Source organism: Plasmodium coatneyi, chromosome 14 (assembly GCF_001680005.1).
Source record: "Plasmodium coatneyi strain Hackeri chromosome 14, complete sequence".
Taxonomy (NCBI): Eukaryota; Apicomplexa; class Aconoidasida; order Haemosporida; family Plasmodiidae; genus Plasmodium; species Plasmodium coatneyi.
The window spans coordinates 580,166-1,067,752 of NC_033569.1; the positions used below are offsets into that span (position 1 = coordinate 580,166).

Below are 487,587 nucleotides of genomic sequence, written 5' to 3' on the forward strand. Positions count from 1 at the left end.
GGCATGACTCTGGCAAGTTGTATGTACTTCAATATAATTATGAACTAACTTCTGTATATATTCGGAACAATCCTTACTACACTTTGATTCATATTTATTTAACTCACCCTTTATGTAACTGTGGTCATAGATGTATTCATAGGCTTGTTTTCTTTTTTGGAAATTATCCCAGCTAATACCACCACAAGCAACATCACAGTGTAGGTTAGTTCTTAGTTCTTTTAATTTGCCACAGATGGAGCTCATAACACCATTAAATGTACTCTGATCTTGTGTATTTTTCAGATTGCGCTCTACATAGTCCCCAATCCAAAAGAATAGAAAATTACAACGCTCCACATGGAGAGGTTCGTCACTTCCCATTTTGAATGCTTTACCGCAGGCGCGTTCAATCTGCATGGTGTTCCCTATCTTATCATTATATGTGCGTAGTGCCTCCTCTATTTTATTGACATCCTCATGACCATCAGTCATCTGGGCGGACGCGAATTTATAATACATATCCTGTGATGGTAAATTCATCAGCATGCCTTGCTATAAATATGAATAGAAAGGGGCAGGAGAAATATAGATGTGCACATTCTTACCTACCACTTATTTTTTTTTTTATGTTGACAAAATTGCATACACATATTACTAAAGTACACCTCTTTAAATTGAAATATAACCTTCAGTATTCCTGTCCTTGCTGCCGGATCTACCATTGTTTATGTGTATATTTCTGTATATATGACATGAATTTTATATATTAAAATATGTTTATATTTTCATACAGTTCGAAAACACGTACAAAAAATTTTGATTGATTTATGATGATTATGAAATAAGTAGATATCAAATTCTTACTTTCTTCTATATTACACATTCTTTAATTCCCTAAGAATTGATAATACATTTATGTTTATGCACCCAATTATTATATATATAAGGATGCAATTCTTTCTTTAAAATATAAATTTTACTGTGTACAATTAATTCATGTTTTATGGTTATTTAAAGGATGATGATAAAACATTGTTAAAAGATTGCTCATATAGGCACAATGTATACATAGGAAATGCCCCCTTCCCTTTTCCTTCTTTCATATATGCACAAGCATTCCTATGAAGCTGGAAGAATGTACATTAATAAGGAAGGTACAAAGAAATATAGTACAAAGGTTCATTCATACAGGATTTACACTGCGTGATATGAGTTATACTTCCCTTTCCTCTTAGTCTATACAATCCATATGAGTGCTTTCTTTTCCTTTTTTTCCCTTCCTACGATTAAACTACAGAGAACTCTTATATATCAGAAGTGTGCAACAAGCTCACTAAACCCCCTTTGCCCTTATAATATATTTTATATACCACACATTAATCTATTCCCCTTCTTTTCTCTTTCGGTGATCATAAAAAGCTTAATTCATTTTCATAAAGTATACATTGTAAGAACAAAACATTGTTCCTATTTAATGCACATTGCAGCCCACCAATGATTTAACATCCCTTCTACGCTCTCAATGATTGTATCATAAATACATGGCCCACAAAAAATATATATTCCACCATTTCAACTCTCCTTCACCTTTCCATTCCCATTACATTCTACATATGCATATATCCTTTATTTTCCGTTTACGATTCCTTAGTAGTTATGATTTATTTTTATTATTTACCCCATTGCGCACACGTTAATTAACACATCCATATATAAAATATAAGTTGTGCAGGGTTTAGGGTTTCAGGGTTTAGGGCTCAGGATTTAGGGTTCAGGGTTTTAGTTTTCACGGTTTTAAGGTTTAGGGTTCGGTGTATAGGTTTTGGGTTTAATGCTTAGGGCTTAGAGCTTAGTTTTTAGGTTTAAATGTTTACTGTTCAGTGTTTATGGTTTAACGTTTAGGCTGCGAGGTTCAGGGTTGAGGGTGTAAATTTCGGGGTTTAGGATTCAGGCATTTAGGTTTTAGGGCTCATATATTTAGTATTTAGGGACTAGGGCCCAGTGTTTCAGGATTCAGGGCTTCCGGCTTCAGGTTTTCAGTGTTTAGGCTTTCGGGGTTCAGGTTTTCAGGGTTTAGGGATTAGTTTTTTCGGTTTACGTATAAGGGTTCAGAGTTTAGGGTTCAGGATTTAGGGTTCGGGGTTTAAGGTTGAGGGTTTAGCGTTCAGAGTTTAGGGTTCAGGCTTTAGTGTTCATGGTTTAGGGCTTACGGTTCAGGTTTTAGTGTTTAGGGTTTAGAGCTTAGGGTTTAGGGTTTAGGGTTCAGAGTTTAGGGTTCAAGGTTTAGGGTTCAGGGTTTAGGGTTCAGGGTTTAGGGTTCAGGATTTAGAGTTTTAGCCTTCAGGGTTGAGATTTTAGGTTTCAGGGTTTAGGCTTCATAGATCTAGGGTTCGTGGTTTTACGGTTCAGGGATTACGGTTCAGGGATTACGGTTCAGGGTTTACGGTTCATAGGTTCAGGCTTCATTGATTTATCGTCCGTGGCAACAACGTTAATAAAATTATCATCATTTAAAACTATTTCTATAGGAAAAGGAAATCTAAATTCTGAAAACAAAACTGTCAACCCTAAAACCTGAAGTCTAAAGCCCAAACCCTATACCCTAAACCTGAACCCTAAACCCTAATTCCTAATCCCTAAACACTAATCCCTAAATCTTAAACCCTAAAGTCTGATCCCTAAACCTCCATCCCTAAACATTAAATCCTAAAACCTAAACATAAACCGTATAGACTGAACGCTAAAAACTAAATTCTAAACGCTAAATCCTAAACCTTCAATCCCAAATCCTGAAATCCGGAACCATGAAACCCTAAGCCCTGAAAACATGAAACTTAAAACCTAAGCCCTCAGTACTGAATATAAATTCCTGAACCATGAACGTCTTCGACCTGAACTCTAAACCTAAGGACATGAACCCTAACCCCCCAAACCCTAGACCTTGAATCCTGAACCCTTAGCCCTAAAGTATGAACCCTAAACACTAAATCCTAAACGCTAAACCCTAAATGGTGAACCCTAAAAGCTAAACCCTAAATCCTGAACCCTAAACGCTAAACCCTAAATCCTGAACCCTAAACGCTAAACCCTAAATCCTGAACCCTAAACGCTAAACCCTGAACCTTGAGTGTAGTCATGAGGAAATGGGAAGGAAAGGAAAGGTGAAGCAGTAAAATAGTGTGTAGCATATGATATGAAATTAAAAAAAAAGGCAAGTTCAGATGCAAAAATATATATATATTTTTTGTAGGTTAGTTAATATATAATTGGTAAAAGGGGGAGAAGGAAATGAGAAGAAAAATTAATGTTACTATAGGGTCTTAAATGAAAGAAGAATGGAAGGGTGTAGGAAAAATGTTATTATATGAGGAATGTATGTGTACATATACTTTTCTTCTCTCTCATATATAGTACTCATTTAATTCTTATTCTTTCCTATCATTCTTATATGCGCACATTTATAAATATATGTGTGTTCCTATTCCACTAAATATTTATATATATGTGCACATATAAGAAAGAGCAAGAGAAATATTGTGCATATAAGAACTATACTAGGTAACTCAACACTTTCTAAGTATTCCTTAAATAAACAAAAGAGCGTGAATCAATAATAAATACTAACGTTTCCGCCTAAAGGAAGAATATTTATTATTATGTATACCATTATGAAGGGAGTTGAATAATAATATAACCTCCCGGTAATTGCCTATGAATCAGTAAGGTAGTGATTAGGTACAAAGTGTATAAGTACTAAGTGTATATAAGGAAGTTTGATTTTTTGATTTTTTAACCCACAATTCTGTTGTTTTAATATACTTACTCATGATTCTACTTTTAGCTATGTGTATTTGATGATTTAATGTGTATGCGTGTGTGTTATAATTTTTTTTTTAAGGAGTAAAGGAATAGGTACACATTGGAAGTGGTAGAAATTTATATACACATATTGTACTCGTGACCACTGTAGAATGGGCAGCACATGTATATATATATTTCATATTTTATGAATATGGGAACAATTTTAAAAATTTATTATATACTACAAAAGCAATGTACACACATACATATGAACAATGACCGGAACCATGACAAAAGTAATAATACCCCCCCTTTTCATTTATTTCCAATTGGTGCAAAAAAATGAATGTACATTAGCATACATTAGTATGCATACATTAGCGCCATGCATTTACGTATGTATGTACATATAATATTGCTCTATGTGCAATAACAATAATAAAATGCAAAAAAAAAAAAAAATGTAAGCGTACATACACACATTCTGCCAACAATTACACCTACGTAGGATGAGTGCAGTGTGGAAAACCTACCTTCCCGGAGAATATATAACAGTTTCAAGAATAACAAACATACATGTGGGGAGAGCAGTATCCCTTGGGCAGAAGGAATAATGGATATAGTGGCAAATGGAATGAGGGATCCCACGATATTTGCACCATGTGCACAAGCAATTGCGCAAGCTTGGTGCATTGTAACTAAGGTAGATACAACTAGTTTGTCATCCTGCACAGGAATTTGTGATTATTTCTATTTTTGGTTAGGAGATCTGTTATGTAATAAAAGAAAAGGACTTCCTTCACTTCCGACTACTATGCAAGAAATTTACAATAAATTTAACGACTCCCATGTTCCATGCAGTTACAACAATATGAACAGTAATATTCAATGTTATGATTTCAAGAATAGGAAAAAAATATTCGATTATTACCATGACTATAAAACCATATGGAAGGCACTAAAGAATTCTAAATCTGACGGCTCCTCCTGCTGCAAGGAATATAAACAATACCTAAATGCAGCTGATCAAGCTTATGGACCAATAAAAGCAGGTGCGGCACTTAATCCAAATGATTACTTTAAAAAATTTTGGGACAAGTTCGATGGCAACAACCCTATCCCAAAACCAGGGGACTTGAAGTGTGAGGGAATAGACGAAATAAATCTTCCACCAGACACAGACGAAGAGGAAGATGAAGGGGACGGAACCGACCTGAGCAGTTGTTTCTCACAGGAACCTTCAAAAAATCTGGTATCTCAGAATAAGGAAACTACAAAGGAAGCCACCTCTACAGCTGTAGAAAATCCATCAACCTCCACCCCTACAGTTGTTTCTTCCGCCTCTGCATTAATAGGATTACCGGTGGCTGCTTTCATGTTATATAAAGTAAGTAGTACAACAATTCTAATTGGAATATATGAATAATAGCATTGTATTCATATTTACTTCTATGGACCGCACAAACAAATAAATGTAGAAAAAGTACATTATTATGTACATAATACATATTTCCACCTTCTTTTCTCTTATTTTAGTACTCTCCACTAACCTCCTGGCTTGGTAACCCATCTAGGAGCAAGGGAAACAAAAATAGAAAGAGAAGATCAGTTGATCTTCCTTTTGATACAATAACGAACGACGACTCAACCATTGGTTCAAAAACAACGAACGAAGATTCTACACTGTATGGAACAGAATATGACACACAATCTACCACCACAACAACAGGAAGAACAAGAACAAATAATAATAGAAAAGGAAGGAGTGCGCCGCCGCGACGTAATATAGGTTACCAAAATATGTAACAACACACATTGTGACACATTGGAATGTATCATTATATGGAAAACCGAATGTGTAACATGGAATGTAACGTTAAATATGCAACATGGGAATGTAATGCTTCCTGTCCCCCCCTCGGAGGGAGGGTGATATAAATAACACCACGCATAGCTTATACAGTGTACAGGATGATATTTCTTTCTTTCCTTCTTTTTTATTTTCTCTCTTTTTTGTATTGTACGGAAATGTTCAAGTTTTTGTGTAATTAATATATATTCAAAAAAAAATTTTCCACTTTATTGATTTCTTGGGAAATTTTTTTATCCTAGATCCAATATGGTCATTAATTTTTTTTTTTTTGTTATAGGTTCCTTTATCTTCATAAATTTTTTCTTCTCTTAAAAATTTTTTTTTAACTTAACAACTTCTTTTTCTTTAAGTTCTAATTATCGACATATTTGAAAAAAGTGCTCTTCCAAACTGTGCGCGGGGTTCGCGCAGGAGGTTCTCGCGAAGGAGGTCCGCAAAGGTTCGCTCTCCCTCCTTCTTATGGTTATATACATCTTTTAGATGTACAGATCACAGAAAACGGTAATAACGATGTTTACATAAAACAAGGGAAAGCTGCGTCTTTTTCCTTTCTTTTTATTCGATTTTAAGTACAATATTGCACAAAAAAAAAAAAAAAAAATGTCAACAAGAAATTGTCCAAAAAGAAAAAAAATTGCCCTAATATAAATTTTGTCACACAGAAAAATTAGCCAAAAGGAAAAAAATTGTCCCTAAAAAAAAAGAAATGCCCTAATATAAATTTGTCACAGAAAAAGGTGCGAAAAATATGTGTCAAAAAGTTGTTTAAAAAAAAAAAAGTGCACTAATATAAATTTATCACACAGAGAAAATTCGAAAAAAAATTGTCCAAAAAATTGTCCAAAAAATTGTCCAAAAAACTGTCCAAAAAACTGTCCAAAAAACTGTCCAAAAAACTGTCCAAAAAACTGACCAAAAAGTTGTCACAAAAGAAATTCCCCAATGAAAAATTGTCCAAAAAAGTTGCCCTAATAAATTTTCCAAAAAAAAAGAAAAGAAATGTCCTAATATAAATTTGTCACACAGAAAAAATTGCACAAAAAAAAAAAAATTAGCCCCCCCCCAAAAAATGCCCTAATATAAATTTGTCAAATAAAAAAAAAAAGAAGGAACCATGCTTTTGTGCGCGTCCCGAATTGTTTACACTGGTTGAACTGTACCGCATATATTTTTTGTGCGAACACATACATGGAAAAAAAAAAAAAAAGAGAAGAGGGACGAGTGCATAAATTGCAAATGCAAAGAAATTTTAATGGACGTTCTATATATGTAACAATGAAATAACCATAATTGTACGCCCGAATTTATATACTATGGAGTGGGCACAGTACAGGGCCCCCTCTGGCATGGTCATGTCCCATGCTCAAGTCACATTTAACATACACATAGTATATGTAAGCGCGGTTCATAGTGAAATAAGATCCCCAACGTAGTTCTCCTTCCCTCCCCCTTTGTCCTTGATGTTCACATATTCTGATAACCTATATTCTGATGGAGATCAGGTCCATTATTTCTTCTTCCTTTCCTAGGTTGTCCTATGTAGGAAGTAGGAAGAACGGTAGAATTGTCTATTGTGGAACTTGTTTCCGAACTTGTTGTGAAGTCCACTATGGAAGCTTCCGTTAATGTGTCGAAGTTTTGTCCAGTTGATCTTCCCTTTCTTGTGTTTTTTCTTCCATTTCCGGAATGGTTACCAAACCAGGAGGTTAGTGGAGTGTACTGAAGGGAAGGAAGGAAAGAAGGATTAAGGAAAAGAAAAGAAGGAACAAGGAAGGAAGGCATGGTCTAAGGAGGAAAGAAAGCAAGGGATCTAAGGAGGGAAGGAAGGAAAGGAAAGGAAGCAAGGCTCTAAGGAAGAGGAAGGAGGGTCTAAGGAAGGAAGGATCTAAGGAGGTAGAAGGAAAGGAAACCTTTCTTAGGAAGGAAGGGGGGAAGGAAAAGGGGGTAAAAGAAGGAAGGTCTAAGGAGGAAGGGAGGTAAGGAATAAGGAAGAAAAGGAAAGGTGGTCTAAGGAGGAGGAAGGAGGTCCAAAGGAAGGGGTCTAAAGAGGGAAGGAATGTGGCCTAGAGAAGGAAGGATTTATAAGGAAGGAAACGGGCATCATACACCTATATATGATGTCGTTAATTCTACATTTGTCTGGTATTAGAAATTGTGTGTGTTCTCATTAGTTGTGTTGTTCACATTTTAGTTACTGCTGTACCTTATATAGAAGGATGGGAACGACGGTGGTAGTTACTAAGGTACCAAAAATAGAAGAAAGAGCAGTGGTGGTGGTGGTAGAACGAACAGCATCATTTAATTGGGATAGTGAAATTGATTCTGCTGCGAATTCTATTCTTTCTTGTGCCAATTTTAATTCAGATTTCAACTGTGACAGTTTCTGCTGAACTTTGTCTTTCTGATGATTCCAATATTCTTTACAGTACTTATGTCCTTTGTTGCTCATACATTGTGCTTTCACAGCGTCATATACTGTTTCAGCGTTCTGCAAGTAACGTTCACATTCTCCAACAACCTGGGGTCCACTACTCTTTAACAGAGCTGATATAGCAATATGGTCATAGTTGAAATCGAATACTTCTTTTCTCTGTTTAAAAATGTCTTTCTCAATATTGTCGCAAATATCCTTACATCCATGTCCCTTCCATGTATCTTTTATACCTAGGCAAATATTAAATAGGTTAAACTTGAAATCTTTTTCTACCAGTTCCTTCGGTAATAGATCTCCTATCCAATAATATAAAAAATGGCAGCTTTCCTTGGAAAATGTGTTTTGTTGGTGCTTATACATTGCGGACACATAACATACTGCTTTTTCAATTTGATCAGCAGAACGTCCTACCCCAGTAACTGCATCCACAGCATTCTTTATAGCCTCCGAACATGTACTTTTATCTTTTCCCGTGCTGTTTTTAAAAGGTCCATAGAAATGTAATTCTGATGGTAAATTATTCAAATCTGTTATCTGTAAATATAGGTAAGGTGATATATGCATCCCTGTGTTTTTATTATATGACGTATAAAAAATGATGTGCACATACTAATATACCCTTATATTGAACGACAAATAAGCAGCATTACCATTGCCATGTTTTATACACATTTTTCTGTATATGTAATAAGTTTATATTGAAATTGTTCATATATCTTTTGAATAAGGGAAGTATATGTATGCAAAATTATTGGTTCGTTCTATAACTATGAATATGAAATTTTTCACTCTTCCTTACAGCACACACACTGCTCAAAACTATTCAAGTAACACCAGTACATTATACAAATATATATAAGATAATTATATGTACATATATAATTAAACTAAAAAAATAGGAATAAATGTACGGGAATAGTGAAGTTAAAAAGAAAAAATATAAAAAAAAGAAAAAGAAAAAGAGAAAAAAAAGGAAGAAAAGGATACACTACTATGTGGAAGTATAACATGAATTAGAAAAGGGGAAGGAGTGGAGGTAGTCCCAATGAGGTAATGTGCATTTTCTCCATTCGAATGATTATTGTTTATAGTATGCTAATCCAAAGGAGGAAAAAAAGAAAAGCGCAAAAAATTTATTATTCCTGTGTGTTTATAAAGGAAAAAAAAAAAGGAGTAGGGGGCACATTTACACATAAGTGTATAACATAGATGAAATGGGATAAATGCTGAAGTGGTGTAATGTATACACATTCCATAAAAACCACTCATAATACACTCATCTGAAAAGGGTATAAAAGGAGGGGAAGGGATAATGGAATTATAATAATAAAATGATCGTGAATGGAAGGAGAAGGAAGGGGGAGGGGGAAGATGCACTGCAGAGGATGTTATTATAAGAGTGCGAGCACATTTTTTTCCTTATAGTTATAACAATTCCCTGTATTGTATTCTTCGCACTTATCCTATAAATTCACAACTCCTATGATATATACATGAGTATACACACCCAACAATAAAGAATAGTCCGTATGATAAGCTATACTATATACACATGTGAACAATTTTTAAAATCTTCCCTTAAATAGTAATAAAATATAGGTAAATAATGTATAATGCAACTTGCACGTAGAAAGAGAAAGTAGCGTAATTGTGTACATAATAATGGGGGTATGTGAGTAATGATATAATGTTTTAAACTATTTTTTACATTCCAGTATTACAATAGACGTATGAAGAGTGAATAGAGAACTTGATATTTCCCTTTTATTGTGCTTTTCCAGCACATGTATTCCTTATTTCTGGCTTAATTATATGCATGTAATGATTTCATATGTACATATGTATGCACAACCTGTTTTCGTTACTTAAAAAAGTAACGAACGTGTACTGTTGAAATAAATATATAAATTTCATATTCATAGTTATAGAACGAACCGATAATTTTGCATACATATACTTCCCTTATTCAAAAAATATATGAACATATATATAAGGGAGGAACAACAACAACAATTACACACAACAATATACACAACTTATAACTTGGATTTGCAACTTGTACAACAACAATTACACATAACAATCCTTGTAACAACAAAGGAACAAGAAGAAGGAACTTCATAATATACAAAATATATACGTAAATCATGGAAGCAATAAAACTCTTACAGGTTTGTCCCTTCCTTCCTTTTTTCCACCTGCAACATGAACAGTTATATATTATGCATACAGCATTTTATGCATAACACAATAAACTGAAAAGGAAGAAATACATGGAAATACATGTATACATATGTACACATTCTGCTTCCTACCAATTATATACTTGCAGAACCTGAATCCCTATAGTTTATTTTCGAAATCCGTATACTATAATAAATTCGATGGGGCTTCTAGGAGCAAATGTAATTGTAAAGATATTAAGTCTGGGGACTGGGAGAAAGCATTAAATGATAAGGAGGGGGAGTACCGCGGAATTAGGGGGTCTGGGACTATGTATATGAATGCTTATTGTTGCGCATGTGAAATGAAAAAGAGCAACACAGGGGATGATATACCTTGTCATTTTTTCTACTACTGGATGGGGAAACGGGTCCTCCTGGGTTCACTCGATTATACGTTGTCGGACATCCTGAAAGCAATTTACAGTACGCTAGAAAATGTTGCCAATGAGCATAAGTGTGAAGTTAATTACAAAGATGTTGACAGCACACGCTTCTATCGCAGGAATGACGTGTACGACTTCCTCTATGACTATGAAAAGATAAAGGAGCACGTACAGAGTTGTACAGGTCCTACAGATCAAAGATGCTCTAAGTACCTACAAAAAATTACAACCATCTATGCTGCTATAGAAGCAGATTGTAATGACAGCACCGATGATGATTATTGTAAAAAATTTTGGACAAAAGAAAATAAGGAAGACATTAAAGGAAAACTAGCAGAATTGGAATTTATCCTTGCACCTAAAGCGGAAACTCGAGAAAAAGGAGCTGAGATATGTTCTCTTGCAGATCTAAAATCACAAACTTTGAACGATTCAATCCCCTTATCTGAAGCAAACGAAGCCGTTCGTTCTGCTACTACAAGATCCTCCCTTTCTTCTATCTTTGGCACATTAGCAGCTACGACAGTTCCTTTCTTATTATACAAAGTAAGCATACAAAATTTTAAAAAATAAAAAAAATTGAAATATTTATCAATATTCTTAATATTCTAACAACCCACCTACCACCAGCACCCCTAGCAACCCACCTACCACCAACACCCCTAGCAACCCACCTACCACCAACACCCCTAGCAACCCACCTACCACCAACACCCCTAGCAACCCACCTACCACCAACACCCCTAGCAACCCACCTACCACCAACACCCCTAGCAACCCACCTACCACCAACACCCCTAGCAACCCACCTACCACCAACACCCCTAGCAACCCACCTACCACCAACACCCCTAGCAACCCACCTACCACCAACACCCCTAGCAACCCACCTACCACCAACACCCCTAGCAACCCACCTACCACCAACACCCCTAGCAACCCACCTACCACCAACACCCCTAGCAAACCACCTACCACCAACACCCCTAACAATCCTTCCTTTATTCCACCCAACTAACAACCCACCTACCACCACACCACACAAAAATCACCTTCCTTTCCTTCCACCTACCACCCCTAGCAACCTTCCTACCACCTAACAACCTTCTTCCACCGCTAACCCATCATTCTAACATCCCTAACAACCTTCATTCTAACACCCCTAAATCTTTCATTCTAACATTTCCTTTTTAACCCATTCTCTCCCTTTAGTATAAACCATGGTCTTCCTGGTTCAGTAACAACTCCAATGGAAGAAGAGGAAAAAGGCCTACAGAACAGAGCACCTTTGATACACTCACAGAAAGCAGCTCAACGTACGGTTCAACGGACGACAGCTCAACAATAGGTCCAACAGAAAATTCCACCACACTACGCTCTCGTGCTATGCACACAAGACAGCCTAACAGGGGAGGGAAAACAAGACCGTCTACCCAAGGACAGTCTATCGGGCGAGCAGGAACAAATAATAATACACGGGGAGGTCGCGGAATGGTAGGTTATCAGAACATGTAACATCACGTGCTCATGTAACAAATCGTATGTAATGTTTCCTTTCCTTCCTGGAGGAAGCATAAATTAACGCACACAGTTTATATACAGTGTAAGGGAAGAATGGCCTTCCTCATTTTTCATTCTTCTTTTTTCTTTTTTTTTTTTTTGATTCCTTCTTTTCTTCATATTTCATTCCTTTTTTGCCTTCCTTCCATTTGTGTGTTTGAATAACTGAATCAAGGGAAGGTATTTCAAGCAGGGCGACAGAAGAAAAAGAAAAAATAAAAAAAAAAAGAGAAGGAAAAAAGGCGAAATACATTTTTAAAAGAATTAAAGCAAAACGGAACACCCATATGGAGCGTGCTTCTTACAAAATCATGGCAAATTTCGTCATTTTTGGTAAAATGGGTGTATCAAACGTGGCGTCATTTTCTTAACAAGATGGACATTTCGCGATAGGTCGGTGTACAAATTCGTATACCGCACTTTATATATGTGTTATTCCTTTTTAAAGGAGAAAAATCTAAGGGACCCAAAAAAGATGAGCCCCCCGAAAAATAAATAGAGCGAACGAAAGCAGCATCCCTTGTAGAATGTCATATATCCTTCTTCGGCTATTTCTGTGACGGTTTCTATGTAGGATTTTCCCTGAGAAGTTTTGTTTTTTTGGGGGGGTTAACAATGTGTTCGAGCACGGAAAAAGGGAGCGACACGCACACGCACACGCACGTGGGCATGTACCAGCGCATATATTGACACATATTTCTGCGCTGGCGCTAATTTCCGGTTCATACGTATATAATTTGCCTAGACTTTATCACGTCCATGGGGGTAGTTAAAAACCCGGCGATTCCGCCTGAAAGGAATGGAATGCAAGTGGTAAAGGTGTCATTCGGGCTACTCCCCTTTAAGCAGACGAAGTGCATAATGCGTAACGCAAAATGGGCAGGGTAAAACGTATGTTAAGCACAATTTGTCCAGCGCGCATTCACCACTGTCCCTCTCCCCCTTTTTTGCCAACCTGCAAGTCCGCCGCATATGGCAGACGTTATGGAGGGGTACTTCTTGGAAAATTTGCCATAGTCTGTAAAAGTGAAAAAGGGTAAGGGAGGGGTGGAATGTTACATACAGGTACGCAGTTTTGTGATGTGGCTCTCCCACCTCGGGAAGAATCTCCGTTTTGCTGCTGGCTTCCCCTCCGTTGCACCTCTCTTGGCCTTTTCCTTAAAGGTCTCCCACAGGAAGTACTGAATGCAGTCAAAGGGAATTTCGCGCACGATCATAACGAAATAGCTTTTTCTCAAAAACGACATCAGGCCTTCCCGTTGCGTGACATCGTAGATCGTGCTTATCACGGAGTTACTTCCAGACACCTGCATTTTCTGCTTCACTATTTCGAATGGCAGCCTGTCAAAAAAAAAAAAAGACGTTCTTCATGTCGCGACGGAGGCGGCTGTCCCCGCCAGGCGCTTTGCTTTCCAATTGTTTTCCCATTTTTTGCATCTCACCTCACGGCACACGCTGTAACCTCCGCCACGCTTGTTGAAATTAGGTACAAATTCGTCTTGCTGATATTTTCTCTATTTTCTACGCAGAATGGGAAAAATAAAAAAATTTTTTAAATTAAACTTTTCCCCGGAATGCTTATCGTGCCATTTTACTGTCACCCCCGTTTGTTCAGAATCGCGAACAACAAAACGAGAACAGTTCACCAAAGCAACAACTCATGGGTGTGTGTGCGAAGGACACAACTGGGGGGATGTCAAAATGAATAAAAGGTATAACCTTGGTACGTCTTTTTTTTTTTTTTTTTTTTTTTTTTTTTCAAAGTTCAATTTTAAATGTACACAATGACACATTTGGGACGGGAAAAAAAAAAAAGAGAAACATACCTGTCAGTAACTTTTTGGATAATTCATAAAAACAGTAAAAGAAAGCGCTAGCTGGAACTGTGCCAACTAAAGTTGGCAAAATCCCACTATACAATTTCCTTATGTCAGAAAATGAGAAGGACTTTTTTGCCTGGGCATTCGTTTTTATGCTGTCAATGGGGTACAACACGGCGTCCACGGCAACGCCCGATAGGGCTCCCGTTACCAAATTGTCTGTTAAAAGGGGGGAAGGGGAAGCAGGAACAAATGAAAAGGGGGAAAGCGATGTGGTGGACGAAGCGGCTAAACGTTTATATAGGTCACCCATCGTTAAGGTGTATATCTCCTGTCGGTGCTCTGATCACGTCTATCTCGTTAAGGGATCTATAACAATTTTTTTTTTTTCCTCTTTTGGCTTTTACGCAAGTGCTCCATGAGTGGTACGGTGTCGACGGGGAGGACGGGAAAATAGGGCTTTTTCACACTAAGCCGCTTGGACAAAAAGAAGGTAATAACACAGCCTCATGCAGCGAAGCTTAATCTGATAAACAATTTTGCCCCTGTAAATTTTTCTCCCAACATGGGTGTAATCATTAAACAAAGGCAATCTTCCTGCGGGGGCGCAAAGGCGCAACGCAAATGACTTGGGAGGACGTACCACAGGAACAACGAGTTCTGTTTACACGTAACGTATGTTGCCCACCACCATTGGCTTCTTCTGCAAAGGTGTTTCGACAGGTGTGTGTATTCGCCTTTTCGCGTTTTGCATTCTTCCCCTTTCTGCTTCTCCCCTTCCAAAGCATGGTTTTGATGCTCGCAAAAAGGAAGCAACATGGGGGGAATTCACTTCACCTTTTGCGCTTAAAATGCTATTTTGCCCCTTTTTCATATGGTGCCTTATGTTTCACCAAACTAAACCCTTTTTGGTTGGAGTGGTCCCCTTTGCGTGGACGACGAATCGTTCCAAGGAAAAGGGCGCCGAAAGAATCGATTCGTCGTCCACGCAAAGGGGGTAGAATGGGACAACATAAAACGAAAGAAAACGAACATCCCTCCTGGCCTGGCCCGTGCCATGAAACCACTATATTCTACATTTCTGTTTCGTTTCTCTTTCCCTGAGGTGCGTCCTCCAAAAGAAATACGCGTCAGGTTGACCCGTCTCTCCCTGGCAACAGGTGCTCATGGTATACAGGTCAAGTGTGAAATACCAACCGAAGAGGGATTCACATTCCACTTCTTATGGCAAAATTCTATCCATGAAAGAAAAAAAAAAAAAAAAATTTTCAAAACGTTCACGCGTTGGGGGTGGGGCGCGTCGAAAAATGGTTCACCCCTTTTGGGGTGCCATGAAAAACGGAAAAAAAGTGCAAAAAATTCGAAAAAAAAAAAAAAAAACAATGACCAGAAAGGAAGGTGCGAAATGAGAAAAAATTGTGCAGAAAAAAAAAAAAAAAACGCCAAAAAAAAATAACACAACTATGAAAAGAATGGACGTCATCCAAAAGGAGAGATAGTGAATGCACAAACGAAGGGCTACACCCAAATACAGATATAGTTCCACCTCGAAGCGGATAGCACCAACCCCAATACAGTTCGTGCCCAGGGAACAAACTGACGCAGCCTTAACTTCATATCACCCCCCAAAAGAAGGCACGCAAATGCCACAGGAAAAACTGTAGCAGGTGTAAAAGCAAAGCAATTTGACACACAATGGAGAAGAATCTGGAGAAGGGAATTGCCATCATTCGAAACCTGGCGCAAAAATACAAAAAGACCATTCTGCAGCGGTTAAACCCCAAGACGCAGAAAAGCATCAACAAAAAAAAAAAGAAAAAGAAAAAAACAAACAAACGCACACACACATTTAACAACTTGCAAAAGAAACAAAATGACAGAAGAAAGGGAAAGGAAGATAATAAAATGAAAAAGCTAGACAATTATCTGATTAACCAGGAAAACGAATTGGATTTGCAAGAAAACTATTCCTTGTTTGGCAGCAAATTTAATGCTCATGCGGATGACCTTTTTTACTACAACCCTCAAGAGGATAAAATGGCAACCCACTTAATAAGCAAAAAGGCAGAAGGAAAGAATAGTGAAAGTAATAAGGACACCCAGGTTAAGGACAATTTTGTCGATTCTTTGAATTCACTCAAATTTAAAATTAAACAGGAAATTCAAGAAAATAACGATCTGCTGTCTCTGCAAACGCGTAACCTGCTAAGACGACAGAGCAGTAAAGAACAGATGAAAGGGAACAGCTTCAGCTGCGGGTCAAAGAGCATTGCTATCCCAGGGAATAACCCCAACAAAAGGGCCCTTAAAAAGACAAACGGTCCAAATACAGAACACATAGATAATGTAAGCACCAAAATGAAAAAAATGAGAAACTGCTCTGAAGCGGAAGGAACTGTTAGTAACAACTGTGGACAAACATCTAGCACTTCCTTCCCCCACCAAATGGGAGATAATAAGGCAAAGGAAGCAAACGCACTTCCTGCCAATTCTGGACAAATAATCGATGATGTCCTTTTCCAAAAAGACGAATTGTTAGCTGAAGGGGAAAGTAACACCTTAGTGTTCGGGAAAAACAATTTTGAAAGCTTTAACAAAATTGTTGAAGTTTCCAGGAAGGAAAAGGAGCAAGGTAAAAATGAAAGGATGGGCAAAGCTGAGAAGGAATTATCTGCCCAATTTATCCAGCAAGGCCGAAACGAGCAACCTATTTTGAACCAACTGGAGGAATCCTGCGCAGATGATTTTTTTAAAGAAGATGAAAATAATCAACAAAATCACGTAACGTCAGAGCAGAACGGCCAAAGTGACTTTCCAGGAAGCGGCGGAAGTCGTCTTCGCACAGTTAACCCAGACGACGTTGGGCACCTCACAGAAAGCGCGCAGGGGGGAAAGGCAGGCCAGAAAAATATATCCACTCCAAGGGATGAAAACCCTGAGTTTGACTTTTTCCAGGATGCAGCGACGCCCTTAAAGGAGGACAACTGTTTTGATTTATTCTTTAACGAACCCATGGCAACTCCAACCATATTTCAGAGGAGAAGGCATTAGTTTGGGGAATATACTTACGTATTATTCCTCCTTTTAATGATCCATTTAATGCTGCATTTTTTGGCCCGTTTTTAATCCCCTTTTTTTATGCCCTTTTTTTCTGTTTTCCCTTTAAATTGTGCAAATGAGAAAGCCAATTTTGTACCTACGGATTTCATTAACGTAAGGAATTTGTTTGTTACCACGATGATACACCTATGCACACATGCTCGTGAAACGCTTTAATCACAGCACATGTTTTTCCCACTGAATCGACATGTGTGCGCCGTCCCCCTTTTTTTTTGTGTTTGAAAACGATAAACCAGTTGATATTGTATTCCACGTTTTTGTGGATAACTTTCCCCACATTAAATTCGTAAGCCTCGATTTAGGTATCTACTCTTCACGCTGTCGTTTAAGGGAGCCACTTTCACGGGCGCACCGATCAAACTTTTGAATATCACTCCTATTTTCGCTGTTTCTACAAATGCGGCACAAAGTTCCTCGGAGTGTATCATTACAATTGACCCATTTTAGTGGGAGGAGTCACCATGGCTCATATACATTGCTGGGGCGCGAAAGTGAAGTCCATCGAAGGTCGCAATATTTACTTTTCATTCCACGTACTTTCACTTTCTATGTGGCGTAATCGAACTGGAGGTGAAGATGGCACGTGGGCTGCTTAAAATTGCGGTCATGCAGGTCCTTTCAGCATTTGTAAAGGTTAAAGTTGCTTTCTAAATAATAAACCGTGCGATAAAATATTTTTTGTGCCAGTAATGGGCGCTAATTGGGGGAAATAAATCGTGTTGCGCGCGGCACACCCTTCCAGTGTGATGCGTACGCATACATTTTTGGGTACTTTTTTTGTGTACTTTTTATAGGTAAATTTTTTGTGTACTTTTTATAGGTAAATTTTTTGTGTACTTTTTCGGGTATTTTTTTCGGGTACTTTTTTTGTGTACTTTTTTGGTACTTTTTTCCGTTCACTCTTGCGTAGTGCACGTACGGGCTAAATGCCCCGCACCACATGCAAAGCGCGGATGAAGGGCGATTCCGTTGCCCATGAGTAATTGCAACACAGTGGCTGAAGCAGCGAAAATGCGCAGTTACGACATCCTACGCGTGGCCATAAAAATGCAATTTTAGCAAAGACATTTTGGGTTGGCATTTTACTGTGACATGGTGAACAAATTGCGAAATGCTTAAAATGAATAAAACTCGGTAAGAAAAAATTTCGCGTACGTGTACGCGTTTTTTTTTTAATTATGACAGCCTTATTTTTGCATGCAACTATTTGAAAAATTTGCTAATGGTGCATATTTTCGTCCTGTACGCGAAAATGCCTACCTTTGCATAAAAGCGGCAATTTGAATGTTGAAAATATGGTGAGCGTGTATCTACAAGAAAACCACTTGGGGTGGCCAACAGGATAAACACTTTTTAGCATCCTTGCATATGCACGTGCAAAAGTGCTTACGGTCGACCTGCGTACCTTACGATAACATTCTTTCGCACAAAGGACTTGGCAATTTTGAAAGCACGTACGCACTCCGTACGTATGTAGATGAAAATAAAAATAAGTGCCACATTTTTCGCATCGACGTTTGAACGTACGTGTGATGTACATGAAAAAATTTACTAAAAAAAAAAAAAGTCTTACAATTGTGAATGCATTTTTTTTTCTTGTATCGTTACGAGATACTATCACGCATAGCCAGTTTTGCCCTTTTACTAATCATTTTTTGGCTGCCACATTTTTACCTCTTTTTTGCATAACAAATCTGTTATCTACATTCTTTTGTTGGCTTATGTATGAACCTCTCTCGTCAGGGATTATTTTTACACAATTACTACTTTGGGCATACTACATTGAAGCGTTCCATTTTTGCTTATTCCCTTTGCGGCTTACCCCTCGCCTCGAACTTTTCCCTTTTTCCTTCATGCCATACGTGATTGTGGCTATGTGTACATGTAGAGTGACGGGAGCTAAGCCGCGAAGCGTTTTCAAGGAAACGCGGAAATAGTACCCTTGTGCAAGGAAATTACGAAAATAACGGGACCACTTGCGCATTGTGGACCTTTTTTTGCATATTAAAAAAAAGGCCCATATGAGCAAAAATTATGCATAAATTTTGTGCTAAAAAGTACACACCAAATTTATCAATCAATTGCACACAAAATATGAGCATTTAGGAAAAAAAAAAAAAAAGCTCGCTACGTATAACTGTTGTATTGGCTACCTATAACGGTGACCGCGTGCGTTTTTTTATGAACAGTTCAGATTTTTTTTTTTTTTTTGGTACATGAATGGATATATATAAGTGTACGAAAGTAAAGATGCCCAAATGTACAAATGTGTAGATATATAAATACATAGATATATATAAGCATAAATGTGTATAAGCATAAATGTATATATAATATGTGCAATCTACGTATTCTCCCATGCATCAGACGAACTTTTACACACAAGCTAGCCACTTCGCAGTGAAACCACTAAATTTTGCTGTACGCACGAGTGTACTTTTTTTTTTTTCCATGACGCACAGCACATATTTTTACTGTACACCTGACCACGGATGGATGAAAAAAAAGGAAGTAGCTCTAAGGCGTACACACATTAGCACATGTATGTACGTACTTTGTTCTTCTTTTGTTGGCATGTCCTTTAATTGAACTTTTCTTCTATAGTTGTGCTTCCCCCATTTGTGCGTCCCTCAATTGTGCTTCCTCCTTGTACACATGTACACACCACTCGTTTCCGTCCAAGGCATTTTTATTAATCCACATGCCCTGACCATTTTTAACAGCATCGCGATGTCATTTTTTTTTTTTTTTTTTTTTTTTTTTTTTTTAAATTGTCCCCAATTTTATAGCACTGTACACCTTTTTTTTTATTTTTATTTTAACGTTCATTTATTCTTTTGCATTGTTATATTTTTCTTTTAAGCATTATATTTTTTTTTTCATATTTTTTTTTATTGTATTCCTCTGCTTTATTTTACACTTTCCTCATTTTTCTTTTTACCACTGCTTCTCGTCACCTGCAAATGTTAGAAAACTGGAACATTTCATTTACAACAGTTTTTATCATATGTTATATGATAAAAGGAGGAAGCAAGATACATTCCTTTGAAATCTTTGCATAAGTAAAAAGGAGTAGGCATGTGTTTTGCTGTGTAATTGTCCTTTGTATTTTTTTTTTTTTTTGTGCATAACAGCACAATTTTACCTGCAATGTTATTTCTATGCATGCCTATTATCTACATGCATGTGTAATCGCACTTGTACGTTTGGACAACCCTCCAGCGTATGTAGTAGTAACATACTTTAACATTACATTCTCCCGAATGCCCGGGCATAGGTGCACATATGTATGCTTTAGAGTCCATGCATAAATGAGGGACACACAAGTTGCTTAATCCATGTAACCATCACCATCACACTGCGCGTTTTTGTTATAGTGGCGCCACCCAATCGTTTTACCTTCCCTGCGGAGGCCTTTTTTCTTACACATAAATTTAAACACTGGAGTGTTTAAAGTTGTAATTTATATTTTTTTTTTTTTTTTTTTACATTTTAAAATATGCGTTAATTCCAGAGAAAGCAAGGCACACACCTGTGTATTGCATTGCGTCGATTTTATTTTTTGTCAAACAGCACATGTTGGTTGCAGTGTTTAGCAGTTGCAACTGTGTTGGCGTTGGCGTTAGCTATTGTGTTAGCGTATTCATTCTCGCTAGCGTTTACCTTTTCTTTTTCGCCTGAGCCTATGTAGACATTTCACACCCTTGCGTGGTGCAGGCATATATAAGCACACGCCCGCACATCAGTGCAACGAGTCATCAGTCTACCTGCGCATCCATCGATAGGGCGTGCAAATGAAACACTGTGCAGCAATTTCGCAGACAATTTTGTGTAAATAACATTTTGTATTTCGTAAGTGAGAACCCCATCATTTGGGAGGGGAACGAAGTACGTACTCACCTAACCTCCACACATATAGCAAACATGCAGTCAGCATTTCTCTGATGCCTTTGCAGTCTACAGTGGAACATCGTGGTGCCATACACACACGTATATTAGCCTGCATACATGTTTGTATTATCCGGGCGCATGCGCGTGCATCCAACCTTTTTAATAAAAAGTAGCATATCTGATTTATGATCCATAACCAACCAGTTTATGTAAACTGAACACCTTTCCATTGAACGCACAAGTCCTGTAGACATTACTTGCGCTTTCATGTTTGCATATGTTACCTTTTCCACGAAGGAGAGATATACATATACCACACGTTTGTTCAAAACAGACGTTCATGCGCGTATATAACATATGCACCAATTTCATATCCGCGTACTTTGAAAAAAAAAAAAAAAAAAACGTGGCACAATTTGGCTTTATGTAGAACGCAGCATGCGTATGCAGAAATGTGGAGCATTCTTCCAACATTCGTTATGTGAAAATTGTTACATATTTTTGTAAGCAGGGAGTGATCACTTTATTATTTATTTTATTCATTTTTTTTTTTTTTCATATTTATGCTGCGACGAACGGCGCAACAACAGTTGCCATTTTGTATCATAAGTGAATGAACCTTTTCGTGCGCAAAAAATAAAATAAACAAACGAGCTAACGATCGTATTCGTATAGCGAGCGCATTGAGGGAAAAAAAATTTTTAGTGTGAAAAAAGACACAGGAGCAAAAATAAAATGTAAGAAATTTTTTTTTGCCTGCTTGCTCACATTTTTTTCCAAAGATCTGTTCTGATGCACAGCTTTTGCGCGTGCGCCAGCTCCTGTCCACCGTTGTTGAGTGCCACAGCGGGGCATGTACGTATTCTACGTACCATGTGCACGTGTAAATGAATTTTTTTTTCACCTTTTTTTTTGTGTTTCAAAAAAATCCCTGCCGCTGATCTGTTTTTTTCTTTTTTTTTTTGCGCACATTACTAGCCGCGTGTAGTTATCCGTGAATAGGACGGCGAATGTTCATTCCATGATAGCTTTTTTTTTTTTTTTTTTTTTTCCTTGTATTCCTGAACAGCGCATAGAGGCATATAGAATAACTTTTTCGGCCCCATTATGAGCGACTGTGTGTACCTTTACACGTGCGTGCGAATGTGCTCTTGTACATGGAGTTTTCCCCTACAGAGCGCATTTTGTGCATTGCGTTAATTCATGATATATTTTCCCCTTTTTTTCTTACAAAAGGGCACCTCGAAGTTTCTGCCTTGCGTGAATTTTTTTTCATTCTTTTTTATTATTATTTTATTATTTTTTTTGTCCTTTTTTTTTTTGCGTTCTCCCCCTTTCCATTTTATTCTCTTTTCCTTTTTGTTAAAAACTAATGCTTAGAATAAATCTACCGCGCGAGGCACCTCAGCAGCGAAATGACAACACATGGTAGCCCTGCATGCACAATCTGCAAAGAGAGCATCATGCGACATCTTAGTAGACCTTTTTTTTTATCGCGATTTCGTAGCATACCTTTTCCTATTGCAGTTTTTCGCAGCCATTTTCATTAGTGTATTTTTTTTTTTTTGTTTTCTTTTTGATTACCATAAAGCGCGTTTGCGTGCGCGACGCGGCCCCATAATTTTTTGATCCATACATTTTCACGATACATTTTTTTTTTTTTCGTATATTTTAGCATATGCGAATGACGAGACCCTTTTTTGTGTTACACAAACAAAGAGAAAAATACGTGCTTCGGCATTTTTGCAGTTCGTATTTTTTACGATCAATTTTTTTTTTTTTAAATACAGATATGTAGATGTGTACATACCAACATATGCTTTCACCGGACAGTTTGCATTGCAGACTTTTTTTTTCTTCCATTTTTTCTCTTTTCTCAAAGACAACATTGTGATAGTCGTCACCCTTCGCGAAGGCCGAATGCGACAGTGTGATTTTTTTTTTATTTTTTTTACGCTGCTTGAACAGTTTTACTACATTTCGTTATGAGCGAATAGTTCTGCTTCACACATGACTATTCTACTTATGTCAAAAATACGTTTGTTTCAGTTATAATTTTTTTTTTTTTTTTTTTTTTCACCCTTCCCACGTAATAGTTTTCAGGGTAGAGTCTCTTTTGTGCATAATCATCACTTATGCTTTAAAAATACACAAAAGAAAAAAAAAAAAAAAAAAAAAAAAAAAAAACTGTGCGTACAACGGTGTATAGTTACACATAGTGAAGAATATAAAAGTGTAGATTACAGCCAAAGGACGGAGCTTCTAACATTTTACATAGCATCAAGTGTGTGTGTAAATTTAGTTGACCCCTTTAGCATTTTTTTTTTTTATTCCATTTCGTTGAAGCAGATTTTGTGCTTGGCATGTGAGCAAACGCCCATGTGGGACTTCGCTGATATATGCCTCCTATAGTGCACAAGACCCCAAGGGATCCGACCCTTTGTCCATAAATAGAGCCCCATTTCGAGGGTAGACATTTTCTAGGCACATGCCCTGCCTCAGTTTTGTGAGCACGCAGACACGTGGGTACACATATATGTAAGTGCCTATGCCTGTTGTTGTGTTTTTTCTGTGAAAATGTAGAGTAACTATTTTTTCACATCGAGCAAATAAAAGAGCGCGCTTCCATCGTAGAGTAGTATGATTTACTCACTCCTTGGGAGAGGGAGGTGCGTTCATTTGAGCATACATGTGTATGTACACGATAGATGCACCCACCTTTAGGTGCATGCGCGCATATATATACACGTTTTATGTTGTTATAGTGCTAACAAGCTCGTGGGTTGTTTCTTTTCCAATTTTTGTACGCAATTTTTTTTTTTTTTTTTTTTTTTTTTTTGATCACCTTTCCTCAAACGAAATAAGCCGCCAAAATGAATAAAATTACGCTGGCTAATAGATACCACGACCACATGTACCATTACATGAACAACCAGCCAGTGAGGAAGGAAGAATTCACGTACTTCGATGGCAAGCAGGTGGATGTCAACTCGGTGGGTGAAGACACAACTATACTCAGCGGTACTAGTCTGGGCGAGGAAAAAATTAATGGTACGAACACACAACAGGGTAAGGCCAACAAAAGGAGCGCATTGTCTGGAAACAGGAAGAAAAATGATCAGATTAATAGTTCCAGTTGTGAGGGTTTGACAAATAAAGCGGCGAACGGGACGGGGCTGAAAATCCCCAGCAAAAGAAGCGATAACCATAACAACAGCGTGAGGGGTGTAAGCAGTGGTAATGCTGACACAGGTGCTGTGGTCGGTGCAACAATAGCGTCCGTGATTTCCTGTCATAACCGTGGGACAGCGGACATACGAAGCGATAAAACAGTCCCTAACTTTAGATGCAGCATATATGGCGAAGTGAACCTGGCCGAGGGTGTCAACTACCATCCAATACAATACGAAAGTACAGATAGACACGTGGACAAGGGAGAGAATAAGAAGGCACAGGTGTTGAATGAACAAGCCTTTGAAATGATGGGGACTAACTTATTAGGAAAGGATAAGGCCAGTTTTGAAGATCCCTTTACCAATAATTTTAGTGGAGCTCAGCGTGGCTTCAGCAACAAGATGGACCTAAGCAACATAAGGCGACTTGTGAACCACACGAACAGGAGCTTCGAAAAGTCGGAGCAAGCTGTAATACCGTTTGATAAGTGTTCCAATCGGGACAGGCATATAAATGGCCAAGAGGAAGACGACGCTGAAGAAAAGGACGAAAAGGGGGAACTTCGCAATATGCTCAATTGCAGTTTTTCCACACATTACAGGAGTGACACTGTCGAGGGGGGGACCACGTCCAGCGATGTGAAAGAAGTATCTCCTGTCGTCAGCGCCGTGTATGACTGTGGAAATCCCTGTGGAGCAGAAAAGCGAAGCAAGAAGCAATGGAAGAGGGGGAATGGGAAGAGGGACCCGCCATCTAGCGATAATAAGGGGAAAACCTCAATCGATTGCGACGATAGAAGCAGCGAAGAGCATACGGGGAATAACAACGACGGCATCGGCAAGGAAGGCAAGGCGAGTAGTAATAACGTCCACCGAAACGGCAGTATCGGAAGCAAGAACAAAAAAGGCAACAGGAACAAGCACCAGAACAAGAAAAATAGCAAAAGAAAGAACAGCGCCAATAAGGCAGAGACGAGGGCCAGAGATGTGCACGCTGAGGTTGGGGGGGATGAAGATGCCACTAACGAAACGAATGACACTAACGAGGCAAACAGCGTTAACGGCTCATGCACCCCAAAAAACACCAAAACCACCAATGGTGCAAACAAAAAGACGCAGAAGAACGGAGTGAAGGTAAACCAAAACAGGTGCCCCATGCAGAACGACACGAACAACGCCGCTCAATCCCCCAATGGGGCAGATGACCTAGTAAATTTGTCTACGCTGCAAAATTGTACCAACAGTAGGGGCAGCCCTGTAGATGGTTCCAACGCGAGCACGATGAAGAGCCCGGGAGAAGATGTAGACCTGCTTTTTTTTCGCGAAAATGATGATCCTTTGGAGGAACGTTATATGTTGTTGGAAGAAAATGATTACGGAGTTCACAAGGTGAAGGAAAGGGCTGAAAAAAAGGACACTGCCGGTTTGAATAACACTTTCAGCATATTAAGGAATAACCTGTATCATATCTTTAGCGATTCGTGCGATGAGCAGTGGAGCGACGAGTGCCTCGTGGGGAGTTTGGACGGCGACGCGGGTAGAAGTAGGAACAGGGAAAGCGAAAGCGTTAGTTTCGTGGAAAAGACTGGAGTTGACACGCATAAGAGCGACATGCATAGGGGTCCTATACACAGCGCAGTGGGACAAAAGGGACTGGCGCAAAGTGGCTTTATGGAACGAGGCTTGATGCAACACGAGTTGATTCAACGCGCCTTGATTAATCAGTTGGGCGCCGTACAGCTCCCTTTGTACGAAGAGGATGCAGAGGCGGAGAAGGAGGACAAGTTGGGAATTAATGACCTTCGCGATGACAGAAGCGCATTCAGGGGTGAATGCCCTTTAAGCGATACGCCGTGTAGCGGTTTACTACAGGGTCCATGCATGAGCGGGCTGATGGGTAATGTGCCCTGCGTGCCTACTGTGAGGGAAATTGTACCCCACAACAGATACGGCCTAAGCAGCGTTTCCGGTGTCAGCAGTATTGGCAACGTTGGTGGCAGTGTGGTGAACAATCCAACTGGGCACGGCGTGAATGTAGAGCACCAATCGCCCTTCGTGCTGAACAATCAGAAGAGAACCAATTTGAGCGGAGCAGTCGGGAAGATTTGCGGAATGGAGACGCACCAGAACAGTCTCAATGGAAACGCAACTAACGGAAGGGAAAATGCAAATACCCATAAGTCCAAAAAAACAGGAGGAAATGAAAATATGATTGTTGAGAGACCCGTAACATTAAATAACACCCAAATGTTAGAGGCATTTATGCAAGGGAGGCTTTGTCTAAGTTGCGATTCGCTTGATCATCCCATGCCATTATGTCCGAACAATTCCTTTGTCTGTCCAAACTGCCATAATATTTCCCATAGAGGAAATGATTGTCCAATGAAGTGCCGTTTTTGTCTCAAATACCATGTGGGTGTATCCATCATGGATTGTTTAAAGAAGGCAAGAATACAGTGTGAAAAGAATTTTCCAAATGAAGAAAAGAACGAAACAAACAGAGTGGGAAAGAATGTTAAAGGTAACGACGATAGGGTTAATGTAGGACCAAGATTTGATATAACTACAAGGCCTGATAATTCCTATGGAAGGAGTGTATATGTATCGAATTTGAGCGAAGACATAACGAACGTACAGCTGAGGGACGCCATTAACAACCACTTAGAGAATGGATACGTAGTAAATATAGACAGACAGGATGGCTACGCATTTGTGGAGTTATCTAATTTGACCTCTACTTTCCAATTGGTGCAGAAATCCATTAACATCAATTTTAGGAAGTTAAAAATACAGTTTAAAAAAACAGGGCAATTTTTGATACCAGACAATTTGTCTTTAAGTGCGAATAATGTGGCTACGTTTGGTTTACACCGAGGTGGGGTAGGGGGAGCTACCCTTGTGCAGAACAAGCTGGGCAGGAACACTACCACTGCTGTCTGTAGGAAGAACACATCGAATGGTGCGAATAGTAATGCGCTGAGAAGCGAAAGCGGTGCCACCAGTGGGAACGCTGTCGACGTTTGTACCAGGTTGAGGCTGGGAGGAAGTAACAACAGCGCAGACGGGGCCGCTTTACCGGGCGGGGCCGACAGCAAGGGAAAATACGCGTGCAAATTGATCAGCACGAAGCACCCTAAGGATCAGCAGCAGGGGCAACTGCAACCGGTGCAACAAACGCAGCCAACGCAACTAATGCAACTAGCACAGTCAGTGCAATCCGCGCAGCAAAGGAAAAACAGACAGAAGGATAACCTCATGGAGGGAAGAGCCGCTCACACTAACGGCGCCTCCATCTTGGACAAGAACCAGAGCGCAGAAGTCGCCATACTGAGCCAAAAGAAAAACAAACTGATAGGTGAGATGAACCAGGAAAATGGAAGAAGGGGAAGACTATCCGATGGAACTGCTCCCATAATGAGTAACAGAGATGGAACTTGCGGCGAAGTCGACGTGGGGTCCCTCCTTCATGGATGCAAAAATCCTCACAGTGTAGACATTCCAACCGAACAGATGCTGAATTTGCCGAACGACTACCTCTTAGCACAGAACCTGGGATGTGCCAAGATGGGATTAGTAGAAGAAGGATTGACTCGAAACTACTACGATTTTATGTGCACCAATGGCCTAGCGTTGAAGAGTGGCCATGTGAGGAAAACCATAGATGTAAATAATGTGCCTCACCTTTCTGCCCTGTATAGCAATAATGCTGGTAACGGTGCAAATGACCTATTCACGAGTGAGGAGGATAAAGTTGGCTTCCTCTACGAAGGAAGTAAAATACACCTGAGGATGCCAAACGATATGAATGAAAAGAACGAATTACATAAAAGCATGACGACAGAGACGAGCAAAACAACAGCTACCACGACGACCGCGTCGGACAATATGTTGAACACGCAGCTCTTTAATGGTGTCTCCCCCGTCAGGAGAAGTTTGCACAAATTTGATGATCTCATGAAGGAGACCCATCTGCCTACGTGCATGCATGTCAGGGGGGATGCCACCATGAACGGAAAATTGACAAGTGGTTTGAATACTTCCCTGGAGGATGGGATGTTCGCAGGTGGAAGTATTTCCCTCAGTCGCATGGAAGAGAGGGATAGGGGCAACGGCGAATTTGGAGGCGCATTTAGTGGTGAGTATGGCTGTGCTTACGTGGGCCCTTACAAGGACCACTTCACCCCTGATGGACATAACGACAGCCATTACCGCACCAGCAGCGACAACAACAATAATAACAATAGTAACTACCAGAGCAACCACCACGGCAACCATAACAGGAACGTGTCGGAGGGCCGACCCAACATAGACCTAAAATCAATCGTTGATAACGCCATCGAAGTGAACCACGACACCATGAATTATGACCAGGTCAGTTTTGCCAACGCGGTGGGGGAGGGTCCTCTCCAGGATGATGTTTCTGCCTCGCCTGCTAATGCTCCTGGTGCGTACCACTCCAACGAAAAATACACAGGTCAAAGTAAAATGTACAGTAATAAACAAGGCATAGTTGGGCCCTACTTAAATTTTGAGACAGGCGTCAACGGGAACAACATATGGAGGGACAAAAACTGTGGTAGTAGTGACAGTCGCCATCCCCCTGATTTGAAACATTCGTACAATAACATTTGCGACGATATGTTTTTTGGGAACCACGACATCTATGATGTATTTTCTCGGTTCAATGGGATTAAGTTGGATGAGGACAGCGGTAGCGGCGCGATTAGCAACGGGGTTGGCCACCCTTTTCCCATGGGAAGTAATCAGCACAACGACAGCTGCAATGGAAATTCCAACTGTGGTCAGAACGCCGTGCACCAGGTGCAACCTTCTCCAAATGAGGCAACGGATGAGGAGAACAAAATGAAGTTGGAAGAGGAAAACAGAGTTAAGTTCGTAAACCTCAGCTCTGAAATGTTTCAACAATTGAGTGACCTTTCTGCAAAGGAAGACGTAGACCCTTTGGAAAACTCCTACGTGAGCAGCATGAAGTACAAGGAGCTGGATGCCATTGAGAAAGATTTGGAGAAGCACATCAAGGCTTTGTGGAACCTGCGCAAAATAAAGTTGGTGAAGTCGCACGATATTCCGCATAGCGAATTTGTGTAGGCCCTACGCAGAGTGCATCCATCCACTGGCAGTGTTCCTCCACCTGGGAAGTGTGTTCCCCTGCCGTTTGCATCGCAATAAAGCTTAGCAGTATATTGCATGTAGTATATGTAAATGTGTTTGTGTCTAACGTGGGGCCATGCTTATCCACTTATGCCACCCGTCATGCACATATTCGCGCACGTTTCTCACATGTACACACCTTATGGGCCAGAAAAAGCTGTGCTAAAATGGTAACTCCCCGAGCCTTATCCATTTGGAGTTTTTTTTTTTTTTTTTTTTTTTTTTTTTTTTCCACGCATTGTTGCGTCGACGTGTAGTCTACAATTTTGGATCATCAGATTATTACTATCGGTTGAGATTATCATTTTTTTTTTTTTTTCTTTTTTTGGAGATTGGAACAGTAGAAGACTTCGAGCGTTTAGCACCCTTCTTATGTCGTGTTGTGTAAAACACGTATGTCAATTTATGTACAATGTTGTATAGGGTGTTCACAGTTGTTCGTGGGCGTAGTGATAGGACCTATTTAGTGAAGGGGTCAGTCGGTGTGCATGTATGTGTGGAACATTTCCTATAGGTGAGAGGAATCTTCTTCATAAGGGGTGTCCTTTTGTACGCCACGCATGATGGTTGAACGTATTTTCCCAACTTATCGGTATACCAGAATTGCTAAAAATAGTTCGTACCTTTTGCAATTTGAGAAGGGGTGTGTTGCCGTCCCTATTGGGGTAATTCCATTTGGAAGTTTTTTTCTTCATGCCAAAGTGCAAGGGTTTTACTTATTCGGTTACAGGGTGCACATCTGTATTGAGAAGTGTTACACATGTCGCAAAGCTTAATGCATGCATGCTTGAGGGACATATGCTAAAACCAACTGGTGCTACATTGCACGATGATGTGGAACGATCATCTCAGGTAACGTCCCAAATTGGTGATGTTGCTGTTTGGGTGTGGGACTAAATAATATTTCTGCGCGGTGTATGCTCGGCTGCTATTTTTTTTTTTTTTTTCTTTTTTTGTGCTTTATCCTTTTGAGGGTGATACACTCGCGTAAGGGCTTACGTCATTTTAGCGAGTACACCTCATTTGGCGGGTTACAACTCGAAGAGGGGGGTTGATTAATTACACAGCTGGGACTTTTCGCGTCGTTGGCATACGCGTACATTTTGACCCGTTTCCACGCTGCACATTTTTCCGCATAATCGGATAGGTACACGTGGTGTGCCCTTCGGAACAGCCATTTGGTGTTTAACCCTTTGGAGAGGCAAAAAGGGGGGGACGAGGCAGCGCCAGGAATGATGATGGAACACATCACGGCTTGTTAAGGAGGGCGACGTTAATTCGGTAGTTGCCGCTCATTTGCTGGCTCCATTTGGGGGGTCATTACACACACCCTGTTCTACATTTCAGCCGAACCGAGGTGTTTGGGGGATACATCTGCCAATTGGCCACCAGGGGGAAGGGAGATCGCTGGGCGGTTGGTGCATAATTCTGAGAAAGCGCTTTCTTCTCCTCCACCGCTCTAACACGCCATGATGAGTCTAGCACGAGGCACCAAATGGGCGGTGATCTTCACCAAGGGGAAGCAAACCCCATTTAGCACATTCCGAGGGTGGAAGAAAAAAGACAAATATGACGACTTGGAAAATAAACACCTTTACTGGTCTATTAACAACATGAAGAAGGAATTTCTGGAGGGAGAAACGGGTGACAATTTTGTTCACTCCATCGAGAAGGACAAAATGGAAGAGCACATTTCAGATATAGTGGGGATTAATTCTTCCATCCCGGATAATAAGACCATAAATGAAGGCATGGAGAAATGCTTACCAAGGGAGGGAAGCAAAGGGGAGTACATTCCAAAGGACAAGTTGGAAAAGATAGGTCAGATTTTTAACCCGACTTTAAAAATGTTTGTAGATAAAGAGGAGGAAGACGGTGATTTATCCGTCAGTTCTCTGATGAGAGGCTCCAAATGGGGGAAGTCACATTCCAGCGGTTCGGAATTTCTCACGAATTCTCCCCCGGGGGGGATAAAAAGGGAAGTCACAAGTGGGGATGCAATACCTGATGAGTTGGAGCCAAATTTGAAAAGCAACTATTTGCAGGTTAAAAGACCTAACTGCAGAAACGGGGGGAAAAATAAACAGAAAGATGCAGTTGCCAACACAACCAAGGAGACCATCACTGAAGAGGAATACAACTTCCCCCGCAACGATCAAAATAAAGAGGACTCCATTTTCAACTATGAAAGTCTGAAAGGGAAGGGACTATACCAAGATTTAACACACGATGAATACCAACGCATGAATGACTTGTACATTAAAAAGTGCGACGTGGACAGAAAAATCAGGTGGTTCAAAATGAGCAGCATTCTTAACCCCATTAAAGAAGCAAAGAGCATTGTAAATGCACAACGATTAAGTGAGGACGATAAGGGAAAGAAAAGGAAGAAAAATATGGAAGAGGGGGAGGACAGTATAGAAGGGGAAGAGTCTATTACCCAAGTGGGAAGCACAAAAGGGATGGAAGAATTCCCCCTAGAAGAAGATATCAAACCGTATTACCAAGAGGAAGGAAACTTCTCTCAAAAAATAAAAAAAATATGTGAGCAAAACCAGTATGATGAAATCGTATCGAGAATTCGCATGAAAATCAGAAAAGAAAAAATGGAAAATTCAAAAATAATGAAAGAAAAAATACCAAACGTAGCTAGACATATTTTAGATCCGATAAAATATCATGTCAATAGAAGAAGAGTACGGACGGAGAAACTTCTACACACTCACTTGGAGCAGTTACTAAATTGTAACAATGCGTATTTCCGCTTTTATTTACTAAACGGCTTGTCCATTTCGATTCACCACTTGGAAATGAAGTCGACGAGATCATTATGTAAAATTGTGTATACCTTATTAAATAAAAACATCCATCACGATATGATAAAGGATAAGTTGGACAAAGTTGCCTTTATTTTGAGGAAGTTACTAGCGAGAAAACTTCAGCTGGGATATACTCCCCCTTTGAAATTTGTTCCCTTACAGGAGGAACACGAAAAGAAAGTGAAAAATTTGCATTATTATAAACTATATGCAAAATATAACTACCCCACTTTGGACACTTCGAATGTACGCGAGAGGGGCGCGCAGCTGATGGATTTTTATGGCAAAGATTTGGCCGGCTTTTGAGGCGATTATAAGGCATCTCCATTTCCCCCCCAATGTGATGAGGGGGTGTGAAATGGTATGGCGTCTCTGTACAAATGGGCACACTTACCTCTTCTGCTGCAGAGATGGGTATCCCTTTTGGTTAAGTTTCTTTTTCGGGGGGATGAAATGGGTCGACAGAGTCAAACTTGGGGAGGAGTCCCTTTATGCGTGAGGAGACCACCTTTGTGTGCATATCACAGAGCTGCACATCCACATAAACATTCGGAGGGTATTTTTGTTTTCTCCTCAAGACACGTGGTGATGCTCGGGGTGGACTTCCCCCCGTTGCATTGCCTGGGTGGGTGCTAATTTTGTGCGAGCCACTGTTACATGTGGAAAGGAAAAAAATATATACACATATAAATACATATACGCAATGTGCCGTATATGTTGCGGGATATACCTTCACTCGAAAGCTCCATTTGCATATTATACACGTATGTGCTTGTTATCCGTGTGCACATACTCTGGCGCGCTTTTTCCCTTCGCGCGAGAAGCTTTTTTATTTTCTATTTGGGCGTGCGCACATCAGATAATAATGTGAAAATAGCCGCGGGGGGAAGGAATTCTGGACGATAGTACCTTTTACGCAATGAAGAGACTGCACTTAAAGGGAACGCCACAACGATAGGCAGAAAAAATAAAATGAAGGGTAAAATAAAAAGTCATCATAACGTGCTGCGCCTTTCGTCCATATGCGTATCTTTTTTATTTATTTTATATATTTTTTTTAACTAGGCTTCTCATCACGCCTCCCCCTGTCAATGGATTTGTCAAATTTGTTTTCCCCTTTTTGGGAGAGACTTTCCTCGTACATATTTGCATGATGCTTATTCACCTTTTTCCGGAGAATTCGAAGGGGGAAGCATCGGAAGCACATTAGCCACGTTTTATGTGCTTCTCATTTTTTGTCATCACATGGCTTGTTCGTACGCATAATTCATAAGTACATAACATGTATATATATGCAAACACTTATTGTGTCCATGCGCAATGCCATATGTAAAGGCCATCCTTCTGAATGCAGCGCGTGAAGCATTTTAGGGAGAACTCTGACCTCCTGCTCATGCATGGCGCTGCTTGGCTGCGTAAAACAGGCCTGTTTTCCTTGCGCATGAAATAATTTGTAAAAAAAGTCAAGGGGACATATTTTAAAGAATATATTTCTCCTGCTTTTTCCTGGCGGATGCGCAAAAGAGGGAAATTTGTGCTTAGTGAAATTTCCAAAATGGAGAAAGGGAAGCTTCTGAACATTTTGGAAAGGGAACTGAAGGAATATGGAGGTAGGAAAATGAAATGAGCTAAGAATTTCTGGTGAAGAAATGGGAACCCTCCGGGGTTGCTGATTTGCCCTGTGAGAAGTGCAGCCCGTCGTTTGGGTGTACGCAACTGAGTTTTCGTCTGCCTAGTTTTTGCAGCTAAGTTTGTGTAATCGACACACCCCTTACACGCTCCTCCCCTTCTTCACCCGAACACTTCAGATGAAGAGATGCTGGTGCTGTACCACCAGTTTTACAAATCCGCGGAAGCAAACGAAAGGGACATTGCGGAAAAGGCCTTCAGCGAGTTGATTCACCAGATGAAGTAAGCTATAACGGCGGCGCTGGTCCAATAAGTGCGACGCAGCGTGTGAGGAATATGCGCCAATGGGTGAAGCACCGATGTGATATTCACCATTTGCTTTTCCACCTCCCCCTTTCCAGGAACTTCTTTGTCATTTACGATAAACGGAGCAAGGGAGACCTCATCGAAAGGGTGAAGAACTCGTTCAAGGAGGAGAGCAACGAAGTGAACATAATAGATGTGCAGCGGGAAAACGACGACGATAAGAATGACTCGGGAGAGATTTACACAAATGAAGCCAGTCACACAAGTGAAGACAATTACACAAATGAGGATAGTTACTCAAACGAGGGTAGCTGCCCAAACGAGGACAACCACGCAAATGACAGCACCGTGGATGAGGGTGACCACACGGGGGAGAAAAACCGCAACAGGAAGAAACAAGCCACAGAGGTTAATCTGCCCCAATTCAGAAACCACCACTCCTTTCTGAATTCCAACCTGTTCGAAAATGTAAGCATGGACGAACAACAGTGCGAAGTAAACATTTTTGACCTGTACAAAATGAGCTTAGAAATAATAGCAAAGGATGAGGAGGAGAAAATAAATGAACATAATTTTTATGAGACCTTCCAATATTTCCTGAACTTATTATGTCTGTTGTATTTTTTAAAAAATGTATACTTCGACCTGAATTACAAGACGAATGAAAATTCATACTCCTTTCTGTTCAAAGGATTTGAAGAGAGAAAAAACAATGTGATAAACTATTTTTGTTTCTTAAAAAAAATACAACTGGATAAATTATTGGACAATGAAGTGGTGAAAATATTTTGTAACTTCTTTCAGTACACATATATTAATGAGTATCTAATCAGGAACATTTTTGACACATCGATGAATACTTTTCTCTTCACGGCTGTGGTGAATTTTAGAAATAATTATATAGTTCATGATGGAGAGGGCATCAATATACACACCCATTTGGGCAAAGGTGGAATCATAACTTCAGACGGGCTACCACACGACGTCAATGGGGTGAGCACCTCCATGGCAAATAATTCCACTGCAGATTTATCCTCAATTAATGTGAATAAATCGAATGGTGAGTTTAACCCAAGTGAACCAAATACAGAGCAAAGCGGTACAAACGCTGCCATCCCAGTGGGGGCCACCCCAATGGAAGGAGAAATAAAAAAGGAATACAACATGAAGGAATTTAAGCAAAACAGTTACAACACAAATGAAGATTCGAAGAACAAAAAGAATCAGGAAGATTATCTAAACAAAGAATTGAACAACTTTTTTATATCAAATAATACCTTCCCAAAAGGAAGCAGAAACTCCTTTGTAGAAATTATTTACCAAAATGAAGTTCATCGTGATATTTACTCAGACGAAACTATCAATGCTTTATTTTATTTTTTTAATAACCCTTATTTAATTTTTTCCTTCCATAAAAATGTTTTATATTATATCGAAAAAAAAAGCAAAGACAAGGATTTTTTTCACGCACACAGAAATGCTCATGCGTTAATTAAATATCTCAACTATTGTGTAACCACCATGTCGAAAATCTTCCACATTTTTATAAGTGCTGGATTGTTTTTTAATCATAATATTTTCGAACAAGAAAAGAATAAATATTTAAATTTTTGTAATTTGCTCAACTTTGATAATGTTTCCTTGGACCAAGCGGGTGATGATCACAGTGAAAATTTTCGAACCAAGTACAGTGGCAGCATGAGGAGCTCTTCCAGCTCGGCTGATGATCGGAGGAGGAATAAAAGAAGGGGAAGCTTCTCCTCAGAAAGCAGCAACAGTAATACTTTTCGGGATAGCGGGTCTGATGTGGGATCCACGGATAGGACTATCGGAAAGAGGTACAGAAGCAGGACCAGCGTTTCTTCCTCTGCCACAGCGGCAAGCGCAACTGACATGAGGGGTAATTCAAACCTACATGATTTTAACATTGTCAAATATTTGATGAAATACAGAAACGTAGTTGGAAATTTCTGTCAAGACGACTTCAACAGGAAGGATAGCTTTGACAGTGACGGAGAGATGAAGGATGTGCTCAATTTCAACATAAATCCGGGGGGGGCCAAGTGGGGCATGCGGCCCGGCACAGAAGGTAGGAATGCAGGACGAGCACACCATAGGGGAAGCTACAGTGAAGATAGTCTCAGCGACAGTGAAAGTAGAAGAAGTTCCACCAATGGGGGGGAAAGCCAATACCAGGAGAGCAAGTACGAAGAAAGCGACAATCTAGGCAATAGTGATAATGTGCACAGCGAATCCCGAAGCAGCAGCAGCGAAGGAGGTGTTGACAGCCAGGGAAATTTCCCAAGCAGCGATGACCAACGTAGTGATAGCCAATACAGTGGTGATGAATCCAAACGGGGAAGGAAAAAAACAAAGTCTAAAGGATCTCCAAACCGATTCATCACGAAAGATGGCATATATCAACATGAATATACGAACAAAAATATCTTTAACGATATTTTGAGGAAAGCCAAAAAAAAAAAAAAATTCTACCAAGTTATAAGCAATATAAACAAGCTAAAAAATTCATTCGACGTGAATAGGATAAATAAAAACAAAATGATCAGTTTGGATTATGTAGAAAATGTTGACACAATATCGTACTTCATCAGTTTGTACAACTCAGACAACATCTTTCAGTTCGATTATTATTTTTTAAAATTTGTTACCGAGATAGCCACCACGTATAATAGCTACATGAAGGCATATTTAATTCCTTCGCAGAGGAACGCAAGGTATAAAAAAGACGAGTTGGAAAAGATGACTGATCAAATGGAATATTTCCTCAAGGAAATCACCAAATTGATTTATGTCTACACGTGGTGTATTCTGCACATATTTGGGCATTCCTACTCGTATGTGAAGTACGCAAAATATTTTTACCAAAAGAAGTCCTTCTTCCTTTTGGAAAACAAAAAACAGTGGGTGTTTAAAAATTTTAGTTATTTTGCGGGCGAAGCGGGGACCGCCTGTCGTGAAAGTGGTGACGCGGATAAGGGGGAGGACGGTGCGGGGAAGCGTGACAGCTTGGGGAGCGGCATCAACCTGGCAAGAGGCACAAACATGGAAAGCGGCACGAATGGGGACGTTCACATGAATCACTTCTTTACCCCGCACCACGTGGTGGAAAACCTCAAGTACAACTACGAACTAAAGAAGAACACAAACCTATTTGACAAATTAAGTTGCGCCGACCTGATACAGATTTACAAAAACTCCTACTTCCAGAACATAGTCGATAAGCTGCACCTAAATTTGAAGTTCATAGAGAACATTCACTTTACGCTGAACAATGCACTGAAGAGTAAAAAAAAAAAAAAAAAAAAATTCCTCCAATATCTGTGTGTAAAGGATCAGAAGTTGGAAGATATATGTAACTCTATAGACAATTTAAAAAGAAACATAAGCAAGTACAAGAGGACCTTTCACTACTGCTTAAATTTTAATAACATAAAAAATGTGATCGTCCTCACTTTAGAGGAAATGAGTATGAACGCGGATAAACTCGAACTGAACAAAATGCTCAATGAGTACCTTAACAAGCTAGAAAGCCGGGGACAGATAAAGAAAAGACAAAAAAAAATCAACGTGAAAATTATTGACAATAATATCGTGCTTGACACCAATCGGAGGAAGAAAAGAAGAAAACACGATGGGGGAAGAAGCGGAAAATATAATTCAAATGATGTTATGGGTAAAAAATTGGGAAAGGAAAAGAGAAAAAACTCCAGTGGTCGGAATAGCAGTATGTCGAGTTCGTTTCTTCAAATCCCAAATGGAAGGAATAGCAAGACGAAAGAAACAGCTATGAGTCCGATCGAGACCCATATCGAAAGCAACACTGTTGTAAGGAAAGGACGCAGGAAGGATGATAACGAAATGAACATTTTTACTGACAATGAGAGTTGCTACGATGGGGGGGAACTAAATCAAAGTTATACGAAGAGCGATTACAGTTCCAGACACGCCACGAATGATAGTCATCGGGGGGTGCATGGGCACAGGGCGGACGGACGTTCCGCAAGGAAAGCCACGCACGAAAGGGGCAGTAGGAGCCCCTACTACGACAGCACCATCAGCACAAGCAGCAGCGGGGGAAGTGTAAGAAGCAAAAGTAGTAATAGCGATAGTGGCAATGGTAGCAGTGGAAGCAGCTTACACAGTAGTCGTGAGGAGCAAGCCAAGAACCTGCATAGAAAGGTTAAACGGAGTTCAAAGCGACAAACCCATAAGGGAACGCCACTGCGGGGGAAAAACAACCCAAACGAAGAGAGCCCATCGGGTGAAAACATCCTGATGATGGGCGAGTACAACACAGAAAGGCTGATTTTCTTTTTCAATTTGTTAAACGGAAATAACTTGTTCTACTACCTAGCACTTCACTATTTAGTAAAAAATGAAAAAATCATGGACATCCTGCATTTCTTCCCGCTGAAGTATCTGCTGGATTTGCTTATCCTATACGATTTGAAAGACTACATAAAGTTCAAAACGATTATCAGGGTGTTTAGAATTATTTATGAATTTAAGGATTTTTCCCCCACGATCAGGAACCATCTATTCCTTAATCGAAAGAATTACTACCTAGACAATGCAGATTTTATGAACTTCGATTTTGTGTGTAAGTTTCTAACCATCAGTAAGAAGGACCTCTTGGCAAAGAAGCAGAGCGGTAATAGTAGGACATGCAGAGGGGATAGATACGGAGACATATTCCTACCACCCAGTGTGGTCAAGACAAATCGAAGGGAAAATTACGCCATAGAGGAAGGGGAACATTCATTTTCCGATGGGGAGAGAATACAACAGGGAAGATCATCAGTCAGAAAAAAGGAAAGACAAAGAAGTGTTAGAGATAACCTTTTACACTGTGTAAGGAACACCTTCTCCGTCATTAATCTGAGGAATACAGTGAGAAGCTTCCCAACCTTGATGAAAAATTTACTGAACAGAATTTTAATAAGTCTAATAGGAAAATATAGCTACCTAAGCAATGACCAGAGTGGGAAGGAACATAAAAGCATAACTTTTTATGCCCTCCGATTTATCTTCAACAATTTAAAGAATATAACACTTGGATATAGCAAGTCGTCTTTCTTCAGCTACACCATAAATGACCCAACAGAACTTTACAATATGAGTATCCACAATTTTATCCTTTACCATATTTACGACTTGGCTGTACGAACGAAGGAGTTGGCCATTAAAAGCTCCTGCTTCAAATTGTTGAAATATTTGCTAACAGAATATTATTACTACCCAGAAGTTTTCAACGAAAAGGCACATGAATTAATCAATTCGGATATCAAACTTAATAACATATTTGTAAAAAATGTCATTCTCGATTTTGTCTCCTTCAACATTATGATCTGTCACTTGCAGAAAGAACTAACATCAGATGTGAACGTTTTGAATCATCTAGACCTTTTCAATTATTCCATAAAATCCATTGCCAACTATTTAATAGGGTATAAGAATAATTCCATTTTTTTTCTCATGGATAAGAAGATGGTAAAATCCCTCCTTATCAAGTTAACCTTTATGATGCCTTTTATTTATAAGCTAAAAATCCCTGCATGTGTTGTTAGACTGTATATTAGAATTATCAAATCTTTGGACAAAGATATTCTAGACATGATTCACAACTTTAATAAGATAGAACTTATATACGACAGCTTGTTCTATATTATTGTACGGCATTTTATTTACTTCTTTTTAAATATGAATATTGAATTAGATGAGGAGGCCTCCAACATTTTGCCTTCCACGTATAAGAGCGGCTTATCCAGGAACTCCTGGCATGGTGGTAGCCACATTAAGGTAACCAACGAGGGGGAGCAGCCAGTGGATGGTCAACCAAGTGACGATCAGAAGTGTGACAATGGGGATTTTTTCGACAATTTGGAAGAAGATGATGAAGATAAGCAGCACGGGGAGAGAGCAGAGTCACCCCAGGGGAATAAGAGGTACCTCACCGTGGAGGACGCCTACGGTGAACAGGAACAGCAGGAGCAACGCTCAAGCGACAGCGAGGGGGAGATCGACCATTCCAGCTCGGGGGCTTCCGGTGAAGCAGCCAGTGACGCTAACAGTAACGCTAACAGCGATGCAAGCAGGAGCGGCACCGTTAGTGGTGACGATAGTGGAAGTAACACCGGTCGGAGTGCCCCCAGCGATAGCGATGGGGAAGACCATGGAAACGCTTTGCACTGCTCCCCCGAAGGGATGGAAAACGCATCCAACGCAAACAGCATGTCAGATGTGCAGTACCTACGAAAAATCATAAGCGAAAACGGAAGCTTCAACTTGGAAAATAACTACTTTGTTAATTACTCTCTGTACATCCTCCACAAGGAGCACTATTCTATATACGTTTTTTTCTCCTCCTTCTTTAAAAACGTGCTCAAGGAGTATAGGGAGATATCGCGTGGGCACTAATGAACGATCGTCCGCCTGGGCAGCGCCACGGGCGTATTCGTTCAGTCAAATGGAGGTGTCTGCCAGTGTGTGTTCCTCAAATGGCCACCACACGGGCAGCCCAAAGGGGAACAAACAAAGCAAAGAAGAACGGAAATAGCAAAAGAATAAGCATGTGAATATGAACAAAATTAAAGGGGAATACTATTCCTTTTTACGCGAATTCGATAAAATTATCATTTTTTTTTTTTTTTTTTTTTTTACGTGACAAATGAATTTCATTTCTTTTCTGCTTGACAAACTTTTAGTTCAATGTGCTGCAGCTTCTGCGGTGCGCATTTATAAGTTTGCACCAAAACAGTAAATGTGTTTTCCCCGAAGTCGGGGTGTTCAGCAGTCGTCGGTATTTTTTCTTTCCCGGTCGTCATGTTTTCGTCGCGCGGAAGATATATTGCTTGTGGGGCACCCACTCATCCCAATAAACCAATTTGTTCGCAAACATTTCGACCCCTCCCATGGTTGGAAGGTTGCTTTTACGATTTGCGCAATTTACCCTGTTGTGGATGGAAATAGGGTTACGCTTTTAAAATGCGCAGTCGCAAGGAGGGAACAAAGTACCTCACGGAAGAGCGCAAAAAACGTAAAACGTGCTCCCAACGGTTAGGCACAACTGGGTGAACAAAAAAAAGGTATAACCCACCTGCATGAGCATATACATTTGCCTACCTCTATACAAGCCTGATTACGCATTACTTGTTCATTGCAACATCTGTGTGCGCGGTTGGCAGGGCTAAGATGGGACATCCTTCCAAGGGCATCCGCTGCCCGCCCTCGTACAAGATCAGTCGCAAAGGCGCTTCTAAATAGAAGGCATAATTCGGGCTAGGCTATATGCCCCTTAAAACGTATACACGCCTATGCAAGCATTAGCAGCTAGCCGAAGTAAACACCTACCACCCACCCCCCTCTCTTAACAAAAGGGCATATGCGCTTAGTTACGGGTCATTTCACCCCCAACGTTGGTAATTTCCTGTACATTCATGCGAAGTGATTAAAATGTTTGCAGACGACCAGAATGCCAGCAACTACTACCCAACCAAGTTGGGCATAGATAGACCCGCCGTTGATTTCAATGCATCAAGTAGGTCAACAAACGTGGCAGCCCCCCTGTGCGTGAATGCATACATGCGCGTATAACTCCTATGGTTCATCGGAAAGATGAAGGGGGGAGTGCAGTTCGGAATGTGCGAAACTGCAAAGTGGGCAAAGTATGCCACCACCACCACCAACAACAACAACAACACCCCTTCCTTCACTGCTTCGCAAAATGCGTCACACGTTTTATGGTGACATATGCGCAAGTAGCAATGATACACATATTACATTTTTTTTTTCCCTCCCCCATAACCTTCCAGTTTGTAATTTCCTCAGAAGCGACATATACAAGAGACAGTTCGAGCGCAAGCTGTACCCAAATCATCCGATTTTTTCTAGAAGAGTTAGGCCGCTCTTCTGCTACAGTAACATGATAGATAGGCACGATGGTGTGCTGTCCCATTTGGCATACTCCTGCTTAAACAAAAGCAAAGGAATGATTGTAAGTTTAAAATGGTTTAATGATGGGAAGAGGTTACTAACAGGAACGCAACTAAGTGAACTAGCCATTTGGAATGGACTCTATTTCAATTTCGAGGATATAAAGAGAATACCCATAGGAGGTGGGGCTGTGTCTTGTCTAGAATGGTCCAAAAATGATAACCTCTTTGCAGGAAATTCTTTAGGACAAATAGTCATTTTATCATCGGCCTTAAATCTGTTGGATAATTATGCATTTGAAGGATTAACAAAATGTGTTCTAGACATTAGTCTATCATGTTGTAATACCAAATTGGCTGGTTGTGCTGATACATGCAACCCCATAATTTGGGACATAAAAACAAGAAAAATTATAAAAGATTTAAAGTGCAAAAATGTAGATACAAATAATATTAGCTGTTTGTCATGGAACCCGGTTAACGAAATTATAGCTAGCGGAAATAGAACCCAAACTATTTCCTTCTGGGATGTTAGAATCACTAAACCTATTATTTCTCTGAATGCACATAAGGCTAATGTAAATAAAATAAAATGGAATCACGATGGTACTTATTTACTGAGCTGTAGTAGAGATAGCTTAATAAAATTGTGGGACATTCGAAACTTTAAATTGTTGTACTCCTACAAAAGTGATCAGAATTTGGGCACAAGATTTGGATTAAACTATGAACCCACGTATGTAACCTGGAATCCTATGCAGAATCATATTTTCGCTAGCTCCGACAATAGAGGCAATATTAAATTTTACACCACGAATGATAATAAATGCGTTCAAACAATTTCTTCTGCACATGGGATTGATAAACCGTCTTCCATCACCTTGCTGGATTGGAACCCCCTTGGACACATCCTCACCTCCTTTGGGGATGACAAACATTTAAAGTTCTGGTCTGCTTCGAATTGTGATTCCATTATTGCAAAAGAAATAGACGCAAGGCCGCTTGTCAGTATCACCAACAGCGGCTCCTTCCCCAACTCCAGATACATCAATGACGAAAATGTGGTGGACGTCAGCAGTGATCAATCCATTACAGACTCGGAAGAAGAGGGTTACAAGTTTTGCAAAATGAATAACAACTATTACAGGAAGGTTGCTCGCCCGAGGAGGAGGCGGAAGGGGAAAAAGCGACGCATCGTTGGGGGGTGAAAACAGTTCGACGCGTGGGGTACGCCGTTCAGCACTTTTCGAACGAGCTTCCCATTTGGCGTAAGCTACTTTCCTACCTTGGATCATCGCCCATTCAGTGGAGAAGCGCGTGTCCAAAGCAGCCACACCCAGTAGAAGGCATGTATGTGAAGCGTTTCCCGCAAATGTGCAATCGAAATTAGTTACCTCCCTTGGCAACCAATTTAGATGCTCCCTCCCGTCCGCCTCGTGGGCTTCCATTTTTTTTTTTTTGAAGTGTCCACCTTATATGCACCCCCATTTACTAACCACATGGGGGAAAAAAAAAAAATTCGTCACTTCGGTTTAAATAACCACCAAAGTTTTTTATCATCTTTTTGACCTTTCCAGGTTTGTTTCTTCAATTTTGCCATGCATAGCTGTATACATGGATGGCCCATATGGGGGCATCCGTAAATGTGCGTGTGTCCCCTTTGCATTGACGCACTAGTTCATACATACCCGGTTGTGTGTGAATAGGTTTTTTTTCGCATTGCCATGTATTCCACCCCACCTACTAACGCACTCATGTGAATTCCCCACGGATGGACAACATCCCGTTGTTTGTTAGAATGTCTTCCACGCTTGGACCGACTTGCACATCGTCACACTCCCACGAGGAGCTCCACTTGAAGGATTTATTTTTCTTCACAAGCAGCTCAGTTACGCCCTTCTCGAACGTATCGGTGTGATACATGAAATGTTGTGTAATTTTAAAATCGTTGTCTAGGACCTCCTCCAAGGGTTTATCATAACTGTAAAGGAAATATTCAAACCATAAGTTACAACTGGAGTAGCAGTTCTGGTTTATAGCGTCAAGGGTTTGTTGGCAAAATGGGTTGTCATCCTGGTCCTTTTTCAATCTGCTAACAAGATCGTCTAGACTAGTAACCGAACTGTAGTACTTTTCAATGTTGCTAATCAGTTCTTCAGTAAGTACGGGTTTCGTGTCTGTAGTGACCTTGGGTGGGTACTTATCTAAAACGTTGGCGAGTTTAGTATCAAACTCATCCTGCTTTGTCTTCCCAATTTTGTAAATATCGTTCAGCAGTTCATCCACGTCTTCGACATAGTTGCTGCAAATTTTAAAGTTCACTAAATCGACTTCATTCAATCGTAGGGAAGTCAACCCTAGATGAAGACCAATATTCCTTCCAAAATATTTTTTAAAAAAGTAGCAGCAACTCACATCGGGGAAAAAGCCAATTTTATTTTCCGGCATAGCAAATATGGCCTTCTTATTTATTATCCTAAATTTTGCATACATGGAAATTCCAAGCCCCCCTCCCATAGCATAACCATTCCATATGCACAAAATGGGTTTTTTCATTTTCGACAAATAGTGAATATACATGTAGAGTTGCTTCAAATGCTGCATCCCTTTTTCTTTATTTTGGACAATGTCCTTGACATCAGAACCTGAGCAGAAGCAGGTCGTGTTGATGCTTCTAATCACAATAATGTTACACCTATCGTCGTTGTTTAAACTTTTCACAATGTTTAACAATCCATTAATCATGTCTTTGTTAATTGCGTTTAGTTTTTCTGGCCTGTTTAATATTATTTCGAATACACTATTTTTGAAATTTAGAAGGAGTGTTTTTTTAGACCACACTTCGGACAGTTCTAGATCTATGAGTGGGTCACTATTTTCGTTTTTCCCCTTTCGACTGGCCATTTTGTCTTCACCCCCATTGTTGAGGAGTGTCTCTTCTTCCGCGTTTTTCGCCTTTTCCGCTTCGTTCATTTGTCCACGATTTGCAGAATCGACTGTGGTTGCTTTTTTAGTGGATACACTTTGCCTCGTCAAATGGAACGTCTTGCTATTTTTTTTTTCCATTTTTTCAAAAAATATTTCATTTCTTCCTTTTCCATCGACGGAACAGTTGTTTCTCGCTCTGCTGAAGAAGCTGCTGGTTTGTCTCCTTTCGCAGAAGGGAGCGCCGTTCAACTCCCTCTGTGGGTTGGCCTTTTTGGGAGAAGAATGGACTGTGCAAAAATGGGAAGCACAAAAAAGAGAGCCGCCCCTCTCGGGCTTGACTACATAATGGTGAAAGCCCCGTCTTCCTCGCTTGGCCTCTCCCAGATGGAGTCGCAACCCTAATTTTTGCATACCTGCGTTGTGAGGAGGTGGAAGAGGCGGGGTGTACCTTCGCTATACGTATATGTTTGCGAATACTTGGCAATACCCAACCGCACCTCTACACCTGCATGCGTTTATTTTGTCAATATTTCTCCTTTTTTCTTTGAAGAGGTTCAAAATTACGGAGAAAAGAACTTAGCGGAATGTAACACGAAGTTGTGGAAAAGGGGAAGGGGCATAAAATATGAATAAGTTCCCGTTTCAAGTGTGGAACTTTCAAACATATGTGCAGATGAAAAAGGTACCCATTTGAAGCGCGAAAACGGACGGAGTGAACTTACTAGGTTGATTTAATTGAAATAGAAAAAAATTCCCATTTTGTTACGTTCGTCCAGTGGGTTTTTACAAAGCACTGTTGCTCAAAGGGAGAATTTTTTTTCTTTTTTTTCGCCCGCATTTGCGAATAAAAAAATATACGTGCTCTCAACGTTGCGGGAAAAAAAAAAAAAAAAGTTGCTCTTGTTTTGCTGAAAAAATTTGCCTTTTTTGCTGCTCCATTTTATCGAATTTGTTGCTACTTTTTTTCCTTTTAGGACATTTTACGACGTTAAAAGTAGTTCCCAATTGGATGTTGCCCGATTATTATATATATTTTTAACAACTGCATTGGGAGAAGCATTCTGCCCCTTCTTTATGGATTGTATTTTCCCACTGATATGAATCCAGTTGGCGAAAAGTTCGCATTATAAACTAAACAGAACAAAAAAGGACCACCGATTTTGTCCCCAATTTCGGAGTTCCATCTTCGACGTTGAAGGGGAACCTCCCGTTTTTTTTCATTTTTAAGCCCCATTTGGTTCACCAATTCAATTCTTTTTTATTTTGATTGTAGGGAGACTCTGCGTTTCCTTCCGTTTTGTTTCGTTGAGTTTTTGTTTTTGTTTTTGTTTCTAACCCCTCTGCTTACCGCGAGAAGAGATTCGCCACTGGAAAAAAAGTCTATCCATCGGGTCACAGCGTTAGGGGCACCCCTCATACAGCCGGGTGAAGAAGATTGGACGCGCTGGATTTTTCAATCAAGTGAATCTTCACATATATTTGTTACTGCGGTGGAAGCTCGGAAAGCCTCGCTACGTCTTTCACCGTAAATAAGAAGGAAAAGAATCTGCACAAAAAAAACTGGGGATAGCCAAAAAGGGCGCATTTCGTCTTCACCAGTGCAGACAAAATGATGCATTCGATTTAGTCACACGTTAGGTGCGCACGTACAGAAGAGGTGTATATACCACGAATAGATTGCACCGTTTTAGGGGGCTAAAAGGGAGAAGGGTAAACCAATTGACCAGATAAATTAGCGGAGGTATCGCCGAAAGGATAATATCCTTCCTTTTTAACCCCCATCCATTCACTTTCACCACGCAAACGATGAACACGAATGAGTGGAACACCATTGACAATACCCACTATGGGAAGCAGAAGCTGAGTAGCATGCTATGGAGTGGAGAAGATGTGCTGCAGGATGGTGTAGCCTGTTCAGGGCACCTCGGGTTAATTGCCGTTTTGCGGAACAAAGACAAGTTCGACGTTTACAAAAAGGAAGATAATTTAAAAATCTACACCAACATTGGAAGGCTAATATCCAGCTGCAAATTAAATTCAGATGGGCTAATCTGCTTTGGTTGGAACAAAAACAATGACCTGGTTTTTCTATTTAAAGATAACATCGTGAGGGTATACTCCTGTTTTTGTGAAAAAATTTTTGTTTTTTCCCTCGATGAGAATATAAAAAATGAGGGTATTTTGTACGGATCGATCTGTGAGGAAGGAATAATTATAATCACGGAGCGATTGAATGTTTTTGTTAATTACTACTTCAATGGAAATAACTGTGTTAAATACCCTTCGGTGGACTTGAAGGGGAAACCCAATTGCGTGTGCTCCTTGGAGGAGGAGCACCTGAAGGAAGAGCTCAACATCGAACACAACTACTTTGATAGCAGGCCCAATAACGAACTGCTCAGACTGAATATTAAAAATTATATTACCAACCCGTTTGACAGTAAGAAGGATAATGAGAGTGAGGGGGGGAAGCCAAAAAATAATACCCTCACGGAAAGCAGTGATAACTATAATGATGACTACGGCTGTAGTGATAACCTCGAGGTGTCCTCCAAAAAGGGGGGGCAGAAAAAGGGAAAAAGAACTATCATGAAAATATCTGCGTACGATTTGAACAAAAAGGAAGACACAAAAAGCGCATCAAAGAATAATGCTACTTCAAAGAAAGAGGAAAAGGAGTTGAACATACACCTGTTAATTGCCCTATGCAACGGTGGGTTTGTCCTAATGAATAAGCATCGCTTTAAATATTACGAAACAGATAGTATATCCCCCTATGTTAATATGTGTGTGTCCAAGTCGGGCACCATTTTGGCCTTCCTCTCAGATAGCGGCGTCATCAAAATATTTTTAACAAAGAATTTAAATAAATGCATAGAGGAAACCGTTTTGGATGGAAAAAAAAGTATCAAGCAGATCGTCTGGTGTGGCGATGACTGCCTGGCAGTGTACACGCCAATGATAACGCCATCGAATTATATACAACACATGCTGTTCATTGGGGGACCAAAAAATCAATGGATCCCCTACCAGTACAGAAGCGATTTATTCCTTATAGGTGATATTTATGGAGTAAAAATTATAAGCAAAGAAAATTGTGAATACATTAGCCGAATTAGAAAATCCACATTCAACATTTTCAGCATTGGTAGCTGCACACCATCTGCAATGCTTTTTTATTCATACGAAAAATACAAAAATGGGAACATCTGTTTGGATGATGAGATACGAGCCTTTAATAACAACCTACATGTAGCCATTGACGAATGCTTAAATGCAGCTACACATGAATATAGCGAAAGCGTTATTAATCTCCTCCTACAGACGTCTCTCTTTGGGAAGAATTTTATGAAATCCAATTATGATTGCAAGAAATTTTTATTAACTTGTTTATACTTACGCATTTGTATGAATGTGCGAAGACCCCCGTTGGATATTTTCCTCACGGCATCGGAGTTACAAAACATAAGTATTCCCACCTTTGTGAAGTATATTGCTAAAAGGAAGGAGTACCTTTTGGCATACCGCATTTGTGAATATGCAGGAATTAAAACGGACAGAATACTGATTGAATGGTGTAAGGAAAAAATCGAGAAATCGATCGAACTGACAGATGAACAGCTCTGTGCAGCGATAACAGACAAAATTGGGAACAAGAAAAATATGGATTATTCGTACATTGCGTTCGTTGCTGCGAAATGTTTGCGCCCGCAGTTAGCCACCATCATCATTCAGTATGAAGAGAATAAGAAGAAACAAATAGACATGCTGCTTAAACTAGCCAATTACGGATTAGCCATGGAAAAGGCCATCCTTTCTAAGAACATCGAACTTGTCTACATGTGTATTGTAAATATTTTAAATCAAGAAAAGGTTAATGCCAATGGAGAAAGGGAGTTGTCCACCCTCATTGATGTTTTTAACAAAAATGCTCAGGCAGCCAATTGCTTCTACACTTATTGCAAAAGAACCAAACAGTACAATTTGTTGAAGGAATATTACGAAAAGAGTGGGCAACATTCAAAGGCCGCCTTTGTAACCTTAGATTTGGCCCTTTCGAAAAAGAATTTAGATCAAAAGAAAACCTGGCTGGCATACGCAGCTGGATTTCTAACCACCGACCAAATGAATAGCCACATGAAATTTGTCCACAAATCCTTGATGAATAATATCGACTTATTGAACTATCAAAAAGAACTAGAAATAAAATATAATAAAAAATCCGTCATAGGGTACCCACATAAAATCCAAGGATTATCTCTGATGAGTACAGTAGAGTATACCTTATCAGTTGGGGAGTTCTTAGACGCAGATCATATTTTTAAAAAATTTAAAATTTCCGAACCGAAATTTTGGAGATGCAAAATACATGCACTTGCTAAAAATAAATATTTTGATGAACTGTACAATTTTGCCAACTATCGAGTTTCACCAATAGGAATGGATTACTTCATCGAATGTGCTCATGAGTATGGCTCCCTTCCCCTAACCATCAAACTAATACAAAAAATTAAGGACTTAAATTTGCAACACAAGTGGTTCACCAAGCTGAATATGCAGAACGAGGCCGACAGCGTGCTGGAAGAAATCAAGGCGCAGAAAATGACCACAAGCTCGCTCCTCCAAACCATTTCGGACGCTATATCGAACATACGCTAGAGCAGAGGGGGGGGTTACCGCTTTGCCGCTTGGTAGTGTGGACATGCCGAGCAACAGAAAAATTAACAACTTAGAGGGGAAGTTCCTTGCCCGCTCTGCTACCTGGAAAATAGTCCACGCCGTTTAGAACACATATTTGTGTTGTGTACCTACATGAACACATCTACATTTGCGCTCTCTTTTTTTTTTTTTTTTGTGCGCGCTGAAGAAGCTAATTTTTATGTTTTCCAAATTTAACTCTTTTTAAAAGGTGCCTCTACCCATTTGGTGGTTCTCTGCGCTCCCTTATCACGTGTTATTCACGAAAGGAGCAGCAAAGAGCTGCACGGCACAACCCGTGGGACGAATCCATTTCGACCAAATCGCTTTGACAAGTTAGTTTCTTAACTGAAAAAAAAAACATCTAGTGTTGCTAGTTGGATGAACGCACCGCTATCGTACAAATGAGTAGCATAGGTGCGGAAATGGGCAGTGTGGACAGACAAAATGATATGGGCACACACAATAAAATGTTGCACGCACAGACAATAAAAGGGTATGCATGCAACAATTGGCGTTTTTAAAAGGGCGACAGGGGCTCATGGAGCGGTAGGCCCAACCCGGAATGCTCCAAAAGTTGGAGGCTTCAAAATTTCTCATACTTCAAACTATTTTTGACAGTGCACAAATGCGGGCAGCGGGGGCAAGCATACTGGCATTCGTGATGCTAAACGAACTGACAGTAAGTCGACCAATGGACAGGCACACTCCCCCGCTGCACCGCGTCTCCCACGCGAATCGCGCAGACACGAAAAAAAGAAAAAATTAACAAATTTTTAACTGGAGAAGCTGAAGTTTTTCCCTGAGGATGCTCTTCGACTTAAGGACGGACTGAAAAATATGTTCACAGTCCATTTTGGAAAGGTTAAAATGTCCAATCATGTTATCCAACTCTACATGTCCGTCTTGCTTTCCCACCCTTAACTTTAAAAGAGTCAAAATTTCCACATAGAGGCTATTCGTAGGGTCGGCGAAGAACAGAATTTCACTTATAATGAAAAGAATACTTTTGAATAAATTAATATAAATAAATAAACTACTTTGGACATAAGCCATATTATTCAAGTTTACAATTTCTTGGACATTATTTTTATGCTCAAGTTGAGCTCCACTTTTTGAGATGCTTTCAAAATGGTGTTCCTTGATTTGGTACTTCAACGAAATAATGGTTTTCGTTTTCTCCGAAATGTCGTCCTCCAAATTGTGTATTTCGTCTTTCAGCTTTTTGATAAATTCTTTTAAATTTTCTTCTTTAAAATTTTCCACCATGTTCAAATTGGTGTCCTTGTCATTTAAGTTACTTATGAAAAGGTCTTCCCTTTCTTTGTAATACCTGCAGCTATCCTTTAGTATTCCATTTTGCATTTGTAGGAACTCCAAGTCCAGCGTAATTTCGTAGTTCTCTTTTATGCAGTTGTTTAGCTGTTCCCGTATTTCGTTCATACTTGTTATGAGTTGTTCTTTGTTTTCTTCCTCCGTTTGCAAATTTTCCTTCACATGTTCATTTTCCTTTTTTAAGAATTCGCATAACTTTTTGTAGTACACATTTGTGGTTTCTTCCTTGCTGAATTCATTTACTAATTCGTCGTGTGTGGATTTGTAAAAATCTAAAGTGGAGCTTATATTTTTGATGTCATTTTTGTAGGTACTGACTTGGCTTTTCAGTTTGGCTATTTCTTCATTGAGAATATTAACTTCGATTTTGTACTTTTCATTGTCCTTTTTGAGTTCCAAAATTTTGTTGAAATTTTCGGAATTCTCCTCCACGTACATATCGACGCATTCATTTACGGTCTTGTTTTGTGCATCCAGTTTTTTTTGTTTCTCCTGCAGTTCTTTTTCTAGTATGTTTAGCCTACTTTCGCAGAGCATTAAATTACGTTTTGTGCCTTGTGTGTATTTTAGTTCCTTCTTTAAAAATTCACACTTCTCCACCAATTCGTTGTTTTCCCCCTTTAGCAGTTCCACCTGGTCTTCAGCAACTTTCAACTTGTCAGTCAGTTCATCCATTTTTAAATTCATTTCCTCCAGCTTGACTTCGTTTTCATCGTAGAAGTTGTACATTTCCTGGCTGTTCAATTCAGACAGACGCTTCTTCCTGCTTAGGTCGAAGTTGTCACTTTGTTTGAAGGCCTCCTCGTTCGAGCGACTGTTGTTCCCCACTTCGCGGAAGCTTCCTCCCTTCTTCTCCGAACGGTCAATAGAGGATAATCTCGCGTTGAGGCTCTTCCTCTTTATGAAGCTCCTAAGCGTGGGTGACAAATTCACGTTATTAATATCGAACAAGTTATTTTCATCAATATTATTGCATAGCAATTTTATTTGATCCTTCAAAAATTGAATATACTGTTGGTTCTGTTCCAGCATGTCATTTTTATCCTCCACATCTTGCTGATGCTTAATGATGATATAATTCTTGTTGGTAATTTCTTTGTTTAAGTCTTCAATGTATTTGTTCATTTTCCAAATTTCCTCATTTTTTTTTATTAGCTCTTCATTTTTTTTGCTCATTTCTTCAATATGTAGGATTTTCTCCTGTTCGATTATTGTTATTCTGTCTTCATCTTGCAGTTCTGTCGATTTGTCGCCACATTTCGTGCTGCTCCTTTTGTTCGCATTCCCCGGTTGGGTCCCTCGGTGGGTACTGTCATTGTGGTAGAGCAGCCTCTTATGGCAGTTGATAATTTCTTCAATCTCTTCATCTTCATTTTCGAAGATGGCTACAATTTTCTCCCTTATGTCTACTATATTGAAATCTTTATTAAAGCATATGTCTATAATTTGTATGCACTTTGTTTTGTACCTGCCGGTTTCTTCCAGCATTTTCTCCTTTTCAATAATAGCATCGTTAAGTTCTATTTCCCTCCTGTTCAAGGCCAAGTCGTTGCTGTTAATGACGTCCTCCAACTGTTCCTTCTTCTCCTTCAATGCGTTAAAATTATTTTTAAAAATTTCTAACTCTTCATTCAGTATGTTATTATCATTCTCTAATTTGCTAATTATGATGAGTAGCTCCTTTTTATTTATTTCCTCGTAGGACTCGCTCGCATGTGCATCCTTGTTCCTGCCACTGTTGTTTGTGATTTTTGCGCTGCTGGAAGTCTCGTGGCGGCTGTCTCTATTTCGGGCATCATCGGGGCGGCCATCCTCCTTATTGGAGTTGCCCCCCTCAACTTTTTTAATGAGCATTTCGTTGAACTCCTTCAACTCATTGATCACATGATTCTTCGACTCCAGATCAATTTCCAAGTGCTCTATAACGTGTGATTTATCCTCCACTTGGTTCTTCAAGTAGGTATTTTCCTCCGTCAGTTCGATTACCCTCCTTTTGTTTTTCACATTTTCATTGTTCAGTTCGTTTAAGTTTTGGGCCGCCTGATCAAGGGACGTATTTAGATAACTCAAGTCCGTTTTGAGGAACTCGTTCATTTGTTTTGCTTTTGTACTATGTTCATTCTTTTCCATTAGTTGCTCTCTCAAGTTCTTCACTTCATACTCCTGCTCCTGGATAAATACCAATTTATCGTTGTAGTCGTCATTTAACTTATCGTACAGCTGCTTCAGTTCATCGTTCTGTGTCTGCAGCAATTGGTTCTTTTCGGACTCCTTCGAAAGGAGCATGTTCAGATTGTCCATCTCTTTTACACTTTTTAGAAAATCGTTGGACAGCGAATTAAACTTCTTCTTCATCACTTTGAGGCTCTTCCTCAATTCTCCCTTCTCGTTGAACTTCTTGCTAACCTTTTCAATTTCCTTGGTAATATTGTTAACCACATTGTTAAAGCTGAACTCGAGGATGTTTATTTTTTTACACAAACTTTGCCACTCTTCCTTTTTCAGCAAATGGCAAATATCGTCACACACATTTTCGAAATTGGTAAAGTCACTATCGACTGCTCTTAGGATGTACTCCACGTTATCCACGAGGGAATCATTCTCGTGTGAGGAGTGAATATTCTCGCTCATGTATGCACCATTGTTTGAATTGCTCAAGCCGCTCTCCTTCTTCGAGTTCCTCCTCTCCAGAAGACTCAATTTTAGCGTTCCCCTTGTGTTCGACGTGTTCTTTTTTATTACATCAAAGAGGTATTCCTTAATTTGAGAAATTTGTCTGTAAAATTGATTTTCCAGCAGTACCTTATTTAATATTTTTCTGTACAACATAGATTCTTCTAGAATGACTAGCACCTGCTCGTATGAGTAGTTGTTCTCATGTACAAACTCGTTCAATCTAACAAGGAACTGCAGGTTGTCTTCAAATATGTGCACTTTGCTTGAAATTTCGTCTATCAGAGATTTGTACTCTTTTATGACTTCTTCTTTTTTGCCATTTTCCACGGTGTAGTGAGCCAGTTTATCCTTCAACGATTGGATAATTGCGTTCTTTTCGTTCAGTGCATGCAGGTGTTTTTCTTCCAACTCGGGGGTTGCAACGTGGTTCCGTGGTTGATCTGGGGACTGGTCCAGTGAGTGGCGTTCTTGGGGGAATAATTCCCCATTTATTTCTCCACCTATTTGACTTCCCCTTTGGTTGCCTTCCTCGTGGTCCGCCGCTTGCCCTCCAAAGTGCAACTTCCTCTTCGCCTTGGAGGACAACATGTGGTACATCTGTTCGCCCTCCTGTACCTTTTCTTGGTAAGCCCGTTTAAGCTCAGCGTACCTGTCTTCACCCTGTTTGAGTTTCTGCTCGCTGACTTTATTTTCCTCGTTTATGTCCTCAATATTAGATAGCAGTATATCAATGTCTGCTCGCATGTCCCTATTGGCCTGTTGCAGTTCAGTATTAACGTTGTGCAGGTGCTCATTTTTCTCCTTCAGCTGCAGCATTACCTGATGTGCATCCTCCAAATTGTCTTTCAACTTTTTGATGTCTTCCCCGTCATCTATAATTTTTTCGATCGACTTTCTGGTAATGTTTAGCTTTTCCTTATTCAGTTCGTTAATTTCCTTCTCGTAGTTGGAGATGATATCGTTAAGTTGCTCTATTTTCTTTTCACTTTCGTTGTTTTTTTCTTGTAGAATATTGGTCTTATTATCCATCAAGCTCATTTCGTAGGACGTTTCAATGAGCTTCTGTTGCAGTTCTAAAATTGTGTTATTTTTTTCATTGAGTTGTTCCTCCGATTCTTTTAGGGACTTCAAAAAATGGGAGTCATCATTTTTATATTTCTCCAACTCCTCGTCCAGATTTCTTCTATTCATTTGTTCTACCTGCACAAGTTCCTTTAATTTTTCCAACTCAATTTTGTAAATTTCTTTTTCTTTTTTCTCAATTTCGAGCGTTTTTTTGTATATCTCCATGTCTTTCTCCCTATTCATTAAATCGTTTTTCAAATGTTTGATTCTTTTTTTAAACTCCTTGAAGTAGGTGGTATACTCGAGTGAGTCCAAATTTAGGCTTCCATTTTCATTGTCCAGATTATCCATTTCAATTATTCTCTTTAGCGACGTAGAGTTGTTCAAATTGTTTGTCGAGGATGTGTTTAAAAAACTATCATTGTTGTTAATGTCTAGTAATTCTACAATGTTGTGGTTTTTCAATTTCTCGTATATTTTTTTTAATTTTGTTTCCTTAATTTTTATGTCGTTTTGCGCGTTGTACAGCTTTTCGAACTTGATCATCAGGTCGTTTTTCAGCTCTTCCATGTGTATCTTCTCGTTGTTTAGTTCTTCCACGCGGGTGGTTAGCTCTTTCGTTTGCTTGATTATTTCGTTTTCCTTAATGGATAGTTCGTTCATTCGCTTCATCATTTCTTCTCCATTTCTGATATGCTCGCTTTCCTTATCATGTAGGTTTTTTTCCCTCCTCTCTATTTCTTCCATTCTATGCTTGGCCTGGCTCAGCTCATCATGCCGCTTGTCCAGTTCATTCATCAGCCCGTTCAGCTCCTTTGCACAGGCACTCCTCTTCTCGTGCAACGTGTCTAGCTCTTGCTTAACCAACCGTACTTCATTTTCTAACCCATTTTTTTCGAAAAGAATTTTACTCAGCTTCTCTTCCAAGGTTAGGATTTCCTTCTCCAAAACGGCATCCCCATCATGACTGTCACTACGGCGTTCTTTTCGCTTCATCGACGTGTTAATAAATTTTTGATAAAACTTCACCATGACGTCTTTTAGAAAAACGAAATGGTTCGTCTTCGTCTTGGTGCTGAGTTCGCTCGCCAATTGGTGAATGTCATTTCCATCCGATTCGACGTATGTCATAATTACGTGGTGCACTACTTTCGCGTCTTCACCGAGGAACTGCATATCCGTCTCATACCGTTGTATGTTCTTCTCAAGATCTATAATGTAGAGACTCTTTTCTTCTAGTTGTGCTTTCAGGATGATCAAGTCTTTATCCATTTCTTTGATTGCAATTTCGATTAGAGCATATTTCTTATCTTTTTTTTCATTTTCCTCTTCAATTTTTTTTATGTAGCATTTTAAGTTATTTGCTTCTTCTTCGTAATCTTCAATTTTTTTTTCACTGTCGAATTTGAGTTTATTGTAACTTGCGAAGGAGTTCTTCAGATCAATCCGTAGTTCGTTCAATTTTTGATAATGCTGATTAGTCTGTATTTGGCTTTTCCTCTTCAACTCATTAATAATTTCGTTCTCCATCATTTGTTCACTGCTTCCTGGGAAGCTTTGTCGTCTCTTCTCTGACACGCTACTATTACGCTTGCTCCTTATTTGTGGGGGTTCATTCTGCATTGTGGTGTCATCCGTTTGGTTTATGTAATCCTCTAATTTGCTCCTCAAGTCGGTAATTTCATTTTCTTTTTCTTCCAAGGCGCAATTTATCAAGTTGATTTCTTCCTTAGAGTCCTTAAGGAGATTATTCAGTGTGTTCATTTCGTTGTTCAAATTGGCTAGCTGCAATTCTAGCTCTGAGGTGTACTTTCCATTTTTGCTTTTTTCATTTTTTAAAAAATCGACTTGATTCTTCAACTCGTCAAGCATGTCTACCTTATCCTTTATTATGTTTTCCTTCTTTTCAAGTTCCTGACTTAGGGATTTTTTTACCTCCTCTGCCTTATCCTTAAGTTGGGTGTTTATTAGTTCTAACTTTTTGATAATAAATTCTTTATCGTTCATTTCTAATTCTTTTAACTTTTCCATTTTGTCTTTTTCGCTCCTTAGCAGTTCTAGCTTTTCCTTCGTTTCTTCAAGCGTATTTAGGGAGAGGTTATACTCGTTCAGCAGTTCTTCATATCCGTTTTGGATTTTCAAAAACATTTCTTCGTTTTGTATGTCTGCTTGGTTGGTGAGGCCACTTTCATGCACCTTCTCCTCCAGCGTTTTGGTCAACTCCGTTTTTCTCTTCAGCTCATTTTCGTAGGCATACTTCAAATTGTTAATTATTTCCTCCTTGTTATTTAGTCGCATCTGCAGGCTGTACATCTCGTCTTTGTAATTATTTACCTCCTTTTCTTTTTCGCTCAATTGGGTAAGAAGTCCGTTGATAAGGTCTGCCCCTTGTTCGCCATTCATATCGCCCCGATGCCCGCACTCCTCTCTCAAAATTTTGTCAATGTCTCGTTTGATTAAAATTATGAATTCTTCCAGTTCCTCATTTTTTAGAAAATCCCTATTTAGCGTCTCAACGGCCTTTACGTGCTTGCTGAGGGTTACCAATTCATCTGCTGTGAGGAACCCACTGGGCGATTGTCTCTCCTTTAAGGTGGTTTTTTCTGAGCCTCTGGCCTGACTTTTGGAAACATCCCCATCGTCATAATCATTTTGGCTTCTCTTCCCTGCTAATTTGAATTCAATTTTCTTTTCTTTCACAAAACGCTTCAGCTCGTTGTACTCCTTAAGCAAAGCGTCGTACTTGTCGCTGAGTTCGTCATTACGTTTCTGATAACTCTCACAATGGTTCTCCAACTCGGAGTTTTTCTTCTCAATGGCGAGAAGAATTGCTTCATATTCTTGTATGACTTCTCCATTACTTTGGGGCGTATCCCTACCATGTTCCCCCTGTTCATGGTCCAATTTGTGTGCACCTCGACGTGCGAGTTGCTCATTTTTGTACTTTTCCTGACTGTGCTGTTCTTTCTTCTCTTTCAGCTCCATCGTCAGGTCGTTAATTTCTTTGTCCATTTTGGTAATGACTTCTTTGAGGGTGTCATTTTCCGCAGCCACTTTATCACTGGTTGTTAGCAACTTGGAATTGTTCCTCACCAGTTCTTCATATTCGTCCAGTAGGATATGAATCTTTTGTAAATTTCTTTCCGTGCTGTCTTCATCCTGTTTGGACAAATCATCACTCGTGAAAGGTTTAAAATTTAGCGCCTTTTCTATCCTCTTTTGGTTCTCCTGATGGTTTTTGTTTATCTCATTCTGTGTATTCAGATCGGATATCAACTTTTCGTTCTTAGAGATTTCATCGTTAAGTCTGCTGATCAAATTACCATTCAGTTTGGAAAACTTTTCAACGTTGGCTGCATTTTCATTCATCAGTTGGGTTAGTTTTTTCTTCAGTTCAAGTTCATCCTTTTGGAGGTTCGTATTCTGCGTGGAGTAGTTAAAGATCTCCTTGTTCAATTCCTCAATGAGGTTCTTTTGGTTATCCGCCAGGAGGCATTTCTTGTGATAATCCTCCTTCAATTTTATGATACATTTGTAGAATTTTTTCAGTTCAAATCTGTTAATGATGATATCGTCTTGGTTGGTTTTACTCGTATCATTGTATGCAGTGAAAAAGTTGACAATTATTTTGGAGCTGACACTTTTGTTGTCTTCCTCCAGGGAGTGCTTACTTGGGGTACTTATTCTGGAGTAGCCACCATCCTTGAAATTTTCGAAATTTTCTTCAATAATCATTAAATTGGTGGACTTAATTTTTTTCAGTTCCGATTTGAAGTATTCATAATTGAAGTTCTTTTCGCTGAAGATTTCTATAAACCCTTTGATTTTATCATTTAAGTAGTAGAGGTAATTCTTGGCCCTCTTGTTTGTTTCCTCATATTGGCTCCTTTTATTAAGCATAATACTATACTGATCGATTTTGTTCTTCAAATTATATATCTCCATTTTCAAGTGTTCGTTTTCTTCCTTTTCATGTTTGTTTTCTTTCATCAAAATTTCGTAGTTCCTCAAACTTTTTATGTCTGCAATTTTTAGGTCGCTTCCCCGTTTGTCTGCCTCGGCAATCATTTGTATTAATACCTTATTGTCGCTAAATATGTCTCCGTTCAGTTGCTCCAATTCATTAATCTTTTCCTTAAGGGCACGGTTTTCTGCTTCCAAGTGGGTGATTTCCTTATACCGATTATTTATGATTTCATTTTGAGGGTGTTCCCCCGCCTGACTTAAGCGATCTGTGTCTTGTCGCTCCGTGTCCTGGCCCTTCGTGTGATCATACTCGTTAAAGATGCCCTTTTTGGATTTCTTTCCATGCGATTCACCTACGGGGCTGTTCCCTCTAGACAAGGGAGAATTGGAAATTCCACTTTCCACGAAATTTTTATCCACTCCGCTGTGATTCGAACGGAGAGGGGACGCAGAAACGTTGTTCAACTCCTCAGACACTTTAAGATATTTCATGTAGAGGTCAAATTTCTCCTTATCTAAATCTACTAACTTGATGTTGTACTGCTCATTCTGTTTAATCAACTGGTTAACATTTTCGACCAACGAATTATTCTGTTCACTCAATTTTTCGTTACCCTTTCTGAGTTCATTGATTTCTTTGTGCAGAAGGGATTCTACCTTAATCTTCTCATCATGCACTCTCTTTAATTCTTCATACTTGTTTAGTAAATTTTCCTTCTCCTTTAGAAGTTCCGAGATAATGTCATCATAATTTTTCAGTTTTGTTAGTAGTGCACTATCTTGCTTTTTCTCCATGTCGAATTTCCCCTGCTTCTCCTTCTCAAAGATGTTATAAAGGTCGTTATACTTATCTTGAAATGTTCCATATTTTGTTTTCAAATTTTCTACAATATTTTTTAACTCCTCCTTTTCTACAATGTGTGCCTTAATATCGTCGTTTAGATTCTTCACCGTTTCTTCCAACTCCTTCAGTTTGCATTCCTTCTTGAATAAGTCATCTGTGAAGGCGAGAAATTCCTTCTCCAATTTTAGGCTCTTCGAGTACTCCAATTCCATTTGTTGTTGGTCCTCTTTCCTCTTCTGCATCAAACCTTCAATGTGTTCATTCTTTTTATCCAACTCGGTTTCCATTTTGTAATACTCCTCATCGCACTCCTTCTGCTTATCCAAAATGTGTATGATTTCTTTTTGCAAACTATCAATTATGTCTTCATAATTGTCCGCCTTCTTTTTCAGATATTCATTTTTGTTCTTTACAATGTTTAGTTCGTTGGTTATTGTTTCTACCTCGAATTTGAGGAACTTATTTTCCGCCACGAACATGTACTCATTTTGCATTCCATCCTTTTCTCCATACTCGTTTCTTTTCTTCATTTCGTTCATGCTATTCTGCAGGTTGATCAAACTGTTTATCTGTTGATTTAGATATTTATTTTCTTCTTTCAATTTTTCATTTTCGCATTTTAGGAGGACCATATTTTTTCTCTCCATTTGATCATTTCTGATTTGGCTTTTTCTTATGTCTGTGCTGAGCTCCTTATAGTTGATGGAGAGGGAATCTGCATCTTCGCAGAGGGGGTTATACTTTCGGCTGTCTTGGTTCTCCTGTCTGCTCATATTCAGGTGGTGTTCCTCATTTTGTCTTAGCCTTTGTTTCAAATCACTTATGAGGTCTCTGTCTTCCTTTAGCTTCTCCTTAAAGTCGTTGTATTTCTTCTCTGCATTTTCCAGTTTCGACTCGAATACCCTCTTTTTAAAAATGAGGAGCCGCACGCACTTGAGAAATTCGCTGATGTAACTGGATATTTCGTTCGTATCGGAGGGGTTCAGGTTGGCAAGTTCGCTCTGAAGCGAGTGAATCAGCGGCGAATCGTCCTCGTGGGGGCTGTGTACTACGCTATGCTGTACGTCCTCACTAGAGGTAATCCCCACGTAGTCGCCTTCACCTTCCCCGCCGAGCTCCTTCTCTACGTACTTCTTGTAATATATAATGCGTGAGCATATTTTGTAATACATATTTAACGTCCGGTTGTATTCACTAATAATGGCGTTTTTCTCGCCCTCCTTGGTGTCGTTTTCTGTCTTCTTCATATCCAAGTCGTTTAGGAGCTCCGCCTTCTCCTCCACCTCCTGTTTGAAGAAATCGACCTGTTTCTGGAGAACTTCATTTCGAACCATTAGCTTATTCTTCACATCGGTGAGCTCGTACAGCTCCATGCTTAGCTCCTTACACTCATCACTTCGAAGGGCGAGGAGTTCATTCGCTGCGTACAGTTCGGAGTTAAGTTGGTTGGTGTCTTTCTCAAAGTTTTTTATTTTGTCATTATAGATAACTATTTCATTGTTCATTTTTCTAATAATATCATCTCTCCTTTCGATTATTCTTTGCATCTCTACGTTTTTCCTTTCATCGATTGAGGACCTGTCTTTCATTTTTCTTAGCTCCTGTTTCATGGCGTCATTTTCTTCCTTCAAGAAGAGGCTATACTTTTTAAGCTCGACCATTTTGGCTGCATTATTCCTATGACTACTATTCAGGGTTGGCCCCAGATTCCCGTTATTATTAAAAATGCACATAGCGGAATTGGCCATGTCGTTAAAATCTAGCTCTTCCACCTCCTCTTTGGCAATGCCGAGGTCCTCCTCGGTGAATACCTTATGTTGCAGTTGTGACCTTTCCATTTCGTTCAGTTTGACATCGCCGAAAACAGCTTTTCTCAAATTATTCTCCAGTTCTTCTATAATAGAATCTTTGCTCTTTTTAATATCATTAAGGATGAATATTTCTTCATTGAGCTGCTCCTTTTCGTCTTTCAGTTTGAGGAGCAACGATTCGTTTTCGTGTATTTTTGTTTCGCACACTTTGACGTCCTCACTTAGGGCTACGATATTTTTTTCCTTCTCCTCATTGATAAGTTTTTCCTTCTTCAGATCGATACACAATTTTTCATTGTCTTTGATCAGTTCATCAATTTTATTCTCCAAATCTTGCACTAGCATTTTCATGCTGGTGTTTTTATCCAAAAGAACTTTGTACTCCAGCATTTGCAGCTCTAAATCTGAGACCATTTTTAGTTGGTTTTTCACAGAATCCTGTATTTCTTTGTTCTTACTTTTTAAGTGATCAATTTCATCGACGTATTTTTTTTTCTCTAATTCGTGGTTCAACTTTAGGAGGTTGACTTCTTCCTCCTTGTTGATAGCATACTTGTGTGCCTCCTTAATTTCTTGAATAAAGTTTTGCTCGTTTTCTTTCAAAATATCATTAAATCGTTTTTCTTCTTCAAGAAGTTCCCTCAGTTTGTCTATCTCCTTTTCATAGGCATACTTTTCCTGTTTCAATCTGTCTACTGTTCCTTTTAGCTTTTCAATTTCATCGTCCAGATTGTGAATAACCTTATTGATGCTAGCTATATCTTCCTTCAGATATTCATTTTCCTTTTTGAGGAAGTCAATTTGTTTTTCCTGTTCTGATTCGATTTCCCTCAGCTTTTCCTTCAGATGAATTTTGGCGCCTTCTAAATTTTTTACCTCATTGGTGAGGAAGGTGCATTTCATATGTACTTCATTATATTCGACGTTTTTCTCTTCCAACTCTTTGACAAGAGTGTGTATTTCTTGATTCTTCTTTTTTACGTCTTCTGAGAGGATGAGGCAATCTTCCACCCGTTCGTCTCGCTCGAGGAGGACGTTCTTCATGTTCCTCTCGTACTGTTCATACAGTTCGTTATTTTCGTTCATCTTCATTTTTAATTTATTCTCCAGGTCCTTAATTCGATTAGCCATGTCATTTCTCTCTTGTTCATACTTCAGGTTAAATTCGCTCAACGCATCCACCGTTTTGACGATATCGTCCACGGTGTCTACGAATCTATCCCTATGATGCAGCTGAAAATTTAGCATATGCTTCTTATAGCTGGCATCATTATATTCGAAGCCTTCATATAGTTCATTGAACTTGTTCACTTCACTCATTTCGAAACTTTCACACAATTCTATAAAGGTTTTGTTGAATCCCTGAACTCTTTGTTTCACGTTTTTGTAAAAGTATTCCTTCCTTTTTAGTGACTCGTTTATACTGTAAAGGAAGTAGTCCCTGTTTAGGATTTGCTCCTTTAACAGGTTTAGATTAACCTCCTTTTCGCTGATTTCCTTGCGCAGCTTCACAGTGACTTCATTAATTCTGTTCAATTCGTCATGGGCCTCCTTCAAATTTATTTCATATTTGTAGGTGGCTGACTTTAAGTAGAACATTTCATTTTCGGAGTTTTTCTGGATTAACTCCAACTCATCAATTTTGGACAGCCTCAACTTTAACTCAGTCTGCATGCTCTCCAATTTTTTCCTATACAGTTCGATATCTTCCTTATACTTGGCATTTAAATTATCCAAAGAGACATTATCCTTTGTGAGGATGTCATTTTTTTCCTTCTCCTCCTTGTACTTTATTTCCATTTTTTTTAAGTGTTCATCGAATTCTTTAATTTTGTTTTCCTTCTTTTTCATGTATTCTACTAACTCGTTACACTCGTTAAAAATTTCCTGCGTCTTCTTTTCATGCATCTTCATTTCATCCTGTGTTTCGCTGTATTTTTCAAATAGGAGGTTGTAATTTTTTTCTATGTTGACTAGCTTTTCCGTCCTTTCCTTAATCTGCGAAATGAGAGAATCGTGTTCGTTCAGCAGATTTTCGTACTTTATATTGGTGCCATTCAGCTCCTTCTCATTTTCCATCAATTTCTTTTGCATGGTTAATGTTTCCTTCACTTTTGAATCATACTTCCTTCTAATGTAGTTAAGATCGTTGATCATTTTGGAAGTCTGAAATATAGAAAAACTGTTCGCCTTTCTCTTCTTTTTCTTTCTCTCCTCCTGTGATACGTTTATTACCTTCGAGTCGGTGCTGTTCGGGATGGAGTAAAACGTATCTATCCCTTTGGCGTTTCTCGGCTGAACTGCCAACGAGTGAAGGTCGGCACTGCCAGTATCCTTCAGGAAGGAAATGGCGCCGTCCTCCGCCTCCTTACACGCCTTCTTATACTTGTCCACGTTTATCTTAAAGTTGCTGCAAATGGAGAACCTGTGCATTCGTATTTTCATATACCTCTTGGGGTATTTTCTCTCGTTCTTATGTGTGTGGTGTGTTCTCCTGCCATGGGATTCTCTTTCTCCGCACACGTTTTCATTTTCTGAGGTTTTAGGAACCTTGGTCGATCTGCTGTAAAAGCTATGCTTACCGTCGACACTGGTGTTGTTGAAACTCTTTTTAGACTTCCCCACAGAAGACACCATTAACTGCGTGTTTGTGTTGTCGTTATCTGAGAGGAGTTCTTCATTGGAATTATTTTCAGACGAAGAGGATATAAAGAAGGAGTTGTTCATATCATTTTTTTTATTTTCCTTGTCAATTCTTTTTACACTTATAACTAGATCCTTCATAGTGCCCATCATTTTGTTAAATGTTCTCTTGAGCTCTTTTCCTTTTCGTTTATTCTGCCTCAGCAATAATTTATATTTTAGCTTTTCCTTTTTTTCATACTCCAGATAGAAGAGCGACTTTTCTGCATCCGCTTTGAAGTACATACAATCGTTCTTTAATTTGACATTTTCGCTGGACACCGTTTGAAGTTTATCAAAAATTTCTTCATTCTCCTTAATGAGGAGCAGATTTTCATCGGTCAGTTTGTTTACTCTTAACCCTAGTTGGTCTTTGTCCTCATAGGTGTTCTTCTTAGGTTGTATAAATTTGAAAATGCCTTTATACATGCTGCCGTTTGATTCTTCCTTCTGTTCGTTTTCAGAATGCGGATCGCTTCGCTCATCGTTGTGAGTCGTGGATTTTTCATTCACGTAGGAGTTGTCATCCACCACTAGGGCTGCACTGATAAGGCGGTTGTTACTTGGGTTAGCCTTGTCCTTCCCAGCAGGGTGATTATTACTCAAGGATGCTTCCTTCCTTAGGAAGATTACTTCATTCCTTAGATGATCATTTTCGTGTTGTAGTTCGTTCAGCCGGTCCATCAGTTTGACATGCTCATAGGTCATTTTTTCTTTCTCCTCCTTTAACCGTTCATTATACTCGTGAATGATAGCCACTTCAGCTTCCTTCTTTTGCAGTTTTTCACCCAATTCAGCCACTTTCTCTTGGTAATATTTCATATTATCATTAAAATTTTGTATTCTAAATTCGGACAATTCTAAGATGACTTGATTATCCTTGCTTTTTTTCTCTGCTTGAGTTAACTTTTCGGTGAGTTCCTCTATGATGTAATTTTTCTCCTTCACTTCCAATTCCAGTTTGGAGCAGATATCCTTCAAATCGAAGCAGAGGTCTTTAATTTTGGAGGACTCGCTTTCCTCGTACTCTGTTCTTCTGTTCTTGACCAGTTCTTCGTTAAGCTTGTCAATCGTCTTTTCAAGTTCCATATTTTTGCTCTCCAGTTCTATAATTTTTATGTCCTTATCTTTTATATCATTTTTGATTAACTTCATATGATCAATGTCCATCGTTATGGTGTTCCTTTTATGTTTTGCTCTATTCTCATTGTTCAGTTCAGTCCCCTTGGAAGGATCCTTTTCCATGTCTGCATTTATCCCATTAACAAGAATCATCAAGTTTTTATTTTTTTCCTCCAAGTCTTTGACTAGCTCTTCTAAATTTTTATACTCTGTATTGAGAAGGCAATACTTCTCATATGAATTTTCTATATAAGTGATATAGTTGTCAATATACTTGGTGAGAATTTCTTTATCCTTATTCTGTACGGATATATGGCTCTTCAAGTTATTAATTTCTTTTTTCTGATTGAAAATAATTTTATCATATTTTTCGTTGAGTAGGCAATTCTCGTTCTTTTCCTGAAGAAACTTATTGTATAGCTCATCGTACTCTGAGTTCAGTAGCATGTATTTTTTCTCCTGTTTGTGCAGATCTATTTGGTAAGTCAAATTTATTTTACTGATACAATCCTTGAGGTAAAGACAGTACATTTCATCTGCAATGAATTTTTTCAAAAAATGGGTGTTTTCCTTCTCCAGGGAGTAAATCATTTTGTCTTTTTCGTATAGACTCTTCTGATCATACACGACAATTTTGTATAAAGCGTTGTACAGGACTGATATTTTTAAAAGATACTTTTTGCACGTCGAATCGTCTAAATTATTCTCCGCATTAAAAATATTTTGCATTATAAAACTGTTCTCATTGTTTTTGTAATAATCCACTTCTTCCTTTAGGAAATATATTTTCCTCTCAATTTCGTTGTTTGTTTTTTTTAGCTGTTCATATTTTTTATTTAACGCCTTCAATTCTTCGTTCTTTTGCTCGACTTCGGGATTCCCACCAGTCGTTTGGTCTTCCTTTGAAGGTACATCCTTCCGTGTTAGCATGTCTTCCAAATCTTTAATCTTCCTATCTTTTTCCTGATTCAGTTGGCTCTCCTCCTTGTATAGCTTCTCAATTATTTCCGCCTTTTTCAGTTCCTCTTCCTTGAAAAGAATTTCGTCCTTCAAACAATTTAGCATAATTACGTTTTTGTCTAGCTCTTCCTGTAGCCTCTTTATGTCCTTTACAGACTCCTCTTTGTAGTTATTGAACTCCAATTGCAGCATTTTCTTCTCGTTCCCTATCTCACTCAACAGAGTGGCGTTTTTCAGCGATACTAAGTTCATCCTTTCCGTGTCTTCATGGTGCCTCTTCTTCAGCTCTCCATTTTCTACCAATGCATTTTTCAGCTCCGTTTTCAGCTTAACAACTTCGTTTACGATGTTATTGTGTTCCATTTTGTTCTCATTTTTTGGGGCAACGCGGGCGTCATGATTTGGGGTGGCTCCTCTCGCGATCAGTGTGGCCGTGCCGAGGAGGCTACTGTTAGCAAGATTTGTGTAAGCCACGACTTCCTCACGTATGATGCCGTCTGGCTCACTCTTCGCGCAGCAGTTCGTTGTGTCCTTCCCCCTTTAATAATTTACAACGGGAAAAGGCTCAAACACGGAAGCATTAACTGGGGTGAGGGCTAATGTACCGATATGTACATGCGTATTGGACAGGGCGGAGAAGTGGAACGCCTTCGTCACTTGTACAAATTACGTCCTTGGCAAAGCGTTCCAAGTATACTCACACGTGTGCACCAGAAAAAAATAGTATACACATGCACAAACCCTTTTAACAAACGAACTGTTGCATCCCCGCTACCGTCCCAAGTTGCTCGTATTCGTTTTACACTTACGAACGTATTGGGCAGCGCGGAAGGAGGTAGTACATACATATATGTGCATGGCAGTACGTGCTCGTACTTAAAAACAATTTTCAAACTCCTGGCGTGCCCGAACACACATCACCGGAATGATGTATATCTTGGGTGTATGTGCCTTCGAACAGGTATTCCCCGGGAAATGTAAAATTTTTAACTTTTACACTCAGACGGAGAAATGACGCAATTAGAAGGTACATAATATGTTATGTGTACAAACTCGCGTGGGGCAGTCTCCCTCAGCGCATTGCATTCTTACTTACAATGCTAGCGCTTTTCTGTTAAAAAGAAATAGTCAGAACGAAAATATTTTTTCGCCGGGCATGATGTTCGTAAACATGCGGGGAAATTATTCCTCATATGAGTAGCGTTGGCACATGCATATTCACAGGTACATACCTTACTGTGCATTCGTACACGCTACTATGGTGAGCAATTTTCCGCGCAAATTTCGCGTAGGACTTAACACATGAACATAAACACGCGCACATGGACTGAAGTCACTCATTTTGCGCTTTTCAAATGTAGCATTTTTTATCTCACAAATGGGAAACAAATTAATGAACACATTTTACATTTATTTTAAAAATGCTTTTTTACAATTTTTTTTTTTTTTCATACTTGCTTTATTTGTAAGTACATATCGTTATAATTTTAAAAAAAAAGAAAAATGGAAAATTTGAGGAACTCCTGCGATCTGCGGAAATGCCCCTCTCCGAATTGTTTTTTTTTTTTTTTTTTCCCCCCCCCTATTCGGGCATCCTTACACATGCAAAAATTGTCAAAATGGGGAAGGTCAAATTTGCAGGAAGGTACAAGTCCCAATTGTATTCTTTTATTATTTTTTTTTTTTTTTTACACACGATAATGATGGATGAGGAGTTTTTATGTACTCGAGTGTATGCCATTATGGTAACCTTTTACAAATACTGGTTCGTTCTTTACCACTCGAAGTATTTTTAAGCTTCCTACCCACTGGCTTACACCCCTGGTATTCATTTCCCTGCGCTTACAGTGTAAACCCTGTTGGATGCTTCCTCTCTTTTTGCTTAATTTTACCGATAGGACAATCCTTCTTAGCTGGAGGAAATGCCTCCCTTATGTTCGTGCGACCAAATGGGGAATTATTCTCTACCAGAAATGTGCACTACCGTCGTAATGTTGCAACCCGCCCAAGGGAGGGACTACCACCCTTATGTGAGCACTAGACAGAGGGTCTTCGCCAAATGCGTAGTACTATACATCTGCTGGATTCTTCCATATGATCGTAGAAACAGCGGAAGACGGGCAGGAAATCCCCCATTTCTCATGTCCATCCGCTCATTTCTTACGCAATAGGTTTAAAAAAAAAGAATACACACCATTGTGGTGAACCACAAGGAGAAACCTTTAAATAAAATTGTAAATTGAGAAAATCTCAAAAGTGGATGAGAGCTGTGTTAAACTAAAAATTCGTTTGCAGGATAAAAAAAAAAAAAAAAAAAAAAAATTAATAAAACATACACATATCTGTAATTTTGCTTTAGAAGGGCACAATGTATGTAGACAGGGGGCATGGGCACATACTCCTGTATACACGCCTCCATTCATTCGTGTACAGGTGCGTTTGTATGTTCACGCATAAAAGCCTTTTTTTTTTTTTATTGACAACAGCTTAGTGTGCACCTCCTGCGGGTCGAGCAGTACTCGGACACGCTAAGCTTTTAAAAAAATTGTTTCCATTTGGTGCAAACAGAGGGGGGAACAAAAAAAAAGGGGGTAAATAGAAGGGGGTTGGAATAGACTGGGCAAAATGGCGTAAAACCATCGCCGCAGTAAACTAACTGCCAAAAATATCAAAGAGGAATAGTTTATTCAAGTTGTGCTCAAAAATGTTGAACTTTTTCATTTCGCCAACGTTCATTATGTTCGACGTGTCCACAGCTTCCTTGAAATTGTTAAGGGTCATTTCTTTCGCTTTTACAAAATCGGGGCTCTCGTTATCGCCGTTTTGTTCAAAGGGGGAAGCAGAATCCTTGCTAAAAACTTCGCTCATATTTTTTACCACGCTGTTATCATTGTCGTTGTGGGGCGAGTGTCCCTTAGGGTAGCTGCGTTTATCCACTTCGCCCAATGTGCCATTTAAGCCGTTTTTATCATTTTTATTTTGGGAATTTTCCCCATCCGCCTTCCTATCAGCGTCGTATGGTTTGTGCTCATTCACAGCTTTCAGAATTTTTTTATTCTTAACATTGGGGTCTTTGGCGTATTTCTTCTTTATCTTTTTGAATGCGTTTTTGGCGTTTTTCTTCACAATTTCGATTTTTCCATTGTCCATGGTGTCTGTATGTCCGTGCTTCTCCTGTTCATCTTGTTTTCCCTCTCCCTTGAATACATCGTCACTGCTAGAACTTTTGAGCTCTTTGGCGGGGGTTCCATTATTGGCCTCCTTTTCTGCGCGTCCGTCATTTTGTTCGCTTCGATCGGACGGTTTCTCATTTTTGCTGCTTCCTTCCCCACGTGCGGAATTTTTTTCCCCTTTGTCATTTTCTGGTCCTCTGGAAGTACTGTCCGATTTAGTGCCCTTACTTAGAACAGGCATATTGCCGGAGTAATCCCTGGTGTTATTTGGGTCAATAATTTTTTTTATTTCCTCTCCGGATAGGGTTTCCTTATCGAGCAGTGCAAAGGCTAAATTGTCCAGTTCCTTTCTGTGCCTTCTTAGGATTTCTTCGGATAAGCTTTTGCCCTTCTCTACCAGCGCCTTCACCTCCACTTCAATGGTGGAAATAGTTTGAGCTGATAATCGGTTTGAGGAGTATCCATCTCCCATTCTTTTCTTATAATTCAGTGGGCCCAGCTTGTCTGACATTCCCCACTCGGTTACCATTTTGTAGGCAATTTCGGTAGCTCTAGAAATATCACTAGAAGCACCACTACTCGTTTCAGATTTTCCAAAAACGATTTCTTCTGCGGTTCTTCCACCCATACAAACAGCCAATTTTGCTTCCATTTGGCTTTTAAAATAGTTGTGCCTATCATCCACTGGTATTTGTTCTACGTACCCAAGGGCATTGCCTCTTGAGATAATGGTAGCCTTATGTATTGGGTCCGTCTTCGGTTGAAGAAAGTACGCCACGATTGCATGTCCAGCTTCATGATAAGCAGTAATTCTTCGCTGATGATCGGACTGTCTTAGAGATTTTCTCTCTGGACCCATGGAAACTTTATCTCTAGCTTCGAACAGCTCCCCAATAGAGACTACACTTTTTTTATTTCTAGTGGCTAGAATGGTTGCTTCATTTACCACATTTTCTAAGTCGGCACCTGAAAACCCAGGAGTCAATCTAGCTATCTTGTCAATATCTTCTGCTTTTAAATCACTTTTAATTTTTTTAATATAAATTTCTAGGATCCTTTTCCTTCCATTAACATCAGGTAGGGGGACATAAACGATTCGGTCGAATCTCCCAGGTCGGAGTAGAGCACTATCCAGTGTATCAATTCGGTTGGTTGCACCTATAACCATAATATGGACAGTGTTGCTAAACCCATCCATTTCAACCAGCAACTGGTTAAGCGTTTGATCATGTTCTCTCTGACCAGCGCCATTCACAGAACCGGAACTTCTCTTCCCTCCTATGGCGTCAATTTCGTCAATAAAAACGATCGATGGAGCAACCGACCTTGCGTGTGCAAATAACTGTCTTATTCTTTTTGCCCCTTGGCCTACATATATTTCGATGAACTCTGGCCCAGACGTATATATGTATGGGACATTTGCTTCTGTGGCTACTGCCCTAGCTAGCATGGTTTTTCCTGACCCTGGAGGACCAACCAGAAGAACTCCCTTAGGCATTCTTGCGCCCATTTCTTGGTACTTTTCTCTATTTCTTATAAAGTCAACAACTTCAAGGAGTTCCAACTTTGATTCATCAATTCCGGCTATTTCTTCAAATCGGATTGGCCTAAAATGTGGAGAGGAATTTTTCTGGGACTGATCTTTTATGGATACCTTTCCATTTTCACCTTTTTTACTTCTGTCATTTCCATAGGGTTTTAATGACGCTGAATTGTTGCTTGTGTTAAAATTGGAGTTGTTAAAATTGTCTTTGTAAAATAATTTATACGTTATTATGGTCATGAAGAATGGCCAAATGGCAAAGCCAAAACATATGCCCAGAAAAAATATCATAAAATAATTCCATTTTTTATTCCTCTTTTTGTTAAAGAAGTTTTCGTAATATTTGTACTTCCTATTATCGTTGTTTGATTTTTTTGATTTCCTCTCGTTTATTCCTGTTGCCTCTTTGTTCTGTAGCAACGCTGAATTCTCCTCATCGCCGTTTTTGTCTGATCCTGTTGACACGAAGCTTTCATTTTCATGCTTGCCATTCATAATTCTCTTCACCGCGTTTTGGTAATGCTTGAACATTTGTTTGGTCTACGGTTTTAGAAGAGGGAGGAAATCAAACCGCGGGCGATTCGCATAAATATGCAGACATACGCCTACATGCGCGGGTGCTTATCGTGATTGGCTCACAACACGTGTGCATCTACTGTTGCTTCCTTTTGGGAAAATGGGTGCAGGTGAGGGGATACCTTCTCTCCCTAATGTGACAACACGTTACAGAGTGTGACAGTGCCTAGGAAGGGCTAACATGCGTAGTGTGCCCGAACCCGACACGCACTCATCCGCGGCAAAATAAGCCTGTTCGACAATTGCCGCTTTGGCCTATTCAAATTTCCCTATTTTTTTGCGCTTTAAAAGTGGGGCATTACGCTGGCGCGATGCGTATACACAAAAAGTACCTGCACAGTGGGGACGCTCCCTGGGGGAAATAAAAAAGCTGAGGCTCAGAATGATCACTCTTATTCCCATTAAAAAGGAGTAGCCCTGCATTCACGCATACAAGAACGCTGGTACCATTTGGTTATTTACTCCGATGTACGGCTCAGGAGCTTCAAGATTCTTGCCATTATTTTGTGACAATCCGCTTGTGCCGCTTTTGTACCTTTGTGAAAATTGCGCCATACAGAAATATCATGTTTTGTGAAACATTATATTTTTTTTCTCTTTTCGTTGTGCTGTTCGTCAATCCACTTGGTCGGGATTTTTTAAATTTAACCCACACTGTGTTATTACCAGTAATTAAGTGTCATTCTCTTTCTTTTTTTTTTTTTTTTTTTTTTTTACACCAGTGCGCAGTATGCTATATATATGTACCGTTTCAAGTGAGCAGTTTACCTTCCGCAGAAGCGCCGAATGGGCTTACGTTGCGAGCGCCACCATCTTATGCTGCACTTCAACTGAAGAAGGGACATAAACCTGTGTTAGCCATATGCTAAAGCAGCAGGCTCATTGTATAGTCCTCTAATTATCGCAAAATGTATGACACATTGTACGCTTACCTTTTTATCTGCCCTTGAATTATTCAAATTTGGTGCAACTGTGCCCTAGTAAAGGTTTACGTAAAAAACTTTTTTTTTCCTAATTAACCGCTTCTCCGTAGCACCCGCTGAATTTTTCTGAAGTGGGCAATTCTTTTTTTTGTGGAATCCCTCCATTTGTTATGCACAATTGTGTTTTACACGTTGTGAGTAGGGTATCGCGCATCCGCCATTCCCCCGTCATTTTTGCTTCTACTCAGGGGGGCATAAAACGCGTACAAATGAGACGCTCCTCCCATCAGACGGTGATGCTTCCCAACGTGTAATCTTACTTTCCCACCTTGCATGTAACACGGATCTTAGCGTTTTTTTCCTTTTTTTTGGGGCAAATCTTTTAAGCAAAATGATTCGGTGGAAGGCTTTCTCTAAAGTGAGGCACTTTTCCGGTCTCACCAAAGTAGTAAATTTGAGAGAGCACCAAGATGAGATAATCAGCTGCATAGAAAAGGTCAAAGTGGTGAACCCACTGGTGCATTGCATTACAAACAGAGTAACAACGGAAAAGGTGGCAAACAGTTTGCTAGCATTTGGTTCTTCTCCAGCCATGATTGACAACCCAAAGGAAGTGGAACAATTTGCACAAATATCCTCCTGTACCTACTTCAACCTAGGTTTGCACACAAGTCAAGTGGATAACGTACAAGTGCTGGAAAAAATGAGACAGGAAAAAAAGAAGGAAGACTTTACTCTGATAATCGACCCAATAGCCGTAGGGGCAACACAGTACAGGACAGACCTAATCAAAGACATCATTGTTAAGTGCAAGCCAAATGTCATTAAAGGAAATGTAGCTGAAATATATTACCTAGATAAAGGAGAGTTTTTAGGAAAAGGGGTAGATAGCAACAGTACTTCAGCACAAAGTGATATAATTGCTAGTGCAAGGAATGTTGCTTTGAAATATAACTGTGCAGTTGTAGTCACGTCGAAAGCAGATATCATTGTTAGCCCCTGCTCAAAATATGTATCCCAAATTAATTGCGATTTAAAAATTTTGACAAAAATTACCGGCTCGGGGTGTTCAGTTGGTGCACTGTGCGCTGCCGCAACTGCGGTTATTCCTCAGAACCCCTTTATAGCATGCACGGCTGCCACGCTGATTTACAAGTTGGCCGCTTTTAAGGCTTACGAAAAGGAGACAGGCCCAGGTACACTCAGCCATAAAATAATTGACAACATTTACTTTTATTCCAACAACCCGCACTTTATGAATTTTCAAATTGTGGACGTGTATGCGGGGAGCTGATTTGGCCAGCTAATTTGGGAGAACTATTTTTTGGGGAGCTGATCTGCGTCACCCCAACACGTCTTATGCTCCATTCGTGTGGTCCCCTCGGACTTCCCTTTTCCTGACCGCAACTTTGCCCATTATTCATAAGCAACAGAGACAAATAGTCAATTAACAGATTCGATAAAAAAAATGGTTTCAACCAAATGGTTGAGTCATTTCCCCCGCTGGAACGAAAAAAAAGAAGACTACAGCGGGGGTGCCAAAGTGGCGTGCAATGTGATGCAAATAAAAGGTGTTCATAAAAAGGGCTAATGGAAGGGCTAAATTGCCTCACTACATTGTGTGTGTAAATGCCTCTCCGGAGGTCACCCAGGCGCAGGCGAATTCTCCAGAATGAAGCTTTTGCGCAACTTGGAGTCCTCCCCCATGAGGGAGAAGATCAAGTTGTTGGCCCGCATGGCGTCGTTAACAGTTACCCTAATCAGCTTGCGTACGCTCGGATCCATGGTGGTGCTCCACAGTTGGTCAGCCATCATCTCCCCGAGTCCCTTAAACCGTTGTATTTCGTACCGTTTGGAGAAGGTAAAAAATGCGTTACCACTCAGGGGGGAAGTGCTAATCGGGGTGTCCGTAGTCTGCGCGGCATTTGTGTTGTCCGTGTTGAGACCCTCCTTCTGCGTCACCCCGTCGGTGCTGTTGTATCGAAAGTTCAAATTGTCCAAACTGGTCAAACCGTTAAGATGGTCGTCACTTGGGATGTTACCCCGACGGGTAAGCGCCCCCTTCCCCAAATCGACGCTCCTCTGTTCAGCGTGAGAAGACCTATCCTTCTCCAACAGTCCCAGTAGGACATTTAACTCATCATCTGAGTAGGTATGGATAAGTGTCTTAGAATTCCTTGTACTCACATTGAACTGCTTCATTACTCTTTCCTTTATAGTGCTGTCAAAAAATCGGTTGTATGTGACTTTGTACAAAGGTGGACAGGCAACAAAGACATTTCCATTTTGTATAATATTTTTTTGAAATCTGTATAGAAAGGTTAGGAGGAGTATTCGTATGTGTTCTCCATCCACGTCGGCATCCGTCATGATGATAATTTTTCCATACCTTAGGGGGGTATCAAAAATGGGCGTTTTCTTTTTATTCACCATTGCGTTGTTAACTTGTCCATTTTCCTTCTTGCAATTTTTTAAATCATATTTTTTTTTGAGATCTTTTTTTTTATTATTGAGCATATTTTTCCCCTTGGCCATTTTGCTGTTCTCACAACTGACACTCAACCCGATGGCCGTTATTAGAGATTTCAATTCCGAGTTTTCAAATATCCTTTTATTATTTTTAATTTTCTCTACGTTAAGTATTTTTCCCTTCAGAGGGAGAATCGCCTGTATTTCTCTATTCCTGGCTTGTTTAGCACTTCCTGCAGCACTATCCCCCTCGACGATGAAAATTTCATTACGATTTATGTCGTCACTTATGCAGTCAACTAATTTTCCAGGCAATATGGTCGAATAATACTGATTATTTTTAGACCTGATTAAATCTCTGGCTGCCTTGGCTTCCTCATCACTTACCTTAGCCTGTAATGCCTTCAAATAAATTGTGTTAAGCAAATTCGGTTCGAAATCGAAAATTTCAGACAATTTCTCAAAAATGGCACTTTCCAAAATGGGTTTTAAAAAGTGGGAGCCGAGTTTAGTTTTTGTCTGCCCTTCAAATTCTGGGTTATTCATTTTGATCGACAAAATGGCTGTCATTCCTTCCCTTATGTACTCTCCTGGTATGTTCACAAAATTTTTTGTTGCCTCGTTTTTTTTTATATTAAAATTTACACACCTGCTGATGGCATACTTCATCGCATCTACGTGGGTCCCTCCATCCGTCGTGTTTACATTATTCACAAAGCTGACGATATACTCATGGTACTGACCTTGTGTCCATTTCAGTCTTAAATCTATATGAACATTTTTCTGGTGACAGGAGATGCTAATAATTTTATTACTGTCTTTGAACAGGCTTGCTTTATTTTTCGTTAAGCTTTCCATGTACTCGTTTAGCCCCCCCTCGTGCTTTATCACTTCGTAGGGGTAGAAATCCATATTGTTGTGATCCGCTGCGTCTACAGGAAGGGTCCTTTTCTCATCCGACGCGTCCACCGCATCCGCTTCGTTCACCTTGGAGATTGGAACTGACGCCGCAGCTTTCTTAGCCGCCCTTTCATCGTAAAAGTAGAAAGTGAGCCTTTCATTCAGGTAGGCCAGTTGGTGGATCCTATTTTTTATCAGCTCCGCATTATGCCTAATGCTGTTCTTAAATATGCTGTGGTCCGGCTTGTAATGTATCTGTGTACCTCTCTTGCTAACTGGGCAGTCCCGAACACTTAGAGGGGTTGCTACTTTTCCCTTTTCCAATTCGATGCTGTGAATTTTGCCACTTCTAAAAACATTTACTTTCATGAAACTGCTCAGGGCGTTGGCAACGGACAGTCCGACTCCGTGGAGACCGGACGAAAATCTGTACATTTGGGATGCACTTTTTTCGGATGGTTCCTTTTCGTTTTTTTTTTTGGAAATTTTTTCGTCCAACTTTTCCACCAGCTTTGCCTTTCCCTTCTGCTCCCCCTTTGCACCCCGTTCGTCTTTCCCGACTTCACCGCTCAGGCTTGCCACGGAGGTTCTCTCCGCCAACTCCTCAGCAGCTTCGTCATCGACAAACTTCGCCCCGGAATGCAAAACAGTCAGAACCGTTTCTAGAGCCGACTTTTTTGTCTTCTCATGAATGTCACAGGGTATGCCCCTTCCATTATCTTCTATCGTAACACTCTCATCTTCGTGAATAACAATTTTAATTTCATTGCACTCGAAGTTATTATATTCGTCTACCGAGTTGTCAATAATTTCAAACAATATTTGGTGTAGCCCTTTCACGTCTGTATTTCCGATGTACATGCCAGGTCTCTTCCTCACTGCTTCCAGTCCCTCCAAAATGACGATGTCCTTTGCGTCATAGTCGTTACAACGGAAGGGATGACGGTTTTTGTGCTGCTCTCGTCTTTTCCCTTTTATTTTATCCGCACCTATGATGTTTGTAAGAAAGTAGTATTGTTTTCTCTTCTTCACTTTTTTCCTATCATATGTACTTCTTTTTTGTGAAAATGTTGCCACATCACTGGGTGGTGGTGGACAGGGTTCTTTCCCCTTTACTTCCCTTCTGAGGAATTTCCATCCTCTCAAACGGCCGGTCGTGGAGATGCCAGCGCGGCATGTTTTCCCCTTCGTACGAGTCAATAGGTGTTCCACTAGGAGGGCGAAAATCGGAAGGGACTTCGCCAGCCGCATGTTCATCATAAGTTAGCTCGTAAGCTATTGGGCGCGTTTAATTCCAGCCACTTGGGGGAAGCAGCATTAATTACCTCCTCCAAGCCACCGTTTTCAAACATCACAGTGAAACTTCTCCTTTTATTTCTTATATCCCTTTTATTATTTTTTTTTTTTTTCTCCTTTTTTTTTTTGGCTGTCCCCCCCCTCCTGATTCACTCCCGTGATCGGCATTTCATTTCAGCGCAAAAAATGGCTAGCCCAATTGTCAGCCGGGAGGGGAATAACAGAGCAAGGAGGCGAAGTAGCGGCTACACATTGAGTACCATTAGCGGAATGTACAATTTTGTGTGCAAGAGAAAGAAAAAAAAGTATGCATTAATGCGAGGGAGCTAACCCCTCTGTACCATGTGAAACGCCTCATTTTTAGAAAAAACTGGCTGTGAAGGTCACCACCGTTTACCCCACCTTGGGCCACCGGTATTCCCCTGTAAACGCACCTACACCTTTACAACTTCGCCCGAAGGAATCATCACAAGGAAAGTGTAAATTATTACCTGTTCTTATTACCCCCTTTTATTTAACTGTGCCATAAATACACTAAAAAGAACAACTCCATTTTGGCATGCAAAGTGGACTTGGAAAATAAAAAAAAAGTCTACCCCAATTTCGCCGCAATATCGCTGTCCCGCCTATCTTATTGAACTCCTCAGAAGAAAAAAAAAAGACAAAAAGGGGAAGGGGCAGATCATTTTTTCCATTTCCTTCGCTTTAACATTAATGCGCATATAATTATTTTGGATGGGCTGTCATATTCGTGATGTGCCACCAAAAAATGATAACAATATTCAGACTGCTTTTCTCTTATGTTCTCTCCCAAAAAAATTTCCCCTCACAATGAAACTTAATTAGTTTCTCCAACTTTAAACGCTCCAAGAGCAGTCAATTTATCTACTCGTCAATGTCGCAGGAGGTGTATGTACAGGTTCGCCCGCACAGTGTGCACGTGTGTATATACGCTTCTGCGTCGTTTCACCTATTTTTGATGATGGCTTGGGGTATTCCCTTCAATTTTGCTCCCTCCATGTTATTCAGGGGGGTTACGTGTATTGGTGGGATAGACCTAAACCAATTATTTACCATCGCTTTGATGAGCAAATACATTCACGCAGTCACACCTACACAAATTGTATCCTGTTTAACCCACGCCCACATCACAACGGGTCGAAACAATGGCGCCCCTTTTTCTTCTCCTAATTTTGACCATTTGTGTGCAGAGCATGGATCCAACAAAAAAGGGGAATGAAAATTTCCCGCAGAGAAATCAGATAAATGAAGAAACCAACTTTGACTCAGCATTCCCAGCATTCAACATACACTACAATGTTGAACCGAAGGACTGGAGGCACATAGAGTTGGTAGAAAAGGAGAAAAATGACTTCCTGCTTGACATTAAAAACGAAATAAAGTTAATGGAAGAAGATAAAAACAAAATAAATTATGTGCTGAATGTTCAGAAGCAGCAATTGGAAGAGTTGCAATTTTTGCTAAATCGCATGAAACACATTAAAAGGAAGAGTCTCATGGGAGGATATGGGGAAAAGAAACTCAAAGTGGACCTTGTTGCCATGCCGCGGTACCTAAGGACTGGCACTGTTTTAAGCGTTGACACCCTTGGTGAAGAAAATATACTAAAGGCATTTAACGAACTACACAATTATAACTTAGACAAGTCCAGATTAACAAACCGGGGGAGTTTCTACCACACTTTGGCAGAACAGTGGGTTGGATGAAGCCAGAAAAAGGGGGGAAGAAAAATGGATTTCCGAGATGGGCGCCGTGGGGTGCGTGTAATAGGGCTTTTTTTTTTTACCCATGTGATTGAATTGTGCCGAGGCAAAAAAAAAAAAATGCCTCAACTGCGGTTAAGCAGTTGGCCTCTGTCTTTTCGCTTTCTTAGCTGCTATCTTCGCTTCGGCCCATATTGTTGCGCACCTTTTTTCCAAATGTTTGCAAAGAGCGCGCGCCACCGGGGATCAGAGCACCGCTCTTCTGTGCTGCCATACACTTTGGCCAGACCACCCCTTGAAGGCTCTCGCCAACGGGAGCCGCTAAACGTTTAGTCTAATCAAACTTAAAATCGTTTCTAAATTGAAACGACGGAAGTTACGAACTGTGCACTGCGTTTTAATTAGTGGAACAAAAAAATGGCACAACAGGAATGGAGGGAAAGTGATCGGAAAAAAAAAGGGGGGGAAATGGAAAAAAAACGAAAAAATTCGGAAGGATTCCCCGATTGGTATGCACACAAACTGTCCTACACGAATTAGCACTAACGTTGAACAGAGGCATAAAAAAAAATAATAATCATAAAATTGTGAAGCAGCTATATAAAGGAACGGGCGAAGCCCTTTTTTTGGTGGTTGTTCCTTATTTGGGTTGTTGTGCTTCCCTTTTATTGCATAATTCCCATTTATTGTGTGTGTACACTGCTCCATTCTTTTTATTTAAAAATTTTAGCGGGGTAGATTGATATTTTATTTTTTTTTTTTTTGTTTAATGTGCCAGTGTTTGTCCTTCAGAATATTGATTTTTTCGTACATACACATGTGTGACATGGTAAAAAATTTGTGTAATTGTGTACACAGTTCCCTTTTTTTTTTTTTTTCAATTTTTTCTCTGTGACCAATTTTTTCGGGCCTTTTCCTTTTTTTTGGACAATTCTTTTTTATGCAATTTTCCTTTGACACATTTTTTGTGACAAAATTTATATTAGGGCAATTTTTTTTTTTTTTGTGGACAATTATTTTTTTTTTTTTTGTGGACAATTATTTTTTTTTTTTTTGTGGACAATTATTTTTTTTTTTTTTGTGGACAATTATTTTTTTTTTTTTTGCAATTTTTTCTCTGTGTGACAAAATTTATATTAGGGCATTATTTTTTTTCTTTGGACATTTTTTTTTATTGAACACGTAAAATGATCATTAAATTTTTTTGTTATAGTTTTTTACCTTCATAACATTTTTTTTCCTTTGTAATTTTTTCTGTGTGACACATTTATTAGAGCATTTTCTTTTTCTTTGGACAACTTTTTCTGTGACAAATTTATATTAGGTCACTTCTTTTTTTTTTTTTTGCGAAGGAGAAGAAGCGCGCATATGTGATGTGATACTGGTGGGCGCTAGAAATGGACAACTTTGCGCGCAAAAAAAAAAAAAGCAGTAAAAGCCTTATTTGGAGCCTTTTTTTTTGTGGACGCTTATCTTAGCAACACCTGTGTAAACTAAAAAAAAATTTTTTGAACTTATGTTGATTCCACACAAACATGTAAACAATTTAATACAAAACAAAACAAGAAAAAAAAGAAAAAAAAAAAGAAAAAGCGAAGAAAGAATGGAAAAAAAGAAATGAAGGAAGGGAAGTCCTTCTGTTCTTATACTGCACAGACCTTGTGGTTATTTATGTCTTTCAGAGGGGAACTTATTCAATGTTCTACATGCCATGCTACATTTGATGGTAACTTATATTCTTTCTATTCCGCACTTTATTGTTCGCTTTTCCTCTTTGGCCAGGTAGTGGTCGTAGCCGTTCATTATGTAAAGTAGAATCATCTGTAGAATCTGCTGCTGAATACACTGTCGAGACGTCCGTAGAATCGTATGTTGAATTATATTTTGAGTCTGTTGTTGAATCACTCTCTGTGAACAAATCATTGTTGCGCTCGGTGGATGATCTTTTCCTTCTTGTGTTGCTTCTTCCACGGCCGCTTCCAAATTGGTTCACTAATTTGTTATGGAACCAAGAAGGTAAAAGATCATACTAAATAAAAGGGGAAAGAAGAGAAAGAGTGTCAGGGGTGGAAATATGAATTATATATATATTCATATATGTATGTGGACATATATATATATTCCTATTATGTCTATTACTTTATATAAAGCATAAGCAACTGCTGGTAATCCTAATGTTCTGGCAATTGTACCAGACACGGCAGCGGCGACGGCGTTGCTTGGACATTCTGATGTATGTTTTAAAGAACATTTTAATTGTATTAGTTCCTGAAGACTATGCTCTTTAGCCATTCGCCCAAAATCTGTACACCATTTTTCATCCTTATCACCTTCACAGTGTCCTTTCATATATTTATAGGCTGAAAGAGCTCCGTCGAGGTAAGTGGAATATTCTTCCTTTTTGCAGTTAGAGTCGGAAGTTTGGGGATTTTTTGTGCATTCCTGTATAGTTGCATAGTCCCGAGAGTACTTATATATTTTTTCCATCTCCTCGAAAATGTCCTTACTAATACCCTCGTATATATTACTACAACTTCCCGTAACCATTAAGTCCTCCAATTTATTGTATACTTCACTCATAGCTTCGGAGAATTGTGTAGAATCCTTCATCGTGCTGAATAGAGTACCCCCCATCCAATAATAAAAAAATTTACACTTATCATCCATGGACAAATTGCTTATTTCCATTTTAGGCGCCTTACAGTAGGCACCCATAACTGCGTCGGCATAACTTCCACTGCCTTGGAATTTCTGCACTACACTCTGAAGCCCAGTTTTTACATTATTTACGTCACCTTCCTGACCACTACAAAATTCCTGATCACTACTATCGAAAGTATTGTACGCGCACCGTGAGGGTAATTTCTTCGAGCACCGTTCCTATGAATGTAGTTAAGGAGGAATGTACATACAGTGTATATTTCTATTATACTATGGAAACAATATTACATGAATAGTATGTGAACATATATGTCCATTTTGAGCATATGGAAGTAACCTTCAGTAGTTGCTGTGCCCTCTCCGCCGTTGCTTCAGGTCTCGATGCCCTTGCAGGACATGTTGTAGTAAGCAGTTTTTCCGGGTCGTACTGATTATGCTTCTGTGCAAGATCCGTACAATATGGATTACCCTTATCGCGCGTACAGTCATTTTGTACACCTTTATAAACTGTAATAATCCTCTGCAAATGGTTCATATATTTCTGCACGCACGAAGATCCATCATCCTTCAAAAGTCTCAGTATATCATTATAGTCGTACCAGTATTCGAATACTATTTTCCTGCCCTTGATAGTTCCCTCATCCATACTGCTAGTATCTAACATTTCACATTTATGTTTCTGCAGAAACTTCTCCAATGCAGTGATCACTTCATCTATTACATCGGAGAATGAGCATCCTTTGACTTCCTTCATTAATTTGTCCAAAGCCCAGTAAAATAAGAAATTACACTTTTCCTTAAATGACGTACCCCCTTTTTCTTCTTGGGATATGCAACTGGAGGCCTTCCAAATTTTATCCTTATAGCTGTTAATTTCGGTACATTTGTCTAAAGCACTTTCTAACTCCTGCTTGAATTCACTATCACATTCACCACAGTCCTCACAGCTATTTTCAAACTTATTATAGAATTCCCTATATGATGTTAATTTCTGTAAATCCCCATCCTACAAATGTAACGAAAAAAATGTACACATATGTTTTCCTCCGTATTTTTATATTTTTATTATAGTATGGATGTTGTACTACAAAAAATTTATGTATATGTCCACGTTGAACAGGAAGAGAACGAACCCCTAGCGTTCCCTCTCCTTCTGCCGATCCTGTCATTATGTTCCTATGTACACTTATTTCGTATATAAATATTTTAGTGTACAACCCCTTATGTACTGAATTACATGAAATATACCGTATGTATATATTGCATATATATGTAGATATAAGAATTATCCGCCGCCCCTTCTTATGATTACATATATAAATTGAACTCCTTATTTCTTCCTAATAATGTGCACAAATTCGTACAAGCATCCAAGTAATCATAATGTATTGTATACATATATGTGCATGCATCAAAATTATTATATGTATATACAAGAACACCATTTCCCCTTTTATCAAAATTTTCATGATACATTATTAATACATTTTCTATTTTTGTGCTACGAAAATTAATAAAAAATTATTATCATATATAGTATGGCGAATATGTACAGAGCAACATTCTTTCCTATTTAAATATACACACATTTATACATATATACTACAGAGCGTACATTTATACAATGTGGTGAAAGAAAGTAGATATGATGCGCAAAGAATTGTATTCATTATTTACTAAGAGGAATGTACCAGATTTCATAATAACACCTTATAATATACTCCATTCTCATCATTTATTATCATTTAATAATAATAACTGCTTCTCTTCCTTCATCTTTCACTGCTTGTTAGTTTATTATTAATAGGTCATTTATATAAAAAATGAGTACCACATTACTTGAATTTTCTCCCTACTCCTTCATCCAATGCACACTACACTACCACGTTTTTATTTACCTACACACCTCATCTCTTTTCTTTACTTTTTTCCTTCCCTCTTCCAGATGAGTTTACCCTAAATAACCTATAAATATATATTGGATGTGTACACTCAGCACGAATTGAGCATCCTTTCTCATAAATTGATATCACATTCTACGTATTAATACACTTTCCTCGATTATTCAGCTTTTATATGTTCACAATGGATAGGAGGGTTTAGGGTTCAGGGTTTAGGGTTTAGGGCTTAGGGTTTAGGGCTTAGGGTTTAGGTTTTTGGGTTTAGGTTTTATGGTTCAGCGTTTAGGTTTCTGTGTTTAGTGGTTAGTGTTCGGCGTTCATGGTTCAGTGTTTTGGAGTTTGATTGTCCAGGGTTTCGGGTCTCATTGTTCAGGGTTTAGGATGTAGAGTTTGGGATTTAGTGTTTAAGGTTTAGTGTTTAGTTTTTAGGTTCAGGTTTTCGGGTATATGATTTAGGATTCAAGGTTTTGTTTTCAGAATCCAGGTTTCATAGTTCAGGTTTCAGAGTTGAGAATTTAGGGTTTAGTGTTTAGGGTGTACAGTTTAGTGTTTATGGTCTAGAGCTTAGTGTTTAGGGTTTAGGATTCAGGGCCTAAGATTTATGGATTTAGGGTTTCATTATTGAGGAATCAGGGTTGTAGAGTTCAGGATTTAGGGATTAGTGTTAAGGGTCTAGGTTTAAGGGTACACTATTCGAGGTATAGTGTTGAGGGTTCAAGATTTAGTTTTTACACATCGAGGTTTATGGTTTAGGGTTCGAGGGCTAAGTTTTATACATCAAGGTTAATGTTATAGGCTTCGGGGTTCAACGTTTATTATTCCATGTTCAAGATTCAGGTTTTAGAGTTTAGGCTACATTGCTCAAGGATTAGGGTTTAGGTTTTAGGATACAGGATTCAAGATTTAGCGCACAGTGTTTAGGCTTTAAGGCCAGGGTTGGGTGTTTAGTATTCAGGATTTTGGTTTCGGGGTTTTGGGTTTAGGGATTTAGGGCTTAGGATTTACGTTTTAGGGTTAAAGGTTCAGGATTTAGGGTTTAGGATTCATGGTTGAGAGATAAGTGTTTAAGGTGTAGATTTCAGATTTTTGGGTTCTTGACTCTGCCTATAGAGCTAAGCTATCCTAAATACCTTCTGGATACCAGAGCATCTGCAGGATCGCAGATGATGGACATAGAAATATAAGGCCTGAATCCTAGCACCTACCGACAAAACCCTAAAGCCTGAACCCTAAATCCTAAACCCTAAACCCCTAAACCCTAAAATCTGAACCTTGAAAACTGAACCCTGAACCCTAAGTATTCATCCAAAAAAGCCTGAACCCTAAACACTAAACAATAAATCCTAAACTATAAAACCCTCAAGCCTAAATCCTGAAACCTAAAACCTAAACACTGAATCGAAAATTCTAAACCCTTAACCCTGAACCCTAAACACTAAGCCACAAAGGCTGAACCCTAAACCGTAAACGCTGAACCCTAAACCCTAAACCCTAAACCCTGAACACTAAGCCCTGAAAACTAAACCCTAAACCCCTAAACCCTAAACCTTAAACCCCTAAACCCTAAACCCAAAACCCTAAACCCTGAACACTAAGCCCTGAAAACTAATCCCTAAACCCCTAAACCCTAAAATCTGAACCTTGAAAACTGAACCCTGAACCCTAAGCATTCATCCAAAAAAGCCTGAACCCTAAACACTAAACAATAAATCCTAAACTATAAAACCCTCAAGCCTAAATCCTGAAACCTAAAACCTAAACACTGAATCGAAAATTCTAAACCCTTAACCCTGAACCCTAAACACTAAGCCACAAAGGCTGAACCCTAAACCGTAAACGCTGAACCCTAAACCCTAAACCCTAAACCCTGAACACTAAGCCCTGAAAACTAAACCCTAAACCCCTAAACCCTAAACCTTAAACCCCTAAACCCTAAACCCAAAACCCTAAACCCTGAACACTAAGCCCTGAAAACTAATCCCTAAACCCCTAAACCCTAAACCTTAAACCCCTAAACCCTAAACCCAAAACCCTAAACCCTGAACACTAAGCCCTGAAAACTAAACCCTAAACCCCTAAACCCTAAACCTTAAACCCCTAAATCCTAAACCTTAAATACCCTTTTCTCTGAACCCTAAACCCTAAACTCCAAGTCCTGAACCTTGAATCCTAAATCCTGAATCATGAACCCTAAACCCTAAACCTAAACCCTCAACCCCGGAAACAGAACACTAAACACTGAACCTCAACCCTAAGAACTGAAAAATAAAATATAAACCGTAAAAAGTTAATTGTAAAACATTAATCTCTAAACCCTGAACCCCCAAGGTTGAACCTAAAAATGTGAAACCTAAAACCTGAACACTAAAACCTGAAACCTGAAATCTTCAATCCTGAAACCCTGAAATTCTAAACCCTAAACCCTGAAGGCTGAACCTAATCCCTGAACCCTAAACACTGAACCCCAAACACTGAACGCAGAACGCTGAACCTTAAATCCTGAACTCTAAACATTGAACCCTAAAGCCTGACCCCAAAACCTGAAGTCTAAGCGCTGAGCCCTAAACCCTGAAATTTAAGCACTGATCGCTAAACCCACAACCCTAAGGACTGAACCATAAACCCTGAGCAATAATTCCTGAACCCTAAACCCTGAACACTAAACAATAAACGCTTAAGCCTAAACCCTAAACCCTAAAAAGTGAAAGCGTGTGCCATAAACCATGAACCCTGAACTCTGAGTCCTAAACCCTGAAACCCTAAACCCTGGAACTGTAAGCGCGGAAACCCTAATCCCTAAAACCTGAACCGTGAATCCTAAATGGGGAACCATAAAGCCTGTACCTTGTGATACACATAAAGAGAAGATAAAGAAGGAAATTTGTATACTAATGTATATAATATAATGTAGTTTAATAAGAGGACATGTATGCTCAAGTGGTAGAGAATATATTGCTTTTTCATATGAATTGTTCATTGTATAATCATCATAAATGGAAAAGGGTGTGTTATGTTGTAGAAGAACGTATTATTATTATTACATGGATGTATTTTCGGGCTTTTTTCCTTTATATAGTTAATATAAGTCCTTGTGCGTTTTTCTTCTCCACTTATTTCTTAAATGAACACTCCGTTTTCTATATAAGCAGAATATAAACATTCACTGAGAACAAAAGAGATATTATGTGTATGAACTGTAGTATACATACTAAGGGATTTTAACAAACATTTTTTTTTAAAATGTTAGCATGAAAATGGAAATTGTGCCGGAAAAAAATATTTCACAAGAGAAAAAAATATTACACTCCTCTATATGTGTATATGTAAGAAATATAATATGGATGTAAATGATCATGTAATGTTCGAATACAAACAAGTATTAACAAAAATAATTAGGAAGTAATGTAACATAGATGGAATAAACAAGCATAATTACAATTCAAATAATATAGGACATATATGGGAAATAAGAAAAAGGAGTATATAGAGGAGGAACTGTGATTACTCCCACTTTATTATTATTATTATGTATAGGGGTCTCATGTATGTATAAAGTATACTTCTGTTTCTGTAAAGGTTGAACAGTGCATAAAACTGAAGGAAATGAGAACCTCATGAGCACGTGTAATTACAGTCTTGCGCACAAAGCTCTCCCATATATCTTCTACTTGAATATATGAGAAATACATTTTAAAATATATTCCATAAAAACAAGAATATATATGAATCATAATGGTATGAGGAGAAGTACTACACACTTGTCCCTTATTCGAATTGAATGTGCAAGTATTGTATATATAATTCTGGAGGCACAGATCAATGGAGGATAGAAATGCATGTGTACACTTCATCATTACCACTTATAGGAAAGACAGAAACCTGTATTATATTCAGATTGGGTATATGATATGCTTAATGGAGGTAACGGCCCCATAAACTTTGGTCAATGTATCCGCAGCTTGCAGGAGAAGTTAAGTGAATATGAACAAGTGCAAGGGAAGACTTTTGAAATTGTGAGTGCCTGGGAACTTGTGTCCAAAATAAAGGGTAAGGGTTCATCCGATAATGATATCTGTCTTTGGTTCTACTATTGGTTGGGGAAATTGTTATTTCCCATACTGGGAGATAAAAAAATCTCGACTGTTATGGATATAATTTACACAGCATGTGGAGAGTCGACCCTGAGAGATAATTGTACAAAGGGGGACATTCATAATGACGAAGGTGATTTCTATAGTAAGAAGAGTAAATTTGAATTAGAACAAGACTCCAATCCAAAACAGGACCAATTACAGAAGTATTATGATTCGTGTGACAGTGACTATAAAAGGCAAGAAGGTCGACAAACTGCTCCTAAATTTCCTTCTGATGTACAGAAACAATGTGCTAACAGCGGTGGAAGTAATCCTACAAACCCATATTGTACCAGATTTATGGATACATATGGAACGTACTGTCACAAGGAAGCGTCATCAGGATTAGTGTGTACACCAACAAAGCCCTCTGCTGAGGATGGTTGGAACCCAGGTTCTTCTGGACCAGGTTCTACTGGACACCAGTCTCCTGGTTCTTCTGCACCAGGTTCGACCGCTGTGGTAAGTGCAATCAGTAATGCTATTAGTGGTGTTTGAATGCTGTGAATGTAAGGGGAAAAAAGCACTAAAGGGGTTGCTTTTTCTTCTACTGTGCGTACACGTGAATTCGTATCTACATATAATATTTTATCCATTGCAAAATAAAAATACATAGCAGTATATATATAAATTCCACCCACCTAACTCCTTTACACCTTTTCCGCCCATACGTATGGTCCAGCCCCTTCACACCCCCACCCCTTCCACCACCCTAGCGCATCCCCCGATTTCATTACATTCATTACAATTTATAGAAAGGATGTTTGGGTATTTTACCCTCGAAGGTAATATATAAAGAATTAGGTGATGCCATTAACCACTGCACTACGATTTCAGTGTCTAACTTGGGAGAAGTACAAAATTCACTTACAAATACAGTAGGCCAGTTCCATGGTTTAGGGGGCTACGAGCAAGCTACTACTGGAGCATATTGCTATGCGTCGCAAAATAAGAAAGGGGAATCATCTGGGGACACGTACTGTAACGCGCTATATTATTGGATAGGGAATACGCTATTCTTTTCTGTGAACGAACCTGGCAAATTTTCTGAAGCTATGAGAAAAGTCTACGACGAACTGAAACAACTGAGAGGACTGAGCACTAATAACAAATGTGAGGTTATGTACAAAAATGACAACATTAGCTGGGATATTTTCACCCAAATGAAAACAATATATGAATATACGCAAGACTACAACACTATAGAAAAGTGCATAGTGGATACTGAAGCATGTGGGTCTAACTGCACAAAGGAAGAATATTCCAGTTACCTGAACGCAGCTGCTGATGCATATAATGCAATTAAACGACATTGTGAAGGCGACGGTGGAAGTGGAAGTGCAAATTCCACTGAGAAGGAATGGTGTACTGAATTCAATAGATGGTTCCACCAGCAGGGGGAAGATGTTGCTCCTAGCAGCAACCCTATTCTTGAACCATCAGTGTTGAAGTGCAAATTAAAATACACACCAGAATGTACAAACGCCTCCATCACCCCTATTGCTGTATCCACTACCCTTGCTACAATAGGATTACCAACAATTGTCACATTCTTTTTATATAAAGTAATAGTATATAATTACAATAATAATAGAGCTATATATTTAACATAAACATGTATACACATATACATATATGTATTGTATATGTATATATTTTTACTCTCCATCCCTTCCCTTTCCTATTTCTTTCCCTTTCTTTATTTTCTTTCAGTATAATCTTTTACCTTCTTGGTTTGGTAACCACTTTTCTTCTGGAAATAGCAACAGCGGAGGAAGGAACAGGAATAACAGAAACAGAAACAGAAGAGGGAAAAGATTCGCCCAAAGCAACTTTGATGCTTCAACGGTATCAGACTCAACGGACCTGTCGACAGTATCCTCAACAGCAGACATTTCCACAGTAGCGAACTCAACAGTAGGTGACTCTTCCATAGAAGATACTTCTACCACATATAATGGTAGGGCACGTATGGGTAGAACACAACAGCAGAGGCAACAAAGGCAACAACAGCAACAACATAGAGGAAGGCAACAACTGCAACATAGGCAAAGTAACAACAGAAATGGGCATAATAGAAATATTGGTTATCAAAACATGTAATGTAACATTAAATATAATGTCTACAACTTCTCTCTATCCCATAAATTATAGACTACACATACAATGTTTACCCCTTCCCCCCAAGAACTATAGTTCCTTATACACCTAAGGAACAAAAAAGAACCACTTTCGGGGGTATGGAATGCGAAGCGCAGGCGGAAAAAAATTTTTATGCATGTGCACATAAATATATTTAATAAAAAAAAGAAAGAGGAAAAAAAAAAAAAATTGCACAAAAAAAAAAAATAATTGTCCACAAAAAAAAAAAAAATAATGCCCTAATATAAATTTTGTCACACAGAGAAAAAATTGCAAAAAAAAAAAAAAATAATTGTCCACAAAAAAAAAAAAAATAATGCCCTAATATAAATTTTGTCACAGAGAAAGAATTGCGAAAAAAAAAAAAACATTGTCCAAAAAAAAAGTGCCTTAATATAAATTTGTCACACAGAAAAAAATTGCACAAAAAGAATTCCCTAATATAAATTTGTCAAATAAAAAAAAAAAGGGAAGGAACCATGTTTGTTGTGCGCATCCGACTTGTTTACACTGTTGAACTGTAGCACATTTTTTTCGAACACACATGTGACACGGATAATTTTTTGTAATTTTGCTTTTAGGCACACACTTTTTTTTGCGGAGGAGAGCACATGTGATGCTGGGCGCAAAATTAACTTTGCCCAATAATAGCACTAAAAGGCCCCTTTTTTTTTTTTTGGTTGTTGTGCTTCCCTTTTATTGTGTACCTCCCCTTTTATTGTGTGTACACTTTCCCCATTTCTTTTTTTTTTTTCATTTTTTTTCTTTTCCTTTTTTTTCATTTCTATGTATGTATGAATAACTGCATGAAGGGAACATACTCCAAATAGGGCACAGAAGAAAAAAAAAAAAAAAATAAAAAATAAAAAAAATAAGGAAACTGGAATTCCACTGTCCTGAGGCTGAGCTCACAAGGGGCAAAACTTATTTGTGAGATTTGAATATTTACTAACCATGGCAATTGTGAACAATTAGTATGAATAGAAAAATTTTATACTATATATACGCTGCTTTTTTTTTTTACATTGTATTAAGTTTCTCACTTTCCTATTTAATCATATAAGTCGGGAAAATTTCTTTCACTTTACTTTTACCTGTTTGGAAAATTTTTTTTTAATAAAGAATTAAAATGCTTATTCATTCTGTTATAAAACTTTTTAACTTTATAATATTTTTTTTGTTTTTTAAAATATATGAATATTTCTTTAAGGAAGGTCAGCAACCTTCCTTTTTTTTTCTATGTTCCGCGCCCCTTTTTGGCAGAATTCTTTCCTTATGGGCTTATTCAAACAAACACACGGAAGGAAGAAAGTAATGAAATATGAAGAAAAGAAGGAAAGAAAGAAAGAAAAAAAAAGGAAGGAAAAAGATAAGGAAGAAAAGAAGCAACGAAAAAAAAGAAGGAAAGGGGTCAAAGAAGGAAAATTGTCATTTTTGCTTCTTACATTTGTAATGAACTATGCGCACTTATTTATGTTCGTTCCCTGCCTTCCTCCTAAGGGATGGGGAAGGGAAGGAAACGTTCCCCTTCCATTCCCTTTCCCATCCAGGTGTTACACAACGACGGTGTTACATGTTTTGATAACCTATTTTTGGACGACCCGGCGGCAACCTATTTGTTCCTGTTCTTCCCCTGGGTTGTCCTGTGTTTACAGAAGAACTTACTGTGGAATGATCTGTTGGACCTATTGTTGTGGAAGTGTCCGTTGAATATTCTGTTAAGGTGTCTTCTGCAGACACATGAAAGTTGCTTGCAGCTGATCTTTTCCTTCTTGTGCTTCTTCTTCCTCCTCCATTTCCAGAAGAGTGCTTACCAAACCAAGAAGACCATGGTTTATACTGAAGGGAAGGAACGTTGTTAGGGTGATGGTAGGTGCAAGGGAAGGTTGTTAGGGGGTGGAAGGAAAGGAAGGTACTGTTAGGAGTGGAAGGAAAGGAAGGTACTGTTAGGAGTGGAAGGAAAGGAAGGTACTGTTAGGAGTGGAAGGAAAGGAAGATACTGTTAGGAGTGGAAGGAAGGAGTGTTAGGGGTGGAAGGGAAGGTTGTTAGGGTGGAAGGAACGTGCTGTTAGGGGTGGAAACTTGTTAGGAGGGGTGGTTAGTGGAAGGATCGTTGTTAGGTGTGTTGGTGCGTTGTTAGGTCTTTGGTGGTAGGTGGGTTGTTAGGTGGAAGGAAGGGGTCTAAGAAGGAAGGAAAGGAGGATCTAAGGAGGGCAGGAGGGTCTAAGAATGAGGAAGGAAAGAAAGGATGATCTAAGGAGGGAAGGAATATGAATTAATTACTATTATTTATATTTCGGAACTATAATGTAGAATGGTAATATTTTACTTTATATAAAAGTAATAGGGCCGCTGGTAATTCTATTGCTGCTATGGTACCAAAAGCAGAAGAAAGAGAAGAAGCTTTATTTGCTTTACTTTCAGCTTCTTTTAATTGGGAGAGTGTTAATTTTTCTGCAAGCGCTGAACGTTCCTTTGTAGATTTTAATGTAGATTCGAATTCTGATAGTGCATGCTCAATGTCAGATTTATGTTTTTCCCAAAAATCCTTACAGTATCCACCTACGTTGTGCCCGGTACATTTTGCGTTCATAGCATCCTTTGCTTCTGTAACTTTTCTACGGTAATCCGTGAAGTCCTTATTGTGGTTAGTATTATAGTAGTGTAGGTAATCCTCTATGTGGTGGGAGTCATGAGCGAAATCATATAATATTTTCATATTGTCGAATTGGTCTTTGTCAATAGTCTTACATGTAATTTCACATCCATGGCTCTGATATGCACTCCTTATATATGAGCAAATAATACTCATAGGACCATTGAGCCCTTGTCCATCCACATTATTCTTAGATAACATATCCCCTATCCAATAGTATAGGAAATTGCAACGTTCTTCCTTATGTGTATTCTTTTGGTGCTTATACATTGCGGCCACATAGCACGCAGCACTTACAATATTATCTTTATAACTACTAATACTAGTATTTCCACTTACACTCTGGCCTATTGTTTGCACGGTACTATCTCCACAGCTTTCCGTGCTTCCTTCAAATGGGGCATAAAAATCTCTGTATGAAGGTAAACTCTTTAAGAATAGGCTCTACAAATATAATTAATAATATATACATATATTCTTACATTCCTGCATTCCTTATTTTGCACTGCATTACTTCATGAACATAAGGTATTACGTCTACATTGTGTAATTCTGTTTGTATTGCAAAAAGAGGGAAGGGTTGAAAGAAGGAGGAACAAGGAAGAGGGGGAAGGGGAAGGGAAAACCTTCCCTTACACCATTCCTTTAATGTTCTTCTTCCTCCTTTCTCAATATTTTTCCTTACCTTTTCTGACATGGTTTGATATATATGTACTTCTATATGTGTGTGTATAATGTGAGTTTATATTAAAAACTGTTCCTCTATATATATATTCGAAAAAAACAAAAGAGAGAGAAGGAAGTATAAGGGGAATTTGTGCCTGTTTTATGCTTTTAAATACAAATTTTTGCACTTTTTATTCTATGTGTGTGAAAACCATACTATACACATATTACACTTCTAATTTTTTTCGAATAATAATAGTAGTAGTGATAGCATACATTACACATACATTCATATGTGTACGTATCAGAATCACTATATATGTATATATATATATATATAGACATATATATATATGTATAATGCACACACATATAAACAACTATGTTGGAATAACAGAGTAGCGGCAAAATAAAGGGAAAAAAAAAGAAAAAAAAAAAGAAGTCAAAAAAAGGGCAGTATATACTTTTTCCACACGTCTCTTATTTATTGTGCTATATTATTGAACTGTACCTGCTCATTCGTAATATTACATTACTACTTATGTATTCTTATTTCTGCTTGCATAGGAATGTAATTCCTTTCCTAATAAAAAGTTTTTGCTTGCATTACTCATTTATGCTTAATTGTTATTTAAGAAGCGGAGTGTTAATTAAAAAATGCTCACATATACATATAGTATAGTTCATATACGTGCAATATTTTTCTCCCCCCTCCCTTATCATATGTGTGTACATGTGTTATTAATATTTACTAAAAGTAGCTTAGCTTATAGGGCGAATGAGTTAATTAAGCATATATACGCATGGAAAGGGTGTATTGCACTTAATATTAGTATACGAAAATGTGCATTATTGATGGAAAGAGAGAGAGGATGTGCTCTCTCTGTGTACATATATATAAGAACTGCACTACATATATATGTGTTAACAACATTTAACAACCACTCCTCCTTTAATAATAACAATTAAAAGCAGCAAATTCATAATGTACATACTAAAAGCTCCTGTTAAAAACGAATTTACACTTCCTTCCCATATATACATAAATGTTGGATAAGGTAAGTGAGTAGTAAGTACAACATTATAAGCATTAACCTACGAACCTGTAGTACAGTACATGGATGGACGATGTATATAAAATATCTGTTTTTTCTCCTCCCTTCCCTTCCCTTTCTTTCTGTTTCATTGTGCAACATCCTTTTGGCTTATTTCTTCCTACTTTATATAAGTCATACACATGATAATTTTATGCACAATTATTTGGTATTATTTCTTCGAGAATTAAAAAATATATATTATTGAAGAAAAAGGAAGGAAAGAAAAATAAAAATTCCCAATATTCACACTTTAATAATCTTCACAGAAACAAACATAAACAAGGAAAAATTTTTGCATACACATACATACACTTCCTTTCCCCTCTTATATTGAATGTATGAATAAACAGGAATTTGAAAAATAAGTTTACAATATACATCTGCACATAAAAAATGTCAGAGGTATGTAAGGAATAACACAGAAGGAAGGGAAGTGCTGGTCAACCACCCCATCATTCCTTCCCTCCTGGTGCAATACAAACAAAAGTACATACAATGTGCACATAGAGGGGAGCACATATACACATGTCCATATACTTATATATATATGTATGTACAGGTCTATGCATATATTCCACTTTTGGGCAACCATATTTACAGGAACCACTTTTAAAAGACTTACCTTCCCGTAAACAATTTTATGACGTATTTGAAGGGTACACAGGAACATGTAATGATAATTGCGACGACAATATAAGTGGCCTTGAGGCATTAAAAACTATTATAAGAAATCCACTTGATGAAATTGTGAAGAGGGTCCGCTGGGTGTGCAAAATGTATAAGGACAAAGAGGAGTTCTATGGTGCATCTTGCTATTTCTTATACTTTTGGATAGGTAAAACATTATCCAAGAGTTTTCAAGATGGCAAGTTCGCAGGTAACCTAAATATTATTTGTTCAACACTAATGAAGAATATATATGAGAAACATGGATGTAAAAATATATGCGGTAATATTGACATTAAAACATTCAATGATAGAAAAACAGTGTTCGATTTTTGGTATGATCACAGTGCTATACGAATGCTGTTAAATAATAGTAAGTCCATGGATACTGATAAATGTACAAACTATTTGGAGGACGTCATTGAATCATATAATAAAGTGAAAACACATTGTGAGAGCACCGGACAATCGCATGAATACTGCCAAAATTTTTGGACAAAAAATAAGGACGAAATTCAAAATAAACGAGTAGAATTGGAAAATAAATTAGCAGATTTACAACAAAGTATAGCGCAGCAAGCACAATCCACAAAATCCAAACTAGACGAAGCTGTTCGTCAAGCAAATAAAGCTTCTTCTCTTTCTTCTGCTTTTGGTACCTTAGCACTAATGGAATTACCCCCACTCCTTTTCCTCGCATATAAGGTAAGAATTACAACAACAGTGGTGAAACATAAATAATAGTAATTAATCCATATTCCTTCCTTCCTTCCTCTTCCTTAGATCTTCCTTTTCTTCCTTAGACCTCCATTTCTTCTTTCCTTCCTTAGACCCCTTCCTTCCAACGCGAACAACCTTCCTTCAACCCTACCACAACCCTAACAACCTTCCTTCAACCCTACCACAACCCTAACAACCTTCCTTCCACCTACCACCCCAACACAACCTCTCTTCCAACCTTCGTACCACCCTAACACCACCTTCCTTCCACCTACCACCACCCTAAGCAACATCCCTTCCACCTAGGAACATTCATTCTAACAACTTTCCTTCCACCTAACAACCCACCTACCACCTAACAACCTTCCTTCCCTTTAGTATAAACCATGGTCTTCTTGGTTTGGTAACCACACTTCTGGAAATGGAGGAAGAAGAAGGAAGAAAGGATCAAACCGACGACAACAATTTGACGAATTAACAGAGACTTCCACAGTGGACTTCAGAACAAGTTCGGAAGCAAGTTCCACAATGGACAATTCCACAGTACGTTCTACCGCATATATTACACCGCCTACCAGGGGAGGGCGAACAAGAGCAAGCAATATGCCAGGTCACCAAGGGAATATAGGTTATGGCCGCATGTGATGTCCCCATTGAAGAACATAAGTAACAGCGAACTTCATAAAGTACAAGGGTAAAATGGTTTTTCTTTTTTCCTTCTTTTTATTTCATTACTTTTTTCCTTTTCGTTTGTATTGTATGAATAACTCTGCATTGGAAGAAGAAAAAGAATATACTCCCAAAGCGAAGCGGAAGAAAAGAGAAAAGTACTAACCTTTTCGGAAAATTATTTAGAGGAAAAAAATTATAAAAATAGAAATTTGTAAAAAAATTTCATGAGCACATTGGATCTTAAGTAAGGAAGTTACAAACAGATAAGGATAAAGTGAATAAAAATTTTTTCCTTTTGAACTTATATTCATTACACATGAGCGTAGAAGCTGTCATACAATACAAAAAAAAAAAAAAAAAAAAAAAAAAAAGGAAAAAAAAGAAGAGATAGAATAATTTCTTTATAAAAAAGGGGCACATGCAAATAAGGTTCAAATAAAAAATAGTGTTATGTGCATGTCCAAATGCTATAGGTTGGATTGAAGTACTTGACGAATTAAGCCGAATTTGGGAGGAAGGGAAAGAATTGCCCATTTCTATGCATGGCTTCAATGGTACAGTAAAAACAAAACTTAGAAAAGTTCCTTCCCATCCCTCTTTTTTTTTGCGTTAACTATCCATGGGAGGACAACCTCTACTTGCACTACGCCTGCTTTGTGAGCAACTTCGTTCTTTTTATTTTTAGATCAGTCCGTATAATTAATGTCATCTCTTTGCTATATATTTGTATGACGAATGCACTAAATTCCTTTTTTCCAATAGAGCAGATTATTAGAAGACGATCTCTCTAGAGCCCCATGTAAATGGGGTCCACTCCTGTGCAAAAATATCAGAATTCTGAATTTTTGAAATATAAATTTTTCCCGAAAGAAGCGCATTTTTTACCTTGCGAACAAAATAATACCCTATAGGAATAGATGAAAGAATGCCTCTATGCACCCTAAACCTTGCAACGTGTATGTGATGAGTTAGGCACTCATCCTAGTACGTATATCTGTGTCGACCTATATAAGGAAACCAATGATTCGCTAAACTGTGGATGGCATCACGTGTATGCCTTCACACTGCGCAAAACGCCTCATCCGATTTGCTACACTAAAAAATGAAAGGTTCTCCATGCCTGTGCTTTCCCACAAGTGGTACACACCTACACCCGGAAAAGTCAAATTCGCTTTTGGTGATTAAAAGAAAGCATTAACGTAAAGGCATCAGCTATATCTGATCCTTACATATAGATACAAAACAATCTGAAGAACGATAATCTCATACAGTACGAAGAGAGCAATTAGCAGCACGTATGTAGCAGTAAAGTGAAAAACGACTGTAAAAATTATAATCACAACAAACGTTATAATTAAAAAAATTAGGTTAATGGAAAAAATATATTTGAAATGAAGAATAGGGATGCTGTTGTCATTCCCTTCGTTGTTCAAAATGGAGGCAATCGTTCTTAACAACTCATCCTGCAAGTATTCTTTATTGGTATTATTGTTAGCTATCCAATTAAAGTCCTTCTCGTCTTCTATTTTCGCAGTCCCAGTTTTACAAATGGTACATAATAATGGGTCTAACTTGTTCAGTCCTAAAATCTTCGACCGTAGGGAACTCAACTTTTGGGTTTTTCTCCAGCTGTACCAGCATCTCTTATGCACACAAGCTGTGCATACAGAACAACATGATATTAAATAGCAGTTTTCCAAATTTTCCTCTAAACATATGAAACAAAATAATTCTGCTTTTTCGTCCACTCCTTTACTCCTTTTGGTTCTATAGTGTTTTTGCTCCTTTGTTTGTATGTCACCAGAGAGTCTGAAATAGTTATCACTTCCTCCCATTTAGCCGAACTAAGTGTTACTTAAAAAAAAAAAAAAAGAGCTTTCCCTGTCGAGCGTCCTCATGAGGGTGAGCATATTAAAGGTTTCTCTCGCGTAAACGTATGCAGCGTTTTGGTAATTACGCCTTGAGGGATGAACCCTGCATGGACAGATATATGCACACGCCTTGGGTACTGGAGAAGCAGAAAGGACTGACAGGGACAATAATGCTACATATTTTATTGCCCTTATTATTTTATGCGCCTGTTCTGATTCACAACGTTTCTTCGCAAGTGGGGGTTATATATCTGGCTACGTCGTAAAGGTATCGAAGCGGTTTTTTCTGCGCTTCGAAAAGGGAGGTTGCTCTTCGTGGAGTCCAATATATTGACGCTTACAAGTTGAAAAAAAATCCGCATAAACGTGAACAAACTAATATATCCTCAGTAACTTGCAGGCATCCCCCAGCCGCAGTGATACAAATGCGCGAGTTAAAAATTGGTCTCCCTGAGAAAAATGCCCCTCAGAGGAAACTTTCGCAAATTAAAAAAAAAAAAAAAAAAAAAAAAAAGAAGCTAAACAGGTTTAGCATGTAAAAGCGGAAATCAAGATGAACAAGCCAAAACGCGCTGCTAAAAAAAAAAAATTCTCCAACTTGCACGTTCTGCCTCGTTGCAAAGGGAATATTAATTTTGACACGTTGGGCATAATAAGACTTCTGTCGTCACTGAGCGAAGTATGGCGTTTCGGAAAAAATGCCATAAATGGCATATATTGACAAACGTGGCAAAACAGGTATGTTGCGAAGTGCGATTGCACCCGCCCCCGTGAGAGGAAAATTGCATGCTTTTCCAATTTGTCGGAAAAAACTGAACTCAGTTTTTATGGCTGATCGGGATTGATATGAAGAAGGTGGCACCCAACAGGGTTGCATCTTCTTTGCTCATGCCCCCCTGACGGATAACCAAATCGAATATGTGCAGAGTGGCTCAGTTTTGTTCCACTGGTGAGGCGGATCTTTTCATTTTGGAAGCAACGTGAAAAGAGAAGAAAAAAAAAAGATGTTTATTAGGCCTTTTTGTTTTTTCCTATGAATGGGCTACTTCTATTGATTGTGAATAATTCCATGTGAGGCTGCTCGATTGACTAACAGAATGGGGGTGCACTGCCCTTTGTTCCCTTTGTTGAGTGACCATGGTTGTTCGACCAGCAAACATTATATACTGCTCAGTAGACCCAAATGACCGCCAGCACACGGTTATGAGAATTGGCTTCCCCTCATTGACCACACAAAGTAATTTCATTCGAAATGGCGGTCCACCAAATAGGCACCACTTGAGGAGACAATTTTAACGTAAAATGGCACTCAGACTGATTTGCACTCCCAACCACAGCGGTTCACATTTCACCGGAAAAACGCACATTTAACCGTTTAGTTTGTCTAAAGATTTAAAAATCCCAGTCATCATATAAACAGTTTGGACTTATTCACAAATGTGTGGATAAAAAAAAGGACCAATTTGCTTTGCATCGAAGGAAAAAAAAAAAAAAAAAATAGGACGCAAAGCAATCGATATGATGGTAATAGGAGAGAAAATGTAATGGGTAAGCACATCGCAAGGGATGGAAACGCGGCCAATTAGCCAAATGGAAAAACCGCGTAATCGCAAAATGGGGAATTTAAAAAAAAAAAAAAGAAGGCACAACTAATCAATGAATGCTCTTTAACATGCACACACAGATGGGAAGGAAATTGAAAAAAAGGAAAAGACGCACTAAGGTAATAAATGCACGTAGGATAATATATGTACGTGTAAGCCCATTGATCCACACCTGCCCTATAATTCCATCCAACAACATGCGCGTGCATGCTCATTAAATGGGCCGACCTACGTGACAAATTCCTGAGATCCTCCGCGCAGAAATGCAGTGGATCCACTCGAATGTGCAAATAAGCATTATCGAAAAGATCTGCAAACGGTTTCGGCACCGTTCACACAGCATTCGCGAAAAAATAAAAATGAAACGGAGGCACTCAATCAACGGGGGGGATAATTACAATAAATGAAATTGCAACTTACAACGTTGCAATGTTGTGGATAGCCAAAAAAAAAAAAAAAAAAAAAAAAAAAAGGGACAGCACAGTGAGCTCGGAGACACACACCTGCATAGGCTGCAAAAATTGGACACGCGGGGACAAGCAAAATTTTACCACATCGATGGATCCTAGTGGGGGTTCATCAGATAACTCGCGCGTGCTCTATATAGGTACGCCTTTTCCTGCCGTATCTTCAATTATCCCTGTGTGCATATTTGCTCATGTGTGCGCATACACAAGAAGTTAGCCTTCTTCTCATTCCGCCCTATGGTCGCATGGAGTCGGTATGGTGGTTGCTTCGCGCAACAATTTCTTCACTTTTTAAGTGTCCCCCCACGTATTCAATTCATAGCAACATGGAGGGCGTAATAATTCCGGGGTCCTCGGCCATGGAGTACTCGCAGAAGTTCTCCTTGTGGTCAAATGAAGGCAAAATGTCATTATGGATAAGGGAGTCTATCAGTACATACAGTTCGGCATAGGGAAGATCTGTCGGCAAAATGCATCTCTGAATATAATCACCAAAAATGTTCAGGTAGGGAATAATTTGCTCCTCACTTTTGATGAGGGTTAAATAATTTAAGTGGTGTTTTATACAAATTTTGTAAATATTGACATTTTTATGGAGCATTGGAATGTTTAATTCTAGGATGGTTTCCAGGTCATGCAGAATGAAGAGGATAGCATCTCTACAGAGATTTATTCTGGTATCCTTGGTTTCTATTTTGATAGGATTAATTTCGTTACTGCTACTACTGCTGCTGTTATTTTTAATAGGTAGTTCATTCGATCCTGAGTATTCATTTTTGTATTCATAGTTATTTAAATTATCTTCCCCAGTTTCTATGGTCATTTTATCATTCTTACACCAACTGTCTTCATCGCTATCATCGTTGGACGGTTTTTGTGAATTTCTAAATGCAATGGCTAACTTTCTTGCACCTTCGAAGCCGTATTTATTAACAGAGAAGATTCTTTCAATTCGCTTACATTTTTTGTATGCTTGTCCTACCCATCCCATTCTTTGTGGAGTCGAATTAAACCACACTCCTCTAACCTTTGGCATGTTCTTACTCATGGATAGGTACTTTATTCGTAATTCTTCCACAGACGGTCGGCTAGTCTTGGCTGTCTTATTCACACAGTTGGGATTGGTAGTATTTTTTTTTTTTTTATTTATAAATCTGTCCCATACTTCTCCCCTTATTCTTGCCTTTTTCCATTCGATTGCTAGCCTTTTCGCTTCTTCACACCCATGTTTTTTTACTGCGAAACTTTGGGCACATTTAACACCGTTTATTTTGTGTTCTCCAAACCATCTCTGTGAATTCTTATCGTAGTAAACTCCTGGGATTCTCTTCAGTTCATCATTTTCTTCCTTCATCATTCCTCCCTCTCCTTGCCCGTCTCCTTTTCTTGACACATTTTTTGTGTAACCTTGAGGGTTGTGTGTAGGGCAGTTCGGCAGCGTGCAGACGGATATGTCAATATCATTTTTTGTGCTCGACCCGGTGGGGTTAGATAGTTCGTTCGGGGCATCACTCGGAAAGCTGATAGTCCGCTCCGTAGCTGATCCGCCAACTGTGCCGCTAACCGTTTCACTAATTGCTCCATTAGCAGCCTCCCCTTCGAGTTGTTCCTCCTTCCCCGTTGGTGCCATTCCACCGCTGATCAACTCCTGACCAAATCCCTCTGACATGGTAATCTGGTCGGAGAAATTGGAGTTGCACATCTCTTCATCCTTCACCCGGACCATTCCATCATATATGTGGTTTCTGTTACTATTAACACCACTGTTTTCATCTTCCATATTATCATAATCCCCCATTCCCTGTGAGAGTCCTCCCAAACTTAAGTTCAAACTGTTGGTTCTGTTCAGCAAGAATTCATTTTCGCTCTTCACACCATTGGGATGCAGCATGTTATGTCTGATCTGGTGAGCCACGTCGGCCCCTTTATGATCCGAATGGGAGGAGGATATTTCCTTCTTCAAGAAGCTTAAATATTTCCCATTCTCAGTGTGGTTCTTATTTTTATATCGGATCCTTTCATCAAATTGTGCGCTGTTAGACGCCGTGGCGTGTTCCTTTTCGTTGACTCTGTCTGCATACTCCTTCGCAGGGCCTTCCACGTGATCGTTATCATTGCCACTGCTGTTGTTGTTTGCATTGCTTGCATGGTTTGTGTGATTCTCGCTGTGATCATCTTGACCGTGCACAACAAACCCGTTGGGAAAATTCGGGTTGCTGCTAAGCGCATCGCTTAATGGAGTTCCCTCACCAACCACCAGCAAATCACTCTTCTCCCCATGCACCTTATTATCTCCCATTTTTTTATTCAAGTTAATAATATTTTTATTCCCTTTAATGACTTCCTTTGTGAGGTACTCCAAATTGACGGCAGCATTTTGAAGGGCATTTACCCCCTCAGCGTCATTCTGCCCATTCACACTCATAATATGATTCTTACTCTTTTGGTTCATCTTCTCATCGTTGCTGACGTCATGGTCTACCAACTTAATTGTTGTGCTGCTGCTGTCATTCATGCAGGTGGCGTATGTCGTCGGTGTGTTGTTGTACAAATTGCCTAAATTCCTCTTGTCCGTTTTTTTTTTCTTCTTCTCATAAGAGCTGTAGTTATTTCTGCACATTTGTGAACTCATATTCATATTGCTGGGCATGCTTTCATCCAAGTGAAATTTGCTTGTTAATGTGTTCGAAGAGAGTTCATTAAAACTGTAGTTGTTGGTGCTTCCCTTGAGGTTGTCATTGCTATAGCTGCTGCTCGTACTGGTACTTAGTAGGTTACTTGGAAAGTTCGAGTTCAGCTTAAAGTAGTTGTCGTTTACTTGTTTCAATTCGTTGCTTCGCATAATATCGGCTAAGTACATCTTCTGCTTTTTCTCATCATTTGTCAGATCATATTTCTTAATAAATATATCGTCAGATTTGTACCTGTTCATGGTACTTGACATTTCTCCCACTTCTTCATATTCGTTTCGCACGCTAACTAGACTCAGGTCTTCCTCCTCGGTGTCTGTTCTTTTTCTCGGGTACACACAGTTGTTCTCTTCAACGCGTGCGTGTGGTTCATCCTTCACGCTGACGTATTGCGCTGACTGCTTACCTTCGGGGTGAAACTTTCCGTTTAAAAATTCTTCACCGGTCCCGTTCGTTTCCCCACCAGCTGTGTATCCACTTCCGAGGCTGCTACCCCTGCCAACGTTGCTATACAAAAATATGCGGTCATCCACACTTTCCATTACCTCCTTTCCGTATTTTTCCATCTCTTTGGTCATTTCACCCTTTCTCGTTGCTACTTTCTTCAGTTCATCGTGACCATTCTTCTCCACCTCATAATTTTTGGGTCGTTTTCCTCTCTTGACCGTTCTACCACCCAAGGGCCCCTTCGCCAGGCCCTGCTGCACCAAACTGTTATGTGTTACACTGCTAATGTTGTTGCTACTCATCTCGTCTACGTAATTTCCTTCATTCTTGCTACTACTTACGGCGCTTTCGTTATCGACACCACTCATTCCATTTCTTGTACCCTCGTATGTCTCATACTTCTCGTTGATATGTTCACCCCCCAATTGCAACGCTTCGTCTTCTCTAGCCCTTTGGTCCGTAATATTCATGCTTTTTTTGGATCTTTTTTTTTTTCTCTCTTTCGTACGAACGTTTTTTGTGTCCTCCTTTCCATTTATTTGGTACAAGCGCGCCTTGCTCTCGTCATAAGAATAACCAGGGTTGCCCCCCAAATTGTGTTCCTGTTGGGTGCTCATCATCTGTTGCAAAGTAGAACTCGTGTCGAAGTACTGGTTCGAATTGCCGTTTCTCATTTCATCGATGCCGTAGGAAGTGTGCTGAACTTTGAATTCGTTTTTTTTGCTTCTTTTGAAATTTTCCCCCATATTGAAGTGGCCTAGCCGTTCGTAGTGGTCACTCTTCTGTACGATTCTCGTGCCACTCTTGGGAAGGCTCTTAATGTTCTTTCTTGTCCCCACCTTTGCCTCATTTCTGGAGCCACTTTTGGATCTATCTTTTACAACCTCCTGCTGCGCCGCGAGCTCGTCCACATAGTCCACCTGTTGCATTTCGTTCTGCACGCCATCCCCTTCTCCATGCAACAGTGGCATGCTGCCGTTCTTATCTGCAAAAAAGGAGTTCTCTATCGTACTGAGAAGCCTCTTCTTTGTAAGATCATCAATTTGGGGGTTATTTTTTATGTTAAAGAGGGCTTTGCTTATTTCTTCATAGTTGTTCAGGTAGAAGTTATTTTTGTTCTTGGTAAAATTATCCATCTCGTTCTCTACATTGCTTATGTCTTTCGTGGGTGGAGAAGAGGAGCCACTATTCAAATAGTCCCGTTTATTCGAAGCTTGTTTCATTTTTATGTTAACATCATTCAGTGCGCTAATAAAATGTTTATTCCACTGGTTGAAGTAATTTTGTTCATCCTTCTGTTCATCGCCATTTGGATATTGCTCATAGTTCGCCACGTGCGAATTTTCGTCTTCCTCCACTTGGTAGAATTGCTCCATTTCTCCTTCGCTGTTACGGTTATACCGTTTATGCACATACCGGATGGGGGCGTCATCTATCGTGCTACCATTCTGGAATGCCTCTGGTGGGAGATTTCTCAACACATCTACTTGGTGTGACTGGCGAGATTGACCAGATTGGTGAAATTCGCGAAGTGAATTTTCCTGACCATGATGATGGTGCTGCTGGTCAAGGTAATCCATAGCATTTCTTTCGCCATATTCTTCAAAATTATTCTCCCCTTTGATATTTCCACTATTGACGGATTCTTCCTTGTCAGATTTTCCCCCTTGGTATTTAAGCGAGTCCATCATTTCAAAATTAACCGACTCATTTGGCTTATTCTGGTAGCTTTCGCCATCTTCACCATTCGTTTTAGCATGAGCACCTGAGCTTACATTGGAAGGGTTAGAACGTTCCTTGGACTTCTTCAAGTAGCTGTATTTTTCTCCCTTCACATTTCGAATACGTGATGAAAATATACTCCGGTAGTTCACTTTTGGGGGTACCTCCTTGCTATAGTTTTCTTCGCAGTTATATTGGACCGTTTCATTTGCTTCTCTCATGTCAACGCCCTCCTTTGTGTACATTCCATGATAATTGTTGGAACCTTGGTTGTGGCTGACTGCCCTTCCCCCATAATTTATATTAACCAATTTGGCACCCTTTTTTGCGTTATGCTTTTTTTTATTATTGCTTTGTGGAAGTCCAAACAAATTGGCGATTGTGTTGTTAATGGAGAATTCATCGGACGAATTTTCTCGACCTTTATTTGTCTTTTTCACCATGCCAAAGTTACTCTCCTTACCGGGGTACTCATCATTCTGATAAGTGTTATTGCTTCCGTTAGACCGGGTTTTACTCTTCCCTATTTTGCCTCCACTTATGAGGTAAGCAGGATTACTACTATTGCTACTGTTGTGGTGACCCATTTGGTACTTATGCTCTCCTGTCCTGCTAGAATACTTCTGTTGCGATTTCATCAATTCGAAGGGGTTTCCTGTGCTGTTAACCCCGTAACTGCAGTAATCGTAGTTATTCATAGATGAATTTCCCTTCATCATGGACTCGACATGCTTCTGCAGATTAGCTTCGTTAGAGGTACTTGGCCCGGACAATTGGTTGCCATTCTGCATGGGATCTTCCCCTGGATTAACTTTATTACTGTTTAGTGAAACATTGCGGGAGTTATTTTCATGCATAATATACATCCTATTTGAGTAATCTCCCTCCTCTTCATTATGCCTCATAACAGTCTTTTCCTTCTTTTTCGTCAGCATGGTCTGCTTCTTCTTTCCTCGTTTGTTTGCCAGCGTCTTCACCTTGCCACCACTAGGCATGAGCATGCTATGCGAATCACTGATCCTATTCATATCTGCGCTTATGACCTTCTTGTAGTTTTCATCATGGTTATTGTTTATCTCAGAACCTTCGGCAACACCTTCCATGTTGACGCCAAAGTTAATGCCCATGTTTCTGTCTACCAGGCGATCGTTCTCCCCACGCAGTTCACTCAAATCCTGAATTATATTGTTCATATAATTTACACTGTTGTACTTGTTGAGGAGCCCCATTTCGAATTTGTCTCCTTCCTCATCAGTAGCACCAGAGTGTGTCTCTCTATTGAGCGTGTACATCAGGTCCATGTTGTTCAAAATTCTCTTCGCAACGTCGCTGCTGAAATATTGCTCATCCTCGTTAACAATGAGTTCCGTCCCCTCCATGGATGCATTGGAACCACAGGATCCATTCTCATTATTTACGCAGTAAATCGTTTCTCCGTTACCATCACCTGAGTCGTATTCAACACAACTGGGTGCACCGCCCATTGTACGTTTCGGAGGATGTTTTTTCTTTTCTTTTAGAGGGCCTTCAAAATGGCCACTTCCACCTTCGTACGCACTTCTATGCTCCACAAAATGGGTTACCCCGTTGTTTCCTTCCTCTTGGTAAGCATTAGACGGTTCGTTGTATCCCTTAACAAAATCACCGCTACTCATCTCATCGCAGTGGCTTTGTTTGTCCTCATGGATGAGCTCATTTGTGGGTACTTGACCTAAGCCAGTTTGTGCATTGGTGTTCTCCCCACAGATCGTGGCTGCATCGCTCAAATCTTCATTTGAATTCTTTTTTAAAATTTTATTAAACGAGTTGATATCTCTATGCTGTTCTTTCTCCTCTTGCATATTACAGTTCATACTGAACAGCTTCATTAATGATTCGTTTAGGTTCGAGTCGATGTTCATTCCGTCATTGTTCCCCGCTTCACCAGAATGGACACTCATTTCATACATGCCTCCTCTAGCATTGTCATTTGGGTTGGAAAAATCTTCAACATATTCATATCCGTTATTAAATGTTCTATGATACACATCTTCCTCATTAAGCACAGGATCTGTTCTTACATTTCGACTTACAGGATTTCCCAAATTGTATGGTGCGTCATCATGCTCATAATCATCCTTTTCGTCACCCTCTTCGTCGTCATTTCCTTGCTCGTAATAATTCGAATAAAGCAAATTTCCCTCATTTGTAAAATTTTCACCATCATCGTGGTTTTCCGTATTGTCTCCTCTGCCTTTTCTTTTTAACTTCTTTTCTACCTTTGACAATTCTTCCTTTGCGCACATTTCATCATTCATTTGTTGAAACATTGGCATGGATGAGGGATACACAAAGAGGGGGGCGGAGGGAATTCCAGTTGAGTTATGTTCTCGTTTGGAGACACTTGACACAGAGAATGTTACTCGGAGGAGGGATGATGTCTACACGTATATGTAGCCAACGTATAGTTTGTATGCACATGCACACAAATGCTACGTGGGCCAAGCAGATTTCGATCGTACGCCAAAAAAAAAAAAAAAGAAAAAAGAAAAAAAAAAATATATATATATATATAATTAAAAAGGTAGTATTTACGTATGTATTTATATGCACACAGGTGTACAGAACGAATCGATAGCGCGGTACCGTTCCGCTAAAGTTGCGCATGAAACGGTTTATTTTTCCACTTATTATACGCACTTATATGGCTAAAAAATCGTACAATTTTACTCTACACCAAAACAAACAAATTTTGATGGCTGCAATGCGTGGCGCCTGAGCGGTACTTTTGTATGGGCTTGTACAAGAGTGGACAATGGAAACGGACAGTCTACACAGACAAGTGCGCATAAGGCCTGCTCAAACAGGGCCGAATAAACAAGCGTTCATATACAATGGTGCATGTACTACAGTGCACACACAAACGCCGTACATGGACAGATGCAGACCCTGATGAAGAACCTTTAATTAAGTGAAAAATAAACACAGTCATGCATTAATTTTTAAGATTGCTATTCTGACAAGACAATAACGAGGTTTGGCCGCATTGTGGCTCTCCTCACGAAGCCGTATGCTGCTTTTCTCTATAGATATATGCACATGCACAAATATAACTATTCTCTCGCAACATAGGCGGCGGAAAATGGAATACCTGAAACAATGGTGCAATGAATATTCAAAAAAAAAAAAAAGAAAAAAAAAAAACACTTAAACGTGATAGCGTAAAAAATGTGATACTTTTACTTTGACAGAAAGATTCATAAGTATTTCTTAAGGTTAAAAAATCTTAAAAATTGTAAAGGACGCATACGCAAAAATTTGCCAGAATAACGCGAATAGTGCACGAAAAACAGGGGGAAAAAAAAAAGGACATATGTGACGTAAATCATACGCATCGGACTATGTGCAGTCCCGCGATTGGCCCATCAGCACAACACGCGTGCGCCCTTTTCTCCTTCACAGGTAGGTACGCATGTATACACAAGTATGCATGCAGCATGCATAATGGTATTAATATGTGCGTTAATACGTCTGTTAATAAGTATACTAACAATTCGCTCGTTGCTCACACACATGGTGATATGCAACTTGCTGGTTCGTATGCTAACAATATTGATAATCGAAAAGGTGCTCCCCTTTTCTGGTCGTTAGAAAAAGACACACATAAAGAAAGCTGCATGCACGACGGGCACATGAAAAAAAGCCATTAACGATGTTCTATCAATTTATTTTTGACAATTTATGGTGTACAAACGTATAATACCGTTAAGGGGGAGGGGGGCGAAATGGGTAAACAATAAATGTGTAAAAAAAAAATAAAAATAATAAAATAATAAACGTACAGAGTTATTTGTAAATTAAAAAGCAACTCCGGAAAATTACACAAAAATGCACAGTTTGTTGCAACAGTTAATGTATTCTATATACCTTGCAACTGTCGAATAAATGCACATTTATATAGGGGGTGAATGCTTTCTGACATTTTTCACAATTGTATTGTTCAACAATTTAATAAACATAAATGATTGTAAGCCACACAGGTTTGCACTACGATGGGAACAAAAAAAAGGCACATACCACTTTGGAGTGATAAAAAAAAAAAAAATTGTACAAAAAAGAAGGGATAGAACAGAAAAGAATCTTCTACGAAATGTTAATAAAAAATACGAAAAATAATAAATGATCATTTGCCACTTGCGTAAAAATGCATATTTCTTTTAAAGAAATATTTTTGCAGTTTGCATGGGCTGAGACATTTTGGCTTGCTTTCACAAAAAAGCTGGGTAAAGGAAGGGCATGACTAAAAAGGGGGGCGGTATGCACACGCAAATAAATGTATACAAACATGTACAAAAAATAACGCTAACAGTAAAAATGTAAAGGGGATGCAAAACAATTAAAGCGTATGAATTGTTTTTAATTATCGCGTAATTCATAAACTTTTGTGTTCTTCATCGACCTGTAGACAACACGCAATTACATGCATATGTTGAACAAAAAAAGGGTACTAGCGTACACAAGAGCAGGGGTGTTTGCGGTGGCGTACACATGTGTCCGTATGCACATATGCGCTGGGACACGTACAATTTTGCGCATTCGTACATACACAACCTTTGACGTGTATACGCGCGCTTCCATGTGTACATTTACACAAACTGAAGTGCTGTTGACATAAATGGGTGGCATACGAAATGGTGAAAAATACGGGTGTGTGCGGGAGCATTATATGCAAATGGACGTAATCAATACTGGAAAAATTACGAAAAAAAAAAAAGAACACGTAGAAAAAAAAAAAAAAAAAAGGATAATTAAAAAGAATTATCACTGAAAAACTGTTTGATACAATTTGTAGAATTCTAGAAATTAGCGAAGTTTCGACAAAATTCCTGAGATTGTCCATCACATTAGAGAGTGCACAATGTAATCGTTGTTCTTACATTTAATGTAAAAAAAAAAAAAAAAAAAAAAAATTATAATAAATAAAATAAATCGAAATGGGGTGAAGCCAGATATGTGCAAAAAAAACAACGAAAAAAGTTTTGTACACATATGAAGGGGATATGTTTATATGGTTCATATGACACACGAAAAACTGAGCAAAAAATATTTTAAGCATATATATATACACACGTATACGTATTTACATAACACACTTGTGAATGCGCACACGTGTGTAATGGGTATTAAGCTTGTAACATAGGCACAAGCACTTATATGTAATACAATGCGCGAGCGCGCGTTCTCATATACAAAATACAAGTACGTATTTTATGAAAACTTTTATTGACGAATGTGTACAAGGAATACGGGGCGGGAGGAATGGAGGCATGCACATATGCATAAGTTAATTGCTTATGCATATGTTTGGAACATGAATAATGGGTACACAAAAAAAAAAAAAAAAGAAAAAAAAAATATATCGCCAGTGGTGTTTGCTAACGAACTCAGCAACTATAAGGTGAGCTCATACGCGCAGGAGAATGCGCGTGTATACAAGGGTATACATACGCACATAATGTATATGTATTCATATGTACGCGTATGTGTATGCTTAAGCGTATGCATATGTAACATCGTGCGCGCGAGTAACACAATTGCAATGTATATGCTACTCCAAGTTTTCTCCAGCATTTTTTGCGCTAGGTTTTATTTTGGATTTTTGTACACCTTGTGTGACATCCCACTGGTGTTCATAAAATTTTGCTTATCATTTTTATTCTTTTGCTATGTCATACTTTGTGTATTTGCGTATTGTGTTTCGTGTGTTTACTTATTCTTCCCTCGTTTGTTTAATTCGCTCGTTCGTTGCGTTCATGCGCTTCGCTCGGTTATTTCGCTGGTATGTTTCTCTTTTTATTGTGTTATATTTTTTTCGATATTTTTCCCTCGCAAATACCGCTTTCACTTTGCGTGTATTTTTTTTTTTTTTTTTATTTAAATATATTTTTTTTTAGAGCATCCGCGAATTTTTGCTTGCATGTGTGCATGTGTCTATCAGGTAAAGCACCACAGAAATTACACGAACGCTCACGGTAAAAAGGTTTGCAAACAACTTTGCGAAACTTCGCGAATACTTTCGTTTTTTTTAAAATTGAAAATTGTGTAACTTTAAATCATGCGTTGTGTGGAGAGGGGCACAGGGCGGGGCGTACGTTGTGCGGTGTATATACATGCGCGCTGAGTGCATAGGTATGTATACTATTCGTGCCACACGTGTGCTGCGTACTGTGCATATTTACATAAAATACTAAGCTCGAGTAGGTAATACTTTGCGTATGCAAGTAATACTGCGCATGTGCTCAGAGCTGTGGCACGACACACAGGCATCCGCACATGTTGGTATACTGCCCACGAACATGGCCGCGTGAGGGCATACGCACGAAGGATCATACGTTTGCGGGGGGAACGTGCAAGAGCACTTCCGTGATGTCATACATAGCAAGATAGCACGTATATGCGAACACACTAGCGAACATAAACACATATGCTCGCGTGAGAAAACTCACATGACTGTTGAACGTACGATTGTGTAAGTTCTATTTAAAGTAATACGGGCTAAACAAAATGGTAAAGAAACGCTACTTTGTGTTAACACACTAAGTTTTACAAAAGTGAGAAGCGTTTTAAAACATTAATACAATTTGACAAAACATTTACAAGCTTAAAAAATAACATGGAAAAAAATGTATTTTTAGAATGAACATCTTAAAATGTTTATCTGCAGAAATGCTGCATATGTGTTTTACTTGGTTTTATCCTGCTTCGATTTTTTTTTGTTTCACTTTATTTGGCGTCGCGTTATTTTACTTTTTTTTCTTTTATGTGTATCATTTATTTTCTGGCGTTTCTAGCTTTTCTGATGCGTGTGACAATTTTCACATCTCTTACTTGCACTTGCCTAATTTAGTTATATCGATTTTTATTCTATTTTTCGTGAACACTTTTGAAAAATAAAAATAGATCAGCTTTTCTTTTTTACACCTATGATTGCGTCGTTCGGTTCAATTTTTTTCATCATGTGTTTGATTATTTGTTCGCTTCTTTGTTTGTTTTTTTAACGGCACACGAACCGCTTTAAAACACGTTCCGGATTTACACCTTGCTCTTATCTATACTGTTTTTACAAAGACATACCATACCACTTCCGAGCTGTATTTTTTTTTTTTCTGGTGCCAGAAATTTATATATAAATGAATGCACTGAACATACATGTGCACTTCACTTGCCATCCCTCGGGATGCAATAAAAGTTTACACCATTTTATACATCCCTTTTTGTGAAAAAAAAGAAAAAACTGAATGCATGCACACATCCCCGACTGTTCGCAATTTCCAGCAAATAAGAAGAAAATTCGACTCAAACAGAGTTGCGCGTTTGCAATTGCGCTTAGAATTGTATTTGTTTTGGCTTTTGTTTTCGTTTCCTTTATCGTTCCTTATCACTGCCCTTTTCGTTGCTGCTTTCGTTACTCGTTTCGTTGCCTTGTCGCTTCCCTTTTATCCCCCTCCGCGCCCCGCTTGCTCCCCCCATCTTTCCACCGCAACCTTTCACATGAAGCCCAAGCGTCATTACACTCAGTAGAACATCCCTCTAGGGAACGTAACGATAGGGGGCGTGATACACTCCAAATGTTGTCACACTTTTGCGCATTTTTCTGCGGTCCCCTGTGAGGAAGAGCTGAAACTGTGCACATGCGCTTAAATGAACATACGCTTAAATGCACGTATGCTCAAATGCACATATGCTCAAATATACATACGCTCAAATGCACATAATGGGTGACGGGGTACGCACTTGTATATATTTCCATCCCGCAAATGGGTTAAAAAAAGGATTAGTCGGAATGTGACAATTTTTTCGATGGTACGTTTCGTTAGTTATCCCCCATTTTGCGCATACGCAATGCGGATAGTGTTGCATAAACGGCACAGCAACGTAGCGACGCAACGAGTACACACTTTCGCATCCAACCCGCACAACCTTTAAACGCAACACGGTGTAAAGTCACAGAGTGCACGGTGCCCGTTGCATGCTGCGGCGTGTGAATTTCCCAATACGGCATTGCCTTAAACTGCAAATTCACGAAACGCCTACGTTGCATATTAACTCAAAAGGACACCACTCAAATGAGCATCAAACGTTTTGTGAAAGTTAAAAAAAAAAAAAATGCAAAAACGAAATCGAAAAGGTGCTAAAGTAGCAAGCCAAACGAAGCAACGAGAAATAAATGAAAAAGAATGCGCCTCATGCGGCAAAAATATATAAAATGTGCAAATGTACCCATTTGTTTTGTCTACGAAGGGGCCTTCCACTGACTGCTTCTGGATGACCTTTTAAAATTTTTATTTTCACCAGCATACTCAATCGTTTGATGTCTTTTACGATCTTTGGGAAACGATTCGGGCGGTGCCAGCGTACCCGATTCGTAAATTTTTTTTACTTGTCTTCTCCAGGGGGTTAAATCGATCTACGTGTATATGGCCGAGTGGGAAAAGGAAAAAAAAAAATGTGCACCTATATACGTGGTACAGGTCGAAGTGTATTTCCTTCGCGTAACGCACACAACTGTACGGTGTATGGGTTGTAAAGTGAATATATATTTTTTTCAAAAAAATGAAGTATTCCCGTTGGGCGTTAATTTTTTTTTTTTTTTTTTTTTTTTTTTTTTGCGCGTTGTGCCATTTATTGGGTGGCCCCTGCACAAACAGTTCATTCTTTTAAAAAAAGAAGAAAAAAAGTTACCTTCGGAAAGGTCTGTTCCGGCACATTGTTCGGTTTGAACGTTTCCGACGAAATGCCCGAATGCATAAACGGTTTGGTCACATCAGGGGCAAGTTGAACAAGGTTTTCGTCAATCCTTAGGTCAGGGTTTAAATTCATTTTATAATCAGCCAGCAAATTGGTCAGAGGTAATCTCCAAGAATATCTACATTCCCCCATGTGCCACAGTTGCGACCGTGTAGGTGTAATTTTTACATCGCTACGAACACCATAAATGACATTTTTTTTTGTTATATACGGATTTCTGCCTATATTTTTACATGACTGAATCATTTTCACACTATCAGGTACTTCATGCTCTAACGTTATGATTGCCTTTTTATATCTGGGTCCATTTCGATAATAATTGAAACGATAGTCTGTTAAATTTCTTCTCCTCTCTGGCACCTTAATTAATGTGTTGACTTTTATAACCTTGGCATTATATATTTTTCGCAAGTATTCTCTAATTTCAAATTTGGTTAAATTTATTGGCACCCTCAGTGCCAGTCTGTTCTTTTCTAGGAAGCTCCCTGACTTGTGTATGCTAAAGTTTTGCCACGGGAAGAACACATTTCTTGGGGTCTTTGGGGGGGTATACCTCACGAAGGTTAGAAACATTATCAGCAGGGGTGTAGGCGTTGCGCTTGTTCTTCTAGTCTGGCGAATGCGCCGTCATATTATGCGTGTATGTGCATAGGTACGTACGTTAGTATGTGACCTTTTGCGCATGATGCATGTGAGCTTCTTCAGCGGGTGAGGATAATCATAAACGGGGGGAGTTTCCTCTTTCCCCCTCCAATCGGAAAAGTAATAACTCCTACGTTTGCTCTCTTATCCTTTCATGTATGTGTAATAAGCTTCTTCTTATTCATCAACATGAGAGATGTTTGTGTTCTATGTGCTGACGCCACGTGGTGCTATCGGCGCAGCGCCATTTATGTATTGTGTGTCGAAAATGTAAAAAAAATTAAAACATTTTTTTATATAAGTATATATCGCTATTCCGCACCGTTTAGAGAATCCCTTGTTGGTGTCACCTTAGCTTTCACAGCCCAATTTGCAATCCCCGTGAGGCGCAGAAAAAAAAAAAAAAATGGTAAATTGTAAAGTGAGAACCGCGGAGCGGAAATTTGAAGCGGTTGAAGATGTGGATGTGAGTGAATCGCCTTTGCACCACTTAAAATGTTTTACCAAAAAGTTGACATTCATTCGGAGGAGAAGTACGCTCAAGCATGAGTGTATTTACGTGCAAATGTGTATGGCCCACCAGGCCGAAGGGAACATAGTAACAGGTAAACGTCCAGGTGAACATAACTACGCGAGGATGATAATCGGTCTTACGTAGTAAGCGGTGAATACTTTGTACGGACCCTTCCGTGTGTTTTGCGCTTGCCCCAAACTGGTACAATGACGACTTGCCACACGTTAAGACCGAAAAATGAACTGACGTTGTGCTGTTCGAAATTTTGTTTCCACATGGCCTATGAGGGATCATCATTTTGCTTGAACATATTGCTGTTATGTGTTAACAGCATAACTGCATTTTAAGGGTTTTTTTTTTCTTTTTTTCCGAATTGACCTGCGCAGTTATGTAGATGATATGTTTTGCCTTTCCCGTTCTTCTACAGTTTTCTCCAAGTAGAAGTGTGAAGCAACAAATGGGCGCTTCCAAAGTGGTGTATTACGGGATGGTGAACTGTCTTTAAGTGGAGCGGTCACCCCAGCCTAGTAGAGGCCATTTTAGGGGGGTATCCTTTCAATCATTAGCACTGGAATGAAAAAGAAGCACATGTGTACACATATGCTTACTTTCCCCTATGTATCCACATTTATGTGTGTGTGGGTGCACCCTGCCTCTCACTGTAACAATAGCTTGACATTGCCGCAACAGTTAACATGGATATTCCCCCGAGTGAATACGTCATGACGTGTACATATCCACCTACACGAAATGATAAGCACTGTGCAACCGCCAACTCCGTATGCACACGGAAACGGGTGCAAAAGGCACAAAATTTTACCGCATACTTTAATGGCCAAAAATAAGGAAAAACTTTTGCAAATTCGGGCAGCACCAAAAGTATCCTTTTCTGTTCCTTTTCCACAATTTGATCAATTCGGACTTGTGCACACAAGTGGAGCTATTTTTTGCGGAATTGTGTAGAAGGTGAAATGTACATTTGGCGCTGAATGGGGGAAAAAAAAAAAAAAAAAAAAAAATCGATGCGAAGCGAACAGGAACGAAAAGATGCAAAACGAAACGATGCTAAGCGACGAAATGCGACGCGAAAGATAGCGAAGCAAAAAACCTTTTTATTCGCACTTATACACAATGTGACCACTTGCAGTGCAACGCTATTTTTTTTTTTTTTTTTGCAAATTCGGTCGTTCTTTTTCTGCTCTGTAACAAGTTCGCTTTAAACGAACAGAAACAGAAATACAACTTTTCTTCTCCAACAGAAATAACATCCAAATTTTTCTTTAACGATAATTTGCCATAAAGGCAAGGTGAATTTCCATTCCGTCCACCTCCCCTACTTTCTGTAACTCCAATTTTTATAATTTTATAAGCGTTTAAACGTGGAAAAAGTTGCCCTCATTATTTTACACCCTTCTTTTTTTTATCACCACATGGAACAACTTTACTGCTTTTTGCAGTAGATACAAAACCGTGTGCCCCAGTGTAGCCTGTTTGATTCGTCCCCACTGGCAGCTCCAAACACTGGCACTGTTCAAACGTTTACCAGAAATTGCCCATCCTCCTCGGGATTGAATTCTTTCGTCATAAATTTTGTCCCCCGTAAGCTGAACATCCCCTCAACGATGTTGCAGGAAGGAATCATTTTCAGGGGGAAAGGCAAACCGTAGTTTCTTTAAATCCAGCTGTGTGAGAAGTAAACAGGTAGTATTTTAAAAAAAGAAAAAAATCATGAACATGCAATGTAATAATATCAGTCCAGCATGCGAAATTTCGAGTGTAAAGGACTTTTTGCGAAACATATGCCTAGACAAAGAAGATAAAATTGTACAAAACCTGGAACTGAGAAATGTAAGAACCGTGTATGATTTTTTACGCCATGTTTCGTACCTTACGGTCACGAGTTGCACTGGTATGAGCAATGAAGAAAATGTGGACATAAGTAGCCAATCGGATGTGAAATTTGCAAACGCGCATGAAAATATTTTCCAGAATGGGGTCAGCGTAAATGGCAAATTGGCTCAGCATAATGGGGATGCGGGCAACCTGGGAGAGGCGGAGCTGTGTAATGGTCACGCCAATGTGAGTACGGAAAAAGGCGACAGATGTAATGGGGTGCAGAGGAATGGTCAGCAAGGGGGGGAGGCGATGTTCCCCAACGGAGTGAACTGCAACGGAGTAGAAAGCAACGGAATGGGCAACCCCACTATGAACAACGAAGCGACCTATGCGTGCAAAGAAATCGCGGCCATGCAGGACTACTACGAGCAGGCAAAAGAGAAGCGAAGCGACGCAGAGAAAAAGGGGGAGTACATCTACTTTGACATGTACATAAAGTCAGAAGTGATTAAAACCTTCCCAACAACAGACAGGGATAAGGAAAGGTTAATAAATTATATCTACAAAGTGATGGACGTAAATGACCTGCTGATGATGTGTATTCATTTCGGTCTCCCCCATTTGTGGCCAAAATTTGAACAGAGCAAAATTCGAAATGTAGATTTGTTCAAGCGCATAATTATAGAGGGGAGGAAGTTCGAAAGGGTAAAGAACGAAATGGGAATCTCCTTCTCTGAATTTGTACAAATTCTCAACTTTGCCTTAAGTGTAAAAAAGAAGAGAATTTTCTGTAACAATATTTTTAGCCAATTCGATCCATGTGATTGTAAAAGTAAAAAAAAACACACCAAAACGATATGCGACAAAATACATCAGTTTATCGAGTTTGATAATTGGACATTTAAGAACATCATTGATAATCCTTTTTTCCAAAGATTACGAAATTTATCTCAGTTAGGTGTTTGCCAATTTGTGTACCCTGGAGCTACACACACCAGATTTGAGCATAGCTTAGGAGTTGGCTATTTGTCTGCAAAATATTTCGCCCACTTGTGCAATCGCTATAATTTATCTCCATACTGTGGGGAATTAAATAAAATGCTTCGATGTGTACAGATAGCTGGTCTGTGTCACGACTTGGGACATGGTCCATTCAGTCATACCTTTGAAAGCTTCTTTATGAATTATAAAAAAGAAGACACAGATCATAAATGGAACCATGCATCTATGTCTCTCAAAATTGTCGAACACATTATAGAAAATTTGATAGACCAGGATGATGTGCTAGATTCCACGGATATCAAAATTATAAAAAAGTTAATAATGGGTAGGGAACATCACAAATCGCTTTGTGGGGTAGATCCAGTAGATTCTTTGATAGAAGCTTCCTACGACATTATATGTAATAATAGGAATGGATTGGATGCAGACAAATTTGATTATCTGCAAAGAGATGCAACTATTGCCCCCCCAAATGGGACACTTCCATCCCTAAATTGTAACCGAATCATTAGCCAAAGTTCCGTTATTAATGGCCATATAGCATACAACGTTAAAGAAATTCATCCCGTTTGGACTGTTTATATGAACAGATTTTCTCTATTCAAGCAGGTGTATACTCATAGGAAGGTCCGAGTTATGGAGCTGATGCTGTGTGATGGCTTTCGACTTGCAGATGATATTTTCAAGTGGTCAGAATCTTTACAGGACTTGGATGCTTTTCTTGATCTAACTGATTCGTCCATAATTTACGATATCAAAAACAGAGCGAAAAAACACCAGTACGACGAAAAGGTGCAGAAATCGCTAAACCTAATTAACTCCGTTATACATGATAGGAACTCCAACCATGCCTACAAATACATTTCAGAAATTAATCTTTCAGAACCGCAGCTCATTAAGTACTTGAAGGATGTAGCAAATGAGGACAGGATAGCTAGATATGCACATGGACTTAGTCCGGATGATATTATCATAGACTGGAACTATTTGAACTACGGAATGGGTGCAAATGACCCGTTAGATTCGGTTTATTTCTACAGCTCGGATAATGAGGATGAGGCTTTCATAGCGCACAAGGAATATAGGGGCACGCACCCGAGGTACTTCGAAGAGTGCAACGTCAGGTTATACTGTAAAAATAAAATGGTGGCTCATTTGGCGAAGGACGCGCATAACAAGTTCATGTCGGATGTCTTCTCGGAATCCTCCCCTTTTTACAAGAAGAAAATAGTCAAATGAGGGGGAGGGATGCGTAGAGCAGTGAAACCAGGTCATGTAGCATGAGCCAGAGAGGAATAAAAAAAGCCCATGTTCAGCTTAAAGAAGTTGTGAAAATTCAGATATGCCCATAAATACATCAAATTAAAGCCTGCACAACGTGGCAACTTTGTACGTATCCGTTTGGTTTACACTACGTACCGCTCTTTTTTAACACATCAGGGTGCACATGGGTGTGCCACCTTGACCATTTTATCTACCCCTCCACCGTCCTACTCTTATATAATAATTAATTACGTTTTCCCCTTTTGTGATAAAAAGGGACAGACAAGAAGCCAAGCGCGTTATGGTCCCGCCAGCTTGAGCTACGACGTTTGTGTAGTATACCACAGTGTGACGTTGTCGCCACGGGCTCATTTTATCGTGATTATTTTTCATGCTTTTCGCATGCGTTGGTTCGGCGCGCCGTTCGTATAACATATCTGTTTAAATATATGCATACACATATACGTACATGTATATGTATATATGTACGAGTGCCCGTGTGTTGTGTGCAATACTGCATACAAGTGCGGAAAACACTTAGTGCTTACCGAATGGGGGAGAAATTCGCTTTCGCGTTTTTTTTAGTCCCCTGCCCAAATCAGAAAAGAGAACATGCCTTTTTTTGCGCATTGCGCATTCGTGTACGCATACATGCTTGTATGTATATATTCGTGCTAATTCGCTTGTTTGATTATTTTTTTTGTAAACTGTTTGATGCATTCTGCACAATGTAGAAACTCACCATAGTGTTTCATTATCTAATTTTTTTTTTTCCTTTTCATTCACATTAAGAAATATTTCTCCCGTCTGCATTTCAGGGGAGCAGAGTATGCGTTATCGATGGAAGCGTTTGCCTCATTGATGAGGAGCGTTCTCGCGAATTTTCGCCTTTTTTCTTTTTTCCGTTCTCCGCTTTTTTTTTCCCCCCTTTTTAATTCATGTAGCTATTATGATTTCCCCTCGCGGTGGAAAATTAGTGTAAAAAAATGTAACACAAAGCGGCCCACACCATTTCCACCTCACCATTTGACAATTGAAGTAGAGGAAGGGATTAAAACAACACGCGTTAGTTTCATTTCCGCTTAAGATGTTGCCCACGCGCATGCTAACATTTTTCCCTTTGGGGCTTTTTGTGATTTGCCGTTCCATGCTCATAGTGTAGTGTGTACTCTTGGAATTGAAACTTTGGAAGAACACGCGCAAATGGAGAAAACGAGCTGCGCCTTTTAAATTAATATTTGGAACATACGAAATGTGACATTAAATTTTATGTGCGGGTCATGTAGTGACGCAAACGCTCGCGCAGAAACATTGTGAACTTAACCCTTTTGTGTACAATTTCGTACGCGCTGTTTTTTCTGTGAAAAAAAAAATAAAAAGGGTTTAAGGAGATTCCCCCCACCCTCTGTTCTGTTAAGGTTAATTCTCTTGAGAGCTGCTCATGTGTATGCAACAAAAGCGGATAAAGTTACACAAAAGAAGAAAAAAAAAAATTATGAACATGCAATATAAAAAAAAAAAAAAAAAGAAAAATAACTAAAATGTGATGAAAAAAAAAAAAAAAAAAAAAAGTTCAGTCAGCTATATTATGTGTGTGCGGGCACATGATAGGGTTATATTTGCGCTTTAAATTTTTGAACCACAGGAATTTAACCATAGATCAAATCTTTCCTTGCTCTGTTGTAGAATTTTCAACAGTCAAGAAAAGTGAAAAAAAGTACATATATGCATATATATATATTTAAAATCGCTGATTATTCCTTCCTTTTCTGTTTTTTCTGATTTTTTTTTTTTTTTCTTTGCTTTCTTTTGAACTTATTTGTGTACAAGGAAGAGTACCCAATCAACAGTTTCTTATCTCATTTTTGGAAAAAGTTAACAACTGTATTTTGGTCTCTTTCTTCATTCGAACAAAAAAAACATTTTTTTTTTTTTTTTTTGTTCAAATTAGAACCTTATAAAACTTATAACTTAAGAAAAAAAAAAGAAAGAAACAGTTATATATTGATTCCACATTCAAAACGTTCAATGGTACACCGATAATTTTTAAATTTCCAACGTCAGAACTCGGCAATTGTGTTGGTAACTATAAATTGCCGTTAACTTCGTTCTGTAAGGAGGCAAAGTAAAGCCAGATAAGCCACGAAAAGAAAAAAAACAAAAAAAAAAAAAAACGAAAAAACCGAAAAAAAACAAGAAAAGCAAAAAAGGCAACAAGAAGAACAAAAAGAACAAAGTAAAAAATTTTCTAGCTGAATTTTTTTTTTTTTCTGACTTGTTCATGTGATATACACGCAGTTGTTTATTTCTAAAATGAAAATTAAGCAAGAAAGATAGGCTTTTTTTTTTTTTTTTTTTTTTTTTCCAGTTATGAACAACAGCTTTAAAAAACCACTACACATATAACGCATTAACCATTTTGTACTTGCCTCTTTTTTTTTTGTGTTGTTTAAGGTACATATTTTGATATACGCGTTTGTGCCCATATATATATAGCTTGCTTTTCTTTTTAATGTCACTATTTTGAAGCTATACACAAATCGAGTTCATTAAAAAATACAATTTTCGCCTTCTTTTTGACCTTACACATTTTACGCCTTCGATTCGCTCGCCCATTTGTTCACCGCTTTTATCTTCCGTTATTTCCTCCAATTTGTTCTTCCCTTTGTTCTTCCCCTTTTCTTTTCTTTTTTTTTTTTGTCACTTGCAAAGGTTTGAATTTTCACACTTAAGAAAAATGCTTCAAACCAACCGTGTGCGTGAAATTTCCCCTTTTTTAATTTTTAACCAACAATTCAGATTGCGCTCTTGCATGTAAAATTTTGCCCTATAAAGTGTATAACCTTATGAAGTTTCTACGTTCACCATGCAAGTATAACCCTCCAGTGTGACTTGTCAATAAAACTTCGTGTAAACACTTTTCAACGCGTTTGCCTCGATATATACGCACACCTGTATGAGCCCACATATATATATGCCCTTACATACCCTTATAAGCCTATTTATGCAACGTACACACCGACACGTACCATAATTGTGCGCCCTTGCAAAAGAACGCGCACGCCATTTTGGAGAAAACATACTCTCAAAGCCACTTCAAACAGTTTGGAGCAAGTAACAAAGTAAAAATAAATAAAACGAAGAATCATGAATATCGTCAGTGTGTGTTAAATTCCTGTGTGTGAACCATATCAAGATGTCAGAATTACATAACTGAATTAGTTTGAGAGATGTAGACTTGTGCGTCGTGTTGCAGTGCATTATAGCGCTTTCGCGTTAGCGCTCTCTCCATGTTGATGTACTAGCCCCCCCTTTTCTCTTTCCATGCCGATCGTCGCGTTATCCTTCCCATGCTTATCAGTTCTCCTTTGCATCTTGTTCTCTACTACACCGCGTCGATTAACGCATAGATGGAAAACGTACCTACTTGTTGTTTTGTTACCTGATTGTGCTTAAATATTTACTGCATCACGTTTGTGCATATCTATGCTTGAGTGTACATCACATGGCAATGTTCGTCCCCTCGTGCACCCATATATACACATCACGATAGGACCACCGACTTCTATCTTCACGGTGTCCTATCTGACACCCCTTTTAAGATAGCCACACCCACCACCTGTTTTTTTTTTTTTTTTCACAATTTTGTTTCGTACCAATTCAGGTTCATCACGCATTATCATTATATGGCAAACCACGGTGCGTATAAAAATAAAAAAAAAAATTGCCAAAATATATATCCGTGCTGAAGATAGCCCCAAACCACAGTAAAAAAGTGTCCAGTATATCACACAACATGGAGAAGAGATACCATCAGCTATTTAAAGGAAAACGGATAGACTTCCCTCTGGCGACTGGTGCAGCCTCTCATGTGTCCCTAACGTATGATGAAAAGAAGAACCCATATTTGCTATGCTGGACGTATATGTATCAGGAGAACCCCGAATTTACAGTCCCCCTGAAAGGGTGCAGAATAATCAACAACATAACGGAGATAGGACCATGTATTCATATAATCACGGCAAATGAGGAATATCAATTTCAGTGCCGAAGTAAGGAGGAGTTTAGTGAAATGAGTCAATTCTTTAACATGCTTGGTTTCCCGATCTTGGGGTTTAAAAATGTATATGTCTTGAATAAAAAAATAGGAAAGGGAAGTTTTTCCACAGCATATATTGGTACCAACATCTTGTATGGAAATAGAGTAGTGGTGAAAGAAGTGGACAAATCGAAAGTGAAAGAATCAAATGTGTATACCGAAATTGAGGTTCTCCGAAAGGTCATGCATAAGTATATAATAAAGTTAATATCGGCATACGAGCAGGAAGGGTTCGTCTACCTAGTGTTGGAATATTTAAAAGGAGGGGAACTCTTTGAATACCTTAATAACAATGGTCCGTACACAGAACAGGTGGCCAGAAAAGCTATTAAACGAATTTTAATAGCCTTGGAGGCTTTACACTCGAACGGAGTAGTACATAGGGACTTAAAAATGGAAAACTTAATGCTGGAAAATGTGAATGATCCTAGTTCATTAAAAATTATCGACTTTGGATTAGCCTCTTTTTTGAATAGTCCCTCTATGAATATGAGGTGTGGTTCCCCCGGATACGTCGCACCCGAAATATTGAAGTACGCCTCGTATGGCACAAAAGTGGATATCTTCAGCTTAGGGGTTATTCTGTTCAACATACTGTGTGGGTACCCCCCCTTCAGAGGAAATAACGTGAAGGAAATTTTTAAAAAAAACATGAGGTGTCACATCAGCTTTAACACAAAGCATTGGTTAACCAAGTCTGAAAATGTGAAAGAAATTATTCTCTGGATGTGCAGTAAGAATCCAGACGATAGATGTACAGCCATCCAAGCGTTAGGACACCCCTGGTTTCTCCCCAAAATTACGGACATGCATATGAATGCAAATATAAACGAACTGAAGAATAAAGAGAATCTGATCCAAAAATTGACAGAACAAGAAATGCGCAAGAAATGTAAACACTATAACATTGTTGAAAATGGGGACAAGAACAAAGCAGAGTCCGACGCTAGAAAAAACAGCAAAAATAATTTTAATGATTATAAAAACTATTTCGATACCATGCTCAAAATTGATGATAAATATTCTGAAAACTTGATAAAGGATAAGAGCAGCATTGATTCGATAACGCTAAATAGGAAGGACTACGATGCGTATATGACCAACTCGAATGAGTATGAAACGGTGGTTCTGCACGGAGGGTGCCCCGCCCCCAACCGCTCCTCCTCCCTGATGTCGTGCAACCATTTTAAGAAGAAGAGCAACGAGTTGATTTGAGCGCACATCGGTGTGAAGCGATATGAAGCGGCCCGTATTGAGGCAGTTGCGGGTGCTTCCGGCGTGTGTTTATCAGGTGTTTATAGCAGATGGGTTCTAGCGGGAGCTTCTTTGCGTCCCTTTTTCAGACCCGACTTGGTCCGCACGCACGTTCGTTTACGCATCGTGCGCGTATTGCACGTGTGTTTGTCCATCCATTTATCTGTCCATTTGTTTGTCCATTTGTTTGTCTATTTGTTTGTCCATTTGTCTGTCCATTTGTCTGTCCATTTGTTTGTCCATTTGTCTATCTATTTGTCTATCTATTTGTCAACCCATTTGTCCACCCATTTGTCCACCCATTTGTGTTCACATGCCCATTTTTATTTGCGTTTTCATTTCTCCTTCATTTGTTTCGTCCCCCGTTTGCGCCCGTGCGCGTGTTTTTTCGTCCGATTTCGCAACCGCGATCAGGTTCTTGGGGCGCAAAAGTCGCAGCGAAGGTGAGAACGGAGAGAAGAAGGGAAAGCAAAATAGTGAACACGAAAATGAGAGAAAGAAAGACAAATGGCGATCCCCTCGTATGAGCGCATTTTCACAATGTCGTAGTGGAACACGCGGCCTTTATGTGGAACAAAAAGTGTGTGGAGTAACAGGACCATCCTACTTTGTGCATACATATGTGTATATATGTTTATTCATTTTTTTCTCCTCCCTTTGCTTCACACTTACAGATGCAAAAGAAATGATACCCTTTCATTTGCACGTCTCGCGTGATATGTGTCCCCAGAAATTCACTAAAATAGAGAGAAGTCGATTCGTCTTCCCCATCCTGGTGATTTCCACCTGTTCGTTAAGCTCATTGATGATAACTAGGCTGCAGTAAACCAAGTGTGTCAAAATTAGAGTCTAATTCACCACGTGGCGTGGCGCGTCCTTATTTGTCTGTAAATGCGTGTATATTTATTTGTGTAAGTTTGTTGTGAAGTATGTCTACGTATGTACATACGCGTGTGTGTATGTTTGCATGTTTCTATGTTTACGTTTGCTGCGATCGGAGAGTGCGCTCGGCAAGGAAAAGGAAGCTTACCTGCCTGTGAGCCGTTGCCGCCTCACCTGTCCAACGGAGGAAGAAGAAAAGCCGCTCAGCTGGCGAGGCTATCGTTTTATTTCTCCCTCCACGTTGCCTCATCCAGCTTGTTTGTTTGTTTTTGTTTTTTTTTTTTTTTTCAGGTTTATTTCTGCCTGTACGTTTGTTTCGTCATATGTTTATGTGTATAATTAAAAGGATGCACACAATCACTATGTGCATTTTGTCCCATTTGAAACACGGGCGTTTCTTGCAAATGCCCCGCCCATACTTGGGTGGAATGTTTTTAAAAAAAAAAAAAAGCACAGTAACAAAATAAAAAAAATAAATAAATAACGCAAAAAGAAAAGCAGAAAAAGATGAAGAAAATATCTCCCCCATCCTTTTTGCTACATTTTGTGAAGAATTAATTTGCGTCTTATCCGTGTTTTGTGTATCATCACACCCGTTTGTATATGTCACAGTGTATGCCCTACTATGCATGCTGTCAATCTGTTAAACACTCCACGTTCCTTTTTTTCCTTTTCCCAATGAATGTCGCTTTAATTAAAAATAGAGAAAAGGACACGAAAACCCACCCAAACATGTAATTCGAATTTGACGTTGTGTACCTTCACATTTGTTTTTTTCTTTTTTTCTTTTTTTTTTTTTTTTTTTTTTTTTTTCTTTGCAATTTCGAGCTATTTAATTGGCTAATTCAAATGTTACTCTGTTTCAAAATTGTGGGACAGTCGAACACCCACTTAAGCAAAGATATGTGGAAAGCAAAGCTGTTTTGTCACTTCAAAATTTCCACGAAGTATATTCCCTGCTGGTGATTGGACTAAATAGGAAGTGAGTTCTTAGCCCTTTTTTTTTTTTTGTCATAAATGTTTCCTTGGTAAAGGCACGACCTTTTTCCGATCAATTTTGCGTAAATTTTTACGAGTGGGTCCAAACCTGCAATGTAGGAGGACCTATCTCGGGGGAATATTTTTTTCGCATAATCATTCGGCGCATTGTCTACAAATTTTACATTGCTGTGATGATGTCGCGCAGGTTGGTAAACCCATTTTAAATGATCATGAGGGACGGGGCTGCGGAGCGTTTTATTATTTGGACGAGGGGTGAGAAGATTCAACGCGTCACTTTTTTTTTTTGAAATGTGCACACACACATATATATGCTAAGTGTGTAGCACACGATGGGGGTTACTTTTGAAGCAAGTTTTTTATTCAGTGTAATTTAAGGATGTACATATGCCTGTACAGACATATGAGTTGAACATATGATGACAATCAATTTCACAACAAAAATGCATGCCAATGTGTATTCCTCATGTGCATTGGGCACTTAACGAATAAATGCAGAGGAGGAGTAGCTGGTGGGGAGGACTGCACACAAACACATTTATACTTGGGTCTACACACAAACGCGTTTATATTTGGGTCTACACACAAACGCGTTTATACTTGGGTCTACACACAAACGCGTTTATATTTGGGTCTACACACAAACGCGTTTATATTTGGGTCTACACACAAACGCATTTATACGTGGGTTTGCACACAAACACATTTATAGGTGGGTCTGCATATATGCGCACGTATTTACGTCTGTTCATACACGTGCGGATATTCAGCATATGCAGCACACGCACGAATACACAAATGGGGAAGTAAAAAATTCCGCTACAAGATGCTTTAGTTTGTCACAAAATTGAATTTTCTTAAATACGTCATTGCATATTTAAAAAAAAAGAATTGCACTATCATCACGGGGGAGGCACACTTCGGAGTGGGGGCTTTTCAACTGGAGGCTAACCCACCGATCAGGTGTCCCCGTTTGGATGTCCGATCCCCTCAGCTTATTTGTGCTTAAAATTGGCACGACGAGAGGGGGAAGGATTAATTCAATCCTTCAAATCACACAGCGTGGGAAAGTGTGCTCTTTTTCACCGCACATCAAATAGGTTAACAAAGGGCCACAAAATGTAACGTGGCACAGTAGCATAACGATAACGGTGCAATGCACACCATAACTGCACAAGATGGATCGTGCAAAAAGGGGGGAAAACCCGCTCCACAAACAAACGAGCTTATTTCTTCCTCGACTGGTACAAATCGTCAATGATATTTTTATAATCCGCGAAAATGGCGTTCCTAACGACCTTATGGGTAGGGGTGAGCTGTTTATTTTCCACAGAAAATGGAATAGGCGTCAAATGAAATAAGTGGATCTTCTCAATGCCATTCAAATTATACGTTTTTGACATAGTCAATATTTCATTATAAAAAAGCTTTTTAATAGCATCACATTTAAGGAGCTCCTCGAAGGGCATATTGAGGTTATTCTTCTTGGCGTAATCAAGAACGAAAATTTCATTAGGCACAATAATGGATACTAATTCATTTTCGTAATTATACCCATGGACAAAAATATTCTCTATGTATATACTATTGGTGTATATATTTTCCAATTTTTCCGGCTCGACGTACTCCCCTTGAGCTAATTTAAATATATTTTTTGCTCTGTCTATGATTCGAACGTATGCATTATTTTCATTCACTTCTACGACATCTCCTGTGTAGAAGAAGCCATCTTCATCGAAGGACTTCCTTGTTAATTGCTCATCTCGGAAATAGCCTACCATTAGGCTACTTCCCTTGACGCATAATTCTCCCTTGTTTGGGTAAGCCTTTGGGTCATACTTCATATTTTCCACCTTAACGACTTTCATGGAAACATTGGAGAACATTCCTCCGATGGTTCCTTTGGTGCAATCATATCTGTGTTGCAGAAATCCTACGCCCACTTCGGTCATTCCCCATCCTTCCGAAATAGGTGCTGAAAAGAGCATTTGCAAATCGATTAGTTTATTTTTATCCATAGATGCAGAACCCATGACTTGCGTCCTTATGCGACCCCCAAATCGGTTCCTCACTGGTTGTAAAATGATGTCATAAATTGGATGGGAAAACTTTTTCGGATTTTTCAAATATATGTTTTTTTTATTTTTCAGGGCTGTTTTTACCAACGTTCTGGCTACAAACGATTTGTTCTTCAATCCTTCCATAATATTGTCATGGATCTTTTGTAAAATTCTCGGGACGGTGATTAGGAAGGTTGGTTTTAACTCGTTGATATCACTGACTAACTCTTTTATGTTTCCAGAGAAGTAGCCTATTTTGGCTCCAAAAAAACACACAGCGAATTCGATTAGCCGTTCGTAGACGTGAGCTAGGGGAAGGTAGCTGAGCACCACGTCATGTTTCATCAGGCCCAGTCTATTACCGTCGATGATGTAGCTTTGCATAAAGGTAATGAAAGTATTATGTGTCAACATGGCGCCTTTGGGCATTCCAGACGATCCGGAGGTAAAAATGATGGTACACACATCAGTCAATTTTCCTTTATTCTTTTTCAGCTTCTGCATCAGCGCGTTGGACCCACTTCCACTATTACCACTATTACCACTTTTGCCAGTACTGTTGTTACCGCCTGTGCCGCTCCTCGAGTCCGGCCCTTTTTTGACACCCTTTTGATCTTTCCCCCCGCTGACATTCTTCACGCTAGAATTGTCCTCCTTCTCCTTATTCTCATGACTATGAAAATCGTGATCGTAGTACTCATACTGGGGGATAATATTTTGGTTCTTAAATTTATCAATTAGGTCTTTATAGAAATATACCTTGTAGCCTGCCTTACTGGCTCGCTGCTTAATATCGTCCTTTAAGCTCCACTCATCGTAAATAATTAAAATGTGTAGATCGGGTAGTTCATCCTTCAATTTGATGAGACATTCCAACTTTTCCGCTTCGATGCAGCAAATTTTCATTTGCGTTTTTTGAAATATATACTTGACCGAGTTTATCCCCATGGTGTCGTATATAGGGACGGTGACAAAGTCGATGGCTGAGCAGGCATAGTCGGTAGTTAGCCATTCTACTCTATTTTTAGACCAAATACCTAAAATTTTCAATTCAGCATATTCACCATTATCTGTGAAAATGTTGGGTTCTATATTTTCAAACTGGTACAATGCAGATGCTAGTATTTCTATTTCATTTTTTATTTCACCATAAGTTTTGAATGAATACTCTCCAAGAATTGTCTCATTGCCCCTTACTTCCTTTTTCCTTTCTCCGAGAAAATCCTTATCATAGTAATATTTACAAGCAAAACAAAATACTTCATACTTGTTGGACATTTCTATGCCTAAGAATCCTTTCGTTTTTTCCAAGCTCTGACACAAATCATACGTCTTTGGCCTGAAAATGTTGCTGGAGTTTTTTTTTGCTGTCCCTTTTACTTCGTCGAAATATTTTATTTCGCTCGCGTTGTCCTCCCCGTCGTTATCCTTGAAGACGTACTCATTTTCGTTTTCCAAAAAATTGTACACCTTACGTTTGAATTTTGTCACGTCCATCTTGTTGCATTCGTGGGTGAGGCGCGCTCAATCTGTTACGCCGTTATGCAGTTACGCCGTTATGCAGTTACGCCGTTATGCAGTTACGCCGTTATGCAGTTACGCCGTTATGCAGTTACGCCGTTATGCAGTTACGCCGTTGTGCAGTTACGCCGTTGTGCAGTTACGCCGTTGTGCAGTTACGCCGTTGTGCAGTTACGCCGTTGTGCAGTTACGCCGTTATGTAGATATGCGGTTATGCAGTTTCTATTAACCTTTGCAACTAAAGGAAGCGAGGCCTATTCGAAAGGGGAGGGGGACACTACGCTGTTCGAGAAGCAAACCCTAACAAATACATACGACGTGCATTCCCTTTGTATGTATATATGTGTGTGTGTGTGTGATTTCTCGCTGGACACAATTAACAAACGGGGCAAAGTTAACAGCGCATGGCGTCTGAAGAATCTTCCGTCCATACAATTTGGCGCTTTAACCCCGAGGAGTGTTCAAAGGCCACCTGATTCCCAATTGGAAATCTTCTTATCCTTCCGTGTGTGTGCCCACTGAAGCATAGGGGAATTAGCCAACTTCGGTGTGGCGAAACAAAATGATTAAATTGCGTTGAGGGGGTTGTTTTTCCGATTTTTATGTTTTTTTCCCCCTTAAAGTATCTTCACAAAGTGTGCATAAAAATTGACACCGTCAACAAATGGGATAACTGCGTTTACGGGCACAAATGGGGTATGTGTGGAACGAACTTGGCCATTTGACTAGGCCGCTCGACTTTGCCGTTTAAAAAAAGGGGCATGCAAGGCGGCACGCTTATCTTCGGGTTGTATACACCGCTTGTACGTATGCGCACCTTTGTATGCACAAGTGCTGCTGCGTATACCCAACTGGACTTTCTCACACATATACGTACCTCTGCAGGCGTAACAAAGTTGGGGCTATAACGTAGGAAAAATGAATAAAGTGGGAAGATGGAAAGGCGAATGGGTAAGTAAAATGAAAACACGAAGCCTAAGCGTTAGCGCTGCGCTATTATTGCTACGCTGTTAACGCTACGCTGTTATCGCTACGTTATCATGGCCACGTTATTATGGCCAGTTATCATCTTCACGTTATCGTTGTCCCCTCTTTGGAGGTGTTTTTCTTCAATGCGCATTTCATCACCTCATTCGTTATTGTGGTGAGCATATCTTTACGGGATGAAAAAAAAGAAAATAAAAAAAAGGCAACAAAAAGGTAACAAGAAGGTAACAAGAAGGTAACAAAAACGGAAAAAAAAGGCAAAAGAATGTGCAAAAAAATGGGGAAAAAAAAAAAAGGCAACAAAATAGGCAAAAAGGAGTAAAAAATCTGCAAAAAGAATATGGTGGAAAAAATAATTAAATTGTTTTCCCGGTGTCAAGTGCGCATTTTACATTTTAAAAAAAACGCGTTGCAGTAGGTAATGCATGTCGCGCCCACAAAAAAAAAAAAAAATGTGCCACTTTAAACATATACCTTTTCTGTACATATTTCATTTAGGTATGGAGTTTTCCCCAGCTTTACATACACGTTGAGATCGCGTGTGTTTTTTTTTTTTTTTCCCTTTTGAATTTCCATTGCGCGTTTAAAAAATTTCCTGGTAGTACGTACGCTCGCGTATATGTATGCGAAGGGGGGGAGGAAAAAAGGGGTACACAGCGAGGTGCGCATACACTCACCGAATTTGCACTTTTCCAACTCGCATACATTTTGCCTTCTTCCAACTCACATACACTTTGCCCTCTTCCGATTCTCATCAAATACCCCTGTGTGCTAAGCCATACAGATTAGTTGGGCGGTAGAAAAAACATTCGCGACAGTACTGCCACGCGGCCAAGTGGCGCGCGCATCCCAAATTTATGGGAGGACAAAAGCGAAGAGAGAACTTCCCACAGAAAGACCAAATGGTAAAAAAAAAAATAAATAAATAAATAACATAGTGAACTAATCACAGGCAACACGTGAAAACGGTTTGTTCTTTCTTCATGGCTCCTTTCGCCATGCCAACTCAATGCAATGTTCCTACTTTAAATTAAAAGACGTGAAAAAGAAAAAGTAAAAAAAAGGAGTAAGAATAAACTGAAGCATTCACAGCAATGCCCTTCCTTCACCATTCACTCATTTTAGAGCAGTCGTCAAAACTATTGTTAATTTTTTCTAATTTCGGTTTTGTACACAACTTCGATGAAAGCAGGCACAGCTCGGTTGCGGAGTCTGCCACCTATGCGATCGTTTCTGTGTGCGCCCTCAGAGTTGGACGTATTTAAAGCGAAAAGTGGGAAAAAAACGGAGGAGCTAAAATGATATGTGCCCATATGGATGGGGAATATTCCTCCTTATCCTTCCCCCCCAAGATATTATTAAGTGCCCCTAGTGTGTCGTGCGCTAAAAGTGGTAATTACTAGAACGGGAAGGCGAAATGACCAACTGTACGTCTGCCCCATTTGCGCATTCTACACTCGTAGGCGTATGTGGGAGTGGCTCCACGTTAATGTATCAGTGTTGTGTTCGGGGAAGACGTCATTCTTCCCCTCAATCTGCAGAACTGCATGGCACTGCATGGGGATATAGGGAAGTGGGCAACATGACTCATCCGACTGCTATACCTGAGCGTTAACGTTGGAGATGTAAAAAGGAGTAATCCACCCCAACATGGCATACCAAACGCGCAACATCTGCTTCATGTTCAACTGGGCACCTTTTTTGCCACATTTAAAATACTCCCCTAAAAATGGGTCTCTGTGACATCTACAGGTTTGGGCTGTTCGACACGCCCCAACCTTACATTAAGATATGACTTCTTCGGAATTTTTAAAATCTTCTCACTTTATCAGCAAGATTAAGCAGACCTGCGTGGATATGTGCAAACCTACGCAGACGTGTGAACATCCCCGTGAAGGTAAAGCGTAAAGGTACGCTACAATTACAACAAAAGTGGAACAACTGTCAACACTTGATGCATTTTTTCCAATAAAAAAAAATTAAAAATACAAAAAAGGGATTAAAAAGGTGACAAAACATTTTCTGGCGAGATGAGTGAGGGAGTGCGTCTTTACGCCGGGTTAAGGCACGCACGGCGCCACGCTACAAAACATCACCCTGTACAATAAAACGCCATGTACATACAATGCCCTGTACAGTACAACGCGCACAAAAAAACTGGCAGAAGGGGACACTAAAAATCCACCGTCGTGCTGAAGATCTGCTCGCCCAAATTGACGTTGGACAATATTGGGAAGGGGGACGTTTCTTCGATGTCGTCAATTTCGGAATGAACTAAAATTTGACCCCTAGGGTTGTTCACATTGTTATACGTATAATTATTATATTTGTAACATGCCCTATCGACGTCGCTGCTAGCGTTGGCGTAATTCGCACAGGTGCCATAGTTCGCCAAGCTGGAGTAGCCTGAATAGTTCGCACCTGGGATGCTGCTTGGGGATAAGCTTTTGTTGGGGCTCTCTGTGGAGGTGCCCACGGGGTCGTTGGTCCCGTTCTGGGCTATCTCATCTGTGTGTGCAGAGGGGGGGAAGAAAACATGTAATGAGATAACACATGGGGGGAAAGAATTAGACCTGTTAATATGGCATTTGCGGTGCATTACAAAAAGACAGGACACGCTGAACACATAACGTGGATAACCTTCTTTGCCGTAGATAAAAATACTGGTGCTCTTCGCGAAGGAAAGCGTTTTGCTGTCCCCATTTTTTAAATGCCCATTGGGTGACAGAGAGACGGGGGGGTATCCCTTCTGTTCGATATTTTTCAATAAACAATTTATCCGAGTGGAACCATTGGCATTATTTTTATTCTTCAATTTGTTTTCCTCATTTATGAAATTATTCGTTATATTGTAATCAACGGTTTTGGTGTATTTTGAAGGGGAAGACGGATTGGGAAGAATAATTTTTGGTAAATTATGTTGCGTGTTCAGTTCCCTGTCGTTATTACATTCAACGTGTGCGTCATTTTTTACTTTGTCCCCCTCATCCTTAGCAGACACAATTTCTTTCTCAACTTTGCAGCTGTTCGGTGGAACACTAGACAAGGGTGTGTACCCCCTCATGTTAATCTCCCCCTTAATGGGAGAATGATCTTCTTCATTCAATTCATTTAATAAATTTACCTTGTTCAAAAAATGGACGTTGCCAATTTTTTTTTTAACAGTGCAACATTTCATTTCGTTGTGCTTCTTAATATTGGCGGAAATTTTATTTAACATGCTCGGAACGCTATTATTTTTCGCTTTGCTTTTTATTTTATTTTTTTTTCCCCCCTCAAGTGTGCCAATGATACTTTTGAAAATATTTTTGTTCACGTTATTCCCCATGTTTGAATACAACAATTGGATTTTTTTTTTTCAAAATTTTTATGAGGGAAAACAATTTGAAGTACACAGCTTCGATTAGTATCCTCGTCAAGACGTTGATGTCATTTTCGCATATCAGCACTCCGTCTCGCAGGAAGTCCAAAATGTACTCGAACCTGCTTCCTGCACGGGGGTGTAGTGGAACGAAACGGCACAGCGGAATGGAGCTATGCGATCAAACGGAGACAGGCATTTCCACTTGTAGGAGCACACACGGGTTGAATTAACAAGAAGACCTAGCAACAAATGTAAAGGTGCTAATTAGAGAACCGCAACAATGGTGTAGAGATATGCACTGTCGCTATTCCCCTCGTGCACTGCGAACCATTTCGGTCTATGAATATTTCCTTCCTGTTGTGATGGGCTACGCAAAAGGGGTGGTGGTGCGAAAGGGTTAAGCTGGGAAGGTGCGCAAATGAGGAAAACCCAATTCTGGCGGCAAAACTGCATATATGTAGACTGTTTAAACTTTGCCTATACGAGACGCTTACTGTCCACGTCCGGCAGAGCCTTCAGTTTCTCTGTAAAGGGTTCAAAACGTTACAAGTATGTAGCAAAGGCAGCAGGAACGTTATCTCTCAGGAAAGAAGTAGGGTGCATTTTTACGTTATCCACTTGGCGACACAAGAACAAGGTGAAGATTCTCTCCCCTTTGGAAGAATTTTCCAAAACTACCTAAAACAATTTCACATAGACGAGAATTCCTGTATTTGCAAATCAAGTTCAGGGTCGTCATGTAAATGGTCCCTCCGACATTTATGCTTATGACCTTGTCTGTAGAGGGAGGGGGGAAATCGAAAAAAGGGAAAAAGAAAACGGTATGTTGGCAGGGCGTGGTAACACAACAAAACACAACACGTGTGTCCATTAAACGGCGCATTTTACTATATGCCGAAGAAAGGCACCTGATTAGTTAACCACACGCAACTGAAGATGGAAGTGGGGGAAGGCGTACCTCCTTCAATGGAGTCCATCTTTTAAAAGAGTATGTATGTATTTTTTTTTTTTTTTTTTTTTTTTGCGTTTTACAATGGGTCTATGTGTTCTTCTTCCGGATGCGCATATACGCATGTGTGTTTGCGTGTGCATATGCACATGGGTCTTCCCGAGCAGATTTACAAAACGGTTGAGGCTATTTTGTGTGTGCTCGAATGGCCTTGTTACAGAGGTGTACTAAGTGTACCCCGACAGTACCGCGGCTTGTATGTATACTTGCACAGATATGAGGGATTATGCACTCTGGACAAATCCCACACTTTCCTTCACACAGTGCGTTCAAACGGGGGAAAAAATGTTTTCTTAACTCATCGATTTTGTGTTCCTGGGTGAGAAGAAAGGAGGAGAGACATAGGTCCAGGAAAATCAAACAGGGAACGGACACAATTGTGAAAATAATTCCATATGTAGTTCTATACTTTTCCTTAATTTCGATTTTTTGAGATCTTTCGGTAACCCTTGGCCAATCTTTAGCCAGCCTTTTGCAAAACCTTTGTAACTACCCGTGCTGTACTTGGTTCCTCTTCGCTACACCTGCGCGTGATTTTTCAACCATATGGTACATCACCCGTTTGTGCTCTTTTTATTTATAGAATACTGATGCACAATTTTTTTCAGTCGGAAAAGTTTCACGGCACGGTGCAATTGCCTAATCGCGTTGGGTCATTTGCAAAAGGCGGTCCGCCCCGCGAGCACTTCCAGTATGCACCCACGTGTAAATAACTACGTACATATATATATATATGTATACTTATATATACGTACTTACACATATGTGTATTTTTTTTTCCCCCCACCGCTGCAAAATCGGGGTTACATGACCCAGTCGCGTGGCCTCTGGAAATGACGAGCACAATGCGATGTACAGGTTTCCTTATTATGTACACACACCTTTTACACGCCCAGCGCAGGTCATAAACGTGACGGGCAGAGCGGCAATGTGCGAATATAGCATGCCAAACTGGGATAACGCTGTTCCTGTACTTTTATGCAGTACGAACTTTTACATAGCACCGCGTAGAGAAGCACTTTCCACGGTGAAGTTGGATTAAGTGTATGTGTACGAGTAAATACAGTGGGACTTTCCATCTCTTTCGCGACGCGGCTGAAGTGTGCCATATTGTTCCAACAGTGTAAAGGAAAATTTCCTTCTTTTTTCCTCTTTTTTGCGATTTTTTTTTTTCCGTTTTACCGTTTAACCCTTTTACACCTTTCACCTGTCATAGTGACAAATTTTTCGAAGGCACAGTGGTATGAATTTATTTTTTTCCATTTCACCACGTGGGTGCCGTCTGTTCACTCGATTGTTCGATTGTTCCTTTTGGTTAATGATTTTTTAAATCGCTAAATGGCTTTTTATAGCCTGTTCCCTTTTTAGCGTTGCGTTAACACTCTGTTAGTTCTCTTTTTTTTAACGCCATGTTTTATGTGTTTTGTCCCTTTTTGCACTTTGTTGGAAATAAATGTAGAACAGCGCAGCGCGCAATTATTGCTTCCGCTATTCCCCCACTTGCATGCACGGTGGACATTTGGGCATAAGACCACGCGTGTGCTTATATATGGATGGGGAGAAGGGAAAAAGAAGAAAATGAACAAGCAGTCTTAATAATTCCTGCTTAAAAATGGGTGTACTGGTAAAATTGCCATTCCATCCGTCCTTTGCATTGTGTTTGTTTCATTTTATTGTTTTTTTTTTTTTTCCAATGGTGAAAAAAAGCCGCTTGACATGGCTTCGCTGGAGCAAGCTATATGTCAAACACACATTAGTACCTTCAGCAGTTATAAATATACAATAACATCGAATGGTCAGGAGAATTTGTTAGAAAAGGCCACTTTGTAAATGTGTAAAGAAAAAGGATTTATCATTATAACCCACTTTTATGCTTAAATAAAGCGAAATGTTAAGTTTTAAATGGGGAGAGGGAAAAAAAAAAAAAAAAAAAAAACATCGCCATTTTTTTCCAACAATTTTTTTTTTTTATAATGCAATTTTTTCGACAAGGGCATGAAAAACTGGCATAAATTTCCCATAAAAAAAAAAAAAAAAAAAAGGAACCCTTTTGTAAATGCCACACTGAGAAATTACACCGTTTAAGCAATGTTAGCCAGCTACTCGTTTATTTTTCTTTCCGAGGAGGATAATTTAAAAGGGTCATTATTTTTAAGCACGACGGGTGGAGCATCTTCCATGTAGAAAAAAATGTACAGAAAATATAGAAAGGGAAAAAGAAGAATTTTTTTTCTTTTTATTACATTTGCTTAATTCTCCGTGATGTGCATATACAAATGCGAGTATATACATATAGCCGATATTTTACATGTGCTCAGGGCGTACCATTTGGGCGCAACCGTTGTGTGTAAGCACGTCATAGCTACTGAGATCCGCAGTTAAGCGTGACGTTACGGTTAATGGTAATTGGCAATGTCACTGTGAACGTACTTTATGCGCCGCTAGTTGATGTGATAACGGAACCGCAATAAAAGAATAACAAAAATTAGGCGAACGAATTTTACAACTGTTTGTCAACCCGCATTTTTCTCTGTCAATGAAAAAGTTAAATGTATATCCTCAAAAGCGTATTGTAAAAAAAATATAAAAATAATATCCCCTACACATGTACATATACACGCATGTAATTTTTTTTTGTTTTTTTCGTTTGTGTGCTTTTACCTTTTTCTATATTTATGTAGAAAAAAGGAGGCGTATGTAACATCGGCTAAATTGCGATGAATTTTTTCTTAAATGGAAATTCCACAAACTTGTTAAAGCAAGGGTGATCCACGGGGGAAAGAAGGCTTAATTTGATCGTCCTTCTTTTGACCTAATTTGATTTGATTTTATTTGATTTGATTTTTTTTCCAAGTCAAGTGAACCAAGTTTGTTCTTATTTGCACAACGCAGTAAGCAACTTCTACATGGCGCGTAAAACCCATGGTCAGTGGAAGTAGCTAAGTCAGAGTTAATAGAGGAGTGCCCTTCGAAGAGGCTTTTTTTTTGTTCTTTTTTTTGTGCGCTGTAAAGGTAGAAAATTAAGCAAGGCGAAAAGTAAAGCCTATCTATATCTATTTGAAGGGTTCGTAGGATAGAAAATGTAGTGAGAGAAACACATGACAACATAGGGGCAGTCGAACGAGCCAAGCCAAGGAAAACGTAACTGTTCTTCATTATAGGTACGGTAGGTACGACACAGCACCCGTTGGTGATGGTTGATTATCACCCCATGCCTCACTTTTTCAGTACGTATGACACAGCAACGCGTAGGGTAAGAAGTAGAAACCCTACGAGAAGAGGAATAATACACGGGCACTATACACAGTAGAGTGATAGAGAATATCGCACCGCTGAAGGCTTTAACAACAGATCCGCGGTAAAGACCGCCCATTTGGCTGTTTCAGCGTATGTGCTTATGTTCACCTAGGCCCATCTCCCTACCGGCACATGCACAAAGCCCGAAGATTCCGCGCCGACAGAACAGGCCGCCAAAAAAAAGGACCATCCCACGAACACCCATGCAGAGAACACCTATGTAAGTATAGTTACCAATTAAATTCTCTCATCGTAAAGAAAAAAAAATGAATAACTTAAACGCCCTTACAGACACAACATTAACTATTATGTCGTATAATGTCCAAATGCTACCCGTTCCTTTAAGCAACCAGTTAAATTTATCGACCAGACAAGATGCCCTAATTGAATACATATGCACCCTGGACGATCTGCTCAACATAGATATACTTGTTCTAAACGAAGTGTTCACGAGGGACTTTTATGACTTGCTTACCAAGGGAAAGGTCAAGGATAAATTTCCCTACCATACTAATGTGATTGGCAGGAAGGATGAGGGAACTGTGAAGTGGAGCAAGTCCATCGCGCAGGTCGAGAAAGACGCAAGGGTGGGGAGTAGTACCAAGGGGAAGACTCCAAAGAAGAAGGCAGCCGAAGGGAAGGTCCCTAATGACCTGAACAGGAAGGTTGTCAGCACGAAGGCGGCGCCTCCCAAAGGACCACCCTCCAAAGTAACCACATTAGGAGGAGCCATTCCAAGGGGACAGAAAACGTCGTCCCTTAACTCAAGTGACACGAACAATAACAATGAGGAGGAAGCGGGGGAGACACTAAACCTGGATTCCAGCGATGCCAGCAATAGGAGTGATTCCGAGTGCATTTTATCGTTCCACTGCGGCGTCGAAAGGGGAAACAAAATAAAGGGAAAGTCAAGCAGTCACAATTATAAGGTGGTGGAGAATAGCAATGAAAGAAGCAACGAAAGATTCAACGGGGGGGATGAGTCCACCAAAACGGAGAGTAGCAACAGCGATAAAGAAGCACAGTGCAGTGAAACGGACGACGGAATGGTCTTCCCGGGGGAAAGACAGAATCTGTGGGTGAATAGCAGGGGGTCGACCAAGAAGGGTGCTCCCGGGAGGACCCCACATGCGAACGTAGATGAGCTCACTAAGGAGAGCAGCAGTAGGAGGAACACAGCCGACTTAGAGAACAACAACGGGGATAGTAAGTTGAGCACACAGAGTAGTTACCGCACAGATGGTAAGTTGAGCATACAAAGTAGTAACAACGCGGGGGAAGATCACATAAACGCAATTTGCGATATAACGAGTGAAGACAAAACGAGCACATATAACCGTGTGAACAGTGCAGAAAATTTGAAAGAAAAAAAGTCCGAAGGTAAGAAGAACAAAAAAAAGAACCAACAGAATATAAGCAGCTTCGATTCCGTGTCAGGCAAATCAAAATTTTATCATTTCCTAAACGGAGGTGTAATCGTTCTGTCCAAGCACCCCTTTTTACACAAGCATGCCATGCTATATAGCAACAGTAAATTTCCAGACATGTTCTGTACAAAGGGTGCCATTTACATAAAATTGTCTGTTAATAACAAACCAGTGAATGTGATAGCAACCCACTTGCAAGCAGGAGATTCGAGTGGGGAGCAGAATTGCAGGTGGAAGCAATTAAATGAATTGAGCAACTGGGTATATAATGGGACGCCAAGTTTGCATATAAAAAAAAATGAGCCCCTTTTTTTTGTTGGCGATTTTAATATTAGATATGAGGTAGATAAATCATTTTTTGATAAAGTACTGTCCAGTGATTGCTTAAATAGCTACGTGACAAAGAAGGCACTGGAAACGACTTTCGATTCTTACCTGAACGACTACTGCATGCATATGGAGCGTGATTACTCCTTTAAATATAAATACACGTTAGACTATATATTGGTAAATAAGGACTGCAACGTGAAGACCCTCGTGCCACAGACAGCCATTCAGAAGGGCTACCGGCCAATTCAGATCATAAAATGTTTGTTCGGCTTTATTCCTTACAAATGTACTTACGTGCATCACCCCAGTGACCACTTCCCGATATATGCCACGTTTAAAATTCCGAATTAGTGCTGCGGGGGTTAGGAGGTGCACCTGCCCTCCACACGCGCACACACGTACACACACCTGGATTGTTTGCCCCAGGTGTAGCCGTCTAATCAGTTTCCCCGCAATTCAATTGTACCATTTGTCTATCGCGCATTTTTTTTCTGTCATGCATCCACTTAATTTAATAAGAGCATTGCTCTCGTTTGATATGTAATTTGTTCCATGGCAACAACACCTTATCATTTCATGATTTTTCTCCCGTTTGTTTTGTTACACGTGGCGCAACTCGTCCAATGTTGTCCCCATCCGACTCCATTCGATTTTCTTTTTTTTTTGTTTTTTTTTGTACATTTTTTTTTTTTGTCATTTTTCAATACGTACTGATTACAACCCCTTTCAATACTACCACCAAGCAAAAGGATTTACCTTTTTCGCTTCTCCACGAGAATAAAAACGGAGCAGCGTCCGCAATTATTGGCAAGGCTACACGAAAATTCGGGCAAACAATAAACTGGACGGGTTCCCATCCGGCCAAACTTATCACCGCGCCTTAACAAATTTAACATTAAAACGAGTTTATCATACTGGGGTTAATTTCACCAGGGGGGAAGGAGTTACCCCTCCTCTGTAATCCTCCTCATTTCAAAATAGGTGTTGCAAAAATGACGCGTTGGTTTGGGGAAAATATTTCTTAACAATGCGCCAATGGGAAGAACGTGAAAAAAAAAAAAAGTTCATACGCAGTTGGATGCCACAAATTGTCCTTCCGCTTTTGTTGCCTTCACAGATTTCCTTTTTGGTGGAAAAATTCGAGCAGCCTGATAATGTAGAGGAATCGCAATCCTTGGTTGAACTGTGCGGGGGGCTTCATCTTTTTCGTGTTGCTGCGGGGGGGAGGTACGTTGAGCGGGAAATGAAGCAAGGAAAACATAAACAGGTGCAACAGCGCAATATCGCACGGTGTAAACTCCAACGGTGGGAGAGTCCACAGCTGATTGACTCACTTGAAGAAAGACTCCAACAGGAATAGCACATTAAGGATGATATCCGCACGGTTGGCAGCCGATTCAATCTCGTGGTGCAGGAGGTGCTGCTTGTCCACGTGGGGCAAGCTCAGAAACGAAATCTCGGGGATGTTCTCATCGGAGTTCCTGGTCTTGAAAAAATCACGCAACGTGTTTATGAATACATAAGACAAGTGAACAATGGCTTGGAAGCTACTTCCATTGGGGAAGACAAAGCTGCTAATAAGGATGTCATAAGTGATACAATTCTTATTTTGTAAAACATCCGTTGAAGAAGATTCGGGGTTTTCACTTCTGTTACTTTTTATAACAATTAAAAATTTTCCATAGGAAGTAAAAAATGGTACAATAAAATACGACTCGTCTAGTAAGGAGGACGAAAGGTGATCAACAAAGAGTTGGTGAATTTTCTTCTGTTTAATAATCCTGTGGCATGTTTCTTTTAATTTTAAAAAATCTACATGCCTCACAATTTGCACGTCGCAACAGTATACACAGGGCAGTTTAGCCAAGTAGCTATTATTCAATTCGGACTGAAAAACGAATTTTTTTTTAAGTACATTGGAATAATTGTAATTCAAACAGGAGATGAACATATTTACACACTGAACAGTGGGTACTGAGTTGCTATATAAGCTCTGAATGTGCGACAAAACTTGCTTCTTTATTTTAAATTGGCGAAAAAACAAGCTGCAGTAGTGAGGAATATATTTGTCCAGCTCGATGTAGTAGGAAATGTTTGCTAATTTGTCTTGTGCATTTTGTTCGTTGAATATTTCTTTTATCGATTGGAATAGAATGTGGTAATTTTGCAGTGGAACATAGGAAATGTATTTTTTTTTTTTTTTTTTTTTTCCCATTTGTTTCCTTTTCGGAGTCTTCACTTGGGAACGCCTTCCTCAGGAAGAAGCTATTTATGACATTGTCACTACCACACCCAACCTGGTAATCGTCGAAGCGGTTTGCCCCTACGCCGCTGCCCTTATTTCTTCTCACTGTGGAGATATTATTTTCGTTCAAATAATTTTCAATCCCCGAATTGATAAAAACAAATTGACTCATATCTTTGAGTTCCTTTTTCAATTCTTTAATTTCTTTTACGATGGAAAATATGATCACCAGGAATATTTTATATGCCCTTCTCAATTTGTTACATTTGAATAGCGCTATTTTTTCTTCCCACTTTTTGGTGTACTTTTCTTTAAACTTTTTGTACTTTACCAGGTTGCTTAATTTTTTCACCTTACTCAGGAACAGGTCTTTCTCCTCTGCGTGATTTTCCACTGTGCACTTTTTGTCGCACCGGAGGAGGTTCCTCAGGTATTCTGCGTACCACCCCTTGTCCGGGTTGCCTCTGTTAGACGACTTGAGCAAGTGAACGATCTGATCGTCATCCGTTTCGTTACCCGCTTCATCGTCCTCTTCTTCTTCCTCAGCACTTTCATCTTCGTCCATTTCTTTTTCCTCCTCGGAGTCATCCACTTCGTCAACTTCTTCCTCTCCCTCATCATCACTTTCTTCGTCACTCGAAATAGAGTGGTCACTCTCTGGGGTGTTCGCATTGTCCTCCTTTTCCGACTGGTTTACTTGCCCGTTTAGATCTTCATTTTGCCCTTCCTCTGTTCGCTGTTTTTTTTTGGGGGACTCTGTGGAGCCATGTTCCTCCTTCTGGTCCTCCTCGGATGAGACTTCCTCGTTTGAAGAGGCCTCTCCCTCACTGGATGCTTCTTCTCCCCCGTTTGAGGCGGCTTCCCCCTTGCCGGACACACCAGCACATGCTTTTTCAGCGTCATCATGCTCGCTCTTACGTTCGTCCAACTCATCTGGAGGGTCCATCTCATGTTCTCCCTCACCTGATATGGTAACCATTCCAGTTCCGTTCTGCGCGCTGACCTCTGCCTCCCCATTGGGGTTACTACTGCCTGGTTGCCCCCCTTCCGTTGCACCTCCCCCATTTTGCACCTTCCCTGGGGAAACTCCACCCTCTGCAGTGTTCACTAATTTGTCCTCATTCTCACTTTGGCATTTATGCAGTCCATCAGTCTCCCCCAAACTTTGTGAAAATATTTCTGGCTTGGTTTCTTCTTCTTTAAACGTGTCCAACTCGTTTTTACCATCATCCTTAACTTCGTCTTGAATTGTATTTTCCTCCATTTCGTTACACTCAAGTGAGTTCTGTTCATGGGAGTTGTCCCCAAGTGCCGCTGCCACTTCTTCCCCGTCGTGATTCTCCGTTTGTTTTACTTGACTCATGTCTGTCTGCGGGGGGAGCAATGGAATTTCTTCTAGGGATCTCTCTTCCATCGCTCCATCGCTATTTTCGTCGTCACATAGTGGATGGTAATTCTCCTTTCCGTCATTCTGTTGAATGTCCCTTTCTTCCGTCATGTCAGGGCTGGCCTTTGGGTCCTGCTCAGTTTTGTCTTCACTGAGGGGTTCCACTTCGGCCAGTTCATCATCCGCCCCGTCGCTTTTACTATCCTCCTCTTCTGCAGACGACTGTGACTGGGAGGAGCTCGCCGAGCTTTGTTCTCCAGAGTGCTCGCTTGGCTCCTTATCCGAGGAGCACTCTTCTTCTAAGTGGCTGTCTTCCGATTTTTCTGCCTCCCTTTCGTCTTCCTCACTTTTGGCTGCGTCCCCCTCTGGGTTGCTCCCAACGCGAGGAGTGCCATTTTCTGTTATTCCAATTTGAAGGAGGTGATTAGTTTCTGGGACCTTCCCTTGGTTGTCACGTTCCGTGTCATCTGCATTTATCTCATCTGGAGTCTTTTCATTAACCTCCAATTTGGGTAGGCACCCTTCAGGAGGAATGTTCCTTTCCTCCCCAGCAGGAAGTGAACTTGTTTTAGGATGCTTGATTGTCTGTCCATTTTTAAACAAGTTTGCGAAAAAATTCTTTATGTATCCCTTTTGCGGAGGTTCATTTGGGTTATCAAGTTTGTTACTTTGCTGATTGGGGTAACCGTCCAGGGATGGCATTTTCCCATTCGGCTCAGTGTCCCCCTTGGGAGGGCTGTGCGAGTTATTAATGTGGGAACCCCCTCCAAATGGATGCCCCTCTGATTTTACCGAAATGGAGTTTTTCAAAATGTGTAGACTGCCGCTTCTAGAATCTTCGTACGTTCCTGACTTAGCATAGTCACTTTGGTTGTAGAGTAAAAGAGTGTTTTTCCTTCCCAGGCTGTTCTTGCTTAAGTCATTGCTGCTCTGTGGTTGGATTATTTCGCTAGGAGCATAGTCACTTGGGGAGTATTTCCCCTTGGAGGGGTCACTCCTGCTGTATTCGCTAATCTCCGTCATGTCTAAAAACAAGTCGGGGATTTTACTAAACTGTTGGAATATTTTTTTATTGCATTCATTCATAGAGAGGAAAAGCAATTCTTCGTGTGACTTCTCCCTCTTAAGTGCCTTTAACTTATTTTTTATCTTTTCCACCTTAGCAGAGTTAATTCTTGTATGCGTTAGTTTTGTACTCTTCTCACTTGGGTACCCCTCATCGAAGGCGCAGCAGTTGCTGCCATTATCTACGTCATCAATAAAACAATAGTAGCAGTTTTCCACGAAGGACGCAATTTGTTCATATATTAAAATGTCCCTCTCGACAGGGGTACCCCCCTTGGTGATAATTTTGCCATTCCCCAAATAATTTAAGACGTTTATTATGTCCACAAAATAATAAAAGTTTTTTAAGTTTGTAAAAAAGACGGCATTGAATATAAAGAAGAATCCACACTTGTCATTTACAATGGAGGAGAAAATGTCGCTCAGGCTTTTGCTGTATTTTTCATGGTCCTGAAAATTGTACTTTCGTATCGTGCTATTTTGCATGCCGCCATTTTCTGTGCCACTTTTCCCTGGCACTGTTACCTTGTGCTGAGCAGCACCAAGTGTGCCCCCCCGGGGGGGAGACCCATCTCCCCACTATTGTCATCCGTCGTGTAAAACTGGTAAATACAGAGTAGCGATTTTAATATTTCCAAATGATGGAACGTCGTTGGATGGTTCTTCTCTTCCGTCTTCTCTGCGTCTGCATTGTTTTCATTCGAAATGTCAGCGAATGTCCTTTTTTTTGTTTTATGATTTTTTTGTTCATGTGTGTAGCGCTGCGCTTGGTCCCTCTTCTTCCTCATCATGGTCATGATAGGATGCTTCCCCTTCTCCTCGCGATGGTCACCCCTTTGGATGCTCATCTTAAGCATGTTAAAATGTGCGTATAGGCTATTTATTTTATTGTACAGCCAGACCTTTCCGTATGTGTACTTTTCCAAGTTTCCCTTTTTCTTGCTTTGCGTTATGAGGAAATTTGTCTCCATGGGATTTGCTTCATTTTGCCGACTTTCTTTACAATGGGCGGCCTCCCTTCCTTTTAATTTTTTTTTTTTTAGGGGGGGGCTTTCTCCCGCCATTCTTTTTTTTGCGCTGCACACTTGGGCCATTTCGCCAAGTCAGCCCAAGCGGGGGGCCTCAGATTAGCAATGAGCAGGTACGTTTGTCCAGGTACATACGTGATGCTGCCTGTTTGCCTCTTCGTATCTGCGTCTCAGGACACGTGGAATCGCGTATGCTTAACGCAGAGGGCTGCCAGCTATCTTCAAGGGACCCTTCATTCCCTAAGCGAACGTGCAGTTCTTGTCTCGTGCAAGCCCCTCTGCCAAATCTGCGCGGAACAAGGAGTGTGCCAGACGAAGGTTCGAGTATGTGAAAATGTGCATGCTTAGCGGCACGAACAAGGGTTACAAAACTGCGTAGTGACAAAGCTGTGCGGTGACAAAGCTACGCTGTGACAAAACTGCCAAGTTGCAAAATTGCAATACTTCAAAGGAACCATTCAAGCGGATGGAACCAAATGGCACAAAACGTGTGCAGGGTGAAAGTTGACCCAATTTGTTGGCAACCTGAATTTTTTTTTCACCATTATTTTTTTTATTATTACTTTTTTTTTTTTTTTTTTTTGTCGCTCTGGTTCCTCCCGCGTGCTCTGCCCGCGCGTCACGTCCGCGTTCGACCACAACTGTGGCATTATCCTTACAGCATACCGCTTTACCTTTTAGGGAAGATATATAACGAATTGGTAAAAAAATAAAAATTGAGATTTCTCTCCATTCGTGATTTTCCTTGCAACTTTCTGCATTCCGCTGGTGCGGCTTCCTATGGTTGTTCCTACAGTGCATGCACTACAGGTGTGTACGCACATGCAAGCATGCTGTTAAGCAACCCGTGGGAAATAAGCAGAAGTGACAAATGACATTTCCGTTTTAGTTGTCACCACTGTGAGGAAATGTGGACAAACAAAAAAGAGGAAGGTTCATGTTTACATACCAGCTACACATGTGTGCATGCGTGTAGAAACAATTTGTGAACCCCTACTTATCGCGTCAGCGTAAAAAAAGACGACTCCTTTTCCTAACTGATAATCGGAAGATTCCCCTTGAATGTATAAAACTCCACACAAAAAAGAGATTATAGCTGCTCTTGTTATCCTCCCCAAAATGAAGTTAAACTATGCAGAGAAAAAAACCCTTTTAGAAAATCTCACAAATAGGATGATCAGAATAGAACAAGCTATAGGTAGCATAAAATTTTACGAAAAGGGTAGCAACGCAAAAGGGCTTCCTAAAGAGGGGACATCATTTGGTAGTGTTGTAAAAACAGTCGAAAGTAGAGGGGACGACTATCTGAATAAAGCTGTTGTTAGCTTTGATGACGACCGTGGTGACCACCATGGTGATGATGAGGGTAACGAAGTAGGTCCTGAGCCAAGCAGAGAAGACGAAGAGGACTACAATGAAATAAAATCCCGTTTGGAAAACATACCTACAGGTTAGGATACCTGCGCCAATGCTTACGCGTAGTCATTGCAAAATCTTACTATGTTTTACGGGCGTACACCGCGTTAATGTTATATATAATTTTTTTTTTTTCTTTCTCCTCACATGAAGACCTCCTGGGTACGCACAAAGACGAGGTGGTAGAACTGATTAAGAAACACGGGCACAAGAACAGCGTAGCCGTTCACATTTGCACCATCAAGTTGATTCTGCAGCAGATCGCAAAGGAGTTCCTCCAGGATATTTATGCCCAATGTAATGCTTAAGAGGGTGCAGAAGAAGAGGGTGACAGTGGGGGTTACCCTCGTACCCCTTCTTTGCGTCTTTCCCACCATTCATGCATTTTTTCCAGGTGGAAATACATCTTCCCTGCGCTTATTTACACTGTGGAGAAGCGTCTTACGAATTGGCCTCCAGCTGATCGTACCACTTCCTTACCCTCCCCCTCAGACAACGACTTCTACATTTACATCCACAGCAACAGCATCCTCGATGTGTACAATACCTTCGAATACAAACGGAACATCCTTTTATCTCACCTGGATTTCATGAAAACTTACAGCCAGCAAGTTCAAAAAATTATGCAGCTGAAGGAGAACATAAACAGTTTCAAAATGTCGGGTAAGAAAGTGTGTGCCTGTCCGTCTATCTGCTTATCTGTGGTGGACGTTCCTCCGTCGCGTGCATGTCCAACAATGCTAACCCCATTTTTACGTCCTTATGATTATTTTGTTATCTTTTTATTTTATTTTTTTTTTAACCCCCTTGACGCCCCCAGAAGCGGAGCTCCACCTGGAGAGGTTGAAGAAAATTGAACAAAAAAACGAAGCCCTCTTTTCGCGAATTTCCGCAGTGAACGCTGCTTTGGAGAACGTGGCGTATAAGTACGCTTTGATGGTGAGTGAATGGAGTAAAAATGAAAAAGGAACTTCCCCAATTGTTTTGTCGTCCGATCTAATGGTGGGTGAACATAAAAGTAGGCACGAAAATGTTCCACCTCAGTTTACATAACACATGATTTATACCCATGTGGGCACTCCCTCACGCAGATGCAAGCGGCATCCCTAATCGTCTCCAGACATAAGCCAAATGTATCTTAAAAATACAAAAAATTGGTGAAGTAGTTGTTGCGGGAAAAAACTAAAAACACGTGCATCATCTACGAAGAACGAAATTGCTCCACCGCGCTGCGGGTCACCCCTGAAGCAACTTCCTCATCGAAGCGGTGAGGGCGCCCAACCCGATGGCGGTGAAGAAATTCACGCAAAAGCGCATATCCTGTGCATTGTCTGTGGGGAATAACCCACTCATGAAGGGCGAAATGGCCGGGTGATTAATTTTATGATAAAACGCCTGCATGCCTAAATTGTTAGTCAACTCCTGCAACAGAATTTTGAGGAAAATTCTAGTAGACGATGTAGTGTCCTCCTCAGACAACTTTATGTTAAGGAAAATGTTCCATGATATAGCATCCGTGTAGAGCAAATGAGCAAATAATTTTGCGCAGTTTCTCAATTTGGCTGTCTCCAATCTGTGGGCAGTATTATATGAATTCTGGAAACACTTTTCAAAATTCTCCTGATAGATACTTTTGAGCTTACATAACCTTTCTGCCTGGAGGGCATAGAATTTTTGGAAAGTTTTTTCCATGCAGCAGCAGTCGATAAGCATATTGCAAATTTCTATTTCGTATCCTTTTTTTATGTTCAATTTTAGTAACTTGTGGACGCATTCTTCGAAACTGAGGGAGGACATAATTGACAGGTAGACATTCTTCCTCAGATTGATTAGGTACTGCTCCGTCATGTCTGTTATTTCTTCTTTGGCCTGGTCGTCATCTTCTTCTTCACCAGCGCCATTTTCATCGTCACTTTTTCCATCGCTGCTGTCACTGTGGGAGCTCGCCCCGCGTTGCTCATTTTCTGAATCTGTGCTGCTCTGGTCGCTAGGTGAGCTGGCACTGTGGCTTTCGTCACTTCCGCTAATTTTGTTTCTCCCCCCGCCAGAGGCATCCCCGTGTAACAACTCTTTCGCAATATTGTCCCACTCGATATTCTCCTCCTCGTACTGCTCGGGGGGCACTTCCCTAAAGATGTTCAGCTCCTCCTGATTTTCAAAGGTCTCATCCAGGAGGTCAATTTCGTGCACAATTTTCTCCTCCTCATCGATCAGGTCAAGATCTTCCAGGATGGTTGGAAATTCACGAAAATAATTTTTCCTATAAGTCCACAGCTTCTCTATATCGTATTGCGTTTTTATGTTAATCTTCCCCTCCTGTATGATATCCTTTAGTCGGTCAAAAATTATGTCTATACCTTTTCGACATATGTTCATATATAGCTGACCGACCTCCGCTAGGAAATACGTACACACCTGCACGGAATCGTTTGTTATATTTTGCAAAAGAATAGAACATAGCTGAAGACCTACAATCTCGTGAATAACCCTCTGGTTAATCATATGAGCAATAAATTTTACACTATTGAGGCAGACGATTTTGTCGTTCCTTTTGTAGGACCTCCTAAAATGGAGGATAATTCTCTGTATGGTCAGTAACCCTATGGTTGGAAACTTTGAATTGATAATGCAGAGCAACGCTGCAAAGACGTGGGTAAATGATGGGGAGCTTAGCTGAGCATGGATCAGTGCACGACTGAATATTCCCTTTCCTCTGATCAAGTTACATTCGAACAGCTCATAACAGACGTCTCCTATGTTGTCTACGTTCACCTTATTCACTATGTTGTTTATTTTTTTTTTTAACTTCATCCATTCTTGCTTTTGATACAGGGCGCTTTTCTTATTCGTGACTTCTTTTTTTAGCCTCTCCAATTTGAACGGCGGTATATAAACTCCTCCCGCCCTTCCTATATCCTCCGTCGTGACGTTTGCGATTTTCTGCTTCGCGTATTCGATTAGCTCTTCGTTAATTTGGAGGTTCGCGTGTTCGTCCTCCGCGAAGGGGTCATACGCATCATCTATGTCGTGCGGTTTTTCCACCTGACGCACCTTTCTGCGATTCAGTTTGGGCACCTTCTTCCGTTTCTTCCCTTCATCGGAGCTGCTAGGACTGCATTGGCTGCTATCAATGCTATCACTACTATCACCGCTTTGGCTGCTACTGGTGCCTTTCCCCCTCTTCCTTCTTGCCCTACCCGAGGAACCTCCGCTGCTGCTTGTCCCATCCCCAGAGTGACGACTCCGCCACGACGAATCCTGACTTTCCCCCCCGTGTACGCTTCCCGAGCTGAATGATTCGGACCGTTTATCCCTTCTTCTTTTCCCCCTCTTGGGGTCTTTCCCATCCTTCTTTTTACTCCTCCCCACGTCAGTGTCCCTCGAACTGGCGGACGCGCTTCTCCTATTTTCCCTCTTTTCGCTTCGCCTTTCATTAGGTCGAATTCGTTTTTTCACCTCCGACTTTTGGCTGGCACTGCTACTGCTGCTACCGCTGCTATGATGTCGCTTCCTTTTCCTATTTCCCTTTTTCACGTTTTCTTTCTCAAGTTCCTTGCTCTGATTTTCCTCATCACTTGATTTGTGTTTATCCTTTCCGCGTATGCCCCTTTTGTCTCCCCTCAGTTGTCTGCTTTTTTTCTCATGGGGAGCGTATTCATCAGAATCCTCTTCCGAAGCGCTGCTCGATTTGTTCCTCCCCTTGATTTCACTACGCCCGCTTCCACTCCTGACGGACGCCCTGCTAGCGCTCAAACTGGGGGTGCTTGGGCTTCGCCCTTGAGACGACTTGTCCTCTGAATTAACGCTACTATATTGGCTCTCACTGCTGGACTGGTCCATTTTTGCCTTCCTCCTCCCTCTCATTCTTCCTTCCGAACTGGACTTCCCTCTTCTTGGCGAAGATGCAGCGCTGCTACTAGTGTAATGTTCATCGGAACGGTGTGGCGACTTTTTCTTTTGAGTTATCCTTCCGCTTTTGTCTCGTTTAGTTTTTCTATGCGATGTGGAAATTTTCTTCTCCCCTTCATCGGATTCATAGGAGGAAGACCTACTCTTTACGGTTTTCCTTTTTCTCCTTTCCCCTTCACTTCTACTATCATCACTAGAAGCAAATGGGGATTCTCCTCTCCGCTGTTTTGCCCCCTTGGTTCTGCTATGCTGTTCCATGCTGCTCTCACTTCCTTGCCTCTTTTTCCTGGAATACTCCCTATGCATTTTGGGCCTGCTTCACGTAAAGTTTGGTAAGTACTGCTCTATCTTTTAATTTCCCTCAAGTTTGCTTCTCCACATTGGGATCAGCAACCTTTCCTTTTATTTTCATTCCTACGGAGGGCTTCCTCCCCTGACGCGGAAACGGATCGGCCAATCAAGTACCGCCACGGAGGACACGCAGGTTCATGTTTTTTCTTTCCTTCCACTGGGGTGAAAAGAGAAAACACTTCCGCGTTAGCTGTGCCGGTTGGCATGTATTAATAAATGGGGAAACTACGCCTCACGAGGTGCCCGTCAAATGAGCGACAAATTAGCCACAAATTTGCAACAATTATGGGATTTTGCCCCCCACATCCCAAATGAGCTAACCGACTGGCAAAGGTTTACGGCTTGATATGCGCTCGAATTTTCCTTTACCCCTTTTTTAGATTATATTTCTGCGTTCCCATTTTATATTTTTCCACTGTGCCATAATGTTAAAATCCCCATTTGAAGCCAGCGGGTTTGCCTTTTTTTTTTCTTTTTTTTTTTCCAAAAATTTTAAAATGGATATCCCAATAATTCGAATTAAAAATGTACAATGTGACCCATGGCGACGTTATTTTGGGGAACCAGTGTGGGGACACCGGTTCGGTTGAAGGGGGGCAGTAAAGTTAGGCCAATGGAATGACAAGGTAAAACGGGGCACTTCTTAATGCGGCTCGATCTACATTGCCCCATATTACTCACGCATCCCCAAATGGTTAATCATAAAATTCGTTGCAAAAACGAATTAACGACAACGGCAGAACCAGGTATATACTTGTGCAAAAAGCGGGAAGGAAAAAATGCCCTACCGCCACATTCTCCATTCCAACTGTAAGGCAAATTACCATTTCGCCAAGGCGAACAGATGTCCTATATCCTATGTATACATTTAACTCGCTGCTTCATGTAATCCCTGATTTTTTTGAAATTTCTCCCCCGAGGCATAGGCCCCAAATTAATTTTGTTCACCATGTCTGGATACAAGTGTCACATCCCTAGCAGGTTAAGTGAACATAAATTGGTGCTAATATAGCAAAATATTTATGGTCTTTTTTTTTTTTTTTTTTTTTTTTTTTGGCAAAAATTTGGCTGTTTTGTTCTGCCCGTCCGGACATACCTGGCGCACACTACGCAAAAAAGTAAAAATAAAAAATTGCACATGTAGAGCGGCGAAGTTCATTTCCCCAACTGTTGCTCCCCCAGGAGTAACATCCTTGGTTATTTTCTGAGATAAAACAATTTCCTTCGTTGCAAAAAAAAATCTTACAAATGTTATCCTTAAAATTGTGCAACATTTCCCGTGAAGTACACGCGACGTGACCAAGTTGGAAAAAAGAAAAAAAAAACGCAGTTGTCTTAAAACCCCTTTTTAAAAAAAAAAAATGAAGGCAAATTTAAGCCCCTCCCTCAGACAGGAAATCGCCTTATGCAATAAGCAAAAGAGCAACAAGCGATGTATCCTTATTTCGCTCAACAGCAAATGTAATGAAACAATTTATAAGCGCAAAGACAGAATGGTGGTGCTGCGAAAGAGTGAGGAGCCCAGTTGTCAGGGCGAATAATGTCACCCCATCATTGCAAAGGGAGGTGTAAAATGGATATCGATTCCATCTCGCAAGGACCTCCTTCGTTTGATCAGTTCTTCGCAAATTATCGCGTCTTAAAATGCTCCCCTCCCCGTGCACACAATCGTGTTATGTCAACTTCTTCCTCCCCCCCTTCGTCAGTTCAATTCACGCTGGAAGGCTACACAGAACAGAAGGAAAACCCGAGCAACGATTTGGAAAGTATAAAATGCCTATTAAATGACGAGCTCGCTTTCATACTCTACAATGCTGCAGTTTTTACTGCTAAATACAAATGGGTCCTTATCCTATGGGTCCCCGACGAATCGGTAGCAACAAAATTGGAGAAGGAAAAAGAGTCTACTGAGAAGGTCGACAGGGATAAGAAGTACACCCAAGTGACACAGCTGAATAGGTTAATTTATTGCACTTTAAAAAATAACCTTCTTCATTATGTGGACGATGAGAGGGAAGTGCCACTGGAAGAAGTGCACAATTTCGATGAGCTGGAAAGATGCATAAAGGCCAGTCTCCACAACTGCTTAACGCAAGGTAGGACGACGCAAATGTGTAATGGAAATGTATTACCCCATTTCAGCGTTACGAATTACCTCCACAATTACTACTTCCTAAATGAGCAAATGAAGCAGTGTTGTGAAGGCTTAAATGAGGAAGGTGATTGCCTCTCCAAGCATCTCGATTTGCTCGCCAAGGAGAGCAACACGTGCATCGTTTTGCTCACCATAGATGTTTACAACTACAAACTGGATAGCCGTTTTGAGAAAATAGAAACTATCGAATCGTTTCTTCAACTAACAAAAGAACTACACATCCTTTATGTCCTTTACAAGACATCCGACACGTATACTTGCTTCTACCTCTGTCATAGTGACAGGTGTACTACTAGAGAAAAATTCGTCTACTCCTTGTTTAAACCCCACTTAATCCAAATTTTGAAAAAAAAAAATATTCACATTTTTTTAAGTGCCGAAATGGGTAAGCTTAAACATCTGGTAGACTTTATCCGAGGGGACATTACAACGAAGAAGGAAGTTCCCACAAAAGGTGCACCACTTGATGACATGGCTTCCAAAACGAAGAAAAGCACAGACCATTTGGCCTTGGTTGGGAGAAAGAACTACTCTAGCCATGCACAGATCAGTGTGCCGAAGGAGTTACTTCCCATTGTGGAAAATGATTCCATTGGCAAGAAAGGCAGGACGAATGATCAATCTGGGAATGGGCCAAACGTGCATAGGAAGCACTCGTTTACAGCTAGAACCATTAACATGCTGTCCCTGAAGAGGAGGGAGTCCAAGTCAAGCAACACACAGACAGAACAACTCACTCCGGGGAGAACAAATAAAATGGCACATGCACCACTAGGGGAAAGAAAACAAACTAGTACCTCTACATCTACCAGCGAAAATATCGGACCAAAGTTACTCAAAAAATTGTCCCTATCAAAATCGTATAATTTGAAAAAAAAAAAAACCTTCACAAATGACGGCGAAAAAAACTTAACAGGAAGGAAAAAAACAGAACCCTCCCCTACAATGGTCCAGAGTAAATCGTTAACCCTCCACAAGGGATCGTCCACCTCCGTCGAGTTTAAAAAATCGCCCTCTTTGTCTAAGCAAAAATCGCTGCAACTGGACAAGAAAAAGAGCTTCGCAAAAAGGCTCAAAGGGAGAAGCGCTGCTTCAGAAAAGTGATAAGTTTCAACGGGTTACAAGCATTTGCCCAGTTTATCCCACCTAGATGTTGGCATACATGCATGTGTAAAAGCATCCTTAACGATTGCACACCGTTGATTGATTTTCTACAAAGGGTTATACACCTGCGTAGACAGGCACATTTTTCTTTTCGTGCATGTGATGCCTGTTCATGCTATTACGAAGTCGTTTCCCTCCGATGGATTTTTTTTTCGCAGCTGGCGTTGCGGTTTAGTGGCTTGGGGGCCCTCCCCACAGTGACCTATTAGAAAAGCCCCTCAAGGGATAGCCTAAAAGACCTTAATTCATTTTGTTGCCAATCGTTTGTATCTTCTTTTTCAAACGGAGTAGCATCCTTATAGTGGAGAGGTACATCATTTCGGTTCCCATTTGGGGGTTCATATGCGGCATTGCTCTACCCCTTTTTTTCGTCTTCTTTGCATAAACACCCCAAGAACATGAACCGTGTAAGCAATGTGTGCCCCATTTTTTACGAAAGAAATGCACCCACTTCGTGCAGCATGCATGTTGGTTCCCTCCACAAAGGGGACGAAATCATATGCCTACACTCACATCCGTATCATGGTGATTATCGTAATATATAATAAAAAGGGTGGGAACCCCCCGCGAGAGAAGTACAGCTACGTGGCAGAACACACAGTTGCACACGTACCCCAATGTTGGCTCTCCAAGGGGGGAAAAGAAAACTTCTTCAGCAATTTTTCCCCTTTGTTGCAAAATGGAGAAGTGATCCAACCGGGAAGACCTTCATTTAAAACGTTAAAGTGTACGCCGTTGTAAAAACTACCGTTCCGATCTTTTTTATGTAACCTGTTCAAGTGGACTAACTCACCTCACGTGTGCATACGTTCGTATTTATGGGTGTATCATGTATGTGGACATGCGTATGGATAAAATGCCGCCACACAGGGGGTTAAAAGAGCTTTAATTGGGGGTAGGAAAAAAAAAAAAGGATGAAATTTTAAGGGGAACAAATATGTAGCTAATTACCCCTTTATGTAAAATTACTATTTCGACCTGACCTTTTTCATCCCCCTTGCTGTACCCTATTCTTAGGAGAAAATCCGCTAAGGTAAAATGTGCTGAAGAAAGAGGCGTCATCTCCTTGTAGGCGACGTTCCCCGGTGAACATTTTTAAAGGCGCATTTGGGTTAACAATACTGTGGGAGGTTGGCAAAAAAAAAATAATAATAATAGAATGAAGCCATACACATTGGCGTATGTTAACCACATACATGTAGCACATATGTAATGCATATCAGCACAAGTGGGAAACATTGTGAAAGGAAAAGCACTAAAAAAAGTGGTACCGAACGAGGACCCATTTCTACATGTGCTCAGGAAACATTATATTATGCGCATATGCCCAAGTATAATATATTTATAAGCACTTTTTTATGTTGGAAACCGCGCTGAATTTTTTTTTTTTTTTTCTCCCTTTGTAAAAATCATGTTGCTTTAAATCGTTTCGCGAATTTGCGCCCCTCCGAAATTATGAGCCAACTTTTTTTTTTTTTTTTTTTTAACCCAAGAGTCAACAAACAACTGACAAAAAAGGGAAAAAAAAAATACGCCATTGGATGGTAAAGCCACCGCTTTGGGCATTGCAAACTATAAGAGAAAAAAAAAGTACCTAAATAAAATTTTAATTCCTGCGAGTGTAGGTACATAAATTTACCCCCCTCCGAGCGAACTGCATAAATCTACGCCCTGCCGGAGTTACGTACTGCTCCTGACGGCAAGAATACGCCCCTGCGTAGCTGGTTCAGTTAGTCACCACATCACTTAACCGCTTCCTCTAGCAGCATCACTCTTCGCTGCCCCCCCAGATTGACAGACGAATATATAAGGAGCCCAATGGAGTCTCCCCAAGTGGCCGAGTTGAACAAAGATATAGCAGAGCTGAACAAGTTGCTGACCCAGGCAGTGAGAGAAAATGTGAAAGAAAAAATAAAACGATGCATAGAAAACACAACAATAGAAATAGCAAAGCTGAAACTGGAAGAAAGTCAAACCCCAAACAAAATAACGGACAAAAGTACACCCCTAAATGACAGCAACGTTTCCTACAGCTCTGTTCAGTCCTTCGCATGGAATCAGGAAGGAAATAAAGTTACCGTTTTTCTGACCGTTAAAGATATACAGAATGTTGACAAGGAAAAAATCTGCGCAGAATTTAACGAAAGAAGTTTTGAAATTAAAATGCACGACGTGAATAAAAAAAATTATCGTTTCTGTGTAAAAAAATTACATGAAAAAATCGTGCCAGGTAAATGCTGCTTTAAAGTTAAGAAGGATGCTCTGCATGTGTACCTAATTAAACAGGACCAGAAATATTGGGACAATTTGCACTTCAAGGAGTCACCCATGTCTAAAATTCGTGCGCCCAAAATGGACGAGCAGGCAGAACCCTCCACCATGCTTATGAACATGATGAAGCAACTGTACCAGGAGGGAGACAGCGACATGAAAAGAACCATTGCGAAGGCTTGGTGCGAAGCCAACGAGAAGAAGGGGGACTTTTCCGTCCCCAATTTTTGAGTAGGTCAGCACAAGCAGCGGCGTGAAGGAAGAAACCTAGTGCAGTAGCAACCATAAAGTTAGGTAATAACTGTAGGAAAACTTCCCCATTGCTGCGGACCATTCACCTTTTTAATTATCACCCCCCCGATAGGCAACCTATTGTCCACTTTTTTTATCTTCTGTTTATGTTTTTTTAAATTTTCTTTTGTGTATTTTCAACCCCCCATGCCCGTGCGGATTTGCCCAAATCCACGCGTTTGCCTTTGCTGACCATTTTTTTAACGCAAAGCAGACGCAAAAGCACGAGTGAACAGACGACAACAAGAAATTGTATATCATATGTGCCCACCCTGTACCAAAAGTTGGGAAATAAAATTGTACCTATTTTTACGCATAACTACGTGCATGTGGCACCGTCCTGTAGGACAAAGAAAACGCAGTAAAATTGCTCACACGGTACCCACTTTAGGATGAAGGGAATAATTTTTTTTTTTTAAACAAATGTGCAGTGGCATCTGTCACTTCCTGTCTGCACGAGTGATACGCCAACGGGATTAATACACGTGGGCATACCGAACGGGTAGGAATGAGACTGATTTTTACCCATGTACATTTTCAACAAGGTGAATGTCTAGCTGCGCTTTAAAAAAAAGACAATTTCGTACTGCATGGACACAAAAAAAATTAAAGTACCTTCTTTTGAGTGCACATGAAGGTGAGTCCCATCAAAATGGGGGGCACGAAATTTGTACTTTTTTTTTGGCGCAGCGGGGGGACAAAAGACAGAAAAAAAAAAAAAAAATGGCTATACTCATGGGCCACATAATGACTCTCCCTCATTCACACAGCTTCGCTAAACAGTGCGAATAAACATCCTGAGCTTTTTTTTTTTTTTTCCGTTCCGTCCTTCGTGGTGTAAATAATCTTCACATGTTAATTGAAACCATCCCTTGTCTCCATAGAGCAAGTACTTTGGATATTGTTCTTCTGATCAGGGAAACTCCCTATGTGGTTATTCTTGTCCAGAAGGGGTATGGGGATTCCATTAAAATACCCCAGGGTTACATAGAAGAAGGAAATGACAATAAGAGAAATGCCTATGAGTAGGCTGAAGAAACCCTTGTTGATCAGGATGGAGCCTATTATGAGTATGTATAGGCTTCTGCCAACTACAGTGAATAAGAATTCGATGTGTCGGTAAAAGTTGAATGTCTTCACGTCACATAGGATTAAGAGGGCCCCTGAGCATATGATATACAAATTTATCACAATTTGGAATAGGTTGAAAACGTTCAGTATGCCGCCGGTAATCATGAGCGCGCCTGCGAGGGGGGCAGTGAATGGGGGAAGCTGTGTAGCGGCAAAGGGGAGAAACGACCAAAGGACGAATCGACGAATCGGTGAAGCTCCTCTTACCTGCAACCATCGATAAAAACCGCAAGCTGATGTTTGGTATGTTCTTAAATATCAGTGCCATGATTGGAAAAAAAAAAAAAAAAAAACACCTCCAACGGGTTAATTTGTTTTAAAATCGAAACGTATATAAAAGGGTTGACTTTTTGTTTTGTCTTTTCTCCTTCCCCCGGTGTTCTTCCTATTGGAGTTAAAAAAAAAAATGGGTGAAAAAGTTGTAAAAAATGGCGTCACACACGTTTGGTTTGTATACATATGCATATGTGCACATGTACGACGTATGCGGGGGGAAGAACTACCTGCCTGGGGGTGTATTCGTCCTGGAAAAGCGTCTTTTATGCGTTTTGTTTAACGTGGGAATTTGCGTGAACTTCAGTTTATGAATGTTTTTAATTCGCGCGTACATGCGTCTGTATTGGTATATACTGGTATGTACTGGTATGTATTGGTATGTATTGGTTTGCATTCGCTTGCATTCGTTTGCTTACATGTCTGTGTGCACATCTGCACAAGGATGTGCACACAAATCGAACTTAGCTGCTGAAGATAATCAGCAGGCATTCCTTTGGAAAATCGGCCGCGTTTTGCAAAATTTTGTACGTGGTATTTTTGTGTATACAAGTGATTACAAAAAAAAAAAAAAAAAAAAAAAACATTACGTTTGAAGGAAGGATAAATGCTGAAGAGGAATAGCTCTTTTTTTTTACGTACGTAAATGCGTTAATTTTTCATACATTTTTGTAATTAAAAGGGGAAAAAAAAAAACGAATTGCACATTTTGGGGAACTGAATTGCCATTTTATAATTCACCTTTGTCTTTTTTTCTTCTAATCGAAAATTGGGAAGCAATAATTTTTTTTTGGGAAAAAATTGTCCATTTTGAAGGAAGGGAAAATGCGAAACAGTCAGCGTGATGTGCTCGCCCCCCTTTGGGTCGGAATTCGTTTCACATGACGGGCTTAACATTCATTATTTTTTTGTTAACGGCAGATGACAGATGCGTATATAATTTTGCACGTTCAACCCCATTAACCGTGCGAGAAAAAGAGCAAAAAAAAATGTGTCCTGCGTTTTTTCGCGTAAATAAAATTATGCATTTCATATTTTTAAATGGTTGATGAAAATTAAAAGAGGGCTATAAAATTGTTACAAAAAGAGAAAGAACAAGTTTGCATGTTTTAATTATTACAACTTTGTATCTTCTAAAAAAAAAAGTTGTGTACACGGGGGGCATGTAAATAGATTTGTCACTACTTATCATGCACATATAAAACAGGCATGTCTGGCTGAACCATTTGTAAGGACATGCAAAATGTGGTGTTTAAAAAAAAGAAGGTAAAATTTGGCCCCCACCGTGACAATGGATGCGCCGTTTACTGCCTCAAGGGAGTTAAGCACATGAAGGCATACACATAGAGAAACCTACTACACGTAGGGCAAGCGGCAGGTATATACCCTTCTCACCTGCACACCCCTCCCACCTTGAAACTTTTATTTTTCCTTCGCCTCCTTGTCCTTGTCCTTGTTCTTTTTTCTCTTCCAGGGTTTCCCTAATCCGAATCCCCTCTTCTCCGTTCGTTCCTCTTTTGGGGGTTCCTCTTTTGGGGGTTCCTCTTTTGGGGGTTCCTCTTTTGAGGGGTCCTCTTTTGGGGGGTCCTCTTTTGCGGCTTCTTCAGTTGGTGGCTCCACTTGGGGTTGTTCCTCCGTTGGTAGGTTATCTTTTGTGGGTTCCTCAGATGGTGATTCCACTTGGGGTTGTTCCTCCGTTGGTACCTCCTCCTTTACGGGTTCTTCAGTTGGAATTTCTTCCTTTGCGGGTTCCTCCCCTAGTTCCTCTTTTGGGGAGTCCTCAGTTGGAATTTCCTCCTTGGTAGGTTCTTCGGTTGGAATTTCCTCTGTTGCGGGTTCCTCGGTTGGAGGCTCCACTTGGGGTACTTCCTCAGATGGTAGTTCCTCCGTTGGTAGCTCCTCCTCCACCGGTTCTACCATTTCGACTGCGACGGCCTCGTCCTCCTCCTGTGGGAGGGGTTCGTCTTCCGCTTTTCCTCCATCGGCCTCTCCATTCGTCAGCTCATTCTCCTCCTGAGGGAGTTCTTCGTTGATGACGCCTCCCTCTTCAGTTGCACTTTTCTCTGCCTCCAGATTATCTTCCTCCGTTTTATCCAGGAGGCTTTCTTGCTGCATTTCCTGCACGTGGCTTCCTTCCTTTTCCTCCAACTGCACAGAGGGATCTACCCCCTGGCTCATCGCCGAAGCCCAGTCGTCCTCCCCCTCGGGCTGGACATTCAAATACGGGTTGACCTCCTGATCGATTTGCATAATTTGAGCTGGCTCCTCTGTATGGGATCCCTCATCTGGGAGACCCACCTCATCGTCTACATTGTCCTCTTCTGCATTGCCCTCTTCCACATTGCCCTCTTCCGCATTATCCTGTTCTGCATTATCCTCTTCCACATTGCCCTCTTCCGCATTATCCTCTTCTGGATAGTCTTCAATTTTTGTGTGATACTCATGGAGATGGTCTCCTTCATCGTGACCAACATCTCCCTGAATCCAACCGTCTCCCTCCTCCTCCTCCTCCTCATTTGCGTGGCCGCCATCCGTTTGGACCGAAAGTGGAGAATCCTCCTGGCTCATTTCACCATCTGAGGGGGCTATTACTCCCAATAGTGCCTTTGCCTCTTCTTCCTCGTCATCTTCGACGTCAAGATTGTCTTCTTCTTCAACTTCTTCTTCAACCTCTTCTACCTTGTGATCCTGCACCTCCTCAATATTATGTGTACTTTGCACAAAATCGACCATGTGCTCTTCTAACGGAGCAGTAGGTTCGAACTTATCCTGCTGCTCAACCTGTTGGTCATCCTGTTGGTCATCCAGGTTTTGTCCCATGTAGAGTTCTTCCACATGGTGGTCTGGAGGAGTCACCTCTACATAGGGCGACGTTCCGTCCTGCTTATTTCCAGCGCTGATATCGCTACCCGCGTGGTACATCACATTATTATTGTCTATATCATCCTGCTTAATTGGTGGCGTCACTAAGTAGTTTTTCTCCGAACTGGTATGATCGGTGAGTTCGTTCTGGCTAGCTGCGCTCTTAACGCTGTTGTTACTTAAACTGTCTTTGGAGATTTTTTTTTTCTTTTTAATTTTTTTCACTTTTAAAATTTTGATCATTTTTTCTCCATGTTTCGATTCAAGGTATTTTTTTCTCTGCACAAAGTTTATATCATCGGAGTAGTAATTGACCAGATATTTAAAGGTAAATAAATTGGGGACTAAGTCTTGATTCTCCTTAATGACTTGTTCTTCCACGTGTTCCGTTGACTTTTGCAGTTTGTTGAAAAATTCAGAATTTGAAAAAGTCGTGTTTAAGTTAAAGTCCTGATTTTTCTTTATCATGGAGTCTATTTTTTCTTTATAAATTTTTCTCTTTTTTTTATAAATCAGGCTGGTTAAATTTAGTATCACATCTTGAGTGATGTTTTCATTTATGGAGGGTAACTTTGGCTGTATTCCTAGCAGCGATTCGTGGTACATTTTTTTAATGGAATTTAGAACTTTCTGTACGTCTTCATCTTTTTCGTAGTTTTTTAATTCTTCATAGAAATCTTCCACGGTTACATCAAATTTGTTTAGCACTTCTTTCTCCACCTCTTCTATTCTCTGCTTATACCCATTGTTCAGTAGCACCTCTTCCAGCTTGTTCAATTCTATGCTTGTGTTGGGCTCATTTTTTATCATGTCATACACACTTTTCGTTGTCTTTGACGTCTCGTTTAGTACTTTATAAATATCCAAACAAAGGTGTCTTAAAATCAGGAGGATGTTTTCTTTTACAATTTTTTTTTTCCTCCTGAATATTTTTTCCCCCGTTACGTACCATAGGACGAGGAACCCCCCGATGAACAGGCTGATTTCGGCCAGCTTCGTCAGCCCTCTACCCATTTTGCTCAGATGCGCGGGTGTGCAGATGCGTGTGGTGTGCTGCAGAGTAACCTGTTTATGTCTTTCTCGGCAGACCAGTTTGGGAGCGCTCTTCGTGATTAACTCCTCGAGGGCAATCTGGGTGATCGTTGTATGCCCTACCTACCGTGTGTACCCTCACACGTGTGCCTGGCGAAGTTACCCACAATGCTGTGTCAGAACGTCCGCTACTACACTGCGGAGGTTCCTTTCACCGACCGAAGGCACAACAGGTAAACACACTCACGGCGTCATCGAACATGCATATACCTTCCTGGAGAACTCGTGTTAAAAATGCTCCTCTTCTGCAGTTTACCCGTTTCCGCGTAAAATGCCCATGAGGAATGTTAGCGCCGTAATATTATAGAGGCCTAAACCACGCAGAATGGTATGTTTGCTTTCCCACAAAAGGGGGGGGGAAGGAGAAAAAGTCTCGCATTATTATTCGCGGCGGCAGCGCGAGGTGGTTATTCCCTTCAAAACGCTCCGTGTTGTATTCCCTTCGGAAGGTGAGCTGTACACCAGGTTTTTAGTCCCCTTTTTACCGGCTAACAACGCATCCCGTGTATCGTGCGTTTGTCCTCCTTGTGAAAGCGAAAAGGATGAAGCTAACTCTGTCGTGCCGCTTAGAAGGCTCCTGCACGTACGTACAAACTTGAGTTAGCACAGCTATGCACAAAAAAGGAATGCAAAAAAAAAACAAAAAAAAAATATATATATATATATATATATATATATCCAGTTATTATGTACCCAACTGTACATTCCTTTTGTATGTTTCCTCCTTTTTTTTTTATTAGCAGATGTAATGACGCCATTTATTATGTACACGATGTACGTGCCGTGGGTGCCGTACCTGCTGTAAGTACGCCTCTCCTCCGATATAAGTTTGGGGGGGGCTACTTTTCCCCACCGCCCCCACAGGTGCCGGAAAATACCATAACTATAATTTTGCGCGAACACTGTGCATACATATGTCAGTGCAGCCACGGTACACGTCGCGTAAAAATCGTGAACTAACCATCCGACGCACGAGGAACGAAAGGGGTAAAAAAGGAAACGTGGAAAAAGTAATCAGCAAAACGTGCAGGTAAGGGTACGTGTATGGATGAAGGGCGACCCCCCTTTTTCTGTGCGCCCAGCGAACTTGTTTTGCAAGGAGATACAGGAAACTGGGCAAAATGGCATACTGTGCAGGTAGCCGTACCCCTTTCCAATTCCCCAGAATGGGAATACACTCCTTCCTTCACGAGGGTGATGAAGCAAGCCTTAATTCCCCCTCCCGCAGTTGTTATAAAAGAAAAAAAAAATTGCAAAATAGTGCGGAGAAAACTAGTGTACCCACACGAGCAGCATATGCCAGGAAGGCTCGATCGTATAATTTCCCCACCTTTTGCTTTCACCAAAATGGGCGTTATACATGTGTAGGAATAAAAGTTTCCTAAGAATACGCCCCAAAGGGATCATCAAATGAAGTGGTGGAATATTCTTTTTAAGTAAAAAGTCTACTTGGGGTGTATCCCAGTTTTTGTGTTCACATACACAACAGTGTTGTATCATAGGGTGTGGGGAAGGAATGAGGACAAAAAAAAAAAAAAAATAAAAGAATGAGTGCTAAAACGTAACTGCATATGCAAATTCGTTCCGACTTATTATCCCATTTTTCGCATCGATTGTTTTTCCGGATGGGGCCCTGTAAGGTGGGAGTGTTCCCATCACACGGATGTAAATTGTCGCGTGGGGGAAATTACTGCACTTTCCTAAAATGCAGCTCTGTCGAAGTGCCAACTTTTGCTTTCCCTTTTGGTTACTTACACCACGAAAGCAGTTCCATCATTTTTCATAACCACCTCGATTGTAGAGAGGAGGAGGGAACAAATGTGGCAGAAGCGCTTTTGCATGCCCACGCTGGTGGTTCCCTGGCTTAGTATGTGTGCTTGTTGCCCTCCAGTGGGGTCATCTGAACTGGGTCAGTTGTAATATAGCTCGAGACTCATGCCGTCTTTAATTTCGTAGTCTTGCAAAGTGATGTGGTCCTTGTAAATGGTGTACCATTTTTGTATTCGTATTTTGTCCGCCCTGGTTCCTGCACGGGTGGTGGTTAACATAGTGGTGAAAGGAACAAGCTGTGATTACCTTGTCAGGGGAGTCAGCCACGCAATCGCTAACGACTGCATGCGAACGAAGAAGATCTTACCTGTTTGTGCCGCCACGAGCTTCTTCAAATCCCCGATGGTGTCATCCGGGTTGCACTTCACGCGTATTTTCTTCCCCAGCCGGTCGTTCAGTATTATTTCAATCATCTTTCCGCTCGAAGGTGGTAGGTGGGCAGAGTTCGCAAGTACTTATTCAGCGGAGTGAGGTTCTATGTATGCTCAGCTGCAGGTGCACTTAGTTGGACGTGCTTAATGAGGAACATAAGGGGGGGAGCCTTCACCAGTGTCTTCACCTTCAAGTGAAGTTTAACAAATCCCCTGTTGTGACTCCACGCGGGTTCAGTTTTTCGCGTTTATCCGCGAGATGTAGTCTTCCCTCGTGGGGATAAAAAAAGGCAAAACAGGATCGGCAAAGCGGAAGCCACAAAATGGGAATAATTGGGCCAGGAAAAAAAGAAAACCTTACCGATGTAGCGATGGGGCCAAGAAAAAAAAGGGAACTTCAAATGGGTTTCGCAACCCGTGTAGGGGGCAAACGTTAGAGAGTAAAAATGCTTATATTCTCACCAAACGGTGGAATAATTGGGGCTTCGCAGCACTAAATCATTTTTTTTTTTTTTTTTTTTTTTTTTTTTTTCTGAACGGGTCATATTTTTTTACAACAATTTATGGCAGCCATTTCTGAAGTGCCTAAACGGGAGAGCGCTGCTTAGGAAAGGCAACTCCAACAGGGGGCTATGTAGGACAATTTCTTTCGCTTTCAATATGGTTTACTAATACCGTTCTATTTTGTTCTTTTTTGGAGGGACTGCTATATTTTTTCCCCATGGAATATGCTTATTACGCATAGGTATATGCCCCCCCTCTGTACGATTTCATTTTAACTTAAACAACGCGGCCCCTAATTGAACTGTCCCAATTGTACGTTATATGCTGTTACGTACGCGGCATGTACGTTACGGGAGGGAAACTGCTTTGGAGGGTTGTCACCCCATTGGTCATTTTGACTACGTAGAAATTGCAGAAAGAAAAATAAAAACACCCCTGTAAATACATCAATTTGCATGCATTCTCAGGAGAAAAACGCCACCTGCACGTGGTACACAAGTTGAGCTAATTCTATTGTAGAATGTATTTTTTTTTTTTTTTGAAAAAAATTCTCCTCGCGGTGAAAAAATAGGGGGGAAACACACCTTTGTGAGCCCACCAAAATGGTGTTAGCGACATGGCGTACATTTACCCCCTCTTCTTAGAAAATGTCGATAACATAAATAATTTAGGCAAAATGAGGAAGTTTCATTTCGTTGAAAAAGGTTTGTTCTGGGTCCAACGGGTGAGCCTTCTCTCCATGTGTGATGTAATGTGCATGAGGGGGAGGATGTGTCCTTCCGTTGCACATACAAGGAAACGACGAAGTTAATATGTGAATAGGTGAAAAAGCGACAACGTGAGGATGTGAATAAAAAAAAAAGCGACGTGAATGCAAAACGTTGGAGCACACGCCACTGTGTTGCTGAAATGCAAGCTGAGTGGGCGTCCCGCTAACCGGCGTTCACAAACGCTTCGCACACACCTGTCCCTTCTCCAATCGCTGCTGTAAACGCAGGTTCCAGGTTTCCACATAGATGAAGAAGCGGATGTGCACACGAATATGCACATGCATACGCGTATAAACCGTCGTGGGAACTTACAGCCCTGCACAGTCAAAGCGGGGATGCGTTACGTAAAAATGTAGGGAGTCAGGCCGAAGAAGGAAATGTACAGGGAGAGGAGAGACAACCCATGGTATATGTGGAAGTCTTTCTTGTTCTTCCTAATCTCGGCAAGGGTATTTCCACTCTTGGGGTTCTTAATCAACTCATGATATAAGCTCTCCTTCTGTATTTTCAAACTGTGAACTTTATTCTGGAGGAACAAATTATTTAACAAGCAGGACAAGGCAACAACGGTGGAGCTGATCCTCAGCTGCATGTTGTGGTTTGCCAATTTAACCGTGGACAATAGGAGTATGCCAGAGAAGAGAGTAGATAAACCAAAAAAGAATTGGAAATCTTCTCTTCTTCTAATAAAATCTCCTTCCGATTTTTTCATTTCTTCTAGCTGTTTTTTTGCCTCTTCTGCATTTTCGGGGACGGGCATTCGCTTTATGTTCTTCAGGCTCCTAACCAAACCAACTTCGGAGAAGAAGGTCAACCAGAATGTCGACCCGAAGAGGTAACCCCAACTTACGTTTAGCAACGGTCTCAGGACTTGCGGGTTATTCATGAGCAGCTTGGGGAAAATCGAGAGGACAAGGCTCGAGAGGCCTGCACGGGAAGAAGGGGGCAGAGAAGAATAAACCATAAGGAGTGGAGAAACGGTGGGGCCCCCGAAGGGTCAGCGCGGTGAAAGCATTTCGCTGGTAAGTAAAAACGCTCGGCTCGTAAGCGCCCCTTAAAATGGGCTTCAAATCGGGGAGGTCTCTTAAGCCTATTTGTGTTCGGGCTTTCTAACCTGCTATGCTCGTTACGCATCGGAGGTGGCTCACAGCGGCTCCCATTTTGTACTTCTTTTCTGATGTAGCGTTTAGGCGGTTACTCGTGGGTAACAATGGTTTGCGTTGGTTTGTAGCAGTTCGGTGATCCTTTACCCCTTAGTCGCAATTTCGTGGCCTGTCGCGGGGGCCTCCTCACAATCTTATATCACTGGTTAGTCGCCCTAGTGAGGGGAAGCTTAACTGCAAATTCGATTCAGTAAAAAAAAGAAAAAAGCGCTTCCAATTCGTGGAAAAGGGTCTTCAAAATTGGCAAAAAAAAAAAAAAAGAAAAAAAGAAACTATGATTGGCGTTCCCTCCAGTGGGTAACAGGCGTAAGAAGTCACATGAATAAAAAAAAAAAAAAAAAAAAATTCAAAACTTTTCAAAAAAAACTCCCAAAAAAAAACTCTCAAAAAGGCGCTTCCAATTGCAGCATTTTAAGATATTTCAATGCCCCTGCGTGGGTGCAAAAGGAAGAAAAAAATTACTGCCAAAAGAGAGTCACTTTAATTTTAAAGAACAATAAAGGGATAGCCCACTATGGTAGCGGAACCCGTATAAGCGCGCATCGCTCACTCGGTATGTACGCATCCCTTTAAGGTTGTCCCATCCTCCGAAGGTTCAGCGCTTCTTTTGTTTTAAGTTATTTTTCTTTTTCTATTTAAGATTGTAGCTTTTTTTTTTTTTTTTTTTTTTTTTCTGAAAAATTGCGCACAAGGTGGCTTCTTGCCAAAATAATATGAACAATTTGAAGAACATGTATTGAACAGGTCAAGCCGCGCCGTTTGAAAATCGCCTGAACAGGTCATTTTTTTTTTTTTTTTCTTTTGCCCAAAAATTATGCACAACGGTGGTTTTTTTGCAAAAGTAATAGGAACTATGTGAACAAGTTAGCTGTGCTGTTGAAAATCGCCTGAACAGATTTTTTTTTTTTTTTTTTTTTTTTTTTTCCCATTTGACAAAATGGCTAGTGAAAAATACTTTGCACAAAAATGAACAGACTGCGGAGGATCATAGGATGGGTGGAAATGCAAGGAAGTTAATAGAATGAGGTGATTTCTAGGTCTGTCATCCCCATGTGTCCTCCCAAATGGCTCACTCACGCATTACGCTGTGCAGACAAATGTGGAGGTCACGTTAGGAAAGCACACGTGTAAACGGCCGATGAGCAAACCGAATGTTCATTGTGCGAATAATGACCATGGATAGACCGCTTGGCGGGGGCAAAGCTTTACCGTGTTGGACGGAGCCACATAACCTTGACAGCGTCATGGAAAGGGGGGGAACGACAAATCATGGCAAGAGGAATGCCCCTCACAAATCTATCAGGCACGGTGAGGATGTATCCCCTTGGGGCGAATGAATGGAACGTATATTTCCGCGTAGTGTTTTTCCCCCTCCCACGCTGGGGGAGAAAACTCTCTGCAAAACGTCACCCATTAGTGTGCATATGTGAATCGAAAAGAGGGGAGGAATGTTTGTGATCCGAGAAGGTTTGAATAGCCATCTGAATAATCCCTTGTTTTTTTTTTCCTTCTTTTCTGTTACCTTGACGGGCTATACATGGCATGATTATTTTTTTCTTTTTTTTAATTTTTTTATTGGTACTTTGCTAAATATGATAAAGTACACATCCCACTTGATGAATGTTTATTTTTCTCATCAACATATGGACGAAGCAATTTAGAGAGAGCAAATCCGAAATAATTACACACAGTTTGAGCTATATACACATTATGTGATGCTTCGGATTTTTTTTAAATTTCCCGCCACCCCTAAATAATATTTTGATGTGTATTCAAAAGATTGATAGTTTCCTCAATTGGTTGAATGAAAAGGGAAGACCATCATTACAACTTGTTCTGTTTTCTATGAAGCATTTATTATTTACTCATTTTATTTATTTATTTATTTTTTTTTTTTTGTTACGGACGCAATTTTTACATTTATGAATATCCACGTGTGGAATTAATCCGAATAGCTTTTTGCACATTTTATGCAATGTTAAAAGTGAGCATGTTTAAGAGAAAAATTCATTTGATCAAATTAACATGCTCAGTATATCGGACTTTTTGGTGCGCTACGAATGTATCAATAATGTGCATAACATGTGTGTGTTTTCCCTTTGGGACTTTTCTTTCTTTTTTTTTTTTTTATTTGTTAGACTTTTTCTGTGTTCATTTATAAACATTTCCCCATTTGGATGAACATAATTTCGCTTGTTGCAAATGCTTGAGGGTAATTTTACTTTTACATTTTTTCCAAATGACATTTTGACAACTATAAATTATGCATAATTTGCAAACGCAAAAATATTAATCCCCTTTGGAAGATATTTTTTTGTGAATGTGCAAACTTATCCCAATGAGATCACCAAACTATTGTTAATTTATTTTCAATTTCTCCTTTTTTTTACCTTTTGGAAATATTTAAAAAAGTTCCTAAACTTATTAACATATATGCCAAAAATGAGGCAAATTTTCGGCACTACACTTTTTGTGCTCTTCGTAAATTTATACATACACCAGAATAATGTTGTGAGCAACGAAATTGTTAATTTTAAAAATACCAACTTGAGGAACGGCTGGACAGGTAAAGACATCACTCTGCAGGGTGAAGAAGACGGAGATAAGGAAACGGAAGGACAGGAAAACAATCCAGTGCAAGAAACATCTAATGCTGAAAAACAGAAGCAAATTAAAAAAGCTAACGAAGCAAAAGAAAAAGCTCTCAAGGATCAAAAAGAAACAGAAGATGAAGTGAAAAAAGTACTAGAAGCACTAGATAAAGTAAAAGAAACAGAAGAAGAAATTAAGAAAGCAGTGCAGAAATTAAAAGAAGTAGCAGAAGGAGCGAAGGAAAAAGTGAAAACAGAGGCAAACAAAGCAAAAGAGAGAGCAGAGGAAGCATCAAAGGTAGCAACATCATCTACTATGGCATATTTTCACGCAAGTATTGCTGAAAAGGCAAAAAATGAGGTGACAGTAGAAAAAGAAAGGGCTAAAAAGGTAGCCGAAATAGCACAGCATGTTGTAAAAGCATATGAAGCGAAAAAGGAGGCAGAGGAGGCACAGAAAGAAACAGACGATGAAGTGAAAAAAGTAGTAGATGCAGCAGAAAAAGTAAAAGGAGAAAAAGGAGAAAAAAAAGAAAAAGAAAAAGAAGAAATAGAGAATGCATTGAACGAATTAAAAAAAGTAGCAGAAACAGCGAAGGAAAAAGCAAAAGAAGAAGCAGAAAAAGCAAAGAAAGCAGCAACAGACGAGGCAAAAAAAGCACAAGAAGAAGCAAAGAAAGCAGAAACAGACGGGGCAGAAAAAGCACAAGAAGAAGCAAAAGATGCGGGTACATCTACTGTGGCTGGTGTCTACGCAAATAAGGCTGAAGAGGCAAAAGATGTTGTGAAGAAAGCAAGTGAAAAGGCTAAAAAGGTAGCCGAAATAGCACAGCATGTTGTAAAAGCATATGAAGCGAAAAAGGAGGTAGAAGAAGCACAAGAAAAAGCAGAAAAGGCTAAGAAAATAACACAATGGATTAAGAATGCAGTTACTCCGAATAATGCAGCAACAAATTCTGTGGGAAAACCTGAAGACCAAAAAACAGAAGAAGAAACGGAAAGGTGGAAAACAGCTAAGAGTGTAATACAAGCACTTGAAAAGATAAAGGTAGCACTGGAAATTATAGAAAAAAATAAATATGAAGCAACTAAAGCAACTGAAGCTGCAATAAAAACTGCAATTGAAGCTGCAGCGGAAGCTAAAGATAATGCTGAAGAAGAGAATGCAATAATAGACCAAACAAAGGTAACTAATATAGAAAAACATGCTAAGGAAGCAATAAAAGCAGCGGAGGAAGCCAAGAAATCAAGTGCGGAAGCACAAATACAAGCAGGAATAGCAAGAATTCAATTCTTATTAAAGGAAGCAAAAATAGCAGCAGAGGAAGCTGCATTAGCAAAAAAAAAGACGGATGAATTAGCAAGAATGGCAACATCAGCCAATGTGCCTAAAAACACAGCAACAGAAAAGGCAACTGAAGCAAATACGAAGGCACAAGAAATAGAAGCTTTATTAAAAGAAATAGAAAACATAGAAAAAGAAAATAAACCATTAGAAAAACTAGGGGAAGCTAAAGAAAAAGTGCAGGAAGCAAAGAAGGCAAGAGGAGTAGCGAAAAAAGCAAAAGAAGAAGCAGAAATAGCTGTATCAGTTGCACGAGTGCATGTAGCGAAACAGGAAGCAACCAGGTTAGTGCAGGTAGCTCATGATGAAAAAAAGAAAGCAAAAGAGGCTGTACAAACAGCGGAAAATGCAAAAGAGGTAGCAGAAAATGCAAAAAAGGCAACAGAGAAAGTATCTGAAAAAGTAGAAAATGTACCCGAAATAGTGGAGGCTGTAGAATCTGCAACAGAAGAAATAAAAAATGCGGAAGCACAAGAAAAAAAAGCTGAAATGGAAGCAATCGATGCAGCACAGGAAGCAGACACATTAGAATATCAATTATTAATGGTAACAGAAGCAGCCAATAAAGTAAAAGGAGCAGAAGGAAATAATATAACAACTATATTCAAAGAAGCACAAGATAAAGCATTAGAAGCGGTGAAACAAGCAGACCATAGAGCACTGGAAACATTAAATATAACGAAGAGAGCAATAGAGGCTTCTAAAGAAGCACAGAAAGCAGCAGAAATAGCAAAAGCACAAGCTGCAAAAGCAGAAGCATATAAAGCAATAGAAGATGTAAAAAAAGGGAAACAAAAAATAAAAGAATTAGCAATAAAAGTAAAGGATCCTGAAGTATCAGAAGAAGGAAAACAGGCAACTCAAGCGATAGAGAACGCAGCAAAAGCTGGAGTAGAGAAAGTAACAATTGAAGCAAAAAAAGCAAATGATGCAGCAGGTAATGCAAAAAAAGCAAGTACGCTGGAAGAAGCCAAAGCAGAAGCAATGAAAGCAATAGACGCTTCTAAAAAAGCAAAAAAAGGAGCAAGCATATACATAGATAAAACAGAATTCGAATACCTGAAACTGATAAAGCAAGACGTATTAGAACCATTGGACACATCTGATGATGGAAGTGATGACGTAGTGGATAAAAATGAAGAAGTGACACAGGAAGTCGAAGATCCGGGAAGTAAAGAAAACAGTCCTGAAGACGATGAGGATGAGGAGGATGGCAACGACCTATCAGAGGAAGAAGAAGTTGAAGACGAACTGGGAGATGAATTGGAGGACGAAGAAGAGGAGGAAGAGGAAGATGAAGATGAGGAAGAAGTTGTAGAAGAAGTGACAAACAAATCAGAGGCGGAAGAAGGAAAGCCAGACAATGCTAACCAAGAAGAAGAAAAAGCGGAAGATAACCCACCCTCTAGTGACACTCCGCATGAAGAACAGAATCCAAGTGTGCCATCCCCAGAACAAGGTGTCAAAATAGTAAGTGATAGCGGGGCCCAAGCGCTCCTCGCAAACAAGGATAAAAATGTTGTGGCGTTAAAAAAAGAAGCTGACAAAATAATAAAAAATATAATTAGCACAATTGACGGTGATACGGATGTCCTAGACACGCTGAAGGATTTCGCAAAAGATTTGAATCATTTAATTCTGAACTGGTAAAGAATTGCAAGTGCAATATTTTTCTTTTTTCAGCAATGCCATTAGCTATGTTTCCCTTTTGCCACTTTAAAAACTAACTCGAAGATGTCTACACTTATTGTTAGGCAAACTATGGAATAGCCTCCTTTGAGGGGAAAAGCAATTAAAAGGGGAGACTCCGAAAAGAGCCACTGACAGGAGTGCTCTTGGAGGACGCAACGGGGGAAGTCTCCTCCAAGCTTGGTACCCCTGCGAAGGGTGTAACAAAATGAGAAAAACTGCAAAAGTGCAGAAAAGATATCCTTGAATGTGTCGAAAGAAGAAATTTCTATTACAGGAAGTAATCTACCAAATGGCATCTGTTGTTGCGCACATGCTCTTATATGTACGTAAAATTGGTTGTCTTACCGCGTTTTAGCGGATTATTATAATGGTACCTTTTTTCGTTTTGTCTGCAAAAAGGAAGCCTCAGGGGAACTTCATTTTTGCGGTTTTCCTGAAGAGCTACTCCACGCAATAATCATCCCTCTCGCATTTTTTAAAAATTTATTTTTTTTTTTTTGGTAGTTTTCTATTTTTTTTTTTGCGAAACAATTTAACCAAAACAGGGTAGTTACCAAATGAGGGGCAATCCCTCTCTACAAATGGGCCAAAAAAAATTCAAGCAAAACCTCTGTCCTTAGGTTTTTGTGCAACCGCTAGGGGAATATGAACCGTCTGTCTGTGGTTCCCCCCAAATTTTGCACATCATTTAGGTAGAAATATCTTTATGTAAAACAAGTGACATGATATTTTATTAAACAAATAAAAATAGCGCAAAAAGAGAAAAAAAAATCATAGAAATTCTTTTCCTTCAGATATTATACTATGTATATGTTTTTTTCTTCCGCGTCCCTCCTTGCACATATACCACGCCTTTACTTTACGCATACTGTAAGGGGGCAAAATGAACCCGTTAAAAATGTCTATGGAACACGCACACAGTATATTATTAGAAAAAATACACATAAAATGGGGGGGCATTCACAGAAAAATTAATTTCATTGAAAGGGTGCATTTTCCGCTCGCAAGTGGGCACTACATGTAACCATTTAAAAGTGTTTCTCTCACTTTGAATATGTACACATTATATTATTACATATATACTTAAATATATATATTTTTTTTTTTCGTCGCTTCTCCAAAGTTGCTGCACCATTGACCATACGCGATTCAAAAAAATAATTCCGTTGCCATTTTAACTTGTTTGTTCTGCCCTTCCGATTAAAACATACAATTTTTAATTTGCACATTTTGACCTACATTTTTTTAACTACATTTTTCACGTTGCACTTTCCAGTGTGCCACTCAAAAGGACGATTTAAAAGTCGCAGTTAAGAATTAACTTTTTCCGATGTGTACATTTTATAGTAACAACTGGCACCTTTCCATTTTTGCTCTTCCCTCTCTCAGCGCAGTTATTTTGTTCCAATCAATTTTGTTCTATTATATAGACACATAGGAAAGATAAACGAAACAGAAAGGGAAACATAATTTCCTCTTGAAGCAAAAATACGTCTTGTGAAATAGCACCCCAAGTGCTCACCTGCTGCTTTGTTTCATCCACATCAAAATAGGTCATTCTCCTTTTTTTTTTTTTTAAAAATTATACACATATAGACATATACATAATGAAGCACATTTGGAGTTTTTCTCTTTTTATATTTTTCCTCAATTTTTATATGCTCCAGCATAGTGTTGTAAGGAATGAAATAAACAATGTGGAAAAACCTAACCTTAGGATCGAGCATCCATCTCATGGCAAAAATAATGCTGATATGAACAACGGCGATGGTGACAATAACGGTGGTGACAACAACTCAGGGAATAACCCAAACGAGCAAAATGGAAATAATGAAGAAACAGGAAAAACGAATGAGGATGAAGCAGATCTGCCCATGGAAGCACAAAAGGAAAACGAAAAAAAGCAGATAGAAGAAATAATTGAAAAGGCAGAGTTATTCGCAGAAGAGGCAAAAATGTTAGCGGACTTGGCATCCGAAGCGTCTCAAAAGGTTATAACATTTTTGGGCAACATGTCAGAGGGGAAAATAGCGTCAGAGTCGAAAATGGATGCCATTCTGACATCGAAAGACGCAGAAAGAGTAAAGGACGATGCTATGGAGGCTGCTAAGAGAGCTAAAGCGGCCAAAACTGTAACAGAGGCAAACAAAGCAATGGCTCAAGCGAAATATGCGAAAAATATAGCAGAACTGGCGGCAAAATTCGTAAAAAAATGTGCAATAGAAGCTCTGAAGGCTGGCGGGAAGAATTCTGAAGCTTCCGAGGTGGCCAAAATGGAAATCCCAATTCCGGTACAGTCCAAGCCGAAGAAGGAGTTGAAAGAACAGGACAAAAAGAAACAACCACCAGCTGTACCACGAAAACCTGAAGCAACGCCTCCCGCAAAAGAAGCGATTCCAGCGGGGAATGCAACAAAGACAAACGCAGCTCCGGCCGCCGTTCAACCCGCACCGAAAAGCAAGTCACATTCGCTCAACGAAGAAAAAAGCTTAAAGGAAGGATCCGCAGAGGCAGAGAAGGACCAAGAACAAGGACAGCAAGCTAAGTTTGAATGTCTTCAACAGAAAGAGATGAATGTATTTTACAATGTGGTGCAATTTTTTATATGTAAAATTAAGGCGCTTATCAAATTTTAGCAATTCTGGTAAGTTAACTCCCCCGTTGGTGAAAGGAAAAGGCTGAACGTACCATGGTGAGGTGCCGTCCCCGCCAAAATGAAGAAATAATGAGAAAAAAAAAAAAAATCAATTACTTTGCCAATTTTTAAAAGCTATAATCGAAAAAATTCGCAAATGAAAAACATTTTTTTTTTTTTTTTTTTTCTTTTGTTATAAATGTGGTGTCCCTCGCGCCGTGTTAATACGGGACAATTGACAAAAAAGGGGGGAACACAAAAAACAGACACGCGGTACGCTCCTCATGGGGTGACTTCTTACACCCCGGGTGAGTCTCCTCACAGGTTGAAATATTCACGTAACTCCGTGCACGACTTCAAATCCCAATCGTAGAGCTTCTCACACCCGAAAAATATGACATTGGGCCAATCTTCGTTGTCCTTCATGCAGTAAAGGTTCTGCGGGGGGGAATGCAAATGAGAGGGGTATAGCGCAGATGAATGTAAACAGCGTGGGTATAGAACAGTTTATTTAAAACGGCAGGGGTATAGCACAGTTTATTGCAAATTTACCCTCCCCCGCTCGGCAATCTTACCCTTTTAAGGTTCTTCGTGTATACACACGTAGGCCCCTCCTCCCCGAAGGTGCCAAAGTCGTAGGCCTTCACCATCCCGTCTTCGGACCCTGCGAGGGTCAAATTTGGGTAATGCGTGCTAACCAGCGAAATGCATGAATTGGAGAAGGCCTTAAACCTAACTGTGTTGTTGTGTGAAAAGCTGGAAGACGGATCCGTAACGTAACGTATATCTATCTTATTCACATATCCATCAACGTCGGATAAGAAAATTTCCTTCTCATTGAATTTGTTCCAAGTGGTCGATTCGGGGGTACTGTCCAAAGGTATGTTTAACCCAACTGTATCTTTTCTTATGTCATAAATTTTTAAAGTTTTGTCTGATGAGGTTGAAAGGAGAATACTACTTTCCTTCGCGTGGAAGGAAACATTGTTAATTTTTTTTTTGTGAAAATTAAAGGTATGTAGGTAGGTTAGGTTGGACAGATCCCACAATTTAATGGAACAATCCTTCGACCCGCTACACATCAAATTGGGAATTAGCTTCGACGAGTTAAGACACGTGACGCATTCGGTGTGGCCCTGCAGGTTGTCTTTGCTCTGCTTCCTTTTTTGACCCACAATCGCCTCTTCGCACGTTCCCTGGGGTGTTTCCCCCTTTGAATTGGCTGTTTCTCCTGCTGCTTTGTCCTTCTTGCGCCTTTTTTTGCGTTTTTCCCCACGCGTGGCACTGTCTTTGCCGCCCAAATAACTGAGCGCCTCCAGCGTGTCAATCTTGTTAATGTCCCACAGTCCAATTTCCTTCTTCATGGTACCAACGGCTACGATGTTCTTCCCCCGGTAGTAAGACTCTCCTCCTATGACCTCCAAGCATAAGGGGTAATCGTCTATAATAACGTCGTCATAAATGTTAAAAATATCCTCATCATAATTAACTACGTGAATTTCCAACGTACCAATGTCACTGTATATTTTTCCATTCAAAGTTAACGCATCGGCGTCTTCTATACTTAGCTCATCCTCGAAAAGGTACTTCTTCTCCTCCTCTATGAGGTTGTCTTCTTTTATTATCTTTTCGTTTTCCCTTTCGTCGTTAAAAACGTTTTGTAGTGCATCGTAGGAGTCTGCTTCGTCTCTCTGTTTCTTTCGTTTTCGTTTTTCGCAGTGGTCACTTTCGCTAGATGCGTCCTCTTCGCTGCATAATTGGAAAAGGGAAAATTTATTACCGTTACGAGGGCACATGGATTGAATGCGAATCGTGCACTAATACAAAGTAACTGCACATAAGCATGTATACTGTTGGTCATTACAACGGTGTCGTTACGTATCTTACGTGAGTTGATCAATTTGCCGACCAGCGGGCTTCTTCTTATCCCTGGACAAAAAAGCTATGCAGCTCACAATGTCACTTGGTTTCTTCGCAGATTTTCCATTTTTTTTTACTTTCTTTTTTTTGCCTTTTTTAGGGGGCCCCTCGACTATATTTTCTTCCTCGTCCTGTTGTTCGCCCATTTTGGACAGCTTCAGGGGTATAGACTGGTTAGAAACTGGATAGCGACTGGGTATATCCCACGGTCACGTTTGTGCAGCGCTGTAAACAGGACGGCACGTATATCTGACACTTGGGAAGGGGGTCTTCCCTACTATGGCGCTTTACAAAAAGGCAGCATTCACCCTTCGGATAATACCCCCTCCTACCTTACTGTGCGCCACGTAAATTTAAAAAAAAAATGGAAAATGGAAAAGTCTGCTCTGAAAGAAAGTGTTCCATGCGTTGTATAAATACTGCTCTACAAAATCACAGCCTTCGATATTTGGCCATTTTGTAGGAGAGATTTCTGAGGATGTTAAAATTTATGATGTTTTTTGTGGCGAAACGTTTTTCGCTTCTTCTTGGCAAATGACCTGGAAAAGAACTGTTGTGGTCGGTAAATTCTTTCGCCCAAAGGGACGCGCCTTAAGTATTTGCAATAAAATAAAAGCGTTGCGCTCCCGTCCAGTACGTTCCCCACGGGCTCTTCTATGCCAATTTAATCCTCCATAAAAAAAAAATGTAGATCCATTCGTTTTATCTTTTTTTTTTTTTTTTTTTTGCAATTTCCACGTTGGAATTCTACGCAGGCGTGATGCGGTTGCTTGGGTCCGTAGTCCCCTTAGCAACGTTTTTTTTTTTTTTTTTCTGTTCTTTGCGAACCGTGTCGTCGCTGACCAGGGTAAAAATTAAAACAAACTTTAGAACATTTTTGCGAATACGCAGAGTGGGTCATTTTGCGAAAAAGGCGTTCATTCAGCGGGACCTTCACCAACTGGTCATTTGTATTCACTCACCGAAAAGGGGTTGGCATAATATACATATGTGACGGAAATATATGTGAATAGCTATACATGTAGTGTTGTAGCTGCTTCTTTTTTTTACATACCCCCCCGTGTATATAATTTGAACAGCTTTATATTTACGCCATGCGTATATTTATGTTTATTTTAGCTAGCCAAAAAGGGAACGTAAATTAAGGGGGATTTTCAGTTCCGCCATCCTGTGAATTATGCTTGTATAGTATGTATAGTATGTATAGCATGTTTTTTTCTTTCTCCTTCCATTACGACATCGTGCGGAACAGAAGAGACGACCGATCGGCCTTTTACCACTTCACCTGTTCACCCTCGCTGTTGCCGAAGGGACAGCTTTGCTACACATAGGCATAGCATGCGGTAGGCTGGCATATGAGCCTTCCCATCCGGGGGCACCAGTATCCGTGCCTTTTGCCATTTCGTTGTGAAGCCGCACCTACTCAGTGGGGTGTTACCCTGTTGAGGCAGTGTCCCTGTGTATGGCACCGTTCTGCCAACGTGTTTTTTTCAATTGCATTTTGTTGCCATGTTATCTAGCTTGGTCATGCATCGAGCGCCTTCGTATCTATGCATTCATGTGTGTAGGTATATATGTACTCACATAAGTGCTAATTCTTATGTGGCCATTCCTTACCCCCCCACTGACGTGCGTCCCGCCGCACATACACCTATACGTATATAACCAAGCTGGCCACGTCCATTCAGGCCTTTTCGAGCCTCCCCTCGGGCGAGTTTATTATTTATCGATGTTTGTGTAAGTTCCTTTTGAACGCGTGGAATACGCTTGACGGGGAGGGGTACATTCGTTTCATCGCCTTTGCTTCGACGCGTCCAAGAGCCCAATAGGCATATCTCTGTGGGAACCATTTCCCTGTACGCAAAAAAACCTCCGCTGCGTAAAAAAATAAAAAAAATACTCTCTCAATCTACATGTTTTGGCACATCCTTTTGTGCTACTCCCTTTTATCACAAATTATTTTTTTCACAAAATTGCCATTCCGTCGAATCATACGTACACATAAAAGCGTATGCATAAATGTATATGAAATGTGAATTGTAATTTTTTTTTTTTTTTTTTTTTTTTTTTGTTCATAATTTTTTTATTCCCCCCCCGTTTGCACATGCGCAATTTTAGCCATTTTTGTTAACCCGCTTAAATTAAATACTCCAATCTCCATGAGCAGCGAAAAAGTGAAGATTTTCGTTTGCTTATCCCTTGGCAGAATGCCCTGTTTCGTGTGTCATTCCGTTTATGTGTGAATAACGCGAAGGGAGGGAAAAGAGCAGCGTATTGGAAGCCGCATTGAAGCAGCTCCAGCGGGGGGGGAAGGTACATACAGGAGGTGACCGTACCACTACATCAGCTGACTGGCTCGATATTGCAGCTACTTGTTGCATCGCGTTGGTAGTTTCTGCGCATATACACATCCTAACTCTTCAAAAAAATAGAGAGATATGACTTAACACTGGGTGCATGGATCGTCCAGTGGAGAATGCACTACCCTCCGATCGCGTAACCACCTGTTCGTGAATTCACTTTGCCAATTTCCCCCCGAGTGCACAAAATGGACGGGTTTGATGAAACAAAAATGAAACAGCTGCAGCTGTTGAAGGAAAGAATGAAGATTGCCAAGGCGCAGAAAGTGGAAGAAGTGAAAAATAATGAAGACGTCTTCTCCCTCTCGCATGACGTAAAAAATGTAAGGTCATTCGAAACACAAGATATCAGATTTAATAAAATAGGAAAAAAAATATTCGATGTTTTTACTCCTAATAAGAAAGTCACACACATTAAGGGGACGAATAGTAGGTTCCCTTTTCAGCAAGCCAAAAGTGGAAATACTAACTTCCCTTTTAAGACAAAAAATGGGCTGATCAAATTGGCAAACGAGTCCAGTGCGTTTGATACGCCACTAACATTTGAAGAAGTGATGCGAAGAAAAAATGAGAAGAAAAAACGCGAACTGGAGAAAAGTGGGCAGAATGGCATGGTAGACGACATACTGAATAATGTAAGGCAGTTTAATGTTAGTGAAGATAAAAACGAGTTGGGCCTCCCTCAGGGGATGCATGGCCCCTACGAGGAGGATCAACCCGACCAGGTCAATCATGGTAGTCACGCTGGAAGCGCCGATGCGTACGGTGACATCTACAGTGGTAGCCCCCTGAGGCAACTACAAGAAACAAATGACATGAACAACTACAACGATGCAGGTGGACTCCACCAAAGCAAACTGCACGACAAAGCCACGAACAACGAACAAGCTGTAAGTGGATACGCTACCGAAAACAATCATCCAATCAATGGAAGCCTCTCTAATAACACCAGTTCGTTTGGCATGGATGTCGTGAGGAAGAACCCGTCCCTTCCTCATGGTATGAATTCTTTCAATAATTATTTCTCCCACCAGGTGGGTAAAGGTCAGGACGATGCACAAAACGGTGCAGATTTGAACAGGACATCCCCTGAAGGTGTTAACAATGTGAACGCTCCTCTGAGCGAGAGCTTCCCAGGTACCTCCAGTGGAAGTGGATTGGGCAGTCTGTTTGGCAGCAATAGAAACCTAACCAAATCTAGTGGTAGTAACATTTTTGGGTGCAGTCTATCCAAGTTAAATCAGTCGTCCATTTTTAACCAAACGGTTAGCATGACGAGTTCAGATCAAGGCCCAAGTGTCAGTATACACAAGGGGGATCATGTCAATCTGACTCCCTCTGCTAGTAGTGCAGGCAAGGGGGATATCGGCGGGGAGAGCACCCACAGATTATTTCAAGGAAGTGGAAATAGCACTCTCGGAGCAAGTAACATTTTCGGCACGCATAATGCGCCGGTTGGAAGTAGTCAGCAACCTGTTGCAAATAGCTCTCTTCTCCCCCCATCCCCGAACAAAAGTATCGAAGCGAGTTCCCTATTCTCCCGCAACGATGCAAACAACATGGGCAGTCTCTTTAACAACTCATTCAGTGGTAATAATTTGAACAGCACACGGAACGCGCCAGATGGGGCAGGCAAAAGTGGCCTCTTCAACAACACCAGTGATAGCAGCGGGGGCAACATTTTTGGGAAATCGAAAAACAATGTTAACCTGTTTAGTGGGAGTATCTTCGGGAAGTCCAGCAGCGGCACCACCAACTTGTTTGGAACTGCACCTAGCGAGAAGAACCCATTTGGGAGCGCCGCTAAGGAGCAGAACCCACTTGGTAACGCTGCTAAGGAGCAGAATCTACATGCGGATACTACCATCGAAAAGGCAAATAGCGGAAAAGGCATTTTCGGGAACGTCCCTGGTAGCAGCAAACCCTTCGGAAGTCCCCCCAGCGGAAGTAACATTTTTGGAACCCCCGCAAATGCCACTAGTAATCTTTTTGGTAAACCGTCCGGAGGAACCAACCTCTTTAACAAAAGCGCTGCTGCTAGCAACGCGAACCAGTTCGGCAACGCGAACAGCATTTTTGGGAAGCCCCTCGTGGGTAGCAACATTTTCGGTGTGAGCAACTCCGTGAATAACGAGGGTGCCAATATTCCTGCTGTTGGCAGTGTCAACGGAGGGAGCACCCCCGACAGTAGGTACAACCCACCTGGTGAAAGCCTCCTGAATACAAGCAACAAGTTATTAAGTGACTGTCCCACCAGCACGAACAGTGTGACCCGTCCGTATAGCAGCACAAACCGCTTTGGCCTCCCAAGCAGCGTCGGAAGTGTTGTCACCGCTCCGTCCCAAGGGTACCTCCCTAAAGTCACAAGAGGGGTGCAAAACAACAGTGACGTCAACGAAAGAGTTATGAAGTTTAGGAACACCCTGTCGAGTATTAAGAGTAAGAGGTCTGGAGATGCGAACGAACAGATCACACCGAGCAGTGGGGATAAGGAAGCTCAAGTGGATCAAACGGGTGAGGGGGATATCCCCGCTATGGGTGAACAACCCCCTGGAGAGGATTCACGTGGGGTGGAAAAGAATCACGCAGAGAAGCAATCAGAACAATTGCAGCGCCAGAATCTGGATCAAGGAGGTAGTAATAAAGACGTGGTTGCTGAGTCAACATGTGATAACCACAGCGGCGAATCAGCCAAAGGAAGTCACGACAATGATAAGGAGGAAGGCACAAATATCCGAAAAACTTTTTCAAGTTATTTTAACACGTTCATTCCGTCGATATTTTCAAGCCCTAATAAGCAGGCCCCAAAAGATGAGTACCCCAAGGGGGATACTTCAAATGGGGAGGTGAAGAAAACCAACGTGGAGGTGAATCAAAATTCCCATGTCAGTCCACTTGGTAACGATACATTGGAGGGGGACAACCTCGATACAAATCCTCTCTGTCGTGACAAGGAGGGAGAGATGAAGACATTCTTTAGTGCCACCCCTTTGAGGGACCCACCGGATGGCGGCAACACGGTGACAAGCAATCAGGACAGTGTTTTATTAAATGGTGAAAAAGTAAATGAACCTCCACATTTGGATCCGTTCGTCACATCTGATAAACCAAATAGTAGTAACCATGAGACACCCAGTCACGTAATAGGAGAACCTGAGCAGATGCACAAGAAGAAGACGCCCGAAGGGATAAATCTCCCATTGGGCGTTAATCAAAACGGTATAGTGAACCCACTCAGTGATAAGAATAATAAAATGGGCAGTTTATTCCATCATGTGGGTAGTGTCCCAAGTAGTAGGACCCACCCAGAGATGGAAGGCAAAATGAACCCTACGGGGGGAATTCCCTTTTCCAACGTAAATGTTGGACGAAGTGCAGGTGAGGTAACCCCGCCCACCTTGGACGAGAAATCGAGTAGGAGCTACCCCTTGGGTAGTGCCGATGAACCCCGGGACATCTTTCAGAAGGACCCAAGTCACAACGACCTGATCGAAGTGGCCAATGCAGACAGCATAGAAAGTAAAGAGGACCTCGAAAAAATGAACCAAATATATAAAAACATAAATTGCATAAACAAAAATATTAACTATATTAACAAGTACGTTCCGTCTACCATCGAAGATGTGGACAATTATTTGCAGGCGAATATCACCTCGGTGCAAAATTACGACGCCTTGTCTGATGCAAACCGGACGTGTCTAGAAAAACTGAACGCACAGAGTAGTTCCGCACAGTCTAATAAGGAATTGAAAAATATGATAAACGTTTTGAATAAGCAAGTTAGTAGAGTTGATGGATCCTCTACGGGGGAAGACAACAGGTCAGTACCAACTGGCAAGGTGAAGGGATCACTCTTTTGTAATCCCTTTAATAGGGGTAACCAGGTGGATGTGACACATAACACGAAAGGAGGAGTGATGGCTTCCGCGCCAGACGGAGGAACTTCCAAGTGTTACCCCATTTTTAACGCCACAGGGAAACACACCCCTGGTGGCAATTTTGTAAACACGAATAAGCTGACCCCCGGAGAAAAATTAAAATTAATAAATGAAACTTCGAAAGAAATTGCATCAAATGAAGAATCCGATGCGGAGGAGAAAATACCTGAACATGTTCAGAAAATTATGGAAAGAAGAGAATATTTTAAAACGAAAAATAAGTTAACAAATAGTGGTTCAAATAAAAGCATCGGAATGAAGAAAATTAAACCGTTTGTCCCATCAGAGTGTAGTGAATCTTTTAGAAATACTTTTTACACAAATGAAAATAGCAAAAATAAGAATAATGTTTTTTCGCTACAAAATTTAAGCAATATGAATATATTAAGCCCCAACAAGGGGAATACTATCGGTGCTGCCGCTGGAGGTAGTTATCCAAAAGTGGATGATCGCAGCGCCATTTTTAAGGACTCCCCAGTGGAGCAGCAAAACAGGAACGAAAAGCACACACTTAGCAGCTGTGAGAATTTTTTTACACATAAAAATAAGCCACCTTCGTCGAGTAACACCGTGATGGATTTCACCTTTTCGAGTGAAAATGCACAGGATGGTTATAACCCCTTCACGCCGACCAAAAGTTTTAACAGTGCAGTTAATTCGGGCGAAGTAACCAGCAGGATGAATGGCGTTGATCGAGGAGACGAGTTGAAACCATCAGGAGAATCTCTCATCAGGATGGAAGAAGAGCTAAACAGACAAACCGATTTTATTTCGAATATCTACACAAGTTTAGGGAAAAATAATTTTATTTACGATAACAGTGGGGGGATGGACACCTCGGTTGATAAGCAGACCGGTGACCACACCAACACGGATGATGCCCCATTCAGGAAGAGAAGCCTGGACAGCATCAGCCGCGTCCACGACGAGAATGATGACCTACGTGAGGATGAATCAAACACGTTCGATAACGTCGAAAAGGGAAATGACGACGATCCCACGTGTGCACAGAAGAAAAAAAGAAAATTTTCTCCCAATGGAATGAACGCAGAACTGGTTCCAAAGGAAAACAGATGCATTGACATATCCAACTGTGTTAAAGAAATTAGGGACTCCACGACCTTGGCGGACATTTCGACCAACTTGAGCAAGTACACCGTGGAAAGCGAACGAATTTTGTGTGACATAATTAACGACACTTTTAAGATGTCGCTGAAGATTTCTTCGCTGAGCGATTTACCCTTTCTGTTCGAGGACTTTCCCTGATGCGGTGGAGTGGCACTGGTGCAGCGGGGGCAGGAAGGAAAAAGGGAAAAAAACAATGGCCGATTTGTTCAGTAACAAAGTTTACCTGAGGGGAACTTGCCCCCATTGTGGATACAAATTCGTCCTATGCACACGTGCAACGTTTTTATTTCCCTTTTATTTTGTTTGAAAGAATGCACACATGTCGATATGCTTTTTTTTTTCTCCCTTTTTAACTGTTAAAAAAATGTACGAGCAAATCGGCTTGGCACTCATATTGTTTGTTTGAATATTTCATTTTTAATAACCCCGTGTCATGTGCAAACACCCGCCCGCATCGCTCTATGTAGGCGATCGCACAGAACGATCACACTGTACGACCATGTGGTACCGCTCCTTTATGCGCGTGCCCAGTTTAACCATCATTTGGAGAATTAAAACGAATCCTTAACAGTGTATAGCTGGTCAGATCACTCGTTGGAGCGCATCCTCCTGTTTGTATCCAACCCGCGGTGAACTGCATAGGAAGTACCTTCCAACGATTTAATTCTAAAAAATGAATGGCTAGCTGGGAACACTTTTCGCGAGAAATGTTATGACCGTTCATAATATTTTCCCCTTTTTGTGCACTTTTTTTTTTTTTTTTTTTTTCTCTATCTGGCTAGCCAAAACAGGTTTAGCTTGAAAATTTAACATATGACACGCATTTCTGTCTACACATGGAATATGCATATAGGTGGGTCTTGTCTTTATTTCTTTTCCAAAATTAATCTTGTAAAAGAAATTGCGATATTATAAAAAAAAACTTAACAGAAAACATGACAACAATCAGACATGAACATGAGACATGAATGGTGGGCACTCTGTTACCTTCACAGAAGTCTTTTAAAAAGTGGAAATTAAAAAGGGTGAAAAAAAGGACAAGACAAAGGGAAAGGGCAGATTTAAATATATAATCATTCATCTGTGAAAAAATTTAACTGTAATAACACCTGTGGAAATTTAATTGTAATAACGCCTGTGCAAATTTAAAGTATAGTCGCTACGCGCGGCGTTAAAACGTTTCCATTTTGTCAAACACGCGCAATGCTACATTTCACGCTTCATTCGGCACATGCCGTCATGCAGGTTAAACGACTCCACTCACGTGTGAGAGCACAATTGTTCACATACGTTTCGTGATGCACACGATTCGTTCAATGATCTTTTCCCATCGATGCACTAACTTCCAAGTTGAGCGCTAAAAGTTGATCGGCACAAACAAACCGTCATGCGCCAGGGAGAAGGAAATATCCGGATATTTATTCGATAATTTCTTCAAAAATAAGTTAGTGATATAATGTTCTATATCGCAGGACATTCCAATAAAGTACACTTTTTTCGGCTTAATAAGCAGAGCAATTTTTATACTTTCGTGTAAGGAAAAATGTGAATAATGTTTTGCCTTATAATAAAGGGCGTCTATGATTAACACTTCCGTGGATCCTATCTTCTTTATATACTCCAATACATTGGGTGGTATATAGGAACAGTCGGAAATGTAAACCAACTTTTCATTCTCTCCTATGATATATCCAACACATACGTAGTTACGTCCATGTTGGAACGGAATAAATCTGATGCGTTTGTTTTTGTCAAATTGGGTGTATACATAACCGTGTTCGTCTTTTTTCTTGTACGTATGTATGTTTACACAGGTCTCATCATCCGAATCGTCATCATTGTCCTTTTCGTCGTTTATCCCATTCGTTTTTATTTTGTTCCCACCATCTGTTTCGTTCTTCTGTGCACTATTTGTGGTACCTTCATTGTCCTGCTTTGGCATCACAACTGTCCCATCCTTTATCTGACTAGCCGTTTCTTCTTCGAGGATTAATTTGTTATACTTTTCATCCTTGATAACTAACAGGTTAAGTGCTGCTATTTTGGAAGCGAAAATATTTTCCTTCCTCTTCTTCACCAGGTACTCATATCCATTTCGCAGCCGTTCATATGAAACTGCATTCACGTAAATGTCTATTGGGTTCTTCGGGGTGTAGTAGTAACTGTCCCCATTGGCTATTTTGTTGTACTCTTGTAAGTCTCTCAGGTCATCTATTCCGTTCAGCGCGTCCGTGTGGCTGTGGCTTATCAGTACCGAGTCTAGCTTGATTTCCTGCGGGGTGCAAAACAATCGGGGCAAAATAATCGGAGTGACAAGATGGAGGTTGCACAGTGGGGGACACAAAACTGGTGAACAGGGTCATGTAACAAGTCTATCTCCCCCTCGCACTTACGTAGAAGTTAATTTTGTCCTTGTTCCGCAACAGGCTGTCCCTGAACGTCTTCCCGACGTCAATTAAGACATACGATTCATTTGACTTCACCAACACGGAGATGTTATTTCTTTTATTCTTGGAGTCACCATTCAGTGCATCGTAACAAGTGTAACATTTTAAACCATCGCAATCCGGGTACCTTTTTCTTAGATACAGATCGTTCAGCTGATCAATACATTCTATATCATGTTCAACTAACTCGTCTACAAATTTGTTTATCTGTTCAATGTCTTCCTGCCTCAGTTCCGAGCTCTGGGGTTCCCCCTTATTTCTCTTTGACAAAATTTTGGCGTTTTTGAAAATGTGCGATAGTTTGGGCGTGGACGATGAGGAACCTGTACCTGCGCGGGGGGAAAACCGGACGAATGGAAAAAATCAGAAGTGATTGGAAGTGATAAGGATTGATAAGAAGTGTCACAGGGGGGCTAACACAGGTTGGATGCGAGAAAGAACGCGTTCGGTTCTTGGGACGCCCTTCTGTTATGACTTTTCACAGGGCGCGGGGAGGACCATACCCTTCCACCCATTTGTTAAAACGAGCGCAACGTGAAGTGCCTTTCAGGTGTGATATACGCATTGTTCGTGTGTTTTCTCAAAGCGTATTTTTCTCTTTTTTCCTTTTTCTTTCATTTCAACGTTCGTCGCGCTGCTCTCTCCGTCCAGTACCTAAAAATATGATACCGTTCCCAGTTATCATACTTAATGTGAAGTTGGTATGTGTGAGCGGGGGGTTGTTTTGTTGGGTTGGTTTGGTTCACTTTGTTTTCGCTTCGAAAGAGCGGGGGTCACTTTAATTCTGCTAATTCGCAGCAAGCAGTGTTACTGGTGGGGCAATGTTTCATTTTGTTGTTTTCAACTGTTGCGTATTTTTGTTAAAAGGGGTTTTCGTTCGATCGAGTGGAGTTTAAACTGGGTAAAAAACGGACGAGATTTATTCACGGGGGGGGTAACACTATTTAGCATAGAGGAAGAGAAAATACGCATGCAACAGCGTTAATTTGCGACGGGTTAAAGTGCTACGGGCCTAACGCGCCAAAACGCGGAACAAAATAAATGTACCCTCCCAATTTGTGCCTCTTTTTTAGTCGCATTTTGCATACGCTTTCGGGGAAAAAAAGGATAAATAAAAAAAAAAAAAAAAAAAAAAAGGAAACGGAGAAAAAAAAGGGTGACAATTTTAGCTATCGAAATAAAAAATTATGACTTGGTCAGGTAAAATTAACGTTTTTGACAAAAAAAAAAAAAAAAAAAAAAAAAAACGTATTTTTTCGCTAGTATTACTATAAGTGAAAAATTCACAAACCGATGAGCTGATAAACTTACGAAGTGATAAATTTTCCCGTAAAAGGAGGGGACAAGGAAAAAAGAAACCCCAACGTCATACATGTATTATCTTAAACGCGACAGATGTGTATATGGGTGGAAAATAAAAAAAAAAAAAAGAGGTAGGCTCTCTCCCACTATGCATTTGGTTGAATATTTTTCATGAAAATTGGGCGATGGCGCGGTTCATACACACACACCTTTGATTATGTGGGACTGTCTTCTTCGTTTTTTTCTTTTTTAAACAATTTATTTGTACCAGCGCTGAGTGACAAACGAATGGTATGCTGGCCATTTTTTCCTTTTTCATAGCGCAGGGGAGGCACAACTGTGGCGTCCCTGCGTGTGTGTCCACGGTCTGCTGATCCGCTAAACGGCGAAACGTCCAATCGGCCAATCGGCCAATCGGTTAATCCGCTGCCGCACGAATGGCGCACGAGGAGGCAGAGCGGTCGCTGACGACCAAGTACATCCTCATGACGGAGCGGCTAAAAGATAACCAACTGGAGGGCAAAAAAGTAAAGTTGAAGGTCTGCCCCCCGGGGACGAAGGAGCCCATCGACCCAATCGACCATGACGTGATAGAACAATTTTGCGACGCTTTAAAAAGGAACACGTCCTTTAATGGCTACCTGGATATATCTTACAACGACTTGAATGAAACGTGCCTTTTTAACATCCTCTGTACTGTCTACGAATGCAAAAATATAACTGGCTTGAATTTAAGAGGAAATAAAATTACCAATATGCTTTTTAACAAAATTTTACTCATTCTTGAAAGTAACAATTTTGAATATATTAATGTGCAAAAGACGGAGTTAAATAATCAGCAAATTAAAAATATCATTTTCTGTTCACTAAACAAGGGGGTTAAATTTATTAAGCTCCCCTTTTTAAATCTGGACACGTTTCATTTTCTGGTGGAATACTTACGCGACAACAACTCGGTGCAGAAGTTGCATTTTTCTATGTCGTATGGCCACCAAATGAATTCCTCCCTCACACAGGATGATGAGAATATAGCAAACAATTTTGAAAATTACGTCCACGTATAGATATAGGCAGGCCCGCTAGTGCACTTAGTTATTACATGGGCTATATGCATGGATGCGTTTCTTCTAACTGTGGTATTAGTACGAGTGGGAGAGTAAATTGTGTGCCTTCTCTCCACCGTACAACGCCGCATTCCGCACAATGTTGTTCCACCCCCTTTGTAATTTCTCCGCAGAACTTAAAAAACGCGCTCAAGGAATTTCTCGACGTGATAGAGAATAAGGAAAACGTGAAGGACGTCAAGTGCGAAATCGACTTCCACGATCAGGAAGTAGACGAAATGGTTTGTTTCATCCAGGCTGCCTGTGAGAGGCACCGACGAATGGAGGGGGACGGCCAAGAGTTGCTCGAAAATAGGATGAACATTACTTCGACGGAGAAGATGCTCCTGCTCATGCCGGACATCGACGGGTATGGCGGTTACGAAAAAATGAAAAAGCGCTGTGCACACGGAAATATATGCTCGTGTGTATATACACATATAACATGTGTGCGGAAAGATCGCCCAAGCCACCTTGCACCGAACACATGAAACTCAATTTGAATCCCTTTCCCCAAGGAGGAATAAACATATCGAAAAATTCGAGAAGGAAGTACCGGTTACTTTTGACAAAGACGTAATAAGTTTTCTCCAAAAGATGTTGCCTTAGGGAGTTTTTTTGAAAAAAAGAGCAAATTGGAATGACTAATAAGGGGAAGTCACGTTCAAAAATGAATTACAAAAATGTATGTAATCTGGGGGGGTCGTAAGCGGTTGGTCATCAGGTGGACGCCACGTAGTAAACCCTTCTTGACCTTTTGACCTCTTGACCACTTAGCCACTTCGCAGGCGCTTCCCCCCGGGTAAGGCCTCTGACCCGTTTGGCCGTTTCACCCCGCTGGGACGCGGCCCGTCCTGCAAAATGCTCATAAGCCTTTTGTGAAAATCGTTAATGTTAATTTGTATATTCTGACTATCTATACGTTCATCCAGGAGAGTGAGAAACTTCCGAACTTCTGCCATGTGTGTTTGTACCAATTGGTCCTTAAAAAGGATTAAGTTATGATCCCCTTGCATGTGCTTAATTGCCTTTATCCTTTTTAGTAATCCCAACAAATTCAGTGTCACCTTTTTGTTAAATAAGTAGGCATTGTTGCTGGCCAATATGTTGTTCAGGTATAGGCAAATGTGATGAACAAGGTGGGACAATTCATTTAAGCTAAACGTGTTTAGAAAACTTTTTTCATTCGTGTTACCTTGACGTAGTAAGTTGGAAATATAATCATTGCAGATCTCATCACGCATAACTTTGTTCACTTTTCTTTTATTGCAATTTTTGAAGAGGGCCATAATCTGTCTTGAAATAAATTCCCTTTCCTCCAATTGGACAACTTCTGTTTTTATTTTTACCTGACTGTTCAGGTAAAAAGTGACATCAAAATCGGACGCAAATTTTTTAATAATAATTGGAAAATACTTCTTATACATTCCGTTAAAAAACTCGCTAACATTTAAATACCGCACAAAGGCGCTTTTGAAAAATATGCTTAAGTATCTTGAATAGCAGTTTCTCAATTGTGGAAAGAAAAAAATAATTTTTAAAAATTCGAGTAAATAATTAATCACTATGTGGCTTTTACGAGTTACTCTACTTTCAATAATGTTATAATGCTCTAAACATTTTACCATAATTTTTAAAAGTTCTGTGTTTTTTGTTTCCTTTATTATTATTTTTACAATTTTTACGACGCTGTTTTTTATCACTTCGATCAATTTGTTTTTGTCCTGCGCTACAATATCTTTCTTCACTTTGAAGCTCATCATGATGTGTTTGATTTGTCTGTCCAGGGTGCGAAGGTCCGCTGCGTACATGGCGGGGCGTGATTGAGGGGGGGTCTTGCTGTCCCCGCTGGGCTGGGCTGCGTCGGCTTCCCCAGCTGCTTCGTCAGCAGTTTCTTCAGCAGCTTCTTCAGAATCTTCCTCGGAATCTTCCTCAGGAGCTTCCTCATCGTTTTCCTCGGGGATTTCTTCAACAGTTTCTCCAACTGCTTCTTCATCGTTTTCCTCCGTGTTTTCTTCAACAGCTTCTTCATCCTCCTCATCGGAGCCGTCTTCACCACTACCTTCGTCGCTCCCCCCGCCGATCTGCTCCCCCAAGCGCACACTCATTTTCACCTTGCGCGAAATAACTTCCAGGGATAGAGCCACATAGCACAACGTCCTCACGGTATCCTCGGCATTCTGATCCTTCAAGTTCCCCTTCAAATGCTTCAGCAGATACGTGACGTCGTGAAACATATCTGTTCTTTCTTTTTTCTCCACCAGGTCTCCACCCTTCTGTTTCTTTTTCTTCTCCTCCTTTTTCGGGTCCTCCGCTAGTATGTCCAGGAGGAAGTTGTTCGTCACAACGATGTCACTTTGGTCGTCTCGCTCTTTGTCTGGGTCGTCTGTCTGGTCGTCCCGTCCCTCGAGTGGGTCCTCCGTTCGGTCGTCTGCCTGGTCGGCGGGGTCGTCCGTTTGGCTGACCGTTTGGTATTCGGACTGGTGTTCCGTTTGGTCGTCCATTCCGTCACCATCATCATTTTCTACAACATCTTCCGCCTCTACCTCCTCGATCATATCCCGCAGGGACACCCCCTTCAACCGCCTGTGCATGCGCCTCGAAAATTTCAAGCCCTTCCTTCTGTTCGTGGGTAGGAAGCTGTGCGTTGCGAAAAGTAAAAACTCATTTTTGTACGCACTGCAGCTGAGCAGTTTACTTAGGGGTACGTAATTCTTCGAAAAAACGATCATCTGTTTTTTTATGTCTTCCGAAAGGGGTTCTTCCAAATCGTGGGCACTTGCCACTTTCACCAAAGCGTTGGCGTCAGATAAAATCTTTCGATACCTTTTCTGCAGCTTCTTCCTGTTCACCCTGGAGTCACTGTTTTTTTTTTTCATCGAACTGCTCAATGTATGCGTCATGTGAAATATCAAGAGGTTAAAAAGGAAAATAATAACTTTGGCTAGTTCCACCGTTTGAACGTTACATTGTCGTCGTTTCTGCTCCTCCTCAGCGCTGTCTTTTTTTCCCTTCTTCATCATCGAAACGCACAATTTAATAATTTTTTTTACAACAAGGAAGTTGTTCCTTTTGGCACATTTTTTTCCAAACGTTGTTTCAAACTGTAGATATACTTCCCTTTCCGTTGTCTTTATCTTCTTCTTCTTATTCATAATTTTCTCGTAATAATTTTCTCTGCATAATATGTGCTGCCTTTTACCGTTACAAGAGAGGATGCATTTTTTACCTGACTTGGTCAGGTGAATTATGGCCAAAAATTTATTCACAAAATTGAACGTGCATTTTAGTAAAACTTCAAGGGAGCGCAAATTCTTCAGGTACATTTTCGTTCCATCCTTATTCTTATTGTGCAACGCGATCAGCGATTTTAATGTGGTGAAGCTTTCCCTGGTTAGCTGACTCACGGCAATGTAAATTATATTCATGTCGAACTGCAGGTTTTTCTTCTGAGCGTTGTTGTTGATGTCCACAAAGGCGATGCTCTTCAAAATGGCGAATGTGTTTTCTTCCTTCTTTTCTGCAACGGCCTTCAGTTCCTTCGCACCTAGGGCGAACTCGTTCATGTTGAGCATTTTGAGCTTTTTGTTTTGCTTGTCGAAGAGGAGGGCCAGTTGGTTCGCTCCCCCGGTGGGAAACTGGGCAGTATCCACTTGGTGGTCAACCGCATCTACGTTATTCTCCTGGTCGTTGTTCTGCTGCCCATTGTTTGCCTGACCACCCAGAGAGAGAGCATACCTCAGCACATTCCGCAGGACAATCTTCTGCATCAGCAGCAGCACATTCATCCGATGGTACTTAGTGCCTGTGTCGTGTGCCAGCAGGTAGTGCAGATTTTTGTAATTCAGATCCCTGTTGCTAACAAACTTGTACAGCTCATTCATGAAGAAGAGGTTCAATACATTCCCGTCAATGTTCAGGTAAAGGCACAGTTTATCTTTTAGTAAATTCAAAAAGGCGTTGTTGTAGAGAAGGTTGGAAAGTTCCATCGTGGGGATTTTCTGTGCAGGCACAACATCCTTGTTACTCTGTTTGTTACTCGCATGAGAAGCCTCCCTAATGATCTCGCCAATGCGGAAGGACTTGTAAAAAACAATCTCGTGTAGAATCGGGGAGAAGTCATACAATCTGATAAATCTCCTCGTCAGCATATACAGGAAGGAGAAAACAACGAAGCAGGAGTAGTCCTGCTCAGTTACGGTTCTGTAAGTTAACTGCACCAGTTCCTGTTTGCTCATATGGCCCTTCTTCTTCGCTAACCATGCAGTGATTAAGTGGTTGCCTTCGTGGTGGAAATTCTTCCTATGGGAATCTCCCTCATTCTGATCTGCATTATCCACATGGCCGTCCTGCCCATCCCGCGTCTGCCCCTCCTTAGTGGCATGATTCTGCCTGTGAACCCACTTTTCCTTGCGCTGTTTCTCCCTTTTCGACATGAAATGATTGTTGAATTTACCAGAGGAGAGGTTACAAAGCACAGCGAGCTTCACCTTGGATAGACTAAACGCAGGTTCTTCACTCAGCTTAAACATAGCGTCGAACACTTTGTTATACATGGAAAACACATCCTTATATTTCTTAAACAAGGGGGAGTTATTCTTCCCGCTCTCTGGGAAGACATCCATAATATCGTTGTGGTTCGCATGGAGCAGGTTTACCAAGTAGATCACTACTAAGCAAAATGTGTTCATGACCGTTTTGTTGTTTTTCTTGTTACTTATAATGGTGAAGCACAAGTGGAGGACATTCCTATAGTCCCTCAAAACGTGGGAGTATAGATCCAGGATTGTGCTCAATTGGACGGAATCATTTAGCAACCCACAGGTGGTACTAGGGTTTAAATGCAAGCAAGTAATGATCTTCAGTTTGTAGAGAAAATACACATAAAGTAGGATCCCGTAATATTTCTTCACAGTAAACTTTGTATTCATTTCTTTCTCCTTCAGCTGAAATATATCTGTAATCCTTTTGTATACATTTTTCAGAAAAAAGGGAACCAACCCATTTCTTACGTAAAGGAATAAATTAAACGCTGTGTCTAGGAAAATGGGAAAGTTGGGAAAGTTTGTCACTACATTATTCACAACTTGGCTCAACATGAGAATGTACTTTTTGCTCATCATGGAGTTCTTCACGCTTTGGTAGAAGTAGTGTTCGTCCGGAAGTAAGTTTTTGCTGTCTTCTCTCTTTAGCACTTCCAGATAGATTAGGATGTTGCTCCTGAGCAGGAAGGGCATCATTCGGAACGGACCCCTCTTCGTCTGCTCAGCCTGATCACCCTGATCACCCTTTTCACCATTCACATTTTCAGCATTATCCGTCGTGGCGATATCCATCCGGGTAACCTTCTTCACCACCTTGTAGCATTTCTTCACGTTCGCTCTACGCATGTACTTAAACAAGTAGAAGAGAAAATCGGACAACACTTCTAGGTAGCCATTTTCCTCTTCAAAGGGTACTAATATTTTAAACAGCTTCCTCAAATTGTGGAACAAAATTTTTTTTTTTTTTTCCTCCAGGGTAGAAATGCTTATTTTTAAGATGTCTCTTTCTAAATCTTCATAAATGATGTTGGCCAAAAATTCGAACAGCTCCTTCGTTTGCTCTTCCCTTTTTTTGTTCTTCTCACTTAGGATGTTTTTCACGTGTTGTAGGATCTCCTTGTCCACCTTCCTGCTGCTGCAGTTGGCCAGCACGTCGCTCAGCCGGCTGGAGAGCTTCATCATGCAAGCAGGGATGCAAGTGAAGATATCCCGTTCAGGTGGTGGTATGCGTATATACAATATGGGGGCCGCGGCGTCCTACCCCCTGCTACAATTTCCCTGTTGGGAACTTCCTACCCAGCGGGATATAGAACAGTTCGCTTGAAAAATGAAAACCGCAAAGGGGTAATATTAATTTACGAAGAGAACGCAAGCAACCACCATCCGCCTTTCAGAAAAGTGGAAAACTTTTTCAAAGAGCGGTTGGTGGCAAACCTACAGAGGGAAAATAAATGTTGCGCAAAAAAAAAAAAAAATTATAAGCCAAAAAAAAAAATTTAATAATGAAAAAATTGAAAAAAGGAAAACATGAAAAGGAGCGCTCTTAAAAAGGGGGGAGGCTTCCTCTTGAAAAAAAAAAAAATAATAAAGTAGCGTCAATAGCGTAGAGTGAAAGTCAAACCGCGGCAAAAGCGAAAATATGCACTTATTATGTTACATGCATATGTAGGGGGGCGGCCAGAGGCGGCAGCCCCGACGGCGTTGCGGGAAGTAACGTCGCCCCAGTCCGCGCCGCCGAAAAGAAGGTGGATAAAAATGAGCCGCACTAGCCCTTCATCTTCATCCACATGAAGGAACTGCCCAAACGACTGGTAAAAGCGGCCACTGAAACGATTGGTAAGAGTAGCCACCTGATGAAGCTTTCCCTTCCGAAAACGCGCCTTTCGCATGTGGAAGAAATTGTTTGTGTTATACCCCCCCTCTGATCGTCGCGGAAAAGGGCGAGTTTTTTTTTTCCCCCCCCCGTGGATGCTTCCACCGTGTTGTCCGTATGGGACAGGTGAACGCGTAAACATTTTTTTTCTATACGTGTATGTAGGATGCACTAATTTGCGCATGAGCGTATGCATGGCTAAATTGGATCCAATTATAAAAATAAAAGAAATACAACCTGTTGATCAGGCAGTCTGGCCGAAGATAGGTGCACAGTAGCACACGTGCATCACCACGTTCACATCCTTAAGGAAAGGTCCGGCGAAAGTTGTTCTGCCCCTCTTCCCATAAAAAATGAACAATTATGCCAAAGTTTCCCCTCAAAAGAAAGAAACCCAGCTTCGCAAACACCAATATCAAGTGTTACCTCTACCGAAGCGCCACAAAAAATGGGGAGAGAAACACATACCTGGTGGATAAAAGGAAAAAGGTGGAAGAGAGGGTTAAACTTACGACTACCAACAAGTATAACGAAATAGTTGCCCTGTTCAGAAGCAGAAACGAAGGCAACCCGGTGAACAAAAGCAGAAACACCCATTACTGTAATTTTGCAAAAGCAGACGTTTTAACTCTTGCAAGGAGAGACATAGAACGGCTGAAAAAAAATAAATTTAAATATCTTCCCTTAGCAGGGAATAGAAAACACCACATTAAAAAATTTCTCACAGAGTGCATTTTTTCCAACAATGTTAAGCAGTTGGTGGGAACAGCTAAGAGACACATCCACCGAGCGAGTCTCTATCACCTTTTTCTTCTTCTTAAGTTAAGTGTAGAATTTAAAAATTGTGAATTTTTCAAGTTGAATGCGTTAGAGGCTTTTACGAACAAAGTGGAGTTGCTCGGACGGCGCCAGAAGAAAGGACATTTAGGGAAGAACGACAGGTCACTGGTTCTCACCTACCAACGTATTCTGGAGGATACGTTTTTTGCTAATGCAGATGGTGTTTCGCAGGATGTGTACTTGTTCGATGTGGTCAGTTTTGTGAATGAGGTCGTCCAGCGAGGAGCGGCAGAGGCATCCTCCCCCAATAACAGCATAGCTACAGTTAAATCCGCCCCAGACAGGAGCGAACCTCCTTGTCCGGACAAAAGGCACCCGCAGAAACCCGGAAATTTTGTGCACCATGGGGGGAAAAGCGACCGGATGAAACGGCGCGGCGGACACAAGGCAAAAAAGGAGGAAAACGAAAACCACGTAACACGAAGGGATGAAATATACCAAGACGAAATTAAATACTTTTCCTACAATCACAGGACGAACCATTTGGGAGTCTACAAAGAAATTTATGAAAAGTCTGATCAGTACAAATGTTTAAAATTTTACGAAAATGCAAAAAAAAAAATTGCAGCGCCGGGGGAGGGAAGCTTCTCACAAGAGCTGCTAAACAATAAGCTCAGAAGGAGCCTCCTTAACCAGGCAAATGTTGCAGATAGCAACGTTGAACAGAGCAACGTTGGAGACGCGTATATGGGCCAGTCGGGAAGGGCCCCCCCGAGCAACACATTAAGTCGATACACACTGAAGGAGTCCGTGCTAAACGCGTTCCTCTCCGTGTGTGCAAATAATTACGACGACAGGACGTATAAATACATGAAGGTTGTTTATTTCACCAATTTTTACGTCTACAATCCGCTATTCCTGTTTCAGTATTTTAGCCACATCCCAGCAAGTGAAAATAAATTCTTCGAATTGTACTTAACAGAATTTCTAAAATTCTTAAACAACATCATTTTGCATTTTCACTTTTATTTAATTCCCTTTTTTACCAATTTGAATTACTCCACCGTCTTTTTGAATTTTTTTAAAAAAAAAATGTTACACTATGAGGGGGAAGGGGTAAGCGAAAGGAGTGTGCACATATATAGACGATCGAGTAACCATCAGCTGTTGAAGGAAAAAATTTCCTACACTTACGGAGGTTGTCACAGTAGGGAGAAGGACGTGGCGTTTATTTTGTTTCTTTGTTATGAAATTTTCCGATCGGACAGTTTAGTGGAAAAGTACCGGCAAATTTATTTGGACAATTTTTACCTGTACAGTTCAGAAAGGCAGGAGAAGAACCCCCCCCTCAGTATTTTCTTTAACTTTTTAAATTACCGAAGCGTTTTCAACAAATATGAAGATGAGCTGAAAGGGGTGCAGATTGAGAGGAGGCAATTCTATAAACCCCTTGTGGCGGTTACGAAGAGGATAAGGGAACACAGTTCAGTGAATGCCCGCACAAATCGGGAGGAAGAAGCTACCCCCCTGATGGGACACACACTAGAGGGAGTTCATTCAGATGGTAGTGTCCCCTTAACCAATATGGTAGGGCGTCGTGCTGTTCCACACGGCAAGTTGGCCTCTAATTTTCCGTTGAAGAGACGGGAATTCCTCCGGGGAATGCAGAGGGCCCATCAGGAGTTTGCCGCCTCGCTGGGGGGAATAACCAGCAGGGGCAAAGTTGACAAAAATGGCAAAATTGTTACCGATGAACCAAATGGAACGAATGGACCGACAAGAGAAAGCACCCAACGACAGATCCTCCAGTTCCACGACGCCAACCTCAAGCACAACACCATTTCAGTCCGCAAGAGGGAAGTCTTCAATATGATCCTGCACCTAAACAAACACAACTTCACGCAAAGTGCAAACTACCTGAACAAATTGTGCTTTTTTCTCCTAAATGAATTCTGCGAGAAGGACATAGTTACCCTCTTTACTAACCACTTGAAGTACAACGGGAATGACCACGATCTGTTGTTACTTAACAAAATACTTAACATTTTAATTTACAAAAAAAGGAATATTTCCCTGAGTAACAATATTGTCATCTGTAACAGTCTAGCCAAATATCAGCTCTTTAACAATAATTTTTTTTCGTTGGACAAAAGTAACTTTTTCGATGAAGTGACTGATGCGAATATTCACTCGCTTGTCGCGTTGCTCTACTCCTGGGGGAAACTCAAGGTGAGAAATATCGACCCCCTTTTTTACGTGCGTGTTATTAAAGAAATTATTAAAAAGATAGACAAGATTAATGAGTATGGGTTGTCCTGCCTGCTGTACGGGCTGAACAATCTTATAGATAGGAGGAAGGTGTCCATAATGGAGACCGCTTCGGGGAGTTTCGAACAGGCCAACCACATCGAACAGGGAAAACACATCGAATGTGATAAACGTGTCGAACGTGGAGTAGTGGCCCCCCAAAGCGACGTCCAAACTGCAGCACTCGAAAACGAACTCATAAGAGCAATAGTCAACAAATTAATCATTTTCAAAAACATGAATATAAATTCCTTTTGCATATCAATTTCTTGTCTCTCCAAAATAAATATTTTTCCCAAGGAATTATATGAAGAGGTCAAAACGGTCACCTATAAATACATGCACAGCGTGAATGTGACTTCACTGCAACACCTCCTTCTAGCTCTGTCCAAATTTTACATAAAAAATAAAAGAAATCAGAGTATGGATGAACTGATATTTGATATTTTCAATTTTCTCTTCACATATAAATATAATGATATATCTTTTAAGTGTGCGTGTAAATTTTTGCACATTTTGAGCCTACTGAATTGGCGGGATGAAGACTTCATTTTGCTTCTTCTGTTAGTCATTTCGAATGAGCAGAAGATGCTTGGTGGTGTGTATACAGGGAGGAATGTCTCTTCTGGAGAGGAAAATGCCCTTAAGGGGTTAACAGTCAACAGGCCCCACTTGGCCAACCTGAACACACGCACCCCGTTTAGCGGGGGAACGCAACTTACATATCTACCCTACGGAGCAACAAACACCCACCATACGAAGGAACCACCCACCCTGAATAGCGACCCATCGGCGAAGCGAACAAACCAGAGTGCCAAATACAAGGGTTCCCTATTCATCAAAGGGTTAAGTGCACTGAAGGAGGACGACTATTTTAAGAGTTCCCATAGCGCCTACCCGTTTCTTGACATCAAAAGTTGCAAATTCGATTTGAACAAGGTTTTGTTAATTTTTAAAAATGCCGATAGTAGCTACCTGGTCAACGTGTTGGAGAGTTTGTACAGTTTATCGTACTATTCCTACTTTTCAATTCACCTAACCGTGGTCATAAAAAATATTATGATAAAGCAAATCCACGACTTGAAGGTGTCCAGCATAATGGCTCTTCTTTTTTCCTACGTGGATTTGCACTTCCTTGACCACTCTCTCTACGACATGGAGTTGAATTTATTTTTAAGTGAAGACAGTGGTGGTACTGCACCCATTGAAGAGGGGGGCCAATGGAATGATGAACAGACCCTACTCTTGGAACGTAACGTGGTGGATGCGATTGAGAAGGATGCCTCAGAAGGGGTAGGCGAAAATGAAAAACTCATTCGGCCAAAAAGGAACCAATACCCTCCCAGTGACGAAGGAACAACTTATGCTATGCGAGAACAGCTGCACAGTCTGTACAATTACATGCTTTGTAACTTCAAAAGGATGAATGAGCAAGAACGGATGCTCTACATCGAGAAGCTTAAACTGGTCATGTGTGAAATGAAGAAGAAAAAAAAATATTTTGTGGACAATATTTACAATGAGAACAACACGCCAAGTGTGGAATATATACTTTCCATGATTCATGACTATGATGAGATGGGGAAGGAGAACTGCCCAATGGCGGAGGGGGGAAGATTCCCCTCCCAGAGGAAAAGCGGCCAACGAGCGGGATGCAATCCGGATATGGATACGCGGAAGAAGGATGCCGAATTGGACAACACGCTCAAGGAGAAACACTTCGAACAGATCAAAAATATTGTAGACCAATTCAGCTCGGTGAAGAAGTTCCACCTGAAGGACAAAACGCTAAATGAAAAATTACAAAAAAAAGAATACTACGATGATTTCTTCTTTTTAAAATATAGAGAATATTACAAAGAAGACCTCATCAATTTATGCCTCGAAACGATGCTAAAAAATGTGACTTACATTTTGAACAATTATAAGCAGTACAGAAACTGCAGCACTTTTTTCCTCCTCCTCTTCTGCGACATTTTCCTGCCGTACAGCAAGAGCGACATTTTTTTCTACTTCAAATCCATTCAAAGATGTTACGATGGCAGTTGTAACAAAAATGGAGATGATAACAAATGGCAACAAAAGTTCGAGCACATTTTGGAAAACATAGAGCTGTCCCACTTTACTGCAGACACGATCAGAAATGTCATTAACGCGAAAAATGCTTCCCACATGGTCATCCCTTATTTGGACATATTACAGCACAACAATAACTTCCTCAACAAAGCCGTATGTGCGAGTGGTAGGAATGAAGATGGGGCGCACTGCGTAGAGGACCTTCAACATGTTAGCGGTCAGCGATATAACCATCCGGAGGGAGAAACACGGAAACAGGATGAGACGCATGGAGACATCTCAAACGAATACCAACACTTCATAAACTCGTATGACTCCACTTATAGGCCCAAAAAGATCAAGCTTGAAAATATCGTCCCCTTAAACTTATTGTACAAATTCTTCCAACTGTTCAACTTTAACATAAATAACGTGCAACTGATTTATCTGCTAAACGAAGTGATTAAGGAAAACGAACCAAACGAGGCAAATGAATCAAACGAATCAAACGAGCTACTCGGAAATGACAACACAAACCAGTTTAGCAAAAGTGAAATTTCGCCTGAACAGTTCAGAAAAGTTTCCTACCCCCTCATACAAATACGAAATAAAACCTTAATTGTTCATAAAAATTCGAAAAAAGTTTTTTTTAAAAATTTCAACATCATAGATCATTACTATAAACCATCAAGAGGTATGCTTATACAAATATTGGACAATGGCATTCATAAGGCTGTTTCGATTTATGTGGATGTGTACGTTGTTGCTTATAAGGTGGATATGGTCATTGAGCGCGACGCGGTGTTGCGTCAGTAGGGGAGGGATACTGGGGAAGCAAGGCAGCGAGGTATCCACACTTGCTCAGCTAGCCAAAATGAAACGCAGCGGAAAAAAAAAAAAAAAAAAAAAAAAAAAACTAGCGAAATGTGCATCACAACCATGTGCATCACAACCATGTGCATCACAACCATGTGCACACATCATTTGCACCAATTTTTTTTTTTTTTTTACGTTTTAAAAGGATGTAACTTCATACTTTTGTGCAGCTTTTGAAAATTAAAAATGTGTGCATCATTCACTGCTCTGGCGCAATGCTCTGGGATGAACCACCACCCCCACTTGGTGTGTTTAATTCCATCAAAGGGGGATAAAAAAGGAGGATTTTTTGTGCTTAAAAGGTGGAGAGACAGGCAGATCCTCCGTTCTGTTATCAAATGGGGGTAGTCTAAATAACAATTTCCATGTAACGGGAGTGGGCGAGACCTTCCCATTCAATCGATTAGCACCAAATTATCTTCCACACATACTTCATCGTCGATGATGATTTCTTCTACCTTGTTCTCGGTGCGCGCCTTCTTTTTATCGTTCTGGGTTTCTTCCTCCTCGTTTACGTGTTTCCTTTTTTTTGTGCTGCAAGGGGGGAAAGGAAAAAGAAATGTTGCAGTTATGTGAGGGGCATTCCAACACAATTGTAACACCACATTGGGGCGTAGTGCTGTTGCGATTGTCGCACCTGGGGGGCGGCGCCTCCGGCCCAGGCAGCTCCTCCGCTTTCCTATTCTTGACAACTTTCTGCTTTATGTCGTAGGGTGTCTGCAGAGTGGGATCCTCCTTCAGGTGAATCTCCAGCTGGTCCTTATCATTCTGAAAGTCCGTCAAAATAAGAATCTCGTCATTTTTAATATCCCATTCGCTGAGTGAGTTATGCAAGCCCTTTATGTACTCTTCGTCCTCCTCCAAAAAGGAGTCATAGTCGAAGATGTTCCTGTCCTGCTTGTCCAGGAAGGGGTACAAGAAGGCCAACTCATTTGTGCACACATTTTTTACAAAATCGTACAGCGTCATTTCGCTAAAACTTTTGATGTAGATATCTATCATGGGCTGTTGGCATATGTAGCAGCTGGGGTTGGGGGGTTCCAAATTTTCGGCGTTCACAATGTTTCCACGTGAGAACATTTTATTTCCGCTGACGATACTTTTGACCCACACGTGCTTCGCCTTGCTGTCCCGTAGACTGATTTTTTCTTCCACCTTGTCTGATCCCTTCACACGTTTGAAATGTTCGATAACGTGAATGAGTTGCGTGGCCTGCAACGAAGCCACAATCGCGTTGGTGGACGAAATGGCCGGAATGATATTCCCTGCGATAGACTGCACATCGAACTTGCTTTTCTGCTTAATGGAAAAATTCATCATTCGTAAATTCGAAATGGCTGTTATGAAATTGATGCACTCATCGTCATCCTTGTCGAACACCAGGTACTCTTCCGTTTGTTTGTTTATGTTTAAGTAGCTATACAACTTTGCGAATGTTTCTGTGTACATTTTTACGCACTCCTCTTGTTTCCAGATGTTTTGAGAGGACAGGGAGATGGAAGCTGGTTCGATTTCCTTGTCATTATGTGCTTTGTCCTGTTCACCCCCATTGGGGGGGTCGTCTTCCTCCTCTTCCGCTTCAACACTTTTGTCCTCCTTCTTTGCACTCCCCTTGAACAGTATAGGGATTGGCTCCGTCACGTAGTCCTTCTTCAACGTGGCAAGCTCCTTAATGGTGTCATAAAAGAGGTAGTTAAAAATGAAGGTGATAATTTCATACTGGTCCATATTCCTCTTCTTGGATTCTTCCTCTATATGATTCTTAATATCAATTAATGTCTCATTATCGCTTTTGCAAAAAAACGTCTCAAAAATCAGCCTCCCCCAGGCTACGCAATGTTCAGGTAAAGATGGGGTTTGCCTGATCGTACAAATGGCGTATGTTTTATTTTTTGGTTTTTCCTCACAGTTGTAACATTTTGTTTCATTTGCAAGGATGGGATAGACTTGGCCATTATACCCTGTGCTGCCTGCTTCAATTAAAACCTTTTTCTCCATTACGCATAATTTGTTTACATATTTTCTGGCCTTAATATTATCGAGAGCGTTCACAACGTAGTCATACTTTGCAATGTCACTGCCCTTCATGGTGCACACATCGAATGTGTAGGCGTTGATGTTTAGACCTTTCTTATGCTGGAGAGCCCTCTCCTTGGCCACAAAGGACTTGTACTTCTTCACGTCCTCCTTCTTAAACAAGAACTGTCTATTCAAATTCGTTATGTCAATTGTATCAATGTCCACTATGTCGATGTTTCTACAACCTATGGTGATTATATTTTTTAGGAATTCGCTGCCTATTCCGCCCGCCCCCACCAGCAGGATCTTCATGCTCTCTATTTTTTCGCATGTTTGCCGGTCGAAGATTTTTCGCAGCGTGCCGTGCATGGCCAGGGGGGGAGGTGTGCCGTAAAAGTGGTGTACAAATAATACGGCTTCAAGTGATGTTTTCACACTTGGGCGCCACGCAAGTGTAACCTCGCACGGGAGGCTAACTTCCCCCACTGGAAGTCACAATATGGGGCCAGCTAAAGCCTGTTCTTTAACTAGCATGCTGCGTAGCTTTGTACCTCCCGAAAGTTTTATTTATTTATTATTTTTTTTTTCTTTCCCGCAAATGGGGTTACTATTAACCAGGGGGGGGAGATCTCTGCAAAAGGAGCATTTTTTTTTTTTTTTTTTTTCTAACATTGCAATTTCTCCACCGATGAATGGGCAAAAAAAAAAAAAAAAAATTTTTTTAGGAGGGAAAATTGCACCCCGCGTGGATGTTTTAAAAGAGCGATGGATAAGGGGACCCATGCTAAGTGAGCTTCATCGTTAGGTCGCTTCAACGGAGGCTTAACTAAACATGCTCGTGAGACCCTCCTTCGCAAGAGCTTCTCGTGCGTCCACGCAGCTTATTCTCTTTTACCTGTGTGACAGGAGACAGTTGTGCCACATGCGTCCCTTCGCGGCCTCTACAACACAGAAATGGACGCGTAACAAGTTAGCATGTTCATGGGTCTAAATATTTTTCTTTTGGGGGGGACAAATCGCATGAACCAGGCCCACAGAATAATGGCGAGGCGCACATGCCTTATTCGTTTGTATTAAAAGAGCAGCTGCGTTAAGCTTCCTTATAGAACCCCAATTTTGTCTTTTACACCATGGGAGAGGATAACTCGTGTGTATCGGTATATTGAGCAAAAAATAAAATAAATATATATAAAATAATGAACAAATGAGAAGGTACAGACCATTCCTGCATTTGCACGTATTAGAAGCCTGCCTCCATTTTTACGCAGTCAAATGGGGAACTTAATGGGGGAGGAAAGCGAGGGGCTCCTCACCTTGCAGCTATGGCCGCTGTGTTTTGTTTTGTAATATGATGCCGCTACACAGGAAATGCTTTCCCACTCGATAGGAGGGCATACACCCTCTACGAGGTTAATTCTGAACGAGTCCTTTTTTCCTACACGGGAATGTGCACCACGCGGATGTGTTAAAAAAGGAGTTTCAGTTTGTGTGTTTTTTTATGTGTGTGTGGAGATGGAGGACCTCCTCCTTTGAGGAAAAAGTTCCCAACGTAACGATCTAATGGCGTAGTGAACTTCCCACTTCGTTGCATACCAATTGGGAAAAAAAAAAAAAAATTGTCTTTCCTCCTTCGCCAACTCGGGCATACATTTGCGTTTCTCCGTCCAACAGCCCCACCGCCAGCGTCCATTTGAGTGACGCACGGAGTAACAACAGACTTGCATGCTCACCATGACCGTTGAACATTGAGTTGTTGTAGTTCTCCTTTACACAAATTGTATTTTTGTGTACCCCATTCCGCATGCATATATTCGCACAGTCAGAACAACATGGAGGGGGGAAAAAAAAATACTGCCGTGTAGGAATTATGTGTGACTGCTGGAAGTTATTTTATCCTTTTTGTCTGCATTTTTATGGTTGCTTGGAAGTGCACAATTTTTTTTTTTTTTTTTTTAACCTGCACTTCGCATGGTGTACTGCCTTCGTGCATGTAATAATAATATATTTTTTTTTTTTTCTGATGATACCGTGTGGACTTTCACGTTTTGGATTATTTCTAGTTAACCGCGATTTTGCGTCTCCCCCGGCAGTTGTCAAAGCTAAACTAAGGTTGTCCTCTTCGCAGCAGTGTATTTCCTCCATCAGAGGGTTGCAAAGGGGGGTAATAAAATCGGGAAGACACATCCCCCTTGTTGCAGCAACAGGTGCACACATAGGTGCACGTACAGGGAAGTATACCCCTTTATGTTGACCCCCCAAGGTTGATGTCCCCCAAAATGACGCACAAAAAACCGCAGCTATTTCTCATCTGTGACAGCGAAGGCTTCGTGTGGATTCCGCTGCTAACGGTGGAGTGGAAAATAAAGTACCTCTTCTGCAGCGATGCAAAAATGAAGAAGTGTTTTGTGGACTCCTTCGGTCTGTATGACACAGAGACGAACACACACGACAATGTGTTGAAGTTTATTGAAAAGCAAAATCTGGACAATGTTCATCTGCTCTTTATAGCCATGTCGACGTCGAAGCTGCATGAGCTTATCCTGGAATACGTAATAAGCCAAAAGAAATGTTACTGCATTTTCAGTTCAAATTTACCAACAATAAATATAGAAAAGTTAGAAAAATTGAAGGCGTCTCTAAAGAACTTTAATACAGATAGCGACATTATCTATGACGTGAAGGCAGAGTTTAAAAAAACGAACAGACAGTTTTACTGGAACATATTCAACGCCTTAACGAATCAGCGCGTTTTTTATAATTTGAAAAATACACTGAACGAGTTGGGGGAACACATATATGCCGTTCAAATTGAGTCCACCTTCATGCCGTTTTGGGCGGAAAATGAGGGAATAGAAAATGTCCTCTTCTACAAAACGGTGCTAATTATCTCCTTAATTGAGTTTTTATTCTGCAAACCGAAAAGTGTGTCTGCCAAATGTTACTCCGTGAAGGGCGAAAACGTTACGGTGAAGTCCATTGCGGGCAGTGCTCTCTTCGATTCGCTCAATTGCTACTTTAATATTTCCGACAACTCAAGCAACAAGATCTTCGACGTCAAGGTGTTCGGGGAGAACGGTTCCGTGGAGGTTTCCTACAACGCCGAACATAACTGTGCGGAGGAAAAAATAAACAAATAAATAAGCAAACAAATAAGCAAATAAATAAACAAATAAAATGCATCACAGATACGTACGTACATGCGTGCACATTTACGCATGTCTGTGCAAAATCATTTTACGCTCCCCCCCCTCCTGCAGGCTTCCAACTGCTTCGGTGCCTGAACCATTATGAGTATCCGAGTCTCTTTGTGGAGAGTGCCCACGAGAGCGCCCTCAACGTCCGTACCTCAGCAAACATTTGCAACGTGCACAACTGCACATATATATATGTGTGTGTGTGTACCTTAGTGTGCCTCTCCAACGAAATGTGTAATTCCCCCCCATCGCAGGAACTGAAATACTTCGTGGATGAACAGCTATACACCAATAAGTATATCAACATGTATACAAACGCTGTGCAGACGGCCCTTTGCTTGTGGAAAAGCAACGGAGAAAACGTTCCCCTGGAGATGAAGAAACCAGAGGAGTATCCTACCCCCGATGCAGACACCATGGTGGAAGTAATGAAGAACTTCAGCATAACCGCCTGATGGGGTACAGGAAGGGAATGATCCTGTAATATTTGACTATACCTCAGGGGGAGAAATCCCTGTCTGGGAGAAGAAGCCTTACAGGTATGTTCCAATCGGGCGAATGCTCTTCTGAGCAGATCAAATTCCTCTCATGAAGGGGATGCTACGGGGGGAAAAAAAAAATAGCAACTCCATAGGAGGATAGACAAAATATATCCCCATGCAGGGTAACCATAAGAACCTTTTATGCACCACGTGGATGCATACCATCCCAATGGATGGTAAATTTTTTTTCTCCATTTTGCCTTACTATATGTTGGGCGTTTTCCTCTTGTAACTTCTGTACTCCTCGCCGTAACACTCCAGCAAGTACGTCTCTTCCATTCTGATGGTGTGATAAAAGTACGCCCATAAGACGAAAAAAGATAACACGAAGCAGAAAAGGTTCATGAGGAGCAGTTGCAAGACTGAGGGGGGGGGGAAGGGGTGCGGCACACATATTTGTGATATTGGGAATATTAACGTTCACAGACGCTGGGTTGGTCTCCCCAACGATGCCATTCTCGTCTACATTTTGTCCGCAGAGGGGTGGTAACTGCATCGGGGAAGTTACCCCCATGTAGACACACTCTAGTAGGCCTTACACAATGCGTAGTAGAACCAGCCAGTGTAACAGGGATGCCTCATATACTTGTACACACCGGATTTCACCAACTTATGTTTGTTCTTAATGCACTTGTCTGCCAAGTGGTCGGTGCTCATAACGTAGAAACAAAAGTTGCTGGAACAATGAACTAAACCTAATATTCGCAAAAGTAACCCAAATAGGGAAAACACCATGGATAGCAGTACCAACAGGAGGTGGTACTTGTGTGCTCGTTTGTAGCTTCCCTTCACTTTATACTTATTAAATACGCCTGCGTTTTGGTGTATAATTCTATGATAGATGGTGTTGTTTAAGTCGTACGTTTTGCATGTGTCAGAGGGAGGTGGCCCCGTGGTGAAGAGGCACTCTCCGTAGGTCCTCCCAAGGGGGAAAACGTCATACGTGAGGGATGTATCTGTTTCTCCAGTATTTTTTGCATTGTCTTGTGAGGAAGTTCCCTTTCTTTTTCCTAACGGGAGTGGGAAGGTCCCCCTGTGTAGCTGCCCCTTCATGCGTATGCGGTTCTGCAGAAGGCGCAGTAAGGAAAGCTCCCCCGGGTGTGCGCCCCCACCAACGGTAAAATGAGTGCCAACGTGCGTGTTTATTCCGACTTGGAATTCGTTGCCATTCTTCCCCCAATCGAGCTGATTAACATAGCAGTAGGTGCACACGCCTGGCCCATTCTGCACGAAATTCTTCAGGAAAAAATAATTCACGAGGAGGAGGTTCTGGAGGAGTCTCTTGTTCAAATACTTCTCACAAAAGTGTACCAGGAGGAAGAAAAAAATCTTTGCGTAATATTCAAGGAGCGTGAGGATGAAGAAGTACACGTAGCCATAATTAGGGTTCACTAAAAAGTTATAATAGTTGCTATTATTTTTGTTGTGTAAGAAAGACAGGAAAAACTCGGACAAGTGGAATGTCGTAATGATTAGAAAGAAGATGTTCAGTGGGAAGTTATTTTTCACATTAAGGAGAAAGTGGATTAGGAAGAAAAAAAAAAACACTAGCAACACTTTTGCGAAGATGTAGTTCTGGGGACTCCGCTTCGAGTACGCATTTCTGCTTGGTTGAAAAGCAACTATAAGGTAGATGCTAACAAACCCATACTCCAGGAAGACGTGCAAGTAGTGATCAATGACGCGATAGACACGGTCGTCCCCCTTCTGTATGTGCCCACCAAAAGTGGGGCTAATCAGATGCACCAATGTTTTGTAATTCAGTAGGGATGTGTATAGAAGGAACGCGGTTAGGAAGTACACGCCTACGTTCATTTTGGGTGAGCCTAATAGGCGGGGTCTTCTCTCTTCCTCCTTAGTCGCCTATCCGTCTAGCCGCGTATCTGTGGGGTCACCCCGTGATGTGTATTTCCTCAAGAAAGGGACCGCAAATGGGAATATCCTCAACGGTTCAATTTTTCGACTTGTACTTACGCGACGTGGGGGATGCCGCTGGTAGAGACCCGCACCAATAGGAACGCACGGAGGGGCAAAATGGTGGTATGCGAAACGGAGGTACTAAAAATGTACTTTAAAAAAATTATCATGATTGGCGTGTGCGGAGGGAACTTCTTCCTATCGGAGCTTTCCACTTCGTTTATCACGTTACATTAAATACATCATATTATATTACATTATTTTATTTTATTATTATTTTTTTTTTTTTCCCTGCTTGTAGCGACTGTTACAAATCTCCTGTTCCGTTGTGTGCGCCATTCTTCCAATCGTTGGTCGGCGAAAAAAAAAAAAAAAAAAGATAAAAACATCCCGTTGGGTACTTCATTTTGGCACATCGCTAGGCTGTTTTATTATTTTATTTATTTTTTTTTTTCCTTATCATGCCTGCTTAGATACACGTCCCATTTTATCTTACATTTTTTTTCTTTTTGACCCCCGCGTGTACCCCTCAAATGCTGGATGCACAACTCACTGTGCCTTTGCCTTACGCTGCTTAGCACGTGTGGCCACTGCTTCTGGGTCAGACAGCCGGAGAAGGCACTCCTCCCGCTTTTCACTCCGCAGAGGGGTGGACGTAGTGACCTCCGTAGCAGCCATGGAAGAAGCGTCGTAAACTTGAATCGCCACCCCGCACACTTTGCAACGAATCAAGAAGGAGAAAGTCAAGATGAAGCCAACATATTAGACAGTTCGTATGTCTACCACACCCCTGTGCTTGCTAACGAAGTGGTACGCTACCTTAGGGGTGACAACCCCAGAGAGGACAACACGAAAATACGTGACTCAGAAGGACATCACACAAATGGAGTAGAACCACAGGGAGAAGCACGCCCTTCCAATTTTATTATTCCTTCACCAGGGGAGATAACAGAAGAAGAGGGAAAAGGTACCACTCTGCGGGGAAAAGTGAAAAATGGAGAGAACCCAAATGGGGGGACGCAAGAGAGGGGTACTTTTCCTAAGCCCCTCTCATCTACATATATTTCACGACTCCCCCCAATGGAAATTACTCCACCTGAGTACTACATCGATGCGACACTAGGCGGTGGAGGACACACGCTAGAAATTTTAAAAAACTTGGCACCGACAAGCAAAGTGGTCGCCATAGACAAGGACATAGAATCCATTTATTACAGCAAACAGAAGCTGCAATGTTATGTAGATGTGAACAGGCTAACAATGATACACGGAGACTACAGACATATTATTCACCTGCTCCACCGGCATGGCCTTCCCCTGTTTGGCAGCTACAGTGGCATTTTACTAGACCTGGGTGTATCCACGCACCAGCTGAGATGTGGAAGGAGGGGGTTCAGTTACAAGCACAACGGTCTTCTTGACATGAGCATGGACAGGTACACCGATGAGGAATACGCCCGGATGTGTAGGGAAAATACCGAACCCAGGGGAAGCGCTTCAAACGAGGATTACCAATCTAAGCAGGCTAACCAGATTGAGCGGGCCAACGGGGAGAGCCCCCAAATGGAGCCGCAAAAACGAATCGGAGAAATCCTCAACACGTACAGCGCCCAACAGTTAAGGTTTATTATGCACACATATGGTCAAGAGAAGAAGGCATCTAAAATTGCCAAAAAAATTGTACAATGGAGGAAGAGCAGTGGAACTATCACGACCACGTATCAGCTGAGGGACATCGTTCTTTCCACATGCAAAAAAAATTACAAAGCAAATCAGAAAGTCTTGTCCAGGGTTTTTCAGTCATTACGAATATACGTCAACGATGAAATGAAAGCCTTAAAGGAGTTTTTATTTTCGAGCTATAAATTGTTAAGGGCAAAAAAAAGACTTGTCGTTATTTCGTACCATTCATTGGAATACAAGTGCGTGGAAATGTTTGTCCATGAGAGGAAAAACTTATGGGAAAAAATTAACGACGCCGATATAACCCCCAGCGAGGGGGAGTTAAAGGCCAACAAATCTGCGCGCTCCGCCAAAATGTCCGTTTTTGAGAAGGTTTAGGTACCCATTCGTTCAGTCGCTCATATGTGATGCATAGGGTAAAACCCATCTTCTTATACTACTATACGCACCTGCATGGTGTGCAGGTCCATTTGGCTCTTTTTCTCATCCCCAGAGATGCATCTCCTATTATCATATATATATTTTTTTTGTCCTTCGTTTAATGTGCTGGGGAGTTGCTGACTTTGTAATCGTTACACACGCAGGGCAAACTCGAACGAGATGGTGTAACCATCTGCATGTTATTCACCTGTCCATGTCATCTGTTCTGCCAACGTGGGGAACGTCTCCCCCCATGCACACATATATAAGGAAAGACCGATGCGTGTGTTGAGAAACGCTGTCCACCGTAGCAGGAAAAAGGTACACATTCGGCAAGATATTTTTACCCCTTTTTTTTTATTTTTTTTTCTTTACAAAAAAAACAAAGCTGGCAAGTTATTTATCCCCTGTGCTTGACTAGGACAGTGTGCTCACCTCTTATATGCAGGCGCCTGCCTGTTTCTTCTTATCCTTCCGCCGTAGCCAGTTTTCCGCCTGATGTATTCCGTTCCGTTCATAATTTTCCTTTTCCGATCGGAAAAGCATCGAACTTGCGCCTGTTTCGGGAGGGGGGCATGGGAAGAAAGGGGACAACGTGTGAAAGGAGGGAAACCGTTTACACGGGAGGAAATACAAAACATGCGCTTAGAGCCACCATTGCGCCGCTCGCCTGTAAACCTTACCAAAACTTTTGGCACGTTGGCCATTTTTACGATTATGCTGATGCCGTTCATGTTGTACATCAGAAGGGGCAAAAAGAATGAACAAATGAAGCGAGCGCGTGAAAAGCTACAACGCTGCAAATGCGCAAAGGAGGTGTTCACCCGTTTGGCTTTCCCTCTTTTTTTACAAAACGAACGACGAGCGTCAGGATGCTTGCCTTTCCCGAGCTCCAAACATTTATGTGCATATATGCTAGCTGTTCATGCGTTTTGGGAAAAAAAAAAAAAAAATTCTGCACAAATGGCTAGCTGTTTCTCCAAAGATACAGAAATATGGTACATCCGTTTTCTTCGCAAAAAATGGTTACACAAAAAAACGGCTTGCCTTTTTTGGACGCACATTTTCGCATGAACCGTTCAGGCGCTTAAAATGTGTGGCCCACCAAGTTCTACATGAACAGGTCATATTTTTTGCACAAAAAAAAAAAAAAAAAAATGCAAGAATTTTATGTCAAAATGGCATTAACCTTGATCGTTAATCTTTATGAATTTGTTTCTCCATTTGGTTTATGGGCATCTAAATAGTTTTTTTCGTTTTCCTTTGTTTGATTTATTTTTGCCTTTTTTCGTTACTGTCTTGAAGTTCCACATGAACACCCTCTCACATGCACCATTTCGCGCCTTCCTTCGTTTGCCTCTTTATTTTAACCGTTTTGAGAAGTAAAGCGTAACAGATATCCCCCCACCCTCTTGGTTTCTCTTTTTTGTGCTGTTAATTTCTGTCCCACTTTCTAACCCCAACTGCAATTCGCACAAGTGTGAACCCTTTTTTGTTTTCATTTGAACCGCGTACATATTCTCCCCAAATGGAAAACGCCTTCTACATATACACCAAGAATGAGGCTGATATGGACAGCAGAACTTTCGTAAAAATCTTGAAGGACTCAAGTAAGGCATTCAAAAGGGAGCATTTTCCCCGAGGGGGGCTCATCGTCAGTGCGTAAACGTGTGAATAAGTAATGTGTGCCATGCGAATATGCCTCCTCTCAGAATCGGTTGGCATGTGTTCATGCAAGTGTGTAAAAAGTTGCGTGCATTTCTCTTTTTTTTGTCCAATTTTGTTGTACCATTTTGTTCCCCCTTTTAATGAAAAAATTGCTCTTTCTGATTGGCTGGAAAGAGGGAAAATGCGGCGTCTTTCAATTCATACCTTTGCTTGTAAATAATTGCCATATATTCCATTGGGCAGATGTACATAACCGCCTCTTTTTTTCTCCCCCACTGCACCCCACCCCTCTCTCAGAATTGCTGAACAAAAAACTAACGGCCGTGGATGCGGACCTCACATTCGCGAAGGTTAAGGCGAAAGGAGCCAAAAGAATTAACTATGACCAGTTTGTTGAAGCAGTTAAGCATTTGGTAGACAAGCACAAGTTGGATTATGATCAGTTTGTACAAACATTATGCAATGAAGCTTCCAGTGGACCAATCCTTTATGGGACCAAAGCTGCTAATGTCAGGTTTCATGATGACAAGTCGACCTACACGGGGGTTCACAAGCTGGGCGGGCCAACTATCATCGATAAGAACAAGACGCAATTTTCTGACATATCCGAAATTACAGATCGTTCGGAATGCAACATACGGGGAGTTAATCTCAGCGTTGAGAAGAATTTGTAGCTGCGAAAAATACAAATAGGGGGAGGGGAGGTGTTTATTTTGTTTCTGCGTTTTTGAGGGAAATTCCACTAAAGGAATGATACCCCCGTAATTCTAATCCATTTTTTTCGTGTCCCTTTATTTTTTGCGTAAAAAAATGACTTTTTTTTTTTTTGAAAAAGTGCGCACCAGCATGTAGCTTTCACATGTGAGCATGTATCCCACCCGTCCGTGTGCACACTGTGCCTGGGATGATTGGAGCAGTGCGCATGAGCCTCTATCTATATATATATTTTTTTTCTTTTTCTCATTTATCCTATTTGGCGCAAAAACAGCGCAAATTTTTATGTGTACTTAAGGATATACCCATCCGCTGTTATGTTCCCGCGCTAGTGCCTTATTTTTGCCGTGTCTTTCGTTTCGACTTCTTAACCTGACCTATGCGTGAAAGTAAAACTCCCGTTTTACAAGGCAACCATGGGAGGCACTTGAAATGCCCAAATTGAGTGTATGCGTGCACAAAGGTTGCAAGTCCTACTGCTTGACGTTCTATCCCTGCGCGAAGCAATCCGTTAGACAGCACGTACATGAGTTACCCCTCCAGGTGAATCGTTTTCCTGCCTTCTTACAAGGAAAGGAAAACAGGGCACGCACATTTGGGTTGCAAAAATAAGCACAGTGACACATGTGCCCCCCATTGCCGTGTTAGTGAGCACATAGTATTGTAAATAGGGTTAGAGAGAAAAAAAAAAAAATTGGAAAAATAGAATACGGCATAGTGCTGCAGAGTAGGGCGCGTGTGCAACAGTTGCGACGGAGAAATGCCCAGAAATGGAAAACATTTCCAGAGGGAGGAAGCTACTTGTCTGGGTTGCTTCGTCGCAGAATTAATGCGAAAAAGGGACGTACGTATGTATGCATACGTCCACACGGGGGGCATATTTTTTGGTTCCTCTGTTTGTCCTTACGTGGGTATGGGTGAAGGATGAGGGCCACTCCACAGCAGTGTCACATTTCCCTCGCTTCGTGCAAATTGGAAAAAGTGCGAAAAAAAGGGAAAAAAAACAGCAAAAAAAAAATCACAGTGCAGCATTGTAGATATATATTGCCAATTTACAAAAAAAAAAAAAAAAAAAAAAAGAGTTTTCCTATTTTCCCCCTTTTTTTCTTATTTCCATTTTTTGTCCTTTTTTTTCCTTCTTCCCCTTTTTCTGTCTTTTCGCATTTTTCTCAAACCTTAAATTATTCGCCCTTTCGGCATATGTTGCTAAAAAAAAAATGAGAAGTACATTTTTTCCGCTTTGTCATTTTTCTGTTGAATGCTAGTTGCACTTAAATTTCCTTGTCTGTTTGTCCTTTCCGTTGTTCTTAAGTCGAAATTGCCCACTCGCGGGGAACTGGTCACTACTGTTTAATTCCCTATAGGGGACTCTACATAAGGACATGCTCCTCTTTTCCCAACCTCTGTCCCATTTGTACGTTTTTTTTTTTTTTTTTTTACTCGCACAGAGTGGTACATAGACGAACCGAGTTACAGAACGGGGAGAAAGAAAAAAAAAAAAAAAAAAAATTCCCAGAAAGTAACGCTTCGTTTTATTGCCTCTCCCCTACTAGTTACACAAGTTGCCCCTTGACCAAATGGAAGAAATTGAAATCCTCAAGAAAGACCTAAACACGGAAAAGGTTTTCTACGACTTGAATTGGCACGAACTGGCTCTGGACAGCTCGTTCGCCCCGTCTGTTTATGAAAAATTCGATCCTTTCAAAATTGGTGAACACGGGAAGTTACCATATAAAACGCAGGATAATGAAAAAAATGGGCACGTCGATAGCTACCTAGCAGGGGAGCACATTCACCAGGTGGAGAGAAATAAAATCCCTAGAGATGACGCAGGAGGTACCCTACTAAAGCACCGAACCATGCATCAGAATAAGAAAGTGGACAAAGGGGGTAGGCCAGACAGTTCGGCCAACTCAGGGAATAGCCGGGGACGCCCCCGACGGAGACGCCAAAAAAGAGGCACCTCCAACGGACAAAAACATCGCCTGAATGAAGCGGAACCCATTCCAAGCACCCCCATCCAGTTTTGCACACCGGACATTCCACGCCAAAAGAAGAGGCAAGAAGAAATAAAAAAATGCGACTTCATAGAGGAAATAAAATCCCCCCATTCATCCAGTCCAGTGAACTTTATCCCCCCCGTGGACATCCTCTACGATGAAGAGAAGGTTGTATTTTATTTTTTCATTTCAGGAGACTTACAGAACTTTAACATTTCTTCAAACAATAATTATGTAACAATATCTGGCAGGAAAATCCCCTACGATGTTCACAGATTTGCCAATTATTACTCCCACGAAATCAGGGGGGGCTATTTTGTGCGCAGCTATCTTTTCATGAAGCCCATTCAGCAGGAGAAAATTCGTTATGAGCACAGAGACGGGGTCGTCAAGGTGTTTGTCTTCCTTTCCAAGGAGGTGGAGGGATGACGTAATTGGACATTGTAGGGGGGGAAAGCGGCGTGCATACCGCGTGTCACACCACCCTGTTGTTACCCCTCCCCATTTTGTCTTTCCCCTTACGAACACAATACTTCTCTTTTTTTTGTCAAAAAATTTGTAACATGTTTTTTTTTCGCCTTAACGAGTTGGTTCCCCACTTTGGTGAAAATCACAAAAAAAAAAAAAAAAAAAAATGAACAGCCCAAGGTGGGTGTTGTCGAACGAATGGTACAGCATACGGTGGGGCAGAACTGCATAAGATTAGATAAAGAAGGGACAAAAAGAATCGCATTGAAAAGGGGGAGGTCCCCACGGGGGGATGTATACACGAAAAAAGGTAAAATGGGAAAAAAAAACAAATACCCCATGGCCATTGTTACGAATGGTAGAAATACAAATGGTGTGTAACAGCCACGTTGGTCCGTCTCATCCCCCTTAAAGGTGACGAAAGGCACCTAACTAATCTGAAGACACAAAATAAATGACGTTCAAATAGTCAAAGTAGTCATCATAGTTATTTCTAACGTACTGCTTTAGGCAGGTCTTCATTTTGAGAAGGCTGGTTTGCAGAGGCTCTTCATTTTTTTTGTTGTTCAGGTTAACGTAGTAGTTTTTCGTTTTGTTGTTAACGAGCATAGTTAGCTTTTTCTTCTCTGCGTAGATTTCAAGCACATTGGACTGCTCCGTCCGTAGGTTGTAAATGGACTCCCGGAATATGTAGTTGCTGAAGAGGCTGCACATGGAACTGATGTTGCTTCCGGGGTAGATGATGATCAGGGCGTACACATCTCTACGGGGGGGAAAAAATGGCGCATAAAATATGTTGTTGCAGTGCAGCGTGATAATACGTCTGCGAAGTAGGTTTAACGTAAAGCATTGACGCAGTGACGATGTGATGATGCAGCGCTACTCACTTGAAGTGCGAGGTGAACTTCTCATGGGGGATGTCAAACTTGCTGAGGGAGTCATACGTCAGAATCATGTTACAGTTATGCACGGAAAAGCGGTACAGATGCTCATATTCACTACTGAGGAATTGGTTGTAAAAGTTGTACTCGGATTCCAACTTCAGCAGGAAAATGTTAAAGTAGGAATCGTGAGAGTTTAATTTGTTCTGTTGTATAATTTTGTAAGCATTGCCTTTCTTGAATTCGATCATGTCCTCCCGGTTGTACATTATACAGTTGTCTTGGACGACTCGACTGCCCACGTAGAGCACGTATAATCGGTCCTCAGGGGGGGCAACCCTACCACTAGGGTTAGAAGCTGCCTTTCCATAACCCCATATACTTGATGACGTTTCATTGGGGATCTTCTGGTTCGTGAAGAAGTAGCCGTAGTTGTGCGCGTTATACAGGTTGATGGAGTTGGCGTCCAGGAAGGACTCGTAATTCACATGGTACAAAATCCCATTGGCATTCACAAAAAAGGATATGTACATGTTAAACACATGGATTTCGATAAAGTCCACTTTGAGGTGGCTATAATTTCTCTTAATATAGTGAACCAACTCATACAACTTGAAGTATTCTAAAAAAATCATCTTCTTGTTATGGTAGTTTCTATCGACTCTGTTAATGACGTAAATGATGACTCCCTTTTGGAAGTTTTTCAGAAAAATGTTAAAAAAGTAGGAAAGTTCATGGAAGGAGTGTCTCTCCAGTATGTTGGACAAATCAATCATCACCGTTTTTTGAGTAGAATTTTTTAGATAATTTTTTAACATTTCTATGTAGAATACATCTGAAAATTTGTCTAAATATTTCTCATTCGATATGAACCCAAGTGTCTTATTATACTGTTCGTACTCTGAAGCGAGTAAATTATTTAACGTACTTAATTTTATTCGATAATATTCCTTTCCGATCTCGTATATGTGGTTAATGTTCTGCTCATAAATGTCACTTAAATTCATGGCCTTGGAAAAAATGCTCGATACGATTTTATGCAAATTTGTTGCATTCAGATTTATGTATTTGATATACTTGGTGATGCCTTTTAACTCCTTTATGGAATTTTGGAAGAATCCTTCAATGGTACCTTTCAACGTTTTGTTGAATTCGTCTTTTTTCTTGTTAAGATTTTCCTCTATGGAATCCTTAAACACATCATATTCACTTTTTAGGTCTTCCATTTCGCTTATGAAGCTCGCTGTTCTGAGGTCATTCATCTTTAGCAACCTTTCCTCCGTTTCTTTTGACACTTTCAGAGCCTTCAGGAAATTGTCGTATGTCCTTTCCAGGTCGTCTACGTTGTTCTTGAATTCGTTGTACAGGAAGGCCAGCGAGTTCACGTGCTTCATTATGCGCATCTTCTCCCGCTGGTAGTGGAACGGGTTCAACACCCGGCTTCTGAAGAGGCCTAAGGGGGGGCAACACATATCATTTTGGGTTAACCGGTTCATACGTCTGACCGAATAATGTGGGAACGACGCGCGGGTGATCCGTCACGTGGTTGGTCATGTCGGACCCACTTACCATCATCAACGGAAACATGCTTAGGAAGGAAAGCGACGCAAAAAAGGAGGAGAAAAAAAACAAGCAGGAGACTCATTTTGGGCTAACGCGGGCGGTAGCCTTTCACTGCTCAGAAATGTAGGCGCGTGGGGAGGTCATTTTGCAGGCCTTCTTCGTTTTTCCCCTGTTTGGCGCCAACATGCGGGGGATGGATAGGCAGCAGATCAGGGAGTTGCAGCTAAAAATACAACTTTTAATGGGGACCACTCAAGGGGTAAGTTGGTCTCCAAGTTTTCCTTTCCTATCCCTTCAGATACATCACGCGAAATCGCTTTGTGCGTGTTCACCCGCACTACTCTTTTTTTGGCACATCTCTTCTGTGCCCGTTTGTACTGTTCGCTTTGTCGTGTGGGTAAGCGACGTGCGTTCATTTGTTCGCATGTAAAAAATATGTTGAATGATTTTCCTTTCGAGCCGATCTCTCCCCGGAGGAGCGGAGCACCGATCAGTAGAATCGCCGTTTTGCCCTCCTACGGGTACCCCGTTAACCGTTTTACTATAGGAAGGGCAATTTTCTCGGGGCGCTCACTTTTGGATAATTGATTGAGTGGTGAAAAAAAAAAAAAAAAAAAAAGGGAAAATTCATTCATCGCCGTTCGGCGGGAGAAGTTGTTCGAATAGTTAGTTCACAACGATATTCACAAAAACATAGTAGAGTGTTCTTATGCATTTGCTTCCCTTCGCGGGCAGCCCTGCGTACAATTGGGGTAGACTGTTTTTTTCTGTTAAACTTGTCCAGCTGGCTAGCATGACCGGTTGGTCGATGTGCCCCGCTTATGCGCTCATCATCAGAGGGGAACAAAAAAAAAAAAAAAAAAAAAAAAGCATAGATAACGGCGAAGAGGAAGACGCAAGTGAAGCGCGTAGCGGAGGATGAGCATGTTAAATTTTGTCACCCCCTTCGCAGCAGTATTAACAACATAACCCCCTGATAGTAACTTCATTGAGGTTGTTCCAGATGAAGTGGCTCATTTTAAGTGCCCCCTCACTTTGGTGAACTCATACAAGAGGTTTAAATTTTTTACAAGCGGGGGGTACGCATTGCCCTGATCCCTGGCCACAGTCTCTTCCAGAGTCTGAATCGATTTGTCCAGGTCATTGTTAAAAAAGTAAGTGACTGCGAGGTTGTTGCGGTATATGGCGTAGTCGTTGGTAAGATATTCTCCTCTGTTTTGCTCCGTTGGGTAGTTTTGCGGGATGGATGTAATTTTGTGCAATGCAGATGCGTAATCCTCCAGGTAGAGATTAAAGAAAGTTGCATTTGTTAAGGTGTGTCTTAGCGTTGCGGCATCCTGGGGAGTTCCTTCCCCCCCGGTTAGGTGCTCAACCAAGTCGAAGGACCTCGCTGCGGAATCCAGTGCCCCCATAAGCAAATACAATTTTCCAATCAAAGATATGGTGACAATGTGGTCTGCATCGTATCGTAATATTTTTTCCTCCAAAAGGTGGATGGCTTGCTCGATGTAATTCTTCTTAAGTAAGAGGTCACACAAAACGTAGCATGCAACTGCGATATTGTGTAGGATGACCTTCTTCCGCGTCTGTGGCAGTGGGCAGATTTCATCACCACCATTATGATCATTATGTGCGATCTCTGTGTAGGTGACGTTCGAAGAAGCGTCGTTCTGTTCTGAACTGCTTCCCAACTGAGCGGTGCACTCATGAAGTAACTTCTCATAGTGCAGTATCAGAAGGTAAAGTCGGTCGAAGGACGTGAAGTACAGGTTCAGAGTGTAGGGGTAGTAACAGTTAATCAGTCTAAGAAGGAAGGAAACCATGGAGCCACTTTTTTTCTTATATTTCCATGAGACGTTTTCAAAGTTGTAAGTGCTTTTATCCAAAGGACCAATCGAACTGAGGTCACTGGAAACCAGGCGGTAATTATTCAGTCTTAAATTACAATATATCTTTATGGTCATTAAAGTTAGGTGTTCAAATGGGTGTTCCTTAAGAGCCGGTAGTACGCCACTCAGGTACTCTTCGCAACTTTTGAGCTTCTTCTCACGAATGTATTTTAGGGACATACTCAGATATGTTTTCGTTTTTTTATTTATCTCCTCGTCGACATTTATGTGGCCTATGAGTGCGCCCTCTTCCAGGGGATACAAATCGAATCCTTCATCGCGCATGTTGCTCATTAGAAGGGGGCACACTTATTTGTTGCGGGAACAGGAGGGATACAAGTTACTGTAGTTTATGTGGACTGGACATAGGTTTGTTTATCTTGCGTTCGTTCCAGTCTGGCATTCCTCCAACCTTTTTCTCATCCTTATGGAGAATGTTTGTTAAATTTTTTCCATTAAAATGAGGATGTCCGTTTATGTATACTGTCGTGTACGGAGCTACTGCGTGCATTTTTTTGGTGTGTAGCTCCGGTAAGGGGTTATCCTCCTTTTGTCTGTGGTGTGCAAACAGATTGAATGTTTCTCCGATTTGTTTACGCGTTTTTCTTTTTTTTCTTTAACATTTTTGTATGTATCCCCTGATGAGCAGTACAGAATAGTGGGGGAAGGCGGAGGCGAGGAATACCATTAGGATGAGCAGTCGTATCGCAGGGTAAAGAACAGAACTTAAACAGGTTATCATTTTTTTTTTTTTTTTTTTTTTTTCGTTGCCTCCTTCATGAATGGAGAATTGCTTCTAACCATCACGAATGACACTTCACCTTTTCCTTCGCAATTATAATTCCTTTTTTCTGCCACATTTGAGGGGAATACGAACCACTTCTTCGCGTTGTCAGTGGAGGTTTTTTTTTTTTTTATTATGCCTGTCCCCTCCATGGTTAATACGCAATCATGCAGAGCGGGAAAAAAAAAAAAAAATCCTACCCGCTTGCGAATATACACATCCGCACAATGTCGAAGGGTTCACTTACAGATCGATCTTTTTTTTTTTTTTTTCCCGCACGGGGTCAAAAGTAGAAAGGGAAGCCTCCACGGAAATGTGTCGGAGGAGTTTCCCCACACAGAGATTTGAAGACAGGAGAGACGCATCATCTGATGGGATGACCATCACAGAGGGGGGAAATCGCCATAATAGCATGCGCACACTGCGACGGTTTGTAAAAAAAAAAAAAAAAAAAAGAAAAGTGCTTACTCTTCTCAAAAATATATTTAAAGGAAAGAAAGAAAAATTACAAAGATAAAAACGCTGTAAGAAAAAATTAAATGAACATGTTGGATGTTAAGTAAGGAAGTTGCAAACAGGTCAGAATGAAGTGGGAAATTTTTTTGGACTTACATGGATTACACATTAGCATAAACCCTTTAGTAAAGTAAAAAGAAAAAGGAAAGTAAAAAAAGAAGAAGGAAAGGGAAAAAAGGAAAGAAGAAGGAAAAGTGCCATTTTGCTTCTTTCCTTACACACTGTGTATATATATAAACTGTGTGCGGACTTCGAGCGGTGGTCATTTATATTAAGTGGGAAGGAGGAAGGAAAAATTACACATTCATTGCAATGTTCTACATTCCAATGTGTTACATTCTAATGTGTTTTACATGTTCTGGTAACCTATATTGTTCCGGTGATCACCCGGTGTATTATTTATTCCTGTTCCTGCCCTTCCTGCTTTTCCTTCTCTTCCTCTGGTAAGCTGTCTTGTGTATGCAGTAGAAGAACGTACTGTAGTGGGATCAAACGTGGAACTTCCTTCCGAACTTCCTGTGAAAGCCACAGTTGAAGTTTCTGTTAAATCATCAAGGTCCTGTCCAATTGCTCTTTTCCTTCTTGCGTTTCTTCCATTTCCAGAAAAGTGGTTACCAAGCCAAGAAGACCATGGTTTATGCTGAAAGAGAAGAAGGAAGGAGTGTCTAAAGAGAAGGAAGGGAAGGTTCTAAGGAGGAGGAAGGATTAAGTACTATTATTTGTATTTGTATTTGTACTTACTTTATATAGAATGAAAAGAACTGCTGGTAATTCTAGTAAGGCTAAAGTGCCGAATGCGGAAGAAAGAGAAGAAGCAGCACTCGCTTTACTTTCGGCTTCATTTAATTGGGAGAGTGTGGATTGTTTTGCTCGTTCTGCTTGCAGTTTCTCTGATTCTAGTGATCCTAATTTAGATTCCAAATCTGGCAACTTCGCCGCCTCACAATATGCGCCGTACCTTGTTTCGAATTCCTTACAATATGCCCTACCATCTTCCCCCTCCGCACCTGCTGTCCTTCGTGTGCAATCTTCACGAACAACTTTGCAAGCTGTAGTAATTCCTTCCAGGTAAGCGGACCACTTATCCTTACCCTCGGCCCCGTCTGATATTTTTTCTATTACAGTACTATAATCGTAGGAATAATCAAATATTTTTTTTCTGCTAAGGAAAGTTTCTCTGTTAGGATTGTCACAGGGAATTCCAAATGGTCCCTTTTCAGAGGGCCTATTTATATATCCGCAAATAGTACTTATTTTAGCTTGAAAAAGGAAACTTCCATCAGTAATCTTAGAAAACTTTTCCCCTATCCAATAGTATAGAAAATGGCGTGCTGTACTTTCCAATGATTTCTTTGTCCCATTTCTGTATTCTGTGTATATATAGTTGAGTGCTGTCCTAATATCATGCTCATACCTCCTAAGTTCCGTACTGTTCAATTGATAACTCGTTACTTCTTTGCCACATTCACCTTCATTTGAACAGTTTACACTCCTGATCCCTCCCCCGTTTTTGAATTTATCATAATATTCCGTCCTTGAGGGCAACGTCTTCAAAAGTTCTTCCTGCAAGTATGTAGTTGGCAAAGAATAAAATGCACATATGTTACAATGTGTTCTCACGTTCCATATTATTTTATTTTAGACCACACCATGCTCATAAAGTGTTACGTGCACATTATGTACTTAATCATATTGCACAAAGAAGTAAGGGAAGAGAGAAAGGAACGAGGAGGGAGGTGTAAGGGGAAGGGTTATTTCGCCCCCTTACACCCTAACAACCTTCTTTCCTTCTAACACCCCTTCATTCTAAAACCTCCTCATACTAACCCGAACTCCTTCTAACCCTAAATGCGAAATCTAACATGCACTCCCCTCCTTCCCCATTCACCTCCTTCCTTCCTTAGACCCTTTTCTTTCCTTCCTTACACACAACATTCTTCCTTCCCTCACTTAGACCCTTCCTTCCACCAACAACCTAATAACCCACCTAACAACAACAACTCCAAGAACCCACCTACCACCCAAAACAACCTTCCATCAACCAACCACCAACAACCTAACAACCTACCACCTAACAATCTTTCTTCCTACTCCTTAGCCCTCCTTTCCTTCATTTCCTCCTCCTTATACCTCCCTTCCTTAGAACCTACCTTCCTTAGACCACATTCCATTCCTTCCTTCCTTAGACCACCTTCCTCTCCTTCCTTCCTTAGACCCTTCCTTCCATCCTTAGATCACTCCTTCCCTCCTTAGACCCTTCCTTCCATCCCTAGACCTTCTTCCTTCATTCTTCTTCAGAATATTTTTCCTTACCACTGGTGCCGTTTCTGACATGATTAATATATATGTGCTTCTATATGTGTGTATAATAAATATGTGTTAAGAGTTTGTGTTGTGTTGTTCGCATATATGAAATAACAAAGTATATGGGAATTTCGCCTGTTTGTTTGTTCTATGATTGGTTTGTAAGGGTAAAGTTCTTATTTTATTCAGTAATATATATTTTTTAATTTTCAGGTAGCTGTAACCTACTATATATATGCCTATATATATATATGTATGTGTACATCGAATCATTACATATGTATAACTAATATGAAGGTAAGAATAAAATATGTTAAAGGAAGTCGTGTAATAGAAGAAGGAAGTGGAAGGGAAGGAAGAAATTTTCAATTTCTCATATGATCCCTATACATTTGCTATGTATTATTGGATTGTGTACACAGGCACTAGGACTGTTATATTATGATTCAGATACTTCTTTTACTGTGTACATAGGGGTGCAATTTTTTACTGACCAAAAATTTCAATATATATTATTAATTTAAGCTTCCCCGGTATTACAGTGTGCTACTGTAAAGTATTAACGTTCAGTGTGCAGTTTATATACGTACAGAACGCCCTATCTCTCCTTCCCGAATGTGCACATCCATGCGCATATTGTGAAGAACATGAATTTAAAAGGAATAAGTTAAGTATATATATATTTATGTATATCTATGTGTGACATAAAGAGAGAGGGAATTATATTAATGTATAAAAATATAATATGAACTTAAAAGGAAGGAATGTGCTCAATTAGTGCACAATGTGCGCACATATCACAACGTTGTTGTGTATGTATGAATAAACTATGAGTTGTGCATATTCCACATATGAATAAGCTATTTGTAGTATACTTATCGGAAGGGAGGAAAAAAGGAGGTGTAAAATGAATTCTGTAATGTAATATAGATTATAAAGGAAGCAAGAGAAGGAACTCAGGTAATATAATATATATATTTTGTGCTTAAGTTGTTTATAGTGTAATTATAAGGAAAGAACGAAAGGAGAAAGAAGGAGAAGAGAAGGGTGTAAAATTATTATAACAATGCTATTATAACTGAGGAAGAGGGAAGGGTTGTTCTACAACAGCTAACTACTACAAAGGAATGGGGCATACACACAAACAATTTTCACTCTCTCTCTTTTGAACACAAAAAATATGTGAGCATATATATGTTTTACATTATGTACTCTTTTTTTTCCTCTATTTGTATTATATTTGGTATTGTGAATACACATACTGTGAAGTGCACGTATTGTGAATATGCACATACCTTTTTTACTAAATATAAATGTAGTGTGCACATTCAGGAAGGGGGGGAGCAGTATTCTGTAGATATGAACTATATTGCACATGTGATCAGCTTTCAATAATCCTTTTAAAATAACAATAAAACATAAAAGTATGTAGTACATGTGAAAACTTTCGTCAAATAGAAAAAAAGGTGTGCTTATATACATAATAAGAGAGAAGTGTACATAATAATGGAATATTTCGAGCAGGCGTACACAGTTTAGAAATATAATACATGGATACAGCATGTGTAAAGAATTTGCCCCCAATTTTTATTATTCCTCTATTTTCAGTTCGTTCATCCTCGTTCTTATTCTTACATTAATTATATATGTGCACATATTGTGAAATGATTTTGATGTACATGTATGTGTATTTGGCATGTTATTATTACTACTATTCAAAAATTGAAGGAATATGTTTATTTGCTTAAAAAGGAAGAATCTAGTATTACCTCATAATCCTCAGAAAACAAGTTGAAATCTCTGAAATATTTATTCTGCATAAACATATATAAACAACACAACCCCTTTAAAAGAAGGGAGAAGTTTATATTATACATGTAGAAGGAAAATATACACCTGTGTGAACCATGTCAGAGGTAAGAAGAATATTGAGAGTTGCTCCTTTTTCTTCTTTTGCAGTACAAATGGAAGTGCGTGGAGGAGCACATAATATTGGATGCAAGATATAATGGAAATATTGGAGTACATGGGGGGAATATAAGCATGGAAGTATAGATGTATATTTATATATATTTCGCCATTCTCTGGAATTATATGCACAGGTTAGGTTTCCAGGGGATGTACCCTCATGGGACAAGTTCTACAATAGATTCAGTACGGCATCTTCGAGGAAATGTAATTGTGAAAATATTTTGCCTGAGGATTGGGGGACAAAGTTAAGGAATGAATTAGGGAATCACGAAGTACTTCGAGGTTCCAGCAACATGTTCCCAGAAGCTTACTGTTGCGCATGTGAAATGAAGGAAAAACAGTCCCTTGCGGATACACCCTGTTATTTTTTTTACTATTGGGTAGAAAACATAGCAACTAAGGAGTTAGATACCACTAATTTAGCGCAGGCCCTGGAAAAAATTTACAGAGCGGTGGGAAGTACTACGGGTCAGAGTAAGTGTAACATTGTATACAAGGATGATGCTCTCTGGACAATGTACAAGCTGAGGAGGCAGGTATATGAATTTACCTATGACTATAGTAACATAGAGAGTTCTGTGAAAATCTGTGAGCCTGTGAAATGTTTGGAATATTTAACGTACCTGCAAGGAGTTAAAGCAGCATGTGATCTTGTGAGTCCAGAATGCAAGGGTCCAAGTGCTGGAGGTCAATATTGTGACGACTACAATACCAAATATAAACAATACTGTGAAACGGAACTACCAGCACTGATGTCTCTATGCAGTGAACGCAAAAATCCAAATCAAGCCGGATCATCGGGTAGCTTCTCGGATGCCGACGTGGTAGGTGGAATGAATAGAACTAATGATGTTTTTAGTGTGGTGTGCATTGGTGGTGTGATGTATGGGGGAAAATTACGGAAAAGAAGAGGACTGAGCAGAGTACTTTTTCTTCTGCTGTGCGTGTAGATGAATTCATGTGTTTCGCCATTAACTGACATGGAATGTATTCATGTGTGTGTCTACATATAATATTTTTATGAGTCATCGTACCATGACCATATGTAGGAACATACTTATTTTTGCAATTATATTTATAGGACTGCAGTGTGGATAAGTTCCCCTCAAAACAAATATACAGTAGATTCGATGGAGAAGGAGAATATACTAAGGGGGATGTACCTGGATGTAATAGAGGAATGGCAGAAACATATTTGAACAGTCTATTAGGCCAGTTTGGAAGTATTAAGGATGATGCCACTAAGATTACAAAAGCATGGTGTTACGTAGCGAAGGGAGCGCGAGAAAAAAGAAAACGAGAAGAAATAGAGAAAATAATGGAGGGTAATATATATGACTTGTTTTATTTTTGGTTAGGAGATAAAGTACGGAACAGCAAAGGCAGAAGTAATGAATTCTCAAATGCTATGAGTGCAATTTACGGTTCACTGCGAAGTACACTTACGGGAATTAATTGTGGACTCACAGACGAGAATATTGATGAAGACACTTTCAATAATGCTAAGGTAGTTTATGAGTACACTGAGGACTATGAAACTATAGAAGGGTGCATAAGAAAATTTGAGACTTGTGGATCCAAGTGCACTGAAGGATATGCCCAATACCTGGAAAAAGCTGTTATTTCACATGGGGAAATGGAAGATTACTGCAGGGAAACAAAAAATTCTACGAAGGTATGTTGTAAACATTTTAAAAAAATGTTCGAACAGGGTAGTGAAAGCAAAATTCTAAAACCATCAGAATTGAAATCTAAATTAGACCATGTACAGAAAACTACAATGCACGAAACAAAAACAATACCCACAGCATCCACCACTACCCCTACCGCTCCTATTATCTCCTCTGTATTGGGCACATTAATAGGACTACCAGCGGCTGTCTTCTTTCTATACAAAGTAATTACCACCATAATATACACACTCAAAATATGAATAATATCACTTATTAATATTTTTTCTCCTTTTTTAAAACAATGAATATAAAACGTTGTTCAAAAAATATATATATAATACATATTTCTACCCTTTCCTTTCCTTTTCCCCCCTCTTCTTTCCTTTTCTTTATTAGTATAATCTCCTACCTCCTTGGATCAGTAACTATTTTGCAAACAATAACAGCAGCAGAAGAAAAAGAAGGTCCAACATGCGCGACTTTGATACGTTCACAGAAAATAGTTCCACGTTCGATTCAGCATCAGAATACACCACCTCTGTTTCAACAGCGGATTCTACAGATGGATCAACTATATATAATCGTAGGGTACCACCATCTACCACCAAAAGGGGAGCAAATAATACACGAGGCCACCAAAATATAGCTTACCAGAATATGTAACATTAGAACAGTGTGTCCCTCTTTCCCTCCTGAAGGGGGAGGAATATAACTAATTATAGGGTTCACAAGGTGTAAAAGAGGACAAAATAGCATTTCTTTCTTCCCTGCTTCTTTTTTCCTTCTTTTTTTTCACTGTACTAGTGTATTCATTCTAATGTGTAACCAATATAAGTGAAGGAAAAAAAATTTTTTTCCCACTTTCTTTTGATTTGTTTGGGATAATTTTTTACTAAAGGTTTAATATGTTCATTCATTTATTTCTTTATAAGTTCCTATCCTTACAATTCTTTCTTCCTCTTTTCTGTTTTTAAATATTAAAACACCCTTTTTCAAAAGAGGTTAGGATTTTCTTTCTTTTCCCTTTTTCCTTTTTTCTTTTTTGTAACTTACTGCGAATATTGTCCCACAAGTAGTTATTCACACATATACATATAGGAAAAAAAGGAATGAAATATTAAAAAAAGAAAAAAGAAAAAAAAAAAGAATAAAAAGAACAAAATAAAATAATAGTAAAATAAAGTTGAATGAATAAGTGATAAGTAAAGGAGTGTTGGATTTCACATTTTAGGGGTGTGTGTATAGGATTTCGCGTTTTAGGGTGTATGTGTAGGATTTCACAGGTTTAGGGTTGTGTGTAGGATTTCACACTTACGGGGTTTATAGGATTTCGCATTTTAGGGTTTATGTAGGATTTTGCATTTTAGGGATGTGTGTATAGGATTTCGCATTTTAGGGTGTGTTTGTGTAGGATTTCGCATTTTAGGGTGTTTGTAGGGTTTTTCGCATTTAGGGGGTGTCAGGGTTTAGGGTTTAAGTTTTAGGGTTTAGGTTTTAGGTTTCAGGGTTTAGGTTTTCAGGGTTTAGGGTTTAGGTTTTAGGGTTTAGGGTTTAGGTTTTAGGAGCAACAATGTAGCATGTTATTTATCTGTTTTAATGTGTAAGTACAACAAGGTAGCCTGGTGTGTTGCTGTTTTTGGATATAAGAATAACAATGTGGCTTGGTATTTATCTGTTTGATGGTATAGGAACAACAATATAGCCTTGTATTTAGCTATATTAGGGTGTAAGAACAACAATGTGGCCTGGTTGTTTAGCAATTTTAGGTTATAAGGACAACAATATAGTCTGTTGTTTAGCTGTTTCAGGATATATGGAGGACAATGTGGCATGTTGTTTTCGCTGCTTTAGGGTATAAGGACAAGAATGTGTCCTGCTGTTCAGCTGTTTAGAAAGGTGTATGGATCTAATGTTTGCATATCAAAAAAAAAAAAAAAAAGAAAGAAGGAAAGAAAACAAGAAGAAAAAAAGGAAGGGAAAAAATTATTAAAAAAATGAAAAAAAAAAAAAAAAGAAGAAACGTTTATACCGCATAGGGTCACATTTACAATTTTTCCAATGCCTCTTAGTAAATGAGTTCCTTCCCCCGTTGGTTAATTTGCTGTCCGGTCATTTTGAGGGGCTCAGTCGTTTTGGGCTGACGGATTTTGGGTCTTCCCATGAATGTGAAGGGACCCCGAGGAGGGAGCAAAACGGCGGAGGAAGAGCGGTTTGGGAGGGAAAAATAAAATTACAGATGTGGAAAAAAATGAAGAGGTGGCCAAGTAGGAAATGGTAAGGTGAGAAGGACATACTCCCGCGTATATGAAAAAGAACACGCGGATGTTGTCCGCAGGCCACATGCTCTCGCATGCGCATGCGCATGCGCATTAGCGCATATGTTCATGTATGTTCTTTCTTTTTTTTACTTTTCGGGGCGTGCTAGTACACCCACGCAGAAACCGTTTTGAAAAAAAAAAAAAAAAAAAATGAAAAAGAAGGAAGGGTCCCACACTTAGGGTCTGGGTTTTCACTTTTAGGACTAAAGGCTCAAGGTGAGTGATCTGAGGTTTTAGGGTGTGTGACCCAAAGCGTTCCAGGTTCCAAGACAACTATGTGGCCTGGTGTTTAATTACCTTAGGGTTTACAGGGGTATAAAGGTGTGAAGACAAAAAAGGTGTAAAGGTCGAAGGAAAAAAAAAAAAAAAAAAAAATGAAAAAAAAGAATGGAAAAAGGAAGAAAAAAAAATAAAATAAAAAAAAAAGAAACGAAAGCAAATAAGTATATACATACAAACATACATGCGCAGTCGCATTGCATACGCACGACAGCAAAAAGCAGTCGCACAAGATTGTTGTTCAACCCCCCTCGTTCCAATCCAATCCAGTTGAGTCCAGTCCAGCCCATCACCATGTTGTTCAACAAGCTGTTTAAAAAGAAAACGGAGCTGGAGGTGGACGTGTACTTGATAAAGGACGAGCAGTGCAATCCACATATGCTTGACTGCAAATTATACGTTAACAACAGGGGGAGGGGGTATGATGACCAGGTGGTCATATGGAACAGCTCGAAAAAACTTACCCTTAATGAAGATTCCATCCACGACTTCAAATACCACGAACTAGACATGTGCCAATTTAAATACATAAAAAATGGACTAGTGGAGGAGTACGGATTGGTGTTTTCGAAGGTCGAAAACATGTATTATTTTTTTAAGTACATTATGCTGTCCTATTTGAAGGGGAATATAGTTTTATGTAGAAGGGTCAATCTGTTTAAGTATGAGGAGCCGGTGAAGGTGCTCTACAAGAAGGACCATCTGGGTCTGTTAACATTTAACACGGCCAAGTGTGAACACCTGTTGGTTGTTCTCGCCCCGGAGAGGTCCCCGCTGGACGTTTCGTGCCAGCACCTGTATGAAGAACTCACCATGGAAAATGTGAGGGAGCTGTACAAAAGGAATAGGGTCTTCCTCATTTATGTGTTGAATTCCTTCAACGACATTTATCTGAGCAGGGAGTCCATTGGGATCCACGTGCATAGGTACTTGGTCAATAGCTTGTTCAGATTCTTCGAGTACAAGGCACTGTACGAGGGCGGAGACCGCTACGAGGAATACTTCGCAGAAGAGGTGTCAGGAAAAGCACTCACGGGGGAAGGATCACTCAAGAGGGAAGAACCAAATGTGGTGGTACTAGCAGATTCCTCCCCAGGGAACCATCAAACTACCGCCGAGGGAGACTTTTATAACGGTATGAAGGCAACCCCAATTGTAGACGACGAATTGCGGTCCTTGGACAAGGCCGTGGAGGGAGAAATTGACAGGATGGACAGGGGGGGACAACAAAGAAGTGATAAAATGGGGAAGGACAAGCGGGGGAAGAAACACACAGCTGGACAGACGGACGAGGGACCCGAGAACGAACTTCCCCCGCAGCTACACCAGATGAGCGAAAAATTTCTCATCATTCTCGAGTCGGAGGACGTCCTCATTGACCACATCAGGGGGATACTCATCTACAGGCAGGACTTCCAAAATGATATCGTCAGCATTAAGAGGGACTTCATGGAGACTCAAACGACAACCGGAGTGACAAGCGAAACGGTGGCGGACCCAACGGAGGGAGATTTCCACACGGGGGGGTCCACCCCGAAGGGTGGGTTCGTCCTTCTCTCCGACTCGGACGCGACTGACGTATCTGACATGACTGACTCGTCTGACGTGATCGAGTTGGAAGAAGGAGGGTACCCAAGAGATAAGACCAGCCACACAGATGGTATGAAGTACAAATTTGTGAATACGAGCGGAAAGCTCTCCTTCGTGTTGAGGCAGAATCACATCCCACAGAAAAGGAAGCGAAGGGTTAAGGTAAACAGGAAAAGTGAATCCTTAGGAGGAGAAATAAACTACGACGACGTACGCAACGATTTAAACATATACACCTTTGACGAATATGGAAAGGAAAAAAAAATCTACAATTCAAGTGAAGAAATTTTCAGATACAAGTATGAGCAGTGTGTTCCGAAGAGCATCCACGTAAATGATGAACAGGGGAACAAAATACTCTTCCTTAACGAAAAGAATGATAAGCACTTATTCATTTTTGATACGAATAGAGAGAAGATTGTAAAAAAATGGGACACAGAAAATGTGCCAATAAGTCAGCTGATCAGGAAGGAAGAAAATATCTACTGTGGGTACAACAAGAAAAGTTTGTACTTTGTCGATACGAGGATTAAATCCTGTGTGCAAAATGCATTGCTGTATGGGAGAAACACACCCGACATTGAGCAAGCCACTGTGGACAACAGGGGAAGAATTATCTTAACCAATGCTAAGGGGGAGATTAAATATTATGATGGAAAAATAAATAAAAATAATGTCCTTAAGAAGAGTAAAAATGTATTACTGTGTGCGAATGACATTGTACATTTGTGTACAACATCCGATGGAGTTTATTCCATTGTGACTTGCCAAAAGAGTGTAGTGATATGCGAGAATTGTGTTCGAAGTTGTAGCCTTTTTGAGCGAGTCATAAAAAAGGAGGAACGCCTCGAACAGAAGAAGTTCCTCCTACAAATTCACTACGTTGATGTTTTTACATACAATCTTGGGGACTACAAATTTGAGAAGAGCACCGTCAGTAGTGACAACTCCCTCCTGTTTACCTTGTCTGCCAAGTTTTACGTCGTTTGGAACTTTAAGGAGGTCCTGAATGGGCGCATTTCCTACGTAATTAAGAAGGCCACGGAGGACATTTCTGATATATCGTACTTCAACTTTAGCGATGTGCAGGGGGTCATCGTCGCAACGGAGAATTCGCTCAAGTCGAAGAAGATCACCAGCGTGTAGCACTGCGCGCAGCGGGGGGAAACTCCAAAAAGGGCTAGCTAGCCAAAATGAAACGCAGTAGAAAAAAAAAAAAAAAAAAAAAAAAATTATCCCCGCCAAAAAACTACATACTTCATGGGGGGGTTATAATGTACGATTCGCTCGACGCGTCAATTTTTCCATCCCTTTGGTGAAGGTGGGAAGGAAAAACCTTTCCTCCTTCACAGTGTCCCTCCCCTTTTGAAAGTGCTAAAAGAGGGGAAAATAACCCCTTCATAGAACTCGCAGTGTATATTATATACTTGGACCAAATGGGTACAACAAATGCAATATTTTTTTTTTTTTTTTTTCCGCGAAATTTAAAAGAGGGCGAATTTGACCCTTAGGCGGTGGACCTTTCAACCGACTTAAACGTTTTACATGTTGGTCAGCGTATGGGCTGTGCATAAAGGCATATTCTTTTCTTTTTTTTTGGAAGGGGGACGAGTGCAGGTGCACCTTTTGTAGGAACACCAGAGGAGACAGTTCGAGTGTACGCGTTGTGCACTATACGCACGTGGGGTGCTTCCGATTAACATGCGCGAAAATGCAACATACAGGCGAATGCAAAGAACAAGCGAACCGCAAAGGTATATTTGAGCGTGCGTCGTGTGAGTGCATACCAGTACACGGGCATACGTATATGCATTGACTGCGCATTTACCATTCAGTATCCTCCCTTTTGGCGCGACCGCAATTTTGCGCGTTCATATGCTTCCCCCCACTACTTTGCATAGAAGAGGAAAGCAAAGGTCTCCTACCACATCTTCCCTTGGCGACGATTTCTGGGCGTATTCGCTTGGGCATCCCTTTCCTCATAAATCACTACGTTATTTTTCCTTTATTTTGCCTCTTTTTTTTTGCATGTTTTTACTGCGCAGATGTATTCCCCTGCTTTCATTCCATCCTCCATATTCCTGCATCTTTTTCTTTTTTTTTTTTTTCTTCATGTTTTCTCCTCGTCACCCTTTTTGCCCGTATTTTCTCCGCCTCCCCCTTCTTCTTTTTTCCTTCTTCCTGCCATCCTTCCTTTTTTCTCTTCCCCCTTTCATATTTTTACGTTGTCACCATTTTACAAATTTATTTTTCTCCTCACGTTGTTTTTGCCTGAATTTGCCATAAATTTCTTTGCCCCTTTACTGTTTCTTTTACGCTCGACGCTTACCTTCGAGATATCCCCAGAAGGGGTGAGTAAAGAACTCCATGTGAATGCCTCGCTCGCTTGATTCTTGTGGAAGATCCTCTACCAAGTGTAGCTCTTTCCCGGCGTCGTTTGCGCGAGAGGGGACAGAAGTTGGTGACGCGGTTAGGGGCGTAGCTGTAAGTGCAGTTTTACAATTTTACTCACCGTCGTGGTGCCGGTTCAGGGACGGCGTGAGGCGGAACCTATCCCAGTGACGCGGTTGGAGGCACACACGTCGTTCGTGGTCGCACCTACGGGCCATTTTACGTAGCGCCATTTCGTCGCTCCGAGCAGGAGAAGAGGAAGAGGTCGTCTATACCCACCTCGATTGGCAAACAGGAAAAAAAAGTAAAAAAAATAATAAAATAAAATTTGTAGCTTCCTTAAAACAAAGTTGTATGCAAAATGAGCGAAGAAATACCGAATGCAACCATCGATGGAGTTCCCAACGACAGACTACACATACAGAACATCCCTCCTCACCTGACGGAGTCGCACCTGAGAAATTTATTTGGAAACGCAGGCTACGTCATAACAGACGTGTGTTATTTTAATAAAAACAGAAAACAGTCAAACAATGGTTTTATGAACAGGAAGGTCTACAACACTGCACTCATTACGTTTAACACACATGAAGAGGCGTTAAGTGTCTTGAAGAACATCAAGAGCATGATTGATACAAGCAGGCAGGAGAAGAGCATCGAGGCGAAGTTCGCTGTGCCCAATGTGAATAGCAATTCAAGTGCAAAGAATAATAATAGCGGCCATGTCGGTGGGGGTAGCGGTGGAGGCCCACAAGGTCCATTTGGCAATAACAATTTCCAAAGGAGCTTTAACAACCATGACGATTTTAGCAGCGGCGGGATGAACAACTACAATCATTTTAACAGTGCCGGAAATGTACAGGGAAATTTGGCTACCAGGAATATGATGAAGGGAAAGAACCCAAATAACGGAATGATGATGACGATGATGAATAGTGTGAACAATACGAGTGGCATGAACGGAGTGGTCAGCCCAAATGACCGACATATGAATGGGGGTATGTTTAATCAGAAAAATAACTTCATGCTGAATAATCCCAACTTGGGTAATGGGAAGAGCATGCCCGAAATGGTGAAATCGGAGGGGGACTTCTCCCCCCGAGGTAATACTGGCATGGGGAACATGCACAGTGTGGGTGCCGTTAGCGGGGTTGGCCCTGTTGGTGTGAACGCCATGAACGGTTTGCACGGTAATGCGCACCCAGGAATGGGTCCTGCCATGTTCAGGCAAATGCAAAGCAACAACAATGGAGGTGTCTTCCAATCGAGCGACCCCGTAATGGAGGAATGTAATGAAAATATTGAAGGCCTAAGTCTGTGGGAGATCTACAAAGATAAGAACAACAACACCTTTTATTATAACAACCTCACAAAGCATAGTCAATGGAACAAACCCATACACCCAAATAAGTTGTTCCATTTTAATAACAATGATAAGACAAAGTTGAACGGTCCCAATGGAAGCAATTTGTTCATTTTTCACATACCAAGTGAATGGACCGACTTGGATTTATTTCAGCACTTCTGCTGCTTTGGAAATATAATATCGTCTAAAATTCAGAGAGACAACACGGGGAGGAACTCTGGGTTCGGCTTCGTGAGCTACGATAACACCCTGAGTGCGCAACATGCCATTCAGTTTATGAATGGGTACTTTGTGAATAATAAGTATTTGAAGGTGCAGCTGAAGAAGGGCGAGGCGGCGGAGAAGGCCTAGGAGTTGCGCGGGGCAGAGTGAGTATGATTGTGAGAAGTGAACTGTGATAAGCATGTGTGTAGGTAGGACGAGAGGGAGAGGGAAAGATGCCCATGTTACCTATAGAGGAGAGCTTCCTACCGATGACCAGCAGGAAGATACACCCCACACATGCACACCACGTGAATATGATGCGCGCGCACAGCCGCCGCTACTATGTGTTTGTCTTTATCCATTTCCATGTGTGTTTGCATTTAACTTTTCCCCACTTGCTTGTTGTGCACCCGTGTTGGGCGCAACAGTACACACTGTCACGTGCAGAGGGAACATTTTTTTAATTTACCATGTAAAGTGAGGCCACGAAAGGGGGCAGAATGAGAATGCAATCATTTTAGCTGATCAGGAGTGGCAAACCTTCCACCGCTAAAACAAACCTCGAAGGATCGCTGCACACACATGCGTACATGTACAAGAAGTGCGGGAAAAAAAAAAAAAAAAAGGAACCAAGTGGGCCACCAATGAAAGCACACCCAATTGCACAATTATCCGAATTATAGCACAAATTTATTTTAAAAAATTGCTAAAGTGATTTATTTTAAGCCAAAAAGGAGAAGAAACCATTCGTGTGCCTCCACCTTAACTTCACATTGTGCGTGACATGTGTATATGTACATATATATATGTTTATTTATTATTTATTTTTTTTTTACTTCATCAGATACGTCCCCTTTGTATGCCTTTTACAGCTAATTCGATTTCACGTCCCCGTCTATTTTTGCATAAGCACGCGTGTGTACCCGTGGACGCACTCCATTGGGGCGGATTTGTGCCCCTGACGTGTGCGCAACGGGTTTATAATAACCGTTGTAATGGAAAAACTGGACAACGTACCTTCTTCCTGTTATATATTTAACTCTTGTATCAAGTCGAAGGGATCTTCCCATTAAATCGCTCACCCAGTAATGCTCTGTGCGCCATGCACATTCCCATTCTCGGCAAAGGAATGTACGAGCGGTAAGAATGCCAAACGGGGAGGTCTTCTATAGCAGGACCCTACCAGCTTGGCCCACGTGGGTCCCTACGAGTAGCCTTTCCCCCCATTCGCATTTCATCCGAACGTTCACATGTTCCATGGGAAAGGGAGCATTTAAAAAAAAAATCCCGCACAAATGAATAATCCCCTCTAGTATTTATTTACCTTCGGGAAGTTCACTGCTCTGCTGGTTAACTCCTTAACCACCAGTTGATGCCCCTTGCTGCAGGCACGTGAGAGGAATTTTTCAAATGAAAAACGAAAACAAAGTGTGCAAAGTTAATAAAGTTGTCTCGTGGCCAAAGGTTAGGCGGACCAAAATGGAGATAATCAAATCGGCATGAAGGTGTAGCGTACGGGGGTGTAATTACCCATGCTGGAAAGAGAAAAAAAAATCTTTTCAGTGCTTACCATGTTGGGTAATAAACAAAGGCACGCATGTAAATACATTTAATCAACAAGCGGGAATGCATTTGCTAAGGGGTGTACCTGTGTGTGCTAGATTAACGGAATGGGTTGCAACAGGTAAGCATGACAAACAGGTTTCCCACCGGATGGTCCATAAGGGATATGAGGAAAATAAAAAAAAAATGGAGGCATAACTGGGTGCGAAATGTTGGCATCTAGCATTCGTTCACCCGGTTATGGTTCCCTTCTGGTGGGCCAGCTCAGCGGCTAGCCGAGTGATCATCCCGTGCGTGCAGTGCGCTTTCCTGATTAATTCGGTCCTATTTCGCTACTCCCACGGAAGGGGGAAGGGGTTCATTCGGGTGTGGCTCTTCCTTTTGTATTTGATCTTTTTCGACATTCCCATTATGGTTCACCTCCTTATCATCCTTGCTGTGTTGCTTTGTGTACCCCCCGGGGGGGCTACTCTCCGTCTGTCTTTCCTTATGGGTGGATACGTCCCCACTGCTACCTTTATCATTTGGGGGCTGCGTGGTGGCATTATCATCGTGGGCATCACTTCCTACTGTGCCGCTTCCCTCCACGTTATCCTTCTTCTCGATAAAATCGTACACAATCATATTCGGTTCATTCCTGTTTTGGGGTTTCTTCTTCTGGTTGTTTGGCTCCGTCGTGCTAGCTGCTAATGCACTTGTGGGAGTAGGTGGGGCCTTGAACTCCTTCGCGTCACCCATAAAATTGGGGAGAGGACTATCAGGCGGTTGAGTAACCTCACGATTCAGGCTGTTTACATACCTCCTATACTTAACCGCAGTAACAAAAACGAATGTTAAAAAAATGAAAAAATAAATAATGTACAGTCGGTACTTGTTTAAGAGTTGTTTTTTCTTTATCAAGTGGATCAGATTTTTTGCTTGCTCTAATTTATCCCTAACGAAAGGCATATTGGATAATCCCTTTTTTATGGAGTCCCTCTGTCTGTTGAGGTTTTGCAGAACGTCGTTACTTATGTACTCTGCGTTGGTTAACAGAATTTTTGATTGGTTTATGTAAATGTCTCCTTCTTCGAGAAGGTCTACATCGCTCAGTAGCATCACTCGATCATCATAGCTGTTGTTCATTTCGTTTTTTTCTCTTTCCTTGGCGAGGTAGTTTTCTTTGAGTATATTTAGCTTGCCTTTATACTCGGTTATCTCTCTATGCAAATCGTTGAGATCGCTCTCCTTGTTCCCTATCAGTGAATTTGCCTCCACTTCGAGTTGCATTCTTTGGAACATGTTTTCTGCGCTTCTGATGGCCTTTTCGTAAATATTTAGCAACTTGTGCTTGTCTGAGTTATTGTCCTTGAGGATCTTTTCCGTGTAGGACACCGTCCGGATGTACTCCTGGCAGTTGTTCTTGTAGTCGTTGAACAGTGCGTCCGCCATTGTTGCTAAGGGGGGGGTACACCGGCCGAAACAACTTCTTGAGCGGCACTTCTAAAATGGCAGTCCCTCCGATGAGGCGCTATCCAACTAAGCTACGACTGTACACTTAAGCACGTGATACACTTTTACCCATACACATGCAGATTTTTCCCCTCCCTGATCAGTCACATGTACACGATCGCTCCAACAGTTTTCCTACGGGAAGGGCCAAATGGTTTTACCTTTCCCTAGTCGAATTGAAGCTCGCGTGTGTTGGCACTCGGCTACAGCACCTAAGTAGAGAGAGAATGGACTGCAAAATACCGTTCCAATGGGAGTCATTTTTTTTTTTCCTCTCATTTGATTCATCTCCCAGTTTCTTCATTTTTTTTTTTTTTTTTTTTTCTTCTTTTTTCAAATTTTGCGAAGAGGCGAATTCATCACAAGTGCCCGGTCGGTGCTCATACTGCGCGACGTGAACAGCGGGTGGTGAAAAAAAAAAAAAAAAAAAAAAAAAAAAAACACCATATAGGGTGATATACGCCCAGATAAGGTAAATAACGCCAAGCCAAGGTGTCATCCACTGTGATGAAGAGAAACGCGACTGTTAAGCTCATCTCTTTTCTCCACCCAATGCGCGGCGAAGTGCCCGTTGTAACAATTCCGGCACAATGAAAAGGGAGCAGCGTTTGGGGGCGAATCAGTTGAGAAGAAAAGCGTACAAGGGGGAACACCGTGTTGTGACAGCGTTGACAACGACGACAGGGGCGATAGTGGCGATTCCGTCAGTGGGGTCAAAAGTTGATACAGTCCCTATATAGCTTCACGGGAGAACCTCGCCACTGAAGGAATGGCCACAAGTGGATGCGAAACGATCGTGCGAGACCACCACGCCTGTTCTGTTCCACAGCCTATTCGAATAACGCCATTTTAGGGAAGGTATCCAGCCTCGAAAACGTTTTACCTGTGGAAGCCAATGTATGGAAGTAACCTTTTTAGAAGCACATAAACCTGCAGGTAATTTTGACGGACGCACCGGACAAAAATGCTCGGAAGAGCTACGAAGACGAGTAATCAACTCAAAAATCACTGGGCTGCTACACCAAACGGTGAAGTGGAGTAATAGCGGGGGTACTGTGGCAAAAATAAATAATATATAGTATGTGCAAAAATGGAATTGTACGGAGAGCTCTACGACTGTGATGAATTGCTGGACGAGTACAATGCGGACTGTGGGGATGCAAAACCCCCCTGGGGGGAAGCCCTCCTGGGTGAGGATACCACCGCCCAGTGTGTAGAAGACGAAGCGCACGTGAAAAACATAGAAGTAGATATAAAGAGCAACAAGAAAAATGTGTCGACTCAGTATCTATTCCTTTACATCAATACGTTTAAGCAGAAAAACATCAGAAATGACAAGACCCTCTACGTAGTGAACTTTTATGACATCCACATGAAGAGCGACGATAAGAATGTGCTAGAGACGGAGAAGGACATAATGGAGCATTGCTGGGAGAACGTTTCGAGGGCAGCAAGGAGGGACCACCACGATGGTGATGACGATGGTCACGACGATGCCGTTCAGAGTAGTCACCGTTCGAAGTACTACCTGTTTAAAATTTACGCAACCATTCTGAAGTACTTCCCCTTCAGCTTCAAACTTTGGTACCACTACCTGAAGGACCGCATAGAAATGTTGGGCGGAGTTTACTATGACCAGAAGGAGGAGTATGAGGACGTGAATCGAGTGTTCGAACAGTGCCTCCTATACATGTACCATTTTAAAGCCATCTACATATTGTATATACAGTTTCTCTTCCTCCAAAGGAAGGTGCAAAAGATAAGGCTCATCTTTAACCTTGCCCTACAAAACATCAGTCTGAATCAGCATGAAGACCTCTGGGAGTATCAGCTAAAATATAATAAAAAAATAAAAAGCAAGTTAATCAACTACGAATACATTAAACGGTACGTAACAATCTATCCGGAGAATATTGTTCACCTTTTTAACCACTACGTGAGGTACAAAATGTGTAAACACGCTCTAAATACATTTTTCTACATGATCAGTTGTGATGAGGAGGAAAATCTCCAACTGGGAGAAAAGTCCATATACGATTTGTATAGGGAATTATTTCAGTTGATCAGTTCACGTAAAGTATTAGACAACGACGTGTTGGTAACACTGAGGAAAAACTTCGATACTTTCAAGCGGTATGAAAATGTGACCTCCATTTATACGTTGCTGGCAAATAGCTTCGTGTATGAGGGTCGTTGGAATAAGGCTATGGATGCCTATGAGGAGGGCATCCTAGAATGTTACACGGTGAACGACTTCTCAGTACTTTTTGAGGGGTACATAGAAACGATGAAAATACTAATCGAATTGAAGATGCGCAAGGAAGAGGGAAACGACGTGATAAGTAGTAGCGGGGAGGACACCGATGGAGGTAATCGTGACCAGCTTTCCCCCTCTGGGGACGACTCCGTGGTGGACCTCTACATGGACAAAATAAATTACCTGCTGGACAAGCGCAAGGTGTTCATAGCAGATATCAAACTGAAGAACAACCAGAAGAACGTTTACGTGTGGTTAGGCAAAATAGATGCAGTCGAAACGGCGAATGAAAAGGTGGACCTCTACAACAGGTGCTTAAAGCATTTCGAAGACGGAGATTACGCTGGTCGACTCAGCGACGTCTACATCAGTTACGCATATTTCCACTACAATCGTAACGAGTATGACAAAGCAGTGAATGTATTCAATAGAGCTGTGCGTGATCACAGTTTTAAAACGCTGAATGAGATTGCAAGTGTGTATTGTTCCTGGATAGAGGTGGAGTTACTTGAGGGCAATTCTAAGAAGGCCCTGCGTATAGCCAGATTGGTTATCGATCTGAGTAACAGTGGGGGAGGAGGAAGAAGGAGTCCGATGAAGAAGTACACCGGGCCAAACATACACGAAGGAAGTGAATCCCTCATTGGAAGAAACATACCAATGTTGGGAGATGACCATTTTAGAAGTCTAAACCAGAACTTCAGCCTTTTAAATAACGTAAAGTTAGCTTGCCTCATCCTTGACCTGGAAATAAATTATGGTACCATCGAAACGTCCATAAATCTGTTTGATATGCTGTACCATAAGAAGATCATCACGGTGAAGATGGTCCTCTCATTTGCCAACTACCTGTATGAGAACAAGTACTTCTATGAATGCTTTAAAACATATGAGAAGGCCATTTCCATTTTCCATTACCCTTACCTGTACCCGGTGTACGTACACTACATAAGTAAATATGTGGAGCGTTACAAGGATAAGAATATTTCCTACGTGCGTGAGTTATACAAACAAGCCATTTACGGAGTGGATGAAAAAACATTTATCCCCAAGGAGTTTGCCAAAATTGTGTTCCTTATGTATGCCTCTTTTGAGGAGAACTACGGGTTTCTGAAGAGGTCCCTTTCCATTTATAAGGAGGCCGTTCCCTTCCTCCCCGAGCCGGACAAAGTCAAGTTTTACAAGCTCTTTATTTCGAAGGTGAGGCGTAAATAAATGCGCGACGTGGGTGTCCCCTGTGGGGGTATCACTTCTCTGAAGCAGCCAGCATACATCCTCTTGCCGTGGCGATGTTTACCCCTTACATTCATCCCCAACTTTTTTTCCATTTACTTGCTGTACAGGTCTCCAAATCGTACGGAGTGCACAAGGCGAGGGAGGCTTTCGAAGAGGCCATCCAGACTCTGAAGGACGACGATGTAAGAATGACCCTCCCCCCAATGTGTCTCTTCCCGTTTCACTTCCCTACGCGGATCTTCCAACATACCACCATCCGCCCCTTCCATTTTCCTTTTTCCCCCCCTACAGGCGCGTGAAATATGTCTGTTGTACATCGACATGGAGAACAAGCTGAACGAATACGATCGTGTCCGGGCGCTTTACATCTACACTGCTCAGTTCACCAACCCGTCTGTGCACGTGTCCTTTTATCAGGTAAAGCTCGTCGGAGTAATAATCGCCTTAGCTGACCCGTTGTAGACTGTTTTCTGTTCACCCTTTTCACTTTTCTGTTATTTATGCCCCCCTTTCTGCAGGATTGGCGAGAATTCGAAGCGCTGCACGGGAATGAGCACACCTTCAGGGAAATGATAAGGATCAAGAGGAGCGTCCTCAGCCTGTTCTCGTAAGTTCACGCAAGTGCACTCATGCATATACCTCCCTGCATATCGGTGTGAATTGCACCTGCTGGGACGAGCTGCATTCGCTCCTCCCCCGTTAACACACAACCCATTAACCTGTTCCCCCCCCGTTAACCCCTTCGCAGAAATTCGCGCAGCGCCAGCAAGCCATTGGGCATGTTGGAGGACGATGATGTGGACGGTTTGGAGAATACGAAAAGAAAACTGCAGGAAATGATTGACAATGAGGAGAACGCTCAGAAAAGGGTGAAGGTAGGTTGACCCCTTTGTTATTTTACCTTCACTCCCTTTGAATTTTTCCCCTCCGTGTGGGGACGGTGTATGATAGGGTGGACGCACAATGGGCAACTGCACAGTGCGAGCACATCATTTGAGCGTCTACAGCTGTGTGTACACACTTATTTATGTTTGTATATCCGTTTGACCCTGTGCGTACTGCTTTCTTTTCGTTTGGGGGCGTCCCCGCCAAAGAGAGGTTCTCTGCCCATGTGCGCTTCCCAGCGAAAGGGTCAATTGCAAGGGGGTTGAGGGAAGCGCCATTACCGAAAGGTCATGTTGTTTTATTTAATACCCCCCCCCTGCAGTGTTTGTTTTGTGTGTTATATTGTCGTTACGTTTTTTTCTGCCATTTTTTTTTCTACCTTTTTTTTTTTTTTTGCTGAACATTTTCGTGCCGTGGGGTCACCATAAACGCACACCCTTGTCTGTATATCTCTAAATAACCTCTGCAACGTGCAAGGGGATGGCTAGTCCTGTGGAATGTCCAATGTGGACATTTGTGTTGGCTTCTGGAGGAAGGCGCAGAGGATGAATAGCGCTGCTCGCGGGTACCCTGTCAATTGGCTTGCGGGAAATACCCTCTTTTTTGCTGTCTCCTTAATTGTAAAAGCGAAAAAAAAAAAAAAAAAAAAAAAAACGCTGGTGAAGGATCCCTACAGCGCACCATCGCGCGAAATTATTACGTGCCCCCGTGGGATGTATCCAGTTAGAAGGAAGGTTAATGGCGTGGTAGTATGCACTTGGAGAACGGCGCAGTCCTACCACAAGGGGGTTCACTGCACATGCACAACGTTCCAGTGTTCAGGCATGTATGCCCAATAGAATACATGCACATAGTAGGTACACACGTCTACATATATATATGTTGACTTACCTGTGAGAATGCGAACAAAATGGGATTCACCTTCAAATTCTACAAACATAAGCACCTTTTTCGGCTGAAGGAAAATTGGAAGGACATCGGGGCGCATGTTTTGTATTGCTCGAGTGAGGAGGCGGTTAAGCCAGAGGAGAAAAAAAATCTGGGTGAAGATGACGTCCTTGGGAGTGACCCCTGCAGGGGACATGGTGACATAACCTATCCCGAAATTGTAAACACCATTCAGTACTCATCCATTTGTATGTCTGTCTTTAACAAGCAGAACGAAGTAGTAGGCATTGTTTCGCTGGACTATGAGTTGTGTGCAGGTTCTTTTGGAAAAAAAACGCATGAGCGGGTACCCCTGTGTGATATATACCCTGCTATATCATTACACATAAAGGAGCATTCTGTGCTGTCCAGTTTGTCTCCAAATAATTCTCTTATAATAAATTTAGTGATCAGCAAAAATGTGAATTACTTGGAAGATTTATGTTCCTACGTGTTCTATACATTTGAAGACGTTGTTTTCATTTTACTGTTTTTGCAAAAAAATAAAAAAAATAAAAATGACGAATATTTCTCCTGTGAGAAGATGAACAGATGTCTACACATCGATGTGAAGGAGCACTTAAAAATGGACAACCTTCCATATGATAGGATTGTTCTTTTTTGTCGATACTCTTACACTAATAAAATATATTTACGACCGACGTGCAGCTCGGATGTGTACGATCTGCATGAACTGCTCAGAAAATATTCGCAACAAAATGGACGAGAAGAAAATCATTACCTCATTTACAATCTCATTGAGAGAAAAACTGAGGAGGACATCCTGCTATCCATACTGAATAATAAGAAAAAAATCATTGGATTTGTTTGGCTAAAGAAAAACATAGACGTCAATGTCCTCGTCCGTTTGTATAACTTGAAGGCCTACAACTATCTGCTGCGTAGGGAATTCTTTCAGGACATTGCCCCATCATTGGTATGTTTCTTCGAATGGACCAACCTCCTCTGCTTTTGCTAAGAAGAAGAGGCAATCAACCAGCAGGAATTCACCCAATTGAGAAATATTACCTTAACGGGGAAAGCACATTAGCCATATGCATACCTCTGCTTACTAATCAACATCTATACTGTTTCACCTTTTCCGACGTGGCAGGTTCCTTTCTCCGGAGGGACGAAAAATCTGAACAAGAAGAAAAAAAAATACCTGTTCATCCAATTTAAGCAATTCATTTTGAGCCAAATCAGCGTTGAGTGCGAGGAGGACCTGGACAAGAAGCACGAAATAAATGCGGACGTTATTTATGGCTACCTACGCGAACATTTAATGGATGATGTGGAGGAGTACGCCGCATATTTTGCGAAGAAGGATTTAGACACACGGGTGATCCTGCGGAACATCTACAACAAGGTGTGTCCTTCACATGGGAGGAGGGTGGCGACACACCAGTTGTGCGTGCCATCCTCAAAGATTTACTCTCCTATCCCCATTTCCTTTACAAAGGGCGCTCAAAAGGAGAAGCTCTCTGAAAGACTGTCTTTTTCCTCTTTTCCCCCCCAACACAGCTGCAGTACGACTATGAAAACTGCGCACAAAATCAGAACAACGGACGCGTCAACTTTGCACTAATGAACAAGCTGATCAACTTGTGTGCCCACATAAGCTACTCCGACGTAATGCGAACAATTTCGTGGCCAATACCATTTTTCCAGCATCCTCTTCATGCGAAAGTGCCAGGGGATGCCCTCTCCACCTCAATTATACCTCTCCCCTTCAACGCAGATCGCCCAAATCAGCGCCAAATTTCAAAGCCATTTCGATAAGGTTGAGATGCTCTACTACAACTTTAACACAGACAAGACTTACAAAAAGATATACGACAAAGTATGGAGGAAGAAAGCGGGAATAAAGACTGATGAGGGGGGAGAACACGGTACGGATGGGGAAAGAACAAAAGTGCAACCAGTTTGGCGTATCCTTGCGTCCACCCCTGTTCCTGTGCACCCATTTATTTATCCCCTCTCCACAACCCAACAGATGCAAAAAAAATCAACATCATAAAGTTGAACTGTGACAATAGCGGCACGGGCAAGTCGGGGAAGAGCTCCAAGGAGGTGGTGAACCTGTCCTACTTTGACATATTCCTCCTTCTGCAGAATATTTACCCCGAGATTTTCAAAAAGGTAGGCACGAGGATCGTGCACGGAGAAACTTCGTCACTGGATTAACAGAAAAAGCAGCACACATGGCACCTTCCTACGCGTGGACTTCCGCCCAATATTTATAGTCGCTTCATAACCAACTGTAATATGCCTTCCCATCTTAGAACGAAATCATCCTGCTGTTTCTTTTCCTCGACTTGTACGAGTTGATCACCGTGGAAGAGTCGACCCCGTTTGACTGTGTCTCATTCAAGGTGAGTGATTCACCATTTTTTCTCTTCCCTTTGCGGTTATATATGTGTCCCCCCTTTGGAAGTATGTGCATTTCATCACCCAGGTCTATTCACCTTTTGTTTTTCTCCCCTGTGTATGTGTCCCCTTCGCAGCTCTACCTGGACGAACTGGTGGACATTAAGAAAAACTACTTCATCTGTAAATACAAGCACATCGACTGGCTGAGCAGTTTGGGTGACAAAGACAAAAATGCCTTTTCGTTAAACTTGTTCATTCTGAATGAGAAGGTAGGTCATAGAGCGACAGGAAATGGGAAGTCAAACGAGCACACACCCATGTGTGCAATTACACATGTACTGTTAACTGCCCCATTGCCCACGCGTAGTACCACCATCACTGCAAAGACGTGCTGCTCAAGATCGAAAAGTACTACGACGAAGTGGACTATGTTGTGGCCACGAACAACGAGCGAGGGAGAATCCCACTCATCCTGAATTACTTCAATCGCGTGAAGAAGAAAAAAAAGACAAACACTTTGGAGTCCTTGTATGTGCTGAATAAGTACACTCTTTTCCTTCCTCCATGCACGGACTATATGAGGATGACCGATATAGAGGACGTGCAGAAGCTGCTGGAAGCCGTGGAGGACAAGGAGAAGGAGCCCATTAATATGGCTATTTTGTCTTTAAAGGAGTTCCACAGACGGGGCGTTGGCCAGGGGGAGGAGGCCCCCTCAGGTTAGACACAGCGCACCAAAACGGAGCGGCATCAAAACGGTGGAAAATATTCATGCATGCAGCGCTAACGTGTACCCACTTTGCTTCTCCCCTCTGCAGAGCTCAAGTTCTACCGCTCCCAAAACTACTACATCTTCGTCACGAGGTGCGGAGGCAAAGCCATAAACGTGACCGCCGGACGCATCCTGAACAACATCGACTTTTACTATAAGCTGAAAGCCTTCGATTTTAAGGACGTCATTTTGAGGAACGAGAACCGGGAAGAGAAGCACTTCCTGCTCTCCTTCTTTTTGTCCATAATTATTTTCAAGTTTTACGACAAGCGTATTGTTCATAACATTTTGGGGTGAGCGGCATTTCCACCTTTGCGTGATGCACTTTGCGTGAATTTCTTTCTGTGACCCCCCTTGCACACGCTCCTTTCGTTTGTTTAACTTCCCTTGCCCCCTTAGAATGACGAAGGCCTGCTCATGCCAGATCGCCGTGGGAGACAACACCTACAGCGACGTCTACAAGCACTTCAAGTTTTTGTTTACGAAGGATAACAGCGTGAGCGTGTTTAAGAAGGAGCCCCCCATGGGTGTAGAGACAACACATAATTATAACCATGTGGGTAGCCAAAGACCGAAGAACGAAATGAATGAAAGGTTTTACCTCGTGATGACAAAACAAATGTGTCTGAAAAAATTTACAAACATCGACCACAATATTGTCTTTTGGGGAATCAATGACGTGTGCCTAAGTGTGATATACAAACTGATGACAAACAACGAATACTTTTTTAACAACATAATTATAGTCAGTCCTTACAGGAATAAATTTCTCGAGGGAACCACTACCGGAGCAGTTGGGCAAGACGACTATAACTGCAATAGCATCAAAAACTGGAGTTTGGAAAATGTAGAAATGTACAGAAAGCTAGCAAACTTAATGATCAAGCAAAGAGTGAGAATAATTCACGACAATATTTTCAGCATCGATAGAGAGAATAAAAGGATTGAGCTAAACAACAGTGAATTTATTTTTTACGATTATCTGTTTATTTGTTTTGACAAGGAGGATATTAGCACTTACTCGTTCCAACTGAACAGCTATGAAATGGGGAAGAAAAAGAACTTCAATTTTATCGAGAGGAATAAGAGCTCCGCTTGTCCTAATGAGCGATTCGACTTTCTGACCAAGGCGAAGGATTACGAGAAGTTTGAGGCGAGTGAATGGTCTGCAAAGGAGCGATCCGTTGAGAGGGGAACACCTAGAAGGGGGAAATATCGCCTAAACAGGGTGAAGAGGCACCACGTGGGCAGTCCAAAAATGCAGGGCGGAAAGGACGCCGTAAGCAATATGCAACATCCCGAGGGGGAGGACCCCTCTAGCAGCTCCGACTCCAGCGAGGGGGACGTCACAGGGGTGGCCTCTAAAGGAATGTTGCATGGTGGAACGCAGCATGACCAGAGGGGTGAACACATCGGGGGAAAGAATCCAAAAGAAGAATCAGGCAAAACAAACGACGAGGAGGAATACCACTCTGATTACTCAACGCTATCGTCCAGTTGCATACAAACAAGTGAAGCGAGTCTGTCAGAAGGGGAAACTCAGGGTGGTGGCGCCCTCCAAATGGCCAACACGAATGATGATGCGTCTGATCAGCAGGGTGGTAACACCACGATAAGGGCACACCCCATTGACGGCGCGTTAAGCAAAGCTGCGGGAAGTAAAGGAGAATTGTTGAGGGAAGGGGTTTCAGCGGGGGTAGTTCCTCCTTCCCATCCGGGTGAAGGTAAAAAAAGGGGGTCAAAAATGGTGGGCAAAGTGGACAACTCGGGTGAGATGCGAACGACACAGATGGTGAAGACTGCGTCGCGTCCCTCCACGGAGAGGAAAAACGTGGAAGGGCTGTTCAGCATCAGCGACCCCTTCTTGGACAAATACTTCGACAAAAACAGCACCTACATGACGGTAGTGAAAAACTGCGTTAGTTACATCGTCATCTATAGCGATAACATGGACATCCTCACGGTAGTTAATTTTTTCCTAAAAAATGGAGTGAAGTCTTACAAGCTTTTAATTATATCACCACACACATGTACCAAGTGCAGTGAAAAAAATACAAAAAATAATTTAAGGGAAAAAATATCTAAACATAGACTCTACTACGAGCACAAAAAACAGCTGAAGGAAAATTACATAATATCTGATGATTCACTTAGGAAATATAGTTATCACAAGAATTGCGTACCTGACAATGTTAAGCAGGTCCTAAACAAAGTTTTTCTCCTTTTTCATTTTCTAAAAATCAGAATAATCCAGGGAGAGATTATTGCCATTAAGAAGAGCAAACAGAACCGCCTGAAACATGTTGTCGTTCGCTTTTGCAAGCATGCGAAGGTTGACCCAACTTTGGTGTCTGCTCAGAAGTTTCTTTTTAAAAACACCGTGTTGATTCCCTGCAGGGTTCTGCTCTGCTCCTATGTGTTCAACATCAGCAACCATCTACACTATGTGCTGAACAAGGCCTCCATCGTCTACAACGACCGCATCTGTGTGAACCACAAATTTCAAGTACGTCCCACATCGTACAGCAGATTAACATCCTTTTTTGCCAGTAAGTGGATCATACTGATGTCTATCCCTTCCTTCCTTTTTTCTCCACCCCACTCAGACGAATGACAAATTCATCTTCAGCGCCGGAGAGCTGTGTGCATTTTCGAGTAAATACCGAATAGGCAAAGAGAACATCCTAAACCATGAGCAGTACAATGGTAGCGAAATTGGCAAGCTCGTAAGCAAAAGGTTTTTAAGTATTATCACCGAAAATGTTAATATGCCCTGCGATTTTTCGGGTTCTAAGAAGAGCGTCAAGAACACGCAGCAAGAGGCGAACAAATCCTCCACTGGGGAGAACACAAATGGAGGGAATGGCCAACGTGATGACGCAGAGAACCCCGTGGATCTGTACAGAACGCTGAAGGTTTTCGAGAAGCCCATCATCCATTTCAGCTGCCTCCCCTGCGATTTTTACTTCTATCATTTCCAAGCGCCCACAGGGGATCTCTGCAAGTTCCACGACCCATGCGCCGCGGGGAAAGGCAGCACCTGCAATGTAGACAAAACTGGTGGAGTAGGCAGTACCGGCAGAGTAAACGCCACGGGAAACAACATAACTGAAAGGATGAACTCAACAAATGTGTATAAGGAAGCCTTCCTTACGGATACCCTAAAGATATGTGTGCGCAAGGACATGCAGCTAAGCGAGCGCTTCAAAGTGAGGCACTTCGAGGTTGCCAGTAATATCAGCACGGAGGGTTACTATTGCAGAGTCACGACGAATTCATTGAACCGGATAAACTCTTTCACATACTTGGGTAGGATTCCCTGTAACCTTGCGTAGTGGCGCCATGATGAGGGTGCCACTTGTTGCCCGTGTAGTGGTGTGAACCGGTGCGAAGAAACACCTCACCCCTTTGCCGCTCCCCCCTGACAGGCCGCCAGAAACTGAACTTCCACAACCTGCACAAGCTGTGTAACATGTCCATCAACTACTTCTACACGATTCTTAAAAATATAAGGAGCTACCCACACTACGATATTTTAACCCTGCTGAGTGAGGAGAGGGAGAAGTCCATTTTTCACTACAAGTAGGGCGCGACCTACGCATCATTGGATCAGTCATTTTGATGCGTCGTAAGGAAGCACCTGGGAGGATGCTTCTCACGTGAAGGCAAGATGGCATTACCACCTCCTTCTGTACCTCCCTCCGCACCGATCACAGGTTCCAAATGTTTAGGGAAAAGCTCAAGACGAAGTTAATGCATCTGCCTTTGGTGAAGGAGTCCATCCACGAACATCTACAGGTATGATCACGTCATTTCGCATGAGGGCTCCGTCCTCGAGGCACATAAACGGCTTCGTTGCACATGTCACCACTACACCCACGGCAGGGCGTCAACAACGCGGAGTCCTTCCGGAAGTACGTGCGGGATCAGCTGTTCCTAGAAGATGGCCCCATGACGGAAATCATCAAGGAGAAGGTGGAGACGCACCTGATTGAATACATAAAAGAAAATCACGAATTGCTCAACGGGTACTACTTGCCTTGCTGAAAAGGTTCGCAAGGGCTGCGTGATTTTGCGCGCAGTTGCCCCCGCTTCCATTGAATACTCCCCTTCGAAGTTGTATATAGGCGCGTTCACCAGATTGTGCGTGTGCCAACGAACGTGTTCGGAAGTGCAATCAGGGGGATGAACTATTACGGGAGATTAGTAACGTCCCCTCCAGCGTAAGGCACACCTTGCTCCTCACGTAGATGTAACTAGCCTTAAACTTTAATTGAAATATGGGTAAGTTTGGTTCCCTTTTGAGGGATAAAAAGAGTGAGGAAAGGATCGTCACGTGGCGACGTGCCAACATGGCGAAGTGGGTGCTATGCATAACTTGTGGGAGGTAAAGACGCACACACGGATGCATGCATGTAAGGACGTGTGGTCCGACTACGTGCCAAACGGTCAGGAGCACAATATTAGCACTCGCTACGGCTATCACGGTCACGGCCACCCGTACAGGAACGGTCCTCACTTAGCTGAAATATAGCTAGCCATCCGCGCTAGCGCTATTGGCAGTACCTCCAGCATCAGCATCAGCACCACCGCTTGTTACCATCTCACGAAACCTGCTTGGCCATTTCCACCGCCTTGGACTTCACTTCCTCCAGGTCGCCCACCATATAGAAGGCCATTTCGGGGAGGTCGTCACAGTTTCCCTTGAGCAGCTCGGAAAATCCCTTGATGGTATCTTCCAATTCGACAAACCTACCCGGTTTACCAGTAAACACTTCAGCCACGGCAAACGGTTGGGACAGGAATCTCTGCACCTTCCTAGCCCTGGCGACTGTTAGTTTATCCTGTTCAGACAGCTCGTCTATTCCTAAAATGGCAATGATATCCTGTAATGACTTATAATCCTGTAAAATCTGTTGTACATTTCTGGCTACTTCGTACTGCTCTGCACCGACAATATCAGGTGTTAACATACGGGAGGTGGAATCCAAAGGGTCGACAGCAGGGTAAATACCTAACTCAGCAATAGACCTAGACAGCACAGTTGTTGCGTCAAGGTGAGAAAAGGTCGTTGCAGGTGCAGGGTCTGTCAGATCATCTGCAGGTACATAAACCGCCTGAACAGATGTAATGGAGCCATTTTTCGTGGTGGTAATTCTCTCCTGTAGAGCTCCCAAATCGGTGGATAGAGTGGGTTGGTATCCAACTGCTGAAGGTATACGTCCTAACAGAGCAGATACTTCGGACCCTGCCTGAGTAAACCTATATATATTATCTACAAAGAGTAACACATCCTGGTTTTCTTCATCTCTAAAGTATTCTGCCACAGTTAAACCGGTTAGGGCAACTCTTGCACGAGCTCCTGGAGGTTCATTCATCTGGCCATATACCAAAGCCGCCTTTGACCCATTAAAATCGTATTCTCCATTTCCAATTTTTTTTTTTTTAATAACTCCAGTAGTTATCATTTCATGGTACAAATCGTTCCCTTCTCTTGTCCTTTCCCCAACCCCAGCAAAGACGGAATATCCACCATGCTTCTTCGCTACGTTATTAATTAACTCCATGATTAGAACAGTTTTTCCCACCCCTGCTCCGCCGAAGAGACCTATTTTACCTCCCTTAGCGTATGGTGCGATTAGGTCGACCACCTTAATGCCTGTAATTAGGAGAGCAGGTTCTGTACTCTGGTCTGTGAATAATGGTGGCTCCCTATGAATGGGTAAAGTTTTCTTACACTTTATGTCTCCACATTCATCTATTGGTTCTCCAATGACGTTCATAATTCTTCCGAGAGTTTCTTTCCCTACCGGTACTGATATTGGCTTACCACTATCTAGAACCTTTTGTCCTCTGACTAACCCATCCGTTGCATCCATGGCGATGGTCCTCACTACCTTGTTTCCTAAATGTTGTGCGACCTCTAGAATTATTTTTTTATCGTCTAGATCTGCTTCCAGTGCGTTTAGAATGGAGGGAGGGATATCCTCAAATTCGACATCCACCACGGCTCCTATGACTTGCGATATTTTTCCCATCTTGGTGCTACTTCCCTTTTCGTCTCGTTTACTTGCGGCGGTAGCATCTGTACCTTTCATCCCCGTGGAAGGATTCTTCTTAAGGTTGGCGCTTTCGCTGCTGGAGAAGTGTCTACATAGGGGGGTGCCGTTCACTGTGCAATCCGTTTTGGTGCTAACTTTTCCGCCCGTTTTACCCCAAAATTGGTTACCCAACTTGGAATACCGCCTCAGCGGCGCGTTCCGCATCCACCTGAACCGGTGCATCGTGTGGTTACTTCAATGGCCCAAGGATAGGTATGCAGAGATACGGTGATGAGCTTCCTCGTAAAATTTTGTTCTAGGATGAGTCAACTTGGCCCAGTTCCACTTCTTTCCCTCTTTCTCTAACCTTCGTGCGACACCTCCCGTTTCGCCGCGCACCCAAGCCAGTTTCTCACCTTTTCGTAAATCCCCCAGGGGAATGGCCACTAACCCAATTCGAAAAAAAAAAAAAAAAAGGGAACAACTCTTCCACGCGCTTTGTGTGATATGCCCACGAGAGTACACTCTCAAAGCGGCCAAAATAATCTCTGCGGATAAGCCCCAGGGCTTCCACTACATATATGCGTATGCAAGTATTCCCAGTGAATGTACTAGCGAACGAGTGAAGTCAATGCACACATTCGCTAATCATCCGAATACAACTACGCGTGGCTTTTTTTTTTTTTTCTCACAAATAGAGTGTACTTAAAAGGTATCCTTGGTTCGTTAATGCCGTTCTGGTTCTTCCTCGAAGGATACTTTTTTCGTTCGAAAAAAAAAAAAATTCCCTCCAAAATTGGATGAACGGAAGAGAATCTTGCGACGTCAATTTATGATACCCCTTCGCGTGACAATCCGCACTCCCTTCCGTGTGATCCCTCTTTTTTAAAATTGCGCGCCTACCCCCTTCCACATTGGGTTCGCATTTCCTAACCGTTCCGACTTAATTTTTTTTCACCCCAAATGGTAAAAAAAAAATGGCGGGCTGATTTGGCCTGAACTTGCGGTCGGGTCAACGCGTACGTAGGCCCGGTGCGCTAGTACGGCACACACGTGAGCATACACCACCGTTGGTGCATCGTTACGTTCAAGCGTATATCCAAACGCGCAGCCACAATTAGAGAATATTCGCAAATTGGTAAATTCCCCAGTAGGTACAGCCCTCCGTTTTTGCATCCCTCCCATTGTTGCCTTTTTCCCCCTCGGGAGCTACGGCCCGCAAAATAACCCGCGCAGTTGCCGCTCCGATCACCTGAAGCGGTTTAATTGTGAAACGCTTAACCACGTGGGGAAAAGATGCCGACGTTGGAAGGGACTCCCCCTCCACAGAGTTTTTCACCTTTGTGATATTTACTTTTGACTCATGTGTTTGGAAGTGAGCGTCCCTTTGCGCATTCGAGGTCTACCCCTTTATGGGGGTAGTCCAGGGAGGGGTAAAAAAAAAAATAATAAAATAAATAAATAGAATAAAATGAATGAAAAGCAAACGGCGAAACAACCATGTCCACGTTTGCTGGGGCATACACCTATGGTCGACTCGCCGTCGGATGGGGACCTAATAACAACATGATCCCCACAACCCCTAGCTCAATCAGGGGAAGGGCAAAGCACCAGCCCAGGTGACAACCTCCTGCTTCAACTTCTGCAGATCAGCACTGTTAGGCAAGCCTTTCTTAAAGTCGACCAGTTTTTTCCCATACTGCTCCTGCAAGTCTACAGTTATTTTGATGGCCTTTTCCAAAATATCTGCGATGAAGTCCATGTCCTTTTCCTTTGCGCCTCTGGTAGTCATGGCAGGGGTGCCAATTCGCACCCCGCTAGGAGAGACGCAGTCCACGTCCGACGGAATGGTATTCTTATTCAGTGCCACGTTAATAGCGTTACACGTTTCCTGCAGTTTGGATCCAGTAATACCAAACTTCCTCAGGTCTACAACAATGAGGTGATTATCCGTTCCGTTGGTGACTAAGTCTATATTCTTACTAAGTAAAGATTTAGCTAGTGCTTTACTGTTTAGTAGAACCTGTTGTGTGTATTCCTTAAATTCGGCTGACTTCACCTCCTTCAGTTGACACGCAACAGCTGCAATTTTATTGTTGTGGGGTCCTCCCTGGAAGCTCGGAAACACTGCACTATTTATTTTTTGATCAATTCCTGGATTTCTTTTTTTATTGAAAAATACCAATGCACTTCTGGGTCCTCTTAATATTTTATGTGTCGTTGTGGTAACTACGTCGGCATACAAAAAAGGGTTGTTCAGAATGCTGCATGCAACAAAACTTGATATGTGCGAAATATCAGCGAATAAATATGCACCCACTTCATCACAGATTTGTCTAAACTTCTCATATTCTATGTCTCTAGGGTAGCTGGTGTATCCACAGATGATCACCTTCGGTTTGAAGGACAAGGCCATCTCACGCACTGCATCTAAGTCCACATATCCTTGGTCGTTACATTTGTAGAGCTTTGACTCAAACATATCCGACGTGATGGATACTTTTTTTTTTTCATCGAAAAATCCATGTGTTAAATGTCCTCCTGAGCATAGATGCATCCCCATTATTTTTCCCTTTACTCCTACCAAAGCGTACAGAGCTTGCACATTAGCAGCGGATCCGGAAAGCGGTTGCACGTTCACTCCCCATTCTTCCTCACTTACATTGAAGGCTTCCAATGCCCTCTTCTGGCAGAGCTCCTCAATTTTGTCTATGTAGTCGTTCCCTCCGTAGTACCTCTTCTTGGGGTAACCCTCCGAGTACTTGTTGCTGACTCGGTTCCCGAGGCACTCACGCACGGCGTGATTAGTCAGATTCTGCGGTGAGCAAGTAGTAAAGAAGTGGTGCAAAAAATTACGTTTCAGCTGAACGACACAGCACGTCTACACGGGAGGTCATCCCTGCCGGCGTTAGCGGAAGACCTACCTCAGATGCTATCAAATTTATGGTCTCCTTTTGTCTCTTCTCTTCGTCCGCCAAAATGTCGTACAGCTCCTTGTCGATTTGTTGCAGCGGCTCGTTGTTAAACTGAGAGGGGGGAAAGTTCGTGCGTGTGTTGCGCTGCCACGGAGCAGAGAGCACGAAACGAAACGGATAAAAGGATAAAAAGAGAAAACATTTTTTGGGGGGTTATTACCATTTTGCTGCGATGTTCGAATTAAAGAAGGATGGGCTCAACTTTATTTGTTTGGATGGGGAGAGAGTCACTACTGTTGGGGGGTATAACCACTGGCACGTATGTGTGCACGTTTTTTTTCTTTTCCCTGAGTGTGTTTTACAGTTGTCACAATGAATGAATGAACACAAAGACTGGTGGGTGCGATTGCACATTATCATTTCTCAGATTGTACCTTTTGTCAGTAAAAAAAAAAAAAAAAAGAAAGGGAACTAAACGGTAGCTAATAACCTTAACGTGATGCACTAAAATTGCTTTTCCATCCAAGTGTGCGCATTGGAGAGCTAACACATTTGATCCCCTGCCCCGCAAACGTGTGCAATATGCAAGCCGCATTAGTGGAGAGAAAGAAATGGCTACCTCTGCACAGGCTTGTATGTATTCCTTCATGAATCCCAAATGGGCTTTTTACGTGGTGAGCCAAACGTGTATTTGTGTGCCCAACAAAGTGGAGCCGCATACCCCCCACATGGTGTTCCGACAGCGTTGGTGATGATGATGTGATGATGGGCGTATGTGAAAAAAAAAAAAAAAAAGGTGCTCCTCCCTTTGGCTTTTCACATGGAGGTGCCAAACAGGAATAACGCAGCCCCTTCACTATCCCTCTTTGGTGTGCTATGGGCTCAATTTTTATAGGCAAATGGATGCGGAGGTCCAGTTCCCTCGGACGGGGAAAGCGGTTTCGTGACATAAAAAAGGGAGCACACGGAAGGGGGTGTAGAAGTACGTCTGAAGGTATGCGTGGGCGAATGTGCCTGTGCAGTTATACGAACGAACGTGATACCCCTGGGGGAAGGACACAAATTCAAACAAGAAAATGATATGCACATCGGGGTGGCAAAGCTGCCTGGTCCGTTTTGTGCAACAAAAAAAGGAGCAAAAAAAACACGCATGGAAGGGTTTTACTGGGACATGCAAACAATGGTAGAAAAAAACAAACAGGTGTTATTCTATGCATGCTCATGCGCATGTGACTGCCCCCTAGGTGGCGTTCCTTGGGGGAGATTTCGGCCGCAGGTTTTCAATCTCCGTGGTGGTGCCCATGTACTTGCCACCCACATAGGAAGTGGCCTCGGGCCAAGCGATGTCCCCCTCGAACCACCCAGTGTACTCCTCCTTATTGAACAGAGTGGTACCCAAATTCTTGCCCAAAGTCAGCCACCCGTTGCGGATATTCCTATTAGTACCAAAAAGTTCAATCTTTCTCCTCCCCAGACAAAATTTTTCAATAATTTTATACAGTTCCTCCGGCTTATTATTGTTGTAAATATTTTCATCCGTTTCCTCTGCTATAATAACATCCGTGTCCAGGTTGGCGTGAATAAAATGGATGTCTAAAGAACGCCTAACAGCTCCCTTAATACCAACGAGGCAATGTTCTGTGGTTCTCTGAAGGTATGAGTTTTCATTGTTTATTTCGTTCAGGTATTTTCTTTTTTTATTCGTTTCGTTTATATTTGTTTTCAACCAACATATGTCTTCACATCTACGGTAGCCCCATTTGCTCAACAAAATTCGAGCGTCCTCTAGATGCGTGATTCCACACCAAATAAAAAGAAACGAAGGAACATCTGCTATTTTTTCAATTTCTAAGCTGGCCAAATCATCAACCGACCAGTACTTATCCTTGTCATTATTTATGTCTCCATTTAAGTCGTAGTTTTCTATGTGCATGCTGTTCAGTAAGTCTAGGTTGTGAATTTTCCTCTCGTAGTATTCTTTCCAAGGTGGGTCAATAAGGATGACGTCAAATTTGGTACCTAACGTTCCCAAGTCGAATGTTCTTAAGTCACAATTTATGTACCTTGCTGGGGTGGACCTCTTCTTTATAATAACATTTTTCAATTCTAGTAGTTGCTTCAGCTTAGGGTATTTATCGAACCTCTTGTTTTCGTCGCTGTCTCTAATAAAATTCTGTGGCCTTTCTCCTGTGTTTACAAAGTTTTGGTTGTAGTCGTTTTGGAGTCGTTCCCTTCCGTCCACGTTTATGTTGCAGGTCACCAGGTTGCCTTTTGCTTCGTTTTTCTGGTCCCCTTTTGTGGCTCCTCTGTTGGGAAGGTCACCTTGGTACACTTCTCCAGGGTATCCCTCCCCGGGGTATCCATCCAACGGGTATCCGTCCCCTGGGTATATTTCCCCCGGATATGCTTCCCCCGGGTATGCCTCCCCCTGGAACATATGCCCACCGCTCAGACCGTACGGCGGAGGTATGGGCCTACCATACGGGGGAGGGGGACCTCTGAAATTTCCTAGAAAAATTCCATCGTCTTTTTTTACATCTCTATGGAAATTATCTACACTGTTTAACCCAGGTGTTATGTCAAGCATCATGGGGTTGTTCTTCTCACCTCCATGCGGGGGATGCATCATCTGATTTTTTCTCTGCATTTGAAAGCTGTTCCCTCCTACAACGATGCTATTTGGGCCCGTTGGGCAGGGGGGGAAATTGTTCATTCTCCCACTTGGGGGGGGCATCGGCTGGGGAGGAGGGTTCATCCCCATGTGGTGGTACTTGCTTCCACCTGGGTTGACATATATATTGGCGTTCTTGCTTTTTAAATTGTTGTGGAGTGGAAATATGCTTGGTCCCCCCTCCTTCATGATGCAGCTGCTGTCTGGTGGCGTAACTGGCGGTGCAACTGGGGGTGGTGTTGCTGGGGGGGCTACTGGAGGTGCTACTGGTGGTCGGATCGGCGGTGCGATTGGAGGTGGGGCCGGTGGTGCTGCAGGTGGAGCAACTGGCGGAGCAGCTGGTGGAGGGGGACTTATAGCGTTGCTGTTCGGGTAACTCGGTAATGGTGGCACCTTCGGAGGGTTGAAGTTTTTGTTCATGAAGAGGATGCCACTCGGAGGGGGAATTCCAGACGGTGGAGGTATGCCACTTGGTGGGGGTATACCACTTGGCGGAGGTATGCCACTCGGAGGAGGAATCCCACTTGGGGGGGTAGGCCCTACGCCCGCATAACCCCCAGGCGTGAAGCCGCAATTTTTGCTTGGCGCGCCGGGAATTTTGCCACCGCTGCTGCCGTAGTTCATGCCCCCCTTGGGGAAGTTCTTCTTGCTATTATACGGGGGGGTGGCTTTTAAAGTTGGGTTCAAATTGGAGTTCCCCCCCCCTGCAGGTCCTACTCCTCCCTTGTTGTTATTAGCTCTTCCGTTATGGAAATTTCCCTGGTTGTTCATTGGCTTGCTGTAAAATGATAGGCGTTACCACTGGGGTGTAAATTGTAAATAGTGTTCCTTCTTGGACGTACAGACTTCACGTGTCGGTAGGTGAACCCAAGCGCAGCTATACGAGGACCTGCTACATGGAGGAACATTAATTTCGAATGTTACATTAGCTGGGTGGGAAAAAAAAATACTTCCCACATGTTTAAGTACAAATGGGGGGAAGGAGAGACTCCTTCTTATCTGACTTAGGGGGAAAAAAATCTACCAACAGTTTAAAAGGAACAAACACGAATTCGTCTTCGCCCTTACCTTCCCGTATTTCCCTCTTTGCTTAACAGTTTGTGATATTTTTTTTATCCACTGTGGTGGATCCCAGCGCAATATCCCTTGACGGAGGAGCGAACTTGCTACTTTTTGGGCCCTACACTTTTGCGCAAAAAAAAAAAAAAAAAAAAAAAAAAAATGAACAGATGGATGAAGGAAAAATGAAGAAACGAAATAACCTACCGTGTTGTGGTGAGAGAAAAAAAAAATTGCTTAATGCTCTATTGCCACATTTATACATTAAGGGTATAAAAAAAAGAAAAAGCAGAAAACTAGAGTGGCGATGCTTCACAAATGGGAAAGTTGTCCCATGGGATATGTTTCCCTTGAGAAAAGTTCAACCACATGAGTGATTGTTTTCTCTTTGCAGAACGTGAGAAACACCCACAATGAGAATATCGCTCCCGTTTGGATAGGAAGCACCGTTCGGTATGCACAGCTTTGTCAGTGAAAAAAAAAAAACAACAGAAAAAAAATGATTAGCTATGTGGGTAGTTCTGCTTCATGTGCCTACACAGGTGTAGCAACAGAGGGTGGGAGAGGAGAAAAGAAAAATTGTTGAATTTTTTTCACCTCATCTGTGAGCATTGGAAGAGGGAGATAGACTTGTTAAACGTGGGGATTCGTCCCGTCTATATCTACCTGTGTTTGTTGTCTGTAATTGTGGGGGGTGTATAGTAGTTGCTCATGATAATGCCCATGGCATAGTGAGGCGCTGCACCGAGTGGAAGGGAGATACCGTGTTACTCCACAGGCGAGGAAGCAAAAATGGGATAAGACCTACCATTATGCAGTTCTATCGTAAATGTCCTGAACTTGCAAGCCGAGTGGGGATGTCCCCTAAGAGTGAACGGCCCACACGAACATAAAATAGTGTAGCAATACAAGCACGCTGATATCCACTGAGGAGTGAGCGCGAAAGAGGGCTCCTTGTTGGCCGCACCGTTTGTTTCGCACCATGTTGAGGAGGGTGCTAAGCCTGAAGGCTACCCAACTCGCGGTGCGCACGCAGCGCTTTTTCTCACACGGGTTGATAAATCTGGGTATCCTTGCACACATCGATGCGGGGAAGACGACCATATCGGAGGACATCCTATACAACGCCAACGAAATAAAGGTGAAGGGGAGTATCCACGACCAGAACACGCAGCTGGATTTTTTAAGGCAAGAGAGAGAAAGGGGAATAACAATCAAGACTGCCTACTCATGCTTCAAATGGAATAATGTAAAGGTAAACTTAATAGATACCCCAGGACATGTGGACTTCAGCAACGAAACGTTCCTCTCATTATGCGTCTCAGATAAGTGTGTCATCGTGGTGGATGCCAAGGAGGGAATTCAAATTCAAACCTTCCACCTCTTCCACTACATAAAGGAAAATCTCCCCATTTTTTTTTTTTTAAATAAAATGGACATACACGAAACGGATCTAAATTACAACATTGAAAATTTAAAAAAGACTTTGAGTAGGAAGAGTGTCCTTGTGACTTATCCTTTGTATGAGAATAAGGTCTTGAAGTTTATTCTGGACCTGCCTTCCATGTCGCTTTATTGGTATCCACAGGGGAGATATGGGCAGAAATTCACTTACAACAGGATTGATTTCGCCTCAGTTTTGCAACACCTTGACTGCAATGTTGTGAGGAGTCATTTTGCCGCCATAGGGGTGAGTCAAGCTACCTCAACTGCTGCTGAGGAGATCACCACGGAGCGCCTCCTAAAAGTGCTATCTAGAGAGACTATTCATCACATTTTACAGAAAAGGGAGGAGCTCGTGGAGGCGCTCTGTGATTTGGAGCCCGACCTGGAGCGCAAGTACGTAAACAATGTCTGCATAGAATACAGCGAGGTGAGGAAGTGCCTAGCCAAGTGGATAAAACTGAAGCAGATCTTCCCCGTGTTTGCCGGGAGTGCACTCAATTCCTTTGGTGTTCACCTCCTTCTGGATTACGTCACTAACGGTGGTGTGGCGCTGGGGGATGACAACCACTCCAATAGGGAGGTCTCCCCATCTGGAGTAAAAGCACCACAGATCGGCTCCAAAACGAACGTTATGCAGGGTGACATCCTAGTGGGATCTTCTCCAATGGGTGTAAGTCAACCCACTGGAGCAGGACGCAACAATGGGGAGACCCTCCCCCCTGTTGCAGCTAACCCTTCGCATCACGACGCAAGCATTACCATTCAACCCCCCAACAGGATTAACAAAACGTACCCACCCTTGCAGCGCTACAAAACTGTCCTTTTCATCTTCAAGCTTGTGAGCGAAAAAAATGGACACAACACATTTTGCAAAGTACTCAAGGGAGAGCTAGCTAAAAATGCCAAGGTTCTAAACCTGCGAAGTGGAGAAACAGAAGTGGTGAAGGGCCTTTACAAAGTCAAAGCGGATAGGTATGTTATGATAAATCTGTTGAAGACGAACGATATAGGAATGGTTCGTGGGTTGGAACATGTCCTCGTCTGCGACTTTATGTGCGAATTGGAGGAATCGTCTTGTAACGTAGATTGTGGGGACGTAGTGGGGGGAGACCACCGGATCAGTACCACCATGTTGCGCAGTAACAATGATGGCGCAGCTGACCAGAAAAGGAAAAAAAAAAGCGAGGCGACCGGCCAAGAAAACCAACCAAAACAACTTAACCAGAATAACTCCCTCCAGGACATATACAAATATATGAAACACGAAATAGAAAGCAAAGAATTGTGGTTCTTTCTGAAGAATTATAAAAAACGGATAAGCAAAAATGTCATCGTGTGCACATGCGCTATAGAGCCAAAGGATTGTAAAAAGGAAAGCGAACTTAAGCAGGTGCTGCGAAACATCTGCTTGGAAGATAACAGTATCGTAGTCTACACAGACCCCAATCGAAAGCTCGTCATTGGATCTATTGGTATTTTAAACATTGAAGTCACGTTGGATAAAATAAAAAATGACTATAACATAGATATAAGGACTGAGGAGGTGGAAGTTGTAGAGAAGGAGTATCTTACGGGACACTACGAGGAGACCATAACGAAAGAGATGAAGGTGAACTCAAACCTTTCCAACGTAACAATTGGCTTAACCATTCGTGAGAAGGAGTTCGTGGATGTTTCGAGGTTCGTTCAAAATGCGCTGAGGTATGATAGCGTGTCCAAGTTGGTGGGGTCGACTAGGGGGCAAGCAGTCATCGAGGAAGCAACCAGTGAGAAGCAAAAAATCACTATGATACAGCCGAATGGTTCCTTGCCGACCGAACTGAACGGACATGACTCTGTTTTTTGTGCCGCACCCCAAAGGGGGAATCTGCCCCCAAATCAACCAAACTGCACCATTGAGGTGGAGCTTAACAGTCCGGACGAGGGGGTAACTGATACTGTGGGGTGGGGAAAGTGCACAACCGAAATTAGTATTAACGCGAACTGTGAAGGAGGTCGAATCAACGGTTCACGTGATTGGGCGAGTGGGTCGAAAGATGATCCCCGTCCACAAGCGGAGCTCCCGGACGAAGAGGCAGGTGAAGACGTGAATGAAGACATGGACGAGTACCTCCTCAACTTCAACTACGAGGATCTGTTCAAAAGCAGCGTTCGCGTCCATAGGGACGTGCACCTGTACATTGCCGATCTGCAGAGCAAAAAAAAAAAAAAAAAAAACTTTTACGAAGAAATTTTACAGAGCTGTATTGTCACCCTGAAGAACTGCCTATCCAGTGGCTTCCAAACAAGCGGAAGCATCATCAGCACGGAGGTAGAAATTACAAAGTTGGACATATCGGATGACACCACTGTAGCCGTGGCCAAGTACGCGTGTAATGACTTGTACTATCGAATGATTAAGCGAGCCAACGTGTGCGTAGCGAAGCCTATATCTCTACTGCAAATTCAGACGGACGAATCCTTCGTCGGCATCATAGTGAAGGACCTAATTCAGCAAAGAAGTGGAACCATTATTCAGATCACGAAGAATAATGACTCCCGCCATTTTAAGAGCATGAAGATCTTCGCTATCGTTCCGGTTAAGCATACGCATAACTACGCCTCTACTTTGAGGTCCATTTCGAGTGGCCACGCCAACTGTTTGATGACCTTTTGCGGTTACAGCAGGGAGGGGTAACCGCGGGTTGAATGTAAAGCAGATGATGAGCGGGTGGATGATCCCTTTGTAAATTCACCACCTGGCCGCTCGCCTATTTGTTTGTTAATTTTTTTTTTTTTTTTTTTGGGTGGGCAACCTCTCGGAAGGGGTGTCATTTCCCCCCCTGAAGTAGTGAACTCGGGACGCGAAGTGCCCGCTGACGGAGCCGCCGTCTTTCTTCTAAACTTGGCACATATTAATTGAGTTAATTGTTACCCCCCCGGAAGGGGGGCTAATATGTACATACATACAAACACGCCATATGCACATATGGGCGTGGGGCTAATTGGTTAAAAGGAACGCCAACGTGTTGGACGTTTAACATGGCGTAATTAAAAAGGGGGACAACAAATGCTATCAAACTGAAGCTCTGGTTTGAAAAAAAATAAAATATGATAATACGATAAAATGGTGAATGGGTGGACGGACGGATGGAGTGAAAAAGGCTTCCATTTTTTCCTCTTCTCCGCATATCCGCTGCGCCTTCAGACGCTTGCCCAGATTTTACGTGACCCAACTGGCCTTCTCCCGGGCGGGGGCCTCCTGCCCACAGAATATTGTCGGGAGTGGGGAGGAAGAATGGCATTCCCCCCCTTTTTTTAGGCGCTCAGGTTAACCTTCTCAGACATCTCCTGCGTGTGCAGGGACTGGTTAAAATTAACCCACAAGTTGGGAAAGCTAGTCTGCATTTTCTTTTTGCATTTCTTCTTTAAATTAACGCCCTGGTCATAATAAGTCTTTTCCATTGTGTAGCTGGATGAGCATATTTTACCTGACCCGTTCAGGCAATTTTCTTTGCATAACTGTTGAACGAAATCAATTTCCTCATTAAATATTTTTTCAAACAAAATATCGTTGGCAGTTTGGAGGTCTGAATTTTTCGACAAAATTAATTCTTTATAAATATCAAATGTATCTTCGTGGAGATAATTTTTTTTGTTTTTTTTTACGTCTATGTTTTGGTCCTTTTTAATGATGAACTCCATAACTCCTTTGTGTGATTTCAGGGAAATGTGCTCATCACTTGTATACATGAGGTAGTCATTTTTTCGCCTGCCATTTCCTTCTATGAAATACACCGCGTCGCTATCTGCGTAACTGCTTTCAAGGTTGCTTCCAATGCTACTTCCAATGCTGCTTTGAAGACTACTTTGAATTGCCTTCCCCTTAGCCACACATAGATTTTTTAAAAATATTTCCATGTCGTCGAAAAGGGCATTTTTCTCCGTGGGGTCTTCTCCTGAACTGATGCGGTGATCCGTTTGCCCCATCTCACTCTTCCCACTCGTTTCGCGAACAGAACCATTTTTGTTTCTTCTGCTTTTCGACGTCATCCTCTGCATCATCATTTCTCTAATAATGCTCGTAATATCTCCTTCCATTTCTTTCTGGTGCAGCTTTCTCTTGTTGAGGGTATCTTTTTTCTTCTTCTCCTTCGCACATGGTAGGTGGCTCTTCGCGTCTACCCCTTTATGTGTCTTTTCGACTGATTGTCTTTCCCCCTCTGGTTTGGCAGCCCGTACTTTCTCTGCATCATTCGTTCGTGCATAGTCACCCTGCCTATCATCTTCTTCACCATTACGCAGATGCTCCTGTATGTTCACATTCGACGCGTGGGCAGTACTACCGCCTGTACGTTGGTTACTCCTTTCCCCTTTCGCTGCATTCTCGTCGATAAAGCTATTCATCGCATTGTGCAGGTCATCGAAATGGAGAATCTCCTTCGTGGCGGCTCTTCTCCTTTCGATATAATCTTCAATTATTGCTTGGAGGGGCACATCTGGGTTGCTGTTTTGAATGCTAAAAATTACCTGGGCGTGCTTCTTCATTTGTTCTTCCTGAGTTGTGTTGTTATCTTGTGCGCCTTTTTTGTCTCGCTTTTCTCGTGTGCGAGGGGGGCTCACCGTTTCACTTGGAGCAGCGATAGCAGTTGCTGCGGCGTCATCTAAAATTTCGCCTCCGCCAATGGGTGTGTCCTCCTTATCAGCTTGGCAGGTGAATCCACCACCCCTCTCCTTCTTGGTCCCTTCTTCCACTATTTCCTTCTTCTCCTTTGCACCAACACCTACATCAGTTTTTACCTTTTCTATATCCTTCTTTAGAGAGGATTGATCATTCTTCTTCCTCTCTCCCTTCTCTTTCATTTTATCCTCCTTCACGTTTGTTTCTTCCTTCTTCTGCTTCGATAATGTTCCCCCTTCTGCGCTGGGGTCTTCCTTCAGCTGGGCTGCACTTCCTACCTGCACATCCTCCGCTGCTGCCACCACAGAGGGAGCATCAACAGTGGTAGGCACCTTCTTGTTTGCCTTCTGACTCACGCTGGGAGACGTCTTCCCCTTTGCCTCGTCACCACCCGTTTTTCTACCTCCATCAAACGCATAATTAAAGAAGCTTCCAATTTTAAGGGCAATTTTGGCATACTTGTTTTTCTTCTCCTCCTGTGGCTGCTCGGCGATTTGCTTTTTCTCCTTAAGGGAGTCGGCCGGCGGGTCTTCCACTTGAGCTGGCTTACCCTCCACACTGCTGATCACGTTGGTATCGTTGACGGCACTGTTACCACTGTTGGGTTGCTTCTTCTTTTGTTTCTTCGCATCCTTGTCGTCTTCCCTCAGGGGCGGGAAGTCCACCTGGGAGGGTTCCTCCTTCTGCGCAGCATCCGCAGCTGATTGGCCGCCCTTGCCATTAGCCTTGCGATCTTCCGCAGGGGTTTCTTCCGTTGGGGTCTTTCCCGTTTTGGTTCCACCAGTTTTGGCCTTTCCCATCTTCTCTTCTACCACCTTGGTTGCTTCTTCCACCTTTGCCTCGCCTTCCTTCGCTTCTAGCATCTTGACCTCTTCCGCCTTCTTCTTCTCGTTGGCCTTTTTCTTTTCTGCCTTCTTTTTCATCTTCTTCTTCTTGTCTTTATCGAAGTGGACATCCGTTATGAGAGGGTAATTTTCCGACATGCCGTCGACGTAGTAGGGGTCTTCCTCCACCTCGAGGCTGTTGTTCTTACTGCCGTTGTCATTCTTAGATGCGTTGTTATTCTGGAGGGAGTCTTTATAATTCTTCTCCTTCTGCGCGACAGTCGCGCCTTGGTCTTCCTTGCCTTGATTGGTGGCTGGGATGTTTTCCTCACTCTTTTGTTTTTTCTTCTTCTTCTTGCTCTTGGTTTGCGCATTGTTTTTTTCTTCTTCCACTTCCTGCATGGATGTGTTTGCCACACCAGCATTCTTTATCAGGTTGGCAAAATTGCCTTCGGAGCTCCATTTGCTTTTCTCCTCACCGGCGTAGTTGTCCTTGGACCCCTTGCTGGTCAGGCCATCTTTCATCTTGGTGTCTTTTTTCAGTTCCTCCACGCATTTTTCTACCCCTTTGCTGATTATCTCCAAACTTTTTGCCTTCCCATCGGAGAGCACCGATGCGGCTGAGGAGTGTTGCTTCTTCCAGGGAGTGGCCTCCTCCAGCGTGTCACTCTTTTTCTTCGCGTCGACTAAATCCTTCTCATTCATGGACATAGCCGCAGCAAAGGAGAGCATTGCCGGGGGAGCACTTCCGGTAACCCCTCCCCCAGATGTTGCCACTCCACCTATATTTGCCTCTTCCGACTTTCTGGCCGACTTTATCACCACACTGCCGGAAGAGTCATGGCAGTTGTTACTCTGCTCACTTCTCTTGTCTGGGTGTTTTTTAAAGTAATAATATAGTAAGTCATGGTAAATGTGTTTAGGCCCATGGATATCATCCTTGGAAAAGCTATCGATAACATTTCCCAGTTCGTGTAGATAGAAGCAGTCCTCATTGGTACAAACGCTATTCTTCAGGTAAGAAGCACAGTACTTCGTGGTCCCGAACGATGCCTTCAACGTTTTGTTGTCCAGCACCATACCATCAATAAAATAAATTGCATTAACGGCTTCCTTCTCGTTACTATACGTTATGTATGCACTGAAGGAAGGGCCATTATAATGCGGATTATAAGCCTGGGATTTATTCACAATAATATTTAAAATTTGTCCATATTTTCCAAAGTATTCGTTTTTTTTTAATATATTTTTTTTTGCATAATTGGCTGTAATACCTATGACAAAGACGAGGTTGCGTTGAACAACTCTAATGCCTTTTATTATTTCAAAAATATTTTCATACTCGTGGATATTATATATGTTTGGATTTTTGTACAGATCTGGTTTGTTAAAAATGGCAGTGCTGCTTCCACTGTGATGGTGAAGAAGGGTGTTGTTTGTACCACTTTGGGAAATGCTAGCTCCTGTTGTTGGGCCAGCCCCGGAAGAGCCGCTAACTCCGTTTGGAGCATTCGTGCTGTTATTATTGTTACTGTTATTTGCGTCTGTCTTACTCCCCTTGTGATTATTTTTTTGCTTTTTCACCAACTTCTCGTGGGTCTCCCTATTATATATGAAATTCTTCTCGTCGTAACTTCTCCTACACGCGGGGCACTTATTACACATGTGGTCTCGTATATAATACAAGCACCAGAGACATATCTGGTAGCCGCAGTCACAGGGGAAAAAGTTCCTGTCCGTTTCGTCCAGCACCTCTACGCACAGCGGGCACAGAATGTTGTTCTTGTCCTGGTTGTCCCCCTTGTTACACTCTTCCCCGTTTTGGGGAAGCAACTCCTTCTCCTTCCCGCTCAGTGTCATCTTTCCGACTTTTCTATTTTTCGCTTCTCCTTCTAATACGGTGTAAAATAACTCCTCGTCGTCCAGATCTGCTTCTTCCTGCTCCCTGTCCCATGGGTCTCCTTCGCTTTGCACATCCACGTCCTTCCCCTTTCCGTTCGCACTAGCGACGCCGTTAACTTTTTTACTGCCGCTGCTTGCCTCCTCGGCCTTTTCCCCCTTTTTGTAATAGTAGGACCTGTTGAATGACCTCCGTAAGTAGCGCTTGTCAGTGGAGCCCCCCTTCTTCATCTTCCCCTAACGGGCGCTCATACCATGGGTGTGTATGTCACGAATTTGTATATTACTTGTTGGTACGTCATGGAATTCCACGTCGTGGATGCACAAGTCACGAATGTGCACGTCATCGGTTTGCCAATCGCGCATGTTCCCCCCCTGAGGTGTGGCGAAACGAGCAGGGAGAACAGGCACAATCCCGAAAAGGATGATGCATACACCGGTGCGAAAGTTAGTGTGCCCAACTTAGCACAGGCAACTTTCACAAGAAAACAAATTCATATATTTGTTGGCGTTGCTGCAAAAATGCTGCTTCCCGCAGATCTTGCGACTACTACCCCGTATGTGTGGTAGGTAGAAGAAGTGGGGGGGGATGAAGAAGGTTGGACGGGCAGCGCCACATGAGAAGGTGAGGTGGAGAGGGATGCTATAAGTGCCACCCTTTGTGTAACCTTGAACGTTTTGTTTGCCTGGGTATCCACTGGCTGTAATAAACCAGGCCGTCCGCCCAACGCGGGGGGTACCAGCAAACTTGCGGCTACTTGGCAGCGAATTAGTGGCGAGTTACTACCAATTCACTGCCAAACCACTGAGAGTCACAGCACGGATGAAAAACATAACGTGCGTAGCAACTTTCCGTCAACAAATGAAAAAAAAAAGAGTAACGAAAAAATAAAACAAACGACGGATCCTTAGGAAGATTAAGTTGGATGGAATAAATAAATTTCTCCAATTAATACTTCCCAGGAAACACTATTTTTTTTACTTGAGAATGGAAGAATTTATTCTGCCCAGAAATTCAAAAAAAAGAAGGGAAAAGAAGGAAGAAAAAATGGATTTTATAATAAAATGGAAAATTCCTCGATAAGCAATTTTAGCTGCAATGACGAGGTGAAGAAAAACTTCAGATTATTTCTCACATGAAGAAAAAAAAAAAAAAAATGATAAAAAAAAAGTACAGCAGCAAATTCGAAAAAAAAAAAAAATTCTTTTTTCTCTGTAAGTCTAAAAAAAAAGTTGGGCGTTTTTTTTTTTTTTTTTTTCTGGGCGTGGGGGTATGTTGGCGACGAGGCGCACGCAAAGCTGCTCCCAGCCCACCTTTGATAGCATCACAGATACGTATATTAAGGGGGGTACATATAAATATTTTACGTTTATACATTTTTCCACCCGTGAAGATACGTATTCTCATTCACCTTGGCACTGCTTGACTGCTCAATCACGCGATAAAATCGTATGCATCACGCGGTTAAAGCAGCATTGTTCTTATTTTTCCATTTCGAAGTGGCTTCCCCCCCGTGCAGAGGGCACTATTTTGTGGAGGTCCCTGCCTCTTGTTTGGAGTGCTGGAAAAGAGGGGCGGGGGCCGCTTGTCAGGACGAAACTTCCGATGAGGTATGTCTCCCCAGGTGGGAAATTTTCTCTTCCACACGGTAAACTTGTACCACAAGTATATGCGCATGCATACATACGTGTATGCATAACTGCACTTATGTACGTACACACATATGACCACATTTGAATGAAAAGGATGGGAAGTTGTTAAGAGCCCTCCGTAGTTAAACATCGTCGATTTCTGTATTTCGATACCGGCGCCGTTAAAGTGGGGTCCCCTGCTAACAACAACGGAGGATGATGAACGGGAAAGGTGTGTATTGGGGGGGTTGCCAAAGTATGAACAAGGATCGGAACATGTGTACATATGAGCCCTACCGTTACCATTCTGTGGTGGAAAAATAAAATAACCGAACTGAATTGGTCTCCCGAGCGGATGCATACACGTGCCTTCGAATTATTTGCCTTCAAATGGGGGGCAAACACAAAAGGTGAAACGGTGTACGGGAAAAAGGACACACATACGTACAACATATTCGTACCTTCCATCCTGCGATGTAAAAAACTGCCCACTGCGTTTGAAACCCAACGTAAGAAAACCCCCTTTAAAGGGGGGAAAAAGGAAAAGACAATTTTGCTCAGTAGGTATAAAGGCAAATGCTCCACGGCGATCTGATGGCACCCACTCCACCTGCCGCAAGTCTGCGCAGCGTATGTTAAAAGGATGGTAAAAACTTTGGAAAGGGCACTTGCTCGTGAGTACTAAAATGTCTGCCATTTTTTCCGCGCCCGAGCGAGTTGCCGATCTCCCTTTTTTTTAATCTCAGACGTGTGCAAAAAAAAAAAAAAAAAAAAAAAAAAAACAAACAAGTTAACTCGAAAATACCCACCCAACTGAACAGTTCAATGACAGTGTAAAACCTTTGTTCTTTGAAATGTCTCGTATTGCGCGATCTTCTGTCTTTGCAACTTCCGGATGGCACAGGTCTAACGTATGATACCAACAAGCTGTTCCTTCCCCCAGCCATGGTTTATTACACCCTTTGCAGCTAAGAACGCAACTTCTGCAGACTTTTTTTTTTTTTTTTTTTTTTTTTTTTGCAAATGCACACTGAGTGAAACACAGCGAAGATAACTATTTTTTTTTTTTTTTCTTTTTTTTGTCCCATTTTCCGTGTGCACCTTTTCGCTAGTCATCTCACAATTGTTATTTTCCGTTTTACCACTTTGTGGAGGTGTTAGTAATTCTCCCCTGGGGGGTTACATCATGCATATCAGATGATCGTCCCTGTGTAGGCATATTTTGACGCCCACCATGTTGCAGTTTGTTCTGCCCTACTAAGGAAAAAAAAAAATTTGTCCGTTCTTTTCCCTGTCGTGAATGAGGAATGATTCCCCCTTGAAATTTTTACCTACAAGTGGGGGAGTTGAGTCTTTTTTTTTTTTTACTTCCTCTGCGTTACTTCCCTGCTACTAAGCGTCTATCGCGCCAAACACCTCCGCTCTCAACAAGCAGAACGCACAGCAGAAGAGGCACCCGCCCTATCCAAGTGGGTAACCCCGGAAAAGACAAGCAGTAGACACGGGCATACCTGCGACCTACCGCAGGAAGGGTGAAAATGCTGCCCCTACACGGGAACGGCAGGAGGAAGCGCTTCCCCAATGTAATGAGTTTCTTTGGCGGAGCCTATTCAAAGGGGATACTCCAAAGTGGAAAAGTTGGGGATGTCCCTAATACACATAAGGGGGAAAACTTCCCCCATGTGCGCAATGCACAAGGGTGGAGCCCCCCCATGGGTGAAGTTCAATACGTACAATGTGCAGACTACGAAGATGATGTAACGTCGTTTGGGTGTCTAAACTGGTACATAAACCGGTCGCCCAAGCAAAGGATCGCCATTAACACAGGAGTGTTGCTCGCATTCGCGACAGCAACGTATGCAACATATCGAACTGTTGAAAATGTGAAGACCGTGTGCTTAGTGGGGCTATCCCTCTACAGTGCCTTCTTCCTGTTATTCGCCCTGCACATGCTGAGCTCCGTGTTGAAGGACGAATATGATGCTTACAGTAGCGTACCAGGGGGGGACGCCTGGAAGGACGGAGTGACGACCCACCAGATTCGCGTCATGCCGAAACATGTCGGCCTTCCACATAAGAAGACCAAAACCGTGCAACCGAATAATGGTGACAAACAAGGGGAGGAGCGGATCAAGGTGGCGCACGACACGGTGGATAACACCCTCGAAGCGCCGCAGGATGGGTACGAAGTACTCTCCCTGGAAGACATAGCAAAACCGATAAAGGAGGGATCAGAAGGATTTTTCGCGGTGCAATACAATTCGATTTTTAAAATATCCGTAGCTTTTACGACACTTCTTCTGTTCCTTTACATAGTGAGAGGAGACAACACAAAGTTGCCCCGAGAGAAAGACACCATGGTGGAGGGTACCACTGAAAAGTACATAGTAATATCACCCTTTGCATACAGCATAATAACCTCTATTTCATTTTTACTGGGAGCTACATGTAGCTCCTTAGCTGCCTACAACGGAATTTATGTAGCCGTCCGGGCGAATGTCCGTGTGGCTAAAGCTTCTACCTATTCGTATAGGAAAGCTCTCATGACCTGTTTTAGGAGCGGAGCAATAAGTGCCATTGTGAACGTGGCGCTAGCTATCTTTGGCATTTGCTCCTTACTAGTGTTAATAAATATTTTATACCCTTCCCTGTCGTTTACAAAATACCCCCTATTGATTGTTGGCTACGGGTTTGGAGCTTCTCTAGTGGCCATGCTGTATCAGCTAGCTGGAGGTATATACACGAAAGCAGCCGATATAGGTGCCGACTTAGTTGGGAAGGTAGAGAAACATATTCCAGAGGATGACGCCAGGAACCCAGCAGTTATTGCAGACTTGGTTGGAGACAACGTAGGTGACTGTGCAGGTCAGTGTGCAGATCTGTTTGAATCCATATCTGCGGAAATTATTGCATCTATGATTTTAGGAGGAACCTTATGTGAAAATGGAATCATTTCTGAGAAGAGGGCTAACTACTTTGTTCTCTTCCCCCTGTTTGTCCACTCGATGGATTTGTTCGTGTCCACCATTGGGGTTTACCTTGTTCGGACCAGGAGCGACTATGGAAGCACCCCAGTGGGGAAGAAGAAACGTGGTAGTAGTAAACACCACGTGGGAACGGACCAGTGTGCCCATCTTAGTAATGCATCCTACAGTAGAACAGTGCAAAATGGTGCAAATGTGAACGTACGCAGCGCAAACGGAGACACAACCTTATTGGCCCTAAGTCCTGACCATTACAATGATAACGAACTAGACATGATAGGAGAACATTTAGAGAACCCACTAAAGGTGATGCTAAGGGCGTATATTGTTACTTGCCTGCTGGCCATGGGTGGTTTTTTTTTCTTCTGTAAAATGTTGTTTGTCTTGGGGGAGGATTGCCCAAATGATTATTCGTGGGTTTACCTGTCCTTATGTGGACTTGTGGGTATGGTTTGCTCGTACCTGTTTGTTATTCTGACAAGATACTACACAGACTACTCCTACCCGAAGGTGAGAAAGATAGCTCATGCGTCTTTAAGCGGTCCAGCTACTAACATAATAACGGGTCTATACGTCGGCATGGAATCTACCTTCCTCCCCACGGTAGTCATTTCTGTGTCTCTGTTGGCTTCCTACTACCTAGGGTTAGCAAGCAATCTGACTGGAGATGGTCGTGCTATAAATGGACTCTACGGAACATCAGTAGCCACCATGGGGATGCTCTCCACAGCAGTCTTCATTTTAAGCATGTCTAATTTTGGACCCATAGCAGACAATGCAGGTGGAATTGTAGAGATGTCGAATCAACCTGAGAGCGTTCGGTTCATTACAGATAAGTTAGATGCAGTTGGAAATGTAACGAAAGCAAATACAAAGGGGTACAGTGTTGGTTCTGCTGCTTTGGCGTGTTTTTTACTTTTCTCTGCCTTTCTTAGTGAAGTTTCTCTCCATGCGAAGACACCTTTTACTACTGTAGATATTGCCTTGCCGGAGGTATTCATTGGTGGGATTCTAGGATCCGTTGTGGTGTTCCTTTTCGCTAGCTGGTCCTTAGATGCAGTTGGAAATACAGCAGAAGAAGTTCTCAAAGAAGTGCGCAGACAGTTTAATGACCACCCGGGGATTCTCACCTATGATGAAAAACCAGACTACCACACTTGCGTTTCAATTATTAGTAGGAAGGCACTGATCGAGACGATTAAGCCGGGGTTACTCGCTCTATGTGCCCCCATCATAATTGGGTTGCTTTTTAAGCAATTTGGCAAGTTCAGAAATAATGGCTTGTTAGGGGCACAAGTCATTGCTTCGTTTATTATGTTCTCCACCTCCACGGGGATTTTGATGGCGCTCTTCCTCAACAACGCCGGGGGGGCTTGGGACAATGCGAAGAAATACATCGAGTCCGGTTTTTACGGAGGGAAGAACAGCCCAGCGCATGTCTCCAGCGTGATTGGCGACACGGTGGGGGACCCCTGCAAGGACACCGCGGGTCCCTCCATCCATGTGCTTATCAAGTTGATCTCTACCATCACCATGGTAAGTTCAGTGCGGCAGCGCAGCGGCGCGATCATTACTGCCACTTCCCTCCCGCGATTGTGTGAAGACATCAGGAGTGACTACATACAGCGTTTGTTCGCTTCGCCCCCTTCATCGCCTCGACCCGTCCCCATTTTACAGGTGATGACCCCCCTGATCGCGTCCTCCCCGGAGATGTAATTCCCCCGAACGAGAATCCCCTCCTGCGTTTGTTCACGTGATGAAATTTTTTTTTTTCGTGTTTAGGGGCGCCGCGTCGTACCCCATTGGTCGGGCGAAAAGAAGTTACACACGTGAATGGTGGCAAAATTATACCCAAATTTTACCTCAATTTTTTTATGTGGGAACCCGCACACGCGGAGCATCGGTGCGCCGATTGTTCGAATGTGCCAGCTGCACTTTATGTTTGTTGTTCCGTCTGCGTTTTCGTTTCATTTCCTTTCCTTCCGTTTGTCCTTTAATGCCGCCACTTTTTTTGATAATTTGATTACCCCCATTGTGTGAAAACGAAGCAGAGGGAAAGGACGCCGCTTTGCTGACGTTTTTTTTGTTAAAATGGAGTAAAACATTAAAGTAAGAAGCGCTAGGTCGACATGCTCGTCATTTAGGCTACGTTACTGTCTCGTGGCAGTTTACTTATTCAAATCGCCATAACCCTTTTAATGATAACCTGGCGTGTGATCAGAATGAAGGGACATTATGGCTATCTCAGGTGTATTCCCCTATTTGTGAGCGTCACATGGGCGATCAACTTGAGACGCGGAATTTTCAATCTCCGCAATCCAACACATGACGCGTAACAGTAGACTCCCTTTCAATTACCGACCATTATGATAGAAACGAATTAAAAAGAAAAAAAAAGGAAAAAAGTACTAATCTTTCCTAAAATGTATTTAATGTAAAAAAAAAAAAAAAGGGAGGAAAAAAAAAAAATTATATAGTAATAACCGCTCTATATTTCTTTTATACATCTTAAAAAAGGAAAGAAGAAAAAATTATGAAAGTTAAAACTTGTAGCAGAATAAATGAACATTTTGAACCTCAAGTAAGGAAGTTGAGAACAACTAAATGAAGCAAACAGTTCGCCAACAGATCAAAATGAAGTAGAAAATTTTTTTCTGACATAAATTGATTACACATTAGTATGAATACTTTGGTACAATGAAAAGAAAAAAAAAAAGAAAAGCAGGAAAAAAGAAGGAAAAATGTCACTTTGTTTCTTTCCTTACACACTGTATATATAAACTGTACACACACTGTATGAACTACACTGTCACTTATGTCCTCCAAAGGGGGTAGACATTATATTCAATCAATGTTACATCGCAAATGGTGTGTTACGCTTACATGTTCTGATAACCTACCATCCCGTGACCCCCCGCATTATTATTTCTTCTTTCTCCCCTGGAGGACGGCCTTGTGTATGGAGCAGTAGGGCGTAGTGTGGTAGAATGATCTACTGTTGTTGTGGACAAGTCTGTTGAATCATTCTCTGTTGTTGGACCTATAGTAGAAGTTTCTGTTAATGTGGAGTCATCAAACTGGTTATGTCCCATTGTTACTGTTGTTCTTTTTTTTCTTCCATTCTTTCCTCTAAGTGTGCTACTTATCCATGAAGGTAGCAGATCATACTACGAAGAAGAAGGAAGTTTGTTAGGGTGGAACGAAGGTGGTGTTAAATTGTTGGGTTGTTACAGATGGTAGGGTGGAAGGGAAGGTTGTGTTAGGGTGTTGGTAGGTGGAAGGAAGGTTGTTAGGGGTGGTGGAAGGGAAGGTTGTTAGGTGGGTGATAGGTGGGTTGCTAGCGGTGGTAGATGGAAGGAAGGTTGTGCTACGGGTGGAAGGAAGGTGGTGTTAGGGGTGGTAGGTGGAAGGAAAGGTTGTTGGGGTTGTGGTAGGGTGGAAGGATGGTTGTGTTAGTGTTGGTAGATGGAAGGAAGTTCGTTAGGTGTTGGTAGGTGGAAGGAAGGTTGTGTTAGGGGTGGTAGATGGAAGGAACGTTGTCAGGGGTGGTTGGTGGAAGGAAGGTTGTTAGGCGTGATAGAATGAAGCGTTAGAGGTGTTATAATGAAGGATTAGGGGTGGAATGAAGGGTTGTTAGGTGGGTGGTAGGAAGGTTGTTAAATGGTTCAATTTTTTTATTTTTTATTTTTTTAAATTTTTGGATGCTTACTTTATATAATAAGAAAGGGGCACCTATGGTTGCTAAGGTGCCAATGATGGAAGAAAGGGAGGATGCTGTAGTAGCAGAATGAACGGCTTGATTTAAGTTTGCTTCTGCTTGAAGGGATGCTGCTTGTGCTTCGGACACTATTGTTCCTTGTGCGGTTGTTAATGCGCCGTTCACTCCCCGTAATGCCTCTTTAATGTTTTCCTTATGTGGTTCCCAAAAATTTCGGCAGTACTTATCACTTTGTTTCCTCGACTCTGTACAGTATAATTCCATTGCATCCTTTGCTGCTTTCACATTCTCTAGGTAACTTTTACATATCTCAAGACCTTGAGACCCACTAAATTCTACCAGAGCTCGAACCATGGTGTGATCATACCAGTAATCGTATAGTGTTTTCCTATGAAAGAATTGTTCCTGTACAGGTTTATCATCATAAGGGAGTCCACATACTCCACTCTCCTCACAGTACTTATCTATAGTTCCGCAAGCACCGTCTACTTTACTCTGGAACATGTGTTTATTCGACATGCACCCAGATAATGTGTCTCCCAACCAATAATAAAAGAAATGATAGGCTTCCTTGTTGTATGGTTTTTTATTTTTCGGGTATGTTTTGAGTAAATAGGCCAATGCTTTCTTAATTGGTTCTCTACATTTATCATAATCATTGTTTCCAAATGAGTAACTGTTCATTTCTGTGTCGCAACTATTTTCTCTTCCACATTCTTCCGTACTGCTGTTGAATTCATGATAGAAATTGATATTCGAAGGCAGAGCAGCCCGAATTTTATCCTACAAATGAAATTTAAAGGGAATATATGTACATCTTTGTATTTTTCATTACATGATGTATGAAGTGTATTATATGTGCTCCACATATTTATGTATATCCATTTTAAGTAGAAGAGATGTAAGTAAGAAGAACAAATTAGGCCTTACTAATCCCGGCATTCTTTATGTATGTGTATGTATATTTCTTCCCTTGTATATATGTATATAATAAGTTTATATTGGAAGTTGTGTGTGTGCTGTTCTTCCTTATATATTTATGAGGAACATATATGTTAACACCCTGCTGGTTCTACAATTATGAATACATATGAGACTTCTATTTTCCTAATATCATATACTGTTCAAAATTCTCAAGTAATAAGAGTGCACACATATATATGCGTCAAAATTGTTATACACATGTAATTAACGTAGAAATGTAGGAATGAATGTATTAAAGCACTGCTTCGTAAACAAGAAAGGGACAGAACCTTAACTTTTTATATGTTCCCTTATTTGTACACTGTATTATTGGATTATATAGGTGATTACTCAAAGCACTGTATTATTATTATTATTTATCCCTTTTTTAATTATTACATATATGAGGGTACCATTTTCTCTTGGCGAAAACTTCAATATGTATTCTGTATTGGTGTTCTGAACTTATGCGAAGGACTATTAAAAAATTGATACCACATATATGTAGTATACAGTTCATGCGTGCAGAGTATTCTACCCCTTCCTTCTTGCAATGTGTGCACGTCTTTATTCATATTTAATAAGGAGGGTGTACCTTCATGAAATAAGCGAAGGAAGGGATATAATATAAGAAAAAAAAAAAAAACAAATTTGCATTAGTTGTATGTGAAAAAAAAAAATATGTGAGTACCTCCTTCATAATAACACCCTCTTTGCCGGTACACCACCCCTATTTTTCCCATTTGCGTTTATTTAGTAATAAGAAGTTTTTTTTTTTTTTTTTTTTCATTTTTTTCATTTTTTTTTTTGATTATTACATTGCAGGTAATTCATTTATGTATATATGTGTGTGTGTTAACATAATAGTGCTTCATTTATTACACTCTTCCCCCTATTTATGATCAATTAGCAGTAATAATAATTTTATTCTTATTTTTTATTTTTTTTCTTCACTCCTCCTTTTTTAGGTGATAAGTGTATTATAAGGAAGTTACTCATACAGCAGGTGTGTGGTGCTAACTAAGCTATCCACTTTCTTTTAGGTGCACATTACATTCATTGTCTATTTATGTGTACTACTTCTCTCTGTTCTTTTCCCTTCCTTTGCAATGAGTCCATTACAAATGTGAACTCATTTGCATAATATGTATATGTGTGTGGATTATGTGTACATGGTCCCTGTGCTATTGGAACTACCCTATCCTCTTACTCCCCCTTAATGTACACAGTTTTCAACGTTGTTGTGTATATATATAAAGGAGTTATTTGTAATGTACCAATCGAAGGGAAGAAAAAAGAGGTGTAAAATGAATTCTGGAATACAGCATGGATTAAGGGAAGTACAGAGGGGGGAATGTTCATATAGTGTAGTATATATATTCTGTTTAAAATGTTTATAGTGTAATTATAAGGAAAGGGGATGAAAATTGTTATAATAGTTCGATCATAAGGAAAGAAGGAGGAGAGAAGGCCTACTTCACAAGAAATTACTGCAGGAGTGCACACCAAAATTTCACTTTTGAACAGAAACAGAATTTTCACTCTCTCTCTTTTGAACACAAAAAATATGTGAGCATATATATGTTTTACATTATGTACTCTTTTTTTCCCTATATTTGTATTATATTTGGTATTATATTTGTACTATGTGTGTATTGTGAGTATACATATACCTGTTTTCACTGAATGTGGATAAATGAGTATGTACACATTACGGGAAGTAGGGGAGGAAGGCACATATGTGCTCCTTTTTGTGTTTGAATTATGCAGTATTTTCTCACAATTTTTAATGAACCTTTTCTAAATAACAATAAAACATAAATTAGTAATATATGCTCAAATATTCGTCAAGAAGAGTAATATGCTTATATACATAATAGTAGGAAGAATATATAAATAATAATAATAATGTCATATTCCCGAACAAACATATACACAATGTACACAGAATGTGCACAAATATAGTACACACAATAAATATAATAATACAGATAGATACACAGTTTGAATACAGGAAGAGCAGTTTGGAATTCCTTCCCCTCTCTTTCCTTCTCTTTTCTTTCCTTCTTTTATTATTGTTCCTCTATTTTTCGTGTTCATTCGTCCACGCCCTTACATTAATTATATGTACATCTGATGATTCGACACATACATATAATGTGTTATGATGCGTTGAAAAATTGAATAATGTTTATTGTTGAATAGAACAAAAATTTAATATTCACTCATAATCATTATAGAACAAGGGGAAAGTTCACGTGTATTTATTCAGTATGAATATATATATGAACAATCTTAAAAAGAAGTTTATCATATATATAAGGAAATATACACAGGAACAATGGCACTGGTAAGGGGAATATTGAGATGGGTTTGGTCTTCACTCTCTTCCTTCCCTTTTTGCAATATGAACAAAAGTACATAAAAGGGAGCGCATGTAATAAATTATGTGTGATGTAGTGTAAAATAATAATAAGGGGAATGTGAAAGGGAATGTGTTTGTAGAATGTGTGAGAGGAGTAATACATATATGCTTATACATATGTATATATATATGTTCCACTCTTCCTTCATGTCAATTATATATTGACAGGTTCAATTTCCGGGGAGAGTAATTTCAAATGTGGATTTCTATAATAAATTCAATACTGGTAAGTATGGAAACAGTTATGATAGCATTTGGCCCCACGGTTGGCAGAATAAGTTAGATAATGTATTACAGAAGAACAGCGGACCTTATGGTGTCAAAGGGAAAATCGTGAAAGCTTATTATTACGCGTCCAAAATGAAGGAGGACCACCCGGAGGATGATACACCTTGTAAATTCTTTTACTACTGGGTGGGAAATTTTGTCTCCCATGAACCAGATACGACTGAATTGTCGAACGTCCTGAAAAAAGTTTACGGAGCGCTCACTGATACTCCCTATAAGAACAAGTGTAGTGTCATATACCCGGACAATGATATCTGGGGAAAGTTCGACCGAATGAAAGAATTACACAATTTTTCTTATGATTATGGTACCATACGGAGCACTGTGGAAAAATGTAATCCTGAGGATTATTCGAAATATTTAGCGTACCTGCACGGAATTGCTTCATCGTGTAAGCTTGTGGGCACAGATTGCTCGGAGGGTCAGGAGAGAAGTCCACATTGTGGCGATTTCAATAAGAAATATAAGGATTACTGTGAGAACGAGCAGCCCAAGCTGATATCTCTGCTCAGTAAGTGCAGTCCACCAAAACCCAAACCAAATCCCAATCCAAACCAAGCTGGTAGTAGTGGTTCCTTTAGTGATGCAGATGTAAGTGGTGTGATGCGGGGAAAAATAGGGAAAAGAAAGCACTGTGCAGGTTGCTTTTTTTATCTGCTTTGCGTATAGATGAATTTATGTGTTCCACACATGAATTCACATGGAACAAATTCATATATGCATACATGTAATATATTTATCAGTCATATAGTAAAAGTATAAAAACATACCTATTTCAATAATTATATTTATAGGAATGTGAATTGGATGATTTACCTTCAAAGGAAGCATACAGGAAGTTCGACGAAGGAGAAGAGGGCGCCGTGCACGGTACAACTGAGTGCACCGTAGGAACAGTGAAGGCTAAATTGGACACTGCATTAAAGAGTTATCCGAATATTAAGAATAATGCAGAGAACATTGCAAAAGCTTGGTGTAAGATAATTAATGGAGCGCAAGACCAAGGAGGAAGAGGTAAGAAAGTGGATGGTCCCCCATACTATTTATTCCATTATTGGTTAGGGGAGAAAGCATGGGACAGTGTAGACGGGAATAATCCATTTAAGGAAATTATAGGTAATATTTACCTTGCACTGGGGGATGGGTTTAATAATATTATTCGTGACCGTTTATGTGAGGATATTGACAAAGTCCCTTTCACCCAATTGAAGAGAGTTTTCGAGTACTCCGTAGACTATTCAACTATAGAAGCGTGCATAGAAAAATTCCAGACTTGCGGGTTCAACTGTACTGAAATGTATTCTGAATACCTGAACGCAGCTGTTAGTGCACATGATGGAATAAGAGAATACTGCACACAGGGGAAAAATTTTAAGAATATATGTTGTACCCATCTTCAAAGAATGTTCGACCAGAGCGGTGGGAGCAATATTCCGGAGCCATCAGAATTAAAATCTCAATTAGAATCTTTACAAAAAGCTACAGTGCCAGAAAAAGAAACAATATCCTCCACCACCACCTCCAACACTCCTGCTGTTGCTTCTTCCACAATTGCATTAATAGGGATCCCAGCACTGGGATTCTACCTATATAAGGTAATTACCACTATGCGCACACAATGTAAAATATGAATAATAGCATTTTATTAATATTTTTCCTCCCCACACCTTTTTTTTTTTTTTTTTTTAAAACAATGAATATAAAAAGTTGTTTCATATATATGTAATTCATATTCCTACGCTTCCTTCCCCTTTTCTTTCTATCCTAACAATCTTCCCTTCCCGTACCCCTTTTCTTAGCATAATCTTTTACCTTCTTGGATACATGGCTTCCTGGGAAATAACAACAGTAGAAACGGAAGAAAAAGAAGAACAGCAATGAGGCGGAACTCCGGCACAAGAATTGAAAAATTCACCGATTACTCCACAGAGAATAATTCAACAATAGGTCCAACAGAATATTCAACAGAGAACTCAACAGTAGAATCAATAGATGCATCTCCCATATACAGCAGACCACGCAGAGGAAGAAGAACAAATAATACACGAGGCCACCAAAATATAGGTTATCAGAATATGTAGCATTAAATGGATGGGTGCCCCCCTGGGGCCGATATAAATAACCACAACGTCCATGCAATGTAAAAGGGCAAAATGGCATTCCTCCTTTTTCCTTCCTTTTTCTTTTTCTTTCTTTTTTTCTCTCTTAACGATTGTGTTTAACTCTGCACCCCATGCTCTTTTTTGCCTTTCGTCGCCTTGCGTTTTGTTGTGCCAAACTATGCCATTTCTTTCTTTTTTCATATTTCATTCTTTTTTTTTTTTTTTTTTTTTTTGCTTCCTGTTTTCCTTCATTCTTTTTCCCCCTCTTGGTAAATTTTTCTAATGCATCCTCTTTTTCCTCAGGGGGCGCGCGCATATGTCCCCGCGGGAAGGAAGAGAAGTAAGGACAAATTTTATGAGAATGTGTTCCAGCGCATATGTTGGACTATTTTTTTTTTTTTTTTTTTTTATTGGAAGCATACGGTGTGTGACAATGAGGGAAGTTGAGAAAAAAAGGAGGAAGACAAAAAAAAAGAAAAAGGAAAAAAACACCAGTGATTTAAAAAAAAAAAAAAAAAAAAGGAATGGCAAAAGCTTCCACCCTACCCCCTTACCAAAGTCCGGCACAAGTGGAGCCTTCTCACCGTCAGCCGCACGTGCATGAAGGTGTTCCGGTGTCACCACGTTTAACTACGCTGGGATGAAATGTGTTAACTACCGTTGGATATTTACATTCAAGCCACACACACACCCCTGCGCAGACAACATAATGATGAAGTGACAAAATATTATAGGCACCTTATGAGGGACATAAATCAGTAAGCCCTGCATAAGAACTAAATCGATATCACGAAGGGGGGAGAAAAGCCACGTGACTGTGGGAAGCTGTGCAAAAGGTGGCCAGGTCACAAACATCATGCATGGTTAATTAGGCTTCTCTCCAGAGCGCATTTGCGGAAGTGGAAAAAAAAAAAAAAAAGGAAAAAAAATAAAAATAATGATGAATGAATCAGTGGGAGGGTGTAGCATTTAGCACTTTAGGGATGTGTATATAGGATTTCTCATTTTAGGGATGTGTATAGGATTTCACATTTAAGCGTGTGTGTAGGACGATTTCGCATTTTAGGGTATCTGTGTTGGATTTCGCATTTTAGGGTGTGTATGTGTAGGATTTCGCACTTTAGGGTGTGTAGCATTTAGGAGATGAAGGATTTCCCATTTAGGGGTGTTTGTGTAGGATTTCATAATTTAGGGGTGTGAGGGTTCCACACTCAGGTGTAAAGGATTTTGCATTTAGGGTGTAGGATTTCACAATTAAGGTGTAAGTTTTGAGGGTGCCAGGACAACAATGTGGCGTGGTATTTAGCTGTTTCAGGGGTGTAGGAACAACAATGTGGCCTGATGTATTTAGCTGTTTCATGGGTGTAGGAACAACAATGTGGCATGATGTTTTAGCTGTTTAAGGAGGGGTATACATCTTAGGTGTGGAAACAGGAAAAAGAAAGCGAGAAAAAAAAAGTAAAAAAAAGAAAAAAAAACAAAGAAAAGAAAAAGGAAGAAGAAAAAAAAAAAGAATAAAGGAAAGGAAGAAATGCCATCCTACTATCACACTTTATGAACGCTATAATTATTTATATCCTCTCCCCAGAGGGGAAGAGGGATACACTCTTCTAATGCTACATACGATGTGATGTTACATGTTTTGATAACTAATATTTTTGCTTCTTCTTCCATTAGGTGCCTTTGCTCTGGATGTTGGCCTACCATTATATATGGTAGAATTACCTTCTGTCGAATCTGCTATTGTTGATTCTGCTGTTGAATACACTGTGGTAGAAACGTCCGTATAATCGTTTGTTAATGTGTCAGCAAAGTCTCTTTCAATTGTTGTTGTTCTTTTTCTTTTATTGCTATTTTTATTGCTACTATGGCCGAAGATATTTTTTACCAAATCGAATACAGAAGTATACTAATATGAGGAAAAAACAAGGGGAAAGAGTACATGCAGCATATATAATACATATTAACATTTAATATTCCAAAAAAGGGGAAGGCAGAAATAAATATTTAGCGTACATCTTGCATTATTTATATATTTAAAATATAGTGCTAATTACCTTATATAATAAGAAAGCAAGAGCTGGGAGTCCTATTGTGACCAATGTAGTTGTTATAGCCGGGGCGGCTGTAGATACTGGGCCCAGTTCTTCATCCGACTGAAAGTCTTTTCCTTTGCAGGACTGTTCATCTTCTGTCCCTTCTGTTGTTTTTTCTTCAGGTTCTAATGCACATTTTGATGCTGATAACTGCCAATTACTATTTTCCCCATACTTCTCCTTAAATTGTTGACAATATTCGCCGTCGTAATTATTCTGCCTACACTTAGTACTTACAGCATTATAGGCTTCAACTATTCCATCCATGTAAGTCTTATATTTTTGATCACATGGGGACCCATTAGACTTCGGGTTCTTCAATTGTACCTCTATTTTTCCATGGTCTAGGGTGTAATCATTTATTTTTTTCCTATTGTTGAAAATAGTTTGGTCCATATTGGCGGTGTCCCAAAATTTACACTTATGTTTATCAGGAATGGTTCTCAATTCTGTTTCGATTGTACTCATAACACTCGAAAACAAGGAGCTATCTTTCTTTAGTGTGTTGAAAATGATGTCCCCAATCCAATAATAGAGAAAGTTGCACATTTTACCATCGTATAAGCATTCTTCCTTTTTCGTGGATATGGTACACAGTGCTCCTATAATCTTATCTACATACTGTCCAATATCATGTATTTCTCGTAATTTCTGCTTTATTTCATCGGTGGGAAAGTTAGGATAATAGCAATAATTCATACTTCCCTCGAATTTACCATACATTACCTTCGAAGGTAAACTGCTCACACGTTGATCCTATAGATGTAATTAGTAAAATATATATGTACGCATTCCTATATTACCATGAATTATTCATAAGGAAATATATGTACAATATGAATGTATTCATTGGGAACGGAACCACTAATTCCTTGTCCACTTATAGTAAAATTTTTTTTCTCTTGCCATTTGTTCGTACCTTGTCAGGGTCAACGTCCTCTGTGACAGAATCATCACTTTCAGAGCCCGATTCATCTTCGTTCTCGTCCTCGTCTTGATCTTCATCTTGACTTCTCCCTTCGGGCACAACTTCAGGCATAACTTTAGGTACTGAAGTACAGTCTAATGGCTGTGGTTGGGCGAATTCCCACCCCCCCTTTCCCCCCTTAAATTTTGCACAATAAGGATCACTATTAGGATTACTACAAATACTTGTGAACTGGGTATATGCTGTTTTGGCATCCCCCAAATGTTGAGTATATTCTTTACTCTGCAAATATTGCTTACAATTCGGGTCAGTCTGTAAGGCATTATAGTTATAATTCCAATCAAATAATTTTTTTCCCCGTTCAAAATTGTCCTCATACAGGTCGGGGTATATGTTGGGGCACCCATTTTCGAAGCCAAATTCCTTCAGATGTTTGTAAATTGCAGTCATGGCACTCTGAAATGAGTAATAAGGATTCGACTTATTCCTCACTATAATATCACCCAACCAGTAGTAAAAGAGTTCACAGTACGCACTTTCCGGTGGGCGGCTTCCTTCCCTCCTTAGGTTACTGGCGTAACAGTAGCTGTCTACAATAGCCTCAGCGTAATCATCATCAGTGATCTTGCATATGTCCAATATATTTTTCACATTTCCTTCTACTCCCTTTTTGTTTTCCCGTTTCCCATAGCGCTCACAGTACTCTTCACTCATTTCGAACCCCAAATAAACATCCTCCGAAAGCAAGGGAGGTGAATCTTCTTCCTCCTATAAGTACAGGTGGTAAAATATATGCATGTGCACTTCTACTTCATAATTTACTACATTATGCACATAAAATATTATATGTGCACATTGATATATATAATAGTTTATGTTGCGAAGGAAGGAAGGAATGAAGGGTCTAAGGAAGGGAATGAACCCCCTTTTTTCCTCACAACCTTAACCATTTGTCCTTATACACTCCTGCACATCACAAATTTCTGTTGAACATTCCTTCCTTCTTATTCATACAGAACATATACGTGAAATTTGTGTGAGATTTTTCACTTTATATCTATTCTGAAGGTAAAGGATGGAGGTGTGTATGTACCATTTGGAAGAGATATATATATGTATCAAACTTTTTACACTTCTTCTTTCTTAAAAATTTGTAATCCTTTAACTTTCTTCAAGGGAATACGATAATATACACTATATATACACACATATATACCTATATATATGTGTATATATATAATAATGTGATTTCCTCCAGTTTTTTAAGATAAAATGAACTTTCACCCATTTGTACTACTTACTATACGCTTAATTAGGATAAGTAAAGTTAATTAAAAACTGTTGACATATATAATGCAACTCACATAGGGAACATTCTCCCTCCTCTTTACCAATGTGCACATCCATAAATACAAGGAAAGGGGCATGTACTCATGGAATAGATGAAAAATGAATATAATATACCAAGAGTTGGAATTCATCATACATAAAAGCAAAGGAGGACGAACTTATGAGTCCCCATAGCAGTATATGGTAGTGTACAACATTCCTCATCTATAGTCGCTAATAATAACTTTCTTCTCCTTTTTCTTGTTTTTCATATACTTCTAATAGTTATAATACAAATAACTTCTTCACAGGAAAAACATACATTACATTATTTGAGTTACTTCACTCTCCCTCCTTAATACACATCATACATTACTTATTAATATAATACACTTTTTTTTCCCCTATGAAAAGCACATTTCATAAACAACACTTCTATACTAGCAATAGATATTATGTTACTGGAGTTCATTTCTTTCCCTTCTTTTTTGTCTGTGCTATACATACCACATATTAGTATGCCCCATTTTCTTCCTTTAAACTAAATGAAGGTTTTGACCGTACAACTTATTCATTTTAACTTACACATATTCCAGTTTAGGGTTCAGGGCTTAGGGTTCAGGGTTTAGGATTCAGCGTTCAGTTTTCAGGGTTTAGGGTTTAGGGTTCAGGGTTCAGGTTTTAGGGTTCTAGGGTTCTAGGTTTCTAGGCTTCTGGGCTTCATGTTTTAGGGTTTAGGGTTTAGGATTTAAAATTTAGATTTTGGAGTTTACGGTATAGGATTTAGAATTTAGGGTTTAAATTTTAGCGTTTAGTGTGCAGGGCCAAAGGGCTTATGATTTGTTGTTTAGTGTTTAGGTTTTGCTCTTAAGGGATTAGGGTTTCAAGGTTTAGGATTCATGTTTCAGCCTTCAGAATTTCAGTTCTTAGGGTTCAGGATTTAGGGTCTAATGTTTAGGGTTTAGGTCGTAGAGGTACAGCGTTTAGGTTTTGTTTTTTGTGTTCAGGTTTTAACGTATAGCTTCAGGGATATAGGGTTTTGGTTATAGCATTGAGGGTTTAGGGTTCAGGCTTCCGGTTTTACGTTTTTAGTCTTAGGGGTTTATATTTCTGCATTTAATCTTTACTTTTCAGGGTTTAGAATTTAGGGTTTAGGGTATAGCGTTTATGCTTTACGGTTTAGGTTTTAGGGTTTAGGGTTTAGGATTCAGGGTTTAGGTTTTAGGTTTTAGTGTTCAAAGTTCACGTTTTGTGGTTTAGAGGTTTAGCGTTTAAGTTTGGGGGTTGGGTTAGGGTTCAGGGTTTAGATTTGGCGTTGAGCGTCCAGAATTTAGGTTTAGGGTTGAGGTCCAGAATTTGGGTTTAGGGTTGAGGGTCCAGGACTTGGGTTTACGTTTTAGGTTTGGGGGTTCCGTTAGGGTTGAGGGTTGAGAGTTTAGGATTTAGTTTTTAGGTTTTATGGTTTAGGTTTCAGGGTCTAGGTTATAGTTTTCAGGGTTTAGGGTTCCACTTTTACTCTTTACTCCTTAGGCTGAAGGGTTTAGGCTTTAGTCCTTAGGGTTTAGGCCTGAGGGTTTACGATTTAGAGTTTTAGGCTTCAAGGTTTAAGGTTCAGATTTTAGGGTTCAAGATTTAGTGTTGAACACATGGGGGTTTGTTTTTAAGGCTTATTGTTTAGATTTTGAGGCTTAGGGTTTAGGGTTCAGGGTTTACGGTTCACGATATGCTCTTTAAGGTTCAGGGTTTGCGGTCCATGGTTTTCGCATCAGGATTCAGACTTCACTATTTAGGACTAAGGGTTTGGGATTCAGAGTTTAGGATTCAACTTCAATACCTAGATGTCACGAAGATTCCTCGCGTGAGACACGTGAATTCTATTCAATAGAATCTAATCGCTAAATGCTAAAAGCCTAAACCTGTATCGTAAACACTGAAACCCTAAACCCTGAAGCCCTATAAACTGAAAACTATAGTCTGAAGACCTAAATCCTGAAGAGTGAACCGTGAACCATAAACCCTAAACCCTAACCTCTAAACCTTGAAACGGTAAACCCTGAAAACATAAACCCTGAAATCCTAAATCCTCAAAACCTATACCCTAAAACCCTAAACCTTGAAAACCTAAAACCTAAAATCCTAAACCTTGAAAACCTAAACCCTAAAACAAGAAGCCCTGAAATGCGAAGCCCTGAAAACCTAAGGCCTAAGCCCTGAACCCTAATCCATAAATCCTAAACCCTGAACCCTAAACAGCAAATCGTGAACCGTAAACCCTGAACCGCAAACCCTAAATCCTAAAACCCTAAATATTTAACCGCGAAACCTTACTACCACTCCCTGAAGCATAAGAAAATGCCAAAATGTATAAGGACCTTGTTTGATCTTGTTCTTTAAAGAACGGAAAGTTTGTATAGGAAGTGGAGTTTTTTTTTCATTAAGATGCATGCAGAATATACATGGGTAAAATGTATAGGGACCGAAAGTTGTTTCTTCTTTCTATTTTTTACAGGAATATAAGGAATACATATGTTGGAAGTATATGAGGGTTGTTTTTTTTTTTTGAGAAGGAAAGAAAAATGGTGCATAATTCTGTTCTTTTTTGTAGAGGAATGCACTGTATATAGGGGGGGGAAGATTATTTCATCGTAAAAAGGAGAATGAATTTTAAAAAGGGAAACAGAAAATAAAGAAAAATGAAGGGAAATTTGAATAGTTTGTTTCTTCTTTTCTTTTAGAACAATGCAGTGTATGGGGTAGGTAGGAGGGTTCTTCTTTTTGAAAAGAAAAAGGAAAAATTAAAAGGAAAGAAAAGGGTAGGTTGATAATTATTCTTCTTTTTTTTTATGTTAATATTTTTGTGTAAAATTTTTCTTATGTGAATTTGAATCACATTCATATGAAGATACTGATTAGCACGACGTTGTGTTAAGACTAAGTGTAAAAATTGCATATAAAATAAAAAAAAAGAATACGTATAGTGACGAAGGAATACATAACATATGTATAATGTTCCTTTTAAAGAATGAATAAAAAGAAATAAAGAAAAAAAAGAAGAGAGTGAAGAAAGAAGCGAAAAGCGTGAAAAGCGAAAAAAAATGAATGAATTCCACATATTCTTAGAAATGTCAATCATAAAAGGGATGTTTTAATATGCATGCAGAAGTAAAGAATGTGTTGCACGGAATGCATGATGAAATGTTATTTTTACCTAATGAGTGACCAAATTATTGAGTAGGTGGTAAAAATGGCTTCCAAGACTAGTGAATTTTACAACCTGAAGGAGAGGTGGTTGGGGCAGTCGATGTATAAGTTGATGGGCTCAGGAGCAGCGGAGGTATAATAATGCAATATAGATTGCATGTAAAGTATGAATATCTTACAGTTACGAATTATATTATTACTTCTTAATAAGAATAAATATGTAATATATAGGAAACATATATGAATGTATTATTCTGAATTTACAGACACAGTTATTCATAAAAATGTGGAAGTGGATGAATGCATTTATTACAAAAATGAACGAGGATAATAGTAGTGGACTTGCTCAGGAGCTATGCCAAACAATGAAAGAACAAGGACAAACAGGTAAAGAGGACGAGGAAAAAGTATGTGAGTTCATTTTGAAAAATTTGCTAAAAGTAGAAGGAATTGGTGCAGGTCAATGTGAAAAAGGAAAAAATGTGGACGAAGAAATGAAAAGATATGTTGAATGCGCAGTGATGAAAATATGGTCAACGCTGTACCTACGTGATCACTGTGATAAGGGGAATGTTGTGTGGAATGCTTTTGGTGAAATGAAAAGATTAAATGAGAATTTTGATGCAGAAGGGAAGTGTAAAAAATGCGATTATAGTGAAGTATTGGAACAAATGATGGTAATAAAGGAAATACCAATGTTAGCAATTATTCTTCATATGATACAGAAGAATACAGAAGTTATGAAATTAATAAATAGTGGAAAATCAAAACAAGCATGTAAAGAACAAGGAGTTAATGGGTGGGTAGTGGATTTCTTGAACAATAATGGTACAATGATTACGGAGACTTCAGGGTCAACAGGAAAGGAAGCGGTGGATGATGGTGCACGTAGTGCAGATAGTGGCAAAAGTAGTGGAACTGGCAAAGATTCTCAAGGTGGGGCGAGAGACATTATACTAACACTCGGTGGGGGAAAAGGACTAAGAATATCGTATGCTCCAAGTAAAGGGTACGATTATTTATGTGTAGGAGTACACATGGTACTTGCTTTAAAAGTAGTTGTAGGAAAGAAAGTATTTCTCTTCTATTTTGTATTTTGTCATTTGCACAATGACAGGAATACAGTGACAGACATATATAGCGTTTTTTATGGTAAATGATTCCATAATATATATATATTTTTCTCTCCCTTTCTTCATATAGGCCCAGTGAAGATGCTGTAGTTCTGCACTTCAATGGAGTGGGACCTCCTGCAACAGTCCAACATGTCCCAGCCAGTTCATCATCACCCTCAAAAAATGACTGCAAGCAGAATGAATTATGTCCGCGTGTAAAATGTGTAACAGAGAAATGGTTCCCACACAGGCACCGAAATCCAAATGACCAGAATGACTGGGTAAGTTAATGTATTATATACTATAGTCAAGTACAACCCAATGAGTAATACACTCTGTATATATTAGTCAGAGGAATAAACACTAATCATTATCCACTCATAAAATATACATATATGTTTCGCCATTCCATTATTTATGTAGGATACATTGTGGAATAATGACGTCAAAGAGAAATTATTGAAGGACCTGTCTGAAGCTATGATCAAGAACGGTGCAACTGATAATGACGTGTGTATTAGCATGCAGGGGGCAAACAAGCAAGCATGTAATTATATTATTAAAGGGTTAAAACATATATATGGAATTGAAAAGGGGAAGGACAGCAGCAAACCACAGAAGGTTCTGGACGACCAAATATTCCATCGAACTATGTCATGCCTCCTCCTAAACGCTTATGCAGATAAATTGAAAGAAGAAGCGCAAAAAAAAATACCTAAATGTGATGTAAAGGATGGCATAGATCACGCTTTCAGGGAGAGCGCAGAAATTAAAAAAACAGCATGTATCGATGGTACATGTCATTTATGCCAGCAGGAAGACTTTAAGAACTGTACAATAGGCAATAATGAAAACGTATGGAATAAAGTAAATGAAATGCTCAAAGAGAAGAGTGACAAAATACAAGAAACACTAGCTAACATATGTCCAAAACCATCTCCACCCTCCAAACCCAACACTTCCACATCAATAAGTACCAAGGATTGTAAGGACGGTAATAAAAATTGCTTAGATGAGAAGGTCGGCCAAATGTTCCAACGTCGATGGGTAAGTAACAGTAATTCTTTATGTTTTTATTCTTCCTCTTTTGGATTATCTTATATAAAATATTTCATGGGAAATGGAACATACATTCCACTCCATGTAAGGAGTGGTAGGTGGGTTGTTAGAGTGGTTAGTGGAAGGAAGGTGTTAGGTGGGTTGGTAGGGTGGTAGGGTGGTAGGGTGGAAGGATGGTTGTTAGCGGTGTTATGTGGCTGGTGGAACGATGGCTGTTAGTGGTGGAACGATGGCTGTTAGTGGTGGAACGATGGTTGTTAGTGGTGGAACGATGGCTGTTAGTGGTGGAACGATGGTTGTTAGTGGTGGTTGGTGGGTAGGAGGAAGGTTGTTAGGTGGTGGTAGGTGGAAGGAAGAAATGTGGTTAGACGTGGTAGGTTGGTAAGTGGAAGGAAGATTCTTAGGAGGGAGTTGGTCGAAGGAAGGTTATGTTAGGGGTGGTTGGTGAAATGGAAGGATGGTTAGGGGTGGTAGGGTGGAAGGGAGGTTGTTAAGGGTGATTGGTGGAAGAAATGATGTTAGGGTGGTGGTTGGCGGTAGGTGGGTTGTTAGTGGTAGGTGGTAGGTGGTTGAATGGATGGAACGTTGTTACGTGGGTGGTTGATGGAATGTTGTTAGGTGTATGGTAGATGGAAGGAAGGTTGTTAGGTCGGTGGTAGAATGGAAGTAAGATTGTTACAGGGTGGTTGGTGGAAGAAAGGGTTGTTAGGATGGTGGTAGGGTGGAAGGAATGTTGTGTTAGGGGTGGTAGGTGCTTGTTGGTTGTTAGGTTGGTAGGTGTTAGTGTGGTGTTGTTAGGTGGTTGGGTGCTAGGTGGTTTGCTAGGGGTAGTTGGTGGAAGGAACGGTTCATAGGGGTGGTCGCTGGAAGGAAGGTGGTTGTTAGGGGTGGTTGGTGGAAAACATGAGTATATATATAAAAAGGAATATGTACACATGTCCTTCCTTCCTATTTTTAGAATGCAAATAACGACCAAGTGTATGGTCTATTTCAAGAATTCAACAGGGAACTAAGTGAAGACGATGAGAAGGGTGGTTTTACCTCCGTTTGCGACGACATTGTAGGAGGTCAGGGCGTAAACATGAATAACTTACCTAGGTGCTTCTGTAAAATTCTTATAAGGAATTTAGTTAAAGTAACAAATAACGACAGCACGTATACAATCAATGGTAAGGAGAAAAAAGTGAGTGACATGAAGCCGGGTGCGGCATGTGATTTATTAAACTTATGGTTATTCTTATATGGGTCAATATATAATGTAAGCGAAGAAGATGTTAAATATGCATTCAAGGCAATAACTAATTTAAACGAGGAATTTGATCGAAATAAATATGAGAATTGTGTATATACTGGAAAATTTTCAGTGAACCAAACAGAGGAAGGTGTTGGTTTTAAGGATATCACTACGTGGTTTATGAATCATGACATTAAAAACAAAATGTGGAAAATAAATAAAGGAACTGCGTGCGAAGGAAAAGACGGAAAGGGCAGTCGACATAGTGCAATCGAAGGGAAGGTTATAAAAGAAATAAGTAACGACTTGAAAACCAAAGCAGAGGCGGTTGCTAAACAAATAAAGGAAGGGATTCCCATAGTTAAAGAAATCGAGAGGAAAATAAAGGAAGAATGCGCAAAATCAGGAATTGGGGAAGATGAAAAAGGTATGCTCTAAGTACCTAGTTCATCCCTCCTTGTGTGAAATAGGTGAACTCCACAAATGTGCGTATGTTCCCTAACGAAAATATAAGGAAAAAGACACGAATAGTAAAAATATGAGTGTGCTCATATTATTTCCTAAATTAAATTTTTAGAGGAGTGGGAAGAAGCAGTAATACAATTTAACAATATTCCAAATAATACGGATGATAAGGATGAGTTTGAAAAGATAAAAAATTTATCAGCTTGGTGTGATATGGAGATTAGTGAAAATGGAGTAAGTATGGAAAAATATAAAGACTTCTGTAAGACGCTTGTAAAGAACATTTTATTTGTAAGAAAAAATAAATATGACTGCGAAGCAAAGAGGGGCCAAATAGGAAGTAAACCATGTGTAAAAATGTGTGATTTATTAAATATATGGTTACTAGGACTAAGGGATAGTTGTATACCGATGGAAGCTGTTAAACTTATTTTCCAAGTAGTGGAAGCATGGGAAGAGGAATTTGATTCGGAAAAGAAAGGAACAATGTGTGTATATAATAGAATTAGTAATTTATATAGATGTGGGGAAGAAATGTTAAGCAAAATTCAGACGTGGATGCAGGGAGGCCAACATAGAAAACATTTCGGTCACAGCCCTATTGATCGTTGGTGTAAAGGAGGAGTAACGAGTATTAATTGGAAGCAAGTGAAAATAAAGAATAAGAAGGTTAAAGAAGAATTAAGTAATGAAGGGAAACAATATTTTGAGAAAGTGGAAGAAATAAAAACAACGAATAGTGCTGTGTTGGATCAAATAAAGGAGATAATGGAAACATCCTCACCACCAACTCCCCCATCAGAACCAGCAAGGTCAGCATCATCATCAACACCAAAAACAGTAAGTAGAATGGATGAGGTTCCCCCAGATAGGTCAACTGTACCAAGTGAAGGTAAGTAATTTCCCATGTAAGGAATTTCTGTGTAGGGGAGAAAGAAAAGCGTTGTGTTCTTCCACCAGTCCACCCTAACTACCTTCCATAGTAGTGTGCACCCGGGAAAGGGTGCACCTACAACATTTTAGGTAATATCATTCATAATCATATAAAAAACACACACCCTTCTTTCCTTACTAACCCTTTAGGTGTAAGTGGTCCTAAAGGAGACAAAGGTGATCCAGGTGTCGTACCTGCTGCCTCCGGTGTCCCAGGTGCCCCTTCTGGTAGAGGTGGTGCTGGTCAAGGTGGTAGTACTAGTGCTAAGGTCCCCTCCGCACAACGCCGTATTCGTTGGCCGCTTCTTATTCCTTCCTATCAGCAACCTAAAACTACCGTTCCTTCTGTCGCCGGCGATGACACCCCAACGAGTGTGGGCAAAACAGAGAATCCTGAGAAGAAGGGAGATTCCGGGGCGCTCGATCCAACTAAATTACAAACAATTGCTGATACTCAGGATACAACTTCATTAGGAACACCAAAATCATCACCATCACCATCATCACCATCACCATCATCACCATCATCACCATCACCATCATCACCATCATCACCATCGCCAACAACACCAGTTGTTCCTGCCCCAGTTGTTAACAAAATTGAAAACCCTTCTGACCTCCTTATCCCATACCTTCCTACAATCCCTATTGCCATTGCCGCCTCTGTTACGAGTTATCTCCTTTGGAAGGTAAAAAAGAAAGAAAAAAAAGGACGAAATAAAAGGAAGAAAAAGATTTACAGAAGAGAGAAAAAAAGAAAAAAAAAAAAAAAATAGAAAGAATAAAAGGAATAAAAAAAAAAGAAAAAAAAAATTAGGTTGAGCTACTTCCACAATGTACATAATAAATATGTGAATAGTGTAAATATATATGTGAATGTAAATATATGTGAATGTAAATATGTGAATGTAAATATTGAATGTATATAATGAATGTATATATATTAATGTAATATTGAATGTAATATTGAATGTAATATTGAATGTAAATATATGAATGTAATATTATACACATTGATGGAAGGAAAGAAGGAATAAAAGGAATAAGAAATGAGTAATAGGAAATAAGAAAGAATAACGTATAAAGAATAAAGAAGGAAAAAAGATTAAAGAGAATAATAAGAATAAAAAGAATAAAGAATGAAAAAAAAAAAATTAATATTAGAAGAAAAGAAGAAAGAAAAAAAAGAAAAAAAAGAAAAAAAGAAAAAAAAGAAAAAAAAGAAAAAACAGAAATAAAAGAAAAAAAAAAAAAAAAAAAAAAAAGAAAGGTGAATGAATCAGTGGGAAAGTATATGTAGGATTTCGCATTTTAAGTTGTACGTATAGGAGTTTTCGCTTTTTAGGGGTGTGTATGTAGGATTTTCGCTTTTTAGGGGTGTGTATGTAGGATTTCGCATTTAGGTTAAAAGTAGTCATTACTGTTGCGTGAACAAACATTTCACCCTTCTTAAAAAAAATTTTTGCTCTTTTTTTTGCAGTATTTTACCTTTCCTGGTAAAAGAAGACTTCACAAAAGAGTTCATCAAGTGCGTGGTCGTCCTTTCTTACGTGAAGAACCCCTTGATCATGTGGATGACCAGGCAGATGGTTCACGTGAATATTACATTGTAAAGGAACGCAAACCTCGTTCTACGCCTAAAAAAAGGAGGAAAAAACGTGCTGGTGGTCGTCGCCGTGTTGGTCGTCATCGCCCTGTTGGTCGACGTACCATTATTGATATCCATTTAGAAGTCCTAGGCGAATGTCAAAAAGGGGACCTGCATTCGAGGAAGGAAGACTTTTTTGAAATTTTGGTTCAAGAGTTCATGGGAAGCAATTTTATAAAAGAAGTTCAATGTTTTGGTTCAGATTCCGGGTTTAGGGAGGAAGACTTCGTTCCTAGGGAAGATGTTCCTGAGGAACAGGTTCAATGTTCCGATTTCGGATGTAGGAAGGAAGACTTTGTTCCAAAGGAAGGAGTTCCTAAGGAACAGGTTCCAAGTTCAGATTCCGGGTTTAAGGAGGAAGACATCATTTCTAAGGAAGAATTTTCTAAAGAACAGGTTCCATGTTCAGTTCCCTAAGGAAGAAATTCTTAAGGAATAAATTGCTAAGGAAAATATTCCTATGGAAGGAGTTCCTAAGGAAGAGGACGTTCCAAGTTCAGATTCCGGGTTTAGGGACGGAAGTCTTTGCTCCTAAGGAAGACGTTCCTATGGCTGATGTTCCTAAGGAAGAAGTTCGAAGTTCAGATTCCGGGTTTAGGGAAGGAAAACTTTTTTCCTAAGGAAGATGTCCTAAGGAACAGTTTCCAAAATTCAGGTTCCGGGTTTAGGGAAGGAAGACTTTGTTCCTATGGAAGGTGTTCCTAGGGAACAGGTTCCAAGTTCAGATTCCGGGTTTTAGAATGTAGTAAATATTTTTCCTTTTTTTTTTTTTTTTTGTTTTGTATAAAATTGTTTACATTGTTCATGTGTAATCAATATAAGTGGAAGTGAAAAAAATTTTCTTCCCCACTTGAGTTTAATTTGTTTTGGTAAAATTTTTTTTTATTGCAGGTTAAAAAATATGCTTATTCATTCTGTTACAAAAATTTTGGCTTAATAATATTTTTTTTTTGTTTTTTTAAAATACAAGAATATTTCTTTAATGAGTTGAGCACCTTTTTCTTTTTCTTTTTTTTTTTTTTGTGCGCCCCTTGCTGGGAGCATTTTTTCCTTATGTGCTTATTCAAACTTACCAAATGTAAGAAGAAAAGGAAGAAATGTGAAGAAAAGAAATAAAAAAAAAAGAAAGAAAAATAGGGAGGAAATGGCATTCTATTCATTACACATTGTATGAACTACATAGTCATTTATGTCCTCTAATAGGGGAAAGGAGGAACAATGTATATTGAATGGGTTACACTCCAAATATGTGTTACATCGCATGTTTTGATAACCTACCATCCCGCGATCCCGTGTACTATTATTTGTTTTTCCCCCGGGTTGTGTTGTATATGCACTAGAACTTACTGTGGGGGAATCAAGTATGGAACTTCCTTCCGAACTTCCTGTGAAGTCCATTGTGGAAGTTTCTGTTAAATCGTCAATGTCACGCCCGGCTGATCTTTTCTTTCTTTTTCCATTTGAATGGATACCAAACCAAGAAGTCCATGGTTTATACTGAAGGGAAGGATGATTGTTAGGTAGTTGGTGGAAGGAAGGTGGTGTTAGGGGTGGTAGGTGGAAGGAAAGTTGTTAGGGTGGTGGTAAGTGGGTTGTTAGGGGTGGTAGGTTGGTAGGGTGGAAGAAAGGTTGTGTTAGAGGTGGAAGGATGGTTGCTAGGTGGAAGGATGGTTGTTAGGTTGAAGGAGGGTTGTTAGAGTGGTGGTAGGAAGGGAAGGAGGAACTATAGGAGGAAGGAGGTTCTAAGGAAGGGAAGGAAGAGGTGTAGGGAAGGAAATTTTATGCAAGAAAAAAATGGATGTTAAAAAAGAAAAAGGAGGATGTGGGCTTTTCCATTACTTTTTTTTTAAAAAAAAAGAAGAAGAAAGGAAGAAACAGAAAGGGAGAAAGAAGGGAATAGTGAAGGGGGAAGGGGAAAAGGGGTAATATGAAAAAAGAAGAAAAGAAAGGATTAGAATGTTAGGATGGGTCCTTTTTGTTTCTTACTTTTTAGGAAATTGTAGAATGTGTATTAGGTGTGGAGGGAAGATTGTTCCTCACTTATCTCTTCTTTTTTTAATAAAGGAATGCCGTGTATAGGAAGAAGGAATATTGTTTTTTCTTAAGAAAATAAAAAAATAATGAATGAAGAAAAGAAGTTTAAGGAAAAAAAAAGCAAAAAGGGGTAAAAGGAAATAAGAGAAAATAAAATAATTAAAAAAAAATGAAGAACGATGAATAGAAGGACGGGATAAAAAAGGAGGAAAGAAAAAAAAGAAAAAAGAAATGAAGAGAGGAGAAAAGGAATAATGAATAAAGGGGAAGAAAAGGAAAGGTTATAGTATGGTGTGCCAAGTTCTTCGTTCCTCTTTTTTTTTTTCCTTAAAAAAAAAAAGAAAAGAAGTTTAAGGAAAAAAAAGATAAAAAAGGGGAGGTGGATAATTTCTCTCTTTTTCTTTTTCTTAGATGAATGTAATGTATAGGAAAGAAGCATAGGGGATAGAATTAATAGAGAGGGAAGATTATTTTCTATTTTTTTGAAGGAAAGGGAAAAAAAATTTCATTAGGTGAAGAAAAAAAAAAAAAAAAAAAAGGTACATAAGTAAAAGACATAAGAAGGAAGGGAAGGTTGCTAATCTCTTTTTTTAATAATTTGGAAAGTGCATTCAAAAATTGTTCTTCCTTTTTTTGCTTAGGAGAATATTCAGTGTATTAGGAAGGTTATTTTGTATTTCCTCTAAGAAGAATGCAATGCATAAGAAAGGTTGTTTCTTCTTTTTTCTCGGAGGAAAAGGAATAAAAGGAATAAAAGGAAAAAAAGAAAGAAATTAAAGAAGAAAGGAGGGAATGTGGGTGGCAATTTCTTTGTTACTTTTTTTTTTTTTTTTTTTTTTTGTTCAAAAAATTTTAAAGGATGCATGTGCTGAATACAGGAGTATCATTTTTTCCGGAAGTACAGAAATATTTTAAATGAAGGGAAAAGGAAGGAGGAAGAAAAAAAAAGGGACAGGAACTTCATATGTTTGGAGGGATTCAATCATAAAATGATAATATGAATAATGGGAAGTGGAAAGTGTGTGCACAGTATATATCATTTGATGAAATGTTTGTTTCATATGATATGTAACGATTCCATTTAATAATGTGGTAAAAAAAAATGGATTCAGGTGGTGATGATAAAGAATTTAACGAATTGAAGAAAAAATGGCTGCAGGAGAAAGGATCTAAGGAGAGTACGAAACGGGTGTGGGAGGTATAACAATATACTAGGAGCTGTGTGCACTGTATGAGTGCATCATTGTCCCAAATTATATTATTCTCTCCTCTAATAATGATAAATATATAGTGTACACAGAGAACATGTATGAACATATTAATCCTTATTTACAGACAACATTAGGCAGGACAATACTCAGTTGGGTGAATGAATTTATTCTCAGAATGTATGATAAGGACGAGCATGGAGTTGCTGAAACACTATGTGAAAACGGAAACGAAGGGGACGAGAAAAAAGTATGTGAGTTTATTCTCCAGAATTTACTAAAAATAAAAGGTGTTAGGGGCAAGGAATGTAATATAGAGAACATTGAGGAGGAGTTGAAGGAATATGTCCACTGTACAACACTAAACTTATGGTCAGCTTTGTACATATTTAATCATTGTGATAAGCAGGATGTTGTACATAGGGCATATAATGTAATGGAAAGTCTGAAAGAATTAGGTAGAGGAACTCAATGTAAAGAGTGTACGTATAGGGAATTAAAACCTATGGTAGTAGTAAAGGGTATGGACATGTTAAAATATATGTATCTAACTATGAATGGGGATGCGAAAATTATGAACTTAATAAAGAAAGACCCAAAACCCACGGAGAATTGTGAAGAGCAAAGGAAGAATCTAACAAAATTGGGTCTCCAGATTAATAGTATGAGGACTAGTGGGGGTCAGCAACATCAAGCAGCAGCAGCGCAACCAGAAATGACCAAAGAACAGTTTAATTTCATAAGTCAATTAATAACAAAATGGGTAATGACAAAGGGTGTGGCAGAATTGGACAACTTTACGGTAATGAACGTTAAATATAAATGGAAAGTGAAGTTGTAATGTAGGAATAATATAATAATGAAGAATTCATAATATAATGTGAACACGGGAAATTTATGTGCATATATATGTTTCGGCGGTCATTTATTTTATAGGAAGGAATATGGGGAGGCATGAAGACAGTATTTACTAATCTTATGTCAACTCTTAAAGGCGAACAACCAATAATAGCGACAACTTGTGAAACAGGGTTGGATAGTAACTTCCAGGAAATAACTCCATGGGATAAGGAAGAAAAAGAATTATGCAAAGCTATGATGAAAGTTATGTCATATACAAATGGTTTAACACAAAATTTTGGAGTAAGGGACGGCATAAAGGGTGAAGATACGGTAACTACGTACTTAAGGTGTCTAATCGGAACCGTCGTGTTAGCAGAATTATATGGAAGCAATTGCCGTTTTGATAAGGTACTTCCACATGTATCAGGGATGGTGCACGCATACGTGGAGAGTAACCTAATGGAAATGACGGATAAGAAGTGCAGTGAGTTCAGTTTGGAGAGTGCACAAATAGGAGGAAAACTTATTAGTAAAACTGTAGTAGACTGGATAAATAGTGAAAAATGGAAGCAAGATGGGAGAGTCGAGAAATATGCAATGGTGAAGCAGCAGGGGGAAACGTGCGACAAGCATGGAATAAGTACAAGGGAGGAGGACCGAACAGAAGGGAGGAATGAGGACAATAAAGTAAAAAAAGAAAGAGAGAAAATAAAGGAAATACAGAAAATAATGAAGGGAGGGAATACTGTGTCCATGGAAGGTGCTAACAAAGTAGTGGAGGAAGTTCATAAGAAAAAGAATTTAACGAACGAGAGTGCAATATTGCAGGCATTAGAAAAGCAGGTTGAGGAGGAAATTAAGGAAGAAAGGAAGGCAGCTGCAGCAGATCTAAGTAGAAAGGACAGTTCAGCAGAGGACGATCAGCTGGCACGTTCAGCACCCCAACCCCAAGCACCAGGAACTGTAACCAACCCTAAAAGTCAAGAATCTACTATTCAAGCAGAACCAGTAACCGATCCATGCTCTTCCACCCAATCACATGAAGAACAGCAGAAAAGGCAAGAAAGTGAACAGAAAAGGAATGAGCTGAAGAATTCATGGGAAGAACATTTAAAGACGCTAACGAATGATGGGACATCTGTGCAGGGGAACGATATTCCGGTGAGTAGTGTTATTATTTTCAGAAAAGGAAAAATGAGAGGCAGGAGCATATAATCATGTATTAAAAAAAAAAAGAATCAATTAAAAGCATACGTAGAGGAAGGTAATTTAATATGTCGATTTCTTTCATTCATTCCCTTATTTTTCAGGGTGAAATAAGTAGGGATGCAGGGAATGATGTTAAGAGATTGCTAAACGAATTGAAGGAATATATGGGAATTAGCGACCAAAGAAGTAAAACGAATATATCAGACATTTGTGGAATCATAACAGATAAACCTGGGGGGCGACATGGGAGACAACCAAAAGAAATATGCAAAAGAATAATAAGAATAATATACTGGATGGAAAGATGGGACAAAGAACGAAATAAATGGAAAGGAAAAAGTGAAAAAAAGGAAGAACAGTGGGAACAGTATCTAAAGTGTATACTGGGGCATACAATTATATTGGAAATTCTTAAAAATAAGTGCAATGCTGATCAGGTTATGAACATAATCTCTGAGACTATGAGAGGAAGGGGGAACAATTTTCCAAGTGGAAAAGACGGAATAGAATGTGACTGGGTAAAAATGGAGGATATAAAGTCTGTGAAGGAATTATTTGGGACGCACATACAAAATTGGATAAATGATGCAAGAAAAAGAAGTGGTGGTGTTAGAGACTTTGAGCAGGTAATGCAATGGATGGAGTGTAAACCGAATGAAAAGCAAAAAGAAGAGCAGGAGCAAAAAGAAAAACCTTGCCATAGTGAAAGAATTATAGACTTATTAGGAGCAGGAAGATCATCACAATTACGAGACCTAGTCAATACAGACCCTTCAGCATCAGCACCATCGTCGTATCCAGGTAAGGAACAGGCCTCTGAAGATAAGAAGGAAGAAGAGAAACCAGATAAGGGAAGAATTGACCCAGATGAACCTGATCTGCAGGATATTAATGCAGGTTACGTGGGTCCCCCACCTGCAGGAAGTAAACCCAGTAACGAAGTGGACAGTATTCAACAGATTACCGGTGGCAAAGCATTAGATACAACTGTTGCGGAATCATCTACTCCTCCACATGTTGAACCTACTGTTCCTGCAGGTACTGAGGTTAATGGAGCTACACAAAGTCCGGATGATAAAGCTCCCATTAAGACTCCTGAAGGCACCCCTGGTGTCCCACCTGGTCCCCAAGCTAATAATGGTGGTGATCCACCTGCTGATCCTGGTGCAGCTGGTACCACTGGACACCTCAATCCTGTTCCTGGTCCTGTTTCAACTCTTGATCCTGATCCTCATTCTAGTCAAGCTTCAGGAATTTCAGTTATACCACCCGTGGTTCCTGTATTGGGCGGAGGTGGAGGAGGGGGTAGAGCTCTTCCAAGAGCACGCAAGATTGTGAAAGTAAATAAGGTAGGGAAAGAAAAGGAAAAGATTGACTACCCTTCCTACCTCCTTACCCCATACCTTCCTACCATTCCTGTCTTCATTGGTACCTCTGTCATAAGTTATCTCCTTTGGAAGGTAAGAAAAAAAAAAACACTAATATAAGAACAAAAGAAGAAAAAAGAGAAAAAAAAAGAAAAAATAAAGTTGAATGAATCAGTGGGGTGTATGTGTAGGAGTTTTCGCATTTTAGGGTATATGTGTAGGATTTCGCATTTTAGGGTGTGTATGCGTAGGATTTCGCATTTTAGAGCGTGTATATGTAGGATTTCGCATTTTAGGGATGTGTGTGTAGGATTTCACATTTTAGGGTGTGTGTATGTAGGATGATTTCGCATTTTAGGGTGTGTGTGTGTATGATTTCACACTTATGGTGTAAGGCGCGCATTTAGGGGTGTATGTAGTATTTCGAATTTAGGGTGCACATTTCGCACTTAGCTTTAAGGTTTTAGGGTATATGAACAACCATGTGGTATATTGTTCAGCTCTTTAGAGAGAGGTTTATGCATCTAAATTTTGCATACAAAAAAAAAAAAAGAAAGAAAAGAAAAGAAGAAAAAAGTGAAATGAAAAGAGGAAAAAAAGTTAAGGAAGAAATAGGAAAAAGAGAGAATGAGAAAAAAAAGGTGCACACCTTTTTCCTTCTTCATACCTTAATTGTATACTTCGCACTTATTTTATACTGATTATTCTGGTTTTAAAAAGAACACTCACCCCTCTTAAAGGACTAATCTTTCTCCCTTTTTTTTTTTTTTTTTTATTTCTTTTTAGTATTTTTTCCTCGGTAAAAGGAGAAAACGTTACGGAAGGGCTCATCAAGTATCTGATCCAACTGTACAAGAACAATTCCCTGATCATGTGGACAACCAGGATGGTCCATATGAATACACTTTAGTAAGGGAACGCAGACAACCAAGATCTGTTCCAAAAAAAGCGAAGAGGCCAAAAAAACAGGGCGTTGGTCGTCGCCGTCCTGATCGCCCTGTTGGTCGCCGCATGATTATTGATATTCATTTAGAAGTCTTAGACGAATGTCAAAAGGGGAACACCAAATTGGTTCAAGAGGACTTCTTTGAAATTTTGGTTCAAGATTTTATGGGATCGCACATTTTAAACGAGGAAGATGTTCCTAGGGAAGATTTTCCACGTTCAGTTTTCAAGTTTTGGGAGGAAGACTTTGTTCCTCCGGAAAATTTTCCTAAGGAAAGGGTTCGTAGGGAAGGTGTTCCAAGTTCAGATTCCTGGTTTAGGGAGGAAGACTTTGTTCTTAAGGAAGGTGTTGCTAGGGAAGATATTCCTAAGGAAGATGTTTCTAAGGAACAGGTTCCAAGTTCTGATTGCGGGTTGAAAGTTGATGTTCCTAAGGAGCAGGTTCGAGGTTCAGGTTTAGGATTTAGGGAGGAAGACTTTGTTCCTAAGGAAGATGTTCCTAGGGAAGAAGTTTCTAAGGAACAGGTTCCAAGTTAAGATTCCAGGTTTAGGAAGGAAGACTTTGTCCTTAGGGAAGAAGTTCCTAAGGAACAGGTTCCAAGTTCAGATTCCAGATTTTGGGTTAATGTTGCTACGGAACAGGTTCAAAGTTCAGATTCCGGGTTTTACGATGTAGTAAATATTTTATTTCTATTCAAAACGATAGGGATATTATTTACGTATGAATAAAATATTCCTCATGGAGTAGAACCCTGTGAGGTATATATTAGGAAGTGGGGTAATGTAAAAAATATTCATATAAAAAATAATTATGTAGAAAATATGGATGCAGAACATATTAAAATTCATTTTGTCCAATGAACACACACATCTCTCTGGAATTTTTTTTTCATTATGTTGCTAACGCACTGGGAACGGGACGAATTTAAGGAATAAGGAGTTCCTTTTTTTTTTGTTTCACCTTTTCACATGGTTATTGCTTATGTGTGATTTTTTCCACATGCATATATGCGAAACCGCGTAAAAGTTTTTTTTTGTTATATGGGGATGTTTTTTCTTTTTTTTTTTTTCTTTGTACTGCACGAAAGTGTTTACGTTCATGTGTAACTACTATAAGTGGAAGTGAAAGAAAAAAAATTTTCTTACCCACTTTATTTTGATTTGTTTGGTAAAATTTTCTTCTTTATTGAAGAATTAAAATAAATGCTTATTCATTGTGTTACAAAAATTTTTTAACTTCATAAATTTTTTTTTCACCATTTTTAAATAGTCAAATATTTCTTCAAAAATGTCAGGACCTTTTTTCTTTTTGCGCGCCCCTTTCTGGGAGTATTGTTTCCCCTTCATGCAGAGTTATTCATACAATACAAAGAAAGGAAGAAGAAAAAAAAAGAAGCTTAAGAAAATAGAAAGGGATAAAGACAAAAGAAAGAAGGAAAGTTAAAAAAAGAAAGAAAAAAGGAAAGAAACGAAGAATGGTCATTTTTGCTTCTTACATTGTATGAACTATGCGCACTTATTTATGTATTCACTAAGGGAAGGAACATTCCTCCTTCCCTTTCCCTTCCTTCAGGTGTTACATGTTTTGATAACCTATATTTGGACGACCGGTTGTAGTAGTATTTGTTCCTGCTCCTGTTCTTCCTCCACTGGTGGACGGTCTGGTAGACTGTCTTGTAGATGATCTTGTGTATGAAGTAGAACGTAGTGTGGAATTTTCTCTTGGACCTATTGTGGAAGTGTCCGTTGAATCGTATGTTGAACTGTTTTCTGTTAGAGTATCATAGTCCTGTCCCCACCCTGATCTTTTTTTTCTGCTTCTTCCTCGTCCAGAAGAATGGATACCGAACAAAGAAGGTAGGGAAGTATACTGAAAAGAAAAGACAGCGTTAAATGAGAAGAGTGGAGAAGGAAGGAGGTCTAAAGAGGTAAGGAACGGAGTGTCTAAGGACGAGTGAAGAAAGGGTCTAAGGAGGAGGAAAGGAGTGGTCTAAGGAAGGAAGGAAAGGAAGGGTCTATGGAGGAGGAAGGAAAGGAGGTGTAAGGAAAGAAGGAAAGGAGGATCTAAGGAGGAGGGAAGGGTCTTAGATGTGGAAGGAAGGGAGATCTGAGGAGGAGGAAGGAAAGGGAAATAAGGGGTCTATGGAAGGATATACTGTTACTTATATTATTTCACTTTTAATTGAAATATTTTACCTTATATAGAAGGAAAGGAGCACCAATTGTTGCTAAGGTGCCGAAGATGGAAGAGATGGAAGAGGTGGTGGTGGCAGCACGTACCGCTTCGTCTTTTGCTAAGGTTGCTGCTGTTTGTGCTGCGTCCGCTGCACGCTGGATCTGTGTTATTAGTTTCGTCATCTGTTGGGGGAGATTAGCTGTATAACAATGTACAGCATAGGTATTTTTAAAGTCGGTACAATACCGTTTATTCGTATGATCACCACCCCCTTCTGTGCTGCACACCTTTTCCATGGCCTTACATGCTGTAGAAAGTTTGGTCCAATAGGTTGACCATTTTTCAGCGCAGGTGGCACCACTCCGACTTAGTTCATTCTGTACCCCTTCATAATCGCTGAAATAATCGAATATGATTTTCATATGATCAAAAATGGTTTGGTCAATTTCTTTGTCCTTAAGATCGTTGTATTTAAAATCACACTTCTTTCCACTACTCCAGGAAGAATTTCCGAGCGTTTCGGAAATTTTATCCAAAAGTTCAGACAATTTATGAGTCTTTAAATCCTTCCCATATTTATCTCCTAACCAAAAATAAAAAAATTCACAGGATTCATTATTTTTGTACTTAATCGGATCATTCTGCATACATGCGTGTACGTAGGCGTCGGCGATTTTGTTAACATCTTTAATAATTTCTTTACAATTTGAGAATTTGGTATTTAATGCAGTCTTCAATTGCGTACCATCGTTATTCACGACGCCGCCAGATCCTCCTCCAGCATTCTCGAAATTTGTATAGAAGTCGTTAATTAAGCTTAACTGCTGCTGAATTGACCCTAGTGTGCACGTCTGCTAGGGGGTTATGGGTACATATACATATATATATGTATATGTAAATATATGTATGTACACATACATATATAAGGAGTTGTATGTATATTCCTTTTTTTCTTTCTTTCTTAGACCTCCTTTCCTTCCCTCTCCCTTAGAACCCTCCTTTCCTTCCCTTCCTTAGACCTTCCTACCACCTAACAGCCTTCCTTCCGCCCTACCACCGCTAACAACATTCCTTCCACCAACCACCACCCTAACATCATTTCTTCCACCAATCACCCTTAACAACCTCCCTTCCACCCTACCACCCCTAACCATCCTTCCCTTTCACCAACCACCCCTAACATAACCTTCCTTCGACCAACTCCCTCCTAAGAATCTTCCTTCCACTTACCAACCTACCACGTCTAACCACATTTCTTCCTTCCACCTACCACCACCTAACAACCTTCCTTCTACCCACCAACCACCACTAACAACCATCGTTCCACCACTAACAGCCATCGTTCCACCACTAACAACCATCGTTCCACCACTAACAGCCATCGTTCCACCACTAACAGCCATCGTTCCACCACTAACAACCATCGTTCCACCACTAACAGCCATCGTTCCACCACTAACAACCATCGTTCCACCCCTAACACCCCTTCCTTCCTCTTTTCCTCAATCCCCTAAAATTGTTCCTCTTACCGTTGATGGTGCTACTGGTGCTGTTTCTGACATGGTTTACATACACTTTTATATGTAGTGAATTTTATGTTGGAAGATGTTATGCTCATTTCCTTTTATATGTGTATATAATATAATTGCTTCCTTCCAAAGGGGTAAATTATATAACTAATCATTCAATATAGAAGAAGTGGTACGTAGGGATGTGTATGTATGTGCAAAAAATTTTGTTGGGCTTTTTTCTGTTTGTTTGTTCTATGATTGTACTATGGTTATGATTATGGAGGAATAGATATTAAACTTTTTCCCTTTTTTCATTATTGTACACTACTCAATTTTTTAAAACAATTATATTCCTCAATATACAATATAGAATTATTTTATATGAATATAATTTAAACAAATTCAAAAAGAGGAACTAGTCAAGAAATGAAAGAAACAAATACAGAATAGGTGGGGATAAATTCTTTTTAATTTTTATGATATATATTCCTGATTTCATTCGACATATATATATTACTCTTATGATGATAATTTACCCTTATTATATATTATAGCATATTATATGTACAGCATAATCATTATACATATACATTGTACACCTTGTACATTGAAATATTATATTATTATTCCCTCCATTCATTTATTGCGTACATGAAGTCTGGAATTCCTTTCTTTTTCCATAAAAATTTGAACATGTACTTTTGATTTATGTTGAACTATTACTAGAGGGATTGTAGGAAGTTGTTCACATATGTACAGTACAGTTCCTACATATATAATTCATTTTTATCCTTCACATATTCACATTCATACGATTTTTGTAAATGAAGTATATATTCATAGAGTAAATAGCGAAGAATTCAATATGGAGAGAATTACATTAGTTATGTATGCAGGAAGCATTCTATGTATACTCCTATAACATTACTTTTTGCAGTGTACACTCATTCCTTTTTTTCTTTTACATTTATGATTCTTCAGTAATAATAATCTAATTCTTCTTCGCCATCCTTCTTTTTCCTTTGATACATACACTACAAATAGCTTTTTTCTACTGAAAATACGTTTTATACTATCTGAAACGTCCTTACATTTTCAATCCGTATTATATACTCCCCACATATTCATGTATTAATTTTTTCTCTTTTTCTTTCGATGGATACAATATAAACAGGCCATTCTTACAAAATAGTTCTTACAACATAGGACCCACGCCCCCCTTATATCCCTATTATCCTTCTACATATGAATGTATAATTACTTTTTCCTTAATTTAAAAGAGAGACAAATGTTAATGTGTGCGTAATTCCAAACATTAAGAGTTTCAGAGAGTTCAAGAGCGTTCCGGAAGTCTCTGGAATTAAAGGACTGAAGAAAAGTCCTTTTACGGAAACGACTATTCTACAGATTCATTAATTGAAACTTCTATATTTTAAAAGAACCTTCTCAGGTTTATTTTAAAAGCAGTTTAGATGGCTCGAGAATACATGAATTACTATCTCTTTAGTTTACGCTTCAGGGATTAGGGTTCATGACTTCAATGTATACAGTTCAGAGTTAAGGTTTCAGGGTTTTAAGGTTTCAGGGATTTAAGGTTTCAGGGTTTTAAGGTTCAGAGATTTAAGTTTCAGGGTTTTAAGATTCAGGGCTTTAAGGTTTAGGGTTTAGCATTCACGGTTTATGGTTCAGGGTTTAAGGTTAAGGTTTTAGGGTTCAGGGTTTAGGGTTTAGGGTTGATGGTTTAGGTTCCAAGTTTTAGGATTCATCGTTTAAGGTTCAGGGTTTAGTTTTCCATTTTAATGCTTAATGGTTGGGTGTTTAATGTTCAGTGTATAGTGCTCAGCTTTCAGGGTTCAGGTTTAGGGTTCGGGGTTCTGGGTTTAGGGTTGAGTACTTAGGATTTAGGGTTTTGAGGTATAAGTTTTTAGACTTATAGGCTGAGAGGTTAGTATTCAGGGTTTAGGAAACAGACCTTGTGTTTGCGTGTTTTGTACTCAGGATTTAGGGTTTAGGTTTCAGGGTTTACGAATTACAGTTCAGGGATTAGGCTTTAGTGTTTAATGGTTAAAGCTTAGGTTGTAGGGTTGAGAGTTCGAGCCTTCAGTGTTTAATTTGTTGGGTACACGTTTCAAATTTTAGGGTTCCGAAGATTCATGCTTTGAGGTTCAGCCTTCAGGGTTAAATGGTTGAATGTTCTGTATTTAAGGTTCAGGTCTTAGACTTAGGTGCTCTACGCCCTAGGGTTTAGGATTTGAAGACATTCAGGGATCGTCTCTATAGGCACATCCTCGAGAACTCAATTTCCAAATGAAGAGATCATGAAAACAAAACAGAGAAGATCGTACACAAGCTCTAAGACCTGGAACGCTGAAACCTAAATCCTAAATCTTTAGTTCTATACCCTCAACCTTGAACCACAAAATCTAGATCCTAAATAGGAACCATAAACTCTCAACCCTAAACCCTAAACACCTAAACCCTGAACCCTAAACCCTAAACCCTGAATCCTAAACCCTAAATCTAAACCCTGAACCCTAAATCCGGAACCCTAAACCCTGAACCCTAAACCCTGAACCCAAAACCCTGAACCCTAAATCCTAAAGTTTGATCCCAGAACCCTAAACCCAAAACCCTAAAACGAAAATCCAGAACCCTGAACCCTCAACCCTAAACCCTAAACCCTAAAACCCTGAACCCTGAACCCTAAACCCTGAACCCTAAACCCTAAAACCCTAAACCCTAAACCCTGAACCCTGAACCCTAAACCCTAAACCCTAAACCCTAAACCCTCAACCCTAAACCCTCAACCCTAAGCCCTGGACCCTGAACCCTGAACCTTAAACCCTAGGCAATGAATACTTAGCCTTAAACCCTGAAACCTAAACCCTGAACCCTAAAGACTAAACGCTAAACCCTAAACCCTGAAGCCTAATGTCTGAACCCTAAACCCTAAATCCTAAAGCCGAAATGCTAAAACGCAAATCCTGAGGCTCAAATCCTAAACCCTAAACCGTGAACCCTAAACCCTGAAAACGTAAACACTGAAAACTTAAACCCTGCAAACCTAAACCCTGAAATCCTAAAGCCTGAGCCCTAAACCCGAATCCCTGATTGTTCTCAATTTTCTATTAATAAGTTAATTATGAGGGAATTATTCTGTTCACTTTTTTTTTTTTAGGAATTTCCATTTGGAATAACTTATCTTTTGACTTAGTTTGCTGATATTCCCATATGTGGCACTCATGTAATTTACAGTCCATTTTATAATGCTCAATGAAATGTTAAATGGGGGAAGGGAGGGAAGGGGAAGAATTGGTGTTAGTATGGATTCATACTAGGCATATATATTTTATACATTCTTGTGTAGTTATGTAGTTCAGGATTGGGAAATGGAATATTTACTCATTTCCGCTTTTTTGTATTTTTAAGTTGTTGGAAAGAATATAAACATGGAATACACGAGGGAGTAGCTTTAGCAGTGAACTTGGTCAATTGGGCAAATATATTATTGAGTGAAATTCCATTACGGCGACACTTTTGTTCTCTCCCGGTCGGTGCATGAACATTCTTCGCTCTCCTGTTGTTCGCAATTTATTGACAAGGTGTTGTTCGTAATTTATTAACAATGTGTTCCTGATAATTTTAATAGAAAAACTGTACATTTAACAATTCTAGCATGCGTAATCTTTTTTTCAAATAATAATTTGTTTTTAGTGATTTTTTTTTTTTTTTTTTCTGTTTAATTCTTTTTTTCCTTCGGGTGAACAACTTTTTTCCTTCGGTGAACAACTTATATTAAATTTGGAAGGAAATGCGCATTCAGATACCTTCTCACATAAGAACATTGTTTTGAACAAGTGTAAATGTTGTATAAAAAAACAGAAGAAAAAAAAAAGAGAAGAACGAATAGGTTGTATAAGAACAAGGAAAAGCAAATAATGTGCTGCATGATGACAAAAAAGGAATAATGTGCTTGTATGACAACAGAAGGAATACATAGGATATTCACATGAATATTCCTGTAAACATGAGAAAAAGCAAAAAAGAAGCGAAAGAAGAGTGAAAAAAAATGAATGAAAAATTCCACACTATTAGAAAAATGAATCATAAGATAATAATATAAATAATGGAAGTACAATGTATGTTGTGCACATATAACCCAGTGAAATATTATTTCTATTTGATAAATAATGAAATTATTAAATAGTGGTAAAAATGGGAACAACTACGGAATTCAACAGTTTAAGGGATGAGTGGATTAAAGCAAGGGGAAAAGGGGAAGATTTGGGGAAGGTAAAATATTGCATTGGGGGGTGTATGTAAAATTATGAATTAAAAACTAAGATAAAAGTAATTCGGCGATATAATGATGGAATATGTATTTTATGCGGGACGTGCATATAAATGTATTCGTGCTTCTATTTTACAGAAACAATTATTGAGAGAGATGGAGGAATGGATTGAAGAAATGCACAAAGAATTAGAGAAAGGAGACAGGAGTATCGCTGAAACTGGATGTGGAATAACGAATGGGGGTAAAAAGAAATTAGGGAAGGGAGACAAAGAATGGTGTGAATTTATTCTAGGGTATTTATGGAAGATAAAGGAAAAGACGAGGGATCAACCGGGGGATAGCATTGTAAATGTAAAAATGAAAGCATATGTGCGCTGTGCTGTTATGAAAGTATGGTTTCTCGTATATAGAGATATGTACTGTAAGGCTCAGGAAGTTATAGAGCGTGCGTTCGCTGCAATGGAAGAATTATGCCAATTATTTTCACACGGGACAGGCTGCAATGAATGTAAATATGGAACAATTCCAGTTGTATTTGTGGGAAGTGTAAATATTTACAACCTAATATTAAAAAAGGTAAAGGAAAAAAGTGCGATGTTAAACAAGATGTATAGCTGGGTTCCTAAGAATGTGTGCAATAAAGACAAAGGAAAGAACACTGCACCGGTTGTAGCACATCCACATCCTCAACTACAGTCAGCAACATCAGCAGCACATGGTATGACCCTCACCACGCCAGATGCAAACACGGAATTTACAGGAATGTTCGGAAGATGGTTACAGGGGAAGAAATCCCAAGGGAAGGTAAAATATATAAGTTCCATAATACTAAATGAAAATATAATATTTCAACAAAAAATAAGGTTTAATTTTCGGGGATGTTTAGAGGAAAGTACATGTTAAAGGGAGAGTATATTTATGTGTGCACTAATTTTTTCCCCTCTCCCCCTAATAGGATAAAGTATGGCAGGATCTGAAGTCAATGTGGGAAGAATTAGTGGACACACTTGCAGTTGATGGGGACGAAGAAATAAAGAATTTATGTAATGCAGATATAACGAAAAAAGAGGGAATTCCAATTAGTGGGTACGAAATGGCATTCTGCAAAGCTGTAATGAAAGTATATTATTACATGAACAATATGGGGAAGAAGAAATCAGGAGGAAAAAAAGGGAATCTGCAGGAAGAAGAAGAGTCTTATCTGAAGTGCATAATAGGAACTAACACCATGTTCCAATTATTTAATGATCAGAAGTGTTTAAGGAGGAATATACATTATGTATCTGCAAAGGTCGAAGAAATAAGGGAGAAGAAACATAAGGGGGGTAGAGGTGATGGATGTAGAAAAATAAGTTTGGGTGATTTAGAATTGGGGAACATACTACTTGGGACTAAAATAGCAGAGTGGATTAAGGAAGGAACAGTTAAAATTGCGGAAGAGGAGAATCTAAGGCGGTGTAAAAAGTGGAAATGCGGAGATGAGGGAAGTAAGAGAGAACAGAAAAGGAAGGAAAAAGAGAAGGAAGAGGGTATAGGAAAATGGTTAAAGAATGGTGAAATAAATCAATTAAAGAGTACAGTGAAGGATGAGAAATATCTCGGTACAGAAGGAATAAATGGTATTATAGGAGGAATAGCAGATGGTATTATAACAACAAATGAAGATCTAGAAAAAATATTAAGGGACGCAGCATCATGCCCTACAGGAAAGACAAAAGTAGACTGCATAAAAAAAAAAATTCAGGAATTAAAGTCCTCTAAACAACCACCCCCCAAACCCAAATCCCACGCAACAAATAAGGTTGAATGTAAGGACAGTGATAGGGCATGTTTGGATGCAAAGGTCGGCCAAATGTTCCAAACCCGATGGGTAAGAACAGTTCTTCTTTCATCTTTCTTTTATTTTAAGGAGTATTCAATAATAATGTATGCATTCCACTCCATGTACAAAGTGGTGATTGTTAGGTGGTAGGTGGGTTGTTAGGTGGTAGGTGGATTGTTAGATGGTAGGTGGGTTGTATTAGGGGTGGAAGAAAGATTTTGAATTATAAGTATATATATAATAATAAATGTGTATACATGCCCTTCCTTCCTATTTTTAGGGTGCAAGTAACGATCAAGTGTATAGTTTATTTGAGGAATTCAACAGGCCATTAAATGACGACGATGAGAAGGATGGTTTCACATCTGTGTGCGACCAAATCGTAGAAAATCAGGGCGTCCACGCGAATACCCTACCTAGATGCTTTTGTAAGATCCTTGTAAGGAATTTAGGGAAAATAACAAAGAAGGATAGTACCTACACCCATAATGGAATAACGAAGAGAGTGGACGCTATGAAGCCGAAGGCACCATGTCATCTATTAAACTTATGGTTATTATTATATGGACCAATGTATAAAGTAACCAAAGAGAATGTTGAATATGCATTCACAGCCATATCTAATTTAAACAAGGCATTTCCGCAAAATAAATATGAGGATTGTATATATGATGGTACGTTCACAGTGGACTCTGCGGAAGAGGGAAGTAATATTTTCAGGGACATTTATAGATGGTTTCTGAATCGGGGCGTTATAAGCAGAATGCGAGCAATAAAGGACGAGACTGCATGCAAAAGTAGAAGCAGGTCCGACGACGAGAAGAGTGAAGATCCAAAGAAGAATGTGGAAAAAATAAGTCATAAAATGCAGGATAAAGCTAATGAAGTTACCCAAAAAATAGAGGAGTTGCGTCCCATAGTTGTAAAAACTAAGTAAGGAGAAAACTGTGGTTTGACGCGATACCTCGCCTTTTATCCTCTTCCATTTTTTTTTTTTTTTTTGTACTTTCCCCTAATTTGTTGCTTGTACCTATCCATTTCCTGTACAACATTGTACGGATCTTATCTATATATACACATACATATTATGCTCACACACGTATACTTCAACTTCCCCATCCCCACAGTGGATTGTAAGGACAAGGAAATTCTAGAAGAGGAAAAAGGTAAATCGTTTGTTTTGTATTATTCTGTCTTCTGTGTAAAATAAGTATAAATGATGCGGAGTAAATTGTTCCATTACGAACATATAGAATATAGTATATAAAAATGGTAAATGAGAATATGTATATATTATTTGTTGAGTGTTCTTGCAGACGAATGGGCAGAGGTAATTACGAAATTTAACAATATTCCAAATGATTCAGATGACAAGGATGATTTCGAAAAGATAAAAACTTTATGTGCATGGTGTGACGACAAGGACAATGTAAGCAGTAAAAATAAGGAACAATGTAAAGGATTCTGTATGATGCTCATAAGCAACTTACTATATATAGGAAAGAATAAATATGAATGTGAAAGTAAGACAAAAGTTAATGGAAAAAAAAAAGCCGTGTGTTAGGAAGTGTGATCTGTTAAATATATGGTTAATGGATGCAAGTAATGACTGCATACCGGAAGAAGTCATTAAGTTGATTTTTGGGATAGTAGAAGCATGGGAAGAGGAATTTGATGAGGAGAAAAGAGGAACACGATGTGTATATAATAGAATTAGTGATTTATATAGGTGCGGAAAGGACATGTTACCTGAAATTCAGAAATGGATGCAGGAGAATTCAGGCAAACGGAAATTCGGTTATACAGTTAGATCCCGCTGGTGTAAAGAGAAGGCGAAGCGTGTTAATTGGGATAAAGTAAAATTAAATAATTATAAAGGCAAGAAACAACTGAGCAAGGATGGAGAAATATATTTTGAGGACGTCAACAAAATAAAGGAGGAAAACAGTGCTGTATTGGAAAAAATAAAGGAGATAATGGAAACATCCTCCTCACCCCCACCCGAACCAGCACGACCGGCTGCTGCAGCTCCAGCAGAAAATACTTCTGTTACAGGAGAAAATGGTAAAGCAGATGGTCCCGAAGCTAAATCTACTTCGGTTGATACTGCTGACGCAGACACCCAAACTCCTGTGGGTACACCATCTGAGACAGGTAAGAATAATAATAAGGGTAACTCCCAAAAAAGTAGGCACTCTATGTAAATGAAGCTGCACATGGAAGTGCACTCTTTCCATGGTGTACCCACATCATCTTAGATAATATTACTCATAAATATACTAAAAATAATCACCCTTTCCCTTTATTCATTTTTCAGGTGTTACTCAGGGAGGTAGTGAAATTAATGGTGTGCCCCCTACCATTAATGGGAAACCGGCTCCTGATGATTCGCCTGTAAAAACTTCTTCTTCGCGGGACTTAGGTAGTATCAGTAACGAAGATATTTCTATCCTCCTCGATTCGAGTGACGATAACCCTTTTGATGTGTTTTGGGGACCTCCTTTCCCTAAAGGCTCCGTTCCGATTATTACCCAACCAGCGGCACCAGTACAACCGGAACCGACAACACCAAGAACAGCACAAGGCAGTTCAGGACAAACATCATCACCTGGTAGTGTTAAAACAGGAGGAAGAAGTCCAAGGGAGGGTGCCCCAGTCACCCCCCTTCCTGTTTCTTCCCTAGTTAGTAGAACGATTGAAAACCCTTCCAACCTCCTTACCCCCTACCTTCCTACAATCCCTGTTGCCATCGCCACCTCTGTCATAAGTTATCTCCTTTTGAAGGTAAGAAAAAAATTTTAAAAAGAGAGAAAGAAAAAAAAAAAAAAAAAAAAAAAAAAAAAAAAGGAAAAGGAAAAAAGGAAAAGGAAAAGGAAAAGGAAAAGGAAAAGGAAAAGGAAAAGGAAAAAGGAAAAGGAAAAGGAAAAGGAAAAGGAAAAGGAAAAGGAAAAGGAAAAGGAAAAGGAAAAGGAAAAGGAAAAGGAAAAGGAAAAGGAAAAGGAAAAGGAAAAGGAAAAGGAAAAGGAAAAGGAAAAGGAAAAGGAAAAGGAAAAGGAAAAGGAAAAGGAAAAGGAAAAGGAAAAGGAAAAGGAAAAGGAAAAGGAAAAGGAAAAGGAAAAGGAAAAGGAAAAGGAAAAGGAAAAAAAAAAAAAAAAAGGAAAAGGAAAAGGAAAAAAAGTAGAAAAAGAAAAGAGGAAAAGAAAGGTGAATGAATCAGTTGGGTGTGTATAGGTTTTCGCATTTTAGGGAGGTGTATGTAGGATTTCGCACTTTAGGGGTGTGTGTGTGTAGGATTTCGCATTTTAGGGTGTATATGTACGAGTTTTCATTTTAGGGTGTGTATGTGTAGAATTTCGCATTTTAGGGGTGCTTGTGTAGGATTTCGCATTTTGTGGATGTGTGTAGAATTTCGCATTTTAGGGGTATACGTGTAGGATTTCGCACTAAGGGTGTAAGGTCCCGCTTTTAGGTAAGGAAGGGTGTGAGGGCATAGGAACAACAATGTAGCCTGCTATATTGCTGTTTTAGGGTATACGAACAATAATATGGCCTGATGTTTAGCTGTTTTAGGTTGTAAGAACAACAATATGACCTGATGTTTAGCTGTTCCAGGGTGTAAGAACAACAATGTGTCCTCGAGCATTAATTGTTTTAGTGAGGAGTGTGTTTCTGAAGTGTGCATACAAGAAAAAGGAAGGAAAGAAAAAAAAAATGAAGAAGGAAAGAAAGAATAAAAGGAAGAAAAAGAGTAAAGAAAAAAAAAGGAAAAAATAAAATAAATAAAAGGGACGCACATTTCCTAACCTTTCCTTTTTTTTTGCAGTATTTTGCCCTACCAGGTAAAAATAGAAAACGTCACAGAAGAGCTCCTCAAATACGTGATCCGGCAACTTTGGAAGAACAACTCCCTGATCATGTGGACGACGAGGCAGATGGTCCACATGAATATACGTTAGTAAAGGAACGCAAACCTCGTTCTACGCCTAAAGAAAGGTGGAAAAAACGAGGTGGTAGTCGTCGCCGCATGATTATTGATATTCATTTAGAAGTCATAAACGAATGTCAAAAAGGGACCCTGAATTCGACGAAAGAAGACTTTTTTGAAATTTTGGTTCAAGAATTCATGGGAAGTGAATTCATAAAAGAAAAAAAGGTTCCAAGTTTAGATTCCGGGTTTAGGGAAGAACACTCTATTCCTAAGGAACAGGTTCGACGTTCAGATTCCGGCTTTAGCGAGGAACACTTTATTCCTGAGGAACGTGTTCCATGTTCAGATTGCGGGTTTAGGGAAGGAAAACTTTGTTTCTATCGAAGATATTCCGAAGGAAAATATTCATATGGAAGGAGTTCCTAAGGAAGGTGTTCCTAACGAAGACGTTCCAATTTCCGATTCCGGTTTTTAGGGTGTAGTAAATATTTTTTTTTTTTTTTTTTTTCGTTTTGTTTTGCATGAAAGAGTTCACTTTCGTGTGTGGTCAATATAAGTTAGAAGAAAAAAATTTTCCTCCGTTCAAGGATGTGTTGGAAAACGTTTTTTTAGTGAAGATACAAAATATGTTAAATTTTTTTGTGTTATAGGTTTTTACACCTGTAATTTTTTCTATTTAAAAATTTTTTTTTTTCTTTTTTTAAACATAAATACTTTTTTGAAGAGGTCAGCTCTTTTTCCTTTTTTTTTTTTTTTTTCCGGGCTTGTTTGGAAGATCTTCGCTTCAGCAATTGCTCATACATACAAATTTAGGGAGAGGAAAAAAAGAAGCAGAAGAAAATAAAGAAAGAAAAGAAAGAAAAAAATGAGGAAAAAAAAGAGGTGTGAAAAAAAAGGAAGGAAAATGCCACTTTGCTCCTTCCCATAAACACTGTATATATAAACTTTGTGCACGCTCATTTATGTTCCCCTGATGGGGAACATTCCTTTAGAGGTCTTACATGTTTTGGTAACCAATATTCTGGCGGCCTATATTCCGATGACCTGTTGTACTATTATTGGTTCTTGTTCCTGTTCTTCCCCTTCGAGACTGTACACCATATACTGTTGAATCATCCTCTGTTGTTGGACCTATTGTTGAAGTCTCTGTTAAATCGTCAATGTCACGTCCGGCTGATCTTCTCTTTCTTTTTCCACTTGAGTGGTTACCAAACCAAAAAGACCATGGTTTATACTGAAGGGAAGGAAGGGTTAAAAAGGAAAAGGTTCTTAGGGTGGTGGTAGGTGGAAGGAAAGGAGGATCTAAGTAGGGAAGGAAAGGATGAGTCTAAGGAGGAGGAAGGAAGGTGATCTAAGGAGGAGGAAAGGAAAGGGTATTAGGGGGTGAAGGAAGGACAGGAAGGAAGGTAGTATGGTGGAAGCAAGGTTGTTAGGGGTGTTAGAAGGAAGGTTCTTAGGGGTGGTAGGTGGAAGGAAGGTTGTTGGTGATGATTGGTGGAAGGAAGCATCTGTTGTTATGGTTGTGGTAGATGGAAGGAGGGTGGTTGTTAGTGGTGGTAGGTGGAAGGAAGATTGTTAGTGGTGGTAGTAGCAAGGGAAGGTTGTATTAGGGGTGGTAGATGTAAGGAGGGTTGTGTTAGGGGTGGAAGTGTGGTCTAAGGAAGGAAGGTTGCTAAGGGTGGAAAGAAAGGAAGGGGTGTATATTAATAGTACTGTTAAAAATTTTAATTTTAGCTATAATTTTACCTTGTATAAAAAGTATGCCAATGCTGGTAATTCTAATGCTGCTAAGGTACCAAAAGCAGAAGAAAGAGAAGAAGCTTTGTTTGCTTCATGGATAGCATTGTTTAGTTTGAGTTGTGTGGATTGTGCTTTTTGTGTTGCAAGCTGTTCCTTTTCCTTTAGTTCTCCCAGTTTAAGTTGCAACTTTGGTAGTTCCTGATTAATTTTGTCCTTATGATTATTCCAAAATTTTGTACAGTATTCATCACTTCGGTGGTTTCCACAATGTGTTTCTATTTCACCATGTGCTGCTTTGACTTTGTCGAAGTAACTTTTACATATTTCAAGACCTTTAGGTCCAGTATATTTTAACAGAGTTTGTATGACACCATAGTCGTGCAAAAAGTCGAATAATGTTTTTATTTGTTTGAAGGTTTCTCTGTTAATGTTGGGGTATAGATTTTTGCAGTGTTTGGTAAGCGCCAACGGTTCCAATTCACCGTAAATATCCCCTATATCCTTTTCAAACCCTGTGGGATCTTGCAAATGGTTGGATAATATACCTCCCAACCAAAAATAGAACCAATAACACCATTCATTTTTAGAATCTGTAACCTTTCCGTTTTTATGCATATGACACCAAGCACTCATAATATTTTCCCTATATGACTGAAGACCAACGTAATTACTTATTCCTCCTTTTGTCCCCCCATATCCGCTCATATTAGTACAATCGCCTAAATCTTTCCAATTGCTGAATTTCCTATAGAAATTTACACTTGAGTATAAACTTTCCAATTTGTCCCCCTATAAATATAATTAATAAACGAAGTAAAAATATATACATATATACACATACATCTATATATATATATATAGTTATATATATGTGTATATATGTGCACATATTATTCAAATGCCTCCATTTTGAAATAAAGGAAGGAATAGAGCGTCTTACATCAGCCATATTTTAAGTCGTGCGTTCTTCTTTGGTATATATATTCTACTTTTTAAAAAAAGAAGGTGGTTGTTCATATATATTTATTTACTCAGCATAAAAGGAAGTGTACGTGTATTCAAAAAATTTTGCCCACTTTATGATTGATGAATATTCAAAATTTTTTATGCTTTCTTGCTTTAAGAATAATGTGTCTTTCTTAATTTTCAAATGGTGATAACACATTACTTACTTGTGTATATATGTATCGAAAATTCATTATGATTATGTGCACATATATATAATTAATGTGGAAGGTAGGGTGGGAGGATGCAAAATTTTTTTTTTTTTTTTCTCTTCCTCCATCCTCCTCCTTAGACCCCTTTCCATCCTTCTTCCTCTGAGTGAAAATTCCTCTCTTTTCTAAGGTGAAAATTCTAGTGTACGATGTTTTTACTCCATTTTTTTTTCTACTATTTAGAATTGTGTTCGGAAAAAATTTTGTTTTATATACACTTTACACAGTTCATATACATACATGCATATGCATATATGTGCATATGTGAAGCAGGGAGAGAGGGAGAGAGCATACAATCTTCCTTCCCCCCATTTTTTCCTCCTTTTATTCTTTCTTCTCTTTTCCTTAAACCTTCTTTCTTTACACCTTCCTTTTTTAAATTTCTTTTTCTCTTTAAACGTTTCTTCTTTACACCTACCTTCTTTTTTTTTTCTTCCTTAAACCTTCCTTCTTTACGCCTTATATTTTCATCCTTTCCTTTTTTCCCTTTTTCTTTTCTTCCCTTCTTTCTTTCTCTCATTTCTTTGCTTCCCTTCTTTAGATCATTCCCTTGCTTTCCTTAGATCTTTTCCTTCCCTTCCTTAGACCGAACTTCCTTTCCTTCCTTAAACCCTTCCTCCTTTCATTCTTTCATCCATCATGCCTTCTTTGCTCATTCTTTCCTATTCCGTTTTTCTTCTTTCCTTATTTTTTTCCTTCCTTCCTCCTTCTAATTTCATTTCTACGTCCCTCCATCTCTTTCATTCTTTTTCTCTTGTTTCGTACACAATAAATAGATCATTCATAATAAATATGTGCACATTACACTATTGAATTTCTGCCTCCTCATTCAAAACCATATTATACTTCCTCCATATTCATCTATTACTCCCTCCCTCCTTCCATTTCCCCACCTTTATGATTTTTCTCATTCGCTTTTTTATAAGATACTCAATAAAAATATACAATTCAGGGTTCGATCCTTCCCAGGATTAAGTGTTTAGAGTTCATAGTTTAGGGTTGAGGGCTTAGGTTTGAGGGCTTAGGTTTGAGGGCTCAGGGTTCAGGTCTTAGGTTTCAGGGCTTAGTGATCAGGGTTCAAGGTACAGGGTTCAGGGTTGAGAGTTTAGGGTTCAGGCTTTGAGGGTTTAGGGCATAGGATTTAGAGTTCATGATTTATGGTTTAGGATTCAGTATTTAGGGTTTAAGATTTTAGGGTTCACGGTTTAGGTTTTATAGTTCAGGGTTTAGTGTCTACCTTTTAGGGTTTACGTTTTAGGATTTGGGGTTTAGGATTTAGGGTTCAGGTTTAGGTTTTCAAGCATTAGGATTTATGTTTCAGGTTTTAGGATTTTGGGTTCATCATATTTCGCATTAGTACCCAGGGTTGCGGTTTCTAGGTTTCACACTCAAAACCCTCGAAGCTTAAAATCTGAAGTCCAAAACACAAAACTCCTGAACATGAAGCCTTAAAAACTAAAATCCTAAACCACTAAATCTAAAGGTAAAGCACTGAACGCTAAGCCCAAGCTCCAAAACAATGATCAGTAAACCCTAAACCCTAAACCCTGAAACATAAGTCCAGAAACCATGAAACCTAAATCATAAACCCTAAATACTAAATCAAAAGCCTGAACCCTGAACCCTAAGCCTTGCCTATTCGGAACTTCCGCTTAATAATTTCATTATAGCCGAATTCTGCTATTCACAATTTTTTTTAAGGGATTTCCATTAGAAAGAATTTATCCGTCGACTTAATTTGCTGATACTTTCCATATTTGGCACTTAAATACTTGAGAGTGAATTACATGGTGAAAGGTTAAATAGAGAAAAAGGGGGAAGGGGAAAAGTTGATATTAATATTAATTTCTGGCGGGCATATATATTTCATACATGCTGTGTAATTAAGTACATCACGATAGGAAAATGGAATATTTCGTCATTTCCCCTTTTTGTGTATTTTTAAGTTGTTGAAAAGAGTATAAGCTTGGAATACCCAGTGGAGTACCTTCGTCAGTGAAGATGGTCAGATGGGCAATTTTAAACTGAGGGAAATTCCATTACGGCGGCGCTTTTGTTCCCTCCCGGTCGCTGCATGAACATTCTTCTTTCTCCTGTTGTTCGCATTTTATTGACGATGTGTTGTTAATAATTTTTACTTAAAATTTGTATGTTAGAAAATTTCGTGATTAGTAGTATTTTTTTCTGATAATAATTTGTTCTTAGTGATTCCTTCTTTTTTTTCACTCCTTTTAATATTTCACATTTGTTCGGAGGGAAAAAAAAAAAAAAGCATGCAAATTTGAGAGGTATATATATACACGGTAGGGAGAGAGAGAGAATGCGTATATCCTCAATAGCGGTGTTATACATATACATATAAATTCACATATTGAGCAAAAAAAAAAAAAATTGTTCCCATATTGCGGGTGAAATTCTCCTACAGAGAGTATGTTCCTCACTTCTGTTCTGCAGGCACCCTTTGTTTTTTCGTCGCAATTTGTTAACAATGTGTTGTTGATAATTTCTACGTAAAAATTATATATTTAAAAATTTTATGTTATGTAGTATTTTTTACCTCTGACAATAATTTGTTCTCAGTGATATTTCTTCTTTTTTTATGGTGAATGTTTTTCTGTGCATAAATTTCATCCCTCTGTTGAACAACTTATACTAATTTGAAACGAACGCATATTCTAAGGGCACATTGCCCCACAGGGTAAACAAGCATTGCGTTCAGCTTAAGTGTAAAAGTTGTATAGAACAGAATAAAAAATAGGAATAATGTTCTGCATAACAGGAAGCAATAAATGCATAATGTTTTGTAAAGATGAACAAAGAAAAAATGAAAAAGAACAAAAAAAGAAATAAAAGGAAAAAAAAATAAAGTGAAAAAAGAAAAAAAAGTAGTGAAAAAAAAGTGAAAAATGAAAAATTCCACACATACTTCTTCAAGTAATCCATCTAATAATGTTAATATGAATATTGAAGGAATGAAAATGAAAAATTCTGCACATATACTACTTCCTGGAAGTGAGCACGTCAGTCAGTCATAGAAGAATGATAATATGGATGTAAATGAGGAAGGAAAATGTGTTGAATGTAATGCTTGATGAAATGTTATTCCTAATTTGATATGTAAAACAAATTATTGAATAATGGCTTTGAATGTGCCTTCAGATGCAAATTTTCAGGCTTTGAAACAGAGGTGGTTAGTGGCAAATGGATATAAGGAGGGTAAAGGGAATGTGGTGGAGGTAAAGTATTCTACTGAGGAAAATATGTGGGATAGAAGTATTCAATTTTACAAGGTTATATGATTCTACTGGAGTAATAATAAAGGTATATAATACACATAGAACATATATAAATGTATTATTCCTAATTTATAGACACAGCTACATGACCAAATAGTCGTCTGGGTTGATGAAATCCTTAGAGGAATGAATAGTAATGATAATGAGGATGAAGCTCGAGAAGGGTGTGAACATGTGAACAGTGAAACGGGAAAAATGACCGACGCAGATATGGAAGTATGCACATTTATTTTAAAAAATTTGTTGAAAATATGGAAAATAAGCACGACAGGAAAAGGAAGGAAAGAAGTTGATATAGAAATGGAAGAATATATACATTGTACAATAGTGAATTCATGGTTACATGAATACATGAATGTAAACTGTGCACCATGGGATATTATGACCAGTGCATATGATGCAATGAAATACTTGTGCAAACTACTTAATCCAGAGGGAGAGTGTAAAAACTGCGTGTACAAGCAATTGGAACCTATGGCAATATTAACTAAAATCAGTATGCTGCAACATATTCGCAATGCAATAAGCAAAAATAGGGAAATTATGGAATTAATAAATAACAAGTTCCCGAAAAAACAATGTCCAAAACCACCACCACCGAAACCGAAAAATGCTCTATCATCAGCAACACATCCACCAGCAGGGAAGGTAGCAGCAGCAGAAAAGTCCGTCACTATCCCCCCCAAGACGGTCACCACAACAGACCTATTCGTAAAAGTATTGAAGAAATGGATAGAAGAAGAAGGGTTACATGGACAGGGCGGTTATGTAATATTCATTGTTTTCGTGTGAAAAGTGAATTCCGCTTATATGAAAAAGCATATATAGAATAATAAAATTCGAGTAAGGTAATTCTTGAAAGAATATTAATGTGCACATCATCTATACTATTCTTATTTTTTTAGAATGACGTATGGGAAAATATAAGGAAAAAGAATAAAGATGAAATAATGAAGTTACTGAGGAGCCCAGACAATAGGAAATTGAAAAGTTTATGTGCTAAGGATGAAGAAGGACAAATTAATATTCTTCCACAGGAAAAAGGGTTCTGCAAAGCCATGGTAAGGATATTCCTACATATGAATGGTATGGTTACTGAAGGAAACAACGTAATAAAGGATAAGGAATATAAGGAAAGCGATTCCCTCAGGAGGTGTATAATGGATACAATAAATATGTACCAATTACTTGGAAAGTATAGGTGCTATCAGAAATATGCACCATATGCATATAGAATTGCACAAGGCGAAGGTGCGAAACTTGGTCTTCCTGCTAATAGTGGGAAGTGTGCATGGATGAATTCGCAACAGTTAATAATGGGAGCGAAGTTGTTCGGAGGTACAGTTGCCGAGTTAAATGAAAATCAAATACAGGGAATTACAGATTGGGCGAACATAAAACAAGGAGGTGAACGTTTCTGCAATGACCAGACAAGTAATAAAGGAAGAGGCAAGGGGGGGAAAGAAATAAAGAATGGGAAGGAGGAGTGGTTGAATGAGGATGAAAGAGAAGGACTTCAGAGTACAGTAGAAAAGAAGAAGTATCTAACGAAGGAAGGAATAGAGCATGTTATGCAAGGAATAGCAGATGGTACCATAACAACAAATGAAGATCTAGAACAAATATTAGGTGCGGCAGAAACATGCCCTACAGGAAAGACAAAAATGGAATGCATAAAAAACAAAATTCAAGAATTGAGGTCCTCTAAACAACCACCTCCACCCCCCAAACACACATCCCAACCAGCAAATGCGGTTGATTGCAAGGATGATAGTGATAGGGCATGTTTGGATGCAAAGGTTGGCCAAATGTTCGAAACCCGATGGGTAAGTAACAATATTTGTTTATGTTTTCATTCTTCTTCTTCCTCCTTCTAACTCCCTTTCTCCTTTATCTTCTAAGGAAATATTTTTCATGGGAAATGGAACAAGTATTCCAATCCATGTAAGGAGTAGTTGTTGTTGTTAGGTGGGTGGTAGGTGTAAGGGAAGGTGGTGTTAGGGGAGGAAGGAAAGGGAAGATGGGTTGTTAGGGGTGGTTGGTAGAAGGAAGGTTATTAGGTGGGTGCTAGGTGGAAGGAAGTTTGTTAGGGGTGGTGGTCGAATATAAGTATATATATAAAAATGAATATGTACACATGTCCTCCCTTCCTATTTTTAGAGTGCAACGAAGGAGCAAGTGTATAGTTTATTCGATGAATTTTCTAGTGCAGTGGACGAAGAGGATAATACAAGTAGTTTTGGGGCTGTGTGTGATCAAATTGCGGACAGTACTAATCTACAGAGGAAGAACTTACCCAGATGCTTCTGTAAGATTCTTATAAAGAATTTAGTTAAAGTAACAAACAACAAGAGCACGTATATGTACAAGGGTGACATGAAAAAGGTGTATGACATCCAGCCGAATGCTCGATGTGATTTATTAAACTTATGGTTATTCTTATATGGGTCAATATATGATGTAAGCGAACAAGATGTTAAATATGCATTCAAAGCAATATCTAATTTGAAAGAAATTTTTCCAAATGGGGAATATGAGGATTGTGTATATACTGGAAATTTTTCAGTGAACGAAGCGAAGGAAGGTGTTGGTTTCAAGGACATTTATAAATGGTTTTTGAATCATGACATTAAAAACAAAATGGGGGCAATACGTAACGAGAATGCATGCAAGAGCAAAGACGGGGAGGATGACCACAGTGGTAGACTTCCAAAGAGGGAACTCAAAGAATTGAGTACCGAAATGCAGGATAAAGCTAATAAAGTTAACCAAGAAATAGAGGCAGGGCGTACCATAGTTCAAGCAGTTGACAAGGAAGTAAAACCTCCTAGTTCCGGTGGGCATGCAGGGGGACCCTCTATCCCCAAATCAGGTTGTTCTAAACATTTAGGAAGTAAAGTCTTGGACGAAGAGGAAGGTATAGTATATAACCCTTATATATATATTTTTTATTGTTCATGAGGGACAGTACACACATTGCTCCTACAACATCTGTTCTAGTTTGAACATCGCATATTATATATAAACCATGGGCATGATTGCATTTCCTGTCCTTGCATTCTATAATTATTCTATAGAAAACTGGGGAGAATTATTTACAAAATTCTCCAACTATCCGAATGATCAGGATACAGAATATGAACAGAATAAATTGAAGAGTTTATCCGTATGGTGTGAAGTGGAAGATGATGATGGAGTAAATTTATCAAAGCATAAGGAATTTTGCCAATTACTCCTAAAGAATTTACTAATGGTAAATGGAATTAAATATAAATGTGAAAAGGAGCAAGACAAACATGGAGGAAAGAAGTGGTGTGTTAAAGCATGTGATTTATTGAATATATGGTTAATACATATTAAGGATGAATGCGTATCGGAGGATGTTATTAAAGAAGTGTTCAAAAGGGTACACTCCGTAGACGGAATTTTCAGTGAGACGGGGGATTACACTAACTGCATGTATGGAAGGATTAGTAATTTAAGGAGGGATAATGATGATATGTTAAATAATATGCTGAAATGGATGCAGTGTAAAAAAGGGAAGGGACAGTTGGACGAGATTTATAAAAAGAACTGGTGTAATAAAAGTGCTGCACTGAAAAGGTCAAAGGGATGGAATGAATGGAAGGGTAAAAGTAAAAATACAGAGAGGGAGCAGGAGGGGGAGGATTATGTGAAGAAACTGAAAGAGGTGGAAAAACAGAAGGAGAGCATATTACAAGAGATAAAAAAGGTGTCCTTAGGACAAGAACCACCATCACCCCCCGTCTCCGACTCCTGGGCCACGACCGAAAGGAGTGAAGAAGCTGGAGGAGGAGGGGTGCCTACATCAAATGAAACGGAAGAAACAGGGAAAAAGGAATCACCACCTCCTGCCAAAGTCCCTGGCGAATCGGAGAAAGAAGAAAAAAAGCCACCAGTTCCTATACCAGAGAAACCACAGCCAAAACCTGCAGGGCAGGCTGAAGAGACAGGACCACTCCCTCCATCATCCGGACTATCACCTGATCGACAATCAGAACCAATATTACCGCAAGCACCAACATTATCATCCGGAAGTACTAAACGAACAAAAGAGCGTCGGGAGGTGGTTGTCCCAGTCACCCCTCCGGTTCCTGTTCCTGCCCAAATTAGTAACAAGGAAGGGATGGACAACCTTTCCAACCTCCTTACCCCATACCTTCCTTTGTCTCCTGTCCTAATTGGTATTTCTGCTATAAGCTACCTCCTTTGGAAGGTAAGAAAAACAATCAAAAGAACAAGAAAAAAAGAAAGAAAAAAAAAATGAAGGAAAAAGTATAAGAAAACAAAAAAAAAAAAAAAAAAAAACTAAAAGAAATAAAGAAAGAAAAAAAAGAAAAGAAAAAGAAAAAAAAGAAAAAAGGAAAAATTATTTTTAGAAGAATAAAAAAAAAAGAAAAAAAAAATTCATATTAGAAGAAAAGAAGGAAAAAAATAAAATAAAGTTGAATGAATGAGTTAGGGCGTTTGCGTGGGATTTCGCATTTTAGAGTTTAATGTTTTAGGGTATAAGAACAACAATATGACCTGGTGTTTAGCTGTTTTCGGGTGTAGGAACAGCAATGGTTGTTGGTGTTTATCGGTTTCAGGGTGTGGGAACAACAATATGGCCTGCTGTTCAGCTGTTTTTGAGGGTGTAAGAACCACAATGTGGCCTGGTGTTTAGCTGTCTCGAAGTATAAGAACAGCAATGTGGCATGGTATTTAACAACTTAGGATGTGTGTGCTCGATAGGGTGCATGTAAAGAAAGGAAAAGAAAAAAAAGGAAGAAAAAAAAAAAAGGAGCACACCTTCTTTCTTCATACCTTGAATGTAAACTCCCGACTTATTTTATACTGATTGTTCTGGTCTTAGGAACAACAATTCGCACCCTAAAAATTACTTTTTCTTTTCTTTTTTGTAGTATTTTGCCCTACCCAGTAAAAGAAGACGTAAGAGAAGAGCAAATCAAGTACGTGCTCCAGCTTTACAGGCACAAATTATCCAACACATAGAGGAGGATGGTCCTCATGAGTATACCTTAGTAAAGGAACGCAGACAACCAAGATCAACACCACAGAAAACAAGGAAACAAGTTGGTAAGCGTGGTGGTCGCCGTGGTGTTGGCCGATGTACTATTATTGATATCCATTTAGAAGTCTTAGACGAATGTCAAAAAAAGGACCTGCATTCGACGAAGGAAGACTTTTTTGAAATTTTGATTCAAGAATTTATGGGAAGCGAATTCATGAAAGAAGAAAAGATTCCTAAGGAGCAGGTTGCAAGTTCCGATTTCGGGTTTATGGAGGATGACTTTGTTCCTAAGGAAGAAATTCATAAGTGAAATATTCCTAGGGAATGTGTTCCTATGGAACAGGTTCCAAGTTCAGATTCTGGGTTTAGGGAAGGAAGACTTTGTTCCTAAGGAAGAATTTTCTATGGTTGATGTTCCTGAGGAAGGTGTCCCTAAGGAAGGCATTTCTTTGTAACATGTTGAGGGTTGAGATTCCGGGTTTAGGGAAGGAGGGCTTTGTTCCAAAGGAAAATGTTCTTAAGGGTAGTGTTCTTAAGGAACAGGTTTAATGTTCAGATTCCGGGTTTAGGATGTAGTAAATATTTTATTTATATATAAAACGATAGAACTTTATTTAGGTATGATTAATTTTTTCATCATGGAGCAGAACCTTGTGAGACATGCAAATATTAGGAAGTGATAATGTAGAAAAATATTCATATAAAAAATACTTATGTAGTATGTATAGACGCAGAACGTATTAAGTTCATTTGTTCAATGAACACACACATATCTCTGGAATTTTTTTTTCTATTAGGGTTGCTCTAACATATTGGGAATGGGACGAATTTATGGAATAAAAAGAGTTCCTTTTTTTTTTTTTTGTTTCACCTTTTTCACATAGTTCATGCTTATGCGATTCTCCTCTGCATGTATATATGTAAGGAACCGTAAGAAAATTTTTTTTTTTTGGTTATATGGGGGTGTTTCTTCCTTTTTTTTTTTCGTTTTGTACTAAAGGATTCACGTTAATGCTTAATAAATATAAGCCAAAAGAACTCGTTAATACATTCCTATTTGTTGGTAAAATTTCCTTTCTCTAGCAAGATCCAAAATATGTTCATTAAATTTTTTTTTTGTTATAGTTTTTTACCTTAATAATTTTTTTATCTTAATAATTTTTTTTTTCCCTAATTCCAATTATGGACATATTTGATAAAAGTTCTCGTCCACGTTTTGCGCGAGAATTTGCGCGAGGCGTCGCGGAACTTCGCAACGGTTCGCCCCCGCCTTCTTTCATTTTACACATCTTTTAGATGCAGTTCAAACAAAACGGAAATAAGGATGTTTACATAAAACAGAGGAAAGCTGCGTCTCATCCCTTGTGTGTTTATTCGAAATAAAGTACAATATTATTCAAAAAAAAAAAACATGCCCTAATATTTTGTCACAGAACAAATTGCAAGAAAAGAAAAAAAATACCCTAATAAATGTTGTCACGGAAAAAATTGCCCTAATATAAATTGTGTCACAGAAAAAAATTGCACCAAAAAAGAAATTGTCAAAAAAAGTTGTCCAAAAAAACAAAATGTGCCCTAATATAAATTTTGTCACAGAGAAAAAATTGTCCAAAAAAGAAAAAATGCCCTAAAATATAAATTTGTCACATAGAAAAAATTGCAAAAAAAAAAAAAATTGTCAAAAGAAAAAATGCCCTAATACAAATTTTGTCACACAGAAAAAATTGTCAAAAAAAAAAAAGAAATTGCAAAAAAGGAATTCTCCAAAAAAAAATGTCCAAAAAATTGCCCTAAATATAAATTTGTCAAAAAAAAAAAGGTTGTCCAAAAAAAGAAAAAAATGCCCTAATAAATGTGTCAAAAAAATTGTCCAAAAAAAAAAGAAAAAATGCCCTAATACAAATTTTGTCACACAGAAAAAATTGCACCAAAAAAAAAAAAAAATTGTCCAAAAAAAGGAACAAAAAAATGTCCAAAAATTGCCCTAATATAAATTTCGTCACACAGAAAAAATTGCAAAAAAAATAAAATAAAATTGTCAAAAAAAAAGTTGTCCAAAAAAAGAAATGCCCTAATATAAATTTGTCACAGAAAATTTTCACAGAGAATTGTTTAGAAAAAATGCCCTAATATAAAAGTTGTCACAGAGAAAAAAATGCGACAAAAAAAAAGGAGGGGGCTTGGCTTTTCACTGCTTTTTTTTTTTTTGCGCAAAGTTCTTAATTTCTAGCCCACCATGAATCACATCACATGTATCACAATGATCGCTTCTCATCCTCCCCGCAAAAAAAAAAGAGTGTTCTCACAAAAAAAAAGAAAGAGAAAAGAGGAAAAAAGAAAAAAGAATAATAAGTATATTAAGAAGAAAAACGAATAAAAGAAGAATTAAAAAAAAAAAAAAAAAAAAGGGGAAAGAATGAATAAAATTAATATAAAAAAAAATAGAAAAATAAAAATAAAGAGGGACATTAATATATATAGATATAATCTACATTAGAATGGAAGGAAGGTGGCAGGAAGGAATAAATAAATTCCCCACATATATAAATAGAAGAAAAATAAGTATAAATAATACCTATAAATAATAAGTATAAATATATGTAAATATGTAAGTGAAGGAAGGTTGTTACGGGTCTAAGGAAGGAAAGAAACAATACAATGCCACCCAAAAATGTACTTTTGGGCAAAAATGTTTATGGAAGTATGCAAATATTAACATGAAATTATTACCCAAACCGCACAAAACATTACAACAACAGCAGATTAGAAGAAGAGAATGGATGCCCAGGTAATGGAATGTTGTATAAATACAATATCATGCATACAAAATATTATGCACATTATGCATATACAATATTATATGCACATACAAAATTGAATAAAAAAAATGCAACAAATAAATGTAGTAAAAATGTGCATAAGAAGAAAAAAATGTGCTCACAAAATTGAAAGAAGAAAAAAAAAATGTGCTTAAGAAAAATGTAAGGGAAGTGAACATATGTGAAGGAAATGTACACACATATATATATGTGGGAAGAACACTTACGTATATACATATTTTACTTCCTTGTGTTACCAATTCTATATATATTTTTAGAAGACCGCTTCTGACAAGTTACCCTCAGAACAAATTTACGATGTGTTCGATGGGGACAGTGAGTACGGAAGTCTTAATGGAGGCCGCGGATGCTGCCGGCAAGCAGAGAACGACGTAGGGGATGTATTGCAAATGTACTTCCATGGTAAAAATCAGGCCAAGAAAGTTATAGGGAATTACTGTTACGCGTGTAAAATGAATCACGACAGTGCTTCCAATGTGGAATGGTGCCTATTCTTTTATTATTGGTTAGGTAGTAAAATAAATGCGTCAAACAGAGAGTCCATATTCTGGAATGCCATGAAAGCAGTTTATGAGGAGTTGAAGAAGTTATCACGTAATAATAAGGAGTGCAAGAATAAATGTAGTAATATATATGATAATAGTACTAGCTGGGACATATTCGAGAACGGTAAAAAACTGTTCGATTATTATTATGATTATAGTGCTTTGCAGAAGCAGCCAAATTGCAGTGAACACTCCTGCCGCCACAAGTACACGCAGTATAAGGAGGAAGCTAAGAAATCGTATACAAAATTAAAAGGTATCTGTGATTTAAGCGGTGATAACTACTGTGACCAATTTAAGAGGGACAGCAGTAAATACAATAATGGGAATATATCACCATTACCATGTACCAAAGCGCCTGAAGAGGAACCTACCTTAACCGTGGCACAGGTAATACAAAACTTCTTCCTTCCTATACAAAAATAAATGAACCAGTATATATGCATATATATGTATATACCTATATATGTGCATGTATATGTATGTACATGTGTATATATGCATATATATGTATAGGTATACATATATATTATATACTGTAAAAAATGAATGAATGAAACCATATGCAAAATATTTCATTCAAAATGCATATATGAAAAATGCACATATGCATCAGAATGAATATGTATATATACAAATGCACATATGCATAGAATGGAATGCATGTAGAATAGAATGTACATTCATATTTTGTGCATGCATATGGTGTGTCCGTATAATAATACTATATGCACGTTATAATGGAAGAACATATATATACCTATATATTCCACTCTCTCCCTCCTTCTTTGCCAACTATATAGTTGAAGGACCTGAAGGAAAGCAGTTTACCCTCCCATAAAGATTTCTATAGTGAATTCGAGGAGGCTACTGGAAGGGAATGTACCTCCATTAAGGAGGGGGCCGATCAATTAAAAAATAAAATAGAAAGTGTATTAATAAATTACACGGGACTCCAAGCCTTGAAGAGTCTGATCACGAATGCTTACTGTAGGGCATGCCAAATAAAGAAAAATTTAGGACCTAATAATGATACACCTTGTCGTGCCTTTTACCATTGGGTGGAGAAGGAAGTCCCTTATGGTGACAATAGTTATACCTTGTTGGAAGTCCTCGGAAGAATTTACAGTACGCTAGATGATGCTACCCACAAGGATTATAAATGCAATGTTAATTATAAAGATGCTGGCAAAGAAATTTCCAAGTCTAGGAAAATAGTATTTAACCATTACTACAACTGTAAGGACGTACAGCAGTATTTACAGCAGAGGAAGGGCACTACATATGACGATGATTGGGGGGACTACAAGTATAACATTGATGAGGCATGTAAAGAAGTGGAAAAATACTGCCAGGAGGGTGGTAGGGATGACCCATACTGTGGCGAATATGAGAACACGTACAAACCTTACTGCAAAGGAATAGACGACAAACCAATAACATGTCCTGAATCCCCTGCGGAAACTGTACATGAGACCACGGATCAACTTCGTGCTTCATCCAACCAGGGACAGGTAGTGAGGCAAAATGCCGAAACCCATACAGCAACTACAATGACTGGGGTTGGTCCAGAATCTTCACTTCAGGGAGGTTCCCTGCAGGGTGCTGAACATCACCGTAAGGTCACTGCATCAGATGTAATGAACCCACTTTCTGAGGTAGGACCAGATTTGGGACTGGAGGGTCATCCAGAACATAGGAATGGTCACCTCGGAACGACTCCCTCTACACTCAGCACGGAAAGTACAACTGGTTCTGTGGCACCTGCTGCTGTGTCAGGTGCATTGGCTACAATTGGAATACCAACAGCCCTATTCTTTCTATATAAAGTGAGTACAAGTACAATTACAATAACAATTATAATTACCATTATAATTATAATTGTCCATTACAATTATAATTATAATTACAATCACAACTACAATTATAATTATAATTATAATTACTGTTACCATTATAATTAGTACAACGCACGTAAAAGTATAAATAATAACATATTCATTACTTACTATTTTTTTTTTTATGCGTGTGTGTTATCTATATAAAAAAGTGTGTATATACACACATTAATTGAACTATGCTGTGTATGTTATATATATTTGGGGAATACATACATATATTTTCACACACCATTCCATTGCCCCTCCCCTCCTTTCCTTCCTTTTCTGTCTTAGTATACCAATTTATTTTCTGGCTTAAGTGGCAATTCTCCCAAAAGAAAAAGAAGATCAACCAACTCTAACTTTGACAACACATCCAACGACGATGACACCTCAACATACGAATCAACGTATGATTCAACGGACACTTCAACAGAAGTTTCGACAGTAGCATCTGTAACAGATGCGTCTACGGTATATAACGAAAGACCACGCACAAGAGCAGCAAGAGCAAATAATAGACAACAACAGGGACAAAGAAAGAATATTGCTTACCATCGTATGTAAAACAACAACACACACATTGTGTGTGTGGAATGTAACACAACATGCACATCACATTGTGGAACACACATATCTGTGTGTGGAATGTAACGTCTACCATTGAATGTAATGTTCCCTTCCCCTTCGTTAATTATAATGATGTACACTTTTTTGAAGTGCACATTACCACAGAAAATATGCTATATACACAGTGTCTGCAAGAATAAAAATCATGGAAGAAAGAAGGGAAGTATGAGTTACTATAGCATATGGTACCCTTCCTTCAGCAAATATACAGGGACTTGCAAGTGTTTAGGTGAATTATCTGCGATCAAAGTATGCAATATTAACAAGAGCATTACAAAATTCTAAAGTAACAAGGAAAAAGAATTGAAAAAAAAAATTGAATTGTAAAGGAATGAAGCAAACAGGAAAAAGACTAAGAAATATTTTCGAAGAAGGTAATAAAACTCCGCGTAATTAGGCCGGGCGTAATTTGTACATTAGCTATTTTTGAATAGCAAAATTTTTTTTTTTTTTTTTCAATCTTGTTTTTTTTGGTTCATTGAATTCCTAATTTTTTTCTTTCCGCACCATCAATATTTCATTGATAGTTTTTTCTTTTTTTTCAATCTTGTTTTTTTGTGCGTTTAATTTTAATTTTTTTTTTTTTCGTAAATACTAGCGGTGTAAATTTGCTTCGCGCTCGCTTGCCGGTCCACGTTTCATTTCATTCGCCCAGCAAGGACGGCAAAAACGGAAATATTTTTTCCACTCTTCTGCTTCGCGGTTATTAATTTACCATTTCCATTTTACAGTTTTCATTTTAAACTGTGTTCACATTTTTTACAGTTTCCATTTTAACTGTGTTCACATTTTTTACAGTTTTCATTTTAACTGTGTTCACATTTTTACACAGTTTTCATTTTAACAGTGTTAACATATTAACTGTGTTCACACATTTTACACAGTTTTCATTTTTAACTGTGTTCATATTTTTTACAGTTTTCGTTTTAACTGTATCCACATTTTACACAGTTCACGTTTTATAGTTTTCATTTTAAGTGTGTTCATTTTAACTGTGTTCACATTTTTACACAGTTTTCATTTTAACGGTGTTAACATATTAACTGTGTTCACACATTTTACACAGTTTTCATTTTTAACTGTGTTCATATTTTACACAGTTTTCATTTTAACTGTGTTCGTCATTTATACAGTTTTCATTACAACTGTGTTCACATTTTACACAGTTTTCATTTTAACTGTGTTCGTCATTTATACAGTTTTCATTACAACTGTGTTCATTTTAACTGTGTTCACATTTTATACAGTTTTCGCCCTCCTTTTTTTTTCTTTTTTGCGTTGTGTTTAGAATATTTTGCACTATGCAACTTATTCACCCATACAAATGAGAAGGAAAAAGAAAAAAAAAATTTAAGTGAAAAAAGAGCTGTAAGGGAAAAAGGTCACTTCTGTTCCTTGAACACTGTATGAATTTATGTGGATATTTATTGTTCCTTCCGTGGGGAGAGGGAAAGAAGGACACATTTCCATTTAATGTTACATACTATGATAATGAATATTCTTCCTTTGCCTTGGTTGCTGCCTTCTATTAGTATTTGCTGCTTCTCTTCCTGTGTGTTGTCTATCATATACAGTAGAATTTTCCATAGAACCCTCTATAGAATCAAACGCTGATTCTACTGTTGAGCCCACTGTCGAAATATCTGTAGAAAAAGTTTCTGCGAGTCTATCAAGATCGCGTTGGGCGAATCTTTTTTTCCTATTCCCTCCAAAGAAAGTGTTTCTTATCCAGGGGGGTAGAATATTATTCTAAGAGAAGGGATACGGAAAGGGAATGAAAGAGTGTTAAGGGTGGTAGATAGAACGGTTGTTAGGTTATTAGGTTGGTAGGTGGGTTGTTAGGGGTGGAAGCTTGTTAGGTGGTATCTGGGTCGAAGGAAGGGGTTTATGGAAGGAAGGAAGTGGTCTAAGGAGGAGGAAGGAAGGGTCTAAGGAGGATGAAGAAAGGAGTTTTAAGGATGGAAGGAAGAAAGGGTCTAAGGAGGGTCTATGGAAGGAAGGAAATGAAGGGTCTAAGGAGGAAGGAAGGAAAGGAAGTGGTCTAAGGAGGAAGAAAAGGAAGGTCTAAGGAGGAAGGAAGGAGGGTGTTAGGAGGGGGGGAAGTGTGTAGTTCATGTGTATAATAGAGCTCATTCCATATATATATGTGTTCTTTAAGGAGGAAAAAGAAAGGGGTATATATTTAATAGAATGCCATTATTATTATATACTTTTAAGCGTACCATAGTGGTAATTATACCTTATATAAAAAGAAAGCAGTTACTGGTAGTGCTCCTATTCCTAGGATGGAAGAGATGGCGGCGACTGCCGTGCTTATTCCTTCCGAACATGATAATTTTGCTGACTCCCCACTGCAGTATGGCCTATATTTACCTTCAAATCCATCACAATGCGAACCAGGATTACTATCTTTGCATTCCTTTTGCACTGAATCATAAGTTTGGAAAATGTCATCCATATATTTTTCAAAATTTTTACAAGGAGTACGATAAGTCTGTAATCTTTCTTTCAGTACTTCGTAGTCTTGAGAGTGATCATACAATTTTTTCATTTTTTCAAACTGATCTTTGGTGATATTACTATAAATAAGTTTGCACTGACTTGTACCTTTTTGCTGCGGTAATTTTCCGTAAATTTTGTCCATAACTTCATGGAATTCAGTAGCTTCTTTTAATTTCTTCCCTACTTTGTCCCCCAGCCAATAATAGAAATAATCACAACGTTGCTCATAGTATGAGCTCTGTGGGGGCATTATTTCTTTCATATAATACCACACACTTGCAATGTCACCTGCGCACTCATGGACCTGCGTATATTTTTGTACTTCATTCTCCAGGTTACTTATTACTGCAGGAACAGTTTCATGCTTAACGTATATCAATGCATTAATGTCGAACTCACTGTACATCTCTTTTGAAGGTAAAGCACTCAAATATGGGTCCCCTTTCTATAAAAATGTAATTCAGTGGAATATATACATATATTCCCATACAATTCCAAGATTTTTAAATTTACTATTGTACACATTAGATATTACATGAACACAATATATATACATACATGTACATATACATATATATAGATATATATACATATGTATGTACATGTTCACTCTAAAAATATAAAGGAGGATTAAAATCTATTATTGTTGTTGCTGTAGTGACCTGGGTAAGGGCAGGAGAAGCACGACTGCGAGCATCCTGCTGGTGGTGACTTCCTGCACTGTCCTGTCTTGGTGCTTTAGTTCCAGCCTTCTTCTTAGCAGCAGCAACATCTGCTAAATGTTGTGCTGTATATTTCAATTCTAACGTAACGTTCCTATGAACTTTAACATTCTGTCCAGTTATTTGTTCTAAGTCAGAACTTAATGTCAGTGGGTTCTTATTACCCTTCGTTTCATATTTATTTTTGAATTCCCTACAATATGCATCCGATTTGTTCTGACAATCATCGGTTACCGCTTTAAATGCTTTCTCAGCTTCATCTAAATGCTTATAATACCCTTCATCACAGGAGTCCTCATAACTTTTCAGCTTCGTCTTTATACCGTCGTAGTCAAAGGTGAAGTCGAAAACAAGTTTTCTGTAGTCCAAAATTGTCTTCGTAATGTTCTTAGTGTCTTTGTATAAAAGTGTACAATTCTCCTTAACAGGGAATTCCAGAAGTGTTCTATATATACATTCCATGGCACTTAAGAATGAACTACCATTTGTATCCTCTACTTTAGTCCATACTAAGTCCCCTAACCAATAATAGAAAAGATGACAAAGTTCCTTATTCAATAATCTGTTAGAATCGTCGACTTCGTCCCCATATTCCTGCTCCCCATTTGCATCCTCCTTCTTTGAAGATACAAAACATAGACCCTTCGCAATTTTTTCAGCTTCGTTTTTAATTTCATCGCATGAACTCAACCTCCCCTGTACTTCATCTCTTTTGCTATCATAATTGCAGAGTGTGACCTGTCCCCCGATCCTCTTATAGAAACGTGTTTTCGAATCCAACTGGTCTAAATTTTGATACTGCAAATGTGATTGACATGAATTTACATATGTTCTCCTTTGTGTATTTTTTATTTTTACTTTTACTTTTGATACGCTATGCGTAAAGTATTATTCGTGCACATATATTCATGTATGTACACTATTCGAATAATGGAGTAACCGTCAACACTGACACCGGATTTGACATGTTTCCTTGCGCTCCTGTACGTGTGTGTGCTCTTTCCTACATATATAATGTCAATTTATATGTTATAGAATGTTCATAGAATTAGAAAAAAGAGAAAGTATGCATACCCTTGGCTGTTCTATCATCATTAGAACATAGAACAAAATTTTCTCCTATTCCATGCTTATTTCTTATTGTTCAAATGCTAACATGCACACACACACATATATGTATTGAAATTAGCATATGTATATATAATTAAGGCATAAAAATGTAGGAACAAGTAGAGTAAGGAAGTAAGATAAAAAAGGGGAAAACAAATATTTTCTGCGTACCTCCCCTATACATTTATTATATAATTGTACCCTGTACTTGATTAATCAAAACCTTATATTAATATTTATCTTACTCCCCTATTATACACATCGAAGAACGCAAACTTCCTTCCTTTGGGGCAATATTTCTTCCGATATATTGTTAATTTATGTTACTTCCCACTTTCTTAAGGGTTTATTAAAAATTTTTAGTGCAAATAAAGTTCCTATACACGCGATACACTCCTCCCTTCCCCCCCTTTCCCCTCTATTATGGATTAGTAGAGGCAATTCTTTTTTTTTTTCCCATCCTTCCATACAACTCCTTCCTTCCTTTTTCTTTATGTGATACAAGTATATTACAAGTAGCCCATACGAACTGTATATTATGATACAGAAGTTACCGGAGTTCCCTTTTCCTAATTTCACATTGTATATTTCACACCTTTATGCTCATCGTTCCTTCATTTTGCTTTTTTTTTGATAATTACATTATAAATAGGTTACACATGAGGCAAAGATGTGCACAATATATTACCTAATCTTCAACCGTTTCTTCTTTCTTAATGCATATTATATTTTACACAAAAATGTGCCCTTCCTTTATATGTTTCCCGATGCATACCATTACGATGGTATAAGAAGTTCAGTACGTATTGCAGGGGTTAAGCAAATTCAAGAAATTGAAAAGAGTTCTATGGGTTTAGGGCTTTAGGGTTCAAGGATTTAGGGTTTACGGTTTATGGTTTATGGGTCCCGGTTCACGGTTTATGCTTTAGGGTTTAGGGCTTATTGTTCAGGTTTCAGGTTTTACTGTTTAGGCCTTAGGGATTACCATTTAGGGTTTTGTTTTCATGGCTTGTGGTTTAAGGTTTAGGTTTCAAGCTCTATGTTTCAGGATTTAGGCTTTGCTATTTAGGGTTTAGAGTATAGGTCTTCGGAATTTTATGTTTGTGGATTTAGTTTGTTGGGCTTAAGGTTCTAGGGTTCAGAGTTTAGGGATTAGGATTTAGGGTTTAGAGTTCAGGATTTACGGTGCAGCGTTTAGAATTAACTGATCAGGGTTCCAGCTTTACGGTTCAGCGTTTACGATTATGTTTTTAGGGTTTAGGGCTTAGGTTTTAGGTTTTAGGGCTTAGGTTTTAGGTTTTAGGGCTTATGTTTTAGGTTTCAGGGTTTAGGGTTTATACTTTAGGGTTCGGTGTTAATACTTTAGGTTAAGGGTTTAGGTTTAAGTTTTTGTGTTTAGTATTCAGGGTTCATGGTTCAGGGTTTTGGGTTTAGGGTTCACGATTTAGGCTTATGTTTCAATTTTTTGGGCTTAGGTTTTAGAGTTTAGGGTTCAGGATTGAGGGTTCAGGGTTTAAGTTCAGGGTTTAGGGTTTAGGTTTTAAGGTTTGGGGGTCAAGGTTTAGGGTTCAAGTTTCGGGGTTTAGGATTCAGGTTTTAGGATTGAGGGTTGAGGGTTTATACTTTAAGGTTCGGTGTTAGAGTATAAGTTTTAGGGTTAAGGTTTTAGGATGTAGGGATGACAATGTGGCCTAGTATTTTGTTGGTTAGTGGTGTAGGGACAACAATGTGGCTTAGTGTTTAATTGTTTTAGGGTGTAAGAAGAACAAATGTGGTCTGTTATTTAGACATTTTAGGGTGTACGGGGAAGCATGTGGCCTAATGTCCCGTTGATTAGGGAGGATTATGAATCTTAAAGTGTGTACACAAAAAAAAAGAATGGAAAAAGAACAAAAAAAAAAAAAAAAAAACAGAAAGAAAAGTGCTTACTCTTCTCAAAAATATATTTAAAGAAGAGAGAAAAAAATTACGAAGGTAATAACGCTGTAAGAAAAAAGTAAATGAACATTTTAGATGTTCAATAAAAAAGTTGCGAGCAAGTCACAATAAAGTGAAAAAAAAAATTCTGACTTTAATTACACATGAACATGGACACTTCCATGCAATGCAGAGAAGAAAAAAAAAAGGTAAGAAAAAGAATTGGAAAATAATTAGAAAAGAAGGAAATGACATTTTGCTCCTTTCCATACACTGTATGAATTATGCGCGGTCATTTATGTCCTTTTAAGGAAGTACATTCCCCTCCCTCCTTGGTGTTACGTTTACATGTTTTGATAACCTACCATCCCGCGACCCCGTGTATTATTTGTTGTTCTAGCCGATGTTCCTCCTCCTCTGGTATACGGTGTAGTGTACGCAGCAGAGCGTACAATAGTGGAATTATCCGTGGTATATTCTATTAAATTGTCCTCGGTGGAAGCATCAAAGTGATGTCCAGTTAATCTTCCCTTTCTGCTCCTTCCTCCAGAATGATTACCGAACCAGGAAGACCATGGTTTATACTGAAGGAAAGGAAGGTTTATAAAGAAAGGGTTTAAAAAGGTTTAGGGGATTAAAAGGAAGAAGGGTGTTAGATTTCGCATTTAGGGGTGTTAGGGGGTAAGGGAAGAGGGTGAAGGAATAATTAATTAGAAGGCGTGAGGGAAAGAGAAGGAAGGAATGGATCAAGGGATGGGGGAAGGAAAAGGGGGTTAAAAGAGGATAGGGTTAGAAGGAAAGAAGTTAGAAAGAGGGGGCTAGAAAGAGGGGGTTAGAAAGAGGGGTTTAGAAGGAGGGGATTAGAAGGAGGGGATTAGAAGGTGGGGGTCGGAAGGAAGGGAAGGAGGATCTAAGGAGGAGGAAGGAAAGGAGGGTCTAAGGAAGGAAGGTGGTTTAAGGAGGAGGAAGGATTAATTACTATTATTTGTATTTGTAATTGTACTTACTTTAAATAGAATGAAAAGAACTGCTGGTAATTCTAGTAAGGCTAAGGTACCGAATGCAGAAGAAAGAGAAGAAGCTTTATTTGCTTTATTTAATGCATCGTCTAATTGGGATTGTGTGGATTGTTTTTCTGCTTCTGCCTCCTGCTGTGTTGGTAGTGATTCTAATTCACATTTTTTTGTACAGTAAAAGTTTAACGCTTCCGCTATACGACAATGTACCTTATACTTGTCTTTGAAATCTTTACAATACGAATCAGGAGTATTGCTACCTTCCTCTGGGCAATCTGCGTTTACAGCCTCACATGCTGTAATAACTTTCTTACGGTATTCCAACCAGTCTTTTTCACAATTCAGCTCACCATCTTTTAAATTATTTTCTACGGTTTTATAATCAAAGTAGTGGTTGAATATTGTTCTCCTATTACTGAATTTGCTGACACTAATGCTTTCGCAAGGAATATTACATCCGTGGTCCTTCTCATACGCACCATTTATTGTTGTACAAAGTAAATATATTTGGTTGGGGAATTGGACATGCTGTTCTACAGTCGTAGATAGTATATCCCCTAACCAGTAATATAAGAAAGTACAGGGTACACTCTTGAGCGCACCCTTATTTCCTCGGTGCATTGGGGACACATAGCATACCGCTCCTGGGATTTTATCAATATGATCCCCTGTTCCCGCATTTTGGCTCACAATGATCTTTATACTATTCGCGATTGGATCATCGCAGCTTCCTGAAGCATTTTTGAATTTCTTATAGAACACAGTTTCCGAGGGTAATTTCTCTGTATACAGTTTCTATAGATATAGGTAGCAAGGGAAGTGGAATATATATATATATATGAATGTGTACCCTCATGTATTCTTTATTTACTATTTTTAATACATCACATGTATATATGAAAAATACTATACGCTCATTATGTGGTCTAGAGAAGGGTTTAAGGAAGGAGGAGGTGAAACAAATGGATGGGGGGTGGTAGAATGGAAGTGTTTCAAGGGTGGAAGGAAGGTTGTTAGGGTTAGGGTTTTTGGGATGTTGGGTTAGGGGTGGCACAATGAAGGGTTAAGGGTGTGTGGAAGGAAGGTTGTTATGGGTGATCAAATGAAGATTGTTAGGGGTGGAAGGAAGGAGGGTCTAACGAGGAAGGAAAGGGGCCTAAGAAGGGAAGCAGGTCGAAGGAAAAAAGCAGGTCTGAGGCGGAAGAAAGGTAGGTCTTATGAAGGAAGTGTTTAAGGAGAAGGAAGGGAAGCAAGTCTAAGGAGGGAAGGAAAGGAGAGTCTAAGGAAGGAAAAACAAAAAAAAAGAAAGGAAGAAAAAAGAAATAAGGAATAAGATAGAATAAAGAATAAAGAATGAGCAATAAGGTAGAATAAGGAATAAAAAGAATAAAAGGAATAAAGAAGAAAGAATAAGGAATGAGGAAAAAGAAAGAATAATGAATAAGACATAAGGAAAGAAAGAATGAAAGAAAAGGAAGAAATAGAAGAAAGAAAAGAAAAGAAAGGAAGAAATAGAAGAAAGAAAAGAAAGGAAAAAAAAAGGGAAAAAAAAAAAAAAAAAAAAAAAAAAAAAGGAAAAAAAAAAGGACAAAAAAAAAAAAGAAAAAAAAAAATTCCCATCTTCATGAAGACTGTCACGTGGCTGTCTTTCACTATTTATTTTTATTCCACTCCATTTTAAGTTCGTCAAAAGGTGTAATTGCGAAGGTACGCATCGCCCCGTCGGGCGAAAAACGGCGTGATCAGCATGCATTGAAAATGGTTATCGGTTAAAGGGGCCAAGGGATGAATGTGGCCACATGTGTGCTCACCTGGATGTTCGTATGCACGAGCGAAAGGCATGGACCCATGTACGTACATGCACATGTTCCCACGTATAGACGCGTCGACAAGCATTCCTCCCCTCTTTCTTTAAACGCATCCACCTGCGCAGTAAAATAAAAGCAAGGAACCACGAATTCCCCGACTGCAACCGCTTCAAGTAATTTTTTTTTTTTTTTTTCATCACACGTGTGAAATTATTTTTATCATATTGTTGAATAGCATTTAATACACTCTGGAATTTTTTTTTTCTTCTTTTTAAAAAAACCATCCGAATTTTTTTCTTTTGCTTATAAAAACAAAGGGTTCATTCCTAAAATTACAACAACAAAAAAAAACTTTTTACGAAATCGCTGTGTTAAATGCAGCCAGAGATACGTCTTCCGTCGTCCTGACATTTATGCGCGCTGTGTTCTTACCGCAAAGGTGAAGTTCCCGCAACGAAACTACCGACTGAACGAAAAGCCACAACGTAGGGAATCGTCCTATCGTGCCTTCTGACTCCTCCTACTAGCATCCTTCCCACCGCCGACATCGCGGAATACAGAAAATGGCACACTCGGCCAAGGACAAGAACATCCGTCTCGAGAGACACAGCGCGGGAAAGACCCAGGCGTACGGAGACCACAGTGTGCGTGCTGGGACTGGGAAATTCAACTGGGGTTAACTAATGAGCGTATACTTATGTGAGTGTACCCAGCAGGAAGGGTACTATAGACGTCGCACCGTTCTTGCGCGTTCATTCACGTTTTTTTATTTTTCTTCTTTTCCCCCAACACACGTATGACCCTTACGAGTAGGCAACACAACGACGGACTTGACCCTGAGCGAGAGCAAACCTACGGATAAAAACGACCCCATGTATGATAGCGAAATTGAGAAAGTCACCAAGGAAGGGAAAAAATAAAGCAACGAAGCAAGCCTCCCTGGACGGGCAAGTTTTCCCATATGTTATCCCTATGCGAGGTCCCTTTTGCGTACACCACGTATGTACATGTGTGTACATGTACACATGTGCGTATATAACTGTATGTACAAGCGCACACAATTTTTTAATATTTATTCATTTTTTTTTTCCCTGAATGATTCATGTGCATGATCTGCACAAGTTAGTAAAAAGGAGTAGAGTGGTCTCTCACTCCGGTCGCACACGTATGCGGCGCAGCCCTATCGCAAAAAAAAAAAAAAAAAAAAAAAAACATTGCTTACGTATTACAAGAACAATTTTCCGTCTGAGTGATAACCTAAACTGCAACCTGATACCATCATTTTTTTTCCGTATCCACCTTCCGCGCTAATTTTATTAAGATGGGGAAAAACCCCCACGTGTCCACGGAATGGATCACAGGAGATATACAGAACAAGTCACACCTTGTGGAGGGGGGTCATGGATGAAAAAATAGCCATCAGAGAAGTGGCCTGCGCGAGGGTATGTCCAAAAAAGTATGAACAGTTAATAAAAAAAAAAAAAAAAAAAAAAATCTTTGGCTGATAAATGGAGCGCAACTGAGATGGGATATATATGCCCCCTTCTTATTTCTCGATAAAACTCAAATGGCTGCACACAGGCTGACCCACCCCCAGCGGTGTGAAAACAAATCAAAATATAGAACTGTCACTCGTTTCTGCGTTGTCCGATAGGACGTCGTCCCCATTGTTCATGTTTTTCCCGCTGAACAATCTGCATGTAGCTGAACTTCTGCTAACTGGAATGATGATATTTAGGAGGTGATATCTTTCCAAATATTGCGACACCGCTTTTGACGATTCGAAATAGAAAGGAAACCGTATGTTGAAGTTTTTGTACGGAGGGTTGTGTCCAGCTGGAAAGAGAGGCGATCTAAAATGGGGAGAGAAAAGAAAAGGAAAAAAGGTATGCTGCATAATTACAAACTTCCGTGTGTGCAAAAATAGGCCACATTTTATCTGACTTGTTCAGGTGAAAAAGCTAAAATGGCTATTTTTTTTTTTTTTTTTTTGCCATTTTGCGGCTTCACTCTCTCTGCTCCTTTTGCATGGGCTGCCTCCCTACGTGCGCCCAAGCACCTACTTCTTAAAAAAGACGGCCAGGTGGTCATCGGCGATGTAGAGATTTACAAACTCGTGGACGGCGAAGGGGCGGCGTTCCCCCCTGGTGTCACTTCGTTGCGTCACGATGAAGAAAGGCAGCTGAATTTGAATAACGCATATCGTATTGATCACCTGCTGGTAACGTAAAAAGTCGTCGTCCAATTCGATGTTGTATTCGTTCAAGAAGGACCTGAAAATGGCGTTGTTTTTTATTTCTTTCCTCTCAGTTTTTTCCATTTTGCTGATTTTTTCTTTTTGCTTCCCGTTCGCACTCATGAAGGGGGGTTTAAAGTCAAAGCAGTCGATGGTGCCGTTCAGTGGGGACGTGCGCAGGTAGGGAAGGTAAAACATTTCCATCCGTTCATATCGCTCCTCGAAGGTCTTCTTATCGACAAACCACATGTCCCACTCGGGTTTCTTAACGGATAAAAAATTTTGAATGTCTTCTTGGTTGAGTTGCTCCCCCTCGCAGGTCGCGCCACCTGCTTCGTTGCTGGCTTCCTCCACAACGTTGAACTTGTGTTGCTGGTCGTCCTTTATGAACTGATCATCCGGGCTGCTCCCTGAGTAAGGGCGGAGTGCATGGAAGGAATTACATCCGAAATGTGCATCCATGTGTGTGCACTGTGGAGGTGGCCACCGTTGTGTTTTTCCACGCTATGGTATGCTATACTATTCTATGTTATCTTTTTCTTTTTTTGTCATTTTGACTGATTTCCCACCTTTGTACTTATGCTCGGGGAAGAAAAACAAGTTCGCGCAGGTGTCTGTGTTGTACTTATTTTTGATGGCCACCTGCACCAACTCGGCAATAACTTTCTTTAATTCCAGATTTTTTTTGCTTTGCGAAACAACTTTTGTGTTAAGAACAATGTCATACGTCTTGTACTTCTGTCCCTTCTTATCTTCTCTCTGTTTCTCTTCTCCAATGCTCAGTGGGATTCTTAATCCCTCGTTATCATTTAAGTCGGGCATTTTTTTTAAGTGAAACTCAGCAATCAAGTTGGAAGACAGAATGTTGAAGTAGACCTTTCCCCCATTCTTTTCGTACGCCTTTATGACGAAGCCTTTCTGGGGACTTATCTTTATTGTCTTTTCTTTGCTTACCAAGTTGGCCAGTTTGGGAGAGGCGAATTTGAAATTCCTCTCGCCTTCCTGGAAGTAGCTATGGTACAGGTTGTCCATTTTTTTTTTTATTTCTTAAAATGGGGTGGAACAATAGGAGGAGTAGCGCAAGCGGGGGGTTAATACATCCCTACGGGGGAGTTACAATTGGGACTATGGAGATGGGTTAGAAATGTTAACGTGTGCGATTGGAACGGATTTTATTCATATAGAGAGGCGTACAATGAGGAAAGAAAGCTTAAAAGTGGTATCACAAGGGGGCTCGTCCATGGTAGAGGTAAACATACTTTTTCTTTTTTTTTTCTTAATTTTGACTGAACCGTTCATACAAAGATGGGGCAACTTGCTGTCCCGCGCATTTCATCGGCGCTGCGTGGAGGTGTACCCGAGACGACTTCCCTTCCTAGCCGAGCGAACAGGGAGAGTGACGTATTTTCGCATCGCCGTTGCGGTTTCGAATAATTTGCTTTCCCTGCGCGAGTACCTCCCCCCTCACAGGGGCCCATTAACTCGCATTTATCTTTCCCTCTAAAATTTTATTTCACCTCCTCAGAGGAAAAATAGGCGTCTTTTAAAAAAATATAGGAAAATTTTATTAAAATGGAAGAATTCCCTCAATTGATACACTTTTTGCTCCTTTTGCGTATTTTAAACGTGGTAAGGCAAAAGGTGCTTCCCCGTTGGGGTAAATGGTGGGTGAGCGCAGCGGGCATCATCCCCATGGGTTCACACATATATATGTGTAGATCCGTGCATATACGTACAAGAGTATGCAAGTACGTAACGCAAACATTTGTTTTTTCGCGTTTCACGGTTTGCATGTGCAACGATGGACAAGGTATGAAGGTACACACTTCCTTCTCCCCCGTCGATGCACATTCCACTTGATTTTCAGATTCTTTCCTCCTTCAACCAGGAGTGACTTCCTCTGTGTATGTGTGGATGTGTGGGTGGGGGGAGCCTCCTACGGCCAAGGCGTTCTGTATTCACATGGACTGCTGACATGACTTTAACGAGTCGGCGTAATTCTGGCAGAGGCTGATATCGGAGTGTCTCGTCAGGCACTGCATGGGAGGGAAGGGGGGAAGTAGAAAATGTATTCGCAAAGGTCGACAGGACGGATACCAAAAGGGGTCATTTCATACTGCCGTGGGGACCCAGTCATATGGCAACAGAATAACAAAAAATCACGTCTCCCACTTTCTATGTATTACCTGGTTGAGCTCGTCCTGCAGGGGCTTGCACCTGAAGTCGTTGTTCCTTTCACTGCTCACAGCTGCTGCCTGGTTCATGTGAGCATTGTTATTTGGGTGCGAAACTTCGACGTGCCTTGGGCCCAAAATGGCATCGACCGCTCTCTGGGCTACTCCAAATCCGACCCCGGAGGCCATTCCGCTGGCCACGGTTCCCATCATGTTGGAGATGAACCCACCGGACTTCTGTTGGGGTTGCAAGGCACCTCCCGAATAGCTTTGAGCGCTTGTGCTGTTTCCTCTGCTTACTCCACTGGAGGGGTTCTGTTTAAGGAAGGAGGACCTTGTGCCTGAAAGTTGGGATGAGGGAAGGGAATTAATGGAGTGGATATATGGGACAGCTCACGCGCGTGGGTTTCCCCCCACCGGCTGACCAAACAGCTTCTGCGAGTGTACATATATGTACGTACACGTTCATATGTTTGTTTTCTTTTTATTTGTTTTAATTTTTTTCCCTTTCCCCACTTTTGGTGCTTACTTAAACCACCCGAGCGGCTCTTTGATGAACGTCCCATTGTTCCGATGTTAAGTGAAAAGAAGGGAGGGGCTGCCCTGGGGATTCGTCCTTTTGTTGCGCAAGAAACGCGTGTACCTCTGCAGGATTGCAAGTGTGGTGAAACGCGCCCACAGTTGAACTGCCGTTTGTTAAAGTGATCGATGGAAAATGTTCGCGGGGGATGTAACTGTTTCCGTGACAGGGGTAAAACTTTTTACTTGTGAGGAATAAAACAGTTGCTGAAAAATAAAATTTCTGTTGCGCTTTGCTTTTTCGTTTCTTCGCTTCTTTGCTTCACTTTTTTTTTTTTTTTTTTTCCTCAGGAGATGCATTCCCGAAGCAGCGCCCCCGATCAGCATATTATTTTAAACTCATTTTTTTTTTTCACCCCTTCGCTTTTTTGCACCAAGTCAGTTTGCCAGGAAAATTGCTTTTACGTTCGATCGTTGAAGGGGGATACGAAAAAAGTGAAATGACCAAAGATGGAGTTTTATATCCAAAGGGGAAAATATCGAAATATATTACACCGAAAGGAGCAAAAAAAGTGTTAAAATGGGACTACACATTGAAGGGGTTAAAAAGAACAACCCTCCATTTGACGCTTTTAAAATGGTTCGCCTTTTTGGTGAAGGGATTTTCCTTGTTCGTCCTCATTTTGGTGTGACGGTCACCTCTTCATTGAGGAGGAAATTTTTCTTTTATTTTTTGCCCACGTGTCGTTTGCGAAGTTATCACATGAGGCAACAATCATTGGGCAATCGCCCATCGTTGCAAATTCTTTTCACCGGATTGGTCTCCCCGCTTGGTCGAGAAAAGTAGTGACGCTCGGAAGAGTGTGGGAGTATGATACGTATTCAAGTGCATGCTTAACCGTGCGCAGGCGCCTGCGAGGTACAGCAACCCCGTGTGTATGTTGTCGTATGCTGACGTATGCCTCCTCCTACGGTTGGTTACCTCTTTTTTTTTTTTTTTTTTTTTTTTTGCGACAAGCTATGCCGCTACGATGGGCAACTGTTGAGGGTTAGAAGAAGCTTAAAATGGGGCAAACCCAATGCGCCCACGCTCAAGTGCCGAATGACAGTTGATACAAACGGAGTTCGCCCCATAGCAGGCACACAAAGACATCCATAAAGACACACATATAAATGCATACATATGCACATATAGGCGTACCCCTGAGCGACAACGGAAGAAAAAAAAAAAAAAAAAAAAAAACGATTAAAGAATTTTATTCCGAATGTCTTCCAACTTTCTCAGGATATCATCCGGGGTTCTCTCCAAATCGGCCGCCACTTTCCTCTGAACGTCGTATGGCAAACTGGAAAACTGCTCACATAGGTCTCCGTCAATGACGTGCTGCGGGGTGGGCAAGGTATAAACGGTGTAACCGTGGAACGTGTGTGCATGTAATGTTGTATCGAAACAGCAACGTCGTGGGGCTGCCAAATGGGAGTTTCCCCCCAACGGAGGTGTTGCTAGGGCCTACCTGGACGGGGTGGTAGTAGGAGCGAAAAAATATGTGCTCCCGTCCACACAGGGGGGGGTTCTCCGTCCTCAAAATGATTTCCAGATGCTGAGTCAGCTCCAGCTGCGAAGGGGTGGGGTGGTGAATGTGGCAGAATGGGAAAAAAAAAAACTACAAAAAAAGAAACAACACGGATGAAAGAACTCGTCCAGCATGTGCTTACCTCCTCCTTATTGTCGTACGGGATAAACGCCCCTATTGTCCCCATGATGGTGGAATATATTATGCACTCGCTGCTGGTGGGGGACAGCTTCACCTTCTGCAGGGACGTGACTATTTCTCCGACGTGGAAGCTCATGATGTGCTCGAGCTGCGGGGCGGGAAGTGGTAAAAGTGACAATCGTAACATGCGTAATAAGCGTCTGTTGGGTGGATGTGTTTTGCTGCGTGTAATAAAATATACGAACGAGTGGGCGTGCTTACCCTCCTGTTCTTGTTCGATCCGGCCATCATTTCACCTCCGTACCAGCACTTGTTCGATATGCCATACTCCTCCTGCTTGGCCTCCTCGGGGACCTGCGGGGGGAACATCATATAGGGGGCAGGGTTACATTTTACAGGGACTACACTTTGGGAATACCCCTTGGGGGGATGGTTGTCCACGCGCATTCACGCTCACTCACCCGCAGCACAAAGACGGAGTCGAATTTGTCGGCCGCCATAATCGTGTGATGATCCAGGATCTCCGAACATGTGATCCACCTGGGAATAATATCGTCTGAAATTAACCTCAAGGCGTTCATATTGGCGTCGTAAAAAAAAATTAAGACGGACTCTCGGATGTCGGAGGCGAAGATACGGTCGCCGGAAACTTTAATCGAAATTATCGCCTCGGGGATGTCTTTGTATTCGCATTTTTTTAGTAACTTTTTTTTTCCTAGTGCATATATTCTGAGTTTGTTTCCAATGGAAGCTAGGAGTCGCCCATTAAATGGACAGAAACAGAATGGCTGATCTTCTACTGGTGTTATGTGTAGGAGGTTCAGTTTGTAATTTATGTCATACGTGTAGACACGCAAAGCTGCTGCTGGAGCAGTGCGGTTTTTTAGGGATAAGCTAGTCGTCGTGCCAACTATTAAACAATGGAGCGCCTCCAACTCACAGGCACAGACACTTAGGGCCGCTTCTTCCATCTCGAGGGAAATTTTATCTATGGTTTGTAAAGTGACTGGGTGGATGATCTTTATGCAGGAGCCCCACTTACCCGGGCCTGCTTTGACGGTTCCTATTCGATCGTAGAGCAGTTCCTCTTCCTCCTCATCGTCGTCATCATCTGCTTCATTGTCGTTCTCTTCCCCGTTTTGGTGACTGGATGCATTTTCCGCCTGTTCATCCACGTGCTGATTTTTTGAATGGCCCTGATTGTGCGTCCCATTGGGGAGGTTTCCTTTCAGATCGCTCCCAACGGTGTTTTCCTCCCCGTCTAACTGAATACCTTTTAGTGCCCTTTGAATTTCTCGCAGTGTATTCTCGTCATACGCATTATGATCCGCCTCGATGATGGCAAGCATGCGGATGTTCTTCTGTCGCTCAATTTCGATAGACGTATCGTGGTCGTAAAAGAGGGAAGGGAAGGGAAGCGGGACGATCTTCCTCGGGGTAAATGTTAAGTGCAGAATATTCTGACTGAACACTTCCCCCAAGCGGTAGAAGCGGAAGATACGCAAACTACTGCCCGATATTGCAACGTACCCATCGGAGCACTGTTCAGAATGGAAGGACGATGCGTATTCTAAAATGTCGTAGTTTAAGGGGGAGTATATATATTTTCCCTGGTGAACGTAACATAAGTAGGTCTTTTCGCACAGCACTAGGAGAGCTGGGTTTTTCTTCACATGGACTGGACAGATTTTCACATTTTTTGCACCCAAGTATTTTGAGTAATGGTTGGTTAGCGTGCCTGTAATGGGATCCACCACACTACGGAGGAGCACTCCATTGTTCAGCCCAATATTAAGGAAGAGCAATTTCCTTTCCTTGTCGTTACCCAGTTCACACATTTCCGATATGCAAATGTCTTGGGCTGACGAGTTATTTGGCAAGATAAAGGTGGACAACTGGTTAAAATATTTTTCCTTTTCGATGGAAAGCAACCTCACCACATTGTCTAGACAACCGACAGCTAGGAAGTTGGCTCTTATCTTGTTCTCCTCCACCTGTTGTATGGACAGGCATAACGTTTCTACGTTTAGGTTTTTCCTGAATATTTCCACTAGAGTGTGTGATTCATCTATTTCGAAGTAGATTAACTCTCCTCCACTGAGGGAAATTACAATTTGAGTGCTATTCGATGTGGCGGCTTTTATTTGTTTATTTTTTGGAGGTACCCACTCGTTTATAACCTTCCCGTTTATGTGTCTTATACCCGTATCGTGCACTTGAATGAGGGAGTTGTCATACAGTATATTCACATGAATGGTCGTTACGTTTGTTAGGAGCAGGCTGTCCACCACCTCTTCCACTGTTTCTCCAATTTCTAGGATAAGCGTGCTGCCTTCAAAGCTTACAATGATATACCCATCGTAATCACTGGCGTTGTCTTTTTTAATCGTCCAAATAAATTTGGGTCTTCCAGGGAGTTCGTTATCGGCCAGTTCCTCTATGCTTAACCCATGTTGCAAAATGCGAAGGGACGATCTCGGTCCCCTACCGCAGAGGGCATAAATTTGGGGACTATTAGCATTCTTCGCGTCGAGAATTTTCATGTCTAAAATGGGCGACAGAGAATACACTTGATCTATTAGAAATAGATTTGTGAGTTTCTTCGTCCTGAAGGCAATAATAGCGTTCCTCCCTGAGGGATGTTTGGACGTGCACATGGCTTCGGTATCCTCATCCCCTATTCCTGAAAACTGGTAAAAGAAGTGGTTCCCAAATTCTGCTGCCACGAAGAGAGATCCCGACTTCATCACACATATGGCGTTCGCTACTGGAACTGTGTCGAAATATTTGCAAGTAATCTCTTTCACAATTCCATCCTCATGATCCATCTCTATTTTGTACAGATCACCAAACTCGGACTGAATAAGAATGAAAAAAAACTTCCTAATCCTGTGAACTGTGCTGCATATGATAGATATATTTTTATCTTGCCCCGTTTCAAGTCGCCTTGGATACGCACAATATACATCTACGTGTTCTACCTTTTTGTAAACCAAGTAATTATCGCAACAGACGATGACCCCACTTGGTCCTTGTTGTCCTCCCGGAATGGGAATTAACAAATGTGCACTCGGATCAATAGGGAGGGTATGCTTCCTAATGACATGATTTAACCCTAAGTCCATTTCCCACAGGCATAGGAGAGTTTTCCTTGGACAGCTATCGATTTCACTTGTGTTAGTTACCTGCTTATCATACACTTCGTAGTTCTGTTCAATAGATGCAAACATTGGGTTCTCGAACCCAACGTCCATCCCGACCACGTCGTGACATATCGTATGTGACTTGTGTGCATCTAACGGGCTGCTAATAGTTAGTTGCTCCTTACTGTCCCTATTTAGGATGTATACGAATTTCTGCCTCTCTATGGCACATATCATGAGGGCTCTTCCCTTTGGATCCACTGCTATGTACTCTCCGGGGATGATCCTCCGGAGGCCACTTTTGCCATATGTCTCACAATGCACTCGAACGAAGTCATTTTTCTCATTACTAAACTGAAGGATCACTAACCTTCCTGAGTCGCTACCAATAACTACATAATCCTTGTTACTTCCTGTTAAACGAAATGTCTGCAGGCAGCGGATTATCCCGAAGACGTCCTTCGATGTTATCAGGTTCAGCTTGCCCTGCTTGTCTGCCCTTAGCAGCTCTAGCACTTGTCCCTTGGACACCACGATTTCGTGCACCTTTGGCCCCGAGAAGTTCCCATACGCGATTTTTGTGATGGCCGTGGGTTTTTGCAGCGTCAGGTGGTACAACACCGGCATGGTGGCACAAGGGGGGAAAACGACAAAAAAGTTGCGCGTGGCGAACTTATCGAATGGTATACGCTCCTATTGATGTGACTCCCCAATGGGGTGCCCCTCCCCTGGTTGGTCTTCACCCGGATGGGGACACAGAAAAAAACGTGCTAACGGTGTGGGAGTTGCGCGATTATTAAGTGGCCCCCCTTGGAAGTTTTAACCCCAACGGAGGGAACAAACGCAAACGGGAGCTTCTACTGAGAACGTCTCATCAGTGTAAACTCATTCATTTCTTTTTAACAATCGCGTCACGGTTTGGTGCGTGGGGAAAGATACAGGTAAGGGTGACCTAAGCAGGTTCGATGGTCACCCCCTTTTTTGCGGACGTCGCTCCTTCAATAGCAAGGCGTCCTCACGAGCTGTGGTGGTAACACGTTCCCTCGAACGAGTGGAAGAAGCTACTGGTTGTGTTTCTACAAGTTTACCCGCACAGTTATACTACGTAGATGCTCACTTTACAGACGTGACAGCCATGCTCACGTAGGCACAGGATAATCTTCTTGTAATCCCGTCACCCCTTTTGGCATGCTCCAGGTGTTCACGCAAAAACAGCTACGTAGTGGGGGGAAATGGTTCGGCCATACATACATGCAGCTAATTATAGGCTTACAAGAAAGGTGACTACAAAAATAGAGCAGGGTATCAACCAGAGATTGAAAAAGGAGGCACATCACGGGGGTAAGGGAAATGCTTCTTCTCCATGGGAGGAAGCCAAATTGTGTTTGCAAACAACAGAGGAGGAGAAAAAAAAAGAAAAAAAAAAAAAAAAAAGGGTGTTCATGAGGCAAGCATATGTACAACTAATATTATTTTTATTTTCTTACTTGTATGCACGTTTTTGAATCCGACGAACCGACGGAATTGCCAACGTTGGAGGAACGAATCGGCGATGTGGAGAAGCAGCTCTGTGCGGGAAATTTTACAGAACCGGAAGCGGGACCTGGAGGAAACGCCATCACTTCATCACCTGCGATTTCGCGCCGACTGTTCGAGCGACCTACATATTTATACACGCACAAAAAAACGCCATGACTTGCCTTGCTTATTAGCCGCAAAAAAAGGAATGAAGCAGTTTTTCCTCTTTGGTGAAATGGTGAGTGGTCAATTCACATTAACGTGTCATGTGGATGTGACACCTCGGTGGAAGGGAAGGATGGGGTATAGAAGGGAAAGGGAAAGTGCCCGTGCCGAAAGGGTGGGGCTCAACCGGCTGGTCTCGCTATTCTGTGTGGTAGAGTCACCTCCGTTATTTTGAAGAAGGTTCCTTTGGAGGATTACTGGGAGGAAGAAAAAAGAAACACCCACTGTGACACCATATGTGGAGTCCATCCCACACCTCTGGCACAGTTGCTGCCATAACCATGTAAAGCTTAAACGGTTGGTCTCATTTCTAAACGGACGATAAGATCCCAGTGTTAGGGGGTACCATTTTGAACGTGCTCGAATGACCCCTACGAGCAGATCAATGGTCTGAGGGTGGGCCCACCTCAGGGAGGTCATCGCAACAGTTCTCTGTAAGTGGACCGCATGAAAGATTTTACCTCCATTGTTCGCTTCATTTTGCTGCAACCATTTGGAAGAACTGTCTATCGTTTTACGTGGGGGAGGACGCTCCAGCTCGCTTCCATCAGGATAGATACAAAACCGTCCAAAGGGTCTTTTTTTTTTTTTTTTCACAGTGTAACATACCGCGTGTATATTTACATGGGAGGAACTGCGCGACCATTTGGGGAAGGGGAAAAAAAAAAAAATTTCCCCAGGGGGTGTAGCTACAGTTCCGGTGGGGTGCCCCGCTTTTGTCCACGACAATGGAGCAGGTCGATTGGCATCCCATCCACTGACGATACGAATAGAACACCTATGGCAATCCCCCCTAAGGGAGTTCTCCGTTCCAAGCACGTCCACCACTTCTTCATTTTGTTCAGTCTCTTTTTAAAGGGACTATCCTGGTGGATCCTCCTTTGTTCCAGCCGCTCGTAGAATTTTCCACAGTGCGAAGTTATAGCGCAGCGTCAATTGGCTACATGGTCCATTCGTAACGCCGCAAATCTGTGACACCTTTTTGTTGGCGTCTGTCGTATCTGCGAAATGGCCCCCTCTAAGCTGTTGCCAATTGTGGTATTCCTCACACTGCTGTTAGTACGTCCCCCGAGCCCCTTCCCTCCATTTGCATATGGTGGAAGTGCAGAGGACGTAAACGTGCCTGGTGAAACGAACCAGTTCGATGACCTGTCTCACTTCAGCAGAGAGCTAATTGAGCCTCTTTCGCGTTTCTTGAAAAGTGTCCCCGCTGCAGGTTCGTCCAACTTGGTGCGCTCATCGGGGCGTCACCCGATCGGGGTATTTTACATAACAACGTAACGACATGTTGGCGTCACCCCCCCCTCCCTGCAGCGCTCAGAGAAAAGGTGAAGACCCAAGTGGCCAAAGCAGCGCAGACCCTGGAGCTACCCAATCCGGAAGAACAAGCATGCGAAATTAACTACGCTGAGTTGTGCCCCGAAGGATGGGGGGATTGGGGAAACGGAGACAACTGCATAAGTCCTACTACCTACCAAGGACCGTGTAAAAAGGAAGTGGCCTCGTTTGTGAATTCAACGCCTAGAGAGAAATTCCACTTTTCCCTCAAATGCGCTGTGTCATGGCCATGCTTGCACAGATGTAGTGAAGAGGATCTACTGGAGGAGTGCCCCGAAAGTTGGACCCTCGAAGGGAAGATCTGTCACGCCCCAAAAACGTACATAGGAAAATGTGTGCGGAAAAAAATTTTTACAAATTTTTCGAGAGAAGAAAAAAAGGCATGGGCAGATGCATGCGATGTTAGTTGGCCTTGTGCTAAAAAAAACTACAATTTTAATGAACTCTGTCCGAAGAACTGGATTCCTAGTCCGGATGGTAAACACTGCTCTGCGACTAGCTCCTATGTTGGACCGTGTGGTCCTGTTTTGTACCTGTCCAATCTGAAGGAGGTGGAGAAAAGGTTACTAATGAGGAGGTGTAACGTCGAATGGCCTGTCAGAGCGAATACGGAGGAGAACAGAATAAACGACCAGGTGTGTCCTCTGGGGTGGAAAATCAACACTTTGCACCAGAAGGGAGGAGGGACGACTTGTTCCCCCCCCTATTCGTACAACGGTCCGTGTGCCCAAAGTGAGGAAATAAAAAACATATCCTTCGGACATATGAGCAAGGAAGAAAAGTATGAACTATCCCGAAGGTGCAACTTCATCTGGCACTCCACAAATGAGCAGTATCAGAATTTCGATTTGGCTTGTCCTTACAATTGGGTTCTAGTAGATGCAGCAGAACACATTTGCGCAGCTCCTGTGGAGTACACCCAACCGTGCAACAACATTTGGTCCTTCAAAGGTTACACGCATGAAATGAAGGCTGCGTGGGCTACCCGATGTAAAGCCCTTTTTGTTAACGAAACAGCATTCCGAGGGGGACTCCTAAAGGGTAGAAAAGTGGGGAGCCAATTCAAGAAGGGAAAAATATTTGGCATGAACAGAGAAATGAACAGTGGAGGTATTCTCCTTGCAGATGCTCCTTGGATGAGGGATGGTCCCATAGGGTCCGTCACGTCCAATTATGACAGAGGCGACCATAACGCTGCGACCGGTAAGGAGTTCCTTCCCAACCAGGATGAATCATTAATGCACACAAACGGGGGGACCATACCCTTAACTGAGGGGAACAATGAGGACCATCCAGAGCAGTTTATCCTAAGCGACCAGAAAATTACGGAGCTTCTTCTGCTTAAGCAGGCATCCAAGGATGATGACTTACGGAGGAACATCGATGACGTTGTGCAGACGTTAAGGAAGGGGCACTCCCCCCGGGGGGCAAACGCATTTTCCTTTCTACAAAGCAGGTCAACAAAGGTTCTTCAAAAAGACCTCAACGTAGGATCACCAATTATTGGGAAGGCGAAAACGCCACTGCGAAGGAGAGAAGCAGATGAACAGTCCCCCCTGTATGGTCGAGATACTGCATCCACAGGAACGGTACAAAATTTAAGGGAAATGAAAAACTTGTATGAGAACTATAAACTGGAGAAGGCGGATCAGTCATACTACGAGCACATCTGCTTCGAGAAGAACTACGCTGAATGCCCCCTCGGGTGGACTAAATTAGGTTCCAAACAATGCATGGCCCCAAGGTGGTATAGAACCAACGTCCACAAGTGCAGCTCCATGATCAACCTAAACGACCTAACCAGAAGCGTGTACGACGTAGCTCATGATATGTCCTTCCTCACCCTTGATGAAGAAAAAATAAAAAAAATGGAGAAAAAATGTGGACTGGAATTTCCTTGTAGAGACTGCGAACGGGATTACGTGCAGGTGTCTTGTCCCCTCGGGTGGACTGAAACGAATGACGAATGGTGTGAAGCTCCCGCAGATTATCCACCTAACTTGAAAGAGGTCTGTGGAGGTAGAGTTAACTTTAAGTATGCCTCTCCACTTATTAGACGTAACTGGAGTCTTTTGTGTAGATCTGACTGGCCGTGCTTTTCTCCTTGCGAGAAAAACTACGCGGTGGTGTGCCCCCTTGGGTATGAACTGATCAACGAACGATTGGATAGCACTCACGGGGGGACCATTCACGTCTGCGTGAATCGGAGCTGGGCATCCCGTCGGACAGAAGTTAACAACGTAACTGATAACAACGTAACGGATAAGAACGTAGCTGACAAATGGGCAAAGGCGTGCCTCGTGATCGAAGTATACAACAGTGTGCAGGTGAAAAAACAAATAGAACAAAAGTGCCGAATCATTTGGCCATGCCTGGAAAAGTGCGTGCAGGATTACCACCAGACGTGTCCATACAACTGGCTCCTCAAGCAAAATAACTGCATAGCTCCATATCATTACAACCCACCACAAGGGTGTTCCAAGTCGTTCGCAGTCAGATCGTTTAGCTCCTTCGATAAGTACCTCTTCTCGAATAAATGTTTCGCTCCTTGGCCATGTAGTAATGCTTGCCAACAGGACTGGTCCCAACCATGCCCCGCTAACTGGTCTCTGGTGACACGGAGAAATGGTAAAAGTAAAAGCGCCGTGGATAGGAGGACAACGTCCAGTCCCCTCCTTTGCAAACCGCAAGAACGTTACACGCATAATGGTGCGTGCACAGATGAATACTACAATTTAACAGACTACACCTTTTTGCAAAAACAAGAATTTTCCCATCGTTGTGGTGTTAGGTGGCCATGCGGCAGCAGCTCTCGGTTGTATTCCCCCAATTGGCAAACAGAGAAGGTGTACTACGACGTTGCATTCCAGCGGCTAAGGACGCTGCGTTTTTATGATACCCACTATGCCTCTATGTATGCCAAGTTGGGCAGTTCCTTCTTCTAAGTTGGTCGTTCCGCGTGTGGCAGTTTTTTGTTTGTAATTGTTTTGTCCCTAGCGCTACTGCGTGTATTTTTTTTCGAGTTGTCCACGTGTTTTTTTTTTTGTATAACTCTCCATTTTGCGAGAAAGCATTCGATTAATTGATTTAAGCGTCTGTAGTTTGGTCCACGATGATGTGTCCCCTTTTGGAGGACATCCTTTTTGGAGGCTGTTTCCCCCGACATGCGGGGTGGCTAGTTTGCCGTTCGCATGCAGGGAATCTCCAAGGGCGTCGTGAACGCGGCCCCGTTTTACCACCACGTTCAAGGTCGTTACTTCTGCGCAGTTGTGATCTACCCGACTGAATAGCTACCAAGGCAGTTACACAAAAAAAGTAGTGCAAAAAAAAAAAAAAAAAAAAAAAAAAAATGATTAAACCCGATGTATACCACAAGGGGTGATGATGCGTCACTGCACGAGTGTAACATATTTGGCCAATTTTAAGTGGCCATCGTAGAGGTGTTCTCCCCTTTTCCTCCTTTTTATTTTCTAAGCACATGCAGATACACTGGCCATCCCTACGCACATGATTGCCCCTTCCCCCGCCCGCCATCGATAACATGAAAAATGTGGCACGATTGTGTGTGTGGCTTCTCATTCTGGCCAACTGGGCAACCGTTCGCTGCAGGCGGGTTTGCGAACGATCGGCAAGGGATAATTACAGCGGAGCTGCAATCCTGTCCAGCGGAACACCCCACCACGACAACGACAAGCACTCCCCAAGTCACTACACAGGAAGGAAGACAAACGGTGGGAATGTCCTTTTCCTCAAAAATAAGTTAAAAGAAATTTGGGACAAATTTACTACCAGGGGTGGTCACTATTTTAATAAGTCATCCAAAGAGAAGCAAAGCAGTTTCAATTTAAAAAAAGCTTTCCACAGATTTACTTCGAAAAGTGACAACGAGATAATCAGCAGGGTTGTCGTTCGAAACAGCACCGTGATTAGTCCCACCCTACTGGCCAATCTACTCATCAGAGAAAACATTAAAACAATTCGACACAAAGATATTGAAAGGGTTGTAAAAATCGTTTCGGACTTTTACACAAAATCCAATTACCTCTTCTCGCGTGTCCTTCGGCACGAAGTGGTCAAAGATGGAGACCAGGATGTTTTGACCATCTACGTGGAGGAGCTTATTCTGGGCCCGGGGTCCGTCCAGATCAGGGTGTTCCGCCCCGGGAAGCGAACCTCGACAGAAATGGCAAAACCAACGACCACTCCAACAACTACTCCGGAGACTACTCCAACGACCATTCCGGAGACTACCCCAACTACTACTCCAGAGACCACTCCAGAGACCACTCCAGAGACAACTCCACCCGCTCCTCCACCAGATGCTCCCCCCCAGGAGGAACTGCTCTTCGAGCGCAAAGGTTCCGTAAGCGGCGTGACCTCCTCCGCACCGAGCCCCGATGATTTGCAGAATCCCGAGGCAGCGTCCAACAAGCTACGCAAATTGTTCGAAAGAAAAATGAACCTAAAGGAGGGTAGTATCTTCGTGTGGGACCAAGCCACGTTCGACATGCTACTCAAATCGAACCTATTCAATTACATCCATGTGAAGCTTCTTCATGATAAGCAGGAAAATAAACACATACTACAAATAGACCTCGTAGAAAATAGAAAATTTTCCTTTGTCCCGTCCATATCAAAGAGCTTCAATTCCCTCTTGGATTTTTGCATGAACGTTACTTTTGGCTACCTGCACAGTATTAACTATGGGGACAAATTCAGGTTGAAATTTTTTAAAAATTTGAGTTACAAAAACCATAAACATGACTACGACGTCGTGTTTGTGAACGACATTGTGGAGTTGGAGAAGCTGCGAAACAACTCACACGCGTATTTCCTTTTCGGCGTCAACGTCAACGGGGCGTTCAAGAAGGAGATAGACAGCTCGGCCCTGAATGAGTGCGTAAATATTATGAATAGGAAAGGTGAAAATGGGGAAAAAAAAGACAGCAAAAATGTGCAGGAAGATATTAACAATTCGGGGGAGCACCACCCAGCGCAGCATGATTTGCTCCACCGAGGCTCCTCCCCGCAGCGGAAGAACATCTACAGTTACCTGCACAGGGGGAAGGTCTTCCTCTTTGCGATCAAGAAAATCCGGAACACCATTTTGGAGATCAAATTGAAGGCGAAGAAGGAGCTCTTTCACAACTTTCTGTACTTCTTGGGGGAGAAAAGGGACCATTCGGGGGGAGGTGCAAATTTGGGAAGATTCTTTCCCCTCCGCTTCCTCCCCTTTAGGAGGAGCCCAAAGGAGAGTGAAGTGCTATCCAACCAACTGTATAACATTTACGGGTCTAAGCTAAAACTGTCCAGCTGCCTAAACGCCTACTCCTCCAGCTGGTTCGAAAAGTCAAAATGGATGAAGGCGTTCTTCAACGTGAAGAATAAAGTGGACTTGGTTTTTTACTTCAACTCGGATAGGAAGTTCCGCCAGGAGGAGGAAAATACAAATGAGGGGGGAAATTCCTCTGCGAAGGAAACGGATGAAAGTAAGGCAGATCCGAAGTCCATCATGATGTCCTTTCTTGAGGACGCCAACAAGAGGGGAAGCTTCCTCTCGATGGACAAAATAAAAAACGTGTACTTAAATTATACCTTTTACTTCCAGAAGAATTACAAAGTTAATATTTTTGATTTTTTCTGTAAGATCAAACGGGTGTTTACCTACCGAGGGAGGAAAACCACCCAAGCGGCGAGACACCCCCCCACTGGGGAAGAGACCCCTCTGGTCTTGGTCCCCCTCCTGTACAAGTGCAAAATAATTATGAACCAAGTTCACCTTTTACTAAACGTGGCGTTTTTTTTTAAAAGGACTTTATGGGATTTACGGCAGGGTTATAATGGCCCCTCCATTTGGGGGTGGGTAAGAGGAGAGAGAAATGGCAATGGTCCATGGTCGTACTACCACCAAGTGAAAGAGCTCTTCCTAGAAAATACAGCACAAACTGGCAAGAAGGATGGACCCAATTTTGAAGAAGACTTAAAGCAGATTACCCTCCCGAGCGGCCACACATCAACAGAGAGTAGCCCCCCCAACAACACGACGTATAACATATGCAGTGTAAACCTGAACGACGCACAGAAGGAACAACAAAATAAGATCAACCTTACGATGAATTACAAACTGATATTTCCCGTATTGTTTGAAAATTACTTTCTTAACTTGATGGACTTGAGGCTTTACCTCTTCCTGAACTGTAGCCTCTTTGGCATAGAGGGTAGTACTACTAGTAGTAGCACTATCGGTGGTAGTACTACCTACGGGGGACAGTCGGACATGTCACCTAACGCGATGAGCGAGGACAGCAGAAAGAGCGCTTTATACAATTACCTCAAATTGTCCTTTCTCAAGAACAAGAGGAAGATGCACCACTCATCGTTCGGCTTAGGACTGCTTCTTTCAAACGTCAACATTTTTTTAAACTTCCAAAGTGGTCGACGTGCTCTGTTGCCCTCCCTCGTTTTGCAGCTCGACGAAGGGACCTCCCGGTTCAAGTACCTCTCGTGAGGGCTCACCATTCGTGTTCCTCATTGTGGCTGACCATGCCAAATGCTCCCATGCGAAGGTTCGGCCGCCCCTAGCATTTGGGCACATATGCACACTTGCGGGTCGTTACTTCGGCATAATCTCCTGTGTGGCCTGCTCAACCATGCGGCGTAAAAAAAAAAAAAAAAAAAAAAAAAAAAAACCTACTATATAAAAAACGGCTCCACTTTTTTCACATGCCACAATTTGCAAACTTCTCCCTTCTTTTTTTTGTCAACATTTTTGAAGAACTAATAGTTGCGACACACATTATATAGGTGAGGTAGCCAGGGGTGGTTAGCGGTAGCATAAGCTGATCGGCTCAGATTCACAAACGAGTGAGAAGCAGCTATTCCGCGTTGTGGTCCCTTTGGGGGCATCTTTCAAGGGCCGCTTCTTTTCACACGTGAGGAGGAGTGGCCTCCTTCAGCGGTGCACTGAAAAGGGCGCCTCTCCGAGGGGAAAACCACTAGAATAGGAACCCCATTTGAGGATAGCCCCCCCCAACCTGCTAAGAAGCCAAAATGATCACCTCCATAGATGTGGTGCACGAGCTGCTGACCACCATCTACAGCAGCATATTCTCGCGAAGCAGCAAAGACATCCTCAAGTACGACGTGTTACTCTACCTGGACGACTACTACTATTTTGACATCGTGAGAAAAGTGAGCGAAGACATAAAGGAGTTGGATCCCGACTCGTGTGTCCTACAAGGGGAGGACAACTTTAACGAAATTTTCATGCAATTTAATCAGAGCAGGAACTACATCATTAAAGATAAAGTATACGAAAATGAGAACGAACGGAGGTTGGACTTTCTCCACGAGGTGCTGGCCGATCTGTTGTGTTTGCTATATGAGAAAGGAAATAATGGCGCCAAAAACGTGAGGGCCATTACGAAGAGGGGGCACACAAACAAGGAGAACACAAATTGGGAACGAATAAAAGAGGAATTAGCCCAGATTGAAAAGTTACATGGAGAACACAGAAAGGAGGCTGCAGCAGGGTCCCCCCCCGTGGCCACGTTAAGTACCAACCCAAGTGGAAATTTAGACGAGACCTACATCAGGCAAGTGCTGAGCATCCCAAAGGAACACCTCCAAAATGAAGACATCATAATAAAGCAAACAGTAGACAAAGGAACAGAAAAAAAGCTTATGGAACTGCTGGAACATCTCAATATAGAATACCAGATGAGGTACTACTACCTCTTTCTAAATCACTACCTGACTATGCAAACCTTGTTCATGTCCCCCTTAATTGACTTAACCTCTGAGGAGTTAAAAAAAATTATAAATAGAATTGTGCACATTAAAACAATGTCCTACCGACCTGTTACTATATACGACGTGCTTTCCTTTCAGTACAGCAACATTGCATTCTTTAAGTCTTCTCACGATAACTTGGCTTCTCCAGTGAAGAAGGTACAACTTGTGGGGGAGACCATCGAACGTGGAGGTATACCCACTACGTTTTCGAAGAAGGTGATCATGAAGGATGTGATCAGTGCGAACATTTCGCTCAAGGAGAAATACAACAAGGTGAAGCGTCACAATGAGGGGAACTTTGGGGGGAGGTACAAGGCTCGCAATTATTACGACTCCTCCAGGAGGTAGTCTCGTTGGTCGTAGTGATGTGTTTGTTTGTGTGGGGCATAGCTATATATCAGTGCGAAATTCGCTGTGCTGTTCATGTTGTCTTTTGTTATCGTGCGTTGTGCCTTCGCAGCCCGGCCGGATCCCTCGTGAGCACATTTCCAGTTTGAGCAAAATTTGGGGAATTCTCCCCGTTTTTAAGGCATCTTCGTTTTGTCTGCATGTACATACAGCAAAGTGACGGGGGAGTTCCCCATCGAAATAACTTTCTTTCCCTAATGGCTAACTTCACCGCGTCACACAGCTTGGGCAAAAAATTAATCAAATAATTAAACAAATAAACAATATGCACACCGCTTGAAGTGGATACGCGCCTCTCCTCAGTGGGGAAAAATTAAAATGAGGAAATATTCCAATTGGTGGGGTGAAGAAGATAGCAAAATGTATTTCCCCCTTTTTTGGGTGAAGCCATTTGGTAATTCCCCCACGCGTCTTTTCCCCCTTTACAGGGTGTCCACCATTTCGATGTCGCTATCACTGCCTCCCTCTAGCTTTTTTTTTTTTTTTTTTTTTTTTTTCGCTAGCTTGTTCAGGTGATTTTTTCCTTGTGCCCATTTTCTGCCTGCCCCGTTCAGGTGATTATCTCCCTTTTGAGGCGCAAAAAATAACGTCCGTGTTTTTTTCCCCCCAGTTAGAGGGAAGAGAACGGCCAGCTGGCGAGGCACAATTCGGTAGACCCAAACGTGCGTGTCTCCATTTCGTTTGAAAAAAAAATAAATGTAGTAACCGCTGATTTGGGTATAAACACATACGCGGCACCGTACTTTTGTTTGCCACTCCCCATCTGGATGATAACACGTTTGGTAAAGATGGGACGAATTGTCCATTTCTTGTTCACCCTGGCGGCACTCCTTTTGCACACACACAATGTAACAGTCTGTTCTGCGTATCATTTGGGCGAAGCGGTCAGGAAGACGGCTGGCAAGTTTCATCGCAGCGTAGGAGATAACCACGGGGTGAACTACGCCAGAACGACCAGCAGGGGAAATTCACTCGTAGAAGCAAAAAAAGAGGAGCAGGACTACTTCATCTTAAAGCTAAATGAAAACAATTTCAGGTGGAGTGTGCCCCTCTTGATGGGGTCGAAGAAGAAGCCCCTTGAGTTGGGCGTCGTGACGTCCACCCCCATAACCGCCCTTTACTGTTCCTATAATGCGAATCGAGGCGACGAAATGAAGGAATTAAAATATGAAGTGAACGCATCGGAAAATGTGAAATATATCAGTTGCAAAAGTAAGCACTGCACTGCTATAGGACAAGGCAATACTTGCGCTCCGATAGAACATTTTTTCAAGAAGATCCATGACTTTGGGTTGAGAAAAAAAGATTGTACCAGTCGATTTTGTAGATACATAAATGACATAAACTTTTTAAATGTGAATACCATGTTGGACAAGAGGAATATGTCCGTGTGTTCGTTTAGATCAAATCTCGGTTCAGAAAACATAGAGGGATTCTATTTTAGAGATTCCTTCTACCTGTACGACACGGTTAGATTCGACTACAACCACTTCGGGTGTATAACAGAGAGTGGCAACCTGACATTCAATAATGTTATTTCTGGTTTTATCGGATTAGCATATAACCGTCCACATGCTACTGCTCACTTGAAGGAGGCCTCTTCCATGTTGCATACCTTGGTACAGAAGTCTCTGTCTAAAAAGAACGTCTTTGGATTATGCTTTGTTGAAGAAGGGGGTTTTGCATCCTTCGGTGGAGTGAACAATGAAGCATTAAGGAAGGTCCCCGCTGTATCGAAATTACAGCTAGGAGCAGATGACTCCCTAGAACTTGTGGAAGACCCGCAACCCCCTTCTCACGAAATTGTGTGGCTCGCATATTCAGACACTCCCAAGGATACGTACAGTCTTCTCTTGAAAGAAGTCAACATGGTGTCGGGCTCGGAGCGAGTGGACAGTGCGATCGCCAGGGTGGCTGTCGTCGATTCATGTAAGCGTAGTCCGCGCATGCAACTGGGATATGCCATGTGGGAATGCAAAAATAAGTAGTGCACCGTGCGTTTTGCAGCCATTTTGATCATTTACACATGGCCATCTGCTCCCCCCTTTTGCTGCTTCATACTCATCCCCCCCAGACAGCTACTTCCTGTCCTTCCCAGCCGAAATCGCCGCCAAGCTGAAGGCCGCCGTGCACAAGTCCTGCGCTGGCGGGGATAACACCTGCTCCGAGATCACTAATAAGGGTGTATTCAAACTGAAAAAACAAAGCCTGGAAGACTTCCCCACGGTGGAGCTCGTCTTCAAGTACGTCCAACAGTGCAGTGAAGCAATTTAGACAGCTTACCCACAAGGGCAACTTTCCTACGTGTGATTTCTCTCCCACTTTTTTTTACCCCTTTAGTGACGGGAAGGTGCTGATCGAGCCCAAGGACTACCTAATCCACGAAGGGTTACCTTAACTTCCAGCCCAGTGCGAACATACCTACATGTGATGGAGCATACGTGCTCACCTCCCCCTACACCTGTAATTTTCTCCTTTTTCCCCGAAGAGACGGAGTGTATAGAGTTTTGATAAATTCAGAGGGGACCCTCAAGTTGGGGATCCCCTTTTTCCTAAACAAGTATCTCATCTTCGACAATGAGAATGGGAAGCTGGGTGAGGCCTCAAAAAAGGTTTTCCCTTGCATCTCAGAACATTCTACATGCACATTCATAGAAACACCCTGCAGACACGTGGAGCTAACATGCGAACCCGTTTTGTCTCCCCCTACACATATACGCAGGAGTAGGTCGGTCTGATTGCACCTTCAATATGAATGGAACTTCTACCGGAGTCGACCTGAACGCAGCGGAGGCGGACTCGAATGAGGACCCCGAGGATGAGGTTTGAAGCTAAGAGGAGCACGCACATAGAAGCGAAACGTGTGATTTGTACTCATGTGAGTATTAAACATAAGTAAAAAAAATAACACATGCCTGGGTACCCCCTGTGGTGTGCTTATTTATTTCCCTCCCCCCTTGAAGGACTCCACGACGGAAGGCTTCTTTCAGGAAAACAAGTTGATCATCCTGGCGGTCACTTCTTTAAGCGTTGTGGGGGCCATTGTCGGGGGAGTTTTTTTCTTCCGTTGACAGGGGGAGCGCGGATAGACCCACGACCCTGAGGTTGAGGTAGACCCATATTGGAACAGTGCACTTCCCCACTTTGCAAAGGAAATCTGTACAGTGATTCTCCCAATCGGTTTTAATTTGCCACCCCCACAAGGGGAAGGCTGAGAAAAAAAAAAGGGTCCCCCCCAATTTTGTGCGCATTTTTGCCTACTCCCATTTTGATGTGGATTCCAGCACACCGCTCGATTCTCCACTTACGGGAAGAGAAAAAATAGCAAAAAAAAAAATTGGAAAAATATAAGAAAGGAACGGGGAAGTAATGCACGAAGGAAAAACGGGAAAATATATAAACGAAAGAAAAAAAGAAAAAAGGAACTGTTAAATGGCTCACAAGATCCATCCCATGTCTATGGATTCTTTTTTTTTTTTTTTTTTTCACTACACCCTTCCGCGTAAATCCACACTGGGAGGAAAAAAAAAAAAAACATTTTCCTTATCGTCCTTTAAACATTCACGCAGATGGAATGTCGCGTATCAATTCCTCTTTTGTGCTAAAGAAAACGTGTATTCCTTTTTTTTTTTTTTTCTCCATGTGTGCGCTGATCTTGGTTCCCTCGGCATAGGGACTCGTTTGTGTGGCGCCTCCCCGCATATGGACTTCGCTTCATGGGAAAGGAAATTTTCCTGCCCCCTAAAGGAGGGCACAAACAAACAGTAGATCCACTTCTGAGGCCGTAGGAGTTATATGAGCCAATTTGGAGTCATTCTCCACATGTAAGAAAAAGGTGGCCCCCGTTGTGAGGTGTGCCTAGCTTAAGCCCCCCCTGCAGAGCGGGTAATCGCTTCAGCGGATGTCCTCCTCCGAAGCGGGTTGTGTGGATCGAAAGACGCAGTGACACTTACCGCACGCTGAGTCAGGTTGCTTGTTGGACAAATTAGCAAACCAGCGGTGTGGCCTCCCCTTTTTGCAAATGGAGGACCTGGCAAGGGAGCGGCTCATTGAGGGCGCCAGGAGCCACCACGATATTAAGAACATCAACCTGTACTTAGCAAACATAGAGGAAAATATTATAAGGATTAAGAATGAAGGAGAGAGTATAATCGACGAGGTCTTCCTTGCCTTCAACGGGTCTATTAGTCACATTTCCCTGTATGCCTACCTGTACGATCATAAGATAAGCGTGAATTTAGAATGCCTCCAGTTAATATATGAGCAGAGCTACATAGAGGAGGAAAAAATCATTGGAGAGGGGATTAGGGAACAGGAGAGTGTGGTAGATATTGCTAAGTTCGATTCGGATCTGATTCATTACCTGGTGAGCGAGTGTAGAAACAACTACGATGAGTCTACCAACTTGAGCACCAAACAAATTGAACAAATTATTGGAAATTATAAAAACAGAATATTTGAAGAGTCCATAGGAGTGTATAAGGAGAAGTATGGGGACGCGATCAAAGTGTTTAACTGCTTCATCGATTTCAGTCACTTTTTCTATGATGAGAAAAAAATGAAGTTTATAAAAAAAAAAAAAACGGATTCTGTAGAAAATTATAACAACTACATAGATGCAAACACTGACGTGGAGTTTTACGAATTAAAATATCACCTGCTGACGAAGAAAGCGAAGGGACATGCCTCCGTTCTGTTTTGGTCGGACGCACTAAACGAGATTCACATAAAAAACAAAACAATCATAACGTCTGTAGACGCCATAAAGTTAACGAACACGGGACACCAACATGTGATTGGAATATTGGGACTTAACCGGGACGGTGATATGGTCATCCAGGGAATACGAAATGAAATAAAAATCTTCCTCAATCGGGATTGTGTGATAAACCACGGGCTGTACTGCATCGGGCACGTGATCCTGGTGCAGGGCCGCATGCGGCTCTCCAACAAGACCTTCTACGCCGCGGAAATCATGCACCCACCGAGGTAAGTGCGGCAACCAAACTGGCCACGTCTCCGTTTCATCGTTTGCCCGGTTGATTGGTTCATATGTTGATCGATTGCCACATTAAATGTTTCCCCGTAGGAACTTCGAAGAGGAGCGGAACGAAGAAGACATGTTCTACGACTTTGAAAACGAAAAGGAGAAAAAGCAAGTGGAGGAGTACGAAATTATCGTGCGGAAAAACGATAAGAAGAAAAACTGGATCATCATGCATGATGTGTATCTGGATAATCCCTACACCTTCGACATTCTCGATAAGATGTTTTCCTTATATGTGAATACCTACCCGGAGAATGAACTTCCTATAGGCTTTATCTTTATGGGGGACTTTATCAGCCTCAAATTTGACTACAATAAGAATTTCCACAACGTATACATAAAGGGGTTTGAAAAATTGTCGGTTATGCTTATTTCAAAGTTTAAACTGATCTTGGAGCACTGTTACTTGATCTTCATTCCTGGAAAGAACGACCCCTGTGCATGCAAAAATAGCATCCCTCAAATGCCCATCCTGCCTTACTATGTGAGAAAATTCCAACAGAACATAGAGTCCTTTTTCTCATCTAAGAAGAAGATCATCTTTGCCACGAACCCGTGTAGAATCCGCCACTTTAACAAAAAAATGATCTTTTTCAGACAAGACATTTTAAATGACCTAATATGGAGCTCAACCATTAATGCATCCAACAATGAGAAAAATAATATGCAGAACATTTTTGTGTCTACCATCGTGGGGCAGAGTCACATTTATCCAATCCCACATGACAACAGGATTTTGAAGAGGTACTCTTCATTCCTCTTCCTCTATCCTTTGCCACACTTTATCTGCATTTCGGACAACACTTGTAACAGCTTCATTTCGTACGCCTCTGAGGACACTAATGATTCGATCATTTCCAACTCGGATATGTCCTTCACGAGGAAGAAGACCTTCACGGTTTACAACGTCCTCGAGCATGAGGCCAAGCGTTACGTCGTCCCGATTTGACGCTTACTGTGGGGGGTAGCGTAGAAGCGTTTTTTTTTTTTTTTTTTCCCCACACGGCTAACTTCCCTCTACGTGGTAAACCTTGGCTTGCGATTTGATGTAACTCCACACCCGATTGCCTTCGACGAAACTGCTCTGGGCCACGATGATCAGCTGGCTCCTGGCCCTGCTCAGCGCCACGTTTATTCTGTTCCTATTATTGCAGAACGCCTGGAAGTAGTCATCCCGTGAATCGGCTGGTTGATCGTGGTGGAATCTTCCAACCCTGTTTATTCCGGTTACCTCCCCCAGAACGCAGGAAAAAAGGATAATGTCTTTTTCGATCCCCTGGAAGGAGTCCACCGTGCTGACCTTCACATTTCGCAAACGCTCATAATAGCGTGATTCCTTCATTTTATTTTTTATATAAAACGCCTGATTCCTGAACAGGGAAATTATTCCTATCTGGTCTGGATCGATCGAGGACCCGATCATATTTTCACAGAGTGACAGAATGACTTTCGCCTCTGCTCCGTTGGTAAAGGACGAGCGGAAGGTCACTTCCTGGGGTGCCTTTTTCAATAAGATGAAGTTAACGTGAGATCCGTAACGCTTATACATGAGGGGGATCGTCTCTGTGCACTTTGCATTTTTTATTAGACCATTGTAGAAGAGGTGACTGCATATGGAGCTGATCTCGGGGTGACACCTGAACTGCTCATTCATGAGGATGAGGTGGTTGATGCCTGCACGGGGTGGTGCTCTCCTCATGGGGTAATCTTCACCCTTCATACTTTGTGGAGCAGCGTTTTCCACAATCACATGGTTACCTTCATAGGTGTGGGTGTCCCCCCCATGGAGAGCGAACATGTTATCGTAGAGGTAACTCTTCAGGGCGGAGTATTCTGCCGCGTGCATGCTTCTCACTCGGTTCACGATGCGATCGATGATTCCGTCGTGCCCAAGTACTTCATCCTCCGTAACAGCAACACCTACAGTAGGTGCAGTAGGTGCAGTTTGGTCCGATACGATGTTAGTTCCCCCCAGGTGGTGCGCTATGAACAGCTCATTCTCGACCAAACGCGAAAACATGCTCCTCCTCAAATCGCTAGGGCTTTTTAGGACAACCCCCAACTGCTTCACATCCCCAATGAGGAGAAACTTCCTTATTTGAAATTTTAGAAAAAATTGAAACAGCGTCAGTTCATCTATCTGGGTGCACTCATCCACGATGAGGTAGTCAGTGCTTCCCCTTATGGAACTTAGCTTTTCATAAATTTGGAGGCTCTTACACGTGCCTGCTATGATTCTCTTATTCCTGAACTTGTTTCGGAAGACAAAACTATTTTTTTTCATCAACGCATCGACAAGCTTATCCATGTCTTTTATTTTGTGTAACTTTGTTTCGGCGGAGGGGGAGACGCTCCCACTGAAGGAAGGGGAACCGCTAATCGTGGGGGAATCACTAACGGTGGGATCACAGTTGTTCGGAGCTGAGTTGGTCGAACGCGCAAGACCCTGGATGTAGTTCCTCACCTCGAGGGCCTTCTTCTGGTCATTCGAATTTATGCTAATAAAATTTGTGATTAAGAAAAAATTGATTTCGAAAATATTTCCAATTCTGGCGTAGTCGTGAAAGTCAAAATGGAACTTGAGCTTCAGGAGGATGTTGTCTACTGCAAGGTTGGTGTTACACATGAGAAGGATCTTCTTCTTCTTCTCATCACTGCATCTGCGGTGTTCTATTTGCGTGGGTGGGCTGTTCGTCTTGTCGGAACTTTTCTCCTCGCTTCCACCGCTGGGGCTGCTGAGGTGGCCGTTTCGCAGACTGATCTGTTGGTTTTTCTCCTTCCCTTTTGCGGCTTTCCCCCTCCTTGCGGCGCGCTCTTCCTGCGTTAGCACCTTGTCGAGGTATAGTATGGCTTTGCAGATGAGGGTGCTCTTGCCCGACCCGAATATACCATTCACGAGGATGCTGTTTCCTCGGTGGGTGGGGGTGTCACTTCCGTTCCGACTGGGTGACGGCATCTCTGCTTCACTTCGTTCGCCGGTCGAAGAGATGGTCTCCTCCGTTTCGCACGTCTTGTCCTTTTCCCACTTTTCCTTCTTCTCCCCCCCGCATCGGAACCAACCCAACATGCACTCGATGACCCACTTCTGCCTCTCGTTCAGTTGTTCGTCCTGCCTGATCCTGCTAAGAAGGTCATCCATGTAGGTGATCCCCACGTTGTGCAGGTCGATGAATTCGTAAGAAGATCCCCACGCAGAGGTCCTAATACCAATCTGCCGGAGCAACATATCAAGGTGTAGTTGTGTATCTCCTTCGTGCACAAACGGAGAGGAGAATAATGCACTGACCTGAGGAACCATTTTTTCTTTTTCCAAATTTTGGTGAAAAAAAAAAAGGTGTTTTAAATTATCGAGGTGATTCCCTAAATTTACCAAGAACAGACAAGAAGGAAAAACCTTAACTTTGTAATCCTTGAGAAAGTAGAGGTACTCCCTGGACTTTATAATTTCCTCGTCCTGGAAGGTCTCGTTCATGTAGGAAAAGGTGCTAACGTTTAGGGGGTATATCTCTAGGTAGTTTTGCCTGAAGTTGTTCCACTTGGAAACGAAAAGAAGTAACTCTTTGTCCTTCACCCAGGGGGTGGATGTGCCAGATGCGTAGGATTGGTATGATTCGGAGGGGATGTCTTTACCCATAACGATTAGGTGATTCATGTGGACATACTTATTTATGTCGTCCTCCTTTGTCAGTTTGTTTTTTTTCTTTTTATTCACTAGTAGGACTTCTCTTTCGGTTCTTCGGATGAAAAATCTCTTCTCTCCGATATTTGTCTCTCCATCGAACCAATTTAAATTTCCGCTTTGCTGTTCATTCTCCCCAAACATAGTCCTCGATTCTTCCTCTGAGCTACATAGCACTTCTACGTTTTGAATGAACAAAGTGTAGTCATCCTCCCCCTGGTTGTACTTCCTCCTTTTGCTGCCTTCCTCATTTGACTGCTCAGCTTGGACGTCACGACTCTCACTAGGGAGAGCATCATCACTCCTCGAAGGAAGATATTGCCCCCTCATGTGGTCTACGTTGTGTAGCATTTTTCGGTGGCTGATGGGGTTACCACCCTTGAGGTAGTCCCCCCTCATCTCACATAACAAGGGCACCAAATAATCATGCAGACAGAGTAACTTACATAAGACTTGGTACTGAATCTGAAAAAGAGTTGCATTCATAAAGGAGTAGATGTATTCTAATTTGTTTAGAAAAAAATTGGGGATACTTTGGAACTTCATCTTTTGTATTTTTTTTTTAAGGTCTTCCTTTTCCTTTAAAATGGTAATATAAATGGGTAGGAATAAGTTCTGTCTGCGAACTTGATCCACCTGCGATGCATCGAACCGGCTGTTCGTAGATGCAAAGTTTTTCAGACTCTTTATTTCGTACGGGTTCGGGTGGGCGCGTTCTATGGACTCCAACTTGGGTGCATCCTCCAAGCAGTTCACATCGGGGATAATCTCAGCGATCACCTCAGGAATCACCTGAACGTGCTGCTCACTTTTTTTTGTGTCCCACTCCGCTTCAGATGTGGGCGCCTCCCCAGCTTCTTTCCCATTGGAGTTCGCCTCGGTGGAGCTCCCGCAGGGGCGCTTCTCATTATTTCTGTCCTTCAAGCAGAGTTGCTTTTCACCGTTTCTACCACCACAGTAGGGTTGCTTTTCACTGTTTCTGTCGTTCCAGCACAGTTTATTTTCACCGTTTGTGCAACTCCAACAGGGTTGCCTTTTCACGATACCCCCGTGACAATTTCTGTCATGGCCGCTGTCCTCCCCACCCGGAGGCGGTAGTGCGGGGAACTCCCTCGGCACGCCCATACTGAGCAATTTAATACCCAGATTGAGTCTTATGATATTTCGGTGTGGGTTCACACACGAAAAATTGTTCCGACTGACGACTCTGGCTATATTGGTAATCTCATCGTATGTGTTGACTTTCTGTCTGCGAGAGCAGCAGAGGTACGCGGCACTACGTCCACTTCGGTTTTTGTAAAGGGGAAACTCCATCTTATCCCATCGATGGCGTTCATTCTGATGATTATTTTTTTGGTGCTTATCACCCCGTTGGTCGTTTATGTGATGCTCCTCGGAAGATGCTTCCCCGGGGGAATCGCTCTCCCCGCTTCGGTCATCCCTCCGAAGTTTTTTCTTCCTACTTGGTGAAATATCCATGAGGCTAAGTTTCTCCTCAGGCAAGCAGGAAGGTAACTCCTCCCCTGTTGTTACGTATTTATTGAACAGACTTACTGCCTCTCCGTCGGGGTGATCGTTGGTTTGTCGCTTTGTAGGCGCCGCTAAGTTGACAGGAGAGTTATTATCCGAAGCCGGATCCACCTCCTCATTTGTCTCTTCGCAATCTACTTCCTCGTCTGCCTCTTCACAGGCGTTCGTATCTCCCTCCGAGTTGCCCTTCCTACGCAGCACCTGATGCAACTGTGCAGGTGTCCTCCCCCCATGCGTCAGTCCGACATTTTTGAACATGCCATTAATTCTTCCGTCATTCGTTTTAAGATTCTCCTGTTGATTCTTCGCAGGGTGGACGTAAAAATCATTGTAGACGATGTAATTCCCGAACTGGATATACTCCTCCTGTTGTATACTTTCATCGGCACTGCGAATGTAGAGCCTTCCCTCTGAGTTATTATAGAGCTCTAACAGATCGTTCTTTTTTACCAGGAACCCATCATACCATTTGATGTTTTTTTTATTTTTGTTAAAGTTGCGTATGTTTGTGTAGGACACACTGATTCGTTCATCGTTGTCACTTTGGTGGGGTTTATTGCGTGGTGCGATTCTATGCACTGAGTTTTTTTTTTTTACCATATCTGGGAATTCTCCTTCTGATGAATCTTCCCCAGAGTGGTCGTCCTCTAAATATTGTGTCGCCTCGCCCTCCTCTACATGCGCTTTTTTCTTAATCCTCCTCGGCATTTCAAACTTCCTATTCACGCGGATATACCTATCTGTCTTCTGCACGTCGAACGTAGTAGGATCGTTTTGTATGTCAACTGAGGCTTCCTGAGACCCCATGAATTCCTTCGAACTGTTCACCCCCGAGTGAGCTGTTATTTTTTTGCTCTTACTTGTGTGTACCGTTCCTTCATTTTGTGAGGTGCATAGAGTTCTCCTTTTTCTGCTGGTGTCAGTCTGAATTACGTCCTCCGCATAATTCGTTACATCTACAAATTGGATCAAATGCTTGGGGAGTTCGATCTCCTCTTGCATGTTGTTGAAGGACGTTTCGCAACTGAGTGAGCTCTCTATGCATGTTCTACTTTGGTTCAGGAGGTTCATTTTGATGCCCCCGTAGCTGGCTATAACTTCGCAGTACCCCTCCTGCCATTTTTTGCTCTTCTGTATTTTCTGGTGCGTGTATAGGCACTCATAGGTCCGCTTGATGGTGTAGGGATTCATCACGGCATACCAACGAGGTGTGCCAACAAGGTCTACCAACGAGGTGTACCAATGAGGTATACCAACAAGGTGTAACCAATGAGGTGTTGTAGCGCGAAGTAATGTGTGGCTTTCCGTTGCGCCACCGCGCCCTGTCAGTACACACCGTTCAGGTGAAGCACGCAGGGCATGTTGTCACTTTTGCAGACGCAGAAGAGAAAGGGAAGTACCTTACGCGGAGGAGGAGGGAAGTTCTCTGTGGACCGTTCATTCGGTGAGCACTTCACCCTCCCCAATTGTAGCAAAGGGGAAAAAACGGGCTAGTATTACTAAACAAAAAGAACATGCACACATGTGTGTTACGCAAGAAATTGGGCATGGACCTGTTGGCGACTTCAATCCGTTCGGGGGATTACAAAGCAAGGGGGGGGGGGGGGGATTTTTGCTTGGATTACCCAACTAGGTTCGCATCACTGGCGCGTGTATTCTCACGATGGGGTGGTCGTAAAGACGGTCGTGCCTCTGTTGCTTCACGTTGCTCACGCTGCTTCCATTTGCCTCCTATTTTTGTTTCCTCTTTTGCCGTTGCCCGCTACACATTTTTTCCCACTTCCGCACCGTCGCAACGTTCCGCGGGGTCCAAATTGCCATTTTTTTTTTTCAGTCGAATGGAGGAATCCCCCTTTTCATGTTTTTTTTTTTTTTTTTTTTTTTGCACTATTTTTTTGTATGCCCCAACTTGCGGTGCTAAGCCTATGTCACACAACATTGCCGCGTCATTTGGCCTGTTCTCTGCGGGGCTACCAATTGTATCCACTTAATCGTGTTCACCACGGTATGCCAAAACGGAAAGGAACAACTGCTATTCATTCGAGTGCAGCAAAACGACAGTGATGTTTTTTTTTTTCCTCTTCTGGAATGGCCTCCCACAGGGAAACCTTCAGGAGTTATATCATCCCACCGGATTGACTCTTCTTATATGTCAGTCTGTAGCGTCTTTCATGTAGCACATTATTTATTCAAAAAAAATATGAACAAGTCAGGCGATAAAAATATACACACGTATGCGCCGTGGGAAAAAAAAAAGACAAGGTTTATGTAGGACAAAATGGGATTAAAGCATTTCTATGCAACGTATCACACGCGACAGTTGTAGGGGGGGCACAGGGGTGCATTCTTCCCTCTGGCGCGGAAAAGAAAACAAAAAAAAAAAAAAAAAAATGTTACAAATGGGTTGAGTTACGTGTGTGTCACATGGCCAGGCCTGTAAACAGAAGCGTCCACTTCAAGGTGTGTTCATTTCCCTTCCCCTGCAGGTGCGTCCTTCGAGTTCACCTCGTTGGAGTGCATGTTTAGGGATGCCACACTGTTGTTCGCAACGGTTAAGCCGCCCCCGCTGGGTTGACTTGTTGCCCCGCCGATAGTCTGGCCTGATGCCGCCCCACCCATGTCGATGCTGAGGTTCTCCCACGTGTTATTCAAACTTTTGTTTTTGTAAAAATGCTCGATGAGGATATTATTGTAGTTCTGCAAGTTTTCATCGGACTTGACCTTGTTAACGATGTCGAGAAGCATATTATCTACGATGACACAGAGGTAGGCACTGACCGACGTGGGGGTGTTATACAGTTTGCAGTTGCTTACGATGAGATTCACATCGTCGAAAAAAAGATTTAAACTGTTGTACTTTCTTTTTTTGCACCGGAAAATTATTTTATTTATATACATGGGTTTTTTAATAATTGTGTAGTATAGGGGGGCGTAACTTTCGTTCACTTCGTTGAGGAAGGCTTTGTAGTTCATCACTTCTGCGATGCTAGACATGATGGCCATAAGAAGTTCGTTGAACCTTTCGATGACTTCCTTTATATTGTTGTATGTGTTTCCTTTTTTCATTTTTTTTCTTGCGCTTTCTGTGCCATTTCTTTCACTCGATCCGGTGGTTGCCTTTTCAGCTGTTTTGGTCACGTGGTACGGTTCGTGTTTCCCGTGTTGGTCTTTCGATTTCCCTGTGAGGTCTCCCCTTTTGGCCCTCCTATCGCTTCCCTTTTCCAGTTCTTCTCTTCCCCTCTTCCTATTTTTACCCATCCGATGGGAATCTCCCTCTTCATCCTTCAACGAAAGGGTCAAGGAGCTGTTACTTCTTGCCAAGTGGTTCCGTAGTTGTCTTCGCTTGCGTGCTTCGTTGGTCCCCCTTGCATCCATATATTCCACCCCTGAATCATCCTCGGCCGCTTCTTCCTCCTCTGCGGCCTCGTCCCATTCGTCCGTTTCTCCCTCCACTTCTGCGGGGGTCTCCTCCCCTGTTTGGTCTTCCTCATTGGTGACATCGCTGGAATATCCCCTCCTAGCGTTTTGCACTTTCCCATTCGAAGAAGCAGCAGTGACGGTTCTACGTCTTCTCCTCTTTCCTCTTTTTTCCATAGCGACTTGGGCAGCTTGATCAGCCCCCATGGGGTACAACCTCCTACGTCTGGATGCTGCCATAGAGGCAGATGTATGCACCGCTTTATTCATCTTACTATTAACTGAATAATTTGTATTGACGTATTTTCTTCCCATGAGCTTCCCTGCGCTAGTGTTCACATCCATATAGAACTCTCCCCTTTTGCGTTTCTTCCTTTCTTCCTTTCTTCCTTTCTTCCTTTCGTTGGTAAGTTTGTCCCTCCTCTTTTTCTTCCTTTCCTGTTTGAGGTCATTTTTATTTGTCTGCTTCTTTGCAGAGTTCCACGTTTTTAGCTCTTCCCCAACGGTGGGTAAGATCCGAAGGACGTTTTTAAAAGTCGGGGCGGCATAAATGGAGGTTCCCATAAAATCTTCTCCTTCCCCTTCGAGGTCCTTTCCTCGCCTACGTCTCCTTTGTCTTCTTTTCTTCACTTTGTTGGAGAATATATTGTCCTTTCCAAGATGCTCATCCGCTTCATCGTCACCATGTTGTTGTGGGCCCCTATTCCCGGGTGCATTATCCCTCATCGTTGCTTCCTCCCCCATGGAATGTGCATTCATATATTTTCCATTCACGAGAGTAAAATATTTTCTGATAACAGATCTGAAGCTTCTCCACCGAAGGAAGGTGTTAATATTTTTTTCTCCATATATATATAACGTGTGAACTTTTTCCACTTTGGCTTTCTCATCCAGGAGAAAAATTTCCATGTCCTTCACGGGGTGGTTCAACATGCCTTGGTCTCTCTTGTCTGCACCTCTACCATGGTCGAATGGTTCTTTCGGCTTCCCCGCAGGAGGAAACGTCTGCAAGGGGTTACCCTCCCCGTTAGCGATGCCGTCACCAGGACCACCTTTGGATTGTTCGTACCTCTGAAATTGTGCATTGTCATGGTTACTAACTGCATCGATATGATCACCCCTGGTTAGGTAAACCCTCGTCCATTTTAGACAGTGCACCATTCTATAATTATCCTTGTCATCCTCCTGGTTGTCTTTCTTCGTCTGTATTTCCCTTATTACTTCTAGATGCTTCTTTTCTTCCTCCTCTGATGATTCTTCATCGTTCGGTCCGCGGTCTTTCCGTTTGTGCTTACCTCCCATGTGTGCACTTTTATCCTTCTGTTTTATTTTTCCTATTGGGGTTACCTCCCCCAGACAGAGAGAACTTTCATCTGAACTGGAATCTGAGGAGCTATCCGTTGTGGCTGCCGATGAGGAGGACGAGAAGAAGAAGGAGGAGTCATACCCTTCGACGTCACTGGAAGGGGATTGAAAAAAGCTCCTCAATAATTTAATGCGGTTTTTTTCAACTCGCTTTCTCTTACTATGCGTGTATAGTTCTGTGCAGTCTTCGTTTAAGTTGCTATTCTCCTCTTTGCGTAGCGAGTTGGAGACGCCTACGCCGGCGTTCCTGCCACTGCCATGAGGGGACCCACCGGGGTGATCGTTCCCTGTTACCCCCTTCCTCTCACTCATGTAAAGAACATTATTGTTCACCTTCAAATGAACCGGCACATGCAGATGCTTAAATTGTTCCATTATAATTTTTTTCACCATGCACGTGTAAATAATCTTATTCTGTGAGTTTACTCTCCCGTTTCGGATGCATGCCTTCAGTTTACTTATTTGATCAGTTCGACTCATTTTCCTCAGATCGACCATGTTAAATCCGATGGAAAGGAGCGTCTTTGCTATGTCTCTGGAGGTTAGGTGTGCCACTATTCTGGTGCTACACAACGCGTTAACACTTCTAGTGGGTTTTTTTTCCAATTCTTCGCTCGTTTTAGATGCTACACCACGCATCGATCTTTTTCTACGTGACATCTGATTCGTTTCTCCCCCATCGGGTGGGTTCGCCTTAGCAAAGTCAGATTTGTCGTCCTCTACAACTTCTGCCTCACCATCCGTATTGTCCTCCACTTCTTCTTCGTACCTCCCTGCTGGATGTGCACCCTGTGACCCTCTAAACGTTCGCCCATTAAGTGCCTCCTCCCGACCTAAACTCAACCTCTTCTTCGTGTGGAAGTAACTGAAGTTGTATTTTCCCTTCCCGTGAAAGACATAACCTTTACTATTCCCCGCATACATACCAGCACCCTTCTTTTCAATCCGTTTGTCGTTCCTTTTTTCATCCGGTTTATCTCTTCTACCCATTTCCCTCTTGTGTATACTGCCGTTTCGTGAGTACAACTTGGTCTTCCCCCTCCAGTTGGAAGTGGCAGACTTGTCATTCCTCCTCGGTTCATGCATCTGTTGGGGTTGATTTTTCTCATTAGATTTTTCCCCAATTGGGGAGAGGGCCTCATTACACACGACGTGATTAAACAGGTACGCTGCGTAGGAATAATTCTTCCTCGTTTTTTTTCTATTTGCCCCAGAGTCGGCTCTCTTATCGGTCGTTCCTTTTTCTGATTCCTGCTCATCGTTCTTGTTGTCCTCATTGGACGCTCTCCTTCTTCCTGCATTTGTGCGTCGTCTCCGCGTCCGTTTCTGCGGCTGTTTCTGGTCGTCTTCATCGTTTTCGTCATCGTTGTTGTTGTCTTCCTCACGATGTTTGCCTTCCACAGTGGAGTCCTCCGACTGATCCTCCCTTGCGCTGGACTGGATCTTTTTCTTTCCCACGGTTTGGTCTCTATATTGGTCTTCTTCACTAGAGACGTCTTCCCTGGTGGGTTCATCCGACGTGACTGTGTGATCCTCTACGGGTCTGTTCCTCCCTCTGACGTTTTCCTTTTCTACCGTTGCGCCTTTTCCGTCTTTGTGGTGTCCCTCCCACCAGTCCATCTCAGAAGGAGCATCCTCCTTAGTGGTGTTATCTGTATTTTTGCCCCTCCTTCTCTTCCTCTTTGTCTTTTTTTTTTTTTTTTTTTTTTGTTTTTTCTTTTTCCTGCATTTTCATTTCGAGTTTCTTCCTCCTGCGCCTTCGTCGTCCTTTCACTTGGCCTTCTTCTCCTCCTCCTTCTGTTCCTACTCCCTCTCCCCCTGGTCCAGGTACCATGTCGTCTCCCTGTTTCGGCCCCTGCGATGCTGCGCAGCTGAAATCTTTTAGAACATTCCACGGGGAGCAAGAAATGAGATACTTAATGTAGAGCAAATAATTCAACATGTGTCTGTCGTAAAAATGTGACCCTACATAATTGTAGTTTTTTATTAACCTAATATTTATTTGTTTTTTTTTTAAAAGAAAGTTGATCGTCTTTGCTTCCTTCTTATAGCAGTACCTTTTGTAAGTCGTTTTCATTTTTTTTCTCATGTTTTCTAAGTTTTGTTTTGCTCTCTCTCGTTCTGCTTTGAGGACACAAATGAGTTTGTCTAGTTTATCCTCCTCCTGCATCATTCTATGAAAATCAATTCCTTCATACTTGAGCAACTGCAGGTAGTGGTACGTGCACTCTATCGTGCACACATTTTTTAGCGTGAAAATATTTTTTTGTTGTTCCTCGTTTAGGTAGTTTTTACTTAAGAGGAGGTTAAAGTCGAGGGATTTAACAACTGCACTCATGTCCTTCTCATTTATAAAGGTGCTCAACTTTCCCTTTAATATTTCTTTTATTTTTTTTGTGTCCTTAAGTTTGTACTTTTGGATTAGCTTCATCAGCCAGCTTCGCACGTAGTTCCTCTTTTCCGTGATGTACTTTTTGTAGGACGGGTTCGTCAGGTCCACGTGCAGGTCGAGGAACCCCACGTTGTAAAATACGCAGTTCAGGGGTGACCTGCCGGGCGGATCTGCACCGTTCACACTGTTTGCATGGTTCGCATCATTCGCATCGTTGGTGCCACCTTGGGGGGCGGCTTCCCCTTCGTTGTGGGCAGCATCTGTGGTGACCGCTTCTTGTTCCCCCATGGGAGGACGCTCCGGAATAGTTTCTTCCGTACCCCCCCGGTCCCTGTCACCATCATCAGTGCATCTGCTCATCGGGGGCACCTCCCCAGGGGCGGCATCCTTCTCCTCCTTCTGGACCGCCTTGTAAAGGTTGTAATCCACATGGAGGGGCTTCAGGAAAACTCTGCTTTGGGACCCTACGCAGGTGTTCCTTATGAGGAGGAAGTCCGTGTCGTAAAAGAGGTTTCCCTGGCAGCAGTTCTGCGTGGAATTCCCTACGTCTGTTTCGTCTGTCACTGGTTGCGTAGTTGTATTAGCGTTAAGATCGTTGTCGATGCGGTTAACAACTTCGTCCGGTACGTCTTCCTCGTCTGCTGCGTCTTCCCCCTCTGGAAGGCTTGTCCCTCCTCCCGATCGATAGACGGGCGGCGTGAAGAGGAACGCCTTGAAGAGCTCATTCTCGAGGAAGCTGAGCTTCTGGTTAGCCTTCTTCGTCCGAACGGTGACGCCAAAGTAACTAATCGGTTGGTTCACGACGTTGACCTCCCCGAAGGGTTCCATGTCCCTTTTCATTTTTCTCTTAAACTCAAAGGAGTACAGTGTGTCTTCATTCCTACACATAAAGTAGTGCTTCAATTTGCTGTTCATGCCAATCTTGGGAAGGACGAGTGGATCTCTCTCTATGTATTCAAGAATCACAAGGGGGCTCTCATCAGACAGATGTAAGCATGCTGTATCGTGAAAGAAGGAGGCTGGGTTCTCCTTCTTCGTTTGTTCATTATACTTCAGCATGGGTAATTTTTCACACCAGTTTTGTACTTCCCATTTATCTATTTTGTAGGTACTACTTATTTTGTAATCTGGGTCGAGAAGTATGTTGGCGAGGAGCTCGAGTTGCTGCTCTGCACGGCTTCGACTTTTTGGAGGAAGTATGTTTTTCGCGTTCAGCTTCAGCGTCAGCTTGGGGCCGGTCTGGCGGTTGGTTACGTCTACCACGTTGGTTACGTCTACCACGTTGGTTACGTCTGTCACGTTTGTCACATCTACCACGTTTGTTACGTCTACCACGTTCGACACGTCGACAATAGTGGGTACTTGCTCCGTCGATTCCCTGCTTGGTGCGTCAAAGAAGGTGTCGCCCAGAACGCCCCCCTTCCGTATGGCCGCTTTGAGGGAGTTCCATTTGAGCGTGCTCAGATTCAACCCACCCGGATAATCAGGCAGTTCCCGACAATCTAACTGCTCATCCTCCTTAGTGTACCCAAAGTGGTGCCTACCGATGGATGTCCTAAAATCCAACTTGTGGAAACGAGAAAAAGCAATCACCCCCTTCTTATTCGACAGTTCATAATTGTAGAAATACGCATTGGCCATACGGGTGTGCACATAGACAGTGCTGAGGGATACCCGCTGGTTTTCGATTTCGTGGGGGTTCCTCTTCTTGTAGCAGCTGTCTAGCTTCAGGTTCGTAAAAAAAAAAATGTTTTTACTTTTGCTCAAAATGTTCTCGATGCATCCAAGTCTCAGTTCTTTATTTTGAATGAAAATGTTCGTCTGTTCATTTGGATGCGTTGATTGGTTCGTTGTGGTGAAGGGGGTCACTCCGACGGGGGTATCCACCGAATCAATCGTCTCTCTCTTCTGCGTAACTTGGTGCAATGCATCACCAATGTGATTAACAGAGGTGGGGGGGGAAATCTCCCCCTTTGTCATATCCTTCGTGGGTTTTGCCAAAAGGGAAAAGTCGTACTGCTGGTTGAGGGCCTGCTTAAACTCATCCGGCGAACAAATGAGTGAGTTAAGCAACATATCAGATGTAGGGGGTTTTTTCAAAAAATAATTTTTCAGAAGATATGTAATTTGTTCATTCTTCTGCATTTGGCTAGCTAGCTTTTTATTTATTTCTTGCAGGATGTAGTTTTTTTCTCCTCCCTCTAGGTGTTTCCGCTTCGAATATAAATGATCCCATATGTTGGTGAAATTGTCCAGACAGACATGCTGTCCCGCCGCAGCGTCAGCACGTGGGTAGTTCCAACCAAATGGGTCTCCCCCTAGGTGAAGGTAAAACATTTCGTTCGTCTTCCTCATGAAGGGGGTGCCCCCATTGTTACTTCTTTCGTTTCCTTTGTAGAGATGCATCATCATGCCTTCTCCGTGACTACCACTTGGCAGCATTGTTGGGGGGTATTCTTCCCCCCCTTGATTGGTAGGTCCTGTTACCCCCTTTATGAGGAAATCACGTTGCATGTCCCCTTCGCCTTCCCTTCCCTTTTTATAAATCGACTGTTCCCCATGTGTAGCTAAACCTGTACCGTGTGGACGTGTTGTCCCCCCCCGTTTCGCCACTCCCTCAGCATCCCCTTCATGAATTCTAAACACCTCCTCGATAATCTGCTCATCATAGATCAACTCACTCTCCATCCGTCTCTCCTTAAAAACATAATCCGTGTAGTCTCTACAACTCAGTGGGTTCAAGACATTCAAGTGACTACATCTGTATAGGTTCGCATAATTTTCCAGAATGTAGAGGTAGGCGTTTTTCGTGATGTCTGCGCCGAAGAGGTGCAGCTCGTCGTTACTCAACTGACTCGGTTGATTCGGTTGGTCGGGCTCATTCGACCGGTTTGACCGATTTGACCATTTTGACCCGTTTGACCGATTTGACCGGTTCGACTGAATAAAATAATCACGATATATGTTTTTAAAAAAGTCGTAACTTTCCCTCTTCGGTTGGTTTTCCCGCAAGGTCAGGTTTTGTTGCACCCCTGCGTAGTTCGTCCCATTCTGTTCATCTGCTAGACGATCATATGGGTACATCATCACGTTGTAGGTTACGTTTTCTCTTTCCTTCGCTAACCCCAGGTCCTTAATGAAGTCCTGCTCCACGTTCCCGTGCAGGGGGGCACCATCCTCCGCTTCTTGCTGCATCTGCCTCGGTGGGGCAGTCCACGTGTTGGCCGGATACGACTTGGCCTGCTCTTGCTTCGCCGTTTCGTCGTCCTCCTTCTCCTCTTCCTCCTCCACAGGATCCACTCCGTCCAGCTCATGCAACAGGGAGTCCTCCCCTTCTTCCTTCGCCCCGATTTCTTCCACCTCTATGTCGTCAAACAGGTCACTTACTTTAGCAACACTTCCCGTGTCGAAATGGTCTTGATGCAACTTTGACTCTGCGCCGTCCAAGGATGGCTCTTCCTCCACAAACTCGTCAACCAATCCCTCCTCCTCAAATTGGCCGATCAAATCCTCCTCCTCAAATTGGCCAACCAATTCCTCCTCTTCAAACTCGCCGATCAGTCCATCCTCCTGAAGTTCCACGTCTCCCCCTCCTGGGGCCTCACTCCCCACCACCATCTCCTCGGCCAAAAAATCCATCAAACTGTCGGCATCTTGTCCTTCGTCAAGCGCCTCCTTCACTTCTACGTCTTCGAACTCGCAGTCCAAGTCGTATCCCTCATGCGCCTCTTTCTGCTCCTCTGCATGTGCATCTACATCTGCATCTGCCCCTTTTGGGTCGTCATCGTTCTCCCCCAAGTGGAGATCGGACAGGAAGCTATCCTCCTCGTTCGCATTGCCCTCCCCATTTTCAAACTCGTCATCCCCCTCGTCAAAGGCGAACTCTCCGTCAAGGTCTGCTTCCATCGGATCGATTTGCTCATTTGAGTTTTTTTCCCCCTGGGTGGGTTCTTCCCAACCGTGAGAAGGAGTTACATTACTGTGCTCACCGAGGCCATCCGGCAAGGATATGTCTTCCATTTGCACCTCCGAAGAGTGATCACCTCTCCGTTTGTGAGAATCCTCCTGCAGGGTTTCCCCGATGGGGCTCTCCCCTGTGATGTTCCCCTGGTCGAGGTTCCCATTTTGGTGGGGAGGACATTCATAAGTGTTGCTTTCCCCACAGGGTGGACTACTCTCACGCGCTTCTTCCTCCACCTCAACATTCTTGAGGTTGTTTACCTGTTCTGTTACTGCACCGTTCAGATGACTTCCTTGCATGGTCCGCCGAGAGTCCACCATCCTCTCTTGTTTGTCTTTACATAACTTATTCATTTCCCCATTTTTGTAAAAACAGAATTTTTTATTTTTCACAAAACTTAATTTTCTCTCATCAAATATGTCCTCTATTTCGATGAAATCCGTGTGGTGTATTTTTACTTGCTTGTTTAGTAGCTGCTCATTGCAACACTGAAGGATGTAGTTGGAGCAGTTGTCTTCCTTCCATTCGAGGCTTAGGATGTTTTCTAATTCGTCTTCCCTCTCATCATTACTACGATTCACTCGTTGTTGTCCAAACGGAGAGTGGATTTCTCCGCTATTTTGCTCCCCCTCCATCACATCACCATTGTGCCCATTCCCCTTGGACGATCTCTTCAATTTTACCTCTTTCCAAAAATTGATCAGTCTATTCCTCCTTCGGTTTCTAGCTATGTTGCTATATTTGACAACGTTGTAAAATTCGTAATACGTTTTAATGCTTTGTTGATTCGGTTCGGCTTTTTCTTTTTTGTCTTTGCGGGTGGGATACCCGTCTTTGTTGCTGTTCCCCCCATTAGGGTGTGTGTGAGAAGGCACAGTGCTGCCCCCACCGTTCAACACACTCAACAGTAAACTCTCCTGATTCACCTCCTCCGTCCGATCAATGGCTTTCCCTTGATTGACGTATGTTCCCCTGTACGTGTAACATTTTTCATTATGCCTCTCCCGAGTGGGTTGGCTTTTTCCCCAGGGGTTCTTCTCACTACTGTCTCTCCTGCGTTCTTCCCTCTTCTGGTGAAGTTTGTCCCCCCCCTTTGCATAACTAACCATATTCTTCATCATTTTTCGCGTTCACAATTTTGGCATGTGGGCTAGGCAAAACAAAACATACACATAATTAATAATTGCGACCGTTTGGAGGACGAAGCAGCTAAGCTGGACGCCCTACTTACTCTGCATTGTGTATGTAATGTCCCCCTCCCTGGCTAAAAGGAAATCAACTCCACTGACGGCCCAGTTTTCATTATGCCTTTGTTCCGCCCCAAAGTGGTAACTCTTCCGTTGGGAATAAAACAAAAAAAAAAACAAAAAAAAAAAGAAAAGTACCCACAGATGGGAACGTACAATTATGAGCAACTGTTCGATTGCATTCTGAGCAGTTGCGCGGTCACATGTGGGAAAAAAAAAAAGAAAGAAAATAATCCTGTAAGGTGCCGAAGTCGGTTTAAGTCGGAGGTCACAAAGAAGTGCAAACAAACAAGCATATGTAAGTCAAACAAGTGACCAACAAGCAGATCTCTCTACTGACACCGTTGGAAGGAGATTCATCAATGTTTACTCCCCGGGGCGTGCCCAAGTACACTGCACAAGTATCAATTTGTTGTCGCACCTCGAGGCGGATTCCATCTCCGGGGAAAATACCGCCTTCACCACTTAAATGCTTCCTTTTTAAATGAGCTTTATTTTATTTATTTTTTTTTTTTTTCCTGAAAACCACCCCAAATGTATAGTACCCCCGTGCCAAAGTAACAACTGTGCATCCTTCGTGCGGCGTCCCCTCTGTAGAAATTCGTTGCCCCATTTCCCGCAAGGAGTTGACCAATGAGACGTCCCCATCTAACTGAGCGACACATGAACAGGTGCGTATTACCGCATAAGCTCAAGTGGATAAAAAGTATGTTTGTAATATGCCCCCCGCGCAAGGGCATATATGCCTTTGTATGTTGACTCCTTGTGGACTGCACTCCGAACGGGTCCCCCCCCCGCGGAGGAAGGGCGCATTATGTTGAAGGTGCCCAGTTCAGAGACCTCCCCCGATTTCCCACCACGCGAAAAATAAAAAAAGAAAAAAAAATGAACGCGCACCCGACTGATGAAGATACCACCGCTAGTCAAGATACCGCAGCTGAGCGGATCCCCCCCACACAGCCTACTGAGGATTGTACTAAATCGAACGCGGCAGAGAAAAAAGTACCAATTTATTTCCACCCAGCAGTTCAGCCAGAACAATGTGATGGGAAAAATCGCCTGCACAGGTCAGGCAAAAATAGGCACATCGACAAAGGAGTTGCTCGAAATTTTACAAAATGATGAACTCCCCCCAGTCGTTATGGACAAAGTGGGTACCTTCACACGTCTGAAGGAGAAGCAAAATTTATTGTATGAAAGGATCCTCTTTAAACCGACAAGCTTTTCCACTTTGTCTCATTTTATGCAGATGATGGAGAAGGAAAATTTACTGAGCCAATTTGATGTGTACTTTTTTGAAGAGGACTTTCAAAAATTTAAATTAAATAGGGCTCAAAGTGGAAAGGAACTTTTTATAGACATCAGGGGAGTTGATCAACCGAAGCAGATTTCCTTGGGGGGAATGTCCACTCTAGATGGATCAGTTAAAACGAAGTGCACAACAACCCAATTGTTGAAAAAGTACGGTGTGGAACCGCTACACTATTATAATATCCAAAGGTACGAGCCGAACGAAGATCCCTCGTCCTTCCTCATCGATAAGAGAAGGTTAACAAAGGAGGAGTACACGTACCAGTATGTGTCCACCATTTTGCCCTACATATGCTTCACCCTGATGTTGTTCTTCCCGCACGTCCTCATATGTTTGTATATCCCACATATGAAGGAAAAAAATGAAAAGCAGCGAAAATTGTGTAAATTATTTCAAATTAAGCAGCACGTACACATGTATAAGGACATCAGACCGGAGCATCTCCAAAACGTTATCGATAACAATGTTAAAACACTCGTGTTTTTTTACAACAACGAGATTTTTATGAATATGCGCATGAAATCTTTAATGGTTGACCTGTCCAGAATTTTAAAAAAAAATTCTATTCCTGTTAATGTGGTCGGTGTCGATACAGCCAAGCATAGCATTCGTTACGGTGTGGCCAAAGATTTTGAGGAGGTTCTTTTTCCTGTGATTTATTTAATTTGTCCTTATCACTATGATAATGACAGTGGCGTTTTTCGTATTGAAGGCCCACTAACTTTGGAGAGCATCTGTGCGCAGATCGCCCAATTCGTGCACGTTCCGCGGAACGCCTTTAGTCAAATGCGGGTAAGTCCACTGCACGGCGGAGCGACTAAGTAGCGTCACCCTTTCACTGCATTACCACTTCACCACATTACCTGTTCACCACATTACCTGTTCACCACATTACCTGTTCACCCCTTCACCCCCTCGCGCAGGACCTGACCCGCCTCAGCGACAACCTGCAGAGGTGCATATTCGAGCACGAAGTCATGAACCAGAAGAAAGACCAAATTTTGTACGACTACGGTACGGAGATAGCCCACCTTTCTTGTCTCCACCTGAATGGTCAGGTGCCATTCTGAAGTTGTACGAATGTTTTGACGTAGTTTGACCTGTTTAGAGATGTTATAAAGTTGATAATTCACCATTTGTTACACAACGAATGCGTCGCGCTGTATCTTCAGCTGTGTCCCCCTTCCGAGGGAATTTGAACCTCATTGTTGGGACAAGTTGGACACTCAACCCGCGGCAAAATGGCTAGCTGGGATTATGCACACACAAAAAAAAAAAAAAAAAAAAAAAAAAACACACACAAAGACCTAATTTGTACATACCCGTATGAACTGTTCAGGCGTTTTGGAAACCCTCCCCAAACGCACATTTACTTTCTTCCTTAATTAAAATGACAGATAAAAAAAAAAAAAGCGGCAATCGCTTCAGCAAAAAAACGATTTCATGAATGAGAGCGCAGGGAGCACTCACTTTTGCCAAACGGTGATCTCCTTTTTGGACAAAAGGAGAAGCTAAGTTGCGCAACGGAGGTAAGAATTGTGCCGCCCTTGACGACGGGGGTTGCCTTCCAATGCGCAGGACTCATCGTCCGTGTGAATGGCACAAAAAAAAAGAAAAAAAAGTAGAAAGAAATGGTGCTTAATGCGGCGACGTGGGGGAACAGCCAACAGGTGTAGGAGCTTCCCGTGCGGGGGGCCCCTAAAAGATCAGACAGCCCTGCGATATTTCGTAAACCTGCAACAACGCGACGGGCGCGAGGAAAAAAGAAAAATGAATTTAAATGAAATGAGAAAAAAAGGAAGTAACGAACGAATGAGGGGTTGGACAACTAATCAGTCAGGTGACGGCCGGGGCCTGGACACCATCTACCTACTGGTCACAGTGTGGCAAATCGTCCACACGTACGAGCATCTGCACGCCCTGCCCCTCTTGACTCACCATTTTCATTCGAATTTCTTTGATGTCCCGTTGGCTGAAGTCGAAGCTGCGGTTAAAGCTTAGGCACTTGGCGAACATGCAGGTGAACACGCCACAGTCGTAACCGTTCTCTTGGCAGGGGATTCCGACCTGTAGGGGTGAGGGTGAAGCCACGAACATGGGGAATAAGCACGCAGCAGAGGTGATAATAACTGTTGAGGAGAGTTTATTACTGCTCAGAGGAGGCCTTCATTGAGGAGTGCAAAACGTCGCCTCACCTCCGAACGGCCGTCCGGGTTGTACTCCCACGCAGACACGTCCAGCTCCATTTGTTTCTTGTCCCGCATCTCGTCCACGAGGTAGTGCCGCATGTATTCAAAGAACTTCGCATTGGACATATTCAAAGAATCGTAGAGTTTAATTTTTTTCTCCTTCATGTTAATCGATCCCAGGGTCCAGTGGTTCCCCCCTACGTGTAGCGGAATAAGAATCAAGTCGAAGGAAAAGATGTCTACCTGTTTCCTCTTTGTCCAGCGGGATACCTTATTATAGTTGTATGTCCCATTCGAGCTCAGGGATTGAAAAAAAAAAGTGCTGAAGGTGAAAATTTTAGGCAAATAATTGTTTGGCCTGTCCTTTTTAATATTTTTCGTATTATATTCCTGTAGCATGCTCATGTAGAAGTTAATGACCTCGTCGTTCAGCCATCTCGTGTCCATTAGACATTTTATTTGTGAATACAAAAGGGGCACATTAAACTTTTCGATTAGAACACCGTTTTCGCCCTTCTGTCGTAGTATCTGAGCCGCTTTTTCGTAATGGTCCTTGTTAACGCACTTGAAAAAAATGCCTGGGTCTAGTAAAGCTACCACATCTGCTTTGCCAATTCGATTTGCCTCCTCATCTGATTCGCTCACCTTTGCGTCTTTCTTCCTTTTCTCAATTCTGAGTTTTTCCAGAGCCTCTATAAGAGACTCCTCATCGTTCTTAAGTATTACGTAGCCACTTTTATCTTCCGACGTGACAGCATCGATAAATCTCATGGACTGTTCATCTGCAGATCCCTCGTCTTCTGCTTCGTTCCCTTTATCCATCTCGAAGGAGTTCGCTTCATTTTTGCTCTCTCTCTTGTGCGAGTTTTGCGTTCCACTGGTATGATCATTTCCTTGAGTCAGACTTTTCACGCCCATAATTTCCTCACTGGTTGAATTCTGCACAATGAAGGAATCTATCGTTTGGATGAGCTGCTTGAACTCGAATCGTATTTGCTTTATTTCTTCACTGCTTTTGATGTAGCTTCGGAAGTACTGCGCCTGCTTGTGCGTCTCGCTCTTCGAGGGGGAAGAGGCGTCCGAGTTGGCTGCATCTACTGTGTTCAGCACTTCCACCTCGGAGTTGCTTTCTTTCGCCTCTCCATTTGCTCCATTTGTTATCTGCTCCATCTCAGGCATGCAACCCAGTTTTCCCTTCTTTTTCTTCTTCTTCTTCTTCCGATTGTAAAAGATATTCTTAAAGCTGTCGGTGCCGCTGTCGTCGGGATCATCCATCGACTTTGACTTCCCCTTCTTTTGGGAATTCTCAAAAATGTGTTGGTAATATAACTTTTCCACGTTCTCACTTTGCAGAGACGACATTTTATCCCCCATCTGGTGCACACCATTTTGAAGGAAAGTTTTTCCCTGTTCTGGTGCATTCGTTTTGTTGCTTTGTGTAGGTTGTCTGTCATTCGTTTTGCGAACCTCATCGCTATCGTCCTCCTCTTCCATGCTGTTTTCCTCCCCCGCTTCCAGAAGCTGCCTCAAAATGCTGTCCTTCGCGTAGAGGCCGTTTCGGAGTGCTTCCCCGTCACCATCACTACTGCTGCCGCTAGTCCTGTTGCTGCGGCCAGAAAAGGGAAGGCTGCCCTTTCTCCTCTGCTCATCGTGCTTTTCCCCCTGAATCTCCTGCCTGGTCTCTACAGCAGGCTTAAGACCCCCGAGCCTACCCAGCGTGTGTTCCTCCTCCGACGAATGGGTCACCCGTCGTCCTCTCGAGTTCAAGTCATCCCTCTGACTTAGCTTGTTAAAGCTTCCGTTGTTTACCATTATGTTTGGAACTGATTGCGGCGCTCCTACGGATGCCTCTCCTTTTATGGACACCTCCCCTTTCACGTCGACAGTTGCCGCATCGTCCTTCTGAACAATTTTTGGGCCCAACTCCCCACGTTCGCTCCTTCCATCAAGACCTTCACCACTGTTCACTCGCTTCGCATCCTCCTTCGAGTGCCCTTCCCCCCTTTCCTCACTCTCCAGCATAAATAAATTTTTCAAATCGTTATCCGAAAATTCATATGATGCGTTTTTTATTTTTTTCGTCCGACGTGGCATTATATCACCATTTCTGTTTTGTAGATTATTGTCTTGTTCAAGAAACTCTTCTCCCTTTCTCGCATCCCTCTGTTTGTTCCTCTGTGCATTCTTGTCGATAAGTCTAGACTGATCGGAAATAATTTTACCCCTCCCGCTGTCACTCGTATTCATTTCGTTGGTAAAAATGTTTTTCCTCACGACAGATGCAAAGGAGGAGCATACACTCTTGACGCAGCTCCAGAGGAGACCACTCGATGAAGTCTCCTTTGCGTCCATTTCCTTCTGGTGGTGGTGGTGGTGACGGCGTGGGTCTCCACGATGGTGTCGGTGTGAGTCCCTACGATGATGTCGGTGTGCGTCCTTATGGTGACGGTGGTGGGAAGACTTGTGATGTTTGGAATGTACTTTGGGGTCATCTTTCCGGTTAGCCTTGTGGTCACCTCGGTGGTCCGTTTTGCTACCTAATACACTTCCACCCTTGGTGCCTGCCATGTTCGGGCTCCTTTCCGTCTGGTCGTTCCACTCCCTAGGGAGATTCAAACCCTGCTGGAACCCCTTCTTTCCCTCATCGTGGTCTCCCCCCCTGCTGCCCCTACGGAAGAGAAGGTGCTGGTCAATGGTAGAAGCTTGACTTCTTAAATCTCTCGGAACAAGTCCATGTTTGTGAGTCCTCTCATTTGATATGTGTGAATCTTTCCTGTGACGCTCAACCTGGCTAATCCGTCTGCTGTCCTGTTTGTCTCTCTCTACAAAAGCGTTTAAGTTAGCGTACCCCCTATTCATCATATTTCTGACGGAAGGGCTATATGGACGTGTTTATATCGGGTTGCTTTGGAGTCGGTCATGGGTGGCAGGGCAGACAATTGAATGTCAGTGTGACTGGGAAATGGGACTACATGCATGTGTGTAGCGATGTCCCCAATCATCCCATAGTTTTGCAAAAAAAAAAAAAATAGCTACGCGTATGCTCAACGTTGCAGTATGGTTGGTCCGGAAAAGTGCCACTCCTCCGAGTAGATCCCATCACGTGGTAGAAAAAAAAAAAAAATTAAAAATTACACACTCCCAACAGAGGTGTAGCCATGAATTTTTTTTTTTTTTTTAAAACTGTGAGATACCTGGGGAGGAAGGTCCCCTTTATGAGTACGATCGAATTGATGAGAACACGGAGGAGTACCACATAGGAGTAGTGCAAACTGAATTATTCCTCCGTTGTGGTAGTCTTCGTGAGGACAGCGCTGACTACGCGAAGAGACGTCTTCCCCGTCAAGCGCAACGTGGGCCAACGTGGCGTCGCTGTCCTGCTGCAGGATTTTACGTTTGTAATGAAAGAGTTTAAACGAAAATGGTCCTACGCGTACTGAGGAGGAGCAGCTTCAGGGGAAAAAAAAAATACTTTGCGCTGACTTGGGCTGCGGGAAAAACACGCTCACCCCGGTCATCTTCAAAGGGACAGGGCCTCCTCCATTCAGTCGTTTTTTTAACTTTTGACTTTCCCCTCTATGTTCATTCGCTTACTTGTTTGTTTGTTCATTTTTTTTTTTTTTTTTTTTTTTTCCTGGAGTACAGGGGATTGCCTTCCCACGTGCATATGCTTCTCCCGCAAACAATCCCGAAGGGGGGACTTTCCTGCTGGAGAAAATTTTACAAAAAAGGGAGAGAGAAAAAAAGAACGACCAGGTTTTGCCAAACAGTTAATTGAGGCACAATCCTCCCAAACGTATTGTCACACCACCCGCGGTGCGAATATAGCGGGACCATCGAGCACATCCACGTGCGTGCAAAAGGGGAAGCACGTAAAAAAAGGGATACATATATGAGCATTTATAAAGCGTGCATACAATTGTATGCTTTTTTATTTTCATTCCATTGGGAAAAAGGGAGAGGTGCTTGCACGAATGAATCCCTGCGGTGAGTTGGCCCGCCGCAACAGCACACCTCCCTTCGTTACGGTAAAAATAACGCCGCGGATCGTTCGTGTAGGGAAAAAAAGAAGCCATCAGATGGAAGCAGGTGGGAACGAATGTGCACAGATGCAATGCCCACCAATGAACAACTGTAGAAACGCGTCAGCCACGAAAGTGCTGTCGTGAAGTGTATGCACAGGGAGCACGCACACACAGGTAGGACCTCCCACCTAACCCAATCAATCATGGCTAGAGGGCTAAATATTCTGAAGGCCAAACTGCCCAAGGCCCCAACGGGAAGGAGGCCGATCGGCTATAGAGGTAAACAGGCTACACCGATACACCCATTTGTTCACCCATTCTGTCGACCCTCATTATTTTACGATCCGGGCACTTCCCTTGCGCAGGAAACCACCAACATGGAAAGTCCCTGTATGACCCAGTTTACCCCACGACGAAGGTAAGTAGGGGGAAGTACATAAGCGGTTAGCAATTACACACGTTCCTGCGCCCATTATGACCTGCGTTACCTGCTTACCCCCGAGCAGATCCCAGCGAGCCTCGTTCCGCGCTACCCGATAGACTGGCGAAACGGAGGCAGGTTCCTCCTTTGCGTTGGTCTCAGGAGAATCGAAAACCGCATAATAAAACGGATGAAGCAGAGTCAGGATTTCAATCGACCGGAATGTAAGACGTGTAATCACGACTGCATAGCAACTTACAACCGCTGCCTATGTGCCTGGTATTGTAAAGACAAATTTAGGCACGTCTACCAGTGTGATGAGGTGTTATTACAATATAAGGGAGAAACCCAAACGGATAAGCCGCTCTTTACTGTCCCTAGGTGGGTGGCCAACAGGAACTCCGAAAGGGGAATTGAATATGTGTTCGATCAGAAGACGGGGCGGTTTGAAAATGCCCAGGGGGAAGAAGACATGTATAAGCTCTTTTATAGGAAGCTGCAATATGGAGGTGACTCCAATCAGTATGATGTTGCGGGGGGTAGTAGAACTGGCAAATGTGCCACTGGCGAACGTGCCAGTAACAACCCCACAGAGGAGGAGCAGCTCTCTGGTTCGGACTCTGACATGACAGACAGCGATGAGGAGGGGTAGAACCATCCCCTCGTCACCGTGTCCTGGCCAGCTGACCCAACTTATAATCCAGCAGGGAAATATCGTATGGGTTGTAATAGCAGCACCCGCCGAACCCAGTAAGGCCTACGTTGAGCCATTCCCCAACGTAATTGTAAACGTGCTTGTTTCTCTTCTGCGTAACCTCGAAGTGCACGTCATTTGTGGCATAGTCGTAGTTAACTCGATTGAGTGACTTGTTCGGCGAGGCAAAAAAATGAACATCGCCTAAGAAGGTGTTCTTTTTTAAGTCCTTTAAAATGGTCTGGATAAACCCGGTTAGTTTGCCACTTGGACTTCGATAAGCTTCCACGTCGATGCAACCATCCGGTTTAATGCACCTGGTTAAAGGAAGAAACAACTCCCGCACGTAGTCTATGTTTAGGCAATTCAGTCCGATGGCTTTAATAAAATGGTTGCGAGAATCCAGGTAGAGGAGGATCAACGCGATGTCTAGGAAGGAGTAATCTGAGCAGCCAATGTTCTGATCACTGTTGCAGTAGAAACTTACCACCACGTTTTTTTTAAAATAACCCTCACAACTTTTTAAATGGTTGTAAAGGGTGAACACTTCTCTTACGTTAGAAGACGTGGTGAGAGAAAATAAGTGAAGCTTATCTGCGTTTCGTTTGTATGATTCTATTCTGAACTGACTGTTGGAAATAATTTCCTCGTCTCCTACATCTATGTAGTATTCCAACCCGTAGTTGAACAGGTGTCTGTTGGGGAAGGCGTTCCTGCAGGGTTCATTCCTTCCTGTGCTGCTCACGGGGACCATTTCTATGTCGGGTAGATGATCCTGTCGGTGCGGGGGGGTGTTTATTATTATATCGTACCGTTGGTTCTTCGATATGCATCCTTTCACAGCGCTGTCCAGTTGAACCACTTCCACCTGGTCAGCTGAATTGGTTGCCGTCCTCCGCTTGTGCAACACACCGGAGTATTCGCTAAAGTCGCGGAAGGCCGAACTGTAGCCCCCTGTGGAAAAGGCCACATAGCAGTCTTCGCATCTTCTGATGGGGCTGCCCCTCCAAACATCGTGCCGAAAATCGAAGCTATCTACATACTCCCTCGTGTTAACAGAATCATTCGGGTGAACGATCCCCAAATGGTTTCTCACCTTTTGGAAGCATTCTAGATGTTCATAGGGAGAAGACTCCTCCAACTTTGGTGTTCCCCCGAGGAGTGCAAAATCCGTAGTCCGTTTTATCCTTTCATATTTAAGCAAAGCACTATGAGCAATGTCGATATACGTGTCGATTATGCCTTTTCCCTCCTCTATGCTTATCCCCCTTTCTTGCAAACTGTAAAGGTTAACTTGGAAGGTGTTCGTACTTATTACGTTGCACCCTGCCAGGAGGTAACTCAAGTGAATGTTCTGCAAGGTGTTCACCATCTGTTCTTTGTTCTCGTCATCGTGACAGGAGAGGAAGTCAAAGTTCCCCACCTTTAGTCGTTCAAACTCCGATATTTTCCCCCCATCGAGGGTGAACACTTCCTTCGCCATGACACGATACTCCTTTTAGTGTAAGTGAACGAATACACCACACATGGAAAATCAGAAAACACTTTTCGGGGTAACCGCTAATTTGGCAGATCAAATCTCCTTAAAGAACGTACCAGAAGGTGGAAGAAGAAAAGAAAAAAAAAAAAAAAAAACAGCTTCTCCCCCTTGGCACACCCATCATTCACCGCAATAGGGGGAAGCCCTAAAAAGATAATGCCCCACCTCATGCACGCGCATATACACCTATCGGGTGACGCACCAGGGGGGGGAAAGAGTCCCATTTAAAAGGTTCGAAACAGCAACGTTTAAAAAGTTCGATGTGGAGAAAAAAGAAAAAAGGACGTGGACAAAATTGGGCAAGCAAAGAAGCACTAAACGGGAGGACTTCTAAATTGAGGCGTAAACTCAACGAACAAAATGGTCGATCGGGTCGGCCGAATGGCAGCTATCCAGACACTTTCAATCCGACTTCTGCGTTTGCTTGTAGATCTCGACGTCTGCACGGGGGAAAAACACATAACGGATAATGGTGTGAAATGACGATGCGGGAAAACTACGGGTTCAAGTGCAGAACACACACACACGCTCGGCCCTGCAGCTGCTAATTCTTACCCACTGCCGAGTTCACGATGATCTCGTATATCCGGTTCATCTTGTGCGGGGATAGGTAGAGGTTCTTTCCTCGCTTGAGTCTCGGATCGACGTCTCCGTTTTTGTCCACGTAGGGGCCGCTGACGAGGCCGAATCGGTGCTCGCTCGAGAAGAGAACCTGCGGGGTGGAGAAGGGGAAGCGTGAAAGAGAAGTGCATTGAAGCGCAATGAACCGCAAGTGAAAGGAATCAAGTGGAGTAGGACACACGGTGGTAAGATTCGCTTCTCCGTTTTTCTCCTTGCCGTTCTTCCTTTCTTTTCCCTCCTTACCGATGAGACGTTCAGGCACAAGTAGAGGGCCTGGTCCCCGCCGCAGATGGTGGTGTGGTAGCCGCACTTTCCAATCGACTCGGACAGGGGGATACGCACATTATCGCTCTCTTGCAAACATATGGTGGATCCGCAAAACAGACAAATGAGGATGATGGTAGGCGATTTGCTACAGTTAACGCACTTGCTTTTGAAGTACCTCTTAATCATGGTGAAGTAATTTCTGCTCGGTTGGAATAGAGAGCTCGACGAAATGAACTTGTCTAGGTTCTCATAAAAATGGTGAGGCAAAACGGGTTCTGCATCTATTTTCAGATACTTATACATCTGATACATCTGGTAGAAGTAGGGATGAAAAATCAGCTGCATGGTCGGGTATGTGTATATCTGATCGAACTGCGGGTTCACATTAAGCATGTGGAGGAAAATGTTGTACTTTCCTAGATCGCTGTGCAGGTGGATGTAGTCCAAGTACTTCTTCGCTAAGGCGTTACAGTCGTAAATGGAAAACAACATATAGGCCACGAAGTGAAGGTACACGTTTGCCGACTTTATGTAGTTCTTTAGAAACCTCCTGTATAGTTTGGTGCACGGGTTTTTACCGTCGATGAAATGGTTACTCTTGAGGTAGTGGTAAAATATATAGAAAATTTTCTTCACGCTTAGGAGGTGCTCTCCGTTCAGGTCACCGGCATGGAATGAGCGTCTGCCTGTCCTCTTACTTCCCCGTGTCTTTGCAGAAGCACCCGAAAAACAATCGCTCGGTGAGGAACTTCCCACACCGCTTCGTACGCCGCTTGAACCTCCGTGGGGCCTTGCTGCCTGGGGATCCTCCTTACCCCCCACGCCGAACAGACTCGTCATGGAATCCGACTTTCCGCTACTGCTGTGCTGCGTTTTTATTTTCTTGTTAACTTCGTACGACGTGCTGTTCGAATCTTTTTCGCTTCCCTTTCGGTTGGCCTCCTCGGGAGCATCGGTGGGTGCATCTGTGGGTAGTTCCCCGAATGTTTCCCTCTGTGTGGAATCAAAATGGGGCACTCCCTCAGATGGATCTTTGTAAACTTCTTCTCGGGTTGGTTTTCCCTCTGCGGGGTTACTACTGCGTGACTCGTGTCCACCGCGGTAATCCGTCCTCACTACACTTGTGCCTGTACCTTCCCCTTTCGCATGGTAACCGTTAATTCGATCCCTATGCTTGGCATACTTCCTTTTCCACCTCTTTGTCCTGAAGAAAGCGTCGGTGTATTTACTAAACTGGTACTCTCCATCCTCCGGGTGAGTAGAACCACCACACGTATCACCAACATGGTAGTATTTTCTCGCTTCCTTTTGCCCCCCATGGAAATGAAGAAGAATATTCTGCACCAAGTACAGGGGTATGAAGTCGTAGAGGTTATACACATAGCTGTATATCCTCCTAATGTTATAGAAAAAGGTTCTGTTTAGACCATTAGCCTTTAGCAACATGTGGTACCTGAGCATTTTGTTGACGTCCTTATATTTGTAGAAGTCCATTTTGCAGTTTTTCAATTTATTTTTCATGCTGGCGTATTTTTTTCTCGTCATGAAATCTACAAATGAATCTGGGGGGTTGTTCTTCTCGTGTATCCTTCGTCTGAATAGGGTGTTGTCCAGATCGCTGCTGGAGGCGTTTTCATCGTGCAGGGATCGGAAGTCTAGACTTCCCTGACTGTTGAAGGAGGAGTCAGACGTGTCAGACGTGTCCGACGTGGAGTAAGCGTGACAACCAGTGTGACTTCCCCCGTTTGGGCGATCCCCTCCACAGCTGTCATATCCATCGATCCGGTCATTCAGCATGTTTTCCGCATTTTGAATGATGCCCCCTTTGTCCGGCTGCACCATTTGGGAGATGTCCACCCGTTTCATATCGTGGGGGTCCACGAACACATCGGCAGGGGGGTTTTCAGCCCCGTCTTCTCTGCTATTCTGCACTTGTGACGCAGATTTGCTATCACGTTGTAGGAAGGTGCCCAACGCAGAAGAAATGGATGTACCACCCGAAGATTTTCTTCCCCCGAGGGTTGTTAGTAGTCCCTTCTTCTCCTTTCCATCTTGATTTTTGGCCCCCTTTACCATCTTCACCGATTTGTGAAAGAAATTCACAAGCAGATCATCTGCGTATTTATTTTTTTTTATTTTCCTCCTCCTTTTTTTACTTTTTTTCATGTCTTTTATTAATTCCCCCACGTCCAGTATTTCGTTGAGCACACCAAACGAGGCGGTTATAGCATCCGCTGTGACTCCACCTTCATCGTACCTGTCTTCTTCTTCACACTTGTGGCACTTCTCCCCTGTGGATTCCTTATCTGAAAAATGAATGGACTCATTGCTGTTGAAACTTGCATCAGAGAAGTTCACTTCTGCTGGAACTCCATCTGCAATGTCATCACCTACTCGGGTTAAGAGAAACTGCTCAGATAGAATTTCTGCCTCTTTCTCCCTCATATCGTGGATTCTCTTAATAACCCTTAGACTGAACAGGTTCTGGTAAACGTTGTACATATAGAACAGGTGGTTCACGTAAGGGACGTCTTCAAATTTGCATCTAAGTTGACTCACCAAATTGACGTGTCTAAATTCAAAATCGTGGTTCTTCATTTTGGGGTCGAAGGAATTCTCTTCTGCGCCGTTGGTCAGGTAATGGTCACTGATTTCTTCATTAGCTGTGTTATACAGTTTGTATTTAAAGAGGTTCAGCTCGTTTGGCAAATGAGGTTCCTCCAAATATTCAGTCGATCTGTTGGCGTGTAACTTTGCCGCAGTTAATAAGCCTTCTCTGGAGTTACTCATTGCTGCGCTTCCCAACGATTTGGACTGTACCTCCTGCTCTTCGAAGATGTCTCTCTTGTAGCTGCTCGTGCATCCTGGGGGACTCTTACACGTGTATTGGTTCGATTCGTTCTCCATCTGGGTTGCTCCTCCACTTCCACTTCCACAACCGCTGCTGCTACTGGTCAAGTAGTTATAGTCCCTCTTCATCACAGCTTTGTTTTTCATGAGGGGCCCCTTCTTGCTCTCCCTCATATGAGGAAGCCTGTTCTCATATAACACATGGAAGGATCCCCACTTGGAGTTCCTCCTTCTGTTATACACAAATGGATAGTACTCCTTGAAAAACTGATCATACTTGGTAAAGTTGGTACTTAAAAAAATATTTATGGGCATGGACCCATTAAAGTACATATGCTTCATATACTCATCGTTCATTTCGCATAACAGAAGCATCAACTTTTTTGTCTTCCTCTTAAATTCGTTCATTTGCACTAGCTTTTTCATCGTTTCGTGTAAAATGAACAGTTTTTTCTTTTTCTCCCTATTCGCTTCATCCGGTTTAGTTTTTTCCAACCCATCGGAATGGTTATCTTCTCTTTGCGTTTCCTCCCATGTGTGCCCTATTTTTCGCCTTGCTTGTTCAGGCGATTTTTCAACATTTTCTTCCTTTCCATGTGTGCAACCCGCAAGGATATCATTCTGCTGGATACAATCCTTCAACAGTTTTATCTCTGCTTGGTTAAAATGGTACGAGAGTTTCTTCACTTCCTGGAACAGCTCCATGGGATTTATCCGGTCCATCCATTTGTCCCTTTCCCGACGGGGTGGTTCCTTTCCCTTGATTGGGGCGCCACCAGAGGAGTTGTTTACGCTTGGTTGGTCATTTGGTGAGTCTGCCCCCTCTTGCTCATTGGGAATGTCCTCCCCAACGAAATGGTCAAATATGAACGTATGAAACATTTGGTACTGTATCTTCTCCTCGTCGTCAAACTTTTCCGTGTCGTCCTTCTCGTCATCATTCCGTTTAATGGAAGGTGGTGCGTTCACACAACTTTCGTGATTCAGCATGGACTCGCTTATATATGCACATGTGGTGTTGCCTGCCTTCGTGGGATAAGTTCCTTCCTCCAAATTTATACAAACATATTTGGCAATATTTTCAAAGTTTTGCCTAACTTGTTCAGGTGAAAATGATGAAAAAATGTACCTGACGTAGGATTTTGAGATTTCTCTTATGAACACTTCATTCATAATTTGGAAGCTTAAAATGCTTAGCGAAATGGAGATAAAGTGCTGAATCTCCGCTGGGGTGTGAAGCAACTGATTCAGGAAGAAATGCATGAATAGTCTTAAGACGTCTACTGACAATGGCACCATGGCTAGCTTATTCAGCAGGTGTGCATTTTTTATCTTGTTGAAAAAACGTTTGTAATTATGATCGGTGAATCGATAGGGGTACACATAATCGAATGAAACGTTGTATAGGTTCTTCCACAGCTGTAGATTAAACAGGTTGGAAATTTTCTTCTCCTTTACGATGTTCAATTCATGCTTGTGAAGGAAGAAGTTACGCACCAGTGTTTCGATCAGGTTATTACACGACACGTAGTTTATATTTTTGTAGAAGAGGTGAACTAATATTTCGTTGTAGAGTATCCAATGCAGCTTGTCCATCTCAATCGCGGTGTTGATGTTTCTCCAGAATTTGATATTTAGGGCGTCGCATTTTCTTCTCACTTTTTTCTTCTTCTTCTTTTCTTCAGTTGGGTGTAGGTTGGTCTGCCCCACAATCGGGGAAGCGTTCCCTACTACGTTCGACACCACGTTTAGTAACGCGTTGGCCAACGCATTTGACGAGATGCCCGTTGACGCCCCTGTTCCAACGGAGACACCTCCCAAATCGATCGCTCCACCCCCTCTGCGGCGCTCCCTTTTGCATCTGGCGTAGTACCCTCGGTTTACAAAAAATAAATCTTCCCTCCTCAGACGACGAATCTCCTCCCTATTTACAAACTCGACGCACTTCCAATCTTGTAGAAAGTCCGGGTAAAGCTCCACCGTCTCGTACAAGCTCATCACATCCTTCACTCCTACCTCTTCAATGTCGATGTCTTCATAATGATCCTGATTCTTGTGGTTATACTCAAAGTCGATTAGCTTTTTATAATTCCTTGAATGATTCTGTAGCGTGGAAAACGTAGCGTTGTTGTGGTGGAAGATCCTCCACGACGTTTCAGTGATCAGTCCCAACTGGATGATGCACATCCTTAACGCTTTCATGTCGAAAAGGGGTTCTAGCTTCTGATTCTGTAGCGTATCTTTATACAACTCGTAGTATCTCTTGTTCGTACTTATGACTCCATCCCAGCTTTTACCAACATTTAGGTGCCTCCTATAAGTGTTATGCCTTTTAAAATGCTTTGCCGTGCATTTATACTGAAATTTTGCTGCATTTGTCGATTGGTTGTCTTGTTCCACGTCTTTCGTGTCCTCCTCTCTTTCCCCGGAGTGTATCGTTCTGATCGTCCTTCTCCCGCTTCTCCTCTTTAGGCACTTCTCCTTCTTCCTTTCCTTCCCCAAAGTGGAGCCAATTCCATCACCCTTTGATTCGAGCGCAGATTCTGGTGCCTTACCAATCGGGAGGTCAACACTTCTGGAAATCTCCTCCTCCACATTAGAAGAAACATTCGCCTCACTGGAGGGGGGGATCTCCCCCGTGTGCGGTTCCCCATTAGCTTCGCCTTTCTTATCGTCTTCATTCGTAGCACCCATGTCGACCTTGCTACTGGGTGCACCAACGGAAGCTACATAGTCTGATAAAGCACCATGCACCGACTTGCCATCCAAATTTGTAGTAACTTCCGATTCAATCTTTGGTCTTTTCTCCATCTGACGTTCATGGTGATCACTGTAATCATCTGGCATCTCCTCCTTCAGACGGTTTACCTGTCCATTCGATGAGGAGGTATAACTACTCAACGGCAGTTCGTACTTCTGAATGGCCTCTTCAATGTTCGATCCCTCATTTTTTAAATTACTTTTTATAAAATCTAGGAGAGTTCTATCCAAGTGGTAATTTAGGATGACCTCCTCTACGTTTTCCTTCGTGCCAGGTTCTTCTTTCACATCCACCCCTTCGGAACTTTCATCTTCCACTGCCTTCTTCCCCTCCTCCGTCTTGTCAATCTTCGCGGTGAAATAAAATTGCTTGCATTCGGCTGGCGACGACTGAGCTAAGTGATTATCCCTCACCATGAAGAACTCCACCTGCTTTATATACTTCAAGGGCACACTCACGTAGTAGGCCAAGAACCCATTTCGGTACCGGTAAAAGAAGTTGGAGTTTTTGTAGGAAAAGGTGAACTCCTGGTTTCCATAGTTCAGTGTGTTCTTGTGCAGGTACAGTTCTGTTCCGCTGGTCCCCAAGGGGGGGATAACTTCCTCACTTGGGATGACTTCCCCTGTGGGGGTGATTTCCCCACTTGGGTTGGTGCCCCCCGACGAGGAACGCTGCGAATCCTCCCCCTTGTGGTACAGCTCGTCGTACATGCCACCCTCATTGAGGTAAATCTCCCTCAAAATCATTTTCTTGTTCAGCTCGTAATTTTCATATGACAAGAACCCATTTAGAACCCGTCTACTCACCAACTTTTTAAAACGTACATTAAACATATCTCCCACTTTATTCTCATCGTACAGGTTGTATGTGACGTTGTGGCTGGAGCTGTTCGGGACAAACTCTTTCTTCTCTTCTGTAAAATATTTCGCCTTCTCTTTGGAGTTATTCTTTTTTCCTTTACGCATATATTTGAAGTGGAACTCTTCCGGGATGTCACTGTCGAGGGCTCCATTGGCCGACGTCGACGAGGAGAAGGATCGCTCCGATGCGACAGACGCATTGTCATCCATTTCGTGCTCTTCCGTACTGCTGATCAGGCCTCCATGGGGGGGTTCTACACCGGTTGAGGTTCCCGTGTCGTCTCTATTTTTGAGTTTGGGTTCGGGCTGCTCATCAGGCAGCTCCTCCACCCTGTTCGTCCTCCTGAGTAAGTCAGCCAAGTTCCTATTCGAATGGTCGAGAAGCAACTCACGCTCGCAACAGTCATAAATCCTGTAACTGTCCCCTTGGGACACATACCGCTTGGGAATGTAAACCACGAAGCAGTTGGCTATGGACCTACACAGAGGACACGTAAACTCATACTTCGTTGGACTGGAAGTCTGCGATTGAGCATTCCTGGACGGAAAAATTTTCGTGTTGTGCAGGCAGGTCATATGGATGAAATGGCCACAGGTGTATATAGCTGGGTGTTTACATGGAAAGGCAACTTTATTTTTTTTTATAATTTTTTTTAGCAGATTCGAGTGGGATGCAAAACAGATGTAGGCCAGCAAGTTGTTCCTGGTCATTCCTTCTTTGCAGAGTACACAGATGCAATTCTTCTCCTTCGACTTTTCGTATTCACAGTTGGCGACATCGTCCGGGTCGTCCGGTTTTTTCTCTTTCCTGGCGCTTCTTGCCTCTTCCTTCTTTGCAGCGGCGGTAACTGCGGTGACATCTGTGACTGCACTAGGTCCGCTTGTCACTTCACTTGTCTCCTCGCCTGCCACTTGGTCGGTCAATGCACCACCCGCCTCCTCCAAAATGTCTTCATCCGAGTCCAACTCCTCCTCCAGGAACTGGCTGAACTTGAGTTGCTGATCCTGCATCATTTTGAGCAGGTCCTGTTGCCTCTGCTTCGCAACCTCAATAAACTGATTACCGCTGCTTACATTTTTACAATCGTAGTTCTCAGATAGGAGCTCCTTCATCCTGGTAATTATGGTGTTCCTCACTTTTTGGAAACATTTGTCTTCGTTCGAGTTGACGTTGCTCATGCTTCTGATCAGGTTATGCACGGCCGCCTTGTTCAGCGCGTACGTTCTCTTCTTCTCCGTCTTTTGCTCCGTCTGAGAGTTCGATTCGTTTCCTACTGGGGGGGCACCACATGCATCACATGAACCAGATGCACAGCCGACTACCCCACTCGACGGTGTGTCTTCACCTGTGCGGCGCTTTCCCCTTCGTTCCCTCTTCAGCACATGGATCTCATCAAAAATAAGCATCTGCTCGGTATTAGGATTGGCCCCTTTGGAGGATACTCTTGTTGCCACTTGGCCATATGGTGCACTTTTTGTTTCCATCTCTTTTGCGCCTTCTAGCAAAGTGGGATTCTCCTCATCTGGGTTCGCCCCTTCAGGGGTATGACCCTCATTCAAAACGTCGCTGCTTTGCTCGAACCGCTTTTCACAGTTGTCTTCTGTCCCCGCCTGGTCATCCAAATGGTCATCCAAAAGATCGTCCGAATGGTCGTCCGAGTAACCATCTGATTGGTCGTCTGAGTGACTCCCAAGAGAGGTGCAGTTGGAGTAGTAGAACCCGTTCAGGTACTTAAACGGGTGAGCCGCATCCATGATTATGCTAAGCAATTTAATAAGCTTAATGAAAATATCGATTGTACTATTTAGGCTACTATTACTCGGGGTGGATGGAAAGGAACGTCCAGGTGGACGTCCGTTTCGATCACTGTCCCTTCTCCCACCAGACAAGTTTAACTGTAACGGGTTCATCGCTTCGACAGGGGTTATATTCAATTCTTCATTCGATGTGTAGTCCTCTACAGAAATGTTGTCATCCACATTTCTTCCTTCCTGATCCCTCCCCTGGTTGAGGTATCTTATTCCTGATCTGTTCTCTAGAATGGATTCTACAATCACGTCATTAATCATATTGTTCTCACTTATGATGTCGCTAATTATCTCGGAAAGTCCTTCTGCGTTTAGTTGTCTGTAGGTTCTGTTCGTTTGTCCTTCCCCTACGTGGCTGTCTGTTACGTTCACGATTTCCATGTTAATGGAGTTGTGCAGATTACGACTGATTAATATTTCTGCGAAAAGCGTTTCGTTCTCTCCGTTGTCATCTACTATTATGTAGGTGTTGTTGTTTCGGCGCGTCGTGGAGGTGTTGCTGTCAGTGGGGGGATTATTCTCCTGCGGGTTTGTGCTGGTTACACCGTTTTCTTCTCCCCCTGGGGATGCCTCTTCAGGGGATGCTCCACCTTGGAATGTTGCCTGTGCTTCTTCGTCCTCCCCCTCTCCGCTGCCCTGCTCCTCCTCACCAGTGCCGTTGCCTTCCCCCTGACTGAGCAAATTGTACAGGTCGACCTCGTTCAGCACGAAGGCCCCGGGGGGAAACTCCTCACTGTCTGCATTGTCGTCATTGTCACCATTGTTGTCATTGTCGCCATTTGGGGCGTCCTCTCCGTTTTCCCCTTCGTTTAATGCACCGTTCGCCTGTGCATTGGCCGCCACGTTTACATCTGTCGGTTCGTTACGCTGCGGGGTTGCAGCTTCGGCTGACCCGTCCACCGTGGCAACGGCACCACGGTCCGTGCCGCCCTGATCAGATTCATCCCCCCTAGCGGCTTCTGCCCTCCGTTGGAAATCCTCGTTGACAACAAAAATGGTGATGAGCATGGGGACGAGGCAGCTTCGCTTGAAGGCGTAGAACAGCAGGTTCTGCACCTTTACGAAGGAAAAGTTCATGTATTCGTTGTCCTCTTGTCTGGAACAACCGATATAAGACGCTTTCTCCTCCTTGATACACTTCTCATTAGCCGACTGGAAGTCCTTATAATTTGCAATGGGCCAAAAAGCATCATACAGGAACCAAGCGCTCTTATTCAGTTTTATTAAGTTGACGTTGCTTCTGGGCATGTGCGTGGTGTAGCCATACTTGTTCGTCAGTTCGTAGAAACTGGGGTGGTGTCTAAACTGCTTGGGGAATTCATCCTCCAGTTGGAAATACTGAAAATCCTTCGAAGCCAACAGCTGTATCAGTATCTTCTTAACGTAGTACTTTCCTCTCTTTTTATATTTTTCCTGGGAAGTCTTCCTGGGGATGTTACTAAACTCGAAGTAGTACAGCTCGTTGAATAACCGCACCAACAGGTCGTAAAACAGTTGAAAAAAGAACACGTGATTTATTCTCCTAGAGTCTATGCTTAACTTTCCCGTGTAGATGTCCTCGAAAATTCGGTGCACCACTTTCATGTGATGAATTTGAACCTCCATGTAGATGTCCTGCTCATTTTTCACGTTTAGGTTTAGTCTAAACGTTTTAAAAATAAGCTGGTAGAGGATCACAAAGGGGTTACTTATCTTTTCCTGCATGAATTGCTTCACGTAGTCGTTCCATTTTTGCTTGCGGGGGGCACCGTTAGAAGGGTTATTCCCATCCGCCTCCTTCACTACAACCGAGGATTCCTCCCCCGCACGTTGAAGCGCGTAACTTCCTAAAAAGCTGTATACCGAGTCGAAGTCTATTCTCTGCTTTTCGTTCACCACTTTGGTAAGATCACTCTGTCTTCGGTAGGTACATTCCGCTGTGTCGTCTCCACATACTGCGCTGGATTCTTCCTTTTTCTCTCCTCCCTGCGGCTGCCTCTTTCCATATATTAGGCTCTGTTCCTCTGTTGGGAGGTCCTCATCATGGTGGGCAATATCGTTGCATATTCCACCGGGCTGATTTCCCCCCTGCTCCATTGTCCTCTCTATATGACCACACACGAACGGTTCTCCCGGTTTGGTTAACTCTTCCTTGGAGCTGCTATCCGTCCCAGATACGAACCCATGCAGCACTGAGTCGTCGGCAACACGTCCGTCCGAACCGATGTACTGACTGAACAATTTCCTCATCATAGTTTTTGTACCCTTATCTATTTTAACTGTCTGCTTTTCATATAAGGGTAGTAGGTTCATCATGATCATGGCAAACTGGATTCCTATTAAGTCACTTTGGAAGAAGAAGGACGTTTCGTATTCGTTCACCTGGAAGGTCATCTGTGGTCCATTGCGAACCCAATACCCGTACTTTATCTCATAAATGAAGGTCAACACGTGGACGTTAACATAGAGAATATACTTTAAGAGCTTTAAGTTGAAAAGGTTCAGGAATTCAAAGACGTCTCTCATGTATAGGTCGATGTATAATGGGTTCAGGTAGATGTCGCTCCTATTTTGCTGAAAATTTATTTCTAAAAATTCATTAAATTCTATGTCTTTTTTTTTTATTTTTTTTTCGATAAGATCATTCTTGCACTTCACTTTAACTTCCTTCTCTTGAATATTTTTTCTGTACAAAATTTTGTCGTCCTCTTCCTTCTCCTTCGAGTCGATGGTTTGAATGACCCATTTGAAGTATCTGTCTTCTAGGTCCTTCATCTCTTCCAGATAGGCTTTCGTTTTTTCGTTCTTCACTTCTTGCAGATCGTTTAGGAAGGGCTTCCGATGGAAAATGCGCATTTTTATTTTGTTCCCGTCGTCTTCGTACCTTTGTTGGAGGTCTTTCCTCTTGGTGAGCGTTTCTGGGGGGGTTTGCTCGACGGAGTAGAAATCTTTCAGGAAGGCACGCACGATGTGGGTCCGCTCGGCTTCACTCCTGGGCGGTGTGTAAGACGAATTACCTGTTTTGTCCTTTTTCCTTCGCAACCCCCTCAGGTAGATGTACTTGTACCAGTACACGTCGTCGATGCATTTTTTGACCACGTCGAAGTTTAGGATCATCACGAAGAAGCGGACCAACGGAGAGTGCATCGATCGCAGGTGCTTCACGCGTCTCGGTGGCTGTTCCTGCTTGGCCTTCGTCTGGTCGTTTGTAGCATCGTTTGTTGTGTCATTCGTTGCACCGTTTGTAGCATCGTTTGTAGAATGGTTCGTCGGGTCATTCGTTACGTTGTCCGTTGCAGTGCTAGGCATCCCTGCCGGCGCGTCGGTCTGCGGGCCAACCCGGTGGGAAGCAGAAAGGATGCACTTCTTGACCCTGAAGAAGGGGCGATCCCGTTTGATCCTTCGCTTAGGGCGAACAGTGTCCACATCCGAGGAGGAGTCCCCCGAGAAGGGAAACAAATTCAAAGAGCAAATGCTCTCTATGGTCAATTGGTACAGTAGGAAGAGGTTCCTAAAATTCGCGTTGGCTTCTCTTTTGCAAAAATTTGCCAACGGTTCGAAGACACGAAGGAGGTAATTCTCTATAGTAATGGCATAGGAGCTGGACAGATCTTCATAGATTATGTGCGCCTTGGTGTATCTCATTTGTGAGTTCATCCGATGCAGAAGTGACAGTAGGTGAAGGATCTTCCTAATGATATATTTGTTGAAAAGAAGAACCTTGATCACATCGTTGTGGTAGAGTAGATATTTCATGTCGACACAAATTCGGATAATCACTTCAATGTCGGAGCGTAGCAAGTTCTTAAACATAATGCACCTGGTCGTTGGATTATATATGCAGAACTCCTCGATCAGTTTTATTAGGTCGTTCAGAAAATTATTCACCACTAAGGTGTAGGCAATTTCTGGCACAGTCAACACTTGTACGGTTAGTCCATTCAGGTAGTTGTTATCGTTGTAGGATTTGCTGTCTACAACACGAACCACCAGACTGTAATACTTTGCCAATTTGAAGGCAAACCTTTGTTTGAAATATGGGTGCACAAAAAGGGACAGGTAAAGGGAGTATAGAACTCTCTGCACTGCCGTGTAGAAGGAGTAATGCAGGTTGATCAGGTAATCAATCTTCGCTCCTGTTAATACGTTGCAAATGATCTGTCTGAAGAGGTAACTAGTTATACCTAAATCTTTGAAAAACTCCAACGCATATTCTATATACTGCGCATTGGCTAGCGAGAGGAAGTATCCATCCTTTAGAATTATTTCTTTAAATAACGATCCTACTAGATTTTCTAAGTCCTCCTTCATCCTGTTTTTTACGTCCTCTTTTAATATGCACTTGTCGACCAGGTGTTGCTCTTCCATCCCTCGGTGGTCAAAACAAGCTCCCTTTATATTCCATGACGTATCCCCACAGTCACAACATCCTCCACTTGTGTGTGTAAGTCTGTATACGTGATTCCTATGATTGGATGCAAAAAAGCACTTTGCGCAAATGGCACAGGTTGGGTCTCCTTCACAGTTGTAACACTTGAATGCGAAACTGCCTTCCTTCCATTGTTCTGTGCAAATACCGCTATTTCCATGAATTTCCTTCAACTTTCTGTAAATTTCTTCCACCTTGGGGTCATCGTACAGCCTCCTCCTCAAATGCTTCATCACATCCTTCTTGTTTGCCACGCCATTTCCGTAAAGACTTCGTAAATACTTGGAAATGGTTTGTGCCTCCCCCTTCTTCTCCTCGATGGGCTGCGCCTCCAGCATCGTGCCGGCACAGCGGTTACCAGGTGGTTACCAGGTGGTTACGTAGCGGTTACGTAGCTGTTACGGGGCTATTATGAAGCGATTATTAAGAGGATAATTCACGCCTACGGGCGTTGCTTCGCCGTCACAACTTTACGTCCTCCACCCCACGTGAAAAATAAACCACGCACAGAAATCACGTGTGTGCTGCTGCGGGAGAATACTCACATGGGACGCGTCAAACGCGCATGACGCATGTGTCGAACGCGCTATATAAAAGGCAAAAAATCCCAAACGTATGTGTGAACACAGAAAAAAAAAGAAACAGGTAGAATGAGATATGTACACTTAGCTGAGCGAGAAAGCCTTCGCTCACAAAACGTTACAGGCTTCGCAAAAGAGGGTGAACAAGGCACGAAAAGCTACGCAGTGAAAACGAGCTGGCCACGCCGACCGAGCGAAACTGCGTAATACAAGTGTGCCAATGCAAGTGTGCCAATGCAAGCGTGCCAATCCAAGCTACCAAGCGAAGTTCACTTTCATTAAAAAGCCTCACTGGGAAAATAACCTCTGCAGTTTGCTCCTCTCGCGCTAAAATAATTGTTTACACTCAAAGGTGGAAGGAGCTACACGTATGGTGAGTACAGTACGTTCGCACTTTCTCTTGCATCCCTGCTTGGAGTACACCTTAACGTGTGCCTACATAATTCCTACACTGTTCATCACTGCACCCCTGCGACGTTTGCAAAGCTTCCTCTTCTGCGCAGAAACGTTTTACGAGCAATGTACTTTATTTTTACGGTGCCACGGAAAGCTTGCCCCGACCTCGCTGGGGAAGAGAGTTTCCTGCGTTCCGCCAAAAGTGGCACGTCCCGACGGTTCGGGCAGCTTCTCACACGTGAGTATATCTACTCATACCACAGTAGGTGTACCTACGAGTGTACCTTTGTTACTACACCCTTTATCTCGCAAAAGGAACAATTATAAGTTTTTTTTTTTTTTTTTTTAACCTTTGGGTGGGAAGTAAGAACGTGAGAAATGCAGTTCTTATAGGCACCGCACTCTGCGCATGCGTTGCATATAAAACGTGAAGCCCCTCCGAAAGGATCATTGACCTTAGGAAATATCATGCCGGGGTTGGTGCAGGTGTGGGGTCCCATTTTTCCTTTCCCCTTTTGAGAAAAATACTCATGGAGGAATTGCCTCTCTGTTGTGCAGATTTTTGCAAAATGCACACAGATTTTTTTTTTTTTTTCCCATTGGCACAATAATGGTACAATCCTGCACCTCACCACTAAATAAAAAAAGGGGAAGCACACATTGGCATATATTTGTACTTTTTAATCTAACCGACGAGCGGTACACACGAATGGAATGATCTCAAAGGGATGCACATTAAGGTGTGGAGATCGGTTTACGGGGGAACACCTTGGGAAGGGCTTTTTTTCTTCCCTTAAATAAGCCCCATTTTACCCACAAACGCGAACGTAGCCATGTATAGAAAATACGGTCCTACTCTGCGCATTGAAACATATGTGTTGTGCGATCTTCTTACCGGTGTTGCGTGTTTCCCACTGAGTGGCGATGGCGCTGTTGCATCGGTCAATCATTCGAGGTAGGTCACGCACTAATCAGCTCAACCGACCACTGTCTACACGTCACCATAGAAAGAGAGATGTTCCTATTACGTGAGGACCATCTGCGAATATGTTTTGTATACATATAGGCATGAAGCAGGGAACCTTCCTTTAAGTACTTTTAAGAAGCTTTTTTTAGGCACACATGTGATCACGCGTAGGGAAAACTCCCTCCGAAGGGGCCTACTCCGTGGTGGACTATACTTTCCCCCACGCAATGCATATGTGCCGATAAGTTCCTCGGTTTAGGGGTTACCCCACAGGTGGTTGTTTAACTCTATTGCGGCGCTCAGTCAAAACGTCCTTCCCAACTATACACAGATTGGACTTCTCTCCATGTGTCAATAAAGGCGTTACTGCAAAATATATTTGAGGGGGAAAGGTAGCTGCCATACATACAAAGGAACATGCTCCGTGTAGATCCACATAGGTGTAAATAGGAAGATATTAACTCGTAAGCAGGTCCACCACCATGCATGTGTGTGTCTCGTAGAGGCTGGTCTATGCATTACGCACTATTGCAATGTTCTCTCGTATGGCCCAAAAAAAAAGGGATACCCACCAGTGCAAGTTCGTGACGTAAGAATACCTACACCAGCACGGATCAGTACAGGGTCGCCCCTTCCCCTGCTGTGTTTCGCTCTTTTTACAATATACGTGGCTGAGGTATGACCAAATAAAAAAAGCAAAGCGGTAATAAAGTGGGAACAACTGGTCGGACAAGCCACTACGCGCGAAGTGATCATCAAATTGGAAGCCTCTCCCGTGGTTGGAATTTCTTCCCCTTCACGTTGCCATCCTTTCGGTGTGCACCACTACCATCGAAAGTTGAAAATATTTGTTGTAATCCTACAGCGGTGTTAGCCAAGTTGGTAAAAGCTACATAAGGAAAGATGCCCCATTTTTTTTTTTTTTTTTTTTTTTTTTTTTTACAATTTTCCAAACTGCTATATGTACGTGAACCTACGCATGCGTCGTTATATACGCTTACAATTATGCACGCGGCCGGACGTCCGACTTTCCACCCTTTTGTGGATCTCCCATCCACCAGGGGAAAAACCTACATGACGCGAAGCATACGTCCAGTAAGGCTTCACTCGGCGAGGCGTCAACTAATATACTACGCACGAAAGGAAGGGCGGCACCCAGTTCAGAGTGGCAATTTTTTTTTTTTTTTTTTTTTTTTATTTATTTTATGTAACACGAATTAAGGGCAGCATAACGAATCGCACGTTGACAGTTCCCAGACTGAGTGCTCCCATAGAGGGAAAGCTCCTATGGATGCTCTCGCTCGTGCTCTTCCTCCTTTGATAAATCCGCCTATTTGTTTAGCAGTGATGGTAACATGATTCACGTGCTATTTTTACCAGTCCCTCCTTTAAGTAGCCACAAAAGGAGATTTTTTTTTTGTTTTTGTTTTTTTCCCCTCTGTTTGCATGCCAAGTGAGCAGCGAGGAGGAGCAAAACCATTCGTTTTTGCGAGCCAAGGGATGTGCCATTTCTACTGATGGTTTTGCTATTCTTTCATTTTTTTTTTTTTGATTGATTTTTTTTTTATTTCCCCCGAGTTGTTGCCCTCCCTGATTGCTCTCCACGGACATGTGCTCCCCCCACCCGGCAACACCATGGGCGGCAACTCCCTCATTTCGCAGATCCTAACGGAGGCAGAAATTACTGAACTGGGTCTTCATGGCAGCGTGATAAAGCCCTGCTCTACTCCATACATCATTAACAAAAAGCACTTCGTTAAAATTTGTGTGTACTACCTGCTTAGTACGTTCCTTTTTTTTTCCGTTTATATTACCATCATTGTTCTGGTACTGACTGGCCCCAAGACGGAGCTGAACAAAACCATTATCCTGGTGCTTTATATCTACATCTTTCTCTTCTTCTACATCGACCTGATTGTAAGTAACAGCATAAAGTATGAGTTGGTGAATCGGTACAACATAAGGGAGGTTCGGCAGAGGATTTATGGACGCTTCCTGGGCCCATCCCCCGGGGGGGGTCCCTCACCGGTCAGCAGCGTACCGGTCAGCAGCGTACCGGTCAGCAACGCACCGATCAGCAACGCACTGGTTAGTAACGCACTGGTTAGTAACGCACTGGTTAGTAACGAGATTGGAAAAGGCGACTCCCCCCAGGGGGCGCCGATAAAGAAAGCCAAGCCCCCCCCGCGAGAAGACAAGACAAGCAAATCGAAGGAAAAAAAAAAAAAACTATTCACCAGTGAGAAGTACTACGTTGTGGAGGAGGAGGAAGAACCACAGCAGCAACAATCACAACAGCAATCACAACAGCAACCGCAACAGCAACATGAGGAGGCAAACGACGTCGAAGAGGGAAGAAGACCAGCTGTCACCGAAAGGGTGTTACCACCACCCGTGGAGGAGGAAAAGTTTTACCACATGGATCAGCTGAAAAATGTTAACGAGAGCATCAACGCAGAACTCATGAAATACATCCAATACGAAAACAACAACTACACCATAGACAGCTACCGATACGATCTCTTCCTTATTATCTCTGGCTTCATCAATCAGCTAAATATTTTTTGTGACCTCCTTTTTCTCTTCTATGTGTACGATTATAGTTGGAAGTTATTTTGTGTGTGCCTTTTTATATATGCCTACTATTTAGTCCACTTTGGCATTCTGATCAGATTTTCCATCGTGATGGTGCGGGCCCTGTTGAGCATACACAGGAAGAGTTTGTCTCGGTCGTATAGGAAAGCCACCCTGTTCTGGAAGTGGCTCTTCTTCTTCTTGTGCGCACGATTGCGCAGGTGGATTAAAAGTGAGACACGTAGCGCCTGCACTGTTAATCCGTTCCAACATATTGTTCGCGCGTTTGTAACACATCTGTTTTGTTTCCTCGCCTAAATATATGCACCCCACATTTTCACCCAATTAATAGGACTCATCAGAGGGATGATCTCCATGAGGGAAAGCAACCAAATGGTGTACCCACGACAGCCAAACATTTTCTTTAATAAGTACGTCAATTATAACAGCTGGAGTTTCGCCTACCACCAGGGCGCCTCCTCCAAACGGAGCAAAGACCTGCTAAAGGTGTTGCGTGACTCCGATTCGGACGATACCAAGCGGGTGATGTTACGCGTATGGAGACCTCCCCCCAATCGTGTAAACATACACGCTGTGCAGATAAACAGGGCAAGGGAAAAGACAAACAAAAGGAAACACACAGACCGACATAATCACACTAATCGAAAAGTCAAACACTCAAAGGAAGAATGCGAAAAGGCTCTCCGCCCTTCACATGTCCAAGTCATCGCAGACATGTCTTCCTTCCTCTCCCACTACCATATTTTGAATATAATAAAAAGTGTAAGTGGAAAAAAATGCGGCAACCTGTGTGTGCATCGCGCGGGGGTGTATCTCCCGCCGCACGCACACGCACAGTTGCATGCATGTGACAAACGACCAACGTATGCTACATTACGCCTTGCCGACCTTTCCCCCTTTGCAGAAATTCCTCTCCGCGCACAGCGTCTACGAGCACGTGAGATTCACCCTGGTGTTCTTCGTCTGGTAAGGATATCCCCCTATTGGCGGCTTCCCATCGCCGATTGTTTAAATAACATATTGCCTGCATAACCGTTTCGCCTTTCCTCTTACCCCTTTCAGGAAACTCCTCTACATGGACGTGGTCCTGTGCCTACTAAAAGTTTTCATCCTTTTCTACACGAGCGACTTGTTAGCCAATGTGTTGTTCCTGGTCATCGCCCTGGTTAACATTGCCAACTCGTACGTAATCCATTTGGTGGACAACAATTTGATGACCGACATCGGTTCGAGCTAGCTGCAACAAGTGCGCCTTACTCTTGTTCAGGTAAAAGAAAAAAAAAGGGACGCTACAGAACATGTAAAAGTGGCGTTACTTTTCTTTTTTTTTTTTTTTTTTCACCTGAACGGTTCATACAGTTAGCTAGCTAGCTATTTTTTTTTTTTTTTTTTTTTTTGTGTGCATTTCCCCCCCCTTGGGGATATCCCTGTGTTGCCAATTCCGGCCCATTTTGCACCTCCTGTTAACTAAACCCATTTGTCCAAACACACACTCGCTTTCGAGCGAAGTGTATCCCCTCTTTGAAGACGCCTCTTCTGTTGTTTCGAGTATGCGTTTTCGAGTACGAACTCTTTTCGCCAAGTGGAGAAAAGTTTCGTGGTGAAGTTCGTCACGGGACACGTAATGAGGGATGGCTTATCCGTGAAAAATTTATAATAGGCCAAGGGTTAAGCCTGCCACACCGTTAATCCTATCCAAAGGGTAGGGGCTTCGGGCGGTCCACCCGCTGTGCGTAGGCCTCACCTCCCTTGCGCTTGCGCTGGAGGTACTGGCCGTAGGGCAGCCAATCAGAGGATTTTTTACCTTTGGACATGCGCTTCTCTTTTTCGATGCGCTCCTTCCTTTTAAAGAATTGCTCCCGCACTTGGTCCAACTGAGACTTCGTTTTGAATGTCTTCCCCTCGCGAAACAAATTCAACTCATACTCATCGATGTTTAGCTGAATCAGCTGACTGTCCTTTACATTTTCCTCGTAGATGTCCCTCTTCTGTTGCTTTATCATGTTGTTAATGAGTACCTGTATATCTGTTATGTGTCGGCCTACATGGAAGAGCTCTTTTATGGTCTTCGCCGTGGGGTACACCTTAGCTGTATACATCTGGCGTAGGACATAGAGTGTACTTTTCGATGACTTCGTTTTGATGGCTGCACGGAGAACCAGGTCCAGGGTCTTCTCATCTGCTTTGACTCCCGTTTGATTCACCATGTAATCGTAGAGACAAAGAACCCGTCCATAGTCCTCCATTTTGTAGAAGAGCAGATTGTATAGCAGTCCGAAGGTGTAGGCATCCGGGAGGCACTCGAAGTGGGTGTAGTATTTGAGCATGCTAATAGCGTAGTCGTGGTAGTCGCAGTGTATGTAGAGCTGCACGATGCTGTTCAGTATTTTTGTGCCACCGGGGAGGGGGGTCACTCCACCGCCATGGGAGGTGTTAACATCGCTTGGGCTACCGCCCTCAGTGTTCCTTTCACTGATTACCCTTTTCCCGCGCACCAATTCGTGGACCACCGCCCAGGCGTAGCGAATATTGTTGTGGCGCTCGCTCAGCGTGATGCCCTCACGGCGGCAATTATTCGCAAAGGTCCGTATGATGTAGCAGCACATCTCTTCCGTGACCTTAACTCGGTTCCTATTAGCACTCTTCAGAACTTCCTTCAGCCGCTTTACATTCCCTGTAGTGGAGCAAGCCATTATTAAGTACAACACCAATCGGTGGTTAACACTCATTTCGTTGGCCAAGTAAATGTTATAAAAATGAAAAACCTGTGAGAAGTAATCTCTCCTTTTGGAAAGGCAATGAATAATTTCAATAAGAGTTATGTCTGTAACTTTCATGTGGTTGCTAACCATGGTGTCGTAAAAGTTGAGGCATTTTTCTGCCTCTGCTTTGTAGGCGCATTTCTTAATCATAATACTGTAGAGGATCTCATCAGGGGTGACATTCCTATAGTTTATGATGTAATTGAAAAAAGATTCGGCTCTTTCGTATAGCTTGTGTTTTATCAGCCCATCAATGAGGGTAGAATAAATGGGTAGGTCTACTTCTATGTCTTCTTTTACCATTTTTCTGTACAGGTGGAAGGCACTTCTAATATCGTTGTCCAGAATGTGTGCCTTAATTAAAATGCAGTAGGTATTTTTGTCTGGACTTACAGAATCCTTAACCATTTGCAGGTAAATTAGTCTACCCAACTTTGCATTCCTGTGCACAACAGATGCATACATTAAGCAGTTGTACGTTTCAACGTTTACCCTAAGATCATGCTGCTTGAATAGATTGAACGTGCGAAATGCCTCTTCTTCTTTGTTGAAAAGAATTTGACTTTTTAAAAGACGGTTGTAGTCATCCATATTGTAGTGTCCTTCCTTTATCATGTCGTAGAAACTTAAGTCCAAGTATTTTTGCAGCTCTTTTATTTTTTCCTCCTTCTCTATTCCGTAGTAGTAATTGACGTACTTTTCGCAACTTTCTAGTATATTTGGAGACAATTTTCTTTCCTTAAACAGCTCGTAGTTATCCCGCAACTGCTTGAATACGTTCGTGCTGTTGTCCACGATGCCTTGGTATGCGTTGCGGGGGGCATCCTCCTGATTGATCTGCTGATTGCCCTCCTGACTGATCTGCTGGTTGCTCCTTTCATCGTTCCCCCCCCTGGGGGGACTATCCTCCCCTTTCGCGCTAAGTTTTTTCAAAAAGTGAAGCGGCGCCGCCCGCCTCTGCAGGTACGTTCCCCTGGGGGGGTCCTTCCCCTGGTCAGGCCTAAGCAGGTTTGGCTCGACCCTCTCCTCGGGGATTGTGTGGTCCATGTTAGGGTCCGCCTCGCCATTCACACATCCGTTATCGTTGGCGTCCACATTGGGGGCAGCCTCTGAGCGTACCCCCTGGGGGGATCCCCCACCGCACGTTAGCTCCGTCACGTCGATGACGTCCTCCCCTTTGTTCAAACGGTCAGCGGTCAGTTGCCACCCAACGGACCTGTGCACCTTCCGCTTCAGCCAAAAGTAGATATCCCTATTAAAAATATTCTTCGCGTCACTATTCTTGTTGATCTCACTTTGCATGTTCCTCCTCCTTTTGCATGACTCGAGGATCTCTTTTTTTCCTACCTCTGAGAAAATCGAAACGTTCAGTGTAGAATTCCCATTCGGGGGGACCAAGTCAACGTTCACATTTGCGTCACTGTTGGTATCATTATCCACCTCGAACAGGTACCCATCATCGATGGGGGCAGTACAACTACTACCACCACCTGGGTGTGTCTTTCCCTCCGATTGGATTTCCCCCTCCCCGTTAAAATGTGCATTCCCATTTTTACCTGACCCGTTCAGGCAATTATAAAACTTATCATCCTCCTTACCCCTTTCCTCCTCATATTTGTTAATCACCTCCATATAATCGTGGGAACTATTAAAAACGATTCTCTTCATGAGGTTTTTTTTTTTTTCCCTAGAGGTGAATAATTTGTCTACCGCATCTTTGACCTGTTCATCCTGTGCTACTTGTTTGTCGTCCCTTTTGTGTAACCCTCTTGGGTGTGCGTCAAGCATTCCTTTCCTAATTATCGGTGTGTAACACTGCATTGTTTTGTCTTCCCCATGAACTGTTCCTTTTTTTACCGTGTTGGAAGACCGAACGAGGGAGCCCAGCAAATGGGGCTGTTCCCCGGGATGGCACTCCGTCGCTCTTCCACCCTGTTGCAAATCCCCAGGTTTGGTTCCCCCCTTTAGTATTTTTTTTATGTTTGCTCTTTTGTACCTGCGAATTACTTCTTCACCAGTGGAAAGGTCCAACTCTTTCTTCCTCCTGTCAATTAGCTGTCCCAGGGTCGCTCCGCATCTCTTCTCTTGGACGTTTATCCCTCCGGAGTAGATACCCCTGAAGCAAGTGCCCCCCGGATTGAAGCTCCATCGAGGAGGGGGGTTCCTCACCCCTAGATCTTTAAAGTAGGTTATATAGCTTGAGCGGTTCATCTGTTGTGCTGCACATGTTGCGGTTTACCGTTCGGCGGAGTCGATCTGGATGAGCCCTTCTCCCGGATGGACTCCCTGCCCGAGCGCTACGCTTGGATGAGCTCCCCCCTACTGTGTGCAAAATGCATTAGAAAAAGCTTCACGCGATGGAAAAAAAAAACGCAATACTAATCTGCCATATGTTCTCTCCCCCCTTGGCGATGCACAAAACTGACGTGCACAATTTTTAACCTTGTAGGTCCCCTCTGGATAATCCTACAAAATCACACTTAGCCTAGCAACGTTGCGAAATAATTTTTTTTTTTTTTTTTTTTTTTACAACAGAAATTTGAAGCACCGCAGGAAGTTTTGCACGCCCTTTGGGGGGAACCTCATCCCGTTGTTCACACTTCGGGGTACCAACGGGGGATAGCCCCGACTGGCTATTTGAAGTTAACCCCAGATGAGGCATCTAAAAAGTAACAGACCAGCATTTTCCTTCTCTTCACTCAACTGTGTGGACTACCAATGTAGGCAAACACAGGTGTGCAAAATGGTTTAGATAAAATGACCCCCCACACCCAATTTGTTGGAACAGCCCTTTACACACATGCGGCTTGGTGACATCCTTTTGTGTAGCCACTTCAAGTAGATGTTTTTACCTCCCCTCTAGTTCATCTGACCAACTCAATATCCCCAACCTTCTGAGGTGGATTAAAAAAAAAAAAAAACGTTTACACACGGGAGGGCCATCTTTGGGAAAATCCCTTTAAGAAGATAAGTTGGGTGGTGTCCTCTTCGAAACAACCCCTCCAACATATAGTCCCTTAGCGATGGTTTCACTTCGACCAGGGGGGGCGGAACGTAGAAAGTGATTTGCTCAATTTTGTTGATTGGCCCTCTGCTACCCTGTTTCCCTGCTTTCACCATCTTCGAGGGTACCCCCCGGCGAATACAACAGGTAAGGGGCGCACTTATGCGAATTGGCTCCCTGTGCACGAAGCGAACGAGAGAAGAAACACCCCACGTGGGGGTTCCAACGATGCGTGGTACTACAATGAATATGAACCCTCCGAGTGGGGCCCATTTCGACTCGTTTTTTTTTTTTTTTTTTTTTTCATTGTGCATCAATGAATGGTACTATGTGCAGATCAGATGAAGAAACGAGTAGAGCAACTAACCTGGGGCAGAACGAAGCAGAGCAGTTACGGGGCGAACCGACATGCCCGAATTCCACCTTCCCCGAGATGTGCAAAAAAACACGCACGGGTGCAAACAAGTACAAGCACGCAGGTAGCATGCAAATGTGAACACCATACTCATGTGCATACGGGGCTGTGCAGTGCCAAAGTGGATCGGGCCAACTGGGTCGGCCGAACAAGTTCGATTTTGCGAGCACCTACGTGCAAGTGACACTGTGCTTGCCCCGCATAGACATAGACTCACGCGTGCAAATGCACCACCACTGTTGCTGTTCAATGGGTCATCGTGTTGGCAATTCATTTTACATAGGCCAAAAAAAAAAAAAAAAAAAAAAAAAAAGGCGGAATCGATCTAGTGTGCCGTAATAATACAAGGGGATTGTCCCACCTTTGAGCAATTGCTTAACCGGTTTGCCTTTTATTTTTTTTTTTCTTCCTTGGGTGAATTGCTGATCTATGTGCATGCGATTCGCAGGAGGTGGTGGCATTAATCTGCCTGAATTGCCCCATACGGGGAGGGTGCATGAAAGAAGGATCCCTCGATTGGTCCTAAAGGAAGTAGGCAGATGGAAGTCGGCGAGGGGGAAGCGACGAGGGAAGCGGTCATTGAACTTCCAACCGACCTGCTAAGCGAACCGCCAACCGCTACACAGTTTATACCACTCAAAGGAAGTACCCGATGTACACATCGACAAAGGAGCCCCCCCAAAAAAAAAAAATAATAAAGGGAAAAAAGGAAAAAAACAAAAGGACCAAATGGTGAAATGATAAAGAAGAAAAATGAAACAATCGGAAAAAGGCAAAACAGAAAATGCAAACGCGCACAAATTAATCTATGGTGCAGATTTTTTTTGTTGTTGCATATCGGTGAAGTGCCATTCCATTTCGGCGAGGAAATTAAAAAAAAAAAAAAAAACTGTGGAAAATTTTAAGCATACACCTTTAATGGTATGAGTGACGGCATTTTGCGATCGGCGTTAAGACTTTGGAATGTGTGCGAAATGAGAGAAACGCTGTGTAGTCTCTTCTGTTGAATGTTTTTTTTTTTTCTCTCTTTGGCGCGTTTTCCTTTTGTTACACTACATTTGTGGCGCGTTACTTTGGTGCTTGCAGTTCCACAGGCTGTTGCGCGTGTATGTTGTCCCACATTTCCAGCAATTCTTTTTCGTCACGCTGGCCTTTTTTTTTCTCTTTTTTTTGCTCCTTTGCCGAGGTGTAGCCAGCATACCGTGCCCCGAACCTTTGCTCCTTTCTCGTATTCCATTTTTCCCCCTCTACAAAAAAAGGAGTACACACAGTGGGGAGTTAAAAAAAAAAAAAAAAAAAAAAATACACATATATATATATATGTATGTATGTATAAAAACATCTCCCCCCTGGTTAGCCATTTAACTGCATCTCACCTTATGATATTTTTTTTTTTTTTTTTTCTCATTTTTGCGTAATGGCGCGTGTGCCCCTGTGTACGCGCGGCGGTACTTCTACACTGCGTACACATGCACGAGTGCTAGTCTTGAAGCTCCATGTAAGCTTTTTTTTTCTCCCCATCCTTTCTACATCACCTTTTTGCATTTTTCTCTACATCGCTATTTTGTAGTTCTTTCTACATTACCCCTATTGCATTTTTTTCTACATGACCATTTTGCAGTTTTCTCTACATCCCCATTGTGCAATTTTCTCCACGTCGCCCCAAAAAAAAAAAAAAAAAAAAAAAATGCATGCATAGGTACATACTGTCCCCTAGTTCAAATGTGCATACATTGAGGAGGACACTTTGTGTAGGAGGATGTTTCACCAGTGACTAATTTATTTTCACTCCTTGGAGGTATTTCTACGCGAACGTTTCTTAGCATGTATGTATCCTCACTTTTCCAACCTCCCCTTGGATTCATCACTCATTCATTCGTCATCCATTTATGAAAACACAGCGAATGTCTATATGCGTGGTTTCTCCAAGGTGAAGAGAGCGTGTAGGGAATGATTGTGTGAACCATACAAAACGTGGGAAACGCGCGAATCTAATCTAAAGAACCACTTTATTCATATCCTACGCTTTAACACATTGCGCCTTTCTGCTTTCTTCTCCATGACGCCTTGTTTTTATTAACTGCATGTGATGTGTGTCCCTCTTTCACCTTCTGTTCATCGCCCCTAAGATGAATCACGCGGCATCGCTCAAAGCAGCTGTCCCTTTTTGTAACGACGGTTCCTTTTTTTTTCTAATTTTGTTTGTCTCTCCTCTTTGCATACCCACGTCTACACGAAAGCAGAGGTTTACACGTGCCGCCCTCTCCTCCGCATTGGGAGGACTAGCTAGCCACACCAACCAATGCACGTCCCCACCTGTGGGGTTACTCCAGCAGGAACTTTCCTACTTGGAGTGACCAGCGAATGTTACTCATTGCTTCTCACCTTGTTGCATGCACACGGCATACAAACCATCGCGTACTTTTGCGCGTACAACCGATAGGTTGGAGCTTCAAATGGATACTATAGATCCATCCCTCCACCTGGTGCCAACTGTTTATATGAAGCACGTGTTTTTTTTTTTTCTCCCTCCTCTGTCCATTTTGTTACGTCATTTGTAGTTTCTTCTTCGCCTTTATCATCATTAGCATCATTTTTTTTTTTTTTTTTTTTTTTTTCTTGCACCTTGTTCTTTCGCTCCAGTGGTATACAGCCATTAAGGCTAAAAGACGTAAGCACATGGAAAAGTACACGTGCACGATTAGCAAATTTGAGGGACTCTCCAGAGAAGTGCATGCAATTCTGCACGACCTTTTTTGAGTGCCCCCCCAGACACAACGTTCACTGCGTATATGAGCGAAGCGATAGTCCAATGGGTTGATTAGATTGGAAAAAAAAAAAAAAAAACGTTGTCTCTCTCCACCAGCACCGTTTCTACTTTTGTCTTTCTCTCTCCTTTAATGTATCCACCCGTGCACTCGCGTATCGATCAACGGCATTGCGAGACGAGTGCTTCCGTGGATGCATTCCCAAAGGGTGCCACATGGACCGAGCTCATTTCGCAAAGTAGTTATTCCCCTTGTAGCGTGCATGTCGTTCCATTCGTGGCTTTCCTTTTCCCTTCCTGAGGGAGTCGGCGGGAGGAGAGGACTTGCATCAGCGCACAGGCAACCACACACACGCTCTCTCTCCTTTTTCGTCCTCTCCATTGTGATTAAGTACTTGAGCACGTGTTGATCTGTCCAGTCAGTTAAGAAAAGAAAAATCAATTGCATTCGCCAGTCACCACGAGTACTCATTCTTACTTAATCGTATTGTGGGAAAAAAAAAAAAAAAATCATTCTACATACGGATGTGCCTTTCCTCCGCACCTATTCACCATTCGAAGTGACCACATTTTTACATCTTGTAATTCCTCCGTTTATCTTTTTTTTTTGAGCGAATTTGGTTGAAGAGGGGGCTGTCTTTGGGGGGTTCCCCTTTATATACGCCTAGCTGATCAGAATGGTGACATCCGTGGGGGAGGGGGTCATGTCTACCCACCTGCACGGAAACGAGACAAGTAACCACGTGAATCAACTGTTCGTCACTAATGGAACGTCCAACCAGCGCAGTTACGAAGGTGCAGAAGCAACAGAAAGCAGAAGCGAACATAGTGGCCTCTTAACCAACAACGAAATGGCGCAAAGGATGAGTCTCCAAAGTGGAATGCAACCCAGTGAGTACATTCACCACGTGCTTCCAAACGGGAGTGACAGGGAGGTGAATAAATTCATGCAAATTTATTTAAATGGGGAGAAGAACACACCAGAATGTAATTCGACACAATTCACCTCCAACCAGTATGAATACCCGAATCGTTTTTTCGACAAGGAAGACACCCACGTATCGATAAACCAGTTCGACTACCTCAATGATGTGGACACCAATTTGGGTCACTTCGGTGGAGTAACCACCATGGATGGTAGACACAACGATGCTGGTGAGGTGAATTGGGGGGGAGAACAGACCTCCTCTGAAGGCCTATACATGCATATGCTACAGAGTGGCCAAAGGAATGAACCCCTTATTGGTGATCCCTTTCAGGGGGATTCCCTGAAGAAAAATGCGCTACTTAGATGTAGTGGTCTTAATGGAGGAGTGTTTCCATCCGTTCTGAGGAACGCCGGTAGGGAGGACCCAACAGGGGTGCACTTATGTGGGGATAAACCAGACAACCTCACGATAGAGCACATTTTAAAGAGGGCCCTCCTGAGCAGCGACATTTTGCAGAACGAAGTTTTAAGCAGCGAAGTTTTAGGGAGCGTCATCTCAGATGTAAATATTCTTGGGGGGAGCATCGTCGGCAATGGGTGTGCTTCCAACGGGGTCGCCTCACCACAGCAGGTGCTCACTAATCACGACATCTACCCCCACGGGAACGAAGACTTAAGAGGAGATTTTCACCTGAACAGTCAGGCCATTCTAGGTACGGATCATCTGACCAAGCAGAGTGCCCAAATAAGTTACAACGCAATGAATGGAGGTGCCTTCCACCAGAGCTATTCAGACAGTTATCGACCTCCCATCGAGGGGAATCTCTTCTACAATGTGCAGTTGCATGGACAGGGAATACACAACGAAAATGACAGCGATAAGGAGAATGGGAATAACCATTCTAGCAAGGCAGTGAATAGAAGTTGCACAGATGGAATATACTGCTACTACGGTGAAAACAACAGGGGGGATGTCCGCACGGGGGATGACCACACGGGGGATGACCATACGGGGAAGAGAAGTCTGTATGTGTCGTCGGGCCAAGTGAGCAACGCTAGTGTTAGCAATGTTGCATCTGGGCGGAACATACAGACCACAAACTGGAATGATGAACGGATGGACTACGTTGCACCGTGCAGGTGGAGTGAACCCAGAAGAGAAGATAACTCAAGTGCTGCTCAAAGTGACGGAGTAGTAATAATAGGAGAGGGAACCCCCTGTGGTGTAACCAGACAACGCACCTTTTCCATCCGTAGGAAGACCGATCTTGTCAGAGCAGTTAATGATCCTTCTTTTGACATGGCTTGTCCTAATGGGGAGGAAGAGGGAGAGGGAGAAGTTTCGCTCGGTTTTCCTGTTCATAGGACACCAATTTATACACAGTCCAATCAGGGGGGCGGATCCCACCCAGAAGGGGATCACCCATATGGAGACTACTCCACAGTGAAGTGTCAAGGGGTTCATTCCGTCACCAACGGGGACACGTTACCAAGCTACATTTGTGAGGATCCGAAGGGACTTTCCAATTTGTGTGGAACATACTCAGGTGGTCACTTGTCCTCCTTGGCGAAGCAGATGGATGGCCTACACGGGGGGGTATACCAAAGTGACTCTCCCCACTTGGGGTTACAACGGTCCGCCAACAACAATATACAATGTGTTGATGCTGGTGTAAAAACAGAACCCATGCAGAACCCACCGTATAATCGTAGTGACCTATATCCTACTATGTACACACAGAGTAACATCTACAGCAGCGTGTCGAACGAACAGACGAACAGCCAAATTATCCAACCGGCGGGGTCGGCCACCCAATCGAAGCACTGCAGTCGTTTCAGTGACGGAGACACGAACAACATAAACAGGGAGTACCAGTTTAGGAACGTAAATGAAGAAGAGGAGGGACCACCCTGTGCGGACAACGCCTACCCGTACAGTTACCAAAGTGACGTCACATCTACTAATGGAAAGAACCAAATGGAGAACCATTTGCTCGGTCAGGAAGATTCATTCAATAGAAGCAACGTCCCTCCTTTCAGCCTGAACAATGTTCCTGTGGATTCTTTCGAAAATGCATACAATGCAGGGAATGGCGTGTCGTCTGCCCGTTCCAACAGTTGTGAGGAATCCGTGGGGAGAAGTGTATCCATGGGGGGGAGTCTCCACGAGGTTGGTTCCGTAGGCATCCCCCTAGAAGTAGGTGCTACTACCGGGTTGCAAAATCAGGACCCATTTTCACGAAACAACACATGTAGTGCGTATGGAAGGGACCTCCCTGTGGAAGGAATGCAGAACAATCACTCCTCAGTGCTACTATCCCGGTTAATCCATACTGACATGCCTGGAGGTGCAAACCACCATCTGACCGTTCCTCCAATAATACACATGGCAGAAAATAACAACTCGTTCAATGGCCCCCACCATAACTTCGTTGATGCGTCGACCAAGTGCGTTAATCTGCGGGGGGGTGTCGACATGAGAGTCATACCAACTACAAACAGCGGTTCCCCAAATGGTGTGCCTCTCCTCGGGAACGAACATATTTACATCGACCCGAACCGTTATAGTAGAATCAATCGGCCCAACAATACCTGTTCCATGCAGGTAGATGCGTCCAATGGGTTGTGCCCGGCAAATGTAACCACCAACCAGATGAGCAGCTACCAGTACGATTTGCTAACCTTCAGGCAATCCAGTAGTTACTACGATGGGGTAAACAACACGGTAGCGAAAGGTAGGACAGAAGATGCGTCATATGGTTGTACCCATGACTCCGTTAGAGGGGAAAATAATTATGCTCATCCCAATGGGGGGTACTTAAACAGTGACGAAAACATTTACAGTGGGAATTACTCCACCATTAGCAACATCGTGAGGATGAAGGGATACCCTCATGTGTCTACGGGGGAGTGTGGAAAGGACAGTAGAAGCAGTACTACTACGACTGTGCTAAATGAGGAGATGCTGGCGGGGAGTACCAACATGCAAGATGGTTCCCGCGTCGACAAGATGCGTGAGAATCTAACCAAATTGGTGGCCATGAAGTTGCAAAGCAACAACGGTGCAGGTGCTACGAACGGAGTGAGAAGCGTAGGGTGTACAGGTGACATGCTCTGCAACCCGGGCGTCAACCCTAGTCACGCCAACTATGACTGCTTTGCCTGCACGGATCGTAGCGCCACGCAAGTGTCTACCGAACAGTTCAGATACACGACCTTGCCACAGATGAAGTTTGTCCAGACGGGGGGTCCCCATCGGAGTGTCCACCCCGGTAGCGTTATCCCACCGCAGAGGACATTCCTAAAGAGCAGCATCCACGTGAACAATGGCATAACCGATCGCCGTGCGGCCATCCCTAGAATGGTCGAAGTGCCCACCCCGAAACAGCGTATCCTTCTTCCGCTCATCCTCAGACCTCGTACCGTTAAACTGCGTGTTGGTATGGCACATATCCGTACACCACGCATTCGGGTACCTTACATAAATAGACACCCCATCTGCTGTCGTCGAAGTTTCCCCCCTCGCCTGGTGCACCTCTTCCCACTTCGCCTTGGCACGGGGGGAGTGGCCACCACCAGGATGAGTGTCCTCCCTTCCAAACTGCTTAACACTGCTTGTGGGAAGATACACCCTCCATTGGAAGATCGCGCATGCAGAGACGAACAGACGCTAATGATGAAGGGTTCACATGGAGAGAATACAGAAAACGAAGTAACGCACGATGAGGTCCCTCACACAGGAAACATAAACTATGGGCAGAACGGAACAGGCGAAAGTAGAAACAATGACGACCCTCCGATGGAAAAAAAAGCGACAAAAAAACGATCCAGAAAATCGAGGGTAAAAAGAAAAAATAAAGTCTTCGGAGGGATTGTAAAAAAAGGAGGAATTTCCTTCGACTTGGAGGTAGAATCCCGTCGAATTAAGGAGACCCCCTTTTGTGCCTACTCGTTGGTTGACTTACTGAACAGCCAGAACGCTGGTAGAAGGGAGGGGTTAAAAACAACCGTGAATGAAGGGAAAAACTTAATGTGGTGCTCATGTGACATGCACCATGACGTTAACTGCTTCACCGATTATGTAGACTTTTTAAGAGGGAGGACGATGGAGGAAGAGGATGAAGAAGAGGAGCAGGAACAACATACGGAGCAGTTCGAAAAGAATGACCGGACGGGTGGTAGTCGGCGTGACAGCCACATAGACCGAAACTGCCATAATGATGCATATCAGGGTGACATGTGTATGAAAGTAACGGAACGACACAGGAAGGAAGACACACAACAGATGAGTAACGAACCAGTGGATGATCCAAAAGGAAGAAACTCCATCCGAAAATGCGATAACGTATATTATAACGTTAATAAAATATGGTCTGTCAATTTTAATAGACCTTTGGGAGACATCGGTAGGAAGCTAATTTTAAAGGAAATACGAGAACTGCATTACAAGGATGCAGCCAAGACGACGTCACTTCTTATGAGAGAAGGATTAGACTATGGAAAGGTCCGATTCATGAAGGTAAGCGAGCTGTACCATTATATGTATGCATTGGGTGTCTTTGAATACGCCGTTAAAATTTCTCTAGAATTTGGGTCCAACATTCGAATGAGTAGTGTGGTCACTCAAGGGAACTATCGAAGCACTTGTAATAATCTGCATAACGGGTACGACTTTTGCTTCATCTGCTGCTCACATAAGAACCCTTCTCTGAGTTACTTTCCTGTGGGGTTCAATATGACTGAACAGCGGATGCACATAAGGAGCTACTCCACCTTGGTTGAAGAATTCGCTGCACGATGTGTAGTGAAGAGGTCAGACAGGCCAGCCACAGGGAGGATCTCCATGCGTAAGTTTCTTCCCCCGGGTCACGCTAGCAGTGGCCACGTTAGGAGTGATCATCTTAACGGTGACCATGTTAACGGTGATGACGTTAACGGTGAACATGCTAACGGTGACCGTGTTAGTAGTGGCATTAGCAGCACCCTGAGCAGTCCCTGTAGTGCACTCAGTTGGAGCCCCACCAACGCATTCAGCTTCCGTACTAGTAGCCACTTAACCTGCAAAGAGGACGCATCACCTGTGGAACATATGTCCGAGAGGGAGCAACAACTGGCCACACAGGCAGACACGCACACCAGCATCTACGGTAGCATCCACAGTAGCATCCACGTAGGCATGACTAGTCCTGATTACGCTACTACATGGTAGTAACATTGGAAAGTTTCAAAAATAATTTGCGTCACAAAAGGATAACCTTGATTTAGACGAAGGCAGTGGCTAGTTTCAAGTAGTTCCCTAACATGAACGCACGGGTTCACCTCTCTATGTACCTATGCATGCGCCGGGACGCAAGTGAAATGGAAGGTAGAGATAGAAGTAGTAGCAGAGGTAGTGACAGAGGTAGAAGGAATCCTTCAGCCCTCCCCGCCAGGCACCACCACCAGACACGCACAACGCAACAACCTAGTAAAAACATCCAGTGTGACGACCCACTTCACGCGCCGCAATCATTTGCACCTCCCTTTATTTCGCAGCTCCAAGTTCGTGTGGGGGTGCGTCCGGCAGTTCGCCCGATGGGGAAGCAAAGGAAGTGAATGTGACAAACGAAAGGAACGAAAGGAACGAGGCGAATAAAGTGGCTATGTTTGCACCCTCCGTTTTGCCCCCCCTGGAGAACCGAGTGCTGCCTTTAACGGGTGACTTCGTATCGGAGGGCCTCCATCCTAAGGGAGAAGGCGAATGCCAGGATGAGGTACACACCAACGGCAGCGTGAGTGACGCAGAGGAGGAAGGGGAAGCTCAGGAAAATTATTGCAATGGGGAGGACATGAAGAAGGGTGATGAAGACGACAACGGAAGTAGTGGAATAGCCGGAAATACCACCACTGGCAATGTTAATGGAATTGCCTGCTCCAATGTTAGTAACTATTCCTATGGTTGCACCTCAGGTTACGCCTCGGGCAGTGGCCCCACTTGCTACACGCACACCGGTCAAAGCCTCACCCGCGTTGGTAGCTACCAACCCTACTTCAAAAAAGATTGTCTGTATATGCCTGAACTGTTAAGCCACCCTCAAGGAGAGAAAATCACCCCGTATGATTACACCAAAGGAGGGCAGGACGCTACCGGTGAGGTGGTTCTATCATCAACATTGAAAGGGGAGGCATCCCCCAATTGGAAGGAGCTCATTTGGACCCTAGTTAAGAACGAGGCGCCTAATTGTAGTCACCCTGGAGAAGAGAAGGAGGGGAAGTCAGTAAAGGGGATGAACAACCCGCACGAAGAGGACGAGGTGAAGGACCCTTGTCCCTACATTCATGCTGAGATTGCTTCTAACGGTGGACGCCACTTCTATGTGGAGCAGGCAAAAATCTGGGACCCCCCAGGGGATGCGAAGGGGGATCATCAAGACAACGTAAAGGGCGACGAGGAAAAACTTGCGCAAGGTGAAAAAGTGAAGGAAGTCGAAAGGGAAGTTGTGAAGAATGAGGATGGAAAAACAATTCGGATAGAAGGAGAACCCCCCAAATGCGATGACTTCATAGAAGGAGACCGCGAGGAATCCGAGCTGCACACCGAAAGCGAAGAAACAAGTCAATCGAAAAGAAAAAATAAAATTGCCTATCGCAGTGGGGGGGGAGACTTGGCGCAAACGGAGTGCATGCACAGATATGAGTTCCCAAACACATGTGGCAGCCACACGCGGGGTGATGTCGCTAACATAATTAGGAGGATTAAAAAAAACAAAGTCTACACATCCATAATAAAGAATCTAAGTAGGCAGATGTGTGCATGGAGGGATGGAGAAAGCACACACAGGAAAATTAAAAAAAAAAAAAACTTCACATTGGTGAGTAACAACCACTGTTTGGAGGAAGTTAAAGAATTGCTTTTGTTTCACGGACAGAAGGTAGTAGACCTGGACGAAGCTGACCAAGTGGGAAGCCAAATGGTGTGCCGGTCGCTGCAACGAATTCATCCTCATCCATTTGAGTACCGCCCCCTTTCCTGGAGAGAAGGAAGATCCGTCAGCCCACTTCAAACCTCCCTACAGATGATGCGAGGAAACATAAACACAGACAACTCATTAACTCATAGAAGACGCATGCACCACCACTACTCAATCGCACGCTTATACAAAAGTAATGTCATGAGGAAGGGAAGGAGAGCAAAATGGAGAAAGGACCGATTCGATCATGTAACTGAATTTGCACGATTCTTTAGGGAAGTGTCTGAATTGAGAAAACCGCAAAATGGCTCCCATTCAGAAGGAGAGAGTGATTCGAAGGAGCTTTTAGAGAAAAAAGCAGGTGGTAGTCTCTGGGGGAACAGCTCCCCGAGCAGCCTATCCGGTGGGACCAATTGTACAGCTACCCACATTGGAACCTCCGATGGGGGGGAGGTCGGCATGGATGGTGGTACAACGAATGACGAAGAACTAGGTGCACCAATGAAGAGAAAAAAGAGAAGAACATGAAGGAAGAAGAGATGGAAAGGGGGGCTCCCACGCAAAATCGCTGACGAAACCACACACGACATCGATCTACAGAGTCCATCCTTATCCTGTCTTCCTCCCCTCAGCACAGAAACCCACCAGAAAGAGCTTTCATTTTCAAAACGGAGAACCTTCAAAATGGAAAGTGTTGTCCCTGCTCGGGGGTGGCGGTGTGTTACAAAAGTGCAACACCATCGTGTTACTAAAAAAAATGTTTTTTTTTTTTTTTTTTGTAAAATTGACCATGTAGGCGTAACTGCCATGCTGGAGGGGCGGGGAGACCCTGCTTCCTCTCCGATAAAGAAAGGCCATCTGGCTATCGGTAAAATTAGTTACCCTCTTACAATAGCACACAAAGTCATACACTTTTGCGTGTGTATTTCGCCCTTGCGCAGGCCTAGCCAGGCCCAACCTTCGGAATGTCGAAGTGCTCGCTGAGGGAAGCTAAGTTGTCATTAAACTTCTGCAGTCTGTCACGATAACTCTCCTTCAAAATTTTTTCAATTCGTTGCTTCTCCCTTTTCTTTAATACCAGCTGATACGCCTTTTCCGCCTCGGTTAAGTTCAGTTCCAAAACTTCCTTCAATTTTGTTTCATCGGATAGCTTTCCCATGCCATCCTTCCCAGTCTCTCTTTCACTTTCACGTACACTTGTTCTTCCATCTGCACTCATGTCATAGTCCTTGCCCTGAGCATACCCTTGGTCATTGTACATTGTCCCATCTTCTTCATCGTAATTATTCCTGTCCGTTTTGTCTTCCGTGATTTTTTTTTTTTTTTTTTTTTTTGCCATCTCGTTCAGCTGCGTACTTGGACCCTTTGGAGTGGCTACTTTTTTTAATTTTCGAAGCCTTCAGTTTTAGCTTTCCTCCAACGAATTCACTGTCTTTCATTTTGTTCCTTCTGGGGTGCTACACTCTAATGTGGAAAGGTGGGGAAAATCAAAATGCTGCTTCAACGACACACTGGGCGATCTTTCACATTATGTTCTTTTCAAAATTTTTACCTGACCTGTTCAGAAAAAAAAAAAAAAAAAAAAAAATTTCACTTTGGAATGGCTAGCTGGGGGAAGTGATGGAGATCATTCCGCAGCACGTTTGGGCGCCGCAACGGAGACGACTTGCAAGCATGTCTGCGTGTCTGTACTTTCTCTGCAACTGTGAGACTATTCCCTTTTGTGCCCGCTTCGGATGTGCTAACTTGGGGGCGCTCTTCTTCTCATGACAACTCCTTCCCCTCATCCGCATATAAATAGTGAAAAATGAAAATCAGAATGGCTATGGAAATGCCTGCAGGGGGGTGGAATGGTAGGACGGGTGATATACTCGGATGGGCAGTACACTCGAATGGACCTCCTTTCAATCGCCACGCCCGCCGCGATCGCTTAGAAGGATTTCGTGCAAATTCCCTTCTTCGCAGCTATGAAGCTAAACCGCAGGCATAGCACTGCCGCCGCTCTCCTAAAATGTATGCAGCAAATTACCCAGGATGTTTGAGACTAAGTACAGCTCATAGTCCATGGTGCTCTGTGCTTCCTTGTTTCGGGAAATTCTCCCAAATGGGGTGATGAATTGGCGGGATTTTTTTTTTTTTTTTTTTTGACGAATTGGAAAAATGCCACGAAAGCCACTTTTTGGGAGAGGATGTGCTTTTCCCTTCGCCACGCATTTGCCCGAATTGTTACGTTTCCTCCAATTGTTGCATTTGCTGGTTGAGCTGATGGTGCAGCGATTTTTTCCCCCCGCTGATGGGGTGCGTTTGGCGCTGTGCCCCGTGGGACGATATCGGTATGGCGCAATGATGCTTGTAGGCCCTGTTAGAGAACCCCGGTGAGCCTCCAACCGGCCGATAAGCTCCCCGATGAACCTTTTTATCGCTGTCATATAAAATACTTCAAATGGAAGTCACCTCCAGCTAATTTGCTAGTTCGCATGATTCGTTCTGCTCGACCGAAATTTCACGCCAGGTGACCGCCCCAGTGTTGTCACCGCGATATTTTCCCCGGGTTACCAATCCAGCAGAGGGACGAAGCAAATACGACGTGGGGAGCAGTATATACCTTCACCTGTGGAGGGTAACGCTCCTACGAGTTGGTTCCCCCCGCTGAAGGGTCCACCCCACAGGAAGGATGATAATAGCATACGGTTCGCCCGCGCTGAGGAGGCACACCTCCGTGCTAGCGAAAAGGTTGCCAAAAAGGAAAAAGGTATTCCTTCACCTGAGTAGTGCAGGGAGAACGTTCTCCTCCATTTGTGTGGACAACTTGCGAAACATCGGAATCAGTGCACACATAGATGCAGGAAAAACGACCTTAACGGAGAGGATTCTGTACTATACAGGGAAAATAAAAAGCATACATGAGGTTAGGGGGAGCGATGGAGTAGGTGCAACAATGGATTCAATGGACCTAGAAAGAGAAAAAGGCATAACCATCCAGTCAGCAGCAACGAATTGTAACTGGGATTTTAACAATAAAAAATTTACCATAAATATAATTGATACCCCTGGACATGTGGACTTCACCATCGAAGTGGAAAGATCTCTTCGCGTGTTAGATGCAGCGGTTCTTGTTATTTGTGGAGTATCAGGGGTTCAAAGTCAAACGTTAACTGTGAACAGACAAATGAATCGGTACTTCATCCCTAGAATATTATTTATTAACAAGCTAGACAGAGACGGTGCAAATGTGGAAAGGACACTCAGCACTATAGAGAAGAAGCTAAACTTGAACACTCTCCTGCTGCAAATGCCAATTGGGATTGAGCAGAAATTTAAAGGAGTATACGACCTGGTGTCGAGGAAGTGCTACTTATTTAAGGGAGTAAATGGGGTCATAGTGGAGGAAGTGAACGATGCGGAGGTGACCACACACGATCCATCCTTTTCCCACGAAATGATGGACATGCTTAGAACCCGTATGTTCGAAAAGCTAGCAGATGTGGATGATGAATTTGCTGACGTTTTCCTCAACCAGGAAATGAACGACATAAAGACGGAGGATGTGATTGACGCCATACGGAGGTGCACCATAAAAAATGCTATCGTGCCTATATGTTTGGGCAGCGCCAAGAATAATGTGGGTGTGCAAATTTTGCTAAACTACGTGTGTAGCTTTTTGCCCTCCCCCCGGGAGGTGGGTAGTTACGGCTACGTGTACGAGGGGGGCACCCCTGAAGGGGCGAACCCAAATGAGGAGAACTGCGCCAGTACCACCACTGCTTCCAGCGGCACCCCTCCGCAGAGCAAAAACAGAAGGCGTGTCGACCTGCAATGCGACAGCACCCTTCCCATGGTGGGCTTCCTGTTCAAAATACAGGAAGACTCCATGCACGGGCAAATGAGCTACTTCCGCATCTACCAAGGGAAAATAAAAAAAAAGGACAACATAATGAATATGCTAACAAGCAAAAAAGAAGTAATAAAGAAGATACTAAAAATGCACTCAAATATGGCCCAAGAAGTGAACGAAGCGCATGCAGGGGATATCGTTGCCATTAATGGGATCAGCGGGAGAACGGGAACGACATACACAAATGGAGTAACCTCCAATTTACACCTCCTAAATATACATGTGCCTAAGCCAGTCATATCCGTAGCAGTGGAAATTGAGAAAAAAGGAGACATGACCAAGCTGACCAAGGCGTTAAACAAGTTCGTGAAGGAAGACCCGACATTTCACGTAAAAACTGATGAACAAACGAAGGAAATTCTATTCGAAGGAATTGGAGAACTACAACTGGAAATATACAAAGAGAGACTAAAGAGGGAGTACGGTATAGGAGTCCAACTGAAAAATCCAAAAATAAATTTCAAAGAAACAATTACGAAGCCATATGAATGTACATACACATATAAGAAGCAGAAAGGAGGTGCAGGATTATATGCACATGTTCATGCGATTTTCGAAACGGTATCTGATGATTATAATGAGACGGGTTACTGTACCTTCGTTAATGAAGTGGTGGGAAATGATTTGCCGAAAAATTTTATTCTATCAATTGAAAAGGCCTTTAAAGAACAAGTGGAAAAAGGTTACCTGAATAGTTCAGAAATTATTAACATGAAAATGAGATTAATTGGAGGGAAAATTCACGAAGTCGATAGTAATGACTTGGCATTCAAAAGAGCCACCATTCATCTGATTAAAGAAAATTATCAAAACTTTGTTCCTGTACTTTTGGAACCAATCATGGTCGTGGAAATTATTTCACACTACGAACATCAGAGTAATATCCTCACCAGTATTACCAAGAGGAAGGGACTGGTCACCAACATTGTTAACCACATGAACGCCGTTCATATTTACGCCGACATTCCTCTAAAACACATGTTCAATTATATTAATGAGATTCGCTCTATTACACAGGGTCAGGGTACCTACACCATGGAGTTCGCTCGGTACGAGCAGGTCCCCAAGAGCGACTTGGACGAGATCCTGCGCGCGGCGGGCAACGCGAATAAGCGGTCTGAATAGGAGGTGTCACCACGTTAAGGTTAAGTGTAACGGGGTCCTATATACCCCCCCTCCGCGTTAAAAAGTGGTCTCCTTTATAGGGACATTTCCGTATTCGCTCTACTTACAGTTGACGCCGAGATCATATGTACGCACGTGCAGCGTTAACTATTTTTGTGAGTTTCCTCCCGTTGGGATAGCTTTAACGGCGAGGGGGACTGCCTGCACATTTTTTTTTTTTTTTTTTTTTTTTTTTTCACCTAACCGCAACGCCGATTGTGACTGCAAATTCGACTGCCTCTACGGGGCGATTTTATTTTTTTTTCACGCATCCCCACGCCAACGAATCGGGGCGCTCTTCACCCAAAAGCAAAGCAGGAAAAAAAGGGCACCCCAACACCGTCAAGCGCGCACTAGGAGTTGGCACCTGTCAAAAGGTACATTCCCCTATGGGTGTAAAATATAACCGCATAAGGATAGGCCCCTGCACGGTATGCGATGTAGAGGCACACCCGCGGTTTGTTCCTGGGGTCATCCCACGACAGTCACAATATGAATAGCAACAAGGAAAAGTGAAAGGGAGGTACTCGTTGTGTCCCCTTTTTATTAAAAGAAAAAAAAAAATGGAATCCTTCCTTCGAGGTATCCACTCAAACGTACATTTAAAAGGAAGGTATCATTGGAAAAGTGTACTTTTTTCTAAAAGGGAGGGGAAGAAGTTCTGTTGTTACCATCTGCGGAAGAGTGTAGCAAGAGAACAAGTGCCTTCTTCCGATGATGCAGGGCAGGGTGCAGAGCATCCCCATTGTGAGTCGCCTTCCAATGGAAACGACCCAACTTGGTACCACAACGTCGGAGCCAATGTGGAGGAGAGGGGGAGGACCACCACCACGAAACGGTTCCGTGAAAACACGTGGCGAGAAAAATGGTTAGAAGACAAACGCAGCGGTGGGTATTCCACCAAAGGGGAAAAAAATGCTTGGCACAGCATACCCTCCAGGTGCAGCTTCCCCCCCAAGGGACGGCCATTCACGTCATTTCAAAGCGGACCACAACCTAAACACAAACATAACCAAATCGTCCTCACCGACCAGTTCATAAATCGAGCGAACTTGAAAAAAGAAATTTTAGACACCCACAAAAAGCTAACCGCGGATTCCTTCATCGATAAGAGAAAAGAGGAAATTTATTTTCTTCTAAGAAGTGCTATTATGCCGAATCTGAAGGGGAAAATTTACTTCATCGGTTCCTGTGAAAATCATATATGGTATGCAGTCCCAAAAAATGTGCATACGAGAAATGTGTGTATAAGTATCGGTTTGTGTGTGTGGGGTGGATAGCTAGTCAGCTAGCTAAAACGACACTTTGGATAAAAAAAAAAAAAAAAAAACACATTTTCGCCTGAACGGTCAGGCAGAACTGACCTGCACACACACTTGGGAATATATATACACACATACATATATAAACATGTGTATGTTTTTCTTTCCCTTTTTCCCTCACCGGAAGGATAAAAAACTCAGACATCGACTGCTGCATAGTTGTAGAAAATTGCGAAGACAAGAACAGCTACCTGTACATTTTGAAGGTCATTAAAAGTGCCATAAATCTGATTTACCCTTCGCTGACAGTGAATATCATTAAGGCGTCCGTTCCGATAGCTAAGATTTACAGGGAACAGAATAACATTTGCGACATCAGCATAAACAACACCGTTGCGATTGTGAATACGAAGCTGGTCTCGTCTCTTTGCAACACGGATGAGCGCGTCACGATTATAAACCGCGTGATTAAGTACTGGGCCAAGCAGAAGAACATCAACAACAGGTGGGGAGGCACGCCAGGTCGTTCCTGCCGCGTTGCTGCGATGGGCATGGTGCAGATCTCCATCGTGCATATGACAATTATACATAACGTCACCGTGCACAACTCGTCCGCGCAGACAATGTGCCGCATCTTCACTACTTTCTGCACCACCCCCTTAAAACAGATCACAAGGCACCTTCAGCTCGTATGCCCTATTTCTGTTGACATACTATTTTCTACAAAATTTGGAGACCCCCCTGCTGCCTCCATACAAGTAAGGCGAAATAGGATGCCACCTGCTGCTTACGCAGGACGGGAAACATCTTCGACGTGCGCGTTATAACATGCACGTGTTCACACCTCCACTTAACAGGTCCATAGAACGGGAAAACGCCTCCTCCTTTGAAATAAACAGCGAATGTAAGTGGGATGGAATGTCTCAAAACTCATTCCTCGGTTGACAGCTCGGAATAGGAACCCCATGATAGTTTTCCTTATCCTCTTGCAGACTTCTTCCTCCAGGATGACGTGGAAATGCCCTTTTACACAGACGCGAGGTAATCACCGTGTCGAAGAACGGAAAGATGAGAGAGCGCACAGAACGTCCATCTGCGTTACCCGATGGGGTGTAGCTGCCCAATTGATACTCCCCCCCCATTTATAACTGAGCGTTCTTCCCCCCACAGAGACATATCGAGCAAATTGGATACTCCCCGTAAAAACGAAGACGACGTATCGAAGTTGCTATACGGGTTTTTCGAGGCAAGCGCGAAAAAAAAAAAAAAAAAAAAAAAAAATACACATACATATATGTATGTATAACCGTATGCGTATGTGTACACACCGCCGTGGTGCAACTCCGCTTCACGCGCGACGCCCCATTTGGACCCCTTTGCAGTTCTACTCAAGGAGCTCCTGCAGGAACGGAATAACCCTAGACATATACAACAACCAGATAATCGAAAACAAGGATATGACGGCCAACATTTTCTGCCCCATAACGAAAAAAATAGTAAACACCTACAGCATTAACACGTGGAAAAAGATGTTTGAGAAGATTCTGGCTGCCCATGAGCGACTCAAAAGTGTAAGCGATAGACCTGCGTGGATATGCGGCGGAGTGCATCCCGTGCGACTGTGCATAGGCTACTCCTTCCCTCCGACGCTGCAACTCTTCTTAATGATGGGATCGATCACCACCCTCCCATGTTTACAACACGCAGGGGAAAAGCCTGGATGTGATTTGCGAAGAAACGAAGAATACCACACCCAACAGAAAAATTGATCTTAAAGGTAAGCTGGGAGGGCTATTAGCGTCCCCTAGGCGAAATGGCGAGGTGCCACAAAAAAAAAAAAAAAAAAAAAAAAAAAGCACAACACGCTTCAAGCATGTATGTACGGCTATATAATTTCTTCTCCTTTTTATTTTATTTTATTATTTCTTTTTTGCAGATCATCTGTTAAGGCGAAAACTATTTCAGGGCCTGCACGAGCCGTAGTTGAAGTGTATCCCGCGTCGCCGCCATGTTAGGGGATGAGAGCACCCCGCCCTTCGTAACTACCTCCCTGCGATGTTGTTAGCCCCCCCATTCTGCACGCTCGACATAGGATACACAATGCATATGCATCAGGCGGTCCTCCTTCTGAGAGGTCATTTCTTCTTCAACCCCCTTCCACTCCCGCACGAAGAACGAAAAAATGATTAGATTGGTTTGCGCGTGTCGCTACAAAAAAAACAGCGTTTTCGCAACCAGTGTGAGACTGTTAAAACGTATTAAAATTAGCTCATTAAAGGATGGGGTTATAAAGAAAAGCATTTGGAAGGCACAGGGGAAGGTGACTGTAGATGATGCGTTGAAGCACTTCACAAAATCGGAGCTGTTTTTTCTCTTCGTCGTTCCATTCACCTTTGCGTCTGCCTATATTGTAGCCATGTGGACGCTCTTTAAGTATATCTGTGACATTAGGGATGTAAGTCGCATGGGGGAAAAGTCGATCTTCACAGGAGTCTGCTGATCATGCAGCATCCTACGTGTGTGTATTATGTGTGTGCCAGTTGATGTGTCCCCTTCCGGATAATGGCTTCTACACCGAGCTGGACCAACACGTTGATGAGCACACTTTAATACCTCCTTTTTTTTTTCGCCCCACCAGATTGAACACTTCATCAGAACGGCGCGCTGGCTGAATGGGAAGGAGCCCTACCCCTTTGAGTACCTGCGGGAGGGGCGCAAATCAAGGAGCTTCGAGGGGGTAGCCATACATGTGTACCTCTTTAGCGCCATACAACTATGCCAACATACAATACACCTCCATATTCTACACTGCAATAACGCTTCCCCCCCTCTGCAGAACAAACCCATCATCGTGGCGGTGAAGAAGTTCGAGTAGTCGCCAGGGAGGTGTTTCTATCGAGAAGACCTGGGTGACATTGCTCTCGCATTACAGCTGCCTTGTTTTATCGCTTTAACGAAGTTGCCCATTTTTGCTAATCATGGCCTCGATCCGTTCGGCGCGCTTGTAGAGCTCCACGATGTTGAGCGATTTCACAAACTGGAGGAGTGGCATTATCTGCATCCTTTCCAAGTGGAGGCAGTTAACCTTGTAGCAGCACATGGCGTCAAAGAGAGACAAGGAGGAGTAAATAAAGTCTCTGTCTTCCGAAGCGGCATGTATTTCCATAATAATTAGAGGAGACAGTTGGAGGCAGATCTGCTCCTTCATCTGGTAACTGTGTATGAGCATTTTTTTAAAAAAGTAGATCAACTTGACTTTTTCAAACTGTTGTATGTCTGTGGACTGATAAATACAAATGGCAGCAACGACGATCTCCACATAATGGGAAAGTAAAAACTGAGCATAACTTTTGCAATAATTACAGACCTGCCCAATAACGCAGAGGATGTTAATACAGATCTCCTTCTTCGCTCGTAAGTTAATGGAGTAGGTATTAAAAAGAATGTCTATCATATGTAGGAGGATCCCGCTGTTTACAATACCTTCACACATCCACTTACTTTTACTCAAATTTATGTAGAGGAGAACAATTTTCTGTATAACATCACAATCATTCGATAGGATTAACAGGTTACATAGTTTGTGTATTCCAAAACGTATGAGGACATTCTTCGTTTCTTCGTTATTGTTTGTAATATTTATTAATATGCTTAATATGAGGATAGCTAGATTTTTTTTTTTTTTTTTTTTTTTTTCTTCGCATAAGCTAGCCAAAAAGTACATGATCGCACTTATCAGGGAGGAGTCATATTTATTCTTATAATCATTCGAGAAAATGAGTAGCTTTTTTAGAATTTTTTTTTTTATTTTCATATTTACTCCGTACTTGAGGATGCATGCGATGATTTGTTTGTAGCTGGTGTCGTGTTTGTATCGGCAATGCTGGTTGATGTAGCCACACTGGTGCAGGTGGAACAGGAGGAAGTCGCTAACTGAGTGGTCCTCATTCTCTAGGAGGCGCTCTATTTGTGTGCGTGGCACAGCAACCGTAGCACTTTTTGGAGTGGCCCCCGTAGTAAGCGATTGTGCCGAATTGGCCCCCTGGATGGGTGTCTCCTCCTCCTCCTCCCGAAGGAGCTCCAGACAGTCCTTCCGGTAGGCCATGGCGTAGTCCCGTTTGCGCAGGTGCAGCAGGAAGTTCATCACGTCGTTCATGGGCTGCGGTTTTGATGGGGTGTAAGATAGAATGTTTAGGGGTGGAAGGAAGGTTGTTAGGGTGGTGATGAGGTGAAGTCTAGACTGTATCACCTCCTCGTAGTGGCACCGTCCGCACATGACCCTACCAGCATGTTGTCCGCGTTGATGGCGATCGCCCCTTTGATCAGATCCGTTACGTTGAACTTCTCCGCTACAAGTTGGGCGAAGAGGTGAAATGGGGAAAAACCCACCGAAGGAAGGAATGGTTTGCGGTTATGTTTGAACCCTTGTTGGTGGGCAGCTTGGGATCCCTTCCCCATCACGCATGCACCTTACATAGGAACCCCGAATCTAGGCAGTAGAGCAGATAGTCCGATAGTCGGTGCAGCACTCGGTTTATTTTGATCTGTTCGCTTTTGTGGGTGTCCAGGAGGTTCACGCCTGTTGAATGAATGGAACAAATGAGTAACGGTAAGCCAATTATGTAGATGTAAAACAATTCCGTAGGGGTAAGCCAATTGTGTTGCGTTGAACCCACCTGGAATCCGGTTCAGGATGACGTTCAGGAGGTACTCGAGGTTTCTCTCCACCTTGGTGTCCTCCCCCAGGAAGTCCATCACGTCTGCAAAGGGAAAGGCGTATCCCCACCAGGGGCAACACAGTCATCAGCATGGGATCATCAACGCGGGGCGATCAACGCGTGGTGAATGAGTGCACTACGGAGAAGAATAACACACAAGAGGGGCGATAACGACGCTACACCCCTTTCCTTTTTATACACATCTGCACCGACCAGAGCTAATCACGACGTCTCCTTCCTTCAACATGATCAGCATAGATTTGAAAAACATCTTTAGGTCGTCAAAGTAGGATGGCTAAGTTGGGACAAGGGGGAAAATGTGTAGCTCATTTTGCAGCGCAATTTAGGTGAACACTGCGCCGTTGCTTCTGCGTAAGTGCATATGTATGTGAAGAAGTCTTCTTTCTGCCTTTCCCCTTCCCCACCTTGACTTACCTTCATTTTTAAGGCCGACTCGAAATATGCATACACCTCAGAGTTGTAAAGGAGAGCGTCCACTTGGACTTGTATCAGATTGGCGTAGCTGAGATGAGCAGAACAAAGGGAAGGAATATTCTTCTCATCTGTTGAATTGTTTTGTGGGTTGGAGGGATCACTGTTCGCCCATTAAGGAGGATTTTTTTGCTCAAAGTCGCCTGCACGTGTTCAGGCGTTGCAAACACATTCGCACGTTCATATGTTAATATGCTCATGTCAGTGTTCCCTACAAGGTGTTGTGGATGTCGTTGGGTGTGATCGAGTTGGCCACCACGTACACTTCTGCATACAGGTCCTTATCGGTGACGTTGAACTCTGAAGGGGGGGGAGGAAATCGGATCAAAATCAAGGGGAAGAAACTGTGCAGTGGTGATATATAACTACTAAATCGTGTGGGTAAGGATAGATCCCATAAACATAAACAGAACAGGTGAACCAGTTTGGAACTTCGCTAATGGGAGGAGGTCCAACGGAGATACTAACCCTGCTGACTCTGGTGAGTGATTTTAAACGTAACATATATGTCTTGACTTTTGTCCAAAAGAGGGGGGATGACTGCAATTGGGAAGGATGGAGATTTTTGGCGTCACACCTAGGCGAATGTGCAAAACCCCACTGGCTACACCTTATTGGTTACACATCATTGATTATAACCCCTCTTTGGAGAGCCCCACTCTGCATGCCTTCTACTTACACGACCTCCTCAAAATTATACAGACAATGGTATGCGTCTCGTTCTTCAAGTAGATCTAAAGGGGGTGGAGGGGTTGCCAGCCAGCACATATGCGTGCGTAAGCAGTCACATAAGTAACACACTTTTATCCGCTCAAAAAAAAAAAACACACACACAGTGGAAACTCCCAAACCAACCTCATATCCAGACCACTTGGCCAAGTCATCCGATAAGTTCATCTTCTTGTTGTAAAAATTTTTGCGTATGATGAGTGGTATTTTGGAGTTATTCTGTGTGGTGTTTAACGGGGAGACGGAACAAAAATGGGTGTGTCTGCATTTACCTCTGTGGGTTGCTCTGCGCCCACACCCCCATCTAGCGCTTCGATGTTGCTCTCACATGGGTGCACTCATATAATTACGACTAAAAAATTGAGGTGGCTGCTTGCCAGCTGGTAAAAGTTACTGTCCGCCGTCTGCAAAAGGTGTGCAGTTGGAGTGTGTGGTGAGAAGATGAAAATAAAGCGAAAAATCACAACTTCTCTTTGGAGGATGATCTGCCTTTATGTGTATATGCACACATGGGTCATTCCCTTTGCTCTTTTTTGTAACCCCATCCAACTCGATCATGCTCTTCTGGTCGTCTATCTTTATATTTATTTCGATTCCTATTTTAGGGAGAAAAAAAAATATGAACAAGTCAGCAAAGTTAATTTTAGCTAACTCCTGAAAAGATCACTTTACGCCGCGAAGGGAGAATCCTTTTCTTTTTCTTTTCTTCCAGTTGCGCACTTCGCGCTGCATATTTTTGTCTGTAGGGTTGTCTTTCTCACCTCTGTGATCGATGTAGAAGGTACTCTCGCTCGAAACGGATGCAAAGTCTTATCAGGAACAAAAAAAAAAAAATGACAACAGAATTGTGCAAGTTAGAAGATGCTTCAAATGGGGATGCAAAAAAAAAGTCTTTACAGTTCAACATCTACTTTTGAGCGTGTCTGCAAACCGAAGGGGTGCACTTATACAACTTATTCCTTTCAGAGAATACTTCCCTCACAACGTTGGCACGATGGTACCACTTTGGGAACCACTTTTGCGGGGGGCTAACTTTGAAAGGACTTGTGAATGAAGAAGAAGTACTCGTCGAACACGATTTTGCGGTACCTGTCGGGGAAGGGGATCAACGTTGGTGAGCTCGGTGAGAGAAACGTGAGACAATCATGCAGAGGAAGATGATCCCTCAAGCAGTTAACCGTGAATAGGTTAACCCTAACCAGTTGGTGTACCCCCCGAGGTGGGGAGATGGGGGGACAATTTCAACCTACCCGATAAACGGTTGCACGGAAAGGTCGACCTTCCTCGGTTGTGAATGACGTCCGGTTCTGCAGCATCTCTCCTCGTATGTCTCGTTTGTAATTGGCACGTAGATATTCTTTCAGAAGTGTCAGTGGTGGAAATGGTGAAGGTAGAAGGGGGGAGGGGAAGCACGTCCTTATAATTATTCTATACATGAATGAGGAAGTGTACAAGTACATACACGGTACGCACATATAAGCATGTGTGTGTGTGTCGGGGTGCACTTTCCCGGAGAAGTCTGTGTGCAGTCTTTTTAGCTGACCATGTTCAGGTTGAACATGTAGTACGTGCTGTATGCAACGCATAGCTGCTTGACGAGGAGGCTCTTGTTTATTCCCTTAATGCCTATGTCGTTAATGGCCTATTGGGGGGGAAAGATGAGCACAGAATAGACACGTGCGTATCACTACCTGAAGGGGTAAGCCTACGCGCACTTCCACACATCCATGTATACATACATGTGTAGCCCCCTACCGCGTCCTCCTTCAGAGTGACATGCACATAGTTGGACTCGTCGCACATATATATCTGCCGTATGTCGGTAAAAAATATTTTGAATTGAACTTCGTAAAAATCCTTCTCGTAAAAAAGTAATTTGTCGTAAGAAATGATCATGTAATACTTTCCCTTTTTTCGGTAGCTCGATAAATTTTTGCACTTGACAAACTCGAAGTGGAGGACAAGCGAGTTCACACATTTGCTCAGGCTCCTCTTCAGGTAGCACATCTTTTCGCGCGGGGGGTACAACAGGACAGAACAGAACCAACGTGCAAACAAACAAGGATGAGCAGCATCCAAAATGACAAGACTGGTGGTCCGCTTAAAGGGGGGTCAAGCCAGTGGTTATTTTTACTACGTTGAAAAGATGAGAAAATAGTAAGCTACTTTTTTTTTTTTTTTTTTTTTTTTTTTTTTTCTCCTTTTTTACCTGAACAGGCAAGGTGAAAATGCACATTTCAGCCAAAACGCTTTTATTCCCATATTCCTTTCATGCGGAAGGTTGTCAGCATTATCATAGGGACGACAAAAAAGGGATTGCTCACAGAAGGTGGTCGAATGGACGAAACAGAAGAGGTGTGTCTCGTATGATATAAAAACGAGTTCCTAAATCTGACTGATTAAAGCTTTAAAAGTTGCACACTGCGGAGGGGCAAATGGGAGGTCTTCCAATTGCCAGCACACGCACATAAAAAAAAAAAAAAAAAAATCAAATGAAAACACAAAAACAAAAAAAAGATTAAACGATCAAATAGCGACGCATCAAATGGCACTTACAACACATACCTACGTGGCGGACATCGCCATCAGTTTGCACATCCCCTGGAATGTGCCTTATACCCCGATCGAATTTTCTCCCACTCTCAAACACTTCGTAACACTGACAGAAGGATCCACAGCGTGTGCTCGCATTCGTGCAGGCGATTGAGAGGGCCCCACCTGTGTGGAGAGAGCATACAGTCAAACTGCAAAATGACGTGCACACAAAGCTGTGTGGCCATTTTGCGGGTCCTTCCCTACGCTCATTTTGTGAACACCCCATAGAGGGGTGACAGAACTACGCGTTTTGTTCCTTCCCTAGTTGGGTGCACACCTCCCTGTCGAAGCACGAGCAGCAACTCTAAATACCCTTCATAACGTTATAGAGGTAGTGCGAAGCCTCCCTCGTGAACAACCCCTTTATGTGATATCTCACATAGCAGCAGTCGTCCACCAGAAGTAACGATGGTAACGTATCGTGTGGGGTAAACGAACCAACGGTTCTGCTCCCAGGCAGAAGCAGCGTGTTTTCAACGTCTGCACTTAGTCTGTCATTTATAAAAAAAAAATTATTTCCATTAAAATAAGTGGCTTTTAAATCCTGTGCTATTTTTTTACTGAAGTAGGTTGAAAGGAGGTATCTGTATGGCGAAACGTAGCAGTAGTAGAGGTGGATTGGTTGCTGTCTGTCCCTCAGCTTCACAAAATTGCCTTCCTCATGATTACTTATCTGCTGGATCTGCTGTATGTATGGTGAGTGTTTTCCGTGTTCCCCCTTCTGACGCGCAAAGTCGGACAGATATTTCTTCACCTCATGCACGTGGCTTGTGTCGGTGAAGAGGTACAGGAGGCTAAACTTCCGAAACAGAATGTCGAAGAGGTTTTTCCTGGAAACTCTTTCCCCATTGTCCCCAGCGGAAAAACAGCTTACATACAAATTGTTACTTATCCTATCGCTGTACTGGCACTTTTTAATTCTGGTGGAATACAAAAATGCCTTTTCACTTCCATCACTCTGCTTGTAAAGCATGCCCTCTTGGTACTCCTTCACGTGATATGGAATGAACTTGAAGGCGGTTCTCCGTTTTGTCAAATATGGGCAGAAGGTGTCCCGGTCGATGTGCAGCCCGTCGATGGGTTTTCCCTGTGAATTAAGAAGGCCGTCCTGGTGACCGTCGCTGCTGCTCTCCACGAAGGTCACCGAACAATCATCTTTTTTTCTTTTTTCCTCTTTTAACATAACTTGGGAGCCTTCCCTATTGGTGTGTATACCCGAGGGGGAAAAGAAGAAAATTTTTTTTTTCCCTTTTGGGGCAGGCAGCTGGGTCAAGCGGTACCTCAGCTGGGCGCAACTGGAAATGCGCCAAATGATTCCCTGGCACTGCGCCATGGGGGTTGCAAGCAGAACGCATAAGGGGGAACTGTTGGGCGAAGGGAAAAAAAAAATTAACTAAACAACGAAATGGTTAAGTAAAAAAATGTTAAAAAATTGGAAATGCAGATGGGCAAAATTGGGAAAGCAGTTTGGCAAAATTGAGAAACAAATGCGTGGCAAAGTTAAACGAAAAAAGGTCACGAATGGTACCGCCCACGCAACGTCGCATGCAGCAACTCATTTGGAAGGCGTTGCTGGGGAGTGCCGATAAAAGGATCAAACTTGTAAAGTGGGGCCGCAGTGGCACAGCGGCAAACGACAAACGACAAACAGCGAAGAGGCAAAAGGACCGCGCGTGCAACACGGAAGATGCGAAAATTCCGTGCACACTTAAAAAAAAAAAAAAGCGAATTTTTTTTTTTTTTTTTTTCCTTTTTTCCAGCTCTGCTTTAAGCGCATTTGCGTGTTTGTTTATTTTTGTGACCGTCCGTCTGATTGAGCGCGTTCGATTTATCACGCTCAACTGAGTACGCTCATTTGGCTACCTCCCACCTGCTGCGTTTGCCTGACGCATAATTCACCGATCATTCGCTCACTTATTCGTGTGCCCACTTGCAGACGGCACGCGTTCTTTTCCGCCTTCCAGACGGTACCCGTTTTTTTTCAACCTTTCAGACAGCCCACATTTTTAACCCACGGATACTGCCCCTACCTTCCCCCCAGAAAGAATGCGAAAAGGGAACGATGGACACCTGCTTATCGGAATCTCCAGTGACGCCTTTTTCAACATCCTTAAATTTTTAACCTTTAATGAGACACTAAAGCTGAAATTGGTGTGCAGGCATTTCAGGGAGTACATAAAAGATGAGAATGCCTTTTTCCAAAATGAGTGGATTTGTTTGAACAACTATATAAGGTTCGTGCGTCTTGTGCACCCGGAGAAGTTTGGTTCTTTTTTGGTGTCCCTCCTGAGTGACGAACGGAATGTGTATTCTAGTCCTCTCTGCGGTAAGGCCAACGGGGGATGGGAGAGAAGTGGGGAGGATATTTTCCCCAGAGAGACCTCCTCGTCGCGAACACTCCACCACATCGTAACCACCGCATCGTAACGATCACATCGTTGCCACCGCATTGTAACCATCGCATTGTTACCCCTGACGTGTGCCCCCCTTCAGCTAGACAGCGCCTCCAGTTCGGGATAACGAAGAATCAGCTCATACTACGAGACAAGTCATTCCTGAAAAAAATAACGCTCAAGGGGGACTTCCTCAGGAATACAAATTTCTACGATATCAGCCAACTGCTAAGGGCACATGAGAGCACCCTCGAAGAATTGCACATCCAAGGATTGAACGATGTAAACTGCCCTCTGTTTATTTATTCTAACCATGGCATCCTCTTCGAGTTCCTTTCCAAGGAGGTCCTTATGAACAACCTATCTGTTCAACGTGTGAAGAAAAGTAGCTTGAGGCATATTCAGGACTTGCTGTTGCAGCGGAATGGGGGTCGGAAAAACAGGGCGGGAGAGGCCAACTCGCCCGGGCTGGAAAGGTCTCCCCCTGGGGAAGCCCCACCGGAAGAATCACCACCGGAAGATTCACCACCCGAAGAATCACCACCAGAGGAATCGTCCCGTGATGCCCCCACCCAGCGGGTCCCCATCGGCAGAGACAAAAAGGTGCACCTACTGTGCGAACACATCGGCGTGATATACAATTTGAGGAAAAGTTGCTTCGAAAAAATACAAAACTACAAGCCAAAGCTACATCTAAGTAATTACATAAGCAGCTTGTCCAGTTTGCAGGTTCTGAACCTGTCAGGAATTCAAAGCTACGACATGATAGAGATGCTCATCCCGGTGCACCTACCGTCCTTAAAAACGTTAAACATCTCCTGCTACGATTACTTCTTTTATTTCTACCATATGGTAGTCTCCATCTGTCTGTATGGAAGTGGGAAGGAGGTGTTTTCTCGTTACCTGGACTTAAAAAATAGGGAACTCAGCAGAGACACCAACGAGAGGAAAAAGAATGAATGGTTCGAAAGGAACAAGGAGATGCACCAACTGATTAAGGAGACTGATGAGGAGGTCATTCAGGTGAATAGAATTTCCACTGCCTGTCAGAAGAGGTATGAAGAAGACGCCATAAATTACTACGCACTGAATGTGAGTAGGAACGACCAGAAGATTTTCTTCACCCCAACTTACAAGGATAGGATCTGCATGAGGGGGGTCAACCGGCCGGTGCACTATGCGGACGGTAGTTACATAAGGCACGACTCGGACAGTGAACCAACTGAACCAACTGAACCAACTGAACCAGCTGAACCAGTTGGATCAGACTCTCGTCGAAGTGAGGGGGAGAGTTCCCCCAAGAGTTGGCACCGGCAGCACACCCAACATGCACAGCCCGCCAGGGAGGATAGCCCCTGCAGCACGTTACGCAGTGTAGGAAGCGGTGAGGAAAGTCCGTATAGCACGCTACGTAGTGTAGACAGCACAGGAAGTGTAGAAAGCGACCAACGGGGTAAATACCATACAGAGGGGCAGCGTCCCCAAAAGGGAAAACCTGTCTGCAAACCCGCATGCAAGACCTCCTGGCAATCCTCCTTCCAGTCGACATGCCGTCACACACCTACCCCAGTGACAGACTTGAAGCTGAAAAAACTGAAACGGGGAGGATACATCTGGTTGGTCGAAAATCAAAAGCACAAAAAAAACGTCAGTATAGAAATGTTATACCTATGCAAAAATATAATAGAGAAGGAGGAAAAGAAGGCACGGAAAAACATCATCTGCTTAATGAACAACCTGAACGTCGAGCATTTTTCCCTTTTCAACTACGGACTGAGTAGTCCCTTCTTGTGGCTACTATTACTCATACGGTGCGACAAGCTAAAAACGGTGTCTATCCTAGACCTCTGTCTATCTCACCTTCTTTCCGCATTGACTTTTTTAGAGGCATACCTCAAGCAACATCTATTTAACTTCCAAGGAATGATGAGAAGACGCAGAAAACGACTAGGCAGCATATATTTCAGGTTCAATGACGAAGAGGATATTAACTTTGTGAATAGAATGTATACCCGTATCATTAACGAGTTGAACTTATCTAACTTTGCTCCGAGAAAAAACCGAGTCCTACACATCGTTATATATGTATACAACAACAAGAAGGAAAATAAACAGTTTGTGAAATATATTCGTAAAATATCTCGGTCCCTGTGGCGGTGCAATTACGTAGTGCACTATTCCATTCAATATTACAAGTACAAATATTTCAACCGGTACTTTGACATAGACAACTTATATAGGGACTACGTTGTGAACGTTTTGCTTACTCATCATAGGCTGAACCAGCGCCTGCTCTCTCGGCGCGCGCTCCTCCCGTAGCAATACCTCCCTTTTTAGAAACGCTTTTAACAGTAGCACCCTTTCTCCAGTGGTGCCCTCCCATTCATACTAACGTCTGTGTAGAGATTGGACGGGGGGCAGAGCAGTATACCCGGGGCTGTCCCCTTCTGCATCATCTCTCTTATCCGTTTGCTCATCCCCCGCGTGAGGGGCATATCTATTTACATACATTAGATCGGGCAAGGTAGCCCTACCCCGCAGTGGCGTGGATTCGGCGTGGCTCTGCACCTGCCCCTCATTATTCTCTTTCAATATTTTCTTTTCACTTTTTTTTTTTTTTTTTTTTTTTTCGTTCCCGTGAAGTTTTTAACCCCCCCATCCGCATTCCTTTTTCTTTTTTTTGGTTTACAGACATCCCCCCTTTGAATTATTCTTATTTTTTTATCGTTTCTTTTTTTGTGTAATTTTTAATGCCATTGGGAAAAGCAGGGGGGGAAGGAAAACACAAGGGAGTACTCATATTGCATACGTCTATACAGTTATGAGTACCTGCGTGTGTGTATGGCGTAGCATTGCTCACCTTCGTTGTGCGGGTATTTTTTTTTTTTTTTTCCGTTTGCTCCACATACAAATGGTGTCCTTTGTTTCGCCATCATCACTCATCCCGTTTGATGCCACTGATTGCGTCCCTTTTTTTTTTTTTAAAATTTGAAACCTCGCCAAGTAGCGCAATCTGTCCACAGGTGCGCACGATTGAAGGAAGCTACTTTTCCGTTTGGGCAGGCATTGCAGAGATGGGTACCTTAAAGTATATAAATGTAGGTTTACACGTGTACGTTGCTCTGGCCAACGCGTTAACTGAATTGAGGATAATTCTTACGACAATATGAAGCAACTTTGGACGAAAGCAATGCCACTTCAACGGTGGATGGCCGTATCGGGTTGGTCTGCCAATGTCATTTTGTGCAGGACGCGCACGAAGAAGGGGCGCAAAGTTGAATGGCCTTTCGGTGGGCATGCTGTCCTCCCACAGGATGGGAAGTGACTTCCACGTTAAGCGTGCCGTGGGGAATAGCGTCCCTCATTTTTTTTTTTAACCGTTATTTTCTCTTTTGTTTAATTTTTTTTTTTTTTTTTTTTTTTCTGCAACTCGAAGCCGCGCGGAAAAAAACCTTCACCCGCTCGCGTGGCGAGAAAAAAAAAAAAAAGTGATTCGTTTTTTTTTTTTTCTTCCATCCTTTTTACTTCACTAATTGGAGAAGGGAAATTTCCAACTTGGCGGAACCAGCAGCGGAGGGGCACTTCCCGCCTTTGTGAGCAGGCCGCACGTACATATATATATGTACGTGTATATGCGCGTATAATTTTTCTGCCTTTTACCATTACGCGGCTGCTTTTCGTCCACGCAGCGAGGGAGGATTCAGGGATGGATTCATTCTTGAGTGGGAAGCCAAAGTGGCGATGCCGTAACGTCGGGGTGGCGAAAAAAATGCAGAGTTGGTTCGCAGCGTAGAGGTACACGCCAGTTGTTAGTGCCTACTTTGGGGGCCTCTTTTCTGTTCGACCAGCCACAGTTACATCGCTGTGACGGAGCGTTTACCCCCCTGACATTATATCTGATCACACCGCCATGCTGTCGCTGAAGGCGTCCAGGGCAGACAACTTCTACTACGGTAGTGTGGAGGACGAGCGCATCAAGAAGAAGAAGGAGGAGGAAAAAAAAAAAAAAAACAAAAAGGACTACAGCGAAATTAAATTTGAAGTGCCCTACACCATTATATGTACTAAATGCAAAGCGTATGTTTACAAAGGGGAGAGGTTCAACAGTGAGAGGAGACAAGTGGGGTTCTACTTGAGTACCCCATTTTATTCCTTCACTTTTACGTGCAAGAAATGCCCAAATGTAATTGCCTTTGAAACCAACCCGAAAGATTGCTCGTACGATGTGATCCAGGGGGCCAGAAAAAAAAACGAGCAGTTTGAAAATGTCCTCACAGAACAGGGACGCAATAATGTGAACTCCATCGACTTTGAAAAAAACAAAAAAAAAAAAACCAACCCTTTTCTGCTGTTGGAAGTTGAGGCCCTCCGGAAGAAGGGGCACCAAGGTGAACAGGCTACCCAACCGGGTGGAAAAGAAGACTCACACTGGGTGGAAAAACCACTTGGTTCAGTCGAAGCATCACAGGATGAACTTCCCGACGATGACTCCTCCGGAGGTGAACTCCCCGATGAGGAGCGGTCGAATGAGGAGGACGACCCCCCAAGCGAAGAACACATGAACGACGTTATAAAGCAAAACTACCGAAGAAACCATATTTTGAAAAACGACTTCTCTTGCAATAGCAACCTGAGGAAGCAACTGAGGGATATAAAGAGGGACAAAATTCAACAGCTCCAAGAGCGCAAACGGAAAAATATTTTTATAGACATTGTGGAAGGGGACCCCCTCGAGGAGGTCCTCGTAAAGAGGTATGTGCGCTATGGGGAGAAGTTCAAACGGCGCAGAGGCACCCAGGCAGAAGGCGTCCATGCCAATGATCACCACAGTAAGGATCGCCCAGGGAAGGATCCCCCAATTAAACGCAAACTTGCGAAGAGTAACTTGATAAAAAAAAAGAAGAGTAGCATATTTGACCAGAAGTATCTCAGGAAGGGGAAGTAGACGAGGAGGTGGTGAATGTCTATTGTGAGGACATGCCAACCAGGGGATGCTATTCATTGTGATTGGAAAGGGAACCCCAGTGGTGTGCCCACCTATGGTGTAGATAAAGGCGAATCTACTTCCCTGCGTCGTTATGTAAATCCCTCTCAAATGAAGGATCGATGAATAAATTTTTTTTTTTTTTATTCCTTGCACACGCGTACAATAGTTGAATAGCGTGGTTTTCCAGACGGAAGTGTAACAGACAAGTTGGTGTTTATTTTTTTAAAAACAAAAAATAATATGTGATGCTGAAGAGGAGGATGGCGGATGCCACAAGGGGGTAGTTTACTTTTTCTTCCTCCGGGAGCTGCAAGGGGGGTAATACAGTAATAGTGCAGTTATATTGCAATTATAGTGCAGTGTAGTAATGTACGCGCTTGCCAACGGTTTGCACCTCTTTTGTGCCATTTGGCGATCAGGCGTACGTGCATGCCGCATGATCGTTCGCACTTTTTTTTTTTTTGTTTTATAATTTTTTTTTTTTTTTTTTTTGTCTTCCCCGAACTCGTAACAACGCTCATGTTTTAATGCGCATTTTTTGGTACGCACATTTTGACGTTTGAATGGGCGTCTCGGAAGGTCATTCCTCCCATGAGAGACATTTCAGTGCTAACCTTCTCCTCCTTGGGAGCCTTCCCATTCGCGTTCGTGCCTGCCTTCGCTTCGGTTTCCTCCTTTATCTCCTCCTCGGAGTAGTCCACGAACTCGTCCTTACCCTTCACCATCTTTGTAGCCGCCTTTTTGTTGTAGAGGGTCGAGTGCTTTCGAATGCCAATGAGGAACGTCTTCATCAGCTTCTTCGCGTCGGGGGAGTGGCCTATTTGGTTGAAGGCCTCCGTTGCGTCTTTTCCTGGGGAGAGGGGGTGATCATGCAGCGGCGCGCGTTACTCGTGAAACGTTAAGGATCACGCGTAGCAAGTTACGTTTGGTGCATACACACGCCTGCGGGGTGAGTGCATTCTCCCCTACCGTCATGCTCCTTGAGGACGTCGAACCCCCCGGGATGCTCCAAAAACGCAGTGACGTCGTACACCAGATCGTTTATAATGATGCAACATTTGGACTCCTTTTTCAGCTTCTGGAGATCTTTGTCTCCAATAACTTTGAGTTTTTTAGTTCCCATGTTGGCGCTTCCAAGGGGTGTAACAAGACTTGTGATGATCTGTGAATACGCTTGATTCGGCACCTGGGTATGTTAAAAAAAAAAAAAAAACGCGCAGCAATGAGATACATGTTCGATGGGTAACAGAACTGACAAACGTCTGCGTAGCTGGGGGGTGGAGTTACCTACGTACGGCTGTTTGTGCAACACCCCCGCTTGGGGCGATTCACACAGGGGGACAGGAAAAAAATGTTGTTCGTCGAATAGGGAATACGCAGGGGGAATGTATTTAAAATGAAAGTGGAAACTACGTACGTGGGATGTGCTTTCGTTTCTTCACCGCAACGTCGTTTTAAGTTTCGTGTGAAGTGATTTGCGTTGGATGGATTCCCTTTTGGGTAGCTTTTTTTTTTTTTTTTTTTTTTTTTTTTTGTTGCAAAATCACCTGACCGTTCATAATTTCCCGAATGGCTAGTTTTCGCTGCAACGGAGGTTGCAATCTACATGGGGAAAAAGTCAATCGGATCGCTCCCTTCGCCCGTGTGGTGATCGTGTTGGCAATCTCTTTTAACGAGTAGCACAAGTGTTACACGTTTCACCCTATGGGCAGAGCTTTCCGTTTCTTTTGTGCATACCGTGCCACGATCCCGCGGGTGATAATCGCTTGAACGGACGCTCAGGAAAAGTTTTGATGTGCGCCCCGCAATGAGGTGATTAAAAATTGGGTCCGCTTTTGTCGTACGCATCGCAGTGAAGTGGCTTTATGCTTCACAACGGGATGCTCCTTTCGAGTGTCCCTTCTGCGTCAGCCAAAAAAAAAAAAGCTGCCTTCGCGTCGGGTTAAGCTGTGCGGGCATTACTACACACACGGGTAGGTACACACGAGTAAATACACACGGGTAGATAAACACGGGTGGATACACACGAGTCGCTCCCACCCTTGTTTGCCCCTAAGGAGATGCACACTTGCGTAGAAGCTGCTGTATGCCCCCTCCACGACGGAGCGACCTACATATGGATGGCTTTGTCGAAGGACTGTAGGGCGACCTCCTTGATAACCTCGGAAAAGGTGGGGTGAGCATAAATAATCTTACTCAGACTTTTGGCCGATCCTCCACTGCCAACATAAATGGACAGAGGAAGAATCAAATCGCTGGCATTGTTTCCAACAATTTGGGAACCGAGGATTTTGTTGGATTCATTTTCAACGAGGAGCTTAATCAGCCCATCGAAGTCATCTATTGTTCGAGACCTGCTATTAGCAGCAAAGGGAAAGGTAACTGCCTTGAATGACAGATTCATTTGTTTACACCTTTCTTCATTTAGACCTACGCTGGCTACTTCCGGGTGGGTATATATAACACTTGGTACGAGGTCGTAATTTATGTGTGATTTTTTTGGCTTATTTAACTTCAATTCGCTCAATAGGATGTTCGCTAGGATGTATCCTTCTTCTTCTGCCTTGTGTGCAAGCATAGGTCCATCGATGGCGTCCCCGATAGCTTTTATGGTTGGATGTGATATAACACCGAAGGATTCATCCACCTGAATTTTTTTATTTTTTCCCAATTGGATATTAACTTTGTCCAAGTTAAGGTTATCAAAGTTGGGTCTCCTACCAACACAGACAAGAACCACATCCGATTGTACCTTTTGTATTTCCTTTGTTTTTGTATTTTGGGCAAATAAAGTGGCTTCCTCATTTTCGACGTTGCCTCCTATTACGGATGTATTAAAGGCAAACTTGATTTTTATTTTTTCGAGCGTTTTTTGGAGCACTTTACTTACATCTGCATCTAGAAAAGAGCACAACCTGTTGTTGTACTCAAATATGGTGACTTCTGAACCCATTTTTGCAAAAACAGAACCTATTTCTAATCCTATCACACCACCACCAATGATAGAAATTTTCTTCGGAATTTTTTTAAAGCTCAGTATATCATCTGATGTCTGTATCACTTGGTGATCATAATGTAGAAGGTCCTCAACTGTCTCAGCTTCCTTCGCATTATTATCGTTCAGTTTTTTTAGTGGAATTTCTATCGGCTTCGATCCTGTAGCGATAACAATCCGTTCCGCCGTTACTAGTTTTTCCTTCCCTTCACTGTTTACCAAGACGGAGTTTGCATCTACGATACTTCCATGTCCTATCATGTGGTTTACTTTGTTCTTCTTATAGAGGTATGTTATTCCGTCGGCGAGATTTCCCATGCATTTGTTTTTGTGCTTATGTATGGTCTCCACGTCTAGGTTTACGTTGTCTACCAGGATACCCATTTGCTTGAACTTGTTTTTTGCCTCGTAATAGTTGTGTGCAATGTGTAGGAGCGACTTCGAAGGTATGCATCCTCGGTTTAGGCACGTACCTCCCAGTTTCTTATCTTCGTTCACGTTGAGAACACTGAGCTTATTCTGCGCGCATCGGATGCTGCACACGTAGCCTCCTGGGCCACCGCCTATCACAATAACGTCGTAGCTGAGGGGAGCAAGTGGAAAATAAATGGACCAGACGAATGAGTCGTCATATATGCTGCAACAAAATGGACACACATGGGGGTATGCAAAAAAAAAATGTACTGTGGGTAGAACACAATTCGATCTTGTGCTGTCAAGTCGCTTACTCCTTCTTTGATGAAAAGTGTCTCCGACCTGGAAAAAAGACGACCCTCCTCGTTCCGCTCACAACTGCATTCATTTTGGCGTTTTGTGTTCTGCGAAGAAGAGGGGGAAGTAGACACAGTTTGGGGTTAGAAAATGTTCTTACAGGATGTGGTTTACGTTTGCGTGTCCCCCAGAGTGGCAGCTACTTGGCAGACCCGCATACGTGCCACGTGTGCTCTGTTGGTATGTTATGTTTGATGTGTTTCCTTTGCTATGCTTGGTTTTTTTTTATTTTTCCGTTTTGCCGCTCAACACAAATCTGCGAGGTTCGCACGTGTGGCTACCTACGGACTGGCGGTGCGGTACCTTGGGGGGAGTCCTGCCCAATGTGCAAATGGTAGGGGAAGCTAAATTTTGAGGCCTTACTGAGGGACGCGCGTATGGTGTATGTTGTAAGGGTGTTGGCGACCCGTCCTCAATTGTGTGTTAAGAGATGCTCAGCTAAGCTGTGTGTGAATCTGGAAGACTCCTTAGCCCTTTAAAAGGGATCGTCTCTTTTGGGTGCCGCTGGAACTGGCGCACGTACATATGTGCACATAAGCGTGCAAACAAAGTTTTTTCAAAGGATGTAATTCCTGGCCAGCTGATGCTCTGTTCACTTATTCGAGTCCGCGTGGTGGTTGATCCGGTGGGGAACGAACAAAGCGATCGACCTGGGATGTGACTAAACTGCGAGGCAGTAAAGCGGGGGAAAAAACCAGTTAACGGAGAATAAAGCGAAGGAACAGGGAAAAACATCCGCGTGATCGAGGTGTGCTTGTGCGTGAAAAAAAAAAAAAAAAAAAAAAAAAATATATCTTTGCTGCGGAATACCAATCTGGGGAAGTGCCAACAGGGGTGTAACCTATCACGGGAGGCAAACCGGAAAACGAGCGAAGGATGCCACCCTGGGGATTCCTTATGCACTGGCTGTAGCCCAAAGCGGAAACAAGCCCAGCATATGCACGTGTGGGAAAAGAACACCATGGGAGAAAGTTGTGCCGCAAAAATGAAGGGCACCGGAGCGTGGGCAAACCGCGCACACAGGAATGAGGATCGAGATGGGGTAACCTAAGAGGGAGCATCGATATGGAGTAGCCTCTGGGGGAGCATCAGGTTGGATTAGCGATTGTGGGAGAGTGGCCCCAGTCCCCCGGGACGGCCGGGGGTGCCGCAAATCGCACGCCGGTGACGTCGCCCCGGCTTTTTCCCGCAACACCGTGGGGGGCGATTCTGCCTGTTATATGTAGAAGCAGCCGGGGCAGTATGAATGAAGAAAGTGGCGTATTTTTTCACGTAGTGGCCCTGCCCCCAACAGGTAGAAAAGAAGCGTTTCTTCGGAGGTGACACATTGCGTGCACATGTTTTCGTTCGCTGTTGCGTTGGTATATGCTTCTTCACTCGCAAATGCTCTCCTTTTTTTTTTTTTTTTTTCCTTCCAAATGATACAACGCAGGTGATGCTTTTTTTTCCTGTGCTAGCCAATACATAAAGTAGTAACCAAGAAAAAAAAAAAAAAAAAAGCTGCGAACAAATCTCCACAAGGGACTTTTTCCAACCGCGGAGTTACGCCCCTCTCCAAGCATCAGAAATAACGTCGCCGTTGGTCGAGGCACACGTGTAATTCGAGTCAGTCGACATTCACGTAGCTGTCATTTGTTGGGGCTACCACTTTTTGTGGAGTGGCACATATATAGATAAATCCTCCCAAGTGTATGCGCTCATTTGGCCCTTTCCTACACATGAGCGTGTGACCTAGTAGTCTGAAGCAGTGATTGCGACTTCCCCCCCGGTACACGTGCAAGAATAGTGTACGTGATTACACCTTTTGCAGGTGTACGAACAGGCAGGAGGGGGGGAAGCACATTCCCAGGTGTGCGCCATTCACCTATACATTTACACCGGTGAGGCGAAACAATCTGCACGGGTTGTCACTTCCACCCAAAAATAGGCTACTCCTAAATCCAAATGAACGTGAGACCCGCAGTAGTGCTCCTGGTAGTAGCCCTCCTGGGCTGCTTGCTCAAGTGCGGGCAAAGCGTGAAACGGAAGAGGGGACTAAGCGGCAAGCGCAGGGGTCTCCTCAGTAAAAGGCTCAGATACATCAACAGTAAGCTCATAAGCAGGAGGAAGGAAAACTACGTGAAGGTAAAAATGACCGAAAATAAGGTGAAAGGAAAGGACATCATCTACGGGAATGAATGTCGAAACGAGTTGCTACGAGGCATTTTAACGGTGTCAGATGTAGTGAAGCTAACCTTAGGTCCGAGGGGAAGAAACGTTCTTCTTGAGAAGGAATATGGAAGTCCCCTAATAATTAACGACGGAGTGACAATTGCAAAAAACATATCACTAAAGGATAGGAAGAAAAATAATGGAGTTAAGTTAATGCAGGAAAGTACCAACATATCGAATGACAAAGCGGGAGATGGTACAAGCTCGACAGCATTAATGACAGCCACCATTACGAGGAAGGGTATAGACCAAGTTAATAAAAACCACAACCCTATTCCAATACAAAGGGGAATACAGCTAGCCTCCAAAATGATTATAGAAAAGATAAAGTCATTATCTACGCCAATTAAGACGTATAAAGACATTTTAAACATCGCCACTATAGCTAGTAATAATGACACCCACATGGGAAGCATCATCGCCAATGCGTATGACAAGTTGGGAAAAAATGCCGCCATCATTTTAGACGACAATGCTGATATTAATGATAAGCTAGAATTCACAGAAGGGTACAATTTTGACAGGGGAATTATTAACCCTTACCTTCTCTACAATGAAAATAAAGATCACATTGAATATAACAATGTTTCTACGCTGATAACGGATCAGAACATTGACAACATTCAGTCTATTCTACCCATTTTGGAAATCTTCGCGAAGAATAAGCAGCCCCTTTGCATCATCGCCGATGATTTTAGCAATGAGGTGCTTCAGACACTCATCATAAATAAACTCAAGGGCGCCATCAAGGTGGTAAGTTTATAGGTGGTCACGCTGTTACGCTGTTATTCTGTTACGTGGATACCCCTCTCCACATTTACATTGCGTAAAATTTATTAGCCTTTTTTTACGCGCAAAAAATGTGGAGATAGAAAAAAACTGAGAGGGTGCAGAAGTAGAGTAACCCCTAAAGCAGGGTTACCTCTATGGTACCGTCCTCCCACATGGGGGGAAACCTCCGCAGCAGAGTCCTTTTCGTGGGGCACTGTATTCGCGCTATGAGGGGAGTCCCGTATTGCTGTATACTGCATCCCCCCGAACCGCCTACCAAATTGCATGAAAAAATCATCCGCACATTAATGCAACAATAACAACCCCTTTTTGCAGGTCCCCATAAGAGCCCCCTCCTTCGGAGACAGGCGCAAGGACTACCTAAAAGATCTATGTATCGTGACGAACAGCAAATACATAAGCGCGGATGTGGGATTAGACCTAAACAACCTTCACAACAATATGAGTTCCTTCGATAACAACTACCTCACCCTCCTGGGAAGCGCAAACACACTCATTGTGAAGAAAGATAGAACCAGTCTAATCACGAAAGAGGAGTACAAAAACCAGATAGACGACAGGATTAAGGTTTTGAAGAAGGAGCTCGAAGAAACGACGTCCAAATATGACAAGGAAAAATTAAACGAGAGAATAGCTGCCTTGTCAGGTGGTATTGCCAAAATATTAATAGGAGGAAATACAGAAACGGAACAAAAGGAGAGGAAGTTTAAATACGAAGATGCGACGAATGCAGTGAAGAGCGCAATCGACATTGGATACGTCCCAGGAGGAGGAGTCACTTATCTGGAAATAATCAAATCGAACTTCATAAATGAGATACACAAGAAAATTGAAGAGGAACTTCAAAACACAGGGAACCAAGAGGATAAAAAGTATCTAGATCTAGTGGGTAATTTAGAATCCGAAATGGAGCTCCGAAAAATGGGTGCAAACATAGTAGTCAGCAGCTTAGATGTAATTACCAAACAAATAGCTGACAACGCAGGAGTGAATGGAGAAAACGTCGTGAAGATTATTTTAAATTCAAAAGACAAATACGGATTTGGATACGATGTGAATACAAACAAATTTGTGAATATGGTGGAGAATGGAATTATCGACAGCACTAATGTGATCATAAGTGTTATTAAAAATAGCTGTAGTATAGCAAGTATGGTTTTGACCACCGAGTGCATGATGGTGGACAGTGAGAAGAAGGACAAGGGAATCCTCGATTCGAGCATCAACTCGCCCAACTACCTGCAGAAGCATAGACGGGCTGGAGGATACAGCAGAAAACTAGACCATATGGACGATGACGAGGATGAGGACGATCTGGAGGATGAAGATGATGAAGAGGATGAGGATGATGAGGAGGATGAGGAAGACGACGAGGATGACGACGGCGATGAGGATGAGGAGGAAGACGACGGGTACAACTACGATGAGTAGGAAGTGTGTATGTGTGTGTGTGGAGGGATCAGAACGGTGGCTGAAACCGAAGCAAGTGGGAAGCAGACACACATGGTTGCCACAACAGAGAGATCGAAAAAATTAGCAGAACGGACGTGAACGTGAACGTGGCACCTTTGTCTCCCCCGTAAGCAGTTTATTTCCCCTGTCAATTTTTTTTTTTTTTTTTTTTTTTTTTGACCCCTTTAATAAGTAAATGTGTGTGCACGCGCACGCGTAATTGTTCTAGCACTTTTGCATGGCGTGGCCATGTACCTTTTTATTTTTTAAGATAATTAATCTATCCTGCATTATTCCTTGCGTTTAATTCACTCGGTCACGCGTATAACAGCGCGCTGTTTTATCAACCCCGCCGGCCATTCGGGGCGGTATGAATCTCAAAACGGGAAAATTCCACGGCGAATTTGAGCCATCCAAACTTGCTTTTCTTTTTTTTAATTCACTTTTCTTGACTCGATTAGCGCAGCGACGCGAGCGCCCGCAGACCCATTCTATATCGACCAGCGAAACAGCAGCATGTTCTAACCATACGAACGTTGCGTGTCGTGTGTCACTTGTCGAGCATGACCTGTTCGCATACCGCGGCACCCATGTGTATGCCCTCTTACCCCCGAACTGCAGAACGACGCGAGGGAGCAAGTCGCCCCATTTTTGTATGAACCGTTCAGCCAAAATTGAGAAAAAAAAAAAAAAAAAAAAAAAAAAAAAAATAGCCATTTTGTTGAAAAGCACAAAATTTGGCTGACTATTCTTCAGGCATTTTTTTTTTTTTTTTAAACATTTTGAAATTTTGAGAAAATGCAGAATGGGGATATGTGTAAGGAACGATGAAACTCCGCCGTTTGGTTCGATTTGCGGTTCCTTTCGTGGTTCCCTTCCCCAGCGGCCTTCTCCTTTTTTCGTACCTCTGAAATGCGCCTCTTCTTTGCTCTGCACACCTTCCTAATAGCCGCCTTTTCCACGCAACTTGGGCGCTGCTACAGCGGTCTTAACCCCCCTCACCACTGCATAAGTAATTTCACGCTGTCAAAACTGAGCAACAGTTACCACGTAAAAAATGACATAATCAATTATGGCAGATTTAAATATGTGTACACTATTAAGAATCACCCCATCCACCATGTAACGACGAGGATCCTTGATCACCTGAAAAGGGAGTCTTCCTTCTGGGTAGTTTACAGCAAGTGCCCACTGTACCAAAAGAATTTATGCTTTAATGATATTTTGATTAAGAACACAAATGATACCACATCTGCGAGGAATAACTTTTACTTTTCGGACTCCCTTTTGTACATCCCCCAGGCGACGTCTCTCTTTCCCCATGTTTGTCACTTGCTAAGGGGGGAGCAAAAGGGGAGGCACGTTCCACATTGTGGGGGGACACCAAATGGGGGCATACCCACGAACCAAACAGTGATACAAAGTGAATGCACTGTCGAAGAAGCAACGAATGAGGAAGTGCCCCGTCTGTCCTTGCGTGAGCATTGCCAAAATGGGGACATCGAAAAAGATGCAGAGCAAAACGAACAAACTGCAGAGGGAGAGTACCACAACGCGCCGTCACAGCCAGACCGCGGCACAGACAACATCCTCATCATCTCGAACGTTTTCAGAAAAGACAATATTGACAAATTGCACTTTCCATTTTTTAACCAAATGGATATATATATAAAAATAAAAAACGAACTGATAGGTAAGAAGAAACAGCTCCTGTACTTTCTCTGTTCACTGCTAGACTCACTCTTTGGCAAGACACATAAATGGAGGATAAAGAAAGACTCCTTCGATTTTACCAGGAATTCGTTGCAAGCAGAAGTTTATCACAACGGCAAATGGGTTGAAATTTTGGGTTGTGGAATCTTAAAGGAAAAAATTCTCTTTCGAAAATGGAAGCAGTATGATGTGGGTGATTACTTAGCCATAGGGTTAGGGTTGGATAGAATAGCCATGATAGTGTGGGAGGTCAACAGGATACGGGACCTATATTTGTACATTACGAACACGGCAGGGAATACTTTATTAACAAAAAAAACGAACACAGAGGGGGGGGAAAAAGACACGGTTGAAAATATTATTGGGCATGATGACATTCCAGGGGGAGACACAAATGGAGATGCATCAGTTCGAACAAGTGGAGATGTATCTGTTCAAACGAATGGAGATGTATCTGTTCAAACAAATGGGCCAGCATCCCTGAGGGAAGAACCCGTCGGTGATGAAAACATCCTAGTAGATTCCCCCAAGTTGGAGGGAACCCATTTGAGGAACGCATTACTGAACCATTTGTCGAGGAAAAGGGATCCAAATCGACCAAAGAGCGATTTCTTTCTGTACTTTTTAAATTTATATAATATACGACACGAGGAGAGAGATGTTTCCTTTTATGTTAACTCAGAGTGGGACACGGAGCTCTTCACAAAAACGGTTCTTCATTTTGCACCCCCTGTGGGAGGCAATCGTTTGCTCAGGCGGGTTCTACTTCTAGATGTGTTCACCCATAAAGGCTCCAGAAGGACCAGTTACACGTACAAGTTTCTGTACGCCGCGCCGGCAAGCATACGGGTAGGACAGGCGATACAACGCGACACTACTTGGCATAACTCACTACTGTAACCGTTCGTGATGCATACACAAATCGCCTTCGTTTTCCCCTCCTCCTTCTTCAGAATCAGCAGACCTTCAGAGGCTTCGTGAAGGAGCTGCACGAACAGTTGGTGCGCGAGATCGTTCGCATGTTTAACGTGAATATTCGATGAACTCCCTGGGGTGGCATCTGGGTAGTGACATGACACAGACGTTACCTCCTTTGTTTGCTCATTTCCCCACGCTACTCATTCCCTTTATGTTGCCCTCTCCCCGCCGCACGAGGGGATACTTGGCAAAATCCCAGAAGAAGAGAAACTGCTCCAGCCCGCCGAAAATTAAGTACGTCCGCCGTTTGGTGGAACAGTAAAAAAACTTCATGCTCAGGATGCTTCCTACTTTGTTTAAGTGTTCGAAGTGGTAAAAGCTGAGGAATTGGGCGATCCGCTCGGCTTCTAGACTTGTTCCGTTCAGGGTGTTGTTTGTGGTGCCGCCCCCTTCGTTCTGGTCTTCCCCCATGCGTATCTTATACACAAGAATCTCCTTCCGCTTGGTAAAAACAGCCAAGTACGTTTCTTCCCCCACGCAGAGAAAATCGAAAAGAACTATCTTAAACGTTTCTGCCGTATCCACCTTCGTGAACAGTAAATTTTCAGCATGAGCATCCGCATCCCCCCCTTGGGCGAACTCAGGAAAGAGGGAAAGCGCGTTCCTCAGGGAGGTAAAATAAACAGACGTGTTGGAGTGAATGAAGAGGTACCCATCGCCCAGGTAAAAGCGGACAATGCGGTCATCTACATTTATCCTTCGCAATGAAAACGTGAAATGCTGGTCAAAGATTAGAAGCATATTTTTTTCTGAAAAAATAAAAACGTAGCATATTTTTCCATAAATCGTAGATTTGAGAAAATTCTTTTTTCCACAAAATTCGGGCATTGCCTTTTTCAAATAATCCTTTAAGTCTGTCACATGGCTAGTCAGGACGTTGTAAAGAAACAGCGTGTCTTCATTCAGCACTACCAGGTGTGTATCGTAAGGGCTGTTCTGTATAAGATGTGCCATGTGTGTGTTGATCCGGGTATTTTCGTCCTTTTTCTTATTTTTTCCTCCTCCATTTGGAGTTATTCCCCCTGTCCATTCATCTGTGAACTGATTAATCGTGAGAGGGTCCCCAACGGTGAGGTCATCACCGCCAGGAGCAAAATCGACCACCTCCATTTGCTTCCTTGTACTAAACCAACATAAAGAAAAGACTTTCCCATTTTCTCGTATAGGCGGAACGATTACACTTCTCCTTTGAGTATCCACCAAGGAGAAAAAACCAAACTGCAGTTTCTTGTTTACAAAAGCTACGAGTGGTAGGTATGGGTGATTTGTCATATACGTGCAGACGCTCATCCGGTCGGAGTAGAACGGCTTCGTGAGGAACACATTACCGTTTCGATCGTTGCGATTGTTGTTATTGTTGCCGGTGTCCTTGTTGTCCCCTTTCTTTTTTACCTCCAAACAGTACACATTTTCATTTCCGAGGGAAAAAATAACGTTGGTTCGAAGGCAAAGAATATGATAAACCCACACAGACAGGGTAAAAACTTTGTATACGTTTTTTTGCTTGCTTAGTTGGAACAGGCAGAGGAATTTCTCCGCGTCGTACACGTAGGCGTAGTCTTCTCCGTTCAGGATGCACATGGATAAATAAAAGATTCTCTTACATCTGGGGTCATATTTATGGGTAATCTGTTTTTGCTTCAAATTATACCTGTGGATGATTCCCTTATCCCCGCTGGTTATGTAGAGATCGTTGTCCCTTCCGAAGCAAATGCAGGTGTGGCTCTTTTGCTGCTTGGAGTTCTGTGGGTTATTCCCACTGTGCTGAACTTGGGTTGCGCTCCCTTGGACGATGTGTTCTTTCGTGTTATCCACTTGAGTGTTGTCTACCTCTACGCGGAGCACTTCTCCCCCCCGTGATACTTCCCCAATTCTGACGCATCTCTGCGTGGAGAAGGCAAAGTACACCTCGTCGACCCCGTTAAGACAGGCACTGAGGGAGAAAATCACCTCATCGCCCACGTTCACCACAAAAAGGGGCTCATACAAGGGGAAATTGAAAACCAAAATGCAGTCCCTATAGGATAAAAAGACGTTTACATTGCTGCTCAACACAGTGGCTAAATTGTTGTCACCTTCCGTGTTGAAGTAGGCCTTCACGTTGGTCTCGATGAGGTGTATTTTCTCCCCTCTTCTGAAGTTTTTTTTTAGTTTTACTTCCTTCTCTGGGATTAGGAAGTAAACGTTTCCTTCGCTGTCTCCATATATAAGCACGTAGAACATCCGCCGTAGGATTTTGTCCACGCGGCACTGCCCGCAGGGGGCTTCCTCTCCGTTTGGCAGATTATATTTACCTGTGGCCCCGCTGAGCGACTCCTGCAGAACCTCAAAGCAGTATCTGTTCTTGCGCCAAAGCTGCTCTCCCACCTGGTCCAGGTCCACAATCTTGATGCTCCCCTCGTATATGTCTGTCTCCATCTTACTGTAAAGACTGTTGTGCTCACTTATGTGCAAAAAGCTAAACTGCAGTGCCGTCACTTGTATTTTTTCTCGTGTGATTAAGCGAGATTTGTTTGTTACATAGTCGAAGAGGTGTATTTCTTTCTTTTCGTTGTAGAGGAGGAGCTGTCGAGGGGCCGTGTCCAGGGCGTTCCGCATGTTGCAGCTGAGTGAGGGGGTTTCCACCCCGAATGGGGCTGACGATCCGACTTTTGCCCCTCCGTTTGGCCACTTCCCCCCTTTTGCCGCCTCATGGGTCCCTCGCTTGGTATATTGCTGCGTCTCCCCCGTTTCGTGACCCTCCTTCCCCAAAGTGGCCCAAGATATACAAAAAAAAAAAGGATTCCTCCTCGTGCCAAAGAAGGGACCCACCCCCATCACATACTCAATGTTTACATAAAAAACGCATGACACAACCTTCATGTCGCTAAACATACTTACGTTCAAGACCTCATTTTTTACCACTCTCTTTACGATGACACTGTTTTTGTGGACCCCACAGGTTAGGAAATCCACCACACTTACTCTGAATGGACATTTCTTTCCTTCCTCCGGGTAGGGATTCCCCACTTCTGCCGTCCCCTCTTCATGGTGATCAAACGTGAAGTAGGGAATGGGGGGACAAAACTGCCCATTGAACCAAAACAAGGATGGGAAATATAAAATGCTCTTCAGATCGTTTTTTTTTTTGTTCCCTTTAAAAACGAGGTCCTTCTTCTCCAGATGCAAAGCGTACCTCTGTAGGTTTCTCTCCCTTTCGTCCAGCATGTTGCGGGTTCAGCGCAGATGACGTGGTAATAAATTAAGTGGGAAAAAGCGTCATGTGCGCTGAACCCACAACATGCTGGACGAAAGTTGTACACTGTGTACAGAACGGCTGGGCAACATACGCATGGGGACAAAGTTTAAGAGGAAGGGAATTTATTTTTTTCTTCTTCATCGCTTTTTCCACCTTTTTTTTTTTTTCTTCTTTTTTGTAATTTTTTCTGGGCGAGAAAATGTTCCACTTCGGCTCCCCCTTTCCCCCCCGATGGGTGCATATTCGTTTGGCCAAACGGGTGAAGCGCAACCTACCACTAGCAGAATTGAGGGGAAGGAAGCAAAACGGGGATATTTTTTTCCCCCAAGGGGAGAGTAAAATGAAGGAGGTAGAACGGTCCAAGGAGATCTACGCACCGGCATTATTTGCGTGTACATTGGGGAAACCTACCAACGGGCGATGCAACGCATATGTGACCTATGCAGCTTGTGTGTTGCCCGCTCAGGTGCGCCACTGCAGATCACCCCCGCGAGGGAGTGAACGCACAGAGGTGGATGACCAGAACGAACAAGAAACATTGCTGCTTCCTCTATCCCGCTATCCCCATCATTTCGTTGCCACCCGAAGGAAACAACTTTACACTCAAGGAAAAAAAAAAAAAAGTCTACCCTTTTTTGGAAAGTGTCCCCTTCTCCGTTGAAGAATTAAACGCGTTTTGACAACCTCCGCTTGTAAATTGCAATTAATCGCAGAGCATGTTAGTAGCTCTCCCACGAGAAATTATCTCCGGGCGGAAGCTAAGCTGAACGTTGGAAAAAGGAGGGGATACCTGCACAATTGCATGTATACGCAGGTGGGCCTAATTAGCAAAAAGGAATGATCTTCCGAACGTAGCCGAGGCTAAACGTATGCAAGGAGGAAAGTAGCATAGTCACGTCTAGGCACCCGCGCGGGCAGGCACTTCTTCCCTCCTGCATGCCAATCGGCATCTTCCCAAATAGCGGTGATGATACACGGGGGTAGTGGGGTGTACACTTATACCCTCCCCTGACACAGCTCTGCTTTTTTTTTTTATTTTCGATTTTTTTAAATTTAATCAGTTTCCTTTTTTCTTTAAATTTAATTAAAAAAAAAAAAACCGCACAGGTGTTGCATGAATATACAATACAGGTGCATCATGCATACACGTAACAACAGCACAGCCGCAAGCACGCGGGGGGGGGCACGCAAAATTAGACTGCCTCACAATTTTGTGACTTCAAAAGAATGCACACAGAGGTATATCAGGTGGGGTAATAATAAAAATAAATAAACAAATAAATAAGAATAAATAGGAATGAATAGATAAGTACACACATGGATACTTATATGCAGCTGAATGAATAGGGGGAGGATAAGACATCACTCTCAAACTTCAAAAAAAAAAGGAAAAAATGAAAAAAAAAAGAATTTTCAAATGTCAACCTCGGCAGGGTCATCAATCAATAAATCAACCGATCAGAGTAAGGTGTGTTTTGTGTTGTGTGTCGTCGTCTTGTGCGTCTCATATTCACAAATGGGGACTAAACAAGTTTCGACTTTCGAATGAAAAAAAAAAAAAAATGAGGGGTGGAGAAAAATCATACCAAAGGTAACAATTATATTTTTGTTGTTACTATATGTGTGACTCGTTGGGTACACAATTGGGATATGCCAAAATGGCATTGGCCATTCAAATGTGGAGAGGAGTCAATCCTCTGTTCTTAATTAAAATCCGCTCCGCTGAAAAAGGGCAGGAGGGATAAATCAGAAGAAGTTAACGTAATTGTCCGAAAAACTTTGCTCGTTGTCGACACGTGAGGACTGGAAAGGGTAATTTAAAAAACCTTTATTTGCATCCTCTTCGCTCATTTTTAAATCGTAGTCAGCCACTGCGGAAGCTGCACCATCCCCTGTTTCTCTCAGTTTGTCTTCCTTGTTTACCTCGCAAAAGTTACCCTCATCATACTTTCCAAAGGTGCTGTTCATTGGGTTAGCATCCATATACAATTTAGGGGTCATGGTGTTCCGGTAAAGGGAAGAGGTCGTGTTGATCATGCCGTTGTTGCCAACTGAGTTGGTCGTGGAGTTTCCAGATGAGTTAGCCAACCCGTTCGCCGCAGAAGTGCCTATGCCATTCTCTGATGTTTCCATACCCCCACTGCAATTATTACTCAAAGTGGCTTCTCCCAAAATAGCTGAGCTGCTATTATGCCCGCTATTTCCACTTGTGCTCAAATTTAAATGCAAGCTACTCTTATTACCAGTGGTGGCCGTAGAAGTGGTATGAGTCAGCATTCCACCTCCGCTAGAACTACCATAATAGTTGTACAAACTTTTGGGGTTCTCTTCACAGAAGTAGTTGTTAAATCCCTCAGACAGGATCATCCCCGTGTCATCATCAACATCCACTCCGAAGGCATTTCCAACTTGATTATTCTTACTAAGACTGGAATTCGAGTTCGCAAATTCCTTTTCACGTAAATTTATTTCGTCGTTGAAGTTTTTTACCTCTGCATCTTCTGCGTCTGCCGCTTCTGCCTGCTCATCTTCCTCTCCGTTCATGCGGTAGCTGGGCTCATGGTTCACGTTCTTAAAGGGCAGCTTATCGTACGTATCGAACTTATCATACTTATCATAACTATCATACTTATCGTAGTTATCATACTTATCATACTTATCATACTTGTTGTAGCTTTCAAACTTGTCAAAGCTGTCGAATTTTTCGAAGCTTGCAAATTTGTCGAACTTTTCAAAGTCACGAGCCTTGGCGCCCCCGCTTAGGAACTCTTCGCTCATGCAACTGCTTAACTCGTTTAACCGCTTCTCATTATTCGTGTGTCTATTATTCAGTTGGTGGAATTCTTCGTACACATTCCCACTGTTGTGGTCACTACCATTGTTCACAGATATTTGGTCGTTGTTCTTCTCGTCGAACTCCATGTCGATGTCGTTAATGAAGTCTATGTTGATCAGATTTTTAAAGTCCTCCTTCATATCATCGTTTTGGTTGCCATACTTTTGGCTAGCCAAATCGGATTCGTACTTATTACTATGGCAGTTGGCGCTGCTGCTGTCGTTACCACTTACATTGTTCGACTTCAGAGACTCTTCGCCCCCTACCCTTCCGTGAGAGAAACCCATCAGCCCGTTGCTGTTGTTCATAATGCTGTTGCTACAACTGTTGCTGCAGCTATTGTTTAGGTTGTTCTCTGAATACGCGCTTCCTCCACCAAAACTTCCCATGCCCATGTAGGAATTTTTAAATCCACGCAAATAATTTTTCTCCTTGGTGAATGTGGCTGTGTCCAGATGTGCACTGCTGGTCGAGAAGGGGTTCAAATTGGTGGTCCCGTTTTGTGTCCCCCTAGTCGAATTATTATTACTGTTGTTGTTGCTATGCTGTGTGTTGTGAACTGTATTCACCATGATGCTGCTGCTTCCGTAATTGTGACTTCCTATACCGTTGCTACCAATGGTGCCTCCGTTCACTCCGTGTGCACCGTTAAGGTCGTTTAATCCATTCACGTTGGCCGTACTTCCACCGCTACCATTGAAGGCGTAAAAATGGTCATTCAGTGAATTCATGTTTCCGTTGGAGTTATTCGAGAAGGATGCGTAGTGCGTCTGCTTCTTTAGGGTGTAACTTCCATTGGTGAGAAAATCCTTGTTCATGGCATGCATGCCGTTATGGCTGTTGCTATTGCTGTTGCCGAGGAACTTGGAGCTGGACAGAAAAGACCCTCCGACTACTTCTCCCCCAGAGGTGCCACCCATTCCCACGCAACTACCTTTGTTGTTCACGTTCCTGCCGCTCTTCGTAGGATACAAAATTTTCGAAGCGCTCGTGGACGTGCACATGGTGTTGTTATGGTTAATGGGGTAACTCGGTTTTCCGCTCCCTCCTTTGTTACTGAGGCCGCCGCTGTGCATCCATCCGCTGGAGTAGTGGTTGAAGGTATCGCTGTTGAGGGGTGTTCCTAAGTGGTTTCCTATGTGGTTTCCTGAGTGGTTTGCTAAGTGACTTCCCATGGGACTGCCATAGTGCCCACTCACGCTGCTCCCCATGCCGCCATTCCCACTTGAGAATCCACTTCCCATGTGGGTGCCTCCTAGGAAGGTTCTTCCATCATCTCTCACATTATTACCGCCATTCTTCCCCCCCATATAAACTCCGTGCTGCACGTTTCCGCTAGCTCCGCTAACCCTGTTAAGCATTCCATTGGGCATCATCAGTGCGGTGGCTGTGGTGGTGCTGCTACTGGTGTTGTGGTGCCCCGAGAAGGGGTAAGGTGCATGAACGCCGCTGTTCATCATGCCATTTCCCGCGCCGTTCAGGTAGCTACTACTGGTGCCGATACCCCCCATGATGCTCGTCGTGCCTGTAGAAATGCCACCTCCATAGCCACCAAAACTGCTCAGGCCTCCATAAGAAGCGGTACTCGTGGCGTTCACGCCTAGGGACATATTCCCGTTGTGAAGGTCGTCCACGTGGGATGGATTTCCACCCACGCCATGCATAACCCCTGAGTTGAACTCACCACCCATGGGTCCCATAATGCCCTTCATCTTGGAAAAACTCTTTCCCTGATCAGCGTTCTTTTTCAAGCTAAAATGAGTACTTTCATTGTAGTGCTGCTGCGGGTCCGTTACTACCATCCCTATAGCACCTGCTGCAGTGGGAACACCCGCCACAGAAGCGGCCGCAGAAGTAGCAGCTGTAGTCCCCCCACTGTTATTGTGTACCATGATATGCTTGTTAAACGCATCGTAGTGCAGGTTGACTTTTTCCATCTTGGAAGTGGTGCTATTTCCATCCTCACACAGATTATAATTGTCCTTAAATAGAAACAAGTCTTGATAATTTTTGCTAATCTTTTTGATCTTTTTAAACTCCGACGCAGAGGATCTAGGAACAGCTCTCTCAATTCGAAGGTCCCTCACGGAAATGCTGCTTCTCAGGGGGATGTTGAAAAAATTAAACATGTCCTCCTTCCACTTATCAGGGGTGTTTTTGTAAGCCCTTAAAAATTTGTTCATGCAAGCTAGCGTTCTAAACTTTATTTTAATATGAGATCCTTTAGGGGGGTGAAAATATATATTATCTATCTCTTCATATCCCATTAGCTTAAGAATGTAGAGCATTTGCTCCTTTGCTTCTATATATTCGGCTAGCTTATTCCTCTCGGCTGAGTTTTTTGGCAACTCCAATGGGTACTGGCATCGGGCGCTTTTCGGAACCCACGAAATGTATACCATCATATCGCTGAAGTAGTCATTCGACGAACTGTTCCCCTGCGTGTTTTTTCCACTTCGGCTTCCGTTACCACTTCCATTTGCACTGCCACTGCCTGCGTTTTCATAAGGTGCCTTCTTCGAGGGGGCGCCTTCCTTATCACTCTGCGCCACTACATCGCTGCTATCATTTTCGTTACCAATAACCTTCTTTTTCACATTTTTATCACGCACCTTTTTATCCAAAACGGATGTATCCGTTAAGCAAGTCGACAGACTAACCTGCGTTTCGTTCATGTCCTTCCGGAAGTAGTTGAATGTCTTCTTGTTTAAGCTGAGTTTATTGATTTTACTGGTTTTGTTGCTCCCATTGCTTAATGATCTGAAATTCGTTTTGTTGGGCAATTCTTGGTGCAGATGATTCGACTGTAGTCGTTCATGCAGGTGCTTATGCTTATCGTCTTTCTCACCCAATTCCTCCGTCTCCCGCTTGACATCGACGTAGTCTTTGTTCTCCACTAAAGCCATTCCCATTTTGGTGTTTACTCCGTTTATACACAGCTTCGTGTCCCTCTGGAAGGCCTTATCGCTGTACGATCCGTGCATTAAGCCACTACTATTGCCGGCCGTATTCACAGCATTATCTACACCACCGTTACGCTCATTCGTTGTGATTAGGAAATGTAAAATGGTATTCATAGAGTTTAGTCTCTTCAAGAGGGAGCTCATTTGATTCTTGCACTTCTCACCCTTCTGAACAATTAGGCGCATGGTGGAAAAAACTTCCTCCACAAAGCGGATAATGTGCTTTTTACAAAACAGCAGGAAGAGCAAGCTCATGTTTCTGTTCTTTAGCAAATTCTCTTCCAACGCGCTGTGATCATAATTGTCGTTACTCATTTTTTGTTCCACGTATTGATGAAAGGATTTCTTCACTTGACTTACCATTCCTTGGTCGAGCTGCTGGGCGGTCGCTTCCTGGCTCTTCTCCGATTCTTGGCGCGACTGTTCACCAGACTGTTTATCAGACTGTTTATCAGACTGTTCAGCGGACTGCTTATCAGACTGTTTTCCAGCCTGTTCATCATCACCGCCCCAACTCACCAGCGTTGCTTTCACCTCCTGTTCGCACCCTTTAAGGTAATCCGACACGATGCTGTGATTCTCCTTAAACTTCTCTATCTCCCTTTTTATGAGTTTTTTCATGTCTTTATTTTTCAATTTTGTCGACTCTAGACGGTCCAGAAGCGTGTGATACAGCTCTTCGTAGAGAAATAACAGATCCCCGTTCAACTCATCACTGTACAGCTCTTCATTTTTTTTTATTTGCTTAATTAGTTCCTGTACTTTGGCTAGCTCCCCATCGCATGGACTTTTCATCAAGGGGTCCTCATTGGAGTTTCCGCTTCCACGATCGGAGGGGGCACCCTTCCCCCTGTTGCTTCCACTATTGTTGCTCGTATAACCATCTCCTTCCTTAGCGGAGTCCGAAGCATTGGTTGGCTTTTCCTTGTTCCCTACATCTCCCTTGCTATTCGCTTTCTTCCCGTTTTTACAAGAAACGGGTTCACTTGTTCCCTTTTCAATCTCATCTTGGGGGTTCTTTTTATCGGAGCTTTTCTCCACCCGTTGGACAGTTTCGCCCGTCTTGCCAATTTCTTCGCTACCGTCTTTTCCTTCTTTCACCCCTTTCTTGGGCTCTTTCTTTAGGCCCTTCTTACCACGGCCTCTCTCACTCTTTGCGGCGGGATCCGCTTTTCCCTCCTTCTTTGCATCACCATCGCGACTTGCCTCGTCCGTTCCTTTTTTCACGTCCCCCTTCTGGTCGGTACCATTACACTCATTTGGTTCCTTCAAGTTACCACTTTTTTTTTCTTCCACCTTCTGATCAACCTTCTTCAGGCTATTAAATCGGTCTATCAAACTGAATAGGTAACCACCGGCACCTCCACTGGTCCCAGCCGCTGCGGTCGCTCCGGCGCTCTTGCAGCTGCTGTTGCTCCCTTTACCTCCCTTTCCATTTACAGCTGGCGCATCATCTTTCGACTTCACTGGGGTCGACTTCTTCGAGCATTTATCATCTTGTCGATCATTCATTTCCTGGGGAATTTCCTCCATGTTCTCCAGTATTCACGTGAGAGGGCAGCAGCAGTGCAAGGGGGGCTGGAAGATCTTGATACGAAAAAATCGCTGATGCGATGGTTAAGTTTTTTTTTTTTTTTTTGAATTTTTTAATTAATTATTTTATTTTATTCTTATTTTTAATTTTTACTACTTAGGTGCGAAAATGTGCGCACACTACTGTGTAAACGTATTAAAAAAATAAATACATGCAATTTGTGATAAGGCAAAATGGAGGTTCGTCCTTCCACTTGGCGTTCCATTTAATGGCTCACAAGGAACGTTCCATGCAGTGGTGAAGGAATATCAAAGTGGTGCCAATTCAAAAGAAAATTCATAAAAAGGGTATGGAGGTTGAATACACTCGCGTGGACGTGGAGTAGCCGAGTATGTGTATTCAGGGGGGAGAGTAATAAACAGGCGAAAAAAGTGACTAACGGGTGGACGATAAAACGGGAACCCGGGTTCTTGCGTCCACAAATGAAAAATTATACACCTCAAAGGGGTGGGAAAAAAAAAAAGTGAAATTCAGTGACATAAAATATCGAATGAGACATAAAACCACAGCGCTCCAAAGGAACTCTCTCTCTGCAGAAGAAATACGACTATATGTGCTCGCGGATGTGTATGCACATGTAAGTGAATGTATATAAATATATATATGTGTGCTTATGCTACACCACAGGGGTAAGTGGCGAGAAGAGATGAACGCTGGCGCAACAACTGCTGCATGGTATGTGTGGTCTCACACAGGTGGGTGTACAAACGTGGAGGATCAAACAACAAGCGTGGGTTGCATATGACGCGATCCCCCAAAAAAAGAAAAGGGGTGGACAGGCGGGTGTGGACAAGCGGGCGTGGACAAGTTGCCAAGAGGCACACACAATACATAAGGGGGGCGAATCGAAGATCATAAAAAATATGCGGCTCACGTTAACTGGAAATGTTAACTGCACATGCTAAATGGAAATGCCAACTGGCAACGTTAACTGTCATTATGGCGTGAAGAAAACACTCATTTAATTAACAACACACGCAGTGCGAAGAAGGCGCACATAAAAAGGGAAGTGAAAATCAAATTATAAGGGGAAGTGAAATTGCAAATGCATAAAGTTGGCAGAACTCAGCACATTTTTTTTTTTTTTTTTCACACACGGGATAATAATCCTACATGGGAGGGGGTGGGATGTATTCGACTTGGTCTACTTTTCCATGCCTATTTTGCTCCTCGCAATTTGGGGCCTATATAGGCTAGCTATTTTTTTTCTCTCTCAAGAAAAAAAAAAAAAAAAAAAAAAAAAATACGCACTCAAAAAAACTGCAAAAAGGTGGGATGGGTGTTAAAAAAAAAAAAAAAAAAAAAAACAGTTAAGGTGGTAGATGAACAGATGCACTGCTAAGGTGAAACGAATTGGACGACGCGGAGGCAATAATGCATTATCTCTCACTCGTGTGAAATACTCCACGTCCATCGGGTGCATGTGCGAAGGAACATATATGTATACTAAAAAGGAAACTCGGGAAAATGCAAAGGAATGTTGGGAAAAGGGGAGAATAACAAATGATAAAAAAGTGGGGGGGATGTTGCAATCAATGCGTCATTAAAAAAAAAAAAAAATACTGGTGAGTAGATAAATAAGCATATGTTTTTGCAAGCTCATGTGTAATACATCAAATTAAATCATACATGGAGGAGGTGCATACAGTTACACCCACCAATATTCATACACATGTGCTTGCTACCTATGTACAACTCTTTATTACATTTGTTCCTTCAATAAGATAACAATGACCCGCACGCCAGTGTACACGGTGATCAGGCGTGCAAATGTGAAGGGGCTAGCGATAATGGAACCACGAATGGAACATGTTAACATGTATATGTATACACGTGTGTATACACATGCAATCGCGCAGACATGGACGCATGCAAAGAAAAAATATATATATAATAATCCGTTTAATTCAACTACTCATATGCATATACAGCATATCTCAAAAAAAAAGCCAACAATGTAGTTGCCCCCAATGGAGGAATATAACATGGTATCATATAAAAACGCGGGAACAAGTCGCCAAAAGCATAAGACTTAAATCGTAAGCATTCAACACGGTTCTTTGCCTGGGAGTTCACGCACGTATTTAAGTGGGGGCATGTGCAAGTAGGCAAGTACATATATATATCATTTGCACATGTATGCTATGCGCCTACGCATGGGCATACATATAGAAACAAACTAAGGCCCGCTTGCTAGCTCGTGCTGCGCTTTGGAGAAAGCCGGCAGCTTCTCATAAACATAAAAACAAGGGCACGGGCATACACAAGCACTCAGAGGTACATCCTTCACACGCGCCGGCTTTCGCTTCGGCTTCCACTTGCGCATTCCCCTTTTGCCTGTTCATACGGCTGCTTAACGCTGCAATTTAGCATCACGTAAGTTGGGGAATTCACAATTCTGCTTGTTCAAAACAGGCTACGCAACGGCGAAAGCTGCGAACGCGGCAAACTTGGCAAAGGAAGCTAACTTAGCAAACGTGACTAATTTGGCAAACATGACTAATTCGGCAAGCGTGGCTAATTTGGCTAACGTACATACATCTAAACATTGGGAGAGTTACGTAAGCTCTATCAAATGAATCAAACTCGAGATGTTAAAATGAGTAGGTTTTTTATTTCCTTTCTAACATCGATAAATAAATAAATAAATTGCAAACGAAAAATGAAGAATACATACCAACATATAAATATCTAAAACTACATGTATATAACATGATAGAAAAAATAAAAACCAACTGGGATTATTACATAAGCACTGCGAAAAGGGAGGGAAGAATATGATTCATAAGAAAGAGTTTGCATACGCACAGTACGCATGGAAAGTGATGGGGACAATATAGTATGCACGTAATGGAAATAGGAAAACATGTATATAAAACTTCGCATTAACTTTCACGTGCACCTCACATTATATATGTATACAGTGCTCACAAGCCTGTACCGCTTGTCACCTCATGGGGGGGGTGGTACCTTGTTCAAATATGTACATGGATTAAAACGCAAAAACTGGCAAATGGGTAAAAAGAAAAACATAAGGGGGAGGGGAAAGAAAATTACATCACAAGAGTATCAACCCAAATTTCAACACTTCAAAAAAAAAAAAAAAAAAAAAAAAAAAAAAGGGCTAAGAATTCCCCCGCGGACGGAACTAAGAGAAAAAAATTAAAATAGCAATTATCACCCTTTGTTGCTACAGCACAAACATATATATTCCTACATGTGAGAGTAATGTGACGTTTGCAAAAAATGAACATACTCCTATAATATGCATGTGACGCGGAGTATACATTTATATATATTTGCACCCTCCCTCTCACGTGTTGGCATATATTATACCTCGGATGCATACCACCATCCTTTTTAATTCGTGCATAAGCATATAATCGTATGGTACAGAAGGGAAACTCAAATAGGGTGGGGGGGTGATGATTCCCTGCATCGCCGGTCCTCGGCGGGCTTGCGCTTGCATACCGCAACATAACAATGACGTACCGTCGCATATGATAGATTCCCAGATAAGTCAATTCGGAATGTGAGAACAGGTATAAGAAGAGAAAAAAAAAAAATTTACAAGCACGCTATTTTCTCGCAGGATGCAATTAAACCCGTAATTTTTTTACGCTGAACTCAGCACCAAATAAAAAAAAAATTAAAATTACACATTAAGATGGGAGTATATAGTAGCACTACCACCTACACTTTATTTTGCTACTTTGTCGCTATGGGTTTTTTCTTTTTTTTCAATACGAATCGTGTGAGCTGCGCATATAGGGGTATACATATAAATAAAATATACTTAAATATATATGCTTTTTGTTTTCATACGCCCCGTGCTGGGTTGCATGTGCTCTATGCTATTCACCCCCCACTGATAAGCTGGGGCCCCTACACATGCCCACCGACGCGTAGATATCGACGCCCCAATTTGCGCCTAGGCATGGTCAACCCCATATGCATATACATATATATAAATATGTATGCACCTCACATTTAGAGATAGATAAAAGCACTATGGGGACCGAGGCTGCATGTATATATTGTTACCTCAGCACCAGCATATAAACAACGTATGCTTACACGGTTACGCACATTTGCCGCATATGGGCTTATCCCTTTATACGTTACCAGGTCGGGGGGGCCCATTCTCAAAATGGAAGAGGAGGTGCCCCCTTTTTTTTTTTTTTTCTTTTACCGCGTAGCTTTTCCATCGCGGACGGAATGAGAGGTATTTAATCCATTTGCTGCGAATTGCAATTCCGCTCTATGGGAAATTAATAGAGCTTTTATAAAAATATGTATAGTCAAATGTAGGGGGATTATAATAAATGTAGGATTTTTTTTTTTTTTCACGTCGGGGGGCTGCCGAAGGAGCAAACGAGCGCGGCAATTACAGGAGCGGGAGAAAGCAACTAACAGGGGGATGCCCGTGCAAGCGTTTGCGGGTGGAAGGCGCATAGATATATTTACATATAAATGCATATACGTGTACATGCACATATACATACATTTTAGCACATTTATATGTAATGTACTTTTGCAAGTTTGCTTTTATATATTTGCATGAGCACTTGTGGGATAAAGAGTACACTTGCCTTCGGCGTGAATCCCACATTTTCACATGTCACCTTGACAGAAAATTTCTCCCGACGCGCATTTTCCCGCGGGGGAAGGGTATGGCGGACGTAGATAAGTGTATATGTATGTATCTATTGGCCTAAACACATTGGACAAATGTGCATACGTATGTAACTCCACCACTTATTTTTGCGCATGTGCGTAACCTTTGCGTTTTCTCCTTTTCGCCAAATACGAGGTGCCGATTGTCAGAGGAGAGTCAGTTTTCCTACGTAAGTGGTCACTGCAAGGCGAAAAGCAGTAAGAAAGCAGATTTGTAAGCATACGTGCGTATAATGCAAAATTATGCATACACATAAAATTCGTATGCCTATTGCATTCCCCTTAAGCGGAGAAATTCATATATTTACTACCCATTGACATACATTCATGTGAGTATGTCGGCGTTGAGGCGGAAAGTACTCCGCGAGGAGAGCTTTGCCAAAGGTTCTATGCCATGGATGGGACAATCGCGCATACAAGCATACGAGCGTACGAACACGCGGCACGGAAAACGGGAAGATGGAAATTATCCCACTATGATCGCGTGACGCTTGCGAAAACGCCATATAATACGATCAAACGCATACGTACTGTAGAAACAAAGAAAGGGTATTTTCCGCGCAGCAGGGAATATACACATGCGTGCGTTGCGTGGCGCATACGTGTGTCTACCCGCTGTGCCGCACGCATCATGACCCTTAGGAGGAACGGAACCCCTATCCTCTGCCGCGCCATTCTGTGAGATCGGGAATTCTCCACTGAAAGAGGATTGGGGAGAATAGAAAAAAAGAAAATATTCAGTTCTCACAATTTAGCGCGATTTTCGCATTTCCTTTTTTTTTTTTCTTCTCATGTGGAATGGCAACAAACGAAACAATACGTAGCAATGGCAAGGTAGCGAAAAAAAAAAGAAAAAAAAAGGAAAAGAAAAAGAGAAGAAGAAAAAAAAATTTCGTCTTCCTGGCAAGGGACGAAGAGAGTTGTTCGTTCATATTCCGCTCGTCAAAAATTCCAGTCGCTCGATTTGAGAGGTTTTATCTCCGTTTTAGTACACCTAGACCATTTCCGTTCGATTGGTAGTTTTTTTTTTTTTTTTTTCTTTTTTTCATGTGTATAGTCGCTCAGTTTTTACGTTTTCTTTACTCCATGCCACATTTCCCGTCATGCTTAGAACAACGCATGAACAGTGTTGAAAAGAAGAAGGATGCATGACTGTGTGTGACGGAGATTGTTTAAGGGTAAAGAGAGGCAGCACGATGAAGTAACGGCAGAACGAAGCATGTATGCACAAACACAAATGTAGTAGTGACGCATGTGTATATACACGCACAAGCGTGAATGAACTTGGGGGAATTTTTTTCTGTTTTTTTTTTTTTTTTTTTTTTTTGTCTGTGCCATTTGTGTAATAAGTTTAAAGGAGGCCATGTTTTCACGATGAGCATTCAATGGGTTCGTTGCAAACACGCCAACTGAGGTGCACATCGCAAGGCGCACGTCGAAAGTTTGTTAACAAATAAGGGTTTAATTCCGGTTTTGCGTAACATGCAGGAAAAATCAAACAAATTTAACTTGACAAGAATGAAAAACTAAAATACGGATAGAGGTAAAACAAAGGGGGGAAAGAAGTATATGTATGTATATATATAACATATACATGTATATATATGTGTATATATACTAGTAAGAACAAATGGACGCGTGGAAAGATGCACATATATGCGCATACACATGTGTAACTCTCGTGTACACATCTGCCCTCATGGCAAGAAAATTCGACGCATACAGGAAGTAACAATGTGTTAAGTAAAGGGCTAATTTTACCACTGTGCCAAAAAAGAACCCCAAAGGGGCGATTTGCACATACAACACACATAGCCCCATACGCTATAAGGGAAAGCGGATGAGGTTCTTGTAAATGGGAACCATCCATCTTTCGCCCTCCCGGCGACGTTATGCAATAAACAAAACGATGGATTTAACAAGGAAGAATCCAAAAAAGACGAAGAGAGGAAGGAAGAAAACTTTTAAATTTGGAATTACAGAGGAGGTAATTTTTTTTTTTTTTGTTTTTTAGAACCCAAATGGTTAACACAAAATTGCGTAAAAAAAATTAGTAAATAAAAATACGCCAATCAGGTTAGCAGCGCAAAAGCAAAAAGCGCTACACGTACGTTTTCCAAACAGGAAAATCAATCACCTGGAAGATTGCTCCCCCATTTTTATCTTTTAAAAGGACTTAAGAATTGCGAGCAGTTGGCGTGAGTGACACTCTGGCAGCCTGAGCTGTGCATCACTTTTTTTTTTTCTTTTTGGACAATTCTTTTTTGACAATTTTTTGGGCAATTTCTCTTGACATTTTCTTTTGACACGTTTTTTGTGACAAATTTATATTAGAGCATTTTTTTCCTTTTTGGACAATTTTTTTTTTTGCAATTTTTTTCTGTGACAAATTTATATATTCGGGTATTTTTTTTTTGGACAATTCTTTTTTTTTGACAAATTTATATTAGGGCAATTCTTTTTTTTACTAACATTATACTTGCAATTCCCTGTGACAAATTTATATTAGGGCATTCTTTATTTTTTTGACAAATTTATTAAGTTAAGAAAAGTTATGGATGTAAAAATTTGTGCAAAAAAATTAATGAACATTTTAGATGTTCAAGAAAAAAATTTCCCAACACGTCCATTAACTGAGAAAAAAATCTTCTTAACTTATATTGATTACACATGAACATAACACTTCCATACAATACAGAAAAAAAAAAATTGGAAAAAATACGAAGTAGTACAAATATTGTAGCATATTAAGAATATCGCTTAATACAAAAAAGGTGAAATATTATTCCCATATGTGACTTCTATTTATATGCCTTTATAACTGTCATGTCAAATATTTTGCAACAGGCTGTCCAAATAAATTTCTTTATTGCACACATTTTCTTCCCTTTTACATTCCTCAAACAAAACAACGCCAAGATTAACATCCACAATTTGACAATGCATTGTTTCTGCTTAAAGAAGTGCTTCTGAGGGAACACCTTCCTTAGAAACAAACTCTTCTTCCTTACACCCGGAATCTGAAATTTGAGTTCGTTCCTTAGGAAAATTTTCCTCCTCAGAAACCTGAACCTGGAACCATAAAAAAGAACATTGAAACCTGTTCCTTAGGAACAAAGTCTTCCCTCCCTAAACCCCGGAATCTGAACTTGGAACCTCTATCTTGGAAACATCATCCTTAGAAACAAAGTCTTCCTCCCTAAACCCGGAATCTAAACTTGGAACATGTTTCATAGGAATAATTTCTTCTTTCATGAATTCGCTCTCCATAAATTCTCGAACCAAAATTTCAAAAAAGTCTTCCTTCGTCGAATGCAGGTCCCCTTTTTGACATTCGTCTAAGACTTCTAAATGAATATCAATAATGGTGCGGTGACCAACACGGCGGGCGGCACGCTCCCTTTTCCTCCTTCTCACTGGAGCAGATCTTGGTTTTCTGCGTTTTTTTACTAAGGTATATTCATGTGGGCCATCTGCCTGGTCTTCCACATGAGCAAGGAATTGTTCTCCTAAGGAAGGAGGAGCAGACACTTGATGTGCTCTTCTGTGACGTTTTCTTCTTTTACCGAGGAAGAAATACTGCAGAGAATAAAAAGGAAAGGGTTGTTAGGGGTGGTAGGATAGTGGAAGGAAGCTTGTTTTGGTGGTTGGTGGTAGATAGGTTGTTAGGTTGTGGTAGATGGGTTGTTAGGTTGTGGTAGATGGGTTGTTAGGTTGTGGTAGATGGGTTGTTAGGTTGTGGTAGATGGGTTGTTAGGTTGTGGTAGATGGGTTGTTAGGTGGGTGGTAAGTGGGTTGTTAGGTGGGTGGTAAGTGGGTTGTTAGGTGGGTGGTAAGTGGGTTGTTAGGTGGGTGGTAAGTGGGTTGTTAGGGGTGGTAGGAAGGAAGGTTGTTAAGGTGCTCTTTTAGATTGTGAAATTTTATTATTAAAAGAGTAATTATCATTATAGAACATTTATAATTTGCTCATTTAAAGAGAAAAAAATATATTCTTCTTTTTTTTACCTTCCAAAGGTAGTAAGTCATAGTTGTTATTCCAATTATAGCAGGAATTGTAGGAAGGTAAGGAAGCAAAGGATCAACGAAATTCACTTCCTTAATTGAGGCTGTTGGCATTGCCTTAGGTGGATTTAGCAGCTTTGGAGCAGGTCCCCGATTATTCAGCTTAGTTATTGTATCTGATACCCCTTGAACTTCTTGTGTATGTCCTGTTGTGGAGGATGCTGGATTCCCTTTAGGACCCTGTGCTCCTCCTTCAGGAGGTGAATGACCACCTGTCTGAGGTTTCTGTGGGTCAACTTGAACAGCATTATCATTACTTTTTGGGTCAAGAACTCCATTAGCTCCTTTCTCACCTGAAGCACCTGTACCAATTCCTGCTCCATCTTGTCCACTTTTCCCTGACTGCTCTTCTGTACCTGCCTTAGCAGTATCTGCAACTAAATTAAGAGAGGGAAGGTAAGACTGAAGTATAGTCAACAATAGTAACATACATAGTACTTCTACTTAGGGGGGGTGCACCCATCTTTCTGTGAATTTGTGAATTCTTTTTGGAAGGGCCTTTTCCTTTATTTCTCTCACTCTTTATTCCTATGATTCTTACCTTGAGTGTTTTCATTCCCAGTGGCATCGGTGGAACCTGGTTCAGAAGAACCGGGACTTTGAGTGGATGTATTACCAGTACTTGGAGGTTGGAGGTTTGTATGTGTAGGAGGAACGATAGGGTCTGAAGACGGTTTAGTTATGTCTTTCGTTAGTTCAATAGTAGCTATATTACTACCTGCGGCACCAACAGGACCACTCTTACCGGTGGCTTCTTGG

General features: G+C 41.7%; 101 protein-coding genes across 101 annotated transcripts; 53 read left to right on the forward strand and 48 right to left on the reverse strand.

Moving 5' to 3' along the window:
- Positions 1-12,690: 12,690 nt before the first annotated feature.
- Positions 12,691-14,952, reverse strand: PCOAH_00052610 (Mitochondrial carrier protein; the record flags this gene model as incomplete). Its single annotated transcript, XM_020062041.1, has 7 exons — positions 12,691-12,840; positions 12,987-13,048; positions 13,214-13,276; positions 13,400-13,599; positions 13,701-13,779; positions 14,085-14,297; positions 14,916-14,952. The coding sequence occupies 7 exons, from the start codon at positions 14,950-14,952 to the stop codon at positions 12,691-12,693; spliced, it is 804 nt and encodes a 267-aa protein (XP_019917747.1).
- Positions 14,953-15,773: 821 nt separating this feature from the next.
- On the forward strand, positions 15,774-17,129 carry PCOAH_00052620 (Uncharacterized protein; the record flags this gene model as incomplete). The annotated part of the gene is made up of 1 exon (XM_020062042.1): positions 15,774-17,129. One exon carries the CDS (start codon positions 15,774-15,776, stop codon positions 17,127-17,129), a length of 1,356 nt encoding a protein of 451 aa, XP_019917626.1.
- Positions 17,130-23,962: 6,833 nt separating this feature from the next.
- Positions 23,963-29,371, forward strand: PCOAH_00052630 (Uncharacterized protein; the record flags this gene model as incomplete). The annotated part of the gene is made up of 1 exon (XM_020062043.1): positions 23,963-29,371. The coding sequence occupies one exon, from the start codon at positions 23,963-23,965 to the stop codon at positions 29,369-29,371; it is 5,409 nt and encodes a 1,802-aa protein (XP_019917510.1).
- Positions 29,372-30,903: 1,532 nt separating this feature from the next.
- On the forward strand, positions 30,904-32,559 carry PCOAH_00052640 (Uncharacterized protein; the record flags this gene model as incomplete). The annotated part of the gene is made up of 1 exon (XM_020062044.1): positions 30,904-32,559. One exon carries the CDS (start codon positions 30,904-30,906, stop codon positions 32,557-32,559), a length of 1,656 nt encoding a protein of 551 aa, XP_019917816.1.
- Positions 32,560-33,808: 1,249 nt separating this feature from the next.
- On the forward strand, positions 33,809-40,626 carry PCOAH_00052650 (Uncharacterized protein; the record flags this gene model as incomplete). Its single annotated transcript, XM_020062045.1, has 3 exons — positions 33,809-33,863; positions 34,062-34,164; positions 34,284-40,626. 3 exons carry the CDS (start codon positions 33,809-33,811, stop codon positions 40,624-40,626), a joined length of 6,501 nt encoding a protein of 2,166 aa, XP_019917696.1.
- Positions 40,627-41,661: 1,035 nt separating this feature from the next.
- Positions 41,662-43,348, forward strand: PCOAH_00052660 (Uncharacterized protein; the record flags this gene model as incomplete). The annotated part of the gene is made up of 2 exons (XM_020062046.1): positions 41,662-41,746; positions 42,021-43,348. The coding sequence occupies 2 exons, from the start codon at positions 41,662-41,664 to the stop codon at positions 43,346-43,348; spliced, it is 1,413 nt and encodes a 470-aa protein (XP_019917573.1).
- A 544-nt stretch (positions 43,349-43,892) lies between these two features.
- Positions 43,893-45,479, reverse strand: PCOAH_00052670 (3-hydroxyisobutyryl-CoA hydrolase; the record flags this gene model as incomplete). Its single annotated transcript, XM_020062047.1, has 1 exon — positions 43,893-45,479. One exon carries the CDS (start codon positions 45,477-45,479, stop codon positions 43,893-43,895), a length of 1,587 nt encoding a protein of 528 aa, XP_019917878.1.
- A 1,395-nt stretch (positions 45,480-46,874) lies between these two features.
- Positions 46,875-49,727, forward strand: PCOAH_00052680 (Vps16-like protein; the record flags this gene model as incomplete). The annotated part of the gene is made up of 1 exon (XM_020062048.1): positions 46,875-49,727. One exon carries the CDS (start codon positions 46,875-46,877, stop codon positions 49,725-49,727), a length of 2,853 nt encoding a protein of 950 aa, XP_019917567.1.
- Positions 49,728-50,531: 804 nt separating this feature from the next.
- Positions 50,532-66,590, reverse strand: PCOAH_00052690 (Uncharacterized protein; the record flags this gene model as incomplete). Its single annotated transcript, XM_020062049.1, has 1 exon — positions 50,532-66,590. The coding sequence occupies one exon, from the start codon at positions 66,588-66,590 to the stop codon at positions 50,532-50,534; it is 16,059 nt and encodes a 5,352-aa protein (XP_019917870.1).
- Positions 66,591-68,879: 2,289 nt separating this feature from the next.
- PCOAH_00052700 (Cell division protein FtsH) lies at positions 68,880-71,474 on the reverse strand (the record flags this gene model as incomplete). The annotated part of the gene is made up of 1 exon (XM_020062050.1): positions 68,880-71,474. One exon carries the CDS (start codon positions 71,472-71,474, stop codon positions 68,880-68,882), a length of 2,595 nt encoding a protein of 864 aa, XP_019917572.1.
- Positions 71,475-72,833: 1,359 nt separating this feature from the next.
- PCOAH_00052710 (Hydroxyethylthiazole kinase) lies at positions 72,834-73,736 on the forward strand (the record flags this gene model as incomplete). The annotated part of the gene is made up of 1 exon (XM_020062051.1): positions 72,834-73,736. The coding sequence occupies one exon, from the start codon at positions 72,834-72,836 to the stop codon at positions 73,734-73,736; it is 903 nt and encodes a 300-aa protein (XP_019917694.1).
- A 350-nt stretch (positions 73,737-74,086) lies between these two features.
- Positions 74,087-77,062, reverse strand: PCOAH_00052720 (DNA topoisomerase 2; the record flags this gene model as incomplete). The annotated part of the gene is made up of 1 exon (XM_020062052.1): positions 74,087-77,062. The coding sequence occupies one exon, from the start codon at positions 77,060-77,062 to the stop codon at positions 74,087-74,089; it is 2,976 nt and encodes a 991-aa protein (XP_019917813.1).
- A 1,211-nt stretch (positions 77,063-78,273) lies between these two features.
- On the forward strand, positions 78,274-78,834 carry PCOAH_00052730 (Uncharacterized protein; the record flags this gene model as incomplete). Its single annotated transcript, XM_020062053.1, has 1 exon — positions 78,274-78,834. One exon carries the CDS (start codon positions 78,274-78,276, stop codon positions 78,832-78,834), a length of 561 nt encoding a protein of 186 aa, XP_019917507.1.
- Positions 78,835-97,353: 18,519 nt separating this feature from the next.
- On the reverse strand, positions 97,354-97,980 carry PCOAH_00052740 (Uncharacterized protein; the record flags this gene model as incomplete). Its single annotated transcript, XM_020062054.1, has 1 exon — positions 97,354-97,980. One exon carries the CDS (start codon positions 97,978-97,980, stop codon positions 97,354-97,356), a length of 627 nt encoding a protein of 208 aa, XP_019917524.1.
- Positions 97,981-100,403: 2,423 nt separating this feature from the next.
- On the reverse strand, positions 100,404-107,243 carry PCOAH_00052750 (Transcription factor with AP2 domain(S); the record flags this gene model as incomplete). The annotated part of the gene is made up of 1 exon (XM_020062055.1): positions 100,404-107,243. The coding sequence occupies one exon, from the start codon at positions 107,241-107,243 to the stop codon at positions 100,404-100,406; it is 6,840 nt and encodes a 2,279-aa protein (XP_019917641.1).
- A 5,975-nt stretch (positions 107,244-113,218) lies between these two features.
- Positions 113,219-114,535, reverse strand: PCOAH_00052760 (Uncharacterized protein; the record flags this gene model as incomplete). Its single annotated transcript, XM_020062056.1, has 2 exons — positions 113,219-113,392; positions 113,668-114,535. The coding sequence occupies 2 exons, from the start codon at positions 114,304-114,306 to the stop codon at positions 113,219-113,221; spliced, it is 813 nt and encodes a 270-aa protein (XP_019917758.1).
- Positions 114,536-116,617: 2,082 nt separating this feature from the next.
- PCOAH_00052770 (Uncharacterized protein) lies at positions 116,618-118,966 on the forward strand (the record flags this gene model as incomplete). Its single annotated transcript, XM_020062057.1, has 1 exon — positions 116,618-118,966. The coding sequence occupies one exon, from the start codon at positions 116,618-116,620 to the stop codon at positions 118,964-118,966; it is 2,349 nt and encodes a 782-aa protein (XP_019917877.1).
- A 3,820-nt stretch (positions 118,967-122,786) lies between these two features.
- On the forward strand, positions 122,787-124,304 carry PCOAH_00052780 (Serine/threonine protein; the record flags this gene model as incomplete). The annotated part of the gene is made up of 1 exon (XM_020062058.1): positions 122,787-124,304. The coding sequence occupies one exon, from the start codon at positions 122,787-122,789 to the stop codon at positions 124,302-124,304; it is 1,518 nt and encodes a 505-aa protein (XP_019917702.1).
- Positions 124,305-127,450: 3,146 nt separating this feature from the next.
- PCOAH_00052790 (Long-chain-fatty-acid--CoA ligase) lies at positions 127,451-129,781 on the reverse strand (the record flags this gene model as incomplete). The annotated part of the gene is made up of 1 exon (XM_020062059.1): positions 127,451-129,781. One exon carries the CDS (start codon positions 129,779-129,781, stop codon positions 127,451-127,453), a length of 2,331 nt encoding a protein of 776 aa, XP_019917841.1.
- Positions 129,782-132,965: 3,184 nt separating this feature from the next.
- Positions 132,966-135,133, reverse strand: PCOAH_00052800 (K+ channel tetramerization domain containing protein; the record flags this gene model as incomplete). The annotated part of the gene is made up of 7 exons (XM_020062060.1): positions 132,966-133,300; positions 133,433-134,085; positions 134,186-134,282; positions 134,485-134,523; positions 134,651-134,680; positions 134,835-134,933; positions 135,115-135,133. 7 exons carry the CDS (start codon positions 135,131-135,133, stop codon positions 132,966-132,968), a joined length of 1,272 nt encoding a protein of 423 aa, XP_019917868.1.
- A 3,595-nt stretch (positions 135,134-138,728) lies between these two features.
- On the forward strand, positions 138,729-140,570 carry PCOAH_00052810 (Sphingomyelin phosphodiesterase; the record flags this gene model as incomplete). Its single annotated transcript, XM_020062061.1, has 1 exon — positions 138,729-140,570. One exon carries the CDS (start codon positions 138,729-138,731, stop codon positions 140,568-140,570), a length of 1,842 nt encoding a protein of 613 aa, XP_019917751.1.
- A 760-nt stretch (positions 140,571-141,330) lies between these two features.
- On the reverse strand, positions 141,331-145,402 carry PCOAH_00052820 (Uncharacterized protein; the record flags this gene model as incomplete). The annotated part of the gene is made up of 3 exons (XM_020062062.1): positions 141,331-141,433; positions 141,554-142,452; positions 142,517-145,402. 3 exons carry the CDS (start codon positions 145,400-145,402, stop codon positions 141,331-141,333), a joined length of 3,888 nt encoding a protein of 1,295 aa, XP_019917685.1.
- Positions 145,403-145,437: 35 nt separating this feature from the next.
- Positions 145,438-145,980, reverse strand: PCOAH_00052830 (Uncharacterized protein; the record flags this gene model as incomplete). The annotated part of the gene is made up of 1 exon (XM_020062063.1): positions 145,438-145,980. The coding sequence occupies one exon, from the start codon at positions 145,978-145,980 to the stop codon at positions 145,438-145,440; it is 543 nt and encodes a 180-aa protein (XP_019917564.1).
- Positions 145,981-147,063: 1,083 nt separating this feature from the next.
- Positions 147,064-148,502, forward strand: PCOAH_00052840 (Uncharacterized protein; the record flags this gene model as incomplete). The annotated part of the gene is made up of 5 exons (XM_020062064.1): positions 147,064-147,394; positions 147,514-147,657; positions 147,853-148,023; positions 148,181-148,299; positions 148,452-148,502. 5 exons carry the CDS (start codon positions 147,064-147,066, stop codon positions 148,500-148,502), a joined length of 816 nt encoding a protein of 271 aa, XP_019917498.1.
- Positions 148,503-148,596: 94 nt separating this feature from the next.
- On the reverse strand, positions 148,597-151,575 carry PCOAH_00052850 (Uncharacterized protein; the record flags this gene model as incomplete). Its single annotated transcript, XM_020062065.1, has 1 exon — positions 148,597-151,575. One exon carries the CDS (start codon positions 151,573-151,575, stop codon positions 148,597-148,599), a length of 2,979 nt encoding a protein of 992 aa, XP_019917803.1.
- Positions 151,576-152,981: 1,406 nt separating this feature from the next.
- PCOAH_00052860 (Uncharacterized protein) lies at positions 152,982-154,879 on the forward strand (the record flags this gene model as incomplete). Its single annotated transcript, XM_020062066.1, has 2 exons — positions 152,982-153,081; positions 153,327-154,879. The coding sequence occupies 2 exons, from the start codon at positions 152,982-152,984 to the stop codon at positions 154,877-154,879; spliced, it is 1,653 nt and encodes a 550-aa protein (XP_019917733.1).
- Positions 154,880-156,757: 1,878 nt separating this feature from the next.
- On the forward strand, positions 156,758-157,441 carry PCOAH_00052870 (Uncharacterized protein; the record flags this gene model as incomplete). Its single annotated transcript, XM_020062067.1, has 1 exon — positions 156,758-157,441. The coding sequence occupies one exon, from the start codon at positions 156,758-156,760 to the stop codon at positions 157,439-157,441; it is 684 nt and encodes a 227-aa protein (XP_019917613.1).
- A 915-nt stretch (positions 157,442-158,356) lies between these two features.
- Positions 158,357-158,900, reverse strand: PCOAH_00052880 (COPI associated protein; the record flags this gene model as incomplete). Its single annotated transcript, XM_020062068.1, has 2 exons — positions 158,357-158,745; positions 158,840-158,900. 2 exons carry the CDS (start codon positions 158,898-158,900, stop codon positions 158,357-158,359), a joined length of 450 nt encoding a protein of 149 aa, XP_019917765.1.
- A 1,427-nt stretch (positions 158,901-160,327) lies between these two features.
- PCOAH_00052890 (Uncharacterized protein) lies at positions 160,328-162,781 on the reverse strand (the record flags this gene model as incomplete). The annotated part of the gene is made up of 1 exon (XM_020062069.1): positions 160,328-162,781. The coding sequence occupies one exon, from the start codon at positions 162,779-162,781 to the stop codon at positions 160,328-160,330; it is 2,454 nt and encodes an 817-aa protein (XP_019917647.1).
- A 1,988-nt stretch (positions 162,782-164,769) lies between these two features.
- Positions 164,770-165,102, reverse strand: PCOAH_00052900 (Ubiquitin-like protein 5; the record flags this gene model as incomplete). The annotated part of the gene is made up of 2 exons (XM_020062070.1): positions 164,770-164,885; positions 164,997-165,102. 2 exons carry the CDS (start codon positions 165,100-165,102, stop codon positions 164,770-164,772), a joined length of 222 nt encoding a protein of 73 aa, XP_019917575.1.
- Positions 165,103-166,674: 1,572 nt separating this feature from the next.
- On the reverse strand, positions 166,675-167,494 carry PCOAH_00052910 (Uncharacterized protein; the record flags this gene model as incomplete). Its single annotated transcript, XM_020062071.1, has 2 exons — positions 166,675-167,261; positions 167,449-167,494. The coding sequence occupies 2 exons, from the start codon at positions 167,492-167,494 to the stop codon at positions 166,675-166,677; spliced, it is 633 nt and encodes a 210-aa protein (XP_019917700.1).
- A 2,445-nt stretch (positions 167,495-169,939) lies between these two features.
- PCOAH_00052920 (Merozoite surface protein 3) lies at positions 169,940-173,083 on the forward strand (the record flags this gene model as incomplete). The annotated part of the gene is made up of 1 exon (XM_020062072.1): positions 169,940-173,083. The coding sequence occupies one exon, from the start codon at positions 169,940-169,942 to the stop codon at positions 173,081-173,083; it is 3,144 nt and encodes a 1,047-aa protein (XP_019917761.1).
- A 1,649-nt stretch (positions 173,084-174,732) lies between these two features.
- Positions 174,733-175,761, forward strand: PCOAH_00052930 (Uncharacterized protein; the record flags this gene model as incomplete). The annotated part of the gene is made up of 1 exon (XM_020062073.1): positions 174,733-175,761. One exon carries the CDS (start codon positions 174,733-174,735, stop codon positions 175,759-175,761), a length of 1,029 nt encoding a protein of 342 aa, XP_019917884.1.
- Positions 175,762-176,078: 317 nt separating this feature from the next.
- PCOAH_00052940 (Uncharacterized protein) lies at positions 176,079-177,826 on the reverse strand (the record flags this gene model as incomplete). Its single annotated transcript, XM_020062074.1, has 3 exons — positions 176,079-176,198; positions 176,336-177,509; positions 177,648-177,826. The coding sequence occupies 3 exons, from the start codon at positions 177,824-177,826 to the stop codon at positions 176,079-176,081; spliced, it is 1,473 nt and encodes a 490-aa protein (XP_019917528.1).
- Positions 177,827-180,228: 2,402 nt separating this feature from the next.
- On the forward strand, positions 180,229-185,244 carry PCOAH_00052950 (Uncharacterized protein; the record flags this gene model as incomplete). Its single annotated transcript, XM_020062075.1, has 1 exon — positions 180,229-185,244. One exon carries the CDS (start codon positions 180,229-180,231, stop codon positions 185,242-185,244), a length of 5,016 nt encoding a protein of 1,671 aa, XP_019917646.1.
- A 1,219-nt stretch (positions 185,245-186,463) lies between these two features.
- On the reverse strand, positions 186,464-188,453 carry PCOAH_00052960 (Uncharacterized protein; the record flags this gene model as incomplete). Its single annotated transcript, XM_020062076.1, has 3 exons — positions 186,464-187,378; positions 187,500-187,882; positions 188,208-188,453. The coding sequence occupies 3 exons, from the start codon at positions 188,236-188,238 to the stop codon at positions 186,464-186,466; spliced, it is 1,329 nt and encodes a 442-aa protein (XP_019917713.1).
- Positions 188,454-189,292: 839 nt separating this feature from the next.
- PCOAH_00052970 (Uncharacterized protein) lies at positions 189,293-190,567 on the forward strand (the record flags this gene model as incomplete). Its single annotated transcript, XM_020062077.1, has 3 exons — positions 189,293-189,913; positions 190,093-190,328; positions 190,477-190,567. The coding sequence occupies 3 exons, from the start codon at positions 189,293-189,295 to the stop codon at positions 190,565-190,567; spliced, it is 948 nt and encodes a 315-aa protein (XP_019917834.1).
- A 164-nt stretch (positions 190,568-190,731) lies between these two features.
- On the reverse strand, positions 190,732-195,681 carry PCOAH_00052980 (Uncharacterized protein; the record flags this gene model as incomplete). The annotated part of the gene is made up of 1 exon (XM_020062078.1): positions 190,732-195,681. The coding sequence occupies one exon, from the start codon at positions 195,679-195,681 to the stop codon at positions 190,732-190,734; it is 4,950 nt and encodes a 1,649-aa protein (XP_019917681.1).
- Positions 195,682-196,738: 1,057 nt separating this feature from the next.
- On the forward strand, positions 196,739-202,333 carry PCOAH_00052990 (Uncharacterized protein; the record flags this gene model as incomplete). The annotated part of the gene is made up of 1 exon (XM_020062079.1): positions 196,739-202,333. The coding sequence occupies one exon, from the start codon at positions 196,739-196,741 to the stop codon at positions 202,331-202,333; it is 5,595 nt and encodes a 1,864-aa protein (XP_019917802.1).
- A 455-nt stretch (positions 202,334-202,788) lies between these two features.
- Positions 202,789-204,781, reverse strand: PCOAH_00053000 (Uncharacterized protein; the record flags this gene model as incomplete). The annotated part of the gene is made up of 2 exons (XM_020062080.1): positions 202,789-202,927; positions 203,031-204,781. 2 exons carry the CDS (start codon positions 204,779-204,781, stop codon positions 202,789-202,791), a joined length of 1,890 nt encoding a protein of 629 aa, XP_019917891.1.
- Positions 204,782-206,688: 1,907 nt separating this feature from the next.
- Positions 206,689-208,061, forward strand: PCOAH_00053010 (Uncharacterized protein; the record flags this gene model as incomplete). Its single annotated transcript, XM_020062081.1, has 3 exons — positions 206,689-207,523; positions 207,670-207,749; positions 207,861-208,061. 3 exons carry the CDS (start codon positions 206,689-206,691, stop codon positions 208,059-208,061), a joined length of 1,116 nt encoding a protein of 371 aa, XP_019917584.1.
- Positions 208,062-208,181: 120 nt separating this feature from the next.
- PCOAH_00053020 (Protein-S-isoprenylcysteine O-methyltransferase) lies at positions 208,182-209,963 on the reverse strand (the record flags this gene model as incomplete). Its single annotated transcript, XM_020062082.1, has 3 exons — positions 208,182-208,206; positions 208,354-208,510; positions 208,688-209,963. The coding sequence occupies 3 exons, from the start codon at positions 209,961-209,963 to the stop codon at positions 208,182-208,184; spliced, it is 1,458 nt and encodes a 485-aa protein (XP_019917707.1).
- A 642-nt stretch (positions 209,964-210,605) lies between these two features.
- PCOAH_00053030 (SAM dependent methyltransferase) lies at positions 210,606-212,126 on the forward strand (the record flags this gene model as incomplete). The annotated part of the gene is made up of 1 exon (XM_020062083.1): positions 210,606-212,126. One exon carries the CDS (start codon positions 210,606-210,608, stop codon positions 212,124-212,126), a length of 1,521 nt encoding a protein of 506 aa, XP_019917827.1.
- Positions 212,127-213,696: 1,570 nt separating this feature from the next.
- PCOAH_00053040 (Uncharacterized protein) lies at positions 213,697-214,510 on the forward strand (the record flags this gene model as incomplete). The annotated part of the gene is made up of 2 exons (XM_020062084.1): positions 213,697-213,778; positions 214,134-214,510. The coding sequence occupies 2 exons, from the start codon at positions 213,697-213,699 to the stop codon at positions 214,508-214,510; spliced, it is 459 nt and encodes a 152-aa protein (XP_019917519.1).
- A 1,617-nt stretch (positions 214,511-216,127) lies between these two features.
- On the forward strand, positions 216,128-216,979 carry PCOAH_00053050 (Uncharacterized protein; the record flags this gene model as incomplete). Its single annotated transcript, XM_020062085.1, has 1 exon — positions 216,128-216,979. The coding sequence occupies one exon, from the start codon at positions 216,128-216,130 to the stop codon at positions 216,977-216,979; it is 852 nt and encodes a 283-aa protein (XP_019917636.1).
- Positions 216,980-217,450: 471 nt separating this feature from the next.
- Positions 217,451-219,544, reverse strand: PCOAH_00053060 (Uncharacterized protein; the record flags this gene model as incomplete). Its single annotated transcript, XM_020062086.1, has 3 exons — positions 217,451-217,781; positions 217,906-219,352; positions 219,469-219,544. The coding sequence occupies 3 exons, from the start codon at positions 219,542-219,544 to the stop codon at positions 217,451-217,453; spliced, it is 1,854 nt and encodes a 617-aa protein (XP_019917754.1).
- A 931-nt stretch (positions 219,545-220,475) lies between these two features.
- Positions 220,476-221,636, reverse strand: PCOAH_00053070 (Uncharacterized protein; the record flags this gene model as incomplete). The annotated part of the gene is made up of 1 exon (XM_020062087.1): positions 220,476-221,636. One exon carries the CDS (start codon positions 221,634-221,636, stop codon positions 220,476-220,478), a length of 1,161 nt encoding a protein of 386 aa, XP_019917872.1.
- Positions 221,637-231,490: 9,854 nt separating this feature from the next.
- Positions 231,491-233,932, forward strand: PCOAH_00053080 (Uncharacterized protein; the record flags this gene model as incomplete). Its single annotated transcript, XM_020062088.1, has 1 exon — positions 231,491-233,932. The coding sequence occupies one exon, from the start codon at positions 231,491-231,493 to the stop codon at positions 233,930-233,932; it is 2,442 nt and encodes an 813-aa protein (XP_019917790.1).
- A 1,606-nt stretch (positions 233,933-235,538) lies between these two features.
- PCOAH_00053090 (Clustered-asparagine-rich protein) lies at positions 235,539-236,894 on the forward strand (the record flags this gene model as incomplete). Its single annotated transcript, XM_020062089.1, has 1 exon — positions 235,539-236,894. The coding sequence occupies one exon, from the start codon at positions 235,539-235,541 to the stop codon at positions 236,892-236,894; it is 1,356 nt and encodes a 451-aa protein (XP_019917485.1).
- Positions 236,895-238,634: 1,740 nt separating this feature from the next.
- Positions 238,635-239,741, reverse strand: PCOAH_00053100 (Uncharacterized protein; the record flags this gene model as incomplete). The annotated part of the gene is made up of 1 exon (XM_020062090.1): positions 238,635-239,741. One exon carries the CDS (start codon positions 239,739-239,741, stop codon positions 238,635-238,637), a length of 1,107 nt encoding a protein of 368 aa, XP_019917755.1.
- A 1,150-nt stretch (positions 239,742-240,891) lies between these two features.
- On the forward strand, positions 240,892-244,301 carry PCOAH_00053110 (Uncharacterized protein; the record flags this gene model as incomplete). Its single annotated transcript, XM_020062091.1, has 5 exons — positions 240,892-243,258; positions 243,402-243,476; positions 243,586-243,711; positions 243,813-243,901; positions 244,043-244,301. 5 exons carry the CDS (start codon positions 240,892-240,894, stop codon positions 244,176-244,178), a joined length of 2,793 nt encoding a protein of 930 aa, XP_019917638.1.
- Positions 244,302-245,089: 788 nt separating this feature from the next.
- On the forward strand, positions 245,090-252,298 carry PCOAH_00053120 (Uncharacterized protein; the record flags this gene model as incomplete). The annotated part of the gene is made up of 14 exons (XM_020062092.1): positions 245,090-246,043; positions 246,221-246,475; positions 246,631-246,738; positions 246,848-246,998; positions 247,103-247,248; positions 247,392-247,481; positions 247,614-247,748; positions 247,847-248,198; positions 248,298-248,544; positions 248,651-250,757; positions 250,858-251,560; positions 251,680-251,833; positions 251,968-252,049; positions 252,137-252,298. 14 exons carry the CDS (start codon positions 245,090-245,092, stop codon positions 252,296-252,298), a joined length of 5,646 nt encoding a protein of 1,881 aa, XP_019917521.1.
- Positions 252,299-252,855: 557 nt separating this feature from the next.
- On the reverse strand, positions 252,856-254,535 carry PCOAH_00053130 (ATP synthase subunit beta; the record flags this gene model as incomplete). The annotated part of the gene is made up of 1 exon (XM_020062093.1): positions 252,856-254,535. The coding sequence occupies one exon, from the start codon at positions 254,533-254,535 to the stop codon at positions 252,856-252,858; it is 1,680 nt and encodes a 559-aa protein (XP_019917829.1).
- Positions 254,536-255,883: 1,348 nt separating this feature from the next.
- On the reverse strand, positions 255,884-257,493 carry PCOAH_00053140 (Serine hydroxymethyltransferase; the record flags this gene model as incomplete). Its single annotated transcript, XM_020062094.1, has 3 exons — positions 255,884-257,107; positions 257,217-257,318; positions 257,428-257,493. 3 exons carry the CDS (start codon positions 257,428-257,430, stop codon positions 255,884-255,886), a joined length of 1,329 nt encoding a protein of 442 aa, XP_019917810.1.
- Positions 257,494-258,447: 954 nt separating this feature from the next.
- On the reverse strand, positions 258,448-260,649 carry PCOAH_00053150 (Uncharacterized protein; the record flags this gene model as incomplete). The annotated part of the gene is made up of 1 exon (XM_020062095.1): positions 258,448-260,649. One exon carries the CDS (start codon positions 260,647-260,649, stop codon positions 258,448-258,450), a length of 2,202 nt encoding a protein of 733 aa, XP_019917691.1.
- Positions 260,650-261,919: 1,270 nt separating this feature from the next.
- Positions 261,920-265,060, forward strand: PCOAH_00053160 (Uncharacterized protein; the record flags this gene model as incomplete). The annotated part of the gene is made up of 1 exon (XM_020062096.1): positions 261,920-265,060. One exon carries the CDS (start codon positions 261,920-261,922, stop codon positions 265,058-265,060), a length of 3,141 nt encoding a protein of 1,046 aa, XP_019917569.1.
- A 620-nt stretch (positions 265,061-265,680) lies between these two features.
- On the reverse strand, positions 265,681-269,997 carry PCOAH_00053170 (Uncharacterized protein; the record flags this gene model as incomplete). Its single annotated transcript, XM_020062097.1, has 1 exon — positions 265,681-269,997. One exon carries the CDS (start codon positions 269,995-269,997, stop codon positions 265,681-265,683), a length of 4,317 nt encoding a protein of 1,438 aa, XP_019917873.1.
- Positions 269,998-272,936: 2,939 nt separating this feature from the next.
- PCOAH_00053180 (Vacuolar-type H+ pumping pyrophosphatase) lies at positions 272,937-276,098 on the forward strand (the record flags this gene model as incomplete). Its single annotated transcript, XM_020062098.1, has 2 exons — positions 272,937-275,918; positions 276,060-276,098. 2 exons carry the CDS (start codon positions 272,937-272,939, stop codon positions 276,096-276,098), a joined length of 3,021 nt encoding a protein of 1,006 aa, XP_019917659.1.
- A 5,558-nt stretch (positions 276,099-281,656) lies between these two features.
- Positions 281,657-283,407, forward strand: PCOAH_00053190 (KIR protein; the record flags this gene model as incomplete). Its single annotated transcript, XM_020062099.1, has 2 exons — positions 281,657-282,376; positions 282,571-283,407. Coding segments are annotated over 2 exons (1,557 nt in total), but the record flags the coding sequence as incomplete, so codon positions are not given.
- An 8,309-nt stretch (positions 283,408-291,716) lies between these two features.
- PCOAH_00053200 (SICA antigen) lies at positions 291,717-296,569 on the forward strand (the record flags this gene model as incomplete). The annotated part of the gene is made up of 7 exons (XM_020062100.1): positions 291,717-292,441; positions 292,636-292,828; positions 292,971-293,594; positions 294,565-295,267; positions 295,418-296,197; positions 296,389-296,490; positions 296,562-296,569. 7 exons carry the CDS (start codon positions 291,717-291,719, stop codon positions 296,567-296,569), a joined length of 3,135 nt encoding a protein of 1,044 aa, XP_019917622.1.
- A 943-nt stretch (positions 296,570-297,512) lies between these two features.
- On the forward strand, positions 297,513-301,293 carry PCOAH_00053210 (SICA antigen; the record flags this gene model as incomplete). Its single annotated transcript, XM_020062101.1, has 4 exons — positions 297,513-297,560; positions 297,719-298,233; positions 298,278-298,393; positions 301,256-301,293. The coding sequence occupies 4 exons, from the start codon at positions 297,513-297,515 to the stop codon at positions 301,291-301,293; spliced, it is 717 nt and encodes a 238-aa protein (XP_019917742.1).
- On the reverse strand, positions 299,039-300,478 carry PCOAH_00053220 (hypothetical protein; the record flags this gene model as incomplete). Its single annotated transcript, XM_020062102.1, has 2 exons — positions 299,039-299,383; positions 300,464-300,478. 2 exons carry the CDS (start codon positions 300,476-300,478, stop codon positions 299,039-299,041), a joined length of 360 nt encoding a protein of 119 aa, XP_019917812.1.
- Positions 301,294-301,306: 13 nt separating the features above from the next.
- Positions 301,307-306,029, forward strand: PCOAH_00053230 (SICA-like antigen; the record flags this gene model as incomplete). The annotated part of the gene is made up of 4 exons (XM_020062103.1): positions 301,307-301,904; positions 302,069-302,571; positions 303,339-304,082; positions 305,334-306,029. The coding sequence occupies 4 exons, from the start codon at positions 301,307-301,309 to the stop codon at positions 306,027-306,029; spliced, it is 2,541 nt and encodes an 846-aa protein (XP_019917506.1).
- Positions 306,030-307,670: 1,641 nt separating this feature from the next.
- PCOAH_00053240 (KIR protein) lies at positions 307,671-309,230 on the reverse strand (the record flags this gene model as incomplete). The annotated part of the gene is made up of 2 exons (XM_020062104.1): positions 307,671-308,519; positions 309,198-309,230. The coding sequence occupies 2 exons, from the start codon at positions 309,228-309,230 to the stop codon at positions 307,671-307,673; spliced, it is 882 nt and encodes a 293-aa protein (XP_019917571.1).
- Positions 309,231-313,548: 4,318 nt separating this feature from the next.
- On the forward strand, positions 313,549-314,450 carry PCOAH_00053250 (SICA antigen; the record flags this gene model as incomplete). The annotated part of the gene is made up of 2 exons (XM_020062105.1): positions 313,549-314,336; positions 314,429-314,450. The coding sequence occupies 2 exons, from the start codon at positions 313,549-313,551 to the stop codon at positions 314,448-314,450; spliced, it is 810 nt and encodes a 269-aa protein (XP_019917693.1).
- Positions 314,451-319,006: 4,556 nt separating this feature from the next.
- PCOAH_00053260 (SICA antigen) lies at positions 319,007-319,649 on the forward strand (the record flags this gene model as incomplete). Its single annotated transcript, XM_020062106.1, has 2 exons — positions 319,007-319,043; positions 319,135-319,649. The coding sequence occupies 2 exons, from the start codon at positions 319,007-319,009 to the stop codon at positions 319,647-319,649; spliced, it is 552 nt and encodes a 183-aa protein (XP_019917757.1).
- A 5,791-nt stretch (positions 319,650-325,440) lies between these two features.
- Positions 325,441-326,268, forward strand: PCOAH_00053270 (SICA antigen; the record flags this gene model as incomplete). The annotated part of the gene is made up of 2 exons (XM_020062107.1): positions 325,441-325,470; positions 325,552-326,268. The coding sequence occupies 2 exons, from the start codon at positions 325,441-325,443 to the stop codon at positions 326,266-326,268; spliced, it is 747 nt and encodes a 248-aa protein (XP_019917876.1).
- Positions 326,269-330,103: 3,835 nt separating this feature from the next.
- PCOAH_00053280 (SICA antigen) lies at positions 330,104-330,821 on the forward strand (the record flags this gene model as incomplete). The annotated part of the gene is made up of 2 exons (XM_020062108.1): positions 330,104-330,133; positions 330,402-330,821. 2 exons carry the CDS (start codon positions 330,104-330,106, stop codon positions 330,819-330,821), a joined length of 450 nt encoding a protein of 149 aa, XP_019917523.1.
- Positions 330,822-346,044: 15,223 nt separating this feature from the next.
- Positions 346,045-346,401, forward strand: PCOAH_00053290 (Uncharacterized protein; the record flags this gene model as incomplete). Its single annotated transcript, XM_020062109.1, has 2 exons — positions 346,045-346,156; positions 346,295-346,401. The coding sequence occupies 2 exons, from the start codon at positions 346,045-346,047 to the stop codon at positions 346,399-346,401; spliced, it is 219 nt and encodes a 72-aa protein (XP_019917640.1).
- A 692-nt stretch (positions 346,402-347,093) lies between these two features.
- PCOAH_00053300 (Uncharacterized protein) lies at positions 347,094-348,749 on the reverse strand (the record flags this gene model as incomplete). The annotated part of the gene is made up of 3 exons (XM_020062110.1): positions 347,094-347,334; positions 347,545-348,127; positions 348,287-348,749. The coding sequence occupies 3 exons, from the start codon at positions 348,747-348,749 to the stop codon at positions 347,094-347,096; spliced, it is 1,287 nt and encodes a 428-aa protein (XP_019917481.1).
- Positions 348,750-349,548: 799 nt separating this feature from the next.
- On the reverse strand, positions 349,549-350,745 carry PCOAH_00053310 (Uncharacterized protein; the record flags this gene model as incomplete). Its single annotated transcript, XM_020062111.1, has 3 exons — positions 349,549-349,753; positions 349,904-350,232; positions 350,421-350,745. 3 exons carry the CDS (start codon positions 350,455-350,457, stop codon positions 349,676-349,678), a joined length of 444 nt encoding a protein of 147 aa, XP_019917786.1.
- Positions 350,746-351,656: 911 nt separating this feature from the next.
- Positions 351,657-355,895, reverse strand: PCOAH_00053320 (Splicing factor 3B subunit 3; the record flags this gene model as incomplete). Its single annotated transcript, XM_020062112.1, has 5 exons — positions 351,657-351,794; positions 351,925-352,026; positions 352,127-352,273; positions 352,387-352,479; positions 352,587-355,895. The coding sequence occupies 5 exons, from the start codon at positions 355,893-355,895 to the stop codon at positions 351,657-351,659; spliced, it is 3,789 nt and encodes a 1,262-aa protein (XP_019917719.1).
- A 2,124-nt stretch (positions 355,896-358,019) lies between these two features.
- Positions 358,020-361,294, forward strand: PCOAH_00053330 (Uncharacterized protein; the record flags this gene model as incomplete). The annotated part of the gene is made up of 2 exons (XM_020062113.1): positions 358,020-358,227; positions 358,326-361,294. The coding sequence occupies 2 exons, from the start codon at positions 358,020-358,022 to the stop codon at positions 361,292-361,294; spliced, it is 3,177 nt and encodes a 1,058-aa protein (XP_019917601.1).
- Positions 361,295-361,890: 596 nt separating this feature from the next.
- PCOAH_00053340 (Uncharacterized protein) lies at positions 361,891-364,857 on the forward strand (the record flags this gene model as incomplete). Its single annotated transcript, XM_020062114.1, has 1 exon — positions 361,891-364,857. The coding sequence occupies one exon, from the start codon at positions 361,891-361,893 to the stop codon at positions 364,855-364,857; it is 2,967 nt and encodes a 988-aa protein (XP_019917533.1).
- Positions 364,858-365,399: 542 nt separating this feature from the next.
- On the forward strand, positions 365,400-366,491 carry PCOAH_00053350 (Uncharacterized protein; the record flags this gene model as incomplete). The annotated part of the gene is made up of 1 exon (XM_020062115.1): positions 365,400-366,491. One exon carries the CDS (start codon positions 365,400-365,402, stop codon positions 366,489-366,491), a length of 1,092 nt encoding a protein of 363 aa, XP_019917839.1.
- Positions 366,492-367,339: 848 nt separating this feature from the next.
- Positions 367,340-369,619, forward strand: PCOAH_00053360 (Uncharacterized protein; the record flags this gene model as incomplete). The annotated part of the gene is made up of 7 exons (XM_020062116.1): positions 367,340-367,428; positions 367,468-368,480; positions 368,626-368,794; positions 368,892-368,939; positions 369,040-369,146; positions 369,274-369,374; positions 369,515-369,619. Coding segments are annotated over 7 exons (1,632 nt in total), but the record flags the coding sequence as incomplete, so codon positions are not given.
- Positions 369,620-370,572: 953 nt separating this feature from the next.
- Positions 370,573-372,547, forward strand: PCOAH_00053370 (DNA polymerase epsilon subunit 2; the record flags this gene model as incomplete). Its single annotated transcript, XM_020062117.1, has 2 exons — positions 370,573-371,540; positions 371,641-372,547. The coding sequence occupies 2 exons, from the start codon at positions 370,573-370,575 to the stop codon at positions 372,545-372,547; spliced, it is 1,875 nt and encodes a 624-aa protein (XP_019917653.1).
- Positions 372,548-372,604: 57 nt separating this feature from the next.
- Positions 372,605-377,998, reverse strand: PCOAH_00053380 (Uncharacterized protein; the record flags this gene model as incomplete). The annotated part of the gene is made up of 1 exon (XM_020062118.1): positions 372,605-377,998. One exon carries the CDS (start codon positions 377,996-377,998, stop codon positions 372,605-372,607), a length of 5,394 nt encoding a protein of 1,797 aa, XP_019917580.1.
- A 1,275-nt stretch (positions 377,999-379,273) lies between these two features.
- PCOAH_00053390 (Uncharacterized protein) lies at positions 379,274-389,063 on the reverse strand (the record flags this gene model as incomplete). Its single annotated transcript, XM_020062119.1, has 2 exons — positions 379,274-383,269; positions 383,364-389,063. The coding sequence occupies 2 exons, from the start codon at positions 389,061-389,063 to the stop codon at positions 379,274-379,276; spliced, it is 9,696 nt and encodes a 3,231-aa protein (XP_019917887.1).
- Positions 389,064-390,216: 1,153 nt separating this feature from the next.
- On the forward strand, positions 390,217-391,571 carry PCOAH_00053400 (Uncharacterized protein; the record flags this gene model as incomplete). The annotated part of the gene is made up of 2 exons (XM_020062120.1): positions 390,217-391,293; positions 391,425-391,571. Coding segments are annotated over 2 exons (1,224 nt in total), but the record flags the coding sequence as incomplete, so codon positions are not given.
- A 799-nt stretch (positions 391,572-392,370) lies between these two features.
- PCOAH_00053410 (Ulp1 protease family C-terminal catalytic domain containing protein) lies at positions 392,371-395,552 on the reverse strand (the record flags this gene model as incomplete). Its single annotated transcript, XM_020062121.1, has 2 exons — positions 392,371-392,568; positions 392,697-395,552. The coding sequence occupies 2 exons, from the start codon at positions 395,550-395,552 to the stop codon at positions 392,371-392,373; spliced, it is 3,054 nt and encodes a 1,017-aa protein (XP_019917890.1).
- Positions 395,553-396,918: 1,366 nt separating this feature from the next.
- Positions 396,919-397,788, forward strand: PCOAH_00053420 (Uncharacterized protein; the record flags this gene model as incomplete). The annotated part of the gene is made up of 3 exons (XM_020062122.1): positions 396,919-396,994; positions 397,081-397,133; positions 397,222-397,788. The coding sequence occupies 3 exons, from the start codon at positions 396,919-396,921 to the stop codon at positions 397,786-397,788; spliced, it is 696 nt and encodes a 231-aa protein (XP_019917583.1).
- Positions 397,789-397,801: 13 nt separating this feature from the next.
- On the reverse strand, positions 397,802-399,313 carry PCOAH_00053430 (Uncharacterized protein; the record flags this gene model as incomplete). Its single annotated transcript, XM_020062123.1, has 1 exon — positions 397,802-399,313. One exon carries the CDS (start codon positions 399,311-399,313, stop codon positions 397,802-397,804), a length of 1,512 nt encoding a protein of 503 aa, XP_019917706.1.
- A 459-nt stretch (positions 399,314-399,772) lies between these two features.
- PCOAH_00053440 (Uncharacterized protein) lies at positions 399,773-413,284 on the reverse strand (the record flags this gene model as incomplete). The annotated part of the gene is made up of 3 exons (XM_020062124.1): positions 399,773-399,810; positions 399,926-400,082; positions 400,235-413,284. The coding sequence occupies 3 exons, from the start codon at positions 413,282-413,284 to the stop codon at positions 399,773-399,775; spliced, it is 13,245 nt and encodes a 4,414-aa protein (XP_019917720.1).
- Positions 413,285-416,525: 3,241 nt separating this feature from the next.
- On the forward strand, positions 416,526-418,722 carry PCOAH_00053450 (Uncharacterized protein; the record flags this gene model as incomplete). Its single annotated transcript, XM_020062125.1, has 4 exons — positions 416,526-417,696; positions 417,817-418,247; positions 418,390-418,451; positions 418,548-418,722. The coding sequence occupies 4 exons, from the start codon at positions 416,526-416,528 to the stop codon at positions 418,720-418,722; spliced, it is 1,839 nt and encodes a 612-aa protein (XP_019917842.1).
- Positions 418,723-419,176: 454 nt separating this feature from the next.
- Positions 419,177-422,458, reverse strand: PCOAH_00053460 (Uncharacterized protein; the record flags this gene model as incomplete). Its single annotated transcript, XM_020062126.1, has 1 exon — positions 419,177-422,458. The coding sequence occupies one exon, from the start codon at positions 422,456-422,458 to the stop codon at positions 419,177-419,179; it is 3,282 nt and encodes a 1,093-aa protein (XP_019917535.1).
- Positions 422,459-427,101: 4,643 nt separating this feature from the next.
- Positions 427,102-434,839, forward strand: PCOAH_00053470 (Uncharacterized protein; the record flags this gene model as incomplete). The annotated part of the gene is made up of 3 exons (XM_020062127.1): positions 427,102-432,566; positions 432,716-432,762; positions 432,897-434,839. Coding segments are annotated over 3 exons (7,455 nt in total), but the record flags the coding sequence as incomplete, so codon positions are not given.
- A 415-nt stretch (positions 434,840-435,254) lies between these two features.
- PCOAH_00053480 (Uncharacterized protein) lies at positions 435,255-435,750 on the reverse strand (the record flags this gene model as incomplete). The annotated part of the gene is made up of 2 exons (XM_020062128.1): positions 435,255-435,600; positions 435,668-435,750. 2 exons carry the CDS (start codon positions 435,748-435,750, stop codon positions 435,255-435,257), a joined length of 429 nt encoding a protein of 142 aa, XP_019917899.1.
- Positions 435,751-436,985: 1,235 nt separating this feature from the next.
- Positions 436,986-439,331, forward strand: PCOAH_00053490 (Elongation factor g; the record flags this gene model as incomplete). The annotated part of the gene is made up of 1 exon (XM_020062129.1): positions 436,986-439,331. The coding sequence occupies one exon, from the start codon at positions 436,986-436,988 to the stop codon at positions 439,329-439,331; it is 2,346 nt and encodes a 781-aa protein (XP_019917595.1).
- A 602-nt stretch (positions 439,332-439,933) lies between these two features.
- Positions 439,934-443,507, forward strand: PCOAH_00053500 (Uncharacterized protein; the record flags this gene model as incomplete). The annotated part of the gene is made up of 12 exons (XM_020062130.1): positions 439,934-440,577; positions 440,820-441,137; positions 441,301-441,390; positions 441,490-441,536; positions 441,625-441,673; positions 441,803-441,932; positions 442,015-442,203; positions 442,340-442,431; positions 442,569-442,620; positions 442,806-443,087; positions 443,271-443,369; positions 443,469-443,507. The coding sequence occupies 12 exons, from the start codon at positions 439,934-439,936 to the stop codon at positions 443,505-443,507; spliced, it is 2,031 nt and encodes a 676-aa protein (XP_019917637.1).
- Positions 443,508-443,582: 75 nt separating this feature from the next.
- Positions 443,583-448,617, reverse strand: PCOAH_00053510 (Uncharacterized protein; the record flags this gene model as incomplete). The annotated part of the gene is made up of 17 exons (XM_020062131.1): positions 443,583-444,791; positions 444,917-444,981; positions 445,107-445,211; positions 445,309-445,392; positions 445,564-445,645; positions 445,786-445,873; positions 446,058-446,142; positions 446,311-446,382; positions 446,522-446,576; positions 446,698-446,790; positions 446,922-446,975; positions 447,112-447,167; positions 447,333-447,380; positions 447,605-447,660; positions 447,822-447,928; positions 448,115-448,213; positions 448,327-448,617. 17 exons carry the CDS (start codon positions 448,576-448,578, stop codon positions 443,583-443,585), a joined length of 2,610 nt encoding a protein of 869 aa, XP_019917520.1.
- An 853-nt stretch (positions 448,618-449,470) lies between these two features.
- On the reverse strand, positions 449,471-450,349 carry PCOAH_00053520 (Uncharacterized protein; the record flags this gene model as incomplete). The annotated part of the gene is made up of 1 exon (XM_020062132.1): positions 449,471-450,349. The coding sequence occupies one exon, from the start codon at positions 450,347-450,349 to the stop codon at positions 449,471-449,473; it is 879 nt and encodes a 292-aa protein (XP_019917828.1).
- Positions 450,350-451,212: 863 nt separating this feature from the next.
- Positions 451,213-453,878, forward strand: PCOAH_00053530 (Uncharacterized protein; the record flags this gene model as incomplete). Its single annotated transcript, XM_020062133.1, has 2 exons — positions 451,213-451,492; positions 451,660-453,878. 2 exons carry the CDS (start codon positions 451,213-451,215, stop codon positions 453,876-453,878), a joined length of 2,499 nt encoding a protein of 832 aa, XP_019917708.1.
- Positions 453,879-455,469: 1,591 nt separating this feature from the next.
- On the forward strand, positions 455,470-456,504 carry PCOAH_00053540 (Uncharacterized protein; the record flags this gene model as incomplete). Its single annotated transcript, XM_020062134.1, has 1 exon — positions 455,470-456,504. One exon carries the CDS (start codon positions 455,470-455,472, stop codon positions 456,502-456,504), a length of 1,035 nt encoding a protein of 344 aa, XP_019917585.1.
- Positions 456,505-456,760: 256 nt separating this feature from the next.
- PCOAH_00053550 (Cytochrome b5) lies at positions 456,761-457,669 on the reverse strand (the record flags this gene model as incomplete). Its single annotated transcript, XM_020062135.1, has 3 exons — positions 456,761-456,853; positions 457,161-457,396; positions 457,516-457,669. 3 exons carry the CDS (start codon positions 457,667-457,669, stop codon positions 456,761-456,763), a joined length of 483 nt encoding a protein of 160 aa, XP_019917893.1.
- A 987-nt stretch (positions 457,670-458,656) lies between these two features.
- On the reverse strand, positions 458,657-460,343 carry PCOAH_00053560 (Dihydrolipoyl dehydrogenase; the record flags this gene model as incomplete). Its single annotated transcript, XM_020062136.1, has 2 exons — positions 458,657-460,124; positions 460,270-460,343. The coding sequence occupies 2 exons, from the start codon at positions 460,341-460,343 to the stop codon at positions 458,657-458,659; spliced, it is 1,542 nt and encodes a 513-aa protein (XP_019917774.1).
- Positions 460,344-462,256: 1,913 nt separating this feature from the next.
- PCOAH_00053570 (Chaperonin cpn60) lies at positions 462,257-464,746 on the forward strand (the record flags this gene model as incomplete). Its single annotated transcript, XM_020062137.1, has 2 exons — positions 462,257-463,276; positions 463,631-464,746. The coding sequence occupies 2 exons, from the start codon at positions 462,257-462,259 to the stop codon at positions 464,744-464,746; spliced, it is 2,136 nt and encodes a 711-aa protein (XP_019917657.1).
- A 933-nt stretch (positions 464,747-465,679) lies between these two features.
- Positions 465,680-467,523, forward strand: PCOAH_00053580 (Uncharacterized protein; the record flags this gene model as incomplete). Its single annotated transcript, XM_020062138.1, has 2 exons — positions 465,680-467,329; positions 467,434-467,523. The coding sequence occupies 2 exons, from the start codon at positions 465,680-465,682 to the stop codon at positions 467,521-467,523; spliced, it is 1,740 nt and encodes a 579-aa protein (XP_019917762.1).
- Positions 467,524-467,581: 58 nt separating this feature from the next.
- PCOAH_00053590 (Uncharacterized protein) lies at positions 467,582-470,665 on the reverse strand (the record flags this gene model as incomplete). Its single annotated transcript, XM_020062139.1, has 1 exon — positions 467,582-470,665. One exon carries the CDS (start codon positions 470,663-470,665, stop codon positions 467,582-467,584), a length of 3,084 nt encoding a protein of 1,027 aa, XP_019917645.1.
- Positions 470,666-472,442: 1,777 nt separating this feature from the next.
- PCOAH_00053600 (Asparagine-rich protein) lies at positions 472,443-478,028 on the reverse strand (the record flags this gene model as incomplete). Its single annotated transcript, XM_020062140.1, has 1 exon — positions 472,443-478,028. One exon carries the CDS (start codon positions 478,026-478,028, stop codon positions 472,443-472,445), a length of 5,586 nt encoding a protein of 1,861 aa, XP_019917505.1.
- Positions 478,029-485,895: 7,867 nt separating this feature from the next.
- Positions 485,896-486,792, reverse strand: PCOAH_00053610 (SICA antigen; the record flags this gene model as incomplete). The annotated part of the gene is made up of 2 exons (XM_020062141.1): positions 485,896-486,345; positions 486,772-486,792. 2 exons carry the CDS (start codon positions 486,790-486,792, stop codon positions 485,896-485,898), a joined length of 471 nt encoding a protein of 156 aa, XP_019917648.1.
- Positions 486,793-487,587: the final 795 nt, after the last annotated feature.